This window comes from Anolis carolinensis, chromosome 2 (assembly GCF_035594765.1).
Source record: "Anolis carolinensis isolate JA03-04 chromosome 2, rAnoCar3.1.pri, whole genome shotgun sequence".
In the NCBI taxonomy this organism is placed as follows: domain Eukaryota; kingdom Metazoa; phylum Chordata; class Lepidosauria; order Squamata; family Dactyloidae; genus Anolis; species Anolis carolinensis.
The window spans coordinates 210230817-210807532 of NC_085842.1; the positions used below are offsets into that span (position 1 = coordinate 210230817).

The 576716-nt window shown below is 41.6% G+C and overlaps 8 protein-coding genes and 1 long non-coding RNA gene across 17 annotated transcripts; 3 read left to right on the forward strand and 6 right to left on the reverse strand.

Moving 5' to 3' along the window:
* The first annotated feature begins 28235 nt into the window (after positions 1 to 28235).
* On the forward strand, positions 28236 to 37710 carry LOC107982384 (sterol O-acyltransferase 2). The gene is made up of 6 exons (XM_016991101.2): positions 28236 to 28393; positions 28649 to 28694; positions 29167 to 29296; positions 32487 to 32584; positions 34400 to 34498; positions 37330 to 37710. Exons 1-6 carry the CDS (start codon positions 28284 to 28286, stop codon positions 37537 to 37539), a joined length of 693 nt encoding a protein of 230 aa, XP_016846590.2. The 5' UTR covers positions 28236 to 28283; the 3' UTR covers positions 37540 to 37710.
* Positions 37711 to 65093: 27383 nt separating this feature from the next.
* Positions 65094 to 80151, forward strand: LOC100567184 (sterol O-acyltransferase 2). Its single transcript, XM_008103598.3, has 12 exons — positions 65094 to 66183; positions 66958 to 67065; positions 69105 to 69387; positions 70294 to 70369; positions 70640 to 70721; positions 70978 to 71023; positions 71373 to 71502; positions 74124 to 74221; positions 76133 to 76231; positions 77490 to 77631; positions 79214 to 79335; positions 80023 to 80151. Exons 1-12 carry the CDS (start codon positions 66101 to 66103, stop codon positions 80071 to 80073), a joined length of 1320 nt encoding a protein of 439 aa, XP_008101805.3. The 5' UTR covers positions 65094 to 66100; the 3' UTR covers positions 80074 to 80151.
* Positions 66340 to 77609, reverse strand: LOC107982385 (uncharacterized). Its single transcript, XR_001729895.2, has 3 exons — positions 77470 to 77609; positions 69881 to 69999; positions 66340 to 67128 (listed from the first exon to the last, which is right to left on the reverse strand). It is a non-coding gene; the product is annotated as an uncharacterized LOC107982385 (long non-coding RNA).
* A 16065-nt stretch (positions 80152 to 96216) lies between the features above and the next one.
* Positions 96217 to 118398, reverse strand: csad (cysteine sulfinic acid decarboxylase). 2 transcript variants are annotated; one of them, XM_003216664.4, is made up of 15 exons: positions 118175 to 118398; positions 114832 to 114981; positions 111582 to 111708; positions 110557 to 110647; positions 108621 to 108727; positions 106519 to 106634; positions 105461 to 105540; positions 104617 to 104671; positions 104176 to 104292; positions 102383 to 102447; positions 100081 to 100162; positions 98806 to 99005; positions 98226 to 98277; positions 97515 to 97604; positions 96217 to 96647 (listed from the first exon to the last, which is right to left on the reverse strand). In XM_003216664.4, the coding sequence occupies exons 2-15, from the start codon at positions 114952 to 114954 to the stop codon at positions 96474 to 96476; spliced, it is 1479 nt and encodes a 492-aa protein (XP_003216712.1). In that variant the 5' UTR covers positions 114955 to 114981; positions 118175 to 118398; the 3' UTR covers positions 96217 to 96473. The 2 variants fall into 2 exon arrangements, with proteins under 2 accessions (XP_003216712.1, XP_062827709.1); XM_062971639.1 differs by having other exon boundaries at positions 118296 to 118396.
* A 5167-nt stretch (positions 118399 to 123565) lies between these two features.
* Positions 123566 to 147009, forward strand: znf740 (zinc finger protein 740). 4 transcript variants are annotated; one of them, XM_008103595.3, is made up of 7 exons: positions 123566 to 123700; positions 128385 to 128749; positions 131572 to 131664; positions 131879 to 131965; positions 137127 to 137250; positions 139520 to 139638; positions 141459 to 147009. In XM_008103595.3, exons 2-7 carry the CDS (start codon positions 128741 to 128743, stop codon positions 141546 to 141548), a joined length of 522 nt encoding a protein of 173 aa, XP_008101802.1. In that variant the 5' UTR covers positions 123566 to 123700; positions 128385 to 128740; the 3' UTR covers positions 141549 to 147009. The 4 variants fall into 4 exon arrangements, with proteins under 4 accessions (XP_008101802.1, XP_062827711.1, XP_008101804.1 ...); XM_062971642.1 differs by adding an exon at positions 127978 to 128044 and having other exon boundaries at positions 123574 to 123700; positions 128385 to 131664; XM_062971641.1 differs by having other exon boundaries at positions 128385 to 131664.
* A 5095-nt stretch (positions 147010 to 152104) lies between these two features.
* itgb7 (integrin subunit beta 7) lies at positions 152105 to 193065 on the reverse strand. Its single transcript, XM_003216720.4, has 16 exons — positions 192860 to 193065; positions 181962 to 182049; positions 179022 to 179095; positions 170832 to 171033; positions 169513 to 169683; positions 165613 to 165854; positions 164630 to 164788; positions 161943 to 162038; positions 161765 to 161854; positions 160396 to 160539; positions 159730 to 159923; positions 158606 to 158823; positions 157949 to 158165; positions 156777 to 156982; positions 154446 to 154606; positions 152105 to 152660 (listed from the first exon to the last, which is right to left on the reverse strand). The coding sequence occupies exons 1-16, from the start codon at positions 192860 to 192862 to the stop codon at positions 152598 to 152600; spliced, it is 2328 nt and encodes a 775-aa protein (XP_003216768.3). The 5' UTR covers positions 192863 to 193065; the 3' UTR covers positions 152105 to 152597.
* A 20070-nt stretch (positions 193066 to 213135) lies between these two features.
* On the reverse strand, positions 213136 to 370770 carry rarg (retinoic acid receptor gamma). Of its 4 annotated transcripts, XM_008103588.3 has the most exons (10): positions 370279 to 370770; positions 302378 to 302730; positions 249073 to 249180; positions 233040 to 233188; positions 230852 to 230993; positions 224420 to 224580; positions 222248 to 222424; positions 220330 to 220534; positions 217893 to 218051; positions 213136 to 215708 (listed from the first exon to the last, which is right to left on the reverse strand). In XM_008103588.3, exons 2-10 carry the CDS (start codon positions 302550 to 302552, stop codon positions 215527 to 215529), a joined length of 1458 nt encoding a protein of 485 aa, XP_008101795.1. In that variant the 5' UTR covers positions 302553 to 302730; positions 370279 to 370770; the 3' UTR covers positions 213136 to 215526. The 4 variants fall into 4 exon arrangements, with proteins under 4 accessions (XP_008101795.1, XP_008101797.1, XP_008101796.1 ...); XM_008103590.3 differs by lacking the exon at positions 249073 to 249180; XM_008103589.2 differs by lacking the exons at positions 302378 to 302730; positions 370279 to 370770 and adding an exon at positions 265092 to 265402.
* Positions 370771 to 505459: 134689 nt separating this feature from the next.
* On the reverse strand, positions 505460 to 513313 carry LOC100554861 (lysozyme C, milk isozyme). Its single transcript, XM_003216662.4, has 5 exons — positions 513130 to 513313; positions 509701 to 509923; positions 507330 to 507491; positions 506379 to 506457; positions 505460 to 505770 (listed from the first exon to the last, which is right to left on the reverse strand). Exons 2-5 carry the CDS (start codon positions 509834 to 509836, stop codon positions 505704 to 505706), a joined length of 444 nt encoding a protein of 147 aa, XP_003216710.2. The 5' UTR covers positions 509837 to 509923; positions 513130 to 513313; the 3' UTR covers positions 505460 to 505703.
* A 6516-nt stretch (positions 513314 to 519829) lies between these two features.
* Positions 519830 to 555485, reverse strand: LOC100566411 (nuclear receptor subfamily 1 group D member 1). 2 transcript variants are annotated; one of them, XM_062971643.1, is made up of 8 exons: positions 555083 to 555485; positions 531942 to 532232; positions 530490 to 530578; positions 529550 to 529694; positions 527315 to 527844; positions 525398 to 525583; positions 524107 to 524317; positions 519830 to 522879 (listed from the first exon to the last, which is right to left on the reverse strand). In XM_062971643.1, the coding sequence occupies exons 1-8, from the start codon at positions 555096 to 555098 to the stop codon at positions 522683 to 522685; spliced, it is 1665 nt and encodes a 554-aa protein (XP_062827713.1). In that variant the 5' UTR covers positions 555099 to 555485; the 3' UTR covers positions 519830 to 522682. The 2 variants fall into 2 exon arrangements, with proteins under 2 accessions (XP_062827713.1, XP_008101793.1); XM_008103586.2 differs by lacking the exon at positions 555083 to 555485 and adding an exon at positions 532726 to 532925.
* Positions 555486 to 576716: the final 21231 nt, after the last annotated feature.

Genomic DNA, 576716 nt, shown 5'->3' on the forward strand with positions numbered 1-576716 from the left:
ATTTTAAACTGTACTTTCTGTCTTTCTCTCTCACGTCTAACAATTCCCAAATAGGCTAAAATCCATTGAAAGCCAGAATGCTAGGATAAAAAAATAACTGCATGAATGGTTTTGTTATCATAAATTAGACCCCAAAATTATGAATTATGAAATGCAGATCCATTGGAACATACAGTGCACCTGCGCTGCCTTTTCTATTTTGCCCTGTATTAACCTCTCATGAATTTCCTTGAAATATTGGCTCATCTCATCTTGGACACCAGGAAATGCTTTCCCAAATTATCATAATCCTTGCACAACACCCCAGGAGGTTCAGGGGGGAACACAATGCATTTGTTTAAGAATCTCTGGATAATTTTTTCTGTTTTACCTGATATGACTTGGGTTATGTCTGGGAACACTTCCTCTTCCATGTCCTAAATCTGACGCAGCCTTCTGACACCTATTGAGATGGCTATCACTTTACGCACCCTTTGTTTACTGGAATAACACTATTGTATCAACCAGAGCTGGAATATTAAGCCCATTATTGATTGCCCACCAAATTCCTTCCTGGCTGCACCCCTTTTCACTTCAAATATTCCAATGGCAGTTTACTAAAGTTTCCCACCACAGCAAAAACTAATCGATGATGTTGGATCCTAGTCGGACATTTTCCGAGCCAATCAGGAGCCAGTGAAGTAGGTTTGAATAGCTGTAAAAAAACCTAATAAACATACTATGTATTCGCAATTAAGATATATCCGTTCTTTGGAGTACTATCTCTGCTGACATCCTTTTGGGAAAACTGAGAATAAAGCCTCTGATTTTGCCTTCATCCCATTTATGTCTAATCTGGTCTTTTGGAAATTTGGCACTTCATATCCTGAACCCATTATTTTACTGGAGCTGAAACCACATAATAGTTCACTTTCTCAGGTGATGAATGTGCACTCTCTAGTGCAGGCAAGCACTTTGCAAACATCGTCCCAAAGTTGTGTAATCCTATCTCTCTTTTTTTTACTTGGTGGGTATGAGCAGTGAGTGAATCAAAAACATGACACCCATTGCACAATTGATTGTATTCTAGTGTTATGACACTGGAATATATATTTTAATATGCTAAAATGCTATAGCATCTTGGCCATTGTGTTTTCTTTCACATCTCGGCTTCTTGACTCATGACAACTCACCTGTTTTGCTAACTGCACTCTCTGCAATGATTAAAAAAATATCAAGACCAAAATGTTTTCTAGAAGCATTGGGACATTATTGGCATGTGTTCCTCTCTGGGCAATTTTAGATCCCAGGTTTTGTCCCCCTAAAACTGGAAACAAAAACTGATAAAAATCATCCTGGGTGAAAATTTTGCCTCATCCCAGTTGCAACTGCCCCTGAAAAAACAATGCCCACCTCCTGAGAATGGGACTACCATGTGAATATTCGGGAGCAAGGCATGGGCACCTTCGCCCAAATCCTATGTTTAAGGTCTACACATGCTATGTAAGAAGCTGGATTTCACTTTCAGAAAGTTCTCTTGGTTTAAAACTCACCAAATTGGGGTATGCCAACAATGCAAAAATAAACATATGGACAATAATTATTTGGGGATTAGTATTACAAAAAGGTTTCTAACAGGGAATGAATTAATTCAGAATTGGCAATTATATTTCATACATGGCAAACAGGCTTGTGCAGACTGAGCAAATCAAACTGATAAATTAGTGCATAAAAAGACTGTGATAAAGATGGAGAAATTGGTTCTATGAACACAATTGTTTCACAGGCAAAGAATAGGAGTCTTTAAAGAATAGGAGTCTTTAAAGAATCATCATAATCATAGGGCCTCCACAAGCTCCAGCAGGCTGAATTTCCCTTTCAGAAAGCTGTATGAGCTCAAGCTATGCAGAACCAGAAACCTAAGCTTAGAGATACTCCCAGCCACTCTCAGTTAATATATGAATTAAAATGGGATACTTGGGGTACTTTAAGTGGGCTATAACCGCTTCATCAGATGTACAAATTTCTACCCTGACTTGGGAAGATGCTGATGTTTTGTAGCTGATGAAAATATATGAAACAGGGTAGATGAACTGGGTTGTTATGAGTTTTCCAGGCTGTATGGCCATGTTCCAAAAGCATTCTCTCCTGACATTTTGCCCACATCTATGACAGGCATCCTCAGAGGTTGGGGGATCTGTTGGAAACTGAGGTTTATATATCTGTGGAATGTCCAGGGTGAAGGAAAGAACTCTTGTCTGCTTGAAGTACATGTGAATGTTGCAATTTGCCGCCTTGATTAGGATTTAATGGCCTGCAGTTTCAAGGCCTGGCTGGTAGCTGCCTGGGTAGATGAACTTTGGTCCCTCCGAAATGTTTGACATTACCGCATCCCGTAACACTATGTAACATAATTTTTGTTCCTGAGTTATAAATGTCATTTCCTAATTGGGTCTATCATAAAAATACAGAAAAAGTTTATTAAACTGCCAAAACTTTGTTTTTGAGGGACATTCTTCAGCAAATTTAGCTATAGTTTTTCAATTAATTGCTCATAGAGTCTCAACAAATTCAACATAGTTTGTGCAAACGAAGTTTATGGAGGATAAGAACTACTTCCAAAGTAAGTACCACATAGGTAAACAAGAAACAACACTTTCAAACCAGGAACAGAATTACATAGTCTCATTCTTAACCCCACTGGCTATATTGGCTGGGATTTCTACATGGTGAATTCCAAATTACCTATGGAACAACAGGTTAGCCACCTAGGATAACAGACTCCCCTTCTACACTGCCATATAATCCAGATTATCAAAGCAGATAACCCACATTACAGTAGAGTCTCGCTTATCCAATGTAAACGGGCCGGCAGAATGTTGGATAAGTGAATATGTTGGATAATAAGGAGAGATTAAGGAAAAGCCTATTAAACGTCAAATTAGGTTATGATTTTACAAATTAAGCACCAAAACATCATGTTATACAACAAATTTGACAGAAAAAGTAGTTCAATACGCAGTAATGCTATGTAGTAATTACTGTATTTACGAATTTAGCACCAAAATATCACGTTGTATTGAAAACATTGACTACAAAAATGTGTTGGATAATCCAGAATGTTGGATAAGCGAGTGTTGGATAAGTGAGACTCTACTGTATCTAATTTGAACTAGATTATATGAGTTTACATTGCCATATATGGTAATCCAGTTCAAAGCAGATAATCTGGATATTATATGGCAGTTTAGAAGGGGCCACAGTCACACAAGTAAGAATAATATTACTTTATAGGTGAACTGCCCATTCAGAACACAGCCAAAGCAAATAAAAAAACTCAACTATCTCTATCTCAATCCATTATTTACAAATAGATTAAACCCAATTAGATGACAGAGGCATTCACAGTAACAGAGACAGTCCTTTCATTTATCATAAACATGGTGGTGCAAACATAAAAAGAGGAGCATATGCATTATGAGATGACAAAAATCGGCCATGAATACACACATTTCTTTTGTGCATCGCTGCTATAAGGCCTTTCAATGCAACAAAATGTTTTTTTCACATGAAACATTATGCATGTCACAGGGAGGTTCCATCTAGATTGCAATATAAAATCCATATTATTTGATTTAAACGGCATTATATGGCAGTGTAGATCCAGCATAAGCGATTAAGGTGAATTATAAATGGGACTGATTGTTTTAGTAAGGAAGGATAGTGTGATTGATAGGCATTAGATTAGCCTAAGAAGTGGGACAGGCTTGGTGTCACAGCAACCAGAACAAGATGTTCATATGCATGTCATTGGGAAAGAGGCACTTGTTTCAAAATGGGTACAAACATGGATACTCCCTAGTTGTATTTGCTTCTGACAGACCAAAGTGTTGTTGAATTGAGGTCAAATTATAAACAAGCACAGTGTATGGCATTGCATAACACTTCTTTATCATATGTCATCAGATATAGCTTTGAATTATTTGGCTTTCTGCAGCCTGAGTCAAAATGAAATCGCCTGTATCCAGTATGACTTTACAATGGCTAGGGATTTTTTAAAATAACAAACGTTTCAAGTGATCAGTACAAGTTTTGAGAATAAATAGGTTTTAAATGGTCAACTTTGTTCTATTGTGTTGTTTGATCTTTTAAAAACATTTATAAAAACAACAGTTTCCACATTGCCCCTAAATGTGATGGAATACGACTCCCATTATCACTATTAAACTGCTTAAAATATACCAACATATAGGGGACATTTGCATCATAGGCAATCATGTTAATTCCTCATTCGCATACATTTTTAAATTGTCTAGCAGTTAAACCAATACTTAAAACTTTGCTGTTATGATTGGAAATCTAGGTTTTGGATCACAGGTATTGTTATCTTTTCTTTTTTAAAAAAAAAAAAAAAAGCTATGTCTCAATTTCCAAAACCATGCACACATATATGGATGTGCTAGCTACATAGAAATATGTAATCCTGCAATGCACTGTCCTGACCACTTTCACTACTTCAATATGGACTTCTTTGAATTTTATTCCTTGTAAAACACTTTTAACTTCTCATAAAACAACCAAAATATTATTCTAATAGCATGGTTAAATCCAGACACTGAGACACATCCAAATGATTTAAAAGACACAAAAGTTCCAAATGTTATTATCCATGCACATTTTGTTTATCCCAGTACCATTTTACATTGAAAATACACTTCTCAGAAATCCAAAAAAAATGTGTCACATATCCGCTATAGCAAGATGGTGATTTTCAAATGGAAAAAAAGGATTTAAGGGACTGGATCAAACTGTCTCTGATATACTACAGGGTTTTTTTTATGGGTGGGTGGGATGCTTAGTTGCGGTTTTTTGGTAAAGGAGCACAGCCAGTGCCATTGCTGGGTTCAAAAACAAAATGATTAAAAGTAGCATTTAGCTTTGCACTTTCACTTTAGAGACAAGACCATTTGTTACACAATTATGAGATTACCGATGAGATCTGTGCAGCTTCATTCTGCTTCTTATGGAAATATAACTAAGACAAGTGGAGACAGATGCTAGAGGGAATGTTTCCCCCTTTTGTCTCTATTCACTTCCCAATCCTATAGTTAAAATCAAAGATTCAGACTTGGAAGATAGCACACAGGCCATCAAGTCCAACCCCCTGCACAATCAAAGCACCCCCGACAGATGGCCATCCAGCCTCTGTTTAGAAGTCTCCAAGGAAGGTGCTTCCACCATACTCTGAGGAAGTGAGTTCCACTGCTGAACAGCTCTTAATCAGGAAGCTGTTCCTAATATTGAAAATCACAGCATATGTTGATGATATGATATTAAAGTGTAGGGACCTATTGCCTATGTAGCTTTGCCTATGCATATGCCCCTCCCTTCCTGTGAGCTGGTGCCTTTCTCCAGAATGTTCCAAGACCAAAAGTTAGCTTGAAATCAACAAGTGAGGTCACAGGTATCATTTATGCCAAAGTGGGTGTGGAAGGTGAGGAAGACCCTCAGCCATTGGTCAATTTTAGATAAGCCGAGATATAAAATTCTTTGTTTGCTACGCACATGTTGTGGCAGCCATTTGCATTGTACAGCCCTCTGGGGTATGTACGGCTGTCCTGCCTTCTCATAACTGTGGTGAAAATAAACTTTGCTTTTTGCATCTCTCACGAGACTGAGTTTCTCTGCCTGATTTCCCTCCTGAGCCAGGACCCTTTGAAGGTAATTGTCTTACAATAGAAGATCCATTTAAAAGCATTCAAATCTGATGGACACTATCAATAAGTATGGGAATGCAGCAGGATTTAGAATAAATAAAGAAAACTCCTTTTGATGTAGCCCAAAATTCCTTTGGCTTTTTTAGCTGCTACATCACACTGTTGGCTCATGTTCAATTTGTCTACTAAGACTCCATGACCTTTTTTCACATGTACTGTTGTTGATGAAATTCAATTTATCAGTTTTGTCAGTTACCGTCATTTGAGCCAGTGAGCCAAGTGTTTGAAAGGCACAGGAGAGAGAGAGAGAGAGAGAGAGAGAGAGAGAGAGAGAGAGAGAGAGAGAGAGAGAGAGAGAGAGAGAGAGAGAGAGAGAGAGAGAGAGAGAGAGAGATTGTAACATTTTTCAAATATTTTAACTAGCTGTTATATCATTTTGTAGATTTAAATAATGAAAAATATTGACTCCAGATCTTTTTTATTATTGTTTCTTTTATTAATATATATATACCACACACACCCCTTATTATTCATATTTCCATATATGTATGATATGTAATATTTCTCATAGAACACAGACAGATAGAAGTAAACACTAAACATTTCTTGTGGCTCCATGAAAAATATTTATTTATTTATTATTTATTATAACATTTGGGTTGCTGACCTGAAGGCTGCCAGGTTCGAATCCCACCTGGGGAGAGTGTGGATGAGCTCCCTCTATCAGCTCCAGCTCTATGCGGGGACATGAGAGAAGCCTCCCACAAGGATGGTAAAAACAGCAAAACATCCGGGCGTCCCCTGGGCAACGTCCTTGCAGACGGCCAATTCTCTCACTCCAGAAGCAACCCCGGTTGCTCCTGACACGAAAAAATAATAATAATAACATTTGTATCCTGCCCTTCTCACCCAAAAGGGGCCTCAGGGCTGCTTACAATAAAACACACATATATAAAAATATATAATACAATACAAATCAATTAAAATAGTTAACTAATTAATTACAGCAATATTCATAAAATACAATACTAAATAGCAGATAGGCGCAATTTGTCTCAAAAAAGGCTCCACAGCTGAAAAGGTTTGGGAACCCCTGGGCAAGATTACAGTTAGTGTGGGCAAAACATAAAATCATAGAGTTGGAAGAGACCTCGTGGGCCATCCAGGCCAAACCCCTGGCAAGAAGCAGGAAAATCGCATTCAAGATGCCCCCTACAGATGGCCATCCAGCCTCCGCTTAAAAGCCTCCAAAAAAGGAGCTTCTGGGGCAGAAAGTTCCACTGCTGAACAGTTCTCACAGTTAGGAAATTCTTCCTAATGTTCAGGTGGAATCTCCTTTCCTGCAGTTTGAATCTGTTGTTTCACGTCCTAGTCTCCAGGGCAGCAGAAAACAAGCCTGTTTCCTCCTCCCTATGACTTCCCCTCACATATTTATACATGGCTATCATGTCTCCTCTCAGCCTTCTTTTCTGCAGGCTAAACATGCCCAGCTCTTCAAGCCACTCCTCATAGGGCTTGTTCTCTAAATCCTGGATCATTTTATTCACTTTTCCCTGGACACATTCCAGCTTGTTAACCTCTCCCTTCAATTGCAGTACCCAGAATTAGAAACAGTATTCTAGGTGTGGTCTGACCAAGACAGATTAGAGGGGTAGCATGACATCCCTAGATACTATAATCCTATACAGGTCAAAATCCCATTGACTTTTTAAGCTGCCGCATTGCATTGTTGGCTCATGTTTAACTTGTTGTCCACAAGGACTCCAATATCTTTTTCACACATACAGTACTGCTGTCGAGCCAGGCGTCCCCCCATTCTGTATCTTTGCACTTCATTTTTTTCTGCCTAAGTGGAGTATCTTGCATTTGTCCCTGTTGAACTTCATTTTGTTAGTTTCGACCCATCTCTCAAGATCGTTTTGAATTCTGCTCCTGTCTTCTGGAGTGTTGGCTATCCCTCCCAATTTGGTGTCATCTGCAAACTTGATGATGGTGCCTTCTAACCCTTCGTTAATAAAGATGTTGAACAGAACCAGGCCCAGGGAAGAACCCTGCTGATGGCACTCCACTTGTCACTTCTTTCCAAGAGGAAGAGGAAGCATTGGTGAGCACCCTTTGAGTTCATTCACTTAACCAATTACAGGTCCTCATAACTGTAGTTTTGCCTAGCCCACATTTGACTAGTTTGAGGGACCTTGTCAAAGGCCTTACTGAAATCCAGGTATGCTACATCCACAGCATTCCCTGCATCTACCCAGCTAGCAACTCTACCAAAAAAAAAAATCAGATTAGTTCAGCATGACTTGTTTTTGATAAGTCCATGTTGTCTATTAATAATGACTGCATTCCTTTCTAAGTGTTTGCATACCACTTCCTTAATTATCTTTTTCAGAATCTTGGCTAGTATCAACGTGACACCAGGGTCATCTTTTTCTTCGCTTCTTGAAGATAGGGACCACATTTGCCCTCCTCCAATCTGCTGGGACTTCTCCCGTTCTCCAAGAACTCTCAAAGATGATTGCCAGTGATTCTGTAATAACTTCCGCTAATTCCTTCAATACTCTTTGTTGTAGTTGATCTGGCCCTGGGGACTTGAATTCATTTGGAGCAGCCAGGTATTCCTGGATGACTTGTTTCTCTATTTGGGGTTGGATTTCCCACAATCCTTCATCCACTCCATGTTGCTAAGGTTGAGGCTGCCTTTCTTTTTGTGAGAAGACTGAGGCAAAGAAGGCATAAAGTAGTTCTGCCTTTTCCCTATTCCACTCTTGGCCAAGTTTGTTTTCTAGCAAATATCAGAATAGTTGAAATTGCCCATAGTTACTATATCTCTTCTTTGTGTCTGTATGGTCAGCTGTTGACAAAAGGTTTCATCAAGTTCTTCAGCCTGGCTTTGAAGTCTGTAGTAGACGTCCATTAGAAGATCTTTTTGAATCCCGGTTCCTTTGATTCTTAACCAGATACTTTCAAGCTGGTTTCCCGGATTGAATTTTTTTTATCTCTGCTGTGCTGTAACTGTTTTTGGCATATAAGGCTACATCCCCTCCTCTCCCCTTTGTTTTGTTTCTGTGAAAGAGGTTATAGCCCTCAATGGCTACATTCCAGTGATAGGAGTCATCCCACCAGGTTTCATTGATGCCTATGACATCGTAAGTGTGGTGTTATGCTAAAAGTTGGGGTTTCTCTTGTTTATGTGATCTGTGCATTAGTGTAAAGACATGTAAGCCCCTGGGACCTTCCCCTGAGCTTTTTATTTGGGATTATTGTACTCTTGGTACTTGGTCTTTGTTGTGTTTGTGCAACCCTCGGAACTTTATCCTTTTGGCAGTTCCCTGCGATTGTGGATAAAGTCCTGTTTGCAAGGCTGTTTTCCCTCTCCCTTGGTGGACCCATCATCTGTAAAAGGCTCCACCTTCATCTCACCCACACAAACTACCCAGCACATTGCAGAAACAGTGGGCATCTGATACAGTCTCTGAAACAATGACTACTTTGGAATTGACTTTGTAGTTCAGCCAAGAATATCACACAGAGTAATATGTGCACAGAGTTGAAAGAAGAAAAAGATTTGATTGATGATTTGGATGTTGTAGGTGAGATGGATGGAAGATGGAGTTCTCACTACTCTTTGAAGCCTTATGTAAGAAGGGGTGGATAAACAGTGCCTTTAATAAATCTTGTACCATTCGCACTATTTATTTAAGCACTGCTGTCCTGTCCTTCGTGACGGTGTATTGGGACAGATGACTGCAGACTGCTTTTCTCATCTAAAGAGGTGAGTCTTCTTCCATTTTTCAATAAGTTGTAATGAAAAAAATACATCTTAATTCAATCCTGGATATTGATCTATCATTGGCATAGCTATTGCCTGAGCCAAGCAAGTACAGTTATTATACCAATTAATGGCATATATACTGATAGCAATGAAGTAGTTAATAGGAACCAACGTGCCTTTATCAAGAACAAATCCTGCCAAATTAACCTTAAAAAAATGACGAGTTTAGTGGATGGTGGAAATTATGTGTGTGTTATTTTGATCAGCAAACTGACTGAAGATGGAATAGATATTATTGAAACTATAACTACAGATGCCTTCCACCAACCAAACTCACCTGGGATCTCAGCCAAGTTGCTTCAAAGAAGTCAGGATCAAATGAACCCAGAAAATCAGTTTAGTTTGCTGCCTCTATCTACATACAGTACTAACTGTAGTAGTTAAAATCTTTCTCCATTAAATGTAAATAAACAACATTTTGAAGCTGCTTTTCTCAGGGTAGTTCTACAAACACATGATTATTCAGTTTGGAAGTGTATGAAAAGGAGCCACTTTCACTGCGTATGATTATTTTGATAGGTCTGGAACCAATTTGAGGTCAGGAAGATAATTACGTGGAAAATGGAACCTGGTTTTAAACTGCTTAATAGAGTTTTTTTTCCTCATTTGCCCAAGAGATGCGCATCAGTACACCAGAGGCATATGGGGTGGGGGTGGGGGAGTGAAAATGACTGGTAGGCATGGAAATAATTCTTTTTCCTATGGCATTGGGGCTTTCTTGACAAATCCCCTTTGGGATTTTTTACTGGATTTCAGGAGGAGCAGATGTTTGCAATGCACTCTGCATTTTGCAGAGTTGATTTTGCCCTCAATTTGCAATACACAGGGACCAGCTGTAGCACATTTTTGTAGAATTCAGACTTTCTTGGGATTTTTTGAAAGCACAGTATTGCTCTTGATGTGCATTCCAGAATGCATTTGGTATTGTATGTTTTATAGGCACCCTATCCTCGAGCTGACTTTGATCTGTCTTATAGTGTCTGTATAGAACCATTCAAGGTTGATTTTCATAAATTATTGCTACCTCTTCTCTGATACAACATAGATCCTGATTTTCTCTTTTAAAAAATCACCGGCCCCACAATTATGTTATGTTATGGAGTTGATTGCATAATATTCTCTATAAAAGCTTTCTTCTTTGCTTCTCTTTATCTCTCCATCATAGTCAAAGGAGTCAGTCAAGTGGTGCTCAATTATGTCTAAAATATAAGTACATCCATAACTGCCCTGAGTCCCTACGAACCGCCCTGAGTCCCTTCGGGGAGAGAGGGTGGTTTAGAAATAAAGTATTATCATTATTATTGTTATTGTTGTTGTTATTATGGTGGTTGTTGTTATTATGGTTATTACTATATTATTCATGATAATAATACAGTAGAGTCTTGCTTATCCAACGTAAATGGGCCAGCAGAACGTTGGATAAGCGAATATGTTGGATAATAAGGAGAGATTAAGGAAAAGCCTATTAAACTTAAATTTGGTTATGATTTCACAAATTAAGCACCAAAACATCATCTTATACAACAAATTTGACAAAGTAGTTCAATACACAGTAATGCTATGTAGTAATTACTGTATTTACGAATTTAGCACCAAAATATCATGATGTATTGAAAACATTGACTACAAAAATGTGTTGGATAATCCAGAACGTTGGATAAGCGAGTGTTAGATAAGTGAGACTCTACTGTAATAATAATAATAATAATAATAATAATAATAATAATAATAATAATAACCTCCAATGCCATTTAAGATGTTCAAATTATAGTTGGATTATGTGCCCCCTCTACTAAGACCATCTTAGAAGGTACCAGAGCAAGCCCAATACTCATAACTTGAAGCCATGGGATCTATAGATCTGTAAGTACCTTTTCCCACTCTACCACTTGGTTGTATATAAGCAAGGAAGGAAATAAGCCCCTCTCCAGCAGGAACTATCCATGGGTTATGACTTCTAAATAATCTTGTCTTCTAATCAGCATATTCTCCTGCGCTTCCTTCCTCCCTGCACCCACCCATCCAAGGGCTGCAACGGCTGATCATTAAAGTCCATATATGCACCAGGCCATCCTCCCCTCAAATCTAAGCTACAGATTCTATGAGCTGCAACCAATATGGCCAATGGCTGGGCACCACAGAGTGGTATAGCCCAACAAATCTGAAAAGGTATCCAGTAGGGAAAGTCTGTTGAAGTAGTCATGTGGAAGTAAAAAGAACCTGACACCAAAGGATAACACCATTGATATTGTTATAGAGATAGAAAGATAGATAGATTTGTGTATTGATTCATCCTCTGAACATATCAATGGTAAAAGGCAAAAGACAAGTATATTAAGTCACAATGCCTTCTTTGCCTCGGTCTTCTCAGAAAAAGAAAGCCATCTTCAACCTCAGCAACACGGAATGGATGAAGGATTGGGGGAAATCCAACCCCAAATAGGGAAACAAGTTGTCCAGGAACACTTGGGCTCTCTAAACGAATTCAAGTCCCCAGGGCCAGATCAGCTACACCCAAGAGTACTGAAGGAACTAGCGGAAGTTATTTCAGAACCACTGGCAATTATCTTCGAGAGTTCTTGGAGAACGGGAGAAGTCCCAGCAGATTGGAGGAGGGTGAATGTGGTCCCTATCTTCAAGAAGGGAAAAAGAACGACCCAAACAATTACCGTCCGGTCAGCCTCACATCAATACCAGGCAAAATTCTGGAAAAGATCATTAAGGAAGTGGTCTGCGAACACTTAGAAACAAATGCGGTCATTGCTAATAGTCAACACGGATTTACCAAAAACAAGTCATGCCAGACTAATCTGATCTCTTTTTTCGATAGAGTTACGAGTTGGGTCGATACAGGGAATGCCGTGGATGTAGCGTACCTGGATTTCAGTAAGGCCTTCGACAAAGTCCCCCACGACCTTCTGGCAAACAAACTAGTAAAATGTGGGCTAGACAAAACTACGGTTAGGTGGATCTGTAATTGGCTAAGCGAACGAACCCAAAGGGTGCTCACCAATGAGTCGTCTTCATCATGGAAAGAAGTGACAAGTGGAGTGCCGCAGGGCTCTGTCCTGGGCCCGGTTCTGTTCAACATCTTTATTAACGACTTAGACGAAGGGTTAGAAGGCACGATCATCAAGTTTGCAGACGACACAAAACTGGGAGGGATAGCTAACACTCCAGAAGACAGGAGCAGAATTCAAAACGATCTTGACAGACTAGAGAGATGGGCCAAAACTAACAAAATGAAGTTCAACAGGGACAAATGCAAGATACTTCACTTCGGCAGAAAAAAATGGAAATCAAAGATACAGAATGGGGGACGCCTGGCTTGACAGCAGTGTGTGCGAAAAAGACCTTGGAGTCCTCGTGGACAACAAGTTAAACATGAGCCAACAATGTGATGTGGCTGCTAAAAAAGCCAATGGGATTCTGGCCTGCATCAATAGGGGAATAGCGTCTAGATCCAGGGAAGTTATGCTCTGTAATATTCTTCGTATGAAGGAAGCTCAACAGCCAGCAGAGTCTTGTAGGAAAGAGTTTATTCCAAACATTAGGAAGGCTACTGAGGCTTTGGGTGCACAAAAGCTATTTATCCCAGCAATCAGTAGTTCTTACATTACAGCTGTAACAACCAGAGAGTGTGGCTTAAAGGCACACTATACCACATCTCCCCTTCATACATAATAACTACACATCTGACAAGACAAAACAAAATACATTTTATAAAAGTGTTTAAAAAAATCATACATCAAAATTACAAAAGTCTCTCATTAAAACTTAGCAGCTTCATTACATCACTAGACAGGTAAGAAAATATGTCTTCTATGGGGCCAGAGGTCACTAGTACTTAGCCCACCGTTGAGGATGGTCTTCAGCACCATCCTTCTAAGGAGTGTACCTTACAGGTTCAAACACAGGCCTGCCATGCGATGTCACATACATTGGCTTTCTATCTGCTATTACATGTGCGTCACTTTTGTTCACAAACATCCCTTTAGAACCATTATATGTTGTATTTCCTTGAATTGTAGTTTCGGGTGTTTGGTTCCGTTGTTTTAATTGACGCCTATTACTCCGATATACGCGACCGTCCTGATTCTTTATTAGATATGACCGAGGCTGTTTACATTTTTCTATCACAACGGCAGGAAGCCATCTTTCTTTGCAATTATTGGATTGCATCCATACCAAATCTCCCTCTCTTAGTGGTTTGAGGGGTCTTGCTGTTCGATCATAAAAATGTTTCTGTCTTTCCTGAGCTCTTTGTAGATCTTGACGCACGTTAATAGGAATCCTAGGACATAATAAGTCAGTTGTTATGGGAAGTTTACTTCTCAGCATTCTGCCCATCAATATTTGTGCAGGTGAATATGATAGTCCTGTCACAGGTGTATTCCGGTACTCCAACAATGCTGCATACAGATCACCCCTTGCCTTTCCTACTTTATGTGTAAGTTGTTTTATAGACTGGATGGCTCGTTCTACCATACCATTAGATTGTGGATACCCCGGACTACTAAAGCATTGTTCAAATCCCCATTCTTTCGCAAATACTTTGAATTCTTGACTTGCAAATGGCATATTATCACTCACCACAATTAATGGAGTTCCATGTCTTGCAAACACAGATTTCATCTTGACAATTACTGTTCTTGCAGTTTTATCAGGTAAGCTTACTACTTCTGGGTATTTTGAGAAATAGTCAATTACCAACAGAAAAGAGCGATTGTCCTGTTCAAATATATCCGCTCCCACCTTCTGCCATGGCCCTTCTGGGATCTCATGGGGTTTAAGTGGTTCCTTTTGATTATTTGGGGCAAAACAAGCACACACAAAACAACTGCCAACAGCTGACTCAATATCTTTGGACATACCAGGCCAGTACATCAACTGTCTTGCTCTTTCTTTGGTTCTTTGAATCCCTTGATGGGACTCATGCAGCTGTGCAAGAACATTTTGTCTTTGGCTTGCCGGAATGATTATTCTTTCTCCCATGAAAAGAACCCCATCCCTATACCTTAGGTGATCTTTGACCGGCCAAAAAGATTTTGCTATTGGAGCCACCTTTCTCATGTACTTTGGCCATCCTTGGTTTAGGTATGTTTGAATCATCCTAAGCTGGGGATCACGTTTTGTTGCTTCTTGTATTAAACCCATTTTATCTGGGTGCATGGCTAATGTATTCACTTCGTATATCACTTTCTCATCTCCTATTGGATTTTCCTGACTTCCAGGGGGATCAACAGTAGCTCTTGACAAGGTATCAGCCAGATACATAAGTTTACCTGGAGTATATACAAAGTTAAGTTGATACTTCTGAAGCTGCAACAACATTCTTTGCAGACGAGCCGGGGCACTGCCTATTGGTTTTTTATAAATTGATTCTAAGGGCTTGTGATCAGTTTGAACTAGAACCATTTTACCAAACACATACTGATGGAACTTTTGTACTGCATATACAACAGCAAGCAATTCTTTCTCTATTTGAGCATAATTTTTCTCTGCAGAACTGAGTGCCCTTGAAGCATAAGACACTGGCTTATTATCCTGTAGGAGACATGCTCCTAAGCCATCTTTTGAAGCATCTGCTTGGATAACAACTGGTTTTGTCACATCAAAATACTGCAGTACAGGTGCATCGCACAACTTTTGCTTGATCGCCTCAAAAGCTTTCTGATGTTCTGGCATCCATTGAAAACTCATATTTTTCTTTAACAGACTTCTCAATGGCGCTGTCAACTCTGCCTCTTTTGGGATGTATTTTGCCAAATACTGTACTGACCCTAGAAATCTAAGCACTCCCTGCCTGTCATTGGGAGGTTTCATTTCTTGAATTGCCTTTACTTTCTCAGTGTCTGGCCTGACTCCCTCTGCAGTCACAATATGGCCCATATATCTAACAGAGTTTACCCTGAACTGGATCTTTTCTTTGTTAAACTTGATGTTTTTGACACGTGCTGTTTCCATTACTTGATGTAAAATCTCATCATGTTGTTTACTTGTCTCAGCTGCTATAATCATATCATCAGCAATCATATATACACCTTTTATATGCCCAAATGTTTCTTGATTTTTCTGTTGAAAAACCTCACTTGAGGATTTAAGCCCAAATGGTAAACGATTAAAACAATACCTTCCCCACGGCGTATTGAATGTACATAATCTGGATGATGCTTTATCTAGTTTTACCTGCCAATAGCCATCTTTCTCATCTATTATTGTGAAGATTTTCTTTCCAGCTAGGTGACTTAAAACTTCCTCAACTGTTGGGATGGTATAATGTTGTCTCCGCACTGCCTTATTTAGATCTCGCGGATCAAGACATATACGCAGAGACCCATTCTTTTTTTCAGTGATAACAAGACTGCTCACCCAATCTGTGGGTCCTACAACTTTTGTTATAACTCCCATATTTTCCATCTGATCAAGGGTATCCTTTAGCCTATCATGTATGGCAAAGGGCACTCTCCTACATCCTTGGATCACGGGAACCACTGTTGGATCAGTGTGAATGTGGTGATGTCCTTGAAACTCACCGAGACCCTGGAATACTTCTGGATATAAGCTGAGCAATTTTTCTTGTGTTAATAAGCCCTCTGCCTGTATCAGATCTACCCTATAAATTAAACCCAAATTCTCACAAGCTGGTCTGCCTAATAATGGGGTTGTCGAGCAATCTGTCACATAAAACAACAGATTATACACTCCTTTTGCTGTTATACAATCAAACTCAACTGCTCCCATTGGTTGTATTTTTGTTCCCCCATATGCAACCAGCACTACTTTACTCTTAGACATTTGTTTTGCACCAGGTATTCTAGAAAATATACTAAATGGTAACACATTTGCTTCAGTTCCAGTATCTAATTTAAACTTAATTATACAGTCTCTTATGGAAATATCAGCATACCATCCTGCCTTGTTTGTTATCTGTGTATCCTTCATTTCTTCATCCAGCTTTCCTATCATTAAATTGCTTACATTCAACTCATGAATGTGTTGTCTGGCTTGTATGTTCACAGGATTGGTCACCCTTGACCTGCATAACCTGGCATAATGATTTTTCTTGCCACACTTGTTGCAGGTCTTTCCAAATGCTGGACATCTCCGAGGTTCATGAGCTGTACCACAATAACCACACTTATTCTGATTTTTCCAATTGTCTCTGTGTCTTGACTCCCTGGTTCCCAGAGCTTGAGTTATAATCTCTTTGTTTTCTCCATGGCTGTCTTGTAATTCAAACACTCCTTCTTCCGATGTTATTGCCATGGTTCTCAGCTGAGCTCTCGTTGTCTCATCAACCCGGCATATCTCCACGGCCTTCCCAAGTGTAAGATCGGCTTCTTGTAACAACTTTTGTTTCAGTTTCTCTTGCTGTAAACTAAAAACAACTTTATCTCTTATCATCTCATTAACTGCCATTCCAAATTCACAGCTGGCTGCTTTCAGTTTTAGCTCAGCAATAAATTGCACATTTGTAATTCCAGGACTCTGCATATGGTTCCAGAAACAAAACCTTTCAAACACAATGTTCTTCCGAGGTAAAAAATAAGTCCTAAACTGTTCCAGAACCTCTGCAATATCTTTCGGGTTCTCCTCGGCAAAAACAAATGTATTATATAAAGAAACTCCTTCCTCTCCCACACAATGTAGCAGGATAGCTATCTGCCGCTTCTTTGACACATTCTCAAGTCCCGCTGCAGCAAGATACAACTGAAAGGCCTGTTCCCACCGTCTCCAGTTCTCAGCCAAATTACCTTGCATAGCAAGGGGAGGAGGAGGACAAAATGACTCCATGTCTAAACACTCCTTTTTCGGGGGACGCTAGCTTCCAGGTTGTAGCACAGGAGAGGTTTGTATCCCACTTCTGACACCATGTAATATTCTTCGTATGAAGGAAGCTCAACAGCCAGCAGAGTCTTGTAGGAAATAGTTTATTCCAAACATTAGGAAGGCTACTGAGGCTTTGGGTGCACAAAAGCTATATATCCCAGCAATCAGTAGTTCTTACATTACAGCTGTAACAACCAGAGAGTGTGGCTTAAAGGCACACTATACCACATGCTCCCCCTCTATTCTGCCTTGGTCAGACCACACCTGGAATACTGTGTCCAATTTTGGGCACCACAGTTGAAGGGACATGTTGACAAGCTGGAAAGCGTCCAGAGGAGGGCGACTAAAATGATTAAGGGTCTGGAGAACAAGCCCTATGAGGAGCGGCTTAAAGAACTGGGCATGTTTAGCCTGCAGAAGAGAAGGCTGAGAGGAGACATGATAGCCATGTACAAATATGTGAAGGGAAGTCATAGGGAAGAGGGAGCAAGCTTGTTTTCTGCTGCCCTGCAGACTAGGACACGGAACAATGGCTTCAAACTACAGGAAAGGAGATTCCACCTGAACATCAGGAAGAACTTCCTCACTGTGAGAGCTGTTTGACAGTGGAACTCTCTCCCCGGGGCCGTGGTGGAGGCTCCTTCCTTGGAGGCTTTTAAGCAGAGGCTGGATGGCCATCTGTTGGGGGTGCTTTGAATGCGATTTCCTGCTTCTTAGCAGGGGGTTGGACTAGATGGCCCATGTGGTCTCTTCCAACTCTACTATTCTATGATTCTATGATTCAATGAACTCCTGTAATAATTAGCTAAAATACATTTAAGCAATTAAAACTTGATTAAATAATAAATTTGCTAAAATCGGATTAGATTAAATTACAAAATGATTTAAAATAAATCCATCACCATGACAAAGGACCCCGTTTTGTGAAAGAAAGAGATCTCTCGGGTGGACAGCCTTTATCATAAATTTGTCATATGATATTGTTGTTGAAATCCCGGGACCCCAAAAGATCCCAAAACCCATGGCCAAAGAAGATGCCAGGAAGGGGCAGTTGACCCTCATCACATAGAGCTTGAATCGACTTTAAATATGGTTTCTGCCTTCTGCACAATTCTGGGGTTTGTAGTTTGGTGAGGCCCAGAACCTTTCTGGCTGAGCTATTTAAAGGTCCCTCTCTGAAGTGGATTTTAAGTGGATCCAAGCTCTACTGTAATGAGGTCCTTATAATCACCCATGAGGATTCCTTTCCTGGCCACAATAAACCCTTATAACTAACAATTAATTCATCTATGGCCAGGAAAAGGCACAGTTACCTTTATGCCAATCCAGGTGTGCCAATACCCATTGTCTAACTCAGGCTGGCAGGATTGCAACCATTAGCACCCATCAACCCTGAACACTACCTACATTCTTTTTGCCCAACACCTAAAGAAGGCAGACTCAAGAAGCAGCCATACATTTCAAAAGGAGCAATTACAATTTATTAAATTTCCTCCATAACTAAGAAACCAATCAGTTGTAGCAACCAACAGCATGCTACAAGCAATCAGCATATAGAACAAAGCTGCACCAACTTGTCCCAATCAGCGCTCAAGGCAGCAGAAGTCAATTGTTTGAATTCCTGCCAAACCTTTATAAATATTTTTGCATGTATCTATTGCCTTTACATCGGATTTGAGAGTGCAGACTCTCCTGGCATACACTTTGGCCAAAGTGAATAAAACCTCTGATCTTTGCCTTCACCTTGCCGTGTTTTATATTGAATTAGAGCCTAGGCATGCCAGGAATTCGAACCCATGGTTCATCAGAGCTGAAATCACATATCAATATCACAAGGTTATCCTCCCCTGGTGATGTCACTGACCACAATAGCTTAAGCATCAGTTACAGATGCATCAAATATGCAACTCAGATATGGAACATCAAGTCTAACAAATGAAGGAAACATATGCACAGTTTTCAAGGCCATGCTTTCACCATGAGAACTTTCTGCCTCACCCTGAGAAGCTGATTAAGATCTGGGAACACTAGCTGCAAAGGAGCAATTCTAACACATACGTGTGTGTGTGTGTGTGTGTGTGTGTGTGTGTGTGTGTGTGTGGGCCGGCACGCTTGTATTGCTCAGATTTAGAGAGACCCCAGGGGATGGGGAAGGAGATTTAAAACTGTTGAATGAGGAATTGGTTCCCTTGAAATCTCAGGCTCATTTGATGAATCTGGCCTTGGCCTTGAATACTTAAGTCTAACTACAGGCAAACAACACACAAATTGCCAACAGGGGCGGCACATACCCTAAATGTAGCCATAGGAAGGTATGGAAAATGGATGCATCTAAGCACTAACATTCTTTTCCGGAGTAGCTTTATTTCCCCACTAAAGACTTATAGGAATCAGAAGGAGAGGTGTCAATATCTAAACTTAATATTATTTTCAGCTTTCAAAATGAAAGATGGTACTGCCAATTTAAACAACAGAAAATGTCTCTTCTTCAAAACTTTTCAGAATGTCACTGGCCTTGAGATCCCAATATAATGTGACAAAGGTTATCTTATCACTAACAAGTGGCAATTCTTTCCTTCCAGGTGAGAACCTTTTCCCCTTCTGTTCATTAAGTCTTCTGACAAACAGGACAGACTTTCAAACTTATCTCAACAAGTGACTCTTTACATTTAGTACCAACATGGAGCTGGGGATGATGAGCAAAGATGAAGGGATGAGACCAAGGAGATTGCAAGGGGAGGCCAAGGAAAAACAGGAACTGAGGCAAGTAGCAGTAAAATGTGCTAACGTTTATATACAGGGATACCTTGACTTAAGAGTTTAATTTGTTCCGTATTAACACACACACACACACACACACACACACACATTTTTGTTACTTGTTTTAAAATATGTATAAATGCACATTCACATGGAACAATAAAAAAGAAATATCAACTTTAAAATGGTAGAAGCACAAAGTTGTGTCAAGGAAGCACAAAGCACAAAGTGAAGACTGAAGCATCATTTTCTTCATACTGTACTCATTCCAGTCTCCCTCCCTCTCTTGCTCTTTCTCTTTCTCTCTTCATGAAGCCAAACATACCTGGAATGAAAACCACACAAAATCAAATAACCTAAAGGTCCTCACAGCTGACAAAAGCAAAGCAGGCAGAAATTTTTCAAAGCGAACAAAGCGAGGCACAGAGGCCCTAAAACCCTGGGTTCTTGCACTACTGCTGCTTTTAGAGCTAGCTCTTAACTCAAAATTGCTCTTATGTCAAAGCAGGATCTGGGCCGAGTGACTGCTCTTAACTCAAAACACTCTGAAGTTGGGACACTCTTAAGTAGAAGTAAAATTAGGTGCCTCGGCTTATATTCGGGTCAGCTTATACTCAAGTATATACGGTAAATTGAATTGAAAAAGTTCATGGATGAAGGCAGGTAGTTTTTCATGAACAGGGTAGGAGTCTGATATACCCATTTGAATGACAGCAAATAAAAGACCATTAGGGCAAAAAGAAAATCAGAGTACTAATGCAAATGCCTATCTTGAAATCCCACAGAAAGATGAGCCCATTTCTGCTGAAACGGAAAGTCTTTACTGAAAGCAAGCCCTTGCTTGAGTGAGTATATTTTTCTCTCTTTCCCAGCCCTGATAAATAAAGATAAAACATAACAGGGACACTGTATGAAACGAATGGCTCTGGAGCTCTACGGGCTTCCCAGATAACCCTGGTCAAGTTATTTTCATCCCAGTGTAGATTATTTGCAAATACGTGGAACATTTTAAAAATTATTTTTATTAACATATAATTTTTAAATATGAGTACATAAAACTGCAAGGTATACAAAATAAGATACAAAAACACACATTTTCATATTTAACAAGTTTGCTTTAAAAAAAGCAGTATGGATCCATGAACATTGAACACTATAGAACTGATGCGGTTTGACACCACTTTAGCTACTATGTTATAATGGTTTCATAATGTCTTTGGCCTTCTCTTCCACAAGGAGCAGGTGTCTCAACAGAGTGAAAACTACTGTCTTCTGCTTCCAATTATGTCGTCTATTTGAATTCCTTTTTTTTTTTTTTTTTACCATTAGGAGACACCAAGGTACACAGCCATCTCTTTTATTACCTTAAGAATCCCAATGAATTACTGGCCTTACAAAATTCTGTAAGTCACTCTCCCTTCACTTATCGATCCTAGGCCATATTCACCATGTTGGATTCTGCTGCTCCATCCTTCAACTCCAGGCTAATATATATTATCTAGAGTCACAGATGCTGCCAGGGAGCCACAGGATCAAACTCAACTATTTAATATTGAATCTCCCACACAAGCACTTACCCTCTCAGAATTAACCCTGTTATTTGTTTCCCTTTTCCAGTGAGCTTCTGGAAGTACAACATTTCCACGCCATTTACAATATCTTTGTGGCAGTATTCTGTATCTTCATTCTTAGGGCAGTCCTTGTGGATTTCATCGATACAGGACGGTATGGTTTATGAGTGAGCCTGAGAACCTTCTTGCATTACTTGCTTCAGCATTACAAAACAGCCTATCAGAGGAGGAGAGGTTTGGATATTTTTCAAATGATTTTAAAAAACCAGAAACAATATTTTTATAAAATAGCCATGTTTGTCGATGAGAAAAGAGTTCAAACTCCACACTGATGCAATTCCTTTAGAAGGATGAACAAACATGTCATAAAAGTGTGGGGGAGTCCTAGTGAAAACACTGTGTCCAAGTGTCTCGTGTCCCAAACTGCTTCGTCTTCCTGGATCAGGACCACCTAAAATAATTTGTAACCCCAGTTATTAGAGAGAAAAGTATTTCTACTCCACCTCTTAAGCTTTGTTCATCTGTCAGACTGATCGGTAATTGTATCTTTTGCTAAAGGGAAATGCATCCTACTCTGCACTCAAATACAGCACTCTGGTACAGCAGGCTATTTTGACGCCTCCAGTAAAAGTGAATTAATTTGGGACAAAGCAGGTAAACCCTGCTTTGTCTTGAATTAATTCAATATCCCCATTAGACCCAGGCCTTTCTGAATAGCCTGGGTCTAATGAGGTATTGGGCCTGTGGGGACTGACTGGTTTATTTATTTATTTCGTGTCAAAAACATTGCATAGTAAATAAGTTTAAAAGCGATAAAATAAAGGAATCACAAATAGCTAAATAGTTTTAGACCAAAAGTGGGCAAAAGCATAGAATCATAGAATAGAGTTGGAAGAGACCTCATAGGCCATCCAGTCCAACCCCCTGCCAAGAAGCAGGAAATCGCATTCAAAGCACCCCCAACAGATGTCCATCCAGCCTCTGCTTAAAAGCCTCCAAAGAAGGAGCCTCCACCACAGCCCGGGGGAGAGAGTTCCACTGCCGAACAGCCCTCACAGTGAGGAGGTTCTTCCTGATGTTCAGGTGGAATCTCCTTTCCTGTAGTTTGAAGCCATTGTTCCGCGTCCTAGTCTGCAGGGCAGCAGAAAACAAGCTTGCTCCCTCCTCCCTATGACTTCCCCTCACGTATTTGTACATGGCTATCATGTCTCCTCTCAGCCTTCTCTTCTGCAGGCTAAACATGCCCAGCTCTTTAAGCCGCTCCTCATAGGGCTTGTTCTCCAGACCCTTAATCATTTTAGTCGCCCTCCTCTGGACGCTTTCCAGCTTGTCAACATCTCCTTTCAATTGCAGTTCCCAGAATTGGACACAGTATTCCAGGTGTGGTCTGACCAAGGCAGAATAGAGGGGGAGCATGACTTCCCTGGATCTAGATGCTATACCCCTATTTATGCGGGCCAGAATCCCGTTGGTTTTTTTAGCAGCTGCATCACATTGTAGGCTCATGTTTAACTTGTTGTCCACAAGGACTCCAAGGTCTTTTTCACATGTACTGCTGTCAAGCCAGGCGTCCCCCATTCTGTATCTTTGCATTTCATTTTTTCTGCCGAAATGAAGTATCTTGCATTTGTCCCTGTTGAACTTCATTTTGTTAGTTTCGGCCCATCTGTTAAGATCGTTTTGAATTCTGCTCCTGTCTTCTGGAGTGTTCGCTATCCCTCCCAGTTTGGTGTCATCTGCAAACTTGATGATCTTGCCTTCTAAGCCTTCATCTAAGTCGTTAATAAAGATGTTAAACAGAACCAGGCCCAGGACCGAACCCTGCTTATGGCACTCCACTTGTCACTTCTTTCCAAGATGAAGACGACGCATTGGTGAGCACCCTTTGGGTTCATTCGCTTAGCCAATTAGAGATCCACCTAACTGTAGTTTTGTCTAGCCCACATTTTACTAGTTTGTTGGCCAGAAGGTCGTGGGGAACTTTGTCAAAGGCTTTACTGAAATCCAGGTACGCTACATCCACAGCGTTCCCTGTATTGACCCAACTCATAACTCTATCGAAAAAAGAGATCAGATTAGTCTGGCATGACTTGTTTTTGGTAAATCCGTGTTGGCTATTAGCAGTGACCGCATTTGTTTCTAAATGTTCCTTAATGATCTTTTCCATAATCTTGCCTGGTATCGACGTGAGGCTGACTGGATGGTAATTGTTTGGGTCGTTCTTTTTTCCCTTCTTGAAGATAGGGACCACATTCGCCTCCTCCAATCTGCTGGGACTTCTCCTGTTCTCCAAGAACTCTTGAAGATAATTGCCAGTGGTTCTGAAATAACCTCAGCTAGTTCCTTCAATACTCTTGGATGTAGCTGATCTGGCCCTGGGGACTTGAATTCGTTTAGAGCAGCCAGGTGTTCCTGGACAACTTGTTTCCCTATTTGGGGTTGGATTTTCCCTAATCCTTTGTCCATTCCATGTTGCTGAGGTTGAAGATGGCTTTCTTTTTGTGAGAAGACCGAGGCAAAGAAGGCATTAAGTTGTTCTGCCTTTTCTCTGTTCCCTGTCACCATCACCCCATCTTCTCCTCGCAGAGGCCCTATTGCCTCCTTGTCTTCCTTTTTCTACCAACGTAAGCAAAAAAGCCTTTTTTGTTGTTTTTAATGTCCCTGGCAAGCCTGAGCTCATTTTATGCTTTAGCCTTGCAAACCTTTTTCCCTACAGGAGTTGGCTATACGTTTGAATTCTTCTTTGGTGATTTCTCCCCTTTTCCACTTCTTGTGCATGTCTCTTTTGAGTCTTAGCCCGATTAGAAGTTCTTTGGACATCCATTCTGGCTTCTTGTCTTGTCTTATTTTTTTTCCTTTGTTGGCACTGTTTGCATTTGCGCCTTGAGTATTTCACTTTTTAAAAACTCCCATCCATCCTTAACTCCCTTGTCTTTTAATATTGGCGTCCTTGGAATACCGCTCAGTATTTCCTTCATTTTTTGGAAGTCAGCTCTCTTAAAGTCCAGAATGCAGGTTTGACTTGTCTTACTTTCAGCCTTCCATCGTATCGCAAACTGCAGGAGCATGTGGTCACTTGCCCCTAAGGATCCAACCAATTCAACTGTATTGATCAGGTCTTCCACATTTGTTAAGATTTGATCAAGAGTAGCCGATCACCTTGTTGCCTCTTCTACCCTCTGGACCATAAAATTATCTGCAAGGCAAGTGAGGAATTTGTTGGACTTTGTACTCTTGGCCAAGTTTGTTTTCCAGCAGATATCGGGATAGTTGAAATCACCCATGACTGCTATATCTCTTCTTTGTGCCTGTTTGGTCAGCTGTTGACAGAAGGTTTCATCAAGTCCTTCATCCTGACTCGGAGGTCTGTAGTAGACACCCACTACAAGATCTTTTTGAGTCCCGGTTCCCTTGATTCTTATCCAGATGCTTTCAAGCTGGTTTCCCGGATTACAGTCTTGCATTTCTTCCGCAACGTAACTGTTTTTGACATATAAAGTTACTCCCCCTCCTCTCCCCTTTGTTCTACTTCTGTGAAAGAGGTTATAGCTCTCAATGGCTAAATTCCAGTGATGGGAGTCATCCCACCAGGTTTCAGTGATGCCTATGACATCGTACGTGTGGTACTGTGCTAAAAGTTGGATTTCATCTTGCTTATTTCCCATGCTCTGTGCATTAGTGTAAAGACATGTAAGCCCCTGTGACCTTCCCCCGAGCTGTTTATTTGGGATTATTGTGCTCTCAGTACTCGGTCCTTGCTGTGTTTGTGCAGCCCTCCATTTAGCCTTTTGGCAGTTCCCTGTGGTCGTGGATAATATAGTGTTCGCCAGGCTGTTGTTCCCCTCCCCCAGTGGATCTAGTTTAAAGTGCGCCTGATGAGGTTTGTGAGTCTGTGCGCAAAAAGATGTTATCCTACTTGTGTGAGACGCACCCCATCACTTGCCTGTAGGCCATCCTCCTGGAAGAGTAGGCCATGGTCGAGGAAGCAATCGCATTGTCCGTAGCTTTAAACAACTCCTCCTCCGATAATCCTGGTGAATTCCTGGGACTACCCGGGGTAAGTCCCCACTGCCATCTTGAACCTTTTGGGCTCCTAGAGCCCAAAGATGTGAGATGGCACCCACCCCCTCCCCCAAAATAAGTCCTTAAAGTGTAAAACAACTCCTGGAGTCCTGCTGGCAGGGGGTGGGGGGAGAGGTGAGAAGATAAATTGCTCTTCACCCCCCCCCCCATCTCCTGGTGCATCATTTCTACGTGCCAGGGGGACTCCAGCAGTACCTTAATGGCAGCCCAGTAAGTTTTTTTTTACATTTTATGAACTTATTCTGGAGGGCTTCTAGGTGGTCCCATGCCATCCCGGTAGTTACCAGGATGTTATCGGGACACACACACACTTCCAGGAAAGCCCAGGTTTTTGGAGTGGGTGTGGGGACTCAAATCCACACCAAAGCGGTTTTTTAAAACCCACTTTGGAGTGTATTTGAGTGCTGCCTGGAAGCGCCCTCTTTCTGCATTTTGATAGAGATAGCCTGCTTGCCCTCCTCACTTACTCATTGATGCAAATATGTCTTTCACTACTATGTTTCGTTTGGCAATTGAAAATAACATTCCAGATAGTTGTTATCATTTAAGGATCATGAAAGTGCTGGTTTCAATCCCCTGGAATGTCTAGAGTTAGCAGAATACCTCAAGTGACCAACAACACAAAGAAAACAAAAACAGAAATCTAACAGACAGTGGACATTAAATATATATTGAAAGCCACGTTTCCCATTCCAAAGCCTTTTGAATGAACTGAGGCTCCAATATAATATATTTTCCTGGAGTTTCTGCAAAGCATTATTCGGCTTTTATAAGAATGCCAGAATCATGATCCACTCACAAGCATACACACCCAGAAACCCTCTCTAAAGAAATCTGACCACAGTTCCTGGCACAGGTGTCCCTCTAGTGGAGAAAAGTACTCAGTAGAAAAGCAGAGGGAGAAAAATTATGGAGCATCCAATCAATGTCCATCTACTTTATCCTAGTCTTAGTTGTTGTGTACTCACAGTTTCTTTTCTGTCATTCGCAGTGTTGTCCTTGATTTTGAAGTGATCATCTTTGCTTTTGGACGGCTACACATGACACTCTTGCCCTGGCTCGTCATGTTCCTCTACACCTTATTAGTGCCCTATCAGGTCCTGCACATCTGGGTCAACCTCTTGAAGACACTCCAGTTGCCCACTCTCCTCACTATCATTGCCGCAGTGGTGTTGCTGATCGGCCATGCGACTGTTTTGGGCTTCTATCCTGTCTACACTCTCATGTCACAGCCTTTTGGGCCTGCCTCCTGTTGCGTCATTACCTTCGAGCAGGTGTGAGATTAGGATATGAATCTAGAAGTAACTTTAGCTGCAATTCTATGTTTGGATGCCCAAAGCACATACATATAAGAATGCTGCAAGGAAGACTGAAAATATTGTCAATGACAGAAATATTTATTTTTCTACATGGGTAGAAGTCATTTCAGAAAACTGCCTTCTTGCCCTTTTACAGAAAGGAAGGGAAGGCATTCCCTGAGTTTAAAAACAGCAATGTGAGAGCAGTTACGTTCTTACTTGCCACTCACAGAGTGAGGGGGCTCCTTTGGCTTACATTTCATACTGGCCCAAATGGCTTACATTTCATACTGGCCCAAAACTGATATGGTCATGGATGATTGGCTTTGCGTGAAATTGTCATTGTTGGCAAATAGAGACCAGAGTTGCAAAACAAGCAGGAACTAGAGCAGAGAGCAGATCCATCTATACCTGAGTCAAGAGCTACTCAAAGCCAGATCAGAACAAATGGCTTCACCAAATCAAGGGGAAACTTACTTTGCTCTTGTGTCACCTGCTCTGTTCTAAGCTGGTAGGTATAATGCCATTCTCTGATTTTCCATGATGGCAGTACTGAGCCTCAAGTGAGAGCAGTATCATCACCTTGTCCGCTAAACCTGAGAAAGGAACATGGGTGTGAAACTCCTCCCTTAAGTAAGAAGGTGGCTTTGGTTCCCAATTCAGGTCTTATCTCAGCATCTCCTAAACACTAAGTCCCAAGCCCCTTCTATACTGCCATAAAATCCAGATTATCAATGCAGATGATCCATATTATCTTCTTTGAACTGGATTATGAGTCTATACTGCCATATAATCCAGTTCAATGCAGATAATCTGGATTATATATGGCAGTGTAGAAGAGGCCCCAAATATGCATTGTGTCAATATTTGTTTTCCGATCTTGTTTAGCTCCGGTTCCTGATGAAAAGCTATTCCTTCCTGCGGGAAACTGTGCCTCCAGTCCTTCAGTCCAGGTCAAATGATGGTAAACTTAATTTGGAGACCCTATGGGGTTCTTAGAAATGAAAGAATCCCATCTGGTTTCCAGTTCTTACAGCTCCTTCTTTACCCTTGGTATGTCAGGTGAAATGAGAATATGGGCCTTGTACCCATGATGGCATTTCTATAAGAGGTGCTTATATGATAGTTTTCCAAGCCCTATTTCAGGATATCACTTTTCTCAACATACCATATAAACCCATGTCTATTTCTTCCTCAGTGGTCTCAAATGATCTTTTTTTCCTGTCCCCTTTCAGGGAAGATGCATCTACCTCAATTCTCTACTTATCTGTATTTTCTCTTCTGCCCTACTTTGATTTACAGGGAGAACTATCCAAGGTGAGTCCTTTACGCATGCATCTTTAGTCTCTGATGGCTTCTTACACCCACAATTCCAGCACAATGATCAGAAAAAGGAATTAGGGAAAGATCTATCCTCCGAATGCAGAGTTTACTGTGTCTGAACCTAGCACATTGCAGAGAGGTTGGGCTTTAGTTCTCATATGGAATGCCAGCCCTTCAATAGTCCTGCAAAAAAATCCTGAAATAAAAAACATAATCTAATAACTCATATTTTCCTTGTGCTATTCATAGGACACCCCGTGTTCGATGGAGGTATGTCATCAAGAACTTTGCTAAGGTGAGAGGCACCAAACATCTAAGTTTGAAGGGGCCATGGCCAAAAGTACACTTTGTTACTAATCATTTAAAGTTTCCACAATGCCTTAGCTATTAATTATGGATTGGATTGTGATTTGAACTTGCGTGACTTTAATTGATGTTTTAATGACTGATGTTTTTAATTGTTTGCATTTTAATTGTATTTGTTTATTTTCTGACTTATATGTTGTTGGCATCAAATTGTTGCCTGTTGTAAGGCCACCCTGAGTCCCTTTTGGGATGAGAAGGGCGAGGTACAAATGTGGGAAATAAATAAATTTGCCAAAAGGGATATAAGATGCATTGTGGGAAATTAAAGCGATCAAAAGGATCCAGCTACATCAAGCCCAGCTGGAATTTTTTAAAGGGCTCTACTGAACTTGGCTTCATTTTTATACCAATCTTAAACGCATCCACACACTATGATGGAACTTTCCCCCTTTTTCATGCAGTTCCTGATGAGTCTGTTTTATGGATCCATGCTCTTCAAGTGCTGCTCAATTCCTATCTTCAGCAACATGAATAAGCAGTCCCTCACCTTCCGAAGTTTTGTGCTGATTGTCTTCAGTGCAACATTGTTTGGTATGTGGGCAGAGCAGTGGCATTGTTTTCATGATGAAGATGAGACAAAGTAATTAACTGGGGGAAAAAAGTCAGGGATGTAGCATTTTTCAGATGGAAGCTTACTCACTTTGGCCTCCATTTTCAATCACAACCATAAGCCCTATTGTAATTTTCCTGCTCCCCACAACATTGTCCCACTCACAATCTCAAAATTTCATCTGCATGTCCTGCCAGATTATGTAAGACACAGTTTTGCATAAACCAACCAACCTTGCAGAATATCATGTTGATTGATAGTTTTTCCAAAATATGCCAATTTCTTTGATGATAAGAATCCTCGCTGCCCCTGACAACAGGATGACCCTAGAATTGTAGGTACTTCGCAATTGTAAAGCTAAAATTGTAAAGCTAACACTGAGACATTCTAATAAATAGCATGACAAATCGTAAACTTGTGCAACACTGGATACATAAACTAGGTCTTAAGAAATGGTTGTGACACTCATGAACAGTGTAAATTGTTGCCTTAGGAATGTTACATTCCCCTGACCTTGAGTCACACTCTCTCGGCCACTGTAAAAAAAAAAATCATCATCTCCCCCTTCAAAATGGGCTTTCAGGGCTATTGTTTTTTGCCTCATTCTGGGCATTTTCATGACCAAACCACCTAAATGACATTAAATCTGGTCTTTCCTTGGAAGTCACAGGCTCTCGGCTTCAGAGCAAGGTGTAAGCCAGGCATGGGAAAACTTCGGCTCTCCAGGTGTTTTGGACCAACTCCCACAATTCGTAACAGCCTGTCCAAAAGACCTGGAGGGCCAAAGTTTGCCCATGCCTGGTGTAGGCACACTAGTTTGCATTTTCTTTGTGTGATTTTCTTCTTCCTCCATTTCCCTCATACACCTTGACCCTCACTTTTTTCTTTCTTCTGCTTATTCCCTCATACACCTCCCCTTCCCTCTCTCCGTCTCTCCCTTTCTTTTCTCCCTTATTCCCCGCTTCTTTCCTTCCTTCCTTTTCCCTCCTTTGTCTTCCCCTCTTTCTTCTTTCCCTTTTTTTCATTCCTTCCCCCTTCCTTTCTCTTTCCCTTCTTTCTCTTTCTTTCCTTCTCTTCCCTCTTCCTTCTTTTTTGTGGCCTTTTCCTGAAAGTCACACTTTTTCAGCCTCAAAGCAAGGCATAAATTGTTTACTTTCTTTTCTGGAGTGGGTATCCCCCTCTGTGGCCTTCAATCTGTGGTTTTGCCTCATGGTGTGAACATTTTGTGTACCAATAGCCATTTTTTGTGTCTATATAATGCAATTATTTTAATTTTGGCTGTCCTTGCTCTAAAACAGGGTGGTTCTTTTAGTTCAAACTCCTCAATAATTTCAACCCTGCCTGTATTTAAGATGGTAATAATGGGTATGTGTGCCTAATGTAATCCAGATAAATTCTCACTGGCCACGACAAGGCTCTCGAGATGTGAGTCATCCTGGAAAATATATACATATATAGATGGATACATAAATACATATATGCCTTGATTTTTATTGTATACTTATTGATATGGATAAATAATGCATTTTTTCATGCTGGTAATACTGAAATTAGCATGTGTCTAATAATCAATAGTACAGTAGAGTCTCACTTATCCAGCCTTCACTTATCCAATGTTCTGTATTATCCAATGCAGTCTGCCTCCCACCCGGATCCATAGCTGTTTCTCTAAGCAGCAACGCGCAACAGGCCAACATGCCCAACAACAACACAAGTGCAGCCACGCTCCCAAACAAGTGGCAGACTTTTAAAACATGATGTTTTGGTGCTTAATTTGTAAAATCATAACGTAATTTGACATTTAATAGGCTTTTCCTTAATTCCTCCTTATTGTCCACATTTTCGCTTATCCAACATTCTACCTTCCCATTTATATTGAGTAAGCGAGACTCTACTGTAACTTACTATTAAAGGAATGTGCTATCATGGGGTCCTTCCACACAGCCATATAACCCAGAATATCAAGGCAAAACAACCCACAATATCTACTTTGAACTGGAATATCTGAGTCCACACTGTCATATATCCCAGTTCAAAGCAGATAATGTGGGATTTTATTCAGCTGTATGGAAGGGGCCATCGTTATCCGTTTCTAAAAAAACAACTTTTTACTTTAGGTTGATTCTACCTTATCCAGAAATCCAAAATACTCCAAAAACCAAAACTTTTTTTCTACCAGCTATGCATTTTCATTTTTGGGGAACTGGTCTAGTCACAAGTCCAGTACCCTCTGAGTTTTTCCTTCAGGAGGAAAGAGAACAGGAGATGTAGCAGGAGGATTCTGCTTACACAAGGCTCCTGTAAAAAAGCCAAATCTCAGACATTGTCATGCCCATCTTCTGCCCAGCCAAAGGTGAGGCATGGCAGGTACCCTGGAAATGGACTGCGAGCAGGAGCATAGAGCAAACCCATTAGCTGCTGCCTGTCTCCAGCTCAGAGGGAATGAAAAAGATTCACAAGGATCAAGAAGGATGATTTTCCCCTCCCTTCCCAGCTATTTTGCTAAAAGTGCAGAACATGACTGCTGGGGACATGTCTGGGACAGGTCCTCCCCTGCTTCTCCCTCTTTCCCCCATTAAGTCTCTCGCAGTGATTAAACTTTTTGATAGGAGGGCACTGAACACCCTTGTAATTTCCTTTTCCTCTTATCCATCATTAACCATGCATATGTAAATACAGGTTCATAAAAATATAATTAATAATCCAACATCCAAAAAGTTTCTGGTCTCAAGCACCTTATTCGTACAGTTCATAAAATGCCACATACATACTTGTAAATAAACACAGCTTAGATTGCAACCGAGGCCCCTTTCACATAGCTGTATGCATCCACATTGAACTGGATTATATGGCAGTGTGGACTCAGATAACCCAGGTCAAAATAGATATTGTGGATTATCTTCCCTGATATTTTGGGTTATATGACTGTGTGGAAGGGCCCTTAGAGTGAACTTCACTGAAAAACACTAAAGTATACTTGCAAGATTATATGGTATAACCATGCATAGATTCACTACATGGGGACTGAGCATCTATCCTGTCCCTTCCTGCCTTTAAGGTCATGTTATCTGAAGTAAACACTGGCTTAGTTCAGCCTAGGACCCTTCCACACAGACATATAATGCAAAATATCAAGGCAACTGAGGTGACTAATGTTTTCTGTCCCCACAGCATTTTATTGGGCAATTCTGATTTGGTATACCTTTTTCCACTGTTGGCTTAATGCCTTTGCTGAAATGATGCGCTTTGCTGACCGCACTTTCTACAAGGTGAATGCAGGGGCTTGGTGGGGGTCAAGGGAAAGGGATGGGCTGTCTTATACTCCGTTCCATCTGCATATGCCTCATGGCTTATTTGGCTTCATATAAATGCTGACATTCACATTTTGCATAGAAATTGCAAGTGTTCACAGTTCCATGGAAAATAAAATGGCTAAATACCTATCTGAGGGTGGTTCCACACAGCCACATAAACCGAGTCAGGATGTGGGTTAAAGTGAACCAGTTTGTGTGGAGAATCTCTACGCAAACACCTTAGGAACTGCTTCCAGGCTGGGGTGGTGGCCACAAAGATCCACAGATTGAAGATCAACTTGAAGCCAGGAATATTGTTTTTACTTACCAAGTCTGGTGGGATTTGCTGATGGGGTGACAGGGCTGTAGCCAGAAAAAAATTTTGGGGAGGATTTTGAAAATTTCGGGGGGGGGGGGGGTTGAATCCCTATTAACCCCCCTCCCCCCGCCCATCTACAGACCTGTCAATATCTGCTTGAGATAGTGCCTGGAGGGACTCTTAATTTTTTGCGTCTCATAGACTTAGCATGGGGATTTGGTTAACCAGTTAAAATTCATGAGTAAACCAGGGTTTTTTTTTAAAACTGAAAAATTTGGGGGGGGGGAGGAGGGTTGAACCCCTACCCCCCCCTACCCCGGCTGCAGGCCTGGTCGGAGGTGTTTGTGTATCTCCTAGCAAGCTATTTATTCTGGGTTTTTCAATTGTGTCAGCACTAGTCCTGTCTTGATTATTGCCCCACAATTTTCGGTCTCACAATCTAACTCTGTATAGAGTATACACTGATTAATTACAACAGAATTTAGGACTTATTCTGGAATTTCCAGCGAGTTTGTTTTTTACCATGCTTCCCCGAAAATAAGACAGTGCCTTATATTAATTTTTGCTCCCAAAGATGTACTAGGTCTTATTTTCAGGGGATGTCTTATTTTTCTATGAAGAAGAATTCACATTTATTGTTGAACAAAAAATGAATATTTATTATATACTGTACAGTAGTTGTCATCACAAACCAACATAACCAGACAAATTGTGAATCCTATCAAGAATTTCTTGTTACTACCATTATTTCCATGTACAACTGGTATGTACATTTACCAATCCTGCATGCTCTGGTGTTCTGTTTGGCAGGCGCTGGGCATGCTTCCAAACAAAAACTTTGCTAGGTCTTACTTTCAGGGGAGGCCTTATATTTAGCAATTCAGCAAAACTTCTACTAGGTCTTATTTTTCGGGGATGTCTTATTTTCAGGGAAACAGAGTAATATGCGGTTTCAGGCTTGTTGCATGCTGCAGTGCACATTGGGTGTGTATGTTTTGATGACACCCTGACCTGTAGACGGCTAGAACTGCATTATAATGTTTGTGTAGAACCACCCAAAGATTTCTAATATACCGTATTTACTTGAGTATAAGGCACTACTGAATGTAATGTGCATCTCAATTACAAAAAAAAAGTATTTGCTGTCCAATGTAATGCATGGTGGTGGTGAGCACAAAAGTGCTGATGGGAAGCCACACCTTTACATCAGGCTTGGTGGAAAACCGATGGTGGCTGCGGAAAGGCTGGTGAAAACCGCACCCCTCCATCTGGACTTTTCACCAGACTTTTCACAGCCACCGCTGCCCCTCTCTCCTCTGTCCCCAGATGATATAGACTGGAGAACATCTCCTTCCCTAGAGTTACAAAATTAAGTGTAAGCAGAAGTAGATAGGGGAAAATGGCAATTAAAATCTGCAAAACACTCTTATGAAATCTAGTTGTCCTTTCTTTTTCATTTTCACCCTACCCAGGACTGGTGGAATGCCACATCTACCTCTGCATTCTTACGGAGCTGGAATGTAGTAGTACATGATTGGCTGTACTGTTATATCTATCAGGACCTTCTGTGGGTAAGTACCATATATACCCAAGTATAAGCCAACCCGAATATAAGCCGAGACACCTAATTTTACCACAAAAGACTGGAAAAACTTATTGACTCGAGTATAAGCCGAGGGTGGGAAATGCAGCAGCTGCTGGTAAATTTCAAAAATAAAAATATAGATAACAATAAAGTTACATTAACTGAGACATTAGTAAGTTAAATGTTTTTGAATATTTGCTATATTTCAAAGAAAACAGTAAACTAGCTCTTAAGTGGAAAAGGAGGATCAATAAAAACAATATGGTATCAACAATAACTTAATAATAGTAATAATAATAATAATTTATTTGTACCCTGCTCTATCTCCCCATGGGGACTTAGAGCGACTTCCAACATAGTAACTGGCAAATACTCAATGTCTATATAAACAAAAAAAACCATAAAAAATGTAAACAAAAGACATTACAAAACATACAATAAGTTAAAATAAAAAGCTGCATTAAATAATTATCATTAAAAGCAATTAAAAACCAGTTGAGGTAAATTCTCATATCAGCATGCAGCAAAAGCACAATCAAAGCACCCCTGACAGATGGACACCCAGCCTGAATAATAATAATGCTAATGATACTAATAATACTAATAAAGAGAAGAGACCCCTTGGGCCATTTAGTCCAACCCTCTTCTCCCTTCATGCAGCCTTCATGCAGCAAAAGCACAATCAAAGCACCCCTGACAGGTGGCCATCCACTCTCAAAATTAATGATGATAATAAACAAGTGGGCTGAATGTCAGATAACCGAAACTGTTGGATAATAGGGAGGCCCTATTATTCCTCCTGGCAAGCTGGGTGCTTGGTGGGAGGAAAAAGTCTCCTCCCTCCCGGCAAGCACTCGGCTTGAAGAGGCCCGCTGCTGCCTAGAAAATCAGCTGTTTTTCTAGGCAGCAACATGCAGCGGGCCTCTCCAAGCGGAGTGCTTGGCTGGGAAGGGAGGAGACTTTTCCCTCCCACCAAGCACCCAACTTGGAGAGGCCCGCTACACGTTGCAGCAAGCCTCTCCAAGCTCCAAGCACCCACCGGGAGGGGCGAGATGCCAGTATATTGGATAATACGGTGTGTCAGATAAGCGGAAGTCTACTGTAATACAGTAGAATTTTGCTTATCCAAAATAAACGGGCCAGCAGAATGTTGGATAAGCAAAAATGTTGGATAATAGAGAGGGATTAAGGTAAAGCCTATTAAACATCAAATTATGTTGTGATTTTACAAATTGAGCACCAAAACATCATGTTTTACAACTAATAGACAGAAAAGGCATTTCAGTACATGGTAACCTTATGTAGTAATTACTGTCTTTACGAATTAACCACCAAAACATTGTAATGTATTGAAAACATTGATTAACAAAACATTACTAAAAGGCAGACTGCATTGGAACGTTGGATAAGCGAGACTCTACTCTAATACTAATAAAGAGAGTTGGAAGAGACCCCTTGGGACATCTAATCCAACCCCCTTCTGTCTTTATGGAGCCTTCATACAGCAAGAGCACAATCAAAGCACCCCTGACAGACAGAGGCGGTTCAACCACCAGGCCAACTAGGCAGTTGCCTGTGGCGCCATCTTGTTGGGGGCACCATCGAGGCAACTCCTGTCTCCTATGGCCTGCCTTTGCAAGGTATTGAACTGCTTTTTCTGTTGATTTGTTGTAAAACATGATGCTTGGTTTGTAAAATCTTAATGTAATTTGATGTTTAATAGGCTTTTCCTTAATCCCTCCTTATTATTAAACATTTTCGCTTATCCAACGCTTTTCTTTTTCAGTGATTGGTTTGGGGGGGGGGGTGCCAAAATTCTGTTCGCCTACACTTGAAAAATACCTAGGACCGGCTCTGCTGACAGATGGCTACCCACCCTGAATAATAATAATAATAATAATAATAATAATAATAATAATAATAATAATAATAATATAGTTAGAAGAGACCTTTCCCACCTTCTTTCTTTCCCTATGTGCACCTTCCTAAGCGGCAGCAGGATTTGTCCACAACTCTGCTTTCCTCCTCCCTCGCCTTGTGTATCTGCAGCGGTAGCAACACCGGGGTTTGTCCCTGCCGCCACAGCTCGCTCCTCCTCCACCGCCAAGAAAGGCACACAGAGCGAGGGAGGAGGCTGGAAAGGTGCGCATGGTGTGAGGGAAGAGGGAAAGACACGTACCTTTCCTTCATCCTCTCTTGCCCCATGTATGCCTTCCTTGGCAGTGGCACAAGCGGCGGAGGAGGTAGCCATGGCAGTGGGGTTTTCCACAGCCTCGCTCCACTCCTCCCTCACCCCACGTGCACCTTCCTTGGCGGCGGCAGAGGAGGAGGAGGGGGCCGCAGTGGCAGGGCTTATCCGTGGCCTCGCTCTTCTCCCTTGCCTCACACGCGCCTTCCTTGGCGGTGGCAGTGGAAGGAACTGCATCGGTGCGGTTTTCCTTCTGCCTCAGCGGAAAAACTCATCTTATACTCGAGTATATGTGGTAAGTCTTCGTAAAACAAATTTAAAGGAAGTCTGGTTCATTTAGTGAATAGAGAAGACAGACAGACAGGCACATACAGCAGAGATGGGAATTCCATGTCTGTTCAGATTCTTTGTCAGATTTTTTGTTTACTTAAGGCCCCACCACCCAATGTAAGTAATCCAATGATCAGGGAAGGTGGCATAACAATATTGTATCCAACAAAATTTGGCAGATCACAGTTTAATCAATCCTGACACTCAAGTTCCAGCCTGGAAGAACAATTCACACTTCTTCATCAAATGCTTTCTATATGATTCCACCATGTGGCTCACCTGTGCTTCTTGCCTTCCAGGTATTCAAATCAAAGGCCCAGTCTGTGGCTGTGTTGTTCACCTTCATTGTTTCAGGCGCTTTCCATGAATATATCTTCATGATGAGTTTTGGTTTCTTCTACCCACTTCTGTTCATATTCTGGTTTATTGCCATCTCAACAGGTCAGTACTGCCTTAAAGGACCCATTAGAGCAGAAATCATCTTGACAGTGAATTTATTGGGTTTTTAAAATCCATGCCTGCAATTGTATAAGACACAAGCAGAGGTTTCTAAAGGACAACCATAACATCTTTTTTTAAAAAAAATCAACATTTAGTCACCATAAATCCAATCACAACTAAATGTAAAATACTGAGGAATAAAGTTGTCTCAGTCACCTTACTCTTTGTGACAGTCCCCCAACACATGTAACAGTGGAAAAAAAGAAGCCCAAACTGCTTGTTGTTATCATCTAGCTCTGAATATTGGCTCCTGCATCTGCCACTAGAAGGGCTTCAGTTCAATCATTTTTTGCAATGAGGGAAAAGAGAGAGAAGTCATGCATGCAACGCAAAAAGAAAAGATAAACAGCAGAAGAGGAGAATGAAATTAGAAAAGGTAGAAGCCACATTTACCAAGAAAAGAAAAAGAGTGCAGAGATTCAGCTTCCAAGAAGAGCTCTTCTGGTACTAATTTGGCTCACTGGTGCAAAATGAGTTTGTGTTTGGGGGGAGAGGTGGGAATAGACTATTCTGAAAACAAATGAAATTACAGTAGTTTCATTCTAACATGAAATAGGGAATGTGGTATTTCCTGAACATGGGAATCAAGAGGAATTATAAAACAGGAACACCTCACAAAACTCAGAGATCCCTTTTCCACATTATAGTCCACTAAGTACAACTAATCTTCCACCAATCTTCTTCACAGAAATCTTGGGAATGCCTAGCACAAACATCATACTATGGATACGTATACTGTTTGGTGTAGCACTTCTGTTCTCCATGCAATCCCTAGAATGGTATGCCCGAATCCACTGTCCAGTCCAGAAGGTGAGCATATTGACTCACAGAAGTACAACTAATTCTCTATTCTTCTCTCTTACAAGCTTTTATTATGGTTCAAGTGTTTCCTACTTTGTATGAGTGAAATTTATAAATTACTCACAGCCAAATACTACTACTAACATACTTCAAGTATGATCTCACAAACAGGACATTTCAGAAAGAAGCACTTCTAGTAAATGCCAGTGGGAGTTAACGTCTCTTAGGACTAGAAGCAACCAATGTCAGCTTGATTGCTGCTTGAATCCAAAGTATATGAATGCTGATATGTAGGCAAGCTGAAAAACCATCAAGACTGTAGAATATCCAGTCTGCAGATATTCACAAGGATACGATTTTGAGTTCTCTCTGCTTCCTACCATTATAAGGAATGATAAATTAAAAATTCAATTAAGGTATCAATGTAGGAGACAAAGAAACTGCTCCTTCATACATTAATTAAAGTGGAAAGCTCTCCTTAAACAGTTCATTGCTATTTTGCAATAAATCAGGGACAAGAGGAACAGGTCTACATAAGTTGTGGTCATTGTACACTCGTTTGGAGGCACTTCCTTAAGATATTCAGTGTTTATATCCTTCATAATTGGTTAAAGGGATTTTATTCTATAAATAAAACATCACTAGAAGTATAACTATTGCTTCATCACTACCATTATTGGTCCATTAGTTCTATTACATTTTATAGAAAAATACTTTTTAAAGAACATATTCATACCTTACTAAGTGAGTCTATAATCTTAATTTTAACAGTACATGAAATATAGAATTTTTAAGGACTCTGAAGTGTATAAGTAAAGGCCTGCTGCAACAGACCAGTTATTCATCTGCTAAAGCATCCTGCTTCCCATGGTAACTAAGCAGTTACTTGTGGTTAATGTATCCAAGGAGCAAAATAAGAATGCTAAAGGTGCCCTTTACAGGAACTGGTATTCAGTAGCATGCCATCTCTAATATGTGATGTTCTGCATGCCCATCATATCTTAACAGCAATTGATAACTCGCTCTTTCAAGTTTGGACAGCCCAGCACTGCCTCCTGAAAGGCCCATGGGCAAGACACCCATCCCATAGTAGATTTCAGCTGGAAAGAAACATAGAGCATAAAAATTCCAAAATTCTCTCACATTGTCCATAACCTTCTTAGATGCCGTCATCCGAAATAGTGAAGCCTTCCCCAACCTGATCCTATTGTTGACTGCGGCTCCCATTACCTTCACCTCTAAAGGCTGTTGGAAAGGGATTCTGAGAGCAGAAGTCCACAACATCTAGAAAGCACCTTAATGTGAAAGTTGTATTTTATTCTGTCCTCTTGGAGTCCAAACATATGTTAACTTGTTATCAGCACCTAAATCTAACTTGACTTCCTAGATGTCCATTTGTCTCTTGAGTGATCTTTCACTCTCTTGTCTTTGTTGTTTTTCCTTCTTTCTTTCAGAATACATTCTGGACAAGAGTGACTCCACAAACTTGGTCCTGTTATTCCTAGGCCAGAACAACTCCCAGCTGCCCTTTCAAAAAGTTATTCCTTTCTGCTTCATTACTGAAAAATACCTCCAGGCAGAAGTACTTGGCATTTTTCCTTCTGCTATTGGGAAAATAATTCTGTTCATACTCGTCAGTATTTCTTTGAAAGTTTTGCCATTCTGCTACTGTATATTAAGCTGACTAGAAAATGTGATTGGGAGGGGAATAGACTCTACTGCAGGTCATTGGCTAAATCTTCTCCTTTTCTCACGCCATAGTCTCAGTCCAGGAGAGAAGCTTACCCTGTAATTTATTTTTTAAGGCCATACATATACTTGCTGTGGAAATGTTGTTCAGTCTAATTTGCAAGACAGAGAGTGACACCAATCCTTCATAGCTTCTTCCTTTCATTTGACGTCATGAATACAAAATGTTTTCACACAACTAACAAGCATCAGTCTACTTAGTTATGATAACTATTATTATTATTGTGTTGTCAAAGGCTTTCATGGCCAGGATTACAGGGTTGTTGTATGTTTTCCAGGCTGTATGGCCATGTTCCAGAAGTATTCTCTCCTGACGTTTCGTCCACATTTATGGCAGGCATCCTCAGAGGTTGTGACGTAACAATCTCTGAGGATGTCTGCCATAGATGTGGGCGAAATGTCAGGAGAGAATACTTCTGGAACATGGCCATACAGCCTGGAAATCATACAACAAACCAATTTATTATTATTATTATTATTATTATTATTATTATTATTATTATTATTATTATTTCTTACCCTCCTCTCACCATGGCCCGTAGCAGGTTGCAACATTGCTAAAACATTGAAACTCAGGTTCTGCACCAAAAAATGTCAAATTCTGCATATACATATATAATTGTGTCAACTACTTAATTTGTTTTTGAAAACTGAGCCAAATAGTCATGTAGATTAAAAAACCTAGTGTACTAAAATATGTGTTACTACTTATAACTTTCTTTCTTTAAAAATCAAATACTAGTTCTTAATAGATTGATAGAAAGGGCAAAAAGGAAAGGTAATCTTGTACCACTTGCAAGATTTCTACAATTTTGAAAGAGCTACACTTAGACTGGATCTTCACTTTTTATATCCTAGGGTCTGATCCCAGATTATCTTTTTATCCCAGATTACCTGGCTGTGTAGACTCATACAATCCAGTTCAAAGCAGATAATCTGGGATGAGATCCTGGAATATAAAGCAGTGTAGATCCAGCCTTAACATAAGTTTGGCTATTGGAGCAGACCAAGAAAACAAGTAATCGCAATTTGCATTCATACATCTTATTCAACTAAGCTTCTACATTTGCATATATCTCACCTGGCACCAACGATGTGATCCTTTTAGTCATTATATTGAGGATAAAGGACTCGTATGTTGAAAATTGGGAAACACATTTCCTTACAGGAATTCTACACAAATTCTTTTTGCAATGACGTTGCACAGTACTCAACAGTCTCATGGTTCCTTTATTTGTGCTAAAAGACCAGGGTAACACTTTTAAGTTAAATATTCTTGCTGAGGAAATAAATTAGGGATGCTTTGTCCAAAAGCACAAAAGGGCTACATCACTGGCTAAATCATTGCAGTATGACCACTCATATCCAAAAAATCTTTCTAGGCATTTTCTATATCCTACTACATGACTGTGTAGTTTCTATTGGAAGTTGTTTATTTCATTAGTCACTATTATCTGCAGCAGTTTCATGTTAACTTCAAGAACGCATCCCCATGGAATATGAGGGTCATATTGTACATGGCATATTATTCAGTGCCAAGGTTTATTGGGTTGCTCACTTCTGTCTATAGACAGTGGAAAGAATGGCAAAAGGAGTCTAGATATTTAGCGACTGGTTCCAACACAGAGGATGAACCTGAAGTAATAGGTTGGCCTGGGGGTGGAGTGATGTCTTTATGAATCTCAGGCAAAATATCAAAGATTGGTATTCTGGGGAATACCCGGCACCCCTGTAGACTTTACTTGGGACTCTACTTGCGAATATCTTTTTTGGGAGTGGTGCTCCACCATTATCATCTCCATTATGAATATAGCAACATGACCCCTGTGAGGAGAAGATGGGGTAATGCTGACAGGGGATAGGGAAAAGACAGAACTATTTAATGCCTTCTTTGCCTCAGTCTTCTCACAAAAAGAAAGCCGTCCTCAACCTCAGCAACATGGAATGGACAAAAAATTGGGGGAAAGCCAACCCCGAATAGGGAAACATGTCATCCAGGAACATCTGGCCACTATAAATGAATTCAAGTCTCCAGGACCGGATCAACTACACCCAAGAGTATTGAAGGAATTAGAGGAAGTTATTTCAGAACCACTGGCAATTATCTTCGAGAGTTCTTGGAGAACGGGAGAAGTCCCAGCAGATTGGAGGAGGGTGAATATGGTCCCTATCTTCAAGAAGGGAAAAAAAGAACGACCCAAACAATTACCATCTGATCAGCCTCACGTCGATACCAGGCAAGATTCTGGAAAAGATCATTAAGGAATGCAGACACAAACATTTAGAAACAAATGCGGTCATTGCTAATAGTCAACATGGATTTATCAAAAACAAATCATGCCAGACTAATCTGATCTCTTTTTTCGATAGAGTTACAAGTTGGATAGATGTGAGGAATGCTGTGGATGTAGCGTACCTGGACTTCAGTAAGGCCTTCAACGAGGTCCCCCATGACCTTCTGGCAAACAAGCTAGTCAAATGTGGGCTAGACAAAACTATGGTTAGGTGGATCTGTAATTGGCTAAGCGAACGAACCCAAAGGGTGCTCACCAATGCGTCGTCTTCATCTTGGAAAGAAGTGACAAGTGGAGTGCTGCAGGGTTCTGTCCTGGGCCTGGTTCTGTTCAACATCTTTATTAACGAAGGGTTAGAAGGCATGATCATCAATTTTGCAGACGACACCAAAATGGGACGAATAACCAACACTCCAGAGGACAGGAGTAGAATTCAAAACGATCTTAACAGATTAGAGAGATGGCTGAAACTAACAAAATGAAGTTCAACAGGGACAAATTCAAGATACTCCACTTAGGCAGAAAAAATGAAATGCAAAGATACAGAATGGGGGACTCCTAGCTCGACAGCAGTATGTGTAAAAAAGATCTTGGAGTCCTTGTGGACAACAAGTTAAACATGAGCCTACAATGTGATGCGGCGGCGAAAAAAGCCAATGGGCTCTTGGACTACATAAATAGGGGTATAGCGTCTAGATCCAGGGAAGTCATGCTCCTCCTCTATTTTGCCTTGGTCAGACCACACCTGGAATACTGGGTCCAATTCTGGGCACCACAGTTGAAGGGAGATGTTGACAAGCTGGAAAGCATCCAGAGGAGGGCGACTAAAATGATTAAGGGTCTGGAGAACAAAACCTATGAGGAGTGGCTTAAATTGCTGGGCATGTTTAGCCTGCAGAAGAGAAAGCTGAGAGGAGACATGATGACCATGTACAAATATATGACGGGAAGTCATAGGGAGGAGGGAGAAAACTTGTTCTGTCCTGCCCTGGAGACTAGGACGCGGAACAATGGCTTCAAACTACAGGAAAGGAGATTCCACCTGAAAATCAGGAAGAACTTCCTCACTGTGAGAGCTGTTCGGCAGTGGATCTCTCTGCCGTGGAGTGTGGTGGAGGCTCCTTCTTTGGAGGCTTTTAAACAGAGGCTGGATGGCCATCTGTCGGGGGTGCTTTGAATGAGATTTTCCTGCTTCTTGCAGGGGGTTGGATTGGATGGCCTGTGAGGTCTTTTCCAACTCTATGATTCTATGATTCTGCTTACTTTGTCTGGAAGATATTTTAATTGAACATGTATCTCTGAAGTCTATATACATTGGGACCAATAACAGATTTAGATAACTTTTGTTTTAGAACGGATGCTCCTTTTCGTTTTGTCTTGTCCTACCGAATTGAGGTTTGTACGGGGAACTTTGATAATACTATATGCTATTTGGACATTATATTTTCTCTTTACATAGACCATCTTGTAGTTGCGTAGATACTTTACAAGTATTCTGGGATTTTTTGTAGTAGTATGCAGGAAGGTTGTCAACCTGCAGCTCCAAATAGTGTGTAGTTCAAATGAAAAGGTATGACGTGACAGCATTTATCCTTTATTTATTTATTTACTAAGATACTTTTAGTGTGTCCTATTTCAGAAAGTCTCAGGACAGAGTATAATCATCACACTAGGGTTTATTCCTAGTGTGATAATAAAGTGGTTAAAGTCTATGAATGCAACGGGAAGTTTAATAGCTGAATAAGATTTGAATGTACATCTTGCATCTACATTCAAATCCTGTTCAGATATGAAACTCACCAGGTTCTCTTGGGCTAATCGCGATCTCTCGGTCTAAAATACTTCAGAGTATTATTATTTGGGTAGTATGATTTCTATCTCGCATGTACATACTTCTTTCTTAGAGGGACCACTAAGAGTAAAACAAAATGTGCAAAACACTAACTGGCTGGTGTTGAGCATCTCAGTGATGAAACGTCCAGTCAGAGCATGTGGATCAAGCCCTGAAAACAATTGACTAAAAAAGCGTGGATGTCCTGGGGGAAAAGAAAAAGACAGAGAGAGAACTGCTATATTGAGCTGAATCTCCTTTGGATCTGTGATCAGGTATTTGAAACTATAATATTTCTGAATATGGCTTACTTTGGTGGAAGAAAGTCAAGGAATACATTTTTGTATATAGGATATAGATTAAAATAGGTGTCAAAAATCCCATTGCTGTGGCCCAGTCTGGTTTAATGAAAAAACTTAGTTCTTTCTTCCACCCTGGACCTTTCACAGGATGGTAAAACATGTGGGCGTCCTCTGCTGATGGCTAGTTCTTACACCAGAAGCGGCAAGGCTATTCAATGCTAATCAAGTTGGCCAATTGCAACATTTCTCGCAGCAAATAAAGAACACCACTCAGAAAACAGTGAAGTACTAGACATGAAATAATGAGAGCCAGCTAACACCTCCCAACAAAGGATTCCCCCAGGCAGGAAGTACCCAGGGCAGCAAAGATATTTAATGCTAATCAAATTGGTCAATTGCAACATGTCTTGCAGTAAATAAAGAACTCCACTCAGAAAACAGTGGAATACCAGACATGAAGCAATGAGGGCCAGATAACACCTCCCAACAAATGATTCCTCCAGGCAGGAAGTAGCCAGAGCTTGAAGCAGCAAGGCTACATAATGCTAATCAAGTTGACCAATTGGAACATTCACACTTGCCTGTAGCAAGTTTCTCCCACCGTGGATCTTCCACAGATATATAAAGAGAAGCCTTCCACAGGATGATTAAACATCCGGGTATCCCCTGGGTAACATCCAGTTCGGAAACTGCTGCTTGCAGTTTCCGAAGTCGCTCCTGACACCCTTTCCGTGGCTAGGCCTTAGAGCCTTGGCCTTGCATAACTTGTCGTGAGTGGCGAGGAGGAAGAACTGAAGTCGAGAAAATGCTCCCTGCACTTGACCTAATCTGACCTGCAGCAGGGAGTTCCACAGATCCGGAAAAGAGCCCTGTTGAACCAGCCAACTAATGAAATGTGTGTTCCAGCAGCAATTCTCAATGTGTCTGAATCTCTTCTTCTGCCTCCCCCTCTAACCCTAAACATTGTAACTAATCCCTAATAAAAGTATCAATACCTTTTAACCTTCTCTTCTCATGGTGGTTATGATGTATCTCTTTCTTGACTCCAGCATGTGAGCTTTCCCTTTTTCCACTTGAAACTAGCCTCTCATAATATACTCTCTTCTTTCTCAGGTTGCTGCCAGCCGCCGGCGACCAGCTAGGTGCGTTCCCTTTAAACCATGGTTACTGAGATCTCAAGATCTCCGTAACCATGAATTAACAGATTGGCATCGATTTCATATCATATCTTCCTGAACTAATTCTAAGCATAACTGCTATCTTGCTTTTTACATTTGAGACCTCTCCACTCCGGGAATCACCTTTATTTCAAAAGAATAAAAATTAAAGTGGCAACAGCTGATTGTCAATGGAGCCTTTCTGCTGCTGCGTCGCTTGCCTCACTGCAGTTTCTTGGCTCGTGGAGTTCGGACTACATGATGGATTCAGGGTCACCCAAATGTCTCTATCCACCTCAGGCTACTACCACAGCCTCCATTTACCCCCTCCTACTGAACCTTGGCCAGCTTGGCCATGCCATGGACATTCAATGCAACCCTTTCCTCTTCCCTTGGGCTTCATATTTTCCTATGAGACTTATGGACTTATGGGGGTGAGATGAGTGAATATGATTTCTGGCTCTATGAATGTATCCTATGTACCCGTGTATGTTTCCTTTCTTTATACCCCGATATATGAACTATGTAATATTAAGAGCCACCTCCGTTTGACCTCGGCTGCCGCATTCCTGAGAGGGGAAATCCTCTTGCAAAAGGACTCAATCAAACACATTTGCATGAACAATGAACAATGGACATTCCTCCCAAGCCTCGGAGCAGATCACTTGGGTGGGGCACACGCTTGGTATTCTCTTGTCATATTCAGATCTGGGACGATCACCCTTCGGAAAGCTAAGGTTGTCCCAACAGTCATTCCTTTTGTCAATATACCTGGCCGAACCCATTGACAAAGAACTTGCCCATCTGTTCTCATATTCAGCCTTTAGAAAACCGGATTTTGATGGCCACGTCAGACCCAATATGTATATTTCCACTGCTAGAAATAATCTTTGGGTGCCTTGAGGACTCTTAAGTAATCGGAGCCCATCAAGTACATTCCAGACCCATTGATTCATTCATAAGTTAATTTGGCAGCCCTTTGTCTACGGCTCAGCCTGCCCCTCATGCCTGATTGGCTGAGAAGCCGAAGCGCTGCTGGCTTTTCAATTGGGCGAGGTGTTTGCGCCTCTCATCCAGCTGATTATGACAGCCAATCAGCCTGAAGCCGGCTAAGGGAGGCGTGGTGGGAAATTCAAATCTCGCCGCCCCATTTCTTTACTATAAAGAGTGTATTCTGTTGTATGTCATGCCTACATACATTCTGTTGTATGCAAATGCAAACAGTGCCAACAAAGAAAAAAAATATGGCACATGCGAAGAAGCCAGAATGGATGTCCAAAGAACTTCTAACTGAGCTAAAACTCAAAAGTGACATGCACAAGAAGTGGAAAAGGGGAGAAATCACCAAAGAAGAATTCAAACGTATAGCCAACTCCTGTAGGGAAAAGGTTCGCAAGGCTAAAGCGCAAAATGAGCTCAGGCTTGCCAGGGACATTAAAAACAACAAAAAAGGCTTTTTTGCTTACGTTGGTAGAAAAAGGAAGAAAAAGGAGGCGATAGGGCCTCTGCGAGGAGAAGATGGGGTGATGGCGACAGGGGACAGGGAAAAGGCAGAACTGCTTAATACCTTATTTGCCTCGGTCTTCTCACAAAAAGAAAGCCATCTTCAACCTCAGCAACATGAAATGGACGAAGGATTTGGGGAAATCCAACCCCAAATAGGGAAACAAGTTGTCCAGGAACACCTGGCCACTCTAAACGAATTCAAGTCACCAGGGCCAGATCAACTACATCCAAGAGTACTGAAGGAACTAGCGGAAGTTATTTCAGAACCACTGGCGATCATATTTGAGAGTTCTTGGAGAACGGGAGAAGTCCCAGCAGATTGGAGGAGGGCAAATGTGGTCCCTATCTTCAAGAAGGGAAAAAAGAACGACCCAAACAATTACCGTCCGGTCAGCCTCACGTCGATACCAGGCAAGATTCTGGAAAAGATCATTAAGGAAGTGGTCTGCAAACACTTAGAAACAGATGCAGTCATTGATAATAGTCAACACGGATTTACCAAAAACAAGTCATGCCAGACTAATCTGATCTCTTTTTTCGACAGAGTTACGAGTTGGGTCGATACAGGGAATGCCGTAGATGTAGCGTACCTGGATTTCAGTAAGGCCTTCGACAAAGTCCCTCACAACCTTCTGGCAAACAAACTAGTAAAATGTGGGCTAGACAAAACTACGGTTAGGTGGATCTGCAATTGGCTAAGCGAACGAACCCAAAGGGTGCTCACCAATGCGTCGTCTTCATCTTGGAAAGAAGTCACGAGTGGAGTGCCGCAGGGTTCTCTTCCTGGGCCCGGTTCTGTTCAACATCTTTATTAACGACTTAGACGAAGGGTTAGAAGGCACGATCATCAAGTTTGCAGATGACACCAAACTGGGAGGCATAGCCAACACTCCAGAAGAAAGGAGCAGAATTCAAAACGATCTTGACAGACTAGAGAGATGGGCCGAAACTAACAAAATGAAGTTCAACAGGGACAAATGCAAGATACTTCACTTCGGCAGAAAAAATGGAAATCAAAGATACAGAATGGGGGACACCTGGCTAGACAGCAGTACATGTGAAAAAGATCTTGGAGTCCTTGTGGACAAGTTAAACATGAGCCAGCAATGTGATGCGGCTGCTAAGAAAGCCAACGGGATTTTGGCCTGCATCAATAGGGGAATAGCGTCTAGCTCCAGGGAAGTCATGCTCCCCCTCTACTCTGCCTTGGTCAGACCACACCTGGAATACTATGTCCAATTTTGGGCACCACAGTTGAAGGGAGATGTTGACAAGCTGGAGAGCGTCCAGAGGAAGGCAACTAAAATGATCAAAGGTCTGGAGAACAAGCCCTATGAGGAGAGGCTTAAAGAACTGGGCATGTTTAGCCTGCAGAAGAGAAGGCTGAGAGGAGACATGATAGCCATGTACAAATATGTGAGAGGAAGCCATAGGGAGGAGGGAGCAAGCTTGTTTTCTGCTGCCCTGCAGACTAGGACACGGAACAATGGCTTCAAACTACAGGAAAGGAGATTCCACCTGAACATCAGGAAGAACTTCCTCACTGTGAGGGCTGTTCGGCAGTGGAACTCTCTCCCCCAGACTGTGGTGGAGGCTCCTTCTTTGGAGGCTTTTAAACAGAGGCTGGATGGCCATCTGTCGGGGGTGCTTTGAATGCGATTTCCTGCTTCTTGGCAGGGAGTTGGACTAGATGGTCCATGAGGTCTCTTCCAACTCTACTATTCTATGATTCTATGATTCTATGATTCTACCTGACGAATGATTGCGGTTCGACATCCTTTCCTGCTGGATCGAATAAAAGTCAACTCAGTGGTTTCTTTCTTCAGCCTATAGTGAGATTTATTTGGGAACTGGGTAATCCTGATTCTAGCATCTCACTCCTTCTCGCCAGAGGAAACGGGCCCTTTTGAAGGGGTTTCAGCTCTCTCTCTATTGGGAAGGGACCTCCACATTCTAGCTCAATTTCAGAACTAGCCTTCCCTTGTGGCTCCCTTGACTCACAAAATACCCAGACATGACCTAAGCTATAAACGCATTAAGCTGCACCTATTATAGTTTTGTTCTAATCTCTGTATCCATCAGACACCATGACACCTGTTGTCCAATATCTCGAAATCTTGTGGAATCAACACCAGTTGAAGTTGGCCCATCAGATAACCTTTGTTTCCCTGAATCCAGCCCACATTCCTTCCCAACCTCCAGAGGGTGGACACAAACAGATAGAAGACAGCTTCAAATGTAACCGAGCAGTTTGATGGGAATTTTAATTGACTGCTCAGCCCATCAGCAATCGAGACCTTTAAATCTTTAGCCAATCAGTGGTCAAGAATGGATGAACTGCTTCACCCGATGAAACCGCAGATTCTGGAACTGTATCAATCATCTTTGTCATGTTACCAAATACATAATATCTATAATACCTATGCTTGTACTTGGAAAACATGCTGGATTGCTGTCCCCCAGCATTTCTGTTCCTACCTTCATCCTGTGCACGTTTATTGGATCTGATTGGAGCTCTAGCATACCAGGGGGACATGAAATTTTGGACAAACAAAATGGTGGGGGAATGAAATTGGGAGGAGAATGAGGTCCAATCTACTGCCATATAATGCAGTTTGAAACTTCCTGGTTTGAAACTGCATTATAAAGTCAGAGCAGAATCTTAAAATGCAGTTCAATTTCAACTGAATCATATGGCAGCATATGTAAGGCCTAAGACACAGACATATAATATGAAGCTGAAATTAGGTAAAGGTAAAGGTTTCCCCATGACTAGTTGTGTCCGATTCTGGGGATTGGGGCTCATTTCCATTTCTAAGCCAAAGAGCTGACGTTGTCCGTAGACACCTCCAAGGTCATGTAGTTGGCATGACTGCATGGAGCACTGTTACCTTCCCGCCGGAACAGTACTTATTGATCTACTTACATTTGCATGTTTTCGAAATGCTAGGTTGGTGGAAGCTGGGGCTAAGAATGGGAGTTCACTTTGCTCCCTGGATTCGAACTGCCAACCAAATTTCTCTAGGCAAAAATCAGCAAGTTCAGCAGCTCAGAGGCTTAACTCACTGCACCACCAGGGGCTCCTGAGATCATATTACTCATCACTTTTAACTTCACTGAGATCATTGTATCTATACAATGGGAATTCATACAATTGCATTCGACACAGCAGTTGCAAGAGCAAAGAGCTACCAATTGAAGAAAGAATTGCATTTTACAACATGCGAATGTAAAGTTTCATGAACAAGGCAACATGACTGCATAGTAAGAGTCTTGTCTGAAAGGAGCCAAATTTCTCTAGGCAAAATAGTCATATTGAAACCAAGAAGCACTGCTAAGAAAATGTAAGGCACTTTTATTATGCCCCTTTTAACTTACTTGTGTTCCCAGTCACCACTGCCTCCAACAACTTTGCTTTATCCACTCAAGAAAAATCAACATCTTCTTATTTATTTATATTTTTTACTTTATTTATACACCACCTTTCTCCCTGTGGGAACTCAAGGCGGCTAACAACCACATGTGTTGGTCACAGTTTAAAACAAAGTGAATACAAAAAATTGAAATTGTTATTTGTAGAAGTAGCTATGGAAGACCTTGTGATCTAAATTCAGTCACTTTAGGCTCTAAGCTGTTACTGAACAATTCAGTTCTCCTTAGTTTTCTTCTTTCTTTCCTCAGAATGTTTGGTCTTTTTAAACTGTACCTTCTGTCTTTCTCTCTCACTTCTAACAATTCCCAAATAGGATAAAATCTTTTGAAAGGCAAAATGATAGGATAAAAATAACTGCATAAATGGTTGTGTTATGGAAAATTAGACCCCAACATTATGAATTATGAAATGCGGATCCATTGGAACATACAGTACACCGGCGCTGCCTTTTCTATTTTGCCCTGTATTAACTAACCTCTCATGGATTTCCTTGAAATGTGGCCTCATCCCATCTTGGACATCAGGAAATGCTTCCCCAAATTATCATAATTTTTTTGCAACACACCAGGAGTCTCGGGGGGAACACAATGTATTTGCTTAAGAATCTCTGAGTCTCCAACACTCTCTTGACAAAAATAAGTGCAAAATATTACCAAGATGGCATTCCAATCACTGCCCGATAGAAATATTAATTAATAAAAACATAGAAATCTACTTTGGAGACTAAATGGCAACTTACTGAAAACAGATGAGGACATTCAGAAAAACAAGAAATTAATTTTAAAAAATTGAATTGAACAATATAGCCAAAATCCCTATTGAAACAGTATGGGATGCCAGCAAGGCAGTAATGAGAGGATACGTAATTCAGCAAAAATCTTATAGAAATAAAATACTTAATGGAAAATTGAATAAAGTAAATGGTGCTATTGTAATGACAGAAAAAAAGCTTAAAAGGAATTCGGCAGACAAATAATTAAAACAGGAATGAGATACATTGAAAAAACAGAGATTTCCTAGAAATAGAAAAAACTAGCAAAAAAGCTTTAAAAAAATTAAAACAGCAATATTTTCAGGAAGCAAACAAACCCGGGAAGTGGCTCGCAAGGAGATTGAGACAGAAAAGACAACAACAACACATCACAAAAGTATGTGAAGGGGAAAAAACTTTCACATGCAGCCAGGATCTCCTGATCCAATTCAACAAATTTTACAGAAAGTTATACTCAAAAGAACAAACAAAGAAGGAAGACATAACAAGATACCTAGTTAGACCAAAATTACCAAAAATATTTAACCTGCAAAAAGTAACATTGAACCAAGAAATATGAGAAGAAGAGATCAAGAGGGCCATTAATAAATTGTACAACAGCAAAGCCCTGGCCCAGACAGGTTTACAGCAATATATTATAAAACACTACAGGACAAGCTTACACCACATTTAAGAAAAATTATGAACCAAGCCTTAACCTTACAAAAAATCCCAGATTCCTGGAGAACAGCAAATATCACTATGATACATAAAGAGAATTTGGGCGCAGTGGATGTCAAAAATTATAGGTTGATCTTTCTCCTAAACATAGATTACAAAATGTTTACAAATATCTTAGCAGATAGATTAAAAATATTCCTAAAAAATTGGATCCATGAAGATCAGACTGGTTTCCTACTGCAAAGGTATATAAAAGAAAATGTAAGCTCTATTCTGAACAGAATTGAATATTATGAGAAAAATAACCAAAAGAGCTGGCTATTATAGTGGAATTAGACATGGGTTTCCATTTTACAAACACAATCAGTTCAATATACAGTAAACAAGATGCTAAAATAATTATAAATGGCCAATTGGATATTTTTTTTATAATAAATAGAGGTACAAGGCAAGGATGCTAACTCCGCCCCGCCCCCCCCCCCCCCCCCCGTTATTCCTTCTAACATTGGAAATCCTACTAAAAGCAATAAGAGAAGATGACTCCCTAGAAAGGAGAAAGGTGGAAAAAAATTATAAGATGTGGCCGTTTGCTGATAATTTGATCTGTATGGTGGAGGACCCACTAGAAAACATAAACAATCTGCTTGACAAAATTGAAGAATTTGGAAGAGTATCAGATTTTAAAATGAACAAAAAAAACTATGATCCTGATTAAAAAAATATGACAAAATTACGACAAGAAGCACTAAAAAAAGCACAGGAATACAAATAGCTAGCAAGATTAAATATTTGGTCATTATTATAACAGCGTCTAATTAACAACTTCTGCAAAATAACTATGAATTTAAATGCATATAAATTTGTAAAGATTTAGAGAATTGGAAGTATCGAAAACTATCCCTATTGGGGAGAATCACAGCAATTAAAATGACTGTACTCCTCAATATGGAATAAAGAGTTGATAAAATTCATTTGGCAGGGGAAAAATCAATAATAAAATTTATTAATTTGAGGAATGAAAGAAATAGGGGGATTTGGACTACCAGACTTAAAATTGTACTATGAAGCAAGTGTATTGAATTCGATTAAAGATTGGACTCTACGAAGTAATACAAGGACGATAACACTAGAATAATTTGACTTAAGATTAGGATGGCATACATACCTAGGATATGATAAAAAGAAGAATGAAAAGAATTTCGGAAACCACTTTATCAGATCAGCTTTAATTAAAACATGGGAGAGATATAAAGATAATTTTTTTACGAAACCTCTCTTTTGGATCTCCCCACTGGAGGCTTGTCAAAGAAGAGAAACGGGAGGAGAAAGATGGCAACATATAAAGAAATTTTGAAAAGACACAACAGAAATTCCATACTGAAATCCCAAGAAGAATTATATCGATTAAATAAGAACATTTTGTGATTCCAATACAGTACCTACAATTAAGAGAACAAAACAAAAAAGATAAGGAACAAGGCTTTATGGAAAAAGAGACCTTCTGGAACAAAATTATGAAGACAAAAAATAAACAAATTATGAAAGTTACTGGAATGATCAACAGAAAGAGAATCAGTAAAGGAGTATATGCTGAAATGGGCAAGGAATTTAGGCCATACCTTAGGAATGGACGACTGGGAGAGAATGTGGAGTAGCAAATTAAAATATACCCGATCTTTCGCTATGAAGGAAAACTGGTACAAAATATGTACCAATGGTATATTACCCCGGATAAACTATTGAAATGTTACAAATGTTACAAACATTTAAATACGAACTGCTGGAAATGTGAGAGTGAAAAAGTAACTTCTTCCATATGTGGTGAAGTTATAAAAAGGTGAAAAAATGGAGATAAATCCATAAAGCAATCCAAAGGATTTTGGAGACAAAAATAAAATATATTTTACCCAAATATTTTTACTAGGAATGTTAAATATAAAATCTGATAAAAATAAAGACATTCTCTTTAATTACATGACAACAGCGGCCAGAATAGTTTATGCCCGACATTGGAAAACTACAAAAATCCCCCCAGATGTTTCCCTCTGTTTTTTCCCTCCCTGCCTTACCCCCCCCCCCACACACACACACCTACCCCCCATTCCTACCCATTTCTTTCTGCATTTTATCATGTTAAGAAAATGTCTAATCAAAATTATTATTTTTTTTAAAAAAAAAGAATCACTGGGTCAATTTCCTGTTTTACCTGATATGATTTGGGTTATGTCTGGGAATGCTTCCTCTTCCACATCCTAAACCAGACCTTATGACACCCATTGAGATGATTATCCCCTTAAGCACCCTTTGTTTACTGGATGAGCACTATTTTAACAACCGGAGCTGGAATATTAAGCCCATTATTGATTGCCCACCAAATTCTTTTTTGATAGCTTCCCTTTTCACTTCAAATATTCCAATGGGGATTTACTAAAGTTGGATACTAGTTGGACATTTTCTGAACCAAGCAAGAACCAGTGCAGTACATTTGAATAGCTGTAACTCCAATAAACATGCTATGCATTCGTAATTGCGGTATATCTGTTCTTTGAAGTACTGTCTCTTCTGACATTCTTTTAGAAAAACAGAGAATAAAGCCTCTGGTTTTGCCTTTAGCCCATTTGTGCCTGATCTGGTCTTTTTGAAATTTAGCACTTCAGGCTGAAACCACTTCCTCAGGTGATGAATGTGCACTCTCTAGTGCAAGCAAGAACTTTGCAAACATCGTCCCACAGTTGTGTAATCCTATCTCTCTCTTTTTGACTTGGTGGGTGTGAGCAGTGAGTGAATCAAAAACGTGACACCCATTGCACAATGCTATAGCCTCTTGGCCACTGTGTTCTCCTTCCCATCTCGGCTTCTTGACTCATGGCAACTCACCTGTTTTGCCAACTGCACTCTCTGCAATGATAAAAAAAAAATTAAGACCAAAATGTGTTCTAGAAGCATTGGGGCATTATTGGCATGTGCTCCTCTCTGGGCAATTTTAAATCCCAAGACGTTTCATTTCCTAAAACTGGGGGCTGTAGTGGGTTGAATTTCCCTTTCAAAAAGCTATATGGGCTCAAGCTAAACAGAATTGGGATCCTAAGGTTAGAGATACTCCCAGTCACTCCCAGTCAATAAGTGGGCTATAACCTGCTTCATCAGATGTACAAATTTCTACCCTGACTTGGAACGATGTTGATGCTTTATAGCTGATGGAAATATATGAAACAGGGTAGATGAATTGGGTTGTTATGATTTTTCCAGGCTGTATGGCCATGTTCCAGAAGCATTCTCTCCTGATATTTCAGCCACATCTATGACAGGCATCCTCAGGGGTTGAGGGGTCTGTTGGAAACTAAGTAAGTGAGGTTTATATATGTGTGGAATGTCCAGGGTGAAGGAAAGAACTCTTGTCTGCTTGAGGTATGCGTGAATGTTGCAATTTGCCACCTTGATTAGGATTTAATGGCCTGCAGTTTCAAGGCCTGGCTGGTAGCTGCCTGGATAGATGAACTTTGGTCCCTTCAAAATGTTTGACATTACAGCATCCCATAACACTATGTAACGTGATTTTGTTCCTGAGTTATAAATGTCATTTCCTAATTAGGTCGATCATAATAATGTTTATTACATAGGTAAACAAGAAACAACACTTTCAAGCCAGGAACATAGTGTAATTCTTAACCTCACTGGCTATATTGGCTGGGGTTTCTACATAGTGAATTCCAAAATACCTATGGAACAAAAAGTAAGCCACCTAGGATTACAGCCTCAGGCCCCTTCTATACTGTCATATAATTCAGATTATCAAAGCAGATAATCCACATTATCTTATTTGAACTGGATTATATGAGTTTACATTGCTATATACGGTAATCCAATTCAAAGCAGATAATTTGGATATTATATGGCAACGTAGAAGAGGGCACAGCCACACAAGTAAGTAAGAAGAATCTTCCTTTATAGGTGAACTGCCCATTACAGCTGTGCGCTAAAATTTTTCCCTTGTTTCCTTCATGCTATTGTCTCATTTCGACTGTTCGTCTACACAAAACGAATGATGACATTTTCGTAGGAAATGAGAGATGACACGAAAATGAAAGCCACACAGTCATCGTGCTTGCTTTCGTTTTCCTTTCGTTTCTGCCCTGTAACAATAAGCAGGTACTGACAGAGGGCTGCTTTCTCATTACAGCTGATGTGTACCAATGGGTGTTAATAATAATATTTATTAATCTAAGCTGAGCCTGGGAGAGGAAAATGCCTCCGCATTACATCTGATGTGTGGAAATGGGTGTTAAAAATAATATTATTAATAACAATAGTACTCTGGGGAAGATCCAAACATTTTAAAAGTTGATGGGCTAAAAGGGATGAGCCTCGGAAGCCCCTGACTCCCCTTTGCCGCCAATGGTATGAAAATGTTTGGTTTTTTTGTTAGCTAGACGAAAGGTTGTGTCGTATAGGCGGCCCATTTTTGTTAGCAGGAACCAAATACAAAAATGAGACAACATGAATGAAACTACACAAAACAAAAAGCAATTCCACACAAAAGCACAACACTACTGCACATTCAGAACACATCCAAAGAAAAAAAATTTAAAAACCAACCATCTCTATCTCAATCCATTATTTAAGTGTGGCCATGACACACACAATTCTCTTGTGCATCGCTGCTATAAGGCCTTTCAATGCAACAAAATGTTTGGGTTTTTTCACATGAAACATTCTGCATGTTACAGGGAGGTTCCTTCTAGATTGCAATATAAAATCCATATTATTTTATTTGAACGCCATTATATGGCAGTGTAGATCCAGCATGAGCAATTAAGGTGAATTATAAATGGGGCTGATTGTTTTAGCAAGGAAGGATAGTGTGGTTGATAGGCATTAGATTAGCCTAAGAAGTGGGACAGGCTTGGTGTCACAGAAACCAGAACAAGATGTTCATATGCATGTCATTGGGAAAGAGGCACTTGTTTCAAAATGGGTACAAACATGGATACTCCCTAGTTGTATTTGCTTCTGACAGACCAAAGTGTTGTTGAATGGATGTTAAATTATAAACAAGAACAGTGTATGGCATTGCATAACACTTCTTATCATATGTCATCAGATATAGCTTTGAATTATTTGGCTTTGTGCAGCCTGAGTCAAAATGAAATTGCCTCTATTCACTCTGACTTTACAATGGCTACGGATTTTTTAAAATAATGTTTCAAGTGATCAGTACATGTTTTGAGAATAAATAAGATTTAAATGGTCAACTTTGTTCTATTGTGTTGTTTGATGTTTTAAAAACATGTATAAAAACATCAGTTTCCAGATTGCCTCTAGATGTGATAGAATACGACTCCCATTATCACTCCATGCATGAGCTGCTTAAAATATACCAGCATATAGGGTAATCATGTTAATTCCTCATTCGTATACATTTTAAAACTGCCTAGCAGTTAAACCTATACTTCAACCTTTGCAGTTTTGGTTGGAAAACCAGCTTTTGGATAACTTGTATTGTTAAAAAAGCTATGTCTCAATCTCCAAAACCATGTACACATATATGGATGTGCTAGCTACATAGAAATATGTAATCATGCAGTGCATTGTCCTGACCACTTTTGCTATATTACTACATATGGACTTTTTTGAATTTTATTTCTTGTAAAACACTTTTAACTCCTCATAAATCAAACAAAATATTATTCTAATAGCATGGTTAAATCTAGACACTGAGACACAGCCAAATGATTTAAAAGACACAAAGGTTCCAGATGTGTTATCCACAAAGAACATGAAAAGCACTGCAGACTAACTCAACCAGAGAAACCAGCCATAGCAGAGCACTTGATGAACCAACCTGGACACAGTATATTATCTGAGAACACGGAAATGCTCGACCACTCCAACAACTATCATGTCAGACTACACAGAGAAGCCATTGAAATCCACAAGCATGTGGACAATTTCCACGAAAAGGAGGAAACCATGAAAATGAACAAAATCTGGCTACCAGTATTTTAAAAAACTCCAAAATAAGAACAGTAAATAAGGAGCAACACTCTGAAAACAGAAGAACTCCAGACATGAGTCAATCGAGGGCAGCTAACGACTCTGAACAAAGGATTTCCCCAGGCCAGGAGGTGAAGCTGGGAAGGCAATTTAATGCTAATTAAGGTGATTAAGATAAGAGTTCTTTTTTCCCACCCAGAATATTCCACAGATATATAAATCTTCTTTGCTTAGTTTCTCCATACCTCACAACCTCTGAGGATGCCTGCCATAGAGGTGGACGAAACGTCAGGAGAGAATACTTCTGGAACATGGCCATACTGCCTGGAAAACACACAATAACCCACACACATTTTTATTTATCCCATTAACATTTTACATTGAAAATACACTTCTCAGAAATTCTGTAGCAAGATGGTGATTTTCAAATGGAAAATAGGATTTAAGGGACTGGGTCAAACTGTCTTTCATACACTACATGGTTTTTTTTTTAAAATGGGTGGGTGGGATGCTTGATTGCGGTTTTTTGGTAAAGGTGCACAGCTAGTGCCATTGCTGGGTTCAAAAACATTTAGCTTTGTGCTTTCACTTTAGAGACAAGATCATTTATTATGCAATTGTGAGATTACCAATGACATTTGGGCAGCTTCATTCTGCTTCTTACTGGAATGAAGCTGAGACAAATGGAGACAGATGCTAAAGGGAATGTTTCCCCTTTTTGCCTCTATTCACTCCCCAATCCTATAGTTAGAATCATAGAATCAGACTTGGAAGATACCACACAGGATATCAATCACAACCCCCTGCCATGCAGGAAAAGCACAATCAAAGCACTCCCAATAGATGGCCATCCAGCCTCTGTTTAGAAGCCTCCAAGGAAAGTGCTTCCACCATACTCTGAAAAAGTGAGTTCCACAGCTCTCACTTAAGAAGGTTTTCCTAATATTGAAAATCAAAGCATATGCTAATGATATGTGTATTATAGAAGATCCATTAAAAAGCATTCAAAGCCTGATGGAAACTATCAATAAATATGGGAATGTGGCAGGATTTAAAATAAATAAAGAGAAGTCCATGTTCTTAACCAATAATTTGTCAAATAGCAATCTATCAGCCTATAAGGTAGCTTTGAACAATTATGGGGGGAAACATGGAAGGAGATTAAAGAAGATTTGGAAAGACGACAAGGAATTCAACTAACTTGGATGGTGATGATAGCTATGATAAAAATGATGGTCTTATCTGAAATGTTGTTTTTATTTCAAAATCTACAAATAAGGACAGAGGAATTTCAAACAATGGAGTAAGGATTTGACCAAATGTATATGAAACTAGCTGTGCCCGGCCACGCATTGCTGTGGCGTTGTCTGGTGGTGTTGGTGAGAAATTGTTGAGGTAGTGGTGGTATTGAATGTCTGTTGTACGGTTGTCTTTATGTTTAGTATGCATTTGGTTGTTTGTGTACTGTGAAAGTGGTGAGGGTAGAGGGGGTCTATATCCCTGTGTAGTATTGTATAGTATTTATACGTTGTCCATGTGTTGTGAATGCTTGGATTGTGTCCTGCTGCATAGTAGAAAGGGTTGGGCTGGATGGCCCTTAGGGGTCTCTCCAAACTCTTGGATTCTATTATTATTATTATTATTATTATTATTATTATTATTATTATTATTATTATTATTATTATTATCAAGAAGAAATAGCAAGGAAGGAGATTTCAAGGAATCTGCCCTAAACTATGACAAAGTCTTGTCGAAGGCTTTCATGGCCGGGATCACAGGGTTGTTGTATGTCTTTCGGGCTGTATGGCCATGTTCCAGAAGTATTCTCTCCTGACGTTTCGCCCACATCTATGGCAGGCATCCTCAGAGACAACCTCTGAGGATGCCTGCCATAGATGTGGGCGAAACGTGAGGCGAGAATACTTCTGGAACATGGCCACACAGCCCGAAGACATACAACAACCCTATGACAAAGTCTGCCACAAGAAGCAAGCACATTTTTCACATTAACTTCAGTTGTACATGTAACATTGTAACATTTTTCAAATATTTTAATTCATTGTTATATCATTTTGTAGATTTAAATAATGAAAAATATTGATTCCAGTTCTTTTTTGTTATTGTTTCCTTTCTTAATATACACACACATACACACATCTTATTATTCATATTTCCATATATGTATCATGTGTAATATTTCTCATAGAACATAGACAGATAGAACTAAACACTGAACATTTATTGGGGCTCCATGAAAAACATCTGCTTCAAAGAGGGGTCCACGGCTGAAAACGTTGGGAATTCCTGGTCTAGATCACAGTTAGTGTCGACGAGACATAGAATCATAGAGTTGTAATTCCAACCCCCTGCCAAGAAGCAGGAAAATCACATTCAAAGCACCCCACCCCCCGACAGATGGCCATCCAGTCTCTGTTTAAAAGCCTCCAAAGGTTTCAGTGATGCCTATGACATCATAAGTGTGGTGTTGTGCTAAAGTTGGAGTTCGTCTTGTTTATCTATGTATCGGTGTAAAGACATCTAAGCCCCTGAGACCTTCCCCTGAGCTGTTTATTTGGGATTATTGTACTCTTGGTACTTGGTCTTTGTTGTGTTTGTGCAACCCTCAGAACTTTATCCTTTTGGCGGCTCCCTGCGATTGTAGATAAAGTCCTGTTCGCAAGGCTGTTTTCCCTCTCCCCTTCTGGACCCATCATCTGTAAAAGGCTCCACCTTCATCTCACCCACACAAACTACCCAGCACATTGCAGAAAGAGTGGGCATCTGATACAGTCTCTGAAATAATAACTACTTTGGAATTGACTTTGTAGTTCAGCCAAGAATATCACACAGAGTAATATGTGCACAGAGTTGTCAGAAGAAAATGATTTGATAGATGATTTGGGTGTTGTAGATGAGATGGATAGAGAACAGAGTTCTTACTTACTACTCTTTGAGGCCTTATGTAAGAAGGGGCGGATAAACAGTGCCTTTAATAAATCTTGTACCCTTTGCACTATCTGAGCACTGCTACCCTGTCCTTCAAGACGGTGTATTGGGACAGATGACTGCGGGCTGCTTTTGTCATCTAAAGAGGTCAGTCTTCTTCCATTTTTCAATAGGTTGTAATGAAAAAATACAGCTTAATTCAATCCTGAGTATATTGATCTATTATGCACATAGTCAGCAATTGCCTGAGCTAAGCAAGTGCAATTATTATGTCAATTAATGGTCTATATGCTGATAGCAATGAAGTAATTAGTAGGAACCAGCGTGGCTTTATTAAGAACAAAGCCTGCCAAACTAACCTTTTTTTAAAAATGACTAGTTTAGTGGATGGTGGAAATGGCGTGTGTGATATGCCGCTAAGTTCTGTTCTAGGGTCTTTAGTGCACTATATTTTTATCAATGATTTAGATGAAGGAGTGGAGGAGATCTTCATCAGATTTGCAGACGATACAAAATTAGGAAGGATAATTAACACATTGGGATATTATGAACAGAATTCAAAAGGATCTTGCTAAACTGAAAAAATTTGGCTGGAAAAGGTTAAATGGAAATCCAACAGAAAGAAATTAGCAAAAACCGAATTCTCAAGTATAGGATGAGGGATACTTGGCTCATCAGTACTACACGTGAAAAAGACTTGGGAATTTTACAGACTGGAAGGTGAACATGAGATAACAATATAATGTAGTAAATGAAGGCAGATGTAGTCTTATCCTGAATTAATAGAAGGATATGTATTGTCTAAGAGAAGTGGTCTCCCTATATTCTGCACTGGTTAGGCTTTATCTAGAATACCATAGTCAGTTCTGGGTGCCTCATTTGAAGAAGGATATAAGTAAGTTGAAATGTACTTAAATAAGGGCAATGGGGATAATAAGAGATATAAGAACAAAACATGTATGAGAAGAAGTTGAAGGACTTGGGTATGTTCAGCCCTCAAGAACTGCTACAGAGAGGAAGGGGGCATTTTCTTCTCTGCTGCCTCATAAGGTAAAACTAGGTCTAATGCTTTCAAGTTACAATGTAGTAGATTTCAGCTGAACATTAGAAGTAATCTTTTGAAGATGAAAGTAGTTTGACTGTGAAACCAACTGTCTAGAGAGATGATGGACTACTATCTGCTGGGGATGCTCTAAGTTGGACATCATGTTGAACCGGAGGTTGAACCTAATAGAATATAATAGCTTTATTGTCATTGTGCTATTTCACAATGAAATTACATTCCTTCCCCAGCACACACCACAAAACAGCACACCCATTTCTCCACACTCTAAGCACTACCACACAGCCCCCAATGCCATATCAATGCGAAACCATGGAGTTCAACATATCCATAGTTCTAGAATAAAAACTATATCTCAGTCTGTTTGTCCTTGTCTTTGTCATCCTGTTCCGTTCAAGTGGCAATAATTCAAAAAAGAATATACTGGGTGAAATAGACCCCAAAGAATGCTTTGAGCTTTCTAGAGGCTGCAGGACCTATAAAGTTTTTCCAAAGATGAGAGAGGGCAACCAATGATTCTCTGTGCAGAAGTGGTGACCCTCTGGAATGCTTTCCTATGCAGTTACCAAACCATATGCAGATGCAGTAGGTTAGGACACTCTCTATAGCACAGTGGTAGAAAGTCACCAGCAGTTTTTCATTCAGTTGGTGATTCCTTAGTAGTCTCAAGTAGTACAGTCTCTGCTGGGCCGACTTCATCAATGTTGCCCTATGGGTGCCCCAGGTCAGATCCTCCTTCACAGTGACACCAAGGAACTTGCAACTGATCACTCTCTCAACTTGATCTCCATTTATGACCAAGAGCTGGATTTCTGGTCTGTTCTTTCTATAATCCACTATAAGTGGCTTGGTCTTACTCATGTTAAGAACCAGATAATGACCCATAGGACCTCTTCCATGTCTATAATGGGTCTATGATAGCATTGAAACTATAACTACAGACACCTTCCACGAATGAAACTCACCAGGGATCTCAGCCAAGTTACTTCAAAGAAGGCAGGATCAAATGACTAGCTGCCTCTATCTGCATACAGTACTAACTGTAGTAGTTAAAATCTTTCTCCAAGCATTAAATGTAAATAGTCAACAACATCTTGAAGCTGCTTTGAGGCTGAGCATACGAGAAGCTCGGCCTCTCATTGAACATCGAGAAAACCAAAGTGCTCTTCCAACAGGCACCAGCTAATCTCTCTGCAATGCCAGGAATACAGCTTAATGGTGTCACATTAGAAAACGTTGACCATTTCCGCTACCTTGGCAGCCACCTCTCCACAAAAGTCAACATTGACACTGAAATACAACACCACCTGAGCTCTGCGAGTGCAGCATTTTTCCAAATGAAGCAGAGAGTGTTTGATGACCGGGACATCCGTAGAGAGACCAAGGTGCTTGTTTACAAAGCCATTGTCCTCCCAACCCTGCTCTACGCCTGCAAAACGTGGACTGTCTACAGACGTCACACCAAACTCCTGGAGCGTTTCCATCAGCGTTGCCTCAGGAAAATCCTGCAAATCTCTTGGGAAGACAGGCGGACAAATGTCAGCGTGCTGGAAGAAGCAAAGACCACCAGCATTGAAGCAATGCTCCTACGCCATCAACTCCGCTGGACTGGCCACGTTGTCCAAATGCCTGATCACCGTCTCCCAAAGCAGTTACTCTACTCCCAACTCAAGAACGGGAAACGTAATGTTGGTGGGCAGGAAAAGAGATTTAAAGATGGGCTTAAAGCCAACCTTAAAAACTGTGGCATAGACACTGAGAACTGGGAAGTCCTGGCCCTTGAGCGCTCTAATTGGAGGTCAGCTGTGACCAGCAGTGCTGCAGAGTTCGGAGAGGCACAAATGGAGGGCTTAAAGTGTTGGGGGGCCAGACTATAGTTCGAAAAAAAATACAAATAAATTCCTATGCACATTGCAGTGCACATATCTTATTTCTAGTGCAAAAATATGAAAGAACAATACAATATTTAAAAATAAGAACAATTTTAACCAACATAAACCTACCAGCATTTCAATGGGAAGTGTGGACCTACTTCTTGCTGATGAGACAGTCAAGTTAATTAGGATTGTTGTTGTTGTTGTGTGCCTTCAGGTCATTTCAGACTTAGGGCGAGTCTAAATCTAAAACTGAGGGTGGGGGCCAGATAAATGACCTTGGCGGACTGTATCCGGCCCACAGGCCTTAGTTGGCGACCTCTGGTCTAATGTGACGAGGTCCTTATAATTACCCATGACTATCCCTTTCCTGGCCACAATAAACCCTTACACCTAGCTGATTAAGATCTGGGAACACAAGTCGCAAAGGAATTAGTAGGCTTTCTTCTGATTGCATCAAAGGAGTAATTCTAACACACACCTCTCTCTGTGTGTGTGTGTATAAACTAAAAGAAATTTGCATTCCTCAGATTTAGAGAGACCCCAGGGGATGGGGGAGGAGATTTTAAACTGTATTGAATGAGGAATTGGTTCCCTTGAAAACTCAGGCTCATTTGATGAATCTGGCCTTGGCCTTGAATACTTAGGTCTAACTACAGGCAAACAGCACACAAATAGCCAACAGGGGCGGCACATACCCTAAATGTAGCCATATGAAGGTATGGTAAATTGATGCATCTAAGCACTAACATTCTTTTTCGGAGTAGCTTTATTTCCCCACTAGAGACTTATAGGAATCAGAAGGAGGGGTGTCAATAACTAAACTTAATAAATATTATTTTCAGCTTTCAAAATGAAAGTGTTGCCAATTTAAACAGTAGAAAATGTCTCTTCTTCAAAACCGGCAGTCAGAATGAGGTCATTGGCCTTGAGGTGCCAATTTAATGTGATAAAGGTTATCTCATCACTAACAAGTGGCAATTCTTTCCTTCCAGGTGAGAAACTTTTCCCCTTCTGTTCATTGAGTCTTCTGACAAGCAGGACAGACTGTCAAACTTAACCTCAACGAGTGCCTCTTTAAATTCAGTACCAACATGGAGCCGGGGATGATGAACAAAGATGAAGGGATGAGACCAAGGAGATTGCAAGGGGAGGCCAAGAAGAAACAGGAACCAAGGCAAGTGCCAGTAAAATGTGCCAGCGGCTATATACAGTGATACCTTGAATTAAGATCTTAACTCATTCTGTGACTGAGCTCTTAACTCAAAATGCTCTCATCTCAAAGCAAATTTCCTAATGAAATGTTATTAATCCACCCCCACCCCCCATTTTTGTTATGTGTTTTTAAATAGGATTTTAAAAATGTACTTTATAAATAACAAATAATGTATAAATGCACATTCACATAGAAGAATAAAAAAGAAAGCCCAACTTTAAAATATTAGAAGGACAAAGTTGTGGCAAGGAAGCACTTGAGACAACAAAATGTGTGATGGCCAGTGTAACAGCAAAGCAAAACCTGCACATTTTCATGGAACAGTAACAGCAGAGATATCAACTTTAAAATGGTAGAAGCACAAAGTTGTGGCAAGGGAGCACATTTTCTTCATAATGAACATACAGACGCATCATTTTCTTCATACTGAACTCATTCTAGCCTCTCTCCCTCTTCATGAAGCCAAACCACACAAAATCAAATAAACCAAAGTTCCTCACAGAAGACAAAAGCAAAGCAGGCAGCAATTTTCCAAAGCAGGCAAGAACATGAGGCACGGAGGCCCCAAAGTCTCATACTCCTGTGCTAGCGCTTATTCTAGAACTAGCTCTTAATTCAAAACTCTGCTCTAATAGCAAAGCAGAATCTGGGCTGAGCAACAGATCTTAACTCAATATGCTCTGAAGCTGGGACACACTTTTAAGTATTTCCTGCCTACAAGCTTAACATGTAAATGATATACACAAAACACAAAAGGAAATGTCCTGGGAACAAAAGAGGAAGAGAAGCAAAGTAAGGCACCAGTTTTTAAAGTCACATAGTAAGTCTAATGAAAACTAAATTGAACTGAAAAAGTTCACGGAGGAAAGCAGACAGTCTTTCATGAACAGGGTGAAAATCTGATACACCCTCTTGAATGAGAACAATTAAAAGACCATTAGGGCAAGAAGAAAATCAGAGTACTATTGCTAATGCCTATCTTGAAATCCCACAGAAAGATGAACCCATTTCTGCTGAAACGGAAAGTTTTTACTGAAAGCAAGGCCTTGCTTGAGTGAGTATATTTTTCTCTCTTTCCCAGCCCTGATAAATAAAGATAAAACATAAGAGGGTCACTGTATGAAATGAATGGCTCTCGAGCTCTACAGGCTTCCCAGATAACCCTGGACAAGATATTTTCATTACAGTGTAGATTATTTGAAGGCACATAGAACATTTTAAATTTATTTTTATTTTTAAATATGAGTACATAAAACAACAAGGTGTACAAAATAAGATACAAAACACACACACACATTTACACATTTAACAAGTTGTTTGCATTAACAAGTTTGCTTTATAAAAATAGTATGGATGCACAAACACTATAGAACTGATGCGGTTTGCCACCAGTTTAACTACTATGGTATAATAGTTTCATAATGTCTTTGACCTTCTCTACTACAGGGAGCAGGTGCCTCAAAGTGAAAACTACCATCTTCGGCTTCCAATTATGTAGTCTATTTGAATTCTTTTTTGGTTATTAGGAGACACCCATGTACACAGCCATCTCTTTTGTTACCTGAAGAATTCCAATGAACTACTGGCCTTACCAAAAAAAAAAAAAAAAAAACCCTCTACTTCTCAATCCCAGACCATATTCTCTTATGATGTTGGATTCTGCTGTTCCAGCCTTACAACTCCAGGCAATCATCTTTAATATATATTATCTTGATTCACAGGTGCTCACAGGGAGCCACAGGACCAAACTCAATTATTTAATATTGAATCTCCCACACAAGCACTTACCCTCTCAGAATTAACCCTGTTATTTGTTTCTCTTTTTCAGTGAGCTTCTGGAAGTACAACATTTCCGCACCATCTACAACATCTTTGTGGCAGTATTCTGTATCTTTGTTCTTAGGGCAGTCCTTGTGGATTTCATCGATACAGGACGGTATGGTTCATGAGTGAGCCTGAGAACCTTCTTGCATTACATGCTTCAGCATTACAATACAGCCTATCAGAGGAAGAGAGGTTGGGATTATTTTCAAATGATTTTTAAAAAACCCAGAAACAATATTTTTTTTATAAAACAACCATGTTGCTCAATGAGAAAAAAGTTCTAACTCCCCAGTGATACAATTCCTTTGCTGGGACCAACAAACATGTCATAAAAGTGTGGGAGAGAGGCAGTCCCAGTAAGAACATTGTGTCCAAGAATCTTGTATTCCAAACTGACGATGGGATTCTTCTAGCTTCCTCTTCCTGGCTCAGGAAGCCTAAAATAATTTGTAACCCCAGTTATTAGAGAGAGAAAAATTATCCCACCTCTTAAGCTTTGTTCATCTGCCAGACTGATCAGTAATTGTATCTTTTGATAAAGAGAAATACATCCTACTCTGCACTCGGGTACAGTACTTGGGTAAACAGGCTACTTCGATGCCTCCAGTAAAAGCAAATTAATTTGGGACAAAACAGGTAAACCCTGCTTTGTCCTGAATTAATTAAATGCCCCATTAGACCCAGGCCTTCCTGAACAGCCTGGGTCTAATGGGGTATTGGGCCTGTGGAGACTGACTACCGGGTAGTCCTGGTGAGTTCCCGGGACTACCCGGGGGGCAGTCCCCAAAGCCATCTTGAACCTTTTGGGCTCCTGAAGCCCAAAGATGTGAAATGGCACCCAGCCCCTCCCCCAAAATAAATCCTTAAAGTGTAAAACAACTTACTGGACTGCCATTAAGGTACTCCTGGAGTCCTCTTGGCGCATAGAAACGACATACCAGGAGACCCGGGGTGTGTGTGTGAGAAGATAAATTGTTCTCCCCCACCCCAATCTCCTGACGCATCATTTCTATGTGCCAGGAGTACTCCGGCAGCACCTCAATGGTGGCCCGGTAACTTGTTTTACATTTTAAGGACTTATGTGGTGGTCCCATGCCATCCTGGTAATTACCAGGATGTTACCGGGATGACATGGGGACACATACCCCCGGGAAAGCCCAGGTTTTTGGAGTGAGTTTGGAGACTCAAATCCACACCAAAGTGGGTTTTTAAAACCCACTTTGGAGCAGATTTGAGTGTTGCCTGGAGGTGTTCTCCTTATGCATTTTGACAGATGCAAATATGTCATCCACTACTATGTTCCATTTAGCAATTGAAAAGAACATCCCAGATAGTTGTTATCATTTGAAGATCATGAAAGTACTGGTTTAAATCCCCTGGAATGTCTAGAACAGCAGTGGGCCACGAGAACCAAAATCTGGTCCACAAACCTCCTTTCTCTTTATTTATTTTATTTCATCAGTTTTATTTCCTTTCCCTTCTGCAGAGCTGACCATTGCATTGGATAGACCACATCAACTCTAGATTATTAAATATCGTTTTCTGTGGGCGAGCAGATGGCAACTACTGGGTGGCATATGTTCTGTATCATAAACTAGAGCTGATGTGGTCTATCCAATGAAATTTTCTGAATCAGCACCCCAAATGACCAAACCAAATCTAAAGTTGACCAAAAACTGATTTGTAACCTTTTTGGTACTAATGTTGAAGAGTGGTCCCTGGTCAAAAAAAAGGTTGAGAACCACTGGTTAGCAGAATACTTCAAATGGCCAACAATACAAAGAAAACAGAAACAGACAGTGGAGACAAATATACTGAAAACCATTTTCCCATCCCAATGCCCTTTGAACAAATTGAGGCTCCATTATAATTTATTTTCCTCGCATTTATGCAAAGCATTATTCAGCTTTTATAAGAATGCTAGAATCATGATCCACTCACATACGTATATACACATACGGTGCATACCCACTGAGGAACCCTCTCTAAAAATTCTGACCACAGTTCCTGGCACAGGTGTCCCTCTAGTGGAGAAAAGTACTCAGTAGAAAAGCAGAGGAAGAAAAATTATGGAGCATCCAGACAATGTCCATCTATTTTATCCTTGTCTTGGTTGTTGCGTACTCATAGTTTCTTTTCTATCATTCGCAGTGTTGCCCTTGACTTTGAAGTGATCGTCTTTGCTTTTGGACGGCTACACATGACACTCTTGCCCTGGCTCGTCATGTTCCTCTACACCTTATTAGTGCCCTATCAGGTCCTGCACATCTGGGTCAACCTCTTGAAGACACTCCAGTTGCCCGCTCTCCTAACTATCATTGCCACAGTGGTGTTGCTGATCGGCCATGCGACAGTTTTGGCCTTCTATCCTGTTTACACTCTCATGTCACAGCCTTTTGGGCCTGCCTCCTGTTGCATCATTACCCTTGAGCAGGTGTGAGATTAGGATGTGAATCTAGAAGTAATTTTAGCTGCAATTCTATGTTTGGATGCCTAAACATAGGTCATCCTTGCAGCATTCTTACATATAAGAATGCTGCAAGGAAGACTGAAAATATTGTCAATGACAGTAATATTTATTTTTCTACATGGGTAGAAGTCATTTCAGAAAACTGCCTTCTTGCCCTTTTACAGAAAGGAAGGGAAGGCATTCCCTGAGTTTAAAAACAGCAATGTGAGAGCAGTTACGTTCTTACTTGCCACTCACAGAGTTAGGGGGCTCCTTGGCTTACATTTCATACTGGCCCAAGACTGACACGGTCATGGATGTTTGGCTTTGCATGAAGTTGTCATTGTTGGCAAAGAGAGACCAGAGTTGCAAAACAAGCAGGAACTAGAGGAGAGAGCAGATCCTTCTATGCCTGAGTCAAGAGCTACACAAAGCCAGATCAGAACAAATGGCTTCACCAAATCAAGGGGAAACTTACTTTGCTCTTGTGTCACCTGCTCCATTCTAAACTGGTAGGTATAATGCCATTCTCTGATTTTCCACGATGGCAGTACTGAGCCTCAAGTGCGGGCAGTATCATCATCTTGTCCACTAAACCTGAGAAAAGAACATAGTTGTGAAACTCTCTCTTAAGTGAGGAGAAAATGGTTTTGGTTCCCAGTTCAGGTCTGATCTCAGCAGCTCCTAAACATTAAGTCCCAAGCCCCTTCTACATTGCCATAAAATCCAGATTATCAATGCAGATGATCCATTATCTTCTTTGAACTGAATTATATGAGTCTATACTGCCGTATAATCCAGTTCAATGCAGATAATTTGGATTTTATATGGCAGTGTAGAAGAGGCCCCAGATATGCATTGTGTCAATGTTTGTTTTCCTATCTTGTTTAGCTCCGGTTCCTGATGAAAAGCTATTCCTTCCTGCGGGAAACTGTGCCTCCAATCCTTCAGTCCAGGTCAAATGATGGTAAGATTAATTTTGGTTCTTAGGAATGAAAGAATCCAATCTGGTTTCCAGTTCTTACAGCTCCTTCTTTACCCTTGGTACGTCAGGTGAAATGAGAATATGGGTCCTGTACCCATGATGGTTGAAAAGAAGAGGGAATTTCTATCAGAGGTGCTAATATGATAGTTTTCCAAGCCCTGTTTCAGGATATGACTTTTCTCAGCATGCCATATAAACCCATGTCTATTTCTTCCTCAGTGGTCTCAATGCTTTTTTCCTGTCCACTTTCAGGGGAGATGCATCTACCTCAATTCTCTACTTATCTGTATTTTCTCTTCTGCCCTACTTTGATCTACAGGGAGAACTATCCAAGGTAAGTCGTTTCCGCACGCATCTGTAGTATCTGAAGGCTTCTTACATCCACAATTACAGCAAAATGGTCAGAAAAAGGAATTAAGGGGAGATCTAGCCTCCGAATGCAGAGTTTACTGTGTCTGAACCTGGCATACTGCAGAGAGGTTGGACTGTGGTTCCCATACAGATTGCCAGCTCTTCAATAGTCTTGCCAATATATTCCCGAAATTAAAAAAAATCATCCTATAATCCTATTCTTCTTGTGCTATTCATAGGACACCCTGTGTTCGATGGAGGTATGTCATCGAGAACTTTGCTAAGGTGAGAGACACCAAAAGTCTAAGTTTGAAGGGGCCATGGCCAAAAGTACACTTTGTGACTAGTCATTTAAAGTTTCTACAATGCCTTGGCTAAAAATATGGATTGGATTATGATCTGAATTTGTGTCATTTTAAATGATGTTTTAAAAATTGATGTTTTTAATTTTTTGCATTTTAATTGTATTTGTTTATTTTTGGACGTATATGTTGTTGGCATCCAATTGTTGCCTGTTGTAAGGCCGCCCTGAGTCCCCAGCTGTAATTTTGTAAGGGCTCTGATGAACCTGGCTTCATTTTCATAACAATTTTAAACACACACTATGATGGAGTTTTTCCCCTTTTTCATGCAGTTCCTGATGTGCCTGTTTTATGGATCCATGCTCTTCAAGTGCTTCACAATTCCTATCTTCAGCAACATGAATAAGCAGCCCCTCACCTTCCGAAGTTTTGTGCTGATTGTCTTCAGTGCAACATTGGCAGGTACGTGGGCAGAGCATTGGCATTGTTTGCATGATGCAGATTAGCTAAAGTAATCAACTGAAAGAAAGTCAGGGATGTAGTATTTTTGTAAATGGAAGCTTATTCATCTTCGCCTCCGTATTCAACCACAACCATCAGTCCTATAGTAATTTTTTCTGCTTCCACCGACATTGTCCCACTCACATCTCAAAATTTCATCTGCATGTCCTGCCAGACTATGTAAGCTACAATTTTGTATAAACTAATTAACCTTGCAGAATATCATGTTGATTGCTAGTTTTTCCAAAATATGCCACATTTATTTGATTATAAGAACCACCACCACCACCACCCCGCCACCCCTTTATAAACTAAAAACAGGATGCATCGTAGAATTGTGGGTATTTTGCAATTGTAAAACTAAAATTTTAAAGCCAACACTGAGAAATTCTAGTAAATAGCATGACAAAAGTATTGTTGTGCAATCCTGGGTACATAAACTAGGTCTTAAGAAATGGTTGTCACACTTGTGAGGTCTTGGCTCTGCCTTTTCCTCTCCTTTGCTTCAGTTCCCTCTGTGTAGGTTTTCCCAATAATGTAGATACCTCCATTTGTATTGGTTTTGGGGTGGAGCATAAAATCCCCCTAGAGGCCAGCCTTAGTTGGTCTATTCCATTTGCCTGTATAGAGCTCCTTTGCTTTTTCTGCAGTAGAGCTATAGAGACTACAGGTCTGGTTTTTGTCTGGAAATCCTAGACCTAGCAATCCAAACAGACATCCTTAGCACTGGACACTGCATTTAGCAACAGTCCTAGATACAACAGAAGCTTTTGACCAGCTTAGGCTTCACAAAGAAAGAAGATTGAGATAGCCCTTGGGCTCCAGCTTGTGAGCCATTGCTTCACACCAGAGACCAAGGACTTTCAAAGACTCCAGAAAGATGACTACAATCAGCAAAATCTCCTTTTGTAATGTATTGTTTTAAGCTATCTTTCAATAGCCCCAGGTAGAGTTACCATATACAGTAGAGTCTCACTTATCCAAGCTAAACTGGCCGGCAGAAGCTTGGATAAGCGAATATCTTGGATAATAAGAAGGGATCAAGGAAAAGCCTACAAAACATCAAATTAGGTTATGATTTTACAAATTAAGCACCAAAACATCATATTATACAACAAATTTGACAGAAAAAGTAGTTGAATGTGCAGTAATGCTATGTAGTAATTACTGTATTTACGAGTTTAGCACCAAAATATCATGATATATTGAAAACATTGACTACAAAAATAGCTTGGATAATCCAGAGGGTTGGATAAGCGAGGCTTGGATAAGTGAGAATCTACTGTATACTTGAATATAAGCCGACCCGATAATCATCATCATCATCAACAACAACAACAGCTTCATTTGTACCCTGCCCTATCTATCTCCCCCTGGGGACTCAGGCCAGCTTCCAACATAGTAGCAGGCAAACATATAATGCCTACATAAATAATGCAGAGCTAGATCTAGATCTATCATTATATATACTAATTTCACGTGTATTTCCTGAAACCTTTGCAAATCCTCTCTCTATGTGCATTTTCCTCCTGCAATATTTGTAAGCCCTATTTATCAATGTTTATATCTATCTAGACATCTGTGTGTGTGTGCGCTCGCATTTTCCCTCTGCACTTGTAAACATGTGAGGGTAAAATTCATATATAAAATTAATGTATACATATAGGAACAGATATACAGGTACATGGAAATCTCTAGTTATCTGTATTTACATAGGATTTGCAAAGACCTGTAAACATATGAGGGGAAAATTCAGGAAGGTAACAGCGTTCCATGCAGTCATGCCGGCCACATGACTTTGGAGGTGTCTACGGACAACACCGGCTCTTCGGCTTAGAAATGGAGATGAGCACCAACCCCCAGAGTCAGACATGACTGGACTTTACGTCAGGGGAAATCTTTACCTTTTTACTAGGCCATTTCATGACCAAACCTCCTAAATGACATCAGATCTGGCCTTTTCTTGGAAGTCATAAGCTCTCAGCCTCAGAGCAAGGTATAGACACACATAATTTGCATTTTCTTTTCTTCCTCCTTTCCCTCATTTATTTATTTGTTTATTTCCAATATTTCTATCCCGCCCTTCTCACCCGAAGGGACTCAGGGAGGCATACAATTGGCAACAAAGTTTGGGTCTCAAGCACCTTGTTCGTGCAGGCCATGAAATGCCACATACTTGCTTGTAAATAAACGCATCTTGAACTGTAAACGAGGCCCCTTCCACACAGCTGTATACATCCACATTGAACTGGATTATATGGCAGCGTGGACTCAGATAACCCAGTTCAAAGCAGATATTGTGGATTAATTTCCCTGATATTCCCTGGGTTATATGGCTGCATGGAAGGGCCCTTAGAGTGAACTTCACTGAAAAACACTAAAGTATATTTGCAAGCTTATATGGTATAACCATGCGTAGATTCACTACATGGGGACTGAGCATCTATCCTGTCCCTTCCTGCCTTTAAGGTCATATTATCTGAAGTAACCACTGGCTTAGTTCAACCTAGGACCCTTCTACACAGACATATAACCCAAAATATCAAGGCAACTGAAGTGACTAATGTTTTCTGTCCCCACAGCATTATATTTGGCAATTCTGATTTGGTATACCTTTTTCCACTGTTGGCTTAATGCCTTTGCTGAAATGATGTGCTTTGCTGACCGCACTTTCTACAAGGTGAATGCAGGGGCTTGGTGGGGGTCAAGGGAAAGGGATGGGCTGTCTTATACTCAGTTCCATCTGCATATGCCTCATGGCTTATTTGGCTTCATATAAATGCTGACATTCGCATTTTGCATAGAAATTGCAAGTGTTCAGTTCCATGGAAAATAAAATGGCTAAATACCTATCTGAGGGTGGTTCCACACATCCACATAAATCAAGGATGTGGGTTAAAGTGAACCAGTTTGTGTGGAGAATCTCTACGCAAACACCTTAGGAACTGCTTCCAGGCTGGGATGGTGGCCACAAAGATCCACAGATTGCAGATCAATTTGAAGCCAGGAATATTATTTTTCCTTACCAAGTCTGGTGGGATTCTCTGATTTGGGGGGGGGGGGTGTTTGTTTATCTCCCAGTAAGCTATTTATTCTGGTTTTTTTTAATTGTGTCGGCACTAGCCTTGTCCTGATTATTGCCCCACATTTTTCAGTCTCAGAATCTAACTCTGTATATACTGATCAACTACAGCAGAATTTATGACTTACTCTGGAATTTCCAGTGAGATTTTATTAATATAGCCTCGCTTATCCAACCGTCTGTATTATCCAACGCTGTCTGCCTTTTAGTAGTCAGTGTTTTTGTAGTCAATGTTTTCAATACATTGTGATGTTTTGGTGCTAAACTTGTAAATACAGTAATTACAGTAGAGTTTCACTTATCCAAGCCTCGCTTATCCAAGGTTCTGGATTATCCAAGCCATTTTTGTAGTCAATATTTTCAATATATTGTGATATTTTGGTGCTAAATTCGTAAATACAGTAATTACAACATAACATTACTGCGTATTGAACTACTTTTTCTGTCAAATTTGTTGTATAACATGATGTAGTACATGACTATACTACATAATATTACAATATATTGATATAGTACAATATAGTAATTTATTGCCAGTATTGGGCTATGCTAATAATTTAATATTGTATGTAAATTTAATTTGTAAGCCGCTCTGAATCCCCTTTGGGGTGAGAAGGGCGAGATATAAATGTATTAAATAAATAAATACATACATACATACATAACGTTACTGTGTATTGAACTGCTTTTTCTGTTAATTTGTTGTAAAACATGATGTTTTAGTGCTTAATTTGTAAAATCATAACGTAATTTGATGTTTAATAGGCTTTTCCTTAATCCTTCCTTATTATCCAACATTTTCGCTTACCCAACATTCTGCCGGCCCATTTATGTTGGATAAGCGAGACTCTACTATATGCTGTTCAGGCTTGTTGCATGCTGCAGTGTAGACGGGCTTGAACTGCATTATAATGCTTGTGTAGAACCACCCAAAGATTTCTAATATACCGTATTTACTTGAGTATAAGGCACTACTGAATGAAATGTGCACCTTAATTACAAAAAAAAGTATTTGCTGTCAAACAAAACGCGAGGTAGTGGTGACCAAAAAGGTGCTGATGATCAGGCTTGGTGGAAAGCTGATGGTGGCTGCGGAAAGGCTGGTGAAAGCCGCACCCCTTTGTCTGGACTTTTCATCAGACTTTTCACAGTCACTGCTGCCCCTCTCTCGTCTGTCCCCAGCTGGCATCTCTTGCCCAAAAGCTGAGGCACCCTTCTAATATGCCATCAAATCTAATGGAAATCTCAATTTTAGAATTGTAGTTTAGTAAAACAGGGTGCATGTTAGACTCAAGTAACTAGCTACAGTTCTAGGTGACAAATAATATTTTTAAATGGTCACAATTCCAAAGTTATGATATAGACTGGAAAGCATCTCCTTCTCTAGAGTTACAAAATTAACCGTAGACAGAAATAGATAGGGGAAGATGGCAACTGAAGTCTGCAAAACTCTCCATCTACTCTTATGAAATCTAGTTGTCCTTTCTTTTTTCTTTTCACGCTGCCCAGGACTGGTGGAACGCCACATCTACTTCTGCATACTTACGGAGCTGGAATGTAGTAGTACATGATTGGCTGTACTGTTATATCTATCATGACCTTCTGTGGGTAAGTACTGTATATACACGAGTATAAGCCGACCCAAATATAAGCCGAGGCACCTAATTTTACCACAAAGACTGGAAAAACTTATTGACTTGAGTATAAGCCAAGAGTGGGAAATGCAGCCTCTACTGGTAAATTTCAAAATAAAAGCTGGGTGCTGGGTGGGAGGGAAAAGTTTCCTCCCTCCCAGCAAGCACTCAGGTTGAAGAAGCCCACTGCTGCCTAGAAAGACAGTTGTCTTTCTAGACAGCAATGCACAGTGGGCCTCTCAAAGTTGGGTGCTTGGCCAGGAGGGAGAAGACTTTTCCCTCCCAGCAAGTACCTGGCTAGAAGAGGCCCACTGCTGCCTAGAAAAACAGCTGTCTTTTCTAGGCAGCAACGCATAGTGGGCTTCTCCAAGCACCGGGTGCTTGCCGGGAGGGAAAAGTCTTGCCGGGAGGGAAAAGGGATGAGATGCCAGTCACATCTCGTCCCTCCCGGCAAGCACCCAGCTTGGAAAGGCCCATTGCATTTTGCTGCCTAGAAAAACAGCAAAGTGCAGCAAGTCTCTCAAAGAACTGACCACCCGCCATGATGGCCAAGACGCCTGTGCATTGGCTAATACGGTGTGTCGGATAAGCGGAAGTCGGATAACCAGAACTCTACTGTAATACAGTAGAGTCTCGCTTATCCAACATAAACAGTCCAGCAAAACACTGGATAAGTGAAAATGTTGGAAAATAAGGAAGGATTAAGGAACAGCCTATTAAACGTCAAATTACGTTATGATTTTACAAATTAAGCATGAAAACATTGTGTTTTACAACAAATTGACAGAAAAAGGAGTTCAATACACGGTAACGTTATGTAGTAATGTAGTTACAAATTTAGCACCAAAACATCGTAATATATTGAAAACATTGATTACAAAAACACTGACTACTAAAAGGCAGACTGCATTGGATAATACAGAACATTGGATAAGCGAATAGAGAAGACAGAGACAGACAGGCACATACAGTACAGATGGTAAATCCATGCCTGTCCAGATTCTTTGTCAGATTTTTTGTTTACTTAAAGCCCCAGCACCCAATGTAAGTAGTCCAATAATCAGGGAAGGTGGCATAACGACATCTGTATCCAACAACATTGGCAGATCACAGCTTATCAAAGCCTGACAATCCATTTCTAACCTGGAAGAACAATTCACTCCTTCATCAAATACTAAGATGCTTTCTATATGATTCCACCATGTGGCTCACCAGTGTTTCTTGCCTTCCAGGTATTCAAATTAAAGGCCCAGTCTATGGCTGTGTTGTCCACCTTCATTGTTTCAGGCGCTTTCCATGAATATGTCTTCATGATGAGTTTTGGTTTCTTTTACCCGCTTCTGTTCATATGCTGGTTTATTGTCATCGCAACAGGTCAGTACTGCCTTAAAGGACCCATTAGAGCAGAAATTGCATTTATTGGGTTTTAAAAATCCATGCCTGCAAATGTATAAGACACAAGCAGAGGTTTCTAAAGGACAACCATAACATCTTTTTTAAAAAATCAACATTTAGTCACTATAAATCCAATCACAACTAAATGTAAAATACAGAGGAATAAAGTTGGTTCAGCCACCTTACTCTTTGTGACAGTCCCCCAACACATGTAACAGTGGAAAAAAGAAGCCCAAACTGCTCGTTAAGTTATCATCTAGCTCTGAATATTGGCTCCTGCATCTGTCACTAGAAGGGCTTCAGTTCAATCATTTTTTGCAATGAGGGAAAAGAGAGAGAAGTCATGCATGCAACGCAAAAAGAAAAGATAAACAGCAGAAGAGGAGAAAGAAATTAGAAAAGGTAGAAAAAGCCACATTTACCAAGAAAAGAAAAAGAGTGCAGAGATTCAGGTTTCAAGAAGAGCTCTTCTGGTACTAATTTAGCTCACTGGTGCAAAATGTGTGTTTGGGATAGAGATGGGAATAGACCACACACCCTTAGCGCACATTTCAGAGCATTTCAGGCAAAAATAATAATAATGTACACAATTGTTGGGGGGCACGTGGTGTGGGTCCCAAAGTGTTGGAAATGTCCTTCACCACCCTAGAGTGCATTTGAGGGGCATTAAGGAATAAGCAAAAATATTTTTATTCTCTGGAAAACTTTGGGAGCACAAAAATGGTGCCAGGAGCCTTGAGCAGTCCCATAACACGTTGTCCATCAGTGGACTTGTTAAAGGTTGCTTTAGTATTTATGTGTGTTTAAGCAAAACTGTGAGGCAAACATTCTTATATTTTTAAGCACTGTTGGCTATGTCAGATTTAAGCACTGGTGGCCATATCAGTCCCATAACCACTTTTATGAGATGTTGCCTGCATAGCTTGACTCATATACAATCACTAGAGATAAAGCCTGTACGCCCCAAGGAAGAGTGCATGTGTACATCTTGATATTTGGGTACAATGTGTGTGCATGTATCCATATGACAAAACCAATGGCAGCCTTCACAGTAGATGCTTAGTCCTCCTCAATGGTTGAATACTTCTACTTGCCAAAACAGAAGATGTCTTTATTGTTGGTTCTAATGTTACAAGCAAAATGGACACGACATTCATGTTATATCCCTCATGTCATGGATAGGGAATATCTGTCCAGGTGTTTTGGATTTCCACCCCAGTTCAAATGCCCAATGGTAAAATATTCTAAGAGCTGCAGGCTAAAATATATGGAAAGGTAAAGATTCTCCCCTTCTGCCTTATTGTCTGCCCAACCCTGCTCATCAGTAGACTTGTATTCCTTGTTGTTTCCTCATAAGATATTACTATTCTGAAAACAAATGAAATTACAGTAGTTTCATTCTAACGAGTAATGCATGAGGCTCCATGAAATAGGGAATGCACTATTTCCTGAACATGGGAATCAAGAGGAACTATAAAACAGGAACAGCTCACAAAACTCAGAGATCCCTTTTGCACACTATAGTCCACTAAGCACAACTAATCTTCCATCTTCTTTACAGAGATCTTGGGAATGCCAAGCACAAACATCTTACTATGGATACGTATACTGTTTGGTTTAGCACTTCTGTTCTCCATGCAATCCCTAGAATGGTATGCCCGAATCCATTGTCCAGTCCAGAAGGTGAGCATATTGACTCACAGAAGTACAACTAATTCTCTATTCTTCTCTCTTACAAGCCTATATTATGGTTCAAGTGTTTCCTACTCTGTATGAGTGATATTTATAAATTAGCTCACAGCCAAATTTTGTATCTCAGGTTCAAAATAAGAATGCTAAAGATGACCTACATTCCTGTTCCTCAACAGGAACTGGTATTCAGTAGCATGCTGTCTTTATGTGATGTTCTGCATGGCCATGATATCTTAACAGCAATTGGTAACCCGCTCTTTCAAGTTTGGAAAGCCCAGCACTGCCGCCGGAGAAGCCCATGGGCAAGACACCCATGGTATTCACCTAGAAAGAAACACAGGCCATACAAATTCCAAAATTCCCTCACTTTGTCCATAATCTTCTTGGATGCCGTCGTCTGTAACAGTGAGGCCTTCCCCAACCTGATCCTGTTGTTGACTGCGGCTCCCATTACCTTCACCTTTAAAGGTTGTTGGAAAGGGATTCTGAGAACAGAAGGCCACAACATCTAGAAAGCATCTTAACGTGAAAATTGTATTTTATGCTGTCACTTGGAGTCCAAACATATGTTTAACTTGTTATCTGCACCCAAATCTAACTTGACTGTCTAGATGTCCATTTGTCTCTTGAATGACCTGTCACTCTCTTGTCTTTGTTGTTTTTCCTTCTTTCTTTCAGAATACATTCTGGACAAGAGTGACCCCACGTACTTGGTCCTGCTATTCCTAGGCCATAACAGCTAACCTTTCAAAAAGTTATTCCTCCTCTCTGCTCCATTACTGAAAAAGAACTCCAGGCAGAAGCACTTGGCATTTTTCCTTCTGCTATCGGGAAGATCATTTTGTTCCTACTCCTAAGGAATCCCTCCGTATTTCCTTGAAACCTCAGCCATTCTGCCATATTAAACTGACTAGAAAACGTGATTGGGAGGGGAATGGACTCTACTGCAGGTTGCTTTCACACAAGTAGCAAGCATCAGCCTATTCAGTTATAATCATCATCATTATTACCGTATATACTCGAAGATAAGCTGGGTTTTTCAGCCCTTATTTATGAGCTGAAAAAGCCTCCCCCGGCTTATAATTGGGTCAAGATGAAGGCCGGCAACTGAGCCTGCAGGTTATTGCTTGCAATATGTGATCTATTTCTTTCTTCACCTCCCTTATCAGTGTGTTTACTTTTGCAAAGCCTCCCTCGCTCTTAATCAAGGGAATGTTTTGAAAAGAGAGACACCCTTGCAAGTCAGGAAGAAGAAAAAATATATTCATTAATCTTATGAAAGCATTTCCCCCTGAAATATTTGTTAAACTCTCTTACAGATATATAGGCATTAACCCCATGCAAGCATTTGCAATCTCTATGTACCTTTATATGTGTATCTATCTATATACATTATTTTTATATATGAATTTACCCTCATATGTTTGCAAGTCTCTGCAAATATCTATATAAAGAAAGATATCTGGATAGATATGAATATATTCTTACCTACCTATATATAGAGCTTGCAAATATTACAGGGGGGAAGATGTCTAGATAGATATGTATGTATGTATATGTGTGTGTGTGTGTATATATATATGTGTGTGTGTGTGTGTGTGTGTGTGGCTTGCAAATATTGTAGGGGAAATGCACACACACACACAGAGGGATTTGCAAATGTTTCAGGGGGAAATGCATATGTGAAATTAGTATCTATAATTAGATATAGATCTATATCTAGCTCCGCATTATTTCTATAAGCATTGAATGTTTTCCTGTTACTATGTTGGAAGCCTGCCTGAGTCCCCATGGGGAGATAGGGTGGGATCCAAATGAAGTTTTTATTATTATTATTATTATTATTATTATTATTATTATTATTATTATTATTTTATTGTTGATACCATATTGTTGCCCCTACCTTTCCACTTATAGAGCTAGTTTATTGCTTTTCTTTGAAATACGGTAAATATTCAAAAACATTTAACCTACTGATGCCTTGATTAATGAAATTTTATTGGTATCTATTTTTATTTTGAAATTTACCCATAACTGCTGCATTTCCCACCCTCGGCTTATACTCGAGTCAATAAGTTATCCCAGTTTTTTGTGATAAAATTAGGTGCCTCGGCTTATATTCAGGTCGGCTTATACTTGAGTATATACAGTACTTTATTTCTTACCCTCCTCTCATCATGACCCGAGATGGATTACAACATTGCTAAAATATTGAAACCCAGGTTCTGCACCAAGTAATGTCAAATTCTGCACTATACATATATAATTGTGTCTACTACTTAAATTGTTTTTGAAAACAAAAGGGCTACATCACTGACTAAATCAATGCAGTATAACCATTCACATCCAAAAAATTCTTTCTAGGCATTTTCTATGTTCTCCGATATGATTGTGTGGTGTGTTTCTATTGGAATGGTGTATTCCAAGAGTCACTATTATCTGCAGCAGTTTCACATTAACTCCAAGAATGCATCCCCTAAGTATATTAGGGTCATATTGTAATATGACATATTATTCAGTGCCTAGGTTTATTGGCGTAGCGGGTTAAACTGAGCACATAACTTGCTGACCGAAAGGTTGGCTGTTCAAATCCAGGGAGCGGGGTGATTTCCCACTGTTAGCACCATCTTCTGCCAACCTAGCAGTTCAAAAACATGCAAATGTGAGTAGATCAATAGGTACCGCTCTGGCAGGAAGGCAACAGTGCTCCATGCAATCATGATGACCACATGACCTTGGAGATGTCTACGGACAATGCCGGCTCTTCGTCTTAGAAATGGAGATGAGCACCAACCCCCAGATTAGGACATGACTAGACTTAAGGTCAGGGGAAAACTTTACCTTTACTAGGTTTGTTGGGTTGTTTATTTCTGTGTATAAACAGTGGATAGTGTTATAGAAAGTCTATAGACAGTTCTCAGTTGAACTAAGCACAAAAAGAAGCTTTGTTCTGTTTGCCAAATAAGAGTAGCAGATTGTATGCTCTCTATTAATTCTTAGACCCTTTCTTCACTGCCATATAATCCAGATTATCTGCTTTGAACCTGATTATATGGCAGTGTAGGCTCATATAACCCAGGCCCCTTTTACATTGCCATCCAGAATATGTTTTGCACAGGATTATGAGCTCCCTTCTACACTGCCATATAAAATCCAGATTATCTGCTTTGATAATCTGGATAATATGGTAGTGTAGAAGGAGCCTGAGTCTACACTGCCATATAATCCAGTTCCATGGAAACCCTCACCCTTGTTTCAAGGATGCACTGGCCAAGGCAGGGCCTACATTCCTGGTTCCACACAAAACCAGAAAAGGTCATGACACCATGAACGTGACATGAAACAATCAGGGCCAGCTAATACCTCCCAACAAAGGATTCCCCCAGGCATTAATCAGCCAGGCTTTGAAACTGCAAGGCTTTTCAATGCTAATCAAGGTAATCAATTGCAACATTCACACTTGCCTCAGACAGACAAGAGCTTTTTCTCCCATCCTGAACATTTCAGAGATATATAAACATCACTTGCCTAGCCTCCAACAGAGCTCACATCCTCTGAGGATGCCTGCCATAGAGGTGGGTGAAATGTCAGGACAGAATGCTTCTGGAACATGGCCAGACAGCCCGGAAAACTCACTGCAACCCAATCCTAGGGCCCTTCCACACAGCCCTATATTCTAGAATATCAAGGCAGAAAATCCCACAATATCTACTTTGAACTGGATTATATGGCAGTGTGGAGCCCCCCAGTGGCACAGCGGATTAAACCACTGAGCTGCGGAACTTGCTGACCGAAAGGTCGGCTGTTCGAATCCGGGGAGCAGAGTGAGCTCCTGCTATTAGCCCCAGCTTCTGCCAACCTAGCAGTTCAAAAACATGCAAATATGAGTAGATCAATAGGTACAGCTTCTGCTGGAAGGTAAGGGTGCTCCATGCAGTCATGCTGGCTACATGACCTTGGGGATGTCTACGAACAACGTCGGCTTTTCGGCTTAGAAATGGAGATGAGCACCAGCCCCTGAGGCGGACACGACTCGACTTAATGTCAGGGGAAACCTTTACCTTTATCTACCGTGTTTCCCCAAAAATAAGATAGTGTCTTATATTAATTTTTGCTCCCAAAGATGCTCTAGGTCTTATTTTCAGGGGATGTCTTATTTTTCACATTTATTGTTGAACAAAAAAAAATGAACATTTATTATATACTGTACAGTAGTTATCACAAACCAGCATAACCAGACAAACTGTGAATCCTATCAAGAATTTCTTGTTATTACCATTATTTCCATGTACAACACTCTATGGTACGTACATTTGCCGATTCTGCATGCTCTGGTGTTCTGTTCTTTGCTAGGTCTTACTTTCGGGCCTTATATTTAGCAATTCAGCAAAACTTCTACTAGGGTCTTATTTTCTGGGGATGTCTTATTTTAGAGGAAACAGGGTATATGGGAGTGTGGACTCAGATAACCCAGTTCAAAGCAGATATTGTGGGATTTTCTGCCTTGATATTCTAGGCTATATGTCTGTGTGGAAGAGCCCTAGGTCCACACTGCCATATATCCCAGTTCAAAGCAAAAAATGTGGGATTTTATTCAGCTGTGTGGAAGGGCCCTGAGACAACAGAAAGTGAGAGAAATCTACCTCTAGGAAAGGAAATTCACCCCTGGAAAAGGGGGGCCTTTCCACACAGCCCTATATCCCAGAATATCAAGGCAGAAAAATCCCACAAGATCTGCTTTGAACTGGGTTATCTGTGTCCACACTGAGATAATGTGGGATTTCCTGCCTGAGATATAGGGCTGTGTGGAAGGGCTTTGTGTCTCCGGTGAAGCTGGATCACCAATCCTTGTTTCCACAGCAAGCCAAATATTTCTAAATCCAGTCATCACAGGGGCAGAAAGTGGGGTGAAATCTTCCGAACAAGGGGACAGAAAGGCAGCAAAACTAACACCACACGGGTGTTAATAATCCACTATGCCAGGGGTCCCCAAACTTTTTAAACGGGGCCAGTTCACAGTCCCTCAGACTGTTGGAAGGCCAGACTGTAGTTTTAAAAAAACTATGAACACTGCACATATCTTATTTTGAAGTAAAAAAAAACAAAACGGGAACAAATACAGCCTCAATGTTAATAATCATAATAATAATAAAAATAATAGAGGATTGGAAGAGACCCCTTGGGCCAGGGGTCCCCAAACTTTTTAAGCAGAGGGCCGGTCCACAATCCTTCAGACTGTTGAGGGGCCGAATTATCATTTAAAAAAAAAATACAAACAAATTCCTATGCATACTGCACATGTCTTATTTGTAGTACAACAACAACAACAATGAAATAACAATACAATATTTAAAAATGAAAACAATTTTAACCAACATAAACCTATTAGGATTTCAATGGAAAGTGTAACACAATATTAGCATTATATATTACTATATTGAACTATACCACTATACTATTATATGATATGTAATATATAACATATAATTAATATTATTATATGGTATTACTACTAGTATTATATTGTATAACATAAAATTATTATCAATATTATATGTATATACAATATATTATATTATTAAAACTGATATAAAATATTATATTATAAAACTGAGGGCGGGGGCCAGGTAAATGACCTTGGAGGGCCGCATCCAGCCCCCGGGCCTTAGTTTGGGGACCCCTGCCTTGGGCCATTTAGTCCAACCCCCTTCTGCCTTTGTGCACCAAAAGCACAAGCAAAGCACCCCTGACAGATGGCCACCCAGCCTCAATGTTATTATTATTATGAATAATAATAATAAACATCACACAGTCCTAAACGCTTGAAAAGTGTTTGACTTGTGATTTTGTGATACGAAATCCAGAATATATATCTCATTTGCTGTGCCATACTGTGTCTTTGTGTCAATAATAATAATAATAATAATAATAAAGAGGGTTGGAAGAGACCCAAGCAGAAGCTTGGATTATGATTTGTAAAATCATAACCTAATTTGATGTTTAATAGGCTTTTCCTTAATCCCTCCTTATTATCCAACATATTCGCTTATCCAACATTCTGCCGGCCCGTTTACGTTGGATAAGCGAGACTCTACTGTACCATTATAAACAAGCAAAGCTTTGGAATGAGAGCACCGGGCGAGGGAGGGGGCAGGAAAGGCACACACCTTCCCCTCCTCCCTCGCGCCACATGAGCCTTCCTCAGTGGAGGAGGCTGCCGCCACGGGGGCCGGATAAATGGTTTCGATGGGCCGCGTGTGGCCCCGGGCCATAGTTTGGGGACCCCTGCACTATGCTATCAACGTGGGCAAGCCAAAGCCTCTATCTCGAGTCCTTTCCTCCCTCTTCTGAAATCTCCGCCTCCTTTTTCCCTTTCGAAAGCGAAAGGAGCCAATGATCGGAAGGAAGGAAGGCAGGCAGGCAAGGCGGGAAAGCGCGCCTTTTGTCTCCGCTCTGTTTGTGCGCTCCCCGCCTGCCCCTTCTGCTGAGAAGCCGATGAAAGGGCAGCGGAGCTCCGATGGATGACAGGGAGCGTCTCCTAAGGACTTTGGAAGAGTTGTCCAGTGAGGAGCTCCGGACTTTCACCTACTACTTGGGTTCCTCCATCCCGCGAGGGAAGCTGGGCCCCGTCTCCGCGGTCAGGCTGGCCGAGCTTATCTTGCAATATCACCCCGAAAGACCCCTAGGCCTGGCCGCCGAAGTGCTGGAGAAGATCCCCAGAAGGGATCTGCGCCCAATGCTGCGAGGAGAAAGCGGAATGGCTGAAGCGGGACTCGTGAGGATGGAAGAAGATCCGCCAGCCTTTGCGCCTGCCCCTGGTGAGAAGGGGGGGGGGGCGACTTTTATTTAACTCTGAGGTGAATCTAACCCTGGGGTCCCCAAACTAAGGCCCGGGGGCCGGATGCGGCCCATCGAAGCCATTTATCCGGCCCCCACGGCAACCATCATCATCATCATTATTATTATTATTAACATTGAGGCTGGGTGGCCATCTATCAGCGGTGCTTTGCTTGTGCTTTTGGTGCACAAAGGCAAAAGGGGGTCGGGCTAAATGGCCCAAAGGGTCTCGGGCTAAATGGCCCAAAGGGTCTCTTCCAACCCTCTTTGTTGTTGTTGTTGTTATTATTATTATTGTTTGGTGGCCAACTATAGTCCGGCCCTCCAACGGTCCGAAGGATCGTGAACTGGCCCCCTGTTTAAAAAGTTTGGGGACCCCTGATCTAACCTGTAGGATTGACGCAGTTTCACACCGCTCGATGTGCCGTGGTTCAGGGCCCTTCCACACAGCCCTATATCCCAGAATATCAAGGCAGAAAATCCCACAAGATCTGCTTTGAACTGGGTTATTTGAGTCCGCACTGCCGTATATCCCAGCTCAAAGCAGATAATGTGGGATTTTATTCAGCTGTGGGGAAGGGGCCTCTGTGCTATGGAATCCTCTGAGTTGTACTTTGGGGAGGCACCAGCCCTCTGGGGCAAAAAAAGCTATAGAATGTGGAGTTTTAAAACTCCCAGAAGGCTTCATCTGCATTGCTATAGAATCCACTTTTCTGAATTCAGATTCTCTGCTTTGAACTGGATTACATGGCAGCCCTTCAACACAGCAATATAGTCCAGAATATCAAGGCGGAATAACCCACAATATCTGCTTTGAACTGTGGGCCCTTCCAAACAAGCCCAAACAAGATCCCAGGATCTGATCCCAGGTTTTTTGTTTATCCCAGGTTATCTTATTTATTATATCATTTCTACCCCGCCCTTCTCACCCCTCAGGGGACTCAGGGCGGCTTACAACATGAACATATATACAGTAGAGTCTCACTTATCCAAGTTAAACAGGCCGGCAGAAGCTTGGATAAGCGAATATCTTGGATAATGAGGGATTAAGGAAAAGCCTATTAAACATCAAATTAGGTTATGATTTTACAAATTAAGCACCAAAACTTCATGTTATACAACAAATTTGACAGAAAATGTAGTTCAATACGCAGTAATGTTATGTTGTAATTACTGTATTTACAAATTTAGCACCAAAATATCACAATATATTGAAAACATTGACTACAAAAACAGCTTGGATTATCCAGAGGCTTGGATAAGCAAGGCTTGGATAAGTGAGACTCTACTGTATCAAAACAATTTATATCATGTTTAAAAATCCATTTAAATTAAAAACTTACATTAAAATTGAGAGCTTACATTAAAAAAAACCTACATAGTTATACATATAAATATACATTCAGGTGCGTTTCAAGTCCAAGTGGGGCAATCAGTGAGTCGTATAATTATCGTATCTCATTTCTACTGCTACTCTTGTTCAAAGGCCTGGTCCCATAACCACGTTTTTGTTCTTTTTTCGGAAAGACAGATTATCTGGGAGTGTAGACTCATATAATCCAGTTTAAAGCAGAAAACTTGGGATCAGATCCTGGGATATAGGGCCTGTCTGGAAGGGCCCTAGGTTATCTGAGGCCCCTTCCACACAACTGAATAGAATCCCATGTTTTCTTTGAACTGGAATATATGGTAGTGTGGACTCAGATAACCCAGTTCAAGGCAGATACTGTGGGAATTTCTGCCTTGATATTCTGGGTTGTATGACTGGAAAGGCCCTGAGTCCACACAGCCATATATCCCAGTTCAAAGCAGATAATGTGGGATTTTATTCAGCTGTGTGGAAGGGACCTCAGATAACCTAGGGCCCTTCCAGACAGGCCCTATATCCCAGGATCTGATCCCAGGTTTTCTGCTTTAAACTGGATTATATGTCTCCACACTGCCAGATAATCTGGGATAATAGTAATAATAAACTTTGTCTCCCCAGGTGAACTCAGCACAACAATATTATTATACAAATCATACAATAAAGAATATAATCATACAAATCATCTTGACAACAACACACATAAATATATCCAATTTAAATTAAATCAACAATTAATAGTGAGGCAAATGTGCATTTTAAAATTAAATAAAAACACCATTCATTAAACAAAACCTGGGATGAGATCCTGGGAAATAGGGCCTATCTGGAAGTATCCTCAGGGGCCTTCCACACAGCCATATAACACAAACCATCAAGGCAGATAATCCACAATATCTTCTTTGGATTATCTGAATCCACTTCCATATAATCCAGTTCAATGTGGATTTTACACAGCTTTGTGGAAAGGGCCTCAGGCTCCTTCTACATTACCATATAAAATCCAGATTATCAAAGCAGATAATCTGGATTTTATATGGCAGTGTAGAAGGGGCATCATATTCTGTAATATAATTTTTAAAAGATAACACTATGGCCCATTCTACACTGTCCTTATATACCAGGATCTGATCTTAGGTTATCTGTGTTAAATGGATTATATGAGGGCCCTTCCACACAGCCATATAACCCAGGATATCAAGGCCGATAATCCACAATATCTGCTTTGAACTGGATTATCTGAGTCCACACTGCCAGATAATCCAGTTCAAAGTGGATTTTACACAGCTGTGTGGAAGAGGCCAGAGTTTCCACTGTCAAGTAATCTGGGATAAATATATAATCTGGGATCAGATCCTGGGATATAAGGATAGTGCAGAAAAGACCTATGTAACACGATTATTGTTCCTGGGTTATGCATGATGCTTCTGAATTGGTTCTATCATTTAAAAAATGGGGAAAGTTTTTTAAACTGCAAAAACGTTTTTGCGGGACACCCTCGAACACATTTTGCTATAGTATTTCTATAAATATCTTGAGTCTCAACCAATTCAACATACCATATATACTCAAGTATAAGCCGACCTGAATATAAGCCGAGGCACCTAATTTTACCACAAGAAACTGGGAAAACGTAATTAATGTATAAGCCGAGGGTGGGAAATGCAGCAGCTACTGGTAAATTTCAAAATAAAAATAGATACCAATAAAATTACATTAACTGAGGCATAAATGGGGTAAATATTTTTTCAATATTTACCGTATTTCAAAGAAAAACAGTAAGCTAACTCTGTAAGTGCATAGTAGGGTCAACAAAAACAATATGGTATCAACAATAACTTTATAATAATAATAATAATAATAATAATAATAATAATAATAAAAACTTTATTTATATACCGCCCTATCTCCCGGATGGGACTCAGGGCGGTTTACAGTCATAAAATCAACACAAACATTACATAACAACATAATACACATTATTAAACAAAGTAAAATAATACAATTATAACAATAAATCACACTTACATGACCAGATCAAGGGGACGGGAACCATAAAGGGAAATCTTATGCAATATATTCAGGCTCAGAAGTCGGCGGTAGTCCAATATAATTACTCAAAAACCTGCCGACACCACCAGGTCTTCAGTTCCTTACGGAAATTGGATAATGTAGGGGATTGCCTGATCTCTTTTGGCAATGCATTCCAGAGCCGGGGGGCCACTGCCGAGAAGGCTCGTTCCCTCGTCTCCACCAGCCGCACTTGAGACGGTGGTGGGAGCCTCCCCGGAAGATCTCAAGGTCCGCACTGATAATGATAATCATTATCATCATCATCAACAATAACAACAACTTCCTTTGTATCCTGCTCTATCTATCTCCCCATGGGGACTCAGGCCAGCTTCCAACATAGTAACAGGCAAATATTCAATGCCTGTATAATCAATGCAAAGCTAGATATAGCTCTATAATTATATATACTAATTTCACATTTGCATTTCCCCCCTGAAAAGTTTGCAAATCCTCTGTGCATTTCTCTCCTGCAATATTTGCAAGTCCCATTTATCTATGTTTACATCTATCTAGACATTGCTCTGTATATAGAGAATTATATCTTTATAGGACTTGCAGAGGCTTGCAAACATATGAGGGGAAAATTCATATATTAAATTAATGTATTTGTAGGGGGAAATCTATATATTATTTAAAAGCTTTGGGGCATGCATTTGCCCAAGGAAGAAATGCAAGCAAAGCCCTCCTAAAAACAACTTTGTCCTCTTTTCTTCTCCCCTTTCCCACCTCTTTTATTTATCCCTTTTCAAACTCTAAAAGTAGCCAGAAAAGGCTTTTTAAAACTTCCCTTCCTCTCCCAAAAAACTCACCCCATTTTTATTTATTTAGGAATAAAAAGAAATACACACCTTTTGTTGCTCTTCTTTCCCTCCTTCCCTCCCTATTGACTCAAACGTTATTGCAATAATAGTAATAATAATAATAAATCCTGCAAATTTGCAAGGGCCTCTCTTTTTCTTCCCCTTACACCCATGCAATATTTTTTTTCTTCCTGGCTTGCAAGAGGCTCTCACTCTCCTTTTTGGTTTTGAAAGATAACTCCAGCCTGGGAGGAGAAGCGGAGAAGGGAGGTTTTGGAAAAGAAAACATACTGTGGCCTCCAGGCTCCGCTGCCTGGCTTGACCTTGACCCAATTATAAGCCGAGGGAGGCTTTTTCAGCTCATAAATAAGGGCTGTAAAACTCGGCTTATCTTCGAGTGTATAGTTTGTGGCAGCCACAAAAATGAAGTTTCTGGAGTATAACAATTACTTTCAAAGAAGGCACTGCACAATTAAACAGGAAATGGCACTTTCAAACCAGGAACAGAAAAAGTTTTCAGATTTTGTTACACAGTGTCATTTGGATTGGGAGACTTGATGATGTGGCAGTGGTGATCCAGCCTGAGCCATGGCAATTAAAGTGGGGTCAAGCTGCATTCATTCCACAGTGGAGATACATCCCCACACCATGTCGGGCTTCCAAGTTGCCCAAGATAGTAACGCTTTTAAATATATATATATTTAATTCAATGCTTAGGACAGTATAACTGAAGGGGGCATTGGCACAATGAAATTAAAACAGTTTGACACCACAACTGCCAGACAGATTTCAGTGCTGTGGAATCCTGACACTTGTAGTTTGATGATGCACCAGCTCTTTGGCAGAAAAGGCTAAAGATACTGTAAAGCTACAATCCCCATGATTCCGTGACACTGTGTGTTTGTAGAATAATGTGTGTGTTTGTAGAATTTTTATAGTAATGTGTGTTTTTGATTGTGCTGTGACCCGCCTTGTGCCATGGGGAGAGGTGAGTAAGAAATGAAATTATTATTATTATTACTACTAGTAGTAGTACTAGTACTAGTACTACTATTATCAGATGCCTCCAAACTGTTGGGACAATTTAACACCAGCAAAAAGGTCCCATTTGTACCTTTCTTAGCTTTGTTTTTATTCTCAGTGGTGCATCTGTAGAATTAATGTAGCTCGGCAACACTTGAGCTACCTTGACGCAACTCATGAGATCTGTAGTTTTTTTGAGGTCCTTAATCTCCTCTTCCAAAGAGTGCTGAGTGTCACTGCACTACAAATCCCAGGGTTCCATACCATTGAGCCATGGTGGTTAAAGTGGCATCAAACAACATTCTACTGTGTGGCTACATTATATGGCAAATAATGTTATTTTTTCATCTACATACCTCGCCAACAGGAAACATAACATTATTAGCAAGTAACGTCTTACAAAGATTGGAAATTATATATCTTCTAATTTTGATTCCTTTTCTTCTCCCTTGACCTCTGCAGTGCCATCCAAGCGGGTTTCAGACTCAGAGCTGATGAAGCTGGCCAGAAAGCTGGGCAAGAGATGGAGGCAGATTGGGATTGAATTCTTGGGGGTTGAAAACTCATCTCTGGAGCAGATTGAAGAGGACAATTCCAACAATGTCGTAATGAAAGCCTTCTACATGCTTAAAGATTGGAGGAACCGTGAGAAAGAAAGAGCCACTTCAGCTCGGCTTTACCACATCCTTGACCAGGAGGAGGTCCAGCTTGACCACAGTGATTATGCTTTCCTATTAGAGAGCACCTGAAGGAGTCCTGGAAGGAAGGAAAACAAACAACCTTGCAGGAGATCGCTCTAACCTAAAATACCACATATGATTGCTACCACTCAATATCTAACATTCATTTTTCAAAGACCCATATATATATGTATGTATATATTTCATTTCTATCCTGCTTTTTCCCATGGGTGGGATTCAAAGCAGCATACAAAGGATTAAAAGACACAATTACATATACATCAATACATAAAATACATAATCAACTAAAACATCATACACCAATTTAGAAAATAACCCAATTTGAACACCCCATACATAACAGTAACATTACAACAGCTACTATTAAAAAGTTATTTGTAAAAATAAGTTATGTAGCTCTTACAACATTCCATTTTCATAAGGTCATGTCATAGTTGCCAGAACAAACAAAGCATTCAGAGGTGAATATTATCAGCCATTATCTGGCAGTGCCTATTATTCATCTGGGAGGACCTGGATCCATAGGAAGGTTTTAATTTTTGATCAAAAGGCCATTAAGGAGGGGCCAATCGTATCTCTCCCCAGGAAGGAAGTTCCAGAGCCACTGGACCACCACCGAAAAGGCCCTCTCATTTCCATCAACCACACATGTGACGGTGATGGGACTGAGAGAAGGGCTGATAGGAGATGCGATCCCTCAAGTAGACTTGCTTCCCAAACCTTTTTTTCTCCTTGGTGCCTTTCCATGTCTCTCAACAACATACCTGAAGAATTGACCAAGTTTTCCATCACAACTTTAATTTTGTTCCTTCTCTCTCCTGCTTTATTCATGCTACTTCTGCTTTGTAGCCATTCCTTCCTGTCATCTCATCTAAAACTGGCTCATAGCTAGAAAACATCTTCTTGACACTTGAGCTCCATCTTTTATTTTGCTGCCCTCTCACTTTTATTAAAATCTCTGCTGACAAATAATATTGCTTTTTATTACACAACCCATCCAAAAACATTCTTGGTGTCTTGGTTTTTTGTCCTGTTCCTGAGCTTATTTAAGGTGCTGATTCAGAAACTTGCATTGAATAGCTGTGAGTTTTCCAGGCTGTATGGCCATGTTCCAGAAGCATTCTCTCCTGACATTTCACCCACAACTATGGCAGGCATCCTCAGAGATTGTGAGGTTTTTTGGAAACCAGGCAAGTGGGGTTTATATGTGGAATGTCCAGGGTGGGAGAAAGAACTCTTGTCTGTTTGAGGCAAATGTGAATGTTGCAATTGGCCACCTTGATTAGCATTGAATGTCCTTGCAGCTTCAACACTTGGCTGCTTCCTGCCTGGGAGAATCCTTTGTTGGAAGGTGATTAGCTAGCCCTGATTGTTTCTTGTCTGAAATTTCCCTGTTTTCTGAGTGGTGTTCTTTATTTACTGTCTTGGTTTTAGTTTTTTTTTAATACTGGTAGCCAGATTTTGTTCATTTTCATGGTTTCCTCCTTTCTGTTGAAATTGTCCACATGCTTGTGGATTTCAATGGTTTCTCTGTGTAGTCTGACATGGTAGTTGTTAGAGTGGTCCAGCATTTCTGTATTCTCACAAATAATATGCTGTGTCCAGGTTGGTTCATCGAGCGCTCTGCTATGGCTGATTTTTCTGGTTGAATTATTCTGCGGTGCCTTTCATGTTCCTTGATTCATGTTTGGGCGCTGCATTTGGTGGACCAACAAATGCTTTGTTCAGCAAAGGACAAGAGGGATCCTATCACCTCTGCAGGAGTCTGCCGTGTACCATGCAGCTGTGGACAAGTCTACATAAAGACCACCAAACGCAGTGCCCAAATACGAATTCCTTCTTTTGGGAGGGAAGTGTATTATTATGTATGAGTAATAATGCCGATTTTGGTGTATTCTCTATTTCTCTTTTATGATTGCTCTTATTCTTTAAATACCCTTTCCAAAAATTTTTGAATAATTTTGCATGGCCACTACGTATGAAGATATGAGCCTATTTTCTGACAGCCTCTCTAGCTTTGATTCAAATATTATCAATCTGATTTAATCTAGTGGGGGTTAGGTACATCTCCATACCGTTTTGTAATAGTTTTCCCTGATTTTTCCTAAATCTACTTCCCATACTTCCTGCAGGTGATCTTGTTCCTGTTCATCCTTTAATAATACTGTAGTTTATAGATATTGCTTACTGTACCTTTTAATATTACATTCTCTTCTTTAGCCTTCCTTTGAATTATCATCTTCTCAAATTTCGTATGTTCCCTGCCTCCATTATATTTTTACCTTATATCACTTGAAAATTTCCCCAATTGTATTTATATCACTCTAAATCTCTTCCTATAAATTGATTTTTAATCCTTTCCATATTTACCATCTCTAGATCCCAATCTTTTATTTTCATTATACCTCTTCCATTAAATTCTGCTTCAAGCTCTTTTTAAAAATTTGCTGGGAAATTTTCTGTCCTCAAAACTGGCATTATAGGATAAATACATCTTCCCAAAACTCCAAAATATTTTAAAAGTGGTTATTTAAATTACCGTATATACTCGAAGATAAGCCGAGTTTTTTAAAATCTCCTTTTGGGTGCTGAAAAAGCCTCCCCCGGCTTATAATCGGGTCAAGGTCAAGCCAGCAGCGGAGCCTGGAGACGACAGTATTTTTTCTTTTCCAAAATGGGACTTGCAAATATTGCAGGAGGGAAATGCACAGAGGATTTGCAAACTTTTCAGGGGGGAAATGCAAATGTGAAATTAGTATATATAATTATAGAGCTATATCTAGCTCTGCATTGATTATATAGGCATTGAATGTTTGCCTGTTACTATGTTGGAAGCCGGCCTGAGTCCCCATGTGGAGATAGAGCAGGATACAAAGGAAGTTGTTATTGTTGATGATGATGATGATTATTATTATTATTATTATAAAGTTATTGTTGATACCATATTGTTTTGTTGACTCTATTTATGCACTTACAGAGTTGGCTTACTGTTTTTCTTTGAAATATGGTAAATATTCAAAAAACATTTACCCCACTTTTGCCTCAGTTAATGTAATTTTATTGGAACCTTTTTTCATTTTGAAATTTACCAGTAGCTGCTGCATTTCCCTCCCTCGGCTTATACTCGAGTCAATAAGTTTTCCCAGTTTTTTGTGGTAAAATTAGGTGCCTCGGCTTATATACGGGTCGGCTTATACTCAAGTATATACAGTACTATGCCATTTTGCTTTCCTCTTTCCTCTATTATCCCTATAGAAAATGTATTTAATTTTTATAGTCTTCTAACTACTCTATTTTGTTTTGCTAGTCTTTCTACTATACAGTATATCTTACTTGATTTGAATGATAATATGACTTAAAATTTGGAAGTCCAAGTCCTCCTATATATATATAGGTAAAGGTTTCCCCTGATATTAAGTCCACTCTGGGGGTTGGTGCTCATCTCCATTTTTAAGCCGAAGAGCCGGTGTTGTCCATAGACATCTCCAAGGTCATGTGGCTGGCATGACTGCATGGAGCGACCTTACCTTCTATATATATATAGAGCATATAGTACAAATCCCTATCTGCAGGAGATACATTCCAGAACTTTCCAAACCCTTCCATCCCTTTAGTCTGCTGAGAGAAGCCTGGCATTACTTATGAGCAATTTATTGCCTCATAATTCCATCCCTGCCCATGCCTTCCTTGTTGTCTACTTTAGATGGTTGGTTGGTTCCTTCATAGTAGAGACTGTTTTTTGTTTTGGCTCCTCACACTTATGTATGCTGCCATGCACAAAGCAATAATAAAAAACACAGAGCACAAACAAATACTGGTGCTTAGACCCATCACTTGGTGCTTCTCATATTTTCTCCAATTTGAAAATTGACCAAAGAGATTGAGGAAAACAGATTTTCTAAAGCATTTACTCTAAAAGGGTGGGTTAGAGATTCAAGAAATCAATCCAGACATAACTTAGCCATCTAAAACTCCCTCACAGACTCACCTTTCAGTTGTGATAGTTCCTTACTCTTAGCCATACTATCTCTGACATTGTTGCTCTCTAAAGAAAAGGAGATGCAAGAGCCAATTGGAAGATATTCCAGATACCCTGGGAAGACTGGTAGTGTTTATTTGAAGAGTTATCAATTTTAAACCACGAAAGAATAAGTTAAAACCAATAGAGATCTATAGGTTTCTGATTTTTTTCAAAGCTGATGAAGAAAACTCATGAATGGAGAAAGAAAATACAAAGGGTGCTGGATTTCAAAGGTAGTCTGCCCCATCTTTGTCAGGGTTTACAGCTCTGAGCTGCAGGGAGATAGGAAATGGAATAAAGTTTAACTGCTACAGATCTTTGCCAAGCCTCTCAATCTCATCTAGAAAGAAGTCCAGATCTTCTTTGGTGACTGCTGGATTAGTGACAATCTGGCGGAAGCAGTTGACATTGTTGCCCTGTGGCTGATAGCCCACCATCATAGACCCTTTCTTCATCATCCTCTCCTTGATAACAGGAGCAACCTAACCCGGAGAAAGCAGAAATCACATGTAAAAATTTGAACTTTTCAAATATCCGAAAAGGATAAAAGTGTTTTTTTTCTGGATCACTTTCTCTCTTGCATTTGGCATGTAAAGAATGTAATGGAATCTTTTCTAAACCTGTGAATAAATAGATAACATTTCTTTTTCTACCTATGATGAGTGGTTTCTTTTCCCCTGAGTTATGTGGAAACCTTGTGTTCAGAGAGCAAAACCCAGGAACTGAGGGTTGACTCATGCTCACAGTTGCATTTGCTGTCAGATATAGCTTAGTATAAAAAGGTGATATATCAGAGCAAAGGTCTATCTATTCCTGTTTCTGGCACATAAATAGCCAAAAGAGTCTCAGAAACCAATGCTAAGTACAGTAGTTTCCCCATTTAAGGCCCCAGTTTTGTTAAACTACAGCTTCCATGATCCCTAGCTGGCACAACCAAAGGTTATAATTAATGGTCTATAGCAGGTATGGGCAAACAGCCCTCCAGGTGTTTTGGACTGCAACAAAGTTTGCCCATACCTGGTCTATAGCTATAGGAATCATATCAGGAGATGATTATACTCTTCCCCCTGCCTTTTTTTCAGCCACTAGTTATTCAGAGATTTATGGCAGACATTAGATACTGACAACCTATATTCTCTGAATTTCTCTTGTTCTCTGATTATCGTGCCAGTTAGTTAAAGAGCATTGTAGATGGCTGCTGAAAGCTGCAGTTCCCTAACACCCAGCTATGTGATTTCAAGCTCTGTAGTAACACATATATAGCATCTGTCACCTGGTTTTACAGAATGGAAAAGTGAGATTGGGAGCTGTCTCGTCCTCTGCCTGCGTTCACAGTCCTCAATACTTACTTTCCCTAGTCGCAGAGAGTAGTCGGTGCAACTCTCCTGTCCCCGTAGACTAGGTGGCACATACCAAAAACAAAGATTGATGAACTCAGGCTGGAAGAAATAAGCAAAACATGTTTTTTAAAAAGCTTTGGGGAGCATTTTTTCCCCAATGTTTTCTGTCTACTCAGTAGTGTTTGGGGCTCTGGGTATTTATTTTTAGTAGCATATCTACCCCCTTACCAAATCAACCTCCATCTCTGCATATAGTTTAATATTAATTCTTTTGTGCAACATGCCATAAAGAAAGTAACACATTCCTGCGTGGAGAAATGGCAATTGCTGGGGGGGGGGGGGGGATTTGTTTGGAAGTGCCCAATCCAGTACTGGAAAGACCTCTCAACAACCATAGAAGATTGTGTGCTTTCTGCATGCAGAACAGTCAGAGAAAAAATCCTGACAGTTCAAAAGAAAATCTGGAGACAAACTCAGAAGGGCCTGCTTGAAACCCCTGAGAAATAAATTAGACTTGCCTATAATGAGCTAAAGTGACATAACTCAATATGGCAGCTTCCTGTGTGATAGAGCAGTCTGGTACTCACTGGTGAGACAAATGGGACTCTATATGTGTCTAGAGGCATAGTTTTGAAGCCTCTCCATGTATCTGAAAACTTGTATCTTATCACTGAAATCAGATGCCAAGTCTGAGGCTTCTTGTGTCTTGTGAAGTCTTACCTCTATCACCAGCTGAAAACCTTCTCGCTTCTTAATCTCATTGGCCATATATCTAAAGAGGGAGAGAATGTTTGGAAACTGGGATGATTTACATCAGAGAAACCACCTTCAGTACACCGAGGAGTAATTTCATGCATCCTCAACTCACTAGAGTGGCAGTGCATCACTGCTGAAAGTTAGTGGCAGAGCAACATAAAATGTGACTGATTTATTTAGATATTTATATCCCCTTATCTCCTGCGCCTGCATTTTAATTACTATAAAGGCATATGGCAAGCATGTATCTCGTTTTAAAGCAATTTTGCACTGCCTGGAATGAGAATCTGTTTTAGAGCAAGGTAAATACTCCTAGCAAGTGAAAGTAATTTTAATTTTTTTTTCATTAGATTTGATTTATTTTTCTGTTCGTGCTTTAGCATCATAAAGTGTAGAGGAAAGATGTTTTCCACCCTTGACTTCCACATCCTAGTTGGACAAAGCAATTGACATTTTCATTCTATTTCTTGTGCATGCTTTGTATAAGGAAAAGTTGGGGTAGGGAGGAAAGATTTCACCTACAAACTCCTCCTCTAATACACACCTGGTGTAGGCAAAGGCCCTGTCTACTCTCTGTTCCAAGCCCTTGGTACCATTGGCTTTCCACATCAGCCACAGCTTGAGGCAGTCCACTTTGCGTCCACATTGGATGGTTTGATCACCCTTGTCATAAGCCGTATCATAGAACTTGTCAGTCTGGAATAGATAGGTCGCCTTGGCACAGTGGCACCTTTGTAGTATACCCTGCCAAGGAGCAGTGGTAAAAACATGTTTTAAAAACACCTTATTAAAACAAAAACTTGAGGCATTTATAACTTTCCCATCCAATAGGATGCTCAAAACACATACAATGCAAAGAATAAATACATTAGACAGATCAGCAAGATAAAAATATTAGAAAAAAAACAGATCCATTTTTTAAAATGTGAATATAAGACATTGAGAGCATGACAAGTTAGCTGCTTGAAAGGAGAATAGAAACATTGCAAGACAGCAGTATGAACAAAACTCATTTCCACTATGTATATGGGCATAGAATAGCAAAGGATTTCCCCAAAATTCTAGAAAATTCAACTATTTACAAGGTACAAGTAGCTGACTGTAAAATCATATAGGATGAGGCAACCCTTGAGTCATCCTAATCCTAAACTAGAACTGTAACTTTGCTGAGTTTATACGGGAGGAAGTGTTCAGTCTATTGAAGTAAGGGAAATTTTGGCAGAGGAATAAAATTAGGATTGTGTGTATTAGCGCAGATCTACACAAGTTAATTCATTTTGATTTGGCTTTGTTCAGATCCCATTGTTTTATGTTTCTAGGCCTAATGACTGCTATAAAGTATGTGGGCAAGACTAGGTACAAAGGCAACCTAGGGCCCTTCCACATAGCCATTTATAACCCAGAATATCAAGGATGATAATCCACAATATCTGCTTTGAACTGGGCTATCTGAGTCCACACTGCCATATAATCCAGTTCAATGTGGATTTTATGCAGCTGTGTGGAGGGGGCCCTAATAATATTTGTTATGATCACTGTGTGGAACTTCCAGTGTTCTGTATAGCTACTCTCCTTCAAAGAGTACTAAATTTATGAGAAATTACACAAATATAGTTATCTATCCAAATCAGTATGCTTCATGTATACTCAAGTCACCTTGACTTTTTGGCAGAGGGTTGGAGTAGATGGCCTTGTGGATCCTTTTAATAACATAACTTTAAAGAGTATATTCCTTAAACTGATAATATTCCCAGCTTTTCCATTTCAAGAGAGAAAGAAGTTGTCCTGGATTAGGGAAGGAGAGTTGTTGAATACCTACAGAGCTATCGTGGAGCAAGAAGGCAGAACACTGCAGGCCGGTCATAAGCATTTTGTGTGGGTTCCAAGTCACTGAATCAGCCCTGCATGGGAAAAAGAAAGAAAAAAAGAAATGTGTGTTATGGGGTCTGATTGAAACATTAAACATGGGTGCCAAAGATCTTAAGATACAGAAGAGGCAATGCTATGAGAATGAGAAGAAAAACAGAATCAAAATAGATTGCCAAGTCTTCTCCAAAAACAGTTGTATATAAATGATCATATTATTGCAGACAATTCTGGATGAATTTTGTGAATGCCTCTAAATTCAGTAGACTCTCCGTTAACAAGAATCTATGGGGATTGGTAGATGGCAGAGAGTTTCTGGTGGCTTGAGAGTTACTATTAAAAACAGACCGAACTAAAACTATACTTCTTACTATATACCACACAATAAACTCAGTACTGAATTGATATTTATACTGAAATATGGTAATTACAAGCAAATTAAGATAAAGACAAACATAATGTAACATAGTTTTACTGTATTAAATAAACTGAGCTTACTGTATTATAAACAATTATTTTATTTTAATTTTTTTATTTTTTGCCAGTTGCATGAGAGTTCCGGTTGACTGAGAGTTCAGTTTAACTGAGAGTTTACTGTATTCCTGTTATCTCATTGTTTTCTCACCATCTAATCACCAACAAAATATGTGCTCTCTAGAAATTTTCTAACCGCTTCAGAAAATTTTATGGTATGCTTCCGCAGAAGTTACTCTTCCTCTCTGGGAATTTTCTAGGTTTCCAGAGTGATTCTATATGGTAATTTCACCTGGAAGTTATTCATTTTAATAGGATTTAATCCAGAGTTCAGGAAAATATCCCTCAAAGATATGCGGGTTGTATTGTACATACATTTGACTGGGATATTCAGTATATATGTATGAATGGAATCATATATGCATACGGAGTCCCTTTGGGGAGATGCGGCAATATACAAATAAAGTTTATTAAAATTTATTATTATCATTCATTGTGACTGTACGGTGCTAGAAGCAACCTGCAACAAGGAATGTTTTTACTTCCACCAGACTATTATGCTGCCACCACCAACCTTTGAGAGAATAAACAACAAGGCACTTGGCAGAGTACATATACCAAAAATGACACATAAAGCCTTATAATAACCTCTATCGAAGTCAGTCCTTCAGTGTAAGTAACCCTATCTCACTATGTAATAACTCTTGTCTCACTGGCGTCATGTTTGACCACATATTAGAAACTTAATCCGACCAATAACAAAAAAAACAAAAAAAAGACTCCTCAGGACATGTTCCACACTGATAGCATCTAAGAAAAACACTTGGAAATTTCATCTAAAAAGGAATTTATTTCTGTACATCATGCCTTGATCAGCAATGATTTACTTAGCTGTTACTTGTTAAGTATTTCAAAAAGTAGCTCGTTGCATCACTTTTTTATTTTTCATCATGTTCCCATTACTTTAAATCCCTCATGACTGAGAATAGAATGAGGCAAAACAGGTTGTTCCATTCTAGAGCTTGAAGGTCACACTGCCCAATTTTAGGTCCTTAGGAGCTCCACAGGGCATCATCATGGTCACCATTTTGAAGTATTAATGCAGTTATTTTGGTCCCCTCCTGAGCTATTTGGGGACTGTTTCAGTACAAAGAGCCTCTCAGTCAACTTTGGGGCTCACCCAGGTACCCACACAAATCCTAGCCTCATGCAAGACTGGAAAAATTCCACCCAAACCACATCATAAATTCAAGTTGCCTTTAAAGGGCACTCTAAGGCAACTGAAAAGAAACGATACTTGCATTCTGCACTAGAACAACGCCAATCTCATATTTTATGTTCTTTTTGGAACATAGCCACATTCTGCTTTCATTACTCTGCCTGCAAAGTAACCCATTATTTATAAGTAAAATGTACCACTTGTGACTTGCTTACTTCCAAACATTCATCAGTTCAAGATACCTGAGCCTAAGCTAGGAGCTTTATACACAAGCAAGAAAGACGTTGCTGGGATAAGTTTGCCATAGTTTGTGATGCTATATTAGATTTCCAAAAGGGGAAAGCTGCTGATCTACTGCTGAGGAAACATTAAGGATTACAACTCATGGGGATTATGTGACACAAACAACTAATTGGAATCAAGCGCTTTCCATATAAAACACCAAGTCAAGACTGGCTTCTCAGGTACAGACTGATCAACTTCAATAACCCATCCCTGCTTAACTCCAGCCTACTGTTATATTCTTACAGCCCACCTACCTCAAACAATAAATAACACCTACCTATTGATTCCATCCAAAAGGTGCTGATGTCTTTGTGAGAGGAGGGCACTGCCACCCCATGCTGCCTACATAAGAAAGAAAGGCAAATGAGTATTTAAGAATGCATCTAGTCTAAAGCTCTACAGTTGTCCCTCCACATATCAGTTTTGACTTCTGCAGATTTGATTATCCACAGATTTTACTTAAAATGTTATCTCAAGGAATATCTAGGTCTTCCAGTGTAACTCTTTAGTCATCTTCCCCCAGTCATGCTGGAGATCCTAGAGATTTATAGAAAGAACATCTCTCCAGGAATCTCTACATCATTCAACACAATTCTGTGGTAAGCTTCCAGCAAACATTAACCACAGAGTTTTGCTGGAAGACCTAGAAATTCATAGAAAAGTAGACTATCAGGTAAAAATAACATTTTTTTTATTTGCAGTTTTTCAGTATCATGTTGGTCTTGTGCCTTAATGTCGGCAAATGTGGAGCCCTGACTGTACTGTACTAAAATTATCTGAAACCAAGGGCTGATAGATTCCCCACTCCTCAATGGTATAAACCATCTGCCAGTGACCCACAGACCACAATGTTGAGCAACACTGTCATAAAAGATATCCATACAGCATTTCATGTTACCAAAAATCCCAGTCCAAAACTATTTGAAGAGTGTTGTGGAGGTTGAGAAAAATTCCGAGAGTATCCAACCAGCTTTGGATTATGAAATAACATCCTTAACTCATATGTAAGTTTGACCTGTCACAAAATGCAACAGCAAAGCCAATTGTTGAGTAAAAATATCAATATCCTCCCCAAGAGTGCAGAAGTACCTTTAATTCATATGTGTACGTAGGTCTGCATTAATCATCCCCACAGCTAGGAGGATTATCAATTAGATATTCTGGTTTTTTTAATGAACATATTTCAAGATTCTGAACTCAAAAAACACAAAAATGCCTGCATAGCCCTGTTACTCAGAAACTGTTTCCCCAGAAGAGTCATATTCTGTTGTGCTTCAAAACTTGAGTTTATTCATTTCTACATGACAAATATCTTGTGACCAGGATGAAAAATGGAAAGAGACACGAGATAATTCTCAGTCAATCAAAAGCAATCAAATTTATTGGGAACTGCATTCAGACAAAACATTTGAAAGCACCACAAAGAGTGGTAACGTTGAAAAGGTATCCCATGAAGACCAACTACTGTAGCCCATCCAGGAAGATCTATGTCTAGCAAAGGCATGGGCAAACTTGGGCCCTCCAAGGTGTTTTGGACTTCAACTCCCACAATTCCTAACAACCCACCAGCTGTCCAAAACACCCGGAGGGCCCAAGTATGCCCATGCCTGGTCTAGCACATAGAAACCCTTCTGTGTTTACATGGTAAAACAGCTGATTAAGCTCATACTACTCTCAGCAGCATCTGGCAATGTGCACATGGGACTGTGGTCACTGAAGGATGTGGGGAAAAAAACCTTAGTATACCTGCTGAACAATGTGTCTAGTCTTTTGGATTTTGTTCAGAAGCCAGAAGTATCCTACTATGGTGCCATTTGGTGTGCCATTTGGTGTCTTAAAAAGGATTGGGCACCTGTGATATTCCAGATGTTGAACTTTTAACTTTCATCCTCTCTAACCAGCATAGCCATGTGGCATATTATGGGAATTGTGTTCCAACAACACCTAAAATGCCACACTTCTCCTTCTCAGGTTTACAGGTGCAACACACACACCCCGGCACCTTTTTATAACAGAAATATAACTCTCCAAGGAAATGTAGGGGTTCTCAACTCAGCACACTGTACTTACATCCACATGGAGCCAGATCCTGTGCCTTGCACACACTTCTGCAATCTCTGCCACGGGGTCAAAGGCTCCTAGAACTGTGGTGCCACAGGTGGCATTGACAAAGAAGGGAAATGCTTTCTGGAATGGAGAAATCACAAAGGAAAGTGTCTGATGGAAGGCAGGCACATTCAGAACCTTGCCTAACATAAATTGCCACCAACCAATATTTCCTCCTTTCTCATGTGTCTACCTGGATGTGTTTGGTCTGAAAGCATATGACACAAAATAATCATACTCAAATGTTTCTTTACCAAAAGTAAAGCAAGCAATTAACACGATGCTGTCACATCCCTGCTCTCTTACCAACACCTCTGGAATTGAGGAACATCACTATAATGTTTAATCCTTAAAAGCAGAGCAATGAATGAACCTCCCATGTTTTCCCTATTATAGAAAATCTACCTCAGATTTGGCCTGGTTGATTTGTTTCTCCAGGTCAGCTGGGATCATTTTCCCTCTAAGGAAGAAAGATACGGTATTAGTACCATGTCCCGAAGATCTCATTGCTTAAGACACTTTGCAGATCAACAAATATTGTTGGAAGGGCTGATACATGACTGATTTGACAAGTCATGTTCAAAGTTTGTTCATGAAACCACACTGCATTTATTTCATACCTGTGTCAACTTTGTTCTGCCCCACCCTCAAAGGTGATATGGAAAGCAACACAATGAACTAAGCACTTCTTTGCTGTAACTCTAAACCTGAATCTATAGTGTTACCCCTAGCACTTTGGGATTGTGTGGGTGTGCTAGAGACAGAGTTGTTGTTTTTTTAAAGATAGCAGGAGAATCACAAAAAAGCCATTATCTATGCACCCAAGTCCCTATGTTACTATAGTGTAATAAGTGGAAGCATGGAGTAAATGGATCCTAGATCTGGAAGTGCAGTTGTTTTATATATATATATATATATATATATATATATATATATATATATATATATATAAAAATATATTTTATATATATTTTATATATATATATATATATATATATATATATATATATATATATATATATAAAAATTTCTTGGGAGTGGGACCTAAAGTTCAATGGTGGCTCAGCAATGGAATAAACAGTCTAGAGCCATTGTGGAATCTCTCTTCTTGAACATTTTTCAGAAAAGGCTGAAGAGAGGGACAGCAAGCAAACTTTTGCCAGATAATTATCTGTACTAGGAACAGGTAGCTGCTGGATTGTTTGATCCACTAATGTCATAGACCTCACTAAGATTTGAAAACTCTCACTTTTCATCCACTGCAACAAGGTAGACATTGTCCGTGCCAATGCCCAAGAAAGCTGCTCCTTTTTGGATTGAGTAGTGACTCTAGAAGGGAAGCCAGAAAAAGAAATCACAAATGACACAAAAAAAAATCTGAGAAGAAGGCAAGGATGTGATTTAATGAACTGCGGTAGGATGTGATTTAATGGGCTCCGGTATTTTTGTTTTTCCTACTCCCTCTCCTTGAAATGGGGAACAGAAAACGCAATATGACTAGCCCCGAGTCAACAACACACCATGAGGCTTCTAAACAACTGAAAATTGATGAACTCTTCAGGGAGGAAACTTTGAGTATACCTGACTTAAATACCCTGTTTGATTCTACTACTGACAACAACACTACTCCCTTAGTTCTTCATGATAAAGCTAATGAGCCTCTATCAGTAGTCTTTAACAATAACTTGGCTCTATATCATGAAGGCCGTCTATTAGGGGTGCTTTGAATGAGATTTTCCTTCTTCTTGCAGGGGATTGGACTGGATGGCCCGCAAGGTCTCTTCCAACTCAGTGATTCTATGATTCTAAGGAGTGTCCTTGGAGTCAATTGAAACAGATGCTTCAGAAGAGAATTCCCTCATTACCAAGATAAAACAACATACAGGGCAAACAATTATCCCAGACTTTGTGATGAACCAGTGTCTTCTTACAGCCCACACTGTTGTTTCTATCTTTGAAAGGCTAGAAAAAGTAGGACAATTGGAGCTTCTCAAACTTGCTGTTGACCGATTCACTCAGAATAATATACCCTTAAAAGAAAGTTCAGCTAACGATAACAGCATGTGGGCCAGAGAGGAGGTGAATATGGTATATCAAAACACCTCTGAAATACCTACTAAGGAGCTACAAATACATAATGGCAATAGAATTATACAAGCAAATCAAACACAAAAAAATCCAAGACTCTCACATCACCTCCAGTTGACCAGAATGGCTGGTAAGAAAGATAAGAAAATACAAACTGTACTTCAAAAGATATTGAAGGCTAAAACTGTCCCCAAGAGTTGTCTCAGAAGTCAGCCATACCTCTTGTGATGTGAACATTGCCAACTTTGGTACTGCCCAATTTCCCTTCTGCTTACAGTCTGGGAAGCAGTGGTACCGGGCCACATTCATGGCATACATGTTGGAGATGGATCCCCCTTTAGAGAAAAAGAGACCCAAGATAGACCATATTAACTTTTGTGTACAGGCAGTCTCCAAGTTATGAACAAAATAGTTTCTGTAGGTTTGTTCTTAAGTTGTATGTAAGTCTAAACAAGTACATTTTTAAAATGTAACACCAGTCATAGCTTAGGGAAAGATTAATACCCCTGTGGTGTTTGTTTTGCTGTCTGTGCCCCTGTTCAGAAGATTTCAACTCACATTCTGTCCTTGTGACAACTGGATTTGGAAACCTTTGGGTTTTTGAGGAAACAAGGATTGGTGATAATGCTTTAGTGGAGACAACTTTTCCCCATGATGATGCTTTGCCCCATGAATTTGCCTTCTTAGAGGTAAATTTCTCTCACTCCCTGTGGTCTCACCCCAGTTTTTAACTATGAGTTGCTTGTAAGTCAGATGTTTTTAACCCGGGGATTGCCTGTATATTTAATTTTGCATGAGCCCCCCCCCCCAAAAAAGAGTTCCATATTACACAAGATATATGTAGTGGGGAAGACAGATGAAAGACAAAAGTCTGAATCCAAAAACTTTAGAGCATCAAAAAGGCAGGTCAAAACTAATCTGAAAAATAGCAGAGCAGAAAATAAAAAAAGTAAGAAGATAGGTTATTCTCAACCACCTCCACATGATGAATGCTTAAAATCTCAAGGCTAGGTAAGGGTTAATATGGCGATATTTATGATATGTACAGTGCAACAAGACAGGTCAGATAAATACTCGTCAGTTGGACAGCAAGTGAACTATGATGGGAAATATATTGCCTCTGATAAGCTGGCTCCAGTTTAGCAAATCTTTATGCCTATCCATTCCCACTCTTCCTCTCAATTCTCTGTTTAGTTGAAATTTTATAATAACATAGGTATTACCAAGTCTGGAGACACAGACTTTCAGTATTGGGTTGAGAGCTGTGTATGAAACAAATGAAATAAAGCTTGAAATGGGAAGGAATGGGATTTTGATCTTGCCAATCCTTCTGAATTTGTTTGTGAGCATGTGTGAACAGCAAAAATATAGAAATAGGGTGGGGGTGATGGAGACAAACCTGCTTCACCAGATCCCCCAGTTTGTTAAAATTGCATAAATCTGTAAGTTTGGTCACCAACATGGAAATCTTAGCAAAACTGGAGGCTGTTGAAAACTTAGGAACATGTTAGAAGAAACTTTCAGGTGGCCTTCAGCATATTCAAAATGCTTTTGCTTACTTAAAGAAGGCTTCTTAGATTTGGTCTTTTCATTGTACGTTTATATATTGTTAGTTTGGGATAAAAACTTTGTTTGAGGGCTTATTTCTTTCATGGTATAGTAACTTAACGAGCCCATGGTGGTGCAGTGAATTAAACCACTGAGCTGCTGAACTTGCTGACCAAAAGGTTGCCAAGTGCGAATCCAGGGAACGGGGGTGAGCTCCTGCTATTAGCCCCAGCTTTTGCCAACCTAGCAGTTCAAAAACATGCAAATGTGAGTAGATCAATAGGTACCACTCCGGCAGGAAGGTAACGGCACTCCATGCAGTCATGCCGGCCACATGACCTTGGATGTGTCTACGGACAACGCTGGCTCTTCGGCGTAGAAATGGAGATGAGCACCAACCCCCGGAGTTGGACACAACTGTACTTAATGTCAGGGGAAAACCTTTACCTTTACCTATAGTAACTTATCCTTATTTTCCCCATGTTATTTCTACTTCTGGTATATTTTGTTACAGAAAGGATGCTTCATTAACTGAGGGATACCCATAGATTTCTTTTTTGAGAGAAAGATTAGTCTTAAAGACACACTAAGGCCCCTTCCACACTGCCTCATTTCCCAGGATCTGATCCCAGATTATCTGATTTAAACTGGATTATATGAGTCCAGATAACCTGGGATAAACAGATAATCTGGGATCAGATCCTGGGATATAGTGGTAGTGTGGAAGGGACCTAAGAAATATCACCATGTGGTTTTTAGGTCGGTTCACATACCGGGACAGAATATTCCATCTCCTCTCTCCCAGCCAATCAGTTCCCTCAGCTTCTTCAGCACCACCTCCTCCATCAGAACAAAGACAGGGCCAATTTCATAAGTGTACCTACAACAGAAGATTTGATCAATGGGTGTTTTGGACCACCATAACAGAAAACTGTAAATCTTGCAAGCTTCACCAGGGAACAGCACTAGGGGTACAAACCAAGTAGTCTTCATAAGGTATTGAACTGCAATTCCCATCAATCCTAGTTATCATAATCTTTAGTGAAGTATTCCAGGAATTGTAGGCCCACAATATCTGTGGGACCATATTAAAAAAAACCCCTACTTAAAACGTATGGAAATGTAAACTTCATCACTACAGTTGCTCAGCAAAATATTTTATGATGTTGGCTAAAATAAAAATGGTAAATGGAGTTCACCACATTTGTTAGAATATGTAAGAGAAAGTGGCATTATTAATCACAAAAAGAATAACAAGAAATCACCAATTGCTAATTTTTATGTTACTTGTGCAATCATATTTCACATATCACAAAAGGGATAGATGTACTCTTGGAATCAGAGGATGGCACCATTTTCCCAGCCACCCACTTTGTGTGTGTGTGTGTGTTCTGAAGATGCAGTGTATTGGATTCAGGTTAAATCTTAATTCTCATTGAAATAAATGAGACTTACATTTTACCTCCTTGTTCCATTAGTTTCAATAGAAATGAGGTTTAGAATATGTTTTAAAATAAAAATAGCCTGTGTCTAACTGAATAATACCCACAACATCATATTGTTATACGTTTTACATAAACATATAACCAATTGAAACCAGTGGGGTTCACTCCTTAGGTGTAACTCTAAAGGGAGGATTTGCAGAATGAGTTTAATAAATGAGTAAAAAATGCTTGCTTCCCACCCACTTCATCAATAAGACATATTGATAATCACAGGCTTATACTGGGATAACATTCAATCTTTCTCATTAGGGAATCCCTCAAAGTGCTGATTTATGGGCTAGAGGTCTCAGAAAATTCACCAAATCAATATTTGAAGGATTCTTTTCAGAGAAAAAGCTATAACGATGAAACTAGTGTGAGGATGATAAACGTACAGCATTTTAAAGTCCACAACTATTGGGGGGGGATCTAAGGCCTGCATCAGTTATAAAGTTATGCAGGAAGGTTGTTAACCTGCAGCTCCAAATAGTGTGTAGCTCAAATAAAAAGGTGTGAAATGACAGTATTTATCATTTATTTATTTATTTACTTGCTTATTTAGATACTTTCAGTGTGCCCTACATCATAAAATTTCAGGACAGGGTATAATCATCCCACTAGGGTTTATTCCCTTATTGACTGCCAGCAGTCAGCAAGGGAGTGGTTAAAGTATATGAATAGAACAGAGAGTTTAATAGCCGAATAGGATTTGAATGTAGATCTTGTATCTACTCCGATATGGAACTCACAGTACTCACCAGGTCCTCTTGGGCTAATCACAATCTTTCGGTCTAAAATACTTCAGAGCATTATTATTTGGGTGGTATGATTTCTATCTGGCATGTACATACAGTAGAGTCTCACTTATCCAACACTCACTTATCCAACATTCTTGATTATCCAACACATTTTTGTAGTCAATGTTTTCAATACATCGTGATATTTTGGTGCTAAATTCGTAAATAAAGTAATTACTACATAGCATTACTGCGTATTGAACTACTTTTTCTGTCAAATTTGTTGTATAACATGATATTTTGGGGCTTAATTTGTAAAATCATAACCTAATTTGATGTTTAATAGGCTTTTCCTTAATCCCTCCTTATTATCCAACATATTCGCTTATCCAACGTTTTGCCGGCCCGTTTATGTTGGATAAGTGAGACTATACTGTACTTCTTTCTTAGAGGGACCACCAAGAGTAAAGAATGTGCAAAACACTTACTGGCTGGTGTTGAGCATCTCAGTGATGAAACATCCAGTCAGAGCATGTGGATCAAGCCCTGAAAACAGTTGGTTAAAAAAGCGTGGATGACCTGTGGGAAAAGAAAAAGAGAGAGAGAGAAATGCTATATTGAATTGAACCTCCTTTGGATCTGTGATTAGGTATTAACACTATAATGTTTCTGAATATGGCTTACTTTGGTGGAAGAAAAACAAGGAATACTTTTGTGTATATAGGACATGGATAAAATAGGGAAAAAGAAAAAAGACTGAGATTTTTCTAAGCAGCACTCACTACTTGTTTTGTCTATACTCCTCTCTTGTTGAAACATGGCTTCCTAAGGCAAGGATGGAGAAAATGTGATCCTCCAAATGTTGGACTGCTGCTCTCATCATCCCTCACTGATGTTGATGCTAACTGATCTGGTGGGAAATAAGTGGAATCTCAAATTACTTCTCCACAGAATTCAAGGCTGCTTTAATCACAACTTTTGAAAATCCACTTTTCTTTATTATTTCAGAATAAGCATGGGTTTTAGTTTTGGATATGGAAACTAACTCAAAAGTTACCTCTAATCTGTTGCATGTGTATTTAACTTGAGAACCTGGTCAAAAATCTACCCACTTGTTGCCTGGCTAAACTGAAATGAAAAATATCCCTCACTGTAAACTGTGTACAGGCCTTTTCCTTCTCTCTTAATGTTACCTCTTGTTATGTGCACTTAGAATCATAGAGCTTCAAGGGATCTTAAGCTCCATCTTATTCAACCTTGTGTCAGTGAGAAGTGGGCATCCAAACTCTGTTTAAAGATCTCCAGATAAAAAGCATTCATCTTTCTCTAAGGCAGTCGATTTCACTGTTGAACAGCTCTTAATTAAAAAAATAAACTAAGAAATAACTGACTTCACTAAACTGAGGGATTGCACAGTCTCACAATAGATATATGGAAAAGAAACAATATCACAAGCAGATCGGGAATGAAAAATGTACACTCTAACTTATAGTTGTCAGTGCAAGATACTCACATGTTTTAACACTGTATTTGATAACATCCCGGCAACGTTCCAACAACCTCTCATTTGGTTCCCCACTTTCTCTTAGATCAAGGTCCAGAATTTGTTTCAGCTCCTCAGGCTCTTTCCAATCACACACCTACAAACAGGATAGGTTAACCAATATTGCAAAGATCTCTTGCAATGTCACAACTTCATAAAGAGGATCTCAGCATTCTAATCCTACTTTTAAAGTATGCTAGCTTGATGATGATTATGATGATGGTAATAATAATAATAACAACAAAAATTTTATTTTTATATCCTGCAACCATTTCCCCGAAGGGACTTGGAACAGCTTACAAGAGGGACCAAGCCCAGTAACAACAGAGTAAACAACTAAGACACATTTAAAAACATAATAAATAAATAACAATCTAATTAAACAATTAGACATTAAAGTATAAAAACATCATTAAATTGAATCAAAGCAAACCTCAATAACCAGAATCAGTAAATCTAGTGGGTAGATCAGAAATTAGAGGGGGCTAGGCATGGGCTTGTGCAAGAAGCAGATTATAGGACCAGGGCAGGAATAAAGTGCTGAGTTGAATTTGATGGTTGATTTGGGCCAGGGCACTCATGGGTAGGGGCCTAACCATTATCAAAAGCACATTGGAACATCGATGTTTTGAGGTCCCTACAGAAGGTAGACAGGGTGGGTGCTAGCCTAATCTCACTGGGGAGGGAGTTCCAGAGCTGGGGGGCCACCACCGAGAAGGCCCTCTTCCTTGTCCCCACCAACCGTGCTTGTGATGGTGGCTGGAGTAAGAGCATGGTCTCCCCGGCAGATCTTAGGGTCTGTGTCGGTTCATAGGGGAAAATGTGGTCACGAAGATAGGCAGGACTCGAACCGTTTAGGGCTCTGTAGGTGATGACTTGCACTTTGAATTGGGACTGGAAATTTATTGGCAACGAGTGGAGCTGTTTTAATAGGGGTGCCGTCCATTCCTATCATTAGCTCCAGTTAGCAACCTAAATAATTCCAGGATTGTTATTAAATCTTGTATATTAACATCACTACATCTTACAGTGGTGTATATTAACTGTAATGGCCCCATCTCCTGCTCTTGAATAGTAGAGGGGAGCCCAAAGATCATCTAGCTCCCACAACCCACTGATTTACCCTATGTGAATTGGTAGCTCAGTGGGAAGTAATTGAAGAGTTTAAAAGGTAAAGGTAAAGGTTTCCCCTGACGTTAAGTCCAGTCATGTCTGACTCTGGGGGTTGGTGCTCATCTCCATTTCTAAGCCGAAGAGCTGGTGTTGTCCATATACACCTCCAAGGTCATGTGGCCAGCATGACTGCATGGAGCACTGTTACCTTCCCGCCGGAGCAGTACCTATTGATCTACTCACATTGGCATGTTTTCGGACTGCTAGGTTGGCAGGAGCTGGGGCTAACAGCGGCCGCTCACGCCGCTCCCCGGGTTTGAACCTGGGATCTTTCGGTCTCCAGCTCAGTGCTTTAATGCACTTCGCCAACGGGGCTCCTTGACTGAGAAGTTTAACTTGCATTTTTTCATCTCTGCCTCTGCAGACCTTTCCTCCTCCCCTTTCCATGGGAGATGAGAAACCTATATGCATATACACGCCCACACTGAGCAAAAGGCACATGAAGAGAGCAAAGGCATATGAAGAAAAAGGAAATATTTAAAGGAAAGCTTTTTATGCTCAAGAAACCTTACCTCGGTAAAAGAGTATCTCATACATGAAGACACATTCCTTCAAGCATTACTTGGGAGTAATTAGAAAATTACAAACAACCTAAATCACACTCAGCAGAAGTTAAAAAGAAACTTAATGCCTGACACATCTAAGTGAATATTTCTATTCCACTCATGATAAAGATGGTGTTCTAGGTCTCATATGGTCTTAAGAAACTAGGAGTCTGGACCCCTCTTCCCCCTTGTCCAACTTCATTGAGCAATTATTTCTCTCGTATGATCTCTGGTGCTCCTTTGTGATGTGACCCCAATAACTTAAACCAACATGTTCTTAATCTTTGTTTACCTAAAGGAGAAACTATTATCTCCCAGATAAGGGGAGACCCTATTATCATATTGGCTCTCCACTTTGGGCAACAAAAACACTAGGATGTAATGATTAAGAGGATAAAGATCCTTGCTGGCCTCTCCTTTATGCAGAGAAAGACAGTCACTCAAAATGGCCTGAAGACATTTTACGGCCTGAAGTTGAAAACAAGATGGTAATCTGGCCTCATCTACATACAAAGGCTGGCAAGACTCTCAGCTAGGTCTTTTCCCCCATCTATACTGTTCATTTAATGCAGTTTGAAACTAGATTCAAACTGCAGTGGCTACACAACAAACTCCCACAAAAGGGGCATGAATCCAAGCCCTTAATGTACAGCAGTGCTCTTTGTTTTGTGTAATAACCATCCAGGTCTCAAACTGGTTTCAGGATTTCCTATTAATCATCTGCACAGCAAAACAACTTTCTTCAATAATGGTTTGAAACTGCATTAAATGGTCAGTGTAGATGAGGCTTCATTTCAACACTAAAATTAACGATAGTGTCCTCCAGCATAACTGGAAAAATTTCCTTAGTATTCTATATCTTTTATTCATACCAAAGATCTACTGACTTAAGTAGCTATAAAGGCATCCCTACTACTCAAAGGAGTAAAGTTGGGGGGGGGTGTAACAACACCTTTAAAACTAGCCAGTTTTTATTTTCACATGTGCTTTTGTGGATATAAATCTACCTTTTGGGATGTAGTATAGAGTGAAAATAAATACAGCAATCTGAATTGTGTCTGAAAAAGTGGATTGATGTCCAAGAAAGTACTTGCAAAAATAAAAATCAGTTAGTCTTAAAGATCCATTCGTATTTTCCCCTCCCTTTCCTTCCCCTTTTTTATGCTGAAAGAGTCTAATATGGGTACTTTGAAGTCTACCCTTCAATGAAAGACAGTCAAACAGGCTTTGGAGGTGGGGAACATATTAACTCCCACATTGTTCCTTTTGTCTTCTGGGCAAACTGCTTTTCAAGAATTTAATAACTACAGGATGCATGTAACCTATAGGTATTTAAATCTGTTTTGTATCACAGGCAAGTAGCTTGCATTATTCCACAGTGTTTTCAAAGTAACTAAAATGCAACAGTTTAAATTACATTTGAGTGGTGCACATTGTAACTAATCATTTTTGAAACAAAGCTGGGAAATATAGAGATCATTTGCTCTCAGACGAATTCTCACCTTTTCAGAGACATTCATCCCCTTTCTCACACCTTCTTCTATCAGGATCTGGAATGCTTCCTGAAGAAATTGTTCCCCAGGCTCTTTGTCCAAGGCAGGATGTGACAGAGCATCTTCTGCCATTATTACCTGTACCTTCTAAACAGCTCTCTGCAAATACAGCCAAAAGGAAATGTATTCAAATCACCAAAAGTCAAAGCCATACATACATATACGCATACGGAATATATAAAAGTCAAAGTGTATGTTTGTTTGTACCACAAAGGTTCCTACATGACTTGATGGCTCTGGATTTAGCACATATACAACTTACTTATACAACTTAAAATAATTGAAGGGTTCAGAAGGGGGGGGGGTGATGGAGGATGATGGGAGTCCAGCCACATCCAGAAAGCCATGTGAATCCCACCCATGATGGATCAAGACCAAACCTGCTACACCTACCCTTTATGAGCCAACTGATGGCCTCATCAGACTGCCCGCAGGAATTGCCACGCATCATGAAAAATCCTGCGGTGTCCATTGGGGAGCATGAGAAACACATTGCCCCATGCCCTGCACCAACCAACTCAACCATCGTCTCATCCCCCGAGGGCAGTGTTGCCCCCCCCTGAATTCTATTCAATATTGAAAGCCTTCTGTGTTGCTGCCAAGGCAGTATGTGCCGGTTCACCGGCCCTGCTCGAAGACGTCATACCTCATGTGATGAGGTCATAAAAATATTGGCAGAGTTTGAGAAGGCTGAATCGAGGATGATGGGAGTTGAAGGCCAGGTACATTCAGAGACCCATGTGTATTCCATCCACAATGAATCTGAACCAAACATAGTACACGGACTCTTCAAGATCTAGCTTAAAATACTGGTGGGGTTTCGGGGGGGCCATATCCAGAGAACCTTGTGAATTCCACCCATAACTGATCTCTGACAAACCCAACACATGATCCAAGTTAAAATACTGGTGGGCCTTAGGATAGATCCCGATAGAAGATGATGCAAGCCACATCCAGAGACCTGCATCATTGTCAATTCCAATCTAGCCAGATCTGAGGCTGAGGAAAAATCCAGCCAACCACATCTGGAGCTGTTGAGAGTTTTAGCCTGACCAGGTTTTGAGGCAATGGAAAATCCAACCCATCACTTATTTAATTTTATAAAAGGTTCCATTATACAGGTTTGCCTTGGGAAATTCAGCATTTCTTCAAAAAAGAAACCAGTATTCCTTCAATGTCTTTGGTGATGTTACATTTGAGGCATAGCACTTCCTGCCTTGTATTGTAATGTTTATAACTTTCAATAATGGTACAAAATAGAGGAAATCAAACCTTTTTCCTTATCTATTCATATCCTTAAGGAAGAAGACTGGGGAACCTGTCATCTTTCAAAGAGTGCTGGATGGCAATTATCAATTATTCCTAATTGGCATAGCCAATATGATCAGGGTTGACAACTCTAGTTATTTGACATCAGGGGAACCATTAGCTGCTCATTCCTGCTTTAGAGCAAGGTCAATGTCTACTTGTGGCAAGAGATGATTTTGGGTCTGACTCCCCTTCTACACTGTCATATATCAAATCAGATAATCTACATTATTCGCTTTGAACTGTGCCAGATAATCCAGTTCAAAGCAAATAATCTGGATTTTATATGGCAGTGTAGAATGGGCCAGAGACTCTTCTACACATTTGTAGCATCCTCTACATTCCTTCTCCTATACACAAGCTCACATAGGCAAACAATACTTCCAATACCATCCTCCTAGTCTCAGCACAGGTAGATGAAGAGGTCTCCTGCCTCATCCTTTCCCCATTCACACAAAGGCTGGATCTACACTGCCCTATATCTCAGGATCTGATTCCAGATTATCTGCTTATCCCAGATTATCTGGCAGTGTAGACGCATATAATTCTGTTCAAAGCAGATTATCTAGGATCAGACCTGGTATATAGGAGAGTGAAGATCCAGCCACAGCACCAAGCAGCTAGGTTAGTGAGGGAGAATCATGTAGTTTAAATGGGGAAATTCCCTCCTAGCACCTTCTTTCCCTTCTAGACTATTTCCCTTAAAGCCACCGTTAGGTGAGCTGGATGGAGCATGGAGGATTTCCCATGCAGGATTTCCCATGCAGACAGTGATTCCAATGAATTTCCTCTTTCCAAGGCATATAATGACTTTAGGTATTTCTGTAATTACACAAATTAAATCTGATTATACAGGTTGGGCATCACTTATCTAGAATTCAAAAATCCAAACCAAACGCCAAAAACCAAAATTGCTGAGATGGGTGGCTGATGAGACAGTGATGCCTTTGCTGATGGTTCAGTGTGCAAAAACTTTGTTTCATGCACAAAATTATTTAAAATATTTTGTATAAAATCATACTCAGGCTACACTTATAAGGTATATATGAAACATAAAGGAAATACATGTTCAGATGTGGATCCCATCTCCAAGGTATCTCATTATGTATCTGCAACATCAAGAAAACATGCATTTTGATCCAACATGAAAAAAATATAAAAATTGGAACATTAGGGATATTCAGTTTGTACCTGTTTTTTGTTCATGGATTGTAATGTTGTGGCTGTATGATATGAACAGACACTCCACCCCATTACAGTGTTCCCTCACTTATCGCTGGGGTTAGGTTCCAGGACCACCCGCAATAAGTGAAAATCCGCGAAGTAGGAACACTATATTTAATATTTATACATTATATTAGTAGTTATACACTATTTTAAGTCTTTATCAACCAATCGTGTGTTGATAAATCGCCTCCTTGTCCTCCCTTTGCAACGTGGGCTCTTCTCTCCCTTTGGCTTCTCCTTCCTCCCTTTCTTAGGCTGTAAATTGTAATTTTTTATGATTTATAATAGTCTTTTAGAGTTTATTGAAAAACTGCAAAACAGCGAATCTGCGAAAAGTGAACCATGAAGTAGTGAGGGATCACTGTACTAGCAAAAAATATTACAATTGTACAATGATTTAAAATACTAAAATCTTCATTGCCATAAGGAAAAGGTGATATATAAATTCAAGTAAACAAGCAAAAACATACAACCCTTTATTCTTGCCTAGTTCTCTCACTGTGCAGCACTGCCATTCCAGCCCTACCAATACTTTAAAGCCAATATTTCCATCTATAAAAACAAAATAGTTGCATTTAAATTAATCTCTCAAATTGGGATTTCCAGAATAATTAATTCAGAATCAAGTGTACTGCATTCCAAGCAGATCGGTCTGACTGCAGCATAAACTGCATTAAGTACACTGTACTATTTTTGCTAAAGTTCACTTCCCCATTGCCTGTTTTAAAATGTAGCAGTGTTAATCATTCAGCTGGACCTGTTTGCAGATTGTCTCTGTGTCCGTCCCCTTCTGGATATCAAACAACCTTCCTCTCCTGGAGACTGGACTTAGGTGGTCTGTGTCAGAAAGAATTCATGGCTGCGCACGGAAGGCTTACTCCATGCAGGATGTTAGCTCGACTTCTTTGCATAGTTGGAATCACTCACAGCACTAACCCTACACAGTACTGAGCACGATTTCAGCCTGATCACTTTGAAGGGATTGCTCACCCACGTCAGAGGAGAAAGAACATTATACCCAATCGCTATGGTTACCTGCTCAGTCCTACCCTGATCACCACCGTTTTCAGGGCAAAGTACAGAAAGAGTGACCTGTGTTCCTGACAAGTACCATTATACATTGTGGGAGTAGGGATTATTTGCATACAAGCAAGAAAACTCATAAATGCATATATTTGTGTATTTTTAGCCCTGAAAGATGAAGATGGGGCACACTCTGCAGTTCTTTTGAAATGACAAAGAAGCAGTTGTAATTATTTGACCCAAAACTATAATTAGTTGTATTTCAGTACTTAATATATTTCCTGACTCTATCTGATTGAATTGTGTTGGAGTTGCATTCATAACTGTGGGCCCTTGGAATTCACTGTGGTTTGGTTCCAGGACCCTCCTTGGAGACCAAGATCCAAGTATGCACAAGTTCCATTATATATACAATAGCAAAATAAAACAGCGACCCTTAAATAAAATAGCAATGTCAAGCTTTGTTTTTCAGATTTAAAAAATTCCAACTATATAGAGAGGGGGGGGGGAGAGAGAACAAATGCAGTCATGTTTATTTATACCCCACGTTTGCTCTCTACAAAGGAGACTCCAAGTGTGCAGCATTCTGTACAAGCGAGATGGAATATACAAGTGCTGAAAGAGAGTAGAAACTAGGAAACAAGCCAATAAGCAAAGAAGAAAATAAAATACTGTCACAGTTTGCCTATGTCCGTGTTTTCTCCAATACAGCAGGGATAGGAAACTGGCCTTCCAGAAGTTCAATTTCCAACAGTTCCAGTCTCCAACTGAAAGATTATCAAGGGACCTGCAATCAAACAATACTTTCACATCTCCCTGTCATCTTACTCCAATAGCTGAAGCATAGAGGAGAAAATGCATGGATTTGCCACCAAAATAATCTCCTACTTACTTCCAGCCCCAAAGTACTGACCAAATAATTGGACTTATATTGATTCTGGAAGACAGTCATAATTGGATCAGTTTGTAACTCTGGAGGAGGTGAATTACAGGGCTGTATGTACAAACCCCCTCTTTATTATTTATTTACCATATTGTACCCCACTCTTCTCAACCCGGGGAGGGGGGGGGGACGAGAGCGGCTTCACATATCAGCTGCAATTTGATGCCATTAAAGACATACAATTGGTAAAAACTCATTAAAACAAGAATTGAAACAAATAACAATTACAACAATTATTAAAATCACATCATCCAAAATTGTAGTCCTAGGACATTCCAAATTATTATTGCACAAATTTATTCTTTATCTATTGCATTGCAGTTATTCTCCAAAAGCTTGGTCCCATGGCCATGTTTTAATTTTCTTCCTGAAGGCTAAAATGGAAGGAGCTGATCGAATGTTGTTGGGGAGGGAGTTCCATAGCCAGGAGGCCACCACTGAGAAGGCCCTGTCTCTCGTCGCAACCAACCGTGCCTGTGACGGAGGTGGGACCAAGAGCAGGGCCTCCCCATAAAATCTTAATCTCTGCAGTGGTTCATAGAGGGAGATACATTTGGATAGATAAGCTGGGCCAGAACTGTATTAGGGCATTGTTTAGCATGCTTTATGGCAACACTTCTTAAACTGTGGGTCATGACCCCATTTGGGGTCCCCTTAATGTGGGGCTCACAAAGAATGTGTATAGCTTGCCACCTAATGGCTGCTTTAAACATTTACATGAATTTGTCAGTAATAACATGCAGCAAATGTTTGAACTGTACTGTATTTCATAAAAAAGGAAAATCAGCCTACCTTGTTTAGCAAGTCTTACAAAAGCTGATTTTGCTTGATGGCTTTTTTTTAGTTCATAAATACTTCCCTTCAAATTTTGATTCTAAAAAACTAAGTTGGGTTCATAAACCATACTCAATTGGTTGAGTATTTAATGGCAGTCATCTGCCATTAAAAGCTCAAGAACTTGCCTGCAACCTGTACAGTGAGGAAGGGTTAATACCACCTATTTGTTTTGGATGGGGAGGTAAGGATATGAATTGCAAGCATGTATGTGAAGACCACAATGGGAACAAGAGGGAGATGAGTTGGTCCATTTCAGGAACATGGCCCACTCTGCAAATATTTTAAGTTGGAGATAAAGATCACTCATACACCCCACTGTGGTCTTCCAATTCAAAAGCAAAAAGAGGAGCAAATAGAGAACATTCTGCTATTTGAGGCAGCAAACTGAACATGTCAGCATGGCATGAAAAATATTGAAGATGCAGTATGTCCTGCAGTATCAAATATTCGGCCAAGTTTTAATTCTTTTATGTAAAAATAAACACGCACATCCATTTCATTAGTATGCACATTTGCTTTCATCTTTAATACATAGTAAAATTATTCTATGTACCAAAGAATTATTTTAAAATATATTTCTTGGTGATTTATTATCAGTTAATGTTTGTTTGTATACCTATTTTGTATATCAATAATATTTGGGGTCACATAAAAAATATTGGGGAAGGGGGGTCACAAATGGATAAAAATTTAAAAGCCTTGCTTTATGACATGATGTCGTGTGATTTCAGTTAACTGCTAAAGGAGGGTTCAGAGAACTGCATGCTTTGCTACTCCAAAGGTCAGATCAAGACACAAATGGAAGTTGAAGGCAATGAGCAGAAAATTTATTCTTTCTGGCAAGAAAGAATGTCAGTACAGAGTCCGGACTCAAAAGAACCATTATAAGGCATACAGAGAAATGCTGCGCATTTAATCCATGTTGACAGTCATTCAAAATACCCACACCCTCCCCTGACTGGTTGGAAATACAGCCCAGTTTGGATCCTGTTAGCTGGGGATTCCTCCTGACTTCACTGGTTGGAGGAGTTCCCCTCATAGTGGAACAAAGGAACAGCTGTGGTTGATAAATTCAGAGTCCAAGTCTGTTTAAAGGTCCACCCCTATGCGGGGTGTGAGTTCGGAAATGTGCTGATGCCAAATTCAAGTAGTCCCATGATTAACTTAATGTCCAGTTCAGATACATACAAAGAGATAGCCCAGAAAACACGAACAGGTGATTGGGGTTACATGATGAAATAGTGGTCTGGTCTCACTCACAGCAGGTTCACTGATACATATCAGAAAATGGCTCCAATCTCATCAATGGAAGCCAGGAAGTTTCCCAATGTATGTTAATGGATTTGTCGATGGAGAAGAGGTTTGTCAATGGGAGGGAGTTTTGGTTCACATAAACACAACAGATAGCATCAATGAGACTAGGCTTTAGCCAGCTAATGTATGAGATAGCTTTACATATTTGCAGTTCCAGGTACACTTCAAGGATTGATTTCATTTAATATAACTTATACAATTTCATAAAGTTGGATTTCCTAAACAAGGGGAGATATAGCTGGCCAGACTTTTCTGAAATTGAGGAGAAGTGGTCTTTCAATATTGCGAAGTTGACTGAAAAGAAAAAGAAAATAAATTCAATTTTTAATGAATCTCTGGCTGTTCATATTTAATGAGATGGGTCAATTTCTCAATAACAATGATATGACTAAAAACCTGCTCTAGCACCTTAGAATGAATGCAGTTAGACACCACTTTAACTGCCATAGCTCCATGTTCTGAAATTATGGCTTTTGTAATTTGCTGAGGCACCAGCAGTTTTTAATAGACAAGGCTGAAGATCTTGTAAAACTACAACTCCCAGGATTCCACAGCATTGAACTGTAGCAGTTAAAGTGGTGTCAAATTGCAGTAATTCTACAATATAGATGCACTCTTGGACTTTGAGGGAAAGGAGACTGGTGTCACCTTCAAGTTTTTTCTTCTTCTTCTTTAATCCAGGCTAAAGTTTACCACAGGGGTGGTAACTGGGTGACCTTTAGACATTGTTATACCTTTAAGCAGCCCTAGCTAGCATATCTCACTATGAGGAATACTGGAAGCTGCAGTTCAACATCATCTGGAAGGCTGCAAAATTGCCATCCTTGTTTTAAGAGAGAAGTCTGATAGGGGCCAGTTAGCTTTTCCCTGCTAGCTCTTTCTCTGCTTGGTATCTCTAACCCAATTTGCATTTTTTCCCATGTGGGAAAGACAGAAGGATCAGAATGTGGCGAGATTGAATGATTCTTATCATGGAGACTTTGATTAGCCTATCCTAGAATAGCTTCTCCAGTCTTGTGCAGACAATGATTAACAGCAGATAACAGTTTTCCACTTGTATTTTCAGCAAAATGTGTCTGCCATTAAGAGTTCATGGCATACTTTAGAGACAGTCCTCAAATATTACCCCTGCTATAAGGAATAATAAGAATTGAAAGACTGCATTATTCTTTTCTGAACTCCTGTAAGTGATCAGTTCACACTCTAAAGCACAAAATGTACTCAGGCTTATCTAACTTCCCTGCTCAACAGATCCATAAAAATAATATTGGCAGCCGCTTTTGGAAGCCATCCAACCTTATATTGCATCAGTGCATGTAGTAGTTGTCTTTCCTCAAATTCACCTAAGACAGAGATACTTCTGCAAACAATTGCTGTTTCCTAAAAGGTTTAAATAACAGAGTTTAAGAGCCAGGCAGGCATACAGTTAGCTGAGTCCCCTAGATAATACTTTTTCTGACCAAAATCAAAGATGAGTTGCTTTTTTTGGAAGCCACTAGAACTGGGATCAATCTTTTAAATAAGTTACAGTGGCCCTTCCATGCATTGTTTAACATGAAGGAATGTCAATTCTACAAGTCAGAGAAGACTTCTGGCCAGGGGGATGACATACTTTTGACAATCCTAAGGGCCTTTCCACACAGCCCTATAACCCAGAACATCAAGGCAGAAAATCCCACAATATCTGCTTTGAACTGGGTTATCTGAGTCCACACTGCCATATATTCCAGTTCAAAGCAGATAATGTGGGATTTCCTGCCTCGATATTCTGGGTTATATGGCTGTATGGAAGGGCCCTAAGTCTGGCCAGGAGTTATAGGCGCTACCTCTCCCTCCTCTCTCTGCTGCTTCACGTTGTCCTGTAACCTTGGTAACATTCCTTCCTTCTCCCCCCCCCCCCCCCGTCACATACTTTTTCTTCCCGTTACCAAGATGGCGGTGAAAGAAACACAACTGCTACGGACGCATGCGCAACCGCGGCCAGGCGGAAGCGGTTGTTGCCGTGTGTGTGTCCGTGAGGTACCGGGCTCCGCCGTTTCCGCTTCCGAGGCAGCGACGGCCGGGAGGGCTCGGTGGCAGCTTGTCGGCGCCGAGGCCCTTGCATGTTCTCTCCCTGGATAAAACCAAAGAAAGAACGAGAGGGGGGCAGACCGGGAGTGAAGCCAGGTGCGATTTCCTGCTTGCGCGCGCCGGTGTCCTCGAGGTTGCGCGCGCGCCCCTTTTTTCCCGCTTTCATGACCAGGCGCCACTGAGCGCGAGCGCAGCTGGGCGCGCGGGGCTGAGGAACTGCTGCTTGCACTTTCTTGTGGAGGGGAAAGGAGGGGAGAGAGAGAGAGAGAGAGCGCAGCTTGGCCTGTGACGTCACTTACGGGCGGGGGGAGTGATGGCGGTGCGGGCATCGCTAAGTGACCCCAACAGAGACTAAATGACTGCATGTAAAACAATTTGTGCAGTGATGCAGCATAATTTTGTTACTTTTTTATTTTAAGAAGTATCCCTGTACTTAGATTTAACCACAAGAACATATTACACATACTTTATCAATATACTGCAGACGCTCAGTTAAACCTGTATCCATGGGAATTGGTAGTTTCTTTCTGATGGCTTGAGAGTTCCTGTTAAAAACAGGCCGAAGTAATAGTACTCTGGGTTACTGAGTTTTCCGGGCTGTATGGCCATATTCCAGAATAATTTTCTTCTGACGTTTTGCCCACATCAATGGCAGGCATCCTCAGAGGTTGTGAGGTAAATTGGAAACTAGGCAGGGGAGGTTTATGTATCTGTGAAAACCATGAAAATGGACAAAATCTGGCTACCAGTATTTTAAAAAAAACTCTAAAAGCAGGACAGTAGTAAATAAGCAACAGCACTCAAAAACGGGAATTCCAGACAAGAAACAATCAGGGCCAGCTAATAATCTCCCAACAAAGGATTCTCCCTGGCAGTAAGCAGCCAGGCCTTGAAGCTGAAAGGCTATTTAGTGCTAATCAAGGTGGCCAGTTGAAAAATTCACACTTGCCACAGACAAGAGTTCTTTCTCACACCCTGAACATTCCACAGACACCTCCCTTGCCTAGTTTCCAATATACCTCACAACCTCTGAGGATGCCTGCTATAGATATGTATACAATGTCAGGAAAGAATGTTTCTACAACATGGCCACACAGCCCAGAAAACTCACAGAAACCCATATAATACATACTTTATTAGTATACTGTGTCCAATTCTGGGCACCACAATTGAAGTGGGATGTTGACAAGCTGGAATGTGTCCAGAGGAGGGTGACTAAAATGATCAAGGGTCTGGTGAACAAGCTCTATGAGGAGCAGCTGAAAGAGCTGGGCATGTTTAGCCTACAGAAGAGAAGGCTAAGAGTAAACATGATAGCCATGTATAAATATGTGAGAGGAAGTCATAGGGAGGAGGGAGAAAGCTTATTTTCTGCTGCCTTGGAGACTAGAACACAGAACAATGGCTTTAAACTACAGGAAAGGAGATTTCATCTGAACATCAGGAAGAACTTTCTCACTGTGAGAACTGTTCAGCAGTGGAACTCTCTGCCCAGAACTGTGGTGGAGGCTTTTAAGCAGAGCCTGGATGGCCATCTGTTGGGGGTACTTTGAATGTGATTTCCTGCTTCTTGGCAGGGGGTTGGACTGGATGGCCCATGAGATCTCTTCCAACTCTAGGATTCTATGATTCTACTTCAGACACTCCATTAAGCCTGTACCCATGGAGATTGGTAGTTTCTTTCTGGTGGCTTGAGAAATTCCTATTATAAACAGGCCTAAGTAATAATACTCTATCCCATACTCTTACTTTAAACTTTGTATTAACTTGATACTCATATTGAAATACAGGTATAAAGATAAGCCTAAAGTGTATCACAGTTTCACTGTGTTCTATAGGTATTTAGTATTGTTTTTAATTTTATTTACATTAGTTTTATCCTGCCTTTCTATATAAGGGGCTCAAGGAGGCTTTAATGTTTTCCCCTGGTTGCTTGAGTTCCGTTTAGTTATTATGCCTCAAATGCCTTTCCCGAAACATCTCTTCAGCTCCCTTTTTAAAACGTCTTTTAACCATGAAATGCTTTTATTTCAACACACTGAATGTAACATTTTTAAAATACTTTTTAGTGACCTAGCTTGTTCCCTTTGTTTCTCCTCCTCCCCTTTTTTTCTTCCCTCTGTTCCTGGCGCTCCCACTACATTAATGACATTTAGATGGATAGTTCCACGGGTTGTGCTTATACCACAAACTGCATGTGTATTGTAGCTGTGTGTGTCATATCTGTCATGTATTATAATCTTTTAAAGGTTTTAAAAACATCTTTGCACAATTGAGAAATGTTGCAAGCTGTGAAGTGACTCTTATACGGAAGTGTATGTTGGACTGTTAATTCCAGCAGTCATCACCATTGGGAATGCTGGCAAGGGCGGCTGGAATTTGCAGTCAAACCCCATCTGAAGAGCTATATGATTCCCACCCCTATAGTGATGTAAATACAGAGCAGAGATTTCCAAACATTTCATGCTGGTGATATACCAGTTTTAGACATGCATAATTTCATGTCATAGTAATTCAGTTTTACTAGTAAACTGGAGGTTTAACCAGCATCTTATAACAGCTATGGACAGATATATAAAATATAATAATAGAATGTATGGAGACACAACATATCCCATTATAATAAAAATACATTAAACTTTAGTTGTTTACCTCTCTATCTCCCTGAGGGGACATTAAGTCCTTTCATTTATCTTTTAAAAATATATTATTTATTGTTTATTTCACATAGACCCAGAGGTTTCTCCTTACATTTGTGCAACACACCTACACTCTGTAGCCAACACACTGTCATCTCACAGCACACAGTTTGGGAAGCCCTTTTGTAGAGGACAGCAAATTGAAAGTATATATACACACACAATAAAGTACAGTTGTGTACTTCTCTAGCTGTGACTTCTGTCACACCTTATTAGCCTTTAGGAAAGATTTAAAAACGTGGCTCTTCCGTTGCGCTTTTGGAGAGTAACTGTCATATACTTCTTTTGTTACTCCCCCCAACATCTATCCTCTAGACCAGGGGTCCTCAAACTTTTAAAGCAGAGGGCCGGTCCACAATCCTTCAGACTGTGGAGGGGCCAAATTATCATTTGAAAAAAAACCCGAACTAATTCCTATGCACACTGCACATGTCTTATTTGTAGTGCAAAACAGCAACAACAATGAAAGAACAATACAATATTTAAAAATGAAAACAATTGTAACCAACATAAACCTATCAGGATTTCAATGGGAAGTGTGGGCCTGCTTCTGGCCAATGAGGTAGTCAAGTTAAGTAGGATTGTTGTTGTTGTGAGCCTTCAAGTCATTTCAGACTTTGGGCGAGCCTAAGTCTAAAATTATTTATTTATTCATTTACTACATTTATTTACTACATTTATATCCCACCCTTCTCACCCCGAAGGGGACTCAGAGCAGCTGTATGTGCATACAATATATTATTAGCATAGCACAATATTAGCATTATATATTACTATATTGAACTATACCACTATACTGTAATATTATATGTAATATATAACATATAATAATTATTATATGGTATTATTATTAGTATTATATTGTATAACATTAAAATATTGTTATAAATATTATATGTATATACAATATATTATATTATTTAAAATGATATAAAATATTATATTATAAAACTGAGGGCGGGGGCCAGGTAAATGACCTTGGAGGGCCGCATCCGGCCCCCGGGCCTTAGTTTGGGGACCCCTGCTCTAGACTGTTCTACTATCTTATGTCTCTGTTCCCCGTGGTTTTTATTCTTATCTCTTTCCCACCCTGAGTTTTAACTTAGTGTTCATGCGGCCCGCCCATGTTATATTGCTTTTTTGATCTCGTGTTGTACTGTACATTATTATTTATTGTATTTTAATTGTGTTATGATATGTTGTTTTTATATTTTGTTACATTGTATTGCTCTGGGCACGGCCCCATGTAAGCCGCCCCGAGTCCCCGTTGGGGAGATGGTGGCGGGGTATAAATAAAGTATTATTATTATTATTATTATTATTATTATTATTATTCTGTATATGATGCTTTATAGTCATCCATAATAAGAAAAAATGAAGAAAAAAAATTAGTCTCATGCTTGTTTTAGAAGTCAGTAGGCTTTTTTTGGGTGAAAAGTGCCAGTGCATTTCAGCCTCAGGTATATTATTCAGCTACACAGCCTTTGTTGTCCTGGAGTCAGGCCCATCTACGCTGACGATTTAATAGTGTTTCAAACTAGTATTGAAAGGTGGTTCAACTGTGCAGATAATTACAGATAGGAAACCCTGGGTCCAGTTTGAACCAGGATAGTGATTACACGAACCACAGAGCAATGCTGCACATTAAAGGCTTTCTTTTGTGTGCTTTTATAGGAGTTCCTGGCTGCCACAGCTTGAAGCTAGCTTTGAACTGCATTAAATTGTCAGCGTAGATACTAGAGTGAGTACGTTATTATGATAAAAAGCCCATCTATTACCAGCCTTAAGTCCTTTTCATCTCTTCCATTTACAAATATTTGGCTCTTTTCTATGCCAACTCTATGTAAGTTTCCTGTTTTGTGTCATTCATGTAAGCTCCATGTGCGATGTGTTAGATATTTATTTGATTACCATAATATGGCCACAATTCATTGTGGTAATTATAACTTGATTACACTGAGTTCAATATGCTATAACAATATTACAATTATAAGATATAACTGTTAAGACAAAAATATGTATTTTCTATTTCTGCTCTGAAATAGGCAGTCAATTAATTTTTCTTTTGGCTTAACCCACAGGTGGAAATTTGGAGAAGAAACAGGGCTTCTGTGGGAGCTGTCTGAGGACTCAACATTTTTTCTCCAGCGAGAACTATCTTGCTGGGAGAATTTAGGCTTAAAGTGACTCATCCTCAAAAGCAGCAACCTGTAACTTTTCCTAGCTTTAAACAAGACTAGGGAAACTTGCTGCACATCCATTCTCTCCAACTCCAAAAAGATGTCAACAGTGTGGAAGGTATTGGATGGGACCAGCGCAGAAACGATTTACTGAAAAATCTTTGTAGTCGTAAAAAAAATTCCTGGACAAGAAAGAGAGAAAAAAAGCACAAGGACTTGGTGTGATCTACGTTTTGAGGACTGTCAAGACTACAGCAATGGCTCAGGTAACAGGCCTCAGTTTCCCATCCCTTCCCAACAGGAATTCATCCTTGCAAGAGGTGGCCAAGGCCCTGCAGTGATAATTGGCTTTTGTGGTGTAAACTGCTCATTTTCCTACATTAGGTGGCATTCTTAAACATAACATTCTGGTTCCTCCCAGACCCGTTCCTTACAGCCATGCTTGGAGAATGGGGAAGGAGTGTATGAAAGAAGTGTTTGGCATCCTCCTTAGGACCAGCTTCAGTGAGGGTGGAACTGTCACTTTTCTTTTCTCTAATCCTGAGTTTAAATGGTTATATGCATAATTGGAGTAGGGATTGATTAGAAAGATAAAGAAGATCCTTAGTTATGTGTCTGATATAAGTTGCTTGGTACCTGTATTCCTTATTAGTTTTGTCCATTATACTCAGCTTGATGGAACATGGGTGGTGCAGTGAAGGATGCCGGATAAAATACATTGTGGTCTGAAGCCATGTCTGATTCATTCATTTGTAAGACAGACAGGATATTTATTTATTTATTTTATTACAATATTTATATCCCGCACCTTCTCACCCAACAGGGACTCAGGGCGGCTTACAATAAAATACATATATAAAAATTATACAGTGCAATATAAATCAGTTAAAAATTATTAACTTACATCAGTATTCATAAAACATATTATAAAATACAGGTAGGCGTGTTCAGTTCAAAAAACTGGGTCTGTCGATTGAGTTCAGTGTACATGATAATAATTAACGCTGCCAATTATTATTCAAAAGCCTGGCCCCATAACCAAGTTTTAACCTTCCTACGAAAGGATAGGAGGGAGGGAGCCTGCCTGACTTCAATGGGGAGGGCGTTCCATAGGCGGGGAGCCACTACTGAAAAGGCCCTGTCTCTCGTCCCCGCCAGCCGCACCTGTGAGGACAGGAGGTGTTATCCTTAGCTATCGTATTGTGATGCAGCATTAGAAATAGGATCACTTCTTAAGGAAGCAGTCTGAACTAAACTCTTTTTTCATCCATATAAATAAAGAGTCAGGATCATTGAACCCTCCAAATATTGTTGGACTGCAACTTCCAGCATTCTTTTCCATTGGTTAGACTGGTAGCAACTGATGGTCCAATCATACTTGAAGGGTTGTATGATTTCCAGTCATAAATGTAAATGAAGAAAGTGGTCACCCAGAAGTTCTCAGTATTTTTAGAGGAACAAGTGGAGATAAACCCACTAAACATCTGAAAAAATTGTGAGAATCTAAATGTGGTGTATTGGCATGCATGTTTTGCTGCATCTTTATGCCACCCTTCCTCTAAGGTGGGGTGGGCAACTGTCAGTGGTTAAAGGGACTATTGGAGGCTGCTCTGGTTTGCAACCCTTCTTTGAATGAGAATAAAATCTAAAAATTGACATTTTTTTGTTTGTTTGAAAACACCCTACATTATCCCCGGGAGCATGAGGGGAATTTTAGCATGTTTTGATTCTCCTCTGTTTTGAAGACCCCCTAAGCTGTTTAGAGCCCAGAAGAATTGCTTTTCAAAATAGGAAGTGACTGAACATCTTTAAGTAATGTTGATGAATTTGGGGGGGGGGGGGGGGGAAGGCTAGAGCCCCACAAAATAGCTTTGGAGGGCCATACTTTCTCCATCCCCTGCTCTAAGAGCATCAGTGTGACTCTTTGTGGGTTAACAAACCTATAACAAATTTGTGTGGGAAGAAGTGATTTGACTGAATTTCTCTGGTTGTAGTACATTCTTCTGCGCAGTAGACAGCAGTGGCTTTAAAAAAACATCAGGCTAACTAATATTGGATTCAATGTACTGATTTCTGAGTGCACATACTGGATAGAACAATAAGAAACAGATCCTTCAAATTTGTGCGAACAGGATAATCTCACATATTCAGCAGCTTTTCTTTGTGCTTCCTCCTCTTGTTTGTCTTTTGTGTCATACTTCTGATGTAGTCCTGTGGTGGTTCAGGTTGCTATAGCTTTTTAATAGTGGCTTTTTAAAAGTATGAAGTTGTGGGGGATCTCATATTTGTCGTAGCCTAAAGATGATACTTCCTTGTGCATATTCTTAATGAGAGGAAAAAAACCCTGCAAATTAGAAATAGTTCTTAAGTTTTTTCCCCTAGGCTTTTGAGGAAGAAAAGTGCTCTCACTTGATCTGCTTGTTTTTACTTATTTTCCTAAGAAAATTGGAATGATTTTATCTCTACTTGCCCCACAGCTCTGACTTAGGAATGCTTGCTAAGATACATTTTTTTAAATAAAATCAACGCCTGCACTCTGGATCACAAATGGAAAAAGCCTTCCAGACCTTCAGTCATATATATTCCTATACTTGTTTGTAACATAAAAGCCCTGTACCAGTATTGTGGATTTTGTAAAGCTCCTCATAGCTTGTCACTGATGATAAGGAACATTCAGCTTTTGGTGGCAACCCAAGGACATTGAGAAGCCGATCCATTTGTTTATTTATATTTTAGTTGCACAATTATGCAGAAGACTGTGTCTCTCAGATCTCTTTTGATGTGTGGTAACATTTGAAATCCAGCAAAATCCAGCAAACTGTCCATTAAATGCACAAATTTGCTTCTCTTTCAACAAGACTATCAAGTTAATTTCATTGCAGTGTCCAAAGTGAATACCTGCTCTGCATCAGTTGCCAGTAGCTTTAATGGATAAGCTCTGATAGTCACTATCTACTCCCAAGAAGTGATGAACATGTCCAGTTCCTGCCCACAGCTTAGGAGTGCATGGACACATTATCACATGGGCTTATTCACTTCGCTTATTGTATTTCGCTGCACTCCTCAGTTTGTATCTGTTTCTCTGCAGGCAAGTCTTCTGGCCTGCGAGGGACTCTCCGGGGTTTGCCTTGTGCCAACTGTTGCCAGCAAGAAGATGATGCCGAAGCAGAGCTCTAAGCAGGTGGAGAACAGAGAGGGGGGGTGTGCCGGGCATGCTGGTACAGGCTTGCCCAGTTTCAGCGGTCTGCTACCCCCTGCACTGTTTTTTGTGTCCTCTTCCCATTGTGGCCATGGGTGATGAAGCAGAGGAATCAGGAAAAGAAACTTGACATGCAGGATCCTAAGTTAAATTGCATGCCTTGTTGTGATCCATATCCTTCTTTTTCTCTACTCAGAGTCATCGCAAGGAAAGTGAGAAGTCACGCAGCCGGAAGACGGAGGAGACCACCGAAGGATCGCCACCTAAAAAGTCCCTTAAAAAGGCAGGTAATCTTACATCACCTAAAAAGTCCCTTAAAAAGGCAGGTAATCTTACAGCTAAACTCTTGCCCTCCATGGAATGGTCTTCCTGCTTCTGTGAATCTACCAAACATTTTTTCTGACACTTTTTTGAGGATAGTAAGTACCTGTCAACTGGGAGTGGGGCAATCTTTAGGGCAAGGGAGCATCTTTTATGTTAAATAGCAGCATTTTAATTCACATTTAGAAAATGTATATTGTGCTTTCAGTCCCCCAAAGTTCCTGGTGTAAAAATGAAATACATTAACATAAAGAGGGAAAGAAATAATGCACCAATTAAATAATACATCTATTAAATCATTAAAACAGCAGCAAGTGGGGGCATAAAACCCGAGTCAACTTAAAAAATAACTCCAGCTTGTGGCTTAAAGAGATGAATACCATGATAGAATTGAAGTTGTAGACTTGCAGAATCAGAATTGGAAAATACCACCAGAGCCATCCAGTTCAACCCCATTCTGTTATGCAGGATCCTGATAAATGGCCATTCAGCCTCTGCTTAAAAACTTCCAAAGAATAAGACTCCACCACATTCCAAGGCAGCATATTTCATAGTTGTTATTATTAAATTATGATTATCATGATTATATTATGTATACCCTGCTTTATTTCTTCCGAAAGAGTTGAAAAACTCTTTGCTGCTTTCCTAAAACTGATAAGACATGCACAGTTGTATCAGAAATGCATAACAAAGCAAGGGATGATGATGTTGGTAGTATCCAGCAGTTCATGTGCTCGTGCTGAGAAGTTCTGCTTTCACGTCTCTACCATGAATCCCCATGAGCAGAGCCTTGGGTGCTTAATGCAGTGTGTGGGTGCTTTCATGCTGTAAATTACCAAATCCATTTCATTATCTAGATAACCTGGTCACCCGGCATTTAGTTTATAATTTATACTCAGTATACACAATTTGAGTGTTTTTGTGCATATTCATATTTATACGGGTTGAGCAGCCCGTGTTCAGAATTCCAAAAACCAAAAGATTCCAGAATTGTCCATATGGATGGATGAGATAGTGACATCTATGTTTTCTGATGCTTCAGTGTACACAAACTTTGTTTTATGCACAAAATTATCAAAAATAATATATACAATTACCTTCAGGCTATGTGTACAAAGTGCATAAGAAACATAAATGAATGTTATGTTTAGATTTGAGCCTCACCTCCACGATATCCTATTCTGTACAAATATGTACATAATGGTGTTCCAAAATAATCTGAAATCCAAAATACTTCTGGTTGCAAGCATTTTAGGTGTTCAATCTGGGTTTTGTATCCCTAATTATGTTCCAAAACAAAAAGTCAGTGTAATAGTTTTTAAAAAATTACTCTATGAGGAACACCTGATATTGTATTTATATTTTGCTCTAGTGCATGTTCCTGAACCTTATTCAAGGACAGCCCTCTGTCATCATTATTGTGGATGAAACTACTTCATTACTAATACTGTTTAGTCCTGGACTTCCAGGAGCAAATCCAGGTCTAGGGATACAATCAAATTACCAATCTTATCCACAGGTGGAGTAGAGAGGTGAATCCTTCCACCAGCCATAGCTTCCATCATTAATATCTCTGTCCTGCCAAGTAGATCCTTAACAAGAAAGCTCCTGCCTATTGAAGAATAAGAAACAGAAGAGTTTGCTGTGTGCATGTTAGCTAGAAGTCATAACCAAAGAAAGCAGTGCTACCCTACTCTAATTTACCCATCCTTAGATGTTGGGAATTGTGTGGTACTCCAGATGTCCTTGAACTCCAGCTTCCAGCATTTGTCCCCATTCCTTATGCTATCTGAGGCTGCTGAGAATTCAACAACATCTAGAGGGCCACTCAGTTTCTAATCTGTGAAGAGGTGATTATATGGGGCTCATGTCTGCTTTGCATAAACCTAGTAAGTTCTCCTGCTGTAGCCCACCCTGAGCCATTGGGAGAGATGGGTAAGAAATAAACTAGTAGTAGTTTATTAATAGTACTACTATTATTTGATGCACAACAAGATTCGTATACAGCAAACATGATTTGTTGTATTGGCTCACACGTTGGACACTTCCCAAGTTGTTGATGTTATTATTATTGGTAACATGCTGAATTAGAGCATTTGAATTATGACATACTTCTCATACAAATATTCCCTTGTTATAAAACACATGGATTGTTAGCCACAGCAAGGATCTTTTGGACTGTAAACCTCAGAGCAAGGAATGAGGATTGCATTCCTATCTTTGCTGTGGTCTCTGATGAACAAATAATAATAATAATTTTATTTCTTATTTGATTTTCCTTATGTCTTGGGGCAGGTTACAAAACAATTAAAATACATAAACACAGAAAAACACTACAGATACACACACTAAAACATACCTCCCTAAAAGTTACATACCAAAACGTATCTATGAAATACATATTAAAACAGACAAAACAGATTAAACAAAGGACATGTATTAAAATTCATGTTTATGTTTAAAGACTGTCTGGATAGGCCTGCCAGAAGAGACAGGTCTTCACTTGTGGCTTAAATTCCAACAGCTGATTTAGCTGTTGGCGCTCTACCGGCAGGTCATTCCACAGCTTTGGGGAAGCCAATGAAAAGATCCTCTGGATGGTAGTTGCCAGTCGAGTTCTGGCTGGTTGGAGCAGATCTCTCTCCCCCCCCCCCCCCCCCCCCCGGAAGACAGAAGTGTATGGGAAAAGGTGATCCTTTAGGTAACCTAGATCCAAACCATGGAGGTTTGTGACCTACATTTAAATGGTATGTGACCTCCATTTAAAACTGGTTGCTGTAGAACTGCCTGCCCCATGAAACACAACAGCTCTGTAGAGGTGAATCCTAGCTATGGTAGATATCTTTGAGTAAGCTATAAGAATATTAGAGGCTCTGCTCATTCATTTGAAACAGATTTGCAGCACTTGAGCAACCAAAATTTAACATGGTTGTAAGGTTTAATGCTGTTGGAATGGTATGCTTCCCAAGATTCCTGTTTGATCTTCCAAATACTCTGTTTCTGCTGCACTCTACAAGTGGCAGAGAATACTTGATGTTTCCATATTGTTTGATAAAAAGCCTAGGAGTCCATCCAGACTTGAGACATTGACCTCAAACAAGGGAGTTCTGAGGGCATCTTTTTAAAAAGCATATTCCACAATATTTAGGCTTGCTACATCAAAGCAGGTGACTAGCAGTGGGATGGATTTGCCAGAGGTTATCCAGCATAGCAAAGGTGGCAACAATTAAATATCTGGAGCCGTGGTGGCACAACGAGTTAAACCCTTGTGCTCGCTGAAATGCTGACCGGAAGATTTGAAGGTCGGCGGTTCGAATCCGCGAGACAGGGTGAGCTCCTGTCTGTCAGCCCCAGCTTCCCATGGAAGAACATGAAAAAAGCCTCCCATAGGATGTGTGTCCCTTGGGCAACATCTTTGTAAACGGACAATTCTCTCACACCAGAAGTGACTTGCAGTATATTCTCAATTCGCTTCTGACACAATAAAAAATATCAACCTTGTTCTGCATATAACAATACTTTTCTCTGCCCCATGTGAAGTTTTCAGCAACCCATCACAGAGTTCTAGCTTCAAATCTCTCTCCAGTATCTGCTTTTGTGGAACAGCGTTTTTATTTTCTGACTAGTCAATAGATCAGTTTCAGCTTTTTGAGGATCCCCAAAATCCTGGGTTCTTTGATTTATGCAGAATTTAGAATATTTTGCTTTTTTCATGCAAAATTGCAGTATGCTGTAGAAATATTTTACTCCGTTTGATGTTTTAATTTATTTTTTAGAATGACCCATGAACATTTTTAAATGTTGACCTACAAATGTTTTTATCTTAGATCTAAAGAACTGGGAATGAATCAGGGAAATAAATTATGTATGTTCTAACCCAGGCATGGGCAAACTTTGGCCCTCCAGGTGTTTAGGACTTCATCTCCCACAATTTGTAACAGCCTATAAGCCTATGAACCCCGGTGGCGTAGTGTGTTAAAACACTGAGCTGCTAAACTTGCAGACTGAAAGGTCCCAGGTTCAAATCCCGGGAGCGGAGTGAACGCCCGCTGTTGCTCCAGCTTCTGCTAACCTAGCAGTTCGAAAATATGCCAATGTGAGTAGATCAATAGGTACCGCTCCGACGGGAAAGTAACGGCACTTCATGCAGTCATGCCAGCCACATGACCTTGGAGGTGTCTACGGACAACGCTGGCTCTTCGGCTTAGAAATGGAGATAAGCACCAACCCCCAGAGTCAGACATGACTGGACTTAACATTAGGAGAAACCTTCAACTCCCACGAATTGTGGGAGTTGAAGTTCAAAACACATGGTGGACTGAAGTTTGCCCATGCCTGTTCTAATCCAAATACTTGCATTTCTGTTATTTTTGTACCCTGCTGGTAGGGAAGTTCTTCCAAAAGAACAAGTAGACATTGTAAAAGATATGTAGCATACTTGAAACTGGAGAGTAGCAATGTGGCGATGTAGCAAGAACGGTAGAGTCAACCGATGCCCACATATTTTGACATCTATTGAATTAATTAGCGTCATGGAATTTTCTCAGTATATTTGGTGTGCAATAGTGACCTGGCAACCTTGACAAACTATATCAGAATGTAAGAACTGAAGATGCTCATTCTCTCTAGATTCTGGCCTATCAGAATGAAACAGAAATGTGTGTCTTTCCTTAAATAAAGTTGAACCACTAGGCCTGATCTTCTAATTTCTCCTACACTTACAGGGGAAAGAAAGTCTCCTTCAGGAGCAGAGTGAGCAGAGTCGTGAACTTCTGCCCAAGCATAAGATTCCTTACAGTCCAGCACTGCAGTGTAAAGTGGATTGCATTGCTATACAAGTGATGTAATAAATAAGGATTATCCAGTCATATACATTCTCATGGGACTTAATAAAAGCCAGTGCAAAGTCTTGTGCAATAACTTGTATTGGGCAGATAGCAACCTTTTGTATTCACCAGTAGTGAGCTGCAGTAGGTGAAAATGAAGAGACTTCCACTGTTGGGTGAAGACATTTGGTGCTGGGCAATACTGCATGGTTTCATGCACCCATCCTTTAGGAATAGGAAACCACATGGCATATGTTAGCCAAGAAGACAGTAGTAACAGGTACATCTCAATTGCAGGTGGTGGTGATTGAGCAGAATGGATCATTCCAACTCCGGGATCCCAAGAATTTTATTTGTGAGCATTGCCTTGGAGCGTTCCGAAGCAGCTACCACCTCAAAAGGCACATCCTCATTCATACTGGTAAGAGAACAGAGTGCAGATTGGCAGCCAGATTCTCCTGCAGATTGTGGTAACTGGGCACTTGGGGAAAACAGTTTCCTTCGCTGTCAGCACTATCCACTTCAGTGCCAGATGGCCCAAAAGTGTTTATAGCTTACATTAGGATTGCTTCTCAAGCACCATAAAATGGAGAAACTTGCTTTAAGAAGCTTTCAATCAGTAATAAAGATTCTGGATATAAAATTCTAGACAGTGCAGAAGATTGAAAGCATTCTCATTCCAGAACAAAATGTAGTAAATTATGGCTGATATTCTGAAAAGGGCACATGAAAGTTTCTCCTGCATCTGTGTAAGACATTTTCTGTTTGTGGTATGGGTTATTCCTTGCCTCCCTTCATGGCACCCTATATTGTACAACCTCACTCCGCTCCTCCTCACCATGGTTATTCTGTCCTTTGCGAGGAACAGACAGTTCAAATAAGTTTCTGGCAATGTCCCTATGTAGTCAGACATGAAGTAATTACTTCTGCATATCTGCTGAACAGCTCCTGCATATCTCAGTTCCTTCACAAGCTAAAATATGATGCCTTTCTTTACCCTGCAAGTGGCCCAGCCCATCTCTCTGCAAAGTAGAAGTGAAGGAGTTTTTAGGAAAGGCCTGTTTTCTTGTAAAGATTTCTTGTAAAGATGTCTGGGGAAAGACTGTGCACAAGATGCTTCCAGAGGCTCACTTCCAGGAAAAGTCTCTGGATGCACAAGTTACATTTCCACATCATTTGTCATGTCTTTGTTCTACCACTAGAGGGCTTCTCTCCCTTTGAAATGTGTCTGCCAGAGGTCTAGGCCAGGGGTCCCCAAACTAAGGCCCGGGGGCCGGATGCGGCCCTCCAAGGTCATTTACCTGGCCCCTGCTCTCAGTTTTATAATATAATATTTTTATATCAGTTTTAATAATATAATACCATATATATATATATATATATATATATATATATATATATATATAATATTGATAATAATCTTATGTTATACAATATAATACTAATAGTAATACCATATAATAATATTAATTATATGTTATATATTAGATATTATATAATAGTATAGTGGTATAGTTCAATATAGTAATATATAATGCTAATATTGTGTTATGCTAATAATATAATATATTGTATGTACATACAGCTGCTCTGAGTCCCCTTCGAGGTGAGAAGGGTGGGATATAAATGTAGTAAATAAATAATTAATTTTAGACTTAGGCTCGGCCAAAGTCTGACATGACTTGAAGGCACACAACAACAACAACAATCCTAATTAACTTGACTATCTCATTGGCTAGTAGCAGGCCCACACTTTGCATTGAAATCCTAATAGGTTTATGTTGGTTAAAATTGTTTTCATTTTTAAATATTGTATTTGTATTGTTCTTTCGTTGTTGTTGCTGTTGTTGCACTACAAATAAGACATGTGCAGTATGCATAGGAATTTGTTTGTATTTTTTTTTAAATGATAATTCGGCCCCTCCACAGTCTGAAGGATTGTGGACCGGCCCTCTGCTTTAAAAGTTTGGGGACCCCTGGTCTAGGCCTTCTGTAATTTTTAATGTAATTTTCAAGGAAAACAGATCGCATGTGTCAGTGAAAAACAATTCCTTTTCAACTCTTTATTCTGATTAGTCATTTGAGGTTGGAGCACAGAGTTGCTCACTCCTGCTTGTGGGGTTTATCATAAGCAGTTTGTCTTATAAGCACCTTCATAGGTTTTTTTAATTACTCTTAGTTTGGCAGATCAGTATCAATTAATACTTGGATAGGAGACTGCTAACAAATACCAGGTGTTACAGGCTGCACTTCAGAGGAATGAACTGGTAAAACCACCTTTGAGGATTTCTTGCCTTACAAAACCCTATGGCATTCATGGGCTTATCATAAGTTGATAGGCAACTTGAAGGCACATTATTCCCCCTCCCCAACAGTCACTCTCTCTGTCTGTCTGTCTCTCTCTCTCTCTCTCTCTCTCTCTCTCAACAAACACACACATACACGTATGGGTTGTGTCATTTAATCATTGTGGATAGCCTGGTCTCTGGCTGAAATGAAGTTTTGGTCAGATCTATATCTGATAGCTCAGTTTCAGTAAAACGAGGATGCGGAAAAGAAAAGTTTGATTGTTTTCTTCTGATGGGTTAGTTTTAGACTGCCAAGGGTACCACACCAATAATCATCGGTGAAGTTGTGGAAACATGGAGCTTTTTTGCACTCTCAAAGCATTTGTTTCTTCCCTCTTGCAGGTGAAAAGCCATTTGAGTGTGATGTGTGTGACATGCGCTTCATCCAGAAGTACCACCTGGAGCGCCACAAACGTGTGCACAGTGGGGAGAAGCCATACCAGTGTGAGCGTTGCCTGCAGGTAATGCTTCTGACATTTGTTTTTACCTAAAGCTTGGTGGGTGAAATGGCTCCTTGCATTGGCAGCAAAGAGAGGCTGTGGTGTGCACCTCTTCTGAAAGGTCTTTGCTCTGAGTGACATTCCATGTAGATTGGATGCAGAAGAATCTCTACATCCTCCAGTGTGACTCTGTGGTCATTGTACATCAGAAATTGACTATAGAATTCCACTGAAGGATTCTTAGAGATAACACCTTTCTAAGAATTGCTAGGTCCTTTAGCAGAACTCTGTTGGTTAAATTCTTCCAGAGATAACCATAACATTATTCTGAAGGACCTAGAAAGGTCTAACCTCTAACCCCAGCTAATGTGAAAGTCTAGCTGTAGTGCCAGAAAAGAGCAACTCCCAGCTGTGTCAATTACTTTGTCTTTGATGGAGCAAGCATGTCTTACTGGGTTTACTTGCTCTTGACTTCCTCATACTTGGTGCATCCTACACAGCTGTAACCTTTTTAGGAAGGGCCAAAAGATAGAATCTGCCACAGAAGTATGAAAAAAAAACCCTACCACTTCAGAACTTACTTTAAACCAATATTCTAGTTTGAGGTGGGCTACTGCCCTTGGGCCAAGAGTTATTCCTCCTGTCAGGCTATGTGGGTGCATTTACCCAGAATGAGAAATGTCATGATGTCAGTTCTGGTTTGGGTTTTAATCTATTTTCAGCTTTTGAGAGAAAATTGTGGAAGAGGAGAGAAACAAAATTGCTGTGTTAGGGGCCAGGTGTTTTTTAATTAAAATTTTGGGGGTATTCAAATGGGAACTTGTCCACTGCCTCTTGAGTTTTGTCGCGACATGATACATTTGTACGCTTGAAGTGGGAAGGAACTTAGTGAAGCTTCACTTAATCACAGAGCTTTAAGAATGTATGCAGAATCGGGGAGACTTTGGACTTGAGGGAGGACCTAAATGAAGGAGAAGGAAAGAACAATTTTAATGTTCATACTTGGATGTTTTAATTCTATGTCTTAATGTTTAAATGTTGCTCATGTATTATGTTTAATGGTCTTAATGATTTTAACTCATAGTTATATGTTATTTAGATATGATTTGGTTTTTACATATATATGGCATTGAATTTTGCCATTAGTATGTGGTAAACTGCTTTGAGTCCCCCCAATGGTGAAATAAACAGTAAATAAATAAATAAGAATTGAGGAGACCAGAAGGGCAGACAAGAAGGGTCTAACTGAAAAGAAAGTTATGAAAGGGTGCATACTATGTGGGGAGGAAAGGAAGTTCTAAGAGGGACTGATTAAAAATGTCAATGGCTAAAGGAAGTGAGACAGAGTGGTTGATATGATGAAAAGTGGCTTTTCATGATGGTGGCCAGATAGAGAAAGTTTGGGGCAAGTAGGACAGGAGCAGAACTACAATTAGGACTGACACACAGTTAAGAGATACTCACTTTTTATTAAGAAGAAGGCAAGCAGGCAAAGAAAAAAAGGAAGCCAAGAGATAATAAAGGAATTATGTTAGTTATGGCTTCTGTTGTAAGTATAGAATTAAGGTCTAGTAACTTGAAAGTCATGAAGCTGGAGGTGGGTGACTGAATTTCAAACATGGTCTTGAGTTAATCAGCTAATTCCTTGGTTTCAGTTTCCTATCTCAGATGCAGTGCTTCATTGTTAAGAAAAAACAAGGCATGCTTCAGCATTATTTCTACATCCAAGGATAATGCAGATCCTCTTTAGATTTCCTTTTGATTCTGAGCAGATTCCCTTGTACTGCTCACTTCTGAAAGTCATGTTTAAGCTATTTCTCTCCTCTTTTCTATTGTTTCAGAGCTTCTCAAGGACAGACCGGTTGCTGAGACATAAACGAATGTGTCAGGGCTGCCCAGGCAAAGAATCTGACTCACAGCTTCTGCTTTAGGAGTAGGCTGGGAAAGAGGATTCAGCTGGAAAGTCAAGAGGATTCTTTGTGGGTCATTTTCTTCACTTATTTTTCATACTGTGTTTGCCTGCTGAGACTGTTGTTGTGGAAGAAGCAGGTCTGAACAGGGCACAGACTTTCAGACAAAGTCTTGACACTGTAAATACATTGAAAACAAACAAGAGGTTGACTACCAGCCTGGAGACATCCTTTGCAGTTGTGAATATACTTTGGGTGTGCTTAAAAAAAACATTTATCACCATTTGCCTCAGGAATGGCTTTGAGAAGAACAATTGGACCTCCTACAAGTCCTGTGAGTGATATTGATGCTCTTGATTGACCAGATATCTGCCATCGTGCCCGTACATTGTGCTCACAAAAATGAAAAGAATCACACACCAAACTGTTTTGAAGGGCTGAAGCCTGAGAACAATGGATATAAAATAAGGTCAGCAACAGATTTTTGAATCCAGGACTCACAGGAGTGTCTCATTTGAGTTTTGCCATAACATATACAGAAGTTTCTGCCCTCCTCCTGCAATATCTGGGCCTGTAATTCTTTTTATGGCCTTCAAGTTTTAAGAAACAAAGCTGGAGCAGATGGCATATGCTCTTGAGTACTGCAGAAGTCCACTTTTCAGATGTTATTATGGGAAAAATCCAAGAAGAAATGCTAAATGGGATCCAGCTGGCTGGAGGTACACATCTGGTTATTTCCAGTGAGAGAAGAAACTTTAGACCATTGATAGGAAGCTTGGTTCCTGTCCTCCTCCGCTTCTCTGTAAAGATCCATGCATTCAGGCTCCACCCCATCGAATGTCAGTTTAGTGCAGAATTCACAACATCATCAGAATATCCCTCAGCCCCATAAATATATCAGCCAACTGAAATCCAGAATTACAAGTTTCAAAGAAGTATTCCTCTAGAGCGAGGAATGATAATGCTGAGGTGCAATTCTTTTCCTCCAGAACTAACTGCTGGCTAGGGCTGGACTACACATCCTCTTATCCATGTTAACTAAGGTTCGTCCAGCCATGTTCTTCACTCCATTAAATCAGTTTTTGTTGCTTTTGGCCAAACAGAAGTCCTACCTCTTTCCTAGGAAAGACATCGTTTGTGAGAAGCCGATGTCTCAAGATGCTCTTGACTGCTGGTGGAAGTGAAAGCTGATTTGGACTGATTTAATACTTACATTTCTGGCCAGTGCAGTTGTACCTTAGAACAATCTTAGTGTTCTATCAGTTCTGCCATTGAAACATCTTATGAACGGACACTTCAGTTTGAGATAACTTCTCTGTCATTTTTGCTGTAAAACAGTTTGCCCTCTCTTTCTCTTCTGTCTTTGGAACTGGCTTCTCTTTGGCCTCCGTTGGGTCCCAATTTCCTCCCATCTGTCAATGCAAGGGTTTGGGTTTGGGACTTGGATCAACAGAGGATTGGTGTTCCCCAATATTTGTTGCTGAAAGTGCGATTGCTGCTGAAGGATTCCATTTTCACCTTTGCTACTGAAAAGGTTTGTAAATAGAGAAGCAGGACATTAAAGATCAAGGAGGTTTCTTCCAAAGGTACAGTCATGCAAGAGAATCAAGTGTGCTAGCAATAGGTGCTATGCTTTAGGTTAAGCTAAAAAACTGCACTTCTAAAATTGGAGAGAACGTTCTTTTGGTTGTATCCTTTGTACTTTTCCAAACTGCTGTTTCCCAGGGAATTTTCTTTAGTGGACTCCCTTATCCTCACATAGTCAAGCAAAATTTTAGTCGGAAGGCCATATGGGATAAACTTCTTTTTAAAAAATGCACATTTCTATTTATTATGGTTAATCTGCTGTTACATGAGTTTCCTGGTGCTTTCCCATCCACCTAGCTTCATCGACTTGCTCAGGTACTCCCGTATTATTTACGTAGGTCTCAGAATTTGCGTAATATTAAATCTCTGGTAGGAAAAATAATCAGTTAGTGTCATAGAGAGAACAATAAGGAATAAAGAAAGTGCTCCTGTCACCATTTGTGTGCCTATAGAGTAACCCATGCGTTTAATCCATCCTGCTGCAAAGTCTGCTATATCTTAAAGCTAAGGTATGCTAATGTTTAAGCCTTAATGGCTACTTTCTCGTACTATGTTTTAAAACAGACATGGATGATAATTTGTATTGAAAGAGGCCCTGTTCTTTTACTCTCTCTCACACACATTTTATTAACAGATGAAAAGTGTGGGGGCCTTTTTAGCTGAAGTTAGTAATGCCATCTCTTGCCCAGTAATGCCTGATGGCTCAGGATAATCCTTGAGAATTTCAATAGGAACAGAAACTGTTATACCAAGTGGCCACTCTTTTTAAAAGAAAGCAAACAGACCAAAAACTCGTGCAATCATATAGCTTTCTTCCACGTTTCTGTGGGCTGCTTACTCCAAAAGAAAAAAAAGAATTATAATATGTATTTGAAACTATAGGGAGTAGGAAGGATGTATAGAGGGAATCTGTTTTGTGCCACATGTGCAAACTTGAGGGAAATCTTCATGTAAGAAAATATTTCTATCAAACAATGAGGCATTGTTATCAGTTTCTGGGTAGCCATCTCACCCTCATTGCTAGTACTAGAGGCATAACATTACAAAACATATTCTCTTTTGCTAGTTAATTCCCAGCTAACAGGCTGTTCAGATCTCCTAAGTAAAATGTCCCATGCTGCCAGATCCATTTTGTGCCATTGAGAGTATTTGTGTTATCTGGCTTAGCTTTTACTAACAGAGTAAACTCTGTACCACAGAGTTGATGGCATTTGAAGACTTCCTGCAAGGAAGTTGGTTGTAGAAAAATGACATGCCAACATTGTGGTGTGGAATGAGGAGTGTTTGGCCTGCTGTTAACATTTGACCAGTGTAGTCATTTGATAGCCTTCAGTCTGATTTTTCACTGAACACACTAGCAAAGGAAAACAGATTTTGTTTATGGTGATAAATGGTAGAATGTTAGCATTACTCTGTAAACAGTGTTTCCTAGGTGAAGTAGGTCTAACCTCAGACAATGACTTGTGCCTCATCTTTTTTCTGTTGAGGTTTTTCTCAGAAAGGAGTGGGTACTGGGTAGTAGAGAAAAATGTGGCTGGCTGTGTGGGGAGAAAGTGGCTTCCTGTGTTTCCATTGCAGCAATCTTTTTTTATCAGTTGCCATTCAGCCACCTTTGATTTTACCTTCCACTGCAAGTTATCATGCCTGCCTGTTTGAGCTGTGATTCAGCTTTTCTCTGAAAGAATTGTTTTCAAGGCAGGACTGCTTCACCCTGTAAATATATCCCATGTTCGTCAAGTAAAGATGAGCACTAAGGAAAAGTTGCAGAGCTTTCAGGAAAACGATGCTTTGAGAAAGAACTTGAAAATGGATCCTATTTGTATGCTTAAGGGATTTCAGGCCATAGTTTCCAGTAGTTACTCCAGAGTGGAGTAAATACGTAGAACAACATGGCAAAACCTCCCTCTCCCCTTTCAGGTTGTACTATTGAAAAAAATGCTCTGCATACAGAAAACTGACATGTCAAAAAATCGTGTAGAGATTAATGTCTCCAGTATGCTAGTATTCTGTGAGTAAGAAATTTTGTTTCATTCACATGTACCTCACAACCTCTGAGGATGCCTGCTATAGATGTGGGCGAAACGTCAGGAGAGAATGCTTCTGGAACATGGGCATACAGCCCAGAAAACACACAACAACCCTGTGATTCCAGCCATGAAAGCCTTTGACATTACGTGTGACTTTCTCTACTCAGTCTCTGGCTGAAATGGAATTGTGAATGAAGCAGTTAATTTTTAAATAATACGTACACCCTGAATCTGTTGTGAGGCCTAAGTAAAGTACAGCAATTTGATCAGTGGAATTTTCTTATTTAATCAATCTACTTTGTTTAGACTGTCCAACAGAATGCTAACCCGTTCATCTTGTTCTTCAAAGTCGTCATTAAGTGACAAGACTCCATCACGTGAGTTGATTGCAGCTCTAAGAAAGAGATGCTTTGCTTGGAAATGGTTGACAGAGAAATAGGTGTCTTCATAAAAAGCTCCTCTAAGCCATGGAAGTGAAATTGATAAGGAACAAAGTCAAAATTTACAGAATTTCACTATCTTTTCACTGGATGAGGCCAAAGAACCACAGTTGTTTCAAAATGAATCTTGTTTACTCAGATCATGGCATGAAGAAGACATGATATCAAGAAAGCTGTATCATGAAATTTGAGAAAACTGATACAGTAGAGTCCCACTTATCCCACATAAAGGGGCCGGCAGAACATTGGATAAGCGAAAATGTTGGATAATGAGGGATTAAGGAAAAGCCTATTAAACATCAAGTTACGTTATGATTTTACAAATTCAGCACCAAAACATTATGTTTTACCACAAATCAACAGAAAAAGCAATTCAGTACATAATGTTATGTAGTAATTATTGTATTTATGAATTTAGCACCGAAACAGTGCAATGTATTGAAAACATTGACTACAAAAACATTGACTACTAAAAGGCAGACTGTGTTGGATAATAGAGAAGGTTGGCTAAGCGAGAGGCTACTGTATTAGGAAGTCACAATTTAAACCAGGAATTACTCTTGTTTTTAAATGTTCTTGAATGTGCTGGTACAATTTAACGGTCATATGGATGTGATTTTTGCCAATGATTCAATTTTCGAGCAAATAGCTTGAAAATTGGGTTCTACATAAGCAATGGCATTGGTTCCTCTGACTTGTACACACAATCACATACGTAGGCCTTGCATTTGCTAATGCATTACTCTCCTATCTTGGTTGTTGAGTAAAAAGTAGGTGGTTTCCGAGCATGTGCCATGTTGTAGTTAAAGTATCACTTACAGCCTTTCTCCTGGTCAAGGTGTTCTTTGTAATGAATGATCAGCAATGTTCATTTGTGGGTTTTTAGGAGCAAGCTGTATTTGTTCCTTCCCTCAATCCTTCATGGAATTTGAGGGCCACCAGCTATCTGTCAGCCAGAATGGCTTGGGTAATGTTGAAACTTCTGCTCTTTTTGATGGCATGAGTAGGAGATTCATGTGTCAGCTGTACCGTATTAATTCTCCATGTGTGTGACAGGCTGCTTTAAGCTGCTTCCTAATGGCTGGAGATAATACTGGCTTTGATTCAGATGTTTAGTTGAGGTGAGAGAATTGAGAAGATCCTTTTTGTGCAGTTAGCACTGGCTTTCATAGACTCCTTGCATTTATGGGACAATTCTAGCACTTACAGTTGAACAGAGAGTCTTTATCAATTTCCCTATTTTCCTTTAGTATTAAAGTCAAATAGCTTTTTTCTCCTAATGAAATGTTTCTCCTCCCCACTCTTCTCATTAATTCACATATTTTGTTATGGAGGAGGGAATTGGGTTAGGGTTGTGTTACCCAAGTGCAGGATCACTTTTAAACTGTAGTTTTTATAAGATGTTATAAAACATGTATCTTTTTACCATTACAGTGTGGTGTCTGTTCATTTGTGTGCTCCTTTTTGGGTATGGAAATAAAACATACTTTCTCTTCCCTGCCACCTACTCCTCAGCTTCACTGCTTCTCATCTCATATCAGGCAGAGATTTTATTATTATACACTTGATTTTAAAAGCAAACCAACAAAGTCGTGTCCAACAAGACAGACGTGGAGATTGTTGCTGTAGTACTCATAAGTATCTGGCCTCTGTTGCTGCTGTCATGTCATTCAACACTTTCTGGATTCATTCCTTTACTTTTCCCATTCTTTCCAAACAGCTATACAAATCATTCCGAAGGAAAAAAAGGAAAGCACCATACCTGAGAATGGTACAGGGAGGATCAGTCTCTCACTAAAATCAGGTGTCTTTTTGTGACGTGTGAATCAAAAGAGGCCATAGTTAGTCTAGACCAGCGTTTCTCAACCTGAGCTTCGGGACCGCTGGGGGTATCACAAGGGGAGTTTCGGGGGGTTGCCAAAGACCATCAGAAAACACATATTTTTGATGGACTTAGGAACCCAAATCTCTCCAGTATTTTCTGTTGATCATGGGGGTTCTGTGTGGGAAATTTGGCCCAATTCTATCATTAGTGGGATTCAACGGGCTCTTTGATAGTAGATGAACTATAAATCCCAGCAACTACAACTCCCAAATGTCAAGGTCTATTTCCCCCAAACTCCACCACTGTTCAAATTTGGGCATATTGAGTATGCAGGTCAAGTTTAGTCCAGATCCATCATTGTTTGGAGTCCACAGAGCTCTGTGGATGTAGGTGAACTACAACTTCAAAACTCAAGGTCAATGCCTAACAAACCCTTCCAGTATTTTCTGTTGGTCATGGAAGTTGTGTGTGCCAAATTTGGTTCAATTCCATCATTGGTTGGGTTCAGAATGCTCATTGGTTGTAGGTTAACTATAAATCCCAGCAACTACAATTCACAAATGACAAAATCAATTCCTCCCCCCCCCCAACCCCACTAGTATTCAAATTTGGACGTATCAGGTATTTGTCCTCCCGGGTGAGAAGGGTGGTGTATAAATGCTGGAAATAAATTTGTGCCAAATTTGGTCCAGTAAATGAAAATACATCCTGCATATCAGATATTTCCATTACGATTCATAATAGGAGCAAAATTAGTTATGAAGTACAACGAAAATAATTTTATAGTTGGTGGTCACCACACCATGAGGAACTGTATTAAGGGGTTGCGGCATTAGGAAGGTTGAGAACCACTGATCTAGATGGTGTAATTTTTTTAAAGCAAAATTCACATTAACACAAACCAATCATAATCTTGGATAATGTTATCTCAAAAGTTATCTTAACATTTGGGGAGAAAAATTCCTATGGAAAATATTTAGTCTTATTTTTTGTGTTTTATATAAATTCACTACCCACAATGACTACTAGGAGCATCATTGGGAGTATTTGGGAGACTTGTGTAATCCCAGAAGGATGTTGTAGTTGAAAACAGTATTCCAGGCTTGATCAACCTGGAACAGATCTGCCTAGTTGATTCTTCCAGTAAAGCTCAGCCCAAATGGCATGGAGCACATAAATGGATCACGAGACTCCACAGAATTTGAGTAAGCCTGCTCCTCTGGAAGATTCAGTAGTCTGCCTCTCTTCCAATCAGTCTTTGCACAAGAGGGCTGTCATTCAAAGCCCTAACAAAATGATCTACCTCAGAGGAGACATGTGACTAGTTCTGTCAAAGAATACCAAAAGTACCAGTAGTTAGTTTCTTTTTAAGGTACAGTGGGGGAAAAAGTATTTAGTCAGATACCAATTATACAAGTTCTCCCACTTAAAAAGATGAGAGAGGTCTGTAATTGACATCATAGGTAGACCTCAACTATGAGAGACAACATAAGAAAACACATCCAGAAAATCACGTCTGATTTTTCATGAATTATTTGCAAATTATGGTGGAAACGAAGTATTTGGTCCATAACAAAAGTTCATCTCAATACTTTGTTATATATCTTTTATTGGCAGTGACAAATGTTTTCTGTAAGTCCTCACAAGGTTGGCCCATTCCTCCATGCAGATTCAGTCTTCCCAGTCTGGTGCAGGGCTACAATTTTGTTTCTGGTGTCTTTCGACAGCTCTTTGATCTTCACCATAGTGGAGTTTGGAGTGTGACTGCTTGAGGTTGTGGACAGGTGTCTTTTAATTAATTAATTAATTAATTAATTAACATACCGCACTTCTCCCCCAGGGGCACCCAGAGCAGTTGTAGGCCAAAGCCAGCACTTTGAATCATGCCCTGAAGCTAACAGGCAGCCAGTGGAGCTGCTTCAACAGAGGAGTTGTTGGCACTCCAGTTAGTAACCTGGCTGCGGAATGTTGGACTAGTTCCAGCTTCCAAACAGTCTTCAAAGGCAACCATACGTAGAGTGTGTTGCAATAGTCCAAACGAGATATAACGAAAACGTGGACCACCGTGGCCAAGTCAGGCTTCCCAAGGTACAGGTGCAGTTGGCGCACAAGTTTGAGTTGTGCGAAGGCCCCCCTGGCCACCGCCGAAAGCTGGGGTTCCAGACTCAGCGATGAGTCTAGGAGGACTCCCAAACTGCGAACCTGCGCCTTTAGAGGGAGTGCGACCCCATCCAGCACAGGCTGTAATCCTATATCCTGATCGGCTTTGTCCCTCTGTCTTGTTTGGATTCAACTTCAATTTGTTCTTCCTCATCCAGTCCGACACATCAGCCAGGCACTGGTTTACGATCTGGACGGCCTCTTTGGCCTCTGGGAAAAAGGAGGGATAGTTGGACATCATCCGCGTACAGATGACACCGAACTCCAAAACTCCGGATGATCTAACCCAGGGACTTCATGTAGACGTTAAACAACAGAGGGGACAGTACTGAACCCTGTGGGACTCCACAAGACAACGGTTGTGGGGGTTGAACAGCCCCCACAACACCTTCTGGGTACAGTCCTCAAGGAACGACTGGAGCCACTGCAAAACAGTACCCCCAAGGCCCATTCCAGCAAGGCGACCCAGAAGGATACCGTGGTCTACTGTATCGAAGGCTGTTGAGAGATCCAGGAGAACCAGCAGGGACACACTCCCCCTGTTCAGCTCTCTGCGGAGATCATCCACCAAGGAGACCAAGGACGTCTCAGTTCCATGTCCCGGTCTGAAGCCAGACTGTGCCGGGTCCAGACTGTGCCGGGTCTGAAGCCAGACTGTGCCGGGTCCTCCAAGAATCCCTGGAGTTGCGAAGCCACCACACGTTCCACGACTTTGCCCAGCAAGGGAAGATTGGAAATCGGCCGAAGGTTATTCCAATTAGTGGAATATACTGATAACAAGTTCAAATAGGTGCCATTACTACAGGTAATGAGTGGAGGACAGAGGAGCCTCTTAAATAAAAAGTTACAGGTCTGTGAGACCCAGAAATCTTGCTTGTTTGTAGGTGACCAAATACTTCTTTTCCACCATAATTTGCAAATAAATTCGTGAAAAATCAGACAATGTGATTTTCTGGATGTGTTTTTTCATGTTGTCTCTCATAGTTGAGGTCTACCTATGATGTCAATTACAGGCATATCTCATCTTTTTAAGTGGGAGAACCTGTACAATTGGTATCTGACTAAATACAGTAGAGTCTCACTAATCCAAGCTAAACGGGCCGGCAGAAGCTTGGATAAGCGAATATCTTGGATTATAAGGACTGATCAAGGAAAAGCCTATTAAACATCAAATTAGGTTATGATTTTACAAATTAAGCACCAAAACTTCATGTTATACAACAAATTTGACAGAAAAAGTAGTTCAATACGCAGTAATGTTATGTTGTAATTACTGTATTTACGAATTTAGCACCAAAATATCATGATATATTGGAAACATTGACGACAAAAATGGCTTGGATTATCCAGAGGCTTGGATAAGCGAGGCTTGGATTAGTGAGACTCTACTGTACTCCTCCCCCCCCCCCCCCCCACTGTACATGGCTGTTGCTCAAATACTACTTCATTATACTGTTTATAAAAGAACTAGCTGTGCCCGGTCACGTGTTGCTGTGGCGAAGTCTGGTGGTATGGGAAATAAAGTATTGAGGAATTGGTGGTAGTTAAGGTAAAAGGTAAAGGTTTTCCCCTGACATTAAGTCCAGTCATGTCTGACTCTGGGGGTTGGTGCTCATCTCCATTTCTAAGCCGAAGAGCTGGCGTTGTCCATAGACTCCTCCAAGGTCATGTGGCCATTGGCATGACTGCATGGAGCGCCGTTACCTTCCCTCCGGAGCGGTACCTATTGATCTACTCACATTGGCATGTTTTCAAACTGCTAGGTTGGCAGGAGATGGGGCTAACAGCAGGCACTCACTCCGCTCCCAGGATTTGAACCTGGGACCTTTTGGTCCGCAAGTTCAGCAGCTCAGTGTTTTAACACACTGTGCCATCAGGGGCCCCTTTTACACTGCCATATAATCCAGTTCAAATCAGATAATCTGTATTTTATAGGTAGTGTGGAAAAGGCCTAAGTGAGGCCTAACTCTGCCTGTCCCCTGGGCTGAGTGGGTTGCTAGGAGACCAAGTGGGCGGAGCTTAGCCTTCTAACTGGCAGCCATTGGATAAAAACAATTATTCCTCTCCCTCTAATTAGGATTTTATTTTTCTTCTGTTTTTGTTGTATGAACGTAGAGGCATAGATGAGGGGTTGTGTTGCCAAGTTTAGTGTTTCTGGAATGTGTGGTTTTGTTGTTTTGTCCTAGGCCGAAATTTCATTACCCTTTTATATATATAGATTACCATAAATCTTGGTCAGAATTGTGTATGGGAGTTCCATCCTCTTAAACCGACTTATGTCTATGGAAATTAGAATTGTGATGATACACAATGTCCATATCTAATAACTACATAGCAGAACCATCAAAGGGACTGATGCACAATAGGATCAATGCATAACACTCTTGCGAGTTTGTTTCACATCTTTGCCTCTGTTACGATGTATATGCAAATTTATGTTGAATGCAAGGTCATCTAGGATTCCAATTCTTCCTTATCTGTGCCATGTAAGCAGAGGTGGGGTAAGAAGGAATGGGGTTGAAAAATCTGAACGTTACATAATGCCAAGAAGTACTTTTATTTGCTTACCAATTTGTCATGAGATTCCCATTGGGGGTTGAAGTATTATGGTTTAAAATTAAACACAAATGGAGGTGTGTTATCAAATAAGGAATGAGGGCTTGCCTAAGGGACACAGCTAAAGAGGGATGCACACACAGACCTCCCTGGTCCAGCAAGGTATCCAACAGCTGTCTTCTCTCCCCTCCAGTGCACTGTTTAAATACCCCACTGTATAGCTGGAAAGACCCAGAGCCTCTTATAGGTCACTAACAACCGAACAGCCTCTGTTCCCAGGCGTACAGTTGAAAAGACGACACAAAAGAAGGTGGGAAGAAGAGGAGGGAAAGAAAAAATTAAGGTAAGTTCTTAAATGACAAGGTCTCTTAGCTTGCAGGAATGACCCTTGGATGACAGCTAGGAAGAAGCAAAGCCTGACGGAGCTAGCTTGCTAGAAGGGGTAAGGCTGGTCCCATTTTCCTCCTTGAACTCTTCAATTGTTGTACCTGGGGTTCATGATTGTGGTGGTTGCACTCCGGAACAATGGGTTGCTCATCTATAAAAAGAAGTTGGCAAAAGTTAATGATGTTTGGAGGTGTTGATGCATTTGGTCAAAATCCTGTTGTTAGAATCCCATGTACAGTAAACTCACTGAATCAATTAGAATTTGTTTGTGTCTTGACTCAAACACAGAATCTTACAGGAGCTAAGTTGCTATGCCATCACATCTTTTTTTTTGGCCGTTGTAGAGGTAGGAGTTCACTATTGACTATTCAACAACCCAAATTTCCTCCAGAGACTCACATTTTCTCAACTGCGGCCATGTCCTGGTCAGCGGAGAGCAGTAGACAAGCATCCGGTTATATTCATATTGCTAGGGCACAGCAATGATAATATCTGCAAGAACTTGCTGAAGACCCATATTTCTACCATGTTGCTTTTAGCTTTGAGGAAACAACTGGATGCATCTCTCTTGCTCCACCTGACAGGGGTTGCATATCAGGAAGCGTGGGACTGGACAGGAAACTATTATAATTCTGTCTTGCAGTTACATGTTCTCATGCCCACAGTTTCATATGCCTCAAAATAACATAAGGTTCTATGTAAACCAAAAAACTCTGGCCTTGGGAGAATAGGAATAAATGATACCAAAAACACTTCCAGAGCCTAACACATCACATAACAAGTATCCATAATTTTACAGTACACTAAATTTAATGGCTTTGAAATGCATTATGGTTCACTATGTGACCCTGGTTTGTGTAAGCAGGTATAGCTACTTGAAGGAGAATAAGTGGATACCTATTGCAGTGCTACTAATTAGTAAAAGTAAAGATTTCCTCATGACATTAAAAGTTTAGTTGAGTCCAACTCCGGTGGTGGTGCTCATTTCCATTTCTAACTCGAAGAGCCAAAGTTGTCCGTATACGCCTCCTAGGTCATGTGGCCGGCATGACTGCATGGAGCGCCATTATCTTCCCACTGAAGCGGTACCTATTGATCTACTCACATTTGCATGTGAAGAAGCTGGGGTTAACAGTGGGAACTCACCCTGTCTGTTGGATGCGAACCGGTGACCTTCCGGTCAGCAAGTTCTACAGCTAAGCGGTTTAATCCGCTGCATCACCTTGGCCTCGTACTAAATTAACACATACTAAATATTTAAAAGGGCAGCGATCTACCAAATGAATATTTAAACTAAAGGTGGCCTCAGGTCGGACAAAGGTTGAAGATTACTGCTTTGAGAAGCTTTGGTTAGAACTATGGGACAAGTAGTGTGTAAAATGCAGAACTCTGTGCACAGCTTCTGCGTTTCCAAGCACGTAGACTTCTGCTTTCCGGGCTTCACCACCAGTATTATGCCCTCAAACGGGTATTAAAGAAAGAGATAGGATTATACCATGAAGCCGCAGGCCAGTTGAACCCAACTGTCTCCTGGGTAGATAAGGAACAGATAGTGCAGGACACAGCCTTCTCTGTGGCTGCTCCCAGGCTGTGGAATTCCCTACATAGGAGGTCAGGCAGTTTGTAACAGTTCTTTTGTGACATATATTAAATAATCAGTTTCAGAAAGTGTACATTTGTGAAGTAGGTTGCATTTTAAAATGATTTCACATTTTTTTTAAAAAAGTTTTAAAAAGTGTTTTAATACGACGAATTGCTCAGTTGTGTGTTAACCTTTTATTATCAGGTTTTTAGCTTTATCTTTCTTTTAGTCTTTGTCATAAGTAACCTTGGGTCCCAAGCTAAGAGAGTGGCATCTTATAAATCTAATCAAATGAGCATCTGTGGAGTTGGCTTGGCCAAGGAAGAGGCGAACTGAGAATCTGGGAACACTGACCTCGTTCCACTTGGCACTTTGGCACTCCTTTTCAAAGCGGTTGAACTCTCTGCGGTCATAGACATCCACGACAACACGGTATCCCACAATGATGCACAACCCCAGAATCACAAGCCCCAGTGCTAGGCCCAGCGCTACCTGGAACGTCTTCTTAGTATTCTCTAAAATGGTGAAGAGAATGGAGATGAAGGAAACCTCCAGCTAGTAACCAACTTTTCCAGTAGATTCCTCATTTTTTTTTACTTCACTCAGTTCTCTTTTTTATGACCCTCAATCTCCCTCTAAACATTCCCACAATGCTTGCTACGTGTTAACCATGCCTGGAGTACTTCTTTATGTTAGGACTTTAGGGGTGATCTTAATATTAGACACCATGAAATAATAAATCACTATAAGACTTCCCTCACAACTCTTTGCCCAATAGTCCTCCCTTGCACCGGTCAGAATTTTAAAAATCTCAATTGCAGATTCAGTGGGCCTATGTTTGGAAGGCATGTACCTATGCGAGAGGACTCTGGGCATATGCCGAGTCAGTTCACTGCTCTTTAGATAAAAAAAAGGGTTCGCTCACCCAGAGGATGGGGGAAAGGATATCAAACTCTGTCTTCTGCCAGTTCAGTGATGGTCAGGTGGGCATTGAAATGACCTCAAAGCATGCAAGAAGCTGTTTTTCCTTATCTGTCTTTCTTAAAGAATCGTGGTAGTGTTTATAAAATAATATTCAACCATAGCTTCTCATCTTGCTACTCAGATGCAAGATGACTGTTGAGAAATAACCTCCTGTTCATTTTGCTTCAGGAAGGGACCTTTTCCTGAGGTTTGTGGACAACACATACCTCCTATTACTCATTGCAGCGCTGTAACTCTCCCTACCCACAAAGACCCATTGTATCCTCTAAGTCAGCCTTCTCAACCTTTTTATCCTGGAGGAATCCTTGAAATATTTGTGAGAAATCTCGCATAAAAATGATTGCATCTACAGTTCATATAGAAATTGTTTTTTCAGTCATAATCTCTTGCAGAACCCCAACTGACCTTTTAAGGAACCTAATGGTTCAACATGAAGCAGCTAAAAAAGCCAACGGGATTCTGGCCTGCATCAATAGGGGTATAGCGTCTAGATCCAGGGAAGTCATGCTCCCTCTCTATTCTGCCTTGGTCAGACCACACCTGGAATACTGTGTCCAATTTTGGGCACCGCAGTTGAAGGGAGATGTTGACAAGCTGGAAAGCGTCCAGAGGAGGGCGACTAAAATGATCAAGGGTCTGGAGAACAAGCCCTACGAGGAGCGGCTTAAAGAGCTGGGCATGTTTAGCCTGCAGAAGAGAAGCCTGAGAGGAGACATGATAGCCATGTACAAATATGTGAGGGGAAGTCATAGGGAGGAGGGAGCAAGCTTGTTTTCTGCTGCCCTGCAGACTAGGACGTGGAACAATGGCTTCAAACTACAGGAAAGGTGATTCCACCTGAACATCAGGAAGAACTTCCTCACTGTGAGGGCTGTTCAGCAGTGGAACTCTTTGCCCTGGAGTGTGGTGGAGGCTCCTTCTTTGGAGGCTTTTAAGCAGAGGCTGGATGGCCATCTGTCGGGGGTGCTTTGAATGCGATTTCCTGCTTCTTAGCAGGGGGTTGGACTGGATGGCCCATGAGGTCTCTTCCAACTCTACTATTCTATGATTCTATGATTCTATGAATAATGTCCTGGTAGAGAAACCCCGCTTTAAGAAAACAAGGAGAGGGGTCAATTTCATCATAATTTTGGCCTTTCTTGTTTTAGTAAAGGAAAACTGGCTTAACTTTCAAATGTGGGAATGAATCTCCATAAGGCCAATGAGTTACACTTTGCCCACAGCTTCCTCTGTATTCACAACAAACTAAGAGCAGCCATGCTCGATCAAATCAAAATCCTGTCCTTTCCATCCTGTACTATATGGCAGCCAGCAAGAGCCCTGCTCAGTTGTTGCCTACTTAGAATCATAGAATCATAGAGTTGGACGAGACCTCGTGGGCCATCCAGTCCAACCCTCTGCCAAGAAGCAGGAAAACCATATTCAAAGCACCCCCAACAGATGGCCATCCAGCCTCTATTTAAAAGCCTCCAAAGAAAGACCCTCCACCACAGCTCTCACAGTTAGGAAGTTCTTCTTAATGTTCAGGTAGAATCTCCTTTCCTGAAGTTTGAAGCCATTGTTCCACGTCCTAGTCTTCTGGGCAGCAGAAAACAAGCCTGCTCCCTCCTCCCTGACTTCCCCTTACATATTTATACTTGTCAACCATGTTCAAAATCACAGATGTTCCCACCTGTCTTTCTGTGTTGCCTTTCTACTCACCTGATTTGCTGTTCACTAGCAAGGTCACCTTGCCTGCCTCATCTTTCTCAATGAAGAAGGCGAAGAGGCTGCCATCTTCTGCCTTTGCCTGGCACCATTTCTCATTCACAGTGGATGCTGCCAACACTCTCACTGTTTGGTTGCAAGTGCTGCTGCAGTCCACACTTAGCAGCCCAGTTCCAAAGGCCTTACACTCTGCACAGACCCTGCCAATAGAAAGAGCAGCTCTCAGAAAACCTTCACCCATGTACTTGTCATCATTCAACTCAAGAGGGTGCATATGGCTGGAATCATGTTCATGCCTTATATCGCTTTTAAGTCACTTTTAAAAAAAAGGTAATGTAAAAAGGGATGTAAACAGAAGCCCTCTCACCCAAGAGATAAACACCCTGACAGTTTCTGGGCAACGCAGGCGCCAGATAGACAGCTTTACTCCCTAATGAGCCCAGCTTTCACTTCAGTCCTCATTACTGTTGTCTTAGGACCTCATCACATGGGGCTTTTTACCTGTCCTAGAACGCTGCCAAGATGCAGCCAGGTTAGAACCCACCAGAGTCCATCACATGAAGCAGGGCTACTTCCGACAGGGCTCTGTCCCAGCTTCATGCACACTGCATTTCAACAGGGTGCTAAGAGGCAGCCCAGAGAATTACCCGTGTTCTTATAGACTAAGCCAGGGACAGGGCAGGACTAAGCCGGGGACAGACAGGAAATGCCAGGGATAGTAAAGGGGTGATGTGGGGCGCTGCCCAATGGATTCACTCCACTGTCCAACAGATTCCCCTGCTGCCCTCCAGCTTATGTACCCCCCATGTGATGACGTCTCTAGTGCGTATAATCTCTGCTGCCATGCTGCCTCCTCCTATACAGGATCTTGACCTAAAACTTTAATTAGTCCCTGGGTGACAAATTAATTGTGTACAGCTTAAAGGAAGCACAATTAATGAATTGTAGACACTCTCAGAAATTGTAGGGAAACATACAGTGGGGGACAACGCTAGGGGTTGCCAGTTATGCTTTGGCCGCAATTACGGCAGTATCTGAGAAAATAGTTTATTGGCCAACTCTCTGCATTATCAATTACAAAGTAGATGAGGCATGCACTACTGAGATTTGAGCCACTTAACCTCTCCAACTTCACCTGCTCTTCCCAATCCATGCCCCAGTCTCACCTGTGCTCCTCGCAGGGTGTCTGACAGTTTGCACAGCGGCTGCAGTGGCTGTCAAACCATCCAGTATCACACTGACATCTGTTGCAGATACAGCGCCCATGACCACTGCATACAGTGCCATCCCATGTACAACCACTGGTATCCAGGCTACAATCACAGGTACTCCCGGTGTGGTTTCCAAAACATTCACAATTGCCGCACCTGCATTGCCCATTTCCTACCAGGAGGGGGAGAAATAGATTTCAATAAGCATCAAAACTTTCTTCAAAGAACTGGTCCACCATACAATGCATAGTAATAGATTTTATTCAGTCATGCTCTGGGCTGCAGGCATTGTAGCAGAGATCCTCCACAGCCCTTCCCATCCTGATGCCTTCACCTCCCATCAGCTCCAACCTTAGTGGTCACTATCCAGAAAAGATGAATTATGCAGTCTAAGATGTCTGAAGGGCACCCAAGCAAAGAAGGCTGCTTTCCAATACATTTTACAAACTCTTGAGCTAGAAACATGTTTTTTGAAAGGAAAGCTGAGTGTTTCACAAAGTGGAATATCCTTTTGTGTTCTTTTCATGCATTACAGCACACATTGTAATTGTAGTAAATCACTCAATACTGTACCGCAAAGTAGACTGCACATGACCCATAGAATACATTTACCTCCACAGAGCTGTCCGTTGTGCCGTTCACAGGCAGTGTTGTCACACTTGCAAAGGGGTCCACTTGCTGTGGCATGACACTGGCATTTCCCACACACACATTGTCCCTTGCCACTACACAAGGGGCCTGTGTCGTTCACATCTCGGCACATGGCTTCTGGATCAACCAGCTCCTCTTGGTTGCACTCGCAGAGCCGACCCACATGGCCATCTTGGCAGCTGGAACAATAGAAACGATTCTCAGGAATGATGGAGCCAAATAAAGTTGTTGAACTGAATTCTGGGTTTGCAAAGCCTCATCCTAGCCATCTCCCCACTTCTTCGGGTTTCCTATTGCTCTGTCACAGTGGTCCTCAACCTGTCAGTCCCCAGATGTTTAGCCTTCAACTCCCAGAAATCCTAACAACTGGTAAACTGGCTGGGATTTCTGGGAGTTGTAGGCCAAAGCACCTGGGAACCCACAGGTTGAGAACCACTGTGGTTCTCAACCACAGAGAACCCCCTTTGCACCAGCCCATGGAAAAGGATGGTGGGATTGCTGCTCAGTCACATCCAGATGGCCACCAGATTCAACATCACTGTTTTAGGGCAATCCCCCTTTTTTTTAAACCAAAGAAGCCTAGTTGTCTTTTTTCCCTCAAGCCAACTAGCAGACAGCATATCAAGGAATCTGAAATACAAAGAGTAAATGGAAATGCATTTGGTCCTTTTCAAAAAGGAAAATATGATAACTAACATAGAGGAGGTGAAGAATGGGATTGAACAGAACAATCAATTCTTAACCCAGCACAAGGAACAGTGAATATCTTTCAAATGTGAGAATGCTATGTTTTAAGACAGCTATCGTTCCTTGTCATCTGCGAGTTGTAGTATGCAACTGCCCTTTGGAATAGACCAAAATATATTGGTGTGCCTATGTTTCTTTCTTTGTGAAATTTCATCCAAAAATGGTTAAGGCACTGCTGAGTGAAGTGGGTTTTAAAAAAATTTCCAACCACAAATTCTGATACATTCTGATTGTACTGTTTTTAATTATAATTATGCTGTTATGTGCCTATCTATTGTCCCCCTTCCCCCATTATACAGAATGAAAGAGGTTTTGTAAAAGTTATGAAAAACACATACCAGCAGACACCACAGGTAAGATTGCCATAGCCACCAGAACAGTGGTCTGCATAGAGTTGGGTATCCCCACATTGGCATTCACATGCTGTCTCCAGCTCTACCTGCAGCTCCTCGCCCACTCCTAGCACTCGTAGCACAATCTCTTGGGGCCCAGGTAGGCAAGTGGTGGCCTTGATCCTCACTGTGAATTGCACCTACAGAAGACAAGCAAATGATATGAAAGGGTCCCCAGTATTAGTATTCATTGTTGCTTCAGGAAAGCCCAACCTCACCTATTGTAGACTCCACCCACTCTAAGCCCAGTCCTTTCTGGAACTAACTTGAAATGACTCCCTAAAAAAGTCTCTAATAACAGGGATCTCCACCTTCCCACAGCTAACGTGGCTCATCTTCCCTACTTTAGATGTAGGCAAAAGGGAAGAAGAGGAAATCTGAAGCATGAATTGGAAAATTTGAAGCACTTCAGCAAGGAGCTGTGGACACCAGTGGGTCTGGGCATTGATTAACAATGTCACTTGGTCAACGAGAGACTGGTGATGGGCATTTTCCCCCACTCATCACAAAATACTTCCCCACCACCACTGGCAATGCCAATCGGTACAGTCCTGGTCCAAAGACCAAATATCTCCCCTGCAACCATAAGAAGACATCAAGACTAACACTCACCAGTTGGTTGATGTGCACGCCAAAGCATTCCCCACCTTCTGTGTGCCCGTATGTTTCTGAGTCACCACAATGTGAGTCATAAGCAATCGAGACACCAGGAGGCAGATCTGAAGTGTGCTCCAGATTCACAGTGGAGGACAGGCTCTGTGTAGAGAACTACAATTAGGATCTGCCTGACCAACAGAGAGCTCTTCTTATACCTTATACTTATGCAGCACGTTGGCCAGCATGATACTGCTCTTATGAGCATGCAATATTTGCTCATTGGGTCGCTTTCAGTAAATTAGTAATTAGTAAATTAGTAAATTTTTTCAGTCTCAGAAAAAAAATCACATTGGGCAATTTTATATTGCTGTGATACTAAGTGTGTGAAACGTACTGCACTTTAAAGGCCAGCTGGGCACAAGTTGTATTACTGGTACTACAGGGGACTTTTGGTATCTACTAGAGTCTGGTTCCAGGATCTCCCATGGATACCGATAACCTTGGATGCCCAAGTATACGTTGGTGTAGTAAAATGGTGTCCCTTGTATAAAATGGGGAAAACAAGGTTTGCTTTTTGAAAAGTTCTTTTTCTTTTTTCTTTTTTTTGTGGGGGGGGGAGTATTTTCAAGCTGTGGACGGTGGAATCTGTGGATGCAAAGTTGTGGACCCAGAGAGTGGACTGCACTACTATCCACAATTATAGTATTGTAAAGAAGATTTAAAAAATTACTATAATGCTCGAGTAGACAGAGCAAGAATGAGGAGCTCTGCTCCACCTGAGCACCCCCCACACACACCTGAGCAGTGCTATCTTCGTGGGCTCTTGATCACATGAAGCCAACTTGACATTAATTAACAATAATAAAAAGTCTAAAACAAGTGCATTTCCCCAAGGTCTGAATCAAGTGCACCACCACTGTAAATAAATCTCGTATTCTAGGCTAGATGTTTCTAAGAAGTACCTAAGATACCTAAACAATCTGATAGAGTGAAAAAATGTTTTCCTGGCTCCAGATGGAAGACAATGTGGGGAAGTGGACCAAACAAGAGACCAGCATTTGTTGCGGAAAAGTAGAAGGACTGTTTCAATGGCTTTTTAGAATGCACATTGGAACACTCCAGAGTAGGAGTAAGCAAATTTGTAGCCTTCCAGATGTCGGTAGGATTCCAGCTCCTTTTAGTCCAAGCCAACAGTGAAGGATCATGGGAACTACCAACCAGCAACATCTGCAGGGCCATAAGTTTCTCACCCCCACTCTAGAAAAAAAGTCACATTGGCTTGCATGCCTATTCATCCTCTGGTCCTGGCTGTGCTCTATGGGGCTTGCACGGCTTTCCCCACCTCCCAAAGGCAGCCCAACTTGCTATCTCTAATCCTCCTCACATTGTAGGAATCCACTATGAGCTGCACTATATTGCTGGAATCCTCTTTCAGTTCCCCGACCACTGACTTGGGAATTAACTTGCTCAGCTCCTAGAGAGAAAAGGAAAAGGAGAGAGTAAAGATATGCCCATATCATCAGATATCCATCCATTTCTTTCCCTTCTAGCTCAGCACTCACCTCATACATTGGGAGCCTGGAGCCAGTGACAGCAAATATGGGTTGGATGTTGGATTCAGAAAGCACCTCAGCCAAGTGCCCAACTGAGGGGTAATCCTGCAAAGAAAACCTGAAACAGCTTCAAGGGGAGTCTTGATACCCATTAGAAGTTGAAAAAGTGTCTTCAGAAAAGCCATTCACTTCTTTTCATGAGTTATCTTTTTGTCAACAATTAGAGCTTTATTGTAGAGACTACAATAGTTCCAGAATCATGACTGGCTCAGAAAAAGATGCAGTACTGCCTGGTCAGCTACTCAGCAATAGTCAATCAAAAGCCTTATAATACATTTCTCCCTCTGCCTAATCCTCTTTCCCCATCAACTTTCCCCCCTTTTCTGTCTTAATCTGTAAAGGTAACCATGGCCATCATTATGTCTTGTCTTGTCAAAACTGCTACAGTGATCCATGCTGCATGTGGCCATATGTAGTTCCAGAACAGAAATGGAGAGAAGATGCTTGCCTGAGATGCAGGAAAAAGTAGTAAGAGCACATAAGATTTGGAATGACGAGGAAGAGAAAAGAAGAGCAGCAAAGCCACGAGATAATCCCAAACACCAAAACAGAGTAAAGCATACTTGTATTTAAAAACTCTAAAATCAGAACAACACTTTGAAATCAGGGAAATTCCAGATATGAAACAATCAGGGCCAGCTACCACCCGAGAACAAAAGATTCCCCCAGGCAGGAATCAGTCAAGCTTTGAAGCTGGCAAGGCCATTAAATGCCAATCAAATCAAGAGTTCTTTTTCTAATAGACAAGAGTTCTTTCTCCCACTCTGGACCTTCCCCAGATATATAAATCTACCTTGCTTAGTTTCCAACAGACCTCACAACCTCTGAGGATGCCTGCCATAGATGTGGGTGAAACGTCAGGAGAGAATCCTTCTGGAACATGGCCATAAAGCACAGAAAACTCACAGCAACCCATAGTAAAGCAGTTGAACAAATATTACAACTTCATTTAGTCACACTATCCTACAAGGTTGGGAAAATGCCAGGTAGTTTCGCCTATAATTTCTACTAATTCTTGCCCTTGGTCGGGGTCTCTTTTGGACATTGGACCAAAAGTTCTCCATCCTGTTATATACTAACAGTAAATTCATTCCATCTGTGTAGAGTTTTTGGTGAATTTGAAAAAGTACACATGCAGCACAACTTTTAAAAAGGTAAGGGAGGGAAAAATCTCCTTCCAACAATGCATCAATGAAGACTGGGTATGCTTAGTGGCTATACTGTTTTCAAATGGCAGAAGAGGGAGAATGGCATGGTGTATCCTGAACAGAAGGGCTCCAGACTACAATATTTCAGGGGAGTTGACATGAAAACATTTGATAGAGGTTTACAGAAAATTCATTGCCATCATAGTAATAGGGGTTGGGAATGAGGTTGCCACAGTCATAAATTTTCTGTTGCTTATGATGGAAATAATTCTTCAGTGTACTGCATGTTCAAACATTATGGTAAAGAGCTTACTGTGCAGAACTCCAACCTGTAAAAAAGACCTTCACTGGATCACAGTCTGGGTTAGTCTACCTTGACTAACCCAAAAGGTAATGAGTCCCTTTTTAAGTCAGCCAAGTTACACAGATGGCATTGTAGCCAGCCATGACAGAAATAATCCACATAGCCCAACAACCCTCACTCTTGTGCTTTTTATTCGATCCAAGTGCGAACGTCACTCATTATGGAAGGATTCCTATATTGCCTGAATGTGTCTGGTATTAGAGTTTGGACAATTCACCATGCTGTCTGGGAGATTCTGGAGCTATAGTCAAAGCTCTGTAAACCTGTATATCCTGACCGTCTGCGCTATCACTGCAATTGACTTGCTGTTATTCTTCATTCCCTAAAGCAGGGGTCCTCAAACTTTTTAAGCTGAGGGCCGGTCCACAATCCTTCTGACTGTTGCGGGGCCGGATTATCATTTGAAAAAAAATACAAACAAATTCCGATGCACACTGCATATGTCTTATTTGTGGTGCAAAAACAACAACAACAACAATGAAAGAACAATACAATCTTTAAAAATAAAAACAATTTTAACCAACATATGTTTATCAGGATTTCAATGGGAAGTGTTGTCCTGCTTCTGGCCAATGAGATAGTCAAGTTAATTAGGGTTGTTGTTGTTGTTGTTGTTGTTGTTGTTGTTGTTGTGTGCCTTCAAGTCATTTCAGACTTTGGGCGAGCCTAAGTCTAATTTTTTTTATTTTTTTATTTATTATTTACTGCATTTATTTACTACATTTGTATCACACCCTTCTCACCCCAAAGGGGACTCAGAGCGGCTTACAAATTATATGTACATACAATATATTATATTATTAGCATAGCACAATATTAGCATTATATATTACTATATTGAACTATACCACTATACTGTAGTATTATATGTAATATTACATGTAATATAGAATATATAATTAATATTATTATATGGTATTACTATTAGTGTTATATTGTATTAACTTATAATATTATTATCAATATTATATGTATATACAATATATTATATTATAAAACTGAGGACGGGGGCCAGGTAAATGACCTCGGAGGGCCGCATCCGGCCCCCAGGCCTTAGTTTGGGGACCCCTGACCTAAAGTAACCCCTACCCTAATGCATTTCAAAAGAACCAAGAAGAACTTACATAAAGGTGGTTCTTAGTGTACAGACCATTGGCATCCAGGTGGCAGTGCCCGTCATTGGGCATATAGGCTCCCCCCAACTTTCCATCCCCTGCCATATGGAAGGCACCATCTGATGTGAAGACCAGAAGCTTTGTTACGTCACGCCAGCCAATCTGCTCCTGGGAGAAGAAAAGAAGTAACATCACTGTGCACATGTATAATCCTTCCTATGTAGTTCACACATGCTAGACCATCACCCTCACATTCATTTAGGGGTATCTCCATTTGTACAAAAGCTGTTACAGGAGATTGAGATGGCCTACTAACAGAACTTAAATAAAATAGGGCAAAATTTGCAAGACCTGTCCTTTTGAGAAATTTCAGGATGTGTATTTTGCTGGCAATGTTTCCCTTTAGGCTTCACCGTTCAGATCTCAGAAACAAAAACGTGAATTTACTTCTTTTTATTAAGGAAACAAATGAGGAGGGGTTATAAACTGAAGTTAAATTGGGTCATGCTTAAAACAGACTCTCCTAACTTAATAGAATTCAAATGAGTATGATTAGCTTGGACCTGGAGCCCCCGGTGGCACAGTAGGTCAAACTGCTGAGCTGCTGAAATTGCTGACTGAAAGAGCGCCGGTTTGAGTCTGGAGAGCGGGGTGAGCTCCCGCTATTAGCCCAGCTTCTACCAACCTAGTAGTCCGAAAACATGCAAATATGAGTAGATCAACAGTTACTACTCAAGCGGGAAGGTAACAGTGCTCCATGCAGTCATGCCGGCCACATGACCTTGGAGGTGTCTACGGACAATGACGGTTCTTTGGCTTAGAAATTGAGATGAGCACCAACCCCCAGAGTAAGACACAATTGGACTTAATATCAGGGGGAAACTTTTACCTACTTCTTAGCTTGGATCAGATAGTATTATGAAGGTCCATGTGCACCTTCCAATCATGTGTCAATGATTATAACTACCTGCATGAGGTTGCTGTCTTCTCACCTTACAAATGGCTGCTTGCATGATAGCATCAAAACCTCCTTCAGCATCATCCAAGTTCCCTGAAATGCGCTGCTGGCTGACTCTGCTCTCAAATTCACTGGCGTTGTCAGTGAGCGGCAGCACATGTTGATAGCTGAATGGTGACTGACAGCTCTCCTTTACGTGAGGGCAAGGGTTCTGCCACTTGGAAGGTGCCGTGCTCACATAGGGCAGCACTGTCTTGTCGATGAAGGAACCAAAACCTACAATGCAGAGATACTGGGGTTTTCATCAGTCTATCAGCCTGTCTGGATACCTGTCACAGTCTCCCCACTTCTCCTTCACTGGGCAAAACTCCATAACACTTCAGCTCTCCATCATCTTACAAATCCATGCCAACAATATTATAAGTGCACCTGAGCAGTTGTGAGCCGGGGTGGTGCAATGGGTTAAACCCTTGTGCCAGCTGTACTGCTGACCTGAAGGTTAGGTTGCTGACCTGAAGGTTGCCAATTTGAATCCACAGGATGGGGTGTGTTCCCATCTGTCAGCTCTAGCTTGCAGGGACGTGAGAGAAGCCTCCCAGCAGGATGGTAACACATCCAGGCGTGCCCTGGACAACATCTCTGTAGACGGCCAATTCTCTCACACCAGAAGCTACTTGCAGTATGTTCTCAAGTCACTTATGACACAATAAGAAAAATCTGAGCAGTCTAGAAGTGTGATGCTTAACTATTCAGGAATGCTCCTGCCCTCTTAATTTTTTTAGTTTTATTAAAAGAACATTATAATAAGAATACATATAAAAATAATACTTAGGGATATTAACATTCAAGTATTTCGTCTTTGTGAGAACAAGAAAATATTTGTTTTCTCAGCCGTGGAGAAAGCAAATTTTTCTCTTTAGTTTTCATTTAGAATTCACACATCTCAAAGTGTTTCAGGAAATTATTCTCCACAGAATGACATGTTGGTAACATTGAATGAGAATTGGTGTTTGGGATGGGTCGCACATAGTTCCTAGATAGCTAAATGTGCGGTGTTGGTACCATTATGCTGTTTTTTGTCCAAACACATCATTCTTGCACAAAGTCCAAAAGATTTGCAAACAAACAGTCAGCCTGTGGAGTTTTGTAAAAGATTGATGAGGGGCAGAAAAGAGCAATCTCACACAAAAACATCATGTGACATTTTTGCTATAAGATCAGTTTTGTGAAATATTGCTTTTTCTGTGCAGAAAAGAACTATTTAGCACAAAAAGTCCATGTGGTTATCTGATTCGCATTCCTGTAAAAAAGATTGTGTGTGGATTTTTTTGTTTGTGTTACATTTATGTTGCAGAAAGATCCCAGAAATGTTTCTATATTGAATAATTTTCTAAAAAAAACTTTGTCATGTCCAATCACCAGAAAAAAACTGGGCAAAATTTTGATTGCGAGGTTATTCTTCCCAAACTGGATTCTTGAATTTCTGTAATTAAATTTTATGGCCAGCAAATGAATAATGTCACCTATTCTTTCAAACTCTAATAGGGAGCCGCAGCTAGCACAGCGGGCTAAACACCCAATTTTATGATCTTGCTGACCAGATGGTCGGTAGTTCAAGCCGTGGATGGGGTGCGCTTCCACCATCAGCTCTAGCTTCTGCTTATCTAGCAGTTTGAAAACATCAGTGTGAGTAGATAAAAATAGCTACCGCTTTGGCGGGGAGGTAAAAAGCGTCACTGAAAAAATGCCGAATTGATGTAATTTTAAATTGATGTATTTATAATTGATGTTTCAACTATTTGTTTTAATTGTAATTGTTTTATAATTGCTGGGTTTGGCATCTAATGGTTGCCGGTTGTGAAGCCACCCTGAGGTCCCGGCCTCTTCCGGGGGTAAGAATGAAGGGATATAAATGTATGAAATAAATAAATAATGAAGAATTCAGTCAAGGAAGATGTCCATGATTGATAGACTCCTCGGCATGGAGAAACAAAACAACAGCGCTGCTCCATGGCCAAGTCGAGGACAGCTTCCAGATGCCAGAGATGGAAAATAAGGGAAACTTGTTGCTTTTAGTGTATAAAAGCACTAGCTTTGCCCGACCACGCGTTGCTGTGGCTTATAGGAATCATTTGTTGGCCAGGTGGAATACCCTGTTTCCCCTAAAATAAGACATCCCCAGAGAATAAGACCTAGTAGAAGTTTTGCTGAATTGCTAAATATAAGGCCTCCCCTGAAAGTAAGACCTAGCAAAGGTTTTGTTTGGAAGCATGCCCAACAAACAGAACACCAGAGCATGCAGGATCGGTAAATGTACGTACCATAGAGTGTTGTACATGGAAATAATGGTAGTAACAAGAAATTATTGATAGGATTCACAGTTTGTCTGGTTATGCTGGTTTGTAATGGCAACTACTGTACAGTATATAATAAATGTTAAACTTTTTTTGCTCAACAATAAATGTGAATTTTTCTTAATGGAAAAATAAGACATCTCCTGAAAATAAGACCTGGAGTATCTTTGGGAGCAAAAATTAATATAAGACACTGTCTTATTTTCGGGGAAACACGGTAGCAGTGAATAGTCTTGCAGCCTCAAAGCCTGGCCATTTTCTGGAGTAGCACCCTCAATCAGACTTTGAAGCCTGGCTACTTCCTTTGTAGGGGAATCATTGTTTGGCCAGCTTAAATTGCACTGAATAGTCTTGCAGCTTAAAAGCCTGGCCGCTTTCTACATAGGGCATCCTTGCTAGGCCAGGTTGAATGGGACGAAGAAGCCTCGTGGCTTCAAAGCCTGGGGGTTTTCTATCTAGGGGAAATCTTCTTGACTAGGTTGAATAGCATTGAATAGCCTTGCTGCTTGCAAGCCTGGCCGCTTTCTACCTTGCGGAATCCTTGGTTGGCCAGTTTGAATGGTAATTAATAGTCTTGGTGCGACAGGTATGAATGCTGCAATTAGCCACCTTGATTAGCATTTAATGGCCTTGCAGCTTCACAGCCTGTCTGCTTCCTGCCTGGGGAAATGCTTTGTTGGGCGGTGTTAGTGGGCCCTGATTGTTTCCTTTCTGGAATTCCCAATTTCCCTGCTTTCAGAGTGTTGCTCTTTATTTACTGTCCTGGTTTTAGAGATTATATTGTTCTGTATTATTATACCACAGTAATTATTACATATTATATTTATAATCTTTCAGAGAGAAAGAACGGAGTATAAATAAAGTAGGATACATGGGGTTATAAGGATACAACGGCATGAAAAGATTGAAGACTACCAGATTTCAATGGGATAAATTAAGCACAATTGGAACTATCCTACCATTTCAAATCAACACAATGCAATCCTACAACACAACTGTCTACAGTACAATCCTAAACATACTTCCTAGGGAATTATCCCTATTGGATAGTTTGATATGTTATGTCTGACTGGATCATGTTCAGAAACTGCAATGTAACAATCAGTTATTTTGGGGTAAATATGTATAACAGAGGTGTAAACATAATTTTGGCTCATCAGGTTATTTATTACATTTCTATTAATCTTTTAAAAAAGTTTTTAAAAGTCAGACAACCATGTTTGAAGCATACACGTTTACCTATTTTTGATGTAGATTTTTTTTCATTTCTTGTAACTCATAAAGTATCTCCCCCTCCACATACCCCATAAATGTGTTGTCGAAGGCTTTCATGGCCAGAATCACAGGGTTGTTGTATGTCTTTCGGGCTGTGTGGCCATGTTCCAGAAGCATTCTCTCCTGACGTTTCGCCCACATCTATGGCAGGCATCCTCAGAGGTTGTGAGGTATCCTCACAACCTCTGAGGATGCCTGCCATAGATGTGGGCGAAACGTCAGGAGAGAATGCTTCTGGAACATGGCCACACAGCCCGAAAGACATACAACTACCCCATAAATGTTTTGACTACAGGTTTGCATACCAATCTTTGCAGAGGTGGTAATATTGCGTAGAGCAGCCAGGAGGTCACTTCCCAATTTCTTGATGTTCTCTAGATCATCCTTCATGGAATAGGACAGATCCATGAGATAGTACAGGTCGACAGGATAACCTTCAGCCCGTTTGAAATTGACTGTGAAACTCTGTTCCTCTCCTGTGGGCTCAGAAAAGGAAGGAAGGAAAGAAGGAAGGAAGGAAGGAAGGAAGGAAGGAAGGAAGGAAGGAAGGAAGGAAGGAAGGAAGGAAGGAAGGAAGGAAGGAAAGAAGGAAGGGATTACATAGCACAAAAAAGAGGGAACCTAGGCTATAATAAAACTACCATATTATCAACCCATCCATTTGATGACCTTATGGATGATGACACAGTCACACAATATCCAGATACCTTGACTATCTTGCTGTTATCTGAAATCTTTTCCTCTTCTCCACCTATATCTTTCATCAGATTTACAAAAAATAGGATGCGGGGGCAGTAATGTCCAATTTATGGAAGGCATCCCTAAAAAGTTACTTGGTTTTAAAAATCTCTTATCTCTTATCTAGAATTCCAAAATCTGAAATACTCCAAAAATTATCCACATGGGTGGCTGATATAGTGATACTTTTGTTTTCTGACGCACATAATTATTTAAAATGTTAAATTAAATGGCCTCCGGACTATGTGCATAAGGTATATCTGAAACATAAAAAAATCATTTTATAGACTTGTATCCTATCTCCAAGACATTGTGTTATGTATTTATATGTAAATACATGGAGCTCCTGGTGGACAATGGGTTAAACCATTGGATTGCTGACCAAAAGGTTGGCAGTTTGAATCCGGGGAGCGGGGTGAGTTCCCATCTATCAACTCTAGCTCCCCATGCGGGGACATGAGAGAAGCCTCCCACAGGATGGTAAAACATCAAACATCCAGGCATCCCTTGGGCAACATCCTTGCAGACGGCCAATTCTCTCACACCAGAAGATACTTGCAGTTTCACAAGTCACTCCTGATATGAAAAACAATGTAAATCTACGCATTCCAAAATTTGGAAAAAAAACCCTGAAATCCAAAATGCTTCTGGTCTCAAGCATTTCACATAAGGGATGCTCAATCTGTATTTGTAAATTCATACAATTCATGTCCACATGCATCTGCCTGATGTGGAATGTCATTTGACAATAGGCAGTTTGTGAATTTCCCCCAATAGATGAGAGTAAAGCATTGCTCCAATCTGGTTCATCCTCATGAAACAGACATCCACAACTTTGTGCCATCCCCAAAAGCCATGAGTCATTCATTGCACTGGAAGGACATACCGGGCCGAAGCTGCAGAGCAATTTTTTGGGGTGCCAGCTGAGTGATGGTTTGTTGTTGTGTGCTGTTACTCAAAGGCCTGTTTTCCAGTATATGCTGCTTGCCATGGAGGTCCATGATCTCACTTGGGTGGCAGCCACGACTTTCCAACTCCTGCCGAGATGCACAGCGGCCTGCATCTGACTCACCCCATTGCACAAAATCCTAAGGAAAAATAGGGAGGGACTAATTTTCAGCATTGTGTCAATAAAGGTAAAGGTAAAGATTTTCCCTGACGTTAAGTCCAGTCGTGTCCGAATCTGGGGGTTGGTGCTCATCTCCATTTCTAAGCCGAAGAGCCGGCGTTGTCCTTAGACACCTCCAAGGTCATGTGGCTGGCATGACTGCATGGAACGCCACTACCTTCCCGCCAGAGCAGTACCTATTGATCTACTCACATTTGCATGTTTTCAAACTGCTAGGTTGGCAGAAGCTGGAGCTAACAGCGGGCGCTCATTCCGCTCCCCGGATTTGAACCTGGGACCTTTCGGTCTGCAAGTTCAGCAGCTCAGCGCTTTAACACACTGAGCCACCGGAGGCCTTATTTTCAGGACTCATGGAAGTTGAAGTATCATCTTATACTAGGATATTAGCCCCTGAGCTCTCTGTAGTTGACCATAAACATTTCTACTGGTTCCCAATAATCTGGTTCCCACGTAGCAGATTTATTTGTTTTTTTCAAAATACATTTTAAGTTAATATAAGTACTTTATGGAAACTGAAAGTGGCAAATGGCTTTTTAGATGAGGCATTCTATTTTGTGTGAGAGAACAAAAGAACATTCCTCTCCTAAAGTTTAACCAGATGTGATATTTCCATAAAACAGAAAGTATGTCTTTTTCTTGACTACTGCTGTGTTATTCTCATATGAGCAACACAAGTTTATGATGTTAAAATTAGACTTTAAAAATGACCTTTTGGGTTAGTTCCATCAACCCGCCAGTTGCCATATTGGCCTGGGAATTCTGGGATTAGAGGCGTCATCAGATGGGGCAATTTTAGCGTCCTAGGACACTTCCACCCTGTTTTAGGAACAAAGCCCCACATCAGCCATCATACGATGTTATGTGACTTCCGACAGAGGCCCCAGCCCCAACTGGGGTTAAAGTGTCCTTGGATTATTCTTTCCCAACAAGGGAAAGAAATGGAGCCAGCACAGGTCCTTGCCAGAAGGGTGACGCTTCTCATGTGTGATGAAGAAAACATCGTCATGAGGGAGCAGTTCATGGGGTGACAGATTCAATCCGCTACCCCCCTCTATCTGGCAGCAAAGCAGGATGCTTCACCAGGCCTTTGTGATGAGGTCATAACAATCCCAAAAGACAATTTATTCAGGCTATGGAATGTCACTGATGTGACTACCCAACTAAATTACTTGTCTCTTATCCTATCCCCAATCCTCTGGCAGGTAAAGAGACTTAATAATTCACAATAAACAAAAAGCATATGATGGAATACAATAGGCAAATTGTACTTTGCACAGAATATTATTTTCCCTTTAAAAAGCACATGCGTAAATAATCCTAGTGCCTGTCTCATCATGCATGCCACTGGAGAAACCCCTTACTTTTCCCACAACTGTCAGTGCCTTTTCCCACTTCTGTATTCTCCTTTCCATATCGCCCTGCCACTGCCCAAGTGATAAGGTATGCAAAGGGGGAGGCATATCAGTTGAAGTGCAGCGGTTTCCTGTTTCTGTGAGTGAAAAAACTACAAGTCCAGCCACACTATGGTGACTTATACTTGCCTTTTAACGCATATCCCTTCAAGAAAAATAAATTAGGCATGCTCTGGGGAGGGCGTAGGTGCAGGAACAGTAGTGTCTGTCTTAAATATTGAAAGAAGGATACACCCCCCTAATTCATCAGAACTGGTATCAGGGGTCTGCATCATTGGGCATCTCCCAAGGCCCACATCCTGTAAGAAGCCCACTATCAACCCCAGAGCTCCTTGTTCTCCTCTTTCTCTTTTTTGTTATCACTATCCTGTTCACTTGCCTTCTCTAAGCAAAAAAAAAAAAAAACAGGGAAAAGACATTTTAAAACAGTGTTTCTCAACCTGGGGGTCGGGACCCCAGGGAGATCGCAAGGGGGGGTGTTAGAGGACTCGCTAAAGACCAGTATTTTCTATTGGGCATGGGGGTTCTGTGTGGGAAGTTTGGCCCAATTCTATCGTTGGTGGGTTTCAAGGGGCTCTTTGATTATAGGTGAACTATAAATCCCAACAACTACAACTCCCAAATGTCAAGGTCTATTTCCCCAAATTCCTCCAGTGTTCACATTTTCGCATATTGAATATTTGTGCCAAATCTGGTCCAGATCCATCATTATTTGAGTCCACAGTGCTCTCTTGATGTAGGTGAACTACAACTCCAAAACTCGAGGTCAATGCCCACCGAACCCTTCCAGTATTTTCTGTTGGTCATGGGAGTTCTATGTGCCAAGTTTGGTTCAGTTACGTCATTGGTGGAGTTCAGAATGCTCTTTGATTGTAGGTGAACTATAACTCCCAGCAACTACAAATTCCAAATGACAAAATAATCCCCCCCAACCCCACCAGTATTCAAATTTGGGTGTATCGGGTATTTGTGCCAAATTTGGTCCAGTGAATAAAAATACATCCTGCATATCAGATATTTACATTCTGATTCATAACAGTAGCAAAATTACAGTTATGAAGTAGCAACACAAATAGTTTTATAGTTGGGGGTCACCACAACATGAGGAACTGTATTAAGGAGTGGTGGCATTAAAAAGGTTGAGAACCACTGTTTTAAAAGAAGCGAAACAGGTAGCGCAATAAAGGATTAATCAGAGCTGTCCCAATCGGATCAAAACAGTCGGAGGGCATGACAACAACAAAACAGACACACATCTCTCATGGTGCAGTCCAGCCCACTAAATGCACCTCATCTCTATAGATAGAAAATGGTGTGGTAGGGTGTAGGAGAGCTATTGCTCAATAACATTGTTATTTTTCTTGGATCCGTGCTTAATTGATAGTGTTTTCCCTCATCTTTCACATTCAGTTCTTACAATGTACTGTGTACAGTAATGAAAGTGACTTTGGAGTATGGCACATGCAATTCATTCTCTGAAACCTCAGCAGGATGTGGTGAACAGCCCTTCTGCCACGGCTGGGGTGGCATCTGCTGGGCTTTCCGGCCATAGCAGCTGTGCTTCTCCTTGCCAGCAGATTACAGTCGTTCTTTTTATGCGCAGTGGATTTTTCCGTGAATGGGGAACCAGTATGTGGAGGAGAGGCAGGGACAATCACTAACTTGATGCAGGGAAGGGTCGCAAAGAAAGTGGGACTTTGCTGAAATTACCATTTAAAAGATAAACCAAGTCTACAGAGGAGTCCATCAAGGAGTATTGTTGAAGGTTTGAGGTCTGTTCTTCTTTTGGGTAGAAAAGATGTTGCTTTCCAGCACTAGGCCAGGAAGTTGATGCCATTTTCAAGAATGGAGGGGCTGTTATTTTTTCACTATAATTTCCAAAATCCCTTGGGTGGGGGATTCTTGACTTTCTAATGCAAAAGTAGTGGGTTAAACCCTTGTGCCGGCTGGACTGCTGACTAGAAGGTTGGGTTGCTGACATGAAGGTTGCCGGTTAGAATCCAACCTGGGGAGACTGCAGATGAGCTCCCTCTGTCAGCTCCAGCTCCCTGCGGGGACATGAGAGAAGCCTCCCGCAAGGATGGTAAAAACATCAAAAACATCCGGGCATCCACTGGGCAACATCCTTGCAGACGGCCAATTCTCTCACACCAGAAGTTACTCGCAGTTTCTCAAGTCGCTCCTGACACACACAAAAATGCAAAAGTAACATTTCTAACCTTCATTCCTTTTCAGGAAGTGAAAGATTGACCCTTCCTTGAGCACTGGAACAGATAAGTCTAGATAATCACTGTAAGTGTTATGAGAGCAACATAACAGATTAAAACAGTCTTCTGTCTGTGGGTTGCTATGAATTTTCCAAGCTGTATGGCCATGTTCCAGAAGCATTCTCTCCTGATGATAGTCTTCTATCCAATTTATACATTTCTGATTATATTGGTAGTAGTTCTTGGGTAGAAGACTGGCTAGAACTGACACAAGTGAAAACTCAAGGTGCCTGGAGAATGCCAGGTTGGGGAAGAATTCATATTATAGTCTGCCCCACACCATCCCCCAAATCTGAACTATGTATCAAGAATGTCTTCTCTTTTGAATAGAAAACATTGGACCAGGATGAAAAAAAAATGAAAAAGCATCCCTGCCATGAGTTCCAAGCACATGCAGTTCCTCAGAAGAGAAAACACCCTTTCACTCAGGCCCCTTCTGCACTACCATATAATCCAGATTATCAAAGCAAATAATCCACATTCTGTGCTTTGAACTGGATGGCAGTGTAGAAGGGGCCTCAGAGGTACTTTTCTTATATTGCTTCATATTTTGTTGTTTCTTATGTATGGGTCTAGCCAAAAACGTTGAGAAACCCACAAACAAAAGAAGTGTCTGCACAGCTGCTTGGATGACTCATTGTGACAAAGAAAACCCCTGGCTGTATTATTTTTGAACTATCTTGTTTTAAACACTTTTTTTTGCTTGTCTTATCATAGGCATAGGCTTTGTACCTTTTTACAGGTTTACAGAAACCAGAATTCTCTATTGGCTGCTTCCTCCAGCATTGGAGTGAGCATCTAAAACAGGCAAGCCTGGCTAAATGGTTGAAGGTGGGAAATGAGGAGCCTAAATCTGGAAGCAAATGTATGCTGAACCACACAAATGATATGGGCTTTCTTTTGTTGTGTTAGGGCAGTTGTAAGTGTAAGAGTCTGGACTAGTTAGAAGAGAGACTGGAATAGGAGCAAGAATCAACCAACAAGGATTGGTTCCACTTCTTGCTGAGGCTGCCAAAAGAAAAATATCAATGTGTTGGTCTTCAGGCATATTCCGGATGTTGAAGTAAATCATAATGGGTTAAACTCTTGTCTTGGCTGAACTGTTGCCCTGAAGGCTGAAAGTTCAAATCTGCGAGATAGGGTGAATGCCTGTCTGTCAGTCCTAACTATGCGGGGACATGAGAGAAGGCTCCCAGTAGGATGATAACAGATCCGGGTTTCTCCTGAGCAACGTCTTTGTAGACAGTCGATTCTCTCACACCAAAAGCGACTTGCAATATGTTCGCAATTTACTTCTGACATGATTAAAAAAAAACAAAACACCGAACAATCCAGATATACTTATGTTGACTTCATGTATCAGTTTAGGGCAGATTTGGGGCCACAATGATGTATTTTAATATGACCTAAATCAAAAGTCCTTCCTTGGAGAGTGGAAAGCAACAGTGCTGTCTTGGGGTGTTATTTTCTCACCCAGACATTCAAAAACGCCTCTTGCCACTCTAATGAGAGAAGGAAATGATTCCTTAATCTGAAAAAAAAAATAAGGTACAGAATTCATCATCATAGGCTATCACTCGTGGTCAAGTATGATTGCCTTCCAAGTGTATGGTCTTGGTGGTGGCTCTGTAGGTGACTGCAGAGACCTATTCTTAAGCTGCATGTTCTTTCACAGCGAGGACATTGATTTCCAGATAGAAGGTGATTCCAACAAGGCTTGGCTTGACATGCTTTCCTCTTGACATATTTCTCCCTTTCACTCGCCATTTGTGCCTCTTCGAATTCCACAGCACTGTTGATTACAGCTGACCTCCAGCTAGAGCGTTCAAAGGCCAGGCCTTCCCAGTTCTCCGTGTCTATGCCACAGTTTTAAGATCAGCTTTAAGCCCATTTTAAATCTCCTTTCCTGTCCACCAGGAAAGGTTCTTGAGCTGAGAGTATAGTAACTGCTTTGGGAGACAGTCATCGAGTATTTGGACAATGTGGCCAGGCCAGTGAAGCTGATGGTGGAGGATCAGAATTAATTGTTATCTAAAAAAGAAACCATTCCCTTCTCTGAGCAGAGATACAAAAAACAAGAGCTTAGTCCATTCTGGGAGAACTTAAAAGAAGCATTGGCTTCTCTACTTTCTCTGATGCAGTGTCACTTCTGGCCTTTTTGAATGCCTGGGTGACAAAATGGCATTATCTCTTTGGCACTTTCCCACAAAGAAGATCCAAGTAAGTAGAGAACATCAATGCATCTTTTAGGTTTTTATGACGGACTAATATCTCACCTTTCTCCACTCTGCTCAGAGGAGAGCATGTTTCCTCTTTTGCTAAAGAGTGAAGTACAGTACTTACATTGGCCCATGGATAATCTGACCTACTTTTAGGGAGTTGACTTTTTGACTCAAATTTTTACATTTATACAGAAGGGATGTACAGCAGATCAGAAGTATTAAGACACTCCCCCAATATGTTTATCCATGTGCAGCTGATGTGATAAAAGCCACAAGAGCCTGGGTTCATTCACCTCCATCTTTCCACAGTGCTGGGGATGGGCAGTGGCTGCTTGACTCCTGCTGACTCAGTACATGCCTTCCTTCTGACACAGTGTGAGAGAAAGTCTGTGTGAGAAACTGGAGTGAAAGAGTAGGGCAAGGGTGAATCAGAGGCCAGGCTTACAAGTCTCCACCTACAGAGGATGTTGCTGCTGCTGCCTCCAGCAAAATATTCCCTTTGCCAAAAGAGACAAGGCTGATTGGCCAGAAGAATTGTAGAATCTGGGGTCCAAAGACAATGTCTAAGATGCTATTCCATCAACCCATGAAGGCTACACACAGGGCAGGTCACATATCACAGGCAAGGAGGACAGGCAACACAGGAAGTTGGTAACAACCTTCAGATGAAGTCAAGAAAGCAAACCAAGCTCTACAGTACCACTTCCCAAAGATTAGACATATTTTCCCCCTCTCCATAAATCTGTTCCCTGGGTTTGAAGAATACTGATTCCATAGGGTTTAGAGAAAGCTGTAGAGTAGTCTTGTGCATTTGTATGGAATCGCTATCCGTTTTGTTTTGTTTCATTCGTTTCTCCCTGTTTTCATTTTCGTTTGCTGCTTCTGAACACGGGGTGCCTATCCGAATGGGAGTTTCATCCCACGTTTGAAAGAACAAAAATGTTCAGATCATTGGCAGCAATGGGAAGGCTTCCAAGACTCATCCTCCTCTCAGTTCTAGGGCTAGAGGGGTGAAAATCACCATACATGGAGGGCATGTTGACGCCTTTTAGCTCACCAACTTTCTAAACACAGAAAGTAGAAGCCCAACAATTTCTTTCCTTTCTTTCCAGCCAGCACCAGCAAAGGACCTGTCCACAATGGGTGCTTTGGGGGCAGTTGCCCCATTAAATACCCAGGCAACATCAGTTTCCTTGGCCAAAAGCTCCAAACATCACCTCTTCCTTCTATAACGCATTCAGAAGAACTTCCTGGACCACGTGAGGAAATCCACATGGCCCGAAAACCAAACAAAGAAATGAACACCGTGCAACTTTCTATTCTGTTTCACCTTTTGTTTCATCCAAAAATGGGCTCTTTCGTTTCGTGCCATCCAAATGGACGGTACGAAACAAATACCCAAATGAAACAAATGGAACAAATACTGCGTACAACTCCACTTTACTTTTCTCTACATACAAAGAATTACAGTCAGATGCTTTCACGCTGGGTGTCAGTTCGGGCTTCCAAATCTGTTCTTTCTCCTCCAATTTTCAGGTGAGGGGGAAAATCATAGAGCGAGAGCCTCGTTGTGAAAACCATATGTACACAGTCAGCCCACCATATTTACAGGTATAACTTTTGGAGATTTGTTTACTCCCGGATTTGATTAATATGATCTCTCTGAGAATCTTTAGGTCTCCTAGCACAATTCTATGCAAGTTGACCATAGAGGCACACTGGAGTACCTAAAGATTGACTTTCATGGGGGGGTTCTACCCTTCTAACCCCCATGAAAATGGATGGTTGAGTGTATATGTACATTTATGTATATGTGTGCATGTTCCTTATTTGTAAGATTTTTCCCATGCTTTATATCATCACAAAGGCCTGCCCCTGTGACATCATAAAATGTTATCCCTAATTCTCATATTTGGTCCTGAGATTTCAGGATACTCCTGACCTGGCAACCCTCATGTCAGCCCAAAGTTAAATGCTTCATGAATACTCCAAGACCTGTTAGGGAAGAGCAGAGATGCTGGAGGCTCAGGAGCCTGAGGACCTTACCAGTTGCTTACACCAGGCACATGTGGGGTGGGACTGAATACATTCATCACAGGAAGGATGTGGTGAACAGGAGTCTGAAAAGGAAGCAGAAATGAACATAATCCATGTACTGCCTGATCCCAGACTAGGACACCAGGCATACATTGATCAAAAGAGAGCGATAGAAAGAGATAAGATGCTTTATCTCAAAGAATAAAAAATAAGACAAAAGAGGAAAACGATTTGCATAGGCCAGTGCTTATTTTCAGGTGCACATTTAGAAACCATTGATGGAATTTAGATGAAAATAGAATACAGTACAATGAAGAAGATTCAGATCACGTAATCTGTATCTTCTTTACATTTCAGTTATAGGGGTCAGTCCTTCAGGTACAGTTGGCTCTGCACATGACTTTTGTGCATATTGATTACACTAGTTAACACACATTTGTGTGCCTCGAATGTTAGACCTGTTTCTGGGGCCCCTTCCACACAGCTGAATAAAAGCCCACATTTTCTGCCTTAAACTGAAACATATGGCAGTGTGGACTCAGATAACCCAGTTCAAAGCAAATATTGTGGGATTTTCTGCCTTAATATTCTAGGTTATATGGTTGTGTCGAAGGGCTTTGGGTATATTTGACTTGCTCATTACAAAAATGGCATCAGTTTTACCCTGTCACCTCTAGGTTTTGAGATACAGAACATATGCCATCTATTAGTTGCCATCTCCTCATCCATAGAAACCATGATAACCATATCTAAGAAATTAGAGATGATGTGGTCTGTCTGATGTAATTTTCTGAATCAGCATTTAAAAACCAAAACAATGAGATTCTTGTTGTTGTGCTGTATTATTTATAGATTTGATTAAAATGCTCTCTTCAGGAATTTCTATGACTTCCAGTACAACTCCTCTATAAATTGACCATAGATAGAATCTTGCTGGGAGACCTACAATTTCTTAGAGTAACGCCTCTCATGAAATCTCTAGGACCTTTAGTCCAATTCTACGAATTGCTTCCAATAGAAGCTGACCACTGTATAGTCATGCCAATGGATCTAGAAATTCCTAGAAAGGTCTTGGGTAAAAAGCTAGTAATTTTTGGGCAGGTTCACTTTCCCAGGGGTCCTATGCCTCTAACTCCAGAATACGTGGTGGGATCTCTGTAGAGGACAAATGATATTCCCCATCAAGGCTGCTTTGAAGCTCCAGACCCTTCCAGATTTGCCAGGCCACCCAGACCTCTACCTGAAGTCTCTCTCTGCCTTCCTTTCCTTCACATTTTCCCAGCTCTCTTATTCCTCAAACATATCTATTTGGCATTGAAGTGTTGAACTGCTATAAGCAAATTTGAATTACTTGAATTCCAGCCTTGTGGGATAGAGTTTGTCTTTCGTTTCCAACTCTTCAGCTTGTTTATGAATTTTCTGACAAATCATAAGAAATACCAGTTTCTGATGTTTATTTCATCCCTTCACACACATACACATACATTTCCTCTTTCTTAAAATCAACAATATAAGTTTGAACTCACGTGAGCATGAATTTGCAATAAAATTCCTCATCTATTGCTCCTTAATTTCTCTCAGTTATAATACCTGTATGTCACTGGTGGGGTTGGCTAAAGATGATGGGAAGTGTAGTTCTACCATATTGAGAGGTATAAGATCGTTGTGTGTGATATAAGTTATCACATTCACTCAGCTCTCAGAAGTGATCACACCCCGGTCTCCTCGGAACAAAATTCAAATAGACTACCTTTTTTTTTTTTTTTGCAAGATTACCCACTTCTCTTGATTTCTGTTCCCAAGACTATGTATTTTGGAAAGATCTTCCCATACTGGCAGATCAGAGCAGTTTTTGCAGAAATTAAAGTCACAGGAAGCTATGTCAGATTGACTCAGTATGTAAAATGATTGCATTTTATAAATCATTGTTCCTCCATCCCTTTTCATCTCTTTCTACTATGCTTCTTTCTTTTGACTCACTAAATCTCCTAAAAGCACCAAGAGCTTTGGGTCTAGATATCTAAGAAAATACCACATGCAGACCAGGTACATACATCTCCTGTAACTGCATTTAAAAACAAAAGACCTACAGTATTTTGGAGAAAATAGTAACAATAGTAACAATATAGAACAGTCTTCAGAGGCAGAGTGGTGGAGTGGGTTGAGTGTTGGACTGGGAGACCAATGTTTGAAACTCCACTCACCCCTGGAAACTCATCAGGAGACCTTGGACAAGTCACTTGCTTTCAGCCTCAGAGGAGAGGCAAACTCACTCTAAGCAAACCTTGGCAAGGGATGCCCTATCTCAGAAATGAATTGAAGGCTCACAACAAGGGCTGTCTTGCCCAACTTGACATTCTCCGGGTGTATTGGTTATCTTCTATTGTAGTCTAGGTAAAGCAGTGGCTCCCAACCTGTGGTCCGTGAACCACCAGGAGTCCGCAAGAACTAAAATATGGTCCGCGGTCTCACAGTTACTACTACAGATAATAATACAGCCCAACCAAAAAAGAAAAAAAGTTTTTTCTCAGTATCTTCATTTTTAGGCCTGCTCCTGGGATTATTTGTGGTGCTGATTCAGAAAATTGCATTGGATAAGCTACATCAGTTCTAGGTTAAAATATGGTTTGATGTGGGCACGCAGATGGTGACTACTGGATGGCATATGTTCTGTATGAGAAACGAGAGGTGATATGGTCTACCCAATGCAATTTTCTGAATCAGCACCCCAAATAAGCAAGCCGAATCTAAAATTGACCAAAAACTGATTCGTAACCCTTTTGGTACTAATATTGGAGAGTGGTCCCTGCTCAAGTGGTTCCTGGTCAAAAAAAGGTTGGGAACCATTGATCTAAAGGGAACGGGTTGAGGAAAGCTACAATGTAGTTTACAATATGGCCCGAATTCCTCATCTACAGAAATATAAACACACACATTCACTTTATTTACCCAGATCTGAAGTTTTCTCTCCACATGTCACTGTCCAAAGAACCAGCAAAGACCACAACATTGCAGTCCACCCCAAGGGAGGCATGGTCTGGAAAGCAAAAGAGAAGCCATTACATCCGACAACTTGAGAGAAAAAGAGTACGTGAGAGATTTAGGTTTTTTCATTCTTTCCCCAAATAAATGTTTGATCAGTGGCTTGCTATCCAGATGGCAAAGGAGGAATGACAGCTCAGTGGTTGAGCATCTGCTTTGCATGCAAAAGGTCAGAAGTTCAGTCCTCTCATTTTTAAAAAAAGGCAGGTAGCTGCTGTGGGGAATGACTAAACTTTCTTTATGATTTGGTGGAAAACCACATCTAGTCAGTTATTGGTCATATTGACAGACAGGCTGAACGGGAACGGGAAAATGCATCTTCCTATGAAGTCAGTAATCTATTTTTTTGGTCCACGGCTGCCAAAAACATCACTCTTTAAACTCCTTAAAGGCTTAGTTTAGCCACTAATATAAATGCAAGTGTTAAATGGGCTGGGATGTGCATCCAGTTTTTAATATACTTTCCCTCTGGATTGTAGCCTACATTTCTATTTGCACATGCCATAAATACCACCATGGTCAGGGCATTAACCCACACTAACTCAAAGCATTACACGTATATGAGCACTTAAAAGAACTACCAATATCTTGGCCATTTACATGCACTGCCATTCTAATTGCTTTTTTTAAGAGGTGGGGGGATCACTGATAATGCCTAAGAACAAAATAAATATATCTGGATGCTCTGGATGACTTGTAAGTTTAAAAAATTGTGAATTGTAAGTTAAAAAAAAAACAAGTGATTAAAAGAGAGGAGTTTCAGAGAAATGAAATCAAAGAAGCCTGGGCTGCTTTGGATGTGTGAACAAGTACTGTCTTGGCTTTTATAAACTATCAAATTGTCTTGTGTCATCAACTTTTCTAGATTATAGTCTTAATTCATTACATGCATCAAATTTACCACAAACATGTGCTAAAATGGGCTGTACACCATAAAGCCATAATACAGACTGAGTGCCCCTTATCTCAAATGTTTGGGATCAAAAATGTTTAGGATATGAGTTTTCTTTCCTAATTTTTGAGTACCTATATTTGCATATATCTACATAATGGGATATCTTAGAAATGGGATAGAAGTTTCAACATGAAATTCATGCATGTTCTATACTGCATAAAGCTTACATACATAGAATTTCACACAATATTTTTAATTATGTTGTGCATGAAACAAAATTTGTATACACTGAAGCATCAGAAAGCAAAAGAGTCCTTATCTCGACTCCCCTTTGGATAATTTTACATTTTGGAGTATTTTGGAGTTCCAGACAAGGGATGTTCAAATTAGAAAATGAGTGAGACTTAAGTATGCCGTAATACCTTGTCTGTTTCACTTGCAAAAAAAACCTAACCTAGCTATGTTCCTTTTAACAGGAGAAAGATTGGTGTACAAAAGAGAGAAAGGATGAAAGAAAATGTGCAGCTGTCTAAGTGACATGAGTGCAATTCCTCATTTGCTCAACCCTTACACAGGATGAGTCAAATAATAGGAAGATAGTGAAGTTACATTCTCTCTCTTTCTCCCTCCATACACACACACACACACACACACACACATAAATATACAACGTTTCCATCTAAAGAAATACAACTGACAGTAATCTATTCATTTCCTTTATGACTGCTTGCTTACAACGACTTTTTTTGTCTGAGGTTCACGCGTGGTTACACTGCAGTTATACTGTACTATTATTCAGTTCACACCTGCTGCAGTATCAAAAACAAACCCCCAAATAGGGGGTGGGTATGTGTGAAGCTTATACAGTATTCAAGGAAGACATGACATATAATGGTTCGTTCAGATAAATCAAATCTGTACATGACAGAAACAACCTTCAAGTGTCTTCTTTAACAAAGGAGGTCACAAGTAGAAAATGTTCAAGGAGTCCTGCTCTATGTGAGGTCCAGAGATTTCTGGTCCAAAAGGTGGAGTAAACCATGCTGAAGCCATTTGGCCCCATTCTAAGGGAATTTGGGGAAAGCAGCCCTATATTTTGGCCAGTGTGTGAGCAGCATAACTAGATCTGGTGCAGACCACTCTGCTGTCCACATGGGTCACTGCCATCATCCCTTTTCCCTTTGCTCAGCTAACCCCCCCCCCTTCTGCTCGGTCAGAGAGGTGCCTCTGCTAATGTCAGCACAAGGTGCCAGTGACGGGCAGGAGCTCTGTAGCCATCCAGCAACAGTAAGGGAAGGTGACTGACAGTCTATCTCCAGGCTGCCCGCCAAATAAGTGGCCAGTATAGATAAACCTACTTTTGAGCTCTGAACTTCCATCCTTTAGAAGAGTAGACTAAAGACCTCATAACTTTGACTTCTAGCTCCATCCTAGGACACTTCCAGGATGAAGTCAAGATGGAGCCCACCTTTTTTCTTTCAGCCAAAAATTGGCTGAAAGTACTGCATAGGTGGTACTTGACGCCAAAAAAAAAAAAATAGGTTTAATGTACAAAAATGCCAATAATAAATGTTGGAGGTGCAAATCACAAATTGGCTCGTATCAACATATGTGGTGGAGCTGTAAAAATTAGAGAAATTTTGGACTACTGTCCTAGAGCAAAGCAACAAAATTTTAAAAACAAATTTCACAAAAACACCGGAACTTCTCCTGCTAGGGTTATACGATCAACTAGTCAATGTAGATAAAAATACAGATAAACTATTCACCTTCTTTATTACTGCAGCGAGAATGGTGATTGCAGTTATGGAAAAGCAAAAGTGTACCAACATAAGAAACATGGCTGGGAAAATTGATCGAAATAGAGGATATGGACAATTTAACTTTTTTGACGAGGAAGAGCAATGGAAGAGCGATGAAAACCACGAATTGCTCACTGTTTGAGGACTACATCAAGAAAATGATATCCAGGAACTGACAATGTAACACAGGGGTCCCCAAACTTTTAAAACGGGGGGCCAGTTCATGATCTTTTGGACCATTGGAGGGCCAGACTATAGTTGGCCACCGAGCAATAATAACAACAACAACAACAACAACAACAACAACAACAACAACAACAACAACAACAAAGAGGATTGGAAGAGACCCTTTGGGCCATTGAGTCCAATCCCCTTTTGCCTTTGTGCACCAAAAGCACAAGCAAAGCACCCCTGACAGATGGCCACCCAGCCTCAATGTTAATAATAATAATAATAATAATAATAATAATAATAATAATAATAATAATAAAAGGCCACCCTGCTGGGATCTGCACGCATCATCCAAAAATACATCACACAGTCCTATACACTTGGGAATTGTTCGACTTGTGATTTTGTGATACGAAATCCAGCATGTCTATCTTGTTTGCAGTGTCATACTTATAATAATAATAATAATAATAATAATAATAATAATAATAATAATAATAATAAAATAAATAAATCACACAGTCCTAGACACTTGGGAAGTGTTCGACTTGTGATTTTGTGATACGAAACCCAGCATGTCTATGTTTGCTGTGTCATACTTACAACAACAACAACAACAACAACAATAATAATAATAATAATAATAAATCACACAGTCCTAGGCACTTGGGAAGTGTTCGACTTGTGATTTTGTGATACGAAATCCAGCATGTCTATCTTGTTTGCTGTGTCATACAATAAATAATAATAATAATAATAATAATAATAATAATAATAATAATAATAAAAAAAGAGGGTTGGAAGAGACTCCTTGGGCCATTTAGTCCAACCCCCTTCTGCCTTTGTGCACCAAAAGCACAAGCAAAGCACCCCTGACAGATGGCCACCTAGCCTCAATGTTAATAATAATAATAATAATAATAATAATAATAATAATAATAATAATAATAATAATAATGGTTGTAAGAGAAGAAGAGACCCCTTGGGTCATTTAGCCCAACCCCCTTCTGCCCTTGTGCCGTGGGGGCCGGATAAATGGCTTCAATGGGCCGCATCCGGCCCCCGGGCCTTAGTTTGGGGACCCCTGATGTAACATGTAATCGACAAGAACAAAGATCGGAAGATCCCCCCCTCCCTAATGTGTTTTCCTTTTCACTTTCCTTAGCCCCCACACACTCTGTTCCCTACCCTCCAATTTACCTGTTTATCATATCCCACTCCCCTTTAATCCCAATTTGTCTGTGTTTTGTGTTGATATTGTGTATATATATACAATCTTCAATAAAAATATTTGCAAAAAAAAAAAGATGGAGCCCACCAATACTCTTCACAGAACACAGGGCTACTTCTGGTGGAGCTCTGTCCTGGAAGCGCCCTAGGATGGAGCCCCGAGAACACACGGGATACCCATGTTGTCATTGCCTACAATGGGGCCAATGCATGGCGAAGCTAGGCGGTGACACTTTCCCCCATGTGATGGGGAAGGTGGCCATGTGGATGATATGGGGGGCAGAATAACAGTTTACCCTACTACCCCATGGATTCGCCATGCTTCCCAGCAAATTCCCCCTCTGTTGCCTATGTTAGTGACCTCAGTGTGATGAGGTCCTAACTACCTCCCAGGCAAAGACTTTTAATACTATCAGATTTCGAGAACTGAATCTTTTCAAAGTGCTTTTAATTAGTTCTGTACTGCTCTTAACTGTACTGTTTTAAAACCGCTTTTTATTGTTTTTAATTCCATGTTTTAAATAGTTTTTAATGCTATTGTCAGCTTATATTTTAATGTTAGTATTGTACTTATTTTATTTGGAAATTTCTTAAGAGACCTGGTTTGGGTGAAGAAGGGGATGTAAAGGCAGGCTATGAATAGTGCTGTTGTTGGATTACTGTTAGCCAGGAAAACATGTGCTTCCAGTTTCACTGGCACAAGTCTGATGAGGCAGCAGAAATAGATTACTGAGTCACTGAACTAGGGGAAAATCATAAATCAATTCCCACTGTATATAGTACATAAAACTGCTGGAACAGGGTGCAATCGAATAGCAGATTACACTTTGTGTTTGACTTCTTTTTTAGTGTGAGAAGGTATTATGCAACTGGAAAATCTGCTTTAAAACACACACGGACTTTCCATACAAGAGCTGATTCATATCATGAATTACCGCATCCCTTATCAGGATAATGCATCTATATATGACACAGATAGAACTGTCAAATCACTTTAATGCATTTGAATGGGCTGAGTTTCACTTTTTAAGCTGTATGTTATCAAACGCACGTACATCTGTCTATTATTCAACATGTGAATCAAACTGAAATGTTGTGGAAATCAATAGTACTTCAGTACATTACTAAACACTTGCATTCCAGTAACTGATATCTCTACATTTAAAAAAATCATGTTTTCACCCCATTAAAAACAAACAATTAGAAAGAAGATAAGACAGTATTTAAAAATTATGATTTAATACATTCTATATCAAATCTATGATATAGTTTGAAAATTAAGAGAGAAGAAAACAAATATTGATGTGTGTGCTTTAAATTGCTTTGAATGTATAGTAGAGTCTCACTTATCCAACATTCTGGATTATCCAATGCATTTTTGTAGTCAATTATTTCAAAACATCATGATATTTTGGTGCTAAATTCGTAAATACAGTAATTACTACATAGCATTACTGCATATTGAACTACCTTTTCTGTCAAATTGATGTTTAATAACATGATGTTTTGGTGCTCAATTTGTAAAATCATAACCTAATTTGATGTTTAATAGGCTTTTCCTTAATCCCTCCTTATTATCCAACATATTCACTTATCCAACATTCTGCTGGCCCGTTTATGTTGGATAAGTGAGACTCTACTGTATTTGCTTTGTGGGGAATTCTGTGAAGAGATATACATTTACCCCGTAAATTAGAGGAATATATATCCCTCTAATTCTCTCACACATTATATGACACATTACAAACTTGCAGCATATCTTTAGAGCACTGTTTTGATTTTATTTATTTTCTTTTTAAGGGTTTTCCTCTAGATATTTTATATAATTTATACATATTTATATAAATAGAAATATTATGTATAGTAACTAAATAATGAAGAATTACAAACCATTAAGCATGAGGAAATATAATAAAACGAACCAACTGGGATAATTATGAAGAATACAAGAAAAAGCTAAAGGAAAAATAAGCAAAAGGAGAACCCGAGGCAACTTATAACAAATCTAGTCTAGTTTAGGAAAAATGAAGAAGAGGGAAAGAAATCCAAACCACAAAGATTAGAAAGCGGAAGGACACAAACCTTTTTTTTATTTTTATTTTTATTATATATATATATGTATGTGTGTGTGTGTGTGTGTGTGTGTATATATCTCTCTTCTTCTTTTTTTTCTTCTTCTTCTCTTTCCCCTCTCTTTCCTTCTGCCCCTTTACCCTAACCCCATATCCTACCTCTCGCTTGTTTCTCACGATATTATCTATCCTTTTTTTCCTTTTTTTTCTTTTTAATGTATGTGCACACAAGAAAACCTGAATAAAAATCTAATTTTTTTTAAAAAAAGCATGTCTGGTACATAATAACTCCTATATTTTCAGGACTAGCATCCATGATTTCATTTCTTCCTGTCCAACAAAATCTAGGCATTTTCTAGATCTTGCATTGTGAGAGTATGGTATTCTTGGGGCAGAAGTCCTCCATTAATATAAGGTTCAGTATTACCCACAGGTTCATAGATCCACATGAAGTCCAGCAACTTATTTTTCATAGTTATGGTTACTGTACTTTCTTCCAACAAGTGGGGGGAACCATTTTGGGCTGCATCAGGATAACTCTTTGGTGACTATAGGTGGCCAACATGTTGTTCACATAGTGCTATTTTGGAGAAGGAATCTGAAATGAATTTCCCTCGAGAGAAAGAGGTCACAGCAAAGTGTATGCATAAAGGCATGCTTGGCTGCAGACTGGCCCAGCATATTACGATTCATTGTGGAAGGACTGTAAGGTGTCTCCTTCAGAAAGTTAGAAGTTCATCTCTGTATGACAACTGTCTTGTTTTTGCATGAAATATTTATTTACTCTTACTAGGGAGTGAGTTGTAATCAAGTGCTAGAACATACATGTCACACATGGGACTTCTCTTCCTTTTCAGTAGCTGGATAGCTGGTGTCGACCAGAATAGCATGAAGGGGAACAGACAGCAAACCACTTTTTTCTTCAGATGGCAGAAGAGTACAACTCTATCAGAACAGGCTTTCTGATTTGTCCTAGGCTCAAAAACACTGTGCTCTTTAAATGTATCTGCACTATCTGGGCATGTTTAGCCTGCAGAAGAGAAGGCTGAGAGGAGACACGATGGCCATGTATAAATACATGAGGGGAAGTCATAGGGAGGAGGGAGCAAGCTTGTTTGGATGCGGAACAACTACAGGAAAAGGAAATTCCACCTGAACATTAGTAAGAACTTCCTAACTGTGAGTGCTTTTCAGCAATCGAATTCTCTCTCTGTCCCGAAGCGTGATGGAGGTTCCTTCTTTGGAGGCTTTTAAACAGAGGCTGGATGACCATCTGTCAAGGGTATTTTGAATGCAATTTTCATGCTTCTTAGCAGGGATTGGACTGGATGGCCCATGAGGTCTCATCCAACTCTATTGATTCTATAATTCTACCCGATCAAAGTAATCTTATACCATTTTTAACTCCTATGGTTTAATACTATGGAGTCCCTGGGATTTTTCAGTTTGATGTTGAATTTAGAATGTTCTGATCTTAGTGAAACCTGATCCATTCACACTGAACTATGGTAGTAGAGCTCTTTAGCAAGGAATTCAACTCGCCAAACAACAAATCCCAGAATTCATTTCTAAAAAATTGAATTAATCTCTTTGTGACTTTTGTATCCTGATATTCTAATTTTAAAAAAAGCAATTAGATCCAGTTTGCCTATACAGTAAACAATTACAGTAGAGTCTCACTAATCCAAGCCTCGCTTATCCAAGCCTCTGGATAATCCAAGCCATTTTTGTAGTCAATGTTTTCAATATATCGTGATATTTTGGTGCTAAATTCGTAAATACAGTAATTACAACATAACATTACTGCGTATTGAACTACTTTTTCTGACAAGTTTGTTGTACAACATGATGTTTTGGTGCTTAATTTGTAAAATCATAACCTAATTTGATGTTTAATAGGCTTTTCCTCAATCCGTCCTTATAATCCAAGATATTCGCTTATCCAAGCTTCTGCCGGCCCGTTTAGCTTGGATAAGTGAGACTCTACTGTAGTAAGTATTTTCATTGTACTGTTTTAAATGTATTTATTGTATTATGCTAAATTGATTGTTTTAATTGCTTATGTTTTATCTTTTGGACTGTATACCGGCATTGAATTTTGCCAGATTGTGAGCCGCCCTGAGTCCCTTCAGGTGAGAAGGGCGGCATAGAAATGATGGAAATAACAGTTCAAGATTCCTCAATCTAGAATGAACTGGATAAAGTGGTAAACTTGAACCAAGATATCTTTATACAGTAAGAAACATGATCATTTACTGGATTCAGCAGTCAAGACTTATTAGGTGTGGAAGGTACTCTTGACATGGAAAATAGTAAGGAGGCATGGGTTCTTCAGAAACATAAGGCTGCATTTCCCAAATGAATATCCACCTTCCTTCTTATTTTTTTCAGGCAAAATCAATCAAAATATGTCTCCTGTGAACCATGAGGTCTAGGAGCTTGCCATCACTCAAACAACAATACTGAAGTACTGAAGGGATGATTTCAAAGAGCTGTCATTTCCAAAGCAGTTTAAACTTCTATTTATAAATAATTTTAGAACTTAAAATAGGGAGTTTGAAGTTTCTTCCCCAGCTAGTAAGAGCATCCCCACACATCTTTCCACACATGGATCATGGCCCAAACAAATACATGCAAAAGATGGGATTTTCATATATTTTCTCAAAGTTAAACTGTAAGAAAACATGGAGATCCAAAAATCCCAGTTCAGATTTAAAAAGTTCTGATAAAAATCCCAGTCCAGATAAGTGGAAGAATTATCCATCGAGCAGTGCCATTAAAGGAAAGGTGGCATTATGTAATGGTCTGAGTGTTGAACAATAACTCTGGAGACCAAGGTTCAAATCCTTGCTCAGTCATGGAAGTCCACTGGGTGACCTCAAACAAGTCACATTATCTTAGCCTCAGAGGGAAGCAATTGCAACCTCACCTCCGAATAAATCTTGCCAAGAAACCACTTTTTCCTTGGCACCACAGGCTCAAAATGACTTGAGGATAACAGCAACAGCAACGTTGAAATCACAAATGTAACAAGGGAGCTATATCTTCACAAGGCACATTTAAAAAATGAGATGACAATGAAAGAATGTTGGAAACAAGACTGTATCAGGAGCAGCAAACAGGAAGAATGGACATACACTCCAATGTGATTTTTAAAATCGTGTCAGAAGCGAATTGAGAGTATACTGCAAGTTGCTTCTGGTGTGAGAGAATTGGCAGTCTACAGAGATGTGTTACCATCCTGCTGGGAGAATTCATCCAATGTGATGAAAAATAAAAGTTTCCTAAGGCGGCAGCCGTATAAGAACTGGTAAGATGCAATAGAAAGGGAATTGGAATTCAATCCTAGATACTTAGAATCAAATCAATCACCAATTTGTTTCTTATATATCTTGATTCATTGATTTATTGCACTTTCAGATTTTCCATTTACAAAGTTCCGAGACTCAGAATGATTGTTCAATCTTAGCCTCAACTCATTTTCTGCAAAAGGGAAACTACTTAGTCCACAGGGAAAATGGGAAGGCAAAATAAAAGATTACTGGTGTCTCCCGAAATTGCTAATCCATGTTACCACTCAAAAACATAGTGTATTGTATAATTTTTATATGTGTGTTTATTGTAAGCCGCCCTGAGTCCCCTCTCGGGTGAGAAGGGCGTGATATAAATGTTGTAATAAATAAATAAATAAATAAATAATAAAAACAACATCGCGCCAGTGATATTGACCATGGTTCATTAAAGTCCCACCACGGGCAATTTTTGTGACGTAATTTCTGAATTACTGAAGGCAGAAAACATGTGAATTTTTATTCCCCTAAGAATAACAGATTCCTGCTGGAATCTGGACCCCTGCATTCGCAGTAGCTTTAGAGAATTTTACAGACTGCATCTCATGTCACAAAAATAACCATAATTTGCCCATGACTTCTCATTTATACTGGTTTTGTGACCTTTTGTAAAATTAAGTGATCATACAAGGAAAAAAATGTTTGAAAATGCCCCATCCAGTTTCGAACATTTACAATTCTCTGGGATTATACAAGCATTTGACATGAAAGTTGCATCTCCCTATCAATAAATATACAGTATCTAGTACTTTTGACACTGAATAATTATAATAAGAGTGTGTAAATAGTGCCTGGAAACGTTGCAAGGTTTGCAAGCATTCAGTCTGAAAGCAAACGGATGGGGATAGATATTAGGGATAACACTTAGTTTTTCAACAGTTCCTTACAAATAATAAAAAATCCTCCACCATCCCTACAACTCATTTATCTCTTTAATTCAGTTTTAGGGGTGGCGGTGGATTTTTAAAGCACAGCCAACTTTTCAAATGAATTTCATGGTTGTCCCTCCATGTGCAACGTGAGGTGGACAACACCTTTGATGCAAAATGGCTCTTTAAAAGTTGAAAGAACAAAACCAGCTCAATGAATCATTTTCCTTTTCTGCTCTTTCTTAGAAACAGCATCAAACTTCCTGTGCCTCCAATAGATGTGTGGACAGTGCAGATGGTCATGCAAAGCCCTCTTTAACTCACCATGAAAGCTAGCAGACTCTTGTTCCTCTATTCAAGTGGCCACTTTTCCAAACAGAATGATAAACATGAACAGTTCTTGTAGGACAGCTTACCATTCTCTATCTTTGGAGGCTTCTCCCTGATCCCTGTGTCATGTGGACTCGAGCAAACGGAGAGAGAAAGGAGCAGCTTCTCAGATCCCAAGTGTATCAGGAGGGTGTTTCCAGTTCAAAGGAGTCAAAAAAAGGCTGGCCAGGCACTTCCTCTGTTGCGCTCAGCACTGGGTGAGTGACAGTTTGCATGCATCTTTTCTCTCTTCTGATGGCTGCGAAGAAGCCAAAATGTTACATAATGAAAGAGCTGCAGGTGGGGCAAGTTACAGAAGAAGAAAAAAGGAAATTGGGAGAAATCATGACCTTTGACAAATTCCCCATGACCTTCTGGCAAACAAACTAGTCAAATGTGGGCTAAGCAAAACTACAGTTAGGTGGATCTGTAATAGACTAGGTGAATGAACCCAAAGGGTGCTCACCAATGCATCTTCTTCATTCTGGAAAGAAGTGACGAGTGGAGTGCCATAAGCAGGGTTCTGTCCTGGGGCCGGTTCTGTTCAACATCTTGATTAATGACTTAGATGAAGGGCTAGAAGGCATGATCATCAAGTTTGCAGATGACACCAAATAGCGAGGGATAGCTAACACTCCAGAAGACAGGAGCAGAATTCAAAACGATCTTAACAGATCAGAGAGATGAGCCGAAACTAACACAATGAAGTTCAACAGGGACAAATGCAAGATACTCCACTTAGGCAGAAAAAATGAAATACAATGATACAGCATGGGGGATGCCTAGCTCAACAGCAGTACATGTGAAAAAGATCTTGGAGTCCTCGTGGACAAGTTAAAGATGAGCCAACAATGCAATACGGCGACAAAAAAACCAAATGGGATTTTGGCCTGCATAAATAGGAGTATAGTGTCTAGATCCAAGGAAGTCATGCTACCCCTCTGTTCTGCCTTGGTCAGACCACACCTGGAATACTGTGTCCTAGGGATGAGCGAAAAAATTGTAATAAATTTGTTAATCAAAATAGATCCAAATGGGATTCCAAGGTGGTTTGGCGCTTCGGAATTAACCTTCCAATTCGAAGCATTGGTGCCCATGCCTCCAAATACCTTCGGATAACCTTCGGATATATGGGAAAGTGTTTTAATTCAACCAACCTTTGCTATTCAGGAGAGAAATCCCCCTTCCCGTTTTGGAGTGGTTGCTTTCTATGGGGCTCTTAAACCGGCTTCAGAAGTGGAGGGAGCCTGGATCTTTGTCTTCCTGTGCTTAAACCCGAGCTTGCAAAAGTGGAGGGAGGATCTCCCTTGCAAACCATTCCATCTTCCCGCGCATAAACCCGGGCACACAAAAATGTTTTAGTAGTGTTCCTTTTAAAATTCATTCTATAGTTTTGTGTATGTGTAAGACCCATCCACTCCTGAGCGCAGGAAGAAACCCACTCCTAGATTATCTTCTTATCCCATATTATCTGGCAGTGTAGACTCATATAATCCAGTTCAAAGCAGATATTCTGGGATCAGATGCTGGTATATAACAGCAGTGTGGAAGGGGACTCAGGTGAATCTACACTGCCCTAATTCCCAGAATCTGATCCAACATTATTTTCTTATCCCAGATTATCTGGTAGTGTGGACTCATATAATCCAGTTCAAAGCAGAAATTCTGGTATCAGATGCTGGTATATAACAGCAGTGTGGAAGGGGACTCAGGTGAATCTACACTGCCCTAATTCCCAGGATTTGATCCCAGATTATCTGATTTAAACTGGATTATATGAGTCCCCACTGCCATATAATCTGGGATAAAAAGAAAAGTGATTGATCTGGACCAAGCTTGGCACACAGACTCAATATGGCCAGCTGTGAATCCTGGGGGAGTTTTGGGTGGGTTGATCCAAGACTTTTGGGAATTGTAGTTCACCCACATCCTTAATCTCATGGGAGCATTCATAAAAAACAAAAGACTGAGGTTTTAAGCCTCATAGGAAAAAACAGTGGCCCCTTGTTGGGACAGCATGGTGTGGTGTAGTGGTTTGAGAGTTGGACTACGATTGTGGCTTCATTCCCCACTCAGCCATGGAAACTCACTGGGTGATCTTGCACAAGTCACACACTCTCAGCCCCAGAAAACCCAATGAAACAGTTTCAAACCAGGAACAAATTTCCTTATTCAGAGGCTGATGGCCATCTGTCAGGAGTGATTTGGTGGTGTACTATGATTTCTGTTCCTGGATGATAAATGTCATCTCCTAATTGGTTCTATCATAGAAACATGGCAAAATTTTATTACACTGCCAAAATTTTGTCTTTGCGCAAGGGACATGGTGCTATGATAGCACATTATGGTTTCCTGGGACACTGTCCACCAATTTAACAAAGTTTCAGCCATAAAAACAAAGTTTCTGAAGTAGAACAATGACTTTCAAACTAAAGACAACCCAATGAAACAGGAAATAAGACTTTCAAACCAGGAACAGATTTTTGTTATTATTAAAAAAAATTTTTTTTATAAAAACTTTGAAAATTCGCCAAAAATCTGAGAATAAGTCAAAGGTTCTTAGATTTGGTGAGCTAACAGTGGTTTCTGTGTACTACCACTGTAGCAAATTTCATTGGGATAGCTCAAACAATGAGCGAGAGAGATGCCTCTCAATTTTCCCCATTGATGATAATGTTTTCCTTTATGTGCATGCACATCCGCCATCTGAACTGCCTGGGCTCAATGCTGTGGAATTATTGTTATCGACCGCGTTTCTGGGGGATCGGGCCCCTTAAGGAGAGAGCCGACCCGGTCCTGAGGGAACGGACCTTGGCGAAGCCAAAAGAAGAATATAAGCCGCAATACAACCTGAAGCCTGAAATGAAGAAGGTCCGCCAAGTTGAAGGAAAATCCGCCAAGGAGTTTTTATTGAGCAATTCAGCTGAAAAGGACGCTAATAGCGATCATTCAATCTACTAGCGTAACATATGTTTCAAATAAAGTCATATTTATACAATGTTTCGGTCTGACAGCCCTTTGAATTTCCCGCCCCGCTTCCCTGCCCATCTGATCGCGGATAGGCTGAGAGGTTGAACGAGGCGGGCTTTCGTTTCCCGCCTTGCCCTGCTGGCCCAATGGGGAGCCGTTTTTTGTCCCCCCTCGGGCCAATCAGAGAGGAGGAGGCAGGAGCTATAGAAACAATGAGGTGACCGGACAGGAAACATCGGATTAATTCTGGCCCAGCCGATTTCTAAAGGAATTAATGGCACCCATCAAGGGTGTCCGGGGTCCTGTCACGTTCACAGATTTTAGATATGCCTTGGGGTGTCAGACGGGAAGTGGTGATGGGTGGTGATGAGCCGTCATTGACGGCCCCACAGGGTGCCTTCCAGCGGCGTCCTGGCCTGGGATATGACAATGTTTGCCTTGGGGGCGGGTCACCTTTAGGAATTTGGTGACTCTAAACCCTATATTGTCCATGCGATCGGAATGAGATTGGATTAAACTGTGGCAGATTATCCTTTTGTTTTTGGGAAGGGAGGTCTGGGTCATAGGGCTAGAGTTCATGTTAGGGTCATAATATTTCCCATTTGATTTCACGATTTGACAATTATATGGGATAGAATGAAAATTAAAATAAAGTTGGAACATAAACCCAGCTGGGAAAAACACATATTTTCCGGGGATCCCAAAGAGTATAAATACATATTAGCCGATAGGTAGATTCCAAGGAAATAAAGGAGAATCCATAAAGGTGGGTGACATTGCATAAAGGGGAATCATGAATGATATAAACAATAGAAAACATTTGATAAAAACGAAGTTTACAACATCTGGGGAACCCAATATAGAAGTGGAGTTCTAACAGTATGATTTCACAATTCATGAGGTTAGCCCAACGATTAGAAGTTCATACAGCAGTGAGTCATGAGAGTGTCCAAGTACATAGAATATGAAAGTTCACAAATACATGAGGAAAAAGAGTTCATCTGTGATGGGAGGAATTCGTGGAGATGGCATGGGGGGGGGCACATGTGGGTTGTAGTCTTTGGAAGTATGGGATTTCATAAGTCCAGGGGTTGGTCTGGGGAAGAATGTTCTTCTCCTTCATAAAATCACGAAGGTATGAATGAAAACGTGGAGGGCACCCGTCCGGGCACCCCCCGGCAGCGGTAGAGGATGAGGGTCCTTGGAGAACTATGTCTCCCCCGCGAGAGAGCGATTCCCCCATCCCCAGTACACAGAAAGGGGCTAGGGATCTCTTAATCCCATTCCGCGGGCTGCGGGGAGAGAAAAGTCCGGGATAAGGCAGTAACTTGGCTTGAAAGGAGCCGTCGGTCCCGTTTGACAGTCAGCTGTTGAGGTGCCGAAAACTGGACCGATTCCGGTTCTGCTGGTTGTCTTCGAGTCAGGAGCCTTAGAAAGGGTTAGGACTAAAAGAGGAGCGTTCTAGGGGTAATTTTGATAGAGATATGAGCCAATTTATATCGACCGCCATGTTAATCTATGGCAGAGAAACCTCAACCGGAGTTAAAGGGACGGGAGAGAGAGAGAGAGATTTCATGCGAAGGAAGGAGTCAGGGAAAGATACAAAATAACCAGATAGAGAGTGTTACTGTTAAAATAAATGTTACTTTTATTGGGGGGATTTGTTACATAGTTCAGGGAAGAGGAAAATGAAGGAAAAAAAGGTCTTTTAATAATAGTCTGTTGCGGTCCCGCTCCGTTCCTTTTGTGGGTGACCGGCGGAACTCTCCGCTGCGTTTTCAAATCAATTTGAAGGCCGGGGTGACGGTTATCATTATGAGAGTTGTGATTTAGTGAGGTACCATCACTCTTGGGCAGCAAAAGCTAAAGATCCTGTAAAACTGCAGCTCCCATGATTTCTAGCATTGAATCATGACAGTTGAAGGGGTGCCAAGCTGCAATAATTCTACAGTGTGGATGTACTCTTGGATGCTATAGGTGGATCTCTCCTCTCAGGAAACAAAATACCACAATCCATTCCTATGGTGATACTCTAAGTATGTAATCAAATGTAGCTACTGCTAAATTGCACTAAAAAGTAGCTCACTCAACAGTCGTGGATGCTGGCTGGATGTACCTATGAAAGAGGCACAGCTAGGCATAAATTCAGTGGGTAAAGCTCTTCCCATTAATCCTGGATCTCAATCCTGGGAGCGGGGTGATGATTAGGATAAGGATGAGGATGAGAAGAAGTATTGAAAAAAACAGTGAGGAGTAGAGATTGTTGCCTTTGGACCTGAGTTCAGTCTCAGGACCCTTCTACACTGCCATATAAAATCCAGATTATCTGCTTTGAACTGGATTATATGGCAGTGTAGATGCATATAATCTAGTTCAAAGCAGAAAATGTGGATAATCTGGATTATATGGCATTGTAGAAGAGGCCTTAGAGTGTTCTTTAGGATTTTTTAAATCTTCTTTTTAGCCAAAGCATTCTTCCAGAGCATGTTACAAACATCAGAAATAAGACAATCCCAGACAAAGCATCCAAGAAAATAGTACAGGGAGGGGAAAGGAATTAAATAAATGGGGACACTAAATAGTGACATGTCTTTTTAAAGAAGGCTGTCACCACATGGTTTGCCGGAAGACAGTCTTCTATTTGTTTGTTTATTAAATTAATATGCCACCCAACAAGAAAACACTCTAAGGGTGATCTATAAATAACACAACCAAAACAAATGTGCCATTGTTAGAGCCCATAATATAACTTTAATAACAAAATTATTGGGCCCAGGCTGTGGCGCAGGCGGGAGAGCAAGCCAGCTGCAATTAACTGCAATGAATCACTCTGACCAGAAGGTCATGAGTTCGAGGCCGCTCGGAGCCTATGTTTGTTTGTCTTTGTTCTATGTTAAAAGGCATTGAATGTTTGCCTATATGTGTAATGTGATCCGCCCTGAGTCCCCTTCGGGGTGAGAAGGACGGAATATAAATGCTGTAAATAAATAAATAAAATAATTTCACTCTCTGAGCTTATATGGAGTCACTTGATATATTAATATGACAAAAATGATTAACATTTTAAAAATATATCCTTTTAGGTAACAAAGCCAGCAATAACAGTGCAGCATGCCCCAAATGAAGCACAGCACATATTTTTTGTACAAAGTTCTGTGTTCTCTGTAAAGCAGTCACGCTTCCAAAAAGAAAAAGTCCAAAACATGAAGACCAGTGGTTTCTATATGTAAAACATTGAAGTCCTAAATAAAATACAGATACATTTCCTTCCTTAAGGCATCCCTGCTCCTCTAGCCAAACCCATGGGGAAGGAGTGAAAGCAGAAATAAATGCAGGTTGAGCATTTCTTATCTGGAATTCCAAAATCTGAAATACTTTGAAATCCAGAATTGTCCACATGGGTAGTTGACATAGGATACCTTTGCTTCCTGATTTTTCAGTGTACAAAATGTCTTTCCTGCACAAAATAATTTAAAATATTGTGTAGAAAACTACCTTCCGGATATGTGCGCAAAATGTATTTAAATAAATGACTTTTGTGTTTAGACTTGGGACCCATCCCCAAAATATCACCTTGAATCATTATGTGCATATATAGATATCGAAGAATATATATATATATATATATATATATATATATATATATATATACACACATACACATACACACACACACACACATATATATATACACACACACAGAGTAGAGTCTCACTTATCCAAGCCTCGCTTATCCAAGCTTCTGGATTATCCAAGCCAATTTTGTAGTCAATGTTTTCAATATATCGTGATATTTTGGTGCTAAATTCAAAAATACAGTAATTACAACATAACATTCCTGTGTATTAAACCACCTTTTCTGTCAAATTTGTTGTATAACATGATGTTTTGGTGCTTAATTTGTAAAATCATAACCTAATTTGATGTTTAATAGGCTTTTCTTTAATCCCTCCTTATTATCCAAGATATTCGCTTATCCAAGCTTCTGCCGGCCCATTTAGCTTGGATAAGTGAGACTCTACTGTATATATATATATTCACAACATAAACACCTACCAAATAAGAGACCTGGCATCAAAAATATTTTGTAATTACACCAGGTAGAATTTTCTAGGAAGGCCATTCCAAATAGTTTTGAAAATAGGGTTGTTGTGTGTTTTCCAGACTGTATAGCTATGTTCCAGAAGCATTCTCTCCTGACGTTTCACCCACATCCTCGGAGGTTGTGAGTTTTGAAAATCTATTTAAAAGGCTGTCCAGTCAAAGTCTGGTTCTAAGATGAAGTGACATTAAAAGAGAGTAGAGAGAGTTGTCATCCACTTCCAGTCCTCAATGTGATCTTGAAACATATTGGATTTCTATTTAGATTGTACTTTTTGTATCTTGGTTTTCCTGTACGGACATAAGATAGCAGGTGCAAGTTTTATGCAAATCTCTCCCTTTTGTTCGTTATGCTTTTGATAAAATGGCGATGGCCTGAGACTAGTTCGTGGTGAGCAAAATCCAGCTGGGTCAAAGCATGGTGGGAAGACAAACTGCTTCCTCTACCGTTGGGGACCTCAAAAATAGCAGTTGGTTGTTGGAGGGAGGAAGGCTCTTGGCCAGAGATGAATGGCAAGACAGAGGGGTGTAGCTTCGGAGTGGTCATTATCTCTCCATCCCAGCTCTTTGTGGGTAGGAATGAATGATAATATGAAGTGCGCTTCTGGAAAGGGTGATTGTGTGTCACTCCATTTGACATGAAAAGTAGCAGGTGATTTTGCAAATCACGTTAACACAACATGCCACGATTTTAGCGTGTTATTAAAAATATTATTACTTAGTGTATGCCGCACTTTATAAGTAGAAAAACAGCAAAACAGTTCCTTGCTCTCAGGATTCTAATCTAATTAAGATATGATGGAAAAGAGAATGGCAGTGTGGGAAGGGATTAATTGCAGCAGATACTGCTTCTTCTTCTCTCCTTCTGAGGCAGGGTAGTGGCAGTTGGGATGAATGCTTCTTGATTCATCTGCTTCTAGATCTAGAGAGAGCCAGTTTCTCCTCCTCCTTTTTGGACAGGGCAGTGGCATCTGGGATGGAAGGAATCTTTAATCTCTTATGAGCTTCAGCATAATGCAGCCATCCTTGCCTCTTCTTCTCTTCCTCAGCAGCAGATTACCACAATCTGGGTGACAGATTGACAAGCTAGAACATGTCCAGAGGAGAGTGACTAAAATTATCAACTGTCTGGAGACCATGCCCTATGAGAAGCGGTTTAAATGGCTGGGCATCTTTAGTTTGCAGGAGGGAAGAATGAGAGGAGACACAGTTGATATGTTTAAATCAGGGGTTCCCAAACTAAGGCCCGGGGGCTGGATGCAGCCCTCCAAGGTCATTTACCTGGCCTCTGTCCTCATTTATAATATAATATTGTTATATCAGTTTTAATAATATAATATATTGTATATACATATGATATTGATAATAATATTATCATTTTATACAATATAATATTAATAATAATACCATATAATAATATTAATTATATGTTATATATTACATATAATATCACAGTATAGTGGTATAGTTCAATATAGTAATATATAATGCTAATATTGTGTTATGCTAATAATATAATATATTGTATGTACATACAGCTGCTCTGAGTTCCCTTCAGGGTGAGAAGGGTGGGATATAAATGTAGTAAATAAATGTAGTAAATGAATAAATAAATAATTTTGGACTTAGGCTCGCCCAAAGTCTGAAATGACTTGAAGGCACACAACAACAACAACAACAATCCTAATTAACCTGACTATCTCATTGGCCAGAAGCAGGCCCACACTTCCTATTGAAATCCTGATAGGTTTATGTTGGTTAAAATTATGTTCATTTTTAAAATATTGTATTGGTCTTTCATTGTTATTGTTGTTGTTTTGCACTACAAATAAGATATGTGCAGTGTGCATAGGAATTTTTTCGTTGTTTTTTTTCCAAATGATAATTTGGCCCCTCAACAGTCTGAAGGATGGTGGACCGGCCCTCTGCTTTAAAAGTTTGAGGACCCCTGGTTTAAATAATCGAAAGGATGCTATAAGGAAGATAGAGCAGGCTTGTTTTTTTTGCTGCCCTGAAGACTAAGGACCTCATCACATTGAGTTTAAAATTGTGGGCAATAGCAGGGAAATTCACCATTGATCATGGCAAATGGGGTGTGGGGAATTCATTGCCCCACGTTGCTCCTTATCTCATTTCCCGAGGGGAAAGTGTTGCCACCCAACTTCCCCTGTTCTTCTCAATGAGAACACAGGAAATCTCCCGTGTTTTCACTGCTGCCTCTGATGAGAGTTTCACCTTACTTTAGAGATGGAACCCCAGAAGTAGATCTACATCATCTGATTGGATCTGATGAACTCAATCTCTGAAGTAAGATGGAACTGATGTAGGACGGACAATTTTGTCCATGTGATGAGGTTAACATTAGGAAGAACTTCCTGACCATGAGATCAATAGGTACCGCTCCGGTGGGAAGGTAACAGCGTTCCATGCAGTCATGCCGGCCACATGACCTTGGAGGTGTCTACGGACAACGCCGGATGAGCACCAATCCCCAGAGTCGGACATGACTGGACTTAATGTCAGGGGAAACCTTTACCTTTACCTTTACTGTCTTTCGGAATCTCTTTGGTTCCTCTGTCATACGTACTAATATAATAGTTTAACAATTTATTTAATAAAATATCTTCTCCCATTGGGTAAAGAATTGTTTTTCTGGATCAGATTTGGTTTATGGATGGAATTCCTGTATATGCTTTAAAAAAATCCCTTTCATATAAATACTCTGTATTTGACCATTTTCTTTTCCAGAAATAACTTCTTCTTAATTAGTTTGCATATGGGCTATGTCTAGGCGTCTTATGTTTCACTTATGAAATGTTACACATGGCATAGCTCTAGTACGTCCTTTCATTAACAGCTCTAGGAAACCTTCATCAGGTGATAAGTCCCAGTCCCTGGATGGCTGGGAAAGACAGCATGAAGCAGTTGTTTGAGCTTTGGGCTACAATTTTGGAGATCAGGATTCAAATCCCCTCTTTGTTATGGAACACTGCAATCTTGGGCAAGTCACACTCTCCCAGCCTTAGAAGTGGGCAAAATCAAGGTAAAAAGGTAAAGATTTTCCCCTGACATTAAGTCCAGTCATGACCGACTCTGGGGGTTGGTGCTCATCTCCATTTCTAAGCCGAAGAGCCAGCATCGTCCGTAGACACCTCCAAGGTCATGTGGCCGGCATGACTGCATGGAGCGCCGTTACCTTCCCTCCGGATCTACTCACATTTGCATGTTTTCGAACTGCTAGGTTGGCAGGAGCTGGGGCTAACAGCAGGCGCTCATTCCGCTCCCGGGATTTGAACCTGGGACCTTTCGGTCTGCAAGTTCAGCAGCTCAGCGCTTTAACACACTGCGCCACCACCAGGGGCCCGGGCAAAAGCAAACTCCCACTAAATAGTGAGTCAGAAACACCTTCAAAACCACAACACCACAACCTGAGTGGCTGCTGTGCAACCCAAAACAGCTATAAAATGAGGAAATTGTTTGACCCCCACAGTGATGAATTACCTTATATTTATCATTTTAAGCAGTGGGAGTATAATTTTTTTTCTAGGACTCAGCTCATTCTTGCTGAAATTGTAACAATACGAATATGTAAAGAAGTCCTTTAGATCAGACAATATTCTAGAATCTTTGTAATTGCTATGTTTTTAATATAGCCTAATATATGCCCCTCCCCTTGCCACCCTGTAGCTTTGTTTTTAATACCAGATTATTGGGCAGGCATGAGTTTTGTGATTCCTATTTGCATTGTTGACTTTTGCAGATTTGATCCTTTATGGATTTGATTCAAATGTTCTCTTTATGAATCTAGCTTCTCCAGTGCAATTCGATGACCAGAGGAAGTTGACCATAGAACTTCAGAGGATCTTGAAATTCCAAAAGAGATTGTCTCACATTAAAAAAAAATCAGGACTACCTTTGCATAGGACCCAACACCCATGTTTAGGTCAGTTTTTCCCATTGACATGACAAGTATCCATTGTGTACATTGTACCCTATTAAATCATTAAGCTCATCATGAACTCTTTTGCATATTGCTACACCGCATTCCTTTTCCAGGCATCTCTCCAAGAGGTGGACCATTAAATGGGCTGACACTTCAAAACCACAAATAACAGTTTATTGAATTTCATAAACCCGTCCTCCAAGTGTGGCCATTTTCATCCCAATAGCCATAAAAATGATGGGAAGAGGAGCCTCGCCAGTTCCCCTGTTGTCGCCAATGGGCCGGATCTTCCCAGAGTAAAAACTGAACTTCCAGCTGACAGATCATGAAACAGAATTTCCCCGCTCCCAATTTTGGGAAATTCCCAATAAATGGAATGGGGGTTAGCCAAAAACAGGACTGAAAAATGGATTGGATTTTTGCTGAATTGCACACCCCTGATATTTATATATGACTATCATGTCTCCTCTCAACCTTTTCTTCTGCAGGCTAAACATACCCAGCTCTTTAAGACGCTCCTCATAGGGCATAGTCTCCAGACCTTTGATAATTTTTGTTGTCCTCCTCTGAACACCTTCCATCTTGTCAATGTCTCTTTTAAATTGTGGTGTTCAGAATTGAACACAGTATTCCAGGTGAGGTCTAACGAACACAGAGCACAGTGAATGGAGAGCAGACTGCTTTATCTTTATTTTTTGCTGGACAAATGTTAATCAAAATAAGCTCAGAGCTTTTAATCGTTTTGTAAAAGAGGATATTTCAACAAATTTAGTAGCTTTGCTGCTAGAATTCCATCTTTGTATCACATAAGTATTAAATATACCAGAGAGGCCGCACTGTGCTTTTTTCTGGGTAGCCCTCAGAGATATTCTAAATAAATGCAAAAAATCTAGTCTTATGTGATTCTCAGAAAGGGTATGTGCTGCTCTGGATGAATATGTGCATGTGTGCTTTTTTGAGAGGAAGCTGTTGTGTGTACAAGGAAGGAAGGGAGGGAGGTACAACATGTAAGAAACAGAGGAAAAAGTGCTGAGGGCACGCGAGAGGGGAAATAGGCAGGGGATTATATATGTGAGTAGAAGCAGGGAAGGAAGAATCAGACTGAAAGAAATCTGTGTGTCAGGCAGCTACTCACGTAAGCAAGGATGCATTAGCTTCTTGTTGTGTTCCTTCAAATTTTTTCCAACTCATGGAGACACAAGGCAACCCTTTAATGGGAGTTTATTGTCTAAATTTATTCAGAAGGTGCTTCATTTTTGCCTTCCTCTGAGGCTGAGAGAGTGTGGTTGGGCCAAGATCATCCAGTTCCAGACTTAAATTCTGATGCCTCAGGGTCAGTGATTTCCAACCTTTTTTTGTCCAGGGACCTCTTTGACCAGGGACCACTCTCCGACATTAGTACCAAAAGGGTTACGAATCAATTTTTGGTCAACTTTAGATTTAGTTAGGTTATTTGGGATGCTGATTCAGAAGATTGCATGGAATAATAGACCACATCAGTTCTAGTTTCTGATACAGAACATATGCCATCCAGTAGGCGCCATCTGCTCACCCACAGAAAGCCACATTTAATAATCTAGAGCTGATGTGGTCTATCCAATGCAATTTTCTGAATCAGCACCCCAAATAACCCCAGGAACAGACCTAAAAACGAAGATATCAAGGCGCCCCAACTTTCAGATGCCACATGGAATGGCTCCACCCGGGGGGGGGGGGGGGGGAGGAGGAACAGCAGGCAGGAGGCTTGTTGTTGAGCCTTTCATGGGTAGTCAGCCTCTCCCTCCCGATATCCCTGTTGCCTTGGCATTATAAGAGGGTTTCACGAGATCAGTCTCTCTTGTTGCAACAGTGTAGTAACAGTGAGTCTGCAGACAATATTTTAATTTTTGGGGACCACAAGTGGTCCACGGACCACAGGTTGGGAACCACTGCTCAAATTCCTGGTCCAACACTCAAACTGCTGTGACACCTTGTTCCTTGTAGGCATTAATACAAAATTAGGACTTTTTAGAAGTCCAGCTTTTGTTTCTCTACCTTTTTGAAAAAGTGCTATTCTTTTAGCAATCTTAACCGTTCTTAAGGAAGAGAGAAGTAATGAACAACAGAGCTGTTATGTTTGAAACATTGTAATAAATAATCAGAATGAATTACTTTTAAAAAGAAACATTTCAAGCTTTGGTTCACAATACCACACAAGGTAAAAATGGAATAATTAGACAATTATCACATGTCCTCTTCTCCAGAGTAGACTTTCTGTTTGTTTTATAGTTGTTTGTTTAAAATGTTACAAGCATCCCATCACCAACATCTCCTCTGAAAGTCAAAATTAAGAAGCCATTGTAAATTTAAGTATTGTGAATCTATGGGTCAAATGAAGCACCATATAGAAAATGCTGTATCACTAGGGATGTCCATGAATGTCCAAGCAAATCTTGCCAAGAAAACCCTATTATAGGTTTTCCTTAGACAGGCAACAAGAACAACATACCTTTGACTCACTTATCTGTGGATATATAGGTGGATTTCATTTCAGCTCATTTGCCCCTTTGATAGTTAGGTTACTAAAGAGAGAATTCCTGCTGAAGACTCATCTACATTTTCTTCAATATAACTTGTGCAAGGTGCAGCTAGTCAATCCAATGTATTGTTGGTTTTCTTTTTAGTTCCTGATTCTGTTGCCTGATTTTCTCTTCAGCGAAGTATGTTGTATTTTTTTTTTAAAAAACGCACTGAAGGGAAAATGCTGCTAGAGAAGGGAATTTTAAAAATAGAATGAAGAGCTAGAGATAATCAATCACACTCCTGTTAAAACGGTGTGAGAATATGAGGCTGCCATTGATCTCGTCTGTTCAACAACAACAACAACAACAACAACAATTTTGTATGGTTTTCTGGCATTGTGTATTTTTGCCGCTTCTGTGACTGTTCATTTGTATTTTGATTCTGTAGCTCACTTGTCGATGGATGTCCAGAATCAGCAGCATCCACCGCGGTCCTTTTTATCCTGGGCGACGACCGAGCCAGTATAGACTTGGTTTGATTCTCCATAATGCTAATGGGTTAGGTGCTCTTAGTTCTGGAACACAACACACCAGACATCACAGTTGTGGAAAAGAAAAAGGTTTGAATCATTCATGTTGCCATCCCAGGTGACAGTCGCAATGACGAAAAACAACAGGAAAAACTCAGCCGCTATCAGGACCTCAAGATTGAACTTCAAAGACTCTGGCAGAAACCATTGCAGGTGGTCCTGGTGGTGATGAGCACACTGGGTGCCGTGCCAAAAGATCTCAGCCGGCATTTGGAAACAATAGACATTGACAAAATTACGATCTGTCTACTGCAAAAGGCCACCCTACTGGGATCTGCATGCATCATTTGAAAATACATCATACAGTCCTAAACACTTGGGAAGTGTTCGATTTGTGATTTTGTGATATGAAATCCAGCATATCTATCTTGTTTGCTGTGTCATACAATAAAATAATAATAATTTATTAGCCACCTTTCCCTGCAGTTTGAGGCTTAGGAACAGACAGACCCAGCTGTGTCTTGCATTTAATTTGTACTGTTTCCACTGTATGTATGTATGCATACATGCATTTAAGAGGCAGAAGCAGGACAAGGGTGTCAAGATTTAGCATCTTTGATACAGAACCCATAAATGTTTATATAAAGAGCATGGCTTGCAGCAGTGACAAAGATATGACATTTCTGCACACTCTAGGCAGGGAGGGATTTGTAGGAGAGAGCCCAAAGATAGTAATTAAATTTACACATGGACACCAGTATTCTATTTATAATGCTTCCTGTTCTGGTAACCTATTTGGGAGGGCAAGATGATGATGATGATGATGATGATAGAGATAGACAGAGACAGAGATAGAGAGAGATAATTTGTTCAGTTTGGGAGGAATTAGATAAATTATACCTCCCCAGACTTTGTAGAATCACGCACACCACCTACTGGAGAAATGCAAAATGGCAATTTCTTTATTTAACATGTCAGAAGCAAATTGAGGATACAGTTATAATGTATTTAAAAAACACAAACAAAGTTAAACACTTGGCATTATACTAGATTTCCTTTGACCAGAAGCTGGCCACTTGGAGTGCCTCTGGTGTCACTGTGAGAAGGTCCTCCACTGTGCATGTGGCAGGGCTCAGGTTCATTGTAGCAAGTGTTCTGTGGTTTGCTCTTCTCCACACTCGCATGTCGTGAACTCCACTTTGTAGCCCCATTTCCTAAGATTGTCTCTGCTCCTTGTGATGCCAGAGCACAGTCTGTTCAGCCGCTTCCAAGTCACGGAGTCTTCTGTGTGCCCAGCGATGAGTTTCTCATGCAGTTTATCAAGTTGCTCATGACACACACAAAAAGTCACGGATTAAGGTTCCAGGTTTTAGCCTGCCACTTTTGGACTCTTGCTTGCTGAAGTCTTCCTGCGAGTATCTCTGTGGATCTTAGGAAGCTGTTTCTTGATTTAAGGCATTGGCTTGCTGGCTGATATTTGAACAGAGGATGGAGCAGAGATGTCAACGCCTTGGTCCTTTCATTACAGGCTGCTATTTCCCGATGGATGTCAGATGGTGCAATACTGGCTAAACAGTATAATTTCTCCAGTGGTATTGGGTGTAAACATCCTGTGATAATGAAGCATGCTTATTTAGAACCACATCCACTGTTTTAACATGGCTGGGCATGAGTAGCAAAGCTCAAGAGCAGATGTCTTCATTGTGTCTGTGATCCTCAGGTTGTGCCAGTCAGCTTTCATATGAAATTGCAATGATATTTAGAAACAGAATTAAAGAGCTGGAAGAGACCACAAGGGCCATCCAATCCAACCCCAATCTGCCCTACAGGAACACAGAATCAAAACACTCCTAAAAGATAGCCATTCGACCTCTGCTAAAAGGCCTCTAGAGAAAGAGACTACATCAAATATGCAGCAGCATATTCCACAGCTCTTACCTCCAGGAAGGTCTTCCTAATTTTTAGATGAATTTTCTCTTTTTGTAATTTGAATCCATTGCTCCAATGTGTCCTAGTCTCCAGAGCAGCAGAAAACAAAGTGCCCCCACCTCACTGTGATATCCTTTCAGATATTTAAATATGTTTTTCATGTTCCCTCTCAGCCTGCTTTTCTTCAAGCTAAACGTCCCCACTCCCTAAGCCATTCCTCATTGAGCTAGGTTTCCAAACCTTTGATAATTTTGTTCGTCTTTCCCTGGACACTATTCTAGTTGAGGTCTGACCAATGCAGAATAGAGCAGGATGATGACTTCCCACAATCTGGACAGAATGCTGTTATTGATGCAGCCCAAGTACTTAGTTAAGGTTTTTGCAAATTAGATTGCTCTCACAGCTACTCATATAGAGCAGGTAGGACATGCTGAATTCAGTTTGAATCTGTCCTCTGCTGTGAATGTATGCAATTCTACAACATTCTCATCACCTAACTTATGTAATGGGTCCAGTCTACTTCTGCGCCAGCATTTAAGTGCCATCATGTGGTGGAATCCTCCCATTCTTCTCCTTGATATTACCAAACTCTGTATTCTTCAAAGTATTTTTTTAATTACTTTTTGCTTGGTCTTGCTGAAACTACAAAATTGATATTCTGGAAAGTGTTAAGCTCCTTCAGTGAAATAAGAGTTCCATCAAAGACAAGAATCTAGCCTGTTTTCTTGTGTCTGTACCACAAAGGGCTAGGTGAAATGGCCCTCTGTGATGTCACTGGATTGGCTGTTGCGAAGTGAAGTGGTCCTCTGTGATGTCATTGGGAAAGAAATGTGATATGTGTATGAGAAAGGAAAGAAGGAAGGAGACATAAAGACAGCCTATTTGGTATTGGTGATATGGTTACATGTTTTAATTGGCTTTTAACTGTATTTATATGTGTGAAGAAGTGTATAATTATATTTTGTTTATAGATGACATGTTTATTGGATTTTGTTTAAACAGTCAGGTTTGGCTAAAGTTTAAAATGGTGAGTATTTGAATTGATGATGTATGGGGGAAGGTAGCCATCTTAGAATGCTAGAACAGGTTACCCTAGCAACAGGGGCGGAGCTAACCGCCGCCTGGAAAGGAAAAGGGGGAATGTTTTAAAACCCAGGCAGTCTGTGATTTTCTAGTCACAGTGGAGGATCTGATTCTTGTGAGGAGAATCAGGTTGGCTCAAATAGAAGGATTTGAGTCAGATCTAAGTTGGACCAGACTAGGCAAGTTAGGTGACTTGTCTAGGGTCATTTATAGAGCCTGTAGATTAGGGAAAATTAATCCCAGGGGATCCAGGAGGATCAAGGTTTAGTGTAATCTAGAGAAAGAAATATTTTGAAAGTTTGACCACCTCATATCCGTTTGTAACCATTAAGTGAAGTGCCTTTAACAAGTTATATGAAACCATCAAGCTCTGTACCTGCAATAAACTTGTTTTGATTTTATTCTAACCAAGCCTCTGTCATACTCTTATATTAAGTTAAGCAACATCAACATCTGAAGTGGAACAAATAGAAAAAGCTTAAAAGAACCAGTGCCATCCGCCTGACGTCTCCTCCATTGGTGGCAGCGAAGAAGATAGTCAAACAAATAATTAATTAACATCATCTCTCATAAGACATCTTTATTAAGTGGTGGTATCTGTGTGTATGTGTGTGGGATCGAAAGGATTCCATCTCTGTCACACATTCCTGTCAGACACCTCACCTCTACATATTGGTGGCAAGCGGAGGGATTCAAAAGGGATTCCATTCCCTGTCACCCTCAGCATCCCTACAATTTTGGTGGCAGTGATGGGATTCTAAAAGGGATTCCATTCCCTGTCACCCTCAGACCTTTACAATATGTTTTGATCTTAATCAGTTATTTTATTGTGTATTGTTTGACACAGAATGTTTGCCAAAGTTGGAAGCCACTCTGAGCCCACCCCCCCCCCCCCCCCGGCGTGAGAAGAGCAGGGTACAAATAAAGTAAATAAATAAAAATAAATATCCACTATTGCTATGGAGATATAATCAGATAAGCCCTCTCAGAGCTGGAGAAGGGAGCAATTAGGTAGGCAGCAGCCCCAACGACACCTGGGCAACACCAGGTATATATGTCCTTGTAAAATACAGCAAAACTTGAAAGGGTTCATTATCTTTTCACTTCATTTATTAGTGAAGTCTGTGCTCTGGCACCATGGGATGCAGAGCCAACCTTAAGAAATGGGGCTACAAAGTGGAGGCCATGACATGAGTGTGGAGAAAAGCAAACCACTTACTACAATGCAGACTGAGCCCTGCCACATGCACAATGGAAGACCTTCTTACAGCGACATCAGAGACACTCCAAGTGGCCAGTGATTTTCCTCCTTTGTGGAAAAGTAAGAACAACAATGATTTTCCTCCTTCATGGAAAAGGGAAAAGGGAGAAAATAAAAACATTGTGACAGGATACCATTTTGGCTCGGTGCAGAAACAATTGTATCATTCCAGTAGCATCCACAGCCCCTTAGGAACAGCTAAGGAAACATACTTGGGGTATGGTGTCATTTTAACAAGAGATTTGCAGGTTTGGTTATCAGAAGGAATGTTTAATATAGTTTTTAGAGAACAAGATATATGTTATATCTATAGCTACCAAAAGAAGCTAGGATGACACATCTATTTGTACAGACATTCCTCAAGTTACAAACAAGGTAAGTTCTGTAGGTTTGTTCTTAAGTTGAATTTGTATGTAATTTGGAAAAGGTACATTTTAAGTGTAACTTCAGCCATATATATATATATATATATATATATATATATATAGAGAGAGAGAGAGAGAGAGAGAGAGAGAGCGCTACTATCCATATCCATGCCGTTTGCTCCCACCAGCTCAATAGATATCTTGAGCAATGATCAATCTATTTGCTCCCAAGGAACTGGGAAATTGATGCTTCTGTTCAATGTTTTGTTTTATGTCTGATATAACAGGTTGCATTTTTATTTAATTTTAGTTAAGTTTTAATTTGTTTTTGTAGGTTAGGATATCAATTTTTCGTGATTATGGGTGTATTGTTGTGTTTGGGCATTGAATGTTTGCCTTTTATGTTTGGAATCCGCCCAGAATCCCTCCAGGGGCAGAATATAAATAAATTGTTCTTCTTGTTGTTGTTGTAGCATAGGGAAGGATTAACACCCCTGTGGTGTTTGCTTTGCTGTCTGTGCCCCTGTTCAAAAGATTTCACCTCTCTTTCTGTCCTAGTGATAAATGGATTTTGAAAAAAATTGACTTCTTGTGGAAACAAGGATTGGCGATAAAGCTACAAAGAAGATACCTTTTCCAGATGATAACTCTTTCAGGAGTGAATTTCCCTTCCAGGGGATAATTTCCCTTATTTCCAGTTGTTCTTAAATATGAGTCATTTATAAGCTGGATATTTGTAACTCAGGAACTGCATACACACACACACACACTGTATATACTCGAGTATAAGCCTAGTTTTTCAGCCCTTTTTAGGGCTAAAAAAGCTCCCCTCAGCTTATACTCGAGTGAGGGTCCTGGCCAGGTTCTATTCAGGTCAGCTTATATTTGAGTATATAGGTATTCAGAGTTGGACAGTCTTATCTTATTAAAGTCTTATTATGATCTTAAATTACAGTTTTATATAAATATTCAAAAACATTTAACCTACTGATGCCTCAAATAATGCAATTTTATTGATATCTATTTTTATTTTTGAATTTGAGCTGTAGCTGCTGCATTTCCCACCCTCGTCTTATACCCGAGTCAATAAGTTTTCCCAGTTTTTGTGGTAAAATTAGGTGCCTCGACTTATATTCGGGTCAGCTTATACTCGAGCGTATACGGTATATATATTCTCTTATAGACTACTTTTCTTTCTTCTCTTTTTTCTAAAGCCAAGATCAGCATGGGAAATAATGGTAAACACAGTGCTGTAATTTAACACCAATTACCAACTGGCAAGTGCAGCAGCAATACAGACAGAACTAAACTTATAGACCAGCACAGAAACATTCCATTATGTGTGTATGTATATATGTATGTGCCTTCATGTTGTCAATGTATGGCAACCCCATTAATTTCATTGGGATTTTCTTAAGCAAGGATTATCATTTGCAATTGCCTCCTTTTTAACTAGGTGAGGGAAAATCTATCAAAGTAATCCCTGGGATGGCCACATGGCCTCAATGGCTGGAAATGATGGAAGGGATGGCTCAGCATATGTGGTGGTTTCTGATGAGGAAAGCCTGTAACAAATTCTCACGTACCACGCGAAACCGATGAGTGCATCAACCAAGAGAGAAACAAGCTTACCAAAAGGGTTTTCAGTTTCCATGAATTTATTTTGCAAAAATAGAAAAGTCCCCTCTTTTGCGGCACAGCTGGGAGCGCAGGGGCAGCAGAGATTCCTCTAAAACACCATGGAACACTGGTCTGTAAACATCAAAAAGGGCTTCACCCTCTTTCCCATCCCATGCCTCCCCCCTCCCCTTCCCAGCAAACAGACCCCATTTTTAAGGCCTAAGGCATTTCTTTAATTCATTTTGGCAGCTTAAAACATTTGGGGGAGAAAACTAAACAGTTCAGCAGAGCTCATGCTCCTTGGAGTACAGTTTCCCCTCACGACCTACTTCACCCTGGCCTAGATGAAGGCAAATAAATAATTCCACCCAAGCATTGCCACTTTCATAGCCAACAGAGGACAGCAGCATCTTCAGATTTCCCCCTAAGGCCCAGCAGAGGTGTCTCAAAGGCACCAATGCACCTTTCTAATGTGGAAGCAAAGTCCTGTAGCCAAGGGGATTGCCTGCTTGTCTTTCCTGCTTCAGGGTCTGCACGGGACAAGGAATGCAGTGGAATTGTTGGTGTTGCATGCCTTCAAATCCTTTCTGGCTTATGGTGACCCTTTCACAGGTTTTCCTGAGGCTGAAAGTGTGTGCCTTGCCCAATGGGTCTTCATAGCTGAGCAGGGATTTGAACGCTAGTCTCCAGAGTCACAGTCCCACACTGAAACCACTATTCCAAGATGGCTCAGGGGTGGATTAGCAGCAGCTAATGATGAAACATCAGCAAAGGGGATGATATGGTGTCATATCCACTCCTCTGTAGTGTTACGGTTTCACTCCTTTCGTATTACTAAAACCAGTGTGAAACCACCACCAAGCTTTCTGCAAGACTTCTGCCCTCCAGTAATAAGAAAGAGCACCGGTTGTCTCTTTATTTGGTCCACTAGAATTGCAGTGATGAAGCAAGGCAAGTTTCCTTGATTTTTTGGGGTGGGGTAGGAAACTGGACCAGTTCCCTATTCCAGAAGGAGTCCACTACTCCCTCTCCATCAAAGTGCTGGGGAAGCAAAATTGAAGGCCAGTTAAGACCAGCCATGCTGCATTGCCATCACCTCCACACAACCTTTGTGGAAGATACAACTGGCTTCTTGGGGGGTGGGGTGAGGGGTATTTCAGAGGAAAGCACTGTGAAGTTCAAGTCTTCCCCTCTGCACGCCTAACCTCCTCCTCCGTATCTTTGGCATTTAGTGTCATTTGGGGTCTGTTGCCCGGAATTCTTAGCACCAGGGTCAAAAGCATCCCAAGCAAAACAGTGCCCCCTCCCAAACTGATACCCATTGGGAATGGGGAACCTGTGAAGGATCACTGGTTCCCCCTACACCTCAACAACTCACTATGGGATTGATCTCTGCCTCAAAGAATAAAACATTAGCAGTTTATACAGCTAACAAAAAGCCCCTTCCCTCACCCCCCACCCTCTCAATGCACATTCCTCTCTCACACACACTAATTCTATCTCTCATACACACACACAAATCCACATCCCACTGGAATCCATAAGAGATGAGTAACAACCCCATGGGCACCCACAGACGCCCACCGCAGGGATGTGCTATGTTGAAGCCCTCCTGGCTTCACTCTCCTTATAACCCCATGGTCATTGGTCCAAGTTCCTTGGGTGTGCAGTTGGTCAGTGGTGGGCTCTGCTGGTGGCGTCGGTAGCCAAAGGGGCATCCCTCGTGTCTTCAGAAATGTGAATAAATAGTGCCCTGGATGGCTGGAGTTCTTAGCTTGGGAGGCTGAAGGGCACAACTGACCTCGAGCCAAAGAAGGCGGTATGACCAAGAGGGTCCAAGACAGGTTGTAGTCTCCCTCTGTCAGGTCTTGAGGTGCTCCTCTCCCCTTTTTTTCCTCTGTGGGGGCCAGGGGAATTGCACATTTGGAGCTTAGCCCATTTCAAAAGAGAGGGTTCTCAGAGTCTTAAGCCCCTTGGGGACTTCTCAGTCCTAAATATTTGGCTTGAGATAGCCCGACTCAGCCGGACAGGCAATCAGGCAGACTTTGGCAAAGCTTCAGGGTTGGGATGGGGCGGTGGCAAAGGCTTCAGAATATACATCCAAGACCCCATTGGGAGGAAAAGGGTTAAGGCAAGAGGCGTACAGCCACATCCCCCCACAAGTCACCAAACAAAGCAGAGAGGGGAAGAAGGGCACCTCCTAGTTGGTCTTCCATGTTGCCATTACACCCTGCTCTGGCAGATGGGCCATGAGCAGGAAAGGCAAGCGCTTTTTGTTCTATATATATATATATTAAGAGTCCTGGAGAAAACAAGCAATCAGAAGGACGGAGGAGATACAATGAAAAGGTGTCCACCCCCTTCACACCCCAATGGCCTTTCCCTGCTTAGATTTTGTCTCTCTGGAGACATTAAGGGGTCTCCTCTTGGCTCTTGGTGTCAGCTGGGCTCTCCTCAGTGCTGGGGGGTTCAGCCACTGGCGGTGGCTGCGACAGCTCATCCTCAAACATTTCGGGATTTTCCAGCATTTCTCGGATGAGTGGCGGCATGGGGCCAGGGATCTCCATCTTCAGTGTGATGGCTCGTTCAGCACCTGTAGCATTGGGGAGATGAAGAAGAAAATTGTAACCAGGGACTGGGCATTGTAGCAGGAAAGTGTATGAGAATAGCTTGTGCTGCAAAGCTGATGAGGGACCAGTGTTGCAAGCACATGGCAGGAGTCTTTGCACTGAATCCAGGATCAGCACACTGCTTGCAAAAAAAGGGGAGGAAGACATGGTTCATGGGTCATATGTTGGAATTCAACGCCACACTGCCCAAGTCTGCCGTTCTCAATGAGAAGTAGTTAGTTAGCTTAGAATAAAAAAGGTAAAGGTTTCCCCTGATGTTAAGTCCAGTCATGTCTGACTCTGGGGGTTGGTGCTCATCTCCATTTCTAAGCCGAAGAGCTGGCGTTGTCCATAGACACCTCCAAGGTCATGTGGCCAGCATGACTGCATGGAGTGCTATTACCTTCCCACCAGAGCGGTACCTATTGATCTACTCACATTGGCATGTTTTCAAACTGCTAGGTTGGCAGAAGCTGGAGCTAATAGCGGGCGCTCACTCCGCTCCCGGGATTTGAACCTGGGACCATTTGGTCTGCAAGTTCAGCAGCTCAGTGCTTTAACACACTTCACCACTGGGGCTTAGAATAGGATGAGGGAAATCCCTTTTCCCCTGACTCCTGTATGACAGTTGGAAAATATCTATTTCTTCTCTCCTCTCTGTTTCTGCTCTCATTCTGGATGGTTGTGTAGAATGGACTTCCTCTTTGGATCTGAGTGTGTGCTGTGTGTTTTGAGATCTCTCTCTGCCTGCGTGTCAGGAGAGATATAGTGCTTGGAGATTTTCCCTCTCTTTTGAACTCTAGAGAGATGGGGTTAGTTATAGACTAGCTAGTAAAGGTAAAGGTTTTCCCCTGACGTTAAGTAGCTAGGACCCAGTTATTTACTATCTAGAAATATAGTTATTTTAATGTAAATAAATGTTTTGTAATTTTAAAGACTGAACTCTGCATCTTTGCCTTCTAAGCTCTAAAATCTTTACAGCCACATGACACTTCACACTCTGCTTGCTGTAAGCTGAATGCTCAACCATAAGTATCCTGCTTTTGCAGTTTTTGGATGCTGTATTTTTAGTGCAGTTTTCTCTATAACAGAAAATCCTAACATCATATGCCATCACTTCTGTGGTCACAAAAAAAGTCATTCTTTTACTTGCTATTGGTGTTGGTTGACCCACCACAAAAACTAGTGGGTTTCCAGCACACACAAAGGTCTTTGGTTTTAATTGAGGTAAGGAGATCAAACCTGAAAGATATTCCTGTTTAAAGAATATTTTTTAAATATTTTTTATTTTTATATATTTTTTTCTTTCTTTTCCCCCCTTTTTTTCTTTTTTCTTTTTTTCTTTTTCTCCCTCCCCGTCCCCCATCTTTCTCTCTCCTCGCTATTTCCTACTATCTCTTAAGTTATTATTTGTTCTCCCACTTTCAATGTACTATATTCACATGAAATAAATAAAAACTATTACAAAAGAAAAAGAAAAAAGAATATTCACTGGAATTCATCATTGCAGGTATAGGTGCATAATCAGTAATTGTTTGGTAGTCACAATCCCTATGTGCTCACAATCATGGCACTATGTCTACAATGGTAAACGTCCCCCAATACTTCATTAGTGGGCAGCAGCAGCTAAAAGCAACAGTGGTCTGTCCTCCTGTCAATCAGGACACAGCATACTGACATTTCCAACCCTGATCTTCCCAGTGATCTCAGATGCAAGGAGGCACAATGACAGGATCGTTCTTCTGATTGTCACTCTAGAGTACGGTGTGTGGAAACATCAGTAAGTGGCACCCTGGCCTACTGGAGATCAGACTTCAATTGCTAGCAGCAATTGCTGCTTAATAATGGAGAATTAAGAGGTTAGAGTTGGACCAGGCCATGCTACTCAGCTAAGTATACTTGATCTAAGGTTGGTCGTAATAACATTGATAAGCTCCAACATTTTTCATGGACATGATGGTCTTCAGTCACAAAAGCCATTTCCAATCATTCCATATTACCATGTCAGAAGTTTGGATAGATTCACTGGATGGCCACTAAGGCTTCATCCAAAGGATGTCAAGTATTCACAGTAAATGGCACACATTCACCACTGAAACAAACATAAAGTCCAGTGGCCCTGCCTGTGCTTTTGTCTATGGAAACTTTCTAAACGTGTCTGTGCTCACCTTTGGTGCTGATCCCTCGCAGGTCAGTGATTTTCATCAGCATGCGAGGGAACATGTAAGGCTTGTTGGGCCGACGTCGGCGAGCATAGATCTTCAATGCCTCCAGCAAGGGCTCCTGCAGCTTGTCCACTTTTTCTGGCTCTTCCAGGTCCATTCGATCTGTGGAGAAGAGAAAGCCATGGAGCACTGCTTGTCGGTCAGTTTGTGTTTGCTCTGCTGCTTCTTTTGAAGGATGACTTCATTCTTTTAAAGGAAGGCAGGGCAGGAAATGTAATAAATATATCCTTTCACCAGAAGAAGTTGTAGCAATGTGAAATCTACATACTTCTGTCCTATAAATCTTCTGCCAGTAATCTCAGCTTTCATCTTCAGATGAAAGATTCCAAGAGAAAAGATTTTTCTGCTTGAGGGCAGAAACTTTAAATGTTGAAGGCAGCAGAAAGGAGCTAAAAGGGGTTTTTATTTGTCAGCAAGGCAGGTCTTGCACAATACAGTCTCTGCCTCTGTCACACTTTCCTTACGTCTAGCCCATATTCCTACCCATTTTCCCTAGTGTCCCTACCAAGAGTCATATGACAAACAGGAAATATAAACATCCACATTACACTATTGTGCTCTTTTGGAATCATCAGAGGCATTTGCCTGCCCTTCAGAGAGATGCATGCTTGTTTGCAATTTAGGAGTGAACATAAATTTACTCAAGGGAATCAAGTCAAGAACATCAGAAGCTGACTTACAGTGGGCTCGATCCTCAGTCAACATAGCCACATCCAGTTGACCCTGACACTCTACATTCTCAGGCAGGACAGCCTGATCTTTCCCAGATAAACTGAACTAGGAACCTTCTTCATGTAAAACACACACTTTTCAAGCTCAAGCCTTCCCTTTTCCTTAGGGGATTTATTTATTTATTATATCAGAAGCGAATTGAGGGTACATCTTTAAGGGATAGTCATTGTCTATAATCATTTCTCTGACCACTGAGAAGCTTTCTGATCTTGTGAAGTCTCTATGAACAGATAAGATTTTCATAATTGGAACTGTGCTCTGTTGTTCCTTTTTGCCTATGTGCAGTCATAGTCTTTAGTAGGAAAGGGGACTTTAAAGGTCTGACAAATTAGGGATTTATTATACAAGATAACTCAGCACCCATGAACTCAAAAAATGGGCATCCTTTAAAACCTGGACACCAATCCTCATGAAGCAACCCTTGGGGGAAATGTATCAAATTGGCATCCATCACTTGGGCTTCATTGGTTGTAAAATTTGGGACAAGGATAATCCTGAAACTAGATATCAACATAAGGATGATATAGAAAAGGTTTTAATCTGTGCTGTTAAATTGTTTTGGGTCCCACACTGGGAGAAAGGAATGATACAAATGAAAGTTTCCTTCTCTTTGGACAATATCACACTACACTGTTAGGTAAAGATTTTCCCCTTGACATTAAGTCTAGTCGTGTCTGACTCCGGAGGTTGGTGCTCATCTCCATTTCTAAGCCGAAAAGTCGGCGTTGTCTGTAGACACCTCCAAGGTCATGTGGCCGGCATGACTGCATGGAGTACTGTTTCCCGCCGGAGTGGTACCTATTGACCTACTCACATTTGCACATTTGCAACCTGGCAGTTGACAGAGACTGGGGCTCACCTTGCCCCCTGGATTCCAACCACTGACTTTTTGGTCAGCAAGTTTAACAGCTCAGCAGTTTAACCCATTGTGCCACTGGGAGCTTGTGACATTACTCTACTTTAATTTCAACGGCTGCCTCTAGTAGATTTCTGGGATTTGTAGTTTAGTGAGGCCCAGGCGCTCTCTGGTTGAGAATTGTAATGGGCCCTCACTAAACTGCAAATCCAGGATTCTATAGGAGGCAGCCATAGTAAAGTGGAATAACAGTGCAGTTATGTGATACCATCTTTTTTTTTATTCTCTTATATCAAAAAGTGATTCTTAAGATAGTTAATATGAAGGACCATCAAGGATTTTGTTCCCAGCACCAACATCATATCAATGTCCAAAGTCTAATGACTACAACAACTGCCTTCTTTTCTGGAAACTCTTCAGACCAATAACCAATAGACTACACGCAGGAACTGTACTACATGCTCCCACTTTTACAGAGTACTGATCTAGAGCAATCTTTCTGGAAGAGCAATACTATAAATCCCACCCCCCTCCAACCAGCCTGGACCTGGAAAATGTGGAGTTGTAGTCCAATACCTCTATTCCATTAAGCGTGACTGCAGCTAGGCAAAAGAAGGTAGACACAGCTGGCACATTTATCTGTTTCCTTAAGCAGCCCCATAAACTATGCTTTCAAACAATCTGTTTGGAAGGATCAGAGAGTTCTCCTGGAAGAGGCACTTCCTTTATCCCCAGCCCAGATGGGCAGAGCTTAACATAAAGCCTGCAGGGTGGTGATGAATTCAACATTACCTCCACAGATGAGGCAGATGGCGCTGAGCAGTCCTGTCTCCGTGTCGTCCATCTCAAGAGGCAGCAATTGCCCAGCAAAGGCAAAGACCAAATCAGTGAGGGGCCCAAATCCAGCATTGTGCATCTGTGTACGGTTTAGGGTCAGCCCATCTGAGAAGGTCATAGTGTCCTGCTCCGGAGTGTAGCGGGTGCAAATACGGAGCATCTGAGCATGAGAAGAACAGAGAAGATAGTCAAAATTATTGTTTTGGGGAGTAAGAACTACTCAATGTGAATCCAGGTCTACAAAAAAGGTTGCATCATGTACTTCATTACTCTGCATAGGGCAAAAAACAAACAAAAACAAAACAAAACAAAAACAGTAGAACCTCAGGCTTTCAATGATGTTTTGATAGTAAACCCTACCCACAGTAATCTTGGAAAATGTCTGTTGAAACCCAGGAAGCCAAAACGCAGAGCTGAAAAGGCACAGGATGGGGCTTCCCGACACCTTGTCTGGCTCTTTTGCCATCCCTTTCACCCCCAATGAATAGAAGGGTCATTCCATGCCAAATGGTCTAAAATTTTAAAAAATTCCTACCATCATATTCTCCAACTTTGTTCAAATTTTAGCTGTAGCACCAGTCAGGTGTTAAACTAAGTTTCACTAAATTTGAGGTCTCTAACTGCAATAGTTGCTGATCTGGACCCCCTTATCTGAAGGGTAGTCAGTCAACGTGTGCACAACATTTAAGAAAATGCCATTTATGGGATCTAATAAAATTGAAAGTGAATGTATAAGAATGGCTAGTATATTGAAATCTTGTACAGTTTTTTCTGCTGTTTCCAATGAAATTAATTTTAACATTATGGATGCAAAATCCAATCAAACACGTTGACTCAAAGTGTACATCAAAATGTGTTGCGACAAATTTTGACCAATATTCAGACTGCAACAATTTCCATGCAAATGAAGATACGGATTTGAAATTTTGACCAAGCATTATGCTTGTGCTGGACATAATACTGGCAAATTTGCAACTACCCATAATCGATAACCAGGCCTGTAGCGAGGGGGGGGGGGAGTTTAGGGGTTCAACCCCCCCCCCCATTTTTCAGGTTAAAAAAACAACCTGGTTTACTCATGAATTTTAACTGGTTAACCAAATCCCCATGCTCTAAGTCTATGAGACACAAAACATTAAGAGTCCCTCCAGGTACTATCTCAAGCAGATATTGACATGTCTGTAGCCAGGGGAGAGGGTGCTAGGGGTTCCCCCCCCCCCAAATTTTCAAAGCCCCTCCCAAAAATTTTTTCTGGGTACTGCCCTGCCTATAACCACCCTGCAGGATCTCTTCAAATTTGGCACTTTTGGCGCAAATCATAAAATCTACCAAAGTTCAAAGCCAATTATTTAAACTGTCTACCTGATTATGTTTATGAATAGCATCATCTGAAAGAGAACATTTTGCTCTGTAAAGTTGATGTTTTTATTTTGCAATGTGACCATTAAGTATCCATTTACTCAGGTCAAATTATGTTATATTTTGTGCATTTATGCATTATGTTTTATGCATTCTCATGGTCCTGCTAGTTACTGAATGGCTATCGGGCATGACCCCTATGGCGATGGGGATGTTGGTTACAATGTGATATATAACATTTGACATTTGGAAATATGATGGTGGCATGGTTTAGACCACTTGGCATGAAATGACCCAGAAGTATCCCTATTCAAGTCTAGGCATAGTTTTGCTCTACTGAGACACCTTGGGGGAAGGGGGATCAGGTTTCTCTTCTTATTCCCGTGACCATTACAATGCACACAACCATTTGCAAATGCAACTCCTATGCACACCTACAACAGTTGGACACAGGCATCCCTCCTCCCCTCTTTTCTCCCTGGCTCCCACTGGCTGTTGCAGCTCAGCCCCTCACCAGGATGTCAAGGCAGGCTGCTTTGAGCAGAGTGATTTGGTCAGCGATGGTGAGGGTGGTAAATCCAGGCAGCCGTTTGGCAAACTCCACAATCTTGATGATGCACTTGGTGGCCAGTTCACTGAACTTGTCCCACAGCCCCAAGTCCAGCTGCACCCTGTGATCCGCACTGGAGTTCTGGATGGGAGGGACAAAGGACAAAAAGATCAGGCACAACTGTCGCTACCCTCCCTTCATCATGTCACTCTGTGTGTCAGCATACGCACTCCGTTAGAAGGGGGATCCCCTTGCCCCGTCTCATTCCCAACAGTAGTCACCCTTCCTGTTTGGACCTTTACAGAAGGGGTGGGGGGGAGGGGTGAAACTGGACATTAGTCTTTAATGTTTCTGTTTTTAGTGCCAACACAAAAAGGTGTAATCCATTATTATTACTGTAGATAGCAATCTTTCTCTGTCCTCTCTCGTACTTGCCATTTTCCAGTTTACCCCTTCTCTTAAAAAAACACACCCTCCTAAATAAGCTGAGATACAAAACTGGGTACCAACTGACCATCTATAACTCAGGATATTCACATGCCCCAAGCAATTTACATAGGGTTCAAACAACTTCTAGAGAGGATATATTTTGTCAGCTACAGGTAGGTGAAACCATGAATAATAGTCCCATGGCTACAGGAGGTACTGAACTTATAAAAAGCAATTTCTTTCTATTAAAACATGTCTTGTGGCTAGTACTCTTCACAATTAAAAAGTAAGTCAGTACATTGCCTTTTCTTGTGTTAGTTTTTTTAAAGCTAGGTTTGGAAAGGGAACAGAATAAAACTTACTGTATATACTCGAGTATAAGGCTAGTTTTCCAGCCCTTTTTTAGGACTGAAAAAAAACCTCCTTGGCTTATACTCAGGTGAGGGTCCTGGTGGGCTTATATTCAGGTCGGCTTATACTCAAGTATATATGGTATATTTATTATTTTTGTCTATTATTATTGGTATTGTTACATTTATTATTTTACTCTATTTATTATTATTACATTTATTATTTTATTCTATTATTGTTGTTACTTTTACATTTATTTTACTCTATTTTTATTATTATTAATACACTTATTATTTTACTCTATTATTACATATATTATTTTACTGAATTTATTATTATTATTACATTTATTATTTCACTCTATTATTATTAAAAGGATACACAAGCACATTTACATTCAAGAAGATGAAAACAATGATTTAATCAGAGTTAAACAGTCATATCTGTTTATGGGGTCGGGCTGTGACACAGGCTGGTAAACAGCTGCTGCAATAAATCACTCTGACCATGAGGTCATGAGTTTGAGGCCAGCCCGTGGCAGGGTGAGCACCCGTCAATTAAAAATAAAATATAGCCCCTGCTCGCTGCTGACCTAGCAACCCGAAAGATAGTTGCATCTATCAAGTAGGAAATAAAGTACCACTTATAAAAGAAAGTGGGGAGGCAAGTTTAACTAAGTTACAATGTTGGAATGAGGAAGTGCCATCAGAGTGGATGATGAAGCAGCTGCTCCCCGCTGTGGCCAGAATCAAACATCCCCTCAGGAGAAGGTTAAATTGCCTCTGCGTCTGTCTGTCTGTTGTCTCTGTCTCGGTTCGATGTGTTTATGGGCACTGAATGTTTGCCCTATATGTACATAATGTGATCCGCCCTGAGTCCCCTTTGGGGTGAGAAGGGCGGAATATAAATACTGTAAATAAATAGTAAATAAATAAATATCTTAAATTACAGTTTGATGTAAAGATTAAAAAACATTTAAACTACGGATGCCACAATTAATGTAATTTTATTGGTATCTCGGCTTATACTGGAGTCAATGTTTTCCCAGTTTTTGTGGTAAAATTAGGTGCCTCGGCTTATATTCGAGTAGGCTTATACTCGAGTATATACAGTAGTAAATTCTTGCGACAATGCCCCTCAAATGTTAATTAACTGTAACTTTTAAAACAAAATAAATATTACCCATAAAATAGCCCTGCTAAACAAGTTGAGTTATTGTATGGGTGTTAACAAGTACCCTTAATTAAGTGTAGTTTTCAAATGGTTGTAGATGAAAAGAATTTTTTCCAAGGCCTGTCCTTAATCTTTTCCATGCGGATCACATAAAAGCTGGGGAAAGAGCCTGTGGCCCCTTACCGTGGTGTATTTGCCTAGCTGGCAGAGTGAAGGGAAGGTCTCCTGATGAGCTTTGCTGACCTTCTGGATGAGCTCTTCCAGTTCTGGTGTCATTTCATAGCTATCTACCACCACCTCCTCTTTCACATCCTTTTTCTTCTTGTTTCGGTCATTCCTTACGGCTGAAAGCAGAGAAGGGAAAACTGAGGGGAAAGGGCCATGATGTGGGTCCTGAACTCAACAACAACTTCTTCTTCCCAGAGTCACTTTAAAAAAATGCCCTTGCGCCGGGGGGTGGGGGGGTGGGTGGTGGGTGGGGTGGGACAACACTAAAGTCCTGGAGATGAAGTTGAGGTGCTACACCGAGATGGACCTTTCTTGCCAAATCATTCCTGGACAACACAATGGTAAGCTGGGAGAGCTGACAGACAATACAGTCCAACTACATATGGAGGATCACCACATACTCTAGTCTAGAGCCCTGCTCCTGTTAACATGTATCCCAGGGACCTAAGGGAGAAAGGTCAGATCTTGAAAAATGAGCTTTTCTAGCCATGCTGGCTGAAGAAATCTGAAAATTATAGTCCAAAAAATGGACTTTTTAAAGTGCCCGTCTCTGCAGGGGATAGCTGAATTATAATTAAATGGGAACAGGTCATATCACAGTGCAGACAAGGTTACTGCCTCTCTGGGCACAATATTAGCCCTCTCAGTCTTATGCCATTATCAGATGCTCAACAGAGACAGTTCCAGCAAATACAGCTTCTCCCTTCCCACAGAGCTTTGTCAACAGAGAACTCATCAATCGCTTAAAAGTAGTATTTCCAGATTCTGTTGTTGTAGGCTTTAAAGGCCAGTATGGTGCGGTAAACTGAATGTTGGAGACCAAGGTTCAAATCTCTGCTTAGCCAGCCCAGTGGTTCTCAACTTGTGGGTCCCCAGGTGTTTTGGCCTACAACTCCCAGAAATCCCAGCCAGTTTATCAGCTGTTAAAATTTCTGGGAGTTGAAAGCCAAAACATCTGGAGACCCACAGGTTGAGAACCACTGCACTAGGTGATCTTGGGCAAGTCACACTTCTCTTGGCTTCAGAGGAAAGCAAAGACAACTGCCCCCCAAAAAAATCTTTGCAAGAAGATCTCACGACATGTTTGTTTTAGAGTTGGAAACAACTTAAAGACACAGAACGACAACAACAAGATTCTCCTTTTAGCACCTGCATGTCAAAAATGAAGAGAGGACATCTAAAGTTGAGATGGAAAGAATAGCTGAGAATATTTGGAAAATAGTCCAAGAACATGTTTCAGGTGATGAAAAGCCTTGATGAGAACAGTTCTAGACTGACAAGAATCTTTCTAGATTGGGAATTATTCTGTGCAAAATTTACTTGTGTGCTGTTGTTGTTTTTTCTTTTTGCAGGAAACTGCATTTTCTATGCAGAGAGCAGCATTTTCTGAATGGAAAATAGTATTTCCACACATAAATGTTAAGTCCTGTAAAGAAAATATTGTTTCCTGAATAGCTAATACTGTAATTGGGGATTTATTCTGCATAAAATGCACACATGGCTGATTTGCACAGAAAACAGTATTTGCTTAGTAGAAAACAGCATTTTTGCACAAGCATTATGTGTGGAAATATTATTTTTACACAGAAAATGCTGTCTCCTGCATAAATGGTGTTTCCTGCATAAATCAACCAAGTGAGACTTTTGCGCAGCATAACTCGCAGACTGCGAATAGTCTTTTTAAAAATGTATAATTCTCAGTCTTTCCCAGAACAGAAAGGAAATCATTGACATTTGTTGCTATTGTCAAGAAATAAACTTAGTGAACAATTCCATCCCTAATCTAAAGCAATGCTTCTCAGTCTGATGTTGGGGACAGCCATTGTCTACCCTTCCCCTTAAAGAAACCAACACTAACTTAATTTGTGCTCATTTGGTTTTATTATTTCTTTCTTTTTTGGAACCTTGACAGCAACTGGCCATCAATGTCTGGCACAGGAACCAGCATGTCCAGCAATGGAGCTTGAGAGCCTATTCAGCTTCTCTCAGTGGGAAAGAGTCTGCTTTCTAGAATCATATAATCTTAGGATCTGAAGGGACCACAAAGTCCACTGAGTCTAACCCCCTGCCATGAAGGTAAAGCACTCCTGAAAGATGCCCAGATACACAGCTAAAGCACTCCTGAAAGATGTACACCCAACCCCTATTTATAGACTAAAGTTGGGGAATTTATCGCCTTCTGAAGAAGTCTATTTCACTGTTGGACAATTTTTTACAGTAAATTGTTACCCTTTATTCATCTGTTATATATGAATGTGGTCTGAAAGCCCGTCATGCTGAAGCTAAGGAAGGTCTGGGCTTGCTCAGTAACTGAACCCTGATATACTTGGGGACTGCCCATATTCACGTCTATGGTAGAAGAAAAGTAGGGTATAAATAAAAATAATTCTCTTAATTTGCCTCTAGTGGTTTCAAACGTCCATTTGAGGCATGACTCCACTTAATTCTCTATCTAAAGGAGGTCTACAAGAAACTCTCCAAGATTAAGAACAGCCTGTGTAATGAGAAACTGGAATACTGTCAACAGTAACTAATTTTGTCCACTCTAAACATCACAAAGCATAATGTGTGTGTGGTGTGTGTAAGTATGTATACATACCCAAATTCCATAGAAGCAGCATGATATTAATAGCTTATTCTACAGCCAGAACAGTATAGATTCATTTAAGCCACCACAGAATATGACAATTTCCAGATTGTGCTATTCCCGATATCCCTAGACAGCATGTCTGGCACACACCAGGTTGGAGGAAGCTGGACTGAATCTTTGCAAATATTAATCATGTGTTTGTATAGCCAATCAAATAAATGAAAAGGCATTAAAAAGCAGTTCAGGTGTGGAGAAAAGGCATATGATTTATGGTGTGGCAATCACTCATAAGGACTATGGACTAATGATCAGAAGTAAAATTACCTCCTCATCCTTTATAATGCCAACTATATTTTATTAGTTATCCATAGAGTGATTACTGTTGTTGTCCTGTGCCTTCAAGTCATTTCTGACTCATGGCAACCCTAAAGTGAACCTATCATTGGGTTCTCTGGGGTTGAGAGTGATTGATTTGCCCAGAGCGAGGATTGACTCCAGAACAGTAGTCTAACACACAGTCTGAAGTGCTATGCAAAAAAGTTGCAGAACCATGCTTTCCTCTGAGTAAACCCCTCAGAAAACCAAGCATGTGGACAATTTCAACAGAAAGAAGGAAACCATGAAAATGAACCAAATCTGGGTACCAGTATTACACAACTCTAAAATCAGGATAGTAAAAAAGAACAACACTAAAAAAACAGGGGAATTCCAGACAGGTAACACCCCCCAACAAAGGATTCCCCCAGGCAGGAATCAGCCAGGCTTTGAAGCTGCAAGACTATTCAATGCTAATCAAGGTGGCCAATTGCAACATTCACACTTGCCTCCAGTAGACAAGAGTTTTTTCTCCCACTCTGGACACCATTCCACAGATATATAAACCCCACTTGCCTAGTTTCCAAGAGACCTCACAACTTCTGAGGATGCCTGTCATAGATGTGGGTGAAACCTCAGGAGAGAATGCTTCTGGAACATGGCCGTATAGCCTGGAAAACTCACAGCAACCCAGTGATTCCGGCCATGAAAGCATTTGACCACCCAAATAATGCTTCCCATTCCTCTGACTTTCTGGTGCATGTTCAGGGATACAGCAGAGAATCTTAAGTTTCATCAGCAATTCTGAAGTCAGTGTTGGATTGTAACTCCCATTAATCCTATACAGCATAGCCAATAGTGAGGAATATTGGGAGTTTCAGTCCATGAACATTTGTAGGGCTGTGTGATTTACATTTCTCGTTTAGAAGATGTAGCCTTTCTTCTGTGGTCACAGAAAGAAAGTCTTTTTCTTTTTCCAGGAAAAATCAAAAGTCTGGAAGCGGAAATGAAACCTATCTTTCTAGTCCAAGTCCTTGCTCCAGGCAAAGACTGGAAATCTACTCTTTTGAATCACGCACAGCTTTTCCAAACCCCGAGCCTTCAAAGCCACTGGCTTGTTCTTGCTGCGGGGATTGTGGGAGCTCCAATTTAAAAGAAAACTTTCCATGCTTGAGGCACCAAGGCAGGGCTACCCAGAGCCTCCCAAATCAGGCAGACCACAGCATGCTCCAGCGAGGAGAGCAGCTGCATGGCTTGAACAACTAGTTCCAGATGTCTGAAAACAAGAGACCCAGCGTCAGAGTGCCCTCCAGGCAAGGAATCTGGATGAGATGGCTGAGCTGATTCCTCAAAAGGAGTTTCTCTTGCTTTGGCATATGCATGTGTGTGTAGAGGGAGAGATGCTTCATACTTTCTCCTTCTTTCCCCACGTCTCCAAATTAAGGGGTGTCTGTACCCTGTCCCTCCGTCACAAGTCCTGCCAGCCCTTCCCTCCTTTATTGAGAGAGCCCTGGCCCCGGGGTTGCGTGTGCACTTTCCTCGGCCTGAGCCTTCCCAGGCTGCCCTTCCTGTTCACCCCAGGATAAAGCGCCAGGGATCTGGGAACAGGATACGCCAATCGGCAGGATATACACTTATAGCCACAGTCAGCACAATGCTGGTGGGGGTGGGATGGTTGGGTGGGGGGACTGCCAGCCAAGCCATGCAGCATTCGGGAGAATGGATAATACAGACAGAGAGAGAAAGAGAGGGAAAATACAACACACTGGACAAAGGGAAGAACTGCCACAGCAACACAATTTTTCATTCCTTTGCTTTGTAAAAAGGTTTTCTGTAAAAGAGGCCCTGCAAGGCCTTTTGCAGAAAGGGCAAGCTTCCCCAAAGCCATATTTTCCCTGCATTTGGTTCTTGAAACCACCATCCTGCTCAATACCCAAATCCCATTTGAGTCTTGATGAGATACGGAGGGAAAGGGAGGAAGGGCTCTTCTTGTCCAAATCCCTTAGGCCACCCGTTTCCTGTCTCTCATTGGGATAACTGTCCTTCCAAACCCTCCACCTCACCCCCCCCTTCTGTACCCATACCCACTGGCCTGATCCTCCTCGCCCTCCTCCCCTTTAAAAGTGACAGGCCCTCGGAAATAAATTGCCAGGTTTTGAGACCTAGACATCCCTAATTAGGGGCTCTTAAAGAGATGGTGATTAATGTGAGCCTTGGCCCCGGCCAGCGCAAAAACATGCCTAAGCAGTTGGGAGTAAAAGCAACAGCCGCTGAGAGGCACTCCGTCTCTGAAAAGGCCAGCCAGCTGACAGCACTCTTAAAGGAACAGAAAGCCTCTTCTCCCCGCACTTCGTCCCAGCAAAAAGACTGAATTAGCTTCTCTGAACATGCATCAGAAGAGAATATCGACAGAGTTTTCTCTCCCAGTAACGCCTCCCTTGAGCCAAACTGGGCCATGTTCATACATAACATGTAGACAGCAGTTCCTGAATGTAGGTTTATACTTCCAAAGTTGACATGCTCAACTAGGCCTGGGGATTGGACATACTGGCTCATACGAAGCCTCCCGACAACTTTCTCCCCTTCTCTTTTTGCTCTCAGCTCATTCCAATCTGATTTGCTTACTTTAACAATTTTCACAAATTGTGGCTTTCTCTTTTGCTCCTTTTGTGGACTTCCCAAAAGCATCTGGCTGGCCAGTTTTCCAACAGAAAGCTGGACTAGATAGGCCTATGGTCTGATCCAGTAGAGAGCTTCTTAAAACTATTTTTAATGGGTTGCTGTGAGTTTTCCGGGCAAGTGTGAATGTTGCAATTGACCACCTTGATTAGCAGCCAAGCTTTGAAGCCGCAAGGCTACTCAATGCTAATCAAGGTGGTCAACTGCAACATTCACACATGCCTCAAACAGACAAGAGTTCTTTTCCCACCCTCGACATTCCACAGATATGTAAACCGTACTTGCTTAGTTTCCAAAAGACCTCACAACCTCTGAGGATGCTTGCCACAGATATGGGTGAAACATCAGGAGATAATGCTTCTGGAACTTGGCCATACAGCCCGGAAAACTCACAGCAATCCAGTGATTCCTGCCATCAAAGTCTTCGGCAACACACTATTTTTAATTGCAGTAGAGTCTCACTTATCCAACATAATCCAGCAGAACGTTGGATAAGCAAATATGTTGGATAATAAGGAGGGATTAAGGCCCCCGTCATCCAGAAATTTTAATTCCAGCCAGCATAGCCAGTGGTATCAGAACTGGGGAGTGTAATCCAAAACATCAACCAGGAGGACCAAATATCCCCCAATGCTACTCAGCCCCATTCCCTCGTCCTACTCATTCCACTTGGACTCCATGCAGTTCCTATGACATGCTGTGGAAAACATAGCAAGAGATGAACCAGTTGTGATGGGATTCCCCCAGATCCAAGCACACATCATCCCCCAAATTGAATCTGGTGTCCAACGGAGTTTGCTCACCTTCTTTGGACATGCCAACCTCAAAACACTTCTGCAAACGGCAATACTGGCAACGGTTGCGGGTAACCTTATTGATCTGACAGTTTTTGTCACGGTGGCAGGTGTAGATCATGTTCTTCTGGATGCTCCGACGGAAGAAGCCCTGACAAATAGAGTGTGTGTGTGAGAGAGAGAAGCAGATAACCAAGTAGATAAGAAAGAAAAAAATCACCTCCATAGGCCATTTCTAGCAAGTTGCTTTCCTAGCTAGTTGACCCATTACCAGACTTCAGTTCCCAATATCATCAGTTAACACTAGTGTGAAATACTATAGTTCAAAAAGTAACTTTTTCAAAACTCTGTTTCCTTTCCAATTAAAAGGACAAATTTAGTGTCAAGTGGTGAATGTGATTAGCTGATAATGTCATTATTATCCTCTATGCTGGTTAGACCGAACTGAAATTCCAATCTAGCAACCTCTGGAGGATCCACACAGTCCTTAGTCCAGTACTATATAAATTATAGTTTCATGAAATGTTAAGAGCTGGAAGAGACCCCAAGGGACATTCGTTCCAATCCTGTTCTGTCGTGCAGGAAGACATAACTAAAGCACTCCTGACAGATGGCCACCCAGCCTCTGTTTAAAAGCCTGCAGAGAAGAAGACGCCACTATCCATTGTTTTACCATCAATGCTAAATAGAACAATGTTATGCCAACGCAAAAAGCTACAATACCAAACAGACAGTACATGAGAGATGTGATTGCACTGTTTTCTCTCTCATTTTTGACGGAAAAATTGTCACTCTGGGGCCAGAGTAGGAAAGTGGGATCTGTGTTAGGGGTTACTCCCTCCCGCAGGAGTGTAACTATAGTGGTGAAAAGCAAAATGAAGGTGTTTCCTCCCTAAAAAAGAGCTTGTCCCTCCCAATGAGATCTTCCTATATTTCTAGCATTTTAGTAACTTCAATCAAGCATTTAGAAATGCAGCTGTGTAATCCAAGGAAAAGGAGCAAGCAAAGTTTTCAAAGGAATGCAAGTACAGCAAATAGAAGAATGATTTTCAAGAGCTCACTCTAAGCTAAGCATTTCATGGAGGGGGTGGGATTCTTATTCTTATTTTGAGAGCAATGCTTTCATTCCCCAGAAACTACACCCCGGCCTCTCCTCCGTATCATGATCCCAATGAAAACTGTGTGTAGGGACATGTGTCCAAGTTCCCCACCCCAGCACTGCATTCCTGGAAAAATGTCATCCCTTAAAAGGCTATTATCTATAGGATGAAGCAGCTGAAAGGATGGCACAGTGTATAACAGCTTGGAGCGAAGTACATGATTCAGAGAGACCTGTGGAAGAATGTCCATTTGAGACTCATAGTTGCTGCTTCCTCATTCATTAGGTCCATTTAGACTTGAGAGCAGTGGTTCTCAACCAGTGAGTCCCCAGATGTTTTGGCCTTCAACTCCGAGAAATCCTAACAGCTGATAAACTGGGATTTCTGAGAGTTGTAGGCCAAAACATCTGAGGACCCACAGGTTGAGAACTATTGCTCTAGAGTGTTGAAATAATTACATGGACCATAAAGCAGCAAAGTTGGTGTGGCTCTTTCATCAGAGACTCTTAAAAAGACCTCAGACAGGAAACATGGTGGCTCACTTCCTATAGACCTACTTTTACTCTCTGCTCTGCCTTTTGGTTTTCTTTCATGCAACTGCCATAATCCCTTGCCTCCCATCAACACAGTCAAAAAGTGAGGGATCATGCGAGTTGAAGTCCTATTCAAGAATATCTGAAGGAAATCTCCCTTGCTATTTTCTTAAGTGGATTCTGTGGGGGTGGGTTCTTTTTAATTATGGGGTGTATTTCTGTAACCAAGAACCCAGGTTCCACTAATGGAACAAGACACAGTTGCTTGTTTTGTACATTTCATCTCGCTTGCATAATCTGTTTTGGGTGTTGGCACATGTCAGCTTGGAATTCCCTGCTGCAACATTTTCTTGACGAGGAAAGAGGCCTGGGTAAAGCAGCCAACCACACCCTCCGAGTGTTGCAGGCATGACACCGCCGGCTTGAGCTCAGGAGTTTGGGGAGCCAGAGCACCAGGTAGCTTATGGGGATACCATCTCCCCTCCTCCCCAATTGGTTTGTGCATATGTTTTCTAAGCTGGAAAGTGAGGTAACCCAACCTGGTAAAAAGTTCTCGTCACTCACCTTGCAGCCCTCACAGGAGCTGACCCCGTAATGATAGCCAGAGGACTTGTCGTTGCAGACAAAACAAGGTTTGTAGACACGTGGAGGTGGGGGAGGAGAGGGGGAGCTGGGGACCATCTCCTCTGAGCTGGTGCTCTGGGTCTCCACCGCTGCAGAGAGAAAAAATAAATAAATGCATGTCAGGTGGAAACCTGCACTTTCTACATCCTGCTCAAAACAAATTCAACTTTTATAATGCAGTGGTTCTCAACCTGTGGGTCCCCAGGTGTTTTGGCCTACAACTCCAAGAAAGCCCAGCCAGTTTATCAGCTGTTAGGGATTTCTGGGGGTTTAAGGCCAAAACATTTGGGGACCCACAGGTTGAGAACCACTGGTCTAGTGGATTGTTCTAATATCCAGGGTTATGGAGTTGATAGTTATCAAGATGGGTCAGGATTAGGACTGGAAAGACCAAGCCTTGGAAATGTTACTTTTGGAACTACAATTCCCAGAATCCCACAGATACCATGACTACTGGCTCGAGAATGCTAGGAGTCATAGGCTTTCTAAACTTCTGAAGTCCCTGGTTCAAATTCTCACTCAACCAAGTGACACATTAAGTGATGTCAAGAATCTGGCGGGAAGGTAACGGCACTCCATGCAGCCATGCCGGCCACGTGACCTTGGAGGTGTCGATGGACAATCTCTGCTCTTCAGCTTAGAAATGGAGATGAGCACCTACCCCCAAAGTCGGACACGACTAGACATAATGTCAGGGGAAAACCTTTACCTTTACCTCCCTGATCTTATCTAGTTTCTCTTTTCACATCATCCAAGTTGGCAGCAGTCTCTCCATCTTAACACAGCTTGGGGAAAAAAAGTTACTTTTTGGCTGTGAACTCCTAGTATCCTGCAGCCAGCAAATCCAGTGTGGCCATGCCAACTGGGAAAGTGTGGGAATTGTAATCCAAAAAGACAACTTCTTAGATTTTCTGTCTCTCATGATACTGAATTCAATTATGCATTATCCTAAAACTTTCCCATTCAACTTGAGTTCCTGTATTCAACTATTGTGAGAGAGGAAGAAAGTTTCTGTTTTTTCCACACTGTGCTTAATCTGCACCCACCATCTCCCTTACAGGTAAACATGATTGTCCCGGCCCACCAGAGACAACAATGTTCCCTTTTTTTTTTTAACAGTGGGATAAACTGAGGCAGAAGGAAATTACTTGCTGAAGGTCTGCTCACATCTTTAGAAGATCTTGAACTTGCTCCATATCCAAGCATGGTCAGACCAGAACTGAACAATAGTGAGGAACACAACAAGGATTTTGGAAGGGGGGACAGCTAAAGTTTAGTCGGCCAGCATCATAGAAGTGGGTCTAACTATTCATTGTTTCAAGAGCAGGCAACTTCATGTGTGCCTAATGTTTTGGACCATAGCTATTGCAAATCATGACCACTAGCTGTGGCTGGTGGGAGCTGCAGTCTAACTTGGCCAAAGATAGTACAACATTGCCTGACAAACACACACACAATAAAACTGCACATCAACTAAAGATTAGTCCCAAATATCCCTGCCTCTTGTCCTCGGAGTGACCCACCCATGCTTGGACAGCTCTCCCTCAGCTCCAACAGCGTTTCCTACCACCCCCAACCCAGGCAAGGCATGAAACTGTTTGCAATTCTAGCTTTCAACACAGACAGAATTTCCTGTGACAAGGCCCTAAATGCCACATTCCAGGCCAAACAGGTTGGAATTGTTACCAGAGCTGTGTAACCTAATCCCCTTCTTTGGGGGAGGGAAGAAAGGAATGACCCTCTCCAGAAGAGACCCAGGTTAGGAAAAACTGTGGGGCTGACAGTGAGGGTGGAGGGATAGCCTTTAATCCAGTTCCCCACTCATAGAAAGTTGTACAATCTATGTCCCCATCCAGTTTACTATAACTACATTGGAGTGCTAGTCTCTCTTTCTCTCAGTAAAATGTGGACTCAGTCAGCAGACAAGATGGTTGAAATAAAAAGCTAAAAATGAATGGGAGTTCCATATTCTGTCATTTTATCAAAACATGCACCTCAAAAGTTAGCCAAGTCTTTGTTTTTTTAAGTTGCGACACTATTAACAATCTTTTTGAATGCCATGTGCTCACTTTAGCATGTTATTGGCAGAACTTGGAGAGCTTATTTTTTCGAACAACAACTTAGAGAAGTATCCAACCAACCAGTTGTAGTCCAAAATGTTAACTTTTGAAAGCGCTTCAGTTTGTTTACATCATTGTGAAGAAGGTGACATGCTTCTTTTGAGGTTGTTCAGTGATGAAAAAGAATACTGAACTAGTTTTCTTTCTTTGGAAGTTGCTAATGTCCAATAACCAACAAGATCCATTTGATATGAATTTTATTCCACTAGAATTATCTGGGGGGACAAGACGTTGTTTGAATGTTTGCATTAGGAATTCCCTGCCTGCTGTGCTTGTAAATCCTGATGATTCGGGTATTGGAAACCTCTTATTCCCATGAAAGCCATCAGATAGGAAATGAGGACAACCACAAGCTATGGATGAGATGCAGGCAAAGGTCCAGAAATCCTCCCTCATTCATTTCACCTTCCCACTATCTGTAAATATCTCCCAATCCTGGCTCCAGCACAAGCTTTGTTTGCGAAAGGGGAAACGGCACTTCACAGCCAGTCCACTGCAATAGATAACCAGTATACACAAACCCCTCAACCGCCAGCATGTCTCTGGTGCTTATCCCTTTTAACTGACCTGACAATAAACAAATTCAGCCTTCCCACCCTGGCAAAATAAACCTCTGATGAATATTCAGTGCTTGTGACAATAGCAGGCCATTTATTTCCCTTGCCCTTATAAATGACTCTCTCCAATAAACAAACTAGTGTTTACAGCCTTGGGCTAGGAAATAACTCTGCAACAGCTCTTCTTCTCTGAACCTGGAATATTATGCTGAACCAGCTTTTTCACTGGCAGAGATTCTGCAGAAATACAGTAAAAGGCAGGCAATTCCTTAAAGTCTCGGTATTCAGTTGTGGTCCCGAATTAGGTCTTTGTGCATGAGATCCAAAACTGCAGAACTACGGCAATATTCTGAATTGGAACTGTAACTTTGGTGGCATTTCAGTAAGAATTTGGGTGTGTTGCGGAGGGTTATCACAGGGGTACCTCAAACTTTCATCCTTAAAAATGTAGCCCTAGCATCCAAGAAACCAAAAGATTTTCTCCATTCATAACTTTGTACTCAAGGTGATTTCCTCCTTTGATGTTTGCCAGCAATTGCAGGGGTCAGCTTTTTTGCTGACTGCACCAACCAGCTGCTTGCTGTTAACACCTAACAGCTGATCAACTGGAGAAGCATCTAATTGTAATCATCATTCCTCCAATTTAACAATATTTCTTCCATCCAGTAAGTCCCATTGTTCTAAAAGCAGTATGGGAAGTGCACATTTAGATACACATACACCCTTAGCTGCTTGGACCAATATGTGCTTGGTCATCAAAGCACATGGGCATTAGCAACCTTCTCTTTGATTTATTTTAACAGGAGTTTTTGTGGATTTCAATCCACTTCCTCAGATAGAATTTATCAGTGCATCTGGAGCAGAGGGCTGCCATTCACAAAAGCCCATGTGATAATGTGTCAGTGCATTTGAAGGAGTACATGGGTATTCGTTGGTTAGCCTTAAAGGTATTGCTCCAGTTCTCTCTTCCTTTTTGTGCTGGAAAAGACAACGGGTAAATTAATACAGTTCAGCACTATTTTAGCTGCCATTGCTCAATGTTATGGAATCCTGGATTTGTAGTTTGCTGAGGCACAAACACTCTGACAGAGAAGGCTAAACACCATGTAAAGCTACAACTCCCATTATCCCATAGTATTAAGCCATGACAGTTAAGGTGATATCAAACTGAGTTAATTCTGCAGTGTAGATACACACCATACCCTGGCTATCTCTTTATGAATTCTCCTCTCCAAAACTGGATCAATGGGACAGCCATGAGGTCACTGGTAAAGATATCCATTGCAAGCAGAAAGTCTCAGCTTCAATGTCCAGCTTGCTAGATTTTAAAAGGAATTTCTGCAACAATAACTTCATACAACTATATGTCTTTGAGATCGTAGAAAGTTCCTAATACTGAGTGAGATGAATCAATGATTTCTCTCAACAGAGCTTTGAGCAGTTACTTCTTTGGAGACTGGAAGCTGTACTCCAAAGAAGTTATCCTAATACTGAGTCTCTATGTAAGAAAAGTTCATATACATATTTGATACATGTACTTTTGGGAGATCAACAGACACAAACGACTCAAGGTTTTCACACAGGTAGGATGTACAGAGTATCTCAGTGTTCATAGTTAAACAAGGGCTTGAACAAACAAATCCTTTTATTTTGGCTCAAGTTGAAGCAAGCTTTGTGAGGAGCATCAGAAACCATTGCCAATGACTCCTCATCTATTCAAACTGTTGTTGTTGTTGCTGTGTGCTTTCAAGTCCTTTCCAGATTTAATACGTTTCATAGAATCATACTGGCACACACTGTTAGGAACAACTACTTGTTTCTCTCTGGCAATGACCTGCAGGATTATGAAGGATGCTGTCTTATTTAAAGATGATCTCTAGGCAACAGTTTCTAAGTGATGCCTCTGAAGGGAACTCTTGGATACACAAGCTGACGCAGAAGTATAAACTGCCCAAGGATCTAACAGTATAGAGTTCAAGTCCCACTGATTCATCCCTAGCCTTCAGACAAAGTAATTTCACTGCAGTGGATTCTTGTGAGAAAGAATCAAGAAGCCTAAAGTCTTATAAAAGAGCCAGCAGATGCTCTGAATGCTGGAACAATGTGATACTTTGAAAGCCAGTATGGTATAGTGCTGGACTAGAGCTAGGGAAAAACTTACTGTGTAATCTTGAGCAAGTAACATTCTCTCAATCATAGAGGAAGGTGATGGTGTCAAAACTACCCTGAATAACTCCCCAAAAAACACCATGATATGTTTATCTTAGGATTGCCGATTTGAAGGCACACAACAGCAGCAAGGTAATATGTTCTCCATCCCATTTGTTAGGACAGTGGAAACAACTGAGGTGATCACTTGCTTGTTCCAGATGCAGTAAAACTATTACAGCTTTTAGGAAAGTTTTTATATATATATAAAATGCTAAATGAACTCATGAACTACTCCTGGACCAGCCAATGTAGATTGCAACATCTGTTCTCCTGGTTACGATCTATATTTCAGTATTATACTTTACACACGCACCATCCAAACGTTCTTGAATAATGACAACCTCACTTTTTCTCTACCAACGAAGACTCAAAGAGACAAGCACTGAAAACCATAACAATGTGTGAATTAAAACCTAATCCATATAAACTTTAAAACAGAATTAAGGAAGAGGGACATTTTATGCTTTCTCTCTTGAATTTTTGCTTAGCATATTGACAATGCATTGTGGAAGGCTTTCATGGCCAGAACCACTGGATTGCTGTGAGTTTTCCGGGCTGTACAGCCATGTTCCAGAAGCATTCTCTCCAGACGTTTCGCCCACATCTATGGCTGGCATACTCAGAGGGTATGAGATACGGTATATTGGAAACTAAGCAAGGGAGGTTATATATCTGTGGAAGGTCTAGGGTGGGAGAAATAATTCTTGTCTGTCAGAGGCAAGCGTGAATGTTGCAATTAATCACCATTTAATGGCCTAGCTGTTTCAAGGCCTGGTTGATTTATGCCTGGGGAATCCTTTATTGGGGGGTGTTTGCTGGCCCTGATTGTTTCCTGTCAGCAATTCTCCTGTTTTCAGAGTGTTGTTCTTTATTTACATCCTGATTTTAGATGCCTGCCATAGGTGTCGGCGAAATGTCACGAAAGAATGCTTCTGGAACATGACAATACAGCCAGGAAAGCTCATAGCAATCCATATCAACAATGGTTTGAGGATTAGATTATGACTCTAGAGACGAGAATTCAAATGTATGGAAACCCTCTGGGTGATTTTTGGCATGTCATACTCTCTCAGCCTCAGAGGAAAAGAAAGACAAAGCCCCTCTGAACAAATCCTGCCAAGGAAACCCCTTGACAGTTTTATTTCATGGCACCTAACAACTGTATCTTCTCCCTCCTCTCTCCCAACTGTCTGCTTCCCAAGAAACCCTCATCAACATCAGAGAAGAAGGGACAATTAGAAGCTCATGAATTAAAGGGTTCTGCCATTATCCTCTTCTTTCAGATAAGACAATAGGCATTTGGCGGCTGCTTCCTTGGCTCCAGCAGTGCATGACTGGCTCCCCAGGGCTAGGAGATAGGAGCACACAAAAGGGGGCCCAGCCAGGTGATTAGATCTCAGTAGAGGGCCTTTATTTACCTGAAAAGAACACATAAACACAGAATGCTGTGTGAGGAAAGCTAGAAGGTGGAAGAAAGAGAAAGAATGCAAGATCTCTCTCTCTGACACTCACACACTCATGGCCTCAGAGGAAGGCAAAAGCAAACTCTCTGAATAGATTCTACCAAGAAATCCCCATATCAGAAATGATTTGAAAGCATACCACAAGAACACATTACTTCCAAATGATACATGAGCCAAGAGTATGCTCTGAAACATGCCCAATCTGACCATCTCCTTTGGGCCAGGACTTCTTTCATGTTCTTACTGCTCATTTCATCAAAGCAGCTGAGAACTGTATTGTCGAACGCTTTCATGGCTGGAATTACTGGGTTGCTGCGAGTCTTTTGGGCTGTATGGCCATGTTCCAGAAGCTTTCTCTCCTGGTGTTTCGCCCACATCTGTGGTAGGCATCCTGAGGATGCCTGCCACAGATGTGGGTGAAACTTCAGGAGAGAAAGCTTCTGAAATATGGCCATACAGCCCAAAAGACTCACAGCAACCCAGCTGAGAACTGCCCCAAGAAATCCCAGGGGGCTGTTAATCTGGTATGAGAGGCACCAAGAAGGAACCAAAAATAACTTTGCAAGATGTAAGCTGAGTGCTTACATCTGCCACACAAGTCAGAAGGAGGGGAAGGATACCAGAATGGTCAAAACAGGGACAAAATGAATCTCACAAATACAAAGCTCTGACCAAAAGCAAGAACATACCTTTACTTTAAAAGCGCACTGTGATTACATAACAGATGTGGGTGTGCTTTTTTTACTGCTTCTGCTCATAGTGTTCTGTGGTCAAATAAAAATTAAAATCAAAGAGAAAAAGGGGGCGGAAAAGGAAAAAAATAATATCCCTCTCAAATAAAAACACAAACAGATAAAACAGCAGTGTTCCATCAAACATTTTTGGGAGGCTTTTCTTCTTGAAATGACACAACGTGGAATTATTTGTCGAATCCTGAGCAGGAGGATATTCACATACATGAGCCATATTAGGTGTCTTATTTTGAAAGGGACCATAGCTCTGATGTTGTAGAAATGGGTAAAAAATACAATTTGTTGATGTTGTTATTGCAAGTTATTTCCAATTTATTGTAACCCTACAGTGAATTTTCCATAGGGTTTCTTCGCAAGATTTGTTCAGAAGGAATTTGCCTCTGCTGTCTTCTGAGGCTGAGACAGTATAACTCACCCAAAGTCATCCAGTGAGTTTCATGATGGACTGGGGATTTGAAATCTGGTCTTCAGAATCATAGTCCAATGCTCAAACTGCTATGAGAAACTGGCTCTGTGGCAAATTTTGGAGTAGATTAGATTAGGGGACGGGAGAGTTGATGAAATTTTGGTTCCTTTTCCCTTCTCAGGAGTAAACTGTATAAAGTGCACCCTCCCCAAAGCCAGCATACATCCATCTGCAACAGTGCCACACAGTTGGACTACTAATTGTATAACAAGAGAGATAAAAAAAACTGGATTGAAATCTAACTAAAACACTTCTCGGAGTCCCAGGTTCTCAGACTAACAAATAAATGAATAAAAACCATTAAACATGTGGAACTTTGAATGCACCCAGATGAATTACAAAGAACAGAAAGATTCAGATTTGGAGGATCCATCCATTTGTATTTTGTTTATCCCAAAGCATCCCAGATTTTTTATACCAGCTTCCCAGATGGTTTTATTTTAATCCACTATAAAACCAAAAAGAAGAGGAGCAAATGATGGATTTTTTAATCCGTCTGGATGAACCCTTTGTAAAGTCGAATTAGAAGTAAGCTGGAAAGTTCACATTTTCAATGTAGAGTTTTCCACATGGAGTCCAGCCTCCACACCAAAATTTTTGAAAGCTAAGTACTGCCGTGTAAGATATGGAAATCATGACAGGATTGAACTTTGTAAAATGAATCCCTAAATCTTTGCATGGCAGATCGTAACATATGAGGACTTAAAATCACCTGTTGCCTTATGGCCACTTAATGCCATTCAGAGGTGGTTTCGCCAGTTCCTTCCTCTAAAAAACAGCCTACAGCACCTGGTATTCATTGGTAATCTCCCATCCACATACTAACCAGGGCTAACTCTATTTAACTTCCAAGATCAGGTGGGACCTGGAATGCATGCAGCAAAGGGACTATAGATAGCACTGGTTGCAGTGAAGGATTTGTGCATTACAAGGGCCACATCCCTGACCCTTTTTGTTCCATCCCTGGGAAAATGCCCTTCACTTGCCTCTACACTATGAAAACTGGAAAGGAGCAAAGCATCTCCGGGCAGTCTGGCATAGGTCTCCGATCCCTCCAAGCCACTGAACAGACATGTTTTCCTGGGTTCCTTTATTGCATCTGACAGCACCCGGCCCGCCTGCCTGGAGTCACACAGCATGAAGGTTAGAACAAGCACACAGCACCAGCGGCCAAAGAGCCAAAGCCAAGGCCACCCAAAGCTCCGAGAAGGGCTGCCCGGAAGCTGAGCCGTCAGGCTTTTGAGGCATCATTAATCGAGATAAAGAGCGTGCTCTGCAACAGGTGGGAGCAGAGGGCAGGAAATAAATTCCACAGCAGGACAGGGCTCTCCTGCCTCCATGGACACAAGGAAGAGCCGCCCTGGCCATAAATCCCCCCTGTGCTGACAGCCATCTGATGCTCTAACAGAGGGAACAATCCCAAACACATTCCCAGAGGGCAGGAGGCTAATGCAGCACCTTCACTGAGATGGGACAAACAGCATGAAATATGGCCATCCACCCCTGGGAATGGAGGGAAGTGGCCAGCCCTACCCCTCTGGGGAACAAAACAAGGCAGGAAATCTGAATACGCAAAATGCCAGGAGCTCAGCAACAATAGTCTTTCTGACTCAACCATTTCTCCAGGCAGCAAGGTGGGAGAAAGTGCTTAACAGCTTCAATCCCACAGAATAAGATGTCAGAATTTTGGACTGAATTACATCAGACTGTAAGTTGGGGGAAGTTACATATTTATCACATTTCAAGTTTTTGGATCTCCACTGCATATAGTCGATTACACCAGAAAGAAAAGTCTAGCATAATTTTGTCACATTAGGAGCCGCGGTGGCACAATGGGTTAAACCCTTGTGCTGGCTGAACTGCTGACCTGAAGGTTGAGTTGCTGACCTGAAGGTTGCCGTGAGATGGGGTGAGTTTCCATCTGTCAGCTCTAGCCTGCAGGGACCTGAGAGAAGCCTCCCAGCTAACACATGGGCAACATCTCTATAGACCGCCAATTCTCTCACACCAGAAACGATTTTCAGTATGTTCTCAAGTTGCTTCTGACACAATAAGAAAAATCTTGTCACACTTTGGAAGAGTTATTTTTTGGATCACAACTTCTAGATTCTACAGCCAACAAGAACAATGGATGTACTGATTTATTTATCATATCCCACCTTTCCCTCCATAGAAACTGAAGGCAGCTAATGACATGGGGAGTCTACAAGTTGTAGTTCCAAAAGTTATGTTTCAAAATCCGTGACCATACTGCTTAGGGAAGATTCCAGGAGAATTATCCATAAAGTAACTTGTCTAGATTTACCTCTTTGCCTAATGGGATTGTTTCATTACAAACAGAATGTGCTTTCTTTAAATTGGCTGACTCTGTGAATGACACCAAAGTAAGAACAAAACAAGATTCTGCGACTTCATTCCATAATATGTAGATTGGCTCCAAATTTTATTCAGTCACGTATGAAAGCAAGGATCATAGAAATTACAATAATTTGCATTCATCCCATCAAATATTTTGGGAAGTGGATCTAATTCCAGGTGTGTTATCTCAGATAATCAAAAGTATAGAAGTAAAGTCATATAGCCACTCCATTATGAAACAAAATACAATACCCTCATAATGGGTATGAAATTTTTTTTAAAAAAAAACCTGGCCAGAGTCTGAGGGCCAAGAACATAGGTAGCTGCCATTAAAAAAGCATAAATTGTTCACTGCAGAGCCTATGGCTGCTCTCCAAGGTCTCATGTGGAGGCCACCTGCCCCATCACCTGCTACCTGACCTTAGGGATCAAATTTGGGATTATTTCCAGAAGAAAGTTGAGGTTATGACAGTCGCCATGTTGCTGACAAAGAAAGAGGTGGTGTTTTATGGGCATGATGTGGATGGCAATGTGGCTAACATCTATTGGTCTGAAGTGAGGAGCTCGGACTTCCCAACGCCATATGTCCAAAGTGGGCTCAGTGAAACCAAAGATCAAAGGATTCATATGCTTCCTTTCATCAGTCTTGATTAGTATATTAGTATATTAGTATACCCCGATATTTATCCTCTAGACTGGTTCACTATCTGATGTCCCGTCCCTCGAGGTTTTATTCTGATCCCTTTCTCACCCAGAGTTTTAATTTTTAATCTAGTTTTTAAATGTAGTATTCATGCGGCCCGCTCGTGTTATATTGCTGTTTTGATCTTATGTTGTACTGTTTATTTTATGTAATGTATTATTTAATTGTATTATGTTATGGTTTATTGTATTGTCTTGGGCATGGCCCCATGTAAGCCGCCCCGAGTCCCCGTTGGGGAGATGGTGGCGGGGTATAAATAAAGTTTTATTATTATTATTATTATTATTATTATTATTATTATTATTATTATTAGTAAGTACTTGGATGGAGGATCACCAAAACCTGATGAGTACTGACAGCTCTATTTCAGAGGCAAAACCACTTCTGAATATTCCTTTCCTCAAAACATTCATGGGGTTTTCCTAAATTATCAAAGCAGATATTGTGTTATCAAAGGCTTTCATGGCCAGAATCACTGGGTTGCTGTGAGTTTTCCAGGCTATATGGCCATGTTCCAGAAACATTCTCTCCTGATGTTTCACCCACATCTATGGCAGGCATCCTTGGAGGTGTGAGGTCTGTTTGAAACTAGGCAAGTAGAGTTTATATATCTGTGGAAAGTTATTTCTCCCAACCTGGACTTAGAATCATAGAATCGTATCGTAGAGTTGGAAGAGACCTCATGGGCCATCCAGTCCAACCCCCTGCAAGAAGCAGGAAAATCTCATTCAAAGCACCCCCAACAGATGGCCATCCAGCCTCTGCTTAAAAGCCTCCAAAGAAGGGGCCTCCACCACAGCCCGGGGGAGAGAGTTCCACTGCTGAACAGCCCTCACAGTGAGGAGGTTCTTCCTGATGTTCAGGTGGAATCTCCTTTCCTGTAGTTTGAAGTTGTTGTTCCGCGTCCTAGTCTGCAGGGCAGCAGAAAGCAAGCTTGCTCCCTCCTCCCTATGACTTCCCCTCACATATTTGTATATGGCTATCATGTCTCCTCTCAGCCTTCTCTTCTGAAGGCTAAACATACCCAGCTCTTTAAGCCACTCCTCATAGGGTTTGTTCTCCAGACCCTTGATCATTTTAGTTGCCCTCCTCTGGATGCTTTCCAGCTTGTCAACATCTCCTTTCAATTGCGGTGCCAAGAATTGGACACAGTATTCCAGCTGTGGCCTGACCAAGGCAGAATAGAGGGGTAGCATGACTTCCCTGGATCTAGATGCTATACCCTTATTTATGCAGACCAGAATCCCATTGGCTTTTTTCGCTGCCGCATCACATTGTAGGCTCATGTTTAACTTGTTGTCCACAAGGACTCCAAGATCTTTTTCACATTTACTGCTGTCTAGCCAGGCATCCCGCATTTTGTATCTTTGCATTCCATTTTTTCTGCCGAGGTGAAGTATCTTGCATTTCTCCCTGTTGAACTTCATTTTTTTAGTTTTGGCCCATCTCTCTAATCTGTTAAGATCGTTTTGAATTCTGCTCCTGTCTTCTGGAGTGTTAGCTATCCCTCCCAGTTTGGTATCGTCTGCAAACTTGATGATCATGCTTTCCACAGACATGTAAACCTCACTTGCCTATAGCTTTCAACAGACTTCACAAACTCTGAGAATGCCTGCCATTGATGTGGGCGAAATGTCAGGAGAAAATGCTTCTGAAACATGGCCACACAACCCGGAAAACTCACTGCAACAGCATATATATGGAATATGGTATATTCAAATCCTTCCTGGCTCTCCCAGAATCGGGAACCTATGTTAAGTCACCATGTCCTTGACAGAATGCACATCTTCATTAGAAAATTGTTTGCATGGCTACTTTAGGTATATTTTTCTACACAACATATTTATTTAGTGAAATCCCCAGAGCCAAAAATATTCAACACTAAATAGCTTTTGCTGGGCAAGAGTTACAAGTGAATCACTTTTCTTGTAATTCACAGCAAAATGCCTCCCTCTCCCAATTTTGCAAGGTGTAACATGCTGTATTGTACTTCAAGGGGAAGGTGGGTGGTTGGACTGGATTCTTATATCAGCTTAAGAGCAACCACTGTTTGCAGAGGGAGACGGCCAACAGACAGACAGATGTGATCCTCCATATAACTCTGGAATCCAGACACCAGTTTAGCAAGATCAACCAGAAGAAAACATCCCAAAGTGAGTGCCTAATGGCTGAATCACTTGTTGACTGTATTTTAACTAGCCTTTCAACACTGGTTCATGTGACATTATATACAGTGAAACACACACATATGTACTTATGTCAACACATGTAACACTTGTAAAACGAGTAAAGGGGGCAATAAAATAATCTTGGATCTAGCTTGGGGTTGCTAGCTTCAACTAGAGATGCAAATCCTTGCTTACTGGATATTAGAACAAAAAATATTATTTTCCCCCTCTTTGCTTGGTGAAATTATATGCATTTGGGAATTTCTGAACATTTCTTCATATTTTGGGTTTCTCTGGGAATTTTTTTTATTTTGGACAAAGAAAATTCTGCTTTAAAGTAAAAGGTTTTTTGTAAAAATATCAGGAAACAAGGGGATCTGAAAAGGCGTAAAAAGACTGAAATAGGCCTATAGAGTTTCAAAAATCCATGTTATGTTGGAAGACCTCATCAGAATTGTTCCCCTGTTGATAACACTAGGTGCAGCTACACTGTAAAATTAATTTAGTTCAACACTGCTTTCACTGCCAGTGCTGAATGATATGGAACCGTGGGACAAGGTCTTTAGATTTCTCTGCCCAAGAGTGCTGGTGCCTCACAAAACTATAATTCCCAGAATTCCATAGTATTGGGCTGTGACAGTTAGTAGCATCGAACTGCATTAATTCTACAGTGCAGATACACCCACTGCCTCACTAGAAGTTCAACACTGAGTATGCAGCGAGGAGGAAGAAAGCATGTGATCCAGGCTGATCACATGTTACATACAACTGAGCTATTAAGACAACAGGGAAAGGCACAAAGTGAATGTGCAAATCAGGTCCAACTGGTTTACCATAGTAGGAACCAGACAAGAAACATACTCCCTTTTCATTGATCTTGGGGAAATGTTATATATTCAATAGTAAACAAGAACATTATTTGCATGGAAATATGATCCAGTTTAGGTAGGTCTGGGAAAGACCCTTGTCTAAAAGCCTGGAAAGCTGCTGACAAAGATAGGGACAGGAAAGAAATGTGCATTTACTGATTTATTTTTTTAAAGACAGTTTATCTAATTTGTGGACTCCAAGACTATTAATCAGTGTGTGTACATCTTTCAGTTTCCTGTCATTGAGAGGGAAACCACAAGCATTCGATTCTTGCTTTCCTTTTTGAATTATACACAAATAAGGGCACACAACTAAAATTATGTCAGCACATGGAACAGCCCCTGCATTTATGATTCTTTTCAAAATGCACACAGACACTCCTCTACCGCTGCAACAATACCCAGGAATGTGAGTTTGGAGGGGTGGAAATGTATTGAGGAAATGTATTAGAAAAACTTTGTAACAAAATAGGCACACATTTTTATGCAGGAAGAAAAAATAAACAGTTTCACAACCAGATATCAAACAAAGATAGGAGGAAGGGACAGGATTAGCATAAATGGAATGAATGCAAGACTCAAGAGATTTCTCAAATCCCTATTCAGTAAAGACCAAGAATGGATACATTTGGGCTGATAATGTCCAGATGGTAAGAGATTGTGGGGGCAGCATGCTGAACCAAAGGAGGGAGATCCCCACTCTTAGGGTAAATCTGCACTGTAAAATTAATAAAGTCTGATATCATTTTTACTGCTGTGGAATTCTGGCAGTTGTAGTTTTACAAGCACCTTAGCCTTCTCTGACAAAGAATTCTGGTGTCACACCAAACAACAAACCACAGAATTCCATAGCACTGAGCCCCGGTAGTTAAAGTGGCATCAAACTGCATTAATTCTACAGTGTAGATGCACCCTTGGGGCACCCAGGTCCAAACTAGAGAGGAGGAATGGTTTGAATTAGCCTAAGGGAGCTTCTTATGGCATTATGCATAGAGTACAACTCCCATAATTGTGGGCCCAATATCAATCATTTCACCTATCCACTTCCGACAAAATGTCCTCTCTGGAGACTTTCTAGGTCCTCCAGCAAATCTGTCCACTTGCTTATCAAACAGTCCCTAGCGGTTCAGCATGGGAGGAAAATGAATTGGGGTCCATGAATCCCATTAAGTTTTGCCTTGGGCAATGGAGTCATCCCTGATGAAGTTTAAATCAATGTGATTTTTGCCTCATCGACACTGACCATGTATTGCAGTTTCAAACTGGTATGGCAGAAAGTGGGTTTGCTGTACAGGTGATTAAATCCTGGAACTACTTTGAGGCCCAAATAGTGATTACACAAACCACAGAGCATTAAAGAGCACAGAGCATTCTTATGCACACTTTTGTAGGAGTTTGTTGTCTGGCTGCTACAGTTTGAATCTAGCTGAACTGCATTGAAAGGCCTTTGACAACATCAGCAACATCTCAAGGAAATGTACTCATCAAAGCTCCACATCCATTCACCTTTGTAAAGGATACCTGTATGTCTTGGCCATTTTTAAAAATAATAATAAATATTGCCTATTTTTTTAAAATCATGTCAGAAGTGACTTGAGAACATACTGCAAGTCGCTTCTGGCATGATAATTGGCTGTCTACAGAGATGGAAATGGCATTTCAGCTAAATCAGACCTTTCACTTCCTCACTATGCTTTGTTATGCCTGCTGGGTTTGAACAAAATACAGTGGGAAAAATATACTGGGGGAAGGATGCAATATATCTGTGGAAGTGTGGAAATTCAGTTGCAATTTCACTTGTAGTGCAGAGAGGAAGAGCAATGATTTATGAACCCTAGGAGCCATATGCCTTGAAGCATCCAGAGATCAGGACTTGATGGCATACAAATAAGGGTGATAAGGGTGTAATTTAAACAGAGAAAAGAGTTTACTGCCTGGCTTTGATCATGAGCACCAACTGTGGAAACTTGGTCCCACAAATGTATTTAGGGCATTCATTAAATTGTGAGCTGTAATTCAAAAAGTTCTAAGCTAGTTGGTTCAGGTCCAAAATTTGAAGACTGTTCACTGGAAGTTTTTTTGAACAGGAAAGGATTAGGGAGACTCTTCCAGAGGCTCAAAAGAGCCACTGCTTCCACTTTAATTATCTTTTCCTTCCCTAATCTGGACCCCTTCAGATACTGTTGGAAATCCCACTTCAACCCATTCCAAAAGGGATATCCCAGCTGCTACACAGTGATATCTACTAAAAGCTTGGAAAACGGACAGTACATTCCACGAACAACAAGATAATTTGCTTCCAGTACCAGAAGTGATCCCGGTCCCTCTGGATCTTTGCTGCAGCCAGCCAATGTGGTCCTCAGATCTGGCTCTGGCCTTTGTGGGATCCTCCTTGAGTGGGTAGCCAGTTAAACCTGTCAGAAGGAGCAACCGGCAAAGGAATTCAGGGACCTGGGTGCATCAGAGCAGTTGCTTGTCACTGATATTTATTTGTTCCCTTTATATTCTGCCTTTTTCCCTTTCCCCTGAGCCAGTGGTTCTTAATCTGGGGTCCCCAGATGTTCAACTTCGAGAAATCCTAACAGCTGGTAAACTAGCTAGGATTCTGGGAGTTGTAGCCAAAAACATCTAGGTACCCCAAGTTGAGAACCACTGCCCTAAAAACCTTTGATCCTCCAAGTGTTTTGGACTTCACAACTCCCAGAAATCCCAACCAGCTTACCAACTGTTAGGAATTGTGGGAGTTGAACTCCAAAACACCTGGAGAACCAAAGGTTGGGAACCACTCCACTGAGTTCAAGGCAACATGCATAACTCTCATCCTTCCCAATTTTATCCTCACAACCATCCTATGATGTAAGATAGGAAAAGAGTGGCTGACCTAAAATTACCCAGTTGAGTTTCATTGGTCAGTGGCAATTTAACTCTGTTTTGCTCGTCTCAGTCCAACCATCTACTACTGAGCAGAAAGGGATAATAATTTGTTGCACGTGTCCTTTCTGAATATGATGCATCTAATTCCTAATTAAAGCTCCCTGAGGCTGGCATTTTATGAAATGGAGAAAATGAAACCCAAAGCTGTCACTTGTACATGATCACATAGATGTTGGTGGCAGGTATGTAATCACTTAGCCTTACAGTTTTCCTATGTTAAAGGACAATGCCTGAAATCCCTTATTTCTCTCTCACACACACCCCTATGCTATCAGGTTGTTTTGCAAACTGGGCTCAAATTATTTTGCTGCCTGAGGCAAAGAGCAAATTCTTCCCAATGGTGCACAGTACTAATGCAAAGTACCCTAACATGTCCATTTTTTTGGTACATGAAGCAGAACCCTCCACATGGCAAAAATAGAACAACAACATAGTGAATAGCTAGCCATTTGGGTTGTTGTGCATTTTCCAGGGTGTATGGCCATGTTCCAGAAGCATTCTTTCCTGACGTTTCACCCACATCTATGGCAGGCATCCTCAGAGTTGTGAAGTATACTGGAAAACTAAGCAAGGGAGGTTTATATATCTGTGGCAGGTCCAGGGTGGAAGAAATAACTCTTGTCTGTTGGAGGCCAGTGTGAATGTTGCGATTAATCACCTTGATTAGCATTAATGGCCTTGCAAGCTTCATTCCTGCCTGGGGGAATCCTTTGTTCTGAGGTGTATATTTTCCAATATACTGGACCTTCCACAGATATATAAACCTCCCTTGCTTAGTTTTCCAATATACCTCACAACCTCTAAGGATGCCTGCCATAGATGTGGGCGAAGCATCAGAAGAGAAAGTTTCTGGAGCATGGCCATACATCCCGGAAAACACACAACAACCCAGTGATTCTGGCCACAAAAGCCTTCGACAACTAGCCATTTGCTGTACTTCTGCAACACTCCAAACCTGTCACCTGAGGCAGCTGCCTGCCTTTGTCTAATGGTATGACCGGTCAGCTTATTTGACAATGCTGTCTCTTAGCTCACATCTAAAAAATTAAACAGCAAGCACTTATCCTAATGGTCTGTTTTAAGCTCCATCAGGTAAGGAAAAGAGGACAGGTGGGAGGTGAGGCTAAAACATAAACCAAATAAATCTATATAAAATCTGAAAAGTATCTCAGCTCCCCAGCATCACCAATGAAGGGGAGGGCTAAAGGGTTCGCCCAGCCTCAGTAACCTGAGTAAACCCAGTACTGAGTAACCTAGTAAAATAACTTGAGCTGGGAGGAATGTGGGCCTCCCCAGCAACTGGCTATACTTTATGAAGGCCCAACCCAGTTACAAAAACCCAGCATTAATCAGATCCTGCCTCAGTTCCACTGTGAAGAATAAGAAGAGCTTGGAAATGCTACTTTTTGGGGTGACAGGTATCTGAGAAAGAAGAAAAGTCAGGCAGGATGGCCCAGATGGATTCTGCGGGCTGTCATCCAGATCAACAATGTACTCAAGTTCTGGGAAAGAAAGCCCAGGACTGCTAGCTGAGCTGGACAGGGAGGGAGAAGAGAGCCCCGCTTATCGGAGCAGCATCAGAGGCTGCTGACAAACTAAGGCAAGGCTCCTCTGAGGCCCTTGTCAGGCTGAGCTGTTATCTGGCCTGTCATTTCCTGGAGAGCATCACATTCTAGTCCTCACTTAATCCTCTCTAAATAGCTTCTGTACACACCCAAATAACTTCTTGGAGCCACCCGGGGGAGGAAAGAAAAGAAAAAGGCCCTCTGTCCCTTTCTCTGTGTTTACAAACTATCCTATATCCAAAGGGATGGGTCAAGATATGGAAAGAGATACATAGGGAGATATAGAACCGCCCCACTAAAATACACAGGGCAAAGAAATGCTGGAGGCTCAGCAGGAAATCATAGATACAGCTGAAAAAGTTAGTGCACCTATCATGTTGCCTTCCTGCAGAGAGCTTGGAAATGTCTTTTTTTCTTTCTTTTTTTACTATTACTCCCAGGAACTCCAGGGAGCATGAACTTTTTCATGCTTTTGAGCTCTGCTATATTCTACTTCCTGGTTTCCATAAACACTCATGTGACTTACAGTCTGTATGTTGCATATGAAGCATAGCAGGAAAGATGAATGATAATGGTTAGAGATGCTCAGTAATGGAAATGCATGCTGCTATCATAAGAACCAGTCTTGTTATTAGTGAGATAGATGCTTCAGGCAGCAGATGCCAGGAGGCGTCAGGAAGATTTGGGAGGAGAAAGCTGTTTGCTAAGACCTGCCCTGTGATCTAGCTGTTGGCTTCAGGTGTGGGAGACAATACTTTCCTATTATCAACAAGAAAAAGTCAACTTTTGTACATAGGATAAATGAGGGCACCCTCCTGTTTCACCATTCCTCGGGCAGCAAAATGTCTTGGGCTCACCCCAATCATTCCAACAAACAAGGAGATAGCCCCTGGAAATGTATCATTCAGAGGGGACATGTTATCTATGTAACTCAATAAAAAGGGGATTCTAATATCTGCTCAAAATGTATTATGCAAGTCATTGTGAGCCCTCCCTGCCCCCAAATAAAATAAAGCTCAAATTGGAACTTTCTGGCTCAGTTCCATATTTACAGAAAACTAGAAATATTCAACAGTGATGGCTTAACAGACACATTAGATGGATTATGATTAAACACAAGGAATAAATTCAACCTCTGTATTCAGGGAACGTATAATAGGGTACAGAAAGTGTCTTATTGGCACCCTCCAAAACCCACTTTTGTGCCATTTGTGGCATGATTTGATAGCATTTTTCTTTTGCCTGAAAGCTCCAGCCAGAGATCCTGAAATCTACCAAAAACCCATGCATAATTACCCCTGCACCCTCCCAAACACAAAATGCCCTCCCAACCACCTAAGCACCAAATAGTCTTCTTTAAACAATTTATCAACAATATAAGGAAGAGATTGGAGGAAGTGAAAAGGGGATTGTGGGATGGAGTACACAATTGTCTATACATGCAAAACACCTACGGTGGGTGGGACTGATAGTACCTGAATCCAAAACATCTGAAGAGCACCAAATTAGAAAAGACTGGTCATGCCACATGGGCAGCAAACACATATCCCCAAGGCTCTAGGCATTTTAAAACAAAGCTGAGAAGTACAAATGATCTTCATTTTGTGTTATGTCTTCAAAACTGAGGTGGAAAAATATTGCCTCCCCTTCAATTTTTGACTTCAAATCCCAGGATCCTTGGTGAAAATGAGCAACAATACGAGATTATTACCTTTACCGGACCTAACATTTGGAGGGCAAAAGGTTCCCTACACATCTTAAACTAAGACCTATTATTTTTATACCAGTGATCTTTCAAACCACGTTCTAGATGTGGAGTCCTGTTAGAACAGTGGTTCTTTTCCATTGGTGTTCCAGATGTTTGAGACTTCAATTCCCAAAATCCCTGCACAATGACCATACTGGCCGGGATGTCTGGAAGTTGATGTCCAAAACATTTGGAGGATCAAAAGTTCAGAACCACTGTGAGCGAAGATTGCTTTTTACAAGGAACCAATAAAGTTTTGCTAGGCTTAAAGTGGCTCACATCAGCCAGAGTTAAGGTTTTCAAACTCTGGCATTGTTTTTGTATCTTTACATCTGCTGGTTAATAAACCAAACACGTGTTTCAGATTATCATGTGATATAAAGAAATGAGTCTACAGCCAACCCCAAATCATAGAAATACTGCAAGCTAGACAACATGAAATTAAACGAAAAACTTTCACATTTGATCTTTGATAAATTGGTTTCATATGCCTGTCCAATTTCTTTTTATGTGGCAGTTATCCGAATGCCAGTGATACCTAGTCATATATTCAAGACCTAATAACAAAGGCTAAAGAGAAAAGTACTAGAATACTCGCAACTATATGGTTGACATCTTCTAGAATCTGAATTTACCCCCCCCCCCCAAACCCCAAAAATCAAAGTGGCATTTAAATGGACTACGCAAAAGAAGAAGAAAATTTTCTATATATACATAGATGTAGAATAATAGATATGTTTTGTAGTGGGTTAACATTAGAACTAGAGAGCCTGGAACTTCTCCAGACATTGCTGGACCTTATTCCCTATCAACCTCTGCCAGTGTAGCCAATGGTGGAGGAGGATGGGAACAGCAATTGGTTGACTTCTGGAAGGATGAAGCTTTCCTGTCTCCGGAGTAAGTGAAAAATGTGTTCTTTCAAAACCAAGCCAACACTGAATGTAGTCTGTGACAAAACTAGGACACCCTTCACTATACAAAGTGTATTAAAAGATGTCTACTTGTTTAAAACCTTGAGTGTCACTTTGAGCATCACTATCTGATTCCTATCTGACATTTCTTGCAACTGATCCACTAGCAGTCTCTAAGCTGCTTAGTAAAAAACATGCAAGCAAAAGAAACAGACTGAACAGCCCCTTTCCCAGATGCCACCAGCAGCTGCAGGGCACTTTTAGCCCTACAAGACATCCCCCCCCCCCAATACGCACACTGCATGCACTTTTGTCTCAGTGGAAAGGAAGGCCACAAACTCCTCACCAATCCCAGCAGAGTCAGAGACAGGGATCCATCAACACTCCCCAAATTAGGGACCCCTTTCTTCCAACACCACATAACCCAGGTCGAGGGATAGGAGTGACTGGAGGGCTTTAAAAATCTAAATTGCTGAAATTGAGGAAATTCCTGCCCTCGTCTTGCCGGAGCTTCAAACAAGCCATTTATAACCAGCCGTAAAATGTTTGCAGCTGGGATGCTATATAAGCCATTTGTCTCAGCAATGGCATTCCTGACGGCCGACAGCATGTCCTACACATGGAAATACACACACACACACACACACACACACACACAGAACTGACTTTACCAGGAGAGAAAGTGGAGAAAACCATCTCAGGAAATAGATAGGAGTGACAAAAGATAGGGAGGCAGTCCCCAACCATTGACAGCATAGATCCACTAGCCCTCAACAGGATCTAGTGGCCAGAGTTCTTGATTGCCTAAGAAAACCTTATGAAATTCATGAGGCTATCATGAGTCAACAGGCAACTTGAATGCTAAACTATACACCTCACTGTGCAACATTGCCCCCAGACATACACTACTAGATCTACCTCCAATGTTGTGAGAATGAAGGGAAGGGAAGGAAAGGTTCATACATACAATTGTGCGCTCATAGAAGAAAGGCAAAAGTGAAATGTAACCAGCAATTAAAATAAATTTCTCCCGCATTCCAACCAAGCTGCCCTGACTCCCTAAGCTAGCCTGTTGTTCCCATGTGTAGTAAGAGGACTCCACCTCATTATCGGTGTTGAAGCCAATTCTTCCTGGATTCTGTGTTGGGGGAATGGTATATCTTGGGCTTAGTTCTGTTTCTATGTGCCTTGAAGTCATTTCTGACCTATGCCAACCCAAATGCAGAAATATGAGAGGATTTGTCATTGCTTTCCTCTAAGGTTGAGAGAGTACACTTTGCCGAACACATCTATCCCAAACACTGATATGCTTTATTGTTGCATACCTTCAAGTCACTTCCAACCTATGGTGACTCTAAGGTGAACTATCATTGGGTTTTTTTAAAAAAGATTTGTTTGAAAAGGTTTACCATTGCTTTCCTCTGAGGCTGAGAGAGTGTGACTTGCTCAAAGTTGCCCCAGAGAGTCTTCATGACTGAGAGGGGCCTTGATCCCTGATGCAAGTTGTGCCAGCTGAACTGCTGACCTGAAGGTTGGATTGCAGACCTGAAGGTTGTGGGTTCGAATCTGTGAGACGGAGTGAGCTCCTGTCTGTCAGCTCTAGCTTACGGGGACATGACAGAAGCCTCCCAGCTAACACATCTGGGCGTCCCCTGGGCAACGTCTCTGTAGACAGAGACGTTGCAATATGTTCTTAAGTCGCTTCTGACATGATACAAAAAAAAATTGGTCTCCTGAGTCATAACTATGACTGGTGCTCAAACAACTACACTAGGCTGGCTCATACACCGAATACATATTCCATGCTTTGACTTCTCATCTACTGTCATTCAGTATGCTTCCTATGCTTACACACTACACTGCTACAAGCATGTGACACAAATTCCTCAAACCCAAACAAAACAACACAAACTATGCTCATGCATGCTCTCTTGATTTGGAGTATGCTATGCATGTATATATCATGCAAAAATCACAAGTACAGCACAAACCTAACCTCAAACCAACATGATTCTCAAACCTAGTATGACTTCTTGCAACTTTAAAGACCACACCCTGCGTTGTTGGGGGATTTTTTTTTGTTTATTTCAGATGAAATCAGAGATTCTTAAGAATTTTCCACCACGACAAACTTCATTGTGCAATAGAAACAGAAAATTATGTGGGATAGAGGAAACCCCACCTACAATTTTCTTGCACTGGAAAAAAAGATTCATACTTATTATGTTCACCAGTCTAATTCAACAACCAATTGGTCCAATTCACTTTCTTCATGTAATATTCCCTCCTTCATAGGATCAGGTCAGTGGGAGACCCGTGTTCATCACTTTCTACTATTCTGTACAAATGGGGCCTTTTGTTCCACTCAGGGTACATCTACACTGCAAAATTAATTAAGTATGACACCACTGTAACTGCCATGGTTAAATGCTATGAAATCATGGGAGTTGTAGTTTTATACAACCTTTAGCCTTCTCTGCCAAAGAGTGCTGGTGCCTCACCAAATCTCAACTCCCTAAACTCCACAGCTCTGAGCCAAGTGGTGTCAAACTGCATTAATTCTTCAGTGTAGATGCAACTGAACCGGTTTCAAAACTTTGATTTAGCTACAAAATTCCTTGGGCCTTCCTCACACAGTTGTTGTGAATAACAAATACAATGAAACAACAATGGTGAAACATAACCATTGCCTGGCACTGCAGAAACTTTTAATTACTGGGAACACAACTAACTTCACTAACCTCCATCATATTATTTTTATCTCCTCAGGGTATTCGGATTCCACAAGAGGGATAGCAGGATAAGACTGGAAGTGAGATGTTGGCCTGGGAATACACCTTCCAGGCAGATAATATATAAGGGCAGGTCAGCTATGGATACAGATATGTCCACACTTTCAGAAGAATTCAGTCATCAGGCCCTACTTTTCCAAGCATGTTTACAATGAGGTGCTGAGACACAAAGGAAGCTTGCAAGGAAGATGAAGGCACATTGCTAGTCCACAGTATTATTTATACCTATCTGCTTGACCATGCTATCTGTGCCAGTCATCTGTTGGACATCCCTAGCCTAGGAGGATAATTAATAATAAAGCCTCTTTCAGCATACAGATCACTTGGGGAACAATATTATCTACTGTCCTGCATTATGTTCTTCTGAATGTTGCCTACATTTCCTTCTTATTCTAGGATTGCGATAAGGAAAGGCAGAGAAGATGTAAAACCAGATACGTGTTTTCAAGGATCTGAAGCAGGAATGATATCCTAGCCTTGCAGCTATTTTAGCAATAGGAGCCCCCGGTGGCGCAATGTCCCGGCAGGACTGCTGACCGAAAGGTCTGTGGTTCGAATCCAGGGAGTGGGGTGAGCTCCCATCTGTCAACTTCAGCTTCCCATGCACAGGCATGAGAGAAGCCTCCCACAAGGATGGTAAAACAATTGGGCGTCCCCTGGGCAATGTCCTTACAGACGGCCAATTCTCTCACACCAGAAGCAACTTGCAGTTTCTCAAGTCAATCCTGACATGAAAAAGCAATATATAAATTAAAAAATAAAAATAAATTACTGTTTGTTGACAGATGTGTTTCAGTAGCATCAGGAGGCAAAAGAAATGGGGTGTTTGCAGGTATGAATATGCATGAGGGTTATCCAGAAAGTAGATAACGTTTTGGAATTAAAAATGAACAAAGTATAGGAGAAAACATTTACTATATGCAGTTGAAAGCCACACCCAAATACCACTTCTCAACATAGTTGCTATTCAAATCTAGGCACTTATCATAGTGATGAATGAGCTTGGGAACTCCTTCCCCACAAAACTCTGCCGCTTGCGTCCTCAACCAGCCAGTCACCCCTTTCCGCAGCTGCGCATCGTCGCCAAAATGCTGTGCTGTGAAAGAAGTTCCAGCTTGATACACAGTTCTGAGGAAAGCTATTCCTAATATCATCCATCGTCATGATTCCAATTTAGCTGTTACAGAAACATCAGATAGAAGCCTGGGGTTTGTGGGAGGCACCAGAGGAACTCCCTGGCTGAAAGACCTTCCTCAACTGAAAATCCCAGGATTTGATAGGATGGAACAATGACAGCTGAAGTGGAGTCATAGCACTATAACTTATGTTTGCGGTGTGAGAGCTACGTTGTAATCCCTATTGGTCCATACAATTCATTTGGACCCCCTTCCCTAGCATGAGCTGGTATAAAGTAGAGATAGAGGCTTCCTAGACAGAATGGCAATAAATGGAATAAATATCACAGCTTCACCCTCATTGTTTCTTCAGTGGATTTCACCTTTCCTGATCTATCACTCTGTACTCTTATGGGGGAAAATAAGAGACCAGATCTGTTCCAGAGCCTCAAGTTCTCGAACAGTGGTTCTCAACCTGTGGGTCCCCAGGTGTTTTGGCCTTCAACTCCCAGAAATCCTAACAGCTGGTAAACGGGCTGGGATTTCTGGGAGTTGTAGGCCAAAACACCTGGGGACCAACAGGTTGAGAACCACTGATCTAGAAAATGTTAAAGGCACCAATGGTACAAATGAAACATAAGCACAAATGTAGCCTCCAGCCCCATGAGCTAAGGAAAAAAAAGCAGAGACACAATGATTCACTTGCAAGAAGCAATGATGCTCCTGTTCCACCTGCCTAGCTCAATACCATCCCCTGTCGCCCACAAACACTAATGTTGCAGGTGAAAAGAGCAGCAGGTTAAGGTTATTTTAGGTAAAGGTAAAGGGTTTCCCCTGATATTAAGACTAGTTGTGTCCGACTCTGGGGGCTGGTGCTCACCTCCATTTCTAAGCCGAAAAGCCGGTGTTGTCTGTAGACACCTCCAAGGTCATGTGGTCGACATTACTGCATGGAGAGCCGTTACCTTCCCATGGGAGCTGCACCTATTGATCTACTAACATTTGCATGTTTTCTAACTGCTAGGTTGGCAGAAGCTGGGCTACCAGCAGGAGCTTACCCCGCTCCCTGGATTCGAATAGCTGACCTTTTGGTCAGCAAGTTCAGCACTTCATCGGTTTAACTCGATGCACCACCGGGGGCTCTGTAAGGTTATTTTATGACAGCAGAAAAAAAGCACTCTGCCCATGCCCAGAGGCACTCTCCCCAGGCTTTTAACAGATTTCCAAGGCCTGTCCTTACAAATGTAAATACAAAAACTCTAAAATCATAAGAGTAAATAAAGAACAATGCTCTGAAAACAGAGGAATTCCAGACATATATCAATCAGGGCCAGCTAACACCTCCCAACAAAGGATTCCCCCAGGCAGGAAGAAGCTGGCAAGACCATTAGTGCTAATCAAGGTGATTAATTACAACAGTCACACAGGCTTCCAACAGACAAAGAGTTCTTTCTCCCATCCTGGACCTTCAACATATACAGTAGAGTCTCACTTATCCAACGTTCTGGATTATCCAACGCATTTTTGTAATCAATGTTTTCAATACATCGTGATACTTTGGTGTTATATTCGTAAATATAGTAAGTACTACATAGCATTACTGCGTATTGAACTACTTTTTCTGTCGAATTTGTTGTATAACATGATGTTTTGGTGCTTAATTTGTAAAATCAGAACCTAATTTGATGTTTAATAGGCTTTTCTTTAATGTTTCCTTATTATCCATCATATTCGCTTATCCAACATTCTGCCAGGCCCATTTATGTTGGATAAGTGAGACTCCACTGTATATAAACCTCCCTTGCTTAGTTTCCAATATACAGTAGAGTCTCACTTATCCAAGCCTCGCTTATCCAAGCTTCTGGATTATCCAAGCCATTCTTGTAGTCAATGTTAACAATAGATCGTGATATTTTGGTGCTAAATTCGCAAATACAGTAAGTACTACATAGCATTACTGCGTATTGAACTACTTTTTCTGTCGAATTTGTTGTCTAACATGATGTTTTGGTGCTTAATTTGTAAAATTATAACCCAATTTGATGTTTAATAGGCTTTTCCTTAATCCTTATTATCCAAGATATTCGCTTATCCAAGCTTCTGCTGGCCCGTTTAGCTTGGATAAGTGAGACTCTACTGTACCTCAAAACCTCTGAGGATACCTGCCATAGAGAACGTCAGGAGAGAATGCTTCTGGAACACAGCCATACCACCTGGAAAACTCACAACCCAGTAAATACTAAAATTGTTTGAAGCAGCCGGACTTTATGAAATTCTCCAGTCCTCCTGATGTGTGGGTTGTAGGCTTTGTTGCCATTGTGCAGAGGAAATCTAGAGAGGCATTTCTTCTCTTGAAGCTTTTCAACCCAATTTTTTTTTGGGGGGGGGGGGGGAGAAGGGGTGGAATAAGCCTTTCCTGGGTTCAGCTGGAGAGCCAGCCTGAATGCAGTTTGACACCACTTTAGTAATATGGGATCCTGGGGAGTTCTACTTTTGCAAAGCCTTCTCTGCCAAAGTGTGAGGGTTCCTCCCCAGACTACAAATCCCAAAGATGCCATAACTTTGAGCCCTGGCAGCTCAGGTGGTGTCAAAGTGTGGTCGTTTTACGCCCTTTGACGCACCCTGAAGACTTGGAGAAAGAGTTAAAAGTGCCACATTTTCTCCTCAGCGCTTTGGCAGCCGGACTCGGGTGGGGCCGCTCCAAACGAAACCGCTTTGGAAAAGGAGCGAGGAAAAGGCCAGGGCGAAAGAGGAGGAAAGAGAAGGCCCTAAACGATATCCCCACCAAGGGAAGGGGGATAGAAAGTGTCCGTCGTCCCCCCCCCCCCCTCAAGTTAATGTTTGACCCACCCCACGAGGCGCACGAAAAGTGTCAAGCCAAGCCTGATTCTTCTTCTGCCGCGCGCGTTGTAAACACTGGCGCTGGCTGCCAGAAAGGAAGGGAGGGAGGGAAGCGATTTGGCAGCCGCTCAGAGAGAAATGGAAAGGCTTGACCCGCCGGGGGACACCCGTGGGGGGGTTGACACGTCTCCCACCCGGCCACGCACACGCCGCCCACTCTCGGGCCCCTCTCGGATGTCAAACCCATTAATTGATCGCTTTCAAAGGATTGCCACCAGCTTCGACGGCTTCCCCAGCGATTGGCTTTGGGCGAGCCTCGAAATCGCCCCCCCCCCCCCTCACGTTGGAATGTATCTGCTGTGGAATGAAGGCGGTTTGACACCACTTTGAACTGCTGTAGAAACCCAGGAGTTGTAGTTCCCCAAGGCCTTGAGCCTTCTTGGCCAAAGTTTCATGGAATAGTAGAATAATAGAGTTGGAAGAGACCACATGGGCCATCTGGTCCAAGTGCCTGCCATGCAGGAAAAGCACAAAGTACCCATCCAACAGAAAGGAGGAAACCATGAAAATGAACAAAATCTGGCTACCAGTATTAAAAAACTCAAAAATCAGAACAGTAGATGGGAAGCAACACTCTGAGGGCAGAGGAGCCCCAAGGATGGCTAATGACTCTGAACGAAGGATGCCCCCCAGGCAAGAGACAAACCTTTCCAATGCTAATTAGGGTGATTAACTGCAACATTAACACTGGCTTCCAACTAACAAGGGACTCTTGTCACACCCTGGACTCTCCACAGATATATATTTACCTTCCTTGCCTAGTTTATCCATGCCTCACAACCTCTGAGGATGTCTTGCCATAGATGTGGGCAAAACGTCAGGAGAGAATACTTCTGGAACATGGCCACACAGCCCGAAAGACATACAACAACCCTACCCATCCAGCCTCTGTACTGTATTTCATGGCCAGAATCACTGGGTTGCTGTGAGTTTTCCGGGCTGTATGGCCATGTTCCAGAAGCATTCTCTCCTGACGTTTCACCCACATCTCTGGCAGGCATCCTCAGAGGTTGTGGGGTCTGTTGGAAACTAGGCGAGTGGGGTTTATATATCTGTGGAAAGTCCAGGGTGGGAGACAGAACTCTTCTCTGTGAGGCAAGTGTGAATGTTGCAATTAATCACATTGATTAGCACTGAATAGCCTTGCAGCTTCAAAGCCTGGCTGCTTCCTGCCTTGGAGAATCCTTTGTTGGGAGGTGTTAGAAGGCCCTGATTGTTTCCTGTCTGGAATTCCCCTGTTTTCAGAGTGTTGTTCTTTATTTACTATCCTGGTTTTAGAGGGTTTTTTTTAATACTGGTAGACAGATTTTGTTCTGTGGATCTTCCATAGATACAGTAGAGTCTCACTTATCCAACCTCGCTTATCCAACGTTCTGGATTATCCAACACATTTTTGTAGTCGATGTTTTCAATAAATTGTGATATTTTGGTGCTAAATTCATAAAAAAAGTAATTACTACATAGCATTATTTCATATTGAACTACTTTTTCTGTCAAATTTGTTGTATAACAGGATGTTTTGGTGATTAATTTGTAAAAGCATAACCTAATTTGATGTTTAATAAGCTTTTCCTTAATCCCTCCTTATTATCCAACACATTTGCTTATCCAACGTTCTGCCGGCCCGTTTATGTTGGATAAGTGAGACTCTACTGTATATAAACCCCACTTGCCTAGTTTCCAACAGATCTCACAACCTCTAAGGATGCCTGCCATAGATGTGGGTGAAACATCAGGAGGGAATGCTTCTGGAACATGGCCATACAGCTCAGAAAACTTCCAGTCTCTGTTTAAAAGTTCCAAGGAAGGAGCTTCCACCGCACTTCGAGGCAGAGAGTTCCACTGTTGAACAGCTCGTATGGTCAGGAAGTTCTTCCTAATCTTCTCCAGTCCTGTAATTTGGACCCATTGTTTCTAGTCCTAGTTTCAAGGGCAGCAGAAAACTATAACTCCTAGGATACCATAGCATTGAGCCACAGCACTTCAAGGGGTGTCAAACTGTCTTAATTCTACAGGGTAGTTAAAAAATCCTCGAATATCTCATAAGGATTATAGGGATGCATGCCCCCCCTTCATCCTCTCGCCTCCCCATGCTTGGCTCTCTATTAATACCCCAACTCAAAAAAAGCCCCTCTCCTTCCACACTTCAAAGCCCCGCCTGCCTTTAGGGTCCTAAGGCACTTCCAGGGCAAGACAAAAGAGTCACAAACCAAAACCATTCCTTCTCTGACACACAGGAACCAATCAGGAGTGTTTCTCTCATAAGCTCTTTACCCAAGGATATTTCTCAAACCAAGTCGTATTTCTCTCACTCCTTCACCCACAGACTCCAAAGATAGTCTTTTCAGTCTCTCAAATGAAGGGATGTCTCTCCTTCACTCACAAACCAAGGATACTTTTCCCTCTCCTCACTTAAACTAAGGATGCTTCTATGTGTTGTGGAAGGCTTTCATGGCAGGGATGACTGGGTTGCTGTGAGTTTTCCGAGCTGTATGTTGTGTTCCAGAAGCATTCTCTCCTGAGGTTTCACCCACATCTATGGCAGTCATCCTCAGAGGTTGTGAGGTTTGTTGGAAACTAAGCAAGTGAGGTCTATATATCTGTGCAAGGTCCAGGGTGGGAGAAAGAACTCTTGTCTGCCTGAGGCAAGTGTGAATGTTTCAATTGGCCAGCTTGATTACCACTGAATAGTCTGGCAGCCTCAAAGCCTGGTTGTCTCCTGCCTGAGGGGAGGTGTTGACTGGCCCTGAGCAAAATCTGGCTACCACTATTATTAAAAACTCTAAAATCAGAATAGTCAATAAAGAACAACACTCTGAAAACAGTGGAATTCCAGGCATGAATCAATCAGGGCCAGCGAACACCTCCCAACAAAGGATTCCCCCAGGCAGGAGGCAACCAAGCTTTATAATAACTTTATTCTTATATCCCGCCCCATGTCCCCAAGGGCCTCGGGGCGGCTCACATGGAGACCAAGCCCAAAATGCAACATAAAATACAACAGCAAAATGCATTGAAACTGCAAGGCTATTCATTGCTAATCAAGCTTTGAAGTTGCAAGGCCATTCAATGCTAATCAAGGTGGCCAACTGAAACATTCCCACTTGCCTCACGCAGACAAGAGTTCTTTCTCCCACCCTGGACCTTCTACAGATATATCAAACCCACTTGCCTAGTTTCCAACAGACCTCACAAACTCTGAGGATGCCTGTCATAGATGCGGGTGAAACGTCAGTTGGAAACTAGACGAGTGGGGTTTATGTATCTGTGGAAGGGCCAGGGTGGGGGACAGAACTCTTCTCTGTTGGAGGCAAGTGTGAATGTTGCAATTAATCACACTGATTAGCACTGAATAGCCTTGCAGCTTCAAAGCCTGGCTGCTTCCTGCCTTGGAGAATCCTTTGTTGGGAGGTGTTCGCAGGCCCTGATTGTTTCCTGTCTGGAATTCCCCTGTTTTTAGAGTGTTGTTCTTTATTTACTGTCCTGATTTTAGAGTTTTTTTAATACTGGTAGACAGATTTTGTTCTGTGGACCTTCCGCAGATATATAACCCGCACTTGCCTAGTTTCCAACAGACCTCACAACCTCTGAGGATGCCTGCCATAGATGTGGGTGAAACGTCAGGAGAGAATGCTTCTGGAACATGGCCATACAACCTGCAAAACTCACAGCAACCCAGTGATTCCCTTCGACAGCACATTAAGCACATATCCTTGGTTTGTGAGTGAAGAGAAAGAGAGGAATATTTGGTTTGCGTGAGATGCGATAGAGGTATCCTCTATCTCCCCATCTCACGCAAACCAAATATTCCTCTCTTTCTCTTCACTCACAAACCAAGGATATTCCTCTCTCTCTTCACTCATACTTCTACTTCCCTCTCTCTCAAACCAGATCACTTTCTCTCTCTCTTCACTCCCAAACCAAGGATACTTCTCTCTCTCTTCACTCAAACTAAGGACATTTCTCTCTTCTTCCCTCTGGCCCCTTCCACACAGCTGTATAAAATCCACATTGAACTGGAAAATATGGCAGTGTGGGCTCAGTTCAAAGCAGATCTTGCGGATTATCTGCCTTGATATTCTGGGTTATATGGCTGTGTGGAAGGGCGCTCACTCTCAAAGCAGATCTCACTCTCTTTCACTCACAAACTAGGATACTTCTCTCTCCACTCAAAGGAAGGAGACTTCCATCTCCCTCTCTCACTCCAACCAAATATTTCTCTCCCTTCACTCCCTCTCTCTCCACTCAAACTAAGGAAACTTCTCTCTCCGTCTCGCACTCAAATCTAATAGTTCTCTCTCTCTTCAAACCAAGGAGACTCCCGCACAGATACAGGCACAGACGCCGCCGGGGCACCTACACTGCAGGCGGGCCGCCTGAGGCCAGGCGAAGGGGTCCAAGCCCACGAAGCAGGGGCTGAGGCTGGATTTGCGCAGCATGCAGGCGCTCCGGTTGGTGACATCGTAGAGCTGCCGCGGCGCCACGGCGAACGCCTCCATGCAGTCGTACATCTTCGAGCCAAGGAAAGGGAAGCGACGGCAATCACCACAACCACAACGTTCGTGGAGGCTGGCTGGCTGGAGGAGAGTCCCTCGGCGGATCCCGGGCCCCAGTCCCACGCCGCCAGCGCTCAAGGGCTCCCCGCCCGCCCGCCCGCTTCGGAAGCCACTGCCGCGGAGGCGAAGGCGGCGCGGGACTCGGGCGCCGGGGGCGGGGCCTGTCAACGAAAGGGGCGCGGTGTAACGAAAGGGGCGTGGCTTCCTGGGAGGGAGGGGACGAGAAAGGAAAACAGATTGAAGAGAGAGCCCTGCTGGGACGTAGCAGGGAAGCGCCACCGCATTCCGACGAAGATGATCTAGGGCAGGGGTCCCCAAACTAAGGCCCGTGGGCCGGATGTGGCCCTCCAAGGTCATTGGCCTGGCCCCTGTCCTAAACTTCAGACTTAGGGTTGACCTAAGTCTACTTGGTCTTTGGAGAGCTCTTTGCTTACTTATGGCCTTATGAGATTGTCTGGATGGACTTTGAAGGTCTCTTTGCTTAGCTACGGCCTTATGAGACCATCTAGATGGCTTTTGGAGGTCACTTTCCTTAGCTATGGTCCTATGAGACCATCTAGATGGCCTTTGAGGGCCCCTTTCCTTATCTATGGTTTTATGAGATTGTCTAGATGACCTTTGGGGACCCCTTTCCTCACCTAGGGTCTTATGAAACCATCTGGATGGTTTTTGAGGGTCCCTTTCCTTACCTATGGTCTTTTGATGGCTTTATGAGATCATCTAGATGGCCTTTGAGGGTCCCTTTCCTTACCTATGGTCTTATGAAACCATCTAGATGGCCTTTGAGGGTCCCTTTCCTTACCTATGGTCTTATGAAACCATCTGGACGGTCTTTGAGGGTCCCTTTCCTCATCTATGGTCTTCTGATGGCCTGATGAGATCATCTAGATGGCCTTTGAGGGTCCCTTTCCTTATCTATGGTTTTATGAGATTGTCTAGATGGCCTTTGGGGACCCCTTTCCTTACCTATGGTCTTATGAAACCATCTAGATGGCCTTTGAGGGTCCCTTTCCTTATCTATGGTCTTCTGATGGCCTGATGATATCATCTAGATGGCCTCTGAGGGTCCCTTTCCTTATCTATGGTCTTCTGATGGGCTGATGATATCATCTAGATGGCCTTTGAGGGTCCCTTTCCTTATCCATGGTCTTCTGATGGCCTGATGATATCATCTAGATGGCCTTTGAGGGTCTCTTTCCTTACCTATGGTCTTATGAGACCATCTGGATGGCCTTTGAGGGTCCCTTTCCTTATCCATGGTATTTTGATGGCTTTATGAGATCATCTAGATGGCCTTTGAGCGTCCCTTTCCTTACCTATGGTCTTATGAGACCATCTAGATGGTCTTTGGAGGTCTCTTTACTTACCTATGGTCTTATGAGATTGTCTAGATCAGGGGTCCCCAAACTAAGGCCCATGGGCTGGATGTGGCCCTCCAGGGTCATTTACCTGGCCCCTGCCCTAAACTTTAGACTTAGGGTTGACCTAAGTCTGAAATCACTTGAAGGCACATGAAAACAATCTTAATTTTTTACTATTTCATCCTAGTCCGGCCCCCCAACAGTCTGAGGGGCTGTGAATTGGCCCTCCACTTAAAAAGTTTGGGGACCCCTGATCTAGGAAACTGAGTTGCTGTGAGTTTTCCGGCCTGTGTGGCCATGTTCCAGAAGCATTCTTTTCTGACGTTTCGTCAGCATCTATGGCAGGCATCCTCAGAGGTTGTGAGGTCTGTTGGAAACTAAGCAAGTGGAGTTTATATATCTGTGGAAAGTCCAGGGAAGGAGAAAGAACTATTGTCTGTGTGAGGCAAGTGTGAATGTTGCAATTAATCACCTTCATCAGCATTGAATAGCCTTTCAGCTTCAAGATCTGGCTTCTTCCTGCCAGGGGGAATCCCTGATTGATTCCTGACTGGAATTCCTCTGTTTTCTGATCCACCCAGAGGAAAAGTGTTCTTACCACACATCAAGGGAACCACTGACCACATAGGGAAGCTGATGAAGAAACATAACATATAAACTATCTACATACCCACTAAGAAAATTCAATAATGCTATGTTCAGCAAAGGACAAAAGGAATCCTCTCACCTCTGCAGGAGTCTATATCATGCAGCTGTGGACAAGTCTAAACAGGGAACACCAAACACAGCGCCCAAACACAAATCAAGGAACATGAAAGGCACTGCAGACTAAGTCAACTTGAGAAGTCAGCCATAGCAGAGCACTTGATGAACCAACCTAGACACAGAATATTATTTGAGAATACAGTAATGTTGGACCACTCTGACAACTATCCCGTCAGACTACACAAAGAAGCCATTGAAATCCACAAGCATGTGGACAATTGCAACAGAAATGAGGAAACATGAAAATGAACAAAATCTGGCTACCAGTATTTTAAAAACTAAAATCAGAACAGCAAATAAAGAACAACATTCTGAAAACAGAGAAATTCCAAACATGAAACAATCAGGGACAGCTAACACCTCCAAACAAAGGATTCTTCCAGGCAGGAAGAAACCAAGCTTTGAGGCCATAGGGCCATCAAATGCTAATCAATGTGATTAATTACAACATCCACACCTGCCTCCAACAGACAAGAGTTCTTTCTTCCACCCTGGACCTTCCACAGATGTATGAACCTCCCTTGCCTAGTTTCCAACAGACCTCATACCTCTAAGGATGCCTACCACAGATGTGGGCAAAACGTCAGGAGAGAAAGCTTCTGGAACATGGTCATGCAGCCCAAAAGACTCACAGCAACCCAGTAATCCCAGCCATTAAAGCCTTCGACAATTCCCTCCTGAGATGACTTTTCAGGCCAGTGTCTCCTGATCTGGCACAATATCTCAACAAGGCCCTGAAATTACCATCGTTATGCAATGATACTTCACAGGTAATAGATCCTGAACCATTGCTCTATCCACAATCACCACTCACAAAGAGCTTTATATATGCTGATGACCTTGGCCTAACAACACAAGCAAAAGACTTTGAAACTGTCAAAATCTAACTCACTAATGCCTTGAAAGATCTCTCCAGCTACTACAAAGAGAACCACCTGCAGCCTAACCCTGCCAAGACACAAGTGTGTGCTTTCCACCTACAGAACAGTGAAGCCAATAGGAAATGAAAGTTACCTGGGACGGCTAAAGGCTTGAACACTACACCTGTTGATAAACTCTACAAGCTAGTTGGCATTGTGCCCCCCCCCCCCGACGTGCATTGGGAAGTTGCTGATAACTGTGAGAGAAATAAGGTTGAACACTGTGAAAGTCATGCACTGCATGGCTATCAGCCTCCTTCCAGTAGACTCAAATCAAGAAAAAGCTTCATGAGAACTACCACTCCTCTTTAATGTTCCCCTAGCAACAGCAAGAGTATCCCTCTGGGCAGCTAAACCAGGAAATCCCAATTGGATAGCCCTTCACAAGGGTCTTCCTCTAGGGGCAAACCAGGAATGAGCAACTTGGAAGTTCCTGAACAGACTCAGAAGCAGAGTGAGCAGATCAAAAGACAATTTGGCAAAATGGCACTACCTAGAAGCATCCTCCACCTTGTGTGATTGTGGAGCAGAACAGACAACTCATGTAGAGGAAGAATTGTTTGAAGCTACAGCCAATGTGGTCACTGTTGCCTGTTTTTGGTCAAAATATATTTAGCCGCTTGTGCTCCTTCTATTTTTATCAGTTTTATACTAATTTATGCAATGCTTTTGATACGAAATAATTGCTCCCTCTTTAAGCCAATTCTTTTCTACTAGAAAGGACAATAGTTTCCACAATTGGCAGAAGTTTCTGTTTTCTTCTGCGTTCTTCTTACTGCCTTTATAATGATGACGGATTACATCAGGACATTTTCCACTGTGAAGACAAGTGCAAAGAAGCCAGAATGGATGTCCAAAGAACTTCTAACTGAGCTAAAGCTCAAAAGTGACATGCACAAGAAGTGGAAAAGGGGAGAAATCACCAAAGAAGAATTCAAACGTATAGCCAACACCTGTAGGTAAAAGGTTCGCAGGGCTAAAGCGCAAAATGAGCTCAGGCTTGCCAGGGACATAAAAAACAACAAAAAAGGCTTTTTTGCTTACGTTGGTAGAAAAAGGAAGAAAAAGGAGGCGATAGGGCCATTGCAAGGAGAAGATGGGGTGATGGCGACAGGGGACAGGGAAAAGGCAGAACTACTTAATGCCTTCTTTGCCTCGGTCTTCTCAGAAAAAGAAAGCCATCTTCAACCTCAGCAACACGGAATGGACGAAGGATTGGGGGAAATCCAACCCCAAATAGGGAGACACGTTGTCCAGGAACACCTGGCCTCTCTAAACGAATTCAAGTCCCCAGGGCCAGATCAGCTACACCCAAGAGTACTGAAGGAACTAGCGGAAGTTATTTCAGAACCACTGGCAATTATCTTCGAGAGTTCTTGGAGAACGGGAGAAGTCCCAGCAGATTGGAGGAGGGCGAATGTGGTCCCTATCTTCAAGAAGGGAAAAAAGAACGACCCAAACAATTACCGTCCGGTCAGCCTCACATCAATACCAGGCAAAATTCTGGAAAAGATCATTAAGGAAGTGGTCTGCAAACACTTAGAAACAAATGCGGTCATTGCTAATAGTCAACACGGATTTACCAAAAACAAGTCATGCCAGACTAATCTGATCTCTTTTTTCGATAGAGTTACGAGTTGGGTCGATACAGGGAATGCTGTGGATGTAGCGTACCTGGATTTCAGTAAGGCCTTCGACAAAGTCCCCCATGACCTTCTGGCAAACAAACTAGTAAAATGTGGGCTAGACAAAACTACGGTTAGGTGGATCTGTAATTGGCTAAGCGAACGAACCCAAAGGGTGCTCACTAATGCGTCGTCTTCATCATGGAAAGAAGTGACAAGTGGAGTGCCGCAGGGCTCCGTCCTGGGCCCGGTTCTGTTCAACATCTTTATTAACGACTTAGACGAAGGGTTAGAAGGCACGATCATCAAGTTTGCAGACGACACAAAACTGGGAGGGATAGCTAACACTCCAGAAGATAGGAGCAGAATTCAAAACGATCTTGACAGACTAGAGAGATGGGCCAAAACTAACAAAATGAAGTTCAACAGGGACAAATGCAAGATACTTCACTTCGGCAGAAAAAATGGAAATCAAAGATACAGAATGGGGGACGCCTGGCTTGACAGCAGTGTGTGCGAAAAAGACCTTGGAGTCCTCGTGGACAACAAGTTAAACATGAGCCAACAATGTGATGCGGCTGCTAAAAAAGCCAATGGGATTCTGGCCTGCATCAATAGGGGAATAGCGTCTAGATCCAGGGAAGTCCTGCTCCCCCTCTATTCTGCCTTGGTCAGACCACACCTGGAATACGGTGTCCAATTTTGGGCACCACAGTTGAAGGGAGATGTTGACAAGCTGGAAAGCGTCCAGAGGAGGGCGACTAAAATGATTAAGGGTCTGGAGAACAAGCCCTATGAGGAGCGGCTTAAAGAGCTGGGCATGTTTAGCCTGCAGAAGAGAAGGCTGAGAGGAGACATGATAGCCATGTACAAATACGTGAAGGGAAGTCATAGGGAAGAGGGAGCAAGCTTGTTTTCTGCTGCCCTGCAGACTAGGACACGGAACAATGGCTTCAAACTACAGGAAAGGAGATTCCACTTGAACATCAGGAAGAACTTCCTCACTGTGAGAGCTGTTCGACAGTGGAACTCTCTCCCCGGGGCCGTGGTGGACGCTCCTTCCTTGGAGGCTTTTAAGCAGAGGCTGGATGGCCATCTGTCGGGGGTGCTTTGAATGCGATTTCCTGCTTCTTAGCAGGGGGTTGGACTAGATGGCCCATGTGGTCTCTTCCAACTCTACTATTCTATGATTCTATGATTCTATGATTCTATGAATGAGCAAGAAGTTTTCAGCCAAGCACAAGTTTTTCTGGTGGTACTCTGTTTTTTGATGTCCATTGAAGACTTGTATAGCATTTTTCCATCGCTCAAATGGTTTAGTACCAAGCTGCTGATGAGCACCTTTACCTCCAACTTCTCCTCCAAACACCACACTGTACTTACAGAGTGCACCTTGAACATGAAATGGGTAGGCTAACCAGGGAAATCTGCTAAACCATTTGGGTTGAAATCTTAGGTGCCTCTTCTTATCCACAGGAAAGCATTATTCTGGCAATGGAGTCTGTGGATTTTGCACTAATTGAACTTTCATTTGGTCATCAGAAATAGTCTTGTTCATATGAAGTCCAAGGTCTAACAATGACAAAGCTTCTTCTCTTTGCTTCTGTTCCATAGTTTCTTTGGCAGGGCTTGGATTAGATGAATCCATCAGTGGTAGACACCAGTTTCCTCAGTTTTCACCTGTTTTCAAATCCCATCCCCACCCCCACGCCTTAGGCTTTGCCTGCCAGCTGCGGGTAGACCAACTTGGTCACTTCCACTATGTCAGCTATTGCTGCAATTGCAATGTAAATTGGTAGAAAGTTGGTAATGATAGTGTGAATAATCAAAATTTGGTTGAGATAGTGCTTGTAGTTCTGGTGGGACTCTAATTTTTGCTTCTCATTTACTTGGCAGGGGGATTTGGTTAACCAGTTAAAATTCATGAGTAAACGAGAGTTTTTTTTTACCTGACATTTTTCAGGGGGGTTTCAACCCCTAAATTGACCCCTGGCTACGGGCTTGTCGGCATTCTCCCCCACCCCCATGGATACTGAAACTGATAGGCTACAACCTTTCTATTCAGACAGACTTTTAAAGATTGGAGGTGTTTAAGATCTAGTCAGGGGGATTAACTTTGAATACGTTTTGATGGATTTTCACAGAATCACAGAATAAGAGAGTTGGAAGAGACCACATGGACCATCCAGTCTAACCTGCTACTATGCAGGAAAAGCACAATCAACGCACTCCAACAGATGGTCATCTAGCCTCTATTTAAAAGTTTGCAAGGAAGGAGTTTCCACTGCACTCCAAAACAGAGAGTTCCACTGCTCAACAGCACTCACAATCAGGAAACGGTGAAATCTCCGTTCCTGTAATTTAAACCTATTGCTTGGAGTCCTAGTTTCATGGGCAGCAGAAAACAACTATGTGCACAGATATCTATTATATACAGAAAAAAGGAAAAAAGGAAAAGTATGGTATATAATATAATATAATATATAAATATTATAATATAATATAAAATAAGTTATGTTATAGTTATATACTTCTATAGTGATATAGTCACTTATATATTATGATTGTAGTATCAGTTTATTCCAACTGTACAGGTAAATACATATAATTCAAATTGTCTCAAATCTAAATTGGGTTTAAATAAACCTGATGATTGACCGTAACTCCGTTCCTGTCATTTACACAATGAATAATGGTAGACTTATGTATAGTATCAATATCAATATAACAAATCACGTATAATTCAATGTCCAATTCTAACACATAAAATTATTGGTACACAAAGTAGTCTTATTAAAGTCTTGATAATATTCTCAAGGTTTGTAACACTATTCTTCAAAATCAATCATTCAAAGTAAATCAAAGTTCCATGTCAATAGTAACAAGGATAACTCCCTGGTTAAAGGAGTATATTGGTGGATTCCAGAGTCTATACAGTATATGGATCCCAGAGATAATGTGGTCAATCAAATCTGGTTGATATGACTGATCTCCTGACCTTTGATCATTTTGGCTATATCTTCCTCAGCCCTGCCTTCTGACTTGTGTGTGTGTTCTCTTGCACCAGTCCAGCAGCCTTCCTCCATTATTTGTAGAAACTTTAAAATTTCCCAAAAATCAGCGGATGACCCAAACATTCTGAAACTTGGGGGACTTGCAGGTGTAAATACTGTATGTCTTACAAGTGTAGCCATTGTCATCCCGATGGCCATAAAAATGATGGGAAGAGGAGCCTCATCAGTTCCCCCATTGTCGCCAATGGAGTGAACATTGAACTTCTGGCTGACAGATCGCAAAACTGAATTTCCCCGCTCCCGATTTTGAAATTTTCCAGTAAACGGAATGAGGGTTAGCCAAAAATGCGACTGAAAAACAGGATGGGTTTTTGATTAATTGCACATCCCCAATATTTATGTGTGACTATCATGTCTCCTTTCAATCTTCTCTTCTGCAGGCTAAACATACCCAGCTCTTCAAGAATGCTCCTCAAAGGGATTCATGGTCTCCAGACCTTTGATCATTTTAGTTGCTCTCCTCTGGACACCTTCAAGCTTGTCAATATCTCTTTTGAACTGTGGCGCCCAGAATTTTACACAGTATTCCAGGTGAGGTCTGACCAAAGCAGTATAGAGAGGCACCATGACTTCCCTCAATCTAGACACTATACTCCTTTTGATGCAGTCCAAAAATCCCATTGGCTTTTTTAGCTGTTGCATTACACTGTTGGCTCATGCTCAACAGTCGAATAGATCCTGGAGTAATGTGTTGTCGAAGGCTCCAGATCCTGGAGTCTTTGTTGTCCATGAAGACTCCAAGATCTTTTTCACATGGACTGTTGTCAAGCCAAGCCATGATTTTTTTAGTGCTGTTTGCCTCGGATAATACAGACGCTTGGATTAGCGAAGCTCAGATTAGCGGGGCTCTACTCTACTGGACAATATGCATATCACATTTCTGGAGCCTCTTGTGGCAGTACACTATGTAACATTATTTTTGTTCCTGGATTATCAAAGTCATTTCCTAATTGGATCTGTCATAAAAACATGAGCAAAGTTTATTAAACTGCAAACACTTTGTTTTTGCGGGACATCCTGCAGCACATTTTGCTATAGTATTTCAATGAATATCTCATCAAGCCTCAACCAAATCAACACAGTTTGTGGCAGCCACAAACTACAAAGTTTCTGGAGCATAAGAACTACTTTAAAGGAAGTATTACTCAATTAAACATGAATAACACTTTCAAACCAGAGACAGACAATTTTTCAAATATTGTTGCATAGTGTTATTTTGAAAAAGTTTCTGTTCCTTACTTTGAAAGCAGAAACTTCATTTTGTGGCTGGCACACAATGTTGGATTGGTTGAAACTATGAGATGTTCACTGAAAAACTAGAAAAATGTGCGGCAGGATGTCCCGCAAAAACAAAGTGTTTGAGTTTAATAAACTTTGCTCATGTTTTTATGACAGATCCAATTAGGAAATGACATTGATAACCCAGGAACAAAAATAGTGTTACATAGTGTTAAAAAGCTAAATAGAGTCAGCCCAAATTACTACTTGGATGAGAGACACCCAACAAATTCCACATCCTGTAAGCAATATTTCAGAGGAAGGAACTGGCAACATCAAGGCACATGCACAAAGAAAGAGGCCTATGGGCCATGTGACAAAATAAAAATATTGCCTCCAAATAAGAATTCTCATCAATAATTTGCTATGTTAAAAGAATTCCTGCCTGGATTTGTCCAATCCACAAGCCAGCAAGCTAATTTGATACTGTGAATGAGTCTGCTCTCCAGAAACTAACAGGTGAAACTTTTCCAGCATGAAAACAAACATTATTAGCTGTGCTAATTCTTGAAAATCAGCTTCTCAAAAGGCCCAGCTGTTCAAAGTTTCCAGAAAGATGTTAGTCCACTTACTGCAAAGCTTTCCATACATTTCATGTCAGTGACACACTTTTTAGACATGCATCATTTCATGACACAGTAATTCAGTTTTATTAGCAAAACAGAGGTTAAACCAACCCCTTATAAGAGAAAGGGATACATACATACCTACACTGTAATAACAAAATATATGGGGACACAACATAACGTAAGAAAATCTTTATTTTTGTGTTTAAAAACATGACTTGCAAAATAATGTATACAGTGTTCCCTCACTTATTGCGAGGGTTACGTTCCAGGACCACCCGCAATAAGTGAAAATCCACGAAGTAGGGACACTATATTTATTCTATGTGTGGAGGAGAGCAAACCACAGACCACTTACTACAATGCAGTCTGTATTTTATTTTAGCAGTTGCAATATACAGTACACCAGCAGAGAAGAAGAATAGAAGCTAAATAACCCTTTTTTATTTCCAACCCTTCCCTACCCTCCCCCTCCTCTCCCTTTATTTCTCCCTTCCTCCCTTTCCAAAATCCTTTGCACATCGCAAAAACACGCAAAGCAGCGAAAATACTGCGATAAATGTGTACATCAATATTAACTGAAAACCCGCGAAACAGTGAGGGAGCGAAAAGTGAACTGCGAAGTAGTGAGGGAACACTGTATGTCCAAGATTTTTGTAATTTCTCATTATATTCAGGCAACATACCTACACACTGCAGCCGACCCACTAACAAGTTGCCAAACACAGTTTGGAAATCTCTGGCTTATTGCAATAAAAGTACCCATAAAATTTCTGTAGCAACAGATTTAAGGCCTATGTTTTCACGGATTGTTGGACGGTTCATCTGATGCAGCATTAAAAAAATGGGTGGCCCTCCTGATTATTTGGAAATGATTCTGATGTGCCACAGATAACAAGCCTGTCCTCAAAAATCTGTCCCTCACATATAAACAGCACATGCCAAAATAGGGTAATATTACTGAGTCAAATGTTATTGTATTTGGCATGCTAGCTCTTTAGTTTAAAAGGCTTCCAGGAGGCAAGAGAGGGCAAGTTAATCCAAGAATACCTTGCATTAGTCTGAAAGGTAACCTTTCTGGAAAAAAAAGTGAGCCTGTAAAAAACACTGATCTAATGACATAAGGAAGAAGTAGACTCAATTTTAAATATGGCAAGAGTCTTACACTGTCTTGCCACACATGTATGTTGATTTACTTTATAAAAGCATGAACAAGAAGCAAACACCTTCTCAAATGTGCACCACTATAGCCCCGTCCATGCAACTGAATAAACTCCCACATTTTCTGTTTTGAACTGGAATATATAGCCATGTGGACTCAGATAACCCAGTTTAAAGCAGATTCTGGGTTATATGGCTGTGTGGAAGGGTCCTAAGGCATCTCTGACACAGATATGTGTGTATGTGATTTCAAGTCGTTTGTCAATTTATGGCAATACCATGAGTTTCATAGGGTTTTCTTAGGCAAGGAATACTCAGAGGTAATCTTTCCAGCTTGTTTCTCTGAAATACAGCCTACAGCATCTGGTATTCTTTGGCAGTCCCCCGTTCAGGTATTAACCAGGGCTGATCCTGCTTAGCAACCAAGATCAAACAAGCCCTGGAACCTTAGGGTATTTAAGCACAAAAATGCCCCAAGTTCTCTCCCATGCACAATCGTGACACACACCTCCTCCTCAACATCCTTTCAGCCATCAAACCACAGCTATGGTCATTACAGGATGCATATTTTGCCACCTATTCTCCCTGGAAATTTCTCTCTCCCTCCATCCACAAAGCAAGTTCAGTCAAATAAGTTAAGGGATCTGCTTCTAGGACTTTAAATCCCCAAGGTCTATCAACAAAACCCAAATGTATTGCAGGAAGCATCCCTGTAACTCTGCATGCACTACAACGCTTGGCAAGGCAGAAGATCGTAAGAAAAGAGGAAGACCCTATTGCACATGGGTAGATTCAGTCAAGGAGCCCATGACCCTGAGTCTGCAAGACTTGACCATGGCTTCCTTGATTGAATCCATGCTTCTGCCTTGCCAATCATTGTTGTATTTTCTAGTGAGTCAGGTCTTCTCGTAGTATGTCCTACACAAGAAATTCTCAGTTTAGTTATCTAGATGTCTAGGGTGAGTTCAGGCTTGATTATTCTAAGACTATTTCATTTCTCTGTATCTGTTCTAACAGTGGTCTCTTGTTCTGGATACAGGTTACGCATTGGGATAATCAAATATTGTAGTACACTCATTTCTTTAAGAATCATCCATAGCTTTTTAATGATATACAACAGTGGTTCTCAATCTGTGCGTCCCCAGATGTTCTGGCTTTCAACTCCCAGAAATCCTAATAGCTGGTAAACTGGCTGGGATTTCTGGGAGTTGTAGGCCAAAACACCTGGGGACCTACAGGTTGAGAAACACTCATCTACACACGGCATTGCTACAATGAATTAACCATAGGCTGATTTTCTTCTGGCACTATTTCTGTTCCCTTTTAATTTTGCTGTTCAACTGTCCTTAACTACTTGAAAAGTTTCATCTATAATCCAGTAGGTTTTCACTTTCTTTTTGGCTGAATAGATTGTCTTTTGCATTTTCCCCTCTCAATATCTTTGGCTTCAGTCATAGTCCTTCTGGCTCTCCCACAATTACAGCTTAATATTGCAAATCTATTTTTACATTTTCTTTAATTTCTAGAGAGACATTCTTCAGGATGTATTTGATTCTTTACTCCAATTATGTATATCAGCAGTTCACAGTTTGTGACACAATATGCTGCTTGTCTTTTTTTTCCAAAGAATGGAGTGTCTTCATCTTCTGATTCCAACTATGTACCTGATGATGTACATATGGTATATGGTGATCAGATGATGTCCCTGTATACAGTGGCCTCTTTGGTTGCTTGAAGAATGGATTTGTGATGAACGAACTGTTGGTCTCACAAAATTAAATCAAATGCTCTCTTGCTTCATTTGCTGGACCTAGGCCAATTTTCCCCACAATGTTTGGTTCTGCTCTGTTTCCTACTTTTGTGTTCTAGTCACCTACAATTACCTACATGTCCTCATTTACTGTGTAGTAAATTGCCTCCTGGACTTCAGCACAGGCTCTTTCAGTTTTTTTAAATTCTATCTTTGTAGTTAGAACACAAACTAGGGTCGTGGTTATAATAGTGGGTTTTCCCTGGGGTCTGACTGATAGTATTCAGTCGGACTACATTTTGTCTCTTGACTGATTTTACTACATTTTTCCTCACTATTAGTGCAACACCATTTCTCCTTAGAATTGCATTTCCCATATCTTGTTTTAGAGAGTCTATCCTGTTTCCCGTAAAATAAGACATACCTATAAAATAAGCTGTAGCAGGATTTCTAAGCATTTGTGCAATATAAACCATACCCCAAAAATAAGACATAGTGATAGCCGTGGCTATGCAGCATACTGGCACAAAGCAGCAAAGGACATGGGCTTGCCTACTGCAAGCTGAGACATAGAGGGAGACATAAAAAGTGAAAGTAAAATCCTCCTCAGTGAACTGAGGAGCAGGATACTCTGCTTTAGGTTTTGTGTGCCCTCAGGGGAAAGAAGTAAAGTTGTAACTGCCATTTTGCACAGCACTATGGGTCTCTCTCCCCCAGCACCAACCACCAACAGTCTGTGGGTCTCTAACCTCACACAAACACCAGGGGATAGGGGAAAAGCGTCAGCAAGCAGCCTGCTACTGAGCCCAGAGAGATCATCCCATGAATGAAGATTGTTGTACCATTTACTTAATAAAAATAAGACAGCCCCTGAAAATAAGCCATAGTGTGTCTTCTTGGGGGAAAATAAATATGTGTCTTATTTTTGGGGAAACATGGTAGCTTTTTCTGATTCATGCTTTCCATGTTCCTGTAGTATGTATGTGTTGAACAGCATCAGACTTCTCTTTCACCACTGAGCACATCAACAGCTGAAAAGCCTTTCATCTTGAGTCCAGTAGTATCATTACCCACAGCATCACCTGTACATGTCTTCTGGTTTTCCCTAGTAGTTTGTTGAGTGTATTTCAAGCTGGGAGTCTCTTCTTGCACTACCTCTTTTTTTATTTGGATTGTTGCATCAATCTTTAGGATAGTTTTCAAGGTAGCTATCTTCTTTTCCACAGTAACTTTTGTTAGAAGTTAGCTATGATGCCACTGCTGATTGCCTCAAAGATCCTTTCACACTACTGCTGCTGCTACCTCTTGCTTCACCAAAACATGCAATCCCACCACCAAGGAAAACTAGTGCCATGGTGAGAAGATCTGCATGAGTTGTTAGAAAAATGGGATTAGAAAAGTCTATTTTTAATTTGCAAACTGCAGTTGTTATGGGAGCAAGAGACTACAGCAGATCACCTGGAGAACTTCCAGTAGATTTTGATCTGCCGCCTTTGAATTTGTGCAGCTACCTAAAGATGAACTAGCTATGAAATGAACCATGTCACACCCAATGGCTTTAGTTCAGGAGAGTTTATGCTATAATGACATATCCTGGGTCTTTATGATGCCATGAATCCCTTCAGTTGACTAGGAATGGAAATTGCAATCCTTCTGGGCATTGCCAGCCATTTAACAAACTCACAATCTGCTCCTTAAGTTTTTGTTATGGTAGTGCATCTCTGCCAGAGTTGAAGCCTTCTAGATGTTAACGAGTTACTACTCCCATTATATCTCACCAATGTCCAGGCTGGGTGAGAACTGGAATTCAGCAACATCTGTTGGGCCAGAGGTCCTCCCAGTTTTAATGTTAATTGAGGAATGGTATAGGTTCTGAATATTAACCTATATGCAATATGTGGCACTTGCAAAACATTAACCTACACATCCATGTGATTCGCCAAAAAAAAAAAATCAGTTTTTGTGACTGTCACAGATTATGATCCATAAGTGGTCCTGAGTCTGTTCAGTTAGAACAGGCACGGACATACTTCGGCCCTCCAAGTGTTTTGGACTTCAACTCCCTCAATTCCTAACAGCCAGTAAGCTGGCTGGGATTTTTGGAAGTTGAAATCAAAACACCTGGAGGGCTGAAGCTTGCCCATGCCTAATTTAGAACTACAGTAGAGTCTCGCTTATCCAACGTAAACAGGCCAGCAGAACGTTGGATAAGCGAATGTGTTGGATAATAAGGAGAGATTAAGGAAAAGCCTATTAAACATTAAATTGGGTTATGATTTTACAAATTAAGCACCAAAACATCATGTTATACAACAAATTTGACAAAAAAGTAGTTCAATACGCAGTAATGCTAAGTAGTAATTACTTTATTTACGAATTTAGCACCAAAATATCACGATGTATTGAAAACATTGACTACAAAAATGAGTTGGATAATCCAGAACATTGGATAAGCGAGTGTTGGATAAGTGAGACTACTGTACCAGCTTTTCATCACAGTGAAAGGATCAGATTGACTGTGAAATATGCCAATGTTCCTTTTTTGGCATACTGGTTGAGCTCCCCCATCAGCTAGGCTTCTCCCAAGAGACTGGAGCAAGCTGACTTATAAACAAACCAGATCTGGGAAGACTTTATTTTTGAACATTTTCCAGAGTTCTCTAGTAACCATAACCATAGGATCTGCAGTCCGAAAAAGTAACTTTCCAAACTCTGAAAAGGACACACACTGTCCCACTGCCTAGCTGCTAAGTGTTGCTATCCCTAACTGCCCTATCCCATACTTCTCCCTGGGCCAACACACACACAGTTGCTAGCTGTGTTGGACAAGGCTTGCATTTGCAGCGCCTCCCTCACTCCTGGCTGTGTTAGCTCTGTTTCTTTTGCCCCCACCCACTGCTGCTACAACTGGGCCAAACCTCATTCCTTCACCCCAGGCTGACTCGGGACAAACCAACATTAATTTCTCCCACTGGTTAAACTGGGCTTCCCTCTCACTGGCTAGGCCTGTTTCTGTCGCTCTTCACTGGTTGGACCAGGCTCGCTGCCAGTAGCCGGCCCGGGCCAGGCTGTGTTCCCCCTCCTTCCCCATCCTCCCCCCCCCCCCCCACACACACACAGCCTCTCCCTTTCCTTCCAGCGCAGAGGCCGAGCAAGCGTTGAGCGAGCCAGCGGCATGAACTCTACAAGAACCCCCTTTGGGTGCAGTAACCTCCACATGACCCAGCTCCATGGCAGCCCTTCCCTTCCCTTCCCTTCGCTGCCTGCAGCAGCATAGCAGCCAAGCCAGGCCCTTGCTCCCTCTCCTTCCTCCTGCTCAATTTTTCCATAGCCTTCTCATGCCCCATAGTTTTGAGAAAATGAGCACACAGACATCTACTCGCTTAAGCCCCATTGACCTGTGCCGCTCATCCAACAAGCCATCAGGTCGGCAAAGGATGGGTCTTAAACTGGCATCATTGTTATCGTCATAGTTGTTAAACCCTGATGGAAAACTAGGCTGGTATTTTGTTTTGAAACTGAGCTAATCAGCCAACAGCTTCAGGTTTGCATGCATTTAAATGCATTAACATAAACTAATGAATTCAGTGAATTCTTCCATCAGCAGATTCCGCCCGCACATCCAGCAATGCTCTGTGCCAGTTTGTGGGGGTGGAAACAGGAGAGGGGGGGGAGAGAGAAAGGCTCAGAATGTATGTAGCCTTGAATATCTCAAAGCAAAAACTTCCAGAAGAACAGAAATGCTGATTTAATTTGCAAACCACATTATGCCACAGCCAGAAAACTTTGCTGAAAGGCCTCCCAGCAAGCTACTTATCTTCACCAGAGCTTAGAAAACATACTTATGGGGAGCAACATGAGTCAGAATCCTACATCTAGCAGTGGTTTGGGGCACTAGGAGCTACAGTCCAATAAGCAATTTTTTCCAGCTCTGATTCTTATACCCAGCCAGGTATGGAAGGCTATCTGTTTGTAGGTTTCTTGTACAAAAAATCTAGAACTGGGACTAATCCATATCACTAAATCACAATTGCATCTCAAGCCTGAGATTTTATTCTTCCCTGCACCCTTCGCCTAGTTGTCAACATTACTGTACATGTTAGCATTCACAGCATCTTAATTTTAAATCTTGATTAAATAATCCAAGCTATATTTTCCAAAGTGGTCCTTGAAATGGGCACAAAGGACTTTTTTTAAAAAAAGGAAAAATCCTGCAAACATATGCACCTACCCGTGATATGCACTGCATGGTTCACTTGGGCAAATGGATAGTTTATGTTAAAAGGTACAACAGGTCTTAATCCATTTGTGAAAATAAACCAACCTCTGCCAACATGCCTAGAGGAACGGCTTTTCTTCCCCTCTATGCCCCCTCCCCAAGTATCTCAAAAGCCTAGGCTGATACTTGATTCTCTCCTGCAGCTGCTCCCCTTTTTCCCTGCCTTGTGGCTTTTCCTTGCCTGGCTGGGACTCTGGCCCACATGGGATTTTTTTCCCTCCTCCTGCATCCCTCTCGCTTGCACTGGCGGGATCTGAAAGGTCCCAATTAGCCTGACCCGCCTGCCTGCTAATTCAAACCAGAAGGCGCTCTGCAGGGCTCAGGCTCTGTGGCTGAACTGTGCGGGAGCCCAGTGAGAGCAGACATTCCCTCACTTGCTCTCCCCCATTCTCCCCATATAGCCAGCCGGCAGCCCCTGGCTAACATGGGAGGCATGAAGGGGAGAAAGACAGGGTGGGAAGCCATTTCTCAGTGGTTTGAACTGTCCTTCTACACCTTGCCATGCCCTTGCCACCAAGCCAGCCAACCTGCCCCTTCCTTCCTGCCTGCCTTCCTTCCTTTCCTTTTAAATTGTTGTTTGAAACTACGTGCTCCCATTGCCTGCATATCTAAGCTCATCCAGAAAACCAGGCTTTTTAAAAAAGATATCTTCCTTTCCTGTATCTATCCTAGAGTTTAGAAACCAAATCCAAAGTACACATTGTGGTGAAACTTTGGAATTTGGATTGTGTTTTATGGTTAAGATAGCTTGCTGTTGTGTGCCTTCAAGTAATTTCCAACTTATGGTGACCCTAAAATGACCTTATCCTAGGGTTTTCTTGGCAAGGTTTGTTTGAAGGGGGCTTGCTGCTGCTGTCATCGGAGGCTGAAAGAATATGACTTGCTCAAGGTCCCTCAGTGGGTTTCCGTGGAAGAGCAGAGATTCAAAGGAGTCCAGTGTTCAAACCACTGCACCGTTGCAAATTCTAGTTCAGCAGGCAAGACAAGTAGGGTTTGATGTAACTCTGGCAGTTCTGGGAGCAAGTTCTCTACACTGGTCTTACTGGCTTTCTTTCATTTCCCTTCACCAGTTTTTTCCCCAAACAGTTGTCCAGCAGGTGGTTTCCTCTGCCTCATGCCATATCCCTGCAGGCATCTCGTGCTAAGACAGAACAAATCATCTGCACTTAGCTGGCACCTAACCATTAAACCTTGACAGCCAACAGCATCATCAGGATGACACAACAGTGCTTGCCTTCCTTGGAACCAGATGACACAACTTTTGGTTTGGTCTTTTGACACTTAAACATTAAGTGTGTGAGGCAAGAGCAGAACTTGGATATGTTACTCCTTAAGCTTCAGCTTGCAGCACCCCATCACCCCAGCCGTTGCCCATGCTGGCCAGTGGTTTTTGAGAGTTAGGGGGTCAAAAAGTATATCTTCCTAAGGTCTGAAGATAAGGTGGGTGAAAACAAAGGGACATTTCTGGGTAATATAGAAATGTTTATTTCCTTTTTTGAAGCTAATATTTCAAAATGATCTTGACTGAGTCATCCCATCTGGCCCCATGAAAGCAGCTGGATCCCCACCATACCACAAAGTCTTTGCTCAATTGCTCTGCAGCGTCAGGCATGTCTGATCCCATTGAAACCAATGCATTTCAATACATCTGATATTGTTTAAGTTCAGGTTGTTTATCTAAAGCCAGCCAAAGTATTTTCCCCTTTCGACTCTCTTGCTGGGATGAGTTTAGGAAGAAGGGGGAAGGCTGGAGCTTCCTAAGGTTTACCCAGCCAGTTTTAAGCATGAATTTTAAACTCGTGTTTTGTTTTAATCTTTATTCTGTATATTTTAATATGTATTTTATAGAGATGCATTTTAATATGTGTCTTTATAGAATTTTTATAATGTTTATGTGTTTTAATTATGCTGTAAACCACCTTGAGCCACAAGGAGAGGTGGGTAAGGAAAAAAAATTATTATTATTATTGGAGCCGCAGTGGTGCAATGGGTTAAACCCTTGTTCTGGATGAACTGCTTACCTGAAGGTTGGGTTGCTGACCTGAAGGTTGCCGGTTCGAATCCGTGAGATAGGGTGAGCTCCCATCAACTCTAGCTTGCGGGGACATGAGAGATGCCTCCCACCAGGATGGTAACACATCTGGGTGTTCCTGGGGCAACATCTTTGTAGATGGGCCAGTTCTCTCACACCAGAAGTGACTTGCAATATGTTCTCAAGTCACTTTTGACATGATAAAAATATTATTATTATATGTTGTAGCATGAATAAAAGGAGTATTTGAAATACTTAGACTACCTCAACATGGTATCTTCAGATGTGTTAGAGATTTCCTCATTCTACTCAACCAATGGCTTACTGTATGTGGTGAAGGCAGTTATAGTGTATCATGGAGGAGTGGGCAAGCTGTGCAGAGACTAAATTGAATCATTCCTCCTTGACAGAGTTCACCAAAACAGCGTTTTGCACAGAATAGTAACTTTTTTCTAAGGCGGTAACTGTGTATACATTTCTCTTATGGATTGTCTGCTCTCTCACATTCTGTAGGTAGGTACATGTGCACTTTTGTGTCATTTGTGCTTGAGTGGCTGAATCACCTAAATAGCATCCAGGAACCTGCTATGCTGGGGCAGGGGTGAATGGAAGAGACTGGATGTTCCTATGAATTCCTAGACCCCTCCTCTGCATCCAGCCATCCTTCTAGTGAAAAGATTGTGTGAGCCCTACCAACTGAAGCCAGGAAGTTGCAATTGTGAGAACAGGTCCTGGGCACAACAAGGCTTCAGTTCCCATCAGAGGAACGGCTGACAACTGTTTCCTGTTGCAATAATGCTGACAGCTTCCTTTGCTGGCCAGAGCTTTAGGGATCCAGGCTTGGGCACTGTGAAACTCCAGGCACTGAACCTTCAGGCACCTGGCAGCATTTGCTGGCCTTTCCCTATCTTCCCACATTAGAGAGGAAAATAGGCAAAGAGAAACAAAGCTTAGGAAAGTTTTTCTTTTGGGTCATAATCTCCAAAATCCTTCAGCCATACTGGGAGATGTTGCCCAAAATCTAACTCCCAAGCTTTGGACAAAAGGAGTAATTAAAGGTTGCAAAAATCTTGGAGTAGACATTTTTAAAAATACATTGTACGGACAAAAAATACCACCACCACCCGCTGTTGCAGCATATACCCCCAACAATTTGTCCCCACATAAACATATATATGCAATCTTTGCCTCATCCGTCAGTTCTAGTTCAATGAGCTACTCCTTCTCTCTGGATCCTTCACCTTAATGTAGTTCTCTATGCTCTCATCTGGAAATCATTAGTTTATCACTGCTACCAACAACGTGCATCAGGGATAAATGTTGTTGGGCTGTAACTCCACTGGCCTCGGTCACAGACCCGTGAGTGTTGATAACAATTGCAGTCAAAGGCTATCTGGAGGGCTATGCATTACTCATCTCCAATCTCCATCTAGCCCCCTGGATCCCTGGGAAAGGGGACAAACAGGAAGAGAGGACTTAGACTGCCAAAGCTTTGTCACCACTCTTAAACTTCTAAACTAAAGCTTGGCTTTTTCTGAGCTTTGCTGCCACAATCCATACGGCAGACATCTGCACACATGGGTAGGTTCAATTAGCTCATATGCACACGTGGGTGACTTCAAACATAAATGCTCACAAACACATGAGTTTGTTCAACTGGCTGCATTGATTCCAGACTTGTGTACTGGAACTAGGGAGGCATGCGATGAAATCCACACTCAGCCAGAGTAGCTACAAATACTTTATAGAAATTTAAGTAGCATCGGCTGCCTTTTTCAATAATTGATAAGTTACACTGATAGGATTGGTTCCATCCTTAACTGCCCTCTTCTTTTCATTGCTGTCAAAGTTAAGGAGAATGAGAATATATAAAATGCCATACTGAATAAGATCAACGTTATATCTAGTCCCATTCACATAGTGGCTGATCACATTTTAACAATACGTTCACTAGTAAAACATGGATGTAAATACATTCTCCATCTCATACTCTCCAATACATAGTGGCATACTGCAACTCATACTGGAGGTGACATAAAACCATCCTGACTAATAACCATCTGTAACCTTAACTACAAGTTTCTCCAGTTTCCTTTTAAAGTTGTCCAGCTTGCACTCATCACTTTGGCTTATGATGATGGGTTCTATAATTCAATTCTGCACTGTACAAAGAAATATCTTTTTTTAACTGCCCTGAATCTCTCAATATTCAGCTTCAATTCAATTCTTGAATTCTAGTGTTAGAAAGGAAGGAGAAAAGTGTGCTCCCCACACTACACATAATTTAATTGATCCCTCATCCCTCCTCTTAACTGCCCTTTCCTTCCAAACTAAAAAACCTCAAATACTGCAACGCTTCCTCATCAAGGTTTTGTTTTGAATCATTCTGGTTACTATTTTCTTCACCTTTTCCAGCTGTACTGATGTGGGCTTCCAACTCAGTTTCGACTCATGGCTACGCTATCAGAGTGTTTTTCTTGGCAAGAATGGTTCAGAGGGGGTTTGTTATTGTCTTCCTTTAAGAAAGAGTGACTTCCCCAAGGTTGCATTTTCATGTCTGAGCAGAGATTTGAACTGGTGTCTCCAGGCCCATAGTCCAATACTCAAACTACTATACTGTGCTGGCTCTTTGATACCCTTTTTCAGGTAGGTGACTACAACTATACATAATATCTCAAGTGTGGTACTGAGCAGGCCTTGTAGCACAGATCTTTCTCTTCCCACAAGTTTCTTCCCTTCTACAACTATCTACCATTTTAGTTTGCCTTATGGTATGGCTGGGGTGGTTTCCATTGCTTCTTTGCAGAGGAGAAATAGTTTTCTTTTTCCAGGATGCCCCGGTTGGCTCACACATTTGCTCAGCACTTAGTCCGCAGATTCTACAGGAAGAAGAAAATGGTCTTTGCAGTTGAGCAGGAACCGCAGTGGAACAATAGGTTAAACCCTTGTGCCAGCTGGACTGCTAACCTGAAGGTTGGATGGCTGACTTGAAGGTTTCTGGTTCGAAACCGCTGAATGGGGTGAGCTCCCATCTGACAGCTCCAGCTTGCAGGGATATGAGAGAAGCCTCCCAGCAGGATGGTAACACATCCAGGGATCCCCTGGGCAACGTCTCTGTAGACGCCCAAGTCTCTCACATCAGAAGTGACTTTTGGTATGTTCTCAAGTCACTTCTGACACGATAAAAAAAGTTGAGCAGAGGTACCCAGACTTAGGCCCGTGGGTCAGCTATGTCCCTTGACAGTCATTTGCTCGGCCCCTGCCCTAAATGTTAGGGTCATCCTAAGTCTGAAACAACTTGAACGCACACAACAACAACAATCCGAATTAACTTGACTATCTCATCAGCCAAAAGCAGGCCCACATTTCCCATTGAAATACTGGTAAGTTTATGTTGGTTAAAATTGTTCTTTATCATAAACATTGTATTGGTCTTTCATGTTTTTTTGCACTACAAATAAGGTCTTTGCAGTGTGAATTCATTCATTTTTTTCAAACAATAGTTCACCCTCCCCCACCCCCCAACAGTCTGAGGGGCTATGAACTAGCCCTCTGTTTTAAAAGTTTGAGGAACCCTGCAGTAGAAGGATGGGTGGGAAGGATGGAGGAGAGTATCGCCTGATTCACTCTGGAGCCAGCAGAGGAGACGACAGCAGCCTCAGGCACCTTCCTGCATTCCAGCCAAATTGATGCCATGAACACACAGAAACATTCACAATCCAAGGGCAAGAATACACAGGGGAGTAGCAGAGCAGGGGAGAAGGAGGGCTTTACTTGCCTTTGGGACCCATTACCCAAACTGCTTCTGATAGGGTCGGCGGGCAGAGCTCCTCCCAAAGAATGCTGATTTTCTTCCTGTAAACCCCTAGACTTCTGTCCAATGCTAAATCCAAAGGAAAGTTACCTTAATTGGTACAGAAAGTATCTAGGGTCTCCACATTTGAGACTTGTTGAAGCAGAGAGAGCATTCTTTAAAAATTTAAAACTACAGTCAGTTCTCCAATGTTATTTTATGGTCAATTTCTGAGGAAGAGCAGCCTACATAACAAATCACATCCTAACTCACAGGGTTGTTGTTGTTGTTGATGTTGTTGTTGTATTATCCTATAAAAAGGTTCAAATGTTTGCCATGGATTTTAAAAAGAGAGAAATAGCAGTTGGGAAGGGATTTTTTGGTGTCAGGAGCGACTTGAGAAACTGCAAGTTACTTCTGGTGTGAGAGAAGTGGCCGTCTGCAAGGACGTTGCCCAGGGGATGCCCAGATGTTTGATGTTTTACTATTCTGTGGGAGGCTTCTCTCATGTCCCCGCATGGGGAGCTGGAGCTAACAGACAGGAGCTCACCCCACACCCTGGATTTGAACCACCAGCCTTTCAGTCAGCAGTCCTGCCAGGATAAGGGTTGAACCCAATGTGCCACCAGGGGCTCCAGTTGGGAAGGGAGAACCCACATTCCATCTCTCCATTCCCTATTCTCCATGATGAAGGAATACAGTAGAGTCTCACTTATCCAACATGAACGGGCCAGCAGAATGTTGGATAAGTGAATATGTTGGATAATAAGGAGAGATTAAGGAGAAGCCTATTAAACATCAAATTGGATTATGATTTTACAAATTAAGCACCAAAACATCATGTTATACAACAAATTTGATATAAAAAGTAGTTCAATATGCAGCAATGCTACATAGTAATTACCGTATTTATGAATTTAGCACCAAAATATCACAATGTATTGAAAACATTGACTATAAAAATGCGTTGGATAATCCAGAACGTTGGATAAGCGAATGTTGGATAAGTGAGACTCGACTGTACATCTAAATTGTTGAAGGGACTCATCAGGGTGGCACTGCCAGGGTAGCACTGTCTCAGGGAGTATCCATAATAACAGTTTTAGTTATGTACACTGGAATATCCAGACACATCAAGGAGCCTTGGCACACAGTATTATACTCAAAGTGCATTTTTGTGTGTGTCAGGAGCAACTTGAGAAACTGCAAGTCGCTTCTGATGTGAGAGAGTTACCCAGGGGACGCCCAGATGTTTTGATGTTTATACCATCATTGTGGGAGGCTTCTCTCATGTCCCTGCATGGAGCTGGAGCTGATAAAGGGAGCTCTCATCCACGCTCTCCTTGGGTTGGATTCAAACCAGCAATCTTCAGGTCAGCAACCCAACCTTCAAATCATCATTCCTGCCAGCACAAGGGTTTAACCCACGGCACTACCGGGGGCTCCTCAAACTGCATTAATTCTACTGTGTAGATGCATCTAAATAATTATTTCCTTAAAAAAAAGACTTGCCTGCTTGGGTGCTACACAAGAAATTTGCAGCAAATGTGAAGTTGCTATAATATAAGCTGTTCTCTATAAGCATACAAAAAATGTTTGGCAATTTTAGAAGATCTTTGTTAAGAGTTCAGACCAGTCCACATTAATGTGAATGCTGAATGCGTGACATAAATTCATGGCTGTCACAAAGGTGAGGCGGCAAATCACAACAAATTTAGAACCAGTTGCGTTTCAGAAATTGCAGCTCTGGGGACTCATTATTCCTTATTTCTTGCTGATAGGCTGGAAGATTCTACCCTGTGGAGGAGAGCCCTGCATGCAGCCAGATGCCTCTTCCATCCCTTTAACACCAGTAGCTGCTTCATGCGGAGGAGGAACAGTACTAAACAGGGATGGAGATAAGGGGCGTGCAGCACTTTCAGGAGCTCTGGAAATCTCAGCCTCCCCCTTGAGCACATTTCCTAGTCAGGAGCCAAGGATGGTTTCAGTGGACAGCTGCTGCAAAGTTTCCTTGTTCTTCAGGCACTGCAAGGAACTCAAAGAAGGAAATAAAGAACCTAACAGTCAGGGGTTGCGGGCAGTGCAGGAAACCAGGAGAGGGGTGGATCTGTTGAGTCTGTACATCCTTCATGATCTACACCAGCTGGACCAGCTATTAAGAAGGAGCATCTCTTTAGATAAAGCATTTATGTAATAAAGGAAACAGGGAAGCACAGGTGTAAAGGCAGAAAAAAACAGAGTATTGAGTGGGAGAGTACCACAACCTTTCCTAGCTTACTTTGTCCTGCTTTTCCTTCACTTGACCTCTCTCCACACACACACACAGAGCCGGCCCTAGGTATTTTTCAAGTGTAGGCGAACAGAATTTTGGTGCCCCCCCCCCCCCAAACCAATCACTGAAAAATAAAAGCGTTGTATAAGTGAAAATGTTGGATAATAAGGAGGGATTAAGGAAAAGCCTATTAAACATCAAATTACATTAAGATTTTACAAATTAAGCACCAAAACATCATGTTTTACAACAAATCAACAGAAAAAGCAGTCTTGACTGCGCCCCCATATGTTTTGCGCCCCAAGCGACGGCTTAATTCGCCTCATTTTTGGACCGGCTCTGCACACACACCCCTTTTGGTTCATCTCTTTGGATCATTGTCTCTGTTTGCCTTATTTCCCTTTTCTCCAGCTGTCTCCAGGTCTAGCCTTTCCTATACCATGCTTCGCGAGAACTCAGCCAGTTGAGTTTGAGACCCACCACCCAGTTTAGCTTGAGATTCTCATGGTCAAACATTCAAGAATGGCAGCAGCTGGGCTAGTACATCTGCCACAATCTCTTCACTAGAGTTTGCAAAGGTCCTTTTTCTGGACTACAGCCATGTTGTCTGGGGGAATCTAAAATTTATAGTCCCACAAAATAACTTTCCCAATGTCTTCAACTCTGTGTAAAAGAGTCTTCTTTCTTCTTTTCCAGATGACAGAGAGGATTTGAGGCTCGTTATTTCTCAATATGGATTATTTCCCTATCCCACTTCAGTTTTGGACAATACCGTTCCCATTTATATGCTTGCTTGACGATATCTAGAGGATTATTCTAAAACAATAAATGCTTCAACTCTACAATACCAGCTCAAACTGTGGTCCATTTTGAGTTCTAATAAAGAATGTGAGAAACTGTCTTAACTGTCCATCTGCCTACAGCAGAATCCCACAATCTGGATTCTAATTTTTCACGATCACCTCCACAATCCCCAACTATTGGCCATGTTGATTATGGGGAAAGAGTTGTACGCCAAGACACATGAAGTATACTAGGTAGGGAAGGTTGGTTGGCATGAAGCACATATAGGAACGTTTGGAACCAAGAGTCCTGTGGATACAGAAATCTGTGGATGCTCAGATCCCATTATATACAGTATAATGAGGTAGCAAAAAGATGCCCCTTGTGTAAAATACCAAAATCAAGGTTTGCTTTGGGGGAGGATTTGTATTTTCAAGATGCAGATATTTGAATACATAGATATAGAGGGTCAACTTGAAGGTTGGGTTGCTGACCTGAAGATTGCCAGTTCGAATCCCTCTGTCAGCTCCAGCTCTCCGTGTGGGGACATGAGAGAAGCCTCCCACAAGGATGGTAAAAACATCAAAACATCCAGGCTTCCCCTGGACAAAGTCCTTGCAGATGGCCAATTCTCTCACACCAGAAGCGACTTGCAGTTTCTCAAGTTGCTCCTGACATGAAAAAAAACCCTGTATTTAGCTGGCTCAATCTTTTCAATCAGTCTTTTGCATTAACTACTCCCTGAGAAAAATTTTTAAAGACAGAGATATTAGGGACAGAAACAGAGGGCCCTTCCACACAGCCATATAACCTAGAATATCAAGGCAGAAAATCCCACAACATCTGCTTTGAACTGGGTTATCAGAGTCCACACTGCCATATATTCCAGTTCAAAGCAGATAATGTGGGATTTTATTCAGCTGTGTAGAAGGGGCCAAAGTTTTACATACAAATAATGTGCCCTAGTGTTGAAAGCTTCTGAGATAAGATGCATCACAGTGTATTTACTTTCTTGGAACCTGAGACCTGGTTCCATGCAGACCACAAGTGGCTTCACCCACAACTAAACAGACAGTGCAAATAGCTTAAAGGTTTCTAAAGACAGCTCATTAAAGGGTAGCAAAGACTGGTCCTTTTGAGAAAGGATATCCCATTTGGAACTCTACTATTGCAAGAGATAAGGATGCCTTCCCTCTCAGCCATGTTTCCATTGTGATGATGAGTTTTGTTTTAGCATTTCAGATGGCAATCTGATGCTGCTGCCTGCTTAAATATCTCTTCTCCCCTGCACAGGCAGGTTCTCCGTTGTCACTGAGGCTATCGTGTGTCAGATAACTACATGACACAAGACGTATTTGCCAGGTTCCCATGCTGTCGCTAAAATTAAGGCATATATAGTCTTTCTACATGATGCTACTATTTAGAAACCTAATTTGCTGCCACTCTTTTTATTTGCTCTTTCCAGAAAGAGCCCTTTCCCATATCACAAGACAATTTCTCACTTTTTCAATCATAGTATCCACAAAATAAGTTGCACCTTCTCCCGCATCTACACATTGCCTTTTTTCAAAGGCTGGTTGAGTCTCTCTTCTCCAAAACACTTGGAACTAGAAGTTTTTGGGTTTTTTTTGAAGTATGAGACTTTGGAATATCTGCATTTGCATACATATACAGAATGGCATTGGGACCCAAATCTAAACATAAAATTAATGTATGTGTCACATATACTTTATACAAGGTATTTTATACATAATATTTTAAACAATTTGTGCATGCAAAAAAGTCTGTGCACTTTTTTCCATGTCAGGAGCAACTTGAGAAACTGCAAGTGACTTCTGGTGTGAGAGAAATGACCGTCTGCAAGGATGTTGCCCAAGGGATGCCCAGATATTTGATGTTTTACCATCCTTGTGGGAGGCTTCTCTCAAGTCCCCATTTGTGTCCTACCGGCACAAGGGTTTAGCCCACTGCACCACTATCACTGTCACCTATTTGAGTGATTTTGGAGTATTTCAAAATTCTGGATAAGGGATGCAACTTGTATTTCCTTTTTAAATTTTATTCACTGTTACCTGCATCTTTCATGCTAGCATTTGGACCAGACACCTATCTGTCCCAGCCAGTGTGCTCCTATTTTGAGAAAAGTAAATACGTGTTTCTTTCACAGGATTCTTCCACACACAGATACACAATAATCTACTTACATGAATTTCATGTTCCCTTTAACCTACTGAATAAAACACTAGTACGTCGGTGGCAAAACTACATAGTACAGTACAGCCATGTGCAATCCTATTATTATTATTATTATTATTATTATTATTATTATTATTATTATAAATTGGACACAGGCGGAACTGGACAATTTGGACAGAAAAACAAGAAAACTCATGACCATTCATCATTCACTGCACCCTCGCAGTGATGTTGACCAGCTATATCTGCCTAGAAGATCAGGTGGCAGAGGACTCTTACAAGTAAAACAAGCAGTCAAAGAAGAAGAACATGCCCTGGCAGAATATGTAAAGCAAAGTGAAGAACCTGCTTTGATTGAAGTCAAAAATCAGAAACTCCTCAAACCACAGCAGACAAAAAACCAGTACAAGAAAACTGCATTATAAACTAGAGCTGACAGCTGGCACAACAAAACATTGCATGGAAAGTTCCTTGACAAAATTGAAGGAAAAGCTGATAAGGAGAAGACCTGGCTATGGCTCACGAATGGGACACTGAAGAAGGAGACAGAAGGCCTAATCCTTGCAGCCCAGGAGCAAGTCATCAGGACAAATGCAATTAAGGCCAAGATCGAAAAATCAGCTGTTGACCCAAAATGCAGACTATGCAAGGAAACCGACGAAACCATTGATCATATGCTCAGCTGCTGTAAGAAAATCACACAGACAGACTACAAACAGAGGCACAACTATGTGGCCCAAATGATTCATTGGAACTTATGCCTCAAGTACCACCTCCCAGCAATAAAGAACTGGTGGGATCACAAACCTGCAAAAGTATTGGAAAATGAGCACGCAAAGATACTGTGGGACTTCCGAATCCAGACTGACAAAGTTCTGGAACACAACACACCAGACATCACAGTTGTGGAAAAGAAAAAGGTTTGGATCATTGATGTTGCCATCCCAGGTGACATTCGCATTGACGAAAAACAACAGGAAAAACTCAGCCGCTATCAGGACCTCAAGATTGAACTTCAAAGACTCTGGCAGAAACCAGTGCAGGTGGTCCCGGTGGTGATCGGCACATTGGGTGCCGTGCCAAAAGATCTCAGCCGGCATTTGGAAACAATAGACAGTGACAAAATTACGATCTGCCAACTGCAAAAAGCCACCCTACTGGGATCTGCACGCATCATCCGAAAATACATCACACAGTCCTAGACACTTGGGAAGTGTTCGACTTGTGATTTTGTGATATGTAATCCAACATATCTATCTTGTTTGCTGTGTCATACAATAATAATAATAATAACAACAACAACAACAACAACAACAATAATTTATATTCTGTCCTATCTCCCCAGGGGGACTCAGGGCGGATTCCAACATGCAAAAAGGCAAACATTCAATGCCTTAATAAAAACTAACCAGTTTTTGTAACCAGGATTACAAAGCACTCTTCGTGGGAGAAAACTCTTCCTCTCTGCCAGTTCTCTCCAACTTTATGTTTTCCCAGTATTAATGTTCTAGAACTATACTCATCTTGAAGACACATATGTGGGTAGTGAAAGGGGGCTTTTAGGATGAAATTGGCATGGGAAGAATGAAATATATTGATTCCCATGCCTTCTCCACTGTAGAGTGATGCTCCATTTGCAAGGAAAGAAAGGTTGCAAGGCTAGGCTAACTTCAGTCTGGCTTCAGAAGAGCATTTCCCACACTGCTAGCACATGTTCTCCAATAAATCACATATGAAAATCATGTCCGACCAAGAAACATCAGAAAACAGTCAATATGGCTATAGCTATTGATGAGGAAGAACAGACAAGCTAGGGGAGGCCATAGCAGTTTGCTTTTGCCTAAGACAGTGGTTCCCAACCTTTGGGCCTCTGGGTGTTTTGGACTTCAACTCCCAGAAATCCCAGCCATCTTACCAGCTGTTAGGAACTGTGAGAGCTGAAGTCCAAAACACGTGGAGGCCCAAAGGTTGGGAACCACTGGCCTAAGCCTACTAGGAAGGGGAAATTCCACCTTTCTCTTTTCTCCACAGTTAATTGAATACAAACTACTTTTGCATTTTGAACTCCATTTGCAGCAATTGAATTGAGCAGAAGACAAATGGGGAATAGGTGTGTGTGGGAGGCATTTTAAAAGCAGCTGGAAAAGTGGGATAACAGAGTAATAATGAGGACTGCCTGTGGCAAACTGGGACAGGTTGGGAGCCCAGGCTCCGAGATTCCCATTCCCACTACAGGAGGGGGATGTGGTTGCAGAGAGCAAGACTGTAAGGGAGGCAAATTTAGGATGGAAACCAGAATCAGTGTTCCTTCCCACCCCTTCTTTCTGTGCATCCCAACTGTCTCTTGTGTTGCTATCAGAATCCAGCTCTTCCTCATTTCTGGCCAAGAGTGGAGCGGTTTTAGCAGGGGTTCTTCAGACGTCTGCCAAACTTCAGAGGATCAACAGCCTGCGAGCAGGAGGTGTCCGAAAGAAAAGATGGGGAGGGGGGCTTAGCCTACAGAGGAACCGACAGCACGGCTCCCTTTTGCTTGGGCCTTGGTCTCTCTCCTTGATGAAATAATTATTTCCAGCTGCCCTGCCAGCTCCTTCAACTGGCCAGGAGAGAGTCCGAATTCATTTCATGGGCCAAAGTAAAGGCCTTAACACTCATAATGGGAGCCCCTGACAAGGAGGGCTTAGTGGTTTGAGCAGCCAGCACAGTCATAGCCTTCAGCTAGGAAAGGAGAGAAAGAAACCTACTGCTTCATTTCAAGAGACTGATTTACGAAGGTTCAAACTGCTCCAGTAAATGCTTTCACTCTGGTCCTGGATACTTTTTGTCCTTTCTTTAGGTATACGGAACCTGTTAACAGTACTTGTTGCTGACTATGTAGAAGCCCTTTCCACATATTAAGAGTCACTCTCTTTACCATCACCTCACATATTCTTACGATGAGTCTGGAAGACGAAAGCAGAACCATCATTTTGAATCAAAACCCGTGTATTGGGGATCCATTCATACCTCTATAAAACTAGGCCAGTTTCTCCTTTATATTTTTATCATGTCAGAAGCAACTTGAGAACATACTGCAAGTAACTTCTGGTAGTAGGAGGCAGTAGGTTGGAAAAGGCCACCTTAGGTATTATGGCAACCCATCTGCTTTTGGTCCACCTACCCATACCCTCCATTTGTCCCATAATGGGAAAGGCAACCCCAAGTAATCCTAATTATTCTACTTTTCAGCTGCTTTTAAGGTGTCCTTGTTTCTCCTACTACAACTAAACTCGAGGAGACAGGGCAGCATATAAATAAATAAATTATTATTATATTATTGAGGCCCCTGGTGGCGCAGCAGATTAAATCGCTGAGCTGCTGAACTTGCTGACCGAAATATCAGCGGTTCGAATATAGGGAGCGGAATGAGTGCCCGCTGTTAGCCTCCAGCTTCTTCCAATCTAGCAGTTCGAAAACATGCAAATGTGAGTAGATCAATAGGTACCGTTCCGACGGAAAGTAATGGCGCTCTATGCAGTCATGCCAGCCACATGACCTTGGAGGTGTCTACGGACAACGCCGGCTCTCCAGCCTAGAAATTGAGATGAGCACCAACCCCCAGAGTTGGACACAACTAGACTTAATGTCAGGAGAAAACCTTTACCTTTACTACTACTACTACTACTTCTTCATCTTCTTCTTCTTCTACTTCTTCTACTTCTACTTGTTATTATTAGCCACAGCTTATTTCATTTGCCACAGAGTCCAAAGGTCATTTATAATTTGCACTGAATTAATCCAGTAGAGAGGAGAGAAGGGGGCAGAATCTTGCCCTTCCCATTAGGCTCAGGCAAAAGCAAACTACTGCAGCTTCTCCTAGGGTTTCGGCTCATGTTCATTAATAACTTCTGCATCTTCACACTCTGATGTTACCTGGCCACACAAGCCCTGATTTTCATCTGTGAACTGTTGGAAGGGGACACCTACCTCAGCTACCTTGACACCACTGCTGCTTACAATGTCCTCCCCTCCTTTTTTGTGTTATCAGGATACACTCCCTTCCATAGCCTCTCAATGCCACCAAGTGAAAAGGCCCTAGATAAACATAATATTATGCCAAGTGTTACAGAGAAAGTACAGTACATGGATACAAAAGTAAGAGATGAGTCTAGGAAGAAGAGCAAATGATGAGCTCGGTCATGTTGGAGAAAAAGGAGAGAAGGGAGACTAGCATGTGCTTACTGACTCCACAGTGTTAACAAAAAGGAGGGAGGGAGATAAATCAAGTGACAAGTCAACTTGAACCCTTCAACCTGGATGCAATATGGAAAATGATCACATATTTAGCATCATTTGCTTTGATAGACAAATAAATCTCAGAGTCATATGAATTCTGCCCTTAGGTACAACTAAAGGGAACAAAAAGGTATGGTTCACTAGTGCCAACACGCAGTTTCATCACTTGAAAGTTTGCTGATGCTGACTCTGGATTAGATGCCACCTCACAGAGTTCATGAAGACAGTCCCGCTTCCTGTAAGGCACATTTGGAAGTATACTAAGCAACCCAAAAAGAAGAAGAAAAAAGATAGCTAGGATATGTGCAAGTGCACACATAAGCAAAACTGCATGCAAGAAACCAAACATACACTCTCCCTAATTCTGTTCCTACTGATCCTGCACTTACCTGGCAAGTAGGCAAGCAGTGGGAGAGAGCAGGGGGAAATACAGATATTGTTGCAACCAATAGAAAAACACTGTATTTACATCTTCCGATGTATCAGGAGACAAGGGAGCCAGATTTTCTCCATATAATCTCCCTTTTCCCCATCTGCTGCCATAAGCTGTACTTTGGCTGCAATGCCCAGTGCCAAAACAGGGAGCAGAACTGACAAGAAGTCCAGCGACAGAAAACAAGTAGAGTTGTCATTGCCTCATATCCCTCTGCAAAAGGAAGTGCAAAAAATACACTGCAGATCTGAGGGATGCAACCTGGCAACCCACACCACTCCATTGTGGCCAAGGAAAAAGTACGTACAGGATCAGAGTGAGCAGAATACAGCAAGCTACGTGGTGCTGACAACTAGGTAGGCAGTCGAATGAGAGCAGAATTCTGAACTATTAGTAAAAACTTCAAGGTCCAGAAAGGATCGACTCAGACAAGCCCTTTTGGATATGGTGACAGAAATGCTTGCTGGAGGTTATTTTGCCAAGTTAATAACATTTAGCTCACTAGTGGGTAACTTTATTCCCCAAATTGCAGGGGATCTGTTGCTCTCATCATGCTTTGCCACAGGCCAGGCTGGCTGATACAGATGGGACCTATCATCTGGAGTACGACAATATCACCTCTAAGGACGATCAGATGCAAAAAGTAAACAGGACACTTGTTAACTATGAAAAGTGCAGAAGAAGGAGTTATGGCAGGTGCAGCTTAATATGCAGGGCTGAAAAAAAACCTGTAGCTGCTTATGCTGTTTGTTTCTACACAGCTGTTAAAAGTACAAGAGCCCCCTCTTCCTTTGCTACTGGTCACTGGAGAGATAAATGCTGCAGCAAGCAAAGCAGCTGTCTTCAACAGATTCATCTGCCCTTGGAAAGAGCAGAGAATGCATTGGTTGTTCCATCAGTGTCCACAAGAGGGAGAATGGGGACAATTCCATGCGCCTATGAAGATGTGCACAAAATGCAGCCGTCAGCAGAACAGAACTGAGAAACGCTGCTCTTTTGGATGAAAACTCCCAGAACTTTCACTGTATACTGAATAGAGAAGGAAGAGAACAGCAGCTCTCAATTGAATGGCCTACGTAATCCCAAAATGATAGGCAATAGTGTGCATCATTCCCAGCCAGAAATGCTGGGAGTTGAAATCTGTTACTGTTAACTGCCATAGAGTCAACTATTATTATGATGCTTATGCTTATTATTATTATTATTATTATTATTATTATTATTATATTTATTTATCTCTCCCGCAGGAGACTCAAAACGGCTTAACATAAAATCTTCACCTTACCATTTTTGTGACCCTATGAATGACAGACCCCCAAACCACCTGATTATCAACCCTGCAGTGGTCTCGCAAACTCAAGATGGCTTTCCTTGCTTGAGTCCATCCACCTATAATATAATATTCCCTTTTTTCTACTGCCTTCCAGCTTACTATTACCATCTTTTCTGGTGAATCATATTTTCTCATGAAATGGTGAAGGACAACCTCAGCTTAGTCACCTTGACTTCTATGGAGAGTTCAGGTTTGATTTGCTCTTGGGCGCATGTATTTGTCTGGAGGCTATCAAACTGGAGAAGGCTAATCTAGTTCATTCCTTGCCCCAAGACAGGAGATCGCCTGCCTAAAGCCTTTTGAAGGTTTTCATGGGCCAGAATCATAGACTTTTGAGGCCACATTAACTGCCATGGGTCAATTCTGGGGCCTGTAGTTTTGTGAGATATTTATCCTTCTCTGTCTTAGAACTCTGGTGCCACAGCAAACTAAAAATTCCCAGTGGAAAGGGTTGAGAAGGGAGGCCTAGTTCCATCCACCCATTTTTCAGACATCTAAAACTGGAACCAGCCCATAGCTTTGCTTGTTTTCTATCAAATTTTCCAGTGTTGGATTTCAGAGAAGTAAGTTATTATCTGAATAAAGCAAACAATCCAACTAAGATCATGTCTAGAGATTTCTTTAGATACGTGTTTGTCAAAAAAGAAAATTAAAGTAAAAGACAATATGTAAGAGCATTAAAAAAACAGCATCAGCAGTTAGGTTAAATTTAACCCCAAGGCAAGATGCAGTTTGGAAAGCCAATTTACACCTCCTGTATGAAGCACTGATGAAAGATATCTCCAGAAGCAGCATAGACTCTCCCTTTTAAAAATAGTATAATTAAAGTGAACTGAGTTTGGCTCCTTATGTGAACTCAGAGGATGACCTCTAGTGGATAAGTCAGTCAGTTTACACAGGGTTGCAACGATGGCAGTGCTGGGTTGGCAGAATGGTTGCGGTTGGCAAAGCTGAAGCAAGGCAAAGCTCCAGCTGAGCTAAGATAGGGGCAGAGCTCAGAGAGGGAAACCAAGGGGAGGGACTGAAACTTCAAGATGCCATGCATAGACCAAAATGTAGAGCCCAGACTAGTGCAGCAGATCTAGAAAGTGAAAGGAAGGAGCTTAGTTCTTGCAAATGATTCTTGGGCATTCTTTCTTTCTCTGATTCCACCCATTCAGGCAAGAGCCCAAGCCTACAGAGGGTTACATGCGCACAGGCCTGAAGCACCAAAGGTACGCTGCAAGCTGGAGGCTGGATTGATTGACAACCTTTCAGCGTGGGGACGCTGCTTTGGCATGTTGGAACCCGCACCTGAGAAAACATGTAGGGCTCCAGTCCTTGCACTGGCAGGCGGGAGGAGAGGAGCCAAGCGGTGCCTGAAGGTCTGGCACCAAGCCTGGGCACACCCCGGAGCGGGAAAGGGCAGAGCGGTCGGAACATGCCCCAAAGTGTGGGGAACATAACAAAGTGCATTGGAGAACCCACACCCAACAAGCCCAAGGCATCACGTCCCTTTGCACCCCTGTATGCTTGCACATGCACGCACATACACACACTGCTCTGAGAGCCTCCATTATGAGTATCTTATAAAAGGTGATTTCTAAGATCCCCTTGAAAAAAGCAAAGTTTAATTACAGTAACAGTAGATGTGTGTTTAATGTAATAAAAGTAACATAATCAAACACTATAGTGAAAGTTGCCATGTAGCAGTCATCTCTGCCAAAGAATAGCTGTGTGAATTGCTCTGTGCTGCTTAGTGACTCCAGCTTCCTACTAATCTGGTAATAATTCTGGATTCAATGGTGTTTGTTTTTGCACAGTACAGACTCTAGTTCAACTCTAAGAGCCCAGTGCTACCGTGACAAGCATGTCAAATTGCAGCCAAGCCTTCTTCAGGTCCAATATTAGGGCTGGTTTTTAAAAATTCAATCATATTAAGCAACGGTAAAAAATAACCTTTGACAATTTATTCAGTTTCCAGATATAAATCCAAGTTCTAGTTAATTGTCCAGTTCACATGAACTAAGAAGATGCCCTATGTGGAGTCTGACAAATGTGAATCAAGTAGGTCCAGCTAGGAGACTATTATCAAGAACAACCTAACAGAGATGCCAAGGATTGAATCTGAATTCTGCTCTAAGTAAAGCATGTGCCCTACTTCTGAGTTATTTCCCTTCTCTCTTCCTGGTCAGGTATAAAGAAGATTTGGTCAGATCCTGAAGATTTGACATCTTGTTATGCACTTATACCAGCAGTGTTTCCATACTGGGTACTATGAGACTACTATTTTTAAGTCCTGCTCCCTGGGTGTTTACCAAAGATTTGGCAACTCACGGTTTGCTAAACTCTAGTATTTGCTATGGCAATGTATTCTATGTAGACTGTCCTTGATTAATGTCCAAGAACTGTACCTCATAAAATAAAATGCAATACTTCTATCAGGATGGGCAGCTATGAGCACATAAAGCTTATCCTGCATTGGGTTCCAGACAGTTTCCAAATAGGATTCCAAGTTCTAGCCAACAGTCTACATGTTTAGACCAAAGATATGTCAACCTCTAGCTCATCTTGACAAAGTTCTGGTCACCACTGAAACTGTGTCTATCTATCAAGAGAGAACAGAGATGTGATCTGAACTCCATGCTCAAATGCAACATTCATCGATTGAATCCTGGAGTATTTCTATCAGGAATCCATGCCAACTTAGTGACACCTACATATGTTCAGCCAGTGAATTTCAATGCCTTAAAATCTGGAAGCACTTCCATAATTCAGGAAATAAATTCTAGGATTCAGAATAGAAATCAGTCTGAATCCAACAGCATCTCTATGAAGTGCTAACTGGAACTATTCAGTCTTTCTTTAGATGGGACTTTCCAGGTGTTTTAGATTACATTTCCATCATTGCTGATTATTTGCTGGGTCTGGTGGCAGTTCTGGTTCGAACTCTCTAGTAAGACCCCATTAAAGAAGGAGCAACAGGTCATCTTGCAATACTAACCCCCACATTTTATCTACTTCACTATATTTGTGCAGTAGTCATCCCACCTCTATTCCATACAATTGGGAAGAACATTTGGATGCCACATTTTCTCAGATTAATTTGCCCACTGTACCTTTCTGGCATCAAGCCCTGGCCTTCTACTACTTGAGTACTCCACTGTTCCTCTCCAATGTCCCTTACATCCCACGTCCCTTTCTTTCTAGATACTTACACAATGATGCCATTTCCTTGGGCAGGTCAGTAGGATAACTCCGGAAGTAACCTCCATTGGTAAGCATCTCGAAGTGTGGGTTGGGGAAAGGAAAAGGGTACACAGCTGGAGGGAAGCCATTCACATGAGCCAAAGGAGTTCCACCAGAGCAGCCCCTCTCCTTATTTCCTGCCATAGCTGATGATGACACAGGGAAGAACTGGCCTGAGAGATGGAGAGTCAAGATGCTCCTTAGAAAATCTGTTCAGTGATGTCACTGCTCCCAGCAGATGGTCCCATGGCTGTGATCCATGCAAAAATTCAGCCTTAGGGGAAAGTGTCTTCCCTTCCCTTCCTCTTTCTGTTCCACAGTCCTACAAAGAAAGAAGAAATAACAATTAAATCATATCAGTATACAATAATGGACAAAAAGTCAGTTCATCACCATTAAGTATACTCTAGATAGAAGTGATTCCCAATGGTTAGTTCTCCAGATATTTTGGACTTCAACTCTCAGGTGCCTTAGCTAATTGTCAGGTATTCTGGGAGCTAAGTCCAAAACTCCTAAAAGGGTAGCATTTTGAAAACACTGCTCTAGAGCAAAAAGTGGGAATTATGTTGAACGGCAACTCCCACCAGCCCCAGCAAGCATAGCCAATGAAAACAACTGCCGAGAGCTGAATTTCATCGTTATCTGGAGGCCATGCAATTTCCACCTCTTCTTCAGGAACAAGGATTGAAGGCATTTAGAGTTCTTGATCCTGTTATTACAAAGCAGGCTATGGAGAGTCTGCTGCAACAAGGAAAAGGATTCCAGAAGGGGATGAACAGTGAGAAACACAATTAGGAGCAAGATGACAGGGTGTGACACCTTGTAACACTGACAGGAAAAAATGAATTCAAGACAGGTGCAAAAAGGAAAGGACACACAGGTAAGTGAAGAATCACTTCCCACTGGCAGCCATTGACTTTCACAGATGCATTGCAAGTAGCAAGACTGTGGATAGAGGGCAAAATCTTCCCTGCCATCTCTCTCCTCAGAAGCATAAAGTAGGTTCCAAAACATAGGATCAGTCTTATAATGAATCCAGCTGTTACTTTATCTAGTTCAGTACTGGCTGTGGCTTTTCAGATATTCAGACAGAGACTTTCCAAGATTTATCTGCAGATACTGAAGATTAGAACTAAAATCTCCTGGGTTCAGCATGTGCTTTACCACAAAGCTACAGTTCTTACCCAATTTATCCCTCATCCCAACAGCTCCTTTCTACTGGACTTGTCCCTCAAGCACTGTACTTGGGTGAAGTTTTGTGCTGGGTGCTACTGAAATTTGGTGACATACCCAACTTCCATTGTAAAGGATCCCAACAGAAAAAAATGGGACATTAAGTGACAGCTAAAAGGTTCCTGTTATATAAGGACCCATTCTTCGCTTGCTGCTTAATGATGATAATTGTAATGATGATAATAACTATAATATGAGCTGCCAGGTGAGACTAAGGTGATTCTGGAAATTTCTGCTTAAGAAGACTATTGAGGAAGACAGCAAAGGGACAAAGAAGAAGACTGAACCAGGCATACACGGGACCAATATATAAAACTACAGCACCCGATAAAATGTCCTTCTAGCTGGAAAGCCACCAGATACTTTGTAGTAGCAGCTAACTCAAGAGGAAGTTGCCTATATCAGCACAGATGACACGATGTTCCCGGATTATAAATGTCATTCTCAAATTGGCTATCATTAAAACATGGGGAAAGTTTATTAAACTGCAAAAACTTTGTTTTTGTTGGACATCCTGCAGCACATTTCGCTTTAGTTTTTCAATGAATATCTGAAAGAGTCTCAGCCAATGCAACATAGTTTGTGGCAGGCACAAAAACTAAGTTTCTGGAGTATACAACTACTTTCAAAGAAAGTACTGCACAATTAAACAGGCAATAACACTTTCAAATCAGGAACAGAATTTTTTCAAATTTTGTTAAATAGTGTTATTTGTCCATCTAATTTGATGTTTAGTCTGCTTTTGAGTAGCAGCATCTCTCCAGCGAAAAAAATGGGCTTTTTGTTTATTGCCAGCTTCCTAAACCTTAAAATGGAAATACTTAGGAGTGTAGGCTATGATCATACTGAGTCGTAAATATATTTTTTCATCTTCTAATTAAAGCCTAAATCAGAACTCTCTCAGTTCACTAATATTTTTGATGCAAACTGAACATACAGGACAGGCAGCATAGATGTTTAAGATATGAAGTCACTGACTTCACATCCATAAAACCAGTGCTGAAAACCAAAACATTTTGTTTTTAAAGGTGAATTGTACATGTTAAAACCATGTGTTGTGCCGCTATAATTTATAATGTTAACACACCTGCAGTTCGGTCTTTGTAGAATATAAACTTCTCATTTTCATTAACACATAGGAGGCCCTACTAATAAAGCCTCAGAGTTTATTCATCCATTCAGCATTTTCAGATCCGAGTCTTACTTCTCTTGTGTGTGCCTTGAAGTCACCTGTTGACTTATGGCAACTCCATGCATTTCATAGGGTTTTCTTAGGCAAATAATATCCAGAGGTTGTTTTTGCCAGTTCCTTTCTCTGACATAATGAATGTGTCTTTCTCCGAGTCTCACTGTGTTCAGGGTGACTTTCAGCCAAAGTGAGCACAGGATTGAACTCTTAATAAGCAGCATGCACTTAAAAAGACTTAAAATGTTAACATTTGGAACACAGCTGTCAGAAGGCCAACAAAATGACCGGAGCTAGACACACAGACATGGTTCCAAACTGGAAGACAGATTGAACATCCCTCATTTATCCTCACAGTAGATTGTTCTGCCCCAAAGAGTTCCACATACACCCACATGGCAATCAGAAAATGACCAGTGCTTGGAAAATCTTTCCACATATCAACTCCTCAAATCACGCTGGCTTGGGAATTATGGGAGCTATAGCCAAGCTTTGCATGCCCTTGTGTTCTCTTCTAGCTACAAGCTAGCACACTCATCTCCGAGTTTTATATCTATTTCACACATCACTTACCGTGTTTCCCCGAAAATAAGACAGTGTCTTATATTATTTTTTACTCCCAAAGATGCGCTAGGTCTTATTTTCAGGGGATGTCTTATTTTTCCATGAAGAAGAATTCACATTTATTGTTGAACAAAAAAGTGAACATTTATTCTATACTGTACAATAGTTGTCATCACAAACCAACATAACCAAACCAGACAAACTGTGACTCCTGTCAAGAATTTCTTGTTACTACCATTATTTCCATATACAACTGGTATGTACATTTACCAATCCTGCATGCTATGGTGTTTTGTTTGGCGGGCGCCGGGCATGCTTCCAAACAAATACTTTGCTAGGTCTTACTTTCAGGGGAGGCCTTATATTTAGCAATTCAGTAAAACCTCTACTAGGTCTTATTTTTTGGGGATGTCTTGTTTTCGGGGAAACAGGGTAAAACATCTCTGACCCTTTCCTTATGGTTGGAAGCACATGCTTGAAGCAAACCTAAATACTAGCATTAATTTTTCTAATATCAGAGTCTGGTATTATAAAGAAAAACAGTTTATTTAAAGCCAAGAGAGATTATAATAATAAACTGGGCACTCAACATGTCAATCATGAATAGATAAAAACAGCCATGATTTTTCCCCTATAGATTTATAGACCTCCGTCACTACCAATTTCAACCACTCATCTCTTTGATCACTATAAACAGATACAGAATTGATCCTCTGCCAAAAAGATCCTCCTACCCTTGACAATGACTATTTGATGTACATGGCTGCTGTTTTCAACTTAATACCACTTGCAAAGGACTGGAAGAAATTTCTCACATAGAATTAAAAGGTTACCTCTCTATCAAAGTTCCTTTGCAAGGGAAGAAACCAGTAAAATAGATTTATGCTTTGTCATTCTCCAGAAAGCAAAAGTAGATGTACCAACAGAGGCTGAATTATAATAATTTACATTTAAAGAGAAAAAAATCCTCCCAGTTTTGTCAATTCCAGAAGAGACAATGGAAAGGGGTTGATGAATGAAATGGCAATGGGGCCAGTAAAGGCAGCCCCCAAGTTCTGAACAAGATAGGTTCTGAAGGTTTGTTCTTAAGTTAAATTTCTATGTAAGTTGGAACAGGTACATTTTAAAGTGCAATAATTGTTTATAAGCTGGATGTCTCCAAATTGGGGACTGCCTGGAATTAGAAAAGTAGATTGAACAACCATGGGACAGTTTAGTGGTGGAGACTTAAAATCTAAAAGGAGTCTTGGATCCAGAAATGTTGTGAACATATATATAGAGAAGCCAATGAACCTATTGGGGAAAGCAAGAGAAACATGATCTCGGATTAATTGGCAAGTAAGTGCTGCTGCTGTTGCTTCTGAAATCTAGTGGAAAATGAGGTCTCTGCTCCCAAATCTCAGGCGTATTTGGGTCTGCTTGGGGGTATTAAGCACCAAGAGAGATTCACTCAGCACATGATCAATAGTGTTCTTGCTGTTTTCCAGGAGCCAATGATGAGGCCATAGAGATAAAAGTATCAGGACTGATCCCTGGATTGCTTAGGGCCCTTCCATACAGTCCTATATCCCAGAATATCAAGGCAGAAAAATCCCACAATATCTGCTTTAAACTGGGTTATCTAAGTCCACACTGCCATATATTCCAGTTCGAAGCAGATAATGTGGGATTTTATTCAGCTGTGTGGAAGGGGCCTGGGTGAGCTATAGAAGTAGGCAAGCATCTCAAGACTATTTGGACAACAAACCAGAACAACTCAGTAGACTTTTTAAAAACCTTGAACATCCAGTAAAGAATGTCTGCCTATCTCAAACAACAACCCAAATGTGTATTACATATTTGTTTCTCAAATACTCTGGTTTGAAATTTGAGATTTTATTCCCCCAGCTCTCAAGACCCCAAACAAGACCTTTCTGCCAGAAGGAGAAGTGGACTTTCCAGCCACAAGGGTCAAGCCATCATCCTTTACAAACCTAAATTTGTGGCCTTTTTCTTGTGCCGATATTACTGTAGCTCTTTGCACTGATGTATTTTCTTCTCTTCCTGAAACAATTTAAAGCCTGGTTTTATAAGGGCAGAAACAGCTGTTATGCTAGCCTTGGCCTCAATTCTCAGACCCAGCTAAAGACGCCTTGAAACTGGACCAGGTTTAGGGTGCATCTACACTGTAGAATGAATGCAGTTTGACATCACTTGAACTGCCCTGACTCAATGCTACAGGATCCTGGGAGTGGTACTTTACAAGGTGTGTAGCCCCCTCTGTCAAAAAGTACTGATATCCCGATCAAGCTACAGCTTCCAGGATGCCGTAACATTCTGCCGTGGCAGTTCAAGTGGTGTTGAACAGCATTCATTTTACAGTGTAGGCCAGAACTTTCCAAACATTTAATCTTGGCAACATACTTTTTGGACACGCATCATTTTCTGACACAGTAACTCAGTTTTACTAGTAAACTGGAGGTTAAACCAACCTCTTATAAGAGAAAGAGGCAGATACATAAATTGTAATAGAAAATGTATGGGTGCAGAAATATCTCATGAAAGTCTTTCATTGATAATTTTAAAAATCTATTATTTATTGCTTATTTCACAGACTCAGAAGTTTCTTATTACATTTGTGTGACACCAACACAATGCTGCCAACATATGTGTCGAACTCCAGACCTGTGGGTAGAATCTGACCTGCCATGTTCTTTTATGTGGCTGGACTACAACTCCTGTATTCTCCCTCATTAGACATAGAATTATAGAGTTGGAGGCCATCTAGTCCAACCCCTGCCATGCAGGAAAAGCACAATCAAAGTATCCCTGACAGATGGCCATCCAGCCTCTGTTTAAAAGCCTCCAAGGAAAGAGCTTCCACCAGACTCTGAAGCAGAGAGTTCCACTACTGAATGGCTCTTACAGTCAGGAAGTTCTTTCTAATGTTCAGGTGGAATCGTCTTTCCTGTAATTCCTTTCCATTACTCCAAGTCCTAGTTTCAAGGGCAGCAGAAAACAAGCCGGCTCCCTCTTCCTTATGACAGCCTTTCTCATATTTATAAATGGCCATCATGTCTCCTCTCAATCTTCTCTTCTGCAGGCTAAACATACCCAGTTCTTTAAGACGCTCCTCACAGGAGTTTATGATCTTCAAACCTTTGATCATTTTAGTTGTTCCCCTCTGGACATCTTCCAGCTTGTCAATATCTCTTTTGAACTGTGGTGCCCAGAATTTGTTACAGTATTCCAGGTGAGGTCTGGCCAAAGCAGAATACAAAGGCACAATGACTTCCCTCGATCTAAACACTATACAGTACTTCTTTTGATGCAGCCCAAAATCCAATTTTTAGCTGCTGCATGATACTGTTTGGCTTATGTTCAACTTGTTGTCCACAACGACTCCAAGATCTTTCTCACATGAACTGTCGTCAAGCCAGGCACCACCCATCCTGTATCTCTGCATTTCATTTTTTTTTTTGCCTAAGTGTAGTATCTTTCATTTGTCCTTGTTAAAATTCATTTTGTTAGTTCTCGCCCAGCTCGCTAATCTGTTAAGATCATTTTGAATTCTGATCCTGTCCTCTGGAATATTAGTTTTCCCTCCCAATTTGGTGTCATCTGCTAATTGCGATAAGTATGCCCTCTAAAACTTCATCCAAGTCATTAATAAAGATGTTGATCAGAACTGGGACCAGGACCGAACCTCGTGGCAATCCAGGACCAGAACTGGGACCAGGACCAAACCTCATGGCAATCCACTAGTCATTTCTTTCCAGGATGAAGTGAAACCATTGGTGAGCACCCTTTTGGTTTGGTCACTTAACCAATGACAGATCTACCTAATAGAAGCATTGCCTAGCCCACATTTTACTAGTTTGCTTGCAAGGTCATGGGGAAGCTTGTCAAAGGACTTATTGAAATCAAGATATGCTACATCCACAGCATTCCCTGCATCTACCAAGCTTGTAACTCTATTGAAAAAAGAGATAAGATTAGTCCGGCATTACTTGTTTTTGAGAAATACATGTTGACTTTGAGTAATCACAACATTCCTTTCTAAGTCTGATTTCAGATGACCTCCTTAATTATCCACTCCAGAATCTTTCCTAGTATTGATGTCAGGCTGACTGAGTGGTAATTGTTTGGGTCTTCTTTTTTCCCTTCTTGAAGATAGGGACCACATTTGCCCTCCTCCAGTCTGCTGGGACTTCTGTTCTCCAAGAATTCTCCAAGATTATTGCCAGGGGTTCCGCTAGTTCCTTCTCTTGGATGAAGTTCATCTGGCCCTGGAGACTTGAATTCATTTAGAGTTGCCATGACTAAAGCTGATGGGAGCTTTGATACAATAACATCTGGAAGGCTGCATGAAGTTCTGTGTAGTCAGGAGAGTGGGCCTTGAATCAAGAGACAAGGCTTTAGGATATGGTTTGGCTTTAAAATATCCTTTAACCTTTCCCCAACCTAAGAACCAGAAGTCCTATTGGGTTACAATTCCCATTATCCCCAGTCCACATGGCAATAAAAAGTAATGGGAGTTGTCGTTCAGTAACATTTGGGGTGTGTGGCAATTTTCACCCCTTTAGCCCAAAAACCGAGTTGGGGTGGGGGTGAGCCTCAGAAGCCCTCCCATTGCAGCCAATGGTCCAAAATTTTTGGTTTTTTCCGTAAACCAAATGAAAATTCAGTTCGTATAGGCACCCCTTTTTCGTTAGCGGGAACAAATACAAAAATAAGAGGAAACAAATGAAACTACACAAAACAAACAGCAATTCCATACAAAAGCACAACACTAGTAACCTATGGATGCAAGATCTGGACCATAAGGAAGGCTGAGTGAAGGAAGATAGACGCTTTTGAACTGTGGTGTTGGAGGAAAATTCTGAGAATGCCTTGGACCGCAAGAAGATCCAACCAGACCATCATTCAGGAAATAATGCCCGGCTGCTCACTGGAGGGAAGGATATTAGAGGCAAAGATGAAGTACTTTGGCCACATAATGAGAAGAGAGGAAAGCTTGGAGAAGAGAATGATGCTGGGAAAAAGGAAGGGAAAAGGAAGAGAGGCCGACCAAGGGCAAGATGGATGGATGGTATCATTGAAGTGACTTGATCTTGAAGGAGCTGAGGAAGGCAATGGCCGACAGGGAGCTCTGGCATGGGCTGGTCCATGAGGTCACGAAGGGTCGAAAGCGACTGAACGAATAAACAATTGTGGGATTTTCTAACAATATTCTTGGTTCAATGGCTATATGGAAGGGCCCTTAGTTAGCCTCTCCCTGCTGTCCCAACCTTCTGCTGCATGAGACACTGTCCCTTTAAGCAGGAGGGTGTGTGCCTCTTTCCCCTTTTGAACCATCTCCAAAAGCAGGCCAGTTTCTCTCTCTCTCTCTCTCTCTCTCCCCCCCCCCCCCTTTCTCCTCCTCCTCCTCTTTTTTGGGCTGCTTTTTACCATATGATTTAAATCAAGAGTCATTTCAGGTTCCCAGATAAATGGAGCTTATGTTCTCGCTGCCAGGGCTTGGCTGGGGCTGTACCACCCTGGGGGTCGCCGAATGTGAGCTCACATCTTCCACATGGAACCCAACACCGCGGGCCTAATTTACAACAGCCCCAGCAGCACAGCAGAAGCAGCAGCAGAGCCTCCTCCTTGGCCTGCCCACTCCGCGTCTCCCTGGCTTTGGGAACACAATCCCCCTTTACCCCCAGAAGCCCCGCCCACAGCCCATCACTCACTCTTCCCCTTCGCCCCTCCTCATTAGAGCTCATATTTTTGCCTGCGCCTGCTGCCTTTTTCTTTAAGGTTTCCAATCTCTCTCGCACACACACATATATTTCATTTTTCTTCTCCCACTGGGGAACGCGGTTCCACCCCACAGTATGAGGCCACTTGGAGGGGGCGAAGGCAGGCGCCAGGACCACAGGAGCTGCCTCCAGCCTTCCCCTCCACCCCCAATAAATGCAGAGGCCCATGGCAGGCGGGCCTCTGTATCCGCAGATTCGGTATCCACGGGTTGACATTATTTCTCTCTCATACATATATACAGTAAAGTCTCACTTATCCAACACTTGCTTATCCAACGTTCTGGATTATCCAACACATTTTTGTAGTCAATGTTTTCAATATATCATGATATTTTGGTGCTAAATTCGTAAATACAGTAATTACTACATAGCATTACTGCGTATTGAACTACTTTTTCTGTCAAATTTGTTGTATAACATGATGTTTTGGTGCTTAATTTGTAAAATCATAACCTAATTTGATGGTTAATAGGCTTTTCCTTAATGCCTCCTTATTATCCAACATATTCGCTTATCCAACATTCTGCCGGCCCGTTTATGTTGGATAAGTGAGACTCTACTGTACATATACACACACAGACACATACAGTAGAGTCTCACTTATCCAACAGTCGCTTATCCAACGTTCTGGATTATCCAACGTATTTTTGTAGTCAATGTTTTCAATATATCGTGATATTTTGGTGCAAAATTCATAAACACAGTAATTACTACATAGCATTACTGCGTATTGAACTACTTTTTCTGCCAAATTTGTTGTCTAACATGATGTTTTGGTGCTTCATTTGTAAAATCATAGCCTAATCTGATGTTTAGTAGGCTTTTCTTTAATGCCTCTTTATTATCCAACATATTTGCTTATCCAAGCTTCTGCCGGCCCGTTTTGCTTGGATAAGTGAGACTCTACTGTATATATCTTTGCGTCTTTTTAAATAAGGCCCACACCAGTACGGTTTGAGCATCCACTGATTTTTGTAACCACTGGGACCCACACAGTATGTGTGGCAATCCTGCCATCAGAGCAACATATTCAAATGGCAGGAAAGGATATTCCACCCGACCTTCCTGACCATAAGAGTTGTTCAACAGTGGAACTCACTGCCTTCCTTGGAGGCTTTTAAACAGAGGCTGGGTGGCCATCTGTCTGGGGTGCTTGGATGGTGCTTTTCCTACATGGCAGGGGATTGGATGGTCTGTGGTCTCTTCCAACTCTATGAATCTATAATGTGTTCAATGTGTTGTCGAAGGCTTTCATGGTCGGGATACCCCACAATCTCTGAGGATGCCTGCCATAGATGTGGGTGAAACGTCCGAAGAGAATACTTCTGGAACATGGCCATACAGCCCAGAAAACATACAACAACCCTATAATGTGTTGTCGAAGGCTTTCATGGCAGGATCATTGGGTTGCTGTGAGTTTTCCAGGCTGTATGGCTATGTTCCAGAAGCATTCTTTCCTGACATTTCGCCCGCATCTAGGCAGGCATCCTCAGAGGTTGTGAGGTTTGTTGGAAACTAGGCAATTGGAGTTAATATATCTGTGGGATAAAGAACTCTTGTCTGTTGGAGGCAAGCATGCATGTTTCAACTGGCCACCTTGATTAGCATTGAATGGCCTTGCAGCTTCAAAGCCTGACTACTTCTTGCCTGGGGGGAACCTTTGTTGGCCCGGATTGATTCATGTCTGGAATTCCCATTTTCTGAGTGTTGTTCTTTATTTACTGTCCTGATTTTAGAGTTTTTTTAAATACTGGGAGCCAGATTTTGTTCATTTTCATGGTTTCCTCCTTTCTGTTGAAATTGTCCACATGCTTGTGGATTTCAATGGCTTCTCTTTGAACTTGTATGTGGACAGTTTCAACAGAAAGGTGCAAACCATGAAAATTAACACAATCTGGCTACCAGTATTTAAAAAAGATCAGTCAATGCTAAAAGCAGGACAGTAAACAAAGAACACTCAGAAAACAGGGGAATTCCAGACATGAATCAATCAGGGCCAACTAATATTTCTCAACAAAAGATTCCCCCAGACAGTAAGCAGCTAAACCTTGAAGCTGAAAGGCTATTCAGTGCTAATCAAGGTGGCCAATTGAAACACTTGTCTCAAACAGACAAGAGTTCTTTCTCCCACCCTGGACTTTCCACAGATACAATATATAAACCTCACTTACCTAGTTTTCAACAGACCTCACAACTTCTGAGAATGCCTGCCATAGATGCAGACGAAACGACAGGAAAGAATGCTTCTGGAACATGGTCATACAGCCCGGAAAACGCACAACAACCCATCATTGACATGTATCACCACTCTATAGATAAACAATGGCTGGATCTACACTGTTGTATAGCCCAGTATCTGATCCCAGATTATCTGTTTATCTCAGGGCCCTTCAAGACTGGCTTTATATCCCTGGATCTGATCCATGTTTTCTATATGAGTCCACATTACCAGATAATCTGGGATAAACAGAAAACCTGGGATATAGGGCCTGTCTGGAAGGGCCCTCAGATGATCTGGCAGTGTGGACTCATATAAGCCAGTTCAAATCAGATAATCTGGGATCTGATCCTGGCATAAAGAACAGTGTAGAGTAGACCCAGCCATAGTGATCATTTGGATGCTGGGTGCTTTTCCCTTAAGCATGCAAATGTGTGGTAGCCCCTTTAATATCGTTCATACTTTTGAGAGCACCCAGTGATCCCCATAACTATATAGCAGGCATGGGCAAACCTCGTCCCTCCAGGTGTTTTGGACTTCAACTCCCACAATTCCTAACAGCCTACCGGCTGTTAGGAATTGTGGGAGTTGAAATCCAAAACACCTGGAGAGACGAGGTTTGCCCATGCCTGCTATGTAGTCTTGGACTTCAGCTCCCAGAAGCCTCAGCTGCCTTCGTCAATGGTCAGGGATGCTGGGAGTTGAAGTCCAAGGCGCTTGGAAGACCCACAGTCATCGTTAACACCGCTATGGCTCCATGCTATAGGATCCTGAGAGTTGTGGTTGGATAAGGCATGGCGTGTGGACAAACTAGGAATCTCAGGATCCCATATCATTGAGCCCTGGCGTCAACAGTATAGCTTAAGGACTCCAGGACTGGGAAGCTTCCTCCCGCAGAAGCCAAAAGACTCCCAAACTCCACTTTTCTGTTAACTTTGCGCTGCGTCTGTGAGATAGTAATAGAGAGGGGATTATTATTATTTTTTTGGTGCGTGGCCCCTTTAAGGCTGGGTCTCCCCCTCCCCTTCCTCCTCCGCCGTGGGTCCTGCCAGGCGCCCCGAGCAGCTCCAGCCACGAGCTTCCAAGCGAGCAAGCGAACTTAAAGGCTTCATTTCCGTAAACTTTTCCATATGTGAGAGGAGGGCCTCTCCCTCCCTCTCTCTTTCTCTTGAAAGCTCGCCTTCCAAAAATAAACGCGGCGTCAGGCCGAGGTGTCCAAAAGCGCACGGAAAAACCGGGGCTGGGAAAGAAAAGGACACGAAAGAAAAGCCACTGAAAGAAAACAGCCCTTTTGGGGGGGGGGGGGGGGGGGAGAGTTTTTGTATCAGGTTTCCCAATGGGTGGACAGTCACACCACCGTGTAGGTCTACATTGTGGAATGAATGCAGTTGGATCCCACTTGAATTGGGATGGCGCAGTGCTGTGGATTCCTGGGATTTGTTTGGAACGGCGCCAGCACTTTGTCAGAGAAGACAAATTATAAAAACAACTCCTATGATTCCACAGCATTGAGCCATGGCGGTTAAAGAGGCATCAAAGTGCAGTCATTCTACAGTGTAGATGTACCTTGGATTCCATGCCCCATTCCCGAGGACGTGGGTCACCCAGAGGTCATCCAAAAGGGATTTCTTTTCCTTCCCTGCCTTTGGGAGCCTTCCAACATGGAGACTCCGAAACCCATATGTTCTCCCCAGCTTCATGGGGGGGAAAAAAAACAGCAGCATAAGGAAGCTGATGAAGAAACACAATCTACAAACTATCCACAGATCCACTAAGAAAATCCAACAAATGCTACCTTCAGCAAAGGGCTCCTCTCACCTCTGCAGGAGTCTACCGTATACCATGCAGTCAGGGCCGTAGCCAGAAAAAAATTTCGGGAGGGGTTTTGAAAATTTGGGGGGGGGGGGGGGGTTGAACCCCTAGCACACACCTCTCCCCGCTACAAACCTGGCAATATCTGCTTGAAATAGTGCCTTAATGTTTTGTGTCTCATAGACCTAGCATGGGGATTTGGTTAACCAGTTAAAATTCATGAGTAAATCAGGGGTTTTTTATAACCTGAAAAATTTCGGGGGGGGGGGGGGGGTTGAACCCCTAAAACTGCCCCCTCGCTACAGGCCTGCATGCAGCTGTGGACAACAACAACAATAATAACAACAACAACAATGCTGTGCCAAAAGATCTCAGCCGGCATTTGGAAACAATAGGCATTGACAAAATTACGATCTGCCAACTGCAAAAAGCCACCCTACTGGGATCTGCACGCATCATCCGAAAATACATCACACAGTCCTAGACACTTGGGAAGTGTTCGACTTGTGATTCTGTGATACGAAATCCAGTATATCCTGTTTGCTGTGTCATACAATAAATAACAACAACTTTGGGAGCCTCGGGTGATGCAGTGTGTTAAAGCGCTGAGCTGCTGAACTTGCAAACAAAAAGGCCAGGGAGCAGAGTGAGCTCCCGCTATTAGCCACAGCTTCTGCCAACCTAACAGTTCGAAAACATGCAAATGTGAGTACCGCTCTGGTGGGAAGATAACAGCGCTCCATGCTGTCATGCCGGCCACATGACCTTGGAGGTGTTTACAGACAATGCCGGCTCTTCAGCTTAGAAATGGAGATGAGCACCAACCCTCAGAGTCGGGCACCACTGGACTTAACGTCAGGGGAAACCTTTACCTTACCTTTAATAATAACTTTATTTTTGTATCCTGCCTCCATCTCCCCGAAGGGACTTGGGGCGGCTCACATGGGGACAAACTCAATCAAACATGGGTTAAAACACAATCAGCAATTTAAAAACATTCTATCCACATAAAATCACATAAAGCAACATCAAGCAACATCAGCAGCAGTTCAGAACCTGAATAATAGTTACTGGAAATTCAGAGAGAATTTGTGTGGAACTCTGGGTAGGGCTTAATTGATGGTGTCAGATAGACATAAGTATGGTGGGAGCCAGGTCAGTAATAACATTAAAACCTATAGGACAGGGACTGTGATAAAGTGCAGCAGCTGGAAGTGAGGTATAGTGAAGATGAGTAACTTGTGAGACAAGTCTACATAGGGACCACCAAATGCAGCATTGCCCAGACACGAATCAAGGAACATGAAAGGCACTGCAGACTCACTCAACCAGATAAGCCAGCCTGATAGCAGAGCACTTGAGGAATCAACCTGGACACAGAATATTATTTGAGAATACAGAAATGCTGGACCATCCTAACAACCACCATGTCAGACTACATAGACAAGCCACTGAAATCCACAAGCATGTGGACAATTGCAACAGAAAGGAGGAAACCATGAAAATGAACAACATATGGCTACCAGCATCTTTTTAAAAAAAAGTCTAAAATCAGGACAGGAAATAAAGAACAACAATCAGAAAACAGGAGAATTCCAGACACGAATCAATCAGGGCCAGCTAACACCTCCCAACAAAGGATTCCCCCAGGCAGTAAGCAGCCAGAACTTTGAAGCTGAAGGGCTATTCAATTCTAATCAAGCTGGCCAATTGAAACATTCACATTTGCTTCAAACAAGCAAGAGTTCTTTCTCCCACCCTGGACATTACACAGACATATAAACCCCACTTGTGTAGTTTCCAACAGACTTCACAACCTCTGAGGATGCCTACTATAGATGTGGGCAAAAGATCAGGGGAGCATGCTTCTGGAACAAGGCCATACAGCCTGGAAAACTCACAGCAACCCCAAAAAGCCTGATTCTGCCTCCATGTTTCTGTGGCAAAAGGGAGGGGGGCACAGAGCAAAAAAGAAAAAAGTAATGTGGAAACAAAATAGGGAGGGAGAAAGTACACTTTTAAAAAATTCTTTGGAATGCCTAACGTGATTGCTCCCAGCGGCCTGGAGCCATCTCTTCTCAAAGACTTTTTTGTACTGCTTTCTTGTATTACTGTTTCCTCTCCCATAAACAGAGGTGTCTGGTCTCTGCCTGGGATGAGCATCCAATTTGGAGCAAAAGGAGTCGAAAGGAAAAGAAAAAACTGGCCAAAAGTGGCCCAGTTGACCGAGGCTAGATGCTAAACTTTGGCATTCCTCTCCCGCAGCCTCCAAATGACACCTTGCACAGCCACATCTGTCTGGCCTTTCTTTCGGGTCAGGACCCAAATGCCTCCCTTCCCCCAGCCACCCACACGCCATCCGGACCCCCTTTCTGGTCCTTTCAGCTGAAGCCAATTTCCGGTTCTCTCCTGCCTCTTGGCACACAAGGCTTTCGGCAGGGACCCCAAATAATCAACCCCACATCCGACCTAAGAAAGGAAGGCAGAAGGTGGAAACAGGCATTGGGAAACAAACTGGAATTCAAGGATGGGGCACCTGGCTTCACTTTTGGGGTTGATGGGGACGGAAGTTTGAGGAGAGGGATCAAGGCAAGGGAGAAGCTGCAGACAGCGAACTTTTCCACATAGAGTTCTTTCTGCCAAAGAGAAGGCTGGAAGGAGTTTCTTGAGTACATGTATCCCAGTTAGTTATGTAGTAGGAAGCCAAAGGGACAGCAATGTGGGGAATGCTTAGAAGCCAGTGTGGACTAAATGTCCTAAATCAGGGGAATTACACTCATTTTCATCTAGGGCCATATCAGTTTTATGGTTGCCTTCAAAGGGTTATCAAAACCATGCATAGAGAATCCATGGCCACAGAGGACCAGCTATAATTTTTATATAATTGTCTGTGCTCTTTAATTTTTATCCACTTTGGATCCCCAGATGTTATTGAACCACAACTCCCATCACTTTTGATTATCCACCTTGTGGACTGGGGATAATAGGAATTGCAACCCAATAGCACTTCTGACTCTGAGGTTGGGGAAAAGGTTAAATGACATTTTAAAGTCAGACATCTTACCCACAAGCCTTGTATCTAAATTCAAACCCCACTCTCCTGAATAGACAGAATTGCATGCAACCTTCCAGATGTTACTGTATCACAACTCCCATCAGCTCTAGTCCCAATGTCTAATGATAAGGAAGACAGGAGTTGTAGTCCAGCATCGGGAGGGCCACGTAAAAGGACATGACAGACCGGATTTGACCCACAGGCCTTGAGTTTGATACATGTTCCCTAAAAGCACCAGATTGCATCTGATGTTGGAAGCTAAGCGGGGTCAGTCCTGATTAGTACTTGTATGAGAGACTGAATACCAGATACTGTAGGCTATATTTCAGAAGAGGAAACAGAAAACCACCTCCGAGTATTCCTTGCTGGAGAAAACCCTGTGAAATTCATGGGGTTGCCATAAGTCACATACAGAAGCACAGAGTTGGGACTAGAGTTCTGAAGACCAGGTTCAAATCCTCAGTCATCCTCAGTGGAAGGCAAAGACTGAACAAATCTTGCCAAGAAAACCCCATAATAGGCTTGCTTTAGGGTCACTGTAAGTCACGCAAGGCTTTTGTGAAGGCACACAAAACAACCATCTACAGCAGTGGTTCCCAACCTGTGGTCCGTGGACCACCTGTGGTCCCCAAGAACTAAAATATGGTCCATGGCCTCATTACTACACCGTTGCAATGAAAGTGCCTGGTCTCGCAAAACCCTCTTATAGTGCCGAGGCAAGGGGGATGTTGGAAGGGGAGAGGCTGACTGCCCACAAAGGGCGCGACAACAAGACTCCTGACTGCTGCTTCTCCTCCCTCCTCCTGAGTGGGGTGTGGCCCTTGGTGCCTTTAAGCTGTCAACCCATTTTGAAGTCCAGGCTCTCATTTCTTGTTATAGTGCATGCCCACACAGGGAAGAAACCAAGTTTTCAGGCTTTATGCAACACTACAGGGCCTAGCCACACTTTGTTGTCGTTTTGTTCTTTCAAGTCCTTTCTGATTTATGACAACCGTGCAGTAGCTCTATGATGGTGTTTTCCTTGCCACATTTGTTCAGAGAGGGTTTGCTATCGCTTGCCTTTGTGACTAAAAGATTGTGATTAACTTGAGATCACACAGTGGCTTTCTGTAGCTGAGTGAGGATTCAAACCCTGGTCTCCCTGATCCTAGTCCAACACCATGAGGCTATACTGTGTGCTGCAATTAGTTTTAAGTCCTTCCTTCATTTTGCACTTGGAAGCAGGGGTCAAAATCTATAACAGGCTGCTATTAAATGGGGCTAGTAATTTCTAGAAAACGAAACCATCGAATCATAGAGTTGGAAGAGACCACGTGAGCCATCTAGTCCAACCCCCTGCCATGCAGGAAAAGCACAAACTACCCCTGACAGATGGCCATCCTTAGGCACTACAGTTTCTAGGACATCAAAGGTATAAAATAAAATTAAAGTGTGTAGCGACCTAGCATAGCCAAAGCAAGAACATAACTCTACCAGAGTCCATGGATCAATAGGAGATAGAAGATGGGGAAGAGAGAGGGAACAAAACAATGGCTGCATATTCTGTGTGTCTCTTGAATGTGCTTCTGTTTATTTTTGATCCAGGTCAGGTCCTGGCATGCCACACAAGCAGTTTCAGTCTGACTCTGAATTGGTCATGCAACTGTTAAACTGGAGTGAGGAAAACATCAGCCATGTGCCTGTGGTTTCTTATTAGCATGAAATGCACTACTGCCTTGGCCATAAGGAGATGAATGAGCCCCAACCTTCCCCCCTCCCCCTTTCAGAGTTGGAACTAAAGCTCTGGAGACCGGGGTTCAAATCCCTAGTCAGCCTCAATGGAAGGCAAACCTCCCTTTGAGCAGATCTTGCCCATATGTACTTTTCAAAGATGTATATCGATACTTGTACATTCACATATGCATACATTGGAATGTCCCGTCAAACTATTAATTTGCAATTCTTTTATTTGTATTTTAAATACCACCTTACCTCCAACTACTTGCACATGCCCTCTGTGCCGTTTTTTGCCTCACACAGAACAGATCTATATGTTTCTACTTAGATGTAAGTTTCATTGATTTCAGTGGAACCAACTTTCTCACAGGTAAAAGTTGTTTTACTAGGGAGTGGGGGTTAGTCTGGATTTTCTTCCAGCAGTTAAATGGTGTGAGTGACGAACACTGTTTGGCAGAGAAGACTAAAGGCCTTGTAAAACTACACTCCCATGATTCCATTTCATTGATCCATGGCCGCTAAAGTGGTGTCAAGCTGCATTAATTCTACATTTTAGATGCACCTTAATCAGGGTGCAGACCACACACTAAAAGAAAAACATCAAAGAAGAAGGGTGAGAAAATAAGCCCAAAACACAATCTTTTTTATCCTAAATTTAACTTGTCAGAACAGGAGATAGTAAGAAAGTCAGCAGGCATCGTGTGTCAACAGAAAAAAGCATTTCAGTCCATGTAGATTGGACCAAACCTACCTATAAGTTGCAAATGCATTTTGTGAAGCTACATGGTTATGGAAGTAGAAGACACAAGTAGCAAATATAAATGCCAATCTTCATTCCAGGATGCTCATAGCCAAGGTAATGTGGTTTCCGTTTGTCCCAGTTCCTGGCCTTCAAAGTCCCACTGACGTTAATTTAGAGGTTCCATTTATAGTTATTATAGCTGTTGGCAGACACACTTTGGCTATTGTGTGACATTCTTTAAAGTACGTTTGCTAAAAATCATTGGAAGATCATATGTAATTAGCTGCCAAAAGGTATATGGGGTTTTAGGATTTCTTTTTTTCAGCTAATTTGTGTGGGCTACCAGCCTGGAGTGTATAGATATCTATTGGGGAGGGGGGCAGTAGAGAGGCAAAGATATGCTGCTCTCAAAGCATAGGTAACCCAAATCGTTTTTATTAAATGGGCAAGACCCACAGCCTTTCCCCTTTATTGTGGTTCAGGTGTTGCACCAAAACTAGACACCCACATGGTGGCATTGTGTGGGCAACGGGAAGTTTGGCGGCCTGATTCGCAGTTTTCTTGGACTGTACCTTTGTACTAAAACAAAGTGTTCTGGGAGCAAACAGAGGAACCACACTCCAAGATGTCTCCGTACACCATGACTCTCCTTTTTTGAGGGAAGACCACTTTCAGAGCTCTGAATTTAGCACACAAATTAATTGTTTGTACTGTAGTAATGAAGTCGAACATGACCCCCTCTCCAATAAAAGATAGTAACTTATAGTTTTGCTAGGGACAAGGACATAAGGCTTTCCTACACCAGTCAATAACTCACAAACAAAAGGACTCTCTTTTGTTTAGATTTGAGACATATCTAGGCTAAAGGTTAGCAAAGAAAAAAAAAAGCCAATTTTAAACAACATGCTTTACATGCTTTATTTCTCAAAATTTGAAGTGTATTCTCCTGCTTATCTTTCTGCCTCTCTGTATCACCTTTTGACATACATTTTTCTGTTCCTTTAGATAGACTCTACTACCCATTTTTGCTCCCTTTCCCTTGACATTCATTTCCCCTTTTATGAACTTTAAGGTATCAGGGACCCCTTCCCCCTCTTCCTTGCATGCTCCCCGTTTCCCTTGTGTTGTTCCAAGTCTCAGAGCACCCCTCCAACCTGCCCTCCTCGCCTGCCTGGGCAGAAAAGGAAAAACCTGGGATTCCCTTCTAAAGACCCTCATGAAAATGAGCCAAGGGGTCAAAGCCTTGGAAAACAGTCATGAAAAAAATATGTTTGTTTTCCCCAGCCCCATGGGATGTTGGATTATTTTGGAATCCTCCCCAAGATATGGGGTCCCTCCTGTGTCTACTATCATATTATTATTGTTGTTTCTTATTGCCAATATTATTTTCCTTGTGCAATCTCCCCCCCCCCCCCACACATGTATGTAAATATCAAATTGAAGCATAATGATCGAGGCCTGACCTCTGTACCAGGAAGCCCCAAATAAGGACATGGAACTGCCACAACTTGGATTCCCCAAAATCCTCTTTTCACAATAGGTCTCACCTCCAGACTTCGGAGGACATTTGATGTCAGACCACCGAGGGAGAGATTTTCTGAATATCACAAAGGATTCATTTCCTTGAGGAAGGGGAGTTGGTTTCGACTGAGGCCACCTCTTTTCTTGGAAGTTGAGTCAACATCTAATCCTATCACCCATTCCTGTGATCAGGAGCCTCCGGTGGCCTAGGGGATAAAAGCCTTGTGACTTGAAGGTTGGGTTGCTGACCTGAAAGCTGCCAGGTTCGAATCCCACCCGGGGAGATCGCGGATGAGCTCCCTCTATCAGCTCCAGCTCCATGCGGGGACATGAGAGAAGCCTCCCACAAGGAGGGTAAAAACATCAAAACATCCGGGCATCCCCTGGGCAACATCCTTGCAGATGGCCAATTCTCTCACTCCAGAAGCAACTCCGGTTGCTCCTGACAAAAAAAAAAACAAAAAAAACACCCATTCCTGTCATAAAACCTGCAGGGGCTAGACCCCATTCATGGAACTGGCCAAATCAATCAATGGATCCACAAGCTAGGTCCGGTTGAAGTGCCACAGGCTATTTGGACAAAAGATCATCGTTGAGTCACCCATAATCTTGTCATTTCCACATGTGTACTCTTTGTCTCTCCTGTTGCCACACCTCCATCTCCCCCATTGGCCAGCGAGGGAGTGAGGTCACAGATGGGGCTCACACTCTCATTGGAGGAGGCCCCTAGTGGCTCCCCCTCCACTCTGACGTCAGAGCCAATCACCGCAGAGCCGGCCGGTGGGCAGAAGGCGGGAAATTCAAAACTAGAAATGTATAAAAAGTGCTGTTTTCACTGTAAATGTATGCCAGTTTATTTCTGTATCATATTGCAACCGTCATCCTGTACCAGCTGGACAGAATAAAGGCTTCGGTGCTCTCTGCTTCACAAAACTTGGGTGAGATAATATTCTTTTGACAGGGAAATTCTGATTTGCTTCTCAGAAGGCTCACCAGGTGTTGTGCAATCCTCCTTGCTGGCTTTGAGCGGATCTCCTCCGCTAGGAGAGATCCCCAAATTCTTTGTTCACGACCTCAGTATGTTACTACTACTTCATGCAAAGTATGGATTGAATGATGCCTCTCTCTGTTCTTCATCTAACTACCTCACAGACTTGTGTGAGTTAAAATGGGGAAGTGACTGTGCATGTCTGCTTGTGCTCTATGGGATAGACGTGTAACAAATAGATATTACAAACATATTCAAACTTGCTCCAAGAATCTTCAACCTTGCGATAAATGCTGGAGGCTAGGCAGGCTCAGGGCTTAGGATAGTTGCTTTGTAACCAAAACGTAAGTACAGACATAGACCAAGACTTTCCTGATCCAAGCCCAATCATGTCTTCCATGAGATCAGGAAGCCCTCTTAAAATGGCATTCCGGGGCAAGAGTCACAGCAACCTGTTCCAGATTAAAATGAAGCACTTTAGTTCTCTCCTCCTGTCTCTCTTTGCCGGCACATGTCTACCAAGACTCCCTTCTTCTTTGCAATCCAAATCCCTGCCAAAGAATACAAACTCTGCCCCTCCCCTTCCTCCCACACTCCAGTTGGTCCTAATAAAAATATTACACTACTTTGGATAACTGGAATACATTAGGAAAATAATGCACTTTTGCCCATTTATCCAATGCATATAATTTTAAAATGGCTATACTGGCTTATGGTTTCAGGTCTGGAAGGCACTTTCATGCGAAAAGCGAGGCCGTACTTCTTTATCTGTTTTTGTTTCAATTCTTTCAACTCATTTCCAATTTACAGAGAACAGGGTTTTCTTGGCAAGATCTGTTGAGAGGGAGCTTGCCCTTGCCTTCCTCTGAGGCTGAGAGTGTGACTTGCCCAAGTTGCTCAAGTAGGTTCCTGTGGCCAAGTGGCATTCCAACTCTGGTCTCCTGGAGTCCTACTCCAACTACCAAGCCTTTCATTATGCCAGCTCTCATTCTTTGGATAATAATCCCTAATTTTAACTTTCTGGTTGATCCAGAGCAGGGGGCCTCAAACTTTGTAAGAAGGTGCAGGGTCCCTCAGATTGCTGGGGGGCCAAACTGTAATTTGAAAAAAACATGAACTCCTGTGCCCACTGTACATATCTTATTTGTAATGCAAAAATGAAAGAACAACGCAATATTTAAAATGAAGAACAATTTTAACAAAATAAATTTACCAGTGTTTCAGGGAAGTGTGGGCCTGCTTTTGGATGATGAGCTAGTCAAGTTAATTCGGACTGTTGCTGTTATGTGCCTCCAAATCGTATCAGACTTGTGGCTAGCCTAAGTTTAAAGTTTAGGACAAGGGCCGGGTAAATGACCTTGGAGGGGTGCATCCAGCTTGCGGGACTTAGTTTGGGGATCCTGCTCCATAGCATTCTGACAGCCACAAACACTAAAGCAGTGGTTCCCAATCTGTGGTCTGTGGACCACCAGAGGTCCAAAAAAACTAAAATATGGTCTATGGCCTCACAGTTACTACTACAGATAATAACACAGTCGAACCAAAAAAAAATTCTTGGTGTCTTCGTTTTTAGGCCTGTTCCTGGGGTTATTTGGGGTGCTGATTCAGAAAACTGCATTGGATAGACCACATCAGCTCTAGATTATTAAATATAGTTTTCTATGGGGTAGATGGCGACTACTGGATGGCAAATGTTCTGTATCATAAACTAGAGCTGATGTGGTCTATCCAATACAATTTTCTGAATCAGCACCCCAAATAACCAAATCGAATCTAAAGCTGACCAAAAACTGATTTGTAACCCTTTTGGTACTAATGTTGGAGAGTGGTCCCTGGTCAAAAAAGAAAAAGAAAAAAAAAAAGGTTGGGAACCACTGCAGTAAAGGAACAGAGAACATGTATTGCTAATAACTCCTTCATAAACAGCAACAAGAAAAGTGGGGAATAGAAAAAGAAAAAACAAAAAAGTCCCTAAACTTTTCTTTGCTGCTGATAGCATCTCTGGAGTGATCTGAGGCTTGGTAGCAGCAGTGGTGGAAAAAAAGATTGGTTTTGTGAGGCACTGAGGGAAGGGATGGGGTTAGGGGTTCAATTTGAATTTGGAAAGGAGCCATTCGGTGGTTTTCATGGCTTTTAAAAAAGTTATTCCAGGGTGGAAAATGCTACATGTATTTTCCACTTTGCTTTTTTTTTCTCTTCAAGTCGACAGGAGGAAAGGGACAACAACACAATGACAGGACTGTGTGAAAGACTGAGCTGGCACTTCGCGGGCAAAGGTTATGGGAAAAGGTGTTTATAAGAAATATACAAACATGAGCATCAAGGGAGTCATTGCTCATGGTCCGGGGCGCTGAAATCCTCTAAAATTATGCTGCCACAGGCTACATTTTCCATGCACTTCAGTGCCCACAATGGAATGAGTTCTTGTAGGGTTATTTTTCACACACACCCCTTTTAAATACATATCATGCAAAAACCATTCAAGGGGGAAAGTAACAGCAGTCTTTTCTTTAAAAGCCTGTCTTAAAAGGAGGGGGGCACCAAGAGGGCAAGTGAAACTCTCCAATAAAAAGAATTTGGCCTACCCTGAGAGACATTTCTTTTTGTTTCCATTTGAGACCGAGCTACAGCATTTCCAACCACAAAAGCTGGGCCAGTGTCCCCCACCTTCTCCCCAATCATAATATTAGGACATCTGAAGCTCTTTTAGCATGATTTCTGGACCTTCAGGTTACAAAGAGGTCATGCCTGGGAGCATTATTTTTCTAACTTTTGGGAGAGAAGTCATCCCTGACCGGGATACCAGTAATGGAAGATGGCCCATTAAATATTACTACCACTAAAAGCACCAGATCCTGCCTGATCATGGAAACTAAACTGGGTCAGCCCTGGTTAGTACTTAGATGGGGGACTACCAACAAATACAGTAGAGTCTCACTTATCCAACAGTCACTTATCCAACGTTCTGGATTATCCAACATATTTTTGTAGTCAATGTTTTCAATATATCGTGATATTTTGATGCTAAATTCATAAATACAGTAATTACTACCCAGCATTACTGCGTATTGAACTACTTTTTCTGCCAAATTTGTTGTCTAACATTATGTTTTGGTGCTTCATTTGTAAAATCATAACCTAATTTGATGTTTAATAGGCTTTTCCTTAATGCCTCCTTATTATCCAACATATTCGCTTATCCAACATTCTGCCGGCCCGTTTATGTTGGATAAGTGAGACTCTACTGTACAAGGTGCTGGAAGGACTTGGCAAAACCACCTCTGAGTCTCCCTTGCCCAAGAAAACCCTATGAAATTCAATGTTTTTCTTTCCATCATTTCTTATCCAGTAACGTTCACAACAGTTATTTCTATTTATGGAACAAAGATAGAGTGGGACTACACCAGGCATGGGCAAACTTTGGCTCTCCAGGAGTTTTAGACTTCAACTCCTATAATTCCTAACAGGGCTGTTAGGAATTGTGAGAGTTGAAGTCCAAAATGCCTGGAGGGCTGAAGTTTGCCCATGCCTGGACTACATCAACAAGCAGAGATTTGCATCCACGCTGTCCTGCTCAAAGCTCCTAATCCATAACTGAAAAGATTAGGATTTGTTTTAGCCCCCAAATCCTCTAGACAACCTGACCATAGCTATGTTGACTGGGGATTCTAGGAGTTGTAGTATGAAAAAGATAACTCTTCTATGCTCTGCTTGTACGCCATGCAAATTAATGTAGAATTACATCAGGTGCCTGATTCTAAAACTGTAACTCCCAATGCAATTTAGAACCCACATATTATCCAAAGCATTTTTTTAAAAATGTACACTGACAGGAGCTAATATTGTGAAAATTTAATCCCAACTGATCACATTCATCTTCAATTATGTATAACAGGTTGTTGAAAGAATTTACAATGTAAAGAGAAAAGCTTCCGTTTCTGGTAAGAAGGTTGCTAATGGCCATGCTCACCCATCATGGTGTAATTTAATGAAATCTGGGTTGTGATATCTCAATCCACCTTGTTAGCAAGCCCTGATTTGCTGAACATCCACAAACCACAGTCTGAATCCATGTTTTGTTTTTGGCTTACAAACTGTGGCTGATTTCAACTATAAATTCTAAAAGTTGTCCAAACCTGCAGGCATAGCTTATCCCTGTCCTGTTTTTCAAGATGCTCAGTCTCAAAAAGAAGCTGACAAATGGGTTTAGACTAGAGAACCATGGTTTGGCCATCTGCTGTGCAATTTGTTGTGTTAGCAATAAACGATGGGTGACACAAACAATAGCTTAATGTCATCTGTGAAGGTACCTATCTGTGTGTCCAAATGCAACAGGACAAAAGACTGAAGCAAAGCTAAGCTGTAATTCACAATATTGATTTCTGGTATTTGTATTAAACAACAAACCAAGCTTCCCTCCCCATGGATGATGAAGGAAGGAGAGAATACATGAGTCCAAAGCTCACCACTGTTCACTCACACATGGGGCAGCAAGTTCATGGCTTGTTGTCATTAGATCTGAATTGTAATCGGGATAAGTCATATTAAGGACTGTCTCCTTTGCTCCTATTTAGAGTAACACCACTCAAAACAAAATAGCTTCAAGATGTAATCACCTCGACTAATATTAGTCTTCACCCATTGAGCCACTAGAATGAGAAGTGGATTAATTAACCAATGAAAGGTTCTAGCCTTTATTGTTACAGTTAGATGTAAAGTAAAGGTAAAGCTTTCCCCCTGACATTAAGTCTAGTCATGTCCAACTCTGGAGGGTTGGTGCTCATCTCCATTTCTAAGCCAAAGAGCCTGTGTTGTTCGTAGATGTCTCCAAGGTCACATGGCCGGCATGACTGAATGGAGCACCGTTACCTTCCCACCGGAGCGGTACCTATTGATCTACTCATATTTGTATGTTTGCAAACTGCTAGGTTGGCAGAAGCTGGGGCTAACAGCAGGAGCTCACCCCACTACTCGGATTCGAACTGCCGACCTTTTGGTCAGCAAGTTCAGCACTCAGTGATTTAACCTGCTGCACCACTGGGAGCACATGCTGTATTTCTTCAATTCTAAGGCACACTTTTCCCTCCATATAAACATCTCTAAAAGGGGATGTGTCTTAGAATCGTGGATAGATATATATATATATCTATATATATAAAAGAGTGATGGCATCACGGCAATTCACAAAACAACAAAAGTACAGGCCCCCCAACCTCAAAATTTGACAACACAACCCATCATCCACGCCTCAAGGTTGATACAACAAAAAGAAAAGAAAAATAAAGTCCTAATTAGAGGGAGAGCAATAATTTTTTTTATCCAATTGCTGCCAGTTTAGAGGGCTAATCTCTGCCCACTTGGTTGCCTAGCAACCAAGGGACAGCCAGGTTTCAGTTAGGGGACAGGCAGATTTAGGCCTCACTTAGACTTCTTCCACAGATTATCTAATTTGCACTGGATTATATGGCAGTGTAGACTCAAGGCCCTTCCGCACAGCTATATAACCCATTTATAATCTTATATTATCTGCTTTGCACTGGATTATCTTGACTCCACACTACTATATAATCCACTTCAGTGTGCATTTTATACAGCTGTGAAGAAGGAGCCTCATATAATCCAGTTCTGAGCAGATAATATAAGATTAGAAATATACAGTAGAGTCTCACTTATCCAACGTAAACAGGCCGGCAGGATAAGTGAATATGTTGGATAATAAGAAGGGATTCAGGAAAAGCCAATTAAACATCAAATTAGGTAATCGTTATACAAATTAAGCACCAAAACATCATATTATACAACAAATTTGACAGAAAAAGTAGTTCCATGTGCAGTAATGCTATGTAGTATTTACAGTAGAGTCTCACTTATCCAACACTCGCTTATCCAACGTTCTGGATTATCCAACGCATCTTTGTAGTCAATGCTTTCAATATATCGTGATATTTTGGTGCTAAATTCATAAATACAGTAATTACTATATAGCATTACTGTGTACTAAACTACTTTTTCTGACAAATTTGTTGTCTAACATGATGTTTTGGTGCTTAATTTGTAAAATCTTAACTTAATTTGATGTTTAATAGGGTTATCCTTAATTCCTCATTATCCAACATATTCGCTTATCCAACGTTCTGTCGGCCTGTTTATGTTGGATAAGTGAGACTCTACTGTACTGTATTTACAAATTTACCACTAAAATATCACAATGAATTTAAAACACTGACTACAAAAACATTGATTATGAAAAGGCAGACTGCATTGGATAATCCAAAACATTGTATAAGCGAATGTTGGATAAGTGAGATTTTTCTTTAATATGAAATAATTACTGGGATAGAATAATGCAGAACAATATAATCTCTAAAACCAGGACAGTAAATAAACAGGGGAATTCCACACAGGAAACAATCAGGGCCAGCTAACACCTTCCAACAAAGTATTCCCATCATCAAAGTCTGGCAAATCCTGTTTTCTCAGGGCCACAGACAGTAGAAGCACATAAAATATCGCAAACAACACCACTCTGAAAACAAGGGAATTCCAGACAGGAAACAATCAGGGCCAGCTAACACCTCCCAACAAAAAATTCACTCAGGGAGGAAACAGCCAGGCTTTAAAGCTGCAAGGCCATTACATCCTAATCATTTTTCCTAATTGCAGCATTCATACTTGCCTCCAACAAACAAAAAAACCCAATCAGAAATATTGTATATTCACAACCTTTAGGAAATAATATCCACTGATGGCGCAGCGTGTTAAAGCGCTGAGCTGCTGAACTTCTGGACCGAAAGGCCACAGGTTTGAATTGGGGGAGCGGAGAGAGCTCCCACTGTTAGCTCCAGCTTCTGCCAATCCAGAAGTTCGAAAACATGCAAATGTGAGTGCATCAATAGGTACTGCTCCAGCGGGAAGGTAACGCCGCTCCATGTAGTCATCCCACATGACCTTGGAGGAGTCTACGGACAACGCCGGTTCTTCGGCTTAGAAATGGAGATGAGCACCAACCCCCAGAGTCAGACATGACTGGACTTAATGTCAGGGGAAAACCTTTACCCTTGACCTTAACTACCACCAGTTCCTCAATACTTTATTTCCCATACCACCAGACTTCGCCACAGCAACGCGTGGCCGGGCACAGCTAGTATATATATATATATATATATATATATATATATATATATATATATAGGTGGTACTGAAATCATGTGCATCTTACAGTCAATGGTGTCTTAGAATGGAAGAAATGTGATATTTATGTTTTTAGTGAGGAATGTAAACGTTTGTCCCTTTATTTTCAATTTCATTGTACAAAATTCAGCAAATTTGAACAAAATCCGATATACCTACACAAGAAAACTGTGGCTCTCATTGACCTATACATGTATACTCAGAGCTTAAATGATTCCCACTGAATTTCTTAGTCTGCCTTACCAGCTAAGCAGATATAAACAGCAGTCTAAGGCGGCATAGAGATATGGTGAGTTCCACATAGGTTCAAATTTGGGCTACAATCATGCATACAAGTCATTTTATCCCACTGAGGTCAATGGGATATGTGCAGCTCAAAGCTCACAGCACAGCTGCATTAATATACTTCTGGGGGATATAATTTTTTAGGGATATATGCAGTATCAATATTCTATGTCATTGGGTGGTTCATAGAGTACTTTAAAAAACACATACATCACAGTACTTTAAAACTACAGTATAAAAAGGCCACCACTGTGAAAAGTACATACAAGTCAAAAAGTCCAGTATACTTGCCAGTCCAAACAATATTAGTATGGCAGATACAAAAGAAGACTTGCCAAAATTCCCTATTCTGTAACAATACATCTGGAGTCAAATGAAAAAGGACAGAACTGTTGATGTGCTCAGAGATGAAAATTCAATGGTATTGAAGACATGTTATAGGAACACAGAGGCTTGGAAACATGAATCAGGGGAATGTGTAAACATTGCAATACTTGGGGTAACAAGCTAAAATTGAGAGAAAGAGGACATTTTGAGTCATATAATGGCACAGTGTTTTTTATACAGGAAATGAAAATCTAAGAAGAAAGGGGTGGCATTAATAGTGAAAAGAAATGTAGCAAAAGTACAGTCCGACCAAGTAATATCAATAAGACTTCAAGAAAAACTCATCATTTAAATCATGAATGAAGTATATGCTCCAAAGACAAAGGCAGAAGAAGAAATTGAAAGATCCTTTGCTGGAGTCCAGGAGGAAATTGACCACACACAAAAACAGAACCTTTTATTAATAGGTGGTTAGAATCCAAAAAGTAAAAAACTGGTCAGAATAAAAAATGTAGTAAAGCCTGTCCTAGAATCAAAAAAGGGAGCAAGCGAGTGACTGAATTCTGTGGGCCAACAGTTTGTTAATTGGAAACACATTCTTCAAGCAATCACTCGCAGGGAGGAATGCAAAAAAATACTAACTGCAGTCAGAAAAGAATGGAAGCCTCACTGGGTGACATATGAAACAGCAGTTAAGGACAGAAGAGAAGCAAAAGTGAAAAGGGACAGAAATAGCATCATAACCCTGAATGCAACTGCTCAACAGCTTGAGGACAGGGACAAGGAAAACTGCTATAACAACCGATGCAGGAGAACAGAAGACAACAAGAAAGAAAGAAAGAAAGGCTAAGAAATCTTTTCCACAAGATCTGAGAATTCAAAGGAAATTTTAAAGTGAGTGAAGATGGTTTATCACCAGCAGACAAACACATTGCAAGATCAAGAAGAAATAAAAAGCTGATGGAAATAGTACACTGAAGAATTATATAAGGTAAAGGTTTCCCCTGACGTTAAGTCCAGTCATGTCTGACTCTGGGGGTTGGTGCTCATCTCCATTTCTAAGCTGAAGAGCCGGCGTTGTCCGTAGACACCTCCAAGGTCATGTGGCCGGCATGACTGCATGGAGCGCCGTTACCTTCCTGCCGGAGCGGTACCTATTGATCTACTCACATTGGTATGTTTTCGAACTGCTAGGTTGGCAGAAGCTGGAGCTAACAGTGGCCACTCACACCGCTCCCGGGGTTTGAACCTGGGACCTTTCGGTCTGCAAGTTCAGCAGCTCAGCGCTTTAACACACTTCGCCACTGGGGTTCCTTGAAGAATTATATAAAAGACATGAAAATATGATGGATTTGCTCAAAGACGAAGCACTTGAAGGTAAAGTCACAACTTCAGAAAGTGAAGTGAAAGCTACACTTGGGAGAAATCAATCACCAAGAACAGGTGGCATACCAATACAGCTGCTTCAAATAACAATGACAGAATCCACTCAGTTTCTAAGGCCCCTTCTACACTGCCATATAATCCAGATTATCAAAGAAGATAATCCATATTATCTGTTTTGAACTGGATTATATGAGTCTGTATTGCCATACAATCCAGTTCAAAGCAGATAATCTGGTATGTGTCAGTCTAGAAGGGGCCTAACTAATGCAGCTTGCAATGATGTACAGAGGAAGCAATTACCTATAACTAGCATGCATATGTTGTATGAACTGTTGAACACAATCATTTCTAAATATAGCACCTCTCACTTAATTAAGTAGATGTGTTTCTAAGCTCTACTTTGATGCCAGAGAAAGAAATAACATGGAAATAATAGGGATCTGTCTCTACATAACATAACAAAAAAACCCAGTTCAAAATGTTTTATTCCAATCTAACATGCACGTGGCAAACTTAAACAACCATGTCAGGTATGCTTTGCACGTTGTCTGTGTGCATATGCATGTTTTCTCCTGCAAATATCTGGAGAAAGAAATGAGGTGGAAGGATACACACCAAGGAATTCAGCTCATTGAACTGGCAGGTAAGGATAACACTATTGAACGTGATGGTAGAATCGGACCTCCACACCTGCAGAATTGACTTTTGTAGATTTGATTAAGTCCTCCAGGATGGGTATATAGTCAACCTCTGTTAGATATTGACCAGAGATTTCCAGAGGGTATATTTCTCTAAACTGGACCTGCACAGCTTGCAGCTCTCCAGCTGTTTGGCCTCCAACTTCCAGAAGCCCTAGCCAGCTTTTCCAATGACCAAGAGATCCTCGGACCCTCGGGTTAGAGGTCAAAACAGTTAGAGAGCCACAGGTTGTGCAGGCCTACTCTAGACGTTCTTTCACATTTAAAAAATTGCATTTTTTTTCCACCTTCACAGGGGTCCTCTGCCCCCATGGAGGGTATAATGCAGGTGTCCTCAAAATTTTAAGCAGAGGGCCAGTCCACAATCCTTCAGACTGTTGAGGGGCCAAATTATCGTTTGAAAAAAATACGAACAAATTCCTATGCACACTACACATGTCTTATTTGTAGTGCAAACAACAACAACAACAACAACAACAATGAAAGAACAATACAATATTTTAAAATAAAAACAATTTTAACCAACATAAACCTACCAGGATTTCAATGGGAAGTGTGATCCTGCTTCTGGCCAATGAGATAGTCAAGTTAATTAGGACTGTTGTTGTGTGCCTTCAAGTCATTTCAGACTTTGGGCAAGCCTAAATCTAAAACTCAGGGCAGGGTCCAGGTAAATGACTTTGGAGAGCCATTGGGGACCCCTGGTCTAATGTATTCTAAATCAACAGCCCTTTAAAATCTTTATCTGAACAGAAGAAAATGCAGCCATGAAAATGTTTTGAGGTGCCAATTCCCATCAGCACCTGGCAGCTTTCTCATTTAGTGAAGGTTGTTGAGAACAGCAGAAGCCTTTAAACATTTGGTGGGGCACACATTCCCAACTTTGCTCTAAAGATTTAAAAATGCTTTTCTTTAGAATGCATCTGATAGTTGGGAAGGTTTTCATCATAAGGATTTGTGCCTCATCGGGTTATACATTAAGCACGAAGAGGATAAAATCACTAGCAGCTCACTACTTAGTGAAGTGAGCTATGCACATAAGCTTCAAGGCAACGAAAATGAAGACGAGGCTCTAACAGTCAAGACATCTCAACAGACAGCTAAAACTAGGACTGCTGTCAAGGAGACAGACAATTAAGGATGTCATCACGACATATAAGGTATTTCATCATGCTCTTATGAAAACAGAGGCTTGAAGACAAACATAAAAAGACTAATGTCTGTAAGAACAGTTTTCCAGAACTATCTGGAGCTAGAATGTGACAAAACAGAAATCAGACTAAGAAGATATGCTTCAAGGATTGAGGCTATGTGACACTTGGGTGAAAACTGTCTGTGTTGTTCACCAGCATGTACTGTATAGTCATTAGGTGCCTGTAATCCCACTCGTCAGACTCCCTGACACACTTCACACCACCTTTCACCTTTCCATGTGCCTTGAAGTCTTGACACACACAGACAGGCAAAGAATCTTTCTGGCTTGGCTTGACCAGCTGTGTTTACCTGTAGTTATGGTAGGGAAATCAGGAGTGTTACACCATGTGAAGAAATAGATTAATGTGCTTTGCTCTGGCCCCGCCACTTGATCTTGTTCCCTTCCATTAATAAAACTCTGCATTACTATACATTCCCGGGCTAAACGCTGACACTGAAAATAAGACTTGGCTCAACATTTTGGCTTCTTGTACCCCGGCTCTTGAACTTCACTGTCCTTAGGGTCATACTCCCTTTGGCCTTCCCACAGTGTAGCCTAAAGAGAGCTAATGTTTCCTGCCAGTGCTTAAATTAAAATGTGTTCAACTTGGCCAGTTTTCTACATATTGGTGGTGCTTTCTAGTCCCCAGCAATCTCATATGATTGCAGGGGACAGTGGGAGCTGCCAGTAGTGGCTAATGACTTCTCTTTCGGTTTTTATTTATTTCGTGTCAAAAGCATTGCATAACAAACAAGTCCAAAAGTGATAAAATAAAGGAATTACAAACAGCGAAATAGTTTTAGACCAAAAGCGGGCAACAGCGACTGCATTGTCCGTAGCTTTAAACAACTCCTCCTCTGTACATGAGGCAGGGCATTGTAGGCAAGCATACATAAGCAGAGTTGTTTGTTCAGCTCCACAGTCACACAAGGTGGAGGATTCCTCCAGGTAGTGCCATCTTGCCAGGTTGTTTTTTGATCTGCCCACTACGCTTCTGAGTCTGTTCTCTTTCGGTAAGACTCTATATCGAATCCGTTTTCAGATTCAGTTGCTTGGATAATTCATTTCACATTCAGATTGAAAGCTGTACTACTACACTGACATGGAAGACAAGTGCTTCCATTGGGAGTTTCTCCCTGTTATGTCTGGTAAGGACCCGATAGGTTAACAAATGCTGACCTAGGCTCACAAGGAACTACTAGAAACAGCAGAAATGTCATTTACCTCACTGACCTTAAGAGGGACTCAGGATAGAGTCTGTGAATGATGCAGTGTAAAGTCACTGACATCTCAGTAATCCATACAGAAGTTACACACAATGGAGTCAGGTGCACAGAATTACTCTGTGTTACTACCTATAGCTAAGTGCTTTAGTGAGCTTGGACTTCTGAATAGTAGCCATTAACTGGCACGGAGACTGGGGTTTGGACCAGCATACACGTTAGGTATTTTTTTATACACATGTTCATTTGTTTGAGTGTATGTTGGTGTATTCTTACTTTTTACTTTTATTTCCTCCAAAATACTCAAGGTGGCATACACAGTCCCTGTCCCCTCTCTTCACAACAGGTCAGCCTAAGAGACAGTGGCTGGCCTATGCTCCACCAGTGAACTTCACAGCCAAGTGGAGATTTGAATCTAGATGTCTCTAGTCCTGTTTTTACCACTCTAACTATTACACCCTCCTCCTAATAATTCTCTGTACGGGTATGCAGATACACGTTCCTTGTTTTCAACCTCCCAGTTCATAGCTGAATGCTGGAAGGCGCTTGCCATGGGTGTGGCTGCTTTAGCGTACCCACAGAGTGTGAAACATAGGAACTGGCTCCCCAACCCGTCCCACAGGGGAACAAGCCCACAAGCTTGAGCAATAAAAACAAAACAATCCCTGAAGAAGTTCTTGAGCTGAGCACCTGGGAGCAAGGCCCTTCCCCTGACTGGCAGCACCGCATTCCTGAGCCCGTCAGCACCAGTCCCTAACCCTTTCCTCGCCATCTGCCTGCATCTTTCTCTCTTTCTCAATCTCTTTCCCATTAATAGTCCCCACAGGCCAGGAGAGGAGCTCAAAAGAACTAAGGACTGGAGAATTTTCTGTTTTGATCACAAAAGTCTGTTGCAGACATGAAGCAACCAAGCCAGAAGGCTTGGCTAGTTTCAAACACATGGTGTGAAGTCATGCATCAGAATGTCAGGGATGAGCCAAGGGAGCAGACTGGTCAGAGTGTGTCCCTGCGAGCCTTCAAGTTGCTTGTTGACTTATAGTGACCTGGAAGAATTTTATAAGGTTTTCTTAGGCAAGGCTCAGGGTTATTTTGCCAGTTCCTTCCTCTAAAATACAGCCTACAGCATCTGATATTCATTGGTGCTCTCCCATCCAAATGCTAATCAAGGCTGGCCCAGTGTATCTTCCACAAGCAGACAGAATCTGGTGCCTTGAGGATCTTTAAGCTACCATTGGTCAGAGTACCTAATAAATGTGGGGAAATGAATGCAAATTCAAGGGTGAGGCAAGCTTATGAAGAGATGGAGCTTTCTTCTGCTGAACCAGACTATGGGTCCATCTACTTATCTGTACTCTCCATGGCAGATGCAATCCACAGTCTCAGATTTTGGTCTTTCCCAGGCCTGAATTAAACCCTTTCAAATAGAAGCAGCAGAGCTTGATCTTTGAACCTTCTATATCTGGGGAGCATAATCTCTATCACTGATCCGTAGTGCTTTCATTATGAGGCAGAGCATGATTTGTGCCAAGGCTTCCAAGTCCTCAAGCAAGTGTCTGTGTTGAATACTAGAGCTCGAAACTGAAATGTGCAGAAGCATACAGAAATGACAGTACTTCTGAGCAAGTGCAATGCACATTGTTTTAATCACTAGATACAGAGAGATTACATACATCAACGATTAAAGGGGAAGGCCTGAAGATTACAGTATAATATTTTTAACTGCAATATGAGGTGGGTCAACCTGTGGTTCTCCAGATTTTGCAGGATCACAGTTCCCATAAACCCTAGGCAATGATATACATCAAGATCAGAGCAAACCTGTGGATCCCACACTAGGAGAAAGGTGACATACCAAATAAATAAATAAATAAGCAAACAAATATTGTGTTGATTGAGAAATGGGAGCTGCAGTCCCAAAATGTCTGGGTGGTCACGGGTTCTTCATCCTTACCACAAAGTATATATCATGTACATATAGATAGACAAGTGACAAACAAAACAAACAGAAATAATATTGTTTAGTTCAATGTTTTGGTTGCCACCTGAGTCAGTAACATAGTTTAGATTTCAAACCATGTTCTAGGAGCCAAAATACATAATATGCCAGGGACAGAGAAGATCTCAGGAAGGAGACATTTGTTATGTAAGCACCAGAGAGATAAACATTGCGTTATGCTGTAATAAGAAGTCAGGGGGTTGGAATAGATGGCCCATGTGGTCTCTTCCATCTCTATGATTCTGTGATTCCATGAAATGGCTGGATTTTGGGTATGACATGGTTTTGAGAATTCCCCTCCCCCCCCCCACACACACACACATATAACTCCTTCTTCCAAATCCACCAAGTTGGCAAAGAATATTGAAATGTCAAAAAAAGAGTAACAATAAAACAAAATTAAATATGTCTGGGCCCAGACCAGTGACACTGGGGCAGGAGTAATACAAATGGATTGAATACTTGGATATTTCTAGCATAAGGAATTCCTGGCAAAATGGAGACAGAATCTATCCATCCTTTATTATGTGATATACAGTCCGACAAAGAAGCAAATTTTTCTTGGTGTCTTCGTTTTTAGGCTTGTCCCTGGGGTTATTTGGGGTTCTGATTCAGAAAATTGCATTGGATAGACTGCATCAGCTCTACTTTCTTAAATATGGTTATCATGGTTTTCTATGGGTGAGCAGATGGCAACTTGTAGATGGCATATAGTTTGTATCTCAAAAACTAGAGCTTATGGGGGAAACTTGATACCATTTTTGGAATCAGCAGATCAGCCATGCCCAGAAGCAGGCTAACATTTGAGGCACCAAAATGTGTGTTGGCCAATGCTATCTATCCATTTACAAGCCATGGTTGTGCTCATTCAGAACACATTTCCACGGAGAGGTTAAAAATAGGGTATTCAAGGAGAATGCCTTTCTTAGTGGCTTCTAAGAGTGGTAATTATCAGTTATATGTTCAGGGGGAAAATCCAGCCCCCATACCATTTTCCTGACATAAATCACATACAATTATACCCACCCAAAGCCGCTATTTGCCTCGTTAGGCAAAACGTGCAGAGGAGGCCTCAAAGCCCTTGCAGATATACACTCTTTTGGCTTAGGTCCAAGCAAGGGTTGACAACATAACATGCTTTATGGCAAGGAGGAAAATGCCTTTTGTAGCACACCCAAATGCTTCTCAGTGATGGTCCAGAAAGCCAAATAGAGGTTCTAAATGAATCGTTATACACTATTTAGTGCCAGAAACTCAGATTCCTTGGCAAAACGGGATGCATCTGTATGAATAGAATCATAGAATCCTAGAGTTGGAAGAGACCTTGTGGGCCATCCAGGCCAACCCCCTGCCAAGAAGCAAGAAAATCACATTCAAAGCACCCCTGACAGATGGCCATCCAGCCTCTATTTAAAAGCCTCCAAAGAAGGAGCCTCCACCACACTCTGGGGGAGAGAGTTCCACTGTCAAACAGCTCTCACAGTGAGGAAGTTCTTCCTAATGTTCAAGTGGAATCTCCTTTCCTGTAGTTGAAGCTGTTGTCCCGCATCCTAGTCTCCAGGGCAGCAGAAAACAAGCTTGCTCCCTCCTCCCCATGACTTCTCCTCACGTATTTATACATGGCCCTGATCATGTCTCGTCTCAGTCTTCTCTTCTGCGGGCTAAACATGCCCAATTCTTCAAGTCGCTCCTCATAGGGCTTGTTCTCCAGACCCTTGATCATTTTAATCACCCTCCTCTGGACACATTCCAGCTTGTCAACATCTCCCTTCAACTGCGCTGCACAGAATTGGACACAGTTTGATTCCAGGTGTGGTCTGACCAAGGCAGAATAGAGGGGGAGCATGACTTCCCTGGACCTAGACACTAGATTCCTATTTATGCAGGCCAAAATCCCATTGGCTTTTTTTTTTTTTGCCATTGCATAAAATAAGTACTCTTCAGATGAAAACCATAAGAGACATTCCAGGCCCCATTCCCAATCCTGAAATATCACAACCCAACTCTTTCTCTCAATGCTAGGAAGAGCAATGAGACATTCCTCACAGGACTATCAAGTCATCTAGCCCAAATTTTCTCATATGTGACCGGCAATTATTTCTTTCCCAATGTGCCAAGGACTGGCACCATATTTGGACCATTAACTACACCATTTATGGGCCATTGACTACAATCTTCCTTCCTTCCTTCCTTCCTTCCTTCCTTCCTTCCTTCCTTCCTTCCTTCCTTCCTTCCTCATCAACTGACCAGATCCCTGTACAGTTACCTCCAATTTGAGTGTCATGGAAGTCACATCTGCAATTTTTTACTCTAAAAATGCCCATCCACCCCCATTGATTAGGCAAAGAGCATTTCAGAACAAATACTGAATAATGAATTTTCCATTTCATCATTCTAGAGAGTCAAAATAATCCACATTATGGTCCAACATTTCTCTGCGTAGATGCAGAACGCACACTTTTTTTTTCAATGGAAGAGATGCTATATCTCCAAGAAATAAGCCTGGATTTTACATTTTACAATGACCAAAATGCCAACTAGCAGCCAGTACTGCACACATTCTAGGCTGCATCTCTTCACAGCGTTATGGGAAGTATTTAAAACTGAAAATGTTTCTATAGCTCTGCATTAAAATTGCAAAATATCTTTTTCCCATATCAGGTTCCTTATAAACTTTACAGTAAATCAAATCAGAGATACAAAGGTGGTCTTTGCCTCAGTTAGAACCACCTGCAGTTTTCCTCAGGTTAAAAATTGCTGAGGTCAATGACAAGACAAAGATATGTCTGAATCCAGACACTTCCTAGATTGTTTTTTTTAATTCCTAGTCCCTGTGTGTTTGACATGTTTCATGGTTTTCATTTGTTTTAATTTTTGATAATTTAATAATTTAATGTTGACATCTTGTGAATTTTAACTATGTGTTTTTGTCCATTTTACTTCACTTTGATGAAAACAGGAGCTAGAATTCACTACACTCAAGAGAGCCGTGATGGCGCAGTGGGTTAAACCTTTGTGCCAGCTGAACTGCTGACCTGAAGGTTGGGTTGCTGACCTGAAGATTGGCGGTTCGAATCTGCGAGACAGGGTGAGCTCCCGTTTGTCAGCCCAAGCTTGTGGGGACATGAGAGAAACCTCCCAGTAACACATCTGGGCATCCCCTGGGCAACGTCTCTATAGACGGCCAATTCTCTCACACCAGAAGCAACTTGCAGTATGTTCTCAAGTTGCTTCTGACAAGATAATAAAAACTACACACAAATTTTTAGACTACTAAAAATATAAAAAACATAAAACATTAAAAAGGCACAAGAAATGGGTACAAAAAGCAAATTAGGAAGGAGCCACCCTAAAATCTTTGAATCTAAGCAAGATCAGCTCTGGTTAGTGCTTGAATGGAAACCACTAGCGAATACCAAATACTGTAAGCTATGTTTCAGGGGACGGAATGGCAAAATTACCTCTATTTTTTGGCTATGAAAACTCTATGAAATTCATGGGTCCATAAATTAACAGGGGATTATTGAATCCCAAATTGTGTGATATAAATAATTATAATAACAATAATAACAAGGATGGAAGAGAATATTATTTGCCCTTTTAATGTAGGCTTATGCAATTTTGCACAAATATGTAAACTGAATTTTGTAACAGGGTTTATCCATCTTATAAAATGCATGCAAAAATATGTATATTGAAGAAAGTGCACACAAAATACTAGCAAAAAACAATTATATAGGAAAATGCTTGCAAACATGCATATATTTAGTAAAATTGTGCACAAAATGCACACATATGGAAAAGTATGAACAAAATACTGACAGATTTGTCCATCCCTCATTTACAGCCTTCAGATGGATTTCCTCACATTATTGCTTTGGTTTATATACTGCCCAGAACATCCTAGGAAACTTGAATTTCCTTATAGTCAGTTGACAGAGCTAGAATTTGAAGTATGCCATAAAAATAAAAATAAATGGATGTGGATGGAAAAATCACAAATCCAACAGTGCTTTGACTATGTACAGCAGACCATCATCCCTCTGCCTTTAAATACATTAACTTATCACGCAACACTATCATAGTACTATACTCCACTTTAACTATCATGACAACATCCTGGAGGACTCTGGGGTTTGTAGTTTAGCAAGCCATAAGATCTCCCTGGTTGAGACATCTAAATGTCCATCCTCAACTGCAAATCCGAGACTCCATAGGATGTCGCCACAGCAGTTCAAGTGAAATCCAGTACAAACCCTGGGTTGCTGTGAATTTTCCAGGCTGTATGGCCATGTTCCAGGAGCATTCTCTCCTAACATTTCGCCCACATCTATGGCAGGCATCCTCGGTGGTTGTGAGGTCTGTTGGAAAACAGTTTTATCTCAAGCGTTCTTTAAAAAAATCACTGAAAATGCACAGGGAAGCAACTCTGGCAATCCATGGAGGAAAAATGATTGCCAGAAACTGGACCGTTCTTACATACTTGAATAATAAATACATGCTACCAAGAACTGCAGAAAAATAACTACAGAAGGATACTGCAAAAGTATCCAGTTACCTCTGCGCCACACAGAGTGGTGGTGACCTACATGAACAAAATCTCCCAATCTTCTCATATTTGTCTTCAAAACATCTCCTGGGATATACGTCAGCAGTATATTACTTCCATAAAGATGACGTTGAGAGAAAGAAATTTACTCCAGGCCACATTTTAGAGGATGAGTCCAGCAACAAGAATTTCAGGACAAGTCTTAAGTGCACAGGACATTACCTTCCCTGATACTCCATTCCCTGCTTTTAACTAAAAAAAAAAAAAAAAAAAAAAACTACGGGGAAATCCCTGAATGAACAAAAGCCATTTTTTCTTCCCCGGGATTCTCCACCTTGTTGCCTTCCAAATGTATGTCTACACCTCCCAATATGCCCAGCCAGTTTGACATTTGCCATTTTTGGTTGGGGGAAATGGTAGCTCTAATGCAAAACAATTGGAGGGCAGGCAGTCAAAGAAAACTACTCTTGCTCCATTTATCCTGATACATGAGTTACTTTGTTTTACTTTACATACTACCCATACTTACCCTTTACATACTGCTGAGCGAAAGGTCGGTGGTTCAAATCTGGGGAGCAGGGTGAGCTCTAATGTGTCAGCTCTAGCTCCCCATGTGGATATCTGAGAGAAGCCTCCCACAGGATGGTAAAACATCAAAACATCTGGGCGTCCCCTGGGCAACGTCCTTACTGACAGCCAATTGTCTCACACCAGAAGTGACTTGCAGTTTCTCAAGTCTTTCCTGACATGAGAAAAAAAACTCCTCAGTCTCCAATTTCTAAAATGTCAAGGTGGAGAAAACATCTACACTAAGCATTTAATCAATTCAAATCTAGCTTCAAACTGCTCTGAGAGGCAACGAACTCCCAAAAAAGCACATAAAAGAAAGTCCTTAATGTGCATCAGTGGTCTGTAGTTTTTGTATCACCATCCAGGCCCCAAAACTGGTTCCAGGATTTCCTATATCTGCACAGTGCAACCACTTTCCTCCAAACTGCATTAAATACTCAGTGTAGATGGGTATAAGTGGAAAAATTCACGAGTAAGCTGGTCCTTTACAACCACAGGTTCTTCATCCACAGATTTAACCAACCATAAATCAAAAATATTCAGGAGGAAAAATCCAAAAAGTAAAGCCTTATTTTCCTGCACCTTAAGCACAATGCTGATGTGTAGGCATATTCGCTACAACTTCCTACCATTTCACAGACCCTTAAGTTTATTTGAGTTGTTTGCCATTTTATAAGAGGCATAATTTTACTCCAGAATAGGTCTTGAGCATCCATGGATTTGGATATCCCCAGGAACCTGGAGCCAAACTCCAGTGGATACCAAGAGCTCCTTGTATGTTGGACATGATGTGATAATATAACTGGATCATCTTCCACTGTTACTTATTGAAGTTTAGTTACAGTATCCAATCATTTTTGTCTTCCTAATTAAAAGTGCCCCTGTTACAGCAGCTTCCCCATCCAACCCAATAGGAAAAGGACAGGGAAGAAAAGGCTAGGCACACTTGCCCATAAACTAAAACAGAAACACATGTCAGCAATATCTTTGTTAAGAGCAAATACCCAAAATGTGTGGGAGCTTTTGAATTTTCCTGAACTCATCATCAGAGTAGGTTAATATTAAGGGAAAGAAAAAACAGAAAACTCCTAAAGTCAGGCCAGATGTTGTAGCCACAAAGTTTATATTTAAAAGCCATCCCAAAACTGAGATTGCAGAAGGAAAGAATTAAAGCACCCCCTCAGTGCTGTCTATCCAAAGTCAGTGACAGTACTAAAGTAAAAGCAAAATCAAAGGACAGTTCACACCGCCTCAAAACAAAGACCTATTGTATCCCCGACACCTTGCAAAATCTCTCACCTGACTAAAATTCTCTCCTCCTTTCTTGCTTGCATTTGGAGGGCTGGCAGTGTCGCAGAAGACGGTGCTGGAAAACTATGCCAAAATCCATCACTGAAATTGCAACTGAGCCACAGGTTCACTTCCCACTCCTGAGCAAGTTCACTTCCAAGCTAAACTGTGCTCAGGGCAGTTATAAAGGTAAGATAAGAATATACAGTGCAACATGCCTTGAGGGTAGGGAAGGGATGCTGCTCTCTAAATAAAATAAAACAGTTGCCTGGTTACACCATGCTAGAATGACACAAGGGTGAAACTAATAATATGTTCTCAAAGTTCATCTAGTAGGTGATGCCTATGTCCACACATCCAGTGGAACAGGCAGTGGTTTCTAAAACCCAACGGGTGTGGAGATTGGGGGAAAAGAAGAAAGGAGAGAGACAATTGCCCTGCGGACATTGGAACTGGAACCATGGAACATACGGACCTGGGTGTAGCCATGAGGTCTTTCTATACCTCTGGCATTTTTGTGCTGTGAATATCCATTTGTTTCCCTCAGGCTGTACAGAGTCTACACATCTTCCCTTTTGTTATTGAGGTATTATACTCAAGTATTATAGGTATCTGGGGACATGCAATGTTGCCTTTCCAGACAGGGCAAATTGTGAGTGTTGATGATTACTTCTGTATGGAATAGGATTGCTCAAAGCCACCTACTGGGTATTTCAAAGTCCACAGTCCTTTATTAGGATCATCCCAGTATAGCCATAAAATTGTGGACTCTGAGATCACCAGATTTCTTCAACAAAAGAAAAAGCACTGGGGAGTGTCTCTGCGTGTGAAAGGGAAGAGGTAAAAGCTGACTTGAAGTCATGAAGTTTGCATGGTGAGGGTCTCATCATAGAGTAAAAGAAGAGGCCCAGACTTAAATGGATTAAGCTTGCACTAGGTGTCATGCAGGTTTCAGATTACACCTAGGGAGATTGGGATAAATGTGTGAGGACCGCTTCCCCTTTCCTTTGCTTTCTGAAAACATAAAATGCAGTGGCTAGCCATGCAGACTCACAAAGCATCTCCAATAGTTGAAAACGTCTGGATTTCAAGACGCAAGGGACTTTCTCAGGCTCGTGTTCAAACAGCTGAGGCAAGAGACCAATCCTCAGGCTCAAGAGTTTTGCTGAAAAGGAGGATTGGGCTTCTCATGGATTCATGAGAGGGGATTTATTAAGCCGCTTGCAACTATTCCCGTGCCAGATGTGACAAAGCATTCCCACAAAAAGCAAAGTGCATATGATGCAAGAACCCCACCTCTGATTACATCTGGTCACCCTAACCTGACCTCCCCCAGATAATTAGTGGCATTATGGCAACAGGTAAAACTGTGGTCTGATCCTGCTGTGTGCTATGTGCATACACATGGCAGTGTTGTGAGGTTACCTCATTAAGCTCTCACATCGTAGAGATGCCCCAGCCGTGAGAAAATATAGGCAGAATTCATGTGGTACGGAGGTAATAGCAAAGTCCTTTGAGGGAGGTGTGAAATAGAATTGCCTTTCCCGAGTCTTTGTGACAATGGATATGCACCTGTACTGTGGTCTCCCCAATGCTAGGCTTAGGCTTTCCTTCCATTACCTTTTCAAACAAGGGGCAAGAGTCAGGAAAATCACAGAGGACAGAAGAAATCTCTGGTTCCTAATACGGCCACCCTCTTCCCCATACCATTCAGGAAAATAAGTGGTGAGGCATCAAACATGCATGTTTTGCTTAGTGTAGCAAAAACTACTTCTGCTGGCCCCTGTGACAGGGACTGAGATACATTGGATGCTGGCCAGGTACTTTGTGCTGTAGACTCACTTTTGGCGCCTCTGGGAGGCCACATCAAAACACCCAGGTTAGGAGCTGGAGACATCAAGATGGCCCAGCAGTTTCCGAGGTTGAAGGAGAAACAATGCTATTTGTATGAGACATGTTTGCTTGACACTTACCCTGCCTCAACTCATCCTACCACATAATTATGTCCTCATTTTGGGTCTTTATTCCTTTTGCAAAGGATTGCAAATAAAAGGACCCACTGGCCTATGTGGGTCAGTGGGAAATGTCATCAGGACGAGCTGAACACAATGTTCTATCTGTGATGTAGGAGAAGATGTCAATCCCCATTACCACCGCTCCTATACAGCCAGTCCCCAAGTTATGAATATGCTGTAGATTGTTCTTAAGTTGAATTTGTATGTGAGTTGGAACAGGTACATTTTAAAGTGTAACTCGATCGATCGATCGATCGATCGATCGATAGATAGATAGATAGATAGAGATAGATGGCTTGAATAGCACAGGGAAAGGTTAACACCACCGTAGTCTTTGTTTTGTTATCTCTGCACCTGTTCAGAAGATTTCACCTCATTTTCTGTCCCTGTGATAACTGGATTTTGAAAAAAAAATGGCTTGTTGTTGAAACAAGAATCGGTGATAAAGCTTCAGTAGAGACACCTTTCCCCCATGATAACTCTTCCAGGAATGAATTTTCCTTCCTAGAGGTAGATTTCTCTCACTTCCTGTTGTCTCACCCCTGTTCTTAACAATGAGTTGTTTATAAGTCTGATGTTTGTAACTCCAGGACTGGCTGTACTAGATACCATCCTGGCCAAACTCAGTGGTGAACTTCACTTTCAATACAGTGACAAGATTTTTCTATTGCACTTGGGAGAATACTAGCAGCATAAAAAATAGTCCCCCCGCCCCATATTAAATAACCTGAGAAGCACTGGTTTGGAAAACGCAGCTTATATTGCAAGTCAAAAATCAAACTTTTGTACGGTCTTTAATGCTAATCAAGGTGATTAATTACAACATTCACACCGGTCTAAAACAGACAAGAGTTCTTTCTCCTACCCTGGACCTTCCACAGACATATAAATCTCCCTCGCTAAGTTTTCCAATATACCTCACAACCTCTGAAGATGCCTGCCATAGATGTGGGTGAAACGTCAGGAGAGAATGCTTCTGGAACATGGCCATACAGCCCAGAAAATGCTCAACAACCCAGTGATTCTGACCATGAAAACCTTTGACAACAAAATCAAATTTTTGGTTGTTTTTTCCAAAGCACCACTGTGCAGAAATTGCTGAGTTATGCTTCTGCCTTCCTTTATGATTGGATGGCCCAAATAGTGGCCAGTGCCTGATTGATAGCTGTTTTTACCTGAAATGCACATATGCCCATATTTAGGGGCCAGGAAATGATGCGAGCAAGCAAAGCCATATCCTCCTGACCAGACAAGTGGGGAAATATAGATGTCAAATTCCTATTAGTCAAAAGGGGCATGAGATGCTTTTAACTGGTAGATATAACCCATTGTTTTAATATAAGCCATTGTCCCTCCTTTACAAGAGAGGCTGGCATCTATATGCCAGCTTTTCTGTGAGCCTTAAATATACCTTACTCTTGACTCAATAAATATCTGGTCATTTTTGGCTATCCTTGACGTTTTTGAAGCTGTTTATCTCTGGCCTGGGGGTGAGAGTATACGCAACAACCTCCACCATGCTGACCATCTCCATTCCCCATCATTTCTCCCTGAAGCACCTTCCTCACTTTGCTGGATGGTAAAACTCATCCTGCATAGCTGAAGACTATTCCAGCATATTCCAGTTACTCAAAACATTTGGCCCAATGTGATAGCAGCAGTCGCCTTAACACAACATGTAAAAACACAAAAATTGAATCTCTCCAAAGCTATGCGGGACACAGGTGCTGCTCTAGGTCTGCTGGACTTTGCAAATGGCATCAGCACAGTGTTGTCTTACGCTGCATCATTCCTGATTCATACAGCAGAGCTTACTTCACTACCACAGCTGTAATCACCAACAAATCGATGTGGTGAATCCACTAAAGTTTTAATTGTAACTTACAATAATCTTCCTCCACCATAACAATGCCAGTTAGTTAACAGATATGGCCACAATTAAAATCCATGGTATTCCTGAAAAGCTCAGTCCCAAACCAGCCACAAAGGTCCATCGTATTAATTTCTCCCTCTTTCTCCATTTGTGCACACCAGTTTGGCAATACAGAAGATATAACAGAGGTGTTGACTTTTGGCTCCTAAACAACCTTTGTTGTTTTTGACCTCCATAGGTGAAACAATGATGGCTACCAAGCAAACAACTGTGAAAGTCTTCAGTAATACATTGAACATCTCTACAGGGAAGACCTGTCTGTGAAAGCCTTCAACAACTGAAATCAACATTGTTAATTGGAAGTGAACATTATCTGTCTTTTGACTCTAGATTTTTCACCCTGAATGTATGTCTATCAAAGCCATCTCTGAATAGGGAATATTTCATAGCTTCAAGGGTAATTAAAAGACAATATTAACATTGAGGGATCTCACAACAAAATAAACCACAAAGAGCTCCAAAAAGATGGGAGGAATGAGCATTAAAAGGGAAACTATGGTCTAATATAAGCCAATGTGAAAACCTTGGGGCAAAACATCTCAGCATGTGATCTGAACTCAGGCTGATTGTCTAAGAAGATGATTTTGGGACTGGAGTGGATATTGTTGTGTGCCTTCAAGTTATTTTTTATTCGTGGAGATCTTAAGGTAAACATATCAAGGCATTTTCTTGGCAGAGTGTGTTGAGAGTGAGTTTGCCATTGCCTTCATCTGATGCTGGGAATGTGACTTGCCCAAGGCTTTCCATGGCTGAGCAGGGATCTTGTTGTTTGTTTGTTTGTTTGTTTATACCTTGCTTTTTTTCTCCATAAAGGAGACTCAAAGCGACTTACATTAAAAGCCTTTCAGTACAATTTAATGAACTCTGTTTTCTCACGTGTTCTAGTCCAACATTCAAACCCCTGCACCACAATGGTTCGTGGGATGGATATAGCTATGTGAAAGTGCTGGCGCCATGTGCCCATCACTGTAAAAGAAATATATAACAAAACTACCAAATACAATTCTGTAGAGCAATCACCTGGAATTTTCGGAACACTCACCCACTTCAATTTCTAAGACAGAATATGTCAATTACCTATTAGAAAGAAAGTGCTGAAATTGTTTGTGCTATTCAGAAATGGAACAGATTGCCTCGGAAAACTACTTCCTTTTGTTAGAGTTTTTAAGCAGGGGCTGGATGGGCAATTATTTAGAAAGCCAAAGTTAGATTTCCTGCATCTGCAAAGAACAGGGCAACATGCCCTCTGTGGTTCCAATTATTATATGATATGGCCCGGAATTGAAATCATAACCTTCTGGCAGGGAAGAGACCTGATCAATCTGATGTTGTCCAACTTTTTCAATTGCAATAATGTTCCAATTTCTCTCTTTCCCTTGTGTTCCTTCTTATTTTCAGATTTCTTTAATTGATGGAAACCTAATTCAAAGTGTAAAAATTGCTTACATTCAGTTTAATTCAGCAGGAGAGAGAGGAGAAGATGAGCAAAATCTTTCCCTTTCCAGTAGACTCAGGTGAACTGTTGAATCCTTGCCTAATTTGTCTGTTGTTCTCTATTTATATTTTTTGCCATCTTGATCACATGGTGATGTTGCTTGGCTACATGTGTCATCTGTAAAAGGTTGAAGGGTATTGAAAATCATAACAACTGATTCCAGAATGTGTATTGCCACCAACCTCCTTGTCCTGCCTATATGATTAAAATTGCTAAGTGGAATGGAGAAAGTCCTCCATACATGCATGACCTTGCTCTTTCACTACTGAGCTAGGGTCCTTTCAACAGGCTCCAGAACAACCTCCTGATGACCCATGGCTTGGAGACAATACTTAGGGAGAAAATGGAATCCCTTGGTTGGATTATTTCAACAATCCCAGATCATCCCCCATCTGCTGCCTTCTAAAGTTTGCCTGGCAATGCTTTTAATTGAGCTTTCACATTTGAGGGACTTTATTTGAGGAGGGGAAAAAGAAAATAAGTATGTGGAGTGAGCAGGGGGGAATTTAGCTTCAGCCCTCCTTCCCTTGGCCTCCTGGCTCCAGCCTGCGAACAAAGCCCCCATTTACTGCCTGAATATCACACTTATGTTTAAGGTATTTCCACCAGAAAGACAGAGAAGAGGGGGGGAAATCCCAAACCTTTTTCCATGACCGAATTAGCTCACGTTTTTTATGACTAGCAAGCTGAGGCCTGTCTTGCAGACGGCAAGGCAGGAAAGTCTGAGCAAGCCTTGTCACACCTCCCCCCAACCTCGCACCCTGAGTCTTGGGAGCAGAGGGGAAATTTCAGCATAGGCATCTGGTTTACCAGACCCTCACTGTACCCCACCCCAGTTCAAACTAAGACAGATTGTATACAGGGAGACAGGCAAAAAAGCAACTCTGAAAGAGAATGAGGTGGGATGCTCAACAATCCAGGAATGACTTGAAAGAATGGGGCATGGAAAATACAGGACCAGAACGGGAAGGAGCACATCTAGCCCAAATAAGACCTTCAATTGTAGCTGAACCCTAGAGTCAGAGCCCATCTGTGGGCACATCTGCTCTGATATGTATGCTAGCATTCCCTGCAAGTGTTTCAGAAATCCTCAGGTCTGCCCCATTTTGGATTATGGTGCTTCTCGACCTGCTGTTTCTTCACTTCCTGTACCGTCGCGCCTGGGGCTATAACTCTTAGCGAAAGAGGCATGGAAAGAGCCATCTTTCCCCAGGGGATTGCTTCTTGCCCTCCTTTAGGGAAACTAGAACTCCCAAGGACCAAAACACTGTAGATAACTCAAAACTGGTTTTATTGTTCACAAAAGGTTATCCCTTTAAGGCAATAAGCTGGAAGTTTCAAAGGGGTAAAGGAAAATATACATTACAGTCTTTGGTTATCTTAGGTCCAAGGAGCTCTGCAGCTGAGAAGCTTTTCCAGGTCTCTCTTTCTCAATGGCTGTGAATGCCGGAGCAATCCTCAGCCTCAGTCCAAATGGCCTATGTTTGAAAACCCAGTCTTCCTTTGGTGCCAAAGAACTGATTTGAAGGCACTTGAGACTCCTCAACGTCGTCCAGGTTGGCCCTGAACATGAAGCATAAGTCTCAAGGGTAAGAACCTCAGAATTGGTGCTGAGAGGTAACTTAATCAAGGGCTTTTAGAGCCAAGTCTCTCTCTCACGTCCATCTGGTAGAAAGCTTGATGGTGGAATGAAAAAAAGGAAACACTGTCCTACTCCAGGAAGAAGTGGAGCCAAACAATTGAGCTGAGGAAGCAATATAACTGGTGCAAACAACATTGATTGACAGCTACAAATAACCTATCAATCCAACTACATTTACAGGGTAAAGGCAAAATCAGGCATGATACAATTCAAATCTTGCAACTTACAGTTCCACATATAGATGGCGCCACTCTCACCGTCACACTTCCCATGCCAAGAGATCTAGCATACCTGTCAATATTTCACAGATAGCTACCACGACATACGTGACCAAGCAATGCCAATGTGTGGACAACAATGAAGAAGGCAGTAGAGGTTACAACAGTTTGCCTTTGCTTGAATATTTTGACAATGACGAGATTTTGCTCCCTACTCACCCTGACTCCTTTGTTAACTATGTACAAAGTACTTTTGCAATTCAAACTCTGTGCCAAATGAAGTAAACTGACAAAAAAAGTGAAAGAAGGAGGAAGGATGAGAAACCGGGGCATTTTAAAAGCAGCCAAAAGAGGAGGAATAATTGGACAGTCACTGCCAAATTGGGACAATTGGAGTGTATGATTCAATGGTATTTAGAGCCACCCATCGTGCTTTCCAATACAAATATTGTCCAGCTATACCAGATCCCTTCTATATATGCTGCTATATACACAAGAGATGCAGACAGACAGTGATAAAGTTTTCAGTGTTGAAATCTGTTCAACAACCATGAAAGCACATGAAATCTGTGCGACCTGCTTCTGATTCACATATTTTCTGGAAAAGTTATGAAAAAGAGATGCTGTTCCTCATTAGAAAGTATCCCAAAGAAACCAGGGCATCCTTATTCTTCTTACTAGTAGTCAAGATTCTACAACTACAGTCTGAAAAGAAACTCCATAAGCCAAAGAAACTCCATAAGCAATAAAAAAAGAAAAGAAACAAAAAAAATAACACTTGTGGTTTGTGTTTTCCTGTGCTCATCCTGTCATCCAGAAGCAACTCCATGAAAAACAAGCTAGCAAAAATGGACACGCAGCCCCTATGTTCATGTCAGGGAAATCTTGTATCTGTGATATACCATGCCCCAAGTTAAATATATGCTCTTAGCTCTCATAATAATAATAATAATAATAATAATAATAATAATAATAATAATAATAATTTATTTATACCCCCCCACCATCTCCCCGTGGGGACTCGGGGCAGCTCACAATGTTACAAAAGTAACAGCGCAAATACATTAACAATATACACAGTTTAAAACACAAGAAGATGATAAAACAGAAGTTAAAACAAAGGTTTATACAACAGTAATAATATCAAACAACCACCAATGCAACTCATGGAAAAAGTGACACAAAAAGTGAGGGTCAAAATGAGCCAAATGAAATACATAATCAGGGTTTTTCCCCTTTAAATTTTTATTTAAAACAGCTGCTAGCAGAGGGGCAACATTTAGCTTCTGAACATAACATTGGAAGGTGTTTTAAAGCTCTTGTCCTTCTTGCTATTGTGTTCATAAAACCATTTACTCCATGTGGTATTTGCCTACTTAGAAAAAATATATATGGGTCCATACAAATCCTACATAACTTTCATATCCACAGTATCTTTTCTCATGTGTAAAAGAGTCTCCTGGCAGCAACAGTTCTACCTAAGAACTATCTGTAAGGCACCCCTCAGAAACACATATCAAATTCCCAACTTCTGTGAATGATACTGACGAAAGTTACTCATTTCATGCTGAACTATTCTTTTGCCCTTTAAGGATACCTATGCCAAGTAAAATGAAACTGGGCAGATGTCCTAGAAACACAAAAGTCCAGGGTAGTCCATCTTTGGAGAAAATAAATTATGAACTACAACTCTCAGCATCACATCTGACTGATGGCTTTGAGAGCTGTAGTCCCTTAAAAAACCTTCCTCAAAATCTTGCCAGCTCATCTTTCACAGCAGGCGTGGGCCCAGGCAGCCAAGCAAAGAGGCTGGTGTGGCAAGTTCCAGCCTCACATCGGGGTCAAACAAGGGATTTCACAGGGCGTGTAGGGCCAACAGGGATGTGTGTGGGTGAGCGCTATTCCCTCTCCCTTGGGCTTATGTCCAAGAGAAGGCACGGAAACAGGAGATGCCAGTCCAGTGGCTTTGGAAGCCAGGAGGGTGGTGTCTGACGCCTCAGGGGAAGCGAGGTTGTTTTGCCGATGATTCCCAAGTCAAGATTTGCATGGCACCGGTTCACAGGGTTGGCTAGCTCTCCAAGCCTCATGCCCGCACTTCCCAGAAATGTTCGTCTGGCAAAGGGAACTCCACATTATCCAGCCTGTCCCCAATGCCCCCTCTTTCCTCGCTCCATCTTGGAATGCTTTGCCCGTCCACTCCCCTAAACCACACCATCCGTGCTGCAGCCCTCTGTTTGGCTGGATTCAAACCAGAAATGTCAAAGCCAACACCCAGCTCCAAATCCTCAGTTTTTTTCAAACAACTGACAATGCAGCATTCACACTATCCTGTCAAGAGGTGTTGTGTTTACAGGCCCTGGGGTGTTGTGGAAAGAGGTGACTCTGGGCTGGGACACCACGGGGAAGTGAGAGTTGGCGTGGGAACCAGGCAGTCCTGCGTGGACGTGGGCGGCAAGAGGTGGGGCCGCAGCTGGATTGTAAAACAACCCTGCCTGCATTGAGCTAGGGCAGGAGGAATTAACCAAAATACTTAGGGGGGGGGGGAGGAACACTCTGCATGTTTTTGAGAGGCACACACGTATCACAGGGCAAGAGCTAACTTCACTGAAACTCTGTGTAGCCTTAATATTGTCCTATATACTCATGTATAAGTCTAGACATTTTAGTAAAAAAAAAAAAAGTAATCCAAAACTCTGGGTCGACTTATCCATGGGTCAATGTGCAGAATTTATTTTATTTATTGTGTCAGAAGCAAATTGAGAATACAGTTATAATGTATAGAAAAACCACAAAGTTAAAAACTTGACATTGGACTAAATTTCCTTTGACCAGAAGCTGGCCACTTAGAGTGTCTCTGGTGTCTCTGTAAGAAGGTCCTCCATTGTGCATATGGCAGGGCTCAGACAGAGTGTAATAAGTGTGTGGTTTGCTCTTCTCCACACTCGCATGTCATGGACTCCACTTTGTAGCCCATTTCTTAAGGTTATTTCCGCCAGAGCACAGTCTGCAGAATGACACTATACCTTAATGCTTCTTTAAAAAGAAAAAGAAAAAAAAGAGGAACCACCCCCTTCTCTGAATAGAGTGGGAAACTGCAAGAGCTTAGTCCATCTCTAAAAGGATACATGGCCCCCTTTGCTCTCTCTACTATGTGCCATCTCTGGCCTTTTGAAACATCCAAGTGGGAAAATAGCAGTAGTAGCAAAGGGGAGCTGGCCTCCTGAAGTAGCACTGGCACTTTCCCCTCTTTATGGAATGATACTTGACTTACCCACAGGTCATATAAAAATTCATAATGATGGCCCCAAAACCTGCCGCCAACTTGTACAAGAGTATATACAAAGTGATTTTCTTTATACACCCATGCCATCTTTTGATATGCAGTTATTCATAATGAGTTAAATGGGTATTTGGTCATGAACAAAGGTCATTTCAAATAGGAAAGCCAGATCTCAAGGCCTGGCCAAAAATCATCAGGCTTATTTATTTATTTATTTACAGTATTTATATTCCGCCCTTCTCATCCCGAAGGGGACTCAGGGCGGATCACATTACACATATAAGTCGAACATTCAGTGCCTTAACATGGCAGGCTGTGGCGCAGGCTGGAGAGCAGCTGCAATGAATCACTCTGACCAGGAGGTCATGAGTTCGAGGCCCGCTCGGAGCCTATGTTTGTCTTGTCTTTGTTCTATGTTAAAAGGCATTGAATGTTTGCCTATATGTGTAATGTGATCCGCCCTGAGTCTCCTTCGGGGTGAGAAGGGCAGAATATAAATGCTGTAAATAAATAAATAAACAAAGACAAGACAAACATGGGCTCCGAGCTGGCCTCGAACTCATGACCTCTTGGTCAGAGTGATTTGTTGCAGCTGGTTGCTCAACAGCCTCCGCCACAGCCCGCCACAGGTTTCAAGAGTTATCTCTAGGCAGGAGACAAATATTACCCAGTTTTGTTTTGTTTGTTTTTTTTTGGGGGGGGGGGGGGCTCTCCAGACAAGAAGAAAGGATTTTGTGCAAATCTTCAACTCAGCTAGCACAGCAGCAGATTACAACAAGCCACAAAGTTGTATTTGTTGCTGCAATAGGCTCTCCAAGAAAGATGTGTTTATTTAGTGAGTTTCCTCCTTTTTTTCCCAGTTGTTATAGCACCACAACACATCCTCCGCTCTGCTCTGCGTCTACCTTCTGGCTCAAAGCAGTAGGCTAGATTAAAGGTTCTTTATCCCAACTCCCTAAGGAGATGAGAAAGGTTACTCCCTTCATTTCACATCAAGATTTGTAGATTAATTCCCAAACAATATTTTTTTGGCATTGTTTGTGTGTCTGAATGACCAGCTATGAGCAACTGTAGTTCATATTTAGTGCACAATGCTTAACGGCATCACCAGGGGCCATCCCTAGATATCAGGTTTAGCCTAGAAATTAGAGTCTGGGAAGATATTGAACCAGCAGCCCTTGTTTTAAATAGTAAGGAAAATGCAGCAAATGATTACTATGGTTATACAGTGGGTCCATGGTATCGGCTGAGATTGGTTCCAGGGCCGCTTAAGGATATCCAAATTCATGGATATTCAAGTCCCATGATATGCAATGCCAAAAATTGAGGTTTGCTTTTTGGAGTTTCGGGGACTATTTTAAAATAGAACTCATGGGTACAAAACCTGTGAATATGCAAGGCCAACTATCGTGTTATCCCTGGTGCTAGCCCTTCACAAAATTACATTCGCAATCATACCTCTCATCACCTAATATGAAGATACAGGCCCCCTTACACAGACACTGGCCAGAGCTAGATATACCTTCAAGCCAAGTGCGGAAGCCACTTCACGCAACAAATCATGGATTCCAGGAAAGAACAGCAACCTCTGAGGATGCCTGCCATAGATGTGGACGAAACGTCAGGAGAGAATGTTTCTGGAATATGGCCATACAGTCGGGAAAATGCACAACAACCCAAATTATTTAATTTGTTAACTGACTGCCAGGTATGGTCCTTTTCTGCCTTGTGCCAAAATAACTAGACTGGGGTTAGGTATTACTATGACTTTAGAGGACAGAGGGCACTCCATCTCAGGGTGCATCTATACTGGATCTATATTAATGCAGTTTGCCACAAATTTAACTGTCAAGGCTGAATTATATGGAAGCCTGAAATTTATAGCTTGCACTTTTTTGCAGAGGCGAAAGACCTTTTAAAACTACATTCCCATGATTCCATAGCGTTGAGCCATGGCAGTTGAAATTATGTTGAACTGCATTAATTCTAGAATGTAGATACACCCAAAATAGCAAAATAGCTTAGACCAACAATGAGAACATTTTGAAAACAACATACTTCTAGCTGGCAGCTTATTCCAGATAATGTAGCATTTTTCTGTGCTCAACAGGTATTTGTCTTACAGATTTAAATGACTTTCAACCTTGTCAAAGACTTACCTGCCTCCCAGAAGGTAATTTATAGCAGCTTGTTTTAAAAGTGTCACCTGAACATTTATATATTCCTGTTCAAATTACCTCTATCAACTTTTTTTTTTAAATGGCAAGTCCTTCTAACAGAGCAACACTGCTTTGTGAGCTGAGGGAGAATGTTGATGGCAACACCATCAACTGAGTAGTTCTGCAGAGCCAGCTTCAGTTGGCAAACAAATTGCTTCTTTTCTCCTGAGCTTAGCTTAAGAGAGAGGAATATTACTTTTGGAATAGCACAATTTGGTCGTTTGCAAAGCTGCTCTGAAAAAATTTCAGCTGTCTTCTTAGTTCAAACACTAGGATTAGTGTCGCCCAATGCAGTAACTCATAGTGTCATCTCCATGGACCTCCTTCCATAATAGACCAGGTCAAAATATTGTAATTTTGTCTACACCTGCACTAGTCCCAAATCTAAACAAGACTGTTGCTTCATACTTCTGCCTGCTTCCCTGATAGTGTTGGATTTCAAGTCTCTTGTTTTACTTCTGATTTTTCAATTTCTTGCACTTTTCTCGGTGAAGGAAACCAGATCTACAGCTTGTTCTAACTTGTAGTGCACAACAGGTAACACAGTTTGATTCCCCCCGGCCCCAAGCCGTTACCCACAAGCACATTTTATTCCCAGTACAGCCAAGACTACTCAGCCAAACAGAATATCAATGGCTGCTTTTCCCTTCTATTTTCCACCCCAAAGCTGTGTCACATTAAAGTCCATTTAAAAAGATGAAGGCCGAAGGGTATCTAATCATATACAGTAGAGTCTCACTTATCCAACGTTCTGGATTATCCAACGCATTTTTGTAGTCAATGTTTTCAATATATCATGATATTTTGGTGCTAAATTCATAAATACAGTAATTACTACATAGCATTACTGCGTATTGAACTACTTTTTCTGCCAAATTTGTTGTGTAACATGATGTTTTGGTGCTTAATTTGTAAAATCATAACCTAATTTGTTTAAGTTTAATAGGCTTTCCTTAATGCCTCCTTATGATCCAACATATTCGCTTATCCAACATTCTGCCGGCCCGTTTATGTTGGAGAAGTGAGACTCTACTGTACCTTCTTCTTTTCCTGGAGGGCTATTTTACCCCACAGGTGCATGGCTCACATGGGTTGCCTTTGTGTTTCTGAAAGCAACACTCCTGCTTCCTCCAAATGCTTCCCGCTTGTTAGCCACGGGAAAGAACAAACCAAAGAATAGGTGTTCAATGCTGAGCCAATCATGCTTCAGGTCTGGTGTCTACCATCAACATTTCCATCTTCTTGGCCCAGTTTCCTCACTCACAGCCTAGTTAACCTCCATATTATGATTATGTGTGTTTGGAGAGGTCAGATTTAACAATGACTCCAGGAAAAAGTTGTGGGTACAGCACCACACTAATTAACAGGACAATAACCTCCCCATCTACGTCAAATCATCCCACAAATGAAGAACCCCAGAGCCTCATTTCCTCTAACACAGTGGTTCTCAACCTTCCTAATGCCACGACTCCTTAATACTGTTCCTCATGTTGTGGTGACCCCCAATCATAACATTTTCATTGCTACTTCATAACTGTAATTTTGCTACTGTTATAAATCGTAATGTAAATATCTGATATTCAGGATTCATTTTCATTCACTGGACCAAATTTGGCACAAATACCCAATATGCTAAATTTGAATTCTGGTGAGGTTGGGGGGAATGATTTTGTCATTTGGGAGTTGTAGTTGCGGGGATATATTGTTCACATACAATCAAAGAGCATTCTGAAATCCACCAACAATGGAACTGAACCAAACTTGGTACACAGAGCTCCCATGACCAACAGAAAATATTGGAAGGGTTTGGTGGTCATTGACCTTGGGTTTTGGAGTTGTAGTTCACCTACATCCAGAGAGCACTGTGTACTCAAACAATGATGGATCTGGACCAAACTTGGCACAAATACTCAATATGCCCAAATGTGAACACTGGTAGAGTTTGTGGAAAATAGACCTTGACATTTGGGAGTTGTAGTTGCTGGTATTTATAGTTCAACTACAATCAATGAGCTCCTTGAACCCCACCAGTAATAGAATTGGGCTAAACTTCCCACACAGAAGCCCCATGACCAACAGAAAATACTGGAGGGATTTGGGAGGAATTGACAGTGATTTAGGAAAGATGTAGTTCACCTACCTCCAGAGAGCACTGCAAATTAATATATGTTTTCTGAGGGTCTTTGGTGACACTTTCCCGACCCCCAGATTGAGAAACGCTGCTCTAATACAAAGACTGGGTTATACTCAGGACTACAGAGCTTGTTCATTTGTTCACCTTACTGATCTACTTTTATGCCACCTTTCAGTGTAAAGCCTTCCCTAGGAAGTTTGTTAAAGATAATATATTTCCTATACAGGTATGTAGCAAGAAGACTGGTCTGGCCCCAATTAAACTTCCATCGCCACACTTTATCACCTACTTTAAAAATGCCCCAGCCTCTTTCTCCTCCTCCCACTTTCCCCTTCATTCTTGCATATCTAAACTGCTGCAGACTGCATTCAAATTAGTAGTTTGGTAACAATTAATTTGGCAGCGGGGGAGAGGATAGGGAGAGGGATTATTTTCCTTCCAGACAGCTCATTTGGGGTTTTAATTTGTTGCAGGCTTTCACAAACTCAGTACATAACTCCCAGAGTTCCCCGGCTTCAAAAAGCAGTTTTGTGTGTTCTTCTTCATTAAGAACTTTTGTCCTCTTGTTGCCTAGCCTTTTGACCACATGCTAATGTTGCTCAGCCACAAATGTCCCAGTTTGCTTCTGTAAACTGTTGAAGAATGTGTGTTTATAAGTTGGTATAGTGGTCTTTAGGGGCCAATACAATTCAAAAATAAGACAACTCAATGTGTGCTTCCAGGTTAAGGGCTTTTAAAGTGGCCTCCCCTTTAAAGGATTCATACATACTTTATTTCATTTCTTTCTTAACCATTTTCTTTGTGGAATGAAAAATGATGGAAGAAACTGTGGAAAAACCCAGGAACATAAAAGACAGTATTCATATGTATAACACAAATACACACACACCATAAAAGTCTGCAAATAAGGCAAGATGATTGCAGAATAAAAGCTGTCTGGAAGGATCCCAGGTATAATTTCACAGTCATATGTCTGTGCATAATTTTATTCCTTAGCTGCCCTTACCATAACCTGTAGGTACTTTTGAAATATGTCTCAACTCATTATGTGTCAATATGTCTGAACTCATCAAAAGTTTGGGCTCAGCAATATCTCCCATGGGCTTTGACTTCTCCAACAGCCACCTCTTCAGGCTTTCCGTACAGTATGAACCTCCCCACCCCCCTATCAACAGGGGATAGAAAAAAAATAGTAAACCCTATTAGAATGAAAGACTTATGGCCCAAAATACTATAGAGTCATGCTGGAGAACTTAGAAAATGCCTAGCAAGGTGATATTTTGTCAGATATTGTCCCACAAATATGGGACTCCCAGAAGTCAACTTTTTTTATCGTGTCAGAAGTGACTTGAGAACATCCTGCAAGTCACTTCTGGTGTGAGAGAATTGGCCGTCTATAGAGACATTGCCCAGAGGAGGCCGGATGTGTTACTGGGAGACTTCTCTCATGTCCTCGCAAGCTAGAGTTGACAGATAGGAACTAATCCCATCTCGTGGATTCGAACCATCAACCTTCAGGTTAGCAGTTGACAAGGGTTTAACCCATTATACCATTGCAGCTCCTGGGTAGAAGTCCACTCAAACATATATATTTTGGGGCCAAATTACTGTAACCCTTTGGATATCTTGCTCATAGTTCTTCTACTACAACTCACTTCCAAAGTTCTTTAAATACTTCAAATGAAGGGATGTAGTGAAATGTTTATACAAGGAGAATGATACCTTCCCCAGCGTCCCACCAGTTGACACCTGCCACCTTTTTGGTTTGCAATCACAAGGAGAACAAGCCGGGCAGGTCAATCTAAATAGCTTTGTTGGATTGTTTCCTGGGAATAGGGCAGGTCTTGGATGAAGTTCCTTCCCACTCAAATCCCATAGCTTTTAAAGTCCCTAGACCAAGGTAAAAAACAATTAAAAAACAAAACAAAACAAAACACTTTAAAAAAACCATTCCCTAAGTCTTTCTAGTTAATCCCTCAACCAGTTATCTAATGTGACCACTCTAGGACCACATCTGTCGATATGGGAGGGAGACTGAATTTATAAGGCTGGGTAATTATGGATATAGTCAGACTGTTGTTGAAGGCTTTCATGGCTGGGATCACAGGGTTGTTGTATGTCTTTCGGGCTGTGTGGCCATGTTCCAGAAGTATTCTCTCCTGACATTTCGCCTACATCTATGGCAGGCATCCTCAGAGGTTGTGAGGTAATATAGTCAGATACTGTCAAGAAGGAGGGAAGGGAATTATGCTTTTTGGTCTCCATCTCCCAGAATCCCTCAGAGAGTATGGCTAGTGATTATGATGGTCAGGGAATTCTGGGAGCTATAGTCCCCCAAATAGTTTTTCCAAACTTTGGGTTTAGCTCACTATCTCGTTCAGCAGCAGTGGGAAGTAAGAGCTTGATAAAATTTATTTTGGCTAGCCACCAAATTTCTTTGGCTAGGCTCCCCCTCTACACATACACACACTTTTTGGCCAGTAGCATAACTGGTAAGAAGAAATCTGCCAAAAGAGCAGCAAAGAAAAAGAGGCCAATGAAAGGACAGTGATTTGTGGAGCTGTGTTGGTGCCAAAAAAACCCAAATTCGGCAAGCAAAATTATGCAAATTAAGTCCAATTTGTATGCATTGCTTACTTTGCATGGACTCCAAATACAAGCCCAGCAGAACGATGGGTAAATCATGGCAGAAGGACAAAGGGTTGTACAGGACAGTAATGCTCCTTTTTTAAAATCACTGATACGTCCTTTGTAAAAACTTCACAAAATGCTACTTGCACATTTCCATTTGTAGAACTTGAGGGCTAGAAACCTCCATTTTCAGCATACCTGGTTAGCCTTCCTATTCACTGAACATACACAAACCTGATTAAATGCTACCCAGTGAGTTACCCAAATAAAGTGATGTAGTTTGGATGAAAATACTTATTTTCCATGTAGCCAGCAATTGCCATAGTCTTAGATTAGTTATTTCTCTCAATGACTTAGTGCAAGTCAAGGACACCCGGCTTCTTAAGACTTTATCACAATAGATGGTTGTCTCATCACAACTGCATTCTTTAATCAAATGGAAACATACTATTATTGGAACAATCACTTTCCTATCTGGCATTTTTTGGATATAGATTTTCACAATCAGCCTTCTGTACAACCTCACTTCCTACCTATATTTGCCTTATTATTATTATTATTATTATTATTATTATTATTATTATTATTATTATTATTATTATTATTATTATTTTTATTATGACACAGCAAACAAGATAGATATGCTGGATTTCGTATCACAAAATCACAAGTTGAACACTTCCCAAGTGTCTAGGACTGTGTGATGTATTTTCAGATGATGCGTGCAGATCCCAGTAGGGTGGCCTTTTGCAGCTGGCAAATCGTGATTTTGTCAATGTCTATTGTTTCCAAAATTATTATTGTTGTTGTTGTTATTATTATTATTATTATTATTATTATTATTATTATTATTATTATTATTATTATTATGTTCTGCTGTTTCTGCATTCTCACAAGATCATCCTCTGCCTTGCAATATCGGGACTGCCATGAAGGATATTACCGCACAAGAAATAATGAGGGAAGAACACTAATTTCTCATCAATGGAAAATGTCAATTGAATCACAATTCCACAGCAATGTGACTACAAGAGAGACACAACATCATGCAGCAAGCTCCATCCATTTTTATCCTGCCATAGCTGTGCGTATGTGCTTTACATGATAAACGCTTTAGATTCAAAAAACAACATCCCTATATCTCTCTTTAGCTGCCACAATGGGAGCCTAGGCTGACTGACAACATACATTAAAAACAAATATGGCTAAAACTATATAATTCAATACACACATTTTAAAAAACCTCATTTTTTTCAACATGCTAAAAGTTCATGACTGTTTGAATTTTTAAAATATCTTCACCTGCCAATGCAAAGAAAGCGGAACAGAAGCAAAGTGAACCTTCTATATGACGGAGCTCCATAGTCTTGGGGCAGCCATCAAGAAGGTTCTCTCCTGCGTCTGCACCTGGTGAATCTGTAAGAGTGATAGGGATAAGAAAAACCCTAACTTGCATTCCACTGACCTCTGAAGATACCAGGAGACCTCACATCGCTTCCAAGGAGTTTAACTTGTGCAATAGAGACTCGTTTCTATTGTCCAGTGCCCTGGGCTTGAACATGAGACAATAACCACAGCTAAAGATGCATACTTTAGATGCACCTCAGTTCTAGCATCTTCACCTCCATTCATGCAACACAAAAACTGCAGCTGGTCATCGTGCCAGCTCTGCCAACAGCCTGAGTGAGATAAACCCCTCAGATGGTGTATGCTAGGATGGTGAGTGCAGAGAGCAGCCTCCCAACTTTTCCTCCAGATGTGGTCCTGTTGGCCAGCAATGCTTGGTGAATCACTCAAGCAGTCTTGATCGCTTTGAACTGCCGATTGCCTCAGGTGCGGTAGGACTCAATTGCCAGCCCAGTCATCCTTTTGTGTGTGAACAGAGGGAGAAGATACCATCTGGCCTTTCACCTATGCAACTGTCAACTTTGGAAGAATGGCAATTATTCCTAGAAAATGTGATTTCAAAAATATGTTCAAGAAAATGATGGAACAATAAATAATTGAGGTGGGGAAGATTCCCTGGACAATATATTGATGTTCTATCATGGACTGGGCAGGGGTTTGATACAGAGCTTGAGATAGTAACTTTTTTGCACTATAGATCCCAGAATTCCCTAATCAGCATGGCTGATGGCTATTGATTTTGTGGATTCTGAGAGCCGTAGTCCAAAAATGTAACTTTTCCAATCTCTGATTCTATGGCACAAAAGGTCTCACAGAAGCCCTATGTGATCCAAGGGCACATTTTGGAACGTTTCTTGGAAGTAGAATGTTATTGGTGAAAAATCTGAAAGAGAAAACATTAAATAGCAGGACTGTGTCTGCAATCACAGTAGACTCTCAGTTAACCAGTACCCATGAGGACTGGTAGATGCCAGATAACTGTACTTTATGGTTGCTTAAAAGTGACTATTAAAATAGGTCGAACTAAAACCATACCCCCATGTTATACCATACCATAAACTCTGCATTGACTTGATATTAATATTGAAATACAGTAACTAAAAGAAAAGAAAGACAAACTTAACTTCATGTAATACAGGTTTACTATTTTATATTAACTGATTTTACTGTACTATAAAAATTGATTTTCTTTTCATTTTGAAAAAATATTATTTTGGTCAATTTTTTGCTAGTTGCTTCAGAGTTTCAGTTGCTTGAGTTCCACTTAACTGAGAGTCTACTGTACTTGCAGCTCATTATATCAGTATTAATACACATCCGCTTGAAAGAAAATATGTTTGTTTGCAGGCAAAGAGGGGGAAGCGGAATATCCATGGCCATGTGGCTGGAAAAAAAAAGGATCAGAAATGTGGAACGTTTCCTAACATAAAGCGAATTTGCCAGGAGGAAATGTGTTGCCAGTTATGGCGATCTCACTACGATGCATGTGATATGCGTGGCGTTACAAGGGTCACTGCAGGGTCAATGTAGACTCAGGAAATGTGGTGCCAAACAGTCAGTCTTGCCAATGTGTTCCTGAGCATTACTTCTTTACCAAAACAAAATAGCAGGAGGGCCAAAATAACGTGAAAACAACAGAAATATATTCCAAAGCCACAGAAAAGGAGAGCAGTTCAGCATATTTCTGCATATTTCTTATTCCAAACTAAAAAAAAATATGCACATGTGAAATGAAACAACCGGGTCAAATAGGCATTGCATTGGGTCTTCTGGAGACTACTTGAAGGCATCTTTCAAAGTGCAACCAGGGATGACTTTTTCTTTCTCCAGCCTCCATTTTTTCTAATGCTTGCCATACTGATGACCAAACTTACAGATCTATACCTTTTTTGTTGGGGATAGCTGCTGTGGAAGACTAATAATAGAATTATGGAGCTGGAAGAGACTGCATGGGCCATTGTATCCAGTCCCCTGTTATGCAAGAAATTCACAATAAAGCACTCCTGACTGATCACCATCTAGTCTCTGTTTAAAAAGCATCTAAAGAAGGCACTTTCACCACAGTCCAAATCAGAGAGTCCCACTGTCTCTCACAGTAAGGAACTTCTTCCTAATCTCCAAGTGGAGTCTCCTTTCCTGTAAGTTGAACGCATGGCTCCTCAAGGACAAGTAACTTAGGGCAATGGGGTTCTGCTAGGAAGGTGCTTGGCACAGAAAATAGTGGCCACGTGTTGGTGGAAAAAAAGCACAGTTTATTTGCTAGTGTAGGCAACCCCCTCAATCTCAAAGGAATAAAAGTCAACCCCCATTTGAACAAATCTTGTGGGGGGGAAACTTGATATGGTTGCCTTGAGATTGCCAAAGCCTGGAAACAACTTGAAGACACTTAGAATAAACAAACCTGCAGCATGCTAAGTGTTATATGGAACAACAACAAAAAACATACTGTAGTTATTCAGAATTTACAATATATCCATGGACTTATACACACTGCGAAATCGTGGATTGCTCTCACAACAAATGATTCAGGTCTACAAACAGCAGCCACTAGAAGAAAAGAAATGGTGCCACTGATGCTTAAAACCAGGCTAGGCAATTCTGCTACTCCTGCAAACTCTGATGGGAGTTGAATGGCTGCACTTTGCTCCGTAATACATCCGCAACCATTTTACAGAAAAAGAGCTAACATGATGTAGTGGTTTTAAGAGCAAGTCACACTCTCTCGTACTCAGAGAAAGACACGGGCAAAATCCCACTCAAAGAATACTTGCCAAAACCGCATATTATTGCCATACCCTGTTTCCCCAAAAATAAGACATCCCCTGAAAATAAGACCTAGCAGAGGTTTTGCTGAATTGCTAAATATAAGGCCTCCCCTGAAAGTAAGACCTAGCAAAGATTTTGTTTAGAAGCATGCCCGTCGAACAAAACACCAGAACATGCAGGATCAGTAAATGTACGTACCATAGATTGTTGTACATGGAAATAATGGTAGTTCATTTTTTTGTTCAACAATAAATGTGAATTCTTCTTCATGGAAAAATAAGACTTCTCCTGAAAATAAGACCTAGCGCCTCTTTGGTAGCAAAAATTAATATAAGACACTGTCTTATTTTCAGGGAAACACGGTAATCTGGAAACAACTGGAAAGTCCAAAACAGCAGCAGCAGCAGCAGCAGCAACAACAACAACAACAACAACAACAACAACAACAACAGCAAAGCTGTTCTATAGGTATTGTTGTTGCTGTTGTTGCTCTATAGTGCTCTATAGGTATTTTGGCTACAAGCCTCATAAACCTCAGACTGCATACATAATGGTGAAGGCATACAAGAATTGTAATCCAAAACATCTGGAGGACACCAGTTTGACTACCCTAACTTAGAAAAACAGGGCAGTCAAAAGTAATAAGATTTGAAAAGGAAAGTAAATACTAAAAATAAGAAAGAACAAAGCAAGATCCTGATGGCGGATCCTTAAAATAGCAAAAACTAGTAATTACAGAATCATGGAGTAGGAAGAAACAGTCAGTCCTCCATATTCACATTCTACATCCATGGATTCCAGCATACACAGCTTGAATTTAAAAAAAATAAAAAAGTCAGACCTTGTTTTTTGCCATTTTATATAAGGGCACCATTTTATTACACTATTATATATAATGGGACCTGAGCATTCATGGATTTTGGTATCCACGAAGGCTCCCAGTGGATACCAAGAGTCCACCATATATACATACACAGAAACTCAGAAGTCAATAATGGAGCCCAGTGGGATCCTGAGTACCAAAAAAGCTGGAGTGCACAAAGTATGCCTCCCAGTTACTACTGGACTTCAATTCCCAACATTTTTCATTAGTTGCTACACTGTGCCAGTGCTGATGAGACTGAGAAGTTGGATGGCTATACATTTTCCTCTCATTCACCCACTCCCATTTTACATGCAAAGATGGGCTGTCATATCTATAGACCTGGGCAGAAATTATTGTGTGGTCAGTCACGCACCACATTAAATGGCCTTTCTCCAGTCAATATCCCTTACTAAATTAAGGCCGTTGTGAGTAACAAAACAAGCAGAGCTATCCTATATATAGTGCCCTTATTTAGGCGAGGTCACAAAAATAGGTTAAATGTCTATCACTATGAATGTGTATGGTTAATTTCCCCTGGCACTATATGTATGTGTATGGTGCCGTTACCAACAGTGGTCAGCTGTTACCAACAGTGCTTTGGATTTTGAAGAGGCATGAATGGAGGGCAAAAGGGAGAAATGTGCCGAAAGGAAGGCATGTCAAGCAAATCCTTGTTGTGACTATCTTCCATCTGGGAATCTATGTCCTCATTGTGAAAGACCATGTGGATCCAGAATAGGTCTCTACAATCATGGACACCCTACCTTGGAAGACAATCATACTCGGTCACAAGAAATTGCCTATGATGATAGTGATATGGTTGGTGGTCAGCATTGGGCTATAGACTAAACAGGCATATCAAGGGCTCAAAAATTTGGATTCAGTCTAATCTCACACTTAAGCCTATAAAAACGAATGACCCAACTATATTACTGTATGCTTGTGGGTGTATTGTGTTTACTAGATTCAGTTTCCATTCACCATAGGCCATTGGCCAACATGCTTTTTGCAAGCCTCAATTTAATTTCATCTTTTAACAGTTTGTTTTTGTTCAGATGTTCTTTCTAGTAAGTAACATTGAGGACTTGTTGAACTGTGTCAAAAATAGCAGCAATCAAGACGAAGAGGTTTCGAAAAAGTCTTATTGCTGGATCTTGGCTACATTCTGGAGAAGTGAGCCTGAATCCAGAAGCAGAAAGGCGCTTCTAGTTCCCACTCCAGATAAACATTTTTGCAACACAAGGCAAAAACACTCGGCCTCCCCCTTTGCTCCAAGCAAACAAGCTAGTGGGAAGAGAGGAAAAGGTAGTTTGATTTTATGACCAAAGAGAAACCAAGTTGGCACAGCCAGAGGAATCAATTTTCACCTACATGCAACATTCACAAAATACAATTTTGTCAGAGCAATTTGCAAAATCTAGACGTAGATTCATTATGCTGTTCTTCTCCTATGCCAAGTTCTCTTTATGCCTGTAAGCCATGCCTCCCCATTTTTGCAGCAGGGAGAATAATTTGACCATACCTCAAGGGACAACAGAAGATACTCAGGTACATAGCAAATCTTAAAAAATAGAGTTCAGGGAGCAATCCTCAATTTTTCCTTTAGGGGGTGCTCACTTAAAAGATCCAAACTGTACCCGGGTGCCATTTTCCAACTAAAATCCTAGCATCAGTTTGTTAGCATGTTAATCTACGCAAAGAACCCAATGGAGGCATAATAGAGAGATGTCTAGGCCTGTTTTCAATTGGCTTTTAATACAGGCCTCATGATTGTGCTATTTTTGGAATTCTATACACCACCATGTCCTTAAGCTGAGCTCCAGACATTTAGGCCTGAGAATGGGATCCACTGCTATGTTGGCATCTAGAGATGATCACCAAGGTAACAAGAGACATAGCCCATTCATCAGAACAGACACATGCAATTCAACCACAATCATCGGTCAAACCCATGCCAATAGGCAACCCAAGGTGTGTTCTTTGTGTGCACAACAAAATGCTCATTGCAGAAAGAAGAAAATGTAGATGGGACTGAGATAGGAAGATGGCTTTAAATGTATGTGTCTCTGTGTGTGAATTAGTATACAAACAAAGGTTTTATCAGAGAGAAAATAGAGTATAGGGTTGTTGTATGTCTTTCGGGCTGTGTGGCCATGTTCCAGAAGTATTCTCTCCTGACGTTTTGCCCACATCTATGGCAGGCATCCTCAGAGGTTGTGAAGTATGGATCCATACCTCACAACCTCTGAGGATGCCTGCCATAGATGTGAGCGAAACGTCAGGAGAGAATACTTCTGGAACATGGCCACACAGCCCGAAAGACATACAACAACCCTGTGATCCCGGCCATGAAAGCCTTCGACAACAAACAGAGTATATTTTTGGAGCATGTCAAAAGTAAATGAATGGATGGGAGAACTTGGGCAAGGATGCATCTATGGTAGAAAGGTTTCTTCACTCTCAAAGAATAATCCACCAGGTGTCTTTTCTTCATAGAATTATGATTATTGGCTATAGTTTTAATGGTGGCAGGTTTGCTTGTCTAGGGAGGTCCAAATCAAGATACACAACTCAATGCCATTCAACCTTGTGGCAAACTTTTGAGGCAGAGTACAAGGACAATTCACAGCCCCCCAAAAAACTTCAAAAGGAGTTGTAAAAGGTAAGATTTTGATCAGAACCGTGTTCCTAAAATGGGCCAGACGTCTGGAGAACAGGGCCGGAGCTCTGACGCCCCACCCAATCTACCGCCACCCACTACAACACTTTTCCTGCCAAGAGAGTTTTCCTTCCCTCAAAATCCTGCTGATGCCAAACACTCTCCCTCAGGGGTGGTATGGCAGCCACACCCCTTCCCCCACAACTGAACCTAACAACTTTATATGTAGAGACTCTGTGTCCTTTCAGTCATCCTTCTTCACAAACAACGTAGTCTTAAGAAGTAGGAAGATGTTCAAAAGTGAGGAGTTGGGCAAAAGGGCAACAATCCATTCCCTCTTCATGCAGAATATCAGTCCCATATAGCTGTTCACCCTCCTGTGCCCGCTTACTCTCAACAATCGTGCAACAGTTGGTCAATTAAAAGCAACCAGGCATCTCAGCACCTTTCTACTGCTACAAGTCCCTGAAGGAAGCAACAGTCACAGGACACCTCAGAATTAGGTGGAGATGCCATTCTAAGGGAAACAAGGGTTTATCAAAAAAAAAAGTTGAGACAAGAGAAGGGCCAGCAAGGACCTTTGGGCTGTTCTGGTCAACTCAGTGCTAGCGTACCTAGGGGACGCATCCCAGCCTCTACTATCCCCATCCCCTAAACACACAGGAACACTTTAGTTGTCCTTCCACATGCACACCTCTTTTGAAGTCACTAACCTTTGCCACTTTCTCACACATATCCATCACATGTCCCCTCAAGCATTCCCAATCACTGCCTTACACATGTGTGACTGATCTATCCCCAAATGTCTGCCCACTCATTGATGAATACACAGTTTCTCTTTTTCTTTCTCTCTCTCACTTGGCCCTCTTAAGACCCACCTGATCCCCACAGTGACACACAATAGTTTTTTTTTAAAAAAGAAAAACCTCAAAGGCCTCCGAAAGTGAGAAAAAAAGAAACAAGACAGATCAACGGATGTCCCCCGGAGCCGGCATAGTGGCAAGGAAAGGAAATCCAGATGTCAGGCCACAAATCTGACCTCCCACCTAATGCCGAGGCCCAGGGTCTTGCCACTCACCTGGCTGCCTTAGCAGGCTCTGAAGGCGGGAGATACAGGCAGACACCTGGAGGCCAGGGAACTTTCCACGTCCCCTCTTCTCCCTGCTGTTCTTGAGCGAGTGTGAGCCTCCTTCTCGCTGTGAATCTCTCACTCTCTCTCTTACTCTTGCTCTCTCTCTTTTTTTAAAACGTTCACTAAGAAATCATTATACTCGGCTATTCATAACCCCAGCAGATCATGTGACACAGCCCTGAAAATATACAGCACATTTTTTCAAAAACCACAGAATGACTTCAGGCGAAGACACGGAAAATATTTTCTCTCTCCTCCTCTTCTTGCTTTTGCTGCTGCCGCCGCTGCTGCTGCTGTTGCCTCTCCCCTCTGAGTCCGGCGTCTGTCAGATTGTCAAAAAGACTTGACATCAGGACAGGGCCCGCTCCAGTGTCACAGAGCTGAGTAGCTTCCTTCACTTTGAGAGGGAGGAAGGATGTGTCAAGAGCCCCGACCTACCTACAAGAGACACAAACAATGACACGTTTGGGGGTGTTTTTGCACGCTCATAAAATACAAACATGGGGATTTCTTTTTCTTGAATTTTTTAAAAAAAAGAGGAGGGAAAAAAAGAAAATCTGGAAAGAGAGACCAGTCCTAAATTTAACTCTTTCCCATCCCCTAGATACACTAAATCATTTTATCCCTTTGAAAACCTGGAAAGAAGCCATTTGAAGGGTGCTATCCAGCTGTGTTTGAAAGTTGCATCACTTTTCAAACTCCTTTGCAGGGAAACTTCTTTTAAGACAGTTTTTAAGAAAAGTTCCTGAGAGAGAGTATTGTTCATGGAGAGTAAGTTTTACTTTAAGATTGCTTGCTTTCTGCTACTTATCTCCACCAGTGCCATCAGAAAGAGTATTTTGTGATTTCCTTTCTGCTCATGCATGTTGAGCTGACAGGACCAACATAACAGCTCAGTGACTGGGTAAAATTACTCAATATACTCTCAGATCCTTTGCCTAACACAGGGTTTCTATAGTGGTTTCTTCTCCATATTCCTTGACAGAGGCACAATGTGGAAATGGTTAAGAATATTAGCTGATTTTAGTGCAGGGCAGGCCTCATTACTGCCAACACTGACTGGCAGCAACTCTCCAAAGTATTTCTCAGCCTTATTTAGTACTGCTGAACCCAAGATCATTTGTATGGAAATCATTGCTCTTCCACTGGTCAGCTAGTAAAACATTTCACAACTACTATGTCATGTCTGTCTTCCTTCTTAGCACAAGTAAAAAGTAAAAAAAAATGGCAATAATGAATGGAATCAGTGATTGGAGATAACATTGGAGACCCCGTTAACTGTCACCCCCCACTAGGAAAGCAAGCAGAAAGGAACAATCAGAGGCCAACAATAACACAGGGATTGCCTCTTGTTCTACAATGGGACAGCAAACCACATCAAAGGATTCCTACCACAATCTGCATGGAAGATGTGAAATTGGGGACACCGTGACAGGAGAGGGGCTGAGGACTGAAGTCGCTCTGCCATCTCTATGCAACAGGCCTGTTTGTCTGTCTGTACAGAGAGGGAATGAGGGGGCAATCTGAATCCAAATAGTTCCTCCCACTTGACTCATGCCATCCACAATACTGACACAAACGGCATAGTTTGCCAGCAATAGCCAGTACCACACAAATATTATTCTTGAAACATTTGTGTCTATGCGAGTGGTTCTCAACCTGTGGGTCCCCAGATGTTTTGGCCTTCAACTCCCAGAAATCCTAAGAGCTGGTAAACTGGCTCAGATTTCTGGGAGTTGTAGGCCAAAACACGTGTGGATCCACAAGTTGAGAACCACTGGTCTAGCACTGGTATAAAGCTGGAAAGAACAGAAACAAAAACTGGGTCTTTTTCAGTTAGCCTGGATGAGACCTCATTTTGAAGTTGATGTTTTGCTCCAAAATGGGTCTTGACTGCTTCCAAACATGGCAAATTTGTCCCCACAAACTCCCATATCAGGTGTCACCAAAACAAGCACAGCAGGAAAGATTCAAGGGGGGGGGGGGTCTAGGGTGAAAACAAAATCTGGAATAGCATGACATCACTTCCGATTATACCAGGAGCCCCAGTGTAGTTTATGAGTTACAATGGGGAAGACTCCCTGGTGCCTACTGCAGTTTCCCACTCCAGATTTCGAAGTTTTGGAGCTCAACTCCCTGAAGCTTCAACCTGCATGGACAATGATGAAAAGTAATGGGATGTGCAATTAAAGAACACTGGAACATCCATCAATATACCAATTCTGGTAAGAATAAATCTATTCTCTAGCAAAAATGCTCTACCTTCCCCATGGCACTGTTTACTTGATTAATTGATTGATTGGAGTTTCACATGCTTAGGTGGTTGTTAATAACTTGTATCAAGCCAACAGAATGAAAGACCTTCAAGTCATCATATCCTCTCCAACCCTATTGGAGTCTTGCAGACTCAGGACTGTGGCTTCCCTTGAGTCTCTCCATCTACAGTGTAACCTTCCTCTTTTCTTACTGCCTGCCCTTTCAAAAATTATCTTTTCTAGTTGGTTAGGTCTTCTTGTGATGTGTCCAAAGTCCAATAGACTCAGCTGAAGCCCCATCTACATTGCCATATAAAATCCAGATTATTTGCTTTGAACTGGATTATACGGCAGTGTAGACTTATATGGCAGTTCAAAGCAAATAATGTGGAGATCCTCTGAGGATGCCAGTCATAGATGCAGATGAGATGTCAGGAGAAAATGCTGCTAGAACACGGCCCTACAGCCCAGAAACCACACAACACTTTAGTTGATATTCTTCTTATCAGCTTTCTTCACTGTCCAGATTTCATAACAATAAAGAAATGGGAAATATGGTGGCATGGGATATCCTAACTTTAGTATTCAATGATATATCCTGACACTTCAGGATCTTGCCTAGTTTCTCCCTCTCTATCTTCCTTCAGGAAACAACTGAAGACTTGGATGTTTCAGCAGGCCTTCAGAGATACAGTCATTAATTAATCAGCCCCAGAGGGTTTTTAATAATCTATCCTGTATTTATTACGGTCTTACCTTTTATGTGTTTTTAATGTAATTTTTTATCCTGTATTGTTGTTTTAATTGATATATTGCATTACTGTTTTATCTGTTTTATATTGTGATTGTATTATGTTGCTTATATTTTGTCCTTATGTTGTTTGGGCCTCTGCCCCATGTAAGCCGCCCCGAGTCCCCACGGGGAGATTGTGGCGGGGTATAAATAAAGTTTTATTATTATTATTATTATTATTATTATTATTATTATTATTTCTTCATAGCTGCCCTTCCAAGTTCTAGTCGTCTTCAAATTACTTGACTGCACTCCCCATTCTGACTAATGATTAAGACAAGCTATGGAAATTCTTGAATATCTATACAGGAGGCAAAAGAAACTCAACCTGGCATGGAAATATGTATTTCCACTACTACTTAAGAATACATATTTTCAAAGCAATTTTACAATCATTACTTTGTATTTATGCTTTGCCCTTGTTACAGACAACCACCACCCCAACACTATGCAATAGGGGTGGGTTGAGGAAAAAGCCTGGTTTGCTCATCCTCGTGATCTGAATATAAGGGAAGATGGAAAGCAGAAGGCTAAGCTCTCTTCACTGATACCTGAACTGCACAACTGAGACAGCCTCTGTCTGAGCCAGGACAATGGGCTTGAGCAATCCTGGCTGAACTGGTTACCTCCCCCTAGATAAGTGCTGCAGGCTTATCAGCTAACAGCTGCCTGTCCCAACAAGAAGACTCTCCTTTCTTGTGCTCCTGACACCTATCCATTCTCTATGCATGGCTGGGAGCTATGCCTATGGCCTTCCCCTATTCCTTCCCACGCCACACAGGTTCCAATCTATCTCTTGCACTAGGGTTTGGCTCCCAGTGTTCCCCCTTTCAGCACTGGACTAACGGTTGCCTGGCATGGGTAGAGCAACACTTCTGAACTAAATATGACACAGCCACCAATCTGGACGCAATTTTATTCCTGAGCTTTCACCATATCAAGGCTGATGTGGCCACACTTTTGCTATACTTATTTTACAAAGGGGAAAACACCATCAAATAATGACCTGTATTTTTAAAGAGGTTTTGTCCACTTTAGTGGTGGAAGATGATCCACACTGAATTGACGCATCTAACCAGTGGCACCAGCTGACTTCAAATGGAGTCCAGTCCTCCAGGTTTTAGTCTGAACATTAAAGCAGCTACTGATAGTGGAGAACTATAACCCCAAATAGGTTCAGCACCTTGGAAAGCTCCTTTAAGTTGAAGACTAAAACCAAAAATGGATTGACACCCCTCCCCCACCCACAACAGATATCAGCATACAACATTAATGACTCTGTAGATCACTTGCTTTTTATAGAGATATGAACAATGCCATTGTGGTTTTATTTTGAAATACAGTAGAGTCTCACTTATCCAACACTCGCTTATCCAACGATAGTCGATGTTTTCAATACATCGAAATATTTTGGTGCTAAATTTGTAAATACAGTAATTACTACATAACATTACTACTTATTGAACTACCTTTTCTGTCAAATTTGTTGTTAAACGTGATGTTTTGGTGCTTAATTTGTAAAATCATAACCTATTTTGATGTCTAATAGGCTTTTTCTTCATCTCTCCTTATTATCCAACATATTATCCAACATATTCGCTTATCCAACATTCTGCCGGCCCGTTTATGTTGGTTAAGTGAGACTCTACTGTATGTGCGTGAAATCTGCAGCTTCCTGACACAACAAACAAGATGGAATAGTGTTTTCTCCACATTGAACACCATTTTCTCTTTGCACACTTTCAGGTGCTGGCATGTTGCACTGAACAGGTAATTGTAGAAGCTTGGTCTACTTTATAGCATTCTTGCTGTAGAACTTCAGTGGTGAGAATGGCTAATGTAATCTGGCTAGTAAAATGACAGACAGGCTCAGTGAAAGTACTAGTCTATTTTTAATTCAACCAAGCTGTTTTCAATCATCCTGAATTAATTTGTCTGAGCAAACCATACCTTGGGATGAAACTGGACAAGATGCCATTCACACCATTAGCAACTACAGTAGAGTCTCGCTTTATCCAACATAAATGGGCCGGCAGAACATTGGATAAGCAGAAATGTTGGATAATGAGGGATTAAGGAAAAGCCTATTAAATGTCAAATTACGTTATGATTTTACAAATTATGCACCAAAACATTATGTTTTACAACAAATCAACAGAAAAAGCAGTTCAATACACAGTAACATTATGTAGTAATTACTGTATTTATGAATTTAGCACCAAAACATTGCAATGTATTGAAAATATTGACTACTAAAAATTGCCTACAAATAAAGATAGAATTGCTGCCTAGAGAAACAGCTGTGGATTTGGATGGGAGGCAGTCTGCGTTGGATAATACAGAACCTTGGATGAGTGAAGGTTGGATAAGCGAGACTCTACTGTATACAAATGGCTTTCTAAGAGGAAATTGCCTACTCTAGATCAAGGAAGTGCTATGGGATCAGGGACCCTGTACCTCCTATTTGTACTGGTCGATTGTGCTTCCAATGGCTATATGCTTCCTCTAACCCAACCCAGATAAAAGAGTAGGCAAGGAGAAATCTATCTGAATGGGATTTGAGCAGTTAGAAAGAATAAAATTCCACTCCTACCCTCCCATGTCCATTTCCTGATTCTCACTGGATGCACATGCCTCCAATTTAATTATTTTTTAAATCAATTTTTGGCATTGTTAATTGTATGGATGGCATACCGCCTAGTTAGGCCCTCCTTAAAAGGGATGAAGTTTTCGTGGAATGAAGAGGAAAAACAAGCCAGTCCCCGTGATTCATTCTGTCACAGGCACCCTATTAAAACCAGAGAAAATACTAAAACTAAGCAACTATCTGTTCTACCCTATCTCGTATATAGAAATCCTAGGAGGAAAATATTTATTGATTTGTTTGGCATACGTTACAATTTTTTTTAAGAAAAAATAATATTTGTGACAAAATAGATACCATTTCTCAATCTGCTTAGCAAACCACTACATATATGTCCCATGCAGTGTCATCGGCCAACAACTTCAAGGTAGGTGGTACAAGGGCCTGTCTCCCTGTGTAGACTGCAAGTGATATTGGAAATGCTAATGTGAATATGGCTATGGCACCTCTAATGGCATCAATGAAAGCTATATATTTTAGAAAGTCTTAGAGTACTTAGAGAGTGCCTTGGACCACAAGAAGATCAAATCACTCTATCCTCCAAGAAATAATGCTCGACTGCTCACTGGAGGGAAGGATATTAGAGGTAAAGATGAAGTACTTTGGCCACATAATAAGAAGACAGGAAAGCTTGGAGAAGAGAATGATTCTGGGGAAAATGGAAAGAAAAAGGAAGAGGGACCGACTAAGGGCAAGATGGATGGTATCCTTGAAGGAGCTGAGGGTGGCCACTGCCGGCAGGGAGCTCTGGCTTGGGCTGGTCCATGAGATCACAAAGAGTCCAAAGTGACTGAATGAATGAATAAAGAGTACCCGTTGATTATTCAGAGCTGCTTGCAAGTGAACATGGGCAAAGTGGGGAGAGGTCCTCAAATCAGTTCCCTGTATTTGCCCTTAAGTCAGTGGTTCTCAACCTGTAGGTCCTCAGATGTTTTGGCCTACAACTCCCAGAAATCCCAGCCAATTTGTCAGATGTGTTGTCGAAGGCTTTCATGGCTGGGATCACAGGGTTGTTGTATGTATTCCGGGCTGTATGGCCATGTTCTAGAAGATGAACATGGCCATACAGCCCGGAATACATACAACAACCCAATTTGCCAGATGTTAGAATTTCTGGGAGTTGAAGGCCAAAACATCTGGATACCCACAGGTTGAGAACCACTGCCTTAAATTAACTGTAGTGGGGTTGGAAAGATCTCTATCTAATTCCTTGGACAACCATGATGGTCAAAGCAAACAGTACTAAGCTAGAGGAACCAAGAGTGGCACAATATATGAGCAGTTCTATGCATTCATAAAACTTTTAACAAAGCCCAAAAATTATTAATGTGTTGGTTTTTAGGCCTGTTCTTGGGATTATTTGGGGTGCTGATTCAGAAAATTGCATTGGATATACTGCATCAGCACAAGTTTCCTAGGTATGGTTATCATGATTTTCTGCGGGCGAGCAGATGGCAACTGATAGATGGTATGTGTTCAGTATCTAAAAAGCTCCAGCAGATAGAGAAAACTGGTGACATTTTTGGAATCAGGAAGTCAAATACAGTAGAGTCTCACTTATCCAAGTTAAATGGGCCCGCAGAAGCTTGAATAAGCGAATATCTTGGATAATAAGGAGGGATTAAGGAAAATCCTATTAAACATCAAATTAGGTTATGATTTTACAAATTAAGCACCAAAACATCATGTTTTACAACAAATTTGACAGAAAAGGCAGTTCAATACGCATATATTGAAAACATTGACTACAAAAATGGCTTGGATAACCCAGAAACTTGGATAAGTGAGGCTTGGATAAGTGAGACTCTACTGTACAACCAAAAACTGAGCTAGCATTTGAGACAACAAAATGTGTATTAACCAGTGTAATGAGTTTAATGGCAAAACAATCTTAGAAATGTTCTTACATGTACTAAGTTCACGTATCATTTTCTGGAAATTGCATGAAGCAGAATACGAGTCAAAGTCTCAATCTCTAAATACCAGTGTTCTTGTTGGCCGAGGAGGGTCATCAACTGGTGCCTCAAAACTACTACATCCTTACAAAAGGCTGGAAATACATGTGGCCCCCTAGGTGTTAGTTGAAAATCCCATCAGACCAAGGCACCTGTACATTGCTGGGGGATGATGTGAGTTGCAGGCCACCAACATCTAGAGGATCACACATTTCCATATCTTTCCGCTCTGCATCACATCAGCCCTGACTAATTATGCACTATTTCTAATACAGACAGTAAACAAATAAGAACAGCATAAAAATGTGGACTCCAGTTTTAGCAAATCAGCCCCCGTGACCATTTCAGCACATGACACATCAGGGAAAGCAGAGCCATTTGACTCATGCCTGATCAGAGAGGGATGGACTCCTCGCAATGAACCAGCTAGTCTTTTCTTGTAACACAAACAGCCCCCAGCATATCATGAGAATAAAAACAGGCTCCAATACTTTTTGGTGGCATTGAGGAGTTCTGACCAGTTTCGGGGCATCTTTGTCCAAGTTGGGAGTCTGGCTTGCCCACCCTTGCTTCCTTGTCCCCATATGACTTTAGCACAGCAGGATTAAAGAGACCCAACCGTGACTGTAAGAGGCACATGAAACGCGTCAGTCCCAGGCCGTGACAGAACCATGAAGTTCAGGCCAATTTACTGTGAAAACAAAAATATGCTGTAGCTTTAACAGGCAATAGAGCTTGTCTTCTCTCTGTGGGAAGCCCAATGCAATCCGATGTTGCAGAACACAAGTCCTTTCTCTAGCCCAGGGACCACACCATAGGAGGAAGTTCCCAATTCCCCATCTTTGGAAGAGGCAATGATAGCAATCCGATTTGGCCATCTCCCATCCAACTATAGTTCACATCCCTAAGACTGCATTATACCTTTAAAAGGGAATTGAGATCTCCAGCTAGATCTCTGGGCCAATTGTAATTGATCAGTAAGTGTTTTTGACTCTCAGTTGCTAATAATAATAGCAGCAGCAGCAAGACCAACAAAACAACAGCAAACAACAATAACAGCAAGCTCACCATGAAGCCTTAAAACAATAGCAAAGCAGGTTTGGATTTCTGAGGATATAAGCTGTGTCCATTGCTCAACTTCTGGCATGCAAAACAAAATCTGGATCTGAGAAGTTATTTTGTGTTTCTGCAGCAGGGTCTTGAACCAGAATCCCAAGACCCTAGTTTAGCACACCTGGCATGTATTTTTTAAAAATCTTAACCTTTCAGCAAGTTTAGAACAGCATGAAAATTTTATCTCACAGCCACCCTCTGATTCAGAGAGTTCTGCTGGTGAGCTGGGCTATGAATCTGGTTTCTCACATCCATGCCCACCACTCCCAATTTTTTTTTTTAAAAAAAAATACTAAATGGCATACAGACATTATAATGCTCACACAGAATGATGGGGTGTAGCTTCTCTGCTCAGAAGAGACTGGGTTGGGAGTCAACCTCAATTTCAGATAGGTTGCATAGGATCGTAAGTTGATCAAGTTTGATTGCACACATATGTGGGAGTCATCAATATTGCAGACACCCACAAAATTAGATAAAGCAATTCAAGCTAATGAGCCAGAAGTAAAGGGCAGGAACAAACGAGTTTTTGCTGACTCTGCCTCATACATGCATAGCCTCAACAACTAGTACTGAGGCTACATAGGGAGGATGGAAATGCTTTTCAGCCCTCTTAATTTACATTAAGCAGCTCCTGGGGTTCTACTCTTTGCTTTGTTCCACTCTTCCATCCACCATGTCCTGACCCACCTAGATATGAGAAATGATGCCCAAGACTCACATAATCATTTTAACTCATGCTATCCAATACCATTGTGAACTTCTCTTGCCCCAATGCATGGGCCACCCTTTGCAGGAACATGGTAAAAGCAGGCACAAAATCAAGTCTATGTGAGTTAATGGGGGCGCATGGGAGGAGCCATCTAAATGTACACCACATGCACAAAGCTTCCAAGTGGCTTAAATTTATAACCCAAAGAAAGATTTATGTCACTGGAAGACAGAAATCCGTATCATCTGACATCACTGCAACACAGAAATCCATATCATCTGTCATACAACAAATGACACTTGGGACATGTATGGCCAAAAACGTCAGAGTGTGGTCAAGATGGCAATGAGATTATAGGAGTTTGCTTTTTCTGAACTTATTGGGAAAAGCAAGATTCTACCCCTCCTCTCCTCTTTTCTCCCTGCTGCTCAACAAAATACCTTGGACTTTGCAGTCCTTTTGCAATGATAAACTGAGAACAAAGGGGAAAAGGGAAGGAAGAGAGAGAGAGATGAAAGACATTTTAAAAGCAGCTGGAAAAGTGGGACAACAGAGGAGTAATTTGTCCCTGCCAAATCAGAAGAGTTTGAGGGTATATAAATGGGTTTCAGAGCAAATCAAGCCTAAAATTTCACTAATGCAAAATTGCCAAACTGAAGCTATCATAGTAAAGGTAAAGGTTTCCCCTTGACATTAAGTCTAGTCAAGTCTGATTCTGGACGGTGATGCGCATCTCAATTTCTAAGATGAAGAGCCGGTGTTGTCCGTAGACATCTCCATGGCCAGCATGTGGTCCCGTGAGGCTATCATACTTTGGGGAAATCATGAGAAGACATTCCTCACCAGGAAAGATTATAGAGCTTGATAAAGTGAAGGCAGTAGGACAAAAAAGACATTAGAGATGAATTTAGTCACTCAGGCAGTCGCAGCCCTGAGTTTCCAAACTTGAAGAGGGTTGTTGATAATTGGGTCTCATGGACCTCCATTCATAAGGTCACCATAAGTCAAAGCCAACTTGATGACAAATAATAACAGCAACAAAGCTGTGAGGGAAAAGACAAAACAACCAGGGGAAGAACAGGCAACAGGAGCTCTAGCTTGCCTATCTTGTCATCTACTTCATCGATAAACAAACATATGTTCTCTGGGTCATAGTCTGAAAACTCTTATAAATATATTAACTGCATTTATTCACACCCTTTCACTTTTAGTCCTCTGTCTACGATTTCTACTTTTTCTTTCTTCTGCTGCTCTCAAATTTTCAACTAAAATGCCTCCATGCTAGTAAAGTAGAGTCTCACTTATCCAACATAAACGGGCCAGCAGAATGTTGGATAAGCAAATATGTTGGATAATAAGGAGAGATTAAGGAGAAGCCTATTAAACATCAAATTTGGTTATGATTTTGCAAATTAAGCACCAAAACATCATATTATACAACAAATTTGACAGAAAAAATAGTTCAATATGTGGTAATGCTACGTAGCAATTACTGTATTCACGAATTTAGCACCAAAATATCACAATATATTGAAAACATTGACTACAAAAATGCATTGGATAATCCAGAACGTTGGATAAGTGAATGTTGGATAAGTGAGACTCTACTATACTCATCATCTTTGTTTTCAAACTTTGCAAGATCCAGCATAGCCAATTTGAGAAATGCTGGGAAGTGCAGTCCAACAACGTCTCAAAGGCAATATTTCCACCCCTGCTGTAATTTCGTTGTCTTTACATGAATACTATGATGCCACAAAGATGGACAGCTGTGTGTTTTGCTTGAAGCTTGAGGTCTACCAACTGGAACCAACTGGCTCATACAGTTGGATGGGAGGAAAACACAAGGTACTGAGGGACAAGGATGACACTTGGCCTCATCACACTTGAGCATTTATCCACTTTAAATCTGGTTTCTGCCTCCTGCAGAATTCTGGGGTTTGTAGTTTGGTGAGGCTCGGGACCTGTTTGGCTGAGCTGTTTAAAGGCCCCACCCTAAAGTGGATTTAAAGTGGATCCAAGCTCTAGTGTGATTAAATAGACACACGCTTTCCACAGAATCAGTGATCACTACTACGTAGAATCAAACTTACAAGTTCTTTCATACAGAGAAATCTTTCTGATCTCTTTCCCATGTCTTCTTCTGCCTCCCAGTAAGTTAAGGAAGGAAATTTTCTAGCTTTCGCAATTGTTAAAAAAACTGAAATCCAGAAATCCCGGTCAATCTATTGTTATCTACAGATAGTTCCTAAACTGCCTTCCCACCACCTCCCCAACACAAGAAAGAAAACACTGAAATTGTATAAAGGCCACATTTGGAAAATGTTTTTTTCTAAAACAAAATTCTCATGACTTAACTGCAACTGTAAATTTTATAATGGGAAGCGTGTGGACATCTGATTTATTATTATGAGACAAAGGAGTACACAATCCTTTCAGTTGTTATTATGAACATTTGATTTTACTTCACCCAGCTCAGGATCAGAGAAACAGCTTCCTGGCTCAATGGCACCAGACATACAGCCCAACTTGGGCCTCTAGAGAACAGCCCACAAGAGCCTTCCCAAGCCCAGTAAACAGCTACTCCGCTTACAGGCAGGCTTTAAAACAGACAGAGACCTATACGCTGCCCCCTTAAAACTACCCTTTATTATTTTTTTAAAGTTTAAATTGGCAACTCCAGAGCAAAGCTGCCTTCAATCTGCTCAATTCTCTTGTGGGATCAGGGAGGGAGGGAAGGGGAGAATGAGAAAGCGCGAGAGGCAGGCCTGTGTGCCTGTTTGTTGGCTGTTTTACCCTAGAATCTCAAAGATGTGGAGAAACCACAGAGGCGAGAGAAGAGGCACCGCTTGCTGAGCTCCAGCCCCTGCTTCTGCAGAACTGGGCACTGAACTTTGGCAAAAGGGGCGACGTTGGTGTGGAACACATTGAGGGAGGCTGCTGGAGCAGCTGATGTTTTTACAGTGGACGGGTGCCAGGAAATCTTCAGGCACTGCACCCCTGATTCCTCTCTCCCCCCACTCCCCGCCACCGCCTCCTCCTCCTCTTCTGCAGCCAGCCAAGGGAAGTGTGGGGCCGGGTTGGGCTCAGCTGGCGTCACCGATGCCTAATCCATTCAAGATGGGGAGGCACAGCACACATAAGCAGTTCAGGCCGTCGCTCAGAGAGAGTCACACCCGATCGCAAGCACAGAACATGCATGGCACACAAAACACACACAGGAAGCCATGAAAAGTGTCATTCAAGCACATTTCCACACACACAAAAACAGATCCAGCAAAAAAAAAAAAAAAGGATCTGCCTTACACCCCTCACACATTTTAATCAGGAATGTAGAGACAGTCCATTCAATAGAAGCAGCTACAATGAGAGCCAATGTGCTTTTTTGATCGTGACTTGAGAACATACTGTAAGTCGCTTCTGGTGTGAAAGAATTGGTCGTCTGGGGTGAGAGACATTGCCCAGGGGACACCCGGATGTGTTACCATCCTGCTGGGAGGCTTCTCTCACGTCCCTGCAAGCTAGAGCTGACAGCTGGGAGCTCACCCCATCTCGCAGATTCAAACTGGTAACCTTCAGTCAGCCATCCAACCTTCAGGTCAGCAGTCCAGCCAGCACAAGGGTTTAACTCATTGCGCCATCGCAGCTCCGGCCAGTGTGCTATATGGATTGGATAGAGAATGCAGTCCCTCTCTAGACGGATTCTGCACTTGCAGGTTCAACCATCTAAGGCAGTGATTCCCAAAGTGGGCGCTACCGCCCCCTGGTGGGCGCTGCAGTGATCCAGGGGGGCGGTGATGGCCACAGGTGCATTTGGGGGTGGGGCCAGGGGAGGGGTGGGGCCTCCTTCCAAGAGCCCGAGACAGGGCTGAGCCTCTATACCTCTCCTAAAGGGCGGGGCTAGGGGCAGGGGTGGGGCCTCTTCCCAAGAGCCTCTGTATACCTCCCCTGAGGCATTTGTTAGAATATGGGGCAGGGTATAGAGGCCCCGCCCCCTCCTCTAGCCCCATCCCCTGTGTCCTGGCAGGTACCGCAGGACAGGGATAGAAGCTCAGCCCTGCTTCAGAGCTCGTAACTCCGCCCATCCCAGTCCTGGCCGCCCATTAGTGGCCCCGCCCACGTCCCCTCGCAACCCTGCTTCTTGGACTAGGGGAGAGGCTCAGCCCCGCCCTTTAGAAGGAGCCACGCCCACCCATCTAAGCCATGCCCCCCTTTCCAGGGGGAGCTGAATCATATTTTTTCTGGAAAGGGGGTGGCAGGCCAAATAAGTTGAGGAACCACTGATCTAAGGCTTGGAAATCTTTCCCCCCTTAAAAAAATCCAAAATGGTATGGAATCTACCATTTTACTATGCCATTGTATATAACGAGACTCAAGAATCCATAGATTTGGGTATTTAAGGGGGTCCAGATACCAAACCCCAGCAGATAACAAGGGCCCACTGTATTCTGTTATTTTGAGTAATAGACTAGATCTTGGGGGATGCCCAGCCAAACTCAGTCTAATCCCACTGTCTCCCATTGTTACTTCCTTTCCTAGGGATCTTGTGATGACAACATGAAAGGGTGAACCATGAATTTACACAATAGAATCAATACAGTTTGACACCACTTTAAATGGCATGGCTCAATACTATTATAATGGAATTTGTAATTTGGTGAGACACCAGCATTTTTTTTGACAGAGAAGGCGAAAGCCTTACAACTCCCATGATTGCACAGCACTGAGCTTTGCCAGTTACAGTGATTTCACCTAGACGGCTGATTCTCTCACACCATAAGTGACTTGCAGTATGTTCACAATTTGCTTCTGACACAATCTTAAAAACCCTCATCACAGTCATTGAAAGAAAAATGGGATATAAATACAATAAATAAGTTCATATTTCACAAGGTCTCCCAGCCAGTGTGGGCTTACTAACCATTTTCTTCTGCTTTCTGCAACAGCCTGGTTACAAAAATAGACTTTTCCAGACACAAAGCCAGGAGATGGAAGGATTCCCCTGCTTAATTTCTCTTCAGCTGTTTGCTGTTTAAGAAGTCAGGAATTATGGAAAAGCAAGCAATTCTGCCAGTCACACAAAGTTCCCCATGCACCATGAAAACACTTGCCAGTGCCCCCAAGGAAAGGATGAACTGGAACTCAGGACATTCAGATCCAACCAAGGTCAATTTTTCTTGCTTTCACAGCAATGATGGACACTTATGGGCTCACTAAACACCACCGTCAACAAACAACGGCCAATACGATATGTTAGTGAAGTTGTATCCACTGGTGCAACAGAAATTGGAAATGTTACTCACTGAAAATCACATGCATTATGCGGGAAAACACGTAGGTCAAAGGTTTTGGCATACGAACAGACAATTTTGCATTTTAGTTTCAACAAATCGTAAGTTTTGAAACAATGGTTGGCTCTCATGCACCACCCACAGATTTTCTCTCTCAAATCTTGATACATCCCTGCCTGCCATCTTCACTCCTTTGCCACTGCTGCCCACAGACTCCCAGGAGCCTCCGCCATCAATTGGCTCTTTGCTTTCTCTCTTGGTGCCTCTTGTGCTTCGGGCTCCTTTTCAGAAGGCCAGCATGATGCCCCCCGCCTGCTCTTTTTAAATTCCTTCTCAAATCCTCACATTTCTCAGTGGCTTTTGGCACAACTCCTTTGTCTTCACTGTACAGCCATACGCTTTGTGAACTCAAATGCCTATTTCTCCTCATTTGCTCCCATGACTATCTGCCTTCTCTTTATTTGTGGTCTTCACTGCGGTGAATTTTAGTCTGGATGCTCCTCAAGGCAGGCACACATCTCAAATTTTGATGGCACCAGAAGGAGGAGAAAAAATTGCAGAGGAAGATCTCAATCCATGGCTACACGCAATTTGCAATCCCAATGAGATCCCCAATATGTGATTTCAAAGGGTGTCCCTGCCAAGTAAGGAAGGGATGGCCCCCAGCATGTAGAATAGTGATTCCCAAGCTCTAGTCTTCCAGGTATTTTGGACTTCACCTCTGAGAAGCCTTAGCTGCCTTGGACAAGGACCAGGCAGTCTGGGAGGTGGAGTTTCGGAAACACTGCTGTAGAGGCAAGGAGAAAAGGGCCATTTGAATGTACTGATCCTACAAATGCTCCCAACGCTGAACAGATTTCCACCAGGAGAATACATCACTGAAGATGAAGATTTTCCATTCTTGATGTGCTATATGAACTGCGTAGTCTTCAACTGTTCTGATTAGAGATGGACATCCTGCCCCAGCTCCCTTTAAAATGTCTCAGTTTCTCTCTCTTCCTCCCACTCCCCCCTTTGTGTTTGGCTTGTTTCAATCGCTGTGTCCAAAACACAAAAGCAGTTAACTCAGTAGGAAGAAGACAAGAATAAAGGGTGGAGTCTTGCCTTTCCTAAATTTAGTGCCTAACTCCCTGGTTTTCTCTGCTTAAAATAGTAGACTTGTGCATTTGTCTCTTGTTGCCTGGCTGCATCCCTTTTGACACACTGCTGCGGGTTGGCCACAAGTTATCTGTTTATTTTTTTTACCTGTAAAATGTTGGAGGGTATATTGTTGTACTTTTTTATTGGACCTGCCCATGCAGCCTTACACAATGAAAGGTATCCAGTGACTGCATTCAGCTGGAGGGATAGGATTATTTGCGGAGATATAACATCAAACAGCCATAGCTCAGAAGACTGCCATTGTTTCATATACAGCTACTGATCAATGGAAATTTCAGCAGCAGTATCTCTAAAGATCTACAAGACTTCTTGAGATGCCAGATTTTTAAAAGGGGTAATAAAACTGGAATATGTTCCAAATTTAGAACAAGTAGTAATGGGACTAAATTGACCATCAGATTCAAACCTGGGCTCATACCCAGGTCTATGGTTAACAAACCAAATCGACCTTCTTTCTAGTCGTTTCTCCCTGTGTCTTTACAACAGTAAATAACAACAGCAGCTTATTTCACAGGGGTTCTGCTTGTCGGAAAATATTTTGTACACTCAGTTAAAATGGAAGATTGTATAAACCACCATAGTATCCTGAACATAGAGATCTTATCTGATTTTGGAGGCTAAGCAGGGTCAGGTCTACAGTGCTGGGATGTGATAGGGGATAATTGTAAGGGTCCCCAAGTAGAATGAGGAATCTGGGCTGAGACATAAAGTTCTTGGTGCCAGTCAGTATATTATAAACCATATAGCAGGGGTCCCCAAACTTTTTAAACAGGGGGCCAGTTCACGGTCCCTCAGACCAGACTATAGCTGGAAAAAAAATTATAAACAAATTCCTATGCACACTGCACATCTCTTATTTTGAAGTAAAAAACCCCAAACAGGAACAAATACAGCCTCAATGTTAATCATAATCATAATCATAATCAAAATAATAAAAAGGGTTGGATGCATCACACAGCCCTAAACGCTTGGGAACTTGTGATCTTGTGATACGAAATCCAGTATGTATCTCTTGTTTGCTGTGTTATACTGTGTATTTGTGTCAATAATAATAATAATAATAATAATAATAATAATAATAATAATAATACTAAAGAGGATTGGAAGAGATCACTTGGGCCATTTAGTCAAGCCCCCTTCTGCCTTTGTGCACAAAAAGCACCGGCAAAGCACCCCCTTGATAATTAATTATTAATTAAATAATAATTAAAATACCATTCTAAACAAGCAAAGCTCTGGAAGGCACGCACTGGGCGAGGGAGGAGGCGGGGGCCGGATAAATGGCTTTGATGGGCCACATGTGGCCCCTGGGCCTTAGTTTGGGGACCCCTACCATATAGGATAGATGGGGAACCCCTGGTGGCACAGTGATCAAACCACTGAGCTGCTGAACTTGCTGACCAAAAGGTCAGCAGTTCGAATCTGGGGAGGGGAGTGAGCTCCTGCTGTTAGCCCCAGTTTCTGCCAACCTAGTAGTTCAAAAACATGCAAATGTGAGTAGATCAATAGGTACTGCTCTGGCGGGAAGGTAATGGCATTCCATGCAGTCATGCTGGCCACATGACCTTGGAGGTGTCTACGGACAACGCTGGCTCTCCGGCTTAGAAATGGAGATGAGCACCAACCCCCAGAGTCGGACACGACTAGACTTAATGTCAGGGGAAAACCTTTACCTTACTAGGCTAGATTGACTGGATATAAAGCAGCTCTCTGTGTTTTTAAAAGATACACTGGTTACACACATTTTCTCCCCTTTACATACAGGCCTTTGTGCTAGAAATGAAGCACACCCACCCTACATGCTGTGTAACCAAACACTCTTCCTCCAACACACACAAGAGTTCCTCGTTCAGTATGCTCACACCCTGCTCTGCTTGGCAACAGACCACGTGCCAGGCTCTTGTTCTTCTTCCCACTTTCACCTCCCCTCCATCCCTTTCTTGGTTCCCCACAACAAGATTACTTTGTGGGTACTTCATTTTATAGTGGGGCATGGATAAGCTGCTTGAGCACTCCCTCCAAGGTAGAAAGGAAGCCAATTGTGTTGAGAATACTTTCAACAAGGAAAATGTAAGTTCCCCTGAAGGTCTTACTGTGCTCTTAATGGGAGTGGAAGAACACTTCCCTTAGAAAATATAAATTCGCTCTCTCACCTCTGGGTAGTCGGTCAACATCTAGATCTCAGGTCTAGAATGTGAGGAACCATCAGATCATTTAAGACTGAAATCCTACTGTTGCTTAGAAACTGCAATGTTTTTTACCAAATTGATCTGGGCTACAGCCTCTATCATCTCTCAGCAGCAAAACCAGCATGGAATGGTAGGAATTGCCATCAAACGCAACTAGCAAATACAAGTTTTAAGAAGTCTGATCTAGCTACTCTCATTTTCTCCACTGATGCGTCTTTGGTCTTCAAGTCAACTGTTGATTAATGGCAACCCCATGAATTTCATAGAGTTTTCATAGGCAAAAAATATTTAGAGATTGGCAGTCTCCCATCCAAGAAGTAACCAGAAGCACACCAGCCAGGCTTTGAAGCTGCAAGGCTATTCAGTGCTAATCAAGCTGGCCAACTGCAACATTCACACTTGCCTCAAATAGACAAGAGTTATTTCTCCCACTCTGGACATTCCACAGATATATCAACCCCACTTGCCTAGTTTCCAACAGACCTCACAACCTCTGAAGATGCCTGCCATAGATGTGGGTGAAATGTCAGGAGAGAATGCTTCTGGAACATGGCCATACAGCCTGGGAAACCCCCAGCAACCCAGTGATTTGGGTCATGAAAGCCTTCAACAACACATTAACCAGATCCTGCTTCCCTTTCAGTATCAGGTGGGATCCGCTGCCTTTTGGGTATTTGCTTAGGCCATTACCCATTGTTCTATGGTTGGTCATAAAGCCTAATCCATTAAGGTAAGAAAAACATTTTTATAAAAAAAATAAAGGAAGCAACACAAGTTGAAACCCTCTTTTTGGAAGAGTAACCATTCAAAACGTATTGTGTATGCAGGTGCCTTCAAGTCATTTGTCAACAAGGTGATCTCATGAATTTCATAGAGTTTTCTTAGGCAAGGAAGAATCAAGACAAAGTTTCCCATTGCCTTCCTCTGAAATGTGTTCTACAATACCATGTATTTGTTGGCAATCTCCAAGTGCTAACTAGAGTCAACCCTACTTAGATTCCAAGATTGAGTAGGAACTGGTGTTTTTAGCACATTAAGGCTACATGGGTGTTTTGAGTAAACCTTTAAAAATGAATGCTCCATTTTAACAACATCTCTGAGTGTTTTCCATTAAGGTTTCCACCTAGCATTGGACGCCAACACACATTTGGTTCCACTGGATATATAGAGCAATTTGTGGGCTTCAGTCCTTGTCTAGTGTGAAATTGGACAATGTTCTGACCAGACAAGGCTGAGAGCAAAGATCACTGCTTATGTCACATATCCTCTAATTCCCTTTCAGGTCTTTTGATGTGGGTCAGTTACAGCTCCTTGTAAAAGGCAGATGTGCTGGGCATGTGTGTGTAGGTCTTACACCCTCGTTTCCCTCCTTCCCTTGCTCTCTCTCCCTCTATTTTAAGGGCTTTATCTTTTTCTTTTGAGTAAAGGGTTAAGGGCAAGAGACAGTAATACAATGGGAGCCCACATGAGGCCCACCAGGACAAGCTATGATCAACATGGGCTTCTTCTCCACTCAACAGCAGCGCCTGAGGGGATGTGCCACTGGAACAAAAAGGCCATTCATTATGTAAATCATCCGCCTGACAGCAGGATGCCTGCCAGGCTCCCGGCCAAGTCTGATCTCTGCCCCAAACTCTCTTGACCTGCAGAATGGGGTCTGATGACCCAAATAGTCTCAGGTACTGCCTGAGCCCAGAGAACAAGCATCGTGACCCAAGGGCAGCTGATGTGAGCAACAGACCCATTCATAGCCAGGGATGGTCCTCTCCCATTATAAAGCATTCCAGGCTAATAAAACTCCCTTTCCTCTTGTCTGCCTGCATTTTCAATATTCACAGCTCTAGAACATATTAAAAACACACACACACACAGAACTGATTCAAGGAATTGGGTAAAAACTCCATGAATCATAGTTGTGTAAAACTTAGGCACTTACACAGCTCTGATTCATAGATCCCAGAAGTGATTTACATAGGCAGGGCATGGGAGTCTTTGCCCTCCCTACATTTACCAGTTCAGAGGGAAGGAATCTTTGACCCACCAGATGATATGGGTTTAACATGCCATTATCTCCACAGCATGGAAAATGGAAAGGGATTGGGAGCTCAACGCCAAAGTGTTTGGAGGGCCAGAAAATCTGCTTCCCTAGGTGAGTGACAAATAAGAGCTAGGATTACCAGAGTGAAAACTGAAGAGGTCTCCTCTTCCTTTAATGGTCGAGTAGAAGAATTTCAGTAGATTTTGCTGGTCACATATCCAAGTCACAATCAATTTCTAACAAGGTTCCCTGTTCTACAAAAACATTGAACGTTTTCTGCCTATTTAGACATGGCCCACACCTTGTCTCCCTTGAGATAGTCACACAGACAAATAACAATAAAGGAGCTGTCACGCCTGCTGCAAAAGTTGAGACCTGGCATTTAGAGGCGCAGGAGGACTGTTTTTACCCCCCCCCCACCAGAGGGCAAATTTGGGTTTGCCATTATGTGCACAGCTGCCCAGTGTTGTGGCCAATCCAAGCATCTTGGTGAGCAGTTGGATATATTTATCACATTCACACATTATACTTTTGAAGTGTACACCTTATATTTTTTACATGAAGACATCAAATATCTAATATGCAAAGTACCCAGCTGACAGAAAAGATCTGCTTTCAGCTCCAGGATAGATACTAGCATTCCTGAAAAATGAAGGGAGGGTGGTTTATCTCTGTTGCAAAGACCTATCATAAATTCTGAAGGAAACTATAGCCCTTATAAGCCTATCAATACTAATCAGCTCTAGCCAACATACCGTAATCAAAAGTGAGAGATTCCAGGAACTCCAGTCCAAAAATACCTAGAGTGCCACAGCTGTCCACTCTGCTTTAGGTACAGAAGATCCTAGACTCAGATCCTAGCATGCTAGGGTGGAAAGGACTTCTAGTAGCCGAAAATGTTCTATCAGAGGTCAGGGAGAGTTATTGGTAATCAGAATAGATAATACACTGTTGTAGAGAGACAAAGAGTCTAATCAGGTGTAAGGAAACATTATACATTCTAATAGACACATGTTGAATGCAAGGCCCATGGGCAAATGGAGGCCACCATGTCATTTTATGTGCTATTGAAGCTTTCAGTGCCAAAGGAACACTGTTACTAGCACGCTCCCACAATTTTCTTTATTGAGTTTTGGTTATCTCCTTGGTTAGAATGGGTTCAGTTCTCTTTTGTATAGTTTTTTGTGGGAAGGAGCCTTAATTTGACCCTGTCCCTTTAAGAAACCCCCAGAGGCAGAAATTGCAGTCCTCCCCACCAACTTCTTTGCAGCCAGTTAGTTAGTCTAAGGGTGCCTAGGAGTCTAGAGGCTGCAACATATTCCATGTCTAAGGTTTAGGAAACTCAGTCAAAGGTTGAGGAAACTCAGTTTTCATGTGAATGATTGAAGAAACTAAGTTCAAGACTTGGAGAAATAAGCTTGAAGTATTAAGGAATCAAGTCTACAGTTTAAAGAAGAAAAGAGACTTAACAGGAGGTGTTAACAGAAGACAAAGCCAAATAAAGGACACAGAAAAGAGGTTAGAAAGAAGATCTCTTTGGAAGTAATCAAGAGAAACCCAGTTAAGTTCTGAGCTTCCATTGGTTTCTTCTCTAGTAGAATCGTCTAGTAGTTAGACCCTGGGTGGAGTTAGGGTGCTGATCTTCAATATAATTAAATTACTTTTTTGTTTATTGGTACTTGTGAGTTTCCAACTCTGTTCTCGCTGAGAATTGAGCACTTAAGAGTTAGATCGGTGGACAGAACAGTTACATTTATACAGTCTTACGGTTATGAACAGCCCTTTGAAGGCAATCATAAGGTTGATGTGGCCCCTGGTGAAAATGAGTTTGACACCCCTGCTCTAATACATCGGTAGTGGACACTAACATTTCCAGTGTGGCCTGCAATTATGTACAGAAATAAAGTATACCTATTCTATAGATTAGGTTTACATAGAGCTGAGGTACAGGAAGCTAGAGGCTACCAGATTTAGTTATTTAAACAAATTGTGGGATCTACATAATTTACACATATTTATTTATTCTGCAAAATTTATTTTGCCTCTATCAGTTACAGTATAGGACAGGACTCTGGCCCATAAGAGCTGCCAAAAATTCAAAAGCATGGAAAAAATACCTTTTTAGGACAATAACTTCCAGAATTGGATACAATATACTTTTTGAAGTCACATTTCCAAATTCCAGTTAAGAATATGAAGACCGTATTTGTATACAGTGGGCCCTCCCCATTTGCTGGGCTAGGGGTGCAGGACCCCCACAAAAGTGGGAAAAAACATGAAGGAAAAAAACCCTGCTACTTTTTTAAACACCTCTCTAGGCATCTAATTGGAATATATTTTATGTTGTTGTATTTTATTGTATATTGCTGGGCTTAGTCCCCATGTAAGCCGCCCCAAGTCCCCTTGGGGAGATGGGGCGGGATACAAGAATAAAGTTTTTGTTATTATTACAATTATTATTATCTGTAGGTCTTCCAGCATGACTCTAAGGGTAACTTGAACCAGAAGCTGACCACAAAATCAGGCTAGAGGGCCTACAAATGCTTAGGTATTTTATATCTAGGAATCTCTAGTTCTCCACCTAAAGCTTCTTAGAAAGAACATATAATAATCTAAATCATGAAAGTCAAACCCACAGGTATGGACAGCCAACTCTAGCATTTTGTTCACACAGTGGCCAGCCAAATGCCCTAATGGGAGACCTGTAGGCAGAGTATGAAGACAGAATGGCTCTCTGTTCTTGGAAAGCTTTGCTTCTAAGGTCACCTGGGATATGGATATTCAGGCCTCTACATGTGACAACCTCTACATGTGAAGGATGAATTTCAGAAGGTGAAAAAATTATCTCTAGAGACTCTCTCTATGTCTGGGATACTGGAAGATCAGAGTTCCCAGTTAAAGAGAGAGACTGACCAGAGAGACTCCCTTTCCAGAAAACCAGGGCTTCTTTAGAGTAGTTCCTGTAAATGTTGGGCTATTTCTTTTTCAAGATTTCATGCTATGTAATAGTTGCGCCTTTCCCGCACATCCAGTCATGTCCTAAATATACCCATGTTGTCCCCTCTTTTCTTCCTGACTGAGGTGTGGTTAGCTGCGGTGTGGGTGGCATTTCCTTCCCTCCCTGTCACCCTCTCCATGAATCCAGCCTCTTCCTCATGTTTCTCTCCTAGTATCTATATTCCTGTCTCACACATTATGTTTTTAAAGAAACTGTTGTTATGCCACTTTAGGACTGTACCTCTAAAAGAAAAGAGAAGAAAATGTGAAAATCAGAAATACAGTAGAGTCTCACTTATATAATAATATAATAATAAAACTTTATTTATATACCGCCCTATCTCCCGGATGGGACTCAGGGCAGTTTCAAATCATAAAAACAACACAACATTGCTGACCTAGCAACCCGAAAGATAGTTGCATCTATCAAGTAGGAAATAAGGTACCACTTATAAAAGTGGGGAGGCAAGTTTAACTAATTTACGACTTGGAATGAGGAAGTGCAGTCTAGAGGATAGATGTTGGGGGGGAGTAACACAGAAATATATAACAGAAATTACTCACCGAAAGCACAGCGGAAGAGCCATGTTTTCAAGTCTTTCCTAAAAGCTAACAGAGTGGGAGCTTGCCTGATTTCAGTGGGTAGTGAATTCCATAGTCGGGGGGCCACAGCAGAAAAGGCCCTCTCCCTTGTACTCACAAGGCGGGCCTGGGATATAGACAGTGGTGATAAAAGGGCCTCCCTGGATGATCGTAAAGATCGGGCAGGTTTATGGTAGGAGATACAGTCACGGAGGTAGGTGGGTCCCAAACCGTTTAGGGCTTTATAGATGATGGTCTGCACCTTGAATTGGGACCGGAAGATGAACGGCAGCCAGTGGAGCTCCTTAAACAAGGGAGTGGATCTCTCCCTGTAACTTGCCCCCGTTACTAATCTGGCAGCCGAGCGTTGGACCAATTGTAATTTCCGGGCCGTCTTCAAGGGAAGCCCCACGTAGAGCGCATTACAGTAGTCCAGTCTAGAGGTAACTAAGGCATGGACCACCGTGGTCAAGTCAGACTTCACGAGGTATGGTCGCAGTTGGTGCACAAGTTTGAGTTGTGCAAAGGCCCTCCCGGCCACCGCCGACACCTGTGCCTCAAGCGTCAACGCTGAATCCAGGAGGACCCCCAAACTGCGGACCTGTGATTTCAGGGGGAGTGCAACCCCGTCCAGCACAGGTTGACACACGACTGACCAGGAGGGCCTCTGTCTTGTCGGGATTGATTCTCAGCTTGTTCCTCCTCATCCCGTCCGCCACAGCGGCCAGGCACTGGTTCAGCATCCGAGGGGCTTCCTTGGAATCAGATGGAAACGAGTAGTGGATTTGCGTGTCATCTGCGTAGAGATGGCAACACCCTCCAAAACTCCGGATGACCTCTCCCAGTGGTTTCATGTAGATGTTAAATAGCATGGGGGATAAGATAGACCCCTGCGGAACCCCACAGGTCAATGGCCAGGGGTCCAAGCAGGTGTCCCCCAGCTTCACCATCTGGGAACGGCCCTCCAGGAAGGACTGGAGCCACTGCAAAACCGTGCCACCAAGCCCCATCCCAGAGAGCCTCCCCAGAAGGATACCATGGTCGATGGTATTGAAAGCCGCTGAGATATCCAGGAGAACCAGCAGGGTCACACTCCCCCTGTCCAGTTCCCAAGGCGACCAAAGCCGTCTCGGTGCTGTGCCCAGGCCTGAAGCCAGACTGCGAGCAGTCCAGAAAATCAGTGTCATCAAGAAACCCCTGGAGCTGCGTGGCAACCACCCGCTCCAGAACCTTGCCCAGAAATGGGAGGTTGGAGATTGGTCTGTAGTTGTCACAAACCAATGGGTCTAACGAGGTCTTTTTTAATAGCGGTTTTACCACCGCTTGCTTAAAACAGGATGGAAATGACCCCTGACCCAAGGAGGCATTTATTATAGCCACAAACCACTCCAGCAACCCATCTTTGGCCAGCTGAACCAGCCAAGAGGGACAAGGATCCAGAGCGCAAGTGGTCGCCCTCACAGACCCAAGAATCCCCTCCACATCATCAGGAAGAACAAGCCGGAAAGAATCCCACAAGATCAAACAGACAGGTGCCTCGGTTACCTCCGCTGAATCCACAGTTAAGCTGGAGTCCAACTCACGATGTATCTGAGCAACTTTGCCTGCGAAATGGTGCGCGAACTCGCTGCACCGAGTTGCCAAATCATCGGGAAGCTCCTGGGTCTCGGGAGGCCACAGGAGCTCCCCAACAACTCGAAACAACTCTGATGGCCTATTGGCCGCAGACGCTATGCGGGCAGTCGTGAAAGCTTTCCTGGCTGCTCGCAGAGGCACGGAGTAAGCCTTAATAGTGGCTTTAGCCCGTGCTTGGTCGGAAACATCCTGAGATTTCCTCCAGATGCACTCTAGTCCCCTCCTCGCACGCTATTCACATTATTTCAAGCAAAACTTTCTTTCCAGTACAGGCAGTCCCTGAGTTACAAACATCCAATTTACAAACAACTCCTAGTTAAGAATGGGGGTGAGACAACAGGAAGTCAGAGAAATCTACCTCTTGAAAGGGAAATTGACTCCTGAAAGAGTTATCATAGAAAAGGTGTCTCCACTGAAAGCTTTAGCACCAATCCTTGTTTCCATAACAAGCTACATTTTTCAAAATCCAATTACCACAGGAACACGCAGTGTGGTGAAATCTTCTGAACGAAATCTTCTGAGCAAAAGAAACAACGCAGGGGTGTTACTCCTTCTCTATGCTAGCCAAAGCACATATATATGGCTGGAGTTACATTTTAAAAATGTACCTGTTCCAAATAACATATTAATTCAACTTAACAACAAGCCTGAAGAATCTATTTTGTTCCTAACTGGGGGACTCCCTGTACATATGGATTTTTCTCAAATGATCAAAATCTGAGCTGACCCTAGACTAGGACTAACAGAGATTCTATTGCCACTACATCTAAATGGGGGGCGGGCTGTGGTCTTCCTTACCAGAAAGCAAGTGGCTGGGTGGGCAAAGGCAGACATATTCACAAAAGGACATATTTTCCTGATGAGGACAGATTATTTCATTGCCTGGCAGCAAGCACCAAAATATCCAGCAACTCTTCTGTCTCCACGGACTCCGGGGTGGGGGTGGCTCACACTTTCATTCCCGATGCCAGATGCTTGGTTCTGCTTTGCTATTTCGTCCTAGTCCCTTCTTTAAAAGGGACTAAAAGATCATACAGGGATAGATCGAACAGGGGTTATCATCTCCTGCCTCCTTCCCTCTCTCCTTATCTTTTCATCTACCCTCTTCATGGCCTGTTGTAGTAAGAAGGACATCCAGTTGTGCTACACAGGATCTGTGGGAGGGCAAACAGCTGAAAGGGACACACAGCATGGACAGGGTGGACTAGCCAAGCTGCCAAGCATCTTGCTGGAAAAGACATCCAAATGCAATTTTTGTGTGTTGGTCTCTAGGTTTACAGTTGCCACGTAAAGGAAATCAAAGGGCCAAAATCTGAGAGCTAGGGGATGACTTCTTATACTTTCATAGAAGCAGGTCCTAGTGATGCAACAAGATGACATCACTGATATTGAATGCATAAGCATCAACCACAGTTGCATAGAGCATGTTATTTTCACTTTTCTTTCTTAGAAAAGCAAGTCTAACAAAATAGGAAAACGTAAATATATCACAACCCCTGTATCCCTAGGGATACAACCCAGTGCTTTGTGTGGATACGTGAAACTGCAGATAACCGCAAACCCTTCAAGCAGCATGCCATAGAATAGTACCGGAGGACTCAAGAAAAGTCTATAGAGAGAACACCTCTCTAGACATCACTAGGTCCTCCAGCACAACTCAATGGACAATGGTGAAAAACATTATATAATCAGATGTCAGATGCCATTAAATGAAATCATGAGTACTGGTCCTGCAGATACTGGGGTTGTACTGTACACAAACTTTCCAAGACAGTGCTCTCACTCAGGTATTCCTCCTCATCCCCCTAAGGGACAGAAAAGAGAGGTCAGACTCTGAGATCTGCAGACCCTGTTAGGATTGCAACTTGACAACTCAAGAAGAAGGCAAGTAACATGAGAGAAATGCCAAGCAGTACTTTCCAACCTGCCCATATTCGTGAGTCCTTTAAAAATCTCAACCTGGAAGGCAGGGATGGACAAAGTGCCACCCATAAGGTGCTTGTCCTGCAAACCCTTCACTGCAACTCTGCACTGCATCTAGAGCTTCACAGATTTTTTTCCTCCAAACAATGGACATTATGATTTGGCATCACAATTTGGTCAGAAACCACTAAATGTACTGTAGTCAATGGGGAAAGGCACTAAATTCATAACGTAGTTAATGAGGCAGTAAATAGTTTCATTTAGTACCAGGGGTTAATTTATTAATTAAAGTCAAGGATTGTTAAGTTTCATATGTGAACAGAAATTTAATGAAACGCCTGTAAAGTATGAGTCGGGGTATTGTGCTGGCAATAATGAGTTGGGAGACATTTAATTAGTTTGATGAAAATTAGTTTAAATTAATGTTAGTTTTAGCTACTACTAATCCTTTTTGCCTCTAGTCAGCAGCCAATTTTGGCTTCTAAGAATTTTTTAAAAACTTAAAAAAAAAAAAAAACAACTACAAATTGTTGCCCTCCATTGCTTGTCCAGCTTGAAATGTGGCCCTAGCCCTATACTAGTTGTGAAATCCAGTCAAGACCATGAACAAGAAAAGGCATTGGCCATCCAGTCCTGTCTCTGGGCTTCATACTATGGAGAAAGGAGTACCACACTAGATAAAATTTTGATCTGATCCAGCAGAGCACTTTTTGGGACACAAGATGCATCAGCATTTATCAACCGTAAACAGATCTGGACCTGATGAACATGGGAGACCAGCCAGAGCTTTCTGCCAGGGCAGGATAATTACTGAATCACCCCTCCCCTCTTTTAAAAATATTGTCTTGGTGTGCAGATTAATCCCTGATATTCAGGGTGTTGAAAGAAACATTATCTTTTAGTTGCCTGTGACCATGTTGTGATCAAATCCTCAATAACGGATGCTTCCCCAGAGATGAGGAATGGCCAGCTTGCCAGGGTCCTCAGTCTAACCCAGGAAATTTTCAATGTCCAGCTGTAGTGGGGTCTAGAGAGCTCATGTCTGTTGGTTTATTATTATTATTCCCACATCTTAAATGAGACCCAAAATGGCTTCCAGCTTTCTCCTGTGTACAAGGCTTCAGTCTCCAGAACCCATCACGCCATAGACCCTGTGGTGCAGCAGTAAATTCTGAACTACGAATACTCATTGTGATGATCTATGCAACCACACTACCAAGGAAAGTACAAAAACACAGGCAGCTATATCAACAAATCAGTTTGCATCTTCAACACAAGCAGGTCCTTTGTCAAGCCACTGGGCCTTACCTGCCTATTCAAAATCAGCCACCTCAAAATACTTCGTATTATCATTGGGATATAGCTCCCAAATATATTTAATACCTACGGATTCCTAGTTCCTATCTGCAGAAACTCAGCTTCTGAGGATGTAGTCCAAAAGATTCATGAAAAAGTCTTTTAGTTCATGAGCGAGATGGTGTAGTATAGTAGTTTGAGTGTTCGACTACGACTCTGGAGACCAGCATTTAAATCTTCAATAGACCATGGAAACTCACTGGATGACCTCCGGCAAGTCGCTTTTGCTTTCTCTCTCTCTCTGCCTCAGAGAAAGGTAACACCAACAAATCTTGCCAAGAAAACTTCCTACAATACTCCAGGACAGCTCATTGGCGCTTCTGCTGTACCTTGTGCATATTCTGTGCCTCTTAAAGCCCTCTTTGCTACAAGGCAGTGTGCAATTGTAGCTCAAGCTTCCTCATTTAACATTGGCACTCAATCATTATAACTGCATGAAAGCAATCAGTTACATTCCAAATCTGACTCTGACTCTGAATTTTTTTGCTATACAATATTGTCTGGAGGAAAGTACTCTGCATATAAAAAATACCAAATGCTAAGCCAAAGCAGATGGTGTACAGTTAGAGTGCTTGCCTTCTTTGTGAAATGTCTTCTCTCCTTTGTTGATTTTGCAGAGGTTTCAACCAATGTTCAGAGTTTTACAATTTCCCAATGTGTCCCAGTCTCCAGTATCTGCTCAAAGAAGGGGCAGTGCTTCCTGCCTGCAATTCATATGGGATTTACAACAAGTACAGACCAATCTCAGACACTGTGTATACTATAGACAGAATAGCACACATGCCTTTATCTCTGAATTGCCTTTGTAACCAAGATCTGAGTGGCCAAGTGGCATTATGACACTATCATGTTCCCTGGTTTGATGGGATCCTAGGGCTTGCAATCACTGCCCAAAAACCACTTATCGGGCCAGGTGTTGCTCCTGGATATCCCTTCTTTTGCTCAGGATGGAGGAGGACGGTAGCCCTGGTGTTAACAACACCAGCACCAGCTGTTGTGGTAGACTTTTGGAAGATACTTGGTAACCCTCACAGATTGAGGCTGGCTACTTGCTCTGCTTTAACCTCCTCACATATCTCTTACTTGATCGCCAACTTCCTCAAGTTAAGACCTTGTCAGATAAACCAGGCATTTTAAAAAAATATCCAGAGAGTAATTTTAACTCTAAAAAAGATAAAATATTAGGGAAAGTGGATGCTAGGAATTTTCACTCTGGAAAACAGGCATGTCCCGGGAAAAGGAGGATGTGTGGTAACTGTAATATAAAGAAAAAAGATGGAAGTAGCGGGAAAATATTAGAATTAGAGGTAAGGAGAACATAATCTAAATCCGTAAGATGTGAGGAAAATCTCACAAAGCATCCCCAAAATGAAGTAGACAAAAAAAAAAAAAGACATACACTGGTATGGCAGCCTTCTTCCTACATATGCATGCATATCCGTCAAATATCACACCAAGTATTTTTGTTAAGAGTATCTGTCGCAGTACTAGGAGACATATTCCTGCTCCTAATGTAGGGATTACCTCAGCCTGCCAACTAGTTTTAACATGTGTCTGCCTGCCTGTGTGAGCAATTGAACATGTCTGGATTGCAGCATGTTAAAATCTCTTTCTCTGTTGCGTGCTTTCTGCCATTCACTTCGGAGGCCCATGTATCTGTCTGGAAGAAAGAGTAGGCTTGACTGGTGCTCCTCTGGTAGAGAACAAGTCACTCCACCCACCCGCCTCCCCAAACCCTTCGCACACATCTGCCGTGCAGACATGAGAGGGGATTTTTGCATCTTGGACACAGGTGGCCAGGCAGTTTTCAAGAACAAGAAGGCAACAAGACCCAAGCAAAGGGCCCATGCACAAATCCCAGATGCCATACAGTTTATGGTATTCTGATAAATCTTTGCACATTGTGCATGCCTGATTATTTTCCTGTAGAACCCACTTATTCAAAAGCTTGGTATCTGAATCAGGCCCTCCTAAAGGAGAGGGAGAAAAAAGGGGGCAAGTTTCTCTTCCTTTCTCTGGCTTTCAGAAGGCAGTTTTGCTCTGGCTGGTAAACTGCTGGGAGAGGCTCCTAATTATAAACAGGTTTAACTGGCAAGAGCTAACTCAGCACAGCCCAGGGTGTGGCGGCAAGGAACAGCACTGCAGAATGAAACATTTACCCCCCCCCCCAAAAAAAGAAAGATAGTTGAGAGAAAGGGGGGGTTAAATTGAAAGTGAGCATGGAAGCAAAAGTGTGTGTGTTGGGAGAGTGGAATTGGGAGGGAAGGCATCATGGCCTTGGAACTTGGATTTCAGACTCTCTCAACTTTTTGTAGCTTCAGCACGAAGGAAAAACGTACACACTTACACACACTCTTATTAAAAAACCTGGCAGTAGATTTCCCAAGGGGAGAATTTCCACAAGTGAATTGCATAGGAATGTAGTTTTCAAAAAAATAATAATCTGTGCCAAACCCCTGATTCTGGCAGGACACGGCTAGCAGTAGCAGCAAAAGGCTGGGGAGTGGGATGGAGGGAGAGAGGGAGGGAGAGAAGGAGACTGGCTTCAAAGCCCCATCTGAATCCAGACTGAATGGTTCATTGTGAAACCGCTATATAGGGTGTGTGTGTGACGGGCAATGCATTTTGCAGATCGGAGCTCCTCCAACACGGCACGGCACAGTGGAAAAGGTTGCAGAGCTGGAGTTTTGGACAAGAATACAAGGAGACAGAGGAGCCAGGGAAAAGGCTGGAACCAGCCGTGAGGCACCTACGCAGATCTCTGAAGGGTCTACAGAAGAGCTACTGAAATCAGCATTGCGAAGGGTGCTCTGACTGCTTAAGATAATGCAGCCCCTCACATTGAAACTTTAGGATTCAAGGGCAGCTGCACTGTAAGGGACGAAGGCTGTGTTCATATGAATCAAGGCAAATAGCATGAGGGGGCACTTGGGTATGGTATAACATCTGAGCTATGTGCATTGATATTCAACTAATCAAGCACGGTTTGAAACCACATAGATAGATTCTCATCCCAGATCACAGTGGGGTTAGGTTCAATGGCAGAAGCATACCAAATTATCCAGGTTTCTCTGCTTTTTTGAGCAGCCATGGCCGGTATCAGGACCTGGGATTAATGTGACTCCAACAAGGACAGAGTATGAACAGAGGGCTCTCTGCCTAACCTTAGAAGCCTTGGACTTTCCTCCTCCTCTTCCTCCTCCTCTTCCCCGTCATTCTGTCCATCTGAAAGGAACATCCAGGGACAGGAGGGAAGAGAAAGAGCAGCAGGTTCATTCCACACACCTTGCTCATAACTGCAATACAGATCAAACCCGGAAGGGTAGAATAAATCAATGTGTGGAACAAAAGCGAATCTGGGGGAGGTGAGACTACACAAGAAATAAGGTCATTCCCCTCCATAAACATGGAGCTGACTCTGTGCTCCATGATGTACAAAGGAATACATCCATAGGGATACCAAGGTGCTTGTTTATAAAGCTATTGTTCTCCCAATCCTGCTATATGTGGACTGTCTATAGACATCACACTCAACTCCTGGAATGATTCCATCAGCACTGCCTCCAAAAAATCCTTCAAATCTCTTGGGAAGGCAAGCAGACAAATGTCAGCGTGCTGGAAGAAGCAAAGACCACTAGCATTGAAGTGATGTCCTATGCCGTCAACTCCGCTGGACTGGCCATGTTGTCTGAATGCCCAACCACCATTTCCCAAAGCAATTACTATATGCCCAACTCAAGAACAGAAAATGTAATGTTGGTGGACAGGAAACAAGATATAAAGATGGGCTTAAAGCTAACCTGTGGCAAAAACTGTGGCATAGACAGCGAAAACTGGGAAGCCCTGGTCCTTGAGCGCTCTAGCTGGGGGTCAGCTGTGACCAGCAGTGCTGTGGAATTTGAAGAGGCACGAATGGAGGACTTAAGGAAGAAATGTGCCAAGAGGAAGGCATGTCAAGCCAATCCTGACCAGGACCGTCTTCCGCCTGGAAACCGATATCCTCACTGTGGAAGAACATGTGGGTCAAGAATAGGACTCTACAGTAACCTACATACCTACCACCAGGAAGATTATCATACTCAGACAATGAGGGATCGCCTAAGTAAGCTCAAAGGTATCTGGTTATACAGGGAGTATGATAGCAAACATATGAAGGACGCAAGCATATGAGGGATTCTTTGTTAGAATTATAAGCTTGGCACATGAAGTGAATCCTATGAATATAAGATATCTTGGTTTCACTAAGGCCTTTGACAATATTCTTGCAAACTAGGTAGTAAAATGTGGGCTACATAATGCTATTATACAGTGGATTTGTAATTGATTCACCGACTGAACCCAAAGGGTGCTCACCAATGGCTCCTCTTCATCCTGGAGACAAGTGACTCATGGAGTACCACGGGGTTTTGCCTTGGGCCTGTTGCTATTCAACACCACTATAAATAACTTGGATGATGGAATGGATGGCATGCTTAACAAATGTGCAGATGACACCAAATTAGGAGGAATGTCTAATATGACAGAAGATAGGATCAGAATCCAAAATGACATAAACAGATTAGAGATCTGGACCAGAATTAACAAAATGAATTTCTACTGGGAGAAATGTACATGATTAAACTTAGGCAAAAAAATGAAGTGTGTGTGTGTGTCAAAGTATGTATGTAGGTTGGTTGGTTGATTTGTTCATTTGTACCACAAAGACTCCTACATAGCTTGATGAATCTGGACCAAGTCTGGCACAAACGCCCTTAATTAGCAACTTAAATGATTAATTGGGTTGAACTAAAAAAACCACTCCTTTCGGGTCCTGAATAGGGGGGGAGGGTGAGGATCAAAGCAAGTTGGCTGTGGCTAGGTGAAAAATTGGCAGTTGCTAGGTGAAGTGACCCTCTATGATGTCACTGTGAAAGAAAGGGAGTGAAGCAGCTTGATGGCTGATAGCTAACATGTATATGAGGGGAATGGAGGAAAGAAGGAAAGTAAGGAATGGAGAAGAAAGTTAAAGGAGAAGGGAGGGAGGCAGAAAAGAAAAAGGAGGGAATGAAAGAGGAGGGAGGGAGGGAGGGAGGGAGGGGAGGGAGGGAGGGAGGGAGGGAGGAAGGAAGGAAGGAAGGTAGGTAGGTATATGCATGAAAATAAGGGAAGAAGAAAAGAAGAAGTAAGAAGGGGGGAAGGTGTACAAGGGAAATGGAGGAAGGGGAAAAAAGAGCCACAAAGAAAGCATGCCCAAAAGAGAGTTGCTGGAGTGTTGCCATTGAGACATTGTGAGGTAGGCCTTCTCAAAGCAGGAGAAATGAGAAAGTAGACAAGCAGCAGTTCCGACATCCAGGTAACACTGGATATATATGCTAGTGCATAGATATAGGATGGGTGACACCTGGCTTGAAAACAGTTCATGTGAAAGGGATCTAGGAGTCTTAGTAGACCACAAGCTGAACATGAGCCATCAGTGTGATATGGCAGTTAGAAATGCCAATGCAATTCTAGCTCGTATCAAATAGGATCAATAGCGTCTAGATCAAAGGAAGTAATAGTACCACTCTGTTCTATATTGTTCGGATCTCACTTGGAATACTGTATCCAATTCTGGGCACCACAATTCAAGAAGGATAATTGATAACAGGGAAAGTGTCTGGAAAAGTGCAACCAAAATGGTAAAAGGTCTGGAAATGCTCTATGGTAAGGGCACCAGAAACTGGGTATGCTTATTCTGGGGAAGAAAAGATTAAGTTAGCCATGTTTAAATATTTGAAGGGTGGCATATTACAAATGGAGCAAGCATTTTTTCATGCTACTCCAGAGGATCCAAAGGATTCAAACCACAAAAAAGAGATTCCACGTAAACCTTAGGAAAAACTTCCAGATGGTAAGAGCTGTTTGACAGTGGATTACGCTGCCTCTGAGTATGGTGAAGTTCCCTTCTCTGGAGGCTTTTAAACAGAAGTGAGATGGCTATCTGTCAGGAGTGTTTTATGTATTCCTGCATGGCAGAAGGGGGTGAGACTAGATAGCCCTTGGGGTATTTTCTAACTATAATTCTGTGGTCCTGTTTGAGTCTTCTGATCCCCATTTTAAAAAGAAAAAAGTACGTGCTCTCTCTTTCCCACTCAAAATCCCACATAACAGTCATTATTTGGCAACTGCATCATGGAAATTTCTTAAAATCAGGAGTGGGAAAAGTTTTAGCCTACCAGATGTTCTGGACTACAACTCCCACAAACCCTTGCCACTGAACATATTGGCTGAGATTTCTGGGAGCTGAAGTTTAAAATGTTTGGAGAGCTTCTTGTTCACTTCCTTAAGACTACGCACAGATGAGAGCAGCTAGTACCAATAAACCTGCTGCCCCAGTGCAGAGAAATGTAGTTCCCTCACAGTACTGGAGCAAAGGAAACCAGGTGATGCATTCCAAATGCCACCACTTGAAATGTCTTATGATTTCCTTATGCTGCACAGAAACACATAGGATGAGACTGCTGCATGGTTCATATTAGTGTGGTAAAATTCAGCCAAGGACAAGGTTATGCACACAAAGCATGTGATTGGTAACATTATTATGCTTCAGAACATGACAAATGGTGCTGATGGTTTGCCATGAATCTGCATGCTCTGGCAAAGACCCATTCGCTCCAAGTATTATTCAGTTATCCTTGACTGAAAGATTGGCATCTCGAGAAGCACAAGATCATTGCCATGCCTGCATTCGTGTTGAAGCCAGTCATATTCACTTGCAAGAGAGTTCTCTTGCTGTTCTCTCTAACAGCATATTTTTCAACAGTTCCAATTTGGAAGGCACAGTTGGGACTAATTCTACATAGTTCCACATTTCTGCTTCTGAAATGTCCCAGTTTCTTGCTCATTCCCTCCTTTGTCTTCAGATGACATCAGTTGCAGCAAACTAAATTGCACAGAAAAATAAATTTGTAACAGCAGGAGCGGAGACAAGGGTGGAAATTTGCCTTTTCTTAATTTGTGTGTTTTTCCTCATTAATAACTTTTGACATTTTGACCACAATCTGATGGCATATGACCTCATGCATCTTATCTTTCATCTGTGAAATATTGGAATGCCTGTATCTTTATCCTCTGTGCAATATGTACTTAGTAAAAACAAATAGCCCTTGGTTCAGTAGGATGCCAAGTAAATGTGCATTTAAAGGTAAAGGTTTCCCCTGACATTAAGTCCAGTCATGTCTGACTCTGGGGGTTAGTGCTCATCTCCATTTCTAAGCCGAAGAGCCGGCGTTGTCCGTAGACACCCCCAAGGTCATGTGGCCGGCATGACTGCATGGAGCGCCATTACCTTCCCGCCGGAGCGGTACCTATTGATCTACTCACATTGGCATGTTTTCGAACTGCTAGGTTGGCAGGAGCTGGAGCTAACAGCGGCCACTCACGCCGCTCCCCGGGTTTGAACCTTGGACCTTTCAGTCTTCAAGTTCAGCAGCTCAGTGCTTTAACCCACTTTGCCACCGGGGCTCCTAAATGTGCATTTAGTTCATAGTATTATATTCAAAACTTTATCTTTTAGGCAAATCTCTGAGCAGCTCCTGACAGTTGGGTATTCGAAGTTGTTTCTCCCCCTTTCCCCATCATGATGGAAACATGTGATGAAGCTCTGAAAAATGTGGACCCTGTCTGTTGAAAGCCTTACAAAAATCAAAAGAGAATCAGCTGAGCCTTCGGTGGGTCACACAACATCGACTGGTCTGCATGCGAATCGTTCACTGCTCAATCACAAACCCTTTTCCTGTGCCAATCACTTTTCTTAACCCAGTGGGCTATGAATGTGCCCCTAGTCTTCCAAAAAGATGCCACGTTTGGCAGAAGCAAAGGCACACATTTTCCAGCATTTGTCAAAGGAGAAATAGGTACCTTTGTGTTAACATTGCCTGAGAGAATAGCTCCTCACAGTGGGGTAAGAGCAAGTGGCATGAGCAAGCCACTTCTGTGGGGACTGGAGGTTGCCCAGTAGCTCCAGCAAAGCAACCTCTCCTAGCCTTGTGTACATGAAACGGAGTGGGCACCACTTGTCTCTTGCCTTAGGCCAACAAACATTTTAGCCCATTTGCACTTATTTTACACTAGACTCATTTACTTTCTTTCCACAGCCAAACTGAGGAAACTGGGTATGTCATGTAACTAGGTGGTAGGTGACACACACACACACCCCAGTGGATAGCATCCACAAAATATACAGCATTTGCAAAACTTGAGAACATACTGCAAGTCACTTCTGGTGTGAAAGAATTGGCCGTCTACTGAGATGTCACCAAGGGGACACCTGGATGTGGGAGACTTGTCTCATGTCCCGGCAAGCTAGAGCTGACAGATGGGAGCTCACCCCATCTTGCAGATTCAAACCAGCAACCTTCAGGTCAGCAACCCAACCTTCAGGTCAGCAGTCCAGCTGGCACAAATGTTTAACCCATTGCACCACTGCAACTGAAAGCAAATGACACCTTTCGGATTGGTATAATATGAGCAGCTGAAATGATGAACTTTCAGCTGCACTACTCAAAGGTGTATACTCACAGAGTAAAAAAAAGAAGGGGTAACAAGGCCATCAGCTGTCTGTTTACCCTGCCAGAATGCTTCTTCTTAAAGGATTGTCTAATTCTGGACCCTGTTCTGAAAAGTATGACATAACTGTATGTTTAATGTATGATCATTTTATTGTGTATTGCTACACAAAGTGAATGCCAAATTACAGTGTATATATACACACACATATGCACATCCCTACAACACACTTTGTAGCTTTACATGGAAAGAGCTTTCAGGGTGGTTTGGAAAACTTAGCATAGTACAAAATTTATCATGAAGGGGTTAAGGGAGAACAGAAAATCTGAGCTCGTAATCCCATTTTTGCATTACTTGCATTCGTTCTCAAAATTCATTTGGATGCAAATCAAAGTGGTGTTTGATTTGGTGTTGTCCTAATCTAAAAATGAACAGCAACACTTTGAATTGGGTACAGAGCCATACAGAGAGGTTAGGCTTTTGTGTCCTCTCTCTCTCTCTCTCTCTCTCTCTCTCTCTCTCTCTCTCTCTCTCTCTCTCTCTCTCTCTCTCCCTCCCTCCCTCCCTCCCTCCCTCCCTCACCCCCTTCTCTCTCAACATCTTGTTATCTCCCTTCTAACATTTGTGGCTTGAGGTGGTTGCCTCCATTTGCCCAATAGTAGAACTGGCCATGATTTGGGGCTTTCCAGGCACTATCATGGGGCCCCTGGTGGCACAGTGTGTTAAAGCGCTGAGCTGCTGAACTTGTGGACCAAAAGGTCCCAGGTTCAAATCCCGGAAGCGGAATAAGCGCCCACTGTTAGCCCCAGCTCCTGCCAACCTAGCAGTTCGAAAACATGCAAATGTGAGTAGATCAATAGGTACCACTCCGGCGAGAAGGTAACGGTGCTCCATGCAGTCATGCCAGCCACATGACCTTGGAGGTGTCTACGGACAACGCCGGCTCTTCGGCCTAGAAATGGATATGAGCACCAACCCCCAGACTCGGTCACGACTGGACTTAACATCAGGGGAAACCTTTACCTTTAGGCACTATCATGTATTGTCAAAAGGACTAGCTAGTAGGTGCCTATAACATTTGCTTGTAAGTGCATGTTTCACATGTGGTCAAACAATCCAAATCATAACAGGAGGCATGTTTGAGGTGTGGGAGTGAAGAGAGATTACATTTTCCTAGTAAATACTGTCTGTTGGGTGCTATTAAAATGCAATTTCCCCTCACAAAAGCTCAGTATCGCGCTATCTTGAAATACAACATTTGGGTTTTCTTCAACAACGAGCTAACCCAAATGTGCTTTTTTATTTTTAACACTAAAAACAATCAGCTGGAAATAAGGCCTGGAGGCCACTTTTTCCCACCTGGCACACATGTATATGTACACAATACAAGGTAATAAGGAGGGGTTGCCATGGTTATTAAAAGCAAGCACACCAGAACGGTGTGACTCTATTCCTACTTGCCTCTCAAAGATTTCCATTTAGCTGCTGTCGCACAAGTCGCATTACTGCACGGAATAAGGGAGAGGGTGAAAAATGCCTTATAAAGAGTGTGTGAGATGGATCAAAGCAGTGCTGCCTAGACTATCTGATGTGAGGACACGCCAATTTCTCTCCCCACTCCTATGTATCAGGGACTGGTACCATACCTGTCCTCATTGGCTACAATGTTTCTTTCATTCCTGGAAGCTTGCCATGGACTAGTGCCTGATGACCTGGGCTGGCCCTGATCCATAGACCACTGCTAGAGTGGCAATGATTGGAGTAACTGCAAAAGTACCAAACTCTGCATGATTTCTCTGTCCAACACCTGCTCCTTCTGTCCAGACATGAGAGTAAAAAGGTAAGGATATCTTCCCACAGCACCCACAATGGGGCAACATCTTACTTTCCATCTGGGTCAGCAGAGTTAGTTTGTGAAACTAAATAATGGCTGTTACTTCTGACAAGAGGTGCACACAAGAGTGAGGAACAGATTACAGTTGCCCCATTTTGCGTAATGTTGCCTTATGGGGCCAGGCTGTGGCGCACTCTGACCATGAGGTCATGAGTTCGAGGCCAGTCCCTGGCGGGGTAAGCACCCGTCAATTAAAAAATAAAAAATAGCCCCTGCCCATTGCTGACCTAGCAACCCAAAAGATAGTTGCATCTATCAAGTAGGAAATAAGGTAACACTTATAAAGTGGGGAGGCAAATTTAACTAATTTACGACGTTGGAATGAGGAAGTGCCATCACAGTGGATGATGAAGCAGCTGCTCCCCCCTGTGGCCAGAATCAAACATCCCCTCAGGAGAAGGTTAAATTGCCTCTGTGTCTGTCTCTGTCTCGGTTCTATGTGTATATGGGCATTGAATGTTTGCCCTATATATATATAATGTGATCTGCCCTGAGTCCCCTTCGGGGTGAGAAGGGCAGAATATAAATACTGTAAAAAATTATGCTAGCCTTGAAATGTAAGCAACCTAAGAAAGGCAGCAGACTATTTTTTCATCTCCAGCAATAGAGACCAAAGTCCACTAGTGAAACAACACATATGCCACTGGAGATCTGCTACCACCATTCTTCTGTCAGGAATGTAGTACTAGTGGTGGTGGTGTGAGGGACATGAATCTAGGTGTGTTGAGACCCTTGTTCCCTTTGACATATCTAGTTTATCAATGGATTGGCGAAATCTCTTGTTCCCTTTAACATATCCAGTTTATCACCCAATACTGTTATACCCAATTGTGCTGTATTTAATCCGATCTTTGCTTCGAAGTTGTTCTCTGATGCTGTGGTCTCCCAATGCTGTGCCATGCTATATTACTGTTTGTTCGTTTGGAAATCAATCATTATTTGCCTGGAAATAATCCATGAATCATCTCATAGCCTGCTATGATTTACTAACCATTTTGGATACCTATGTCTCACGCTACTTCATTTTGATATTGGGAGCACAGTGGGCATGGAGTGGTTTCATTGATCCTTTCTTTGCCAGGAGATTAGGCAAAGAGTACAGCAGGATGCATTTCCAAGAGAATCCAGGATAACTGCCTAATGTGATAAGCATCTAAGAAAAAGAAAAAAAAAGCCTGGCGATACCACACTGGGGTGGTACAGTTTTTCCCTCTCATTAGGTTCAGGAGGAAGGGAAAGGGAGAACTCCTATCCATCGCCATTCCTTAGGGCTATAGTAAATTTGCAGACTATGGATATTGTGAACATGCTGCTGAAGATCTCCGCCTTTCCAGAATGCAGTGTTGAATGTTGGGTTGGGAAAACCGCTCTGTGCACGTACATACATGTACATGTGTGCATATGTTTGTGTAAATGTGTGAGAGTAGAGCTGATAATTCACCTTGTTTTGAGAAGCTTTTCATTTTGGAAAGTCCCAGCCACCTTTCTGGGTCAGAGCTTAGAAACCTTACCACCTCTCCCACCAATATGGTCCATTTTTCCAAGATCTGGACCAAGTGTAGGAAAATACCATTCTTTCCCTTGGCTTTCAGTAACTATCTGGTGTCCATCCTCATCACACACCTCTTTTGAGTATTTAACAACCATTACACATAGTAGATATCCACACTGCTCAACAATATTGGTTTGATAGTACATTAATTACTATGATGTCCTCCTAAGGAATTCTGCAACTTGTACTCACAGAGTTTGCTGTTAGAGAACTACCATTATTTGGCTCTTTCACAGAGAATTCTAAGCCCTTCCCCAAACCACAAATCTCTTCCACAGGGAAGAACCAGAGTAGTGGCGGAGGCATCAAAGTGCTGTAATTGTATAATGCAGATATTCCACTTGTGTTGTGGGAAGGAACAAAGACTGCAATACTTAACGTGCCTGGAAGCAATGAGTCAAGAGTGGAAGTCAGCACAACACTGGAAGAAACACCCATGGTTGCTATTTTATAAATATACCCACCAGTTGGCAGGCCTTTCTCAGTCAGTTTATCATGCCTTCCAAATGTCCTGAGTTGGCAGGGACAATCTCCATTAATGCTCTACTATCCCAATATTTTAAAAAATGTCACATTTTCTCTTTCCTCCTCCCACTTTCCCACTTTGTGCTCAACCTTACTTTAGTTAGTGCAAAATGAAATCAAAATGCAAAAGTAGTTTGCACTCAACACAGCAGTGGGAAGAGAAAAGAGGGAAAATGCCTTTCCTAGTAGGCTCAACCAAAAACAAACCACAGAAGCCTGTCCTAGTTTGTGCCCTGTCTTATTAGCAAATTTTTTTTAAAAAATTGAGTACATTTGAATGTTGCTTAGCCACATGTATTCCCGTTTTCATCTGTGAAACAGTGAAAGGTATAATTTATTCCTACTGTAGTACGTAGTTTGCTCTCAATGAATTCAGGATGGAGAAGAGAAGGGATCAGCAGAATTGCACCAGTAGTTTAGGACCAGAAGACAGAGATGGAGAGGTAAGCAAGCAGCCTCTGATTACATGCCATCTGCTAGTAATGGTCCTAGCAGAACAGGAATATCCATTAGCTTATCAATTTCACATTTTTTTGTTTTTAGGAATTACCCAGGAGTTTACTTTTCATCATCAGAAAAATATCAGAACTTCAATGCATGGCCCTGGATTTCCTGGGCATGGGAAGACAAACAGCAAGCATCTTAAAAGAAAACTAATGTTGTTTCTATAGCTGTGTGGCCCTCCAGATATTGTTAGTCTTCAAAAACCATGATACCTCATTGCAGGGATTTTTGCCCAAAGCCGATGGGAATTGCAGTTCAAAATCAGGTAGACCATGTTCCCCCCACTGCTCTATAGATTGCACTTTTAACGGCTCCATCAATATAGGAGACACAAATGATTTGCAAGCACAACTTATCAGATGAAAATTATTTTTCAGTGTTCCAGTTTTGAGGTTCAGGCTTGATGGGTCAGTTTGTGACTGCAACCGAAAAGAGCAGCTCACATTAAGTTACCCTTATTTTCTGACACCTATTGTACAATTTTACATCACTTGGCTACTGCGTTTTACGCTGGCACAACCAGATCACTAGCCTCAGCTGCTCCATGGTGTGGTAAAAGAGGGGGGATTAAAAATGATGTGGTGGTATATGTAGAAGTACATATATGTCAATCTCCTGAGGAATCTGTATAACGACCATGGAACAGCAGACTGGTTCAAGATTGGGAAAGGAGTACAGCAGGACTGTATACTCTCACCCTACCTATTCAACTTGCATGCAGAACACATCATGGAATTAGAATTGCTAGAAAAAAACATTTAACCACCTCAGATATACAGATGATACCTCTTTGATGGCTGAAAGTGAAGAGGAGCTGAGGAGCCTTATAACCAAGGTGAAAGAAGAAAGTGCAAAAGCTGAGTTGCTGGTAAACATTTAAAAAAACCAAGATTGTGGCAACCAGACTGATTGATAACTGGTAAATAGAGGAAGAACACGTGGAGATAGTGACAGACTTTCTATTTCTAGGCACAAAGATTACTGCAGACACAGACTGCAGCCAGGAAATCAGAAGACGTTTACTTCGTGGAAGGAGAGCAATGACCAATCTCAATAAAATAGTGAGGAGTAGAGACATCACATTGGCAACGAAGGTCCGCATAGTTATAGCAATGGTATTCCCCATAGTAACCTATGGATGTAAGAGAGCTGGACCATAGGGAAGGCTTTTGAACTGTGGTGTTGGAGGAAAATTCTGAGAATGCCTTGGACTGCAAGAAGATCAAACCAGTCCATACTCCAGGAAATAATACCCAACACTGCTCACTGGAGAGAAGAATATTAGAGGCAAAGATGAAGTACTTTGGCCACATAATGAGAAGACAGGAAAGCCTGGAGAAGATAATAATGCTGGGGGAAACAGAAGGAAAAAGGAAGAGGGGCTGATCAAGGGCAAGATGGACTAGCTTGACCTTGAAGGAGCTGGGGGTGGCCACGGCTGACAGGGAGCTCTGGTGTGGGCTGGTCCATGAGGTCATGAAGAGTTGGAAGCAACTGAACAAATAAACAACAACAAAGCATATATGCGATGACAAATGTAGAAGTAGCAAGAGTGAGATGGTGGCACTAAATTCTCTTCACAGCTTTCCCCTGCCACTCTTTCCTGCTCAAACGAGTCCTAGATAGATGTTTTCTTGGGAAACATATTCAGAGTTTTAGAAAGTGGGCAAGGGAAGCAAGTGGTGAAGGGCAGCAGAATGAAGAAGAGTTAAGCACACATTCTCGCAGTTGCTTGCCTGGTTCATAATGACTTCTTCCCAAAATTGCTTTGCTGAAAAAAAGCAAGCATATTAATATTATTATGCCTATTTGCATGTGCTGTGAAGCTCCCTGGGTGGTCTTGGCAAGCCACCAGCTCTCACCTTAAACCTGTTGCACAGTTCTGCTGATGATAACTTCAGATATTTTAATCTGCCCCTATGCCCTTGGCAAGGAGGAGGAGGCCCAGCCCCTTTTTCCTGGGAGCATTTCTCTGAGTCCAAGCCATAGAAAAGTCAGGCTACTCCTCACTGGAAAGCACAACCTCAGCACACACCCAGAAGACCGGCGGCTACTCAATATATGCCATAATGCATGTTTATAAACTCTGAAGATGTTGGGATATGGATGCCAACTGATTCAAAAAGAAGGCCTCGTGTTCTCCGGTGCCTTTGGCAATAGGTTGAACTTTCAGAATTTGTCATCAGGAGAGGTTTTTCATGGGATAATGAAAAGCTTTATTATTAAACTTGATTATATATACAGATAAAACAGCTTTAAAGATACAGGGGGAGTGGAGGATTTAAAAAAGCTGGCAAGTGTTATCCTTGAAAAACCCCTGAAGTAGAATGTTTAGAACTATATAATTGAATGGCTTTTGGAAGGCGCATGTTTTGTCATATGTACTAAGAGCAAAGATAACGTTAAATTAAATTAATGACTGCCCAGTCATAAATGTGTCTAATCAGATGTTAGTCTGAGTGAATTTTGTAGGATAATTAGTACATCATAGTAAGCATGACTGAAGACTACTTTTAAAATCCCATTAGCTTCCCTGGATAACCAAGGATGGCATTACAGAACTGGGATTGCCGATTACACATGGCTTTTAAGTATATATGTGTGCAAGATTACACTGTATTGAAATTGTATCTTTTTAGAGTTCAGGTTGCATGCTTTTTGCACCTCATAATAAGTATAGCAACTCCATCAACTTCGGGGGAACCCTGGTGGCACAAAGGGTTAAACCCTTGTGCCAGCAGGACTGCTGACCAAAAGGTTGATTGTTCGAATCCGGGGAGTGGGGTGAGCTCCCGTCTATCAACTCTAGCTCCCCATGCAGGGACATAAGATAAGCATCCCACAGGATGGTAAAACATCAAACATCCAGGCGTGTCCTGGGCAACGTCCTTGCAGACGGCCAATTCTCTCACACCAGAAACAACGTACAGTTTCTCAAATCGCTCTTGACATGACAAAAAAATCAACTTGGGGCAAACACTACTGTTATTGTTGTGTTGTTTTTAAGGAAAATAAACATTTGTTATGAATGTGTGTTATACAAGCCCAAAAGTTTTATGCATGTATGTATATGATATGTAAAGATGTGTAAGAGGGCTGTGTCTACTTAGTAGGTAAAGGTAAAGGTTTCCCCTGACGTTAAGTCCAGTCATATCTGACTCTGGGAGTTGGTGCTCATCTCCATTTCTAAGCCGAAGAGCCGGCGTTGTCCGTAGACACCTCCAAGGTCATATGGCCAGCATGACTGCATGGAGCGCCGTTACCTTCCCGCCGAAGTGGTACCTATTGATCTACTCACATTTTGCATGTTTTTGAACTGCTAGGTTGGCAGGAGCTGGAGCTAACAGTGGGCGCTCAAGCCGCTCCCGGGATTTGAACCTGGGACCTTTTGGTCTGCAAGTGTCTACTTATTTGTCATCAATATTCCCATGCAGTGGTGATGGCAATCATGAGGATTGGGGGCTACACACAGTTCATGGGCCTTTTATCTGTTCTGACCTATTTTCCAATTGCACATCCTGGCAGCACAATTTTCCATGTAAATGAGCACTGCCTTTCTGCTGTCACCACCATCATCGCCCTGAGCATTTTTATAAAAGCTTCCAGTATCTAGTCCATCCTGATTTCCAAAAATGATTGATATGATCTTCATGGGTTCAGCTCTGGGGAAAAGGTCAGATATAGTCCCAAAAGCCTCAGTAAACTTTGCTGTATACTGTACAAGTTGGTTTTACCCTCTCCATCTTCACCTTCTCTATGTGTGGGTAGAAACCCTTTCTTCCATTATTGGAGACCCTGAGGAAACAGGGCCCCTCCACTGTGGACCATTCAACCTGACAACATTGTAAAGAGAGGGCAGAATAGTAATGGGTGGCAGGGCCTTACATCTGTGGTTCAGAAATCGCAGTCAACGGGTGCTTGTATTGCCCTACAATGTTTTAGGCCACAGCTGGACACAGGTGAAGACATTCCTCAGAAACCATCTCAGTCTGAAACAAGAGCCAGCCCTACCAGTAGGCATGGAAATGGCCACTTCAAAGAGTAGATGTTTTGCATTATGAAAAAAGAGTAAATGGCTACTTATTTAACCTATCTGTCATTTTTACTCTCAGAAACAGAGCAGAAAAAGTGTTGGGAATTTCTGTCTCAAGTGTCCCAAATAACTTGGCTGTTATCAGCTGTGGGTATTATGCACTTTGAAGTGGTGGGATTTTTTTTTCAGTAGGATGTCTTTTGTTGCTTTGTCTCGGGAAGCAAAAAATCTTGGAGCGCCTTTACTTGTAATGTAGGTGGTATGGGGACACCTTTATCCTCTACACATAGTCCATGATGCTGTCAGGTGAGGAAGAGGCAATAAAAGCTTTAACAGCTTTGCAGGAAGAAATCCAAAAATTAAATCTCCAGCATTTTTTCAAGAGCTAGGAAATGCTCCCTGTTTCAGTCCAAGATCAGCTACAGAGTTGCTGTCAGAAGAGAACAGAACACGATACAGAAATAGCTGGACTTCTATTCAGGGTTCTCAATCCCTTCACAGGATTGTGGTTACCATTTTAATGATGGGGCACCATTCACTTTCTGCAGCAGTTATATCATATATCATATCACACGGGAGTTTGCAAATCTGTCTGTTCCATTAACAAAATTGGGATGAGGGGGATTATCAGTGTTTTCATCCACACTGCAGAATTATAACAGTTCAGCACCACTTTAGCTTCCTTGGCTCCAATCTGTGGAATCCTGGGATGCATAATTTGTTGTGAAACTAGAGATTTCAGACAGAGAAGAATAAATATCTTTTTAAAAAACCTGCAAATACCAGAATCCCATAGCACTGAGCTACGGCAGCTAATGTGGTGTTAAACTGCTATGAATTTTGACTTGTGGAAGTATTGGACAGAGACACCATTTTGCTAGCATACCACTGGCAGCATAGTCAGCATCCAGGCTTCCACTACCAAAATGAGTAGAGCTAGAAATAATTCCTCCCAAAGCAATGGAAAGTAGTGAAACTAAGCTAGGTGAGCTGATCTCAGGGGTACTTTGCTCCCTTCAAAAGAACGATTTCTTGTTTTGAATGAACAAATATACTTCCCTTGCAGTATCCACACTGTAGAATTATAGTGTTTGACACTGGCTTCCATTTGTGGCATTTTTCTTTTTTTTCCCCAGGTGTTTTTAAGGGTGCATCTACACTGTAAAATTAATGCAGTTTGGAATCACTTTAATCCCCATGGAGCAATACTGTGGAGTTTGAAGTTTGGTGAGATATCAGAATTCTTTGGCAGAAAAGGTTAAGGAGCTTGTAAAACTACAACTCCCAGAATTCCATACCATAGAGCCACAGCAGTAAAAATTATCTCAAACTGATGCATACCCAGATGATGTAGGCTATATTTCAGAGCACTGGCCAAACCATCTCTCACATAACTGACAAACCACCTTATTACATTGAGAAATTTCCCAGTCATAGGACACTTCAGCCTCTTTTCAAGCATGGAGAGGTACTGAGCTCATCACATGAGTTAAATGACTTCTGGCTGGCATGCATAGCTCTCCATGGGTTTAAAGAGGCAGAAGTGTCCTGAAAAGAGGGAACTCTAGCAATCTACCTTGAGACATTTCCCTCTCGTAGGACACTTCAGCCTCTTTTCAAGCATGGAGAGGTACTGAGCTCATCACATGAGTTAAATGAGTTAAATGACTTCTGGCTGGCATGCCTAGCCCTCCAGGGTTGAAAAGAGGCAGAAGGGTCATGAAAGGAGGGAACTCTAGCAATCTACCTTGAGACATTTCCCTCTCGTAGGATACTTCAGCCTCTTTTCAAGTATGGAAAGGCACAGAGCTCATCACATGTTCAGGGTTGAAAAGAGGCAGAAATGTCCTGAAAGGAGGGACTCTGATCATGTTCAGAGCTTCTGCTTCCTACCACGTTTTACTCCCATGGTTCCAGCTGAAAAGCAGGTTGAATGGGAACCATCAAAGTTTCCAGTTCTGTTTCACTGCCAACCATCAGCAGTTTCTTGCCAACCATCAGCAGTTTATGGGGTTTGGAACAGAACCATTTCATCCCATGGAAATGTGGTTTTAATCTGAATCACTGTGTCTTGTATCATATGAGATTTGATGCAGAACAATATTATCCCATGGAAATAAGTGGTTTTAAACTGGTGTCAGTCTCCTTTTATGTAAGGGGCTTTGGGCAGGGCAAACATTCTCTTCTCTTTAGGATATTGTTGTTTCTCCTGATTAAAAAAAAGTAATACCCATCGTGTGATGAATGTAGGATGAGCTCTTAAGTTTCCTTGTGTGAGTGTGATGGGGAGGCAGAATTTGAAATGGGACTGCTGGTGATATAAGAGGGGCGGTTCTCTACTTTAAAACGACACATACCCATGCTTTCCCCTCTCAATGTAATATGCTGTCATTGAAGCAGAAATCGATAACCAAGTGTTCATCACCTCTTTGAGTGGGATTACACTTGATCAGTTTCAATTAGTGAGTACTGCTGATATGGACAAGCTGCTGGGACAGCCTCCTTTCTTGATTCCTGCCCCTCTTGGCTTTGACTTTTAAAGCCCTACATCAGTGGTTCACAACCTGTGGGTCCCCAGATGTTTTGGCCTTCAATTCCCAGAAATCCTAACAGCTGGTAAACTGGCTGGGATTTCCGGGAGTTGTAGGCCAAAAAACCTGGGGACCCACAGGTTGAGAACCACTGTCCTACATGGTTTGTTTCCAGGTTACCTACAGGTTCGCTTTCTCGTATAATCTTTCCCTTAGGACGCCTCATCCTCTAGGGCAGGGGTCCCCAAACTAGGGCCCGGGGGCCAGATGCAGCCCTCCAAGGTCATTTACCTGGCCCCCACCCTCAGTTTTATAATATAATATTTTATATCATTTTAAATAATATAATATATTGTATATACATATAATATTGATAATAATATTATAATGGTATACAATATAATACTTTTTTTTTGTGTCAGGAGCAACCGGAGTTGCTTCTGGAGTGAGAGAATTGGCTGTCTGCAAGGACGTTGCCCAGGGGACACCCGGATGTTTTTGGTGTTTTACCATCCTTGTGGGAGGCTTCTCTCATGTCCCCGCATGGAGCTGGAGCTGGAGCTGAAAGAGGGAGCTCATCCGCGCTCTCCCCGGGTAGGATTCAAACCTGGCAGCTTTCAGGTCAGCAACCCAACCTTCAAGTCACAAGGCTTTTATCCCCTTAGGCACCGGAGGCTCCTACAAATATAATACTAATAATACTATATAATAATATTAATTATATGATATATATTACATATAATATTACAGTATAGTGGTTCAATATAGTAATATATAATGCTAATATTGTGCTATGCTAATAATATAATATATTGTATGTACATACAGCTGCTCTGAGTCCCCTTCGGGGTGAGAAAGGTGGGATGTAAATGTAATAATTAAATGTAGTAAATGAATAAATAAATAATTTTAGATTTAGGCTCGCCCAAAGTCTGAAATGACTTGAAGGCACACAACAACAACAATCCTAATTGACTATCTCATTGGCCAGAAGCAGGCCCACACTTCCCATTGAAATCCTGATAGGTTTATGTTGGTTACAATTGTTTTCATTTTTAAATATTGTATTGTTCTTTCATTGTTGTTGTTGTTCTGCACTACAAATAAGACATGTGCAGTGTGCATAGGAATTTGTTGGGGTTTTTTTTCCAAATGATAATTCGGCCCCTCCACAGTCTGAAGGATTGTGGACCGGCCCTCTGCTTGAAAAGTTTGAGGACCCCTGCTCTAGGGGATGTTTACTCCAACCCGACTGGCAATTGTCACCCAGATGTTTTCACCAGCTGCCCCAAGAAGACTGTCGAACCCGACGGAAGAGATCCGACATCTAAACCACCTCTCAGTGACACAAGTGAAGATCCATTCTCTTCCAGCAGGGACACCCAGCCAATTTTAACTTGTGAATTTTAACCTGCATTTTATCAGTGTTGGTCTTGTGTGCATATCATTACATGTATTTTAATAATGTTTTGTCTTTTCTGTTTTAACTGTGTTGTACTCCACCTCAAACAACGAGGAGAGATAGACAATATATTGGTTGTTGTCATCTCAGAGCATCCCTTGCCTAAGAAAACTCATGGGGTGGCCTTAACTCAGCAGACTGCTTGAAAGCATGTGTAGTTGCTCACAGTTAATTGTAGATAAGGCAATAGGCTCCACCCCACCTGTATGGAATCCCCTTCCCCACAAATAAATATACATGCATTAAAATATTAGAAAAGAGATTAGTAGTGATTGTACAGAGAATTGGAAGAAGCTCCTAGGAATGAAAAGGCTCTAAAGATTAAACTTTCTCCTTCCCATCATTCGACTGAATCCCTGTGTAGGCACAAGTGGCCTTTGGCAAGTCATTCTTTATCAACCTTACTTCCTCATTTATAAAATAGGGACCTTAATAACCTACTTTGCAGGCTTGTTACAAAATGAACAAGGTACTTATTTAGTTCCATTTCAATCTAGCTTTAGGGCTAGATGAACTGAAGGGTTCCCCTGACTGATGACTCTTTTCCCAGAGAAAAAAAGGAGTGCTTGCCACTTTCTTCATTCTTCTTGACCTCTCAATATCTTTTCAAATGGTGAGCGCTGGAATTCCCCTACAGTGGCTTGGTGGAGAGCTGTACTGATAGACTTCTGCTCAGTTTCTGACTATTGCAATGAGATGTGCCATGAGGCTTCATCCTAGTTCCCAAATGATTTCCATTTTTTTTTTCGAGTTCTGTCTTTCCATACCAGAGGTATGCGTGCCAGCCAATTCATAGGTCATGTCCCTCTAGGGTTAAATTTTTTTCTCTTTTTAATGTCATCCATTCCTTTGCCCATAACAGAGTGCATGCTTCGTAATAAGATTTTAAGTCCAGCATACCCAGACCTCCTCTTTTTGTCTCATCAATTACGTTTATATATTTAATTCTGGCTTTTTTACCTTGCCAAACAAATTTAGTCAGATCTTTCTCCCATTTTTTTAAATATAGCCATATTTCTAATGATTGGCAAGTTTTGGAAAAGATATAGCATTTTTGGTAATATATTCATTTTTATCGCCAAAATTCTACCTAATAATGACAAATTTAAATTATTCCAATTTTCTGTCTTTTTATTTCTGACCATTTCGCCTCATAATTATTTTTAAGCAATTGAGCATTTTGGGGGGAGATGATAATCCCTAAATAATTAATTTTGTTTGTAACTTGTAGTCCAGAAATTTCTTTTAGCCTTTCTTGGTCTTTCTTGGTTATATTTTTAGTCAACATTTTCAATTTGTTTTTGTTTATTTTGAAGCCTGCTACTGAGCCAAATTCCTCTATAATGTTTAGCCATTTTTTGATATCCTCTATTGGGTTCTCTATAATACAAATCAAATTGTCCGCGAATGCCCTTGTTTTGTAGTGCATATTTCTTATGCACTACGGACAAATGAAGCCACTTCACACAATACTTTTATAAGAGGTGCACTTGAAACAGTTTACATAAACTCCTAAGCACATCAATTGTGAAAGTAAGAAATACAACTGTGTATAAGGACTTTATCCCACAACAGTGGGAAAGCGTGGGGGATCGTAGTTTTGCTGTGGCACTTCAGGACAACCCATTGTGAAATTAAACAAATGTTTCTTTTACTCCCCATCACATGTTTTCTGTATTTCTGCTGTCTTTAGAAATTATCTGTTTGCTGTACCATCACATGGGAGAGAGCTATCTGTCCTCCCACTGTCCCCTCCCCCATTTTAAAAAACCCTCGGTCTTCGAAACTGTGGAAGGTCAGAAACAGAACATGAAATGTACACAAAAAAGAGGCAGACAACATATCACAGGATAAATTTGGCCAGGATCATTGTCAGCAGTAACAATAAAGTTGTATTAGATTGTTCCTAAATAATTTTGCAGCATATTTTCCATCCTACCTATTATATATAAAAATACAGAGGTTTGAAAGAATAAGGGGAACACTGATAAATGTCAATATTAAAAATAGCATTAAAATGACAAAAATGTAACCTCCCTCCCCAGCAACCAAAAAAAAAATCCTATCATTTTTGGAACACAAGCTACATTGGGATACCTTTCCGTGAAAAAGGGAAATGTAAGAACAGCCAAATTGCTCAGTTGAGGAAATGGAAAGAATATAATAAATTACTGATCCTTCCTCCATGGTGCCCAAATGTTAAAGACGGAAGAAAGCATTACTGGTAATCTCTGCTCTACCCACACAACATCATTGTATTGATTACAAGAGGACAAGTGGGATTCCCATCCCACTTGATATTTTGCTTGTCTCTACACAGAGAAACAAAAGATGAAGTTGCTTTACTTTCAAGTTCTGAATTGTTGGCTTAATGAACACTTAAAAATGGGAACTGACTTGAAACCCATGGAACAATAATCTGTCATCTAATGGGCTCTGTTTCTTAAGTGTTCAGAAATGTGGCGAAAACTGCATGGGAAGAAGTCATAAGTCTATCATTAATAATAATAATAATAACAACAACAACAACTACAACTTTATTTCTATTCCGCCCTATCTAGCCGAAGGGACTCTGGGCAGATTCCAACAAACAACGGCATGCATTCAATGCCTTCATAAAACAGATAAATATTGGCATAAAATCCCAACAAGACCCCGCATATGAAAACAGCATTAAAAACCTAACATCAAAATAAACCTAATATTGAACATAACATCGGTAAATTAAACCAATATAGTCAGACAGAATCAAACAAGAATTATAAAGTGACATAAAATCTAAATAAATATTCACAATAATTTACAAAGGCCAACTGAAGTTCAACACAGTTGTATGGGTTGGATTATGTAGCCTATGGTGGTAAATTGGGCTGACGTAGACTAACAGAACTCAGCTACAGCATAGTTCTCAATCAGGATCCGGAAGTGGTCTCTCATTAATTAATCCTCCTCCTCTCCATATGCTAATGAGCAGAAGCAGGACTTCTACTCCTTTTTTGAAGGAGATAACATACCACATGTTCTTAGGAGATCTGTAGAGAGGCTCCAAATGTACACCTGCATCTACAGAGATCTATCTCAAGGGGTCTTTTCATAGTACAAAATATGGCACTATGCTTCAACTTTAACTCTCATTAAATACTGTAATTTGTAGTTCATTCAGAGTTATCTGGCTGATAGTTCTAGATATCCAACCAAAAACTGCCATCCGCAGGATCCCATGGTGATGCTGCCATGAAAATTAAAGTGGAGTCATAATGCTGTAGCTGTGCAGTGCAGAAGGGCTTTGTGTGATTATGACATTCTGGTCACACAGGCATTTTTACCCTGATGGTGGAATGAAAGACATGGATGTGGAGAAACAAAATGGAATGCATGCAGGTTAGACGCAGCAACACTGTTGCTGTAATGCCACCCCATGGCCTCGCCCTCCACGTGCCGTACCCTAACGGACACCAGCAAATAGCTGCAAATACAGGTGTCTGAGAACTAGAATTGGCTGCAACAAACTGGCCACTTGACTGCAAGCCCAAGGGCCCTTCCACGCAGCCATATAACCCAGAATATCAAGGCGGAAAATCCCACAATATCTGCTTTGAACTGGGATATCTGAGTCCACACGGCCATATATTCCAGTTCAAAGCAGAAAATGTGGGATTTCATTCAGCTGTGTGGAAGGCGCCACAGTTTGCTCCTGCTTAATGGGTGGAATGGCACTTTTTGGCTGGCTTTCTCTCCTTGAAATGGCTAGCTCTACCAGGGAGTCTGTGAGGCCACTCCCTGGAGACAGTTGATGTTGCAGGGAAAACATTTGTCAGTCTCATACTTCTTCCTGCTCTCCCCCTCCCAAACCAATTCCTTTTTTTGGAAGACAGAGTTGTGTGAACACAGTTTCTCCTCCTCTGACCCTAAAATACCCACTTCCCTGCCAGAAACAAAATCCAAGTGCCAGTGCAGTCAGGTTTCATCCAGGAAATTGAGTTGCCATCTTGTTGTTTGCCCACAGGCAGTAAAAATGACCTAGGCCTCTCCTAGCCTTTGTCTTCCAATGTTCCTTCCAGTTTTGGGATGTTTGAATACACCTCTACCACTTCTGCTGCTGTTTCGAATACAGAGAAGTGGCAGCAGGGGAAGATACCCATCCATCTCTCTTTGATTCGTCCCCACTGTTCTACTTTGGGGAAGTGTGCAGCCTCACCAGGAACTTGTGCCTGGCGGGGGGTGTTAAAAAATGTTCTAAAACAAGCCCCGACTCCCCCGATTCCCAAGAACAAACACATTCCCCGATGGGACACGCCCTGTGCAGCTGCTCACACAGCCGCAGCCAGATGCAGCTTTCAAAGGGTGAGTGCAGACCTCCCAAGGAGCCACTGTCGGGGCTTGCATGCACTTTCACTGATTGATTGGGGAGGGGAGAGAAGAAAGTGACTAAGAGCCAGCAACCCACACAGCCATCGTCACAGTCGTCATCATCATCATCATCATCATCATCATCATCATCATCATCGGCAAAATCCAGCACTGTGCACAGCATGTTGGTCCAATGAACTCTCCCACATCTCAGGTTTTGTTTACTCAACACTCATGGTCTGGAAGGGACCCACACAATCTGTCATCTCATTGTGCCCCAAAGCAGCCCCATTGGTCACAAATTAAATGACTTGCCAGGTGCTTGACAATTTCCCAGGGAGCAAGTGCGCTAGGAATATGTAACTCCCCCGCTCAAGCCTGGATTAAGGTGGTTGCTGGAGTTTTTGCCAAATTCCAGAAAGAGAACCTTCTTTCTTTCCATATACAACCTATTCTAGGATCCCTGGTGTAAACGCTGATTGAATGTACAATACAAAGCAAAACAGATAGCATCTCCGAAACCTTCAGGTGTAAATCTATTTCATCCCAGTTTCACTGGGGCTTTCATTTTGATCCCATGCATTTTTACTCAGTCAATTGGCATTAGAGTTTCCAGATCTCAGGGCCTAATTCTCATGAGTCATCTTTAGTGTTGGGATGATGCAAATTTTTCAACTTCATGTGGATTCAGCTCCAAGCAGATAGAAAGGACTGGGTACAAATCTCCAACTCAGCTAGTAGAGCAGCAGCTTGCCACAATGTGCAAGGATTTATTCATTAGTTCCTGCTGCTGCTAAATACCTTCCAGAAAGTCTGTTTGCTTAGTTAGATCTGTCCTTCCTAGTCATTGTAAATCCAGGGCTCACCTTCTGCTTTTCACTGCATCCATCTTCTGTCTGGAAACAAGCATGCTAGATTAAATGTTCCTTATCCCATCTTCCTAAATACATGAGAAGAATTAATACCCTCATTTCACCTTGATTTGGGAATGTGCAGTCCACCACACTGTCATTTTTGAGAACTAGATTAGTCAGTGCATTCTAGAGCCCAGAACTCTGCCCGGGACCTTCTTTAATGATCAAGAGTCCCAGGACAGGACAAATTCTCTCAGCAATGATACCCTGAAGAAAAGGAAGTTGGAAAACTACTCCACTAGAGAATGTATAGAGAATGTATTAAGCTACACTGGGTACCACTTCCAGGTACAGGAATAAAATGTTTAATTCTGGACTTGAATTGGTGTATGCCTATATGTGCCACTTAGTCTTCCTAAGAAATATAGTTTTCATGGATTTAATGTGATGATTAGTGTTGATTATGGGGCCCTGTGAACATCTTCCAAGAAAGAAGAACTAAAGACAATGCAGGTGTGAAATGTGTGGCTTCACATGCAATGCTGTTATCTCCTTAGGAGTTCTATTCCCCTCCTCTCTCCCATCAGATATCTAGCACTGCACAGTATGGCTGAAGATAAAAATCTGACTTTTCCCAAATAATAATAATAATCAGAAACTCCTCAAAACACAGCAGACAAAGAATCAGTACAAGAAAATCACACTACAAACTAGAGCTGACAGCTGGCACAACAAAACACTGCATGGAAAGTTCCCTGACAAAATTGAAGGAAAAGCTGATAAGGAGAAGACCTGGCTATGGCTCACAAATGGGACCCTGAAGAAGGAGACAGAAGGCCTGATCCTTGCAGCCCAGGAACAAGCCATCAGAACAAATGCAATTAAGGCCAAGATCAAAAAATCAGCTGATGACCCAAAATGCAGACTGTGCAAGGAAGCTGACGAAACCATTGATCATATGCTCAGCTGCTGTAAGAAAATCGCACAGACAGACTACAAACAGAGGCACAACTATGTGGCCCAAATGATTCATTGGAACTTATGCCTCAAGGACCACCTGCCAGCAGTAAAGAACTGGTGTGATCACAAACCTGCAAAAGTATTGGAAAATGAGCACGCAAAGATACTGTGGGACTTCTGAATCCAGACTGACAAAGTTCTGGAACACAACACACCAGACATCACAGTTGTGGAAAGGAAAAAGGTTTGGATCATTGATGTTGCCATCCCAGGTGACTGTCGCACTGACGAAAAACAACAGGAAAAACTCAGCCGCTATCAGGACTTCAAGACTGAACTTCAAAGATTCTGGCAGAAACCAGTTCAGGTGGTCCCGGTGGTGATGGGTACACTGGGTGCCGTGCCAAAAGATCTCAGCTGGCATTTGGAAACAATAGACATTGACAAAATTACGATCTGCCAACTGCAAAAGGCCACCCTACTGGGATCTGCACACATCATCCGAAAATACATCACCAGTCCTAGACACTTGGGAAGTGTTTGACTTGTGATTTTGTGATACGAAATCCAGCATATCTATCTTGTTTGCTGTGTCATAATAACAACAACAACAACAACAACTTTATTTTTATATCCCGCCTCCATCTCCCTGAAGGCACTCGGGGCAGCTTATATGAGGACAAGCCCGATCCAACAAAGATTAAAACCAAACACAGATTAAAATATATCTCAGTAAAATCAACAACATTACAAGAAGACAATAACTTAAAACAGCATCATCAATAGCCAATAGTCTGCGCAGTCATGGGTACTGAAATTCAGGGGCAAAGGAATTGTGCGATAGAATTTCAGAACAATAGAATTTCCCTAATAATCATATTTTGCCGTTTCCTTCTCTGAACATTATCAATTGTTTTGTTTTGTGTGTGTGTGAAGGGGAAGATATTAATGACCTCCCATCTGTGCCAGGAATGGGCATCATATTGCCTTCAAGATGTTTTGAGCCTTCAGGTTCCAGTAGCCCTAGCCAGATTAATCAATGTCGAGGAATTCCAACTCTGGTTCAATGCCTTAGCAGTAGTCAAACAAGGAAATGATGCTTTCATCAACACATTATCTCTGGCTGCTTTTAAAAGGAACAGGAGCATAGCCAAGAAAACTGGTAACAACCCTGCTCTGGCATCTGGTCACATCTAAATTACTATCTACAGTTAGTCTCCAGTCTTGCCAAGACACAGTAACCAATCCCTTGGTCTTGAAAACGTGTCCAAGAAAGTATCCTGCCCATTTATCATCATCATCGTTAGAATCAGCACCAATACCATCAATTTATTTGTGTGATGGTTCTCCCAATATATGGATCTAAAGCTGCCCACAAAATCAACACAAGAAAGTACACTAATATGTGAAATATAAAAACAATAAAAGCTAATTAACATTCCACTATCAATTCATACGAAATGCCTTGCAGTAAATATACTAACACACATCCCTATTTTTAAAAAAGCAATTATAAAGCAAAATAAAAGCTCTCCTTTTTAAGAATTCATTAAGAATTTGGTTCAAAAAGAAATTTAAAAAAATTAAAAGATGCCTAAAATCTCATATCTCATGTCAATAAATTCCAAACAAAGTCTTCACAGTCCACTATCAATTCACACAATAGAGGCTAACAACAAAATATAGGCATAGGCCAAGATTTTCTATTTGCTACTTAGGTATTTTACTAAATAACCACCCCTTGCACACACAAAAAAAAAAACCTTACTGAAATTTACCCATGTTCCTACACCTAGCACAATGGACCTCCTTCTCCCCATGCAGCTGATATTTGGTAAAATAGGTCAGATGGATGGGAGTTATGACTGAGGCGACAGCATCACAATTATGCCTAAGTAGTAGTAATGATAATGAGACAGCTAAATATCTCAAAGACACCAAATTCCATCTGATTTTGGAAGCTAAGCAGAGTCAACCGTGGTTAGTATTTGGATGGGGATGCTAAAAATACCAGGTACCATTGGCAATATTTCAGAGGGGGGAACTGGCAAAACCACCTCAGAAACGCCATGAAATTAATGGGATGGACATAAGTCGAAAGGCAACTTGAAGGCACACATACAGCATACTGAACAAAATTGCTTAATTGGACCCTGACTATATTTTAGTCAGAGGAAGGATTGTAACTTAGTGTTTGCATGCAGAAAATCCCAGATTCAATCCATGGCATTTCCAGGTACAAATGGATAAAGTCTGCTAGAAGCCCTGGAGATATGATGCTAGCTTGTATAGACAGTTCTGACTCAAGTGGACAAATGCATCTGGCTCCGTGAAAATCAGCATCCTGTGCTTAGAATTAGCTACAAAAATGATGTCACTATCATATCCCTGCCCCATTACAGATAAAATCCCAGATCCATCCAAAAGCAACCATTAATAACAAGCTTCTTGACTTATCACCTCTTTCCCACTGTAGTGACCAGGGATAAAGGAACGACAGCTGGAGGGAGGATCACAACCACAGGGAAAAGATGCTAATTTAGTGATTTTTTTGATAATATAGTGAATGCCCTTCTGCAACAGCCTTACTGCTCCAGTTATGTTATATTTCATAAATACTCTTAAACTGGATTCGAATATGCATACTTGCTTGGTAGCAAACCACCTCCCCCGCCACCACACATTTGAACTTGATGGGACATGCTTCTGCAACAAACTGAATAAAGTTATAGGAATAAGATGATTTTCCAAATCTCTGTTACCTAAAAGCAAGGATTAACATCCAATAAAACTGGTGTGGAATGGAACACTCAGAGCCAGGAAGGCACAGTGGTCTGAATGTTGGAACATGGTTCAAGACCAGGTTCAAGTCCCTGCTCAGCTATGGAAACCCACAGGGTCACCCTAGGCAAGTCACACTCTCTCAGACCCAGAAAGCCCTGTGATAGGGTTGCCATTAGTCAGAAATAACTTGGAGGCACACAACAACAATGGTCCTCTAGACCAGGAGTATATAAATGTAACTATGTTGCCTCTCGCTAGCCACATAAAATGACATGATGGGCTATATTTAGCCCACAGGCCTTGCATTTGACATGTGTGCTCTAGACATATTTAGGGTTCAGTTTCCATTGGTCATAGCCATTGTATTGAAAGATTAGGTGATGGAAACTGAAGTTCACCAACACTGGGCAAGCTGCTTTTAGAAGCAGAATACAACAACCTGTTGCCTGGGTCAGCTCTTGCTCCATCTGCCTCAGCATTCTCACGGCCAATAGTTTTCTGTGGTTTCAAGCAGAGGATTTTCCCAGGCCTGAGAATTTGTAGATGGTTGACATCTGCGGCCTCCAATAAGCAAGTTGCATAGATCCTGGTGCTGAAGGACAGTGCAGAATTTTGTAGTGACTTCTGCCACTGACTCACACAGCATGACCTTGGGCAATTTCCTTCTCTTTCTCCTCTGTTGTGAAATGGAAATGTTATTGGGTGTGTTTACACGCACTTATAAGCATGTGTGCATGAGAGAGAAAACCCAACATAAAACCAAAATGATCAAGTTGCGCTTTTCCTGCATGGCAGAAGGCGATTGGACTGGATGGCTCCTGGGGTTTCTGCTATTATTATTATTATTATTATTATTATTATTATTATTATTATTATTATTATAAAAGCTGGGTGGTTATCTGTTGGTAGTGCTTTGATTGTGTTTTTCCTGCATGGCAGAAGGGGGTTGGACTGGCCTCTGGGGTTTCGATGACAACGACAACGACGACGATGATGATTATTATTACAAAGGCTGAGTGGTTGTCTGCTGGGGGTGCTTTGATTGTGGGTTTCCTGCATGGCAGAAGGGGGTTGGACTGGGTGGCCCCTGAGGTCTTCCACTGAAATACTGTTAAATTTATGTTGGTTAAAATTGTTCTTCATTTTAAATATTCGCACAAACACTCTCCATCCATCTGCCACTGGCGTGACCCATGCTTGATATATATAATATAATATTATATAATATAATACATTATATAAGAACATTTCTTGGAGCGCCACGAGAAACTTTTGCTTCAAAAGGGTTCCATGGCTGAAAATGTTTGAGAACCCCTGCTCCAGGGCAACTGAGACTGATGCATAATGTGAGGAATATTTGTATACTGAAAGAAGTCCAAAGCAGTTGGAACTGAATGATCAACAATGGCCAACAATACTTCAGAGCAATGCTGGATGTAACAGGTAGCTAAGAAAGCTGAAGGAGGAAACTGTTATTTTGCAAAGTAATTTCTCCTTAGACAAATTTCATCATTTTGTGTGTAGATTCCCTGTTTCTCACAAACAGCCAGAAAAACAGCTGTCAGTTTTACTTTCCCTTTCATACAATCTCTAAACTCTTTCTATTACAACTATGATGCAAAGTCAATATCAACAAATTAAGAACAATTTCAATTTAAAACAAAGCCCAGGAAAGGCTATAGCTAGCAGATCAATCAAGCTGATTCCAACCACTCTGAGCCACTGAACACATCCTGGATTGTGTGACCTACTTGCTTGCTCCGGAACAGTGTAGTCACCTCCAGTACACATGGCTTATCCTATTTCTGGACCCAAAAAACACTTGTTCACGTCTCCAATTTATCTGAATTCAGCTTCATTGGCCTTCATTCATCACACCACACCATTCATTATATTACAGTCAATTAGAGCATCCAATCCACTTGCACAGCCCAAGCTGATTCCAATGGCACGCTGAGTGTCATCAAAATACTGAGTTTTCTGCCAGTGTTGTTCTAGTCTCCATTTCATTGCTGCTAGCTTCTCAAAAAACCAAGGACCTGATTTAGCCCCACTCCATGAGAGCTTTCATTTCCCCATTGATGAGATCAACCTGGGCTTTCACAGATCACATGCCAAGGCAGCAGGAAAATCCCCAAGAGCCATCAGGAATCTTTCTGGTTTCACAAGCCTCTTGGGATGAACCATCTTAATGGGCCCGTCACCTCTGAGTGCCAGAGAACCTCACCAAGAAATGATCTGTCCATGACAACATGCCCAGGTTAGCATCATTCAAACACACAGAGAGAGCAGAACAGAAAACAAGGACTAGAGTGTGCATTAGAGGGGCCATTGAGAGGAAGCAAACCCTATATCACAGTAGACATGAAATCCTGAGCCAATTCCAAATAGAATTTCAACATCCTGCCACGTGGCTGAATAAATAGAGATTCAAACTCTGCTTTAACAGCTAAGTAAGGGTTCTGGGACTACAAGATAGAACCTGTGATCCTTATTACACTACACTATCATAGCACTGAGAAGCCCCGGTGGCGAAGTGTGTTAAAGCACTGAGCTGCTGAACTTGCAGACCGAAAGGTCACAGGTTCAAATCCCGCCAGCAGAGTGAGCGCCCGCTGTTAGCTCCAGCTTCTGCCAACCTAGCAGTTCAAAAACATGCAAATGTGAGTAGATCGATAGGTACCGCTCCGGCGGGAAGGTAACGGCGCTCCATGCAGTCATGCCGGCCACATGACCTTGGAGGTGTCTACGGACAACGCCGGCTCTTTGGCTTAGAAATGGAGATGAGCACCAACCCCCAGAGTCAGACATGACTGGACTTATGTCAGGGGAAGCCTTTACCTTTTTATCATAGCACTGTTCTAAGCATTTCCAATATAGGCCATGGTAGGTATCACATGTCTGCATCCTTGAGGTGCAACTAAACAGTAAAATTAATGCAGTTGGCACCACTTTAACTACAATGGCTCAATCCTATGGACTTGAGGAAGTTGTAGTCTTATAGGACTTCTGTCTTCTCTGCCAAAGAGTGCTGGTGCCTCCCCAAACTACGACTCCATGATTCCATAATGTTAAATCATGGTAGTTAAAGTGGCATCAACCTGCATTAATTCAGCAGTCTAGGTGCACTTTTACTCATAAAGCTGAAGGGATGGAAGACCTCTTTTAGCCATAGTTCCTCCTGCTATATTTGTGCGTGGACCTACTGATGACATCTCAAAATGACTATGGCACAGAAGTTTTCCACACTCATTACAAAACTGGTTGTCAGACTGAATGGTTCTTTGCTTCCATCCCCCTTTTTTTTTAAAGTGTTAAAGAGGTGAATCCCTTTAGTGCTATAACTATACCAATTTTTTTTAATTAAATAGAAGAATTAGAATAAAAAGAATGTGCAAGATGGGGAATGCAGATATTGGGGGTGGATCAAACGGGAAATGCTGTGTTTGTGGAGAGGAGAGAGGGAAACCACACACCCACACCACAGCTTAACCACACCCCAAAAAGGAGAAAAGAGTAACAAGCAGATTGCAGATATTGCTAAAATCTGTTATAACCCCCAACCCCATTGTATTTAGGGCACTGGATACTGGAACAAAAACTACCATTACAAGGGCCCTTTTCACACTACACAAATATAACACATCTAAACACATCTAAAATATAACACATCTAAACTTCCCTACCCAGTTTTTTTGAATCCAATTTATCTGCTTAGAAATTGATTATATGGCAGTGTAGACTCATATAATCCAGTTCAAATCAGATAATCTGGATCTGCCCAAACAAGCCATATGATCACATACTCTCCAATTGTCCCAATTTGGCAGAAGCAGCACCAATTAAACCCCCTTCCAATTCCTCTTTTCAGCAACTTCCCACTTTCTCTTTCCTTTAACCCATTTCCCCCCTTTGTCCTTGGCCTACTTCAGTTACTACAGACTGAATGAAAAGTTTTTATTTATTATTCAACTCGGCAGGAGGGAGAGAAGGGGGCAGAAGTTTGCCCTTCCTCTGAACCTCAAGAAAAAGCAAACTGCTGCAACCCTTCTTAGCTTATGTGTTCATCATTCAAAACTTTTATTATTTTGTCCATCTATATATATATAAATGTAGTGTGAGTTTTATTATGGAGTAAACAACAAACTCAGCAACAATGGAGCTCAGGACTTCTTCATTCAGGCCTCCCGCACACTGCCTATAAAATACAGATTGATTTGAACTAGATTATATGGCAGTATAGACTCAAGGCCCTTCCACACACCTACATAACCCAAAATGCCAAGGGAGATAATCCATAGTATCTGCTTTGAACTGGATTATCTTAAATCCACACTGCCATATAACCCAGTTCAGTGTGGATTTTATACAGCTGTGTAGAAGGGGCCTCATATAATCCAGTTCTAAGCAGATAATATAAGATTATAAATATAATATATAATAATTACTGTGGTATAATAATACAGAACAATATAATCTCTAAAATCAGGACAGTAAATAAAGAGCAACACTCTGAAAACAGGGAAATTCCAGAAAGGAAACAACCAGGGCCAGCTAACACCTCCCAACAAAGGATTCCTCCAGACAGGAAGCAGGCAGACTTTGAAGCTGCAAGGCCATTAAATCTTAATCAAGGTGTCTAATTGCAGCATTCATACTTGCCGCACCAAGACTATTAATTGCTATTCAACCTGGCCAACCAAGAATTCCACAAGGTAGAAAGCAGCCAGGCTTGCAAGCAGCAAGGCTATTCAGTGCTGTTCAACCTGGCCAACCAAGATTTCCCCTAGATAGAAAACCCCCAGGCTTTGAAGCCATGACAATGTTCCATCCCATTCAACCTGGCCAAACAAGATTTCCCCTAGATAGAAAACCCTCAGGTTTTGAAACCACAAGGCTACTCCGTCCCATTCAACCTGGCCAACGAAGGATGGCCCTATGTAGAAAGCAGCCAGGCTTTGAATCAGAAAGGCTATTCAGTGCAATTCAAATTGGCCAAAAAACCATTCCCCTAGAACGCAAGTAACCAGCCTTCCAAGCAGCAAGGCTATTCCATTGTATTCCAGCTCACCAAACAAGGATTCGCATAAGAAGAAAACGGCCAGGCTTTGAGGCTGCAAGGCTATTCACTGCTATTCCACCTGGTCAACAAATGATTTCCATAAGCCACAGCAACACGTGGCTAGGCACAGTTAGCTATGATCTATGAAATGTTGGTGTGTATGTGATCATCAGTTCTGCAGTCTTCTTTCTCCAGTCAACCTCTTGTTGACACACTTGACCTTCAAACAGGCAGTTGACTGGGAGCATGTGTATGTGTGTGTGTCAAACAGAGACTCTCACTATTACCAACCCAGGGCAAGTCCGCCTACTTCTTTGAGCATGGCACTGTCATTCCTAGAGCACTCACAAGCTCCAGCCGATGGCAATCTGGCACTAGGCAAAAGGAAGTGGTAGGAGTGGGTGGTTTGTTCAGGCCTGGGAACACACAAACATTGGGTACTCTCGCTGGCATGCAAAAGGCCCTCTGGGGCATGTTTCATAGCTGAAGTTAGTCTATCTGTTGGCAGCATGTCCTTCCTAGCCAGGCTACTGATCGTGGTCCATAAATGCAGGAATCCCACTAGATGTAAACGGTGGCTTTTGTGAGTTTAATAAACCTCTTGACTGAACAATCCCAAGTAGGCAATGGAATGAGGAAATGTTATCCAGCACATGCTAACTGCCAGGAATACTGTACATAGCTCAGTGCAATGGTTCTTGACTTTTGTTCACAAAGGATCTCATCATACTTACTTAAGTCAGTGTCCTGCACCATCATCAGGAATCCCACACCAGACATCACACGACGTGTGATTTCCAGCAGAGGCTCCGCTCCCAACTGGGGTAGAATCGTCGTTGGATGCTTTCCCCATGTGATGTGGAAAGCATTGGCGAGAGGGAGCTGCACAAGGGACGCCAGATTTACCCCACTGCCCCTCTATTTTGTTGCAGAGGCCCAATGAATTGGGTCCCTAGATTTCAATTTCCAGCATCCCTAACTCTTGTCCATGCCAGCTAGGACTTATGGAAACTGAAGTCTGAAAATCTGGGAGTCAGTGTGTCAGTGAGCTATCTTGGAGCTTCTTAAACTTTTCTACTCATGCACTCTTTAAACCCATTTTATGTGACCCTGGTTATATAGATATCTATACACATAATAAAAGTGAAAAATGTGTATGTGTGTATGTGGAGGAGGTGTCCACTTACACAAACAGCCTCCCGCCTACACAAGCAGCCATAGTTCCCACTGAGCAAAAGACACCAAAGGCCCTCCCTCCAAGGACCATTGCAGGTTATAGTGAGTGCCATGAACATGTAGCTCACACCCTGCCAGTGTCCTTCACAAATACCATTTTGCCCCTCACCCAAGTGAACGCTTTCATGTGGGGACAATTTCATCCTAGTTGTTCTCTTTTTCCTCCAGAATGGATATCCCAGGGTTCCTTAATTTGCATGACCCCGCCCACTGCCTCTACCGTAACCCTTTCCTACCCTTTCCTATGGCACAGTTAACAGAGGAATTGATCAGCAACTGAACAAGAGGTTTGGAGAGAATTCACCATGATTTACAGGAGTTGTAGTTGACCTACAACCAGAGAGCACTGTTAACCTAATCAACGATGGATCTGGACCACACTTGCCACGGATAATGAGACTTGCATTGATATTGTGACCCCCACTGACAATGGACTGGGACCAAACTTGTCATAGATAAACCCATGACCAACTGAACATACTGCAGAGGTTAGTGGGAAGGGTCCTTGATTTTGGGAGTTATAGTTCACCTGCATCCAGAAAGCACTGAACCCAGCCAATGTCAGATCTGGACCAAACTTGGCACACAGGCCCAACATGGCCAATTGTGCATACAAGCCTGATTTGGGGGTGATTGACCTTGGATCTGGGAGTTGTAGTTCACCCTTATCCAAAAAGCCCTGAACCCATCCAACGACGGATCTGAACCAAACTTAGCACACAAACCCAACCTGGCCAACTGCAAATACTAGCAGGGTTTGGGGGAGATTGCCCTGGAAATCTGGGAATTTTAGTTCACCCTTATCCAGACAGCACTGAACCCAGCCAACGACAGATCTGGACTAAATTTCGGTGATATTTATTACCTAACATCCCAAAGCAAACAATGCCTTCTTCTAATAACCCAGGCGCCGCCGGGTCCCCAAGCTAATATAAAATAAATAAAAAATTAATATTTACATTTGCAAGCCTTGCTAAATAGGTTGGATTTTGTTTTTATGAAGAACAGCTGAAGCATCTTCTGCAGAGTAAACACTGTACAACAGATTTGTGTAAGGGTCTAAAACAGCAACTAGTAAATGACATTCAAAAAACGGAATTTTGCCAGTTTTTTCAGGACCCCCAAAATCAAGCTAAAGACAATATATTTGGGGATGGAATCCACAGTTTAAGAAGCAGTGGGCTATCTAATGACTCACAAATAGAATAAGCTGAGGAATGGAGGTGCAACAGGACTAAACTAGAAGTGTGTTATGACCTTCAATATTTTGCAGTTTAAAAACTGGAACATATGGGGCAGAGTCACATCAGAATGTGGCCAGCCACTTACAAACCCGGCATACTTATTAATTATTTGCCAGAACTTAAGGAACAGTAGGCCATCTATTTTCGAAGGGGGTTAGAGGACCAAAACCCCTGGAAAAGTGGGAAAACTGGAAATTTAAAAGGTATAATTTTTAAATCTGAGACAACACCTTTTTAGGAATTTCGACGGTCAAATTATTCCAGAAATGGACCACAAATTCACTCTGTTCTTAATAGGAAGCTCTAGATTGTCTAGTGTCACTCTACAGTCAACATCTGGCAGAACACACCCTGGAGGAGCTAGAGATTCCTAGAAAGAATATATTACATATGCAGCTGGTAAACCATGTGGACTGCCTCCTAGGGTTGGGGCTGATTCCATGATATCAAATAACTCTTTAAACCTGGATGATCCTTTGGGCTGGAAAGGTAAAGAGGTAGGAAGGCCCTTCTTTTGTCATGGGCATATCTTTTAAGCTAAGAGCCAACATTTCATGTTTATTAGAGCAGGATATGTGAAATTCATATTTTCCAGAAAGGAAACCATGTGAGTCTGTTGCAAGTTAGCAATGAAAAGAGACCTATGGAACTTGACTCAAACTCATTTTAACCCACAATGAGATTCTTGCTGAAAAGAATGGACCGCAATCATCACAGTGACATCACAGCACTCCCCTGCCTTAAGAAGTCAGGAAGAGTTCTTTTCTAACCTTCTCTTCCTCTCTTTTTTAAATATTTGCATCACCCACTTGCACAAAAGTGCTTAATAGCTCTACACAAAATACAAACAAAATATCATCCCACTCTGTAGCAGGACACAGGCAACAACCATCTTAGTACAATGCCTCTTCCACAAGTCCAAGCCACAAGCACTTCCGGAACAAAACTGTCATCTAGTTCATTTCAAGATATCTGATTTGGGAGGCTGGCAATTTTTCTTCCACAGCAGCCAGGGATTGGCATCATATTTGTGTACATTAGCTACAATTTTTCCTACTTTCTAGAAACTTACCAGGGACCAGAAACCAATGGCCTGGGGACCGGTGCTGGTTCATGGACCACCATTTGAAATAGCACTGCCATTGCCTTTATCCATTTGAAAACCTCTGGAAGGTCAAGGGAAAATAATACTCACCTCCATCCTGTCCATTTCTCCCTTCTCAAAAAAACTAATCAAGACGCGAGTGGCTGGAAGCTCCCATGTAAGTGAGGCCCCTTCCACACAGCTGAATAAAATCCCACATTATCTGCTTTGAACTGGAACCTATGGCAGTATGGACTCAGATAACCCAGTTCAAAGCAGATATTGGGGATTTTCTGTCTTAATATTCTGGGTTTTATGGCTGTGTGGAAGCGTCCAGAGGCAAAGAAACCACCCTGTATTTTAGTCTAAACTTTCAAAAATGCTAAATTATATAGGCAACTGGTCCAGCATCTTGAACAGCTTCTCTAATATTTGGACTGAAACCCAGACTAGGTTCAGTACCTGAACAGTCTTATCATAAGGAAGCTCTTCCTAATGTTTAGGTGAAATATATTTTCCTATACTGTAGTTTGGATCGTTTGCTTTGTGTCCTAGTCTCTGTAGCAGCAGTAAACAAGCATGTTCCTTCTTTAATATGGCGTCCTTTCAAATATTTAAATATGGCTATAATGTCACCTCTTAATCTTCTAGTCCCCAAGCTAAACATATACAGATCCCTGAGCTGCTCCTCATATGACTTCCAGACTTTCTCCCATTTTAGTCACCCATTTCTGGACATGTTCTAGCTTGTCAATATCCTTCTTGAATTGTGGTGCCCAGAACTGCATACTGGATTCCAGGTGTGGTCTGTTGGAAACAGAATAGAATGGGGCTATTATTTCTTTTAATCTATACTAGTGTTTCTCATACTGTGCTCCTCCAGGTGTTTTGGACTTCTCAGAAATCCCAGCCATCTTATCAGCTGTTAGGAATTGTGGCAGTCCAAAACACCTGGAGCCTGGAGGAGCACAGTTTGAGAAACTGATTTAGATATTCCTGCAGACACAATCTTTGCCCCTTTTAGGACTTAAATGCCCCAAAGGCACCGAATTTCATTTGATCTTGGAAGGTAAGCAAGTTCAGTCTTACTATTTGGAGGGGATGCCAGATATTTTGGCTATATTTTAGAGAAAGTATCTGGCAAAACCTTCTCTGAGTATTCCTTGCTTAAGAAAACCCTATGAAATGTCTGGATTCACCATGATGTGAAAGCAACTTAAAGACATATATACACACATTAGTGACGGAGAATCTGAGGCCTCATCTATGATGACCATATAATGCAATTTCTGAATGCAGATTTATATGAATCTATACTGCCATATAACCCAATTTAAAGCAGATAATATGGCTTCAGAAACTGGAACATATTGCAGTGTAGATGGGGCCTGAGCAACCCAGTGATGTGTCTTGCTCATGGCTACCTCAAGTACACACAGCTTCTTCTGTTGCAAAGAGAAAGAAAAAAGGATTTGGGAAGTCTGCCACCACCCAGGCTGTGGTCTAGCAGGATTTCCCCTGCCGTTCAGTTGACAGTGCTTTCATGTCTGAAATAAAATGTTAAATAGCCAGGGTCTTATGCAATTCTTTCACTCCCCATCCCAACCTTATTGTATTCTTTCCACCTCTTGCTCAAAGTTTAGGGAAACCCCCAAAAGCTATTAATCAAAACAGATTAGAATTGCAGTGGGTGGAAAAATCATGGGCCAACCAAGAACTGAAAAGGAAAGTTGATTGTCTCAGTTCACTGCACAGACGGTACGTCTGGCAGAAGCAACATCTGAAACCACAACTCTGGCATCCTACTACCTAAACGGCAGCATTTCCCCCTTTTCCCTCAGTACCAAATAAAATACACAGCTGCGGGTGGGACAAGGGGGTTTGCTGTTATCTCAAATACTCCAGTCTGCTTCAGAAATACAACATACTCTCCTGGGGCCCGTCCAAACAGCCATATAACCCAGAAAATCCCACAATATCTGCTTCGAACTGGGTTATTTGAGTCCACACTTCTATATATTCCAGTTCAAAGCAGATAATGTGGGATCTTATTCAGCTGTATGGAAGGGGCCCTTATTTACAAATAATGTAGATGTTGAGATCCTGTAGCACTTCAGAAATTGATGAACTGTCCTTCCCATCATCCATGATCTTCACTACTGGATAATCAAACAGAGGCTGATCCAAACAGGATGCCAACGATATTGAGAGGGCGGATCCTTCGACACAGCCATATAACGCAGAATATCAAGGCAGACAATCCACCTTTGAACTGGGTTATCTGAATCCACACTGCCATATAATCCAGTTCAATGTGGATTTTATTCAACTGTGTGGAAGGAGCCAGTGACAGCTCTATTCCTGTCTATTAAGGTAAAGATAAAGGTTTCCCCTGAAGTTGAGTCCAACTCTGGGGGTTGGTGCTCATTTCCATTTCTAAGCCGAAGAGCCAGCATTGTCCGTAGACACCTCCAAGGTCATGTGGCATCAATGACTGCATGGAGCACCGTTACCTTCCCACCGGAGTGGTACCTATTGATCTACTCACATTTTCATGTTTTCAAACTGCTAGGTTGGCAGAAGCTGGGGCTAACGGGGGGGGGGGGGGCTCATTACTCAGTAAGAAACAAATACTTCTGCATGCATATGTTGCCTTACCAACCAACCACTTGCCAAATATATATACAATGCATAACACAATGGAAACATTAGATATACAAATAAAAAGAGTCTGGAACAAGTTTTTGAAAATAATTTCAAAATCTCAGAGAGGGGCTTTTTTTTTTAAAAAAAGGTCAGACCTGCCTCCTATACCCCGGTTTTAAGGACTATATGTTATCAAAAACCATAACTGGCCTGGCTGCATGACAAGCAACATCTGCTGAAATTCCATCTTCGCCACAACTATTAAAAGGAGAGGAACCCACTGTAGTTTTCACTCAGGCAACCCTAATAGGTGGTGAAGTTATCTTTATACAGCTATTAAAGAGGTGGGGGACAGAAGAAGTCAGGTAGACAGTGAGTGGAGATAGGCTGTGTATGTGAGAAAGACACACACACAGAGAAATAAAGAATGGGTGTAAAAGACCTAAATACCCTAAACCACATGTGTCAAACCCAATGCCCATGAGCCGAATCCATTCTGCCATGACATTTTATGTGGCCCAGAAGACTTTCAATGTCAAAGCAGCATACATTTATACAGTCTTACAATTACAAATAGCCATTTGAAGGAAGTCATAAGGCTGATGTGGCCCTCTGTGAAAATAAGTATGACACCCCTGCCCTAAAGGCACCAAATCCAGTCTGATCTTGGAGGCAAACGATCAGTCCTGGTTAAGATCCGAATAGCAGGAGTATGCACTATATTTCAGAGAAAGGAACTGGCAAAGCACTTCTCAATATTCCTTGCCTAAGAAAAGACCATGAAATTGATATTGTTGTCATATGTTCTTATAAGTTGACAGACAACTTGACAGCACATGCACACAAAGAATACCTAAAGGTCCTGTCTGATCTTGTAAGCTAAGCAGGGTCCGGTCTAGTTAGCACTTGGATGGGAGACTACTAATGAATACTCATTGCTGTAGGTTCCATTTCAGAGGAAAGAACTGGCAAAACAACCTCTGTATATTCCTTGTCTAAGAAAATCCCATGAAATTCATGGAGTTGCCATAAACTGACAGGCAACTCGAAGGATGGGCACACACACATTTGCATAAGGGTGTGAATCTGTTCCTGCTCAGGTCATTTGCTCATCACTGGCATGCCACCGCCCCTTTATAGCACAAAATAATGTACTCTTGTGCTGTAAGGTATGTCAAACTTTAATTTTTTTATATCCCTGGACTTGTTTCTCACTCCTTTCCTGGGCTGAGCTACACATGGGATATGGCAGCAGGTCAGAAGCTAGAGCTCCTTTTCCAAAGTAGTCCTGAGGATGCGACAATTCTGTTACTTCCTTTTCTCCTCATTCAGTAATACGGTACAAGGATATTTAGCAATGATGACCTTGTTTCAACTTCTAAATTGTGAATAAATGTTACTAAATATTCAGGATTTTTAAAATCACGATGGCCATAAAATTTATGGCATAAGCACTAAATTCATTCTGTTCCACTGGCACAGTGAATTATCTTAATATAGCAGTTGGAAAGGAGAGGAGGGGGAACTGAGTTTTCACAGTATAGATTGCAAAGTCTGGCATTCAACAAAGGACTAGTCATATCTAAATATAACACTATACAGTACCCTTTGGCCATTAGTAATTAGTCTAAGTACCAAAGACAGCACTTAATTATTATTGTTGTTCTATGCCTTCAACTTATTTCTGACTTATGGAGAACCTAATGTTAACCTATCCCAGTGTTTATGAGGCTGAGAGTGTGTGACCTGCCCAGGGTCACCCAGTGGGTTTTCATAGCTAAGTGGGGATTTGAATCCAATTTTCCAATGCTGCACTCCATCACCCAAACGACTACATCACCCTGGCTTTCTACAGCATTGAATATGCTACTAAAATATAAGCATATTATAAAGGGTCTTTCAGAAACTCTAGCCTTTTGAAATCAATTGAATAGTAGGCTCACAGTGCCTTTGACATGGGAGGAAACAGATCAGGTGTTTTCTTACTTCATGATAATATAGGTGCCGTTTAGACCCACATAGTTTTAAAAGTTTTAAAAATACCAATAAAGGACTGTTGAAATTCATGATAGGCAGAGTTGACAGATAACAATAGCTTTTCAAAAGTTTGTGTTCTGTCTAAACATCAAATTAAAGTTTTGATTTCAGTTAATCTAGTCATGTATTTTTGTTCAATCAATATAAAAGAGGGGAAAATCAAATCTGAAAGAGAGGGAATTGCTTACAATAAGGGACACTTGCCAGTCTAATAAAGGAGACACTTCCAAGAATTAATATAAGAGACATTTCTTATATTAGGGATAACTGGTAAAACTAACCATGAATGAACAAAATACACTATGGAGATTACAAGCAGCTGCTTGGTAACACTTCATGACATTTTCTTAAGGTTAAGGTAAGATTTTCCCCTAACATTAAGTCCAGTCGTGACCAACTCTGGGGGTTGGTGCTCATCTCCATTTCTAAGCCGAAGAGCCGCCGTTGTCCGTAGACACCTCCAAGGTCATGTGGTCGGCATGACTGCATGGAGCGCCATTACCTTCCCACCGGAGTGGTACCTATTGATCTACTCACATTTGCATGTTTTCAAACTGCTAGGTTGGCAGGAGCTGGGGCTAGCAGCAGGCGCTCATTCCGCTCTTGGGATTTGAACCCGGGACCTTTTGGTCTGCAAGTTCAGCAGCTCAGCGCTTTAACGCACTGTGTCACTATTTCATGACATTTTCTTAGGCAAGGGATATTTAGAAGTAGCTTTGCCATTTCTAAAATATAGTGCATACTCCTTATATTTGTTGACTGTCCCCCATCCAAGTACTAACCCGGAGTGACCCTGCTTAATGTCCAAGATCAGACTGAATTTGGTGCCTTTAGGGCAATGGTGTCAAACCTGTGGCCTTCCAGGTGTTCAAGAATTCTTTGGCACTGGACAAGCTGGGAGTTGGTGGCCCAAACATGTGGAGAGACATGAGTTTGACATTTCTGGTTTAGGGTATTTATGCTCCTACTCTCTCTCTCTCTCTCTCTCTCTCTCTCTCTCACAGATACAGAGCCTATCTCAAATCACTATTTGTCTTCCTATCTCCCCCTCCTCTCTGTTTAATAGCTGTATAGAGAACCAGTTAGGGTTGCCAGACTGAAAACTAGAACCAGCTCCTCTCCCTTTAATGGTTGCACTGCTACTTTAGTTATTTTGCTGACATTATGGAATTACAGCAATGAGATGCTACCATCATCCCCTCTGACCAAGATTAGTCCAAGGTATTTACTGCCTGAGATAGAACAACAAAATACACACAGCACAATCATCCAAATAAAGGAGCACAGTAGTATGCCAAACTACACAAACTGTTTTGGCACTTGAGGCAGAAAATCTCACAAGAACTTCTCCCCATTCCAGATTCTTTAAAAAATGCACGGGCATCAAGAAATTGAATAACTCAATATTTATGCCCTTTCATGACCCCCTAGGATCTGCTGCCTGAGGCAGCTGTCTCACTATGGTACAGACAACCCAAGTGAGGTTCTTCCAAAATAATGGATTGGATGTAGCAGTCTAGGTTCACAATGGTGTTCTGGAACAGAAAAAGCTCACAAATTTCCTTTCGAAAGCTATAAAGTCTCGAAGGCTATAAAGAGGTTGTTAAACTCATCATTCTAACCTGACAGCACAATTCCTTGCTCCCGCCACCCCAAGTCCTTCCAAATGCAAGCAGAGGGTGAAACTGCAATGTTTCCTTCCTGAGTCTGCAGACAACTATAAGAGGATGGAGCAGAGCCATACTCAAATGGGTCACCCACCCCTCTCTGACACAGCAATGCTGAAAGCTTTCCTCAATGTATACAACCAAGAGCAGAAAGAGAGAGAGGGAGAAAGAGAGAGGTATCCTTCACTAATGATAGGTTTGCATGTTATGTGTGAAACCCGTGGTACAATTCAGGCACGTACCCAGAGTCCACTCAGCAACATGAGCGGAGGGGCCCCACATTTCCTCAACTATGTACCACATTTGGAAGTCAGTGAAATAATATGCATTACTGCCTAAAAGAAGAGGTTTCTGTGAAACCATACAGTCTAGCATGGAATTTGTCGATATGTAGATTCCCCCCTTTCCTCCAAGGAGTTCAAGAAGACATAGGTAGCCCTTCTTGAAACTCTGGCAGGTAAGTTATGTTGACATAATTCCTGGTCCTAGCCAACCCAGTAAGCTTGATGAGTAAGTGGAGATGTAAATATATATCTTGCCAGTCCTAGTCCATCATTTTAACAATTGGCTCTCCAATTATCCTCACAGCATCGGATTTCTGAAAAATTCTAAGTAGGGTGCATTTGTGCTTTTCTTCATTAACACTTGGTGTATTTTCAGTGAAATCTGACAGCACCTCCCCTTACCTACCACTAGCAGAAGAATCTAATATAGATTTATAAATTGTACTCACAATTGTAAACTGAAGCCAGCTGCAGCTGCCTACTGTATGGAAAATTTGTTCCTAGTCCTTTCTACTTGCCTGGAGCTGCGCTCATCAAAATATATGTATTAAGGATTAAATTATAGTGAACACAAGATGTGAGTTCAAAAATTATAGTTAAAACTGACTGGGTAGGCCTGCTGAAAGAGACAGGTCTTCAGATGTGTTTTAAATTTCAATAGCTCATTTAGCTGTCAAATTTCTTCTGGGCAGCTGATGAAAAGAGTGACAGTCACCAGTTGGGTTCTCTGGCTGGCCGAAATGGATGCCCCCCAGAGGACTTAAATATTCTGGGCAGATTGTACAGTATCATGTAGGTAATCTGGATCCAAACCATGTACAATGTACAATAATATAAGGCAGTTCTCCTCTTTATGATACTTCTCCGCCCTTTTTCTCTTCCTCCTCCTCAGACCTTGGAAAATTATTTTCTGAAAATACTTTATTGCAATTATAGAACCAAGACTCTTGAAAGTATTTTCCCTTTATGTTTTAAATAATAAAGCTAACACTTTGCTTTTCCGTTTCTCAAAAGCAAGAACAATATTTTATTTTAAGTTACTTAAAAAAACCCCAGCTCAACCAGTTGCCAGATTTCAGTACAAAGCATCCTTCCACCTCTGCTTCCGGCTTACTGTTGCCTCATCACCATAATAACAACAACAACAATAACAATAATGACAATAAATAACAACAACAACAACAACAACAACAATTTTATTTTTTGTATGCCACCTCCATCTCCCCAACGGGGGAGATGGCTCACACGGGGACAAGCCCAATACAAATCACATAACATCATAAAATCAAACAGTTAAAACAACAGAATAAAACATAAGCACTTGAACTATGTTATATCCACTCTCCATCACTTCATGAAGTCATATTCCTGCAACTGTGTGAAACTGACAGTTACACAGCAAATGAAATCAGTTCATATCATGTTAACGCCATTATGACACATGCTGCTATATTGTTGTAGCAATGCATTTTACTTCAACCTTATCGCATGACATCATTCTCCAGGCGTTGTTGCCATGCATGATGGTTGAAAATGTGTTTTTTACAATGGAAATAATCCTTTAAGGGCCTTTTCCCACAGCAATTCAGTAACCAGTCTGGGTTCAGATATCTCATAGAACTTTTTTTCTGCGATCAGTCCATTAATTGATGTAGCATTGATGTGGCCAGGCAATCCCTCCCTTGAGGATTCCCAAAGAAATATCTGGCAGATAAGTCCCAGACCATTTCTGGTACTCAGGTGGATGAGATGACTTTTCTAGTATGTTTTAAAGTTCTCTCCCCCACCCTTCTGATTTATATTTTTTTAGTGGTGTGCCATTATAAAGTCATAACATTATAGCTCATCCTGCTGTTGTGCCATCACAACATTATTATGGTTACATTTTTTTTAAAATTAGACAAGTTAATCATGATGGAAACACTAAGTAAGGGGTAAGGTACAGAGGTTGATAATGACAAGTGCAAACAATATTCTTAAACTGCAATACTGCAGGGTGCAACAGAGAGTGACAGCAATCATCTACCTTCACAAGACTGGCTAGAGCAACTTTTGAATGGAGTAACATGGCATAAAGGAGTGGTGTGATGGGGCTTTAAGTTAAAAGCATAATGAAATTCAGTGATACTTAGTAAGTAGGGACTACATTAACCTAATATGTGTCACTGCTGTATATACTCATTTACAAGTCAACCACGTGCATAAGTCAAGGGCAGGTTTTGGGACCAAAGTTATAGATTTATATATGACCTGTGCATAAGTCGGGTCATTCCACATAGAGAGAAAAGCATCACCTTGAAGGTCCAGCTATACCTGGCTGCCACCACCATTTCCCAGCCTAGGCATTCAAAAAAAACCAAAGGTGACACCACAGCAGAGAGAGTAGAGTGGATTGGCATTTCTTTTAGGTTCTCTAGGAACAGACTAAGCTCTTGCCTTTTGCTACTCTACTCAGAGAAGGGGGTGGTTCCTTTTTTATAAGAGTTAAGATACAGTACTCATAGTAGCCAGTGGATAAGGCAACCCAAGGTTTTAAGTTGATTTCTGACTATTTTTAGATTTATATATGAACATTGGGTTTTATGAGGAATATATAGGGTGTAATTATTTTAAACATGTGCTACAACTGCGTTTTTAAAAAAATGAATGCTATGATAAAACAAGACAGTCATAAAAATACCTCAAAATCTAAAATGGAACTATGATGTTAAAGCAATATCACCAAAATGCTATGACTTGTTTAGACACAGCATTTTATATGCAGCAGCATGAAGAAGGGAAATCCCATCTTAGATGTTATTGGGACACAGAGATTGAAGACAGAATGTCTAGCATCATGTGGCCTTTACATAATACATCAGTGGTACAGACACATGTTTTGAATAGTGTGAGAAATTCTGTTGGCCTGTCCTAATTTGTTTTTTAAGAAATCAACTGTGCACAGAGGTTACAACACCTTTCCTATGAAAAAGAGTAAAGTGTTTGGGCTGTAAGAAAGTTAAAAAGAGGATTGTGAACAGTCAAAGGTTTGGCCAGACTCCTTTTAGCTGAACTAATTTTCTCTTGTAAGAGATTGCAGATTAAGCAGAGAGAAAAAACAAGTTTTGATTAAGGGTAAATAAGACAGGAATCCTTTAGTTGTGCTACATCTGAAACATTTAGAAATCAAAAACAATACAGTCATCCCTCCACATTTGCAGTTTTGACTCTTGCAGATTTGATTATTCATGGATTTGACTAAAAAAATGTTTCTCTCCAGGAATCTTTTGGTCCTCCAGTGTAGCTCTATTGTCAACTTCCTCTAGTCATGCTGAAGGACCTAGAGCAGTGGTTCTCAACCTGCGGTCCCCAGATGTTTTTGGCCTACAACTCCCAGAAATCCCAGCCAGTTTACCAGCCAGTTTATGATTTCTGGGAGCTGAAGGCCAAAACATCTGGGAACCCCAGGTTGAGAATCACTGACCTAGAGACTGCTAAAGAGAACACCTCCCAAGGAAACTAGATCAGTGGTTCTCAACCTGTGGGTCCCCAGATGTTTTGGCCTTCAACTCCCGGAAATCCTAACAGCTGGTAAACTGGCTGGTATTTCTAAGAGTTTTAGGCCAAAACACCTGGGGACCCACAGGTTGAGAACCACTGCTCTAGATCCTCTAATGTGATTCTATGGCCAATTTCACCATACCGTTGTACTGGAAGAAATAGAAATTCTTAGAGAGGTGTCCTCTATGGTAAAAAAAAAAGAGTTTTTGTACTCACAGTTTTTCACTTTCATGGTTGTCCTGTGCCTCTAACCCAGTGGCTCCCAATCTTTGGGCCTCCAGGTGTTTTGGACTTCAACTCTCAGAAATCCCAGCCAGCTTACCAGCTGTGAGGAACTGTGGGAGCTGAAGTCCAAAAACACCCGAAAACCCAAAGGAAGGGAACCCCTGCTCTAACCCCATTGAATGTGGAGGACTGACTTCAATTTGTGGCCAGAAATTAGTTGGAAGCCAGGGCAACTCATGAAGCATGCATTTTGCAGTTGCTGTCCAAGCTCTGGCAAAAACTCTAATCTGAAGGTACGAAAGGGATATGCCTACCTAATTGTGTTATACGATCTATTGGGCAAGTTTTCTCTTGGTCTTGCCACTGTCACTTTCTTGGCAGCTGCTCCTAGGCTGTGCTTCCTTCCAGAAGAGTTTTCACTGGTTCTCCTTCTACTTTCCTACCACTGGCACATAAAGTCCTCTTTATTCAAACATGAGTTTGATAAATAATTAATTATGCCAAGGTGGGTGTTGTATTTTTATGCTTACTGTTATATATTTAAATTATTTTATGTTTCTTCTAAAACGAATAGCCTATTTGAAGTTTTTAAAAAAATCTTTTCATTATCAGCTTTTGCTGCATCTTATGAGCTGCCTGGTGTTCTGTGTCAGGAGAAAGGTGTGGTATAAATTAAATAGGTGGAGCCTCCGATGGCCTAGGGGATAAACGCCTTGTGACTTGAAGGTTGAGTTGCTGACCTGAAAGCTACCAGGTTCGAATCCCACCCGGGAATAGCGTGGATGAGCTCCCTCTATCAGCTCCATGCAGGGACATGAGAGAAGCCTCCCACAAGGATGAGAAAACATCAAAAACATCCGGGCATCCCCTGGGCAACGTCCTTGTAGACGGCCAATTCTCTCACTCCAGAAGCAACTCCGGTTGCTCCTGACATGAAAAATAAATAAATAAATAAACTGTGTATATTGGCACAGACTCTGGGGAATATTGCATATTGGCACAGATTCTGGGGAAGAGCTGAAAACACACAACAGCACTTTTCCGATTTCAACATCATCTGTTGCTTACGGAGGTGGGTGGAGGGTGCTGTCTAAAGGCATTTCCTATTAGACTTTCTGAGAAAGGGAAACAGCTGAGAAGGTTCCTCAAAGTACGTCACAGGGTGGGTTAATGTGAGTAAGATTTTTTTTTTGTTATTGTTTTGCAAAATCATGCTGTGCTCACGCATACGCATGCTAATCTAGATATCATCATGGAAAGGGGAAAGAAGAAGATGGCAGTTGTAACTGCAGAGTGAGCAAACTCAGGGCAGAAACTGCATAAGAAGCAAAATCTCCCAGACACACACCCTTTAGAAAGTTTTGCAAGCGCTGCTAGGGTGGTCCTTTAGTTACACTGCAGAAGGGCATGAAGGACTGCCTCCACACTGCCTGACACATGCCTTCAAGATGGACAATCCCTTGACCTGGCTGTGGAGATGTGAGATAACAGTACTGTTACTAGGAACAAGTTATATAGAGCTATGCTGGTCAAGCAAGTTGGTAATGGAGTAGGGTTGCCAGTTCAGGATTGCCATGTGGTCTGAAGTTTCTAAGTCAAAACAAGAGACCTAGAAATGGCCCCTATGAGTGGGAGGAAAGTGGAGGGATCCATCTTACTTTGTTCTCTACTGCAACGTCTGTCTTCTGGGATCGCCAGCCATCTCACATCCTTTCTCCATTTTCTTTCAATTTCCTCAGTTTGGAGTTGGGTAGCACCCAACTCCTGAAGACCCATTCTGGGCTCCATTCCATGCGCTTTGGAAACAGAGTCCCACCAAAAGTGCCCTTAAGTCATGGGACTCGGTTTCAGAAGCACATGGAAACGGAGCCCAGACTGCATGTGATGAGGTCCCAAGTGAGGTCATGAAGTGCTTTTATATTAACTACCAGTCACAGTTGCTCACAGTTTGTCACCAACCAGGCAAGCACACACCCACTCTTTCCTGTTTGAGAATTCAAATCTGAAATGAAGGGTCTTTCTCCAGATCAATGTGAAATTAGAAAAAAAATCCTTCCCATTTACTTAGGGAGGTCGAATAAGGAACACTTTGTTCTAGCCAAGAAGATGAACCCGGGTATAACGAAGACCGAGAAGGAAGAAAAAAAGCAAACAAAATAAACATCTAGAACCCACCATTACCGCTACACACACACATACATAAGAGAGTCTTTACGAGTTGCAGTATCCAATCAAATAAGCCTGGCAAGTTGTGGCAAGGTCCTACTATACAGCCAGACCTGGAAATTGGTTGCTAGTCCTTTCTTCTTGCCCGCCAAATCTGGAGAATTTGTATCCATGTCTCTCATCTAGAGATAACCCACCAAACCTGGCGACTCATGGCCATGTCCTGGGATCTGGGAACTCTAAATGGACGAGGCAGTATTTCAACATTTTTGTTGTGGTGTACTTTCAAGTCATTTCCAACCTATAGTGGCCCTAAGGCGACTCTATCACAGGCTTTTCTAGGAAAGATTTGCTCAGAAAAAGTTTGCCTTTCCTTTTTCTGAGGGTGAGAGAGCATGGCTTGCTCGTCACTCAGTGAGTTTCATAACTCAGCTGGGATGCAAACCCTGGTTTCCAAAGTCATAGTGCAATGCTCAAACCATTGCACTATGCTGGTTTCCAAGACAACCATGACAATAATAACAATAAAACTTATTTATACCCCATCACCATCTCCCAAAAAGAACTTGGGGTGACTTCCAGAAGCACATACAAGTACCATAACCACATAAAATATAGATAAAATAGCATCAACATATTAGACAATGACAATATCAGTTCACATAAAAATAGCACATTACAAAAAATACAAGCCAGTATTGCCAGTGAGAATTTATCAGAAGAGGTGTTATAAAAAATGGACCCCCAAATCATAAACTCTAAATAATTATGAATGAATTTATATTAAATATCTTTTCCAGACAACCACACAATGCCAATACATTTTCTCCCTATGTTTCACCATTTTGAAAAAGCCAGTGGGCTATGTCTCCTCCCCCCCCCCCCACCCCAATGACTGAGGTCCCTTCTACACTGCCATATATCCCAGGATCTGATCCCATATTATCTGTTTTGCACTGGATTATATGAGTCTACACTACCAGATAATCTGAGATAAGAAGATAATCTGGGATCAGATCCTGGGATATAGGGCACTGTAGAAGGGGCTTGTGTTAATCAAATCACCTTTGGAAAACTACCTAGCCCCCTGAATATGTGTACTTCATCTAACACAATTGATCGGGGGATTAGGAAATGCTTATTAATGTATTCATACAGTCCAAACGCACCACAGTCCTGTTTATTCAGTTTCTTCTGTATTCATGAATTGAAACTTCTCTATATTTACAAACTCTTATTCCATTGAGAAACTTCCTGCAGTCATTGTGGAAGTTTTCCAGCTCCCATGGATAAGATCAGGATTTATTCGCTGCTCAGCATCAGCTCATGAGTTTCAGGCAAGCCGAACCTATTGAAATGTTGATTACTTCCAACCACCCCTTGTGTTCACCTGGACTTAACATTAATTCAATCACGAACTTATTTAAATTTGATGGCAATAAATTCCAAGGGCCTGTGCCTCTCTCTGTGGCAGACCTTCAAAGGGACTCAAACTTCAAACCAACTAATGACAGCTGTTTATTTTTTCCACCACAGGGAAACACCAACCAGCAATGACATCAGAGGGAATCCCCAGCTAGCGGGAGTCCGAATCCTAGCTGTACCAGTTTCTAGCCAAACAGAGGCTAGCACAGATATTCTGAATAGCTGTCAAAGTGAATAAATATGTTTCGTATTTTCCAATACTTTATGTCAGTAGTTTGAGCATTAGCACTAGCTCTGCTGATATCCTCTTTGGCCATTGGGAATTAAAGACCTTCTGGCTGCTTAGCACTCCGAGCTTCCGAATTCCACAGTTTAGGGGAGCTGAAATCATTTAACTGAGGATTCTGGTTGGGCAGCCCTACAGAAATCCTAGGCCAAACAAGACAAGAATCAAGGGAACCATTAACTGATTTAATAACATTTCCATATTTACCTCCAAACAACTGGTGGAGAAAAATCCAATATTAGCAATTGGGGGGCAACTTTTTTCTTAACACTATTTCCCTGATGTGAATTTCTTCCCATGTCAATTGCCAGCTGAATCGGGAAAAGAAGGAGAAAGGTACCCTTTTTTTCTTTGCCTCAGGCAGAGAACTTAGTTCCCCATGAAAGGCAATTTTCATAACTGAGCCATGGGTTTTTTGAACATAGAACACACTATTTTTAGGTACTGATCATTCTTAGAACAAATAAAAAAGAAATAACACAGAATGCCTTTCTTTCTAACAATGAGCTGTTATTTACTAAGTTGCAAATTATTCTACAATTTTAGTTTAGTTGCAGTTTCTCAAAAGGCACTTACATGAACAATTTGAGAAATGGTTGAAAATTTACTTTTAAAGGGTTGAAATGGGGGGAATCTACACTGTAGAATTGATGCAGCTTGACACCACTTTAATTGCCATGAATTTAGACTTTTTGCCAAAGAGTGCTGATGCTTTACCAAACTTCACCATCCAGGACTCCATAGCATTAGGTCATGGCAATTAAAGTAGTGTCAAACTGCATTAATTCTACAGTGTAGATGCACTTTTCATGTGTTTTTTCAGTGACAAGGGGGGGAAAGTATAACAAGCAATGGTTATGTTATTTCATTGGTGTCAAAGAAGCAGATGTCAAAGACAAAAGTGCAGGCCTCAGGAGAGTGTGCTTGCTCCATCAATGTTTAACATTTACATAAATGAGCCACTGCCAGAAGGGACAGAGAGTTTCATCTATGCTGACAATCGTGCCATCACTGCTCAAGCAGGAGGCTTTGAAATGGTTGAACAGAAGCTCTCGGAAGCTTTAGGTGCTCTTACTGCCTATTACAGGGAAAACCAGCTGATTCTGATTCCATCCAAAACACAGATATGTGCTTTTCATCTTAAGAACAGACAAGCATTTCGAGCTCTGAGGATCATCTAGGAAGGAATCTCACTAGAGCATTGCAGCACTTTTAAAATGCAGCACACCAAAATACCTGGGAATTACCCTGGACTGTGCTCTAACTTATAAGAATCACTGCTTGAATATCAAGCAAAAAGTGGGTGCTAGAAATAATATCATACAAAAGCTAACTGGTACAACCTGGGGTTCACAACCATACACAGATAAGATATCTGCCCTTACGCTTTGCTACTCTGCTTCTGAGTATGCATGCCCAGTATGGAATTCATCTCACCGTGTTAAAACAGTGCATGTAGCTCTTAATGAGACATGCCATATTATCACAAGATGTCTGCGCCTGATATCGCTGGAGAAATTATACTGTTTAGCCAGTATTGCACCACCTGACATCTACCGGGAAGTAGCAGCCAATAATGGAAGGACCAAGGCATTGACATCTCCGGCCCATCCCGTTTGGATATCAGTCAGCATGCCAACGCCTTAAATAAAAAAAACAGCTTCCTAAGATCTACAGAGATACTTGTAGGAACACCTGAGCAAGCGAGAGTCCAAAAGTCACAGCTTAAAACCCAGAACCTCAATCCATGGTTGATACCGGATGAGAAACTTCCTCCTGGGCACACAGAAGATTGCGCAACTTGGAAGACGCTGAACAGGATGCGCTCTAGGGCCACAAGATGCAGAGCTAATCTTAAGAAATGGGGTTACAAAGTGGAGTCCACAAAAATGTGAGTGTGAAGAAGATCACACAAACCATCTACTATAACGCAGTCTGGACCTACCACATGCACAATGGAGGACCTTCTTGCAGCGACACCAGAGGCACTCCAAGTGGTCGAAGGAAATCTAGTATAATGTCAAGTTTTTAACTTTGTGTTTTTAAAACACATTATAACTGTACCCTCAACTCACTTCTAACACGATAAATAAATAAAATCACTAATGAGTAACAGGTTTCGGTAACCTTTTTGAGGTCATTTTCTAAATGTCTCAAAAATCTAGATTTTTTGAGATGATTTTTCCCCCTGTGTTTTATTCCTTTTTTGTATCAGGCCTAAGATGTGCTCTGCCCATAAGAGAAAATAATCCCCTAAAAGCTAACTGTCAACTTAGGTAAAGCAACAAATTACATTTATAACAATGTCACTAATTATGGCAAGGAATAACTTTTAAAGCACTAAAACAAATGATTAGAAAACATTTTTTTAATAAAAAAACTACTGCAAGTTCTAAGCAAGGCATAGGATTCACAGTCCTTCAGAGGAAAAGAGTGACCTTGAGCATCCTATTAGTGTGACATGGTAGTATTGGATCTGCAAAAAAAAAAAACCCTGAATGCATGCTGTTGTTGTTATGTGATATATTTTGTCTGAAAGCTTCCAAAACAATGGGCAACAGGCTTCTTTTCCTTTGTGTGTGTGCCTAATGCCTATCCTTCAAGCTGCTTAATATTGCCTCCTTGTGGCCCAACCTTCCCTTTTTCCAGTCAATCTGGGCTCAGACATTAGATTATGCTTTTTGGGTCTAGGAGAAGAAACATCCAACCTCTGACTATTCTAGGAGAATCTACTCCACTATGTCTGTTTAGATGTGGAATGGAATTTATACTCCACATAGTCACACTTCTGTGAAACCAGAAGGCAGTATTTCCTCTACAGCAATTAACAAATACACAATATGTAATCTTTACAGAAGTCCTAGTTGAGCTTTCTCAAACACTATCAACATTTGAGAATACTCTAGATTTGATCCAAATTGAGAACCCAACTAGAAGTTATAAAGAATGCCAGTTTTCTGCAATCACTTTCCCTTCTTTCCTCCAATCCAACTTCCTAAGAGACATATGCCTCAGCAAACTGACTTCCACATTTACCCTATACACTAAATAAAAAGATATGTCAGTGAAGAAACCATATACTAGTACTTACTATATATCTTCGATACCCCCCTCCCTGATATAACCATCTCTAAAAATTGGGTGTGTTTTACAATCACTGGTGTATCCTACATATTTTGTTGTTGCTGCTGCTGAAATTAGTGTGTATCTTACAATCAATGGCCTCTTAGAACAGAAGAAATATGGTGTTTTTTTTATACTTGTAACACACTTTTCTTCCATCATGGAATTTATCAATGTGGCCTCCACACATTGTTGAATTACAAACCCATTCACTGTTCACCATTGGCTCTCCTGGCTTTACTTGGTGGGATTTGCTTTCCAACAAAAGCTTCAAAACCACATATTCCCAATCCCTGGAACACACCTAGATATTCTTAGGCCTCTTCCACACATCTAAATAAATCCCACATTTTCTTCTTTTAACTGGAAGATATGGGAGTGTGGACTCAGATAACCCAGTTCAAAGCAGATATTGTGGGATTTTCTGCCTTGAAATTCTGGGTTATATGGCTGTATGGAAGGACTCTAGGAGTGATGCACTGTGTGACTACAGATCATGATCCAGCATTAATCGTATCATAAACCACATCAAGGATATGTTGCATGCCTCTACTAAGATGGCAGAATTGAAATTGTGTGTGTGTGTGTAGATCCATCACCCATCCTGGAAAATACATAGATGCATAGATACTTTGACTATATATCAACGTGTGTATAGATAGTCTTGAAGAAGTCCTTGGGGTGGTACCACTCTTTCCCTGTTCCCTGGCATTGAAGCATCTCTCCATGGTGCTATAGTGCAAATGCAATAGGCAAGACCTTCCTCCTCCCTTGAGCAGCAAGGTTAAAGGTGATGGGCTGTGTTTGTCTTTACATGAGGTTTAGCCGTGTGCCAGTGACATCGGCAGGATTTATGAGACCCCCATTAAAGTTAACTGATCATCCCCCTCCCCTTCAGAAAAACAGCTGTTGAGCAAGACTACAGATTCATTCAAAGCACAGCTGGAGGTTCCTAGCTTCTGCTCCTAACTTTTCAGCTCTCTTGGGGCATCTTCTCAGACTTCTTTTGAACAGGTTGATTAATGCAGATCTTCTCTGTGCAAAAAGCACAGCTGCTTCTCATTCCTGCATCCGCATTCACTGAAGCAAAGGTAGAACTCCTTCCTACCCATCACACAGGACTGAATCATAGAATCCGTTGGAAGAGACCACATGGGCCATCTACTCCAACCCCCTGCCATGCAGGAAAAGCACAATCAAAGTACTCCCGAAAGATGGCCATCCAGCCTCTGCTTAAAAGCTTCATAAACTATGTTTACACTTTGAACTGAGTTTGCAGCAATTGAAGTAGATTGAGGACAATGGATCAAAGTAGGAAGAGGAAAGAGAAACAATAACATTTTAAATGCAGCTGAAAAAAGCAGTACAGTAGAGTCTCGCTTATCCAACCTTCACTTATACAACGTTCTATATTATCCAATGCAGTCTGCCTTTTAGTAGTCAATGTTTTTGTAGTCAGTGTTTTCAATACATTGCGATGTTTTGGTGCTAAATTCATAAATACAGTAATTACAACATAACATTACCGTGTATTGAACTGCTTTTTCTGTCAATTTGTTGTAAAACATGATGTTTTGGTGCTTAATTTGTAAGATCATAATGTAATTTGACGTTTAATAGGCTTTTCCTTAATCCCTCCTTATTATCCAACATTTTCACTTATCCAACATTCTGCTGACTTGTTTATGTTGCATACGCGAGTTCTACTGTATTACAGTCCCTGCCAAATTGAGACAGTTGTGGGTAAGATTTGACTTCTCATTTTAAACCCTTAGCTTTCATTGTTGTTATACACCAAGGTTTTGTTTGGTTCTATTTCGTAATCAAACCAAACAAAACCTTGGCATATAACAAAAATTAATTATGCCCCCAAAGCAGCAAAAAAAATATTTTATAAATAAACGAAATAAAAATATGTTCTTCCACTATCAAGGAGTTTTTGATATTCCATAAGAGTTAAGCAAAATCCATCAAATAATCCCCAAGCTCCCAGCAAAACTCCCCTTTTCAAGTTTGTTTGTGCAAAGATCTTTTCATCATTCTGTTTTCAAACTGGATTCCATTTGTAGCACAGACGTATGCTTTTTACAAACAAATCAAAACATACTGTTATGTTTTGTAACCCGAGTTTGAAACTACAATCAGACAGTTTTGGAAACCATGAATATGTATTATGTGATCATTTGCAAAACGTCTCAGGGGAAAAAAAGTTGAACCATTTGCAGGGCTACTTCCTGAACATAGCATGAAGAGCATTGAGAGCCACAGGTCTTTAGAGACAGGCGTACTTCCTTCCAGCCCAATCTCAGATGTTCTCAGCAGAGCTACGTCACTTAATCAGCAAACTAATCAAGGAAATCCTGTCCATGTTGATTTGTCAGGCAGAAACCCTCTTTCACTGCAACACTAACTTAGCTCAGCTATGACTCCGGACACTATCACTGACACCACAAACCACTCAGTGCTGTAAGGTTTTTCTCCCAGGCTGTTTTCTGGGGAACCTAAAGGTTCCTCAGAAGTTTATCAGAGGTTCATCAAAGTTGAGTAGAGATGGCAGATTCTTTAGTAAAAATGGCAGTGAAGAAGATCACTACAGATTTTTTCCTTACATGGTGTAATCAACACAGGAGAATAGCAAGTTTGCTTTGAGTCCACATGGGCAAGCAGACCAAGGAAGATCCTTGGGTCAACTCCAAATACCTTTTAGCTGCTTCGCTTTCATACTTTAACTAAAGCATTTACCACTGCGGGAATTACATGAACTTGCTTCTGCTCACCTGGCATTGACCATGTTTATTTTGAAGTTCTGTTTTAAAAAACAGCAATATATATTTTGAAGTACAGTAGAATCTCACTTATCCAACACTCGCTTATCCAACGTTCTGGATTATCCAACGCATTTTTGTAGTCAATGTTTTCAATATATCGTGATATTTTGGTGCTAAATTCATAAATACAGTAATTACTACATAGCATTACTGCATATTGAACTACTTTTTCTGCCAAATTTGTTGTCTAACATGATGTTTTGGTGTTTCATTTGTAAAATCATTACCTAATTTGATATTTAATAGGTTTTTCCTTAACGCCTCCTTATTATCCAACATATTCGCTTATCCAACATTCTGTCGGCCCGTTTATGTTGGATAAGTGAGACTCTACTGTATAAACAAAACCATGGGAATTTGCAACCATGTATGTGCTCAGCTGATCCTTTCTTTGTCTTTTCAAAAGGGAATTGAATGATAAAATGATTCACTTTGGCCCCGCTATCACTGTGCTAACACCAAACCTATTTTTCACTGTCCCATCATCACCTCTGATTATGGAGTCCCCTGTGGCGCAATGAGATAAACCTTTGTGCCAGCAGGACTGCTGATCTGAAGTTTGGGTTGCTGACCTGAAGGTTGCCAGTTCGTCTGGAGAGAGCGTGGATGAGCTCCATCCGTCAGCTCCAGCTTCCCATGTGGGGACATGAGAAAAGCCTCCCACAAGGATGGTAAAACATCAAAACATCTGGGTGTCCTCTGGGCAATGTCCATGCAAACGGCCAATTCTCTTACACCAGAAGCAACTTACAGTTTATCAAGTTGCTCCTGAAATGGGGAAAAAAGGCATCTGATGATTTCTCAGAGAACCCTGCCCTATGGAGTCCAAGACTTTAGCTCTAAGACCCATAGCTAGTTTCAGCATTGCTTAAAGATTATATAACTGAATGTACATTGTTATTATCAAACAGGGGACCCAAAACAAGTCACGGATGACTTGCCTGTCAAGGTCCCCAAGCAGAACTCTTAAAAATTCAAAAACAAGTGGGGTTATCCCTCAGAGTCTGGCCTCAAGTTGCATAAGCACCACACATTTCTCCCTTTCTTGCATCATCACAGTAAGTGGGAATCGGCCCTAGTTTGCCTTGCCACACCAAAAACCCCAACCACACAGAAACAATTCTCGGATATCCTTGTTCGGATATCACCCAGCACACCAATCTAAGATCTACAGATATACTTGCAGGAATACTTCAGCAAGCGATAGTCCAAAAGTGGCAGGCTAAAACCCTAAACCTTGACCCATGGCTGATACTGAGTGAGAAACTCCCTCCTAGGCACACAGAAGACTGGGTGACTTGGAAGGCTCTGATCAGACTGTGCTCTGGCACCGTGAGATGCAGAGCCAACCTTATGAAATGGGGCCACAAAGTGTCCACAACAAATGAGTATGGAGAAGAGCAAACCATAGAGCACCTATTACAATGCAGTCCAGCCACATGCACAATGGAGGACCTTCTTATAGCAACACCAGAGGCACTCCAAGTAGCCAGCTACTGGACAAAGGACATTTAGTATAATGCCAAATTTTTAACTTTGTGTTTTTAAGTACATTAGAACTGTACCCTTGGTTCGCTTCTGACATGATAAATAAATGAAATAACCAACCTTCTCGCCCCTTTGTCACATCTGTGAAGCCCATCAGGGCAGGGCACCCAAGCACCCATTGTCTTTAAAACCCTGGGCCCATCAAAGCATCCTAAACCTGGGAGCTGTGTCTCCAGGGATAATTCTGTCAAGCACACATTAACACCCAACTTCATTCCATTCCCGGACCCTCCGAGAGAGGCAGACACACCAGGCAACAGACAGCTTCAAATTCAACCAATGAAAGTTTACTGAATTTCCCACCAGACCACTCTCGGACAAGATCCATGGAACTTTGAACTTTCAGCCAATCAGCAGCCAAGAATGGATAAGCACCCATGTTGAATAAAATTACAGATCCTGAAAACTGCACCAAATGTCTCTGTTTTTCATGTTCTCAAATGTGTGCAAATTCTCTATATAATAACCAAGTATGTACTTGAAAAGCATGCTGGATTTGGGAATTGCTATACCCCAGTGTCCACTCTGTCCATAGCTGAATAAATTATTTCTGTTCCTGCCTTCAATGCCTGTGTGTTTTATTGAACCAATTGAGAGTTGTAGCATACTAGGAAGATCCGAGATTTTGGACAACAGTGTTTTTGTACCAAGAAAGCTATGGCCCTTCCCTTCAGGCTGAGAAATTCTCCTCTGAGCTCCATCAACCAGTAAAGGTAAAGGTTTCCCCTGACATTAAGTCTAATAGTGTCCAACTCTGGGGGTTGGTGCTCATCTCCATTTCTAAGCCAAAGAGCCAACATTGTCCATAGACACCTCCAAGGTCATGTGGCTGGCATGACTGCATGGAGCTCTGTTACCTTTCCACCAGAGCGGTACCTATTGATCTACTCACATTTTGCATGTTTTCAAACTGCTAGGTTGGCAGAAGCTAACAGTGGAACCTCACTCCTGTCCCTGGATTCAAACCACCGATCTGTGAACTAATCCTGTTGTGCATCAAATAATAATAATAATAACAATAACAATAATAATAATAATAATATGAGTTAACAGCGGCAGTTCCCTAGATTCGAACTGCCGACCTTTCAGTCCTGCTTTTAACCCGCTGTGCCACCAACCAGTAGCAGGTGTAAAATAGTGGCCTTAGGGGTTCAAACACATGCAGAATTTTAGAACAAGGTACATCTATGCACAAAAGCAGGTCAAAGAATCCTGTTTTCAGTACCACTATCCTTTAACCTCAAAATCTGCTTTTGGGGTTTCCCTAAATTTTCTTTGTTACCACTTCTGAACACACAGGCCTAGGTTAAAATGTTGATTTAGCAGTAAATATCATGGAGTTCATTGAGACGTAGGTCCCTCCTAATATAGAAGGGGCTTCAGTCTAGGAATGTTGGGAGTTATTTAGGACTATACTTACCATTGCCAATCTTTATATAGGTTTGTATCTCATATAACTGTTCTTAGGTATGCAGATGATACCACTCTGATGGCCGAAAGTGAGGAAGAGCTCAGGAGCCTTATCACCAACGTGAAAGAAGAAAGTGCAAAAGCTGGGTTGCAGTTAAACGTCAAGAAAACCAAGATCATGGTAACTACACCTATTGATAACTGGCAAATAGAAGGAAAAAACATGGAGGCAGTGACAGGCTTTATATTTCTAGGCGTGAAAGATCACTGCAGATGCAGACTGCAGCCAGGAAATCAGAAGACATTTACTTCTTGGGAGGAGAGCAATGGCCAACCTTGACAAAATAGTGAAGAGCAGAGACATCACACGGGCAATGAAGTCAAAGTCCGCATAGTCAAAGCAATGGTATTCCACATAGTAACCTATGGATGTGAGAGCTGGACCATAAGGAAGGCTGAGCGAAGGAAGACAGACGCTTTTGAACTCTGGTGCTGGAGGAAAATCCTGAGAGTGCCTTGGACCGCAAGAAGATCCAACCAGTCCATCCTCCAGGAAATAATGCCCGGCTGCTCACTGGAGGGAAGGATATTAGAGGCAAAGCTGAAATATTTTGGCCACATCATGAGGAGTGTGACGGCGCGAGTGGCGCCATCTATATGTTGAACTATAAGTTGCAAGATTTGAATTGTATCATGCCTGATTTTGCCCTTACCCTGTAAATGTAGTTGGATTGGTTATTTATATCTGTCAATCAATGTTGTTTGCACCTGTTATATTGCTCACTCAGCAAAATTGTTTGGCTCCACCTCTTCCTGGAGTAGGACAGTGTTTCCTCCCTTTTCATTCCACCAGCAAGCTCTCTACCAGATGGATGTGAGAGAGAGACTTGGCTCTGAAAGCCCTTGAAAAATTACCTCTCAGCACCAATTCTGAGGTTCTTACCCTTGGGACTCACACTTCATGTTCAGGGCCAACCTGAACAACGTTGAGGAGTCTCAAGCGCCTTCACATCAGTCCTTTGGCAACAGAGGAAGACTCTTGTCTTCAGATATAGGTCATTGGACTGAGGCTGAGTTTGCTCTGGCATTCACAGCCAGAGAAAGAGGGATCTGGAAAGCTCCATGGACTTAAACAATCAAAGACTGTAATGTATATTTTCTTTTACCCCCTTTGTGAACAATAAACCCAGTTTTTGAGTTATCTACAGTGTTTTGGTCCTTGGGAATTCCAGTTTCCCTAAAGGAGGGCAAGAAGCAATCCCCTGGGGAAAGATGTCACGTCCATGCCTCTTTCACTAAGAGTTTACAGCCCCAGGCGCGACGGCACAAGGAGACAGGAAAGCTTGGAAAAGATCACGATGCTGGGGAAAATGGAAGGAAAAAGAAAGAGAGGCCGACCAAGGGCAAGATGGATGGACGGTATCCTTGAAGTGACTGGCTTGACCTTGAAGGAACTGGGGGTGGTGATGGCCGACAGGGAGCTCTGGGGTGGACTGGTCCTGAGGTCACGAAGAGTCGAAGAGTCGGAGACAACTAAACGACTGAGCAGCAGCAGCATAACTGCTCTTGTCTCACATTGTTTCTCTGCCCCCCCCCCCCCCCATTTTATTTTGGTTTTTCTTCCAGGACTCTTATCAAGCAGAATCTTTCTTTCACAAGATAATTCTGTTGGCAGATATCTGAGATCAGTCAGCAGAAGGATATTTCTATCAGCAGAAAACACTTAGGCATAATACTTGCTCCCTAAAGTTGGCACATCTTTGAGTTAAGACTGCACTGTTCCCTCTCTAGTAAGTATATTTAGGGTTGTATTGTTGAAAGCTTTCAATACCAGAATCACTGGGGTGTTACGTAGTTTCTGGATTGTATGGCCATGTTCGAGCAGCATTTTCTCCTGGTGTTTCCCCTGCATCTGTGACTAGCATCTTCAGAGGATCTGATGGTAGATGACCTGAAGATGCCAGCTACAGATGCAGGCAAAACATCAGGAGAAAATGCTGCTCGAACATGGCCATACAGCCCAGAAACCACACAACACCCCTAAAATTTAGGATTGTTAAGAAAGGGTTGTACCTTTCTGTTGTTAGTTTTATACTAATTGGAGGGAGGTCTTCTTGGAGTCTATTGAAAATCATCCACAGACATCAGTAGATCCCACTCTATTTTTTGGCTTCCTCAGGCCAGAATTTCAATTCCTGTACAAAGATCTGGACTAGAGCTACTGTTGGTCACAGCCTTGAACAACAGCTTTTGGGTATCATGAACAGGCAATGAATTGTTCCTTCAAAGCATTTTTAACTTATGGCAGCCCTAATCTGAACCTATCACAGGGGTTTCTTGGCAAAATTTGTTTGGAGTTTGCAATTACAGTAGAGTCTCACTTATCCAACATAAACGGGCCGGCAGAACGTTGGATAAGCGAATATGTTGGATAATAAGGAGAAATTAAGGAGAAGCCTATTAAACATCAAATTAGGTTATGATTTTACAAATTAAGCACCAAAACATCATGTTATACATGATGGCAGAAAAAGTAGTTCAATACGCAGTAATACTACGTAGTAATTACTGTATTTATGAATCTCGCACCAAAATATCATGATATATTGAAAACATTGACTACAAAAATGCGTTGGATAATCCAGAACGTTGCATAAGCAAGTGTTGGATAAGTGAGACTCTACTGTATTGTCAATTTAAGCTGAGAGAGTATACCTTGCCAGGTGGGTTTCCATGGTCGTGAGGATTTTAATCCTGGTCTTCAAGAGTCTTACTCTAATACTCAAATGACTTTACCACACTTTTAGCATATTGCAGTAGATAGGTAGCTTAAAGAAGAATCCTTGTAGACGTGGCAACTAGCAAAAACATTCCCTATTCCAATGGCATCAGGCAAAATAATTCTTTATTTTAGCATTATTACACTAAAGAATATTTCTGTCTGGTGCCAAGTCTCCTAGCACTTCCTTCAAGCTACGAGTTTCGCTGATGCCCACAGGATAAATGCACCCTAGGAGCCTATAAAAGGAGACTTTAAAACCTTCTTCCTAACCTCAGTGAGAATGAACTGTTTTTCATCTCAAAACAATACAGGCAAATCCTGTATCGCTTTGGAAACATCACCATAAACGCATTGCCTGTAACCCATAAAGTCATATAAAGATGGTTTATAGCCCTGCCACAGGGTACGGGGATCGACGAGAGCGAGAGGGGCCAGTTTGCGTAAAATTCCCCATTTGTATCCTGTGCTTGATGGATTCCTCAAACAGTCAGGCCACTTAACTGATTAATGCTATCTGGCCTACTCCTCAAACAAGGGTCATGTTTATTTTGTTTCTTTCTTTAGTGGAAGAATTCTTCATGGCTGTCAACAGGAGAAAATTGCAGGCTGATTTGTGGAACAAACGGTGAGGATAGAAGGGAAAAGAAGAGGATTATTCTCTACTGTTATCCACAGCAGTTGGAAATCTATGTTTTCCAGAGAATCTGCATCTTTCAGACTAGAGAACGGGATCTTACAAAAGAAGGGTAGGGCTGAGAAAAAAAAACTCGAGTTCACATTCTTGCTCAGTTAAAACAGCAAGCAAAAAAAAAAAACAGGAAAGAGATTTAGGGTGATCTACGGCAGTGGTACCCAACCTTTTTTTGACCAGGGACCACTTTGATTTTTTTGCTGTTAGCAGGGACCACAAGGTTCAAGAATAATAAACTGTGTTAATCTAAAAACAAACTAATCAAAACTTTTAGCATATTCATTAAACTTAATAGTTTAATTAATTAACATGAATTAAGAATACTATTATAATATAAAATAGCATTTTAATAGAATATTAAATTCAGTTTGCATCAATGTGATTTTTGAGCTTACATCTTCTTTACAAGTTGGGTAATCCTGGGGCTAGTACTATTGCTCAAAGCTTCACACGTATTATCACTTTCAATCGATTCCTGGACTTGTTTTTAATGACCAGCAAAGCTGAAAACCTTGTTCCCATAAATAAGTTGTGAAGAAGAGCCTAAGATAGCGCAAGGCGATTCTTTGAATTTCAGTATAAAAATTGCTTTTTTACACCAAAACTCCTCAAGAGAATCAGATTCAGACACATCCTTGCAGTTTCTATCATTTTGAAATTCAATGAGCTTTTCCTGGATGTCTTCTGCAACCTCTCCAATTTCAATCATCATTAAATAAATCAAAAAATAATATGAATATTGAGGACTCGCAGTCAGTACAACTACTGGAGCGTTCGAATCACTAAACATCAAAACAGAATCACTGACACAGCCGAGTAAGAAAAAAGAATGTGTGACACTGACTGATGCTGGGTGGCCTGAGTATGTGACATGTGACGTCAATCGCTTGCTCTCCCTCTGGCCTCCAACGCTTGCCTGACGTCCTACTCGCTGGTGCCGCCCACATAGCAACGGATTCATTAAAATGACTAAAGGTTTAAAAATTTAAATGTTTCACGGACCATATTTTAGGTCTTGCAGACCACTGGTGGTCCACAGACCACTGGTTTGGAACCACTGATCTATGGTGTTTAGCCTCAACTGCTGCATTAGCTGAGAGATAGGGAGACGGATGGAGACATACAAGCACATACACAAAATGGCACTTCTATCATATGCTCACAAACAAGTTGTCACCAAGGTTTTCTGCCACTACTAGAGATGAGAAAACAGCAGTCTTGGAAGAAAGATCACTCATGGTTGAGGGAGGGCTTTTACTGATAAGATTCCTGTTTCTCTGTAACTATTTTATTAGGATCTTTCCCATCTAACCCTGCAGCCTGACTAAAAGCGGATGGAGTTTCAGCAGCTTGAGGGACTGCAGAGGGTGGAACATGACCCAACTCCTTGTCATAAATTGTACACCCTGGATCTACTGTGTGTTGCAGCACAATCACACACACCTTTGTTGTTGCTATGTGCCTTCAAGCTGTTTCCATCTTACGGTGATATTAAGTGAACTAGCATTCAAACCACTACTCAGAACTAAACCACATTGAGTTTGGTGGAATTTAATCTCAGCTAACTGAATAAAAGATTGCAGTCTCTATGAGATGTTAACCTGATAGTATATATTAAGTTTGAAACTGAACCTGGCTATCTCCAAGTGTTTGAGTTTGGATGGCTAATAAATGCCTGTATGTACATGTGCCTTGCGTACCTATCAATTTAAGGCAACCTCATGAATTAAATTAGCAGAGGTGATTTTGCCAGTTTCTTTATCTGAAATATACCCTTACGCACCTAGGATCCATGTAGCAACTGACCCTACTTAGCTTAGATAGGTGGAATCTTATGTCTGGAGATTATGTATACCTGAAAAAGACATATTGTAATTAGATGATTCCCAGCCTGAATGTAGCCAAGTGCAACCAGTATCAGGCTACAGAGACAACCAGTTCAAGCCAAAGTTTTGATTGTCTGCTAGTGTGTTCTGAAATATCCTCTTCTACTTGCAGGCTTGGAGCCATGGATTTTGGAAAACTTTCCCGGCAGCACAAACTAGAAGCTAGGAAGCCAGGATAAACTAGAAGGTCTGCCAGAGTCCAGAAGAAGGTTCTATAATAAATTGGCACTGTCCTTTTACCTACCACAAGGAGGCACAGAGCAGTCCCCCAAGGGACAGTTCAGGACAGTGGAGTGAACGTAACATCTGTTTGACTGCATTGTCTTTTGCAATGGGCTTTTGACGCTCAAAAATATTTGTGACGTTTGAAATTTGACCACAGTTTCCCTTTTGGGCCAAGTAGGCGTTGCAAAGAAACCACAGAATCTGGCATCAGGAGAAAGATAATCCCATCCTAGCTTCACAGCATGAGAGAAAAGATGGCAAAAAAAGATCAAGCTAGTTATAATTTTTCCATCAACCCTGAAATTCTGTTGCTACCAACAAAATTGCAAACTGGAGGCTATGGAAAACATGTCACAGAAATAAATTCACAGGGGTAGAAGTATGCCCTGTCCTTTTAAAGCAGGACAAAAAGCTAGAAGAAGGAAATGGCGAAATTTCTCTAATGTTCGAGGGTTGCCCTGATGTTTGCCTATCAGGATGCAATAGTTGGCTTGAATGAAACTTGTTTATGGGGTTCCCACTTTCCATTGTACTTCCCAGGTTAACATTCTGTTCTGCAGGATTCCTAGCTCAATCCTAAAGGTGGGAACATTTATTATTATTATTTTATTGTATGACACAGCAAACAAGATAGATATGCTGGATTTCGTATCACAAAATCACAAGTGGAACACTTCCCAAGTGTCTAGGACTGTGTGATGTATTTTCGGATGATGCGCACAGATCCCAGCAGGGTGGCCTTTTGCAGTTGGCAGATCGTAATTTTGTCAATGTCTATTGTTTCCAAATGCCGGCTGAGATCTTTTGGCACGGCACCCAGTGTGCCCATCACCACCGGAACCACCTGTACTGGTTTCTGCCAGAGTTTTTGAAGTTCAGTCTTGAGGTCCTGATAGCAGCTGAGTTTTTCCTGTTGTTTTTCGTCAATGCGACTGTCACCTGGGATGGCAACATCAATGATCCAAACCTTTTTCTTTTCCACAACTGTGATGTCTGGTGTGTTGTGTTCCAGAACTTTGTCAGTCTGGATTCAGAAGTCCCACAGTATCTTTGAGTGCTCATTTTCCAGTACTTTTGCAGGTTTGTGATCCCACCAGTTTTTTTACTGCTGGGAGGATGTACTTGAGGCATAAGTTTCAATGAATCATTTGAGCTACATAGTTGTGCCTCTGTTTGTAGTCTGTCTGTGCGATTTTCTTACAGCAGCTGAGGATATGATCAATGGTTTAGTCGGTTTCCTTGCACAGTCTGCATTTTGGGTCAACAGCTGATTTTTTCGATCTTGGCCTTAATTGCATTTGTTCTGATGGCTTGCTCCTGGGCATCATTATTATTATTATTATTATTATTATTATTATTATTATTATTATTATTAGTTATTATTTCTAGTGGCACCAGAAATCATTGCAGTTTCTCAAGTCGCTCCTGACACGGAAAAAAAAATCTGGCGAAGATTTGTTGAAAAAGGTTTGCCACTGCCTTCCTCTGAGGCTGCGAGTCAGACTGGGATAAGGTTCCCTAGGTGATCTCTATGGTTGAACAAGGAATTGAGCCTGGTCTCTGACAGTCTCAGTCCAAATCTCCAACCACTAGACCAGGTGGTCTTAAGGACCATGATCTCATAATATTAATTATCCAAGCATGCAAAATTGAGGGTCATAGAATACGTTGGTTTTACAAAAATAAACTCAGATTTGCTCCATCATATACCATTTTTTCTTAAATTGCTTTGACATTTCTAGCCAGCAATGCATGACTGAATGAAATTAGTTGACATTAGTAATGGAATTTGTTAAAGAACTGTGTGTGGTACAACATTCTAATTATGTTTTTCTATTTCAACATCCAAAGATACATTAAAACAGCTACAATATACAAAAAGGTTTTTTCATGGCATGCCTTGTCACTAGTTATTTATTATCCCAATTGATCTCCCGCTTTTCTTAGCATCAACATGCATGGCTCCCTCCCTACTCTCCTCTTTATCTTCATAACAACCCTGAGAGGTAGGTTAGACTAAGGGCCCTTCCACGCAGCCATATAACCCAGAATATCAAGGCAGATAATCCACAAAATCAGCTTTGAACTGTGTTATCTGTGTCCACACTGTCATATTATCCAGTTCAGTTTGGATTTTATACAGCTAAGAGAGGTTGATAGACCGAATGAACACGAAGGCTGTGCAGGGATCTGAACCTGGATTTTCCAAATCCCAGTCAAATGTTCTACAACAGCACAGTATAAAAACAAAAGAACAAAATGAAAGATGTGTTGTCAAAGGCTTTCATGGCCAGGATCACAGGGTTGTTGAATGTTTTCCGGGCTGTATGGCCATGTTCTAGAAGGAGAGAATACTTCTAGAACATGGCCATACAGCCCGGAAAACATACAACAACCCCAAAATGAGAGATCTCACCAACCTGGAAGAATGGTAGTAAAGTGACAAAAGCAATTAAGTGTAAGCAAGAGTAAAGTTATGCATAGTAAGGCGAAATTATGTTTAAAGGGGTAAACAAAAATTTCAAACATCACATATAAAATGATTAGATGTTGAGCTGGAAATGACTACTCGAGGAAGGCATCTTGTGTTTGTGGTAGTTGGATGACAACCCCTAATGTAAAAAGGGGGAATTCCACATTGGACATACTTTATATGGAAATTGAAAACAAACAGCCAGAATCATAGTGACCTTACTCAAATCTATGATGCAAGCACATCTGGAACACTTTATATCGCTAGTCACCATATCTAAAAATGGGTATCTTAGAACTCCAAAAAGATTCAGAAAATGGCAACCAAAATGATCAAGGGAATGAAACAACTTCCTTAGGGAGTGTTTATCACAGAAAAACAGAAGACAAAGGGGGCATCTACACTGTAGAATGAATGCTGCTTGATACCACTTGAACTGCCATGTCTCAATGCTATGGAATCCTAGGAATTGTAGTTGTGCAAGGTCTTTAGCCTTCTCTACCAAAGAGTGCTGGTGCCTCAACAAAGTACAACTCCCAGGATTCCATAGCAATGAGCCATAGCAGTTGAAGTGTTGTCAAACTGCCATAATCCTACAGTATATATTAGGCATCCTCAAACTGCAGCTCTCCAGCTGTTTGGGCCTCCAAATCCCAGAATTCCTTACCATTGAACAAGTTGGCTATGGTTTCTGGGAGTTGGAGGCCAAAACAGCTGGGGGGCCACAGTTTGAGGATGCCTGGTGTATATGCACCCAACGATATATGCAATGATAAAGATTTGTGTGTGTGTGTGTAGGTAAAGTTTTTCCCTGACATTAAGTCTAGTCGTGTGCGACTCTGGGGGTTGGTGCTCATCTCCATTTCTAAGTTGAAGAGTTGCCATTGTCTGTGGACACCTCCAAGGTCATGTGGCCGGCATGACTGCATGGAGTGCCATAATAATAATAATAATAATAATAATAATAATAATAATAATAATAACAACAACAACAACAACAACAACAACAACAACAACAACTTTATTTTTATATCCCACCTCTATCTCCCCAAAGGGGACTCAGGGCGGCTTACATGGGGCCAAGCGCGAATAAAAACAATAGCAATATAAAACACAACAATAGACAAAAGACATGCACAATTATAAAAAATTAAACATTATCCATTAAAAACAAATGACAAGAACTAATAAAAACATGGATTAAAACGGAGAGGTTGTAAAAGTAGACTGGGTAAGGTGCACCATATAAATATTGTAAACACGAGGTGACTGATAAAGTGCTGCAAATTCTTGGAAGTGCAAATTGGGATGGGAATAGACCTTGTGTCTATATCAAGTTGACATAGGTAAAAAGTGCAAACCAGTACAGGAATGGTCACAGATACAGATTGCTATGGGCATGAGCAATCTTTAACTAAAGGCCTGAATAAAGAGCCAGGATTTCAAGCTCTTTCTGAATGCTACCAGGGTGGGGGCTTTCCTGATTTCCCTGGGGAGCGAGTTCCAGAGCCGGAGGGCCACCACGGAGAAGGCCCTCTCTCTCGTCCCCACCAACGAGAGGTGACGGAGGTGGGAGCGAGAGGAGGGCCTCCCCCGACGAACGAAGAGATCATGCAGGTTTGTAGGGGGAGAGGTGATAATTACTTCCTGCTGGAGCAGTACCTATTGATCTACTCTCATTTGCATGTTTTCAAACTGCTAGGTTGGCAGAAGCTAACAGCGGGAGCTCACTCTTCTCCCCGGATTCAAATCACCGACCTGTGAACTAATCCTGTTGTGCATCAAATCATCATCATCATCATCATCATGATCATCATCATCTTCATATCCCATTCCATCTCTTGGAGGGGACTTCACATTGTCCGGGGGTGTAGTACCTTTTGCTTTCCAGATGATCTAGCTAGCAAATCTCACGATCCTTTATTATTTATTGTCCATGCTAGCTGAGGCTTCTTTCAGTTTAAGTAGAAAACATCTGAAGGAGTGGTTTTCCATCTGCAATCAGCCTGGCATTGTTTGCTCTCACTAGCAGCACCTTTTACAGTTCTTAAAATAGATATAATTCCTTTCAAGATTGAACCTGAGAACTTCTGCTATGCTATGCTGCTAAACTGTGACACCACCCCAACTTGGAAAAGTTTTTAAAATTCCTTGTATTGTGCACAGCAAATAACTGCCTAAAGACTTGATCCTATGGAGCCTGATATTATAGCGACATCCTCCTCCAGTGCAAGAAGGTCCACAGAAAGTTGAAGTACAGCCTTGCAGCATTCCAGTTCTCAGCTGTGATGGGGAGCAAACAGCAAGATTGATTGTCTTTTTTATGGCAGCAGAGATTGTGGACAAGCTGGGTCTATTGCCGGGAGCCTCCCAGGTAATGAATGGGTAATAGGATTACCTGGAAGATCCCAAGGGATGCTGCCACCTGCAGAAGCTCCCTCTATTTGTATGAGTTAAGTCCTACGCTCCTGACAGAGCCAAGGTCATTGGGAGGTCCCTGACTGAATCAAAGGTTGACATATGGGGAGAGGGGCTTCATTTATAGATATGGCTTAATGACTTAGACTGCATTTGGTATATGCTTGCAGGGAGTGGGAGATTATGATGAGAGAAAGATGAATGAGTATAGCTAATGAAGAATGATAACTTACCCCTTAAGGTTAGTGGAGTAATGTTGACTTCAAGTTTTCACATACCCTGCCTCCCAAGGTTTCAGGGATGAAAATCAGGAGACATGTAGCTAGGCTACATCACAATGCAGACAATATAACAAAACCTGCAAATGTGGCCAAGCAACATCACAATGCAGACAGCATAGCTATTAATAAGAAAGTCCACACAAGCTAGGCGAGGTTGCCACAGATTGCTTTTGCCTAAGCTTACTGGGAAGTACAAGATGACATCTGTGTCTTATTTCTCCATTCTGAGTTAAATGAGTGTAAACTAGTTTTGCATTATGAGCTCAATGTGCAGAAAATTGCAGAAACGGAAGTAAGCTGAGGACAAGAGGGAAAGAGGAGAGAAAAACTGTGTGTAGCAATACTGCAGAATTAATTCAGTTTGATATTGCTTTGACATTGATTCAATCCTACAGAATCCTGGGATTTGTAGTTTGGTGAGACTTGACCAGTGCCCTTTTGCACAGGTTAAACACTTTGTAAAACTATAGTCCCCGTGATTCATAACCATGAGTCATGGCAACTAAAGTGGTGTCAAACTGCATTTATTCTAAAGTGTAGATGGCCATTTTAAAAATAACTTTAAAAGTGATATGACAAAGGATAACTTAAGACCCTAGTTGGAGGGTATGTTTTTGTGGGAGCAGAAGAAACTGTTACTGAAAAATGTTATTGAAAGCATACCCCAGAAACAAGGAATTGATAAGATGGCAGGACCCCGTAAGGGCTTGCTTCCCTAGGTGAATAGTAGTCAGTGGTATCACGGGTGGGCTTAATCTTAGCTTCTGTAAATGAAGCTCACCTCACAATACTGCTGGGCACCCTTAACCTAGGGACATTTTCTTGTCTGGTCAAGGTACTGTGGGGCAGAAAGAGGGGAGATGGGAAGCAGGCCCTCTCAAATGATTGCCCTTGGCCAGGGTTCTGGGAGAGTGGTAAGTGCATGAGGAAAAACCTTTGTAGAAGAAAACACTTATAAAATTGTGGCTTGAGGAATACACTGGAGTTGAGAAACTGCTCCCAGTGTCCACTCTGGCCAGAGCTGAATAAACTGATTTCTGTCCTGCCTACGACTCCTGCTGTGTGATCTGTTTGGACTGATTCTGAGCTCCCACACACTGGGAGAGAACACAAAATTTCAGACAAAATAAATAATTTTCTCTATTCATTTGTGGTCCCTGTAGTTCAGTGTACTTGCTTTCTATATTGCTACACCAGAATGCCATTTTTGATTTCAAGAGCAGAGGGTGAAATGGGATGGGAAGAAATCTTAGCACTATCTAGAACAGTGGTTTCTCAACCTGGGGTCCTACAGCTCCCAGAAATCCCAGCCAGTTTACCAGCTGTTAGGATTTCTGGGAGTTGAAGGCCAAAAACATCTGGGGACCCCAGGTTGAGAACCACGGCTCTAGAAGCTTGCTCTTTGACATTCAGGATGGAAGAAAGAACCTGTCTGATACATTATAAACATCATCATAATCCTAATAGTTGTCAGAGGCTTTCATGGCCAGAATCACTGCATCACTGTGAGTTTTTCGGGCTGTATGATCATGTTCCAGAAGCATTCTCCCCTGGACATTCCACAGATTTATAACCCCGCTTGCCTAGTTTCCAACAGACCTCACAACCTCTGAGGGTGCTTACCACAGATGTGGGCATAACATCAGGAGAGAATGCTTCTGGAACATGGCCATACATCCCGGAAAGGTCACAGCAACCCAATCCAAATACAGTAGAGTCTCACTTATCCAAGCTAAACAGGCCGGCAGAAGCTTGGATAAGCAAATATCTTGGATAATAAGGAGGGATTAAGGAAAAACCTATTAAACATCAAATTATGATTTTACAAATTAAGCACCAAAACATCATGTTATACAACAAATTTGACAGAAAAAGTAGTTCAATACGCAGTAATGTTATATTGTAATTACTGTATTTACGAATTTACCACCAAAATATCATGGTATATTGAAACATTGACTACAAAAATGGCTTGGATAATCCAGAAGCTTGGATAAGCAAGGCTTGGATAAGTGAGACTCTACTGTAGTCTTGTCAAAATATGGTAATCACCCCCCAGTGTTCTGAATCCTCTTTTCATTGGTGCATAGTTTTTTTTATTTTTATATTTAGATTATGGGAGTAAACCATCAAGAGGGCAAATGGACTCATTGCACAAAGCAACACACCTTAGGACTAATTATTCAGTCAGTTAAATCATATGGTAGTCTTTTATGAATTACACTAAGTGAGACTGGCATTTGTGAAAAGACCCCAGATCCTATTTGATCTTGGAACTTAAGCAAGGTCAGCTCTCATTAGTACTTGGGCAAATAACTGTACACTATATATTGCCTTCCTGATGACACAGAGGCCTTCCAAAACTCACACACGTAAGTTTCACCGCTGCTGCAATTTTTACTCTGCTATTTTAATGGGAATTTACCTCATAAAGAGGGTGATTAGAGCTTAACGGCTCGTCAATTCCCAACACAGTGTAACCCTGATATCCACAGGGAATATGTTTGCAGACTTCATGTAGATCCTTGAAACCACAGATAGTAGTGAACACTATAAAATGAAGGACCTCTGGTCCAAGAATACTATAGCACTATGCTGAATGACCTGGAAAATGCCTAGAGAGCACATCTTTTGTTGGAAGTGGATAAATTAAATGTGTAGCAGGAAGAGCAATATGCTAGAACAGTAGTTCACAATCTCCCTAATGCTGCAACCCCTTAATACAGTTTCTCATGTTTTGGTGACCCCCAACCATAAAATTATTTTCATTGCTACTTCATAACTGTCATTTTGCTACTGTTATGAATTGTAATGATATTGTAATTGATATGCAGGATGTATTTTCATTCACTGGACCAAATTTGGCACAAATACCCGATACGCCCAAATTTGAATACTGGTGGGTTTGGGGGGGGGGGGGGATGATTTTTCATTTGGGTGCTGTAGTTGCTGGTATTTATAGTTCACCTACAATCAAAGAGCATTCTAAGCCCCGATGGAACTGAACCAATTTTGGCGCACACAACTCCCATGACCATCAGAAAATACACGAAGGGTTTGGTGGGCATTGACCTTAAGTTTTGGAGTTGTAATTCACCTACATCCAGAGAGCACTGTGAACCCAAACACCGATGGATCTGGACCAAACTTGGCACAAATACCCAGTATGCCCAAATTAGAACACTGGTGGAGTTTGGGGAAATTGACCTTGACATTTGGGAGTTGTAGTTGCCAGGATTTTAACCTACAATCAAAGAGCCCCTTGAACCCCACCAACTATAGAATTGGGCCAAACCTGCCACACAGAACCCCTATTACCAACAGAACATAGTGGTCTTTGCCGACTCCTCTGGCACCCCCTTGCGACCCCCCAGGGGTCCCAACCCCCAGGTTGAGAAACACTGTGCTAGAAGCTCTCACCCAATTGGCCTAGAACTTAATTCACTGTGTAAATATGATGCATAGAGAATTCTAAAAATATAATTGTACACCATGGTTTAAAAGATTTTGCAGATTGTGTTGCTTGGTCCAGTATATGTACCTACTCAGTCACACACTTAAGTATTTTGGTGATTTAGACGTGTCCTTGCAGAAGGAGGGCTTATCTAAATAAAACTTTTTACACGGGTAAAATATCTAATAGTTTTGACTGTGAATCAGCAGGCTGCCCACCACAACCCCGTTAAAAAAACAAACCTGATACATTCTTCTTAGGTTTTCAAAAGTGTAGTGACTGTCATTGAAAATTCTTCTGTGCACAAGACTAAGCATTAGTGATCTGGCTCTAGTAGCATCATTGATTTTGTCCCTGTGCTGTCTCCTATATTTTCCATTTGCTGCTTAATTATTTGCCAGCTAATTATAATTTTTAATCAGCCTAAACCTTTTCATACTGCACAATTATAGTGCTATGATTCCACTTTAACTTCCCTCACTCCAGTCTATGGAATCCTCAGATTTCTAGTGTCAGGTATAGTGATGAGGATGAAGATGAAGGGCTGCTTTGCCCAGAACCTGAAGCTCCTTCTACACTGCCATATAATACAGATTATCAAATCAGATAATTCATATTATCGGCTTTGAACCAGATTATATTAGTCGACACTGTTATATAACTGAGCCCAAAGCAAATAATCTGAATTTTATATGGTAGTGTAGAAGGGACCTAAACCAGGGGCAAGGAGAGAGAAGCAGCCTGACACTGAGGAATCTACCCCTGCAGAGCAGGGCCAGGAGCCTCAGGGAAGTAGGCACACAGAGTTGGGCAGGATCAGGAGCTCCAGGAAGCAGACCAGGAGCTAAGCATTCCAGCTAGACTGCAATTAAGAACTGATGCCATCCAACTGAGATCTAATCATTGGCTCATGGGAGGGCCAACAGATAAAGAGCACTTGGGAAAGTGGCATAAATAGTTGGAGGCTGGAAGTTTGCAGGGAGCAACATTTGTGGAACTGCTATAGCTGAATCTCTGTTGGTGAACTCTGGGGTGGAACTTTGACTTTGGTGACTGAACTACAATGTGAATTGGTGAAATTGCTTGACTTTGACCATTGGAAAGAACTCTGGACTACTTATATTCTTTGTCCTTGTTGGACTGCTATCTGTGTATGACTACGGACTGCCTTTTTGGCTACAAGACTGGGAGAAGTTACATTAACAAAGATTCTGTGTCAGGTCCTTGACATCTAGTTACATATGCTATTTAGTGTATTCAGTAAGAGAATTCTTCTCTAGAGTCTCTGACCAAACTACAACCCCCCAGGATTACATAGGAGGCAGCCATGGCAATTAAAGTAGATTCATAGTGCTATAATGATGTAAAGTTAAATGGATCCCCATCAAAATTTAACCCAGTAATAAAAGATTTTTAAAATGACACCTATCAGTTAGGCTCCAGTGCAGAAATTGTGAAACATAAGGAGTAGATGACAAATGTCATGAAAGGAGGGCAGAGTACTGTCATGTGATTTCAGCTCCACTAAAACTACAAGTTTGGTACCTGGAGTGTCAAGCTTCCAGAAGGCCCGATGAGACACCAACAGGTTGAAGGCAAAATTGGAGGCATTTATTCTCCTTGACCAAAGAGGATGTCAGTGGCATCAGCACTCTAAATAACTGACATACCTTGATATAATCATACAGAAATAGTTATAGCACTTTGACAGCTATTCAAGGCTATCATGCTGGTTTCTGATTGGTCCAAAATGTGGCCGGCTAGTATCTGCTGTCTGGTCAGGTTGGGGCTCTGTCCGATGTCATTACTGGTTGGCTGTAGTTGTGACAGGAAATTTAATAAACTGTTATTGGATTATTTTGAAGACTTGTATCTGTTTATTGGTTGGCCCAGAAGAGGAGTGCGAGGAAAAGGAATGCATTGGGGCAGGAGATAATGTGCTGAAATGGGGTTTGTTATCCCAGCTCCGGTTAATACAATGGGTGCCCGTTGTTTAAACAAAAAGAGTGCTCAAGGTATTGGCCATTTCGATGGGAACATCCGGAAGGATTCCAATTTGGTGACAGAGAAGGAAGTATTCCCAGGAATTACCAGATCATATAATAAAAAAGAGGGAAAGACCCAGTGTTGGAAATCATCCTAGACTACACAAGTCTCATTTATTAGATAGGTAGTGGATAGAATAGACTGAGGGAATCCTCCCTATAATCCCATGCATGCCCAGATAGGTTTTGCTGTTTTCCCTCTTCCTATCCTGTTTACATCCACTCCCTTCACCTTGTTGTTTTAGCAATGTGATCTCTTCAGGGATGAGGTAACTTCCTCTACGTAGATTGGAATTTTTATTGCCCCAAAGAGAGGGCACAGACCATGCGGTGGGCGCCATTCTTCCTCCCTTTGTCTCCTCACCAAGAAGGACGCATTTTGCCACTCTCTTAGGCAAAATGTAGCTATCTAGTTATCTTTGTTATTTTTACCTGCCTACCTACCTTAGATGCTAGCTCAGACAGCTAGTTAGCTCCAAAACCTTTTCTATCTACAATGGATTTCTTTTTACCACAATAAATACCTTTTGAACTTTTAAGCTGACTTTGCAATCCTTTGCCATCCTGAGAAGAAAGGCTTCCCTTAGCTCACCTCACGTAAGTTTCTGCTGTTTGGAAGGCGTGCTTCTGCCACTCTGCTATATTTTTGGGAATCTACCTCACAAAGAGGGTTATTTTTGAGCCTAACAGCTCACAGATTCTCAACACCCAGAGGTTCTTGTGATAGCCTATTATGTATCCCATGTGTCTTCCCAAGGTATTGTGAGAGGATTATGATAATAATGAGGCTGCTTTCTGAGGTCTGGAGTGCAATGAGGCAACATTTCAGGGAAAATTCACACAAAAAAAAGTTATTACAGGGCAAAAGGAAAAGTCAATGTGGGCTTGCTGTGTGTCTCCATGGAGCCATGGACCATTATTCATACTTTTGGGGTTTAATTTTTGATTTATTTATTTATTGTGTCAGAAACGAACTGACGGTACAGTTGTAATGTATTCAAAAACACAAACAATGTTAAAAACTTAGCATTATACTAACTGTCCTTTGACCAGTAGCTGGCCACTTGGAGTGCCTCTGCTATTGCTATAAGAAGGTACTCCATTATGCATGTGGCAGGGCTCAGACCGTATTGTAATAGGTGGCCTGTGGTGTGCTCTTCCCCACACTCGCATGTCATGGACTAAGGTTGGCTCTACATCTCATGGTGCCAGAGTGCAATCTGTTCAGTGCCTTCCAAGTCGCCCAGACTTCTATATGACCAGGAGGAGTCTCTCATTCGGTATCAGCCATAGCTTGAGGTTCCAGGTTTTAGCCTGCTACTTTTGGACTCTTGCTTGCTGAGGTGTTCCTGTGAGTATCTCTGTAGATCTTAGAAAATTATTTCTTGATTTAAGACGTCGTTGTGCTGGCTGATATCCAAATGGGATGGGCCGGAGATATCACTGCCTTGGTCCCTTCATTATTGGCTGCTATTTCACAGTGAATGTCAGGTGGTGCAATACCGGCTAAATAGTATAATTTCTCCAGTGGTGTGGGGCATAGATATCCAGTAATATCTCATTAAGAGCCACATCCACTGTTTTAACGTGGTGAGATGTTTTCCACATCGGGCATGTGCACTCAGCAGCAGAGTAGCAAAGCGCAAAGGGCAGATGTCTTCACTGTGTCTGGTTGTGATCACCAGGTTGTGCCAGTCAGCTTTCGTATGATATTATTTCTAGCGCCCACATTTTGCTTAATAGACAAGCAGTGCTTCTTGTAAGTCAGAGCACGGTACAGGGTAACTCCCAAGTATTTTGGTGTGCTGCAATGCTCCAGTGGGATTCTTTCCCAGATAATCCTCAGAACTGTTTGATAACATTATGTCACGCCCAGGGCAACGAGAGCACTAAGAACCGATACACGGAGGCCAAAAACTATCTAATATCTTTATTAAGGGAATATGTAAGAATAATAAAAACAAGTAGGAAATATAGTCCAATAAAAGACCTTTCAGGAAAGGTCAGAAATAGTCCAAAATTATATTGTCCAATATTTTATATTAGAGTCCAAAGTTGTAGATCCAAACCGAAACACACTCTATTTGCAAGCAATAGAGTGGGGAAACGTCCAAATTCCTTCCAAAGTTCAGAGTAAGTCCACAGCAAAATTAGAAACAAGGCTTGATACTAGAAGCAAGGTCCAAGGCTGGAAACAAGGCAAGATAGTTCTTGAATACTTGGCTAGACAAGGCAAGGCAAAGGAACTGGAGTTGTGGACTTTGCAAAGTCCACACTTGGCTGGAAACACGAAATCACTCTCGAAGTTGATCTGTTGACTCCGCACGGAATTCTTCGTGTCGGGCACTTTTAACTCAGTCTCATTTCTCTGCAAAGCAGGTGTCCTGAGCTTCCTTTCCCAAGGGAAAGGAGAACGAAACACATCTCCCTCCAGATGCGTTCCTCCCTAGAATTTCTCAGGGGAACATGGCTAATTAACATCTTGTTTGGCTGCTAATCTCAAGCTTCTCCGAAACTGCTCTTTCTCACCCCTGCCCGCCGCATAGAACTGTTTCCTGGGAAAAGGAGGGGAGGCAGTGGGACAGGCCTGTTCAAGGTCTTCCTTAATGGGCTCTCGGGTAGAATCATCAACAACAGGCATCTGGAAAGATTCAGGCTCCTGTTGAGCCGGCAAAAATCCCCTGTTTTCATCCTCATCCGCCACAATGACGCTGGGATCAGGACTCCATGTCCCATGAGACATCACACATTACCATAAAGATGTGACTACAGTTGCAAGGTCAGAAGCATCCTATTCCTTGAGATATCAGGGGCCAACCTGCTATAGCTGCTGATGTCACAGAGGCAGAGCTTTGTGATGTCATATGTGGCAGACTGTTGTTACAGATGGAGGGAGGCAAGGGCTAAGGGGAGGGCCATAACTGCTCACTATGAAAATGAGAGTAATGGACCCAGAATCAGGGGAAAAAACTGGCTCATCAGCTAATATGGCAACCTCAAGGGAGGGGGAAGGGTTACAGGATCCAAAACTGTTTTTTGGTTGTTGTTTTTTTACAGCACCCAACACCCTTGCTGGCAAGGTGACTCCAAAAAAGTAGACTTGTCAAAGTTTTGCTTCCAGAGATCAAAATAGCAACGGCTGATAATTTCAGGTTGGCCGTTGACAACCAATTTCAGGAGCTAGCAGAGCCTCTATTAATTGTTCTGAACCTTCCTGATCATCTCCATCCTGCTTGTGACTTGGAGTCAAGATGCCCTGTCTCCTTTCTCTCCAAATGCATCAGAGCCACCTTTTTGAGCGCTAACCGGATTAGATCCTTCCCAGAAGCCAACCCATTTTGCTCGAGTTCTCTTCTATAAACAGCTCACTTCAGACTTTCTTCATTTTTCCAAATCGAATTTATTTCAGGCACATTTGAAGTCATTGTGCCAGCTTGTGATTTCATTAGCTGGGCCCATGGCCCGGGGGGTGGAAAAACCTGTCGACTCGATGGAGATCTATAGTCCAATATCGGCCCAAAGAGCCATAAAGGCAGGTTCCCAGCAGAGAGATTATGTAGGGGACAATCTACGTTTTGTGTGATGGATTAACATATAAACCCTCACACCACCACACATCAGAGGTGGGGCTGGGATGATGATGGAAATAGTCCTGTGGTTTTAAGCCAACTTTTCAAGCCTGGGTTGCTTTTTCAGGCTGCCAGCCAGGCCCGCATTTCCCCAAAAGTTGTTTTAAAAGGCTACATAATGCCACTATTCTTCAGTCTTGTTCCTCTGCTTATTCCTCTGATAGTGGTGTAAATTTTGAAGTGCAGCAGCTAAAATGCCAAAGCTTCAGTTTTGTCCAAGCAACCAAAGAGAAACCAAAAATTCAGTTGGCATTGCTGACTCATATCAATGACTGCTAAACCAGTTATAGCTGTTTTCATCTTGATTGGAAGCACACTTTTTGTCAGGCTAATGAGAGCCCCCGATGGCGCATTGGGTTAAACCACTGAGCTGCTGAACTTGCTGACCGAAAGGTTTGAATCCGGTGAGCGGAGTGAGCTCCCGCTGTTAGCCTCAGCTTCTGCCAATATAGCAGTTCGAAAACATGCAAATGTGAGTAAATTAATAGGTACCACTCTGGTGGGAAGGTAACGGTGCTCCATGCAGTCATGCCGGCCACATGACCTTGGATCTACGGACAACGCCAGCTCTTCAGCTTAGAAATGGAGATGAACACCAACCCCCAGAGTCGGACATGACTAGACTTAACATCAGGGGAAAACCTTTACCTTAATGGGTCTTAGCTGCCCAGTCAAGACGAAATAGCTCATGCATACACAAATCAAATACTCATAAACACAGCCCACAGTGCTTTTCATTATAAGACTAGCTCAGTATACTGGTTGAGCATCCCTTCTCTGCAATTCTGAAATCCAAAATACTGCAAAATCATTCACATAAGTGTCTGAAATACAGGGTGTTTGAAAAAGAACTCCCTAATTTTAAGTATAAACACATTAAAAGTCAGGAGTTCTTTTTCAAACACCCTGTAGTGACCCCTTTGCTTTTTGATGATTCTATGTACACAAACTTTGTTTCATGCACAAAATCGTGAAAAGTATTGTACAAAATTATCTTCAGGCTATATATATATAAGGTGTATATGAAAGCTAAATGAATGTGTTTAGACATGGATCCCCTCTCTAAGATATGCAAATAAAAGTAGTACAAAGTACTACAAAGTAGTACATTTCTGGTTCTAAGCATTTTGAATAAGTGTCATCCAGCCTGTATTATGGCTTATAACCCCTTTTTGCTCAGAGGGAACAATTTAGCCAGAAGGAATTGGGTGGCAGCCTATGATGTTGTGATCTCTGGCAATCAAAAGGTCTTGGCACTTTGACCCTGTGGAGCAAGAAAACTCAGGAAAAAATCAGAAAAATCTAGGAAAACATTTCTTTCTCAAAACCATTTTCCTCAGCAAGAAATTAAGCATGTATTATGGGATTTTTCTTTTTAGAAGTATGAATAACATACTTTAAGACAAAGTGGTCCGATATTTACTCTCCTTGCATCACTTCTGAAAACTATGCAGGAGGTAAACTTTTATGTAAGACCTTTTCCAGTTGTATTTATCTTTGTCTGTTTGTTTGTTTTTCAAAGCTGAAACTGCAGAAAATGGAACAGAGGAAGTGTAGGAATATGGCATTATGAGAACATTGTGTGCATTATGAATATGGCATTATCAGAGTAATGTGGCAGGACCACAAATTGCCAATTTGACACAGTTGTGCAAGTGCAATATCCAAGGTACTCATTCCCGGTTTTTATCCACTATCAGTCATAGCAGGACTACAGTAAAATGGTGTGTTTGTGAGATAAAGTCCCAAGTGTTCCTTATAGTTGAAGAAGCAATAGCTCCTTCTATAACAAAAAATAAAATGCAAGTTCAATTTGTAATGATTTTCTGAATATACTGTATATATCAGACATGGTAATTTTTTGATTACCGGTATGTATTGTGGTTGTGCAGCTCCCAAAGTGACCCATTTAAGGTAGAATTAGGTGTCAAACAGGGATGTGGTATTGTCCCAACCCTATTTTCCATCTTCATCACTATGAAACTGCACCTTGTTGATGGGGAGCTTCCCACCAGTGTGGAAATCATCTAACAGACAGATGCCAAGCTATTTAACCTCAGCAGACTGAACATCAAAACCAAGGTCACAACGTCTGTTATAGAACTCCAATATGCTGATGATAATGTAATCTCTGCTCATTCAGAAGATCTACAAGCCACTCTAAACATCTTTGCAGAAGCATACAAAAAGCTTGGCCTCTCATGAACAACTAGAAAACCAAAGCACTCTTTCAGCAGGCACCAGCCAATCCTTCTGCAATGTTAGGAATACAGCTTAATAGTGTAACATTAGAAAATCTTGACCATTTCCACTACCTTGGCAGCCACCTCTCCACAACCCAACATCAACACTGAAATGAAACACCGCCTTAGCTCTACAATTGCAGCTTTTTTAATGAAGAAAGTGATTGAGGATCAGGACACTCGTAGGGATACCAAGATGCTTGTTTATAAAGCTATTGTTCTCCCTACCCTGTTATATGCCTGCAAAACATGGACCTTCTACAGATGTCACACTCAACTTCTGGAACAATTCCATCAGTGTTGCCTCCACAAAATCCTGAAAATCTCTTGGGAAGACAGTCAGACAAATGTCAGCATTCTGAAAGAAGCAAAGACCACCAGCACTGAAGCAATGATCTTCCACCATCAACTTCACTGGACTTCATCAACTCCCAGCAGATTGGAGGAGGGCGAATGTGGTCCCTATCTTCAAGAAGGGAAAAAAGAACGACCCAAACAATTACCGTCCGGTCAGCCTCACATCAATACCAGGCAAAATTCTGGAAAAGATCATTAAGGAAGTGGTCTGCGAACACTTAGAAACAAATGCGGTCATTGCTAATAGTCAACACGGATTTACCAAAAACAAGTCATGCCAGACTAATCTGATCTCTTTTTTCGATAGAGTTACGAGTTGGGTCGATACAGGGAATGCTGTGGATGTAGCGTACCTGGATTTCAGTAAGGCCTTCGACAAAGTCCCCCACGACCTTCTGGCAAACAAACTAGTAAAATGTGGGCTAGACAAAACTACCGTTAGGTGGATCTGTAATTGGCTAAGCGAACGAACCCAAAGGGTGCTCACCAATGCGTCGTCTTCATCATGGAAAGAAATGACAAGTGGAGTGCCGCAGGGCTCCGTCCTGGGCCCGGTTCTGTTCAACATCTTTATTAACGACTTAGACGAAGGGTTAGAAGGCACGATCATCAAGTTTGCAGACGACACAAAACTGGGAGGGATAGCTAACACTCCAGAAGACAGGAGCAGAATTCAAAACGATCTTGACAGACTAGAGAGATGGGCCAAAACTAACAAAATGAAGTTCAACAGGGACAAATGCAAGATACTTCACTTCGGCAGAAAAAATGGAAATCAAAGATACAGAATGGGGGACGCCTGGCTTGACAGCAGTGTGTGCGAAAAAGACCTTGGAGTCCTCGTGGACAACAAGTTAAACATGAGCCAACAATGTGATGCGGCTGCTAAAAAAGCCAATGGGATTCTGGCCTGCATCAATAGGGGAATAGCGTCTAGATCCAGGGAAGTTATGCTCCCCCTCTATTCTGCCTTGGTCAGACCACACCTGGAATACTGTGTCCAATTCTGGGCACCGCAGATGAAGGGAGATGTTGACAAGCTGGAAAGCGTCCAGAGGAGGGCGACTAAAATGATTAAGGGTCTGGAGAACAAGCCCTATGAGGAGCGGCTTAAAGAGCTGGGCATGTTTAGCCTGCAGAAGAGAAGGCTGAGAGGAGACATGATAGCCATGTACAAATATGTGAAGGGAAGTCATAGGGAAGAGGGAGCAAGCTTGTTTTCTGCTGCCCTGCAGACTAGGACACGGAACAATGGCTTCAAACTACAGGAAAGGAGATTCCACCTGAACATCAGGAAGAACTTCCTCACTGTGAGAGCTGTTCGACAGTGGAACTCTCTCCCCGGGGCTGTGGTGGAGGCTCCTTCCTTGGAGGCTTTTAAGCAGAGGCTGGATGGCCATCTGTCGGGGGTGCTTTGAATGCGATTTCCTGCTTCTTAGCAGGGGGTTGGACTAGATGGCCCATGTGGTCTCTTCCAACTCTACTATTCTATGATTCTATGATTCTATGATTCTATGACTGCCCATGTTGTCCAAATACCTGATCACCATCTTCCAAAGCAGCTACTATATCCTCAGCTCAACAACAGAAAATGGAATTTGGTGGACAGGAAAAGAGATTTAAAGATGAGTTTAAACCAAACCTTAAAGCTAAACTGTGGCATAAAACACTGAGAACTAGGAAGCCCTAGCCCTCAAATGTTGGAGCTGGAGGTCATCTGGGCTGATCATTTTTAACACTATGTTCGTTGTTTGTATATTATGTTGTAAACCACTTTGAGTCTTCTAGGGGATGACAACAGTATATAAATGATGTAAATAAATAAATAAATCTATGATGAATAGTACTGTGGAATTCATGAATGAATGGTGAAACAGAGAAATGTGTCAAGAGGAAGGCATGTCAAGCCAGCCCTTGTCAGGACTGCCTTCCATCTGGAAATCGATGTCCTCATTGCAAGAGAACATGCAGGTCAAGAATAGGTCTCCACGGTCACCTGTGGACCCACCACCAAGACCCTACACTTGAAAGGCAATCATACTCGGCTACGAGTGATAGCCTATGATGATGATGATGATGATGATGTGCATCATATACTTTTTGTTTATGCATCATGAATTATTACACTAACCTTATATTATGCTAAGAGCTTGTTGGTTGAGACCTATATCTGCCAGCAGAATTACTACAAAGTCCCTATACTAGATATATTATAGTGCAACGTACATGGATCAATAGTCAATGTGCAGTTATGTGCAGTTATGAATTACAAAGGAAACACATAGAGCCCATCCACGCTTGCATGCTATTTGGTGTACCTTAATGCTCTTCAACATATCAAATAGTTCCATATGCACATCTTTGCTTATGTTGACATTAGCCAGATATGATCCTTGTGTGTTTTCTGAAAACAACAGTCCACACATGCAGCGCAGCATACACCAGCATAGGTCACAGTCGATAGTATCATAGTGACTTTTAATCTGCAAAGGTATGTTGCAATTTTTCTGAAAAATTTCTCTGGGGAAAGAAGGCATTCCTACCCAAGGCTTCGAACATTTTGGAAAGGTTACATCACTTTGCCGCTTGCCATGCTCCAAGGATCAAGGAACATTCCAGACCAGCTTTCCTCCAGATGATTCCTGCATCTCACCCTCTAATTCAGGGATGGGCAATTACAGAACCAATTTTCACCCTGACAATGTACTATTCTGCTAAGGTTTCTGCCAAAGAAATAGTTGAAAAATAGAATTGACTGGAAATCTATGTCTGATTTCTAATTTCTAATTTTCTGCTAATTTTGGTGATGATGGTTGTTATTGTTGTTCTTTTGGGAGACTAGGGTTTTCCATAATTGTCTCCCATTGGGCAACCTTTGGGGAATAACATACTCTTAACCCTATAAAATTCCATAATAAAGTCCCTTAGGGTCACCATAAGTTGGAAATGACTCAAAAGTGCACAACAACATAGACTGGCCTTGAGATGCATCTGAACAGTAGAAACATCACATTAAGTGGCAAATTTTACTTGAAATTTGCTTTTAGTTTAAATTATAGGTCAGGAAGGAGTTTGGGTAAGTACAAAGCAATTGTAGTACATGAGGAAAAAAGGGTACACTTTCTCCATCCTTGCTCTTGTTTTTCTTTACAGGCTGCCTACTTTTCCATTTTTATGATAAAGATCCCTTTGGCAAGACTATCATTGACTTTCAGAGCTGGCACCAGAGGTGAACAATGTTGGTAACCATACCCTCCAACTGTCCTGATTTGGCAAAGGCTGTCCTGATTAATCCTCCACCATGGAGGATTAACTTTTTCTGTTTTTTTCTGTTTAACTTTTTCTGTTTCTTATCCCTGTTTCTCTCTTCTTTCTGCTTTTTCTTCTTATCCTCAGCTTAATTCAATTGGTGTAAACTGATTTTGAGATGCAAAAGACGCTTATATGAAATTATAATAATTCACTGCGTAATAGTCGACACCACATAATCATTGGACGCCTTTTTTGGCTCCAAAAATTGACTTCCAGTATTTCATTACATACTCTTTGCATGTAATTAACACAGCCATTTGAGGTTCAGATTCTTCCTTCCTTCCTCCTTTCTCCTAGGCAGTTTATTTAAAAAGCAAACAGAAACTGAGCTGTTTGTTTGGGGCTGGGATCATCCTTTTTCTTCCCCATCTTGGAGATATGGCAGTTTTTTGAGAAATATATATATATAATAATCCATAAACTGGAGAATCAAAAGCAGATATTTTTCCATCACGTATTGGTTCCATCCCCCTTTTTCTGGTCAGAAAGAAGGGATGAAAAGTGTGACTATTGTGTGATGAAAAATAGCAATTCAGCATAAAGGAAGGATGGGAGAAGAGAAGAGGGAACAAAACCCTGCCCTTCCCAGGAAGCTCATGCTAAATTAAACTGCTGCAGCTTCTTCTCGCTAGTTTTTCCTCCTTATGAATAAATTTTGCCATCTTAATCTCACTCTGATGTTGCTTGGTCACACAATTCCCAATGTTCAACTGTAAAATGTCAGAGGCTATGGGTAATCTAGAACAAAGCTTCATAAATATGTTCCATTTCTGCCTGAGAAATTTTTATATGACTCAGGGTATATAGGTATATAAAATTGATATAAAAATCAAACATTTACTGATAATAAATCAGCATTTGCAAGACTTGTTAAACAGGCTGATTTTCCTTTTTATGAAGTACAGCTGAAACTTCTACAGACAAATTGGATTGCTAAACAGTGCACAATAGATTCAGGTAAATGTGTAAAACAGATACTTGGTGACATCCAGAAAACTTCTACTGTTTTTCACAACCTCAACATTGAGTAAAGAGGACCCCATTTGGGGTCGGGACCCACAGTTTAAGAAGCACTGCTCTCGAGAGCCAGTGTGGTGTAGTGGTGCTGAACCATCATTCTGGAGACCAGGGTTCAAATCCCTGATCAGCCATGGAAACCCAATCTAATGGGATGATGGATTGTTACCTGTTAGGGTCATAACCTATTGGGCTATAGAATTATGACCTGTTAGGATCACAATCTAATGGGGATTACGACCTATTAGAATCATAACCTATTGGGTAGCAGAGTTTCAGGGGTATTTCTTGAGAATGGAAGATCACTAGGCATGTAGATATTTTGTTTCTATTGATGTTCTCAGCAGACAAAGATTCAAGCTGACTTCTTTTAAAGTAACTTGTTTGTTTTACTCATAACTTCATGTATTTAAAGTTTCTTGTCAGGTTAAACTTCAACATGTTTCAGTTTGTATCTTTAACTTATAATCTTTAACAGTCTCTTCAAAACTATATTGTTCTGTATAGCTCTTTTCAGTAATAGTCTACTTTCAAATAAACACAAGCCTCAACACTGTCTTCTAACTCCTAACACTGGCTTCTGCACTCTAACAGACTCAAGCCTCAACTGACATTTCTAAGTGTCATCCTTTTAAAACTGAACATTCTAAACCGTCACTGAAACAAGTCACATGGTCTGCAGTCCCTCCCACTGCTTTAAGTATAAAAAGCTAAGGTAACTGCAAACCAAAAAAGACATTCACTTCAGGAAATAAACCGACACATTACAAAACAGAGGAGGCTTGAGAAGGCTGCTATCTCCAACGTCCCTTCTTAACCAATCAAGCCGAATCTGACAGTTCCATCTTCCCAGTATTTTTTGCCTAGATATTCTGGGTTAAACGGCTGTGTGAAAGGACCCTCGCATGAGTGGGGGCACCATTCACTGCTTCACCTCAAGCTACAAAGTATCACAGGACAGCCCTATATGGAATGCAGAAGAACACCATGTTAACAACCACATGCTTTTTCTATTTAGGGTAGGCATTTAAATTTCAAGTATGCAAAGTGTCAATTGTAAAATATATAACTGGACTAACTCCAGACAGACAGCTTCCCAGGCTTTCAATCTAAACAGCATTGTGCAGCTATTCCATCTTTTTCTTCTTCATAGATTTTGATAAAAGTGTTTTTAAAAATGTGGATGAGATAGTGGTATAACAGCAGAGGAAGATAAATGGAAGACAACATTGTCTGAGCCGCCATCTTTCTTGAGGTCAATGAATGAATCAGAACAATTTCACAACTAAAACATTGTTAGTCTTGGGTTGGGATACATACAGCTTTTAAGAGGGTTAAAAGGAAGGTGGGTTAAGAGACTGAAGTATTTCTTCCCACAATGTGTACACAAATAATTTTGTTAAACAGGTTAGGCAGGTTTTGAAGCAATACAAAACCTTCCAAGCCTATATTTTTTAAAACAGGCAAAAGTTCACATAAAGTGTAGTGAAGCAGCAATACCACTTCCAAATCCTGTTCCAACTCACAGAGAGAAAACGCCCTGTCTGTCTCCAGGTTTGATTACTCTTTAACCTGATAAAATATGGCTGTGTGGAAGCGCCCTAAATCAGTGGTTCCCAGCCTTTAATCCTTCAGGTGTTTTGGACTTCAACTTCTGGAAATCTCAGCCAGCTGACCAGCTGGCCTGCATAAATAGGGGTATAGCATCTAGAGCCAGAGAAGTCATGCTCCCCCTCTATTCTGCCTTGGTCAGACAACACCTAGAATACTGTGTCCAATTTTGGGCACCGCCGTTGAAGGGAGATGTTGACAAGCTGGAAAGCGTTCAGAGGAGGGCAACTAAAATGATTAAGGGTCTGGAGAACAAGCCCTATGAGGAGCGGCTTAAAGAGCTGGGCATGTTTAGCCTGCAAAAGAGAAGGCTGAGAGAAGACATGATAGCCATGTATAAATATGTGAGGGGAAGTCATAGGGAGGATGGAGCAAGCTTGTTTTCTGCTGCCCTGCAGACTAGGATGCAGAACAATAGCTTCAAACTACAGGAAAGGAGATTCCACCTGAACATTAGGAAGAACTTCCTGACTCTGAGAACTGTTCAGCAGTGGAACTCTCTCCCCCGGACTGTGGTGGAGGCTCCTTCTCTGGAGGCTTTTAAGCAGAGGCTGGATGGCCATATGTCGGGGGTGCTTTGAATGCGATTTCCTGCTTCTTTGCGGGGGGTTAGACTGGATGGCCCATGAGGTCTCTTCCAACTCTACTATTCTATGATTCTATGAATCTATGTTAGGAGTTGTGGGAACTGAAGTCCAAAACACCTGGAGGACCAAAGCTTTGGGAACCACTGTTCTAGAACTATGCAGAGGGAAGGCTCGTAGTGCCATCAACTAATTATACTGTGCAGCTATACTGTCTTTCTTTGATTTTTTTATGCTAAGGAAAAAGAAGGCTATTTTGACTAGGGAGATTCTTGGAACTGTCACCAAAACAATACAATTCCCAAATTATGTGAATCACTTCCATGTATTGCATGCATTCTCCCTACTTTGAGTGCCTTCTGCATTTACCTAGGGTCCAGGCAAGGGTACTTAACAAGATCTGAAGCCCAAGGAATGGTAGCAATACATGCAAGGAGGAGCATGACATGTGTCGATACAACTTAATCGGTCAGGTACTGACACACAACATGAAGATGGAAGCCATCCTCCCTGCAATGCCAGGATTTAATTAACTTTTTGGCCTCAACTGTGTGCCAAGAAAAGGCGGGCAGAGGAAAGGGAAGGGGTAGGGAAGGGGGAAATTTGATGCCCACTCACCAAGCCACACAGAGAATCTTTGCCTTTCTCAACCACTAGCAGATGTGACTTGAAGAGAGAATGTGATGTAGGAGAGACTGAGCATCTGGAAAAGTTTGAGAAGGGACCAATAGAGAGGATGAAGGACTGGTCCTTTTTTAAAACACAGGGTAGATTTTAATGATTTTTGCTCTTCCATCTCACAAACTGCAAAGTTGTTTTAATTTTAGATGAGTACACAAGCCTACACATTACATAATTTGAGTTGCCCCTGTTGCTCATTAGAAAAATAACCCCACCCTAATGTCTCTTCTCTCTGCAGTTTTTATAGATGTAAATCACTCATAGCATCACATAGGCTGAACCACAGCCTTGGAGGGATTTCAACATTGCCAAGAACAGGAGGGGTAAAGCCCAGCACTCCCTGGTCTTCTGCAAATCTGTCTCCACAGCAGATATGCATCCACATTTTTTTTTTGCATTTTTTTTTTGCAAGTTCAGGGTTAACTCAAGATACTTTACTGCCTGAAGCAAAGGGCAGGATAGCTAGTTCTCCCCATTCACCCCTGAGATGGCAAACAATTACACCACTGAAAATGCAGTGTTGTTCTCCACCATATACAAAGGAGCAAGTTCATTTGCTGACTGAGGCACTCACCCCATCCTGCCTCGTAGGAGAACTGGGCTTGGGAAGCAACATCATATCCCATTGAATTCCCGCAACCCGAATTATTTCACTCTCTTCAGTTCTCTAGCTGCAGGGATGATGGAAAAATCATAATCTAAAATATGCGGTGAAACATTCAGTAAGTGCTATTGATGCATACCATCCAAACATTTCAATTTGACAGGGGCTGTCCTGATTAATACTTCATCATTCCATTTGTTCAGCTGCTTTTATAATATTCTAGTCTGTCTTTCCTCTTCCACTTTTCCTCTTTGTCATCACCTTACTTCAGTTGCTGCAAATAGGAACCCCCAGTGGCACAGTCGGTTAAATGTTTGTGCCTGCAGAACTGATGACTTGAAGGTTGGGTTGCTGATCTGAAGGTTGCTGGTTCAAATCCAACCCGGGGAAAGTGCGGATGAGCTCCCTCTGTCAGCTCCAGCTCCATGCGGGGACATGAGAGAAGCCTCCCACAAGGATGGTAAAAACATCAAAACATCTGGGCATCTCCTGGGCAACGTCCTTGCAGATGGCCAATTTTCTCACTCCAGAAGCGACTTGCAGTTTCTCAAATTGCTCCTGACACACAAAAAAGTTGCTGCAAATAAGCTGAAAATGCCAGAGAAGTTTGTATTCAACTCAGCAAAGCAGGATAGAAAGTACAGTGGCTGGGTATAGATAGAGGTAAAAGGACTCCAACAAATTGTGCCAGATTAGTCAAAAGAACTGGATAATGCCATAATGCTGCTGAATTATTATTTTTTGTAAATTTCCCTATTAAAGTGCAAATTTGGCAAATGTGTGGTAAAGATAATTAGTAATTATATACCATCACAGGAGTGGCTGCAGTGGATTTCAAACAGAATAACATGTCATAATGGAATTGCATGATAAGACCCTAAATTTGGTCTTTTAGTCATAGGTTATGTACAGAACTGTGATGGGAAGCAGATCGTTGCATTGACATTGGGGCAGTCTTCTAGGGGCATTACACTTGGGGCATTCTAAAATCCTGGTGTGAAGTCTGGAGAAACATTCAAAACGTTTTAGGCTGGGGACCAAACTATATTCGGACAAGCAAGATCAGTGAGGAAAATGAACACAGCTCTGGCTTGTTAGCAACGTATCCTTCCTGTCAAATAAGCAAACATCTCAGCAAAAGTCTAGGGATCCCACCTGGCTGGCTTGAAAAACTGTTCAGTGAAAATTGTTGGCAACACAGAAACATTAATGTAGAAACATTTCAATGAATTCGTCTACATATTACAAAGCAGGGCAGTTTAATGCAGAAGAAGGGAAGGGGGGCTAAAGGCCTAAAGGCCAGCAAAGGACAAAGTTAATTGCCAGTCAAGACTCGAGTTGAAACATCTGGGTCTGAAGAGTCCTAGTCCTGGCAATGTGGAAAAAGAGCCATTGAGGAATTATTTAAAAGAACCAAAAGTATTGGCTAGATATCCAACTTCTAATAAGCAGTGGTCTGGGAAGAGATGGAGCAAGAGCTTCTGTTTGGCAGACAGGGCATAATGTTGTGGCTCCACTTCCATTCCATTGTGCACTCATTATTGTCATGTTTTAAAGCTGTGATTTTGATTTTTTCCTGTAAATGACAATAATTTTAATAAATCTATATTGGAGAGCCCCAGGTGGCACAGTGAATTAAACTGCTGAGCTGATGAACTTGCTGACTGAAAGGTCAGTGGTTCGAATCCGGGGAGCGGGGTGAGCTCCTGCTGTTTGCCCCAGCTTCTGCCAACCTAGCAGTTTGAAAACATGCAAATGTGAATAGATCAATAGGTACCTCTCCAGCGGGAAGGTAACAGCGTTCCATACAGTCATGCTGGCCACATGACCTTGGAGGTATCTATGGACAATGCCTGCTCTATGGTTTAGTAATGGAGATGAACACCAACCCCCAGAATCAGACACAACTAGACTTAATGTCAGGGGAAAACATTTACCTTTATCTTATATTGGAGAATCCTGAATTTGTAGCTCACCCATCTGTGGGTGAGGGACTTTCTTGGGGAGGAAATGGGTGTCAGCCTAGGACAATGGTGCCAATGGTGCTCAGATATTGGGATTTCAGATAACACTAACTTTAGTATTCAGTGACATATCATTCAGGATCTTGTCTAGTTCTTTCATAGATGCCATTCCAAATCCTAGCTTTCTTAAGATTTCTTGACCCAAGGTATGAAAAATCTTGAACGGTTTCAATGTCTTCACTGAAGTCATGTAAATCATTTGTGGTCAATATTTTGTTTTCTCAATATTCAACTGTAAACCTTATGTTTGAACTTTCTATCTTGACTTTTCTCAATAATTGTTCCATATTTTTGTTAGTAATATTGTGTCATTTGCATATCTAAGATTGTTGATATTCTTTCCTCAAATTTTTATGTCTCCTTTCTCCAAGTCTAATCCTACTTTACAAATGATATATTTGGAAAACAAATTAAGCAGGGTAATAAAATACACCCTTGCCTGAACTCATTGCCAATTGGAAAACACTGTTTCTCCAGTAACCTTTTGTCCTGAGTACAGGTTACACATCAAGACAATTACATGTTTTGGCACCCCAATTTCTTTAAGTGTAATCCGTGACATGTTTGTGATCTATGTATCAATGGCTTTACTTATAGCCTATAAAGCATAGTTTGATTATCATTTTAAATGTTATGGTATGCTTCATTGCCCACTTATATTTGCAATATGATCCCTAATGCTTCTTTCCTTCCTAAACACAGCTTGAACATCTGGCATTTCTCACTCCTTATGTAGTGAAAGTTTTCATTGTAGGATTTGAGCATCACTTTGCCTGTATGGGAAATTCTTGCAATGGTCCTGTGATTATTATGCTCCCTTGTAGTGCATTTTAGGGGGATGTGAATGTATATTGAGTGTTACCAACCCATGGGCCATTCTTTTCTTTTCCATATTCATTGAAATATTTTAATTAGAATTACAGTAGATTCTGGTTCTGTAGACAGAATCCATCTTCTGTTCCTGGTTATGTAACCTATTTGATTTCTATATAGGATACCAGTTGATGTCCATGTATACAGTAGCTTCTTAGGTTATGTGAAGAGTATTACAATGAACAGACTGTTGATATCACAAAATTCAGTCAGTTACTCTTTTGCCTTATTTCTTGGTCCCAGACTAATTTTTCTTAGAATTTCTGTTCCACTTTCCATTTTTGCATTCCAGGCACCTATGATTATTATGAAGTCCTGTTTTGGTGTGTGATCAATTTCCTCTTGAACTCTTAAATAGATTCTTTCAGTTTCTTTTTCTTTTGCCTCAGTGACTAGAGTGCAAATTTGAGTTAGGGTTATATTTATGAGTTTCACCTAAAGTCTTACTGATAATATTCAATCAGACTTTATATTATATCATTTGACAGCTTTTGCTACATATCTCCTCACTATAAATGTTACCCCATTTCTCCCTAGATTTTCATTTCTTTAGTAAAGTCCTGTGAAATTAGCCGACCCAAAATGTCTTATTTCTATCCGCTTTAGCTCACTTGTAGTGCAGTGTTCCATGTCTTGCATCTAGTTTCCCCTGATTTGTGCTTCTGGTGTTGCATGTTTCTAAAAAATATGTGTAGTAGAGTTTTGGACTTTTGATTTGGCTCTGAACATGTCAGTTCCTTTCTGTTGGTTTCCATTCATGCCATTAGCCAGAGCTCTCTTGTGCTCTGCTCTAATGCAGCAGCTATTTGATGCATCCTCATTTGTCTCTTGTTTTAGTTTAGATTGTCTCCTCATAAGAGTTTCTTTGATTTAAAAAATCAAAGGGAATATACCATGCTTTTTTCTGCAGCATGCTAACAAATTATTTATTTATTTACAGTCTTTATACCCCGCCCTTCTCACCCCAAAGGGGACTCAGAGTGGCTTTACAGAACACAAATACGGCAAACATTCAATGCTGATTATACAGTCAACAAGGACAGACAACACAGAGGAGATAACGGTAGTTTTACCCATCTGATTTCTGGCATCTTGGAGGCTGTGCTCGACTCTGGCCACTTTTTTTTTTGGGGGGGGGGGGTTGCTGTCGTTCCATCTGCCATCTTCCATGCCGAGGAGCTTCCTCTTGATTGATGTCCTTAAGGTGCCTTTATTACCTCCACGCTAACGGATTAATGGTGGGTACTCATCCTCAACCCGGGTTCGAACTGATGACCTTTCAATCAGCAGCACAGCATGTTTAGCCTGCTGTGCTAAGCCTGGCCCCTTAATAAGCATTAGTTATGGTGCCACTGTCCTTATGTCCGCGAGATCGTCCACTAATGTAACCCTTCACTATTGATGGTGCCCATTAGCTGTGTTACTGGTATGCAGTTACCCAATTAGAGGCATTTTTGCACTATATACTATCCCTGATCAGGGATATACAGCCATGCAGGGATATACAGTGCTGCAAATGTGCATATTTTTCAGCTGGAGTCGGGTTATAAGCACATCTTTTTAACATGTGCTTTTTTACCTCTTAATCTGATCCCTCTCATACTTTGGCTAAATGTCATTTAGCCCCCACTAAACCTGATTGCTTCCGGGTTTTACAGCAAGGACCCTTAGAGTCAGAGAAAAAGCCATAGATGAAGGAAAAGAAAGTAAACTTCAGCAGTGGAAATTCAGGAGACTTGCCTCTTTCTCTCTTCCCTGAACTCCAGATCCCTCAACAATTCTTACCTTGTCCAGGCCTCTTGGCCTGGTCTCAAGTCAAACAAAGTGGATGGCTGGTTACTGCAAGCTGAGGTGATTTTGGGAGCTGCAGGGCCAAGGCAGGCAGCATAGAAACAACAGGTCTATTGAAGGAATGGGGCCTTACCTTCATGGTGAGGAAGAAACACACGTCTCTGCATCTTGCCAGATTGCAGTGATAACTTACTAAGAGAGTGCGGTGAGGGCATTTATGAGCAATGAGACATGTGTGCAGAACTGGCACCGTACTCTGAAAATGGCAGTCAGAAGAGACATAAAAATGGGGATTAGACATATAGCTCTAGAGGAATGTCTAAAAATAACAGAGGAAAACTTTTTTTGCTGTTTAAGAAACCAAGCTGGCTCTCAAAACCGTCTCTATTCATTCTGCAATGTACTGTACAGTGGTGTCTCACAGCAACTATATTTGAAGTACAAATCTATAACAGATAATTATGTGCACCCATTATGTTGTAATCCTACTGTGTCCCTAATAAGTGTGGCTGGGTTTGTTGCTGTACAGCCTCCCATATATATATTTAGGATTTATGCTGCATTCTTCCCATATACAGTAGAGTCTCACTTATCCAAGCTAAACGGGCCTGCAGAAGCTTGGATAAGCGAATATCTTGGATAATAAGGAGGGATTAAGGAAAAGCCTATTAAACATCAAATTAGGTTATGATTTTACAAATTAAGCACCAAAACATCACGTTATAATACAAATTTGAAAGAAAAAGTAGTTCAATACGCAGTAATGTTATGTTGTAATTATTGTATTTACGAATTTAGCACCAAAATATCATGATATATTGAAAACATTGACTACAAAAATGGCTTGGATTATCCAGAAGCTTGGATAAGCAAGGCTTGGATTAGTGAGACTCTACTGTATATATCCTAACCCCCACAAAAGAATATAAAAAAGCAAGAAATCTACTAAAATACTGGTACTTTTACAAAAAAAAGTTAACAACAACAAAAACAAGAGGCTAAATCTGACAATAAATAAAAATAAGCAAAATGTCAAAGGTTCATTTAAAGAGATATGTTTCCAACTGATAGACAGGACAAAGAGACTCACCTAATGACTGGGAGTTGTACTTATGCAGTGTCACAACCAAAAATGTCCTTAACTGGTTTGCCGCCAGCAATATGACTGGAGACCAGGGCAAATGCAGGAGAGGCACAATAGTCTACCCTAAAGTAAACGTAATCTAACATATGTACTTTGAAGTAAGCCCAACTATGTAGGGATAAATATCCCAAAGACAACAAACCCCATCTGACCTCAGAAACTAAGCAACGTCAGCCCTGGTTAGTACTTTAATGGGAGACCACAAACAAATACCAGGCACTGTTAGCTAAATGCCAGAGAACAAACTGGCAAAATCATATCTGAAAATTCTGGAAAACGCTATGAAATTCACAGGGTCACTATAATTCAATAGGCAACTTGATGGCATGCACGCGCGCATACATACAAATCCCACAAGACTTATTCCCAACTAAGTGTGCCAAGGAACAATTAATTGATTACCATGATGTGGGGGATATTAAATACATATGCCAAATCAATCAGGCTTTTTTGTGTAATTTCAAGACATTCTAGTAGCAGATAAAAGGAAGAAGTAGGTACATTTGTTGCTCTCTGTTATAAAGGAAGGAAGGTAGACCAGTGCAAGGAGCATGTTTAAAAATTCCTGTACATTTCCTGATTGCATCCACTTGGCCATTCTAGGGAACATGGTGCTAAATTAGATTGACCTGGTATCTGACCCAGGTCAAACATTAGTCTCTTATGACCAGTAGGTCATGGGTTTCTGACATTAGTCACAAAGGTCAGTTTAGCAGTACCCCAACACCATTAATTTTATTTTCCTAGCATTTGCTCTGACATGCCAAATGGCAGGGACAAATAGCAAGCTAGCCAGGAGCGAAGAGTTGGCTAGTTGGGTGTGTCCAGAGTCAGAGCTGACACTTTGTGTTTTGCTGCCTGATGTGGAATTGCAAAAAGCAATTCCATTTTCTACATTGTATACAAGATGCCCCTCCTAAGGATTTGTTTAAAACAATAACAATGTCCAGACTACAATGCACACATTCTTGAGACTATATGTTTAATTGAATCCAAAAAAGGTTAACATCCCAGCAGGACTTAATTGTAAAACTAAGGCTTGCTGTTCTTTCATAGCATCCTAAATGGCGGATAAGCGCTGCTTGTGTTATTGGATCTCACAGCAGCATTTGATATGGTCAATCACAATCTATTGACCCACTGCCTAGCCATGACGGGGGTTAGGGGGATACCCTTTAAATGGGTGTCTTCCTTCCTCCAGAATCGGGGACAGCGTGTGGTGAGGGGAGGGACAGTTTCCAAGTGGTCTCCGCTAACTTGTGGGGTCCCACAGGGAGCTATTCTCTCTCCTCTATTATTTAACATCTATATGCGACCGCTTGCCCGACTGGTGCGGAGCTTTGGGCTCGAGTGCCACCAGTACGCTGATGACACTCAGCTCATTCTGAGGATGGAGGGCCAGCTGGACTCCGTACCTGATAGTTTCCATCAGTGCCTTGAGGCCATTACTGGATGGTTGCGTGCCAGCAGGTTGAGGGTGAACCCAGCGAAGATGGAGATCCTTTGGCTGGGCCGTCCGGGGGGGGGGGGGGGGGAATCCAGCTGCCTATCCTGGATGGTGAGACACTACGTCCGTTATTCTTGATAAAAAGTCTTGGGGTCTTAATGGACCCTCTGCTCACAATGGAGGCCCAGGTCTCTGCGGTGAGCAGATCTGCGTTTTTCCATCTACGTCAGGCTAGGCGAATGGCTCCCTACCTATCTAGGAACAACCTGGCTATGGTGATCCAGGCAATGGTCATCTCGAGGCTTGGCTACTGTAATGCCCTTGACATTGGCCTTCCTTTGTCAGTGATCCGGAAACTGAAGCTGGTGCAAAATGCGGCGGCTCGTCTTCTCGCCAGGGTGCCAGTGAGGTGGCGTATTACCCCAATTTTTCAACAGCTACACTGGCTTCCGATTGAGTACCGGATTACTTTCAAGGTGCTGGTACTAACTTTTAAGGCCTTACATGGTATGGGGCCGGTGTACCTGAGGGCCCACTTATCCCCCTACCAACCCCAGAGGTTATTTCGGTCTAAAGACCAAAATTTGCTTGACGTCCCTAACATCCGGACCTATCATTTCTCTTCTACTAGACAGAGAGCCTTCTCGATTGTAGCCCCTTATTTATGGAATGCCTTGCCAGTTGAAACTCGAACAGTCCGAGGCCTTCTTGCCTTTTGGAAAGCCTGTAAAACCTTTCTCTTCCAACAAGCTTTCGATGGGTGAAAACTTGGGGCTATGTCTGTTCTTATTGTTGTCTAAAGCTAACTGCATTGTTTTATCTATTTCTGTAAACCGCTCCAAGCCAAATTGGGAGTAGCAGTATACAAGTCCAATAAATAAATAAATAAATAAATCACATCTCCAAGGGACTTGGCTCATTCTGGCATGATAACCCCATATCATGTTTATGTGGGTATGTGACTTTGCATTGACCATTTATCAAGTACATTAGTTTGTTAATAGTTTTTAGAAGGGAGGTTAGAGCAAGAATATTGTGGCCTTCACTGACCTCTAGTGATGATGACTGGTAACTACAGCTTTTTAAATTTAAAAAAAGGAAAAATGAGGGTGTAGGGGCGAATTAATGTGCAGATTTTTTTTAAAGTTGAATTGTAGAGATGAAAGGAACCCAAGACTTGTGTAGTCCAAGTACCCTGAAGCATCCCTCACAATCTGTTAAAAAAAAGGAGAATCTGCCACTTTCCACACTAGCCGGATCTACCACCAAGCGGCTCTTATCCTCTTCCTAATAGTCGGACTCATTGGTTTAAAGTCCTTTGGCAAAGGTACTCTTCTCTGAAACAGCAGAAAACAAGCTTGTTCCAGTTCCACATGACAGGATTTCAAATAGTTTAAGATAACCTCTCAGTCTTCTCCAGGATAAAACATCCAGTTCCTTCTGCTGCTAACCATAGGGCTTTGTTTCAAGACCTTTTCCCTCAGACGTTTCCCTGTGAAAATTATAAGTATATTTCAATTCCCAGGAGTTAGGAAAAGTGGACTTGTTTCAGAAAATTATACTTTTTAAAAAATAGGGAGTTTGGAGAAATGATTTTTTTTCTAACTCCCAGGATGGAAAGAAAATGGAATTTTGATAAAAATGAGTTTTTGATTTAAAAAAATGTTTTTTATGAAAAACACAAGTCTGTTTCAACCCCCAGGGGATAGGAAAAGTGAAATTGTGCAAGAAAATTGTGCTCATGAAAAAAAATTGGAAGGTTTGGAAAAAAATTGCAACCCTCAGAAAAAAAACTGGATTGTTGATAAATATGAGACAAAACCAGGTTTCTGTGAAAAACCTGAGTCTATTTAATCCCCAAAAGTGTTGACTGGTTTTTTTTTTTTTCCGAGCAGAAAATATTATCCTGTTTTGAATCTCAGATATCACTAAATGGTTTCATTAGATACCTTGATTGGCCACCTTTTATTAATGAAAATTTAAAAACGATCTCTTTATAGAATTGTCTAGTTCCATGGATCAGCAATGGCTGGGAGAAAATTCATACGAGCCACAAATTGCTGTGCCACCACGTATGTTCATTACTTAGTTTATCTATACCGGATATATTATGTATGATTGAAACCCAAAAATGTTCCCCTTCTATTATTCCCTTTGGAGCAGCTTGAAGAAATCTAGTTCCAAATAGAGGTTCTCTTATCCATTTATTGTAATCACGTGAACTATTTCAGTGAATATCCCACTATCTTCTTTAGTGTGTGCAGAATGGCCTAAGATACACTGGACACCTTGAAAGGGTCAGCAAACATCATTTCACTCCTTTATAGTTTGGTCTCAAATAGCAAGAGAAAATGTGCATCTCTCAACCTCTTTTTGGACTGTCTCTCTCAGCATTCCTCCCCATTGGCCATGCTAGCTAGGGATGCTGGGCTTTGCAATGCAAGAGTGGGGTACATGATTCCACTTCTGCTCTAACAAATCTAAATTCATTTTGACTGAGAAAATAGCCATAGAGAAGAGTAATAAGAACTAATAAAATCAATAACCCATTACTTTCCATATGTTTTAATTAAAAGGAGGACCAAAATAAAATATTGTAATTTCAGTATTAATGCTTCTTTCAGCACTGATGTTAGCAGCACTTCCATGCCGAATCCTGTAACATCCACGAGCAGCAGACTCAAACTGAAGGTCACTCCTACACAGGACTCCAACAGAATGGTATTGGTCTTTGCAGAATTAGAACTTAAAAGCTCCTCCAGGCATAGTACCAGAGCCATGGAACCCCAAATTAGAATGGCACAAGCTTCCTCTAAGCATCAATAGGACTGCAATTCAAGCTGAGCCATCTTCATCATCAGTTGCTTCCGCCACTTGGGATCAAAAAGGGCATGTCATCAAGGCCAGACTGTTTTAGGACACTGGCATTCCCAGTCTTTCAAGGGAAGTTCTAGTTGGAGCTCCTATTCCACTTAGGAAAGAACAGCAAAGAGGAGAGTTCTGTTGAATCCATACCCACAAACACCCTGTTTGCCTATTTTCATCACGGAGTATCATGATGGTGCCCTACAGTCTTCTAGAGGACGCATGTTGAAATCATGCTATGAGTAGTTTTGATATCAAGGAGCTGCTAATCCACATGGTAGGATTTACAAAACAAAAAGACTTTAAAGTATAATGTGCATTCACAAAAGAACCACAAATATCCAGGCGTCTATCCACATTCTGAAGATTTGGTTAAAAAAGAAAATGCCTTGCAGGAAATCAACTACTATCAAGTACACTTTTTCTATGGACAATATCACCTTCTGCCAGGGCAGCCAGAAGGACACGCGTTTCTCTTCCTTCGGGAATCACAAAAGCTGCTTCAGGCAGTGAGGACCCTGGAGCAGATTTTGGGAGGTTGTAGGACAGCGGAGAGAAGATCTTGTTGCAGGAACACAACTATCATCAGTGCTAGATGCATAGAGCGGGCCCCAGGGGCTCAAGGCTGAACCATTGAGAGGCTGATGATCTTCCCTCTGAACGGTCACTCGAGTGAGGCTGAAGAAGCAATCTACTCCACATGGGTCAAACCCTCATGCCAATCAGTCCAAAGCAGGATCCTCAGAAAGGACCCCAGCTCTCTGCACTTGGATTTCCAAAATATCTTTCAGGAGCAGCAAGGTCTCTCACAAAGGTCTCATATCTTCTGTGCAGCATCTGGAGCACCACATTGTTCAGACTTGGAACGTCCACTGCTAAAGTCATAGATACTCCAAGCCAGTTACACTGTACTCCATTGGACCTGTACTAATGAACCTTCGAGTGGGGCCCCCATCCAGAGAGAGAGGGACCTGTCGCCATCACCAACTCAAGGCCAAAGTTGAATCTGCTCCTGGGAAGGGAGTCCCTTTGTTGTCGAGCAAATTTAGGGTTTGTCCCTGGAGCAGGGACGAACCGATGCCCTCTGACCACAGGATTCGATCCTGGCCAGTGGGGACACTGCGAATTAAAACCCTATTTCCCACAATAATCTCACCCAAATCTTGAAGAGAGAGAACCGAGTTGTCTTTATTTCGAGTCAGCTGACGCGGATGTCAAGACGCAAACGCTCGCAGTGATGACATGTCACATAATACATTGCAGCAATTTTTATAAGCAAAAAGACAGGCGGAGCAATTTAAATCTCCCTCCCCGCCTTTCCCCGCCCAGTTCCACTCTGATTGGCTCTTTGACTGGGTGGCTCGAAATCCCCCCAATCAGATGGCTTCCTGCAGTCTACCAATCAGGAACAAGGGGCGGGCTGATCAGCGATTAATGGACAGCCAAGCAGATTATGAAAAGGATGGATGAGTCAATATGTCCAATCTACATATGTGTCTGACACGCTGGTATTGACAAAGGGAGAGCTGTTTCCTGAATAATTGTGTGGATGAAGGGTGAGCTATTCTTCCTTCTGATGGCCTGCTCCGAACTCAGAAGGGGGAACAGCCCAAGTAATTGTCCATGCAAGGGTAGGTGATAATCTCCTCTGGGCAGGGTACTCCAGCCCATCCAAGGGGGGGGGGGGGGGGGGGGTGGCTGTCTGCACGTAGCTGAGTCAAACCTCAGTCACTCTATTTTTTCATATACGAGGCATTTTGGGAAGGGAGATATATAGGAATACATTCATAGAATCAGAAATCATATTGCCCACTCCCAGCCACCCAAAGGTCTAGAGTTCATAAAGTTTCATACGAAATCCAGAATCCAAAGGAAAAGATTGTAAAGCACGTGGTTTAAAACTGGCTTTTTTCCTTTGCTAACTCCTTTGTCTGGGTAAACAAAAGGGAGTGCTTTTGTCACTGGTTAAAGAAAGGATTAAGGAAGTTGTTATCTCTTGCCTCAGGCTAAAAGGTCAAACACCTTTTGTGCAGAGAGTTTTAGTAAACCACAGTATACTCCAGTAAAAAGTCTCAATCACCTTCTACTATAAATTATGAAATATAGAACATAAAGTCTTGAGTTTTGAACTATCTTTTACAAAGTCCTGGGGGGGGGGTCACCTCGATCACACCTTGAGAGCAGAGAGGGAAGAGCGATCAAAAGCAGAAGGACCACTTCTAGCCACACCCTTGAAACCGGAAACTCCACCCTGAAACAAGGGGTAGTTCCAAGGAAAGGAGTGAGCCAATGAGAAAGAGGCAGTGGGGGAGATAGACAGCTGTGTTCTAGGAGGGAGGTAGAGGCAGAGCATGGCAGGGGCCCCAGGAGGAAGGAGTGGTCCCTCAGCTGCCTTCACCTCGCCTCTGCTTTGGAGCCCCCCTCCCTGAGACACCAGTCCAAAATGGAGTTGCCACAATCTGCCCCCAAAGTAAGCCTCATGGTACCTGACAATTGGAGTCCAAGCAGAGGCCTATGAACCTGCTTCCCTTTGGCATCCTTCAGAATGGGATGAATTAAACTGTTGCAATGCAATGTGGTGATGATTGTGAAATAGTGTTATCTGTGGCCCATTGTTAACAAGACTTCCGCTGATACTAAAAAGTATTTAACCCTTTGATCCCCAGCTAGGCGAGGCAGAGGCAAACAAGCCCGTGGACTGGGCGCAGCCCTTTGGGGTTTCATGTCTGGCCCCTGTCTGTCACGGCCCCCCTCTCAGCATGCAGAAGTGGCGGCCCGCATCCCCAGGCTGAGAGGAAGGCCCAGGCAGAAACACACAGCTGGTGAGAGCTCTCACCAGCCACATGTCTTCTCCTCCTCTCCTGGGAATGCGGTGGGCCACCATCTTCCCCAGGTGGAGCAAAGTATGGAGGGGAAGGCAGAAGAGATCTCCGACAACAGTCTGTCCCCTCATCATCATCATCATCATCATCATCATCATCATGTCCGCCTAGGAAAGCAGTGGGCTGCCGTCTCCCCAGGCGGATAAGAGTGCAGAGGGGAAAACAAGCCACTGACAGAGAGATCTCCGGCAACAGCCTGTTCTTCTCTTGGAAGGAGAGCCAGGGAAAGGCTCCAAAGCCCTCTCGGCCACCGCCTACCTCACCCTTTTTGTGGCATCAGGACAAGGTGAGGCCCTGTCCTGATACTGAGAGAAGCATGGCCCGGGGAGGAGGCAGGCGGTGGCTGAAAGTGTTTTGGAGGCCCTTCGGCTGTCGCCAGCAAGGGATCTTTAGAGTGCTGTCCACCGCCTCCTGTCTTGCCCTCCTCCCCGAGTGGCACAGCATGTTAAAGCGCTGAGCTGCTGAACTTGCTGACTGAAAGGTCACAGCTTCGAATCCTGGGAGCAGAGTGAGCTCTAGCAGTTCGAAAACATGCAAATGTGAATAGATTAATAGGTACCGCTCCGGTGGGAAGGTAACGGTGCTCCATGCAGTCATGCAGGCCACATGACCTTGGAGGTGTCTATGGACAGTGCCAGCTCTTCAGCTTAGAAATGGAGACGAGCACCAACCCCCAGAGTCGAAACAGAACTGGACTTAACATCAGGGGAAACATCATGGGAAACTTAGAAAGATGAAAATAATATCACATTGGGTCTATGATGTCCTCTGGTCTTTAGTCCCATTCTCACCCAAGTTTTGAAATTCCCACCTTGGCAAAAAGCCCAGCATTTCTCTCTCTCCCACTACTTTACTAGTGGCTATCCAAACTTTGCTCAAAAACCTCATATTCCTCTGCCAAACTGCTCTTACCATTAGGAAGCTCCTCCTAATGTTTAGGTGAATTTTTTTCCTGAAATTTGAAATCATTGCTCTGTATCCTAGTCTCTAGAGCAGTAGAAAACAAGCTCACTCCCTCTTCAGTGTGACACCCTTTCAAATTTTTTAACATGGCTATCATATACATGCAGGCAATCAATATACTTTCCTCCCCTCTCCAAAAGCAAATAGGTGGTAATAACCCTTTTCTCCAGCAAAGTTTGCAAGCAAATTCTTTGTGAACTTTTGATGGCAGATGACGGATGTTTTTGATTTTTATGGTCTATAAACCCAACTTGGTTTTTATACCCAAAATTTGAAGGGAAATATTTCTGAGCCTGAAAAAAAATCATTAGCAAAATGTTGCACACATTGTGGTTGATAGATTCATGTCAATGTCCAAAATAGCTACTTAGGCAGCATTCAAAAATCTTTAAAACCATGCACCAAACAGAATATGAGAATTGATATGAGTTCAGTTTATTGAAGAATTTTGAGCAGAAAGACTGACATTATCAACCACCTGCATCCACATAATATCTGATAGCTAAACATAAGCAGAGAATGGCAATCCCTCTATTGTGCGGGAAGCCACCTGCATAGAAAGAATTAGCTGAACGCTGATTGTACAGGGAGAATTAGGAATTGATTTCATCAAAAGGAAAATCAAGAGAAATGCTGGATATTGTTTATTTTCATCAACTTTAGAGTCTGCAGCCTTGTGTCCACCGGGTGAGGTTTTTTCCTTGGCAGTATTTCACCCAAGCGACCCTAAAAGACAGAACAAGAGCGTTTTAGAGACAAAGATCAGGGTTTTTTGACAACTACAAGTGAGAGCCCTGATATCTCCATGAAATATCTTCCCACATGGTCTGGAAGATGGCAGACATGTGGCCACCAGCGCTTATGCCATTAAGTACACAGCCAAAATACCTGAATAGGGTTTTCTGTGTGGCATTTTGGTTCAGGTCCTAGCTTCACTTCCCATTCCTAAATTCATTAATACAGTAATTACTACATGACATTACTGTGTATTGAACTGCTTTTTCTATCAATTTGTTGTAAAAAATGTTTTGGTGCATAATTTGTAAAATCATAATTTGATGTTCAATGGGCTTGTCCGTAATCGCTCCTTATTATCCAATATTCTTGCTTATCCAACCTTCTACCAGCCCATTTATGTTGGATAAGTGAAACTCTACTGTACATTTTAACCAGTTGTCCCAGTTGAGGAAACCTCTTTGGATACCAACTGTACAAAAGAAAAGCAAAGGCTGTGGTTTTTCTCATTCTGTTTTCCCAAAAGGATTTTAGAAAAAAGGTTTGGCTGCATTTGAAAAAGTGGGGAGACAGATGGCCAAGAAACAAAATGGACTTACCAGGCTCTTATCCCGTTGGGATCTTTAACAATTCTCTTAGCGCATGCAATATCATTTGTGATGTCATCATCTGTGAAAGCTACTCCCCCAAAAGAAAATGTTATAATATAAAAAATCAAAATAATAAAGCAAATTAAGGCTATAAATTAATTTAATGGCCAATGTTCTGCTAGAGACATACAAATGCGTACATTAACCATACACATACACATTAATCATGCATATTTATATACATACATATTTATAAAATACATACATATTTTATCATTTCTGTTCATTTTGTCCCTCCACATTTAACAAAGCCCCCCAGATGTACCACAACCCTAATAAAGCCCCCCCCCCCCCCATTCATACATGGCAGGGAGGAGGAATGGGGCTTCCCATAGCCAGAAGTGAAAAAATTGCTCCATTCGCTGCAATGTGGAATGCAGGAGAATTCAGTGGCTAGGTAATTTCTTTGAATTTGGCTATGGGGACACAGCCAAGCGATACTGTGGCCACGTCCTACTAGGCAGAAAATAATAGTTTGAGAAAGGGACTATTAGGTCTACCCTCCTATAGAGGAATGAGGAGGTGGTAAATGGTTCAGCATATCCATCGCTCAACATGTGGAACTATACACTATGGTGAGCCATGATGTATTGAGGCCAAAAAGAGACAAATAAAACTTATCAGGTCTTTAATAACTTCCAGCCACTTTGTGCACAGATGGCACATTCGGTGACAACACACTACTTCAAAACTGTAGGATTTCTTTCACCAGTTATTGCCCCTCCCCTAGGGATAGTATGGATGAAAACACTTGTAGTCAAGATGAAGAATGGCCAAGGGTAATGGATTATGGAGGATCACAACCTTTCTTTAAGAAATCACTCACCCTCTTTGGAAAATTTTACAGGCTTCGAAAGTGTATTTAATAGTTGGGGATGTGGGTTTTGTAACAATGCTTACCACTGCAGGAGCTTCTGCAGCCATTGGCAGTTGTGCCTTTTCCATTGGAGCACCACCAGCGGCTGTTTATCTGAAAAATCCCATAGTCACGACTTCCATTCCGGTTGGGTGGCCCCACGGCCCTGCTGTTGAATCTGCTCTCATAGTAAGCCAAGCAGACCCCTGGGGGGGGGGGTCAACAAAAAATAGGTTAGAGTTTAGCAAGAGGTACTGTAGGGAGAAACAATGTCACTGGGGGGGGGGGGGGGAAGCTGCACAATTGTGAAGATAACTTCCTATTCCATATTTAAACCCTGAAATTGAATTGAATTTTCCACTTAAATTCACAGAGAAATATAAGAAGTTTAAATGCCAGAGTCTATTGAAATCAGATATGGCAGTATTTAGTCAGCTGTTGAGCTCTGCAGTTTTCCTTTGGAGATGAGTAGGAATGGAGCAGAGCAGAGTGGAAGCTGTCCTGGGTCAATAAGCAGAGAGAGAAAAGTGCAAGAGCAGCTCTGGTAGGGTCTGGAAGTGGGTGGTGGGAGTTTGAGCGTTAACATCATTGGTCACCTTCCAAGATCACACCCTAGACCAGTGGTTCTCAGCCTGGGGGTCCCCAGATGATTTTGGCCTTCAACTCCCAGAAATCCTAACAGCTGGTAAACTAGCTGGGATTTCTGGGAGTTTTAGGCCAAAAACATCTGGGAATCCCAGGTTGAGAACTACTGCCCTAGACTATTATAAGCCAGTCTTGAGGGGAGGCTGTCTTTCATTCAAATGAAAGTGCTGTTGATTATTGTTATTTCTATATCCTCCACCCTTAGTACATCTAAATTTAAAATACCAATGGATCAACATAATCTCATTCTTTACTTCAACCCAGAAGCCTATATCGTTTGTTTTATTGATTAGCCCATTGGCCATATCAAAACACTTGACAAACACACTTGATACATACTTATACAGCATACAACCCACATTACAACCAAAGTTAAAATAAACAAGTTGTTAACAAGGAGTCCAGATCCAGATTCAGATCAAATCTCTGCATCACCCCTACAATGTACACCGATCAACTCTAAATATGCAGCCAAAAAAAGTAGTTTTAATATAAGGATCCCATTGTGTCTTTTGTATAATGTATAGTCCGAGGTAATGGTTTCTCTGTTATTTATACAAGTTACAAATAAACAGTACATGTGTGATGTCTTCTACCTCTGACGCTCCACAGATACAAAGACATTAATTATATGGAACTTGGTTAAACTTTCCATGTTTGACCATTTTGTCCAGCTGTTCTAATCTAGTTCTGGTAAATACCCTCCTATCGTGTTTATGCATTTCTGTCTTTAGATACTGGGCTGTTCAAAACAACTTAACCATTTCAATGAGCCAGCTTTACTGAGGGTAGCAATGTCTTTCTGAGCTTCAATATCCAGTATTCGTTGTGCAACCATTTTGGAATCTAGTTCTTCTAGGAGATTTGGATACAGGAGCAGAAGTTTACAACTCCAAATGGGTTTTGTCAATTGAACAAGCCAAGAGGTCTGATATTGATTTTTTTTTGTCTGCTCCAACAGGCACAGTTTTGGTAGTCTGTCATTTGACATGGCATTTGATTTAACCCAGTAGTTGTATGCCCTAATTTTGGTTAAACCATCAACTGCATATACTCCCAGTTCTGCTCTTACTGTGGCAGCTGGGATCCTTTTGTCCACTCCCAGAAAGCTATGCAGGTGTGATTAACAGGCCTCATTTCCCCTGGGTGATTATTATTATTATTATTATTATTATTAATATAATTAATAATAATAATCACAATCTGCCAACTGCAAAAGGCCACCCGACTGGGATCTGCACGCATCATCCGAAAATACATCACACAGTCCTAGACACCTGGGAAGTGTTCAACTTGTGATTTTGTGATACAAAATCCAGCATATCTATCTTGTTTGCTGTGCCATACAATAATAATAATATCAATATCCTGCTTGATCTTTCCTGAAGGAGACTCAAAGCAGGTTAAGTATAGTAGATCACTGTTTGTATAGACCTACAGTGAAGTGGACATTTCCATCCTTATGTAGTTCTCTTACCCTACTAGAAGAAGAACATTGTATTGATTAGCCCTTAGGCCATATCAAAGTACCAAGCCAAACAACCAGGCTCGAAAAGACCTGGTTACATTCTATACAAATATTAAATAAAACACTTGTAACCATACAATAAATACATATAATAAAACTGAGTGTGTACATCATATGTCATTGTCACCCTACTAAGAAAAATGAAAGTGAAGCCATTGGGGTATATCTGTATTTAGATTAGCCCTTAAAAACTCCAAAACCATATTAAGGCAAGGATGGAGAGGAAGGGGGAGAAAACTTACAGTTGGCAATGCTGTAGCCAGATGAAACATCCAACCGAGAGTTTTTCAATTTCCTAGCCAATTCGCATCTCTCATATACTTTGGCTTCATTGACAGCAATGAAGAGGCAGAAGAGGGTGAAGGCCAACACTTTCATCTCTGCAGCTTCCTGATGGATGAGGCATGGATCTTCTGAGAACCTTGGTGGCTTTTATAGCTAAGCCTTCTGGTCTTCCCCCCGGATCTAAATGGCAAACAGAAGATTAATCGTACAATATAATTGGTAGTAATGTCTAACAAAAATGAGGAAATTGTGCAATCTGGGATTGTCCCCCCATCTGACAACTGTGTGTGCTGAAGTTTAAACAAAAGAAGTAGTCAACAGATGGTCTAATATACAAAGAAGGAACACCACACCCATTGCTTAACTTATAAAATAAATATTTGTAAAGAAATGTTTAAAATAAGAATATGATTCCAAAATAGGTGAAATAATAGATTATAGTTCGAGTTGCATATCAATTGCAACATAACAGCAAGGTGTTAAATTCTAATTGGTCACTATATCAGACACAGGGACGTAACATCAGTCCAATGCCCATGAGTAAGATGATCTAGGAAGCCTCCCTTTGGAAGGATTTTCCACAGACCCATCATGAATTGACTTATCAAGGAGAAAGATATCCTGGGGTCCATTCACACTGTAGAATTATAGTGCTATTGTTCCACCTTAACTGCCTTGGATCCATCCTATTCCTGGGATATGCTGATCAGCAAGGGACCTTTAGTGTTCTCATCCAGAGAACTTTAACTCCTCTGGCCAAACTAAAAACTCTAGGATTCCATTGTATGGTTTTGTGGCCATGACCATGGGATAATAGCATTGTAACCCTGTAATGTGAATGAGTTTCAGACTTTTAGAGCTTCAGATATCAAAACCAAAGGTTTGACTGAGCTTGGAAACAAATGGAAATGCCAGTGAATTTGACCTGTAACTGGACTTTTATGTTGCTTGCATAGTATCCCAAGCTACATTCTAAATGTCTAGTAAACATTCTTTGAAGATGGCTTTCCATATGACATAGGGCTAGATGATACCTACGTGATGGTGTATTTATATACATACACCCAGCTGTCAATTGAAGAGGGCCTTCATGTATCTGTGGAAGTGAACTCTTAATTCATAAAAAATTCTATCAAAAGGATACATATTCTCTAAGATTTTACAGATGAACACTTGAACACATCTGGCTGAGCAACATCATGGGAAAGTTGCAGATGTTAGCTTCCCTCTCTTGATTTATCCCCATTTCTGAATGAGTGAAAACTACATTTGCATTTTGCAGGAACTGCGGTAAGTTGGGCCCTTTTCTTAGTCAAAGAACAGAAGTGTTCAAGTACATTTTTGCTGAGTTAAAGACCTATTAGCTCATGGTGCATTTTGCTTATTTCTTCGAGGGTTGATATACCATTCCATGTTTTCTCAAGTTTCTGGTCAAATTACTATGTAATTCCTCAGCCCCATCCGTTTGTCCTCTTTGAAATGCATGTTCTGAGACTCCTCATGCCCACTTGATTGTCATAAGATCTGAAAACTTCTCAGTGGCTGACCTACAGCTTAGAGTTGGAATTATCTTGCTTCAGGTACTTCAGCTTTAAGTCATGTGCACATACCACTGATTTACTAAATGGCTCTTTATTTGTGAAGCCTGGCAACCAGAGCAGTCACAAAGAGAGCAATGAAGGGTTTGCATTTTATTGAAAGCCAAAGTGCTGGTGGGTGAATGAAATTAGATTGACAACAACATCTACACCAGCATTCCCACCTAGAACTGATTCATATGAAATCAGGAGTGGAGATCCCAAAGTCCAGAGAGTGAATCTAGCTTGATTAATTTTAAGAAAGATTGGGACTTATTTATTATTTTTATACAGCAATGATAGGGACAAACATCATCGACTGGTTTTCTAATCTAGAAGAGTGTTATTAAAAGTAAAAGGGTAGATATACAGTGATATTTTAAGAGAGCAGAAACTAAGAAGTAAAAACAGGCAACAAGTGTGAGACTTGTATTATTATTTTTAGTAGTAGTAGAGGAACCCCCTGTGGCGCAGCAGGTTAAACTACTGAACTACTGAACATGCTGACCAAAAGGTTGGCGGTTCGAATCCGGGGAGCGGGGTGAGTTCCCGCTATTAACCCCAGATTCTGCCAACCTAGCAGTTCGAAAACATGCAAATGTGAGTAGATCAATAGGTACCACTTCATGTATGTTTTTGATTATATGGTGAAAAAAAGAATTATTATTGTAACAAGAAATATACGAGTTGCTTACAAACTGCACAATAAAAAATATATACGAAAAAAAAGGTACCGCTTTGGCGCTCCATGCAGCCATGCCTGCCACAGTGCCACATGACCTTGAAGATGTCTACTGACCACGCTTAGAAATGGAGATGAGCACCAACCACTAGAGTCAGACATGACTAGACTTAATGTCAGGGGGAAACCTTTATCTTTTAATCTAGCAGTAGCAGTAGTAACTTCATATATACCCTGCCTTTCTTCCGACAGAAACTCAAAGTGGCTAACAATCCAACACTTTAGTCAAGTTTTAAAACTGCAGTACAAAAGTTTAAAAGCAATTAAATAGTGCAGTGTGATAAAAACAGATTAAAATATAATAAATACACTTAAAATAGCTTCTAAAACTCACAGCTCCCCGCAAAATCCCATCTACAACCTCCCCAAAGCCTGTCCCTTATCCTTCCCCAAATGCTTGCTGGCAGAAATGGGTCTTAACCTGACTACGGAAGACTAGTTCTTGTTATACGTTTAGTATGTGTTTTGTTTTTGAATAATTTTAATATGTGTTTAATCGTGTGGTTTTATATAGGTTGGGATGATTGTTTTGCATATAGTTCTGTTAGTTGTTGTAGTCTAGTTTTATATATCAAGCAAAATCATTCTTTGTTTTAGAAGTTTCTGCAACAACGGATATGGGTAAGTGCCAATTTGTCATTAGAGAGGTTAATCTACATCAAAGCCGAGCAATGGTAGGACAGCACCGGCAGATCCTTTGTAGTTTGTTTGTTTGTTTTCTTTGCAGGTCCTTTTTTACTGCAGCATCTTATTGTTTTAGGTCTTATCAACAGCAGCCCATAACTCAGCTGCTACAAGTGCTTGTAACAACTTTGTGGAACTCTCTCCAAGTCACTGTGGAATCTTAGCTTTCCTCTATAGTTCGTAAGAAGACATTTCCTATAATCGAACAAAGGCTCTTGTTTCTCATTACTATGGGGGAAAGGAGGAAGAGACTACGCTCTCAATCTGGTACTCACATGTCGCATATGCCTATGAAACAGCAGAAAGTCGACAGATATATCATAAACAAACTAGCAGTTCCAGTAAGTAATACCCATTCTTTATCTCTGTCAAATAAATATAACCTTTTAGAGCTGGGTGTACAGTCTATGGATCAAACACTCAGAGACGCCACTGATTCTTTAAAGGAGGATCTCTTCCCTTCACAGAATGCTGGCCATATGTCATTTGAGGAGCCTCCAGCTCATGGCTGCCAGAAAGTCCAGAACTTGATTGATTTCATTTCCCGTCACAGTCTTCTTGCAGTCCAAAGTATTCAAACAATCTTTGACTAGTTGACCATAATTAAAAACAAAATGGACCTTTTAACAGAGTATTTTGCAATCATCAGGAAGAAACAGAATGAGCAGTTCCAGCCCGACAAGAGTTTCTACTCTTGGTTATGAGAATACTTCTATTATTCCCCCCATTTCAAAATTTGCATCACAGGGTCCTTCTACTCATTTTTTTGAGTGGAACTGTTGGACTTCTGCCTCAAAGTCCTACCCTTGAGGCATTTTTTAAAGAACTTGCAACTTTCCTAAATAATGGGTTGGTCTATGTGTACAGCAGATACTCAAATTCTCTGAACTAGCAGTCAAATCAATTTCTCAGCAAATGTAGGGCAGCACCCATTAAATAGAAGAAGCATTCATTCGCGGGAGAAGAGCTTTACCCCAGGAGAATGAGGCTGGCTCCAAGAATGGAAGCATTTTTCCATTTAAACCGCTCCGAGCCAAACTGGGAGTAGCGGTATACAAGTCTAATAAATAAATAAATAAATTTATGCAGCAAATGACTGTAACTCTTTGGTTGGCATTTTGTTAATACAGTAGAGTCTCACTTATCCAACACTCACTTATCCAACATTCTGGATTATCCAACGCATTTTTGTAGTCAATGTTTTTAATACATCGTGATATTTTGGTGCTAAATTCGTAAATACAGTAATTACTACATAGCATCACTGCGTATTGAACTATTTTTTCTGTCAAATTTGTTGTATAACATGATGTTTTGGTGCTAAATTTGTGAAATTATCACCTAATTTGATGTTTAATAGACTTTTCCTTAATCCCTCCTTATTATCCAACATATTCGCTTATCCAACATTCTGCCGGCCCGTTTATGTTGGATAAGTGAGACTCTACTGTAGCATGTGAAAATATAAGTATATCTTACATCTCAATATGTTTGTTTGGTCAGTGCAGACACTAGTATCCCCTCCTTCCTCTGAAACAATAAAAAAGCATATCTCCAATGGAAATCACAGTATTTCCCCTCCCCACTCCATCTACCAGCCTTTGAATTACTGTGGAGTGGCTGCAATTGTACAATAGAGATTTTAGGAGTTGACCAACTGTTGCATGTAGAACAACTATGCCTTGCTGTGGCATAAAGGGTTCAAACTTGTCTGCATATCAATTAACTAAAAAGAATATTAAAAATATTTAGGAAAGGGTCACAATGAGTTTCTTGATTGTTAGGAAACCTGAAGAAGGAGAATCCTAGATGTGCCAAAATTGTAACTGTTTGAAACTTGTTTTGTGCAAAATAATTGTGGAGGGGATGTGCAGAAATTGTGAAAAGGTTACCTCCTTAGAAAACAACAAAACAACCTTTTCTTCAAGAAAAATAAAAAACAGGTTTTTTTTCAAAAAGTCTCCTTCTTTTCTCCAACACAGAATAAGACCTGGATTGCAGTTAAGTTACTTTTACATTACATTTATATTAGAGTTACTTTATAATTACAATAAGTTACTTTATAATTACTTTCAAGAAATTGTTTTCATTTAGTTATTAGATTAGTAACTCTCTAGATTAATAACTAATCTGACTAGATTAGTAACTAATCTAAATTCACTGGGTGAATTTACTTTTAAGATATTGTTACATTATAGTTACTATAAAAGTTACTTTAACATTATAACTACTTTAAAATATTTATTTTATATGTTATTTTTAATATATTTCCTTTTTATTGCAATTTATAGTGATTTTTATGAAATTGTACATTTACAATGAACTAATTCGAAATACCACTGTTCCTTAGTAATTTTAGGCACTGTTTAATTATCCAGACGGAGGCCACAAGGGGGTGCTAGAGAGAGAGAATGATAGGCTATTTTGCAGGGGTAGGGGAGTTATTATCACAAACTTCTTATTGCACAATTTAGAATCAGACGAAAGAGATTGGGAAAAATGTATAGACCAGTTAGATATGATCTCACAAATATTCCTAGTGAATATGCAGTGGAGGCAAGGAATAGATTTCAGGGACTAGGTTTAATAAATAGAGTCCCAGAGAAGTTCACAACATTGTTCAGGAGGTGGCAACAAAGTACTCCCAAAGAAAAAGAAAACCAAGAAGGCAAGATGGTTGTCTGCTGAGACACTGGAAGTAGCCCAAGAAAGAAGGAAGGCGAAAGGAAACAGTGATAGGGGGAGATATGCTCAATTAAATGCACAATTCTAGCAGTTAGCCAGAAGAGACAAGGAACTATTTTTAAACAAGCAATGCATGGAAGTGGAAGAAGACAATAGAACAGGAAGGACAAGAGACCTCTTCCAGAAAATCAGAAACATCTGAGGTAAATTTCAGTCAAAATTGGGTATGATCAAAAACAAAGATGGCAAGGACCTAACAGAAGCTGAAGAGATCAAGAAAAGGTGACGAGAATATACAGAAAATCTGTACAGGAAGGATAATAATATAGAGGATAACCTTGACGGTGTGGTGAGTGAATTAGAACCAGACATCCTGAGGAGTGAGGCTGAATGGGCCTAAAGAAGCGTTGCTAATAACAAGGCAGCAGGAGACGACGGGATCCCAGCTAAGTTGTTTAAAATCTTGAAAGATGATGCTGTCAAGATGATGCATGCCATATGCCAGCAAATATGGAAAACATAGGAATGGCCATCAGATTGGAAAAAATCCATTTATATCCCCATACCAAAAAAGGGAAACACTAAAGAATGCTCAAATTTTCGTACAGTGGCACTTATTTCACATGCCAGTAAAGTAATATTCAAGATCTTCCAAGGTGGACTCCAGCAATACATGGAGTGAGAGTGTACAAGATGGGTTTAGAAAAGCCAGAGGAACGAGAGACCAAATTGCCAATATCCGCTGGATAATGGAGGAAGCTAGGGAGTTTCAGAAAAACATCTATTTCTGCTTTAGTGACTATTCTAAAGCCTTCGACTATGTGGATCATAATAAATTGTGGCACGTTCTTGGTGGTATGGGGATACCAAGTCACCTTGTCTGTCTCCTGAGAAATCTGTATAAAGACCAAGTAGCCACAGTCAGAACAGACCACAAAACAACAGATTGGTTCAAGATTGGGAAAGGAGTACGGCAGGGCTGTATACTCTCACCCTACCTATTCAATTTGTACGCAGAACACATCATGCAACGTGCAGGGCTTGACGAATCCAAGGCTGGAGTTAAAATTGCTGGAAGAAACATTAACAACCTTAGGTATGCAGATGATACCACTCTGATGGCCGAAAGTGAGGAAGAGCTGGGGAGCCTTATCACCAAGGTGAAAGAAGAAAGTGCAAAAGCTGGGTTGCAGTTAAACGTCAAGAAAACCAAGATCATGGCAACTGCACCTATTGATAACTGGCAAATAGAGGGAGAAAACGTGGAGGCAGTTTTATATTTCTAGGTGCGAAGATCACTGCAGATGCAGACTGCAGCCAGGAAATCAGAAGACGTTTACTTCTTGGGAGGAGGGCAATGGCCAACCTCAATAAAATAGTGAAGAACAGAGACATCACACTGGCAATGAAGGTCCGCATAGTCAAAGCAATGGTATTCCCCATAGTAACCTATGGATGCGAAAGCTGGACCATGAGGAAGGCTGAGCGAAGGAAGATAGACACTTTTGAACTCTGGTGCTGGAGGAAAGTCCTGAGAGTGCTTTGGACCGCAAGAAGATCCAACCAGTCCATACTCCAGGAAATAATGCCTGGCTGCTCACTGGAGGGAAGGATACTAGAGGCATAGGTGAAGTACTTTGGCCACATAAATAGAAGAGAGGAAAGCTTGGAAAAGATCACGATGCTGGGGAAAATGGAAGGAAAAAGGAAGAGAGGCCGACCAAGGGCAAGATGGTAAACGGTATCCTTGAAGTGACTGGCTTGACCTTGAAGGAACTGGGGGCAGCGACAGCCGACAGGAAGCTCTGGCGTGGACTGGTCCATGAGGTCACGAAGAGCCGGAAGCAACTGAATGAATAAACCACAACAGGGGAGTTGAAGGAGGAAAACCATTTTCTTCGTTTCTACTAGTTATTCCCCCTCCCCACTTCTCATGTTATAAACGAGGGTTGTTTCCATGAGACATGAGTGGGGGAATAACAGGAAAACAGGGAAATGGTTTTACTCCTTCAACCCACCCTCCACTCCCATAAAATGGACTATCCTTCCCTTTTTAACACCCCTTGTATAGCTGTTCCGTATTATTGTTAAATTATTATTAAACTGCCTTCCAAGTTCTAGCTCCCATTATCACGCATATCCAACTCCTAGAATTTTTAGTGAAACAAATAACCCAAAAAGCATGGATTCACTTATCCATGTATCAGTGTGCGTACTGTACCTTATCTCTCTCGCTCTTTTTTTTTTTTTAAAGGACGTTGCAAAACAAGCCTGTCTCTGCCTATAAGTGAGTGACTTCTCATTGGTTTTTGACAAAATGGGTTTCTTTTAAAAAATATGAGTCTATTTAAACCCCTGGATGTTAGGAAAAGTGTTGTGCAAAAAAGTTGTGTTTTTGAAAAAAAAATGGGAGTTTTGAAAAAAATGATTTTTCCCCAACCTCAGCTGTTCCCTATAGAGTGATGGGTAACACCTGACTTTACCAATGACCTTAGTATCCAGAGCCTTCACCATCTTGGTTGCCCTTCTTTGGATGCATTTCAGATTAACTGTGGCATCCAGAATCAAAATCCTATCTATCTTCTCACAGAGTTGTGGTACATGAAGTGCACAGGATGACTAGAATATAAGTTAATATAGGGTGGTGCATGAGGAATTCAAGATCAAGAAAGCAGTTCTTTAGATTTCCTCAGTAATCATGGAAACAATTGTCAGTGTAACGCTCCAGTGATGTAAAGGCGGACATACAATTCTTGAAATTTTCACATGTGAAACCATTTTCACTAGTGTGAAGCATGCCAAACACTGAAGTATATGAAGCCTTTCCCCTGGCAAAGAGGTGCACTAGGCCTCCATCATATTTTCCCTCTCATGTTTCATATAACCCAGCTTGCAGGCGGCAGGAGAGGCAGTTTTTGAGTGTGAGGATTTATCAGCAGAATACTGACTTCTCTTGGTGAAAAAAAATGTCATTGTGGAGATCTATCTTTTACCAAGGGACAACTGCATGCCTTGAAAAGAACAACTTTGTGATAACTAGTACAACAAAATGATTATTTTAGTTTGCAGCAATGATGGGGGAAATCCCAGCATTCCCCAGCACTGGTCTGAGCTGCTGATAGTTGCAGTTCAAGAACATCTGGAGAACATGTTTCCCACTCCTAATTAATAAAATATACTCAAAGGCAACATCTGGACAGAAGAAATAAAAAAATCTCCTGAATAACTTCGAGAGCAGTCTATTCAAGACTACTTAAGCAGTCTCTATTTGTTTTCATTGTGCTGATGAAGCCAAAGACCTAAATCAAACTGTAGTGTGATATAATGCCTTATAGGAACCCTGGTGGTAAAGTGTATTAAAGCACTGAGCTGCCGAACTTGCAGACTGAAAGGTGCCAGGTTCAAATGCCGGGAGCGGAATGAGCGCCCGCTGTTAGCTCCAGCTTCTGGCAACCTATCAGTTCAAAAACATGGCAATGTGAGTAGATCAATAGGTACTGCTCCGGCAGGAAGGTAACGGCACTCCATGCAGTCATGCCGGCCACATAACCTTGGAGGTGTCTACGGACAACGCCAGCTCTTCGGCTTAGAAATGGAGATGAGCACCAACCCCCAGAGTCAGATATGACTGGACTTAACGTCAGGGGAAACCTTTACCTTTACCTATAATGCCTTATAGCCAGCTAGTTATATCATGTTCAAATACCCGACAATCAGTGCTAATTTATTTTTTGACTTCAGTTACTGACGAGAAAGAGAGAACATCCAGCATGTTTTAAAAGTTCAGAAAGGAGTGTCCATGACATTAAGAATCCAAGACAGCATCTTATTTCTGGCTGAAGTGATTTAGACTTTCTACATTATTTTTAGATTATTTTGACTTTTACTCATGGACTTTACTCAAGCGTTTTGCACTAATCACCCTCTGTACATAGCAATTGATATCTTGGTTTTAATAATTTTCATGTTATGTTGTTTTATAACTATGTTTTAAATGTATGGACTGTTTTTCTTATGTAAACCGCCCTGAGTCCCCTCGGGAAGATGGAGGCGGGGTACAAGAATAAAGTTGTTGTTGTTGTTACATGGCATTAGATGGCATATCCTCAAGCTCTTTTAGTCGAAGAAGTGTATTTCTCATCACTTTAGGATAAAACACATTTGGAACCCATTGCCATTGGTCACAATGGTTGTTGAAGCAGTATGTCTAGCATATTCATGTCCTGCTTGTAGTTTCTCAGATGTATTGCATCGGCATGGCCTTTATGAAAGAGGATACTGGGACTATTGAAGTTTTTGGTTTGGTCAAGTTGGGCTCTCATGTTGCTCGAAATTCACTGATTTGGCATTATCTCACCAGAAGTGTGAGCTGAATAACAAGGATGACAGACACATGTCTCACTGTTTAAACAAGTATTTATTTCATTTAATTTTCATGTATTTATTGCACTTCAATATTAGACAAAAAATAAACTCTCTGTCTCTCTATCTCTTTCTTCCTTGTCGGTATCTTTTGCGAGTCTTTGAGACCCCCAGCAGCAGCAGCAGCAGCAACAACAGCAGCAAATAAAACTCTTTCTATTTTCCCTTTGCAGCAAATATACTCCGGTTAAGGGAGGGAACTCTTTGTTATAAACATACAACTCTTTTTCTTCTTCTAGACTTCTAAGAAAAGTGCAATGTCTGGTTTTATCGAAAAGCAGTGTTGAACAGCAGCAACAGTGTCCCTCCCACCCTGCAAAGAACACAACTACACCCCGTATCATGCAACACAGGAGGGTGATCGAAACGTGCTATGAGAGCTCCTGTAATTGGGATGAAAAACCCTGATATGTACCAATGCAGAGAACAGGGCAGGGCTGACCACAGCCAAAATAGAAAACTGGGGTGGGGTTTCTATTGGGGAGAAAAGGGAGTCTGGGCTCCCTTTTGGGTCACCTACGTTACAGACTTCCCCCTCTGCCCTATATGACAGCTGAGAAAGCCAGTTTTTGATATTTTTGGATCAATGAAGCTGTATGTAATCCATGTTTCTGCAAATCCATCATCCTCCATGTGTGGATTCTGGAATCTGACACATAATTCTCAGCTTTAATTTTTAAGCATGTTTATAGTGTTTATGGCCAAGGGGGAGAAATATTTTAAAAGTTGGTCTTTGCCAAGGAAAATCCCAGGTCCCAAACTGAACAGGATGATGACAGAGCCATTTCCTGCCAACTCCTTTTCAAAAAGTGTGCCACAGCCACATGTAGAGCAGAAACGAGAAGAATATAGTTTAAAGTGCTACAAGGCACATAATGAGAAGTGGTGGGCCCCACACCACACTGCCTGCCATTTTCCTCTCCCTCTCTTTCCCCCAGGCACTTTTTTCTCAGCTGGTATTGGAGGAGCCTGGATGTTGGGGAAAATGAACTGCAGAGGGAAAACCAGTAAGTGAGAGAGGGCTCGGTATTCCATACCACTTTCCCATCTGGCCTGGTGGTGCTCTAAATCACATGCGTACACTTTACACATGGATCTGCCACCCTCATGTGCATTTTGGGGTGGGAAATCCTGATGAGGGCTGAGAGACATTTTCAGAGATCCACGGAAAGTGTTCCGGTGTTTTGTGCCTCCCTACTAGAAGCAGAATAAATTGGGCAGAATAAAAGAAGATATCTGCTTAAATTTGCATAAGTCATCCAGATCATACAGATTTAGGCATTTCATGGCACAGAAATCTGGGTTGCTTTTCAGAAAAATATCATTTAATTATAAAGTGCGCGGAACACACAGCCCCAAGAATGAGGAAGAATCTGGAATGAGTCATTCCAGGTTACTCTCTATCCCCTTCTAAGGAAGGCAATCTATTATTACAAAAAAGTAATCAGCCAAAAGTCTGGAATTATATTTGGAACTCTGGAATTAAAGATAGGGTTGAATATAATAAAAGGCAGCTTGGAAACAGCCAGGACTCAAGGGGTTTATGCCCTGACCTAGAAGGGGACGGGATCTAGAGGTTAGGATGGGATGCTGAGTATTAGAACCCTGGGAGAGAGCACTCACAGCTTCATCCTTCATGGAAAGGAAAAGCACCATTGCCTGGAAGAAACCAGTATGGTTGGGCAGGACAGCATTAGAGTATTTCCTTTGCTTAGCCCTTTCTTCCTAATGGCTGAACGAAGCATTGCTCCTTTCTCTTAAAACTTTCTCAGCATGGAAAGAGCCAGGATGATCCAAAGCTTGGATTCAAACAAACAATGGCTCTCATCCTCCTTTCAGTTGCTCCTTTTGAGAAGCTGCCCTACGATCCAACTAAGCATCTCCGCATCCTTCCTGCACTTTCAGCCTGGACAGCATGTCGTAGCTATCTCAGAGAGTGTAATTCTACCTACAAACTGGTGGAAGCCCCTTGTGTGTTTTGTTTTAAACATTTGCAATATATATATATATAAACTATATATGCTATATAGATATTAGACACTCACATTAGACAAGAAAAAAAGAGGACTGTGGCCCCACTTGCTCAGAGCTGGAGGTGGGAAACTGGCCCAAGTAGTTCTACTTCACATTTGAATATAACACCTACCCAGTAAAATTTGCAGTATATATTAAATATCTTTAAAGATAAAGTTTTAGCACCTAGCCCATGTGAACTTATCCCTTCTTCAGGAAAAATCATCAAAGGGAACAGAGGCTTAAGGAAAGAAAGAAAGAAAAAGAAAACTTGGAAACATGGTGCTATTGGTAGCATACAGATTAAGGAAGGAAACTAAGCTTCAATAATTGCCTTATCAAGATGGCCTGCATGTTCCTGTCCTCAAGAGCTACCATTGTTAATTATTATGTACAATATGCCTGGTGTCCTTATATACAGAATACAACATCAACAAGATCATATGGAAAGGAAGATATATATACACACACATTTAGAAACAACACAGTACTTGTGTCCAGTTCATTTGTTTGATCTCCTCTAGCAAAGAAATGATCTTCAATCCACACAGTGCCACGGAGAGCGCTATCTGGGAAATGCAGACCCTTCCTCCTGCATTTGATCTCCTCACCAGGGAGGGATCTGCTCTAGCAGAACCCAGCTGCAATGGGCTATCGGCTTTCCACCGTTGCCTGATCCTTTCTGTTCTTCTTCTCTCATCATCGCAATCTTCTTGCAAAAGCAGAATGTAGTCCCAATGCATTCAATTTGCTTGATGGTTGATTTTCACCGCTTCCCCTAAATCACTTAGGGATTAAGTAACTGGTCCAGTGGGCTTAAGGGTTGATCCGGAAGGCAAGGAGTTTCTCTGAATGCTGATTGTTGAGGGTTCTCAGGTCAGGAAGACGAAGAAGCAGCTTGGGGAAAAGTGTGGAGTCATCTGGGTGCTTCTTAGTTACTAGAGTTCTCAAGGCTCGGATTAAAATCTCCTGGAGGATTTCAACAGCATCTACATCAGAGATGCCAGAACGATCTGAAGACCAAAACAAAGATGTTAAAACTGACGGAAGCAGCACATGGAGAACAGAGGGTTTTTCTGAGGGTTTATTTCAAGAGAGGATTAAAGTAGGCACAGCATTTGTCTTAGTATATTCAAGAGACATCATGACATTATAATGCTGATATAAAATGCTGCTAAATATTAGAAACAAGAAAATGTAGTGCCATACTTAATCATACATTTTGAACCAAGAAAAAGTAGAATATGCAAGCTGTAAACATTATGCGAGTTAAGCAGATCTGCATCGCTTCTTTAACATTTACATGATTGAATCTATGTGTGAAAAAGGAAGAAGCAAGGAACCCATAATCTCCCATCCTTCTCCCAGGAAAAAGTGGAGATCTCATTAAACAACCTCTCTGAATGTTTGAAAGTATCTCCAGTATTTCTCACACTTTCAACTTTTTTTCCTATAGGGCTAGATTTTTTCCCTTGGAAAAAGTGTCACTGAATGTTGTGACAAATATAAGAATAACTAGCATAAATGTAATTAACTCAGTGATTAATATATAAACACAGATGGAATTAAGACAAAGGATGCCTATACACTGTAGAAATTATGCAGTCTGTCTCCACTTTAACTGTTTTCTAGGAACAGGTTCAACAACACTGTCCCAGGTTATTTCTATTCCACCCTCAGTAAAAACTGAAGATTAAAATATGCAGAATTATCCATTTCTTTTTAAGGGTCAACTGAACTCCCTATCTAACTCCTAGGGCAATGGTTCTCAACTTATGGGTCCTCAGGTGTTTTGGCCCACAACTCCCAGAAATCCCAGCCAGTTTATCAGCTATTAGGATTTCTGAAAGTTGGAGGCCAAAGCATCTGGGGACCCACAGGTATCCTAAGGTATCCTTATATCCTAGGGTATAAGATTGGTCATTTTCAAGTCCTCCTGTGCCTATTTTAGACCCAGGGAGGCTTCCTAACTTTACAAAAATGTCTGAGGTTACAGTCAGCTCTATTCACTGGAGTTAGGCACAGTGAATATGGAGGGCTGACTGTAACTTCAGACTTTTTGTGAAGGGATGGAAGCCTCCCTGGGTCTAAAATAGGCTCAGGCGGACTTGAAAATGGCCAATCTTATCTGTGCTCCAATGGAACTTTCAGAAACTCATCAAAGCTAGGATGTGTCACACCCTGCCCCAAAAAATCCAGATCCTAGTTATAGTGCCATGATAAAAGGCCACCAGACTCACCAGCTGAGACAAGGACCACAGCCATGAAGAGTGCCATTTCTTGTGCATCTAAGCCTAGGGAGCTGAGTTTCTCGCTGAACTCAAACATGGCATCCAGCAGGGAGCCCATTCCCATGGTACGCAGGCTGCAGAGTGAGTACGTCTCCCCACTCAGAAAGGTCACCACTTTCTCCTTGGGACTAAACAGAGACGAGAAGCGCACCATCAGCACCTGGAGAGCGATCAAAGAGGAAAAAGATGAGTCTCTGCCACTTCTTCAAAGTAAGGTCGCAATATTTGGGCAATAATCATAGGAAATGAAACAAAAGCCCTCTGCCTCAAGTAATTCATGACTAAGTAATTCATCCCCAGAATTAAAGGCAAGAATGCTGTACATTTTCATATGGAGGATCAAATCTCCCATTTAGGTGAGGGAAAACGAGGGCATTGCCAATGAGAATTAGAATTCTGCCCCATAATAAAATTTTCATTCAGTACCGACATTTCTAGCATTGCAGGGAATGAGGTACTGAAAATCATTAACAGTTAAAACTCTTGCATTTGCTATGTTCCTTCATTAACTTTGCCTGTTCTCATTTTTAAATGTCTAACCTGGTGGCACAGTGCGTTAAAGCGCTGAGCTGCTGAACTTGCAGACCAAAAGATCCCAGGTTCAAATCCCGGGAACAGAATAAGCGGCCGCTGTTAGCCCCAGCTCCTGCCAACCTAGCAGTTCGAAAACATGCAAATGTGACCTCAATAGGTACCGCTCCGGCGGGAAGGTAACGGCGCTCCATGCAGTCATGCCGGCCACATGACCTTGGAGGTGTCTACAGACAACTCCGGCTCTTAGAAATGGAGATGAGCACCACCCCCCAGAGTCGGTCACAACTGGACTTAACGTCAGGGGAAAACCTTTACCTTTACCTAACCTGTATAAATGCTTAACTGAAGCATAATGTTTCTTGCAATGCTAAAAGGGAAATGGAATGGGGGGCGAGCAGAGTTCTTATTTGAAGGGCAATGCCTTCATTTTGTCACACACATACCTTAGCTACACAACTGTCTCTAGCGATGATGATTGTGGGGAAAAGGCTACCCAGAAATACTGTGCCTTTTGCTCTCTCTGCCTCCCTCCCCACAGTTCTTCCCTCAAACTGAAAATCTCTCAATAGAAGCCAATCTTGACCTAAGAGCAGATACACAGCTTAACTCCATCTGCATAATTTATTATTGTGCAGAATTTAGGTTGCCCCAGTAAAGAATGCATTCTGGCTCTATCCATGAGGAACACGCAGCAAGAGCAACTGACCTGGAAAGTGCCTGCTTTGAGCAGCATAACTTGGTCCTGCTGGCAGAGCAACTGGAAGCCTGGGATGCTCTTGGCAAACTCCACCACCTCCTTGACAGCTGGTGTGAAGCACTGCGAAAACTCCTCCCACACTTGCTGACTGCTCTTGCCATTGCTACAGTAGGGGGTGGCATTCAGAGGACAGGCCTGCATCACAACAAGAAAGGGAGAGAGAGAGAAAGTTGGGTCAAGCCAGAACTGCATACAACAGACCTATTCTATTACAATATTTAGTCATGTACTTTATAGAATTTCCTGTTCCCTCACTCGCATGAGGTGTGGTCTACATAATCAAGATTACAAATTTAGCACCAAAACTTCACAAAGTATTGCAAAATTGACTACAAAAACATTGACTTCTAAAAGGCAAACTGCGTTGGATAATACAGAATGTTGGATAAGCGAAGGTTGAATAAGCGAGACTTTACTGTATTTGTAAATATAATTGTAAGATGAAAATCTGAAGTAGTTGACTCTAGCCAAGCAGCAGAGCAAGATGGGAATAAGGTGTAAGGATCCAGAGGCAACAGAATGGACATTATCAGTTTGGACTAGAATGAGGGAACACATTTCTAATTAGGTAACAAAACAAAACATAACTTCCCTAAAGGTATAAAGAACTAGTAGAGCAGGAAACAGGCTGGATGAGACGTATTTGCCCACATAAGACATGCTTATTTTCTGCTTGCAGTCATTTTAAAAAACTGTTAACATAAAGAGCCACTCAGAACGTGTGTCCTTCCACCTCCAGCAGTACAATTCTCATATTATATCAGAGCCTGATGGCTTTATCTGCATATATCAGGAGCACTTCTGGGTCAAGGAATGTAAGGTGATGTCAAGATAGCATTTCTATATTGAGCCAAGCTGAAGAAGGGGCTGTACGAGATGTGGGTTCATGGTTGGGGAAAGGCATACTATATCCCTGAATATGGCTGGTTTGATCCAAATGCATGGTATTGAAAGTTATCTGTAAGCCTAACATTTAAATGCTACATTTATTATTCATCCTTTGGGTTCATGAATTGGTTCACAGATTTAAAATTACAATCAAGCAATGTAGTTTAGCCTAAAGGCCCTAAAGGCCCCCAATCCTTGGAAACTATACAGGGTCAGACTTGGTTACTACTTTGATGGGAGACCACCAAAGAATACCAGACGATGTAGGGCCTGTGCTTCAGAGAAAGGAACTTGCAACATCACCTCTAAAGATTCGTTGCCTAAGAAAATCCTATGAAATTTATAAACAGCATAAGCTAACAGCCAAGTTGAAGGCACGTATTTCCACTGCAGTACCATCATTTTTACACCAGAGGGAACTCAAGGTTGTGGAAACATGGAGTTTCCTGCTGGAGATCCAGCAAATAATCAAGTTACAAGCTTCAGCCTTTCCACAACTAAAGCTCAGTCAATGCTGTTTTTCTAAAATAAGATATATTGATATTCAACCATGCCTAGAAACTGCAAAATGCCTTTTGGAGCCAAGTTATCATAAAGAGGACTACTTGCCAGGTCTGAGATTCACAGAAAAAACCCTGTTGTGAGAAGAAAGGGAGCACTAAGGAATGTCCAGTTAGGGTCCTTCCAGACAGGCCCTATATCCCAGGATCTGATCCCAGGTTTTCTGCTTTAAACTGGATTATATGAGTCCACATTGCCAGATAATATGGGATAAACAAAAAATCTGGGATCAGATCCTGAGATATAGGACCTGTCTGGAAGGACCTATATCTCGGGATCTGATCCCAGGTGAGACAACAAGCCTAGGAATCATATATATTGCCTCTAAACACAGAGGTTTTGTGCCCAGTCAAGATTAAACCACTACACCATGCTGTGTCTTATTGAAAGATATCTATAGAATCTCATTGTACTTACAATGCCTCTACTGGTTGTCCCCCGCCAGGGGCAACTCCTCTGAGGATTGGCCTCGGGGTAGTTGTACTCAAGACCTGGGTAACGTCCAGCATTGTGCAAATAGCCAGCCTGCTGAGCCTGGAAGATCTCATTGCCAAAGCACCTAGAACTGTTGTCCACAAAATTGGATGGCTCTTGAGGACTGTAGCTGGATAGACGCAGGGTGGCTGACTCATACTGCTGCCCATAGCCGTAAGAGTTGTTAAGCGGCTGCTGTTCATTGTAGTTGGTCAAGGGACAGGCCTCACTCCCAGGTGATCCACCATGCTTGCCAAGGCGGTCCTGGCCACTCACAAAGATGTCATGGTAAGCTCTCGAGATGGCACTGATGGCTTCCTCTTCCTGGGAATTGGGGCTTGGTGGTGAGGCGTTATCTGTCTCCGGGCTCAGGCCAACGTCCATTGGTGTCTCATTTAAGCTGTTCATGTAGCTCTGCATCTCATCAAGTAGACGCTGCTTCTCCCGCTTAGGGATGCGCCCAAAACGCACAGCTGCAGCAGAGAGAAAATGGCAGGAAAATCTGAGCACCATAAGGAGGGTCTGTTTGGAAGAACAATTTAAAAAGTAGCATTGAGGGATCTCATCAGGGCTAACTGATGTGGGAGAAAAGTCCCTCAATTTCTCCCTGCTGCTCTTGCACTGTTGTTAGTAAGGTTAGTAAGGTGGCACAGTGTTAAAGCACTGAGCTGCTGAACTTGTGGACCAAAAGGTCCCAGATTCAAATCCTGGGAGTGGAATGAGCGCCCGCTGTTAGCCCCAGCTCCTGCCAACCTAGCAGTTCGAAAACATGCAAAATGTGAGTAGATCAATAGGTACCACTCCAGCGGGAAGGTAATGGCGCTCCATGCAGTCATGCTGGCCACATGACCTTGGAGGTGTCTATGGACAATGCCGGCTCTTTGGCTTAGAAATGGAGATGAGCACCAACCCCCAGAGTCGGTCACAACTGGACTTAACGTCAGGGGAAACCTTTACCTTTTTTCCATATTAGTTCAAATTCAAAAGAATACAAAATTAAGCAGGCACCAGTCAGATCATGGATTCTGCTTCACACATTAGTGTGTAGTGCTGTTTTTGCTACTTGGAAGATGGTAGTGATTGCTGGGTTTTTCTGGCATAATTCCTACCCCTAACAGCCAAGAACATCTAGGTCCAAGACTACTCCAAACGCCTAATGCTCTTGCAAAGCTAAAATTAGCAACTAGCTTCTCAGGCTTTCGAGAACATCTATCATGTCCTCAGGAGAGCTGCTGTGACCATTAATCAAAGGATACTGCTCGCTCTCCAGGCATGAATGGCTCCTCCCACATGCATCTCTATTGCTCTGGAAATCTTGGCATAGCAGCATAAATCAGCCCAGGGTCCCATTTATCAATTAAGGATTTGCTGACACTGTAACCTCATGAGGCAACAGCAACCGCAGCCAACTGTTCCTGCCTTCGAGTTTTCCCCACTGTAGGCACACATGAACAATCCTTGGTAATATCTCCTTTCCATTTCACCCACTCACTACCCCTAATTTCTCAGTCATTTTCAGTTGTCGTGCCTTTGGAAAATGCCCTTTAAGGTACAGGCTAGCAAACCAGCTTTCCTTTTAGTTACATAATGTCCTACTGATGCTGGTTTTGTCTCATTTATTTTATTATGGCTTGTCTGCAGCTTTATACATAAGTTGTGATTTGTACACTGCACCAGAGTACCTTGGTTATTTTAAAATGTATTAAATTAATCAACAATAAAATAAACAAACCATTTCACCTATCAGCTTTTGAGGAAAAACACACGTCAGTGTACTTTAATGTTGCTCAATTAATTCAAGTGCCTCATATTGAAAGCCAAGGGAAGGACTGTCATCAAGAATACTGAACTGTCAACGTAAAAAATAGTCAGCCCTCTACATTCACAGCAGTTTGAAGTCCAAACTGCAAAAGTGGGGGGAAATGTGAGTATCTCTAAATCCCAAAATGTTAATTCTTAGTACCGTTGACTATATTTAATGCAAAAAGGACAGTGCATATATTTTATGACTTACTACACTTTTTAAAGTTTTTTGTTTTTGCAATAAACACAGTTAATTATTGGTGGCAACCTCACCAAAACTCAAATTTGCACAAAGGTTAAGGTTTGATTGCACTCGTTACAGTTCCCCCTGTCTTATTCATCTAAATCAGATTCTGGCCTTGCCCAGATACTCACCATCTCTTGACATGCCCACCGCCAGGCACTTCTTGAACCGGCAATGCTGGCAGCGGTTGCGATTCATCCGCATGATCATGCAGTTTTCATTCTTCACACACATCTTGTAGTTGATGTTCTGCTGTATGCTTCGCCGAAAGAATCCCTGGTGAACCAAATCAGATTAGGGCAAGGTGAGTAAGTAGAAAGAGTCAACACATACAACATTAAGAGTTCATGCCGATTTTAAACTGTTTGCTCTAGTTGAACTGAAAATGCTCTTTGCCTTGAAATGATGCACAAAATAACATTTGTCAAAGGAGGCATAGTTAATTCTAGGGAGGCTGTGATTATTTGCCTTCAAGTCATCTGTTAACTTATACAAATCCATGAATTTTATAGGGTTTTTTTTAGGCAAGGAATATGGAGAGGTAGTTTCACCAGTTTCTATATAGCATAAAACACCCTGAATTTATTTGAGGTCTTCCATCCAAGTTCTAACTAGGGCTGGCCCTGCTTAGCCTCCAAAATCATTGGAGACACGTTGCTTTTAGTCTATTTAGGCTACAGTGATTTATTCTGCATCAATTCCTGACAGCCAGTTGGATAGCTGATTACACAGTAGGCACAAATTGTCAGAAGAAAAACACATAACTAAAGCATCTCTTATGTTCCTAGACTATTTTTATTATGGTCATGACCCTGCAATAATTTGCCAGGTGGTATATTTCAGTAAGTATACAATTTAAGAAAAAGAATCAGGATTAATTACTTCTAAAGTGGCTTGAAGAAGCAAACCAGTTAACACAGTGTTTGCAAGATAATAAATGCATCACCACATAGTCCAGAAATATATGCAAAACACCCTCAAGTGTTGTTTGTACTCTAGTGTCCTCAGAAACTTAGTTTCAGTGTGTTTTTTAAAAAATAGTAGAGAGATTGGGAGAAGGATGAAGCTCACCTTGCAACCTTCACAAGCATGGACACCATAGTGGAAACCAGAGGCAATGTCACCGCAAACCTTGCAGAGCAACACCATACCCCCTGTTTCTGTCAGAGGAGAAAAGCATTCTGGTAAGTCCTCCACAAGGCTAGATGTCCTCCCCTCCACTGTCCCTTAAGTGAACTTCCCAAAACTTATAAACAACAGCCTTACCCAACCTGTGCCTTACAATTCTGTTGAACTATAATTTCCATCATCCTTAGCCAGCATAGCAATGGTCAGATTTAAAAATTAGTCTAATAGGAAATGAGTTCCATATCTCAGGAACAGAAAATGAATTTTTGGAGGTGGAGTTTAGTTTCATAAATTTAAAATGGGAACAACTTCAGGTCAATATGTTTATCAATCAATTTATGTAAAGGTAAATTAAATCAATGACAAGCAGTTTGTGTCCTTGTCAGATGCTATTGGACTACAACTCCCAAGAGCACCTTCAACCTTGAGTGTGCTGGCTAAGGAAGGTAGAAGATACAGTGGCCTACCGATCTTAAAGTAAACAAAACATTGCTTTATATCTTAAGCCTTTGAGTCCAAATAGCTAGGACTTCCTCAGCTAGGAAGACTGTTCCTTCCAGTGTAGCCAGATTGTCTAGGTTTTGGTTTCAGGCTCATCCTCACACAAGTTACTTTCAATACCTTGCTAGTTCAATAAATGGAACATAATACACAGGAGCAGAAATGGAGTGGTCTTCTCCAAGGAGAATAATATTCAACTTGTTTAAGGGTTTCTAAACATTCAAAGCATTTAGCACATATAACAGGACATCTGTGAAACATTCTGAATTCTCTGGAGTCTTTTCAAAAGTATTCTAAATCCCAAACTACAATCTAGAAAGGCAGACAGACATTATTATTTCCTTACTGAGAAATGGAAAAGAGGCTAAGGCAAAAGGGGCCATAGTCTGCCTAAAACCACACAGTGAAGGCATGGTTGAGGGGAGCTTCTAGCTCACACAATGACTCCAGATTTTATAGCAGTCAATTCCTTGTTCAAATGTCCAGAACCTAATTACTCTTTTCCATTTAGCTAGACAAAGAGGAAAAATTTATGTGTGTGTGTTTTCAAAATTTGTTAGACTTGGTATATATTCATTGATAGTTTATTCTGTGCAATGGTGGTTAATGTTTAAGATATCATGCTCAAACTCATCACAATGGTTTCTCCTGAAAACATCAACCTTACAACATCATCAGGATCCATCCCCCTGTGAGGTTTCAAGGACTGGGATGGTCCTGACTTGACAACCCCTTTCCTAACCCATCCTGCTGGCTTTGCTCATAAACCAGAGAATGAAGATATTGGTGGTGGTTCCTAGGTTTTCGCCTTCACTCTATCACTCTATCTTCCCACTCCACCCACTAATCCAGTTTCATTAAAGAAAGAAGGTGGCAGGATCCCATGCTACTTACTGGTGAAAGTGCCAGAGGCTCCATTCTGTTTGGCAGCAGGCACCCTGCTCTGTGTTGGGGGTGACTGGCCCTTGCTGGGGTAGCGAATCCCTTCAGGAAACTGGAAGGCGACCTTGGGTGAGGAAGGGGAGCTGGCTCGCTGGGGTTTGATGGCCCCAATCTCAGTAAGAGTCAGCTCTTCCAAGGAGGAGGGCAGTGAATGTTGGGGCGAAGGCACCAGATATCCATTGGGAGGGCTGCCTGGAGTGGGGCTGGAACCAGCTGTTGAGCCCACGTAGAGTATCACACCACCTGAAGGATGAGAAGGAGCAAGGAAGAGAGGGGAAGATTAGTGCAGGATCTATGGATATGGTGCAGAAAGTGAATCTAAACAATCCAAATGTTCTGAGTATCACTTGACCAAAGTCACATTTTTGGTCCAGATTGTAAGTGCTGAGTCAACCAGCAGCAGATGGAAGAATCAAAAGACGTGTGATTTCTAAAATGGCATACAGTCTAAACCAGCAATCCAACCTTTTGTCTGCCAGGTGTTCTAGATTTCAACTCCCAGAATTTCTGACCACTGGACGCACTGGCCAGGCTTTCTGGGAGTTGGGAGTCCCAAACACCTGGAGAACAAAGAGGAAACTGCACATTCCACAGAGATGACCAGAGTGCTGTGATTCATAACAGCTCACACAAAGGAGGCACATATTGCAAGGGAAAACAGGCACAGACATCCCCCCCCCCCCCGCCGCCAATTTGATCGTTCCTCTTGGCCAAGCCTCCACAATTTCTAACTCACCAAGCCCTGGGCAGCCCATGAGGCAGGGAATTTGGCCAGCCAGATCCTCACGCTGTTAATGCAGTGCCAGTCAACCAAGCGAAAGCAAGAAGATTATGAACCATGGCTGGTGGGCTACGTTTGACCTGGAGAGAAAATCACTCAAACACATGGACACTGTTGTGCCTCTTGTCCCAGCACCTTGCCTATAGGCACTGGCAGCCAATATGTGAACACGTTGTTCCAGTTCCTCGGCTGCCTCGGGGGGGGGGGGGGGGGGGTAGAGGAAAATCACAACTTGGAAGAGGCTTGTGAGTCCAGAAAGAGCAATGACCTAGTTCAGCCCTGGTGCTGCCAACCTGTACAACCTTCCTTGCAAAATCTCCAAGAAAAGTTATTCAGTGGGTCTAGCTGAGCTGCATGTTTTTCTGCTGAACTTTTCCTAACAAGAATAGATGTAATCTGAAAGCAGTTTTAAAACTACAAATGATTTTAACAAAACGGAATTTCACCTCCATCATTTATTCAACTTGAACCTATGATAATTTATAGCCAGCATTCTTCATTCCATCCTGAGTAAATACCACAAATGTTCTCACTTTTCCAGGAGACCTTTGTGTGCCAATTGCATGACATGCCAAACCTGGCATGTGGAGGTCAGAGAGAAAGACACGGGGAAACTGGCCTAGAAAGGAGTCCCTGTTGTTGAAAACAATCCTACCTCCTACCCCGCTTCTCTCACATCTCCCTGCAAAACCTCTCCTTTGCCATGGCATTGATCTGCAGTACAGCTGGCAGCCGTGCCTATATGGATGAAACCTGTGACAGACTGAAAACACACAGCTTCCATGTGGCTCCAGGATGAAACCAGGGAAACAGCAGGGAATGTGGCCCAAGAAGCACGTGCTGCAGAAAAGTAGGGCAAATGGATGGCACATATACCACGGGCGCAAAGCCCAAGCGGCCATCTGAAAGCCGTTCAGGGAGGGAGAGGCAGTTTTATCAAGCTGTCCCTCCCACACTTCCAAAATAAGCTGCTACAGAGGCAACGTAAGAAATTCTTTGGGGTCACAGCAGAACATATAGGCATGTTTACCTCCCTAAGAGTAGGAGGCGGGGGGCAGCTTGATAAACATTCCTCTGTGCTGTCAGATATCAAGAAGGTAGCCAATCCTGGAATCAAAGGGTTCAGGATGATGTTCAGCCTGTGAATCTAGACTAAGACAAAGCATTATAGAAAAGCCTTCTTGACAAAATTAGGCAAGGTTTGGTCAGGTATTAAATTGTTTAAGGCTCCTTCTTTGGAGGCTTTTAAGCAGAGGCTGGATGGCCAATGTCGGGGGTGCTTTGAATGCGATTTCCTGCTTCTTAGCGGGTTCTTAGCGGGTTCTTAGGGGGTTGGACTGGATGGCCCATGAGGTCTCTTCCAACTCTACTATTCTATGATTGTTTGTTTGCTGGTCTAAGCAACCAAAGTCTCACTCTGGTGGTTTTCTGTGCAAGCTATAATAAAGAGACCGAATCAGTTTGTCTGTCCATTGCAGTATTTTTGACTTTGGTTGGAGGCAACTCTCCAAGGTCTCAGAACACCTGCTCTTGAGTTCTCCTTAACTAGAGAAATCAGAAATTGATTCTATGACCTTCAAGTGCAGACCTAATGCCCAGCCACTCAGCAAGGGTACAACTTGGAGAAGCTACTTTGTTGAAATATACTCCCAGGGGAATCTGGGAGTTACAGTCCAACAAAGTAACTATTTGAAACATCTCTCCACAACAGACAGCTCTCTTCTTAACCCAGTCTTAAGTCCATGATTTTCTGACCTTCCTCCATCTAGTTGTGTGTTGCTACTTTGTTACTCCAGTCATTTTGTCCCCTAAGCTGAGCTCACAAGCTGCAATGTGGGATATATTCAACAATGTTTGGTGAACCACACAGAAACCTATTGGAAGTGGCACTCCGGCTTATCAATTTCCCTATACTTTGCCTTGTGTGCCTGCACTTGCACAACAGATACAAATCCACATGTGACCTACATCAGGAACAGAGATGTACTTTCCAAGCAGCATCTCCACACTCTTGTTCTCTCTGTCTTTCGGTGACAGAATGAGTTTAATTTGCCGCAAGGACCAATCATCATCACTCAGCTCTGTCCTGCAAAACTCCCTGCTTTCAAAAACATGTGCCAAAAATAAACCGCCTCTCTTTTATATTTTTTCATAGGCATTGTGAGGCTTATAAGGGCAACAAAAGCTTGTTCAGGCTGCAGGCACTGCCAGCCTTAAAATCACTTCTGGCCTCTGGGAAAGTGGGCTGTTCCCAGTACTGAACATACCCAGTGCCCTTTGCCATGCCAATAGAATATCCAATTTGAGAGATATTCTGTTAATTCTTGTTCTAGATCATTTGGTCTTTGGCCTAGAACCAAGAAATCATAAACTTTTGGCCTTTCCAAACTGAGAAAGTAATTGCCCAAATGAAACACATACACACAAGATTCAATTAGCATGTGCTCACTCCTGGCCTCAGCAAGTAGTTCAATGGGAGCACATTTTGATATAAATTGTCAGTTGTGCACTGACCAATGACCTAAAACCTTCTTGCTCTCTGCGTAACACCTAGTCTGGATATTCAAGATGTGGCTGCAAGGGAAGTAACACATGCAAATTGCTTTTCCTCTCCTTGTACTTTTAGGCACCGTTTAAGGAGAGGAGACGTCTTTTCTCTCTTCTAGTCAGAGTAAATCTCACCACCTTTAGATGAGATAAATCTATGACACAGCAGGTTCTTTGTGTGTGGCAGACTTCAAGTTGACTCTTCACTGAAGGGCAGCAAGATCAAAAAGAGAAGTCACATGTTTTGTATTTTGAAATAGGATTCTGGGAGACTAGTGTTCAAATCCCTAATTGTCCTTGGAAATCCAGTGGGTGATCTTGGGAAAGTCACACTACTGCAGCCTCAGAGGGAGGCAAGGGTAAACCCTTTCTGAACAAGAAAATCCCATGACAAGTTTTGCCTTAGGGTTGTCAAAAGTCACAGATAGCTTGAAGACACACAACACAAAGAAGGCTTTAAAAAGGGAGACTTGTCTGCTGAAAACTATGGAGCGTCATTGTCAGTCGAGGCACATACTGAACAGGGATGTACACAGGATAGCAGTGGACCTGTGAGGGTGACTTCTGATGGGGTTCTGATTATCTAAAAATAATATGACTCCTGCACCCCTTCTTGGAATGACAAAACCTGAGGAATGACAAAACCTGAGAGTTGCCAACAATGGATTTGCGTGTGGAAGAACTGACCTCTCTTTATTTCCAGCACTAAAAACAAATCCCTGGGCTTTGGTTGCTTTAATTCTAAATTGATGTGTTTCGCACAAGACCCCAGCTTATGCATCTTGTGTCTAGGATAGAAAAACATAGAACCCGGAGACCTGAAATAGGCCCACATCCCCACTTAGGAGGACAATACTTTGACCTAAAATCAGATTCCTATGCTCAAAATGAAACTTGGGTGTATGAATCACACACTTCTTTTTGGCAACTCCAGTGGCCCAGAAGTTTATGAACAGAAAAGAAATAGAACAGCCCAATTTAGCAACAGTACCAACAGCAAAACACAACAAATCTGTATCTCCTCCGAACTCTCAAGTGCTTGGCATATACTTCAAACTACAGGAACAGAAGGGAGCAGAAAACACAAGACACTCTATTATGAGGGCAATGCAGATAAATTGAATATGGGTTGCTCGCAGCCACACTATGGTTCTGCTCACTTCTAGGTACTACAGCAACAAATGCCAGGAAGAACCCAGAATGGTGCCCAAACCATTTTTTCAGATGTGTTTTATTCAACATGTCGTTAATTGAATACCACCTTTTAATTTAATGTAACATCTGAAGTATAGGACACAATGTGTGACTTAGAGCCCTTCAACACAGCCACAGAACCCAGAATATCAAGGCAGATAATCCACAATATTTGCTTTGAACTGGATTATCTGAGTCCACAATGCCATATAATCCAGGTCAATGTGGATTTTATACAGCTGTGTGAAAGGGGCCTCAGTCCAAGTCCCACTTTTAAGTCACATTTCATCAAATACAGAAAATATCCATATGCTTAGTGAAGAACATGCTACGGAAATCAATGGGACTTAAACAACCTTCATCTTCACTATTCGCAGTGTAAATTACACTGGAGAAATGGAATGCACTACAATAAATTAAGAAGAAACATAGGAGATGCAAACACATGCCTCTCCTGTCAAAAGCAGATAATGACAGGGAGAGCAAAGTCAAACTGAATCCAAAAAAACAGGTAGTTTGTCAAAGCAAAACCTGAGAAAGTTGGGCAGCTCCTTACACAGCCGTCATCTACTTTCAAGTTGTTCGTCAGCACTTGAAAATTGTAGCATCACGTTATGCCAGGCATGGGCAAACTTTGTCCCTCCAGATGTTTTGGATTACAACTCCCACAATTCCTAATGGCTGGTAAGGGCAAAGTATGCCCATGACTACATTATATGAATCAGACTGCGATTCCATCTCATTGCCTTTGCAACTTCATTGCTACCTCATTCTGCTTGGGCAAAATGTGTATATTTACTTTACCTTGAAGTATATCCCATTGAAATCAACAGGATTTATTTTGGGATAGCATGTGTAAGGATGGCATTGCCAGACTATCTTGGCAAGGATGCGATCATGGAAGGAAACCAAATCCATTTTGCAGGCCCTGGTTCCAAGCCCGCTGTATGCGTTGAGTGAACCCGCAGTGGGGAATCAATGTGCTTTTGGCACCACTTGAACTGCCATGGCTCCATGCTCTGAAAACCCTGGGGTGTGTAGTTTGTTGAGACACCAGCATTCTTGGGCAGAGAAGGCTCAAGGTCATGTCAAACTACAACTCGCAAGGGAGTGGTGCTGCCAACATGCATTGCAGTGGGTTGCTGTGAGTACCGGGCTGTATGACCATGTTCCAGAAGCATTCTTTCCTGACGTTTTGCCTGCATCTAGGGCAGGCATCCTCAGAGGTTGTGAGGTCTGTTGGAAACTAGGCAAGTGGGGTTTATATATCTATGGAAAGTTCAGGGTGGGAGAAAGAACTCTTGTCTGTTTGAGGCAAGTGTTAATGTTGCAATTAGCCACCTTGATTAGCATTGAATAGCTTTACAGCTTCAAAGACTGGATGCTCAGAAGACAGGGGAATTGCAGAGAGGAAACAATCTGGGCCGGCTGACACCTGTCAACAAAGGATTCCCCCAGGCAGCAAGCAGTCAGGCTTTGAAGCTCCAAGGCTGTTCAATGCAGCTAATTGCAACATTAACACTTGCCTCAAACAGACATGAGTTCTCACAGCAACCCGATGACTCCGGCCATGAAAACCTTCGACAACACAATGCATTGCAGTGTTCCCCAGACGCGGTTATTCCAGGCTTTCTGGACTTCAACTCCCAGAATCCCCTGACCACTGGGCCAGACAACTGAGGCTTTGGGGAGCAGCAGCCCACTTCCAGCTGGAGAGTTTGGGAATCAGCGCTCTACAGAGCTGCCCCACTCTTGGTGCGGAAAGTGTGTCAAGGAGCACCGCAATCTCCTGTTTATTTTTAGCGCCTGCAGAAAAGAAAAGGAGCGGGGAGAGAGGGAAGGAGGGGCCCGCAAAAGGCGAGGAAGGGAGGGAAGGAGGGAGAGCGCGCGCGCGGGTCCTGGGTTCCGCCAGCGCCGGGCGCGCGCTTCGCCTCCAATCAGGTCAGTGGCTCACGTGTCGGGCGCCTCGCGCTGCCTCTAGCCGCGCGCGCGCGTCGGGAACAAGCAACGTGCTGGAGGCCCGCCAAGGCGGCGCGGAAAGAGAAGGGGGACACCTGACTGGCGGCTCACATGGCCCGCGCGGCACAGATAGGAAGGCTCGCGCCGCGGCAGCAGCAGGAGGAGGAGGGGGAAGAAGAAGAGGGCGCCTTGGCACGCGAATGGCGAGGCCGCGCATAGAGGATGGGGGCATCTACACTAGGGAATGAATGCAGTTTTGACTCCGCTTGAGCTACCCAATCTGCAAGCAGAAATACACAATACAATTCAAGCACTCTCCACAGTCTCTGCTTTTAAAAAAGGGAGTGCCTCGGAGCATGGAATCATAGCATTGCCATCCAGGCTCCAACCAACCCTCTTCCGCCATGCAAGGATACACAATTAGAGCACCCTCAACAGACGTCCAACCAGCCTCTGCTCTAAAACCTCCAGCCGACTCCGAAGCAGCATATTTCACTGTTGAACAGTGATGTCACGAAGTCCTTCCTAATATTCCCAGCATTCCTCACCATTGGGTTGCTGTGAGTTTTCCAGGCTGTATGGCCATGTTCAGAACCATTCTCTCCTGACATCAGAAGAGCTGCAAGTGTGAGAGGAAAGACAAAAATCCACCCAGAGGAAAAGTGTTCTTACCATACACCAAGGGAACCGCCAACGACATAGGTTAAGCTGATGAAGAAACACAACCTACAATCTACGCGTATCTACAGACCCACAAAGAAAATCCAACAAATGCTACGTTCAGCGAAGGACAAGAAGAAAAGTAGACTCATCTCTGCAGGAGTCTACTGTATACCATGGAGCTGTGGACACGTCTACATAGGGACCACCAAACGCAGTGATGCCCAGACACTAATCAAGGGACATGAAAGGCCCTGCAGACTCACTCAACCAGAGAAGTCAGCCATAGCAGAGCACTTGGTGAACCAGCCTTGACACAGAATATTATTTGAGAACACAGAAATGCTGGACCACTCTAGTAGCCACCATGTCAGACTCCTGGAAAATACGTAAATATTTGACAATTGTATGTTGATGGTGTGATTCTTGAAGGTGAGAAAAAGTGTCTGGTCTCAATCATATCTGAGAAGAATCTTCCTTGACAAAGAAATAAAAGGTTTTTCCTGAAGAAATAATACTGAAAACCTCTGGTTGAAAACACTGTTGTCCAAACTGCATAGCATGAGCGCCCCAATTGAAAGCAGCAACGGGGATTTTGTGGTGCATCTTGAGAGATACAGCAGGAAGTAGGTCAAAGAGACAGGCCTGCAGTCTTGTCCATCTCACCCATGCTGTGGTATGCTGCTGTCTCAGCTATCACACACAGCAAAACCACACCAAAACCACAGTGGCCTTCCTACATAAAGCACAATGCTGAATTGGGGCACCTCCTGCTTTGAATTTGATGTGTGGCATATTTACAAAACCTATATTACTACATTGTATACATCATTATTGTTTCATAACCCTTTTCCGAAAGGTTGCCAACCAGTTGTTTAGAGTAATATGGAACATAGTCCTTACTTGGGAGACACTTCATTCATCTGGGGCTCTCTCCTGTCTAATTTCTTGTCACTGTATTTATAATTTGGAATATTTATATCATGCTCATCACAAAGGTTTTCAAAGCACCTTACAAATAGATAATTGGAAAGTTTTCTATTCTCAGTGAGTTCCACACCCCACAGAGGAGGAGCCAGCAACTTATTTTAGTTCCTTCAAAACATTATAAAGATTCTCTCACCTGACCCTCTGCTATTTTGCAACCCAGCAAAGTTCTTGCAGGGATATAAAGCTGGCAGTTTGCATATATAGCATTGTTGTTTAATGATCTTCCAGCCCAAAGAGGAGGGAGCAAAAATGGACAGAAGGCATGCAAAGATTATCACATGGATGTCATAAAAAATAACCACAGAAGAGCCCAAGCATATAATCATATGTTACAAGGAAGATAGGAAAAGCAATAAAGGAAACTGCAGTTATGATAATCTAAATACTCATTAAGTTAACTGTCAATACACTTTTACTTGTGTAATCCTACAACATCAAGGCTGGTCCGATTGCCTGAGAGCTTTTGAATTTTACAAAGTTACGAGGAGTGCACATAGGATATCTGCCCCTAGGCACAAGTCTACAGAAAAGGCTTGATCAATCATGGCTGAACATTGATATTTATGCTTCTGTTTTTTAACATGTCATCTGATCAGGTGCTATCCTGCACTAATGCTAGCGTAAGAGAAAGAGGACTAAACAACCCCAAAATGAAAATACAGCATACTAGTGTTGATGAAAACTCTGCCTCTGTGGTATAAATAAACAACTTCGCTCTAAATACCTTAACATTGGTTTGAGGTTTATTTGTTTTGATGTCTTAGTAATATGATGTAATTGCTTCATACATTAATTATTCCTAGGTCAGTGGCAGAGTTACATGGATCTTGGTTACCTGTGCTGTTGGGGGGCCAAGCAAGTCAGAACAGATGATATTAGGATAGGCATATCATTTTTTTTTTTAAATGACCTAGTATAAGGCAGCATTCAAGGCTTGAATAACTGTGGGTTTTTTTGTTGTTTTGCTAAATTGCAATCTCATTTGCTAGGCATAGCAATCTTTGCCCAATTTTAAAGCACTTTAGCTTGCATTAGCATCCTTCACTCCCACCCTCCACATGCCAAGGATTTCTGGAAATTGTCACTCATTGTAAAGGTTGGTCTCTAACAGAGAATTCCCAATTGCCTCATAGAATTGCAGATTCCAGGACATCTTTAGGGGGAAGCTATGAGAGCCAAGCCAGCACTGAACGTGCGCAGTATAGAGGGAGTACCTGCTGTAAGGCAGAACTGAAGAATGTGTGGTCCTTCAGAAATTTCTGAACTACTGCTCCTATTATACCTAACCACTGTCTGCTGACTACAGTCAATGAGAGCTGCAGTCTTTGGAGGATCTCACATTCCCTATTCTTTCTGTAAAGGCACTGAAAATAGCTCTGATACTCTATTGTGTTATGCGTGTACACTGTTAATACTGGGTAGAAAGCAGAACAATATACATGCTCATCCATTCAAATTACAGATTTGGAAAATGCAAAAAAAGAGGGGGGGTTCTATCATGTAGAATCATATTTGGAACTTTGACTATAGTATGAGAATAAGATCTGACAACAGGGAGGAGAAATGCCTCACATGAGGTCCGTGGCAGACAAATGGGAACTGAAGCCACATCTCCTTAACAGTGCCACTTTCTGTAAGGGTTTAAAACTGTAGGCTAATTCCATGGAAGCTACCTGCAGCCTCAGCAAGCACAATCAGCAACCACAGGACCAGTTGACAGGCGACTTGAAGGCACACACAAACATATGCACAAAGGACTAAGCAGTGGTAACCCCCTCACAGAGCCCATCCCGGCCCTCCCCTCCAATGGGGACTATGTTGTGCACTGCCTCATCCATCAGCACTGTCACGGGTATCCATGCTGCTGCTGACACTGCAGTTGGTTTCTCTCTGCCGGGAGAACTGGGGGGAGAGAGGCAGGATGGAGAGGTGCTGGGAGGAGATGCGATCACAGCCCACACTGGCAACCTAGCAAACAGAGAACGGGCTTCGTCTGTTCCACTTTATGTTATGTGTGTAGTAGGAAAAGGAATTGCTGCAGTCTGCATTTCCCAGGCGCTAGAGAAATCAGTCCAAGGCTCTCTCCTGAAAGACTGTGATGAAGTCAGCCGCAGCAGCGGCTTGTATCTGGTGACCTGGATTCACCTGATAAAGGCAAATTTAGCAATGCTTCCCTGGTAGGCACTGTGCTACCTTTGAAACAATCAACAGCTGGGGAGAGTCCTGGTATACTTCAGAATCTAGGCCACAAAACTGTTGTCCTCGCCCCCTCCTTCCCCCGCAACAATCCCTCTGCTTGGCTTTCTTACTTTTTTTACACTGGTGAAACCCAATTTTTCTCCTCCCTCTGCAGATGCAAGCAATGACCCTATTTGTGGCATACTTTTCAAAATCATTTTGAAGCTAAAAATTTGTATACATTTTTATACTCTATTTTCCTCAACTAAAATTGCATTTAAATAGGAAAGACTGAAAAAAGACTAACTCAAGTTTTGCTTGAATAGCCAATCAACATCCCCTCCAATTCCTAACAGGGAAATTCCTGGTTCTGAATGTAAGTCTCCATGGGTGTTAAACTGAGATTCTAGTGTTGTTCCAAAACCCCACAGAAGAATCAAACAGTAAATTGGTTTTAGTTGGCAGAATACATTTGATCACTATCTCATTTTTCCTGTCTATCAAATGGTGATTATGAAACTATCATAGCAAGTTCACTTTGATGGCAAGAGGTAGAAAAACGAAGAGGTAGAGAAACGAATAGATCAAATTCAAACTTTTGACTGCCAAAGTAGGTCAAATGGCTACTTTTGTTGTATTCTATTATAGATGCAGCAGGAAAACAAAAGACACTTTCCAGGGATGATACTCTACTACAAAGATTGAACACAACTCAGCTCAGCACCCTCTGAATATTGAGAAGAGTGACCTTCTCCAGAAGAGAGATAATGCTCACAGATCTCCGTCATGCATACACACATTTGTATATTCCTTGACACACAGAGAATAGCACTGAAAGCAAACAGCCCTGAATCTAACTCACCTCAAACATGTTCATGTATGTTATGGGCTTTATATTTTCCTACTCAGCTGAATAATATCCCACATTTTCTGCTTTGAACTGTTATATATGGCAGTGTGGACTCAGATAGCCCAGCAGATATTGTGGGATTTTCTGCCTTGATATTCTGGGTTATATGGCTTTGTGGAAGGGCCTTCAGATACAACTTCTGGATCTCCAATGAAGCACTGGAAGACCTCCCTTGGAGGTGCATCCTCACTGAAGCTCCTCTGAACTCTCAAAGGCATCCAGTGCTATCCTTGAAAGTGATTCCTTCCCAACACAAAACATCCTTGAACCTTCTGAGGAATACCATTAATTCAACAAGAAAAAAACCTTAGTAAGACACTTTCATGGAGCCCATCAAAATCCTATTATGAAGAGAGAGATCCTTCACGCAACTTGGATCAGTAATAAGGTTTTGCTCTCATCATACCTCTGAATTGGACCTCAAACTTGAAACCAGCTATTTTTCTGGAATACAACTACTAGAATCTTCCAGCCTTGTTGGCTAAAGTCCTTCCTAATGGGAGTTGTAGTCCATTTCCCAACATCTATTTAGGCCAAGCACGCTGCTTGCACCTTTCCATCTGGAAGGCAAAAGCTCTGGATGGCAATCAGTTCACTGGACTGTCTTGATAGTCATCAATCTCAACAGCTTGGAATAAAAGCAGCCTGGAGAAAATGGTTTAAAACAGAAGGCAAATATTGGTGGTTCTGTGTTTCCCATCCCTGATTTTAAAACTGCAAATCTTCAAAAGAAATGTCCACCTAATGGGGAGAGGGATGTAGATGGTTCCCCTACAAAAGAGAAGTGTGTCAATAAATAAGATTACCCGAAAATGGAACACGAGCCTAGCTCGGGTCTTAGCTGGAGTCTGCCAGGAGACACTAGCTACTCGTGCAGGCTTTAATCTGCCTGCACGTTCCTTCATCAGTGGAACAAGGGTGGGAGGGGCAGGAGAGGAAAGAGTGGCTCAGTTTTTTGGCTTTAAGTAGGTTAAACAAATCAGAGTGTGTCCACAGGCTTGGAACTGCAGCAGTCGTGCTCCCAGAATAGGCAAAAAGCCTGGGAAATAAAGATGCCGAATGTGATTTCAAATATATTTGTTTGCTTTACTGAAAGCCAGCAGAGATGGGCAGATGAAAGCCAGGAGGGGGAGAAGGATGTGGAAATAGAAAAATAAGAAAGTCAAATATCTAACCCAAGTGACCCAAGTGAAGAATCCAGAAACATCCAGAGATTGTTTGCTTTATTCTAAAGACCAAGTTAATACTAGAAAACAGTTGCCTCCTCCAAATCAGTCCCAAGAATATTTTTTGAGGGGAGGGGAGACTACTGCTTTCAGAATCCTTAAACCAATGGCCATCCTAAATGGAGGTTATAGAGATGTTGTCCAAATTTTCCCCAAGCTCTGCTATGCCACTCTGCCATTCTTCTGACCTCTTCCCGTTATACATTCCCACTTGCTACCCCAATACTTATCCTTCTTTCTTCACCCCAATCAGAAACATTCTCAATTGTGTGAAGAATTTGTGAAGCAGCCCAGATACTAATTTAGCTTTTGGAATTTCTGAGTTGGTATCCTAAAAGATAACTTTTATGAGTTATGCCAAAAACACATCCAATTCATGTTTATCCTCTACAACTCTCAAAACATTGTGTTATGTAGTAACCTGTCTTAGATTGTGTAAGACCACCAAGCACAGTATTTCTAGGCAACACTAACAGTTGATGATTCTCCAGAGTTTCAGACAGGAGTATTCCTCAGACCTACTTAGAAATGTCAGAGAATATACCTGGGTATAAGTAATTGGCCATTCCACTGAGTCATGGCTATGACATGAAATCATGAGAAGGAAACCCTTTTAATGCAAATCTATTTGGGTTTGGTTTAAAATCAAACTGTGGGACTGTGGAAATTAAACTTGATTAAAATTGGAGTCTGCTTCACGCTTTCTCTGACTACTTTCATAATACAGTGGGTGACAGTTTCTCATTTTGGGGTTATTAGCAAACTCAGCTTGCAATGAACAACAACAAGCAAATTTAAATTAGCACAACTGTTTCTCAGCAGCACTTCTTATTTCCAATAATCTGGCTTCAAAAAAAAGTCCAAAAATGGTCCATAGGAACTTGCTCACAGTGCTGTTCATACCAAAGGTGAGATGTGGAACATGAGAGATTTGTGTTCCCTGTCACATGCTCCTGACAAGGTAGCAGAGTTGTTCAGTGCTATAATATATAAACATGTTTAATAAGGTCCTGAGAGCTGCTGTCTCATTGAGACCAAAGCTGAAGAAATGTGTGGCCCTTTAGATATTGCTGGGCTACAACTCCCAGCAGCCCTAGCCAACATAATCAATGGTGAGGGATGACAGGAATTGCAATCCACCATAATTGAAAGGACCACACTTTCCCCAACTCTTAATTTGGCAAAGCAGATTCAGGAAAGGGCAATTTGCAGTGGAAGAATGGCACTGATACTGCTGATACTGATACCCCACTACTTGAATTCATCTTTCCATTGTTGCAAATTGCTGCTCTGCCCAATGAATTTGCATAAAACCTGCTTGATCTCAGTATTATGTTATGTAAATATGTGTAGTTTGGGCCCTAAGAAACATGTCTTAAGCCATTGTCTTTTAATCTTGATTTTGGAAAAGGTCCTTTTTTGGACTCTGAATGCCCAAGCTAGCTGGAGGATTTTCCAAGCTGTAGCATCTGTAAATCCTAGCAGTGCACTCAGTAGATCAACAGTGGACAATAGTTGGCTGTTCAAATAAGGCTAGACTGCAACTTTCATAATGTTTCACGACTGGCTAGGGTTGCTGAGAGCTGTAGTTCAGCAACATCTGCAGAGCCACATACTTTCTATCCCTGCAGTAAACCCAAGTAAATCTGTATCAGGGGCAGAAGAACCATTGTTAAAAAAATAATGGGCAGTGTTAGATGGGTTTTGGGCCAAAAGGTGGCAGGTTTCAAGAGGAGACTGCTTACCCAACACCCTTTCTCCCCCCCCTGCGGCTACTCTCACCCACATAGATATTTTCTGATCCTTTAATGCCAACGTAGTAAGAAGCAAGGAAGGAAAAGCATCCCCAGCCAAAGTAGAGAACCAACCTGCCTTGCATTGAAAGTATCAAGCCCACATCCTATGTAAGCCTCACTTTCACACTACTAGCCTGGCATATCCTGTCTGCTGCAATGCATTTTACTTTGATCGCAGGCTCTCTGGCACCCGAGAAAGTGCCATCAATGCCTGGAGACAGCAAAGTAGGTCAAAGTCGCCACAACAGGAGAAAGGGCAGGATGAGGTGGGAAAGCTTCCAATTGGAAATGGATTTTTTTTTGTTGCTGCAGAATTACATACCTACTTTTCGGTGACATGAATCTAGCAGAGAACCCACTCTCATCCTCACAGTCACAAACAAGAACAGGAAATCAAAACAGGCTTGCAGAAAGTCAAGCCATCTACAGCACCCTATTTCTCTTCAGGGCTCCTGTTCTACCCTGACAATTATGCACAAATATGACTGGGGAGATAATTTACATTTTAGGAAGCAGAATGTTCAGATACTGTCATTTTATACTTTCTACTAAAACATAAAACAGGGATGGAGCATAAGAGGGATGATGCTGTTGTAGTGAGCTTTTGGGTTTCATGATGGGACAATTGGTTGCAAACTGTCATGAACACAATCATGGTTTAGATAGGTCTTTGACCCAGCAGGGCTCTTCTTATGCCCTGATGTTAGCATACATTCGCTTCAAAGCTGCCTGAATGCTATATGAGAGGTGCCATAGCACTGGCAGCTGTATCCTGTTTCTGTCCAAATATTAGGAGGGAACCATGGTATGGATTGTGAGAAACTGACAATTGCTCCAGTTTCCCCCAGTTTTTCACTTATTAATAGTGAATCTTTTCTCTCAAACTATGATACACAATAACACATGGGAACTCTATACCTTTATATATCCTATAATGGGAATGAGCGGCACTGCAGTTGCCAAAATCCCTTCTGCCACAGTAACTACTGTAATATCAGCTGTGACATAAGTCACCAAAAAAACAGAGAAAAATGTACTTGTATTCAAAGGAAAGGTTAAAAAACAAAGGTCTCGCAAACGTCCTTGTCAATCCATATCCTGTAATTCACATGGAAACCGAATTATACTGCTCAAGAAAAGCAAAATGCCCCTTGCTACTTTCAAAGGTATTTATTGCACAGTACTGGATAAATGCTGCATTTCACTAGCTAGGGGCTAACCAGATCCTTGTGAACGTGCTATTTGGGGCATGCAGCATGATTGCGTGTCTGCAGGGCTATACACCATCTAATTTTCATCATGAGATGACTGCTGTCTGTTGATACCAGTGATTATTTTAACCTGGATATCTTTAAATGCACAAGGATGTGCAAACACAGCAGTGGGTCATTGGCTGCCTGCCCAAAATAACACAGCTAATGAGACAGGTTTTCAAACACCCATAAAATGTAGAAAACAAAACAATGGAAATACCTTTGGCAGATTTTCTGCATATGAGTTCCTATTTGTAACCCCATGACTTAAATGAGCTTTCTCAATTAACCCCAATAACATTTGAAATCTCCATACAGAACCTTGATGCCAGGCAACGATGAGACAATTTAATTTTGATTTTTCCCTGGCATGAGGCAAGAGTAATGGCTGTGTTTGAGCAATGCACTTTCCATTAACCCTCATTTCAATCCTGCAAACTTTCCTTATTAATAGCAAAAGACAAACCTCTATAGGCAACATATAAAGAGGGGATAAACTTTGAACTTAAATGAAACATTACTTGAATCTCCTTTAATATCCACATTCTGGTTATCACTGATATTGTTAGGAACCATTATATTCTCCAAACTCTGAGTCCCAGGCTGAATCCCAGTAAATTATTTTGCTTCACAATTCAGTGCCCCATTATTGAATAACATCCCAGTTAGATAGGCATTGCGATAAACTCCTTGGCTAGGAAACAGCTTCCCAAGGAGCATTAAAATAGTTAACTCTGTCAACATCTCAGGGTTTAAAATAATAGTTTCTGTTCCTAAGGACTTTAATTGTGAACAAATTGCGAACAAAATGCAATTGAAAGTAAGTAATGCCACACCAAAGCACACAAGTACAATTGGTCTGCACTATTGAAAATTCAGCCACTAACTCTTTATTACAAAATTCCCTGACAAGTCACTGGCATTCCCTGAGAAAAATCAGATCCCCAGACAACTGGTATGATAGCGGTTCCAAGAAAATTTTTGGCCTGGCTGTAAAATCCCTCAATTTTAAGCAGAAATTGCAAGAAAGGTGCACTGCTGAACCATTTGATCTTTCTTCTGTCCCCTCTTTCAATGGAGGCATCCTGCAGGGTTTCAGCTTTTAGCATCAAAGAGCAGCAAATGAGAAAAGCAATGGGACAATACCCCCTCCTCTCCCCCAATCCTTGTGTTTCATATCGGGCTGGCTGACCTATTTATTTGCGGTCACACCAAGACCTTCAGTTTCCCTTCTCCAAATGCTGTCATACCTCTAAAGAAAGAAAGTTCATCCTAACTGAAGATGGCAATGCAGTAATCAATCCTGTAGGCTTGCTCTCTATTAGCTACCTACTTGTTTTCCCTACTAGTGGGCACAGCAATCAATGCTACAGGAGTGTTAACATATGTCATGCAGCTTTTCAGAGCTGTTGATAGATTTCATGAAGATTCTAGGCATACAGCTCTATGAAGGATCATGGAAAGCACTACCAAAAAAGGGGGGGCTGTACATTTTTAGGGCTTCTAGACATTCCAAACAGCAATGCCTATTATTAAATATACAGAGTCTCTCTGCTATCAAGAATGACATGACATGCAGAGATCAAGAGGTAAAACAGTGACTGATAGACAATTACCTGTTGCTTTCTGCAAGTGTCAATTATGGAAAAGCTTCTGCCAATAACACATTTTCGCCTTGGACAATTAAGATTGCCAAGACAAACTTTGCAAAAGAAGTGTAACTAGGCCTTTGTGAGAGCTCTCTTTCTCTGCAGATAAATAATTGCTGTCATCTTTCATCTTGAACAACGGACTCTGATCCAACAAAAGAAAACATTTCTTCTGAGATCCTATAGTCTATCCCAGTGGTTCTCAACCTGTGGGTCCCAGGATGGTTTGGCCTTCATCTCCCAAAAATCCTAGCCGCTGGTAAACAGGCTGGGATTTCTGGGAATTGTAGGCCAAAAGACCTGGGGACCTACACATTGAGAATCACTGGTCTATCCTCTTCCCTCATTTGGTGTGTCAAAATCATGAGGGGAGTCATATGGGTGAGGGAGGACGGAGTGCGAGTGTGGGGGAGACTGACAGAAGGTATAATTGCACTTGCTCTCTGTTATCACTGCTCTCCCACTGAGTGCTGTCCCTTCCCCTAACATCTGATACTGACAGAAAAAAAATCAGAAATGACACGAGCCCCAGATTTGTTACACTATTGCACTAGTTCATGGTCTGACATGAGACATTCCTCCTGTTTCACAGGTTTCTGGTAAAGCAAGCTGCAACTCCAAACAACACGAAAGACAGTCATGCCCCAGGCCAGCCCAGGTAGGATGGAATCCAGGTGACACACCTTGAACTGGAGGAGATAGGATGTGGCCCTCTTGGAGCAGGAGATCAGGAGACTCAGCATTACATACAGAATGCTGCTCAGAAAACTTTGGCACGCAAGATGCTTCTATCTTAGCCTGCCCGCATTCAAAATAGCACACCTGAGCACCGCACGAAGATGCATCTTTTGTGCACTCTCTTCCACTGTGGCCTCTGACTCACCCGGCAATCTCCCTCTAGCAGTGATTAGCTGGAGAAAACCTTGGGCATGTGCCGCTGTCATTCAAGGCTGCAGGGCTCAGTGGAGAGAATGCACAGTCAGGTTAGCGCCACGCAAGCAGCAAGTCACATGCAGGCATGCCCAGGATCATCCCAGTAAGGGACCTGACAGGGATGTCACTCCCATCAGACAGATTAGGTAGATGGACACTGGTCCGTGTGGTCAGCAGAAGGCAAGCGCCAACCTCTGGCTAAGGCAACCTTGAATGCCTTTTAGCAGGGAGAATTATCTGGCTAGTGGTTCACAGGCCACACTTGGATCTCTGAGAAAATTCAAATAAGAAGTATTTATTAAAGTTATTTATTATTTAAAAAGAAGAAAAGGGTTTTCCATCATTATAAATAGAGATGTGTTCACATTGTAAAATCCTCTCCACCTTTCTATTTGGGTTTTGTGCATAATAGTACACCCCCCCCCCCCCCCCACGAATGCATTTAGTTTTAAAGGACTGATTGAATGACATAAATATCCCATTATTGAAGGCATATTGTAAAATCCTCTGCAATACAGATTAGCAGAAAAACAGTAAAGTGTTCAAAAACGTAGTGCAAGAATGCAGAATACATAGCGTCCCAGGTGTAATTGGACTGCAACTCCCCTTGACCCTAACCAGCATGACCTATTTTATTATGGTATACTACCTCTGCTCAGGAAATCATACAAAAGGGCAACTCCCACCCTGCTATTTGGAAAACTAAATGCCTTAACAACACAGAGGTCAGTCAGTCCCTGCTTTAGAGGCATAGTCTTGTATACATCTGTCCCCAGCAGGAATTGCTCCAAGATGGATCTTATGAGGAAAGAATTCCAAAATCTCCAACAGTATCAGCACTAAGGTGTATTTCTCCTCAACATGCATTGGAACTAATAATAATAATAATAATAATAATAATAATAATCTTTATTTATACCCCGCCACCATCTCCCCAATGGGGACTCGGGGCGGCTTACATGGGGCCATGCCCAGAACAATACAATATAACAAAATATAAATAAAACAACAAATCATAACGCATTAAACAATACAATAAAAGAAAATATACACTACAATAAACAAAATCAAAAGAACAGTAGAACAATAAAACCAAGGGCAGGCCACATCAACACTAGTTTAAAACTCTCACACACTGCTGTAGGCAGGGGATAAATATTATCAAAACAAAACAAACAGGATGCTAATGTACAGTAAAAGCAATGCCTGTGCAGTGGAAGGTCATACAAGTGGACAATATGACACTACAAGTCACAATGCAATTATATTGCCACTGTGGTTCGGTAGTGCTACTGAGACACCAGAGTATGGCAGTCTATAGAGGAAATCATTATTTCCCCCAACTTTGTTCTTCCAATTGAGAAGACAAAAAGCCTCTTCCCAGGTTCCAATAACAGAAGGATGTTAGGCATCATGGTAGAGTTTCCATGTAACTTTTTCGGATGTCATAGCAAGAGCTCCATTGTGGTGGCATATTTAAATACAGGTGTGCACAAAGCATAGTACTTACGGTACTGTCCAATTATGACAGGACCCTGCAATAGCGCTAGATGTCACACCTTACCTTTAGGCCAAAATAAATCTGGATGACACACTATCCCAAGAAAATTCAAGAACTATTATTCACATATTCTTCGAAGCTCCTCAAGGCAAGGCACTGTTCTAGTTAACTTTGTGACAACCCTCCAGGACAAAAGAGGTTGAGAAATAATGTGAGGGTCATAAGGCTACCTGCATGGTTTCATTCCTCCATCACCCTCATTCAGCCCGCAGTCAGCACACCACACGGGTTCTTGTAGCCACTGGGGAATTTCTTGGGGTTTAATTAAACATCTCTTTCCCTATAATGCTATGAAAAACATACCCTACCTTGCACTCCAAAAGCTTCTTATGGATGATTTAGAAGAAGGGGGAAGAAATTAGGCTTTACATTGCTTTTCAGTCAGGGTAAAAGCAGGGAACTAAATGCTCCCTGTGCAAGTTTCCCTTCATGATCTGTGGCCTGAGGTCTGAGCTTCCCAGCACTGGGTGATGTCCTTACTAAAAACTAAGAATGTGCTAAAGCCCAGTTTATGCACTTTTTGTGTAATCTGCACTTTTAAAAAAAACCAACAAAAGAATGGAGAAAAAAGAACTAGAAAGTGAACAAATGATGGAAAGAATAAAATTCTACAGAAATATGTTGCTGTTGTGTGCCTTCAAGGCATTTCTGAAAAGTGACAACCCTAAAGTGAACTTGTCATGGGGGTTTCTTGGCAAAATTTATTTGAGGGCATTTGCCTTTTATTTCCCCTGAAACTGAGAGAATGTGACTTGCTTGAGGTCAGCCATTAGGTTTCCATGACCAAGCGGGGATGTGAATATTGGTCTACTTGTCTCCTAGTCCAACATTCAAACCAAATGTATATCACAAAAAGATAAATTGATTGAGTTGAATAAATGTTACAGATTTGTATCTATTTGATTTCGCATAATTTATTCCTCTTCTGCCAATTAAAAGGACTGGCAAAGAGGTATGCAGATCACTAAAGCTCTACCTCTTGATCCCTGGGAATCTTGTTCAGAATCCCATCAAGCGCTACTGGGTCAAGCCAATCTTTATTTTATTATAGGAAAGAAACATGACCTTTAATCATACAAAATAAAAAAAGAACAGAAGCAGATACTTTCAGAATGTTTAACTCAGAGCCTGATACCAGCGTCTCACTTGCGTGTGATGCAGTGGTGAAATAAATATAGCTTCCCACTGATAGGAGGGTAAGCTAAGGATTTCCATCTTGGAAATTCCTCACTCTATCCTTGCCATCTTCAGTAAAGAGAACTCAAGATGGTAAAGACTGAAACTCAGTACAATTGTCTTCCACAACCTAATATACAATATCTTATAAACCCGATCAATCACAATCTGGTGGGATGGTAGGCATCACAGTCTGACACCTCTTGAGGGTACCAGGTTGGGAAAGACTACTGCACCAAATCAGTCTGAACTGGATACATCTCTTCAAGACCACTCAGCTATCACATATCAAAAGATCTGTTGTGGACCACTTCAGGGACGGACCTGAGTACAGGGGCTTATTTGGTTCAACACTTTTTGAACATTCAATATAAGTCCTTCTTTCTGCTTAGTAAATCAGTCCCTAACATCTCTGTCACATTCCTATACATCAGGGCTTTTTTTTTTTCCATTCGCAAGCCCTTTCACCCAAGGAATTTTTACACATGTAGGTATATGAAATAGATATAAAAAATCAAGCATTTCCGGAAAATAAACAAGCATTTGCAAGGCTTGCTATACTGGTGGATTTTTCTTTTTGTGCAGCACAGCTGAAGCATTTTCTTCAGAGTCCACAGTAAACCCTACACAATGTTGCTAATAGATTTGTGTAAGTAGGTAGCATTCGGAAACCTTTTACTGTTGCCAAATTTTCAGGACTCCGACACTGAGCTAAGGGAACTCCATTTGGATACATCTCTTCAGGGCTGCTCAGATATTACGTATCAAAATATCTGTTGTGGACCATTTCAGGGATGGACTTGAGCACAGTGGCGTTCTTGGTCCACCCAACACTTTTTGAATGTTTAATAGAAGCCCTTCTTTTCTTAGTAAATCAGTCCCTAACATCTTTGCCACATTCCTATACATCAGGGTTTTTTACTTTTTCCACTGATGAGCCCTTTCGCCCAAGGAATGTTTACATGACTCCGACAATGAGCTAAGGAAACTCCATTTGGGTCAGGAGGACCCACAGTTTAAGAAGTAGCGCTATACACTATAGTCTTGGTGGGGGTCAGCATTTCTTGGGACTCGCTGATCCCACAAAACCTTCCAAATGCTCAGTGTTAAACACATCTTTCCATTCAGTCAATCAGTCCCTACCATTTTCTTCCACATTCCTATATACTGCATAGCCTCTTGGGACTTGCTGACCCCATTTAACCTCTACTTCTCTCTCGTGCATATATATACACACACACAAGCATGCGAGCTGTCTGTACACTGTGTTGTCTGTCGAAAGCTTTCATGGCCGGAATCACTGGGTTGCTATGAGTTTTCTGGGGCTGTTTGGCCATATTCCAGAAGCAGTGGCTGTACACTGTTTTTTTAAGTGACACAGAAAACAAAAACAAAAAAAGAGTAGCAGCTTTCCAGAGTCACCTGTCACATATTGCTGGTTTCCTTTCTTTTCTTTTCTTTTCTTTTCTTTTCTCCTGAGGTGTACAAATCCAACTGCACCCATGTGATTCAAATCCATGACACTGTGTTGCATTTCTAAACACGTAATAATTGTATGCACACATTCCAATGCCACTCAGGACCCTTCCACACAGCCATATAACTCAGAATATCAAACCAGAAAATCCCACAATATCTGCTTTGAACTGGGTTATCTGAGTCCACACTGCCATATATTCCAGTTCAAAACAGATAACACGAGATTTATTCAGCTGTGTGGAAAGAGCTCAAGTCCCTCCCTGGCCCAAAAGCTGCAGCCTCTTCCTAACTAATAAATCCAACATTACATCAGTAACCATCCCCCACTTTCTTTGTATCTGCAGACATTCCAGGGTGTGTTTTTTCATGCAATCACCCTTCCAAAAACATCTATTTATCCTTCATCTCCAGAAAAAAAAACCCTAACAATAAAAGCCCATGCCAAAAGCAGAAAGGTTTGCTGCAGGGAAATATCCACTACCTAAAAATAACGCAAGAGGATTCCTTTCTGTGCTTGTGGTTGTTTCCAAAAGGAAATGAATTCAGTCCCTGAGACTTTTTGATGCCATAGCAGCTCCAAGACAGAAGGGGATCTCAGGTTAGGGCTGAAAAGGAGAACGCCCAGATAGGAATACAGTATAGCTCAAAATATCACACAATGCAAAGGAAATTGGAGGCAAAGGGCTTGCAGAGCCTTGCAGCCTTTCCTTCCTTGCTGAGAAGAGAAGCAATATCTTAAGGTAAGACATCCCCAGAAAGGATGTGAAAATAAAAAGAGCGTTGCAAGAAGAAGAGCCTTACCTGAATTATTATCCATGGCGTGCCTCTTTTCCTCCCGTTGTGAAGGTGAAGAAACAGAGCGAGAGGGGAAATGCTCTGGTTGTGTTGTGTGGCGAGAGAGAAAGGACTGGGTTTCCCAAAGAGGGCAGGGACCGGAGACCAAGAGAGGAGGATGCGCTCAAAGGGAACCCTCTGCGGCTGGCTTGCCCTCCTTGCCTCCCTCTTCTCTGTGTGTGTGTCTGTAGGTATGTGTGTAGATGGCTCTCCCTCTCTCTCTGGACGCGTGTGTGTGCTCTGCCTGTTTGCTCTGCTCCCGCTGCTGCTGCCGCCCCGCTGCAAAATGGGTTTAAGGCTCCAGAAGGCAACGTTTTTGCTGTCGAGTGCCGCTTCCACGTGCTTCGGAGCAAAAGCTCAGGGAAAGCGGAGCGAAGGCGGGCTGGGAGGGGGGAAAGGGAGGGGGGGGAGAGAGAGAGGAAAGGCGAGGCTGGAGGTTCCCGCCTTCCACCCACCCACCCCTTTTTGGTTTGTATTTATTGGCACTATAGGGTTGCCCGCCCCCCCCCCCCCATCCCACCCATGGATGCAGCCCTTTCACAGCTAAAAAGAGCTCTGGTGGTTATTCGAAGCTGAAGTCAATGCATTTCTCCTCCAGGAATGGTTTCTCCAAGCCTCCCTTGAAAGTTTTTCTAGTCACATTTCTCTACTGCTTATTAATCCAGTGTATACACTGGGGAGATTCCATTCCCCCCAGTATATACCCACATCATAGGATGGATAGATGTGTGTGTGTGTGTGTGTGTCCATCTATATCCCCAGTATGCTCACTTCACAGGATGGATATGTGTGAGTGTGAATATCTATTTATTTATTTATCTATCTATATCCCCAGTATACCCACATCACAGGATGGATCGATAGATAGGTGTGTGTGTGTGTGTGTGTGTGTATCTCCCCAGTGTATACCCACATCACAGGATGGAGAGATAGATAGATAGATAGATAGATAGATAGATAGATAGATAGATAGATAGATAGATAGATACTAGACGTGTGTGTATATCTGTCTATCTATCTATATCCCCAGTATACTCGCAGCACAGGATGGATATGTGTGAGTGTGAATATCTATTTATTTATTTATCTATCTATATCCCCAGTATACCCACATCACAGGATGGATCGATAGATAGGTGTGTGTGTGTGTGTGTGTGTGTCTATCTCCCCAGTGTATACCCACATCACAGGATGGAGAGATAGATAGATAGATAGATAGATAGATAGATAGATAGATAGATAGATAGACGTGTGTGTATATCTGTCTATCTATCTATATCCCCAGTATACTCACAGCACAGGATGGATATGTGTGAGTGTGAATATCTATTTATTTATTTATCTATCTATATCCCCAGTATACCCACATCACAGGATGGATCGATAGATAGGTGTGTGTGTGTGTGTGTGTGTGTGTGTCTATCTCCCCAGTGTATACCCACATCACAGGATGGAGAGATAGATAGATAGATAGATAGATAGATAGACGTGTGTGTATATCTGTCTATCTATCTATATCCCCAGTATACTCGCAGCACAGGATGGATATGTGTGAGTGTGAATATCTATTTATTTATTTATCTATCTATATCCCCAGTATACCCACATCACAGGATGGATCGATAGATAGGTGTGTGTGTGTGTGTGTGTCTATCTCCCCAGTGTATATCCACATCACAGGATGGAGAGATAGATAGATAGATAGATAGATAGATAGATAGATAGATAGACGTGTGTGTATATCTGTCTATCTATCTATATCCCCAGTATACTCGCAGCACAGGATGGATATGTGTGAGTGTGAATATCTATTTATTTATTTATCTATCTATATCCCCAATATACCCACATCACAGGATGGATCGATAGATAGGTGTGTGTGTGTGTGTGTCTATCTCCCCAGTGTATACCCACATCACAGGATGGATAGATAGAAAGATAGATAGATAGATAGATAGATAGATAGATAGATAGATAGATAGATAGATGTGTGTGTATATCTATCTCCCCAGTGTATACCCGCATCACAGGATGGAGAGGTAGATAGGTAGGTAGGTAGATAGATAGATAGATAGCCCAGATCCGTGTATTAGTCTCCTGTTTTTAACATTTTATGCTGTATGTTGATTTTTATGACTGTTTTATTGATATGGAGGTTTTATTGTTGGGACATTTGTTTTATTGTCTTGTTGCTGTTATTATATTGTTGTGTTGGGCAAGGCCCCATGTAAGCCACCCCAAGTCCCTTCGGGGAGATGGGGCGGGGTATAAAAATAAAGTTATTATTATTATTATTATTATAGATAGAGTGTGCGTATATCTATCTGTCTGTCTCTCTATCTATATCCCCAGTATACCGACATTACAGGATGGACAGATAGATAGATAGATAGATAGATAGATAGATAGATAGATAGATAGATAGATAGATGTGTGTGTATATCTATCTCCCCAGTGTATACCTGCATCACAGGATGGAGAGGTAGGTAGGTAGGTAGGTAGGTAGATAGATAGATAGATAGATAGATAGATAGTGTATGTATATCTATCTGCCTGTCTCTCTATCTATATCCCCAGTATACCAACATCACAGGATGGATAGATAGATGGATAGATAGATAGGTGTGTGTGTATGTATATCTATCTCCCCAGTGTATACCCGCATCACAGGATGGAGAGGTAGGTAGATAGGTAGGTAGATAGATAGATAGAGTGTGTGTATATCTATCTGTCTGTCTCTCTATCTATATCCCCAGTATACCAACATCACAGGATGGATGGATCGATAGATAGGTGTGTGTATATATCTATCTCCCCAGTGTATACCTGCATCACAGATGGATAGATAGATAATGTGTGTATGTATCTTTATCTATCTATCTATCTATCTCCTCAGTGTATATCAGCATCACAGAATGGCTAGATAGCTAGATAGATATGTTTGTGTGTGTATCTGTATATCTATCAATATCCCCACTATACCCGCATCACAGGATGGATGGATGGATGGATGGATGGATAGATGAATAGATAGGTCTGTCTATATTCCCATCACGGGATGGAGAGACAGATATGTGTATCTGCCTGTCTGTCTGTCTATCTCCCCAGTATACTCGCTCACAGGATAGATGGAAAGATAGATATAGATGTGTGTGTGTGTACTTCTCCTCAGTGTATACCCACATCACAAGATGGATGAATGGATAGATAGATGTGTCTATCTACCTATCTTCCCAGTGTATACCCGCATCACGGGATGGAGAGGGGGGGGGAGTGGTGTATATATCTATCTCCCCAGTGTAGGATGAATAGATAGATTTGTGTGTGTGAATATATCTACCTGTCTCCCCGGTGTATACTTGTTATCACAGGATGGATGGATGGATGGATGGATGGAAAGATAGGTAGGTAGGTAGGTAGGTAGGTAGGGGTGTGTGTGTGTGTATCTATCTATCTATCTCCCCAGTGTATACTTGCATCACTGGATAGATGGATGGATAGATAGATACCATATAGGATGTGTGTGTATATAGGAGCATTGGGTTGCAAACATATATGTGATTGTAAACATTGGGGCTTGTGTGTGTGTGTGGGGTATACATTGGGGGCCTGAGTGTGTAGGTATATATATTACATGGATGTACACTGAGGGCTTGCAAAACTATATGAGGATGTACATGGAAGGGTTACAAATATATGTATGTATATATGTATACATACATACATACATACTTCAGGGGTTGCATATTGCATGTGTGTATACATTAGGGTTTCATATATGTGTGTGTGTGTGTATATATATACACACATATACTATCACTGGCAGTATACATTAGAGGATTTACATACATATATATGCGCAATCCTACTGGATATGCCTCTATAAAGAATGACAAGCTGTGCATGATGTACGAGACATTCAGGGGAATGATTCCAATAATTATATAGGAGCTATATGATTTTCAGGGCGGAAATATATAGGGAGAGAGGAAAGACGACAATAATAACAACAATTAGAAGAACAACCATGCATTATAAAAAGCTAAGGGTATGTACATGTGGAACTGCATATATATGTGTGTGCGAGAGAGAGAGTGTGTGTGCATATTCCAGAATGATAAAATGTTCAGGGTGTATATCTATATTCTATCTGATTTGTTCTTGATCCACTCAGTTGGGATTCACACAAATCTACCATTTGCCAAAATATACAATCCTGTGCTTTTCTTTTCTATCTCTGGCCAAATAATGTTACAATTTGTTTGTCCCATCAAGTATGAGGTCTGCTCAAGGGCCACTTGTGGTCGCTTGGTATCCAGTTGGCTAGTCGCCATGTCCATGGGTTGTCTTTTGTTCATGCTATATGCCCTCCCCATCTTCTTTTTGCTTCATAGATTTCATTGACCACAACACTTACCCCGGTTCTTTATTGACGCAGTTCTTTATTGCTGACTTTATATCTTATTGTCACGCCACACATCCTTCTTTCCATTGCTTTATGAGTTAATGCCAGTTTTTCCTCTAACTTTGTTGTTGCCCATGTTTCAGATGCATATAACATTGCTGGTAGACCTGTAGTGTTGAAGATATCTGCCCAGACTTTCATTGGCAGCTTAGCATCTGTTTCGATTAAAAACCGTCCAAGCAGCCTTGTGTTTTCTTATCCTTTTGCCATTTGCCAAATTATTTGACTGTACTTGTTGTCAAAGATATACATATTCAGTCACGGAGGAGACAGGTCTTCACTTGTGTCTTAAATTCTGACAGCTAATTCAGTTGTCGGAGTTCTACCGGCAGGTCATTCCACAGTCCTGGGACAGCCTCTGGGTGGTGGTTGCCAGTCAGGTTCTGGCTGGTTGGAGCAGATGCTCCCAGAAGATTGAAGTGTGCAGGGCAGATTGTACAGGAGAGTGTGATCCTTTAGGTAATCTAGACTCAAACCATGTAGGGTTTTAAAGGTCAAAACCATCACCTTGTACTTTGCCCAGAAACTAATTGGCAGCCAGTGGAGTGACTTTAGGATAAGTGCGATATGCTTCCTCCTAGATGCTCCTGTAACCAATTTGACTGCCGTATTTTGAACCAGTTATAGTTTCTGAATTTGGTACAAGGGTAGTCCAATGTAAAGGGCATTGCAGAAGTCCTACCTTGAGGTTATCAACGCATGCACTACCACTTTAAGGTCCTCAAATGGGCGCAGCTGGCATATCAGCCCAAGCTGATAGTAAGCACTCCTAACCGTTGCATCTACCTGGGCTGACATTTGACGAGACGGATCCAGGAGCACTCCTGAACTGTGAACACAAGCTTTCAGAGGGAATGTAACCCCATCCAGAACTGGTTGACACACCTACCTCCATCCCCAAATTAGGACCCTTGATGGCAAGCACTTCTGTTTTGTCTGGATTCAGTTTCGGTTTGTTTTTCCTCATCCAGTCCATTGCTTCCTCCAGGCATTTATTGAGAGGAGACATACTATCCTGAGGTGAAGCTGTTTTGGAAGGCATGGAGAAATATACTTGGGTATTTACTTATTGTGTATGTTTTAATGTAAACAATCCTGAAAATCAATTGGGAAGACTGGCAGACAAATGCCAGTGTACTGGAAGAAGCAAAGACCACCAGCATTGAAGCGATGCTCCTATGCCATCAACTCTGCTGGACTGGCCATGATGTCCGAATGCCCGATCACCGTCTCCCAAAGCAGCTACTCTACTCCGAACTCAAGAACGGCAAATGTAATGTTGGTGGGCAGGAAAAGAGATTTAAAGATGGGCTTAAAGCCAACCTTAAAAACTGTGGCATAGACACTGAGAACTGGGAAGCCCTGGCCCTTGGCGCTCTAATTGGAGGTCAGCTGTGACCAGCAGTGCTGCGGAGTTCGAAGAGGCACGAATGGAGGACTTAGGGAAAAACGTACCAAGAGGAAGGCCCGTCAAGCCAACCCTGACTGGGATCTCCTTCCACCTGGAAACCGATGTCCTCACTGTGGGAGAACATGCGGGTCGGGAATAGGTTTCTTCAGCCACCTATTGAAACACTCCCAAGACACCAGAAACAGAGGACCATCATCCTCGGCCTACGAGGGATCGCTCAAGTAATGTATTACTTATCCACTTATCCAAGCTAAACTTATCCAAGCTAAACGAGCCGGCAGAAGCTTGGATAAGCGAATATCTTGGATAATAAGGCGGAAAAGCCTATTAAACATCAAATTAGGTTATGATTTTACAAATTAAGCACCAAAAAATCATGTTATACAACAAATTTGACAGAAAAGGTAGTTCAATACACAGTAATGTTATGTTGTAATTACTGTATTTAGGAATTTCGCACCAAAATATCATGATATATTGAAAACATTGACTACAAAAATGGCTTGGATAATCCAGAAGCTGGATAAGCGAGGCTTGGATAAGTGAGACTCTACTGTTTATGTTTTATGATTTATGTTTATATGTTTTAAATGTATTTATGTGCTTGCATTTTATTGTGTATTGCTGGGCTTGGTCCCCATGTGAGCCGCACCAAGTCCCTTCGGGGAGATGGGGCGGGATATAATAATAAAGTTATTATTATTATTATTATTTTATTGTATGACACAGCAAACAAGATAGATATGCTGGATTTCTTTTCACAAAATCACAAGTCAAACACTTCCCAAGTGTCTAGGACTGTGTGATGTATTTTCAGATGATGCGTGCAGATCCCAGTAGGGTGGCCTTTTGCAGTTGACAGATCGTAATTTTGTCAATGTCTATTGTTTCCAAATGCCGGCTGGGATCTTTTGGCACGGCACCCAGTGTACTGATCACCACCGGGACCACCTGCACTGGTTTCTGCCATAGTCTTTGAAGTTCAATCTTGAGGTCCTGATAGCGCCTGAGTTTTTCCTGTTGTTTTTCGTCAATGCGACTGTCACCTGGGATGGCAACATCAATGATCCAAACCTTTTTCTTTTCCACAGCTGTGATGTCTGGTGTGTTGTGTTCCACAACTTTGTCAGTCTGGATTCGGAAATCTCCACAGTATCTTTGCATGCTCATTTTCCAATACTTTTGCAGGTTTGTGATCCCACCAGTTCTTTACTACTGGGAGGTGGTACTTGAGGCATACGTTCCAATGAATCATTTGGGCCACATAGTTTTGCCTCTGTTTGTAGTCTGTCTGTGCGATTTTCTTACAGCAGCTGAGGATATGATCAATGGTTTCAACGGTTTCCTTGCAGAGTCTGCATTTTTGGTCATCAACTGATTTTTTGATTATTATTATTGTTGTGGGTCAGAAGCGAATTGGGTAGTTATAATGTATTTAGAAACACAAAGTTAAAAACTTGGCATTATGCTAAATGCCTTTTGACCAGAAGGTGATCCTCCATGATTTGCAGCATGCAACCAAATATATTTGTGTGTCACCAGCATACTGATAACGATCTTGACAGATTAGAGAGATGGGGCGAAACTAACAAAATGAAGTTCAACAGGGATAAATGCAAGATACTTCACTTCGGCAAAAAACTTGTGGACAACAAGTTAAACATGAGCCAGCAATGTGATGCGGCTGCTAAGAAAGCCAATGGGATTCTGGCCTGCATCAATAGGGGTATAGCGTCTAGATCCAGGGAAGTCATGCTCCCCCTCTATTCTGCCTTGGTCAGACCACACCTGGAATACTGCGTCCAATTCTGGGCACCACAGTTGAAGGGAGATGTTGACAAACTGGAAAGCATCCAGAGGAGGGCAACTAAAATAATCAAAGGTCTGGAGAACAAGCCCTATGAGGAGCAGCTTAAAGAACTGGGCATGTTTAGCCTGCAAAAGAGAAGGCTAAGAGGAGACATGATGAGGGCCATGTACAAATATGTGAGGGGAAGTCATAGGGAGGAGGGAGCAAGCTTGTTCTCTGCTGCCCTGCAGACTAGGACACGGAACAGTGGCTTCAAACTACGGGAAAGGAGATTCCACCTGAACATCAGGAAGAACTTCCTCACTGTGAGAGCTGTTCGGCAGTGGAGCTCTCTCCCCCAGACTCTGGTGGAGGCTCCTTCTTTGGAGGCTTTTAAGCAGAGGCTGGATGGCCATCTGTCGGGGGTGCTTTGAATGCGATTTCCTGCTTCTTGGCAGGGGGTTGGACTGGATGGCCCATGAGGTCTCTTCCAACTCTACTATTCTATGATTCTATCCCACCCCATGCCTGCGGATGATCTCTCCCAGTTACTTCATGTAAACATTAAAGAGCATTGGGGACAGAATGGCACCTTGTTCAGCATGTATACATATAGGGAGAGGGAAAATGACATAAGATATATATGTGTAGGTAGGTATATGTGTGAAATAAAAATGCTAACAATGTATTCCAGAACGATAAGAGTGTTCATGGCGTATACATGTTGGATATGCTGGTGAGAGTTATTGTTATCGCTCTCTGAGGCTTGCGTGTTCCCCGCGGCCCCCTTTTGGTTCTCCTTGGACTGGGGGATTAGCCGAGGGAGGGAAGGAGGGAGGGAGCGCGAGCGGGGGATCGGCTGGCTCATGTGTTGCCTGCATGTGACAGCATCCGAGGCATGCCCCACTGACACACATTTCAGGCAGGCTCTGAGGTGACATCATGCGCCGCGGCCGCACGTGGGCAAGAAGGGGCGGGGCCGAGGAAAGAGGGGAAAGGCGGGGAAGGAGGAGCAGAGCGGCCAAGGGGAGGAGAGGGGCGGGGCTTGCTCAGGAATCTGCCTCACGCGCAGACTGCGGCGGCGCTTTGGATTGGAGGAGAGGGGAAGGAGGGGGAGGAGGGAGTCGCCCCTCCCGTTCAGGCCCCCCTCCCCTCCCCTCTCGCTGGCATAGTCCCATATGGGCCACCGGCGCGCGGCAGGTCCCAGGCTGTTGTGCTGTCAATAGAGAAAAAGGGGGTCACGTGTTCTTCTTTGAAAAAGAAAGGGGAGTCAGTCACGCGCTGCTGGTCCCGGAAAGCGAAGAGAGTGAAGAAATGGGCCTCGGTGAGCTTAGGGCTGCGTCTGCAATTACAGTAGAGTCTCACTTATCCAAAACTCGCTTATCCAAGGTTCTGGATTATCCAATGCATTTTTGTAGTTAATGTTTTCAATATATCATGATATTTTGGTGCTAAATTCATAAATACAGTAATTACAACATAACATTACTGCGTATTGAACTACTTTTTCTGTCAAATTTGTTGTATAACATGATTTTTTGGTGCTTAATCTGTAAAATCATAACCTAATTTGATGTATAATAGGCTTTTCCTTAATCCCTCCTTATTATCCAAGATATTCGCTTATCCAAGGTCCTGCCGGCCCGTTTAGCTTGGATGTGAGACTCTACTGTAGTACAATTTTAACACCACTTTAACTGCCATGGCTGAATGGGGCCATGGGAGCTGTAGATTTACAAGGTCTTTACCCTCCCGAAACCATAATTCTCAGGATGTGCACCTACACTTAGCATGAATGCAGTTGGGCACCATTTTTAACTGCCATGACTCGGGGCCCTTCCACACAGTCATATAACTCTAAAAGGTTACGATCTCTAAAAGGTCATGCTTTTCTAAAACATATAATCCAGAATGTCAAGGCAGAAAATACCATGACATCTGCTTTGAACTGGGTTATTGGAGTCCGCACTGCCATATTGCAAGCCGCGTCTGGTTACAGATTACAGGAGTGGTCTTCTGTCAGCAGGTTAAAGGTAAAGGCTTTCCTGCCATTAAGTCTAGTCGTGTCCAACTCTGAAGGTTGGTGCGCATCTCCATTTCTAAGCCAAAGAGCCAGCATTGTCCATAGACACCTCCAAGGTCATGTGGCCAATATGACTGCACCTAGCGCCATCACCTTCCCGCCAGTGCAGAACCTATTGATGTACTCACATTTGCATGTTTTTAAACTGCTAGGTTGGCAGAAGCTGGGGCTAGCAGTGGGAGCTCACTCCGTTCCCTGGAATCGAACCACAGGCCTTTCAATCAGCAAGTTCAGCAGCTCAGCAGTTTAACCCGCTGCTCTACCGGGGACTCCCAGTAGCTTATGACACTGTAAATCATTGCCTTCTCCTGAGAAAAACTAATACCACAAAAAGACTGCCATCTCACCCGCTTCATAGGAAATCTACTATAAAACAGGAGCTTTTTTGTTGAATTCCAGGGCCAGAGAAGCAGAAGAACAGCCTGTCTCAGGGGAGTGTGCTTGCTTCATAAATGTTTAATTTTTACACAAATGATCAGCCACTGCCAGAAGGGACAGAGAGTTTCATCTATGGTGACAATTGTGCCATCACCGCCCAAGCAGGGAGCTTTGAAATGGTTGAACAGAAGCTCTTCAAAGCTTTAGGTGCTCTTACAGTCTAATACAGGGAAAACCAGCTGATTCCCAATCCATCTAAAATGCAGATGTGTGCTTTTCACCTTAAGAGCAGACAAGCATCTTGAGCTCTGAGGATTACCTGGAAGCATTGCAGCAGTGCAAAATACTTGGAAATTACCCTGGACTGTGCTCTGACTTACAAGAAGCACAGCTTGATTATTAAGCAAAAAGTGGGCACTAAAAATAATATCATATGAAAGCTGACTGGCACAACCTGGGGACCACAACCAGAGGCAGTGAAGACATCTGCCCTTGCGCTTTGCTACTCTGCTGCTGAATATGCATGCCCAGTGTGAAACACATCTCACCATGTTAAAACAGTGGATGTGGCTCTTAATGAGACAGGCCGCATTATCACAGGATGTCTACGTCCCACACCACTGGAGAAATTATACTGTTTAGTCAGTATTGTACCACCTGACACCTGTCAGGAAGTAGCAGCCAGTAATGAAAGGACCAAGGCAGTGACATCACCGGCCCATCTCCTGTTCAGATATCAGCCAGCACACCAATGCTTTAAATCAAGAAATAGTTTTCTAAGATCTACAGAGATACTCACAGGAACACCTAAGCAAGCGAGAGTCCAAAAGTGGCAGGTTAAAACTTGGAACTTCAATCCATGGCTGTATGCCGAGGAGGGATGAGAGACTCCCCCCTGGGCACACAGAAGACTGGGCGACCTGGAAGGCGCTGAACAGACTGCGCTCTGGCACCATGAGATGCAGATCCAATCTTCAGAAATGGGGCTACAAAGTGGACTCCATTACATGTATGGAAAAGAGCAAACAACAGACCACTTACTTCAATGCGGTCTGAGCCCTGCCACATGCACAATGGAGGACCTTCTTGCAGCGACACCAGAGACACTCTCAAGTGGCCAGCTTCTGGTCAAAGGACATTTAGTATAATGCCAAGTTTTTAACTTTGTCTGTGTTTTTAAATACATTACAACTGTGCCCTCGGTTTGCTTCTGTCATGATAAATAAATACTGTCATATATTTCAGTTCAAAGCAGATAATGTGGGATTTTATTCAGTTGTGTGGAGGGGGCTTCATGCCCCTTTTACACAGATGAATAAAATCCAGATTATCCGCTTTGAAGTGGATTATATGGCAGTGTAGACTCAGATGATCTAATTCAAAGCAGATAATATGGATTATCTGCTTTAATATTCTGGATTATATGTTTTAGACAAGCATGACCTTTTACAGATCATAACCTTTTATATAATGACATAGCCTTTTAGAGAAGAGCCAAAAACCCATTTGAGTAGAATCTTCTCAAGTGTTATACAACCAAATGTATTTATGCAAGACAATTGGTTCCAGTCGTTAGACTGAATAACTTGTTGTCTTTGAACTGTTAGGAAACAGAGAATATGACAGTACATAAAAACAGCAGTTCTTCAGAAGTTTTTTTTTCAGTGCCCAAAATATATCTACTCTCCCATAAAAAAACTTGTTTTATATTATGCACTCAAGAGACAAAAAAAGGTAGACTTTGATAAAAATAACATATTTGGTTTATTCAAGTCCTTCATATGTTTAGCATACACAGGATCAGAATAATATTAGACAACTGCAGGCAAGAAAAATTGAGTATAGGGATGGTTTATTTAGGCAAATGGCAAATAGCCATTTGAACCATATGGCCGGTGGGGGGGTAGTCCATGGAGAGAGAGAGATATTGGTGTATTGGATTTATTAGGTTTATTATGTAACTGGTTCTAAATTTTCTTATGTTTATTGTTTTAATGATTTTATGTTATGTTTAAACAGTTTGGATAATTGAGGCATCAAATGTTTGCCTAAATATATGATGTATGTTGCTCTGAGTCCCCTGCAGGATGAGAAGAGTGGGATACAAATGATTTATATATATATATATATATAGAGAGAGAGAGAGAGAGAGAGAGAGATAAAATTTTTGGCCTAGGACAAAACAACAAAACTACACATCCCAGAAACACTAAACTTGGCAACACAACCCCTCATCCATGCCTGCACGTTCATACAACAAAAAGAAAAGAAAAATAAAGTCCTAATTAGAGGGAGAGGAATAATTGGTTTTTATCCAATTGCTGCCAGTTAGAAGGCTAAACTCTGCCCATTTGGTCTCCTAGCAATCTACTCAGCCCAGGGGACAGGCACAGTTAGGCCTCAGGCCTCTTCCACACTGCCTATAAGATACAGATTATCTGATTTTAACTGGATTATATGACAGTGTAGACTCAAGGCCCTTCCACACAGCTATATTACCCATTTATAATCTTATATTATCTGCTTTGAACTGGATTATCTTGAGTCCACACTGCCAGATAATTCACTTCAGTGTGCATTTTATACAACTGTGTAGAAGGGGCCTCATATAATCCAGTTCTAAGCAGATAATATAAGATTATAAATATACAGTAGAGTCTCACTTATCCAACATAAACAGGCCGGCAGAACATTGGATAAGTGAATATGTTGGATAATAAGAAGGAATTCAGGAAAAGCCGATTAAACATCAAATTAGGTAATGATTATACAAATTAAGCACCAAACATCATGTTATACAACAAATTTGACAGAAAAAGTAGTTCAATGCTCAGTAATACTATGTTGTAATTACTGTATTTACAAATTTAGCACCAAAACATCCCAATGAATTTAAAACATTGACTACAAAAACATTGACTACTAAAAGGCAGACTGCGTTGATAATCTAGAACACTGGATAAGCGAATGTTGGATAAGTGAGATTCTACTGTAATATGAAATAATTACTGTGGTAATCCCGTCCAACCCAATTCTGCCATGGAGGACACAATCCAAGCATGCCCAACAGATGGCCACCCAGCCTCTCAAGAAGAAGAAGAAGAAGAAGAAGAAGAAGAAGAAGAAGAAGAAGAAGAAGAAGAAGAAGAAGAAGAAGAGGAGGAGGAGGAGGAGGAATAATAATAATAATAATAATAATAATAATAATAATAATAATAATAATAATAATATCATGCAATCATAAGGTTAGGGGACACCCCTAAGGATCATCCAGTTCAACTCCCTTCTACCATGCAGGATGACACAAACCAAGCACTCCTGACAGATGGCCATCCAAGATCTGCACAGTAATAATACAAATCAAATCATAGAATCAGGCAGTTAGGAGAGACCCCTAAAGGCCATCCAGTCCAACCCAATTCTGCCATGCAGGACACAATCCAAGCACTCCCAACAGATGGCCACCCAGCCTCTCAATACTAATACTAACAACAACAACAACATACAATCCTAAGGTTTGGAGTCACCCCTAAGTGACCCAGATCAACTTCCTTCTACCATGCAGGAGGACACAATCCATGCACTCCTGACAGATGGCCATCCAGCCTCTACATAATAATAATGATGACGAAGATGATGATGATAATAATAATAATAATAATAATAATAATAATAATAATAATAATAGTAGAAGCATAGAATCCAAGAGTTTGGAGAGACCCCTAAGGGCCATCCAGCCCAACCCTTTCTACTATGCAGCAGGACACAATCCAAGCATTTACAACACATGGACAACGTATAAATACTATACAATACTACACAGGAACATAGACTCCCTCTACCCTCACCACTTTCAGAGTACACAAACGACCAAATGCATACTAAACATAGACAACCATACAACAAACATTCAATACCACCACTACCTCAACAAGTTCTCACCAACACCACCAGACAACTCCACAGCAACGCGTTGCCGGGCACAGATAGTGTATCACACACACTAGCTTGGGGACCTAGCGGTGCCCGGGTCATTTGAGAATGGTATTACAGTAGAATCTCACTTATCCAAGCTAAACGGGCCGGCAGAAGCTTGGATAAGCGAATATCTTGGATAATAAGGAGGGATTAAGGAAAAGCCTATTAAACATCAAATTAGGTAATGATTTTACACATTAAGCATCCAAACATCATGTTATACAACACATTTGACAGAAAAAGTAGTTCATTACACATTAATGCTATGTAGTAATTACTGTATTTACGAATTTAGCACCAAAATATCACAATATATTGAAAACATTGACTACAAAAATGGCTTGGATTATCCAGAAGCTTGGATAAGCGAGGCTTGGATTAGTGAGACTCTACTGTATTTGTCTTTCAATGTTATGTATTCTGTTTGGAGTGGGTGAACTACAATTCCCAGAATTGTGGCTCAATCCTCCTCAAACCTTGCCAGTATGAAAAGTTGGCCATTTTGGGGCCTGTGTACCAAGTGTGGTCCAGATCTGTCGTTGGCTGGTCATTGCCTGGCTGCAGTACTCTCTGGATGGGGGTGAATGACTACAACTCCCAGAGTCCCGGGGCAATTGCCCCAAAACATCTGTCAGTATCCACAGCAGGCAATGTTCAGTCTGTGTGCCAAGTTTGGTCCAGATTCGTCATTGGGTGGGTTCAGTGGTCTTTGGATGCAGGTGAACTACAACTCCCAAAATAAAGGCCCATTCCCAGAAACACCTGCAGTATGTTCAGTTGATCATGAGGATTCTGTATGCAAAGTGCGGTCCTGGTCCATTGTCGGTGGGGGTCACTGTTTCTCTGGATGCAGGTGAACTATAACTCCCTTTCCCCCAAACTTGTCCAATGTGTTCTATTGGTTATGGGGGCTCTGTGTGCCAAGTTTGGTACTGATCAATCATTGGTGGGGTTCGGAGTGCTGGTTTATTGCAGGTGAACTATAAATCCCAGTACCTCCGACTTCCAAATGTCCAGGCCAATTGCCCTCCAAACCCCCCAGTATTCAAATCTGGGCATATCAGGTATGTATGGCAAGTTTGGTCCAGCCCCATCATTGTTTGGGTTCATAGTGTTCTGGGTGTAGATGAACTACAACTCCTCTAAATTCCCCAATAGGAGTCACAGTGCTCTGACTTGGTGCGGGGTGAACTACAACTTACCATGTGGAGTCAATCCCCAAACTCCTCCAGTAAATGTAGTTGCAGCTCAGTTCTGCTCTGTTTGTTATGCAGACAGATTTGAAATTAAAGGGCAGTAGGCGGGGTCATGCAAATTTCACAGCAATGGAGAACCCTGGAATGCCTGCCTGTGGTGGAAGAAATAGCAAAATCTAGGATGAAATGGTCCCCAGATGAAAGCATTCCTTGGGTGGTGGGCCGTAGTGCTTGGGGAGGACATTGGCAGGGTTTGGCCTACATGTTCATGGTGCTCGCTGTAACCGTAATGTCAGTGCAAAGGAGTGACTTGCTGGTTTCTCAGGAGTGGGAAGTGTAGCCTGTTTGTGGAGGCCGGAGGCTGTCTGTGTGAGCGGACACCTGTGCCACATACACACATACAGGTTTTTGTTTTTATTATGGATTTAGAATTTAGAATTAGAATTTAGAATTAGAATAGAATAGAATTAAAATTTAGAATAGAATTAGAATTTAGATAGATGTAGATTTAGATTAGATATGTAATGTGTGTTTTTCCCATGGAGTAAACAACAAAACCACTGAACCAAATCACACCAAATTTGGTCACAAAAGACATAGTCATCCAATCTATGTCTTTCAATAAAAAACCCCTATAAAAATAAAGTCCAAAGAGGACAGGGAAGAGCTGTTCTCCCCTGGCTGCCAGTCAGAAGGATAGGCCCTGCCCCCTTTAGGCCTCGCTCACTTTGTGTCCTAGCAGCCCCCTCAGCCACAACCCCCTCAGTTCACTTAGGCCTCTTCCACACTGTCTATTAAATACAAATTATCTGAATTGAACTGGATTATATGGCAGTGCAGACTCAAGGCCCTTTCACACAGCTATATAACCCAGAATGTCAAGGTAGATAATCCACAGTATATGCTTTGAACTGTACTATCTTGAGTCCACACTGCCATATAATCCTGTTCAATGTGGATTTTATACAGTTGTGTAGAAGGGGCCTCATAAAATCCAGTTCAAAGCAAATAAGATTATAAATATAATATGTAAAATTACTGTGGTATAATAAAACAGAACAATATAATCTCTAAAATCAGGACAGTAAATAAAGAACAACACTCTGAAAATGGGAATTCCAGACAGGAAACAATCAGGGCCAGCTAACACCTCCCAACAAAGGATTCCCCCAGGGAGGAAGCTGAGGAGGGAGAAAAGTAGTGTGTATTATCAGTCATTATTATTACTGTTGTTATTATTATTATTATTATTATTATTATTATTATTATTATTATTATTATTGTGTTGCTGTGAACCATGAAAATGAACACAATCTGATTCCAAGTATTAAAAAAAAATCTAAAATCAGAACAGCAAATAAAGAACAACACTCTGAAAACGGGAATTCCAGACATGAAACAATCAGGGCCAGCTAGCACCTCCCAACAAAAGATTCCCCCAAGCTTTGAAGCCGAAATGCCATTACATGCTAATCATTCTGGCTAATTGCAGCATTCATACTTGCCTCAAACAGACAAAAAAAAGGAAACAACCAGAAATATTGTATATTCACAAGCTTTAGGAAATAACATATACTAACTCCCACCAATTCCTCAATACTTTATTTTTCATACTACTACACTTTGTCACAGCAACACGTGGCTGGGAACAGCTAGCAAATAAATAAATAAATAAATAAATATCAGTCATTTACAGATATGTTTCAGATAGTTTCTGTGTGCCATTCAGTCAGAACACCTCTTTTAGAATAAATAGCAGGCAAATGTTTGCAAGTCTGCAATCTGAGCAGTCCCAAAGTCTAAATAAGTCTGTGCTCTGTGCTCATCTCAGAGCAGATCATGTGGTCTGCAGCCCCTCCCACAATTTCTCAGCAAAAACATAGAGCAAGGAAAGAAAGCTGCATACAAAACATACATACAACATGTAAGCAACAGGATTATAAATAAACAAATTACTAGAGGAGACTTGAAGAAGGTTGTAATTTCCAACAATATGGCCATGTAGAAGGGTCCTCAATGCTATGGAATCCTGGGATTTGTTCTCAATGCTATGGAATCCTGGGCTTCTGACTCTTTGTGACCTCCTGGACCAGACCACACCAGAGCTCTCTGTTGGCTGTCACCACTCCCAGCTCCTTCAAGGTCAAGCCAGTCACTTCAAGGATACCATCCATCCATCTTGCCCTTGGTCAGCCCCTGTTCCTTTTTCCTTCCATTTTCCCCAGCATCATTATCTTCTCCAAGCTTTCCTGTCTTCTTATTATGTGGCCAAAGTACTTCATCTTTGCCTCTAATATCCTCCCCTTCAGTGAGCAGTCAGGCTTTATTTCCTGGAGTATGGACTGGTTGGATCTTATTGCGGTCCAAGGCACTCTCAGAATTTTCCTCCAACACCACAGTTCAAAAGCATCTATCTTATTTCGCTCAGCCTTCCTTATGGTCCAGCTCCCATATCCATAGGTTACTACAGAGAATACCATTGCTTTAACTATGCGAACCTTCATTGTCAGTGTGATGTCTCTACTCTTCACTGTTTTATCAAGATTGATCATTGCTCTCCTCCCAAGAAGTAAACATCTGATTTCCTGACTGTAGTCCGTGTCTGCAGTAATCTTTGTGCCTAGAAATAGAAAGTCTGTCACTGCCTCCACGTTTTCTCCCACTATTTGCCAGTTATCAATCAGTCTTGTTGCCATAATCTTGGTTTAAAAAAAATATTTAACTGCAACCCAGATTTTGCACTTTCTTCTTTCACCTTGGTTATCAGGCTCCTCAGCTCCTCCTCACTTTCCGCCATCAAAGTGGTATCATCTGCATATCTAAGATTATTAATGTTTCTTCCACTAATTTTAACTCCAGCCTTGGATTCATCAAGCCCCGCACATCGCATGATGTGTTCTGCATACAAGTTGAATTGGTAGGGTGAGAGTATACAGCCTTGCCATACTCTTTTCCCAATCTTTAACCGGTCTGTTGTTCCGTGGTCTGTTCTTACTGTTGCTACTTGGTTGTTATACAAATTCCTCAGGAGACAGACAAGGTGACTTGGTATCCCCATACCACCAAGAACATGCCACAATTTATTATGATCCACACAGTCGAAGGCTTTAGAATAGTCAATAAAACAGAAATAATTGTTCCCTCACAGACTCCAAGGAAGAAAGAGACAGAGTAAAATGAACACACAAGACCTTCAAGAGCCTTCTAAGAAAGCCCTTCTCCAAATAAAACTCAAGGATCATCTACCTATGTAATACCCTGAAAATATTGGGGTACATTGGAATAAACTGAAGACCTATGTCATTACAGCCTGTGAACAAAAATTTGGATACCAAAGTCAGAAACATCAAGACTGGTTTGATGAGAATGATAATGAGATTCAAAATTTGATTAATAAGAAAAGGAAATCATTCTGGACAAAGAGACAACAACTATGCTGCTAAGAAAAAGATCTACCCTAGTGCAAAAGCTGAGGTCTAAAGAAGGACCAGAAAACTTAAGAACATCTGGTAGACAAAAAAGGCTCAAGAAAGCCAACACTTTGGAGAATAATGCAGGGAACAAAAGCAACCTTTGTACATGGTATTCATTGACCTTGCAAAGTCTTTCAACATCATGCTCTCTTGACCATCCTCTTGATAATTGGATATCCTGATAAATCTGTGAACATCCTGCAGCTCCTCCATGATGGCAACAGTCCTGGACAGCAACAGCTCTCAAAGATTCCATCAGCATTGCCTTTGAAAAATACTTTAAATCTTTTGGGAAGACAAATGTCCGCATTCTGGAAGAAGCAAAGACCAGCAGTATCAAAGCGATGATCCTCTGCCATCAACTTTACTGGATTGGCCCCACTGTCTGAACATCCGATCACAATTTCTCAAAGCAGTTACTTTATTCTCAGCTCAAAAACTAAAAACAGAATGTTGGTGTACAGCAAAAGAAATTTAAAGATGGGTTGAAAACTAACCTTTAAAAATGTGGAATAAACACAGAGAACTAGGGAACCCTGGTCCTTGAGCACTCTAACTGGAGGTCAGATGCTACAAACAGTGCTATGGATTTTGAAGAGGCACAAATAGAAGGCGAAAGAGAAAAACATGTCAAGAGGAAGGCATGTCAAGCAAACCCTTGTGAATGCCTTCCATCTGGAAATCTATGTCCTCACTGTCAAAGACTATGAGGATCCGGAACAGGTCTCTACAGTTACTTACGGACCCACCAACAAGACTCTACCTTTGGAATACAATAATACCCGGCCATGAGTGATCACCTATAACGAGTAAAATGATGTCCGTTGGGGGGTATTGTCAAGATATAGAAGTTTGAATCTAAGGTTACATAATTTGTGGATATGGAGAGCAGACTGTACAGCATTGTGCTCAGATGTTTACATTACCTACAGCTAAGATTATGAAATGTGGGCAGAGACAGACATTTCTAGCTGTCTATTGTATTTTTGCTTTTTTCATAGAGGGTTGGACTTGATGGCACATGAGGCCCCTTTCCAATTCCAGCTCATGTGATTCGATGATTCATCTTTCCTCCTGCCCTTATTAAATTTGTTTAGGAGTCAAAGATGAAACTATTCTTTTAATCTGGAGCAATAGGAGCCCTTGATGTGAAAGTGACCTTTGTTCCACTGTCAATGTTCTAATGCCGAAATACATTATTTTGTTTAAATACACTGTTTTGTTTAAATAAAGGAGTCAAGGGGAGACAGGTTGATCCACACCACCACACACAACCCACAAGGAGGGAATAGTTAAAACTAAAAAATGTGTGCCAGCCAGGAGTTTATCCACTAGGGCTCTGAGAAAGACCCTGCTGAATATGAAAGTGGGACAACAGCTATTAATAGGACTACATTCCTACTTTGAAAAACTGGGACAGTGCAGAGCACTATTAACATACTGCCAAGACAAAAGTTTAAAGTGAAAGGCAGGAGGTGGAATCTGTGGTTACCCAGTTAACACATTGGAAGTGGAACACTTCTTTCATTTAACGAAGTCCTATCCTCTTTTAAGCTGCTCTGCACTGAAAAACAAAGGACACGAATGTGTGCTCACAATGGGACCCACTGAGAATGCATGAGAACATTTAACAAAAAATTACACTGGGAGCCATCAATCTGTAGTCTGTGTGTATATCCCTTCAAGTCACCTGTGGACTTAGGGCAATTCTATTAATTGAGGTTTTTTAGGCAAGGAATATTTGGAGGTATTCTGCCAGTTCTTTTCTCTGAAATGCATTCCTCCAACACCTGGTATTCTTTGACGATCTCTCATCCAAGTGCTAATTAGGACTGACCCTGCTTAGCTTGCAAGATTAGACAGGATCTTGTACAGTTAAGGTATTTAAGCCATCATCAATTTACAAGACTACCAGAAAAAAATGCCCATGTAAGCCCAGGAGAAGTTAAAAGAGGGCCATGAGGAACTTGGAAACTATTATTTGTACAACAGATCTCAAAAGTATTCCAACTGGCTGTTGTAGCTCAAAGAAAGTAATATTTCCAAACGGTGGGTCCATATACAAACAGAGTTTTGTTGCTTGTGCCCCTGTTCAAAAGATTTCACCTCACTTTCTGAAAAATTTAGCTTATTGTGGAAAAATAGAAAAGGCGATAAAGCTCCAGTGGAGACACCTTTGCCTCATGATAATCTTCCAAGAATGAATTTCCCTTCCGAGGGGTAGATTTCTCTCACTTCGTGTTGTCTCACTGCCATTCTTAACTATGGGTCCTATGTAAGTCAGATGTATGTAACTTGGGACTTCTTGTACATGTCAGTGTAGATGGAGCCAATGTATTCTAACGGTATTGGTTTGGAGCCCTGAAGAGAGGTGCCACTACCACCATCATATCATCATCCACCTTGGCAAGCCTGGCCTGTTTTTTCTTTATAATGCAGGCCGGGGGGGGGGCTGTTGGCAAGGGAGGAACAGATTAAAAGCAGGGAGATTGCCCTCAATCCTCCCTTCCTCCCTGTCCCCTCCGGGCGGTCTGGAAGCCATGTGCCAGGCGAGGGAGGGTGCAGCGTGACTCCTCCACCTCACATGGGCAAAGGAAATGTGAGGACCGGAGGAGGAGGAGGAGGAGGAGGAGGAGAAGGAGGAGGAGGAGGAAAGAGAGAGATGCCAGTGCAAGCAATCCCTCCTCTCCTTCTGAGAACATCCTGATCTATCTGTGTTCCCAAAGGCCCCCGCCACACAGCTGCATAAAATCCACATTGAACTGAATTATATAGCAGTGTGGACTCAGATAACCCAATTCAAAGCAGATTTGTGGATTATTTGCCTT

What these genes read in the sequence shown, in the direction of transcription:
- rarg (XM_008103588.3), bottom strand. Translation starts at nt 302,552, where the DNA reads ATGGCAGGAAATAAGGAGAGGGGCTGCTCTGGTGGAACTCCTTTGGCT. An exon ending in AGGGACCGGGATCACTTCTG is followed by an intron (nt 233,189 to 249,072) that starts GTACTGGAAGCA and finishes TTCTCTCTGCAG; the next exon opens with CGGTGGAGACCCAGAGCACC. An exon ending in AGCTAGGCAAATACACCACG is followed by an intron (nt 222,425 to 224,419) that starts GTAAGGGGCCAC and finishes CCTCCCATCCAG; the next exon opens with AACTCCAGTGCGGATCACAG.
- LOC100566411 (XM_008103586.2), bottom strand. An exon ending in AGCCTCTGGCACTTTCACCA is followed by an intron (nt 530,579 to 531,941) that starts GTAAGTAGCATG and finishes CTCCTCTGACAG; the next exon opens with AAACAGGGGGTATGGTGTTG. An exon ending in ATGCTTGTGAAGGTTGCAAG is followed by an intron (nt 529,695 to 530,489) that starts GTGAGCTTCATC and finishes TTGGTTCACCAG; the next exon opens with GGATTCTTTCGGCGAAGCAT.
- znf740 (XM_062971641.1), top strand. Translation starts at nt 131,452, where the DNA reads ATGAACATGTCCAGTTCCTGCCCACAGCTTAGGAGTGCATGGACACAT. An exon ending in CGAAGCAGAGCTCTAAGCAG is followed by an intron (nt 131,665 to 131,878) that starts GTGGAGAACAGA and finishes TTCTCTACTCAG; the next exon opens with AGTCATCGCAAGGAAAGTGA. An exon ending in GCACATCCTCATTCATACTG is followed by an intron (nt 137,251 to 139,519) that starts GTAAGAGAACAG and finishes TCCCTCTTGCAG; the next exon opens with GTGAAAAGCCATTTGAGTGT.
- itgb7 (XM_003216720.4), bottom strand. An exon ending in AGAGAAAACTTCAGATCTGG is followed by an intron (nt 179,096 to 181,961) that starts GTAAATAAAGTG and finishes CTTCCTTTTCAG; the next exon opens with ACTCCTGTTCACCACATCCT. An exon ending in GCGTGCACATCAACCAACTG is followed by an intron (nt 159,924 to 160,395) that starts GTGAGTGTTAGT and finishes TGTCTTCTGTAG; the next exon opens with GTGCAATTCACAGTGAGGAT.
- LOC100567184 (XM_008103598.3), top strand. Translation starts at nt 66,101, where the DNA reads ATGCCTATCTTGAAATCCCACAGAAAGATGAACCCATTTCTGCTGAAA. An exon ending in CTGACCGCACTTTCTACAAG is followed by an intron (nt 74,222 to 76,132) that starts GTGAATGCAGGG and finishes CACGCTGCCCAG; the next exon opens with GACTGGTGGAACGCCACATC. An exon ending in TCCATTGTCCAGTCCAGAAG is followed by an intron (nt 79,336 to 80,022) that starts GTGAGCATATTG and finishes TCTTTCTTTCAG; the next exon opens with AATACATTCTGGACAAGAGT.
- LOC107982384 (XM_016991101.2), top strand. Translation starts at nt 28,284, where the DNA reads ATGATCTTTTTTTCCTGTCCCCTTTCAGGGAAGATGCATCTACCTCAA. An exon ending in TCATCAAGAACTTTGCTAAG is followed by an intron (nt 28,695 to 29,166) that starts GTGAGAGGCACC and finishes TTTTTCATGCAG; the next exon opens with TTCCTGATGAGTCTGTTTTA. An exon ending in CTTCAGTGCAACATTGTTTG is followed by an intron (nt 29,297 to 32,486) that starts GTATGTGGGCAG and finishes CTGTCCCCACAG; the next exon opens with CATTTTATTGGGCAATTCTG.
- LOC100554861 (XM_003216662.4), bottom strand. Translation starts at nt 509,836, where the DNA reads ATGAAAGTGTTGGCCTTCACCCTCTTCTGCCTCTTCATTGCTGTCAAT. An exon ending in CTGCAGAAGCTCCTGCAGTG is followed by an intron (nt 506,458 to 507,329) that starts GTAAGCATTGTT and finishes TTGGGGGAGTAG; the next exon opens with CTTTCACAGATGATGACATC. An exon ending in CCCAACGGGATAAGAGCCTG is followed by an intron (nt 505,771 to 506,378) that starts GTAAGTCCATTT and finishes TCTGTCTTTTAG; the next exon opens with GGTCGCTTGGGTGAAATACT.
- csad (XM_003216664.4), bottom strand. Translation starts at nt 114,954, where the DNA reads ATGGCAGAAGATGCTCTGTCACATCCTGCCTTGGACAAAGAGCCTGGG. An exon ending in AGATGGAATATTCTGTCCCG is followed by an intron (nt 106,635 to 108,620) that starts GTATGTGAACCG and finishes TTTTCTCTAAAG; the next exon opens with GGGGATCCATCTCCAACATG. An exon ending in AGGGCCTTTGCCTACACCAG is followed by an intron (nt 98,278 to 98,805) that starts GTGTGTATTAGA and finishes CTCCCTCTTTAG; the next exon opens with ATATATGGCCAATGAGATTA.